Source organism: Trichosurus vulpecula, chromosome 2 (assembly GCF_011100635.1).
Source record: "Trichosurus vulpecula isolate mTriVul1 chromosome 2, mTriVul1.pri, whole genome shotgun sequence".
Classification (NCBI taxonomy): Eukaryota; Metazoa; Chordata; class Mammalia; order Diprotodontia; family Phalangeridae; genus Trichosurus; species Trichosurus vulpecula.
In genome coordinates, this window is record NC_050574.1 from 375,646,899 (window position 1) to 376,214,794 (window position 567,896).

The following is a 567,896-nucleotide window of genomic DNA, read 5'->3' on the forward strand; positions in this document are numbered from 1 at the left end:
AATTAGGGTTGCAAAGAATTATATCAATTGAGTCTCATAACAACCTCAGGAGGTAGATACTATAGATCTTATTGTATCCATTTTATGGATGAAGATACTAAAAAATACAAAAGTTATGCTTCAGAGCATCAAAGTAGGGTGAGATGAGGACAGCTGCAAACTGAGGGCAGTGTTACAATAATAGTTTTTCAGTATTTCTCACATCTACCACTCTATATATTCACATGACCACTACCCTTGTTCAGGCCCTCATTGCCACTTTCCTAGCAACAGGATTCCCTGCTTCCATCCTCTCCCATGCTACTCCCCTAGTCAAAACTCTGTGGCTAATTTCTCTAGAAGAACACACAAACTCTTTGCCGTGTCATTAAAAGCCCTTCACAATTTGGCTCCCGGACAGCAATAAACACAATGACTATGATGTACTTCAGAGGTGTGCGTAAGCCAGCTTCAACTGGCTTGTGAGAGCTGATTGTTAAATTTTCAGTGTTTGCATTTTTACATTTCTGACAACAAACTCAGGTATTATTTTGTAAAGAGATTGAAACAATATCAATAATGCAGATTAAACTAAAGAGCATATAGGGAGGCATTGATCAGTACACACTGATACACAAAGGACAACCACGAGGCAAGTCAAATTGAAAATTAGGCTATGAACTTTAGGAGTAGAGGTCCACAGAGTACTTTGAAAACAGGGTAGTCAGCCTTTGATGAACCCAACTTTCAAGTGCAATTAGGGAGAAGGGCACTAAATCTAGAATACAAAATGTCAAGATGAGATGTGAAAAAATGGGTCAAAAGTTCCTTATATGTGTACATGCTTTTTTCCTCATAAGCCTCTTCTTGAGGGCAGAGACTATTTCATTTTTGTCTTTTCATCTCCCGGCATCTGGCATATAATAAGAAAGACTGAGAGAGCAGTAATTCCTTTTTATACATCCGCTGAGTCATCAGCTCTCCCAACTCCAAAAGCAATAAAGAGACTCAACCATCTCCAAGTGTATATTCAGTTGCCATTCTGAACTTGGTATAGTTATGGGTTCCAAAGTTGGGTGTAATGCATACCACTAAAATAATAAAAATAAATAATATTTAAAGAACTACTGAGGCTTCTAAACTTAGCTGGTTAATTTGAATATGTTAAAATTATATTAATTAATGAGAAAATACACAAACCTCTGTTTTGCCCCAGACCTCAGGATGTTAAAATTAAATATGGGAACAAGTCAAGTAGCAAGCTAAGGGGTGACCTATACGTGGGGTTCAGAACCTTTAACCTTGCTATGTGTGTGGGGTTGTCCCAGTACACATCACAAAGATGAAAACAAAATGTTGGAGGAAGAGTTTCAGGATTATTTGCCCTAGATCCTAGGTCTTCTACTCAAATTGGAATGATTTCTTCCCTTATGGAAAATGGAAACTCTCTTTTCTGGCTGGGCAAACCCATAAATTGGGCCAGGCTGCCCATCATACAAGGTCATTTACCTGCTTCCACTGGGGATGAGGCAGAGCCTGATTCTGTGATATTTTTAAATTGTGTTCACACAAACAGGCAGAAAGAAAGCAGAAAGATCTAAGGCAGTTGTGTGACTGATTCAAAGAATAGCAAAAACAAACAACCTGAAAGACTACCACCAAAACTTATGCTAGGAAAAGTGAGGCACTTTGCATTCAATTATCCTCATTTATAGTTCGTAGTATTTAGAGGACCTTAATGGGGGCCCCTTGTTTGGCAGATGAAGAATGGGCTGTCTCCATCAATCAGATCCATTGAATCTTACTCAGCTCTCTAGTTCACTCAGCCCGTATAGATCACAGCCCATGTGTATGTGATCCTAAGTGACAGCGACATTGTTTACATGTGATGATTAATGGGGTGTGACACTGAGAAACCTGCAGGCCCTTCATTTAAACACACTTTGCTCACTACAACAATCCATTCTGTTTATTGCAATTAAAATGAAAGAAATACATCCAGAGAGCACTCAAGTGAAAGCAAGAGAGAGTATAAAAAAAGATTATTTTGTGCAGGAGTAAATGTTACCTTACTGGTTAATTATAAGTGGAGGCTCTATTAGTGGAGCCAGAATTAGAATTTCCAACCATCTGTATCCGGTCCCAGGTCATTTGAATAACATATATTTGCAATATTTGGTCCTGCTCAAAACTTGTACTTGGGCTTACCCAAAAATTTTAAAATATTGTGACTTGATGCATAAATTTCTTGCCCTTACAGTCAAGGCCCTGCTCATTCTTTCCTCAACTTACCTTGCCAATTATATCTCTGCCTTTTTCCCCATTAAAAGCCAGGCTGTTCTACTCACAAACAAGTCTTGTAAAATTTCTCCCTTGGATCCTTTGTTAATGCCATTCCCGCCCCACCCCCTTCTGACATAACGATCTTTCTTCTGCAAGTCATTTATCCAAATTCGGCCCATCCCTCAAGTCTCCCCAGCCTTCAGAGAGCCTTCCCTGACAACTCCAGTCCATGATAATTTATCTCTCCTCTATGAACTCCTATAGCAATTACTGTTTGTGTTACTTTTTTGCCATTTACATCATGTACTGCCTGGTATTAATTATCCTTCTTTTGGTTAGGCCTTGTGTATGTTTTCCCAAATGGATTTTAAATTCCTTGAGGTATAGCTGGGGTCAAGCAGGTCTTTCCTTAGAATTGGCTCCTCATCAAACTGCTGGCACCAGCTTCAACGGTCTCTACTACCCATTCTGATTCCTGATGGTTCTTCTGACCTTTCAAAGCTCACAAAGTCATAACCAGTTCCGTTCTATCTCTAGTTAGGATGTAAGATTGGTAGAGAATAAACAAAAAAGACAAAAGAAACAAAGGTGCCATGAATCTAGTCATGTGGCAGCTAGAGAGGAAACAGAGCTCACTGTCTTCCTCACCAGTAAGCAGTCTGTAGTAACCCTTCTCACTCAAAAGGTGCTAGGTAAAAGAACAGCATATTGATTCTTTTATTTGCAGAGTTCTGATTCTATCATCAGTCCTGGCTCAGGAATCATATCAGAAAAATACTTGTCTCCATACTGCACCAACTAGTCATAGCTACAAGATTTCTCAAAGCTCCACATGTTTCTTTGGAATCAGGGAATATATATGCATTCTCTAAAAACAGGGCCCTCACTGGCCAATCCCCCATTGTACACCTCTGACTATGCGCTTTTCTTTTGCCTTTCCCAGTCTACCACAGACTCTCCAGGCAAGTGTGCTTTTCACGAGGTTTGTTTAGGAGGGAAAAAAGAACATTTAGAAATAATACGTACTAGTACAATTAATAAAAGAATTCTTTTAATAGCCTGGGTGGCTCTCAAAGCTACTAATTTTTTTTTAACAGAAATACAGTCTGGCCCTGGTCCAAAAGCATGTCATGTTCTAAACTAGTAGCCATAGCTCTAATCCCAAAGTGCAGCTGCTGTCCACTCATTCCCAACTAAAGAAATAAAAATCAGTGTTTCTACTGTGAGAAACGTGGTTTTGGGGATCACTGGACTTCCTAGGCAGGGCCAAAGTCCCGAGGAAGAACCCTATGATAATCCTCAAGGAAGGCTGTACAGACCACAGGACTCCCAGAGGAAGACCAAGTGGTAGCCATCCCTTAATCTGTGGGGATCACAGGACACCCCAAGACAAGATCCAGGAGTAAGCCTGGTGAGCTTCCGCTGCCTGTTGCTTCCCTTCACTTGACCTTAGGAAAATCCATGTGATTTGCCCATTCTCACCCAAAGACCAGAGTGGGCAGAGGAAGGCATTAATAAACGCTCCTTGAGAGAACGGGTGTAGTGCTCACGGGAACACTCACACCGATACAGCTACAGGAGCAGGGGTAACCATTCCCTCCACTCCTGCTAGAGTTATGGTTAGTTTACAATTTTTGTTTTTTTACATAGTTTTCCTAGGTTATACAGTTTATATAAATAGGATAATAAGGATACAGAAGCAAAAGTGAAGTTAATTAGATTTTCCTTGTCTTAGTTTAGGATTAAACTATATTCTTTTACTTCCCCTACTTTCCCTCTTTAACATATGCAAATTATGCAAATCAGTAGGCCTGGATTCTTGACCAAGACGAGACCCTAGATAAGCTTGAACTGGTTCAAGTGGGTTTGGCCTCTCTAATTCCCTAGACTGCCTTCTCAAAAAGTATGCACATGCATACAAGCCTATGACCTCTCACCTGACTGACCTTGAGGCCTGGTCTCTGCTAAAGCTGGGGTGGGGGAGGGCGGGGAAGCACACCAGTTAGTTCTGTGGAAACAAAACTCCTCCTCCCATTTCTTACACTACCCCTGCCAGATCACCACCTACATAGTTCCACTGGCACATTAGCTAACTAGCTCATTCATTCCTTTTACTTTTGCATTCTGGGTTTACTCACTCGAGATGCCCAAATTTATTTTATAGTGTACACCTTCTGTTATGGGGTGTCACAGAACCGGTCTCATGATCAATGCCTGATAATTAGCATGCATCATGCACTGCAGAGTTATATTGAATTTTTCTATCACCTATATTAATGTACCCTAAAAACACATTCTTTTATGACAGTGCCGTTGAAATGGCAGTAAGCTGTTACTTAATTTAACCTTCCATTAGAATCCATTCTCATTAAATGCTCACTGTAAACCCTTCTGTGTGCTGATTTTCTACATTTCCTTCATTTAATGTAAGAAAAAAAACTTGATTTAGAATTAGAAACTTAGGTCTCATTCTTGTCTCCACTAGCTTTGTGACTTTAGGCAAATCGTTCAACCTTCCTGGGTCTCACTTCCCTCATCTGTAAAATGAGGGAGGTTGACTTTATAATCTCTGATAGTATAATGATCTAGCTCTCCATAATATCTTCAGATGTGAAGCTGTAAGGTCACTTACATCTTTGATATTCTTTCCTGTCCTAGGGTTCCAATGACACTCATCCACTGATTCCATAAACTGATTCAAACAGGTGTACTATTACCAGTCACCTGGCTTCTCCCTTCAACAATCTCAAGATCTGTAGGTCCAAGAGAATATTATAACATGGATTTGGAATCATATGGGAATTTTCTTCCCACTCTAAGAAGGGTCACATATTTAGACCAGGAGGGACTTTGGAAGTTCGGGACAAAAAAAGAACTTAGAAGAAGTAGGCTCCACCTGCATCTGAATAGAATAATCATTGGATCTAGCTAGAAGAAAGGAAACAAGCATTTATTAAGCACCTACTGTGTGCCAGGCGCTGTACTAAGTACTTTACAAATATCTCTTTTGATCCTCACAACAACCCTGCAAGGTAGGTGCTGATATTATCCTCATTTTACAGTTGAAGAAACGGAGGCAAATAGAGGTTAAGTGACTTGCCCAAGGTCACACAGCTAGTATGCATTTGAGGATGGATCTGAACTCACAACTTCCTGACTCCAGAACTGGCACTTTATCTACTGCATCACCTAGATCCCAGGTAGAGCTGGAACAAACCTCAGAGAAAATCAACTCCAACCCCAACACTTATAAAGAAGAAAGCTATGGCCAAGACAGTTTGAATTACTTGTCCACAGTCACATAGCAAAGGGTAGCAAAAGTATTAAAACTCATGTGTTCTGACTCCAGATTCAATACCTCTAGATGGAATTGCAGGCTTACCTCATCATTCCCCCTCCCCACAAAAATGTATTGATCTAAGGTTCAGAGAGAAGTCTATCCTACCTTTGTTAAGTCTTGTCCCAAGTTATCACTTTGAAGTACCTAGGACTGTGGTTTTTTTTTTCTCTTAAGGACCTCTTTGTTTATAGAAATATATAACAATTTATAGAATATACAATACAATTTGTAGAAAATTCATGGGAATCTATAAAATTTATCAAAATTTTCTATAAAATTTACAGAAATCTATAATAAAATTTTCTTAAGATATATAAAAGGTCCATTTGTTCACCAAAAATGGTTCAAATAACTCACCCCTTAAAAGAGTTAACTCTTTTAAGACTTACATCGCTTTTTGCAATGCTTTGGTGCCCAGGGAAACTACCAGCACCACCCAACAAGACTGAAGATTCTTCTAGGTTGGAGAAAAGCCAAGGAATAAATGACACTCACAATGAATGAGAACTCACTTTAAATGTTTTAAATGTGGGAGGCCCAATGGAATTCTGGGAGCCTGGTTTGAATGAGTAGGTCTTTCTTTAAAATCCAGAGCACTTAATACATCCAACTTTTGGACAGGTATAAGATGAAAGGTAGATGAGAGATAAGTAAAGAAAGCAATTCAGCCTCTAAGCCTATTGAGAAGGGTGGAGAATGTTTTTACTAAATCCAAACTTCATAAAACTCTATTGGGCCATGAAAAATGTGTACATTAACAAGATAAAATAATGCATACGGCTCAGTTCATTCATATGCACACACCACTTTTTCTTTAAAAAGAGGGGGGAGGGGAAAGGAGGGCATGGCAAAGGTTTTTTTGTTTAGAGGAAATTCTCTTATAACGACTTTGCCTGCCTCAGCAAGTAGGGCTTAAAGAGGACTAGATTTTTTTCATTGTTAAATTTCCTTATTTGACAATATTTGAACAGATTGTGTGCACTACAGCACCTACTAACAGCAAAATGCCCAACTGGCTTTAATCCGATATATATACAATTGACAGATCTATAGTAGCTGACCAATAACTGAAAAGAACTCAGAAGTATTCAAAGTTCCTATTCAGATCTATCATTTCCTTTTCTCCCTCAATAATATAATTTTACTCATCTCATCCTGCTTGTGAGTTTTCTTTTCTTTATGATCCAAATATTATAAAATAATTTTACTTTACTGAATGCTAGTTAGGAAAAAATTTTGCTTGAAAATAAACTGGACAGTTTTTAATGACATTAGTAATGTTTCTATTATATTATGTGATGCAGTGTGGCATCGTAGATGGAAAGCCGGACTTAAATCTGAGAGGACCTAGGCTCAAGTCTGGCTCATGGCCCTTACTGGTTGTGTGACCTTGGATATGTCATGTCAGCTAACCTCTCAATCCTCACGGCACTTCTCTAAGACTATACATCTTACAAGATTCTAGACCAAGTTGTTGAGTAGAAGGAAGCAGTCAGCTCTATGCCACCATTAAACAACCCAATTACTAAACAACTCACCCCTTAGACAAGCAGTAAATATGATCCAGATGGCCTTGGGATGAAATTGAAAGACTTTAGACCTCAGTGGTAAGAAATCCCCATAGAGGAGAAAGTGAAAGTGAAAGACTGAAAGGCCTCAGTTGACAGTTAAGCCCATGAGGTGAGAAACTATGAGACTTTGGAGCTAAAGGTAAAAAAAACCAAAGCAAAACAAAACACAACTCTACCCACTAGGGAAAAGGTGACACCTCAGTGTGAAGAAAAGGAAGCCTCAGCTCAGACTGACAGCTAATTAAAAAAAAAATTCTCCACTGCCTTTACAGGAAGAAACCCCAAGGGACCTCAGCTGCTTAAGGAAAAGGCCTTGACTAGTCTCTCACCGCAGAGGACAGTATCCTGGATTTAAGAAAAAGTCTCTTCTTCCTTTTTCTCCTCAGCCAAAGAGCTCTGGTGAAGGCTGATCATAGGAGAGGAGAACCATGGTGTCCATGGTGAAGGAAAAATCCTCAAGCTGAGTTTATCACCGGAGTATGGAAGACAAAGAACTCTACTTCTGAGGCCTCAGCAACAAAAATAAAGAAATAACCTCCCAAAAGTACTTTGATGATACTAAGGGTGACCAAGGCACAAACCTAGAAGATAAAAATAATAGGTAACATTTATATAGCTATGTATAAATGTTTGCATTCATATGTGTGTGTATGTGTGTGTGTAGCTATATATAAAGGTTTGCAAAGCACTTTACAAATATTATGTCATATATAGCTATATATATGTATACACACATACATATATATACATGTACGTATACGTGTGTGTGTGTGTGTGTGTGTGTGTGTGTGTATATGTATATAGGTTTACAAAGCACTTTTCAAATATTGTCATCTTATCTTCATACCAAGCTGAAGAAACAGAGGTCAAATGACTTTTCTAGGCTCACATGCTAGTAATAAGTGTGAGACCAAAGTTAAATTCAGATCTTCCTAACTCCAAGTCCAGATTTCTATCCAATGCAACACTAGCTACCTATGAAGAAAAGAGGAGAATAACTCACAAATACCTTTAATTAAAATCTCAAAGAAAAAAAAAAGCTTGCCCACAAGAGCAATTAGAATTCTTCACAAAAAATGAGCAGCATGAAAAAGATATTATAAATAAATGACAATTATGAACGAAAGAATTTTTGAAAGTGTCAACAGTGAACAGAAGAGGTACAAAATCTTACCACATAAATAAAGTACCTAAAAATCAGAATGGATCAAATGGAAATTAATGATGCCAGAAGACAACCAGGATTCTTGACACAAAAGAACAAAAAACTAACAAAGAAAGAAAGAATTCTTAAAATAAAGTCAAAAGAATGAGAAAACAAAGGAAAATGTAAGATATTTCATATAAAAAAACCAACTTATGTGGAAAACAGATCCAGAAGAGATAAAAAGCTGGTAACCCATAACCAAAAATTGGACTTGGATATCATATTTCAAGAAATTACTAAAGCAAATTGCTAAGATGTGTTAGAGCAACAGGGCATTGTGAAAATAGACTCTGCTGATCACCTCCTGAAAGAAATTCCAAAATGAAAGCTATCAGCAGTGTTACTGCCAAACTTCAGAGCTTTCAAATAAAAGGAGAAAAAAAAAACTATAAGCAGCCTGAAAGAAAGAATCCACATGACATGGAACCACAATCTAGACCACATAAGATTTATGAGGCATCACTTTAAAGGAGTGGAGAACATGGAATGAGTTACAGCAAAAGGCACAAGACAAAGATTTGCAACCAATAATGACTTACCTAGAAAAACTGAGTATCATCCTACAAGGGGAAAAAAAGATTTTAAATGAAATAAATATTTTCAAGTATTCCTAATTTAAAAAAAAACAGCTGAAAAGGAACTTTAATGTCAAGACAAAAATAAAAAGGTAACAATCAGAAGGGCCTTTATAAAGATGCATGGTTTGTTAAAAGTATTCCTTTAGAATCCTTTTGCCACAAAGGGAAACAGAGGTAGCCAATAAAGACAAAAGGGCTATAAATAGTTTTCTTATGTTTTGAAGATATTGTAAGAAAAAATAAAAGGGAGAGGGGAGAGGATACATCAAGGGACAATGGGAGAAATGATGGGGGAATTTGTTAAGACACATGATGGGATTGTGAAAGTAGAATTAAATGCATAAATGGAAATAGCAAACAGGCATTATCTGATCTTCACTTTCTCCCATACTGTTTCAAAGGGGGGGGGGGGGGAGAGAAACAGAGAGAGAGAGAGAGAGAGAGAGAGAGGGGAAGAGAGAGATTGGGGTAAAATACAGTCAGGGAGGAATTAGTAATAAGCAAAACAAACCTCAAGATTGGAAAGAGGATAGTGAGAAAAAAGGTTAAAAGGAAGAAAAGAAAGGATAACTTGAACTAAACAGGAAGAGAAGAGTATGGAAAAGAAAAAAAGTGTAATATAATGCAATGGTAGGAAATAAACAATCAACTAAAATAGTTGTGAATGTAAATGGATCTCAGCTGTAAAATGGATGGTCATCAAAATAGATTACAAAGTAAAATCAGTAAGACTCACATAGAGTTAAAATAAGGTGTTGGAACAATCTATTATATCTCAGCTGAACACAAAAAAAAAATCAAGGATGGCAATTAAAATATCAGACAAGAAAAAATAGACTTAATTGAAAGAAGCAAAACTACATTTTGCTGAAAGGTAACATAATGAATTGATTTCAATACTTAACATACATATATCCAATAGCGTAGCAATAGCATAGCTTCTTAATACTTAAAGGGAAAAACTATGCTAATTACAAGAAGGAATAGACAATAAAATTATTGTAATGAGGGGATCCCAATGTAGCCCTATGAGCTCTATATAAATCTAATGAAAAAACATAAATAAGGAAGTAGTTAAGGACTTGAATAGAATTTTAGAAAAATAGGTTATGATATATCTCTTGAAATGATCAAATGGAAAAAGAAAGATTTTATATATATCTTAGTTGTGTGTGATATCTTTATAAAAATTAGTCATATCTTAGGACATAAAAACTCACAAAATATAGAAAAGCAGAAATGTTATATACATCTTTCACTGATCACAATGCAACAAAAACTATGTTGAGTATAGGGCCACTGAAAAAAAATATTTAAAATCAACTGGAGAATAAATAACTTATTTCTAAAGAATTATTGCATCAAAAAATAAATCATAGAAATGATAGATAATGACAACAACGAAACAATATTCCAAAATTTGGGGGGATGCAGCCAGAACAGTCCTTAGAGAAAATTTTTATCTCTAAACACTTTTATTAACAAAAAAGAGAAAGAACATATCAATAAATAGAGAATTCAACTAAAAATACTAGAAAACCAATAAATTTTAAAATCCCAAGCAAATATCAAAATAAAAATCTTGGAAACTGAAAAAACCCAGTAACATAAAAAATAAAACAACTATTGAATTAATAAATGTGAGAGCTTTAAAAAAACAATAAAATAGAGAAACATAGCTAAATTGATTATAAAGACAAGAGAAGAAAATCAAATTACCAATAACAAAAATGAAAAAGAACACAACAAATAAGGAAGAAATGAAGGAAATTATCAGAAACTATTTGCCCAGCAATATGACAACAAAACTAACAACTCACAACATTTACAAAAATATAAAATATTCAAATTAACAGAAAAAGAAACAGAGAATTCAAATATCCCAACTTCAGAAGAAGAAATTGAACAAGCCACAAATGAACTTGCAAAAAAAAATCTCCAGGAATAGATGGCTTCAGTAGTGAATTCTATCAAACATTCAAGGAACAATTAATTCCAATATCATATAAATTATTCATGAGTTGGACAAGCCCATAAAATAAAAATAGTATTGCTTAAATTAACCTAGGTATTTCAGATAATTTAGGTATTTAAATAAAATTAATTTACTTATTCAAAGCTATACCAATTGAATTACCAAATTATTACTTTGTAGAACCAGAGAATAATAACAAAATTCATATGGAGTGGAAAAAAGTCAAGAATTAAAAAAACAATAATAATGAAAATAAATAGGACTACAGAGGCTCTGGGAGTGCCAGATCTCAAACTATAATACAAAACAATAATTTGGTACTGGTTAAAAAACTAGATCACTCAATGAACAGATTAGGAATATAACATACAGAAACAATTGTATCTAATATCTTCATTTTCAATAAACACAAAGATCCCTTAGCTACTGGGATAAGGGCTCATCACTTGACAAAAACTGCTGGAAAATTTGGATAAGTTTCTTTGATAAAGGTTTCATTTTCAAAATATATAAGGAATTAATTCAAATTTATATGAAAAAGAGCCATTTCCCAACTGATAAATTGTCTAAGGATATGAACAGATGGTTCTCAAGGAAAGAAACCCAGGCTATCTATAGCCTTATGAAAAAATGCTCTTAATCACTACTAATCCAAGAAACGTAAACTAATGTAATTCTGAGATTCTACTTCACACCCATTAGAATAGCAAAGACAACAAAAAAAAGAAAATGAGAAATATTGGAGAGGCTATGGGAAAACAGGCATATTAATTCACTCTTGGTGGGTCTGTGAATAAGTACAACCATTCTGGAAAACAATTTGTAATTAGGCACAAACAATTATTAAACAAAGCCTTTTGACCCAGTTACAATACACCTAGGCCTACACCCAAAAGAGACCAAAGAAAGTAGAAAAGATACTTTGTATATAGGTCCTTTGTAGGTCTAGCAGCAGCTCTTTTCGTAGCAGTAAAGACAAAAAAAAACCAAACCCAAAAACAAAACAAAAAAACCCCTAGAAAGTAAAGGGGTGCCTATCACTTGAGGTATGGCTAAATAAGTTGTGGTATATGAACGAGATGAAATACTATCATGCTCTAAGAAATCTGGAAATAGATTTCAATGTAACAAAGCTATCCTCCACATATAGCATGATGGAAGTAAAATAGACATCTCTAGACTTTTCTTTCCCCACCTTTCTTAAAAGGAGACTTTAATTCTTGCCAAAAGAGTAAGCAAGAGATTAGGGTCAGAAGCTTGGATACTCTCCTCGCTTCAGAGAGAGGGAGTACCAGGCTAGAATTATATCTATTTGCTCCCTTAAATAGTATTAGTCTTGGGGATGTGATTTTCAGTTTCAGGCTAAGCTTCTGATCATTGTTCATTAATTGGGAGGAAAGGAAGACCCCAAGCTTTGTATCCAAGGCATGACCCCTTTTCCATCAATTGTGAGTTCTACGATGAACTCACATAGAGCAAATGGCAAAGAAACCCATTTATCCAAGCCAATAGCAAAACAGAGATCAAAGAAAGCATACTTGGGAGAACATATACCAGACAATTCAGAGTGAAGAAGTTCAACCGACAGAGTCCCAAACCTTACCCAAAGGGAAGTTTCATGAAGTCTCTAGTGTAGCAAGGAGATTGACAACTCCCCTCATGTTGGCTTTTTCCCAGAGTCTTTTCCTTCAGCAACCTGAGGTGGGGTTGGCATCTTCCATCTTCTTTCTCAAAGCTGGAAGCCAGAAGTGACTAGAGAACCCCCAAAAAACTGAAGGAACTTAAAGAAACTGAAGGGACTCAAAGAGCTGAGTTCTCTCTTCTTTCCCATAATCACCACTACTCTCACAACCTCAGGGCATTGATTTCCACCAATAAGGAGAGAGTTCTTATGCCAATGGGCTTTGGGATGTGGCTTATGCAAAAAAAAACAAAATAAAAGAAAAACCCAACCGTGGAAAGACAAAATGAACTGATGCAGAGTAAAATAAGCATAACCAGAAGAACAATTTGTTACCACACCAATATTGTAAAAATAAACAGTTGTGAAGACTTTTATAAATTAGTAAAGGATGAAATAAAATAAACCAGGTGCACAAATTATATGATAGAAACAATACTATAAAGACACAACTTTGAAAGCTGTAAGAACTATGATCAATACAAGATCATTCATGATTCCAGATGAAACATGCTACCCATGACAAAGGTGATGGAGACACACACACACACATACACACACACACAGAATATAAAATCATGGAGGAAATTTCTTTTGCTTGACTATGCATATTCATGGAAAGAATTTGTTTTTGTTTTCTTTTTTCTCCAGCAGAGTAGGGGGAGGTGGAAAGGAGAGAAAATAGATTTGTTAATATAAAAATAGAGGAGGGGGGAGGTGGGAGGCCTACAACAGATGTGAAATGTTGCATGCACTTTCAGATGAGGTCACTGTATTATTAGCTTTACTTAACTGTTCTACTTTGTTATGAGACCTTTCATAAAATGGAAACAATATGTAAATGTTGATAATGTTAAAAAAAACACATCAAGAAAGCATACATATGTGCTTAAAAGTATATATACATATATGCATATACACATATTACATATGTGTGAGATTATATGTGTATATATATACATATATATATATGTATATATATATATGTATATATATATATACACATATATATATCAGAGAAGATACCTGCATTGGTAGAGCAAATTTCCATCATAAAGGAGTTCCCTACACCAATGAAATAATGGATTTAGCTCCTATCCCTATTATTATATTAGCATATGATTGCTACTAGACTAGAGTCCAGATCTCCTGATTTTGTCCAGTGATCCTTCCTTTTTACTATACTCCTGTTCTAAGTTTAATGATATGCTAAATTACCATTGATACTCATAAAGCAAAAGACTGAACCACTTACAGGAGCAGAGTATGGTGCAGGGGTGTATTAGTAAGGTGAGATTCATGATATTGATGGTGACCATGAATATGCCTGTATAGTTCAGAATTGCAAAGTAAAAGGGACTCTCTGTATAGAAGGCAGAAGAAGTAAAACATTTGTTCAGACACCAGAGGATCAAATCCCAGAACCAATAACCTCAATTCAACATAGCAGTAATTGTATCCTAAAACCAGTAAGTCCACCTCAATGTAACAGCAAAGAGATTAAAACACAGTATCACAGCAAAGAGTCAAGCCATCCTGTAACCTTCCCTTCTGCTAGGGCCTACCCATAAACATTCACAATCCTGTCTGCTTGCCTGAGTTCTCTCCTTCCACAGTTCTGAAAGCCCTTGAAGTTCTCTGAGCCCTTCCAGTTCTCTCTCTGTCTCTTCCAGTTCTCCATCCTCTCTCTTAGTTTTCTCTTCTTTGTTTTTGTAATAGTAATTAAGGTGGAACGTTTTTTTTTTTTTTACTGTTTTCTCTTTTGGAGCACTGAAATAATCAAGTGCCTTTGATGAGTCTGGCCTTTGTTTCTTTGATTGAATCAAGAGCCTTTGACCTGCTTAAGAAACAAGAAAGCCTAGTTCATATAGGTTTGAGTCCTACAGTTGTGACACCCTTTGACCCTGAACAGGGTATATAAACTCAGAGGTTAGCATTTTGTTTGGTGTTCTTACTCACTGGAAGAGTGTTGTGTGATTTGACCAGATGAGACTCTGGGTAGCCACTGGAGACCCCTGGCTTTGAAAACCTAGGTGTTGGTGCCTCTCTCTCTGGTAACTATGTGATTCTTTGGTCGAACACCTAGAGGCCTGTCTGTTGATAACTGTGTTTGCTCTGTTTATATTGTCTCTGCTTGTAATTTTGGTTTGTATTTGCTCTGAAGTTCAGGGTGCTGGCTTTCCCCCCTGAACTAAGTGAATGATATATGTATGTTTGATTAAAGTGAGATCGTTAAGCCCTTAAAGTTGCTTTCCTTAGAAAAGCAGATCAAAGAACCTGTTCTAGCAGCCCTCCTGTGTGCTGGTGCTGTTGGTCTTACATAGCCACAGTAACAGCAAGTAGCCTTGTTGTTATGGTCTTCTTCTTCTCTCAGCTGTCTGGTCTCTGCAGCCCTCTAGTCTGACCTTAATGGCTACCCACAGGGTATATATACCCTATGTAGGCCTGGGGCTTAGCATCTAGTAGCAAAAGGGTGTGGGCCTGCCTACAAGCAAGCTTTTCCTAATCAAGCTTCCCTTAACTAGCTCCACCTGAGGCCTATTGAATGGGCGGGGAAGATCTTTGATCACATTAGTACCACAAGGAGGTGAGTTGGACATAGCACCAGAAGGTTTGAATTCTAACCTTGTCACCAGCAGCTACGTGACCCAATCCCCATGAGCTTCAGTTTCCTCATATGGCAAAAGAGAATTATCGATTGGATGGACCTACAGGGCCCCTCCCATATGAGTTCCCCAGGCAACTTCCAGGGACCTACGTGGCTCAGCTCTGAAGGACTTCACTTTTTAAGTATGTTACAGCCTTCCACCTACTTCAGCCTGGAAAGGATGGGGGGCCAAGGAGTAATCCAGAGCTTGCTGCTTCATCCCAAAACAACAAGCTTTTCAGTGGTTTAACCACACAATTGCTCAGAACTGGTCAGAGATCAGGATCAGTATTGCATGGGGGGATACTACAATCACATTCCCACTGCATAATATTTGTACTACCTGGCTACAGGAATATTGTTGGAAAGTGCTTTGTAAGCCCTAAAATGAATATAAGTTGTTGCTACTATTACTTCTGTGACCTAGTTGATTTACTGCTCCTCTATAGCACTTCAGACTTATTCAAAGAGAAACTTACTCTGTAGGGCCTGGCTTCAAACAACATAATGAGTTCCATGTACAGTAGAAACTCACTTAAGCCCATATCGCTTAAATTCTTTTAAATTGCCTGGCTCAAAGCAGCTTTTAAAAACTATTTTCACCATAAGGTTCTCTTTTATTCTTTAATTTAAAAAAGTTAATAATGTAAACTTTTTTTCCTGGTCTCTCCAGAAGATAGGCAGAAAACTGTTCAGTTCAAGGGAAGCGATTTTCCTAGAACACAAGGAAACACTGGGCAGATTATGACATGAATCTATCTATGCTCCAAACTGAAAGTAAACTATAACCTTTCCCTCTTTAAACATCTCTTATTTGTTATTTGAATGAGAAGATTAATTACATTTGTAGAGGGTTTTGAATAGAGAATTAGAAACTTCTTAGCTGTTCAACAAATAGAAAAAAATGGACAAAATAGATTAGTTTTATCATATAAGAATAAAGAAACTTTGCATAATAATCATAAAAAAATAAAGAGATTAGAAAAAAAAGCTTTGCAATAAACATTTCTGATCTCTTTCATTCCTCTCCAGGCTGCACTGCTGACTCATCTCCACAGCACTTTCTCTGCTGTTCCCTCCACAGAATAATTTCCCTTCCCACCTACTTTTCAGCTCCCTTTTGTGTGCTATATTCCCTCATTAGAATGTAAACTCCTTGACAGCAGAGACAGTCTTTCTGCTTGCATTTGTATTCCTGATGTTTAAAATAGTGACTGGTATGTAATAAGTATTCAATAAATACTTGTTGATAACTCAAATTAGGAATCTAAAAGGAATTGACCAATTAATAAGATTTATTCCCCAGTAACTACGTATTTGATGATTGGCTATAGTCAAAGAATTGTGGCGTATGAATGAAATGGACTATTATTCAACAATAAATGATGAATGTAAGAAATACAAAGAAATAAAGCATAACCAAAATAATAGTATGAATATAGCATGAATAATATAAACAAAAAAAGATAGCCAAAAAATCAGAAAAAACATACAGAAAAAGGAAAAGTAAGGAATATAGCAAAACTTTTTTACTACATTATTAAAGTGAACTTACATAATTTAAAAATGTAACAGAATTTCATGACTTTATCCACAATCCTTTTTGTCCTCATATGTATTTGAGTGTTTGTAGTTCTTAAAGTTAAGATAATAATAGAAAAAGAAATGAGATTTTTTAAAAACATTGGTCACATCTCACAAAACAACATTATATCATGTTACTTTAAAGTTATTAGCATATCCTGCCTTTTCAATAAAAGCTTTTTAAAGCTTTCTCTTAAGATTATTTTCCCCCCTGGGTTTTACTTCTTTTTGACAGCTACAGTTTCTGAGCTATAGTGTCTGTCTCCTATTTCTAAGCTATAGTATCTATCTCCTGAAAGCCTTGGAACTAGAGGTAATATAGAATTTACATTTAGATTTTTTTTCACTGATGTTTTCTGTTCAAGTTAAGACATAAATTAAAATACACAAATAAACCCAAATGAACATATGCATTCACTGTTTCCTAAACTAGGTATTTACTTTTAGCCTTATTCATTTTAAGTCATGCCTAAGGTATTATGCTGTATGTTTTTGTTGATTAGCCTAAGTTTTAACTGTTTGATAGTGTCAAAATGGGGAACAAATGTAATCTGCATTTGGGGCATAAGCCTACCAGAGATAGATTTATTAAATCATTCTAAATAATTTTTCTTCTTTCCTAAAAGGATAAAAAAAAAGAAACATCTTGCCTTTGAAAGTCTCTCTCTCTAATCAAGCTATTTTCTATTTATAAAGAAATTCTACAATAAAATAAAAGAATAATAATGTTTAGGTAACAGTTTGATCTATCTACTGGAATAATAGACCCTTAAAATGTCAGCACCCTCTGAACAATCATTTCCCTAAACCATTCTATCCCTATTTTGCTGTTTCCTCTAAGGCAGAGGTTCTTAATCTGTGAGCTTTAAAAACAACCATCATATTTTGATAACTATATTTCAATATAATTCGTTCACCTTTTAACCCTGTGTATTTTATCTTATACATTTAAAAACATTATTCTGAGGAGTCTATTAGCTTCACCAGGCTTCCAAAGGGACACACAGAAAAGTTAAGATCCTGTTCTATGAATTCTCTAGAACACCTAGTCAAAGGTGAACTCAAGAGATACTTCTATTAACTTCTATTAGCTTAGGCTAATCAAATATTTTTTAATTTCTCTTAGTCTAACTATCACCCTAAGTCTGTCAAGGCATGGGGAAAGAGGGTACTGCTCTTAAGTGGGCCCCCTTGTCTTTCTCCAGTCTCCACCCTAATCCTATCTTCAGAAATAACAATTCTTTCTGAATTTTTTAGCTTAGATTCCCTTTAGAAATTAGGCCTTGTTAAATGGGCTCAGGGCATTGTTTTCTTAGAAGTTTGATTGAATACTGATAAAGTTTTCTCATTAGACGAAGATTTAAAGAATTGTCTTAATATTATTTTGTAATATGTAACAGAAAGAAGTTGGAGGGGGTGGGGTAGTCTCAGTCTGTTTCCTCAGTAGTAAATCATGAAGTCAGTATTCATAAATGTAATTGATTTTTATCACTGTAACATCTCGAACTCCCTGCTTCTACAATTTTCTTTATGACACTGTTAAATTTTCTATTAACTGATAAACCTTAACTCTACTCGTAAACCTTTAATTGTTATTTACAATTACCTGGACTATTAGTAACAGTAACTCACATTTGCGATTGTTCTTTATAGTATATAAACTTCTTTCCTTGGAACAATCCTGTGAGGATCCATATCTGCCAATGTCTCTCACCCCTGCCCTGGGCTTAAGCCGTAAGATTATATTGGTAGCTCCATGGTGGCTTCATGATCATATAAGGGCAAAAAAAAAAAAGGCTTAGAAAATCAGAGGATTTGGAGCTAGAAGGAGGCTTAGAAGTTAAATAGTCTAGTCCCCTTGTCTTACAGATGAGGTTTTTGAGAATCAGAGAGTTGAAATGCTTTGCCTTAGGTCATGCAGTTAGTATCAGACCTGAGACTTGAATCTTCTAATTTTGAGTTCAATGTTCATGCCACTACATCTGACTGTCTAAATTTAAAAAGTTCCTTTTTCTTTTTAGAATATTTCCCCTAGGTTGGTGCCGAATCAAAGCCTATATGACTTAAATCTAAATACTTGGCTGATTGATGCAATGCACATAGCTGCTCCAAACATGCTTGGAGCTTTACCATAGCACTATTTGTTCTAAAGATAAAACTACCTTGGCCTCCATCTAAGGTGTTTTATAGCCTGAAAGTATAAAACAAGACCTAATTAGGCTAATCTGTCAAATATCTCAAGACCTAAAATGTCCTGGTGACTGCGTTGTATGGAACATTTACTGCGTATAAAGAATTGAGAGGAGAGACATGGTATTTTCAGGACAATATTATGAAATTATGTAATTGTGGAAGAAAACTTTTCTGGCTAACATTTATAGTGACTTTGTTCTGGACTGAGCCTGACTCAGGCCATTCAACAGTTTAAAAAGGAGAGTTACTTAGCCAAAACAGAAGAAGGATATTCAAAAAGGGTTAGCTCAGTAAAGCAACCTTGCCTTAGTTGCTCATCATTATTCACCAAACCAAACATCACAAACTTCCTGAAATTCATCTGGGCTAGTTTGTACTCAGCTGACTGGGAAGTTTTTATCAACAACTTGAGCCTTTAATCCCTTGAGCCCATCAATGCAGGAGGATGACTTCAATGCCTTTTAAGGTAAAAATAACCTGACTTGCATGGGGGGGAGGGGTTAGGATATTGCTCTTATCACAGTCCCCACTCCTTCCATAGAGCTTGCTCAGTTTTCATTCCTGTTTCCAAGTAACCATGCGGAAGTTTGGAGGAGGGACAGCTACTTCTGACCATGTATAACTTGTTGCCTAGTGGCTTGTAATGGGAAACAAGAGTCCTCTAACTGACTGCTGATGATTCAGTGGGTATACAAAAGGAACCAAATCACCCTCAGGTCTCCCTCTACTTTTCCTGCTATGAATCATGTGGGTTGTTTTTGAGCTACACTGATCTTCTACCCAGCCTTCATGCAGCAGTGAGCACATGTCCTGCCTAGACAAGCCTAAGCTTGAGTTTGAATTGCCTCTTTTAATCTCCTTTCTTCAGTAGATGACCTTATGAGGTTAAAATGTCCAAAATTCTTTCTGTGAGGCTGCAGCAGCATCCACAAGATTGACAGCATGAATAGCAATAGTAGTAGCAATGTCCACTGGGGAACTTGATTACAGCAGTAGCAGGAGCAGGAGTGTGCTTTTACAAACAAGTTAATGTGATAAACTAAAACTCAGCTTTCTCCTAAGTATTCTTTTATTTAGAATTTTTTTTTTACTTATCACAAATAGATTTAACTGAATCTATATGATAAGATTGAATTAGTTATTCATAAGTTGATTCAAATTTTGGGAACCTAACAACAACTAATCATCACAATTCAATTTGACATTGTTTCTGTTAACCAAATAACTAAAGGGATTATTACTGAGCTGAACACTTTTGAAAGTACCCATTAAATACCAGTTAATTGATTATATTTTTGGAAAAGAAATTGTTGCATTAAGTTCAGATACATAAATGACCAACCTCTGTCCTGGAGGAAAATACTTCCTTTCTCTTGGGAGGCAGATGCAGAATTACTGCCATGGATTTTTGCATATTCTGACAGTTGCAGTTGCTACGCCATTTGGTTTTATGAAGTTTTTTGTTTTGTTGTTGTTAAAAGGGAGGGTTCAATGAGATAGGGACAGAGTGAATATATTGAGGAGTGTCTATAGTGTAAAAATAAATTCTTGAGATACTTGAGGTAAATGAAAGTACAGGTTAATGTCTTACTATGTATACTTTACCTTTCTCAGTCCAGCTCAAAAGATGATCATCATAATATCAATCTATGTATTTACAGAGTGGAAGTAGAATGTCCTTTTTAATTTTTCAGTTCTCAGCATTTTGTAGCCATATTATTATTTCAAAAAGTGAAACAAGATTTTAATATCTCACTTGTGGAAAAAAAGAACTACAGTCCCATCGCTCCATCTGCTTCCACACACCTCTTTGCCCCTGAAAATCTAAAAGGACCCCAGAAACAGTGCCCTAGTGAGCACTCAAAAATTAAAGCAGAAGGTAGAAAATAGGAATGAAAGAGTTTACCAGGAATGACTGCGAAATAGCAAACAAATTTAAGAAGGTGAAATAAAATGATTACTTGCATTATCTGGGTTTTTTGTGAGGGTTTCTTTTTTTGGTAAAAGTTATGATTTGGGGGTTTTTTGAGTTTCAAAAAGAAAAGCCTTTATTTCCCCTGACAGCTTATCCTTTCCTGGTAAGAAAGGATTCAACCCTCTACCTAGCGGAGAATAGAAGTGGCTTTTTAAAAATCATGGGATAATGCTTATTTTCAGCACAGTTTACATAGCTCTGAAGACTAAACTTCCTTCAAAAATTCAAGTTTTAAAAAAATTTTATTTCAGCTGTTCCTCTAAGGCATAAGACTTTGCACAGAATCCTTTCTCCCCTTGGAATTTGACAAAATCAATTATCTTTAATCTTTGTGAGAGTTTAAAGTGCTACCTGTTGCTAAAGTGGACAAAAGTTCTACCACCAGAAGCAGTGATGATACCACCACCCCAAGTCACAAACTCTGGTCTTTAAATGTTCTGCTTTTTCAGGATATGTGTTCTGAAGGGGAAAGCCTATTTGGCAGGGAGGTACTTCCCCTCAAATGGCAGAGTGGACCATGTCTCCTAGTATTTCAAGCCATTGCTGAAGGGCTGGTGTCATTTATATAAGTCACTGTCACTCACAGAACAGACCACACACTGTCTACACTTCCAACAGACATCCTTCTTTAGGTTACTACCTCTTCATTCACATCAAAGAGATCATGAAATAGGCTCATGAGCCAGTGCCTTGATTCTAGAGTAGCATTCTTTCCTGGGAGGAAGCTGTCAGCTACAGCAACTTAGTTGGAAAATAGATGAACATTCTTTATCTTAGTAAACAATAAAATGAATATTTATTTAAGATAAACGTGCAGAATAGGGTCTACTTAGGTTTAATTATTCCCCTTACCCAATACAGTTTAATTCTATAGAACAGTACTTGGCTGTTGTTGACTGTACTTTGAGGAATTGTTCAGATCAATCTGGGGTCATTACAGGATAAGAGAAAGATTCAAGCTTCACTAACAAATATTTAAGGAGCCAATCACCACCTCCCTGGATACATCTAGCCTTAGAAGAATTGTGAATGCATGATGTCTTTCCTGTGTCAAATGAAAGGTAGGTTAAAAGCAGGAGAATTGTGTGTACTTTACTCTCTGCAGTGTATGAAAAGGGAATTGTAAAATCATGAGAATCAACAAGTTCACATCTCTGTGTGAGATTATGGATTTGTAAAGGGTGTTTCCTCCCTTCCATCACTGGAAAGTCCCAGCTTGGGTGCCTTAAAGGCTGCATTTATGGTAACCTGGACCTATATCAGCTCCAGTGGTGATGCTTCTGAGAACAGTCAGTTCTGTTATAACATGACATATGTGTTACTAAAAATCACTGCGCTGTGAAAAATCACTCCATAAAAACTTGCTGCTTATGGGCAAAATGGGGTTAGGAGAGCAACACTAAAAAAATCATCAGTGACACATAAAAAAGATAGGAACCTAATAAAAATACTAGCTTAATTTTTTGCATGTTTGATGGTAAAGACATACATAAATGGGGGTGACATGTGTGGTCTTGGGCTGCTGCTTTTCCTCCCCAGATCCAAAGGGGCCCAGGTTGGCAAATTTGATGGTTACCAGAGAAAGGGTGGCCTCAGAGGGCTGCAACTTCTGGGACTCATTGAACTTAGATTATTGAATGAGTGTGTTTTATGTAGAAAAGTTTCATAGATCTAAAAGAATACCTAGAAAAGTCCACAAATAGGAACTCCCTTTATGAAACTTCCTTCAGTCTAAGCTTTCCTGATGAAGCTTCCTCCTCCTACACAACCTTATTGGTCCCAGCTTCCCCAATACAGCTTCCAGGTCTAGGACAATAAAAAGCCCCACGAATAAAAAAGTCCCAGTTATGTGTAGTCTGGGCCTCTCAGACTTGATGGATGCCCAATACCATGCAAGTTACCACGCCATGATGACTTATTGACTAGACACATTTCCAGATGGAGACAAAGGCAGCCTACATCTAGAGAAACTAAGTGCTACTATATCTTTGATGCATATTCTTGATGTTAAGGAAAAATAAACCTTCTTTGTTCAATGTTCAGTGACTTGCAAGTGCCTCATTTCATCCCAACAATAAACCTGAACTAAGAGGGTTTGGTATTACAGCCACACCTCCAACAGTGCTTGGTAATGGTTATTTTCTTTTGGTAGTAAAAATGCATGAAAAATCTTATTTTCTAAGACAGCTTAGTAAAATGGAGTGGAAAACAAAACATAGCAATATATAAACATATCAGCTTATATTAAACACTTAAGTATTTATAAAACAGATACACTGTCTGTTCCCAGTACACAGACACTTGGGCAGCCTCCAACATGACTGGCTGGCTGGGGTTCAGGAGGATGTATTATTGTCAGAGAAGCCACTCCACTCCATAGTGACTATAGCAGGAAAGTCACTGGGTTACCAGGAAAAATCTCATACATAAATTGGAACTTGAGCTGAGCCCTGAAGGAAACCAGGGATTATAAAATGTGGAGGTGGGAAGGAAGTACATTCCAGGCATAGAGGACAGCCTGTGCAAAGACACAGAGACTCCACACAGATGGAGAAACAGCGGAAGAAGGCCAATCTGGATGGTCCACAGAGTGCTTGGAGGGGAGTAGTGTGTAAGAAGGTGCAGTCTCCCTCCCCAGGTAGTTTTTTCCCAGCTAAAAGGAGGAATGGAAGAACAGTGAGAGGCGGGAACCTCTCTAGATACGGGAAACCCCAGAACTTTTGAGTCCCATAAGCCCAGGCTATAAAGGTAAGGTAAAGTAGGTTGAGGCAAGGTTATGAAGAGCTTTAAATGCCAAACAGAGGCATTTTTATTTGATCTTAGAGGATCAATAGGAAGCAGGAGACTTGTTCTATTTGGCCCCTAAAGGCAGAGCTCACAGCAATGGGTAGAAGTTGCAGCGGCAGACCTAAATTCAAAGTGATGTCAATCCTCCTAACAGAACTATCCAGAAGTGGAATGTGCTACCTTGGGAAGTAGTAGATTGCAACTCACTTAAATTATTAGTAGAGCTGATAACTATTTGGTGGATATATTGTAGACAGCTCAGGTAAAGGTTGAATTAGATAATCTTTAAAACTCTAAGATTCATGATTCTATGAAAATAAAATTTTCTTATGTTGAGTTTTAAAGGACGTATGACACTGTGGATAAAGAGCTACCCTCAGATCCAGAAATACCTAGTTTAAGTCCCACCTCAGTCTGATACTAGCTATATGACTCTGGACAAGTCACTTAATCCCGTACTTCTGTAGTTGACTCTCTAACACTAGAAGTCTTAAAGAGTAGAAGTCAGCCTCCATCGGTTAAGAGATTTCCTCACCCAGGAGTTCCCTATACCATCAAAATCATAGGTCCACTCTCTATCCCCTATGAATTTGTCTAAAATGATTCATTCAGCATTCAGTAAATATTAGTTAAGTGCATACCATGTGCTGCTGGTGGAGAATAGATAAATGCAAATTAGGCATGGCCACTGTACTCTAAGAGCTTATAAGAAGAGCAAAAGTGATCTCTAAAGCAGAGTAAATTTTTGTCAAGTCTCTGAAAGAAGGGAAATATGGGGCTAGTTGTTTGAGCTTGTGTGAAATTTCCCTCCCATTGAAGAGCTGTCATAGACATCCCATATGCAACAACAGCCCACTTCTATAACTATCACATAGGTATGTGGAAATCTGTTGGGATAATAGAGAAAAATGATAATTTATTGAAAAAATCAAATCAGCAGATGACCGAAACAATGAGGAAAATGGTGTGTGGTTATTTTCCTCATTCCCTTGAAAGGGGGAAGAATGAAATAAATATTTTTATAGCAAAATATAAAGATTTTGGAAGGGGAGAAAAGCTCAAGAAAAATTTGGTTTGAAATAAATACTGAGATAATGAGAAGTGGGATTAAGTAATAGGAAAACACCAGAATAATAAAGAGTAAGTAAGTCATTCCAAGAAAAAGTCAGTCACATGTAATATATTTTAGTTATTTAGTAAGATCAATTGTTTGCTCTGAGGTCTAAAATGTTCGAGATAGTTACCACAGGAATTGGCTAAGTGATTCTTACTCACATGATAACAAAAAGTAGAAAATCCACATCATTCATTCCTTCATTCTTTTATTAAGTCTCTATTATGTACCAGGCTCTATGCAAGGTGCTAGGACTACAAAGATGGAATCAAAATGCCCCTGCCTTCAAGAAGTTTACATAAAGGGGCAGCTAGGTGGTACAGTAGATAGAGCATTGGCCCTTGAGTCAGGATGACCTGAGTTCAAATCTGGCCTCAGACACTTACTAGCTGTGTAACTTTGAGCAAGTCACTTAACCCCAATTGCCTCAAAAAAAAAAGGTTTACTTTTAATTGGGAGAAAATAACATGAACATAGAAAATAAAATGCAAAATATATGGAAACTAATTTCTAGGAGAAGAGCTCTAAGAACTGGCGGGATGAGAACAAACTTCCCAAAGGAGATAGCCTTTAGGGATTTTCTGAGATGACAGGGGGTGGGGGGAAGGGGTAAGTAGGAGATCATTCCAGGCAAGGAAAATGAAGGCATAGGTATGGAGGTTGAAATATCATTTATGGGGAAAAACAACAAAATAGTTTGGCTGGAACAGACTTTGTAAAGGATAGCAGCATGCAACAAGGCTAGAAACATCTGCTGGAGCGGGACCACATGGAGAAGTCTGTGTTTTATCCTAGAGGCAAAGGGAACCAGTGGAGCTTCTTGAGCATGGTAGTGATGTGTTCAGACCTGTCCTTTAGTCATATCCTTTCAGCACGTGTTGGAGAATGAGCTGCAGAAAATAGATGGTAGTTTGGTCTTTTTGCTGTTGTTGTGGAGTCGTCCGCCTCTTCATGACCCCATGGGCTCTATAGCATACCAGACCCTTCTATCCACCGCTGTCTCTAGAAGTCTGTCCAAGTTCATGCTCACTGTTTCCATGGCACTATCCATCTACTTCATCCTCTGCCATCCCCTTTTCCTTTTCTCTTCAACGTTTCCCAACATCTGGGTCTTTCTCATTATGTGGCCCAAGTATTCAAGCTTCAGCATTTGACCTTCCAGGGAATAGCCTGAATTAATTTCCTTAAGTATTGATCAATTTTATCTCCACCACAATTTTAAAGCATCAGTTCTGCCACACTCAGCTCTCCTTATAGTCCAGCTTTCACTGTCATAGCCTTGGAACTGGAAAAATCATAGCTTAAGGGTGACCAATTAGGAAGCCGTTAGAGTAGTCCAAATTAGAAGCTGTGAGGGCCTAAACAAGCATGGCTTTGTGAGTAGAAAGGAGATAAATGTGAACTATATTGTGTGGAAGTATCAACAAGACCCCATAGCTATCAGTGATAGACTATAATAAATGCATAAAAGCAAAAAAAAAGGCAATCAATCAATGCTTTTTATTGCTTTATTTCCCTCCCACAAGCTTGATGAGTTCTCCAGATCAGTTTGTTATGGTTACAAGGCATAGGTCATAGTATGGTCATACCCACACAACAGTGTGGCCATGCCCACTTGAAAGAGATCTCTGTGTCCTTTTTTGAATCTAAAGAGAACACAGAGAATTGTTGATTGGGTATCAGACACTGAGACTGCCTCCAAGACTCAGGGGGATGTATTCTTTTCAGAGGAGCCACCTCACTCCATGGTTTATAAAAGCTCTTGTATTTCCTTTTCACCTTTAGAAGTCAAACCAACAAAAACCAGCATAGATCTGATCCTAGGGCAAGGGAAGCCTATTTTCCCAGCAAGGACTGAAATGGCTGCCTTGGAGCAGAAGCCCATGGTAGTTGCATGTGTTTGCATATGTCCATTAGGGCTCAAGACTTGCATTTGCATGAAAGTCTCCTCATTGGTGGAGAGAAAAATTACTTTAGGTTCCATGCCTTAAGAGGGGTGGAGTTGGTAAGAGCCTGGGGGAAGAGAAATCCTGGTCTGCTTCTGGTTTAAAGAGACTATGCACCATTTCAGGTTCTCTTTAGGGAAGAAAAAGACTCCAGGAAGAAGCTGACATATAGAGGAGTTGGCACCTTGATCCTCCTGCCCTCTAGGGATTTGGGGAATTTACCTTTGGATGAGATCATTTGAGCTGAGATATCTCACTCCAAGTGGAATGAAGGGAAAGAGCATTCACTTTGTGTATCGTCGGATATAGTCTAATCTCTATAACTGCTATTGGCTTGGATAAAATGTTTCATTCCCTACTCATTGTATGTGATGGTCTTAGTATAATTGGGCCCTGGTGAGAAAGCAATCAAGCTTTCAGATACAACTTAGGGCACTCCTTCCTTGTTAAGGGACAGTAAGCAGGAATCTAAAATTATTTCCCTTAGACTAACAATTTTAGAGGAAGACATAGATGAAATTCTACCCCAGTACTCTCTTTCTAAGTGGAGCAGAATGGCTAACTTCATGGCTCCCATCTCCTGCTCTCCTCCTAGAAAGAATTAAGCTCTTCCTTGGGGGAAGGGTGGGTGGAGGAGGCTCCAGAAACAAACACACACACACACACACACACACACACACACACACATATATAAATAAAATTCATATTTTCTGTTTATGATATGCAGGCTGATAGTTTGTATGGATTTATTTTACATCCTATAACTTTAAAGGATTTATTGTTCCGATTTCATTTTAGTTGAATCTCTAGGACTCTTGAAGTAGACATCACATGATCTGCAAAAGAGATAATTTTGTTTCTCCTTTTCCTATGCTTATTATTCCAATTTCTTTTTCTCTCATTACTATAGCTAGCATTTCTAGTCTTATATAAAATAATAGTAATAGGAGACATCCTTATTTTACCTTGGACCTTATTGAAACGGTCTCTAATATTTCTTTAATATCTTGCTTTTTGATAGTTGTTATTTATCATATTAAGAAAAGGTCAATTTATTCCTATGCCTTTTGATGTTTTAAAACAAATGGGTGTGGTATTTTGTGAAAAAACATTTTCAGTATCATTTTATATAATCACATGCATTTCAGTGCTTTTGTTCCTAATTGGGTTTCTTCTGTGGAAGAATGGAATCCCTCTAGCTCTTCCTGCTGGGTTTTATTGGTTATATTTTGGAATTCTGATGACTAGTGTGGATTTACCTTGTATCCTGCAACTTTGCTGAAATAATAAATTATTTCAATTAATTTTTTGGTTGATTAATTAGGGTTCCATATGCCATCATATCATCAGCCTAAAATCAATAATTTTGCTTTCGCATTCCCTGTGATTATTTGCTCCATTTATGTTTCTTGTCTTACTGCTAGAGTTTTCTCTAGTAAATTGCTAGCATTGTGTTAAATAGTAGTATAGTGATAATGGGCACTCTTACTTTACTTCCAATATTACTGGAAAGCTTGCTAACTCTTCTCAATTAAATATGTTTAGTCTTGGATTTGGATAAATGTCATTTCCTATGTTTATTCATACGATTTCTAGAATTTGTCATAGAAATGACTGTTAGATTTTGTCAAAGACCCTTATCAATGCTCTTCCTTTTTTAAGAACTACATTATTGAAGAAATCTTCCTCTAAAGAGGAATTCCTCTAGAAAAGTACCTCTTCTTCTACAAGGTGCCTGAATTCTCAAACTTATAAACTTTCTAAACTGGGTTCACCACTCCAAAATGTGACTTGCCCCTCAGGTCAATTGGATATGTACATGTCTGGTTCCGCCATATGCTTCTACAAATCTCTCAGTGTCTGGGTTGGTACCATATCTTGAGCTGAGAATTTCCACTCTTATCCTTTGGATTGTAGGTATAAAGTGTTGCCCATGTAATTTATGTGGTTTACATTGGTTTGTCTAATCATGGCTCCCTTTTTAAGTCAGATTCACTAACAATTTATCCATTTCACTACTATTTTAAAAAAAATAGTTCCAAGTTTTATTTATCAATTCAATGGCTTGCTTTTTTCATATTTTAATTGATACTCTCTTCTTTGACTTTTCAGAATGTCTTTTTTTGTTTATTTAGTATTAAATTTTTCTTACTTTTCTAGTTTTAAAATACTTTATTCCTAACTCATTATACTTTTTTCTTTATGAAAATGCTTAAAGATATAAATGTTCCCTCTAAAGACTGCTTTGTCTACATCCCAAAAGCTTTGGTATGTTGTCTCGCTTGCATTTTCCTTGTTGAAATTACCTGTTTCTATGGTTATTTTTTACTTAATCCACCAGTTTTTAGGATTAAATTATTTAATTTGCACTTCAATTTGAATCCATTTTTTCAAAGGGATTTTAAAAATAAACCTCAATAGTCATTATATTTTTTGTTGAATTGTAGTCACTAAAAGGTGTGGCCAAGAGCTCCTGTGACCATGCACCTGCCTCCCATCTACTGTTAGGGACAATGTGTCCCCTGAGGGAAGGAGGCAAGGGGCCAGGTCAAACATCTTCCTTATGCCTCAAAGGGCTTCCCCACTGACTCCCACCTCTTGGCTAACACAGCCTCCTTGGCTACCCTTTCCAGTACTGTCTTCATTCATTCTCCTTAGCTCACTAGTTGAGGTGGGGGAGTTGGCATATTCCTTACTCCCCATTACCATTTTTAGGTTCTCTCCTGGTTTGGAGATGACTATATATACTGTTCTATGCTTAACAAAGAACATAGATTTGTTCTTGTTTTCCAGATACCGATGCCAAATAACAAACAATGTCCCAAATCTTTGGATTTGCTGTACAGGTGGTTGGGAGGAGAGGATTCTGGCTGTTTTTAAATAATGTTTTCAAATACAGACAGTATTTAAATAATACGAATAGCTATATTCTCTATAGCATCACCTCCTACCCGGTCCCTTTAGGTCTTCTTTCCCCATGACCCCCTCCCAATATCAATTTATGTAATCATCTTCAGTGAATTAGCAGTCTTTGGGGGTAAATATAAAGTCCTCTCTAACTGCCTATCCCAGCCATCTGGAGCCATGGGACAGTGATGGTACCTGAAAAGGAAATTTACTCTTTCTTCTATCCTAGTGGAAAGTTAGGTAAGCTAAAATCTCTTGAGAAGAAAGAAGTACATATAGCTTCAGGCTCATAACTGCCAGGGGCGCATGCTGATCAGAACTGGGGATTTTATATCCACTACACATATTGATCTTCAATACTGAAATATTTAACTTGTATAGATAAGGTCTAGAAACATGCCAGAGAAGACTTGTGGGTTGCATGACAAAAGAAATAGAGGACTAAGCATTTTCTCTCATTCCATCAATCTCTCAAACCTATCTAAAATATAAATTATGCACCAAAGGTAAAGAAACTTCAGTTGTCTACATGATTTCAGTGGCTCAGAATTTTTAAAAATTCAAAAATTCTTTTTTTAAAAATGGCTTTAAAAAGTTGTGAATTTACTTTTACACTAAATTCACTCAGCACCCCTCCCCCACACCCCACACTACTGGCAGCAAGGCTGCACTAGCCACCCCACACAGGCTAGAAATAAAATCTGATAAAACTTTGTCTTTTCTTCCTCTTTCCAATGCTGTGGAAATCACTGATGCAGGCTACAAAAGTCTGCTCCAGCCAGGACACATAGCCAGTCTACCTCTGAGGTGCTCCAGACTTCAGAAACTCTTTGGGACCATGCAGCCATAGATCTCTACAGGAGAGCTGGAAACAAAGGAAAATGGAGAGGACACATGTCTGGGCTTAAAATAGAGCTAAATACTATATCCCACCCCACACCCCACCGTCTTCCCAGACCATCAGAGAACCAAACTATAAAAATAAATTCCCTAGCACGAGTGTGTCAGCGCTTTCAACTTCTGGTGCCTGGAATTGAGGAACAGACAGATAAGAACAGGTCACAGGTACAGGACAGACTGTGTGTGTGTGTGTGTGTGTGTGTGTGTGTGTGTGTGTGTGTGTGTGTTGGGGGGTGAGCACATTTGGCTCCACCAAGCATAAGGGAAAATACTCAGCCTCCACTTGGGACAAGTTCTGTAAATCCAAACATCACTTGGGGCAGATGTTATTGAAAGGAGATAGCCACCTTATGTTGGGTTTGGTTGGTGGATTTCCTACCTGAAAAAAAGAAACACTTGTCCTAACTTGGGAGGAAGGGAGTTGGATATGCTGGAGGCTACCTGCACCTGGGAGAGTGGGAGAGCATGGATCCAAGTAGGAGATATGTGAGGCAAATGAAGAAGAACACAACCAGGTGGAAGGTATAGATCAGTGGTTGGCTGCATAATCAGGGACCAGTCGGGATGGGGAATGGGGTGGGGGAGAGATGAGGTGCAGAATGTTACCATGGGACAGTGTTTTCTCTGTCACCTACAGAAACTGACTTTGTTCTGGAAATGAGACACAGTGGAAAAGGGGAATCCTTGAGACAAGCTCTACAAGGCAATGGCAGAAAATTCCAAGAGGAGAGAGCACAGAATGGATACTATGGAAGCTATGATTACATGAGGAATAGAGAGAATAGAGAGAGACTAGGTAATTATAGGGATCAGGAACCAGAGAATGAGGATCTAGAGTGGACAGAAAGAGAAGATGGACAATGAAGAGAGTGAGAAAAACCCTCTCTCAAAGGAGTATAAAAAATGAAATTTTAAAAACAAATGAGTAATAGCTGAAGGGGAGGAGAGGAAAGCACTGCTTGACTGAGAGAGGGAAAAGTGGGGAAGAATTAAAAACCAGATGAAAGTATGAAAGAAAAAAGAACTAATAAGCAAAACCCTAAAGGAGTTTTGAAAGGAAAAAGCATAACTAACAGGAGGAAGATATAGGGGATGAAGGGAAGACAGCACTTGAGAATATAGCCACCTTAAAAAAAAAGAATAAGTTAAAGTAGCTGAAGTAACATATTACTATGTTTACAGCAGTCTTCTACTCCTGTAAGGGAGAAAATCATAACTTTAAAAGGACCAATATTAGAGACAAATGGGGAAATATAAACATAATTCACAACTTTAAATGTGAATGGATTAAACAATCCAACAAAATGAAAAAGAATGGCAGTTTAGATATAAAACAAAACCCTATAATCTGTTGGTGACAAGAAACTCATTTTAAAAACAAAGATGCATACAAAATAAAACTGAGGTGATGGGAAATTTTTTTTTTACCGTGTATCAAGTGAATCCAAAAAAGCAGGGGTAGGGATCATGCTATCTGACAAGACAAAAACAAGCACCTCCCCCCAAAAGAGTTAACAAAGACACTATAGAATGGTGGAATGAATCATAGAAAACCAATCAGTAATAAACTGATATGATCCAAATGCTTTCAAATTCATAAAGGAAATATCTGAGCTAGCAGACAATATAGACAATAATGCAATAATGACAGGAAGCTTCAATGTCCCTCTCTCTGTTTTGGATAAGACTAACAGAAAGATAAACAAAAGGGAAAATGTGAAACTGAACAAACTGTTGGAGAAACTAGAATTAAAAAACATAGTATCTTCTAAGAGGAACAAAAGAATACACATAACTATGAACACCAAATGAAATTTTTACAAAAATTGACCCCATACTAGGGCAAATGTAAAAAGGCAGAAATAGTTAATGCATCCTTTAAAGACAATGCAGCCTACAAAATAAACCCTCAAAAATTGACAGCATTTCTGCATAATAATACAAAACCCAAGTAGCTAAAATAGTAAGGAAAATTCTATTCCAAATAACTACAAAATGCTTAAAATATCTGGGGATTGACCTACCAAAGCACACAAAAGATACACATTACAAAGATAAAATTACAATTTGTAGCTTATACAAAAGACATAATTACAAAGTGTTCCATAAAGAAATAAAGAACAAATTAAACATCTGGAAGAATATTCAGCATTCATGGCCAGGCCATGACAATATAATAAAATGAGAATACTTCCAGAGTTGACTTACATTTTTGATGCTATACAATCAAATTACTAGGTGGGTACTTTATAGAACTTGTTAAATAATAACAAAATTCATTTGGAAAAAGAAAAGATTCTACAATATCAAGGGAAAGGAAAAAAAAAGAAATAGGGATAAAGGGGGAAAAGCACTTCCAGACCTCAAACTATATCATCAAAGCCATCTCACACTGGTTAAAAAATGATGAGACAGACCAATGGAACAGTCTAGGCAAAGGAGAATCTGAAACAAATGAACACAAGAGCCTAGTGTTTGATAAAACGAGAAACTTAAAATACCTAGAAAAAACTCCCTATGTGATTAAAAACTGCTTAGAAAACTGGAAAGCAGTTTGGCAGAAATTAAGCTTAGATCAAGACCTTCTAAATGGATACATGACCTTAATCAAATTATTAAAAAATTAGAAGAAAAGAATGACATATACCTCTCACAGCTATGGGGAGGAGAAGTATTCTTAATTAAATAAGAGATAAAGGTAATTCCAAAAGATAAATAGATAACTATTCTTATTTGAAACTGAAAAGCTTCTGCACAGACAAAATTAATGTATCTCTAGGATAAGAAGAGAAGTGGTCGAATGGGTGAAAATTTGTGTTGTCTTGCTTGCATTTTCCTTGTTGAAATTACCTGTTTCTATGGTTATTTTTTACTTAAACACCAGTTTTTAGGATTAAATTATTTAATTTGCATTTCAGTTTGAATCCATTTTTTCAAAGGGATTTTAAAAATAAACCTCAATAATCATTATATTTTTTGTTGAATTGTAGTCACTAAAAGTCGTGGCCAAGAGCTCCTGTGACCATGTACCTGCCTTCCATCTATCCAAGATATAAAAACATTTAACAAATGTTGTTGTTGAGTTGTTTCAGTTGTGTCTGACTCTGTGAACCCATTTGGGGTTTTCTTGGAAAAGTTACTGGAGTGATTTGCCATGGCCTTCTCCAGCTCATTTTACAGATGAGTGAGGCAAATAGGGTCAAGTGACTTGCCCAGGGTCACACGACTAGTTAAATGTCTGAAGTCAAATTTGAACTCAGGTCCTCCTGACTCCAGGGTTGGCACTTTGTCTACTGCACCACCTAGCTGTCATTAGTAAACATATACAAATATACAAGATTAATAGCCGTTGCTCAATAGATAAGGATATGAACAAACAATTCTCAAAATATGAAAGAATATCCTAAGTCACTAATACCCAGATGGCTCCAGAGGAGAAAGTGAAGCTGGTAATTTTGCACAGCCCTCTCTCATGTAAATCCAATTCTTTTGCATGTCATGGCATCACCTCCCTGATGTCATGGTCCTCTTCAAGAATGAAGGACAAAGAACAACAAGAAGAAAAATGCAATTCAAAACAACCCGAGGTTTCACCTCACATCTTGCCAATTGGCAAAATGATCCCCAAAAGTGGCAATACTCAGTGTTAAAGGGGTTGTGAATGATAACAACACTAACACATTGCTGGTTGAGTTGTGAAATGGTAAGACCATTTTGAAAAGCAATTTGGAATTATGGAAATAAAATGCCTAAGATGCCCATACCCTTTTGAACCAGAGATTCCATTACTGAGCTTATATCCCAAAGAAGCTATTGATAAGAAGAAAGTCCTTATATACACTAACAATTTATAGCAATACTTTTTGTGATAGCAAACAATTTGAAACAAAGTTGATACCCATCAATTGGGGAATAGTTGGACAAAATCTAGTACAAAAATGTAATAAAGTATTAGTATACGCAAGAAATGATGCATGTGATGAATACAAAGAAGCATAGAAAGATTTCCTGATGCAGAATAAAGTTGAATACAGCCAAGAAAGCAATATGCACAGAGATTTTGTTGCTGAAGGTAATGTAAGTATGTCATCTATAAAACTTTAATATTGATCCTGCTAAAAAACTTGGAAGCAAAATTTTCTAACCTGGTTAAAAACCTTTCAGACAAAAAGTCCATTGGGTCTTTAACCCATTTGTTAAAATATAAAAATGCCATACCTTCTGATTAGTTTGCAAGAACAATTAATTGACATCAGGTAGGATGGAAATCCAGTGGCCAAATTTCAACAAAAACTTTTGCATAAGTTTTAGATGAAACAGCAAAATGAATAGCATGACGTAGTAAGTATAGCCAATGATGCACTCCTTCCACTAGAATCTGTGTGTAGCTTTGTTAATATCTTTTTCAGTTTTGAGAGTCTTTAAAACCAAACATTGAAATAAACTTTGCTTAGAACAATGTGTGCTAGTTTGTTTAACTGGCTCTCCAGAGAAAAAAATGTACCTACAACACACTTTTAAGTTCAATCTGCATTATTAACTTTTCCTGCATCACTTTAAATCTGGACAGTTAACAAAACAATAAATCATGTCCTTATTTGTAGCATTAACAAATTTCCTATATGTAAAAGCACACAATGAAAATTGAAGAATGGACTCTTGGAGCCTCTTACAAGCTGGCTTTAGCACATTGAGAACCAAACTGAACCAAAACAAAATTTATGTCTATATCAATAGTTTCCAAGCCTTTTTTAAATCATAGCCCTATCAGTGAATGGGAAAAAATGAGCATGTAGCTTAATATATGTTCATTTTTTATTTATAATTTATGTAGCCCCAGCATTTCAGACTTTGAAGGACATTCCTAGTATTATAAAGGCCTCAGAAGATCTCCACAGGATCCCAGGGATTTTGCAGGACTTTCCTGGGATAATAGAGAATTCTTGAATAAGACTGTTCAAAGACATTTGTGAGAATTAGCTTATTTGGAAGTTATGAGAAAGAGACTTCCATCTAACTTTTGAAATGCCAGACATAAGAAGTGGAAAGGCAATTCAGAAATGAAGAAGAAGAAGAAGAAGAAGAAGAAGAAGAAGAAGAAGAAGAAGAAGAAGAAGAAGAAGAAGAAGAAGGAGAAAGAGGAGGAGAAGGAGGAGGAAGAGGAGGAGGAAAAAGAAGGGGAGGAGGAAAAGAAGAAGGAAGAGGAAGAGGAGGAGGAGAAGGAGGAAGAAGAGGAGAAGGAAATGGTCCTGGTAGTGGTGGAGGAGAAGGAGGAAGAGGAGGAGGAGGTGGTAGAGGAGGAAGAAGAAGAGGAGGAGGAGGAGACTGGAGCATGGAGGAGAGAATTGGAGTTGAAGCTAGGACAAACCAGAAGCTAGTGAGAGTGGGGTCCATTCAACAGATTCTGTGTTCTCCCCAGTTTCACAGGGCTTAAATTCTAATCCCTTCAACCACCTGGAAGAAAGATATAGGCATGCTAAAAGTGATAACCCTGGCTGTGAGTTCCATTGTGGCCATTTATAACTTATTTAATTAAATTCTTTCCTTTATTAATTTAATTTTTTATTCATTAATTCTCTTAATAAATTTACATTCCCATTAATACTGATTTTTATCTAGTTGGCACTTTCACACTGAGAAGGGACTTCTGTTCATGGCGAGATTTCCCAGATTTTACTGGGAGTTGCTGGGATTTTACTTGGGCCAGGGAAAAGCAGAATAGAGAGAGTTTTGGCAAGTTTGGTAATTTGGTATTTCAGAGCATACCTTCTACATTACCTTTGAGCCTGGAGAGAAATTATTGTCATCATTACTGATAATGATGATAGTTAACATGTATAGTTCCTTTTGGTTTACTCAGTAATTTACACAGATCATCTCATTTGATCCTCATAATGACCTTATAAGGTAGATGCTATTATTTTCCTCAATTTTCAGATGAGGAAACTGAGGCTAAAGAGAGGTTATGATTAAACAGGGTTACCCAGCTAGTAAGAGGAGAGATTCAAACTCGGGTCTTCCTGACTCCAGATCCATCTCAAGAGAGAGGCTAAGTATTGGTGTGGTTGTCTCTGAGAAATCTATATATGTAATGCATTACATATGTAATGCATTATGTACATTAAAAACATACAAAATAGAAATTAAAATGAATAAAATGAAGATGAAATAAATAATAGCTTCAAGTAATTTAAGCTTAATTTTATTTAACATTACCAAAAATCTTTTGCTCTAAGATATTAATTATAATAATAATAATGTTCATGATTGTATGCACTTGATTTTTTTAAACTCTTTGTTCACCACTATGATAATGATTTGAAAGTCTGGTTCTCAGTTCAGTTTATCTGCTACAAAAATTATGCATCCATGTAAGAAAGTATTGTGAGCTTACACTTGAATTATTTGAATAACTGTCTCAGTTATCAAATTTGTGTTTTATCTAGGACAAGGAAATGTTTGTGGAAAGCAAAGAGTAAGAGAGAAGGCCCAGGAACATAATTCTCAGAGATGTAATTGGTACTTTTTCATCTGGGGTTAAGTACTGTAAAACCATCCCCTCAAACTAACCTCATAATTTTTATATAAAAATAAAACAATAATTAAGTCAAATTGAATTAGGATGGGAAATTAGTTACTATAGCAGTTCATAGATTGAAGGTACTAAAACAATTCTAACCTTGCAACTTCTTATTTTAACTAAGTAATAAATTGAGTTCCTGAAGAAGTATGCATATTGAACTTAAATTTCAGTACTCTGAGACAAAACTCACCACACACCCTAGCTCAGCGGTGGGAAACCTATGGCCTTGAGCCCACATGTGGCCTTCTAGGTCCTTGGGTACAGCCTTTTGACTGAGTCTAAGTTTTGCAGAACAAATCTTTTTTATTAAGGGAGGGGGACTAGCTATAGGTCAAATCAATAGGTATTAAATAAACGCCAACCATGTGCCAGGCACTGTGATAGGTGCTGGTGATGGAAGGAAAGAGGAAAACAGTCTCTGCTGTCAAAGAGCTCATGAGAGAGGCAAGTACCAAACTGGATATAAGATTACTCGAATGTAATCTCAGAAGGAAGACACTAGCATTATGGAAGACTGAGGAAAGTTTCTTGTAGAAGGTAGTATTTTAGCTGACTTGAAGGAAGTCATGAAAGCCAGGAGGTGGAGACAAGGAGAGAGAGCATTCCAGGAATGGGGAACAGCCAGTGAAAATACTCAGAATCAGGAAATTGTGCTAGGAAGACAAGGAGGCCAGCATCACTAGATTGAAGAGTACAAAAAGGTGAGTCAAGTGCAGAAAACTATTAAGGTAGGAAGAATCCAGGTTATGAATGGCTTTCAAAGCCAAATGGAGGACTTTGCATTTGATCCTGTTGGTAATGGGGACCTGATTGGAGTTGATTGAATAAGAGGGTGATCCAATATTTAGGAAAAATCACTATGATAGCTGAATGAGGGATGGACTGGAGGGAGGAGACACAGTCAAAGAGACCAACTAGAAAATTATTGCAATTGTCCAAACATGAGGGTATGACAGCCAGTAATAGTTTGGTGTCAAGGTCAGAGGAGAGAAGGACGTACACACAAGATGTCATGAAGGCGACATTGGATATGGTGAGTGTGAGAGTGAGGAGTAGAGAATGACACCTGGGTCATGAGCCTGGGTGACTGGCTGGTGCCCTTGTCAATAATGGGGAAGTTAGGAAAAGCAGAGAGTTTGGGGGCAAAGATGATAAGTTCTGTTTAGAACCTGAGCTTGAGATGTCTGTGGAACATTCAATTCCAGATGTCCGATAAGTAGATACATAACTACCTAGCCAGCATTTATGTAGTACTTTAAGGTTAGCATGGTGCTTCACAAATATTATCTCATTTTACCCTCACAGTAATCCTGTGAGGTAGGTACTATCATTATCCTCATTTTGCAAATAAGGAAACTGAGGAAGACAGAGGTTAAGTGACTTGCCCACAGTCACACAGCTAATAAGGGTCTTGAGGCAGGATTTGAACTCTTTCTGACTTTATATCAAGCACTCCAGCCATTTTGCCACCTACCTGCCCTAATGTGAGATGTGAGACTGGAGGTTAGGGAAGAGGTCAGGGTTAGATAAATGGATCTGAGAATCATCTGCATAGAGAATGGTGGCATCTCTATCTTGAGAAGATGAAATGGAATATGGGAATGGACTTGTGACAATGACAAAATGACAAAATGAATAAGAATAGGTTTAATGGAGTGCTATGGGGTCTCTGCCAAGGTATTTAGCAGATGCAATACTGGGAAGAGGATTCCAATCAAATCTGCCTACATGGGGTTGGGAGAAAATAGCGCATGGCAAAAGTGGTCAGAGTAAGACAAGCAGATAACCCATGGAGACTAAAAGGGGCAGAGCAGCTCCAACACCTGTAGTGATTTGTCATGAGTCGGGGCTTTCACAAGTGTCTGTGTTGGATCTGAGTCATTTGACTTGGAGAAAAAAATATGCATGACAGATAAGTAAAGACAAATTAAACTGAATGAAGGGGTTTTTTTGGAGGGGGAAGAGGGTAAAAGAGAAGTAGCAATTGGAAGGATCAGAAGAGGCTTGCACTGTACACCACCACCCACCCACCCACCCACCCACACACACACCCCAGTAGAAGGTAAACTCGATGGGAAAAAGGACTTCAGTTTTTGTCTTTGTAAACCCAGCACCCAGCACTGAATTTTATTGAATGGATTTTGAATCTTTCTGTGCAGTGGATGTAGCATGGGACCTGAAGTCAGGAAGACCAGTTAAAATCCAGCCTCAGACACTTGCTAGCTATGTGACCCTAAGCAAGTCACTTAAGCCTGTTTGCCTCAGTTTCCTAATTTGTAAAATGGGATGGAGAAGGAAATGACAAACCACTTTGGTATCTTTGCCAAGAAAACCTCAAATGGGATCATGAAGAGTCAGATAACACTGACATGACTGAACAACAATAATGCCATCATCGCCACCGTGGCATGAATATAAATCTATGGCTGGTCTTCTAAGCCAGAACACCCTGTGCATGAGAACCTGTCTTCCTGTCAGAGTCTAGCCTCCAGACAAGGTCACTTTTCACATCGTTAGGTATTATTGTTAATCCACTGGGTGAGGAGGTATGATGGCGAAGAGGGAGGAATAAGTTGCTTTCAGTAGACAAGCACTGGAAAGTTCCAGTGGTCATCTTCCTTTAAGCATGCCGCTTAGTAAGGCTCTAACTTTACTTCAAAGGATCAGAGAAAAACTAGAAATCGAAACATAACTCCTGACGTATTTTTCATCACATTTCCCCAGCTTTACTTCACATGTGCAGGATGAAATATAGCATCCAATAGATTAATTAGGTTGTTAAAAGAAGCTTTTGTCATAGAGGTGAGGGTAGAGGAAGACATGTGAAACCCACTCTTCGACCTGCTGGGGACCTGATTGGAGTGCAAGCCTCTAACCCCCAGCAGAAATTCCCTGAGAATTCATAACAAGGAGGACAAATGTAGCAGGGTATAAATGGCTGCAGGTCTGCATATGTGTGTCTTGATGGAATGTGAGTGCTGCATGAATTCTAACTCTTGAAAGGGTACCTCTTGAAATAAAATACAGTAGGGGGAAATGGAGAAGGAAGGAGCAGGAGGTGTGGGAAATGGACAGTTATAGAAGGAGAAATGGTCATATTGGCATATTTTCCCAGAGTAACAATGAAGAGGAAGCATTGTAACCTGAAAAAGAGTTGGTTAAACAAGTTTTAAAATTACAAGAAGAAAAAGTAGCACGTTTCTAAGCAACTTACTGATTAGAACTAAGCTTATTTCTGTTGTTCTCTCCTCTTTTTCTAAAACACTATGTGACACAGACTCCCAAAGCCCTCATGCCTAGAAGGCCAGGTAGGCCTCCCATTTTAGCCCAACTCTCTTGGGTACCCTTAGGCAACTATGGGTGTTTGAGCTCTTCCAGCTCCAACTCCCATCAATCATGTTCCTCCTAAGTATAGGGTGTGGTCTCCTGAACCCTAGTTCCATTAGGCACTATAGTTAAATTAGCTTTTATTCAGAAATATTTACTTCAAAAGGTAAATATATAAAATACACAAAATTACTCCCTCAAGATGTGGGGTTTAATTTTCCTTCCCCTTCGTACGAACTCAGTCTCTGGGGAGGGTAAAAGAATTAGGTTCAAAAGCTTAGCTTGGTTCCCATAAAACATAGCCCCATTTCCAAATCCAAATCATTCCCTGGATTTGAGTCCCAGGTACCTTGGCTCCTCAGGGCTTCCATGTCATGCTGGCTGGCTGTACCACCCACCTGCAAGACTGGCTCCAAGGGCTCCATGACTCCACCTCCTGGTCCTTCATCACCTAGAATTGAGGAGGACCAATGAAAATAACAACAATAACAGCAACAAACAAACACCAAAGTAAAAGAGAGGGAGCAGAGGAATGAAAATCCTTCTCTTACTGGTTTAATTCGTGGTATCCATGCTGTGGGTAAGCTCTAATCTTGGTCCTCTGGACAAGACCAATGAGAGTTGCCTGAAAGAGCAGTGGAAAAAGAGGCAGAAAGGAATGGTGGGAAAAAGCCTTATTGTCTCATTCTCACTTACTTTAAAGATGCAAGCAGCCAATCAAAGGAGGTTACCTCACCCATATTGTAGGTGACACGGTGGGCTCCATTTTAGGCAAATTAGGCATGCTCAAAAGGTCCCTCAAGATTGTCTCCATGTTAAGAGAACTGGGCATGCCCAGAGAAGCTCAGTTTACAAATATTAAAAAAAAATTTCTCGTGAATTTGGAATGAAGGGACCTGGGATTGAGTGCCACATCTGCCACCTGTCAATTGTGTCATCCTGGGAAATTTACCTCCCTAAGCCTCAGTTTCTTTAGCTATCAAATGGCAATGGTTTCTGTCCTTCATTCTCAAGGAGGACCAAAATCACATTGCTATGTGTCCGACTGTGGCTAATCAGTCCAGTACAAGCTTGGAAGGCTCTACCACAGGTTGGGCACAAATAGTCCACATGAACGTTTGGAGTGGAGATTTGCACGTTTGACATTTCTTTTGCATCTGTTCATTTAAGTCTTTCTAGGTTTTTCTGAGAATATCCTGTTTGTCATTTCTTATAGCACAGTAGTTTCCATCACAATCATATACCAAGACTTGTTCAGTCATTCCCCAATTGATGGGCATCCCCTCAATTTCCAGTTCTTTGCCACCATCAAAATATCTGCTAAAATATTTTTGTATACATCAGTCCCTTTCCTTTTATTTCTATCTCTTTGGGATACGGACCTAGTAGGGGTATTGTCAGATCCAAGGTATGCATGGTTCTATAGCCCTTTGGGCATTTTTCCAAATTGCTCTGCAGAATGGTTGATTCAATTCACAACTCCACCAACAGTACATTAGTGTCTCAATTTCCCCACATCCCTTCCAACATTTGTCATTTTCCTTTTCTGTCATGTTAGCCAATCTGACAGGTTTGATGTGGTACCTCAGAGTTGTTTTAATTTGCATTTCTCTAATCAATAGTGTTTTAGAGTATTTTTTCATATGAATATAGATAGGTTTGATTTCTTTGTCTGAAAGCTGCCTGTTTATATCCTTTGACCATTTATCAATTGGGGAATGACTTATATTCCTATAAATTTGATTCAGTTCTCTATATCTTTATCAAAGATACTTGCTGTAAAAATTTTTTCACGGTTATGGTTAGTAATTATGTATTTCTTTCCATAATATCCCCCCATTTATCCTACTCTTTCTCTCTTTTCACCCTGTCCATCCCCTGAGGTGTTTTACTTCTGACTACCACTTCTCCCATTCTGCCCTCTCTTCTATCAGCTCCTCCCTTCTCTTGAATCTTTCCCTTCCTACTTTCCTGTCGGGTAAGATAAATTTCCATGCCCAACTGAGTATGTATGTTATTCCTTCTTTGACTCAATTCTGATGAGAGTAAGGTTAAAGTGGTCCAACCTATCTCTCCCTTTTTCCCCTCCACTTTAAAATTGTTTCACATCTTTTCTTCCTTCCCCTTCCTCCAGTTCATTCCTCATTCTCACTGCTTAATTTTATTTTTTTTAGATATCATCCCATCATATTCCACTCACACCCATGCCCTCTGTCTATGTATATGCCTTATAGCTGCCCAAATAATGAGAGAGTTCTTAGGGGATACAAGTATCATCTTCCCATTTAGGAAAGTACAAAGTTTAACCTTATTGAATTCCTTATGATTTCTCTTTCCTGTTTACCTTTTTATGCTTCTCTCGAGTCTTATATTTGAAATTCAAATTTTCTATCCTGTTCTGGTCTTTTCATCAGAAATGCTCGAAATGTCTACTTTTTTCCCAGTAGGATTATACTCAGTTTTGCTAGGTCTGTGGTTCTTGGTTGCAATACTAACTCCTTTGCCCTCCAAAATATCATATTCCAAGCTTTCTGATCCTTTAACATAGAAGCTGCTAAATTTTGTGTTATCCTGACTATGGTTCCACAACATCTTAATTGTTTCTTTCTGGCTGCTTGCATATTTTCTTCTTAACCTGGAAGCTCTGGAATTTGGCTTTAATATTCCTGGGAGTTTTAATTTTAGAGTCTCTTTCAAGAGGTCATTGGTGGATTTTTTTCAATTTCTACTTTACCCTCTGGTTCTAGAATATCAAAGCAGTTTTCCTTGATAATTTCTTCAAGTATAATGTTCACGCTCTTCTTCAAATCATGGCTTTCAAGTATTCTAATAATTCTTAAATTATCTCTCCTGGATCTATTTTCCAGGTCAATTGTTTTCCCAATGAGATATTTCATGCTTTCTTCTACTTTTTCGTTCTTTTGATTTTGTTTTATTGTTTCTTAATGTCTCATGAAGTCATTAGCTTCCACTTGCCCAGTTCTAATTTTTAAAGAATTCTTTTCTTCATGGAGCCTTTTGGCCATTTCTGCTTTTTAGCCATTTCCATTTGGCCAATTCTGCTTTTTAAGGCATTCTTCTCTTCATTGGATTTTTTGTGTCCTTTGCCATTTGGCCTAGACTGTTTTGTAAGGTGTTTTTTTCTTCAGTATTTTTTGTGCCTCCCTTGCCAAGCTGCACATTTACAGAGGCAATGATCAATCACCCACCCTTTGAGAACCAATTATTAGCCTGCTACTGAGCCCTGATTGAAACAGACACATTGACTGGGGACATTCCTGTCTTTGGGACCTGAGATTCCCATATTCCAATGGGTTCTCACCAAGACCAAGTCCCACAAGGTGGAACAAGCACAGGAAGCATCAATTACAAAAGGCTGGGCTCAAAGAGATTGATAAGTTACATGAGTTGGTGGCTGAACAAGCCACCAAAGAAACGTTCCTGAAGTTAACCCACTTCCCATGCCTCTAGTGACTTTGGGACCCTTTTCTGTCTGCCTTCTCAGAGGATAGAGTCTGGTTTACTGATGGAACCCATCACATTAAAGATGGTCAACTCCAGCAGAGCTCAGCAACAGTGATAAAGGTGCCTCAAGGTAAATTCATGCTATTCATGGTGATAGTCAGTGAGCCCTTGAACCTTGTGTTCCTTGCCCTTGAACTGAGCACTCAACAGGAAATGTTCATCCATACTGACTCTTGGGCTGTGGCCAATGACTTAGTTATCTAATCTAATCAATGGCAGCAAAATATTTGGAAAACGAAATCCAACAGTGTTAAAGAGGGAAGATCTCTCTGACCTGCAAAGCAGATGAACTGAAAAACAGCTCTATCTCACTCAAATGGAGTGACATAAGTGATGAAGTTGTCACCCAACAAATAGCTTCAGTAGCACAATGGAGTTCATGCTTGAACCATGGAAAGAAATACACTTTGCAAGAATAGGTCTGCCAGAGAATGCTCTATCTCACCTAAGAAGAAGCCAAGGAGGCAAGAGCTAGTTGTACTTCTTGCCAACTACATTGCCATGGAGAAAGTGGATCCCACTTAGGAAAGATCTCCCCAAAGATCAAAGCCAAACAGATCTTGGCAAGTGGATTAGGTCCTCTTCCACCACAGTAAGAATGTGTCTTGACAACAGTAGATGCCACACCCATTCCCCACCCTCATGCAGTGGCTACCATCTTGTACCCTGAAAAAAAAATCTAACTTTCCCTTGCATATTATATTTCTCGTGATGGAATTCCATTTACCAAATCCTAGACTCAAAAATGGGCTCAAAATCAGGGCATATGATAGATCTTCTATACCTCATACCACCATCAAGAAGTAGGTATTGTGGGAGCAGCTAGGTGGATAGAGTACCAGCCCTGGAGTCAGGAGGACCTGGGTTCAAGTCTGGCCTCAGACACTTGACATTTACTAGCCGTGTGACCTTGGGCAAGTCACTTAACCCCAATCACCTCTAATGGAGAAGGAGAAGAAGGAGGAGGAGGAGGAGGAGGTGGTGGTGGTATTGTGGAATGATGAAATAGATGTCTGAAAAAAAATTGAGTAGGGAAAGAAGCTACCTGGGGGATCAAGAAAGGCTTCATGGAAGAAGTGGTCCCTGAGCTAAGCCTTGTAACCAATATAAGGAAATACAAGGAAAATAAAGATTCTGAAAGTCAGAGATGAGGAAGAAGTATATTCCAAGCAGAGACTATCTTGTGCAAATTGACATAAGTAGGAGATATAATATCAAGTTCTAGCCTATATATCAAGCAAACAGCCTAGCTCAGGTGGAAACATAGAAAGCTAAAATGAAATAAGGTTGGAAACTTAGACTTAGAAATTGTCACTTGACCACAGGCAACACAGCTACTAAACATAGGAGCCAAAATGCAAGCATAGATTATTGGACTTGAAAAATAATTGTCCTTTCTATCACAACACTGTAATTATCAGTGAACAAGACTGTTGTGCTCCAACCTGCTCATAGGTTAGTCTTATCTCAAGTCCGAGGCATCCCAGGAATCCTCCTTCCAGACCCTGGTTCTAACCAGCAGGCAATCTTCCCAACTCAATCAATGAATGAAGAAACTTCCCTGGCAGCCTGGCCTTTTCTCTAAATAGGATTTCCTGTCACAGAGATGAAATGCACAGCATTCTGGTGCTCATCCAAAACTACGGTGGTTTGAAATAAGTAAGAAAACGTGTGTTGATGAAAATTGATCTGATATTAGAATGTTTGGTTTTGTAGAATATCTTTCCAAATCTTCCTGTGCAGAGAAATATGGCAGAGGAAAACATAGGTGGAGGGAAAAAAAACACACTCCCTGGAAAAAGAAACGAAGATTAGAAACAAGAAATGTGACCACTGCACCTCTGAATCGTACATCTAAGAGTAAGATTGTAAACATACAGTATCATTCTCCTATTGCTACAATTCCTTTCATTTCTTTCTTAAAATGTTACAAAGCAAACAAATGTTGTATTCTAACCCATTTTAAACCAGTTCCATATCTAATCCACACGAAGCTAAAGCCATATGGACTGTGCAAACATGAAAAAAAAAAGCATTTTAAGATAAGCAAAACAGGAAATTGGAGGTTGATGATCATGAAACTGATATCCAAAAGGTAATTTGAGCAGTGAAGTCAGTAAACACTTCCTGCACTATAAACTGAGTTTCTGGGAACATATTTCACAGTTTTTTTCTTTCTAGAGGATTTAGTTGTAGGATGTACCAGTCATCAATAGTCATCATCTTTTCCCTGCATAAGCTATAATTTTTCATTACAGATTAACATAATTATAATTTTAAGCTAAAATCTTTTTAAAAGATTATAAAAATCAATACTTTTTAAAAGTTTTAAATAATTAAATTATTTTTAAATAATTGAAATTAATAAAATTTTCCAAGTTCCCGAGAAATCTATTGATTACCAAGCTGGGAGAATAAGTTTTAAGTCAGTAGAACTTGGTGTAATCAGTCATCTACATTTTTCCCCTCCCCAGCTTTCACCACTATACTCTCTATAGCAAAAACCATAACTTACGATGCAATTAAAATTATCTTATCTTTAGATAGCAAGACATTAATTTTTTTTTAAAATGCAAACAGCCGTAAAGCGAAATATAAAATAGTAGAGAACCACAAAAATGAACCATTCTGCTTGTTGCACAAAGTATTAAAACAGAAAGTAGAGTAATTGTTCCAATAGTTTCTCCATTTGGCCATAACAAGTCACTGTCTGCTAAATTCTCTTAAGCCTAAACCAAAGAGGGAAAAGGCCTTACAAGGCTTAGAGTCAGTATCCTGGAAAACATCCTCTATCTGCTGCAGCCACTGCTCTCTTTGGTCAGCTCTTTGTATCCTTCTCCATTGATTTATTTTAAACTGCCAACATAATGGAAAACTCTACCCTTTAGGCCTAAACCAGGAAGAAATAGAGATCCTGGGGTTATTTGTTAGTCCAAGCCTTTCCAGGGTGACTGTTACTTTCCGTAGTGACCTTGAGCACGTAACAACCTCTATGGGCCTCATCTATGAAGTCTAGTTTCATCCTGGAAGATCTTATAGTTCCTTCAGGTTGTATACCTATAATTCAATTTTGTGTTCCCATTTCAGAAAAAGAATCTAAGTCTTCTGATTTTCACTTCAATACACTTCAAACACTATTCATTTTCAAAAAACAAGCAAAAACACTTAATTTTTTAAAACTAGCTCAATGGAATAAAATATTGATGGCTTCTGAGGACTCTCCCAACCTTAAGATTCTGTGTACTTGATCTGAAACTTTATTCTTATTTTTCTATTTTTTCTACCTTAGTGGGTGAGGGAGGAACTAGGGTTGGGGAGCTAGACAAGTGATAATACTTTCTGAAATTTACATAGCACTTTAGGGTTTAAAAAGCACTTCCCTCAAAACAACCCTAATCATCTCTAGCATTAAATGTAAAATCTTCTGCTCAGTATTCAAAGCCCTTCATGATCTGGCCCACTTCTATCCTAGTCTTCATGCTTCATACACCCAAGTACTCTGCAATTTGTTGACACTGACTCCTTGCTGTTACTTGAATACTACACTCCATCTCTCGACTGCTGATTGCATCCCATACCTGGAATTTTCTCCTCATCTCTGCCTCCTGGCTTTCTTCATGTCTTAGCTAAAATCTTACCTTCTGCAAGAAGCCTTTCCTGATTGCCTTAAATACTTGTGCCTTCCTTCTGTTGATTATCTCCAATTTATCCCGTATATACCTTGATTATACATAGTTGTTCTCACGTTGTCTCCACTCATTAAATGAGAAGTTCCTTGAAAGCAGGGACTGTCTTTTTTCTTTGTACCCCCAGTGCTTAGCATAATAATATGGGCTTAATAAATGCTTCTTGACTGACTGTAAAAGCAAATTTCAATTATATACAATTTTATTTTTTTAAGTACATAATAATTTTATCAAATTAGTTTTGAAGCTGTACTACTTGCCAGTTGTCTCCCTTTGAATTTATGTGTAAATTTTAAATGTTTCAGTGATCTTTTTTTGGTAACATTATCACTAGACACCTTTTCCTCTCCAACTCTTCCCTTCCCCCCACAAAAACACTCTCTTGTAACAAATAAAGGTAATCAAGAAAACATGCATTTATGCACATGAATGCGCGCGCGCGCGCGCGCGCGCACACACACACACACACACAGAGTCATATCCAAAATCTATATCTCATTGAGTACCTCTAGTCCACTACCTCTCTGTCAGGAGGCATGTATCATGTTTCATTAGTCCATCAGTCACAGGAATCATTATGCTGATCAGAGTCTTTCAAAGCTGTTTTCTTCACAATGATTCCTTCTCACTCTCTCTTTTTTTTTGTTTTCATTTCACTTTTATTTGCATTGTAATGTCATATTTGCTCCCGTGCCATAAGCTTTTGTTTCTTTGGTTTCTTCTGGGATATCTTTTTCTTTTGAGTGACCTCTTCTTATGGTTTAAGAACAATTTGTTCCTTTTCAGTAAGTATCATCTCAATATGGCAAGGAGAACTCATGTATGGGTTAATTTGGCCATGAACCCTGTAAGTATGCCATCGCATTTGGAGAGCCTTGTTAACCTGGATATGCTCAATGACAAGAGAATACACATCCAAACCCTGCAGTTCTGCATTACTCTCTGCATTTTTAAGCATATGCAGCAAGAATTCAGCACTCTTTTTGGGCCAATGACCCTGTGTCCAACCCCATTGCTTAGCATGGGCACACCTGCCAACTTCGCCATTATATCGATGGAAAGGAATACATTGTTTCTTCAATGTGACATCTTTCAAATACTTGGTCGCTTTTCGGATATGCATGCCCTTGATATATTGGGCTGTTTCACGCATGTTCTTGGAGTGGACCCAGAAATTTGAACCCCTTGACTTGCATGATTTTGTGGGGTTCTCTGGATCAAGAGAGTACCTCACCATTTTAAATAATTACCTAGGTCGGCTCAAGGGAAGAAAACAATGATATCTTCTTCCAAAATTTATGCTATCCACATCCAGAGAAAGACTGATGGAGTCTGAATACAGATCAAAGCATATTATCTTCACTTATTTTTTCCACGGTTTTTTCTTTTTGTCCTGTTTCTTTTTTCACAACATGACTAATATGGATATATGTTTTACATGATTGCAATATATAACCCATATCAAATTGGTTACTATCTTAGGGTGAAGGGAGTAGAGGGAAGGAGAAAGGAGGAAAAGGGGAAGGGAGAAAATTTGGAACTCAAAATTTTATATAAAAATGAATGTTTAAAAAATTCTCTATTTCTGTCAAAGGTACTAATATTTGAATCTCACAGGTTTGCTTCGCTCACCCTATATATCCAATAAATTGCCAAATCCTGTCAGTTTACCTCCATAACATCTTTTGCATTTGACCCCTTCTCTCTCCTCCCATAGCCATCATCTTAGTTGAGGCCTGCATCACTTGTCTGTTGGTTCTGTTGGTAAATATTTCAGTAGTCTTCTAATTGGTCTTCCTGCCTCAGATCTCTTTCCACTCTATCCTATATATTGATGCCAAAGTAATTTTCCTTCAATATAACAATGTCACTTAACGACTCAACAAACTCTAATGATATTCTATTATACCTCTAGGACAAAATATAAATACCTCTGTTTAAATTTTGAAACCTTTCATAACTTATCTGCAGCATTTTTTCAATCTCATTGTGTCCTGTGTTCCATGTTTGTAAACTTTTCAGGCAGTCCAGTCATTAAAAATAGTTCCACCCCTTTTTCTTTCATTCTTCTCTAGTGTATTCCTTTTTCCTTCCTTTTCTTTCCTCTATTAAAATCATCAAAACAGAACAGAACCATACAAAGGGCCTCTGTTTATCTAAGTCCTCTGTGACTCTTGAAAGCATTATTAGGATTATGAAAGAATATATTTCTTCTCCCCCTTAAAAATGTAAACATTTTGCCATCATTAAGCTCCTCCAATTTGCTCAAATGCATTTACCTTTCCGAGTTTCCCTTAACTTATGTGTTTACATATCAAAATTCTTACTCAACTCTATTCTATTCATCCAAAATGCTTGAAAATCTTATTTACTTTAAAGGTTATTTTTTCCCTATAGCATCACAATCCATCTTTCAGGGTAATTTATTCTTAATTGTAACTCTTTATTGTCTGATTTTTAGGACATCATATTCAAAAAAATTTTCCCCTCCATGTTAGTAGTTTCTGAGTCTTCTGACCTTGGTTGTTGGTACTTGAACTCTTTCTTTCAAGCTGATGGTGGTAGTTTTTTTCTTTGACTTGGAAGCTCTGGATTTTTTATTCCTGGAAGTTTTCACTTTGGAGCTTTCTTTCAGCAAGTGACTGCTGGATTCTTTCTTTTCAGTCTGGTTCTAGTAGTTCTGGAAAATTTCATTTATGATTTCTTGAAATATAGTATCTAGGCTTTTTTATTTGTCATGGCTTTCAGGGAGTCTAATAATTTTTAATTACATATCCTCAAACTTCTTTCCAAGTCAGTTGTTTTTGATAGTAGATATTTTACATTTTCTTCTTTTTTCAATCTTTTTCTTTTGTTTTAATGTTTCTTGCCACCTCATGGAGACAGTTCTCATTTTTGGTAAATCCATTATTTGGATTTTCACCTTCTGTTCTAAGCTATTTGTTCTTCCATTTACTGACTCTAGACACCTTATTTCACTTAAAATATCATTCTTTATTACTTGCTTTATTTTCTTCTGTGTACTCTTGTGGTTCTTATGGCCAAGCCATTTTTTTTTCTCTAAGGCTCTAATTGTAGCCATCCTAGAGTTTCTTTCATCTTATATGTATGTCACTGGGGTTTCTGTGGGCCAATCATAATTCAAAATTTTCAAGTGTCTTATTGTCTTTACTAATTCTTTTCTTCTCAATCCCTCATTTGTGAGTCTGTGTACCAGGGCCAGTACTCACCCCCTCCTACGCTATAGAATAGGGTGGTCAGGCCCTATTTAGACTCATCCTCAATTTCCTATGTTTCTACTCCTGGCTTCTACTTTCCCTATGTGGTAAGACATCAATTTCCTGACTCAGCTCCCCTTACCCTGACACAATTTTTTTCTCTACACACAACCCACACACAATTTCTTTTGCCCCCAGCTTCCCTAGTAATCTTCCTCCCCTCATGGATTATGATTGGCCCCAGCTGCTCTGATACAGCTTCCTAGCCTAGAACCAATAAAAAGCCCAAGCTAAGACATATTTCCAGATGGAGACAGTGCCAGAGAAGCCAAGTGCTGTGTATCCTTGTTGCATATCTTTGCTGTGTTAGGGCAAAGTAAAATTCTCTTTGTTAAGTATTCAGTGTCTCACAAATACCTTGTTTTATTTCAAAGTCGAATCTGAACTGACTTCAAAGCCTCATGGCAAGCCTGCACTCAGAGAGCTGGAAGGTTTCACATACGCCTCATCATAGAATCATAGAGTTAGAGCTGAAAGTGGTCTTAAAGGTTATCAAATCAAACATTACTAATAAGGAAACTGAGATACAGAGTGGTTAAGTTACTTGCACAGCTACTAAGTGTCAGAGGTGGGGATACAAATTCTGAGTCTGACTCCAACCTAGCATTCTATTCATTATACCACCTAGCTGTACAGATCAACCAGTTTCAGAATATGGTAGGCTTCAGGGCCATCTGAAGCATTTCATATCCAAGTGCTGGAGAATTCCAGTGCCCTGGGCACTCCGGTCTAAGTGATTCTGGCTCCCAGCCAATATAACCATCGTCAGAACATTCAGAGCTATAGGGGTTTGTTTCCAAGCCTTCCTCATCTGAGCATTCCAGCCTTCCTAGGTGCTCAATGATACAGGCTCTTGAGAATCTCTGGTCCATGCTAAAAGTCTTCCATTTTGTTTAACTGTGATCACACTGGCTTTTCTGGTGGGACTCCTTTATCAGTACCTACAGGCTACTAAATGACTTTTTGTGCACTTCTGGGCTGAATAAAGGAGTTTATTATAGCTTCTCTTTTGATGTATTTATCATTATTTAGTTTGTTGTTCCTTGAACATTTTTACAGGAGTACATGTAAAAGAGTTCCTCTTTGACCATTCATGCCACCATCTTAACCTGAAGCTTTTGTTCTTAGTATTTCATGAGTCCCATTTAGCACTTGGGTTATCCATGTTATCCTCTCACTCTTACTACATGACTATTTTTCCTGGTGGCAGTTAGATGGCATAGTCATTTGAGTACACGGATAGAAGACATGAGTGTGAATCCTTCCTCAGAGGCTCATTAATAGGTTGACCATCTAAATGACAGCTCTAAATCTATGTCCTATGATCCTTGATATCAAATAATTTTAGTAATAGGTTTGCAGGCTACTTAAAGATGCTTATGATGTGTCTTTCCATTCCCTTTTGAGTCACTTACAATTTTAATCTTTTGAGAACACAGTGCTCCACAATTCATCAAGAAGATTTTGGTTTTTAAAAGACAGACTTTTGTAGCATACAGCAGTTTGGAATCTTTAAAGGCATTGCATCATTTCCCAAATGTAATAAAGCCTATTCCCCCGCTATTCAGTTCTGGACCTAGATAATTGCTACTATTTTCACTTTACAGATGACTGACTGGCTCAAGCCAGTTTTCTAGTTCTATTTCAAGATTGGAATGAAATCAAACACTCAAACAACTGATAGCTAACAAAAGGAAGTTTACTTAACCCTAGCAGGGAAAAGATAGCAACAATACAGCATTGGTTCAGTTGGGCATAGTTTCCCTACCTCTATATTGGCTATGCAGGTTTGCCAGTTAATAGCTTAAGGAAAGATAAGTTGAGCTCTTAGGCGCTAACTTTTTTGTAACTAGAACGCCAGGAAATTACACCAATGTCCCAAGCCTTAGTCCTGTGAACTAATTCATTCTCAAGAACTATGTCAATACATTAAAAAAAACTAGCCTACCCAGAATGGGATAATACCTCAAGATATTGATCCTATCACAAAGAGATTGAGGCTCAAAGAAAATTAACTTATCTAGTGTCACACTCCAATAAGTGGCAGAACTAATACTTGAAATCAGGTTTTTTGACACTAAAACCAGCTGCTGGTTTTAGGAGACCCAAGATCAACATGATCTTTGACATCCCAAAGGTATCTAACAGGGCCAAAACGCAACCCCTCATTGAAGATCATGAAAGGAGGAAATAGATCAGATCAAACTTAGTGGACCACAATGGACTATGAAAAGATTGAGGTAAAACCCAGGGAATGAGTTAAAGGTTAGGACCTAATTCTAGCAATCACAACCAGATCATCAACAGTAGCAGTATCCAGACTACAGAGAGAAAAGGATCAAAAAGACTTTCCCAAGCCATTCAAGAGTGCCAGAGGTAACTTGATAAACACAGATCTCAATTCAAGACCTGGAGGCAAAAATATGAGTGAACAGAAGACACCAAATACAGGGAAGAAATATTATTGTGTAAAAGAAGCCCAAAAGATAAACCCAGGAGAAGAGAGCAATGCTTCAAAAGCTAGAAGCAGAGCCTCAAACAGAAAAATGCCTTAGCTATAAGTACTTCAAGAATTTCTGGAAGAAATGAAAGAATAGATAATAATGAAATTAGAAATGAAAAAAGAGCTCAGAATTTTTTTAAATGAAAGAATAGATGGCTAGCAAATGAAGTTGGAAAGCTCTCCCCAAGTAATGGACTCACTGATCAATGGAATGAAACAATCAGAACACAGTGACATCAAATATGACTAAATTACCTAAAGAAAGGGAGAAAGCTCAGTTCCACCTATCTACTCCATTAAAAGTCTAAAAAATTGCAACAGAACGAATTGATTAATAAGTCCAATGCAAAACAGGATGGCTTCTTCCACCTTAGAACTGCACAAAAAGTCAGCCAGAAGCTTATGAAGGACAGTAGTACATGAGGTCACCAGCAAAACCAGTCACAGTGTAGGCAAACAAATCAAAAGATTCCCAGAGAATGGCAAAAGACATAATAAGCCTGTGGGATTCTGTATCCAGAGAAGTGGGCTCCTCCAGAAAGCCCCAGGAGAGTCAGAAGCCCATAGTAGGGAACTTCAAAGCCACATATCAAGCTGGATATGTGAATACCCACAATAAAACAGGCTAATTCCAGGAAGCCCTGAAGGTACAGTGCTCTCAATCTGTCAATCAATCAATAAATACTTATTAAGTGCCTATGATGTGCCATGCACTGTGCTAAGCTCTTAAGAAGCAAAAGACAAGTAGGGTTTGGGGGGGCAGGGAGGAGTGATAGTAATAGTTTTCAGGGCATCTAATGGTTCTTAAATTATCTCTCCTTCATCTGTTTTCTAGGTCATTTTTTATATAGTAGGCTCAATAATGCCTCTTTGAACAAATGAATGAACTTTGAAAAAACTCCATTTTTAGGATTTCCTCCCATTTTTAAAAAATGTATCATAAAAAGTTTTCATTTGAAATTCAGAGGAATGTTCCTTTTTGAGTTTTCCAATCACAAGATACAAAATGATGCACACCAATATTTCAGGATCCTTCTGTCCCTGCTTCTAATTCCTATTTATACTGCTTCATGACAGAAGCAAAATGATACCTAGTTCAGTAACTGCTTCCTCCTTCCAGTGACCTAAGAGAATCTGTGAAAGGCTCAGTTTTCAAACTTTATCAATTCTTGAAACATTTCCATAGTTCCATGTTATCTGATAGTGTTTACTGAGCACAGGAAATACTACTTTAAGGCTTTTGTTCAGACCTGTCAAACTGAGACAATGTGAATGGAAGTAAACTGGGGGTAGGGAACAGGAAGAAAATAATGAGTGAAATTTTTGAGCAGGATATTGAAAAGCTAAGTAAACACTATCATCAAAGTGAAATAATGTTATTAACAGTTATGAAATTAATTCAAATGCAAAGAAAAGATGAAAAATCCTACCTCCCAACAAGAGAAATCAGTTTTGTTTATGTAAAGAATTTCACACAAGTGAATGGGATGTAGAAGTAGTTGATCTTAGAAACATACACCAAATCACATGTCTGATTCATAATTCACCAGGCTTGCCCAATATTCCTTCCACTCATTTTGTTTCAGTTAATTTTTTAAGGTCAAAATTTCATTTGTAAATATTGGTATCCCACAAAGTCATGATGCCTAAAAAACAAGCTTCACTGAAATCTGACATACATTCTAAAACATTGTTATTTACAGATATATTTCTTAGAACTAATATTCTTTCTCTTTTCCAGATCTAGAATTTAGGTTGAACATAATGCACAAGTCAATTTAATCACTTGCCAGTCTTTGCAAGTGATACTATAACATGACAAGCTGTGACTATACAGCTATGTAACTAACTTTTTAAAAAAATTATCAATGCTTTGTTTCTCCTCACTACCATTTCCTAATGAACTCCATCTCCTCCATGCACACACACCAGAAACCAACCTTCTTTCAAAGCAGTATAATCAGTAAAACTAAGCAACAGATGAAACACTTCAGACAACATTAACTCTCATTCTGAACCATCTCTCTGCTGAGGAGAAAATATGTTTTCCATCAGTTCTCTGGAATCAAGAGTGGTCATTGTAATAATCTGATTTGTGGTCTTTCAATATTCTTTTCCTATTCATGCCATTGTTCATGCCATTGTTCTTTTAGGTCTGCTTACTTCACATCAATTCAAACACATTACTCTGAATTCTTCATACTTATATCTTCTTGTTTATATGACTACATTCATATGCCACAATTTGTTGAACTGTTCCTCAACTAATGGGCATCCATTTTGTTTCCAATTTTTTTCTACCACAAAAAGATGCTGCTATAAATGTTTATTAGGTATGGGGCCTTTCCCTGTCCTTCATCTTTCTTGAAGTATATGCCCAATAGTGGTATCACTGGATCAATGAATATATAGTTTATTACACATAATTAGTACACATGACTCCAAATTGTAATTTTCTTGTAATGTCTCTCTTTAGAACAATGAATGAGTTTTAAGCCCCTGGGCTTAAGGAATCACTGTGGGAAGCCAGCACAAACCATGGCAAATGGAACTGAAACCGGGAGACTCTCAACAAAGATAATCCAGAGCAGTGGAATGGTAGGAGAAAATCCCAAACCTAGATTGTCAGAACACAAGCAGGGGAGAGAACCCGCTCTATAAGGTGACTGAACAGGTAAACAGAACCTGCCTGAGCAGTCATTCCTCAAAGCAGTGGGAGCCATAGCAGAATCCAGGGCCAAAGCAATACTTGGGCAACAACACTAAGGAGCCTTGCAGATGGCCTGAAACCAGCATAGTCTTCAATATCTAGGGTCTGTCAGGGTGAATGGAGAGGGAAGAGGGTAAAGAATGTGGAATTCAAGGGTTTAAAAACAAATGTTGAGGATTGTTTTTACATGCAACTGAGAAATAAAATATACAGGCAATGGGGTATAGAAATCCATCTTGCCCTACAGGAAAATAGAAGGGAAGGGGATGATGGAAGGGGGCAGGTGATAGAAGGGAGGGAAAATTGGAGGGAAGGGGTAATCAGAATGTATAATGTCTTCAGGTGGGAGGAGGGGAGAGATGGGGAGAAAATTTGGAACTCAAAATCTTGTGGAAGCGAATGTTGAAAACAAAAAATAAATTAATTTAAAGGTGGGAAAGGAAAAAAAGATGAAAAAAATTACACACAAAACAAATCTGGGATCTGTCAAGTCTACACCTAGAAATGGAACCAACTTCTTATTAAGGATTGTACAAGGAAAAGGGGGGAAAGGAGATGAATCGAAGCTTGCACAAGAAGCTAACCACCAGGAAATGGAGGTAAAATCCATAGATTTAGTCAGAGAATGGGGTCTAACACCAGCCACGTAATCCAGAATGAAGTGGCAGTGGCATTCAGACTTCATAGAGGACAGGACCAAAAAAGGCCTATCCAACCCATCTAAAAGAACTGATAGGGACATGGTCTTACCATGGCACAAAGAATCAATCTAACAACTTGAATATAAAAAGATGAGTAAGCACAAGAAAGCACCAAACATAATAAAGAAAAACCATGCATCCATTGAGGTAAACCCAGAAGAGAATATCTCAATACATGAAAAAAGAATGACTTGGCTAGGAAGAAAAATGACCACAGGAGTGACTAAAAGGTTCACTTCCAATCCCTCCCTACTACTCCACAATACCAGTTTTTTTTAACAGATATAAGAGATAAAGAACTTTTAAAAAGATACCATGAATAATTGAGATAACAAAAAGCTAGAAATGCTGAAGAAGAAGAAGAAGCAAGGTGAGGCAGAAAACAATAAACAAAAAACTCAAATGTGTAAATATTTTCTTAATGCTATTGAAAATTTTTAAAAAATACATCTGTCTTGAGGCTTTATCTCAGAGGTACAGATAATTTATCTACCGTCATGCTCTTACTCCTAGTTTTGTATCTTCAAAAAGACACCAAGAAGGAAGAAAATAATTCATTAAAACATAAAATAGAAAGTGCACTCCTTTTTAGGACCAAAATTAGTTACCAAAATTATTCTAGAATCTGTTCTTGTATACAAGAAAAGACAAGGAAAAATGGATAAGTTCAAGTAAGATATGGAAAGAAGGAAAGCAGACTATAAGGAAGGAAAAGTAATAGTGATCCATGACTATTAAGTATTTCATTTTAATCCCAAACTGGTTATTGGTGATGATGATGAAGTAGATTATATGTAATATGCTTGAGGAATAAGTGGTGATGAGGTTGAGGATATAGTGAAAGTAAATGAGATTTGAGCCTATATGTCCCAAAAGATGTGGACAAGACTGTCATTAACATAGCCAGTCTTGAAATATTCAGTATATATACCGTATTTCCCCATGTATAAGACGCACCCTTTTCTGAAAAATTTTGGGTCTAAAAACTGGGTGCATCTTTACAGTGGTTGTAGATTTTTTTTACTTGCATTTCCTGCTTTTTCCATGCTTGTTTTTGCGCTCATTGTTATAGATTTTTTTACTTGCATTTCCCACTTTTTTGCGCTTGTTGTCTGTGTGCTCATTGTTTCGCATTTGTTACCTGTATATTAGGTTACATTTTGCCAAGTTCTGCCCGCTCAGAAAAGATTTTCATACAGTGCTGAATTCAAGTTAAAAGTGATCTGGTTTGCAAAAGTGAATGGAAATCGTGCTGCTAAACATAAGTTTGGTCCTCCTCCAACTGAGAAAACTATCCGAGACTGGCTACGGGAAGAAGAAACCCTACTGAAAATGCCAGGGCAGAAGAAGGCCATGAGAGGCAAGTCAGCAAAATGGCCTGATTTAGAGAGGGAATTGAAGATATGGATTGAAGAGCAAAGGGCAATTGGAATTCCTGTGTCCACAAAGATGGTTCAGCATGAGGCAAGAAGAATTGCTGATGAAAAAGAAGTTACTGATTTCAAAGGAGGACACAATTGGTATTTCAGGTTCATGAAACAGAACAGACTAAGGACGCATACACACATCAGACTTGCCCAAAAGATGCCTGAAAACTAGGAGCAGATGAATAAAACTTGAGTTCAATAACTTTATGTAATATATTTTTTCAAATTTCGGGCCCCAAAATTAAGGTGTGTCTTATTCATGGGGAAATACGGTAATTCTCAGTAGCAAAAGTTAATAACAAACTGAGTGACATGTCAGGAGATAGGACAAAAAAATGGAGAATGAAATCATTTGGAAGAGGACAATCAAGAAGAATAGGAAAATGGAATTATTGGTACCATTCCTTTCGATAAAAGCTTTTTACTTCCTTTTTACTGAAAAGGATTTGAAATAACTAAAGAAATTAAACACTTGAATTTGAAGAATGACAACAAAAAATTCAAATGAAAAAATTGTCAGCTCAGCAATTTATTTTATTCTCCTCTCTAGAATTCTTAATTAGAATTTTCTTAGTTTCCCTTGCTGATTCTAGAAGGCGCCTTTTTACAAATATTATCTCATTTGATCCTCACAGCAACCCTATTATTTTCCCCATTTTTCAGTTGAGGAAACTGTGACTTACCCAGGGTCACACAGCTAGTAAGTGTCTGAGGCTAGATATGAACTCCAATCTGCCTAACTCCAGGGACAGCACTCTATCCCCTGCAATACCCAGCAAAGTGAGGGCTTTGTTTTGCCACACTATGCAGTGATGTATCGTGAGCTTTTGTTTTTTAAAGAACTTTGATGAAAGGAGGGTTGGATTAATTTTTGAAACATTTTTTACTTAAAAAAATAAAGATTAATCTCATTTCCCATTCTAATTTGATGGTATTTATTGATACAGTGCTTCATGAATCATATCTTGGAATGACCCAGTCTCAACATTTGACACTGTTGGCTCTCTCTTGATTCTCCTGTCTAGCCATTCCTCCATCTCCTTTGTCATATCTTCATCCATGCAATTCCCACTAATTGCAGGTTTCCTTCAAGGTTTTGTTCTGGGCCCTCTTCTCTTTTCCCTCCACATTTTCACCCTTGGTAATCTCATCAGCTCCAATGAGTCCAGTTATCATCTCTCTGCCAATGACTTCCAGATCTATTCTTCCAGGATTAGTTTCTCTTCTTAAGTCCAATCCATTGCTAAAATTTTGTTGTTTCTTCCTGCACAATGTCTCTAACTTCGGTTCTCATCTCTCCAGTCACATAGCTATCACCTTAGTTTCAGGCCCTTATAATCTTTCACCTGGCAGTAGCCTTCTAATTGGTAAACCCAGCTCAAGTCTCTCCCCAAACCAATTTATCCTCCACACAGTTGCCAAAGTGATTTTTCTAAGATATAGATGTAGCCATATCACTTACAACCACCAGCACCACACACACACACACACACACACACGCATGCACGCACGCACGCACTCATGCACGCATACCCCTATTCTTTTTTAAATATATATTTATTTCATTAAATATTCCACAATTACATTTAAAAATTTAACATTTATTTTTAAAATTTTGAGTTCCAAATTCTTTCTCTCCTTCCCACCCCATGAGAAGACAAACAACATGATATAAATTATACATGTGAAATCATGCAAAACATATTTCTACCATATAGATAGATATTCAATATACTCCAACAACTCCTTATTACTTCTAGATTCAAATATAAACTCTTCTATTTTGTATTTAAAGCTCCTCATAACATGGCCCTTCCCTATCTTTCCAATTTTCTCTTTATTATATTCTCCACACTTTCTACAATCGAGCCAACGTGATCTACTTGCTTTTCTTCAAACACAATGTTCTATCTTCTGTCTCCAGGCCTTTTCTCAGGCTGCTCTTCCTCTTCATCTGAACCTCTTAGAGTCCCTGGCTTCCTTCCATATTTAGCTTAAATGCCACTTTCCACAAGAGTCATTAACCTGGTCCCCCCAAATGCTGGTGCCTGCTCCTCTAAGATTATTTCCATTAACTATGTATCTAGTAATATTGATATCTACAAATATTAATAATATTGTCCCCTCTATTAGAATTCAAGCTCCACAAAGGAAAAAAAAAACAAAAACATTTTTCTTTATTCTTTGTAACTTTAGCACAGTGCTTTGGCTTAATAAAGATTGAATAAATGCTTATTAGCTGATTTAATAATTTATTTCAATCAGTCAATAAACATTTCTTAAGCAGCTGGGGATACAAAAAGAGGTAAAAGATAATCCTTCCCCTCAAGGAATTTAACAATATAATGGGAAAGGCAGCATGCAAACAATTATATAAAGAAAGAGCAAGCCATATATGGAATAAATATGAATTGTTAAAAGAGAATAATTAAAATAATTTTTAAAATAATTAAATTCACTGGAATTAAGGGAGGATGGGGAAGGCTTCCTGTAGAAGGTAGGCTTTTAGTTATGACTTAAAGGAAGCCAGGGAGTTCAGTACTTGGAGCAGAGGAGGAAAAGCATTGGGAACAGCCAGAGAAATGTCCAGAGCCAAAAGATGGAGCGTCTTGTCTGTAGAGCAGTCAGGAGTCCAGTGTCACTGGATCAAAGAGTAAGGTGTAAAAAGACTGGAAGGTAGGAGGGGGCTAGGTTACGCAGGCCTTTTAATGCCAAAGGGAGCATTTTGTTTTGGGTCCTGGAGGTAATAGGGAAGTCTCTGGAGTTTATGTAGGGAGTAAGGGAGAGATGACACGATCAATAAAAATCAGTGGAATTAAAGAGGAAATCGGAGTTATGCTGGTATAATGGGAGGACTAGAGAGCATGCTCAGATTTGTCTTTCCATCTGGGTTATATAAAGTATGCTCAGATATTCCCTGACTGTTTCCAGTCCAACATGTAGGGTTCGTGAGCCTACTTCCTGTCCTTTCTAGAGGTTTTTTTTTTTCCCTTAGGAATGAGTATTGTATTTTGTTGAAAGCTTTTTCTGCATCTACTGAACTAATCCTATGATTTCTGTTGCTTTTGTTGCTGATATAGTCAATTATTCTTCTGGTTTTCCTAATACGGAATCAGCCTTGCACTCCTGGTGTGAATCCAACCTGGTCATAGTGTTTGGTCTTTATGATATATTACAATAATCTCCTCCTCCTCCTCCTCCTCCTCCTCCTCCTCCTCCTCCTCCTCCTCCTCCTCCCCCTCCTGTTCATTCTCACTCAGTTAAACATCCACTTCAGTGCAAGTTTTGACTAAAATGGAGTTTGTTGTTTCTAATCTTGATGAATGATGTAGCATTTCTGATGTCATGGGACATTAAATTAAGCCAAATGGAGATGACAAAAATATTGTATTTATTTGGGCAAGTCAACAGTCTGTTATTTAAAGCAGCATCTATTAGCTTATTAGAATTCTTTCCATCAAAATCAATATATTCTACACTGGGTTTTTAATCTCTGGCTTCTCTATAGTGAATCAAAATTACTAAGGGCCTATCTCACAAAGGTTGGTCTAATTTGATGGAGTTTGCTAATGAAGTTAATATAACAAATCAAATATGCCTAATCATACTAGAAGAGGACAATCAGGAGTCATTCTTTAAATATCAAAAGCCATTACAAAGCTATTACGATGGGGGAATATTGTGTGAGTCTACAGTATCTAAGACTCCTTTCTTACCTGGTCCTTTCCCTCATATATGCTTTCTTTTTCTCAGTCTTCAAGAGCATCTTCATTCCACTTCAAAACTCCATTTGTCATTTCCGTACCTGTGAATGGCTGTCTCCATACCTGCAATGCATTCCCTTTTCACCTCTGTCTCTTAGAATCCCTAGTATCCTTCAAGGCTCATCTCAAATGCCATTTTTCATATGAGGCCTTCCTCTTCCCCATAGCTGCTTGTGCCAACTCTTCCTCCAAATACATTTGTACCTACTGTATAAACATCTCTCTCTCTCTCTCTCTCTTTCTCTCTCTCTCTCTCTCTCTCTCTTTCTCTGTATATATATATATATATATATATATATATATATACATATATGTATGCATTACATGTGTTACTATAAATGGCTGGTATTTATATAGAACTTTAAGTTTTTCAAGGCACTTTATAAATATTATCTCATTTTATACCCCCCCCAAAACACTGATAGATGCGATTGTTATCCCTATTTTACAGATAAGGAAACTGAGGCAGACGGAGGTTAACTGACTTGCCTGGGTCACATAGCTAGTACATGTAGGAGTCAGGATTTGAACTTACATCCTTCTGACTTTCACCCTCTATCAGCTGTGTCACTTTCACTTTTGTCTTTATATTCCCAGTCCTCTCAGTCCCTGGCACTCAGTATTGTTGTATACTTTTCTTGGACCACCTCACACAAAACATTCTCTGGAATAAAGAAGTTTCCTTCTTCCATTTCCTTCCTAAAAATTATTTTCCCATTACTCGACAACCTGTTCTTTATTTTCCTAGACCAAGAGCGTGAAACCAGTAGAACAAATCCACTATCTTGTGAGAAGTACTACAGAAAGAGCTAAATACAAGATGCAGTGATGCCTCGGTAATTCATAGGTCAGTGACTTCCTCAGAGCTTCTTCCATATCTGTGTGCCTAGGGCTCAGCCAGAAGGATGGGGACAAAGGATACCAAAAAGGATGTACAATTTAATTTGGGGTGGTGGGGCATGGGGGGAGATTTGCTGTCTGGCAATCAATATTTAGCTGGAAATATTTAAGCCCAGAAATCTTGTCCTAGGTTCTGTCCTGGGCCTTCTTCCCATCTCTTACTATAATCTCCCCCTTTGTTGACATTAACTTCTCCTATGAATTCAGTTATCACTCCTATTTAGATGCCTTTCAAATCCAAAGGTCAAAATCTAATCATTCACCTGAATGCTAGTCCTACATGATTACCTATCTGCTGAAGAATTCCACCTGACTCTCCCTGGCACTTCAAACTCAATATATTCAAACCACCCAGTGTCAACCCTATTTGTTTCTGGGAAGAATAGCACCATTCTTCCAGTGACTCAGGTTCCTAACCTTGAAGTCATTCTTGCTTCTTCCCTCTAGTTCATCCTTCTGTACACATATACAGTCAGCTGTTCTAATGCATGTCTTGAACATATCACCTTCTCTCTACTTACTAAGCAGCTAACCTAATTTAAGCCTTCATCACCTTTCCCCTGGACCATTACAATACTTTCTAATTGGGTTTCCTGCCTCCAATGTCTCCTCCCTCCAATCATCTCTCAAGGAGCTGCCAAAATAATCTTAGTAACCAGATCTATCTAGATCATTTCCTCATTCAAAAAACTTTTCTTGCTCCCTATTACCTCTAGGATAAAAGACAAACACTGTATTTAAGCAGCTAACATAAAAAATCTGGATGCAACCTGATGCCTATTTTGCCCTCACACAGTATATTTCAGCCAAACTAGACACATGCCAACACCAACCTTCATGAATTTTCACAACTTATCCTCCATGCCTGGAATGCATTTCCTCCTCATTTCTTTCTTACCAAAAATATCCCTTCAGGATGCAGCTCAGGAACTTCCCTGATCCCCCCAAGGTAAATGTGTTTTCTCCTTCAATTTTCCTAGAGCACTTTGTATGAATCTCTCCTTTGCTGCCATGACACTCTCACTGGCATTATACTCATCTGTGTACCTGTTGAATGTAAGTTGAATATAATTCTTTGAGGGCAGGAACTGCTTCATTTTTGCCTTTTTATTCCCAGAAGCAAGTACAGAGCCTCATATGTAATAGATGCCTAATAAATAGTTGTTTACTTGGTTTGAAATGGACTCTAGCATATGAGCTTCTGTGTGTGTTCATTATTCTCACAATTAGTCTCAATCCCTTTTCCCAGTAGATGCTGTCATATCTTCCTAGATGGTTTCCCCTTTCCTAGTCTTTGTCATTTCTTTCCATAGCCTTGTCCATATTATTTCATTTTTTAATTTTTATTTATTTATTTATTTTTTGTTTTTTTGGCAGGGCAGTTGGGGTTAAGTGACTTGCCCAAGGTCACACAGCTAGTACACGTGTCAAGTGTCTGGGGCCAGATTTGAACTCAGGTCCTCCTGACTCCAGGGCTGGTGCTCTACTCACTGTGCCATCTAACTCTCACTTGTCCACATTATTTCAAATGAAGAAAGTGTTGTTCCTGTCTACCAATGGTTGAAGTAGCCATGGAAGTAGACAACAGATAACAACGGTTATCCCTTCGACATCACCAGGGTTAGGGGTGCAGCGCCCCAACAATCTGGAAAATCCATGTGAAATGTTTTGGCCCTCTCTTCATACCAGGGAAGAAGTTTGAGTTATTATGGCATTAAAACATAAAATATGTTGACATTATACAATACTATGCATATATTTTATGCATTTCTGAGTTTCTAAACTTTTTCTGTGTCGTCTGCTGGCTTTCATGTGTCACCTACAGCTTCTGCAAAACTCCTGAAAATTCCCATTTCATTTCTTATTCTGACTCTAGATATGTTGAAACCCATGATGTGGGTGGAAAGTTGAGATGTGGAAGGGATAACTGTAGGTAGATAACAGGGGTAATAAAGGTATGAAGCATTAATATGTTAACAAAGTATTAATACCCAGTGATCCCGTTTAGAGTGTCAACACCTTCTCTGAGTGAAGCAGAAGAGGCAACCTGATTGGCTGGGCTTAAAATGGTCCTTACTGGTGAATGCTTTAAATAACTAAGTCTTACAGAGAGTTATGCAGTTTGAGTGAGTGCAGGTCTGTGAAAGAAACCCATTAAGAAGGAAAAGAGGGTATTACCTCTTCTTTCCCTCAGCAGATCATGGCTTCAAGTAGCAAATTACCCACAAATAGACACCCCATTCAAAAACTTGAGAGACATTTCCAGAGAGTTCAAATCATAATTGAAGGAGCAAGATCAAACACACCCCAGAGAGAAATGGACCTTGAGCGGCAGTCATTTGAAGGAGAGAGAAGCTTCTAGGAACAGGATCTCAATTTTGAGACTTGTGATAGGGAGGCAGGTACTCAGAATTCCATTTGATAGACTGGAAGGAAAAAGTCTAGAGAGGTTGAAGGGTCAGCTTACTGAGCTGGCTAGGAACAGAGGACTCTCTCCACCAAAGCAAACTGCCTTCCTATTATTATTACTGTTAAAAATTCAGTGGGAAATGTTGGGAACTAGCTATAAACTCAAGAGAGAGCTGGCCTGGGCAATCAATAGCAAAGATGGGGGACAGAAACAGACCCTGGGAAACAGGCACAGCAACCTGTCTAATAGTGATCCTTGATCCAAAAGGGATCTTTGGCAGACTCCAGTAGGGGAGGAACTACTTCCAGGCTCAGCAGTAGTAGAGTAGTAAGTTGCTTTGGCACATGTTTCTTGCATGAGTGCCTCCCTACCACCATACTCTGTCCTTGATACAAGTTATTTGCTCTACTGGCTGATTGTTAATGGGAAGCACATCAACAGGTGCCTTTGATCTATTGCTTTTTAGGAGGTGAAACCACTTGGTACCCTATAACCTGAGGCAGTAGCTGCCTTGAGATCCCACTCACCAGTTGGAAAGCAAGTTGGTAGAGTATCTCATGGGGGAGGGGTGGTACTAAATTATTCACCTCACAGTTATCTCCCTACTCTCCCATTATTATAATATAATCTAAATCCCAAAGCATAAGAAGCTTCAAAAAGTCAGTGACAATCTCTCTTACACTCCCGAGACATAAGCAAAAAAGGATATTTTTATTTATAATTCAGTGGAGACAAAGGGCATTTTTAAAAGTAATTTACAATAAATCTCATAGCCACAGGGACAGTTGCTTTCTGAGTTTCTTTATTCATGAATCTTTACTGGGATTTTTTCCCCTGGAATTGATGGGTGTTAGTTTCTTATTCTCAACCTCTCTTATATATATTTACAATACTCTCCAAAGTTTGTCCTTAATTAAAGAGGACACGACTTGCTGACACATCTTCGGAATATTATTGAGTAACCCATTAAAATGTTAATAGCTTCTGTCTGGACTTATTGATCTTAATGTCAACTATTCTTAGACTAATAAATAAAGCTGATTTTTATTTTATCTTTTCAACCCTACTGAGTAATAAGTGAACCAAGTAGTGTCTGGGGGAAAATAACCTTGGGATGGGCACCAATAAAAACGGTAACCAAGCAGGTCATATGCTAATCAGTCTTACAATAGGTAGAGTTAAGCAAAGAGCCCAGTAAAGTGGGAGGCAGAAGGAACAAATATACCATATTTTTTTTCAGTATAGTTCCATGTAAATCAATCACCCACCACACCTTTGAAGTCAGCCATCTATTTCCCTAATCCACCAAATGTTTACCTTCCTTTTTCCTACATTAGCATCAGAAACCAAGCAATAGACAACAAATATCAATAATTTTTTTTTAGTATTATCTGTTAGGTAGGACTGAATTCTTATTTGCCCAAAGCTTTAGTTCTTTCAGGCTCATAATCTCGGTGCCCTTGCTCATTTCCATGGAAGCAATGGTGGGAAAAGAGCCTAAGGGACACATGATATGCTTGTCCAAAGTTTATTTACTCTTCTTTTTCAAGATCTTTTTGGTACTTTCAGGTTTCTATTTAATGACTAGAACCATTGATAAGTTCAATGAAACTGGTAAATTGAGGGAAGCAGTCAGTGAAACCAATTCTTTTACTTAATTGCCTGTTCAATTTAGTAAAAACAGCTGAACTGGCAGCCCTTATAGACACAAACTTGCCTTTACAAAGATACCTAGATAACTCCTGAAGAATGAAGGTTCCCTCCTTAATTCCTTGTGCTTTTGTGTTATCCCTCAGGGTCAGTTCAATGTACTAAGATCTATCCAGGCCTAAGTAACACCTAAAGAAAGGTAACTCTTGTAAATCAGAGTATATGTGATTTGGGTCATCACAATGAGATACTGAGACTAACACATTCCTCCACCAGTCATGGGCTATTGTTTGTGTTGTTTTTTGGTCATGTCCAACTCTTCATGAACCTGTCTAGGGTTTTCTTGGCAAAGATACTGAAGTAGTTTACCATTTCCTTCTCCAAATCATTTTACAAATGAGGAAACTGAGGTGAGCTGGGTTAAATGATTTGCCCAAGGCCACACAGCTAGTAAGTGTATGAAGTCAAGTTTGAACTAAGGTCTTCCTGACTCCGGGCCCAGAGCTCTATCCATCTTACTACCTAGCTGCCGCATCCTGGGCTAGCAGTTACTGAACAGGTAACATCATTTTATATCTCTGAGTTTACATCCCAATCACATCAGGAAGTAGTATTGACATTCCTATTGGTGGTACCCAACATTTCCCATTGAATTTGCAACAGTAACGATAACAGGAAGCCAGTTTGGTTTGATGGGAGAGTCTTCTGTTCCTAGCCAGCTCAGTAAGCTGAGCCTTCAACCTCTCTAGACTTCTTCCTTCCAGTCTATCAAATGAAATTCTGAGTGCCTGCCTTCCTATTACAAGACTCAAAATTGAGATAGCACAAGAATTAGTGCTTCGAAACACAAAGTATCATACAAAGCTAGGACATTTGTATAATTGATATGAGAAAGCCCAAGTCAGTAGGGCATGATGGAGGATTTCAGACTGTACTTGAGAAACATGGAAGAACTAGGTAAATGCATAAAAGGGGAAAATCTCAGCAGGGAAATGGGAGGAATTCATCTAGGAAGGATATTTTAACTTCTACTTCTGAAAGCAATCTGGAGGAAAAAATTCTACATTAAAAATGCCTTATGACAGTGCCTGGTGACTGATAGGATATACCAGACATGAAGTCAGTCTGTCAAAACATGCTTAAGCACTTACTAAGTGCCAAGCACTGTGCTGAAGACTGTTCTCAAGGAGCTCACAGTCTAACTGGGGAGACAACAAGAAAGCAATTATGTACAAGTGAGATATATACAGGATAAGATAGAGATAATCAATAGAGGGAAGGCAGGGGGATCAGGAAAGGCTTCTTGTAAAAGGGAGGATTTCAGCCAGGACTTGAGGAAAGTCAGGGAATACAGAAGGTAGAGTTGAGGAGGCAAAGTATTCCAGGCATGGGAAACAGCCAGTGAAAATGGCTGGAATCTAGAAATGGAGTGTCTCCTGGGAGGAACCGCAAGGAGACTAATGTGACTGGATGTGGAGTATGTGAGGGGCGGGATATAGCCTGAATGGGGGGGGAGGGGCCAGGTTGTGAAGGGCTTTGAATGACAAACAGAAGATTTTATATTTGAAGCAAGAGGGAACCACTTGAGTTTGTTGAACAGGGGGTAACACAGTCAGATCTGTACGTTAGGAAGATTAATTTGACATCTGAGTGGAGGATGGACTGGACTGGGAAGAGATTTGAGTCAGGGAGAACAACCAGCAGGCTATTGAAATAATTCAGACATGGATAGATAAGGGCTTCACCAAGGTGTGGTCAGTGTTGGAGGAGAGAAGGGGGCATATGTGAGAGATGTTATGAAGATAAAATCAACAGGACTTGGTGACAGATTGGATGTGGGGGGAGGGGATGAGAGAGAAGAATCAAGGATGACACTAGTTGCAAGCCTGGGTGACTGGGAGAATGGTGGTGCCCTTAACGGTAATAGGAAAGTTCAGAAGTGGGGGAAGAGTTTAGACATATTGAGTTAAAAATGTTTACAGGACATCCAGTTGTCTAATAGGCAGTTGGAGATGTCTGGAAGTGAAGAGAAAGGTTAAGGCTGGACAAATATGTTTAGTATAGTTTATATAGTACGCTTATAAGTATATAAGTATGTTTAGTTTAGTTTATACTTTATTTGCTTAGTCCCCCATTGTATGTATATACTTGACTTGTATATGTTTGTTGTTTCCCCCATTAGATTGTAAGCAACTTGAGGGCAGGAACTGTCTTTTGCCTCTTTTTATATCCTTAGTGCTTTGCACAGTGCCTAGGCACTTAATAAATGTTTATTTATTGATTGATAAGTAGATCTGAGAACCATCAGCACAAAGATAATAATTCCAGCCATGGGAAATGATAAGATTACCAAATGAAATAGTACAGAGAGAAGGGAAGAGGGCTCTGGAAGGAGCCCTGAGGGACTGAAGAGCCAGCAAAGAAGACTGAGTACTTAAGCAATGCAGGGCATTTAAGGCAATGTTTCTATAGCAAATCAGAAATAATCAGAAATTATATATAGAATCATAAACCCATGAGATGTTAAATAGAACATGCTACATCACTCAAGCTAGCCAGCACAAGTAATTCCTGTTATGTACATTATTATTCCTGACTATATGAGACCCAAGACTCTGGTTGATCTGATACTACCTCAATGAGCCCATTCAGATATAGCTGCATTTTGCATATAATTCTTAATAAGCATTCATCATATATAGGTATGTCATAATGGCCCTTTCAAGGCCGCTGCTTTGAATGTCTATTAACAGTGTGTCTTTGTGTGCTTAAACATGAAAACACTGCCTGTACTGTTTATATACAGCCTATATAATTATAAATATTTATCAAAGGGTCGTGGCTGACATTTTCGAAATGGTACTATTGAACTCGATCTTATTTTTTCCTGTCTTCCTAGTACAGAGGTCAGATGGGATTAATTAATCTAATTTTGTCAAATAACATGCAGCAAAATAATTTCCACTCTCTGATTTATTTTTTGAAGTGGGAGGAAAGGCAAAAGCAAGAAGCTTCTGTGTCTGGGAGGGTCCCCTAAGAAACCCAGGCTTTATCTTAAATAAGATACAAAGAATAGAAATAAGTCCACAATTCATGGGAGGAGGTGGGGTGGGCAGAGAAGAGGAAGCAGACAAGAGACAAATCTTAATAAACCAGAATTCTATTCTTGGATCAGCCCATAAAGGCACTTCTGAGAGACCACTGATTTACGTGTTAAATGAGGGTAATTCTGCTTGCCCTCTTCCTACCTGACCCCTTTCTATATGCCCTCTGCCCAAGGGATACTATGAATATTAAGGAACTAAAGTCCCTAATGCAAGCTGAGATCTTAGAATAAAAATCACAAGTGAAAAATATTGATGCAATCAATATTTTGTACTGCAATCAATACTAGAATACTTGAACCTAAGGGAAAACAAATATGGATGTGACAAAGTTTTACCAAAAGTATCACAGAAGAAAAATGACTAAGTGCATGAGTCGAGCAACTGAAATTTCTTAAATTAGAACTGCAACCTATCTCTGGCAGAGCTATGGTCTCATTGCAAATACGTGCCACTTGTGATTATACATATGGAAATGATCCATGTTAAATGCTTTTACTGATGCTCATATTTGAATTTTGAATCTGAGGCTTCCTGTCCCCCCTATTCAGCAATCCCTGAATGGGGCTGTATGTTATCATGTCAAGTAGCACATGATGTGTCAATGAACACTCATTTTTACAGTACACCAAGTAAAACATAATTAGAAAGGTCAATCTATGGAAGGAAGAATCACAAAAGAATCACGTATTGAATCACAAAAGCCAACGAGAATATGTTGATTCTCCACTCTTTGAGGTTGTTTGTAGTCCTCCCTTCATGATTGAATGCCCAAGCCCAGTGACTAAAAGGTATGAATTGAAGGCGAATTTAGAAATAATTGAGAACTCTAACCAACATTGTTTTTCTAGCACTATCAAGGTATTTCCCTATGACAATTTGTAAGAATATTTCAACAGAGGAAATGAAACATACCAATGTCTTTTAACTGTTTCTTAATATAATTTGTAAAGAATAGTTCCTAACAACCTCGAAATTGGTGTGATTAAGAGGGATCCCCCTAATGATGGATTTTTGTTTGTTTGTTTGTTTTTTAAATTTATTTAACATACTTAGTTTTCAGCATTGATTTTCACAAAAGTTTGAATTACAAATTTTTCCCCCATTTCTACCCTCCCCCCACTCCAAGATGGCATATATTTTGGTTGCCCTGTTCCCCAGTCAGCCCTCCCTTCTGTCACCCCACTCCCCTCCCATCCCCCTTTCCCTTCTTCTCTTGTAAGGTAAGATAAATTTCTATGCCCCATTTCCTGTGTATCTTATTTGCTAGTTGCATGCAAAAACTTTTTTTTGTTGTTGTTGTTTTTGAACGTGTGTTTTTAAAATTTTGAGTTCCAAATTCTCTCCCCTCTTCCCTCCCCACCCACCATCCCTAAGAAGGCAAGCAATTCAACATAGGCCACATGTGTATCATTATGTAAAACCCTTCCACAATACTCATGTTGTGAAAGACTAACTATATTTTGCTCCTTCCTAACCTATCCCCGTTTATTGAATTTTCTCCCTTGACCCTATCCCTTTTCGAAAGTGTTTGTTTTTGATTACCTCCTCCCCCCATCTTCCCTCCCTTCTATCATCCCCCCCTTTTTATCTTCTTCCTCCTTCTTTCCTGTGGGGTGATATACCCAATTGAGTGTGTATGGTATTCCCTCCTCAGGTCAAATCCAATGAGAGCAAGATTTACTCATTCCCCCTCACCTGCCCCCTCTTCCCTTCCTACAGAACCACTTTTTCTTGCCACTTTTATGCCAGATAATTTACCCCATTCTATCTCTCCCTTTCTCCCTCTCTCAATATATTCCTCTCTTATCCCTTAAATTGATTTCATTTTTTTAGATATCATCCCTTCATATTCAACTCACCCTGTGCCCTTTGTGTGTGTATATATATATACATATATATGTATATATATACCTACAAAATACATACATAGACACACATATGTATATATATGTACACACACACACACACACACACACACATATATATATATATGTATATATATATATATATGCATATTCCTTTCAGTTACTATGATGTTGAGGTCTCATGAATCATACACATCATCTTTCTATGTAGGAATATAAACAAAACAGTTCAACTTTAGTAAGTCCCTTATGATTTCTCTTTCTTGTTTACCTTTTCATGCTTCTCTTGATTGTTATGTTTGAAAGTCAAATTTTCTATTCAGCTCTGGTCTTTTCACTGAGAAAGCTTGAAAGTCCTCTGTTTTATTGAAAGTCCATATTTTGCCTTGGAGCATGATACTCAGTTTTGCTGGGTAGGTGATTCTAGGTTTTAATCCTAGCTCCATTGACCTCTGGAATATCGTATTCCAAGCCCTTCGGTCCCTTAATGTGGAAGCTGCCAGATCCTGTGTTATTCTGATTGTTTTTCCACAATATTCAAATTGTTGCTTTCTGGCTGCTTGCAGTATTTTCTCCTTGATCTGGGAGCTCTGGAATTTGGCGACAATGTTCCCAGGAGTTTTCTTTTTGGGATATTTGTCAGGAGGCGATCTGTGGATTCTTTCAATTTCTATTTTACCCTCTGGCTCTAGAATATCAGGGCAATTCTCCTTGATAATTTCTTGAAAGATGATATCTAAGCTCTTTTTTGGATCATGGCTTTCAGGTAGTCCAATAATTTTTAAATTGGCTCTCCTGGATCTATTTTCTAGATCAGTGGTTTTTCCAATGAGATATTTGACATTATCTTCCATTTTTTCATTCCTTTGGTTCTGTTTTATAATATCTTGATTTCTCACCAAGTCACTGGCTTCCACTTGCTCCGATCTAATTTTTAAGGTAGTATTTTCTTCAGTGGTCTTTTGGACCTCCTTTTCCATTTGGCTAATTCTGCCTTTCAAGGCATTCTTCTCCTCATTGGCTTTTTACAGCTCTTTTCCCATTTGAGTTAGTCTGTTTTTTAAGGTGTTGTTTTCTTCAGTGTATTTTTCAGTATTTTTTTGGGTCTCCTTTAGCAAGTCATTGACTTGTTTTTCATGGTTTTCTAGCATCCTTCTCATTTCTCTTCCCAATTTTTCCTCTACTTCTCTAACTTGCTTTTCCAAATCCTTTTTGAGTTCTTCTATGGCCTGGGGCCAGTTCATGTTTTTCTTGGAGGCTTTTGTTGTAGGCTCTATGACTTTGTTGTCTTCTTTAGGCTGTATGTTTTGGTCTTTTTTATCACCAAAGAAAGATTCCAAAGTCTGAGACTGACTCTAGGTGCATTTTTGCTGCCTGGCCATGTTCCCAGCCAATTTACTTGACCCTTGAGTTTTTTGTCGGGGTATGACTGCTTGTGGAGCAAAGAGTACTTTGTTCCAAGCTTGAGGGGATGTGCTATTGATTTCAGAGTTATTTCTATATAGTCAGCTCTGCCACTCCAGCACTCCTCCTTCCTCAAGAACCACCAACCCAGACCTGACACAAATGTTCATCAGGCTTTTCACTCCTACTCTGATTTGCCACTTAATTCCTCCCACCACGTGGGCCTGGGGCCGAAAGTAACTGCAGCTGTAGTTCTGTAGCTACACCTCCCCAGCTGCCCCTGGGGCGGTGGCTGAACCCCGAACATTGTCCCCCATGGCTTTTCCCACTAACCTTCTCTGTTGTCTTTGGTGTTTGTGGGTTGAGAAGTCTGGTAACTGCCACAGCTCACTGATTCAGGGTGCTAGGGCCTGTTCTGCCTGGCTCCTGGTCTGGCTGGTCCTGCTGCCTCCCACGCTGAGCTCCGCTCCCCTCCACTCCCTGCATGATAGAACTCATCCAGCGACCATCCAGGCTGTCCTGGGCTGGATCCCTGCTTCCCTCTGCTATTTTGTGGGTTCTGCAGTTCTAGAATTTGTTCAGAGCCATTTTTTATAGGTTTTTGGAGGGACATGGTGGGGAGCTCATGCAAGTCCCTGCTTTCCAGCCACCATCTTGGCGCCACCCCCGGAAGGCGGCCCTAGTGATGGATTTTTAAGGAGGGATATTCACGATACAGACCAACCACCGAATTGTAAGTGCCTAAACTTTTTGACAAAATTAATGACTTCATAAGTCGTCTATGCACTGCAAAAGTGACTGATTAATTCAGATAAGTTAAAATCATGAAACTCTACTTGTCATAGTGACCTGAAGGTAAACCTGAGTTTTCAAATGCTATGATGGTAAAAGACACTTTTTGACAGATCATAAGAAACTAGAAACACTTTGAGTATTGGCCTAAGGGCAGACTGTGTGTCAAGCCAACAATAACAATAATATTGGTGATAATAATAATAGTATAGCAAGCATTTTAAGTATCACCAAGGATTTTCCTTAGACTAATCCTGTAAAGTAGGTAATACAAATAATATTATCCCTGCTTTACGGTTGAGAAAAATGAAACTCAGAGAGATTAATTGACTTGGTCACACAGCTTATGGAAGAATTAAACCTGGTCTTCAGACTCCAAGTCCAGGGCTCTTACCATCATACCCCCAGCAGTTCATTACCCAAAAGTTTGCCTTCAGGTGATAAAGTTTCTCAGCTACAAAAGCTCACAGAGACAATCAATTAAGGCATTAAGGAAAAGATCTGCTTCATTTAAGAGCGTAAATATGATATGTGTATGTATACACACACATCTTTACTTATGTGCATATACATACATAAATGAAACAGCTACTTAATTTCACTCAAAACCAAACTGGTCATAGTCTGGTCCAACATGGCAACTAATAACCATTTGGTGGCTGAGTAATGGGAGTTTAAGATCTGAATTCAGGCTGTAAAATCATATAATTATGAAAAGGAAGAGAACTCAGGTGAGAGGTACCAAGAAAAATGAAGAATAGGAGAATTTACCAACCTTCCAATATGATCTTTCTGCCTATAACAATATAAGGGAAGGGACATGGGTAAGAAAGCAAGGAGCAAATATTAATGCAACTGATTAGCCAAATGAACCTCCACAAAACACAAGAATTCAGTCTAGAGTGAGTTTTATGGAGATAATAACTGAAAAAGTTAACAGCTTTCCAAAACTATTCTACCTATGCACAGTCTATACTATTATGTTAATGAGTATCAGCTATTAGTCAGTTGGTCAACAAGCATTTTTTTAATTTTTATTTTTTGTTCTGAACTTAAGAAATAAAACAAGCATTTCTAGAACAAAGTACAATAGGAGAAGAAAAGAGGATTTCACATGAAACTACAGATCTATTATGTACAACTTGCTTTTCCTTTTAAATATATAATAAAGTTATCAGGTAACTTTCATTTCCCCACTCCTGCCCTAGAAATGGCTACCATTAGACACAAATATGTGTGAGTGTGTGTGTGTGTGTGTGTGTGCATGCACACACCCACATGTATGTGCGAAACTATACTATACACACACTTCTATTTATCAGTTCTTTCTCTGGATGCAGAGAGCATCTTCATAGGTCCTTTGTGGTTAATTTGGGTATTTATAATAGTCAAAATGACTTACTCAAAGTTGTTCTTAAAACAATATTGCTTTTACTGTGTACATTGTTTTCTTGCCTTTTTAATTATCTCTTTTTCTAGTTTTTTTTAGTCACATGCCCAATTCATTGATCTGTTCTTTCTCTTGTTTATGGATTTGCATATTTAGGGATATTGATTTCCCACTAAGTAGTGCTTTGGCTGTATCCCACAAATGTTGGTATGTTATTTCACTGCTGTCATTATCTTTAATGAAATGATTTGTTTCTATGGTTTGTTCTTTGACCCACTCACTCTTTAGGATTAAATTATTTAGTTTCCAATGTAATTTTTGTCTATACCTCCAAGGCCCTTTTGTGACTTGCATTGCATTATAGCCCCAAAAGGGTGCACTTAATATTTCTGCTTTTGTGCACTTATTTATGAGGTTTTTGTGCCCAAATCCATGGTCAATTTTTGTGAAAGTGCCATGTATAGCTAAGAAAAAGTATACTCCTTTCTATTCCCATTCAATTTTCTCTATAGGTCTACATTTCTAACTTTTTAGAAATTCTATTCATCTCTTTATCTTCTTTTTTAATGGTTAGACCTATCTAGCTTTCAAAGCGGAAAGTTGAGGTCATCCACTTGCATAATTTTACTATCGATTTCCTTATGTGGAGGCAACTCAGTGGCACAGGGATAGAGTGCCAGCCCAGAGTTAGGAGTTAAAATCTGGCCTCAGACACTTACTACCTTTGTGACACGGGGCAACTTACTTAACCCGGTTTGCCTCAGTTCCTCATCTGTAAAATGAGCTGGAGAATGAAATGGCAGATAATTCTAGTATCCTTGACAAAAAAAAATAACAAAACCAAATAAGGTCACGAAGAGTCAGACACAACCAAAAAAACATTGAACAACGACAAATTTTCTCCTGTAACGCAATTTAACTTTTTTAAGAATTTGGATGTTGTCATGTTGTGCCATTTGGGGTGTGTGTGTGTGTGTGTGTGTGTGTGTGTGTATTTAATGTCAGTATTACTTCATTGTCTATGGTAAATTTTAGCAAAATGTAGTTTCCCTCATTATCTCTTTAAGTTAGCCCTATTTTTGCTTTGTCTAAAATCATGATTGCTACCTCTGCCTTTTTTACGTCAGCTGAAGCGTAATAAGTTCTGCTCCAGCCCCTTATTTTAATTCTCTGTGTGTTTCAGTTTCAAGTGTGTTTCTAGTAAACAACATATTGTCGGATTTGGGTTTCTAATTCAGTCTGCTATCCTCTTCTGGCTTATAAGAAAGTTAATCCAATTCACATTCACAGTTATGATTATTGTATCTTTCTCTTCATCCTATTTTCTTCTGTTTATCCTTCTTTTTTCCCCTTTCCCTCCTCAAAAATCTGTTTTGCTCCTTCTCTTATCTCTTTCCCTTCCTACTTCCGTTTTAGATAAGGTAGATTTCTTTACCCAACTTAGTGTGTGTGTGTGTGTGTGTGTGTGTGTGTGTGTGTGTACAAAACCTTATCTGTTTAACCAGTTCATATGAGAGGGAGGTTTGGCTCAAGTGTTGCCTGCCCCACCCATTTCTATTTTTCCCTCTGTTTCTAAGATATCTAGGCAGTTTTCTTTCATATTTTCTTCAAATATGGTATCTGAGGCTCTTCTTTTGATCCTGGCTTTTAGATAGTTCAATAATTATTAAATTATCATTCCTTTATATATTCTCTAGATCAATTTTTTATGATATATTTCACATTTTGTTCTATTTTTTCTTTTTTTTCCCTTTGTTTTATTATTTCTTGATTTCTCATGGAGTCATTAGCTTTCATTTGCCCAATTTTAACTTTTAAGGACTTATTTTCATCAATCAGTTTTTGTACCTCTTTTCTCCATTTGGCTAATTTTGCTTTTTAAAGAGTTATTTTGTACCTCTTACCATTTGACACATTCTTTTTTTTTTTAAGGTTTTGTTTTCTTCAGTATTCTTTTGTGCCTCCTTTACCAAGCTGTTAATTCTCTTTCCATAGTTTTCTTACATTTCTCTTATTTCTTTTTCCAATTTTTCCTCCTTATTTTGTTTTTAAATCATCTTTTTGCTCTTTCTTCAGCTTTTCCAGGAATTCTTTCTTGGGTTTGTATCCAATCTGCATTTTTCTTTGAGGCTTTGCTTGTCACTGTTTTCATATAGATTGTCTTCTTCTAAGTTTGTGCCTTTATCTTCCCTATTACCATTGTAGCTTTTGTGGTTGAGTTCTTTTTTTGTTGTTTGCTCATTTTTCTAGCCTATTTCTTGACTTTCAGCTTGATGTTAAAGTTGGGCTCTGCTCACCTCAAGGGATGTCCCAAGCTTCAGACTTTTTTGTACTGCTATTATAACAACTAATTCCAGAGGTTTGTAAGTTTTCAGTACATTCCACACCAGAGAGAGATGTGTTCACTGCTTTTTTGGTCTGCACTGTGATCCTTATCCAGGTAGGGCCCCAGTTCCCTTGCAGCTACAAGTACTAGTGCTTCTCTCTGGCTCGGACCTGAGACCTGGAATTGGGTATGGGCAATGGATTTCCCAAACAGTACCTGGTCTTGCACCCTGTGCTACCATAGGGTCCCCTGTAATATCTTCTGACCAGTTATCCAATATTTCTGTTATTGCTGGGCTGAGAGCTCCTGAAGTTGCTGCTGCTACTGTTATGGGTACCTCCAAGATCCACCACTGGTGTTGCTACCATGTGAGCAGAAGTGCCCTGCTCCAGTGTCACAGACCTTTCCTTCCAACCTTCTAAGTTGTTTCAGACTGGAAAAATATCTCGCCCTGACCTTTTCTTGGTTAAGACACTCCATAATTGTATCTGAGTTATTATTTTAAAGTTATTTTTGGAAGGGAGGATTGGGAGAGCTTGGCTATAGTGCTTCCTCTATTCCACCATCTTGGCTCTGCCCCCAACTTCACCTTTCAGTAACCTTCTAACTGGTCTCTCTGAACTCTAATAAATCTTCTACTCAACCAACAAGGTGATTTTTCTAAAGTGTCCTCCTCAGTCAATGAATTTCAGGGGCTGCCTAGCATCTCCAGGCTTAAACTTTAAGTCTTCTGTTTGACATTTAAAATTCTTGATAACTTGGCTTTTCCCTACCTTTCTAGACTTTTTATACTTTACTCCTTTTTCACATACTGTGATCCAACAACACTGGCCTATTTGCAGTTCCTTTAATATAATACTCCATCATCTGTTTCTGTGTTTTTTCTTAGTTAAATTTTTTTTTTTTAGTGAACAAGAATTTTTTCTCCCTTAGAGCTCCACCCCATAAAAAAGAAGAAAAACTAAATCTTTGTAACAAATATACATCATCAAGCATAGCAAGTCCATATGTTTTCTACATATCTCATTCTGCACATTGAATCTGTCAGGAGTGGGTAACCTGCTGGTGCTATGGAATCATAGCTGTTCATTTCATTGGTCAGAGTTCTTAAGTCTTTAAGAGTTATTCATTTTTATATTGTAATTATTATATAAGTTGTTTTCTTGGTTCTGCTCACTTCACTCTACAAAAGTTCATGTAACTCTTGTCAGATGTCTCTGAAATTGTCTCTCTTCAATTTTTAGAACACAATAGAATTTCATCACATTCATACATCTTTTATTTATCTAGCCATTCTTTACTTGATGGTACTCCTTTGATTTCCAGTTCATTACCATCATAAAAGGAACTGCTATAAATATTTTTGTACCTATGGCTCTTTTTTCTCTTTCTTTGATGTCTTTGGGGATATAGTTCTACTACAGTATTGCTGACAGTTTAGTAAATTTTGGAGCATAGTTCCAAATTGTTTTCCAGAATGGCTATAACAATTCACAGATTCAATAACAGTACCTCTTTTTCCTTTCTGGCATTTCACATTTCCCCCTTTTTTTGGTCAACTTTGCCAGTATGATGAGTATGAGGTGGAGCTTCAGAGTTCTTTTAATTTGTATTTCTCTCATTGGTTTAAAACTTTTTTTCATATAGCTACTACTAGCTTGGATTTTTTTTTTCATATAAGAACTACCCCTTGATCATTTACCAATTGGGGAATGACTCTTATTATTATAAATTTGAATCAGTTCCTAATACTGACTGGAAATGAGACCTTTATCAGAGAAACTTACTGTAAAGATTTTTACCAGTTAATTGCCTTACTTTTCATCTTAGCTACATTGAATTGTTTGTACAAAAATTTTTACATTTTATATAATCAAAACTGTCCTCCATTTCTTTTCACTGGCTGTCTTCCTGAAAACTCTGGTCCCTTACATTTTGATTTCCTTGGCCTTCTTCAAGATTCATCTTGAACAATCTAAATTAACTGGGTGAATATTTACAAAATTTTAAGTTGCCAAAATTAAGAGAAGAGGAAATAGAATACTTAAATAACCCAATCTTAGGAAAAGAAATTGACCAAGCCACCAATGAACTCTCCAAAAAAATCCTCAGGGCCAGATGGGTTCACAAGTGAATCATATCAAGCATTTAAAGAAAAATTGATCCCAATACTATATAAATTATTTGGAAAAATAAGCAAAGAAGTCCTCCTAAATTCCTTTTATGACACAAATATAGTGCTGATATCTAAACCAGGAAGAGCTAAAGCAGAAAAAGAAAACTATAGACCAATTTCCCTAGTGAATATTGAAGCAAAAATTTTAAATAAAACACTAGCAAAAAGATTACAGCAATATGTCACAAGGATCATACATTATGACCAGATGAGATTTATACCAGGAATGCAGGACTGGTTCAATATTAGGAAATCTATCAGCATAATTTACCATATCAATAACAAAACCAACAGAAATCATGTGATTATCTCAACAGATACAGAAAAAGCCTTTGACAAAATATAGCAGCCATTCCTATTAAAACATACTAGAGAGATTGAGAATAAATGGAGTTTACCTTAAAATAATAAGTAATTATTTATCTAAAACCTTCATCAAGCATAATCTGTAATGGGGATAATCTGGAAGTCTTCCCAATAAAATTAGGGGTGAAGCAAGGATGCACCACTATTATTCAATATTGTACTAGAAATGCTAGCTATAGCAATAAGAAATGAGAATAAACAATGAAGAAACAAAAGTATCACCCTTTGTGGATGACATAATGAAATACTTAGAGAACTCTGGAGAATCAACTAAAAAAACTAGTTGAAATAATTAACAATTTTAGTAAAGTTAGAAGATACAAAATAAACCTATGTAAATCATCAGCCTTCTCATCGAGGGGGGAGGAGAAAGAGAGATGGAGAGAATTTGGAACTCAAAATTCTAAAAAACATATGTTTAAAATTATTTTTACATGTAATTGAAAAGAATAAAATATAAAAATTTAAAAATAAAAATTATAATTGGGAAAGGTTTAACAAAATAAATAAAAATACAGTATGACAACAACAACAACAAAATACTAAATCATCTGATAGAGCTGTCTGAAGCCAGATAGTTTCTACAGCTACTGGAATTTGGTTGGAGGAAAGCAAAATCTTCTGCTACAATTTTCTGGGCTTATTGCCCTCTAAAAATATCTATATCCTGAAAAAAGGGAATACCTTTCAGGGGCACCTGGATTGTCATTTACTACTCTCTATAGCTTGAGAGAAGGGGAAAGGCAGAATTTTGCAGCTATTTTGAGCTATGCTGCTTAACCAAACTACCATTTATCTGGAAACAATAATCTAAAGAATACTACAATTACTACTAAAAATGGCATGACAATATAAAATAGCCCTCATAGTTACAACAAACCCTTATATAACTCTAATAATAAACCTATTGTTGTTGTTGTTTAGTTGTGTCTGACTCTTTGGGACCCAGTGGACCATACTGTTCATGATACTGGACTGGTTTGCCATTTCCTTCTCCAGTGAATTTAAAGCAAACAGACATTAAGTGACTTGCCCAGGGCCAGACAGCTAGTACATGTCTGAGGCCACATTTGAACTCAGGTCTCCCTGACTACAGGCTCACCTAGCTACCTCTTAACAATAAACTTAATATGATATATATTTTTAAAATTTTATTTTAGACTCAAGGGCCAGCACACACATACAGAATAGAGAAAAGAAACAAAAACATACCAAAAACTTAAATGTTGAAACTTAAACACAAGTAAGAAAGAAAAAAAATGTGTTGTGTGCATAGCAAAACATAAAAGAGGATTCAAAATATGTAACAATAAATTTTCATTCCAAGAAAGCTTGTATGGTAAATAATACACATTGTTCAACTTAATATAATAAACTCTAACATAACTCACAACTCCTGTGACTGCCAAGCCTAAAACTTCCCTCATCACCACTCCTCCTTTATATTGTTTTGTTTCCCTGAAGAAGAATATAAGCTCCATGGGGACAGTGACTCTTTCACTTTTATATTTATGTTTCCAACATATAGAACTGTGCTTGTCACATAATAGATGCTTAATACATGATTGTTGATTTATACATTTGAAAAATATGCAAATGTATGTATATTTAATTTTATTAATCTAATATTTTTATTTAATTTTATTAACTTAATTTTATTTGATTTTTTGATATTTAAGTGGACACAATGCATTTCTTTGTTTCACCCCTAGTCTTATTGGAAAGGATTCTGGTTTATCTTCATTAGATATAATTGCTAGCTTTTGGATTTAGATAAATACCTTTTATCGTTGTAAAGAAAGGTCCATTTATTCCTATGCTTTCTAGGATTCTTAACAGAAATGGATGTTGTATTTTGTCAAAAAGTTTCTTCTGCATTTATTGACAATACTCACATGATCTTTATTGGTCTTGTTATTAACATAGTTAATTAAGCTTAGATTTTTCCTTATATTAAGCCAACCCTGTATGTTTGGCATAAATACATCTTGTTATAGTGTATAATCTTTGTGATATGTTGCTGTACTCTCCTTCTATTGATATAATCACATGGGATTGGGGGTGAGGGGGAGTCAAGATTGTGAAGTGAAAGCAGGGACTCACCTGAGCTCTCTCACAAATTCTCTCAGACACTTCTAAAAAGTAAATCTGAACAAATTTGAGAGGCGCAGAATCCACTAGGAGACAGAGGGTGGCAGATTTCCAGCCCAGGAGAGTCCAGAGGGTCGATGGGAAGGATCGCTTGCACTGGACTGAGAGAGCACAGAGTGTGTGGGTATACACCCGACAATAGTGGAGCAGAAGCAGGCCCTGGCAGACTGAATTATGGGCAGCAGTGGCAATTCCCAAACCTCTCAGAGCAGGATGAGGGTCTGTCAGCACTGAGTGAAAGAGAAGCACAGGGCTTGAAGCAGCAGCCACAGCTACTCCTGGGGCTCTCAGCCCACAGACTAAATGTTTGAAAGTCACCTACTTGAACTTCTAGGAGGCAAGATGGCAGAGTAAACCATAATAACTGTCAAACCCCGCTCCCATCCACTCCCACCCCATTGACCTTGAAAAAACCCAGAGAATATTGCCCCAGAAAAAATCCTGGAATAGTGGAGCCAGCAGAAGGGGCATAGCAGTCTTTTAGCTCAAGAGGCTAGGGAGATTGATGGGAAGGGTCCTTCTTGCTGTGGCTGAAGGGGACCAAGACAGGACAAGAGGTGTCCTGCAAGCCTCACATCATTGGACCAGCGGGAGATCCTGAGCCGCAGTGGGGTGGAGCCAGCAAGCGCCAATGCCAGGACCCCAGGTGTGCCTTCTTACAGCCAGGGGAATCGACAGACACCAGCATGGACAGTGTCCACCAGTGGCTGAGTTTACCTGTGCTTTTGCCCAGCCCTCAGGGAGCAGGAGACCTCCAACAGCTAGACCACCTCTGGCCCAAACCTCAAGATATGAGCTTCAGTGTAATCCTGGGGAAACTCAGAAAGACATCATCTGACCTCAGCCTTGGCACACACCAGCCAGCTCCAGCTCAGCATCAGGGGAGCTGCAGAATTATATAGCTTCTAGCTGATAGAACCAGAGGCCATAGCACACAAAGCTAGGAACCAGGCCCCTGTAATGGTAATCAGGGTGGGACTTTTTTGTTTTCTCTTTTAGAATGCTAAGGTAATCAAGTACCTTTGATAAGTCTTGCTTTTCAAATGTAATGGAAATCAAAGTGGACTTTTTGTTGTCTTTTATTTCTTTGATTAAATCAGGAGTCTTTGGTAACCTGCTTGTATCAAGGGAAGGACTGGTTCACATGGGTTTGAGTCCCATGGTTGTGGCACACTTTGACCCTGAGACATGCATATAAGATCTGAGGTTGGTGTTTTGCCTTTGGGGACACAGTCATTGAAAAAGTGTTGTGATGAGACTTGGAATAGTCGATTGAAGGAGCCCTCTCCCCCCGCAACTCCCCGCTTTGAAAACCCAGATGTTGGTGCTTTTCTGGTAACTGTGTATTGTAATTTGGTTAGACAGAAATGTTGATCTGTTTATATTGTCTCTATTTGTAATTTCTGTTTGTATTTGCTCTGAAGTTCAGGGTGCTGGCTTTTCCCCCTGAACTAAGTGAATGGTATATGTATGTTTAATTAAAGTAAGATTGTTATTTAGTGTTGCTTTCCTTAGAAAAGCAGATCAAAGAACCCATGCTAGCAGGCCTCCTGTGTGCTGGTGTTATTGGCCTTACACAGCCACAGTAGTGGCAAGCAACATTGTTGTTACAGCCCCTAGCTCCCAGTATGAGAAATGTGGGACAGAGACACCTATGCCCCAGAAGCAGAGATCCACTGTAAAAATCAGGAAAAAGGCAATCACAATGAAGAAGCAAACTATAAAACAAAGATCATAGAATCTTACTATGGGGACAGGGAAGATCAAAATATGAAGTCAGAAGAGGACAGCATTGACACTATATCCACATCTGAAGCCTCAAAAGGGAATATAAACTGGTCTCGAGCCACAAAAGCATTCTTAGAAGAGCTCAAGGAGGATTTTAAAAGCCAAATTAGAGAGGTAGAAGAAAAATCGACCAATTCCTTTAAAAATGCAGTAGACAAAACAGTAAAAAAAAAAAAATCACTGAAGAGAACAAATCTTTAAAAAGTAAAATTGGCCAAATGGGTAAGTACACAATCTAACTGGTGAAAATAACTCTTTGAAAAGTAAAATTGTCCAAATGGAAAAGGAGGTACAAAAGCTAACTGAAGAAAAGAATTCGTTAAAAATTAGAATTGGGCAAGTGGAAGCTAATGACTCTATGAGGCATCAAGAATCAGTCAAACAAAATCTAAAGAATGATAAAATAGAAGAAAATGTAGAATATCTCACTGGAAAAACAACTGACCTAAAAAATAGATCCTGGAGAGATAATCTAAGAATTATTGTTCTACTGGAAAGTCATGATGGAAAAAAAAAGCCTGGACACTATCTTCCAAGAAACCATTAAAGAAAAGTTCCCCAAGGTCCTAGAACCAGAGGGTAAAATAGTCATTGAAAGAATCCACCAATCACCTCCTGAAAGAGATGCCAAATTGAAAACTCCAAAGAATATTGTAGCCAAACTCCAGAATTATCAGGTCAAAGAGAAAATACTACAAGCAGCCAGAAAGAAAGAATTCAAATATTGCAGAACTACAGTCAGGATCACACAGGACCTTGTAGCTTCTACATTAAAAGATTGGAGGGATTGGAATATGATATTCTGTAGGGCAAAGGAGCTTGGACAACAACCAAGGATCAACCACCCAGCAAAATTCAGCATAATCTTTCAGGCAAGGAGATGGACATTCAATGAAATAAGGGACTTCCAGACTTTCCTGATGAAAAGGCCAGAGCTCAAGGGAAAATTTGATCTTCAAATACAAGACTCAAGAGAGGCATAAAAAGGTAAAGAGAAAAAAATAACCCTTGTTATTCAATAAGAGCAAACTGTTTACATCTTTATATGGGAGGATGATACTTGTTAATCTTGAGAATAGTATATTTATTATGACATTTAAAAGGGATATACATAGACAGAGGGTGTGGGTATAAATTAACTGATGTGATGGTAAAAAACCTAATTAATGGATTGTAATGGGAGAAGAGGAAAGGAGGAAGCATCAAAGGGTAAATTATATCACATGAAGAGATATAATCACATGACCTTCATTATTTTTGTTATTAACATAGTTAATTAAGTTTATAGTTTTCCTTGTATTAAACCAACTCTGTACTCTTGGTATAAATACAGCTTGTCATAGTGTTGCTCTAGTCTCTTTACTAATATTTTATTTCAGATATCAACTTCAATATTCTCTAGAGATATTGGCCTATAGTTTTCTTTTTTAAGTTTTGACTGTCCAGGTTTTATGACTGTATCTGTGTCACAGAAGGAATTTGGTAGGATTCTTTATTTTGCTATTTTTGCAAACAGTTTATGTAATATTGGAATTGATTGTTCTTTGAATATTTGATAGAATTCACTTGTGAATCCATCTGGTCCTAGAATTTTTTTTGGAAGTTCATATATGGTTTGTTCAGTATTTTTCTCTGGGATTTGGTTGTTTAAATTATCTATTTCTCATCCTCTTAATTTAAATATTTTATATTTTTGTAAATATTCATTATGTCATTTAAGTTGTCCATTTTATTTGGAATGTAGTTGGACAAATAGTTTTTAATGATATCCATTATTTCATCTTCCTTTTTCATTTTTGATACTAGTAATTATATTTTCATTTTTCTTCTTTTTTAATAAAATTCACTAATGGTTTATCTATTTTACACAGTTACTGTTCCAACAATATTGCTGTTACTATATGCAACATTCTCTTGGTTCTGCTTATTTAATTCTTTATTATTTCATGCAAAGTCTTTCCATGTTTTTCTAAAATCAAGCCATTCATCATTTCTTATGGCACAGTAGTGTTCCATAATAAGAATATACCCAAACTTATTGACTCATTCCCCAACTGATAGCCATCTCCTCCATTTTCAGTTCTTTGCTACTACAAAGTTGCTATAAATATTTTGCTACAAATAAAATTAAATATATATATATGCACATATACATATATATGTATGTATACACATGATGCTATAAATAAAAAAATAAACAATTTGTTTAGTTTTTACCTTTTTACCCAATAGGAGCACACCACCTTAGTTTCCAATTTGGAGCTCCCACAAAAAAAAATTTGCTTTAAATATTTTTGTATATATAGATCTTTTTTTTCTTTAATTTCTTTGGGGTACACTTAATAAATGGTAAATAAGCTGAGTAACAGGATGTGTATGGTTTGGTAACTTTCTGGCATATTTCCAGATCACTTTTCAGAATGGCTGGACCAATCCAACATTTCCACCAACCGTGTAATAATAATGACAACAGCTAACACATAACACCTACAATGTACTAGTACCTGGTTTTACAGAACAAATCTTTTTATTAAGGCTGTTTGTTCTGTGAAGTTTGGATTCTGTGAAAAGGCAGCACTTGAGGACCTAGAGGACCACATGTGGCCCATACCAGGTCCTTTGTACAAATATTGTCTCATTTAATCCTCACAACAACCTTCTGCAAGGTAGGTATGATTATTGTCCCCATTTTACAGATGAGGAAACTGAGGTAAACAGAGGTTAAGTGACTTGTCCTGGATCACACAGCTAGTGAATATCTGAGGTCACATTTGAACTCAGGTCTTCCTGACTCCAGGCCCAGCACTCTGTGCACTGTGGCGCCATCTAGCAGCCTCTATGGTGTATGTACTTCCCCACAGCTTATTCAACATTTGTCATTTTCTTCTTTTGTCATCCGTGTCAGTGTGATAGGTGTGGTGTGGAACCTCTAATTTACTTTAATTTGCATTTCTCTAATTATTAACGAATTTAGAACTTTTTCTCATATGATTGTTGATAGCTTGAAGTTCTTCCTTTGATAACTTCTGGTTCATATCCTTTGACTATTTATGTATTAGGGAATGGCTTTTAGTCTTATAAATGAGGGTTAGTTCCTTATATATTTCCCCAATTACCTGCTTCCATTCTAATTTTTACTCCATTAGATTTGTTTTCCAAAACATTTTAAACTTATATAATCAAAGTCTTCCATTTTATCTTGTGTAATTTTCTCTGTCACTTGTTTAGTCATGAACAATTTCTTTATTCATAGATTCAAAAGGTAATTTCTTCCTTGCTTCTGTAATTTATTTATGATTTGCACTTTTAAATGTAAGTCATATCCATTCATAATTTATCTTGTTGTCTGTTGTGAGGCATTGGTCTAAACCTAATTTCTACCAGACTCCTAACCTGTTTTCCCAGAATTTTTTGTCATATTCTGAGTCCTACCCCAGTAACTAAGGTCTTTGAGTTTTTCAAACACTATCTTATTCTGTATTTTCTGTGCCTAATCTGTTCCACTGGTCAACCTCTCTATTTAATAACCAACAACAAATTATTTTAATGATTGCTGCTTTATAGTATAGTTTGAGATCTAGTACTGATAGATGTCATTCCTTCACAGTCTTTCAATATTACCCCCAGAGATTCTTCATCTTTTTTTCTCCATTTAAATTTCATTATTATTTTTCTACCTCTATAATATTCTTTCTGGAGTTTGGACAGTACAGTACTAAATAGGTAAATTAATTTAGGCAGTATTGTTATTTTTTAAATATTGATTCTACCTACCCATGAGCAATTATATTTCTCCAATTATTTAGCTTTTTTTTAATTTTTGCACAAGTGTTTCATAGTTAGAGTCATATAGTCCTTGGGCAAATCTTGGTAGATATACTCCCAAATATTTTATGCCTTTTTTAGTAATTTTTCATGAAACTTCTCTTTTTAGCTCATCTTGATGTGTTTTGATGATTATATATGACAATGCTGATTTTTTTATTGATTTAGCTTATATCCTATGACTTTCATGAGGTTATTAATTCATTTAATTTTTAGTTGACTCTTTAAGGTTCTCTAAGTATCTGATCATATAATTTGAAAAAAAAAGTTTTGTTTCCTCTTTGCCTATACTTGATAATGGGAATCCTTGCTTCACCTCTAATTTTATTAGGAAGACCTCTAGCTTTTCTCCATTACATAGCCACATATTGTTGTAACAGTTCTGATGTTATTAAAGTCAACTTGCAACATGACAAAGGACTATCGGAACACAGGACTCCCAACCCAGGTCATATTAAGTTATGGCCCCAAAGCATGTTTCAACATAATATGCATTTACTTTTTTTCTGTTTAACATTTAAAGTTGTGAGTTCCAAATTCTATCCCTCTCTTTGTCCTTTATCTCCCCCCTTCCCTGTGATGGTAAGTAATCAGATATTGCTTATACATATGCAATTATGTAAAACATTTCCTTATTAGTCTTTTTGCACAAGAAGACTCAAATAAAAGAAAAAATGAAAGAAAATGACAAATAGCATGCTTCAGTCTGCATTCAGATAATATCAGTTCCTTCTCTGGAGGCAGATAGTATGCTTCATCATTAGTACTTTGGAATTGTCTTGGATCATTGTATTGCTGAGAATAGCTAAGTTCTTCACAGGTTTTCATTGAACAGTATTGCTATTACTGTGTATAAAATTCTTCTGGTTCTGTTCACTTCACTATGCATCAGTTCATGTAAATCTTTCCAGGTTTTTCTGAAATCATCTTGCTTGTCATTTCTTATAGCAAATAATACTCCATTACAATCATATACTACAGCTTGCTTAGCCATTCCCAAATTGATGGGCATTCCTTCTATTTCCAATTCTTAACCACCACAAAAAGAGCTGCTATGAATATTTTTGTACAAATAGGTCCTTTTCCCTTTTTTGGGATGTCTTTGGGATATAGACCTAGTAGTGGTATTGATGGATCAAAGAGTATGCACAGTTTTATACCCCTTTGGGCGTAATTCCAAATTGCTTTCCAGCATGGTTAGATCAGTTTACAACTCCACCAAATGATGCATTAGTGTCCCAGTTTTCCCATATCCTCTCCGACATCCAACATTTTTTTTTGTCATATTAACCAATCTCATAGGTGTGAGGTGTTGCCTCAGAGTAATAATTTAATTTTTATGAATAATTTTAATTATGAATAATATATTTAGAAAGGATACTAAAAGATTTTTATCCAAGTTAACTTGGCAACCATTACATCAATATTAAGCCATCTCTGAAGCAAAACACTAGCAACTAACTTCAAAATGTCTGCATTTTGCAAAATCCATTATTCATTTCTGTTGAATGTTAGTTACACTATTCACCCAAGCTAAGAATCATTGAGAAATATAGGTTACTAAATACCAATAGGAAAATGCATTCACTGTCAAATATCGCTCAAAGAATTTCTGTATAGATATAATCCATATATTTAAGTATAATTAAAAAATTTCACTATGTGTTATTCTTCTGTTCTTTTTAAATGGGAATTTTTTTGTCTGAATTAGATTAACAGCCTTTCCTGGGCAAATGGAGTCTTTCGCCTTTTAAACTATGTCCTATAAATGTTAATTGGCCTCATCAAGGTCAATAAATGTTTGCTCTAGAGAATGGACAGGCATTTCCATTGGGGACAGGAGGGTGGAGAAACACTTTCAGGAAATTCAATTGCTAATCTAAAACTAAAACAATCCGATAGGGGGCCCAGTAAAATAGTTTTATTTTTCCTTGCTGAGGAAAAGAGGAGGTGGGCATGGTCCACAAACAGGGGCACTCTCTCAGTCTTATAAATACACTGCTGTAATTGTCTTACTGCTGACCTTTGCAATCATCCATCAGCACTGACAACTTCTGCAAAAGTAATAGACTATATATCACACACAGAGTGGAAACATAAATAAACACATTCAGTTTTTAAAGGGAATACTTTATTTCATTTTAATAGGCTAGTATTTTCTGGTCAATTACCTTAAGTAGACTTAAACAAATACCAAAAAGATTTTGTATATATGTAATCATGTCCCTGATCTCCCTCCCACCTCAACCATCACATCTGACTAAGAACGGAACCAAATCTCATATGAGCATGTTCAGCAAAAAATGTTTTCTGTGCAATAGAGGGGCTCCCCCCCCACCCAAATCTTAGTTGATGTGGTCACAGAGGAGCAAAATGTAATCACAAGGTGTTAATGAGGTGTTAAACTAACAGTAGAGATTCCTTTATTAGGTTCGAATACCTCTCTAATTGAGGTAAGAAGAACAAACTGGATTGTCCAAGCAAACAAATTAGTCTCACACCTTTAAGGGCTTTAAATAGCTAAAACAGGGCAATCTCATTGTTTCAGAATCAAAGACATTACAAGCAGTAGTTACCTGCAAAAGACACATGCAGGCTGCTGGGGGTGGGAGTAGGGATTTGGCATCAAGCAAAGGAATTTCTCTTTCCTCCCTGCCTACAACAGCCATTTATCTTTTTTTTTTTGCACTTAATAGTATTTTATTTTTTACAATTATATGTAAAGATAGTTTTCAGAAGTCTGATATAGGTTATACAGATACAACCATGTTAAACATATTTCTACATTAGTCATGTTGTGAAAGAAGAATCAGAATAAAAAGGGAAAACCACGAGGGAAAACAAGTGAAAATAGTATGCTTCGGTCTGCATCCAGACTCCATGGTTCTTTCTCTGGATGTGGATAACATTTTCATCAGAAGTCTTTTGGGATTGTTTTGGATCATTGTATTTCTGAGAAGAGCAAAGTCTATCACAGTTGATCATAGCACAATGTTGCTGTTACTATGTACAATGTTCTTCTGGTTCTGCTCATTTCACTCAGCATCAGTTCATGTAAGTCCAGGTTTTTCTGAAATTTGTCTACTCCTAATTTCTTATAGCATAGTAGTATTCCATTACATTCATATACCACAACTTGTTCAGCCATTCCCCAATTGATGGGCATTCCCGCAATTTCCAATTCTTGGCCTCCACTAAAAGAGCTGCTATAAATATTTTTGTACATGTGGGTCCTTTTCCCTTTTTTATGATCTCTTTGGGATACAGACCTAGTAGTGGTATTTCTGGATCAAAGAGTATGCACAGTTTTATAGCCCTTTGGGTATAGTTCCAAACTGAATGGCCATTTATCTTTGAAGGGAAGCTTCAGGACCAGTAGGAGACATTGGATTCAGCAGTACACAGAAACAGATACCCTAGATGGATATTCTAGGAAGACAGTTACTCAAGAAAGAAAATAACCACAAGGACCAATGGCAGCAGAGAAGAGAGTCAGACCATAGAGAGGAGGAGACGCTGAGATATGAGCTGAGCAACCCATCGTGTAGAAACCCTGCTAACAAAGGGAACTGTATGAGGACAACAAAAGGACTTCCAGTCCCTGCAGTTCCAGTTCTGAGTTGCCTTTGCTACACATGTGCTTCACTGCCATTATACTCTGTGTTTGAACCCACTCTTCCCATAGACACTGCATATTTGTGGGAAAATGAGCTCAAAATTTGTGGAAAGAATGATTTTTTTAAAACATTGGAAATTCTTTTTACCATGCCATCTTAGTAAATGCCTTTGCTAAGAATTAATTTTGTCTACTGACTGATTTATTGTTCTTGGGAAACATACTGGTGGGAGTTCATGAGCTATAGTGTTACTGAATGTGCAAAATCATAAGACTATTCCTAGAACCTAGAGTAAAAGCTACCCTCTGGGGTATCCTACCTGCCAGTTCAAGTGTATCTTGGGGCAGTACTACATTGTGGTGATAGGAAAGGTGGAGAAAGAGAAAGAAATTCCCTTTTTTCCACAGGAAAGTCTTGGCTTGCAGTATCTAACTTTCGAATTCTGAAATGTATCCAAGGCTTAGTTATTTAAACCCCTCAAAGCTGTGGTTTGCTTCTTGATTCAATCTGAGAGATCTGGTAAAGGAAACAGGGCATAGATGCATCTCCACCCGAGAGAACTCTGCCATACAGATGTATGGTTTGAAAGAGCACTTGAGGTTGCCATTTGAAGGTCAAGTAATGGACTAGCAATAGCTATGAATAGTCAGGGATGGGACTTAAACCTCAATAAGGTCTGTCTTTGATCTTTATAGGGTATTATAAGGATTGTTGGACTATGACTCAGAAGACTTGGGTATTAATCTTGGCCATTCCATTAGCTGTCCAAGTGATGCTGGGTAAGGTATTTCAGTTCTGAAGGCCTCCTCAATGTGGGAATTTGTTTTCTTTAATGATATGTATTTGTAATGGGTTTGGGGGGTTTTTGTTTTGGTTTGGTTTTTGCTTTCTCAGTTGGGGAGGGAAAGAGGATGCAATTCTGAAGATAAAATAAAGTTGAATTTTAAAAAACTCTGAAGGCTTCAGTTTCATCACTAATAAAATAAAAGAGTTAGACTAGATAATCTTTAGGGTCCCTTCCAGCACTCATATTCTTTCTTATCTCCTTCTGCTTTGCAGAAGCCGATCTTCTTTGAAAGGTATGTTTAACCTAGCTGTCTACTTGTGATTTTATTAAGTTTGGGAGAAGTTGTCTCTCATATTAAGTATGTTTATTTGGGAAATTCCTCTAGTTTTAACTTCAATTTTTTTCTTTTTCTTCTTATCTTTTCCATGATAAGAAAGAAAGAAGAAGAAAAACAAACATTTATTTAGCTCCTACTGCGTAGGTACTGTGCTAAGTTCTAAGTATTTTACAAATATCTCATTTAATCCTCACAACATCCCTTGGAAATAGGAGCTATTAGTGTCTCTATTTTACAGTTGGGGAAACTGAGACAGACAGATGTTAAGTGGTTTGCCCAGGGTCACAGAGCTGTTAAGTGTCCAAGACTGGATTTGGATGCAGGTCTTCCTGACTTCAGGGCCATAGCTCTATCAGCCTCTGGAGTATGTGTAGAAGAAACAAATAGGATACTTTGGAAAGTAAAGGCATTTACCACAATGAATATCTGACAAGAGAGAACTGGCCTATATAAATCTGAAACGCCCTATCACTGAGGAATGAACACCAGGTGAAGAATTGTTTGGCTGGTGGTATTAACCATCCACTAAGGCTGCATTTGTATCCACAAAAGAAATATCTGAAAGATGAGCCTTGAATTAATGAAATCCTTAAATTAATGAAATTATATTTCAAGTACAGAAAAACTTTCAGAAAAATAACCTAGTAAAATCTGCCTTGACAGAACCAAAGCCCAAGTTGAAACCCTCAGACTTTACCTGTGAGCAGTCTCACAGGAAATGATTTGTTCTATCAAGTTTGGATTCAGTCAAAGGGCCGAACTTGAGGACCTGGAGACAAAGACACAGGTTCCTCACTCCTGGCTTAAACTCTGGTTCACCCTATACACTGAAGAGAAACACAGATGAAGATTTCCACAGAGGAAAAAAATTATGACAGTCTTTGGGAGCATAGTAAAGTAAGGGGGTTTGTGGAATTGTCTGGATTATTCTGTTTGGCTTTTTTTTTTTCTAAATGAAAAAAACAAAACAAAACTGAGGCTTAAGCCTGAATTGTTCCTAGTGTCTATACTGTTCTGTTTAACTCTATAATTTATCCATCTTTCACTTCATATTATCAGCCTAGATCAGCTAAAAGAGATATTTCGTAGGAAATAATGGTTATTATAACAATGTTATAAATGGCCTAATTCTCAATTATCCACTATCTTAGAGACAGAGATGTCCCCAAAACTCCATCTTTCTCTATGCTCCTCAGCCTCTGGATTGCTATGACTCCATTTTGTGATAGTTGTTATATTCTAAGACTGAACTGGATGTCTTGGGGGAATATTTTTTATGTTAATTAATTAATTAATATTAATTAATTCTCACTCTGTCATATATTTTCCTAGTGTCTTTTATATGGGATTTTGATACAGCTTTGAGGGGCATACAATACCTGACTTTCTCAGATTCAGAGCATAAGTAACTAACAAAACTCAACCCTCCAAAATAAACAAACCATAAAAGCACAGGTGAAATAAGAAGCTTGAGGCACACTATTGAGCCATTATGGGTTTGAGATTTATGGAGCTTCTCTTTCTTCAAGGATAAAGCATGCCAATTATGCCCAACACCAGCAACTGACCCAGTGGGCAAAGCTCTCTGTCTGTAATCAGCTTGGAAATTATTCATTTTCTTCCCCTCCTTGATATACTTCAACCCTTCTTCCAGAGAGGATGCATTTCTTAGCTCTTCTGGCTACTCTCTTAATAAAAGCAATCTGATTCAAAATCTTTAGGAAAGCAGAAACGGAGTGAAAAGGACAGGTATAGATAGAAAGATGATGACATGAGGCCCAAAATTTGAGACCAAGTGTTAATCATCCCTAATGGTGTCTTATAAGCTGTGCTATGTCAACTTCAGACCCAGGTGGTGTGGCTGGAGTGATGGGCTGGGATCCCACTTTCTAATACTGTAAATCATGGGACTGGTTGATGGGTTGATGGGAAACCGGAAGAAACATACATCAGACATATATGGCACACAGCAATGCAGAAGAAATTTGGGTAAGATGCATCATCGACCAAAAAGCTAATAAGCAATGTATTCCAAAACCAGGTTGCACCAGAAGGTGGCTCAGGAAAAGAGCAACCCTCTTCTTTAATTGGGACATTCAAATTGCAATAAATGTACCCCTTCTTCCTCCCCTCTCCCTACTTTAGGGCCAAAATGGGTGGAAGTGGTAAACTCCCAGGTAAAATCTGAAACCAATAATGGTTTTTGTTTTGGTTTGGTCTCTCTCTGGAACAGTAATTCCATCACAGTGGAATACTCTCAGTGTGGAAGTTCCTTCCAGCAGTAATTCTTCTGTAGTTTATGGTCTTAGAGAGTTAAAGCAGTGCCTTCAACACTAAAATTCAGTGACTTGCTCATAGTCAAAGACTTGCCCATGTCATACAGGACTTGAACTCTGGATTTGAACTTCTCACTTGAAGGCCTCTTTTCTATTCCCATTCCCTCTCAGCTAGTATAGGAGAAAAGACTAGGACTGTTTTCCACTTCCCCCAAAACCAAAGATCTGCTCATCCCTCTTCTCAGAGTGATTCTTTTGGCTTCAGGCTTGGCCTTGGCAAAGATATTGGACTCTCAGGAGAAAGAAGGGAAGAGAGACTTGTAGGCCTAGATCAAAAAAGACTGGCCATTTCCTATCCTTGAGGACAGTCCTGGGGTTAGCTGGAGTCAAGTGCTTACCTGAATTTTACCTAAGAATACACACACACACACTTGTTCAGTCTCTACAAGCCCTCCCCCCCCCCTCCAAACCCACCACAAACAGATTAGCACTTTTTTAAAAATTAAGTTGCAGTCACATCCAGCTTCTGGAGGAGCTTAAGAAAATTCTGCCCACCCTCCCAACTTTTCAGGGGAGGCCAAAGTTAAGAGGTTTGGGCACTGCATTCCCCCCTCGCCCCACCCCCTACCCCAGCAGTGTTCGGAAATAGAATTCAGTATAAATTCATGCAAACCAAGGGATTTTGTTCTCTTTCTTCATTCCCTCTGGGCCGTGAGCTCGGTGGAGCCATCTGAACTCACCAACTTTACCTACACTGATTTCTCTCTATTTAAGCGTTTTCGGAGAATCCGTGGACGGATTCCTTTCAAAATAAACCTTTTAAAAAAACAAACAAGCAAGCAAACAAACCTGGGGGCTGGAGGACTAACCCAACTGTAAAGCTTTGTTAGGGTTTTCTGGAGATTTTATAGTAAGATTTTCTCTTGCTTGCAATAGACTGAAGAGAATATTAAGGGACACACCTTTAGAATACTTTTTATAGCGACAACAAAAATTCGTTGGGAATTTTTATTCTCCCACGTAGTGCCTAAGGATGATTTCAAATCTCGCCCCAATCTTTATTTAATCGAAAGCATTACCGGTTTTCAGGTTCGAATACTCTGGCTTTCTCCTCCCTATGCTGAGCTTTCTGACGAGGCCGTTATTTTAGTCGCTTTTCTTTAAGATCAAACTACTTCCAAGTTAAAAAAAAATCACTACCGGATTAGTATATGCTTTCATGCTCAGAAGAGGAAAGGAATGGGGTTGGTAAAATCTGAGTAAAGAGAATGCATACCTTTACGAATACACTCGTGTAAAAAATAAGGAGTCTGTCTACTGAAAGAGCCTTCCTCAGTGATCTGCCTACTTGAAACTGACAGAAATTTTCGGGGGTGGGGGTGAGGGGTGGTGGAGATCCCGAAGGATATTTTTTCATGTTCCTGGTTTTTAGGGCTTCACAAAGTAAAAATGGCCTTTACATTTCAGATCTAGCTAATAAACTGATAGGTTTTCTGATTTTAAATATATTACATTGTTGGTCTACTCTAATCAATGAGATATTTCAGTACACATGGTTGAGTTCGGATTTTTTTTTTCAGCAGCTTGGAAGTCTTCTCAAGTCCTCTCCCATCTCTGACTAGTTAGCTGTAGACTTTGGGGACCGTTTTGTTGAAGTAAAGCCAAGTCTTACCAGAGAGCAGATGGACTGCCTTTTCTTTGGAGCGGGATTTGTGAAAACAGTGTTTCTATTAAAGTGGGACATAAATTTCTCCCAGAAGAAGACAAGAGGTTGAAAGGTAAATACAAAGACTGTAGCAGGGTATGGCCCTAGGAGTCAGAGATACTGCTATCTCTACTCCACCTGATTGATCTTTCCTTTTGGACAACTAGAATGGCAAAAAAAAGTTGACACTTCGCATCACCCCTCATATTCTATATTCCATCTTTTCCCCCTTTTGGGACTTTTCTCACTACATTTTTCTACCCTGAAGGTTCTAAATGATAGAGTACAATTTTTCCTTTAGTTTCTTGTCACTTTCTCTTGAACAGGCACGTCGTGAACGATTGTTATGCTGTGGAACTGGCATGTCTCTACGCACTTTCTCAGGGACAAAAGAAAAAAGAGAGATTGTCTGGGGGGAGCTAAAGGTTTTGCCAAAATTTATAAAACCAAGAATCGTCTCTTTCCTCCAATTAGATCCACTCTTTTGGTGGCTTATCTAATTACTCTAGTATCAATGACACTAACGGGTTTTGTCCAGTTAGGTACATTGCCCTGAAACAGAAAAAGAAGAGGGGAGCATTTATTTATCCGCATATTTATTTATTTTTGGTGAGAAACTTTTTCTTATCTCAGACCTTACTGTTTCTCTCTACCTTTAATTCTTTCTTTCCCCACCCCCTCCCCACCTTAGTTCGAGTCGTAAGATCCTAAAGCCTTAGCCCTGACCACGAAAGAGAAGTCTGAAGTCTTTGTCACTTCGTAAAAATAAAGAGGAAAGTTAGCTTCGAGCTGGTTCTACATAAATTTGCCCAGAAAGCAAGCAGTTGAGGTGACTGGGAGCATAAATAGCTTTCTCTCAAGATTCCGAAGCTTTCTCAAGGAAAGAAAAAGACCGAAGAGTGAAGAGAACTGGGTTGGTCCATATAGTGCTCTGTTTTCATGTTTTAAGTTCTGAAAGCAGGAAAACCAAACAGATATTTACTTACCAATAGCTGACATTAAACTCTTAACCTGGGATAATTTTCTTTGGCTGGAAGGAATAACGGTAGATAAAGCAGCTGCACTGAACCCTGGACTTCTTGATTATTATTTGTTTTTGTTGTTCTTTTCTCCACCTGTGAGGGAGGATTTATTTTGGTTCCCTGTGAAGTAATAAGATAATTAAACAAGAAACAATCTAAGTGAAGCACTTTCACTAAAGAGACAGCTTTTACTGAAATAATTTTTTAAATAAAAAGACCTATGCTCTTACTAGTTCTTTACTGTATTTTAGAGAAGTGCAAATAGTGTTACAATCCTCCATCAAAAGAACAAATTAGTTCCAAATACCTGTAATTTAAAAATATTTTATAGCAATTGACATTTTGTTACTAGGTATTGATGTTATTTTTTGATATACCTTTCTATGGACAGAAAAACAATCTTGTTACAGATGGCTGTCTACATATAAAGAATGAAGGGAAGAATTGGTGAAATTGTTCAGAAAATCCTCCCCCCTTCAAAAAAAAACCCACTCACCCACCTCTTGTTTGAAATATGGGTGAGGTAAAGAAGTTTTTGATGGAGTGAGAAGAGTTGGGTGGAATAGCCATGTAATTGACTCATTTTCCACTTTACTTGGCAGTATGTTGAATCCCAGCCTTGGGAATCCACGGAGAGACAAATCAGAAGCAAAGAATTAGAAAGTGCCTTCAACTTTCATTGTCATCACTTGCTCTATCTTTAAATTTCACTTTAGGGGTTCGATGGAGATGTAGCTTTGAAATTCCCCTCTTCCTAATCCGATGCCAGAAGTGGTAGTCGGCCTACCCTTCCCCCACAAAATATGAAAATTGTATCACTATAGCATTATCAACAACCAGGGACTGCCTTCCCAGTAAACCCATAATTTATCTATATAAACATCTGTGAATTTTATCTTCTTGATCTATGATCCCCGTTGAAATAAATTTCCGCAAAAGCTGTGCAGCAGGTAAGGAAGGAGCAGAGAACTGCGGGAGGGGGGCAGTTTGGGGGCATCTGAAGGGTAAAGTCGAACCAGATGTCGAGAGACATAGATCCACTTTCTTTCCCTTTCAAGGTCGCAATTCCTTCCAGATCGGTTTTCTGATTTAAAATTTCCAAAGATGTGAGAGCTCGGAGGTAGAGGAGAGGAGAGGGGGAAGGGTAGGGGAGAGGAATGGGTTTGGTAAATTCTGAATAAAGAAAACGAATACTTTTATAACTAAATTTGTGTAAAAATAAGGAGTCTGTCAATGAGAGATCCTCCCTCAGTGATCTGCCTACTTGAGGCTGACACAGAAAAGAGTAAGTCCGTAGTCTCTCTTCCCTATTCTCCCTTGCCTAGTTCGCTTCGCTTAAACACTCTTAAACCTCCTTCAGGCAAGAGGATTTTGATCCCAAGGTTATTCCGTAATCAGTAAGGCAGACAATTAGTCCGTTTGGAAGAGGGCTGGGCCTTAGTGATTTTCACTACCTCTTCACTTCAATTTCCTCTGGTCTTTAAGTTTATTCTGAGGGTCAGTGAATCAGAGCAGCTGCAGTCTCACGAACATGTGTGCTTGTATTCCCGTACTACTAGAAATAAAAAAGAATGCATCTCCCAGATAAAGAAGGATCCAAGCATTAAGGAGACACTGCAAATTGCGGTGACCATTAACTGAAATTGTCCCTACCTGCCAAAAATTTTGCCTGCTAAAAGATTCCCTCACACATTGATCGATTTAGCAAAGGTGTGGTTCTTTGGACAGAGAGATCTAAAAAATATTTCTGCTGCTAAGTCTTTACCTCCTTTCAGCTTCTATGGCTCAGGCACTTTCATCTGTTGCTACTTTGCAACAAGGGTTATTTTGAGCCCCCGACCCACACAGACAGATGCAGAGGTGGGGGAACTGGGGAGTCTAGAAAAACACTTGCTTGTGACTGTGGAAAGATTTGCTGAGACCTAGAGAATAGGAGTGGTATACCAGAGAACTGAACTGCAAGCTTAGTTTATGTGGGTTCTAGTTTCAGCTCTGTCAACTAACAATTAGTTTGTGTGTCATTTTGACTCTCCTGGTCTTACTTGCCTTATTATTGAGTTTGATCTACTTGACATCTAAAAGTTCCTTCCTACTCCTAATCTTGCAGAATTTAAGAGTTTGTGGTTACCCATCTGCTTATAGCTACATATTAATTAAGTGATCTTCAGGCTAGATAATTTTGAGGTATAAACCATAGGCAGATAGTTACTAAAATTAACAATATTATACAGTGTTTTTCCCTTTAGATTTCAAGAAAATTGGGATTCAGGTCAGGTGAAATTTTTTTCCTAAAACCAGATTTTTACTTTAGTTTAGTCTTATTATGTGATCAGGATAATCCCCTTCTAACAAAAAAAAAATGAACTCTCTTCATCAAAATAAATGGAGCATCAGAACCTCTATAAGTGGAGACTTTGGGACAGGAAGTCTTGCTGGAGTTGGAGAAGAAATGAAGGAAGATGAGGAATGAAAAATGGTCTAAGGTTCTTGAGTGAGGGAAAAGGGAATACTAGAAGCCTAAGGAAGTAGGTGATGAGTTTATAAAAAGAAACACTGTTCTCTTAGAAGAGAATCCTCCTTTCCAACAAGGTTATTCACAAAGGTCAGAAAAATTGGCACAAGAATATTTGTGTGCTAGTTCTCTATAAGAACTGGCCCCCACTTATATACAAGGGATAAGAATGTTTGAATTTGTTAGTGAAGGAAGTGTTTGCTTACAGGAAGATACTTTTTAAAATAATCCTTTAAAATAAAAACTGAGCCAAAGCTTGGACTGAAACTCTCTGGTGTTTACTTCCTTTCCCCTTCCCCCAACTACTACTACTACTACTACTACTACTACTACTACTAATACTACTACTACTATCGCTACTGCTGCTGCTACTACTACTACTACTGCTGCTGCTGCTGCTGCTGCTGCTTCTACTGCTACTACTACTATCTGAAGTTTTATAATACTTTTAGATTTTTGAAGCCTAGCATACATGGGCTTATATAATTCTCAAAACAAGGATGTAGGGAGTGCAGGTATTATTATAAGCTAGGTAATACAGTTATTATTGTCCCCACCTTGCAGTAAAGGTAACTAAGGCTTAGAAAAAGTAAGTGACTTGCTCAGGGTCATACAACTAGTGTCAGAAGAGGGATTTGAACTCACATCTTGAGTCTGATTTCAGTGCTCTTTCTGCCTCACACAACTTCTTTAGACAAGAACACAGTAATAAATAAATACATGGTTTATAGTAGTACCTATATTGTAGTATTAAAATCTGTCCACATGAACATGAGTCCTACAGTTTTGGAACTTGGCAATCTGTTAACCAAGAATAAGGAAGTCATATTTTGCTATTTGAAAGACCTTAACTTTAGAGACAGGAGGGGCCTTGATTTTTATCTGGCTAGTCCAGTCCCTCCAGATGAGAGAACTAATCCTCAAAATAGCTAAGTACTTGGGCTCTGGGCAAAAAGGGTGGCAAGTGAGCCTAACAGCTGGAGTTTGAACCCAGGACCTATTACTCCAAATAAAGTATACTTTCCAATCTTTTGCTGGGCTAGTTAAGAAAGGTAAAAGCTATCATGAGGAGATAGTCTCCAATGCGATATGAGTACACTTACATAAAAACATCATTTAACTATAGGGACATGAGCTTCTGCGAGCTGGTTGAATATTGTAAAAAATGGCACTGAATCTGAAGTCCTAGCTCCAAATGCACTACTTTTGTTACTGCGGGTTAGTTAATTGAGGCCATTGTGAAAGTCAGCTGCCTCCTCTGCCAAATAGGCTTAATGATATTTACACTAGGAATATACTTCACAAGGCTATTGTGAGAGGAAAGCTCTTGCTACGTTATACATAAACATCAGCTATTATCATTCTTTGCTGATAGTACAGATAGGCAGATCAGTTTAACTGCCTATGCCTAGGTATACATATGTGTATGCTATAGCTCACATTTATATGGTACTTTCAAGTAAACAAAGTCCTTTCTCATAATTTATTTCAGTAGTTCAAGGTTCTGTGATTCCCTCCACCAACATATAATACAGTTTCTCTATGATTTCTCCATTAGACTGTCAAATGGATTTGTTGTCGTTGAAAAGTCCATCTCCCTACAGCACATCTGGTGATAAACGATGCTGGTCTTTGAACAAAAGACTTAGTTAGCTCATCACCAGGCCTGTACTCAAGGTGTTTCTAGCTTCTACTAGAAGCCAACTCTTCAAGAACTCTCAGTAAAGTCCCACTCACAAGGGGACATTTTGGGAAAATTTCAATGGTGACATCTCACAGCTCTGCTAGGAAAGGGAGATTTGAGATATGAGAGAAACATTAAGAGAGAAAGAGATTGTTCACAGATTTCCTCCAGTCCAGGTATAGGGGCTGTATCTGTTGGGGGAGACCAAAATATCCAGTGAACATACCAGTTGCTGGAAACAGGCCAACACTGAAACACCAAGAGATTTTCCTTTTAGCCCTGCCCACCTGCCCCTATGAAAGAATTACTCAGAGATGTATGTAAGACAGTTGTGCATTAACATGCTGTGTGCCTGTATTATAAATAGCTATGTACAACACAGTTTCCGTGATCCCATATGTTCAGATTACTAGTTGCTAAAGAACAGTGTTCATTCTGGTTCCGGTTTAGTTGCTCTTGAGAGGAACATCAGATCCCTTGGAAATGCTCCCCACCTAACAATGTAATTACATATACACTTTCCCTCTCTTTTTTGTTTTATACCTTCCCTGGAATTCAACAGACAATAGACTTTTGAGCTAACAGCAATGTTCAGGAGCTCAACCTCACCTTCCCTGAGCTACTGCAAAGCCCTTTTTAGAATCCACAACGGCTTGAAGTTCCAGAAAAGACTTGGGCTTAACCTCTGAAGCTTCATACTAAATTAAAATCATCCTGGCCAGCAGGATTACACAATTAGATTATCACCTTTTCTTCTGCCCATTTCTATTCTTCTCTAGTCTCCTTCACTAGGGTCTCCCAGTTAGGCACTTCCCTGAAACTGACACTTTATTAAGCTTCTGGCTTCTGTCCTCTACTTTCCAGGACCTAATTGATTTTGTTATGTCCCTGTTTCTTTATTAAATACTCTGAAAGCTCTGTTTCAGAAATTCCCTCTATTTTCATGGATGTGGAAGTGGTGGGGTGGGGGGAGGACTGTTAGAGGAGGTTTTGGCCTTCTGGTAGGAGGCCAGCAGGTAGGAAGAAAAGAGACAGACAGACTTTTCTTTCTCCTCCAGTCTATTTCCTTCTGTCCCACCCCCTTTCCTCTTACACCAATAAAGTTGGGAGGGAGGAAGGAGAAAGGGGAGGGAGAGAGATTTGCTTTCACATTTCCCATTTATAAATGGGAGATGGCAAGGTTGGATTTGGAGGGCAGAGGTCAGCTTTAGTATGGGCTCCTTGTGAAATATTTCCAAATCACAAAATTAATCTTTTGTCTTAGTCTTCCTCTTTTCTCCCACATTTCTCCCATACTCCTGCTTCTTAACCACCACTCCTCTGATCCCCTCCCCTTCCTCCTCCTCCTTTTCATTTGTACTTTTCTCTAGTCTTTTCTATAGGGTCTCTAGCACGGCCCTTCCCTTCATCATCCTCCTCCTTCTTCTCCTCCTTTTTCTCCTTCTTTTCCTCCTTTTTCTCTTACTCTTTTCCCTCTCTTCTCACTTCTCTTTTCTCTTACAATTTCACTGAATGATTTCTCATAACTTATACTTTGTCATATATATGATATGCATAATGTTATGCATGCAGAGTTCTTTAACATTTCAAGAGCTCTTGGATGTCTTGGGGAAAATTACCAAAGTGGAAATATAGAAACTGTCATGTGACTCTGGGGAAGACGGAATGTCGAGGAAGAGAGATTCATTCGTCACCTGCCTCTCTACAACACCCCCCACCCATCTCTCTCCTTCTCCCCCTTCTTTTCACAGAGCAAGAGGGGACTGTCGGACTCCACAGGAAGGCAGGTCTGTAATAAACAAACATAGCTCATAAGCACGTGGAAGAAAAACAAACCTACACACAGTCCTCCTTTCCCAGCGGAATCTCCCAGGCAGGAGCGCCAAGAAAAGAGGAGAGCTGCTGATTTTGACCAGCACCCCTACTCACCCCGTCTCGGACTCTCATTCATTGGCTTTACCTACTCTTGCTACTGCTGCTAAGACTGCTCCTGCGGTTTGGAATTGCCTTTTATTCACCCGCCTAGGGTTTTGAGACAGTTTTCCCCCTTGGTTAAGGACTAAACAAATCCAATTTTCCTCTTCTCCATATTTTACCCCCTAATTTAAAAAAAGAAGAAAGGAAGAAGAAAGGTAGGAGAGGGGGAGACAGAGGGAAAGAGAGGGGGGAGAGAGAGAGAGAGAGAGAGAGAGAGAGAGAGAGAGAGAGAGAGAGAGAGAGCATTTGGTTGCTGATTGACACTAACAACTCCAGAGCATGGTTTCTTGTTGGGCTGCTACAGGGAGAAGAAGCCAGAGCGAGAATTTCCTATCTCAGTTTTTGCTCGATAAGAGTAAATTATCCAAGCCTCAAGAAATCAACTCTCTGGGCAAGAAGACCTCCTGAAGCCTCAGATACTGTTGCCAACGCCACAGCTGTGTCTCCAGCCTGCTTCTCCAGGCCTTTTTACAAGGCGATCTCTCTTCTTGATCCAGGGGTCTTTCACCTAACAGACTGAACTTCTAACCTGACAACGGCCCTTCAGTTTCCTTTCCCTCCAGTGCTGCTATCCCTTGCTTTTGTATCTCACATGCCTGAATTGGTCTATTCAGGAGAATTGATCTTGGTCTTCTTTCACCTCACTCACCCGCGGCCAAAAGGATCGACTTATTCCTGGCGAACCAGTCCACCATTGCTAGAAATCTAAACCCTTACGCGCTGTGGCTGCTGAGCACTGGAGATTTGGTGAGTGGGCCGCGTCTAATATAATATGCCCAAAGCAGTGGCACGATGAAGGAGAAGTCCAAGAATGCAGCCAAGACAAGGAGGGAAAAAGAAAATGGAGAATTTTATGAACTGGCCAAGTTGCTACCCCTTCCTTCGGCCATCACCTCTCAGCTAGACAAGGCATCCATCATTCGGCTCACCACCAGCTACCTAAAAATGCGAGCAGTCTTTCCAGAAGGTGAGATGTTCTTTGTCGTCCAGCTGTGGAGAGGAGAGAATGGCCAGCTTTACAAGGAGGTGGAGAGAACAGAGAACTGAGCGTGGGGGGGAGGGGGGGGGGAGCTCTGCTCAGACAGGGAATTGTTGCAGCTCTAGAGACCAGTTAGTGACTGGGGGTGGGGTATGGAAAGGGTGAGAAACAGCTATAGGAACCCTTCTCTGACCTGTGTTGTGGCTCCAGATGGCAGGATTACGGCAAGGAGATTGCTGCACGGAGGTTAGGGAGATGCGAGCGCTCGCGGGGCTTTCTCTCGATAAAGCCTGTAGAGAAAGTTGGGCTGGACAAAGAGAAAGAACGTGGTTGGGGTTGGGTGAAAAGGGAAAGTGGTGAGAGATGTGCAGGATGCTGAAGGAAAACCAAACAAACTAGGTTTACCTGGAACTGAAATCTAACTTCATAGGTTAGCAAAGCTATTTTTTCTTCTTCGCTTGTTTTCCTGCTTGCCTCTATTAAGTGGTCTCTCGGCAGGGAGCGGGAGAAAGAGAACTTATTACTGGCTTTAAAAACACGCATACACAAAACTAGCATATAGATATTTCAATTCCTGAGGCCCACCTCACAACTATAGGCGGGAGCGTGTTCTGGGCCTAGCCCCAGCAGCAGAGGATGAGACCTCACAGAAAACTAATACCAGAAGACTTAGCAAATGCATGAAAGGATGTGATGAGTAATTTTAGGATGGCCCCAGATACCTTGTCACTCAGACCTTTCCTTTCCTTCCCCCGTCTATAATTCGAAACAGATATAACATGGCAGCCACTGGCAGACTCTGAATGGGAATCAGGCATTCAATAAACATTTATTAAGAGCCTACTGTGTGTCAGGCACTGGGGTAAGCACCCGGAATACAAAGTAAAATTAAAAAAAAAAGTCCCTGATCTCAAGGAGCTCAGTCTAGTGGTAGAGACAACATAGCAACAAGTATGTACAATCAAGCTATGTAGAGGATAAATTGGAAGTGATCAAGAGGGAAGGCACTAGAATTAAGGAGATTGGGGAAAAGTTTCCTATAGGTGAGATTTTAGCTGGTGTTTGGAAGGGCTTGGAGAAGCAAGTCTGCAAAAACAGAAAAGAGTGAGGTTTTGGAAAAGAGAAAATGACAGGAGAGGCTAATTTTAATAGTTTCCTTCCGTATTCCTAATATAAAGTAAAAAGGAAATCTCTACTTTAAGCGCTGGACTGAATGTGGGAAATGATGGCTATGATACTGTCTAAAACAGATTTTTGTGCTATGATAACACACATACTGTCGCGTGACATTTCCCCACTCGTACACCTTCTTACAGCCGTTGCCCACTGCATAGATGTAGCCAAACAGATAAATAGGCGACGTTTCCTTGTGTCCCCTGCAAACGCAACCTCATCAGCCTGCCGCCAAGGACATGGACATGACCCCAGCAAGTTACCCCGACTAGACCTCGGTCTAAACGTTTTGGGCTGAAATATAGCTGACAGCTTTCTTTCTGAAATTATTTATCTGCCTTCCTGCTCCCTGGCTGGCTTTGCATATTTTTATATCCCACACGGGTCTCTCTGAACTCTCATGATGAGAGATTGCAGTCTGTGGGGGAGCACGGAAAGCAAGAAGTATCAGAGGGAAGGTTTCTGAGCGCAGAGCACCAGAGACCCCAAAACCAGCCCACCCTGACTCAGGCTGTGCGGGTGGTGCCCCGTGGGTAGGAAGAGCAGGTGCAACCACAAGAGACGTCCAACCTTAAGGTCTCTTCCCAGTCCAGAGACCCAAGTGGATTTTCCTTGGAAGCAGGTGGCTATAATTAGTTACATATTACATAACTTGATCTTCTGTGTGGAAGCTAATTAAGATCTGGCTTCTACCCCTCCCCCTCCTCTTCCCTCTACCCCCCCGCCCTTTATTTTCCCTTGTGTTTGGTCTCCTGTCTTGAAATTATTTTTATTAGCTTCCCCCAGGGGAATGGAGGAATTTCCTGGGGGAAAGAGGCTTCGATGAGAAGTTGGTGACTTTAAACTCAATGTGCATGGCAGGGGGAGGGAGGCACCCTGGATTACAAGGATGAGTGGATGGAAGAGAAGTATTACATTTAATCTGCAGGGGCACAGGAGGGAGAGACTGGGACTTCCGGGACCTCCAACCCAGAGTAGGGAGGGGAAAAGAGAAGGAGAAAAAGAAAATAAACCCCAAATTCTCGTAAAGGGTGGACGTGCTCAGGTCGGCCTGCGATATCAGAGAGTGTCAGATAGGTGTATGTGTCCTGGGCTGCGAATGGAAGGTGAGAGAGAGGAAACAGGCAGGAGCAGAAGCTACAGCGGTCTTCTGACACCTGCCGTCTCTCTGCTTTTTCCGCTCTTCACATCACAAGCGGGGAGCTTTAGGGAGCCCAGCTGAGCTGACTTAGGCTCTGATACCGGTAGAAAGAAAAATAGTGCTACCCTAATAGGGAAGATATTCTTGCTTGTCAGAGTGTTTGGACGAACTTCATCTCAGTATCTCTCTCTGTGCGTGTTTACTCTCTTTGGATTTAGTCCAAGTCTGTGTCTGTCTCGGTATCCTCCTCTCTAACTTTCCTTGAAATTACAAATTCAGTTATACTGATTACAATCAATTCTCTTGCTCGGCCTCTCAGCCCGGGCTTTACATATGCGCTATAGCAACCACACACTACTAGACTTTTCCACCGGGGGGTATTTCCACCCCAAGATTTCAAGTTGGAAAATTCCAGGGGAGTAATTTGTCACTTGACTTGTTCTTGAAATTGATGAACGAAATGAAATTAAAATCTGATTAATGTTATCGTAAGAGTTTCATGAAATAAGTGCCACATCCAGGTCTTTGTGCTGTGCCTGGACTCTCTGGGTAAACAGTCTTCAAATACCAACCGGACAAATCCGAAGTATTTCTGGGACTGGGAGGGCATAGAGAAAATTAAACCAAGATCAGATCAACTAAAAATAAAATAAAAAGAGATAGATTACCCTGATCTCTTCCCCTCACGAAGGTTAGTTGCTATTCGCAAAACTTGCTTGTAAAAACTTTTCTGAACACGATAGACAAGCAGGTTTTGGATTTCTTTTCCTACCTAAGAACCTTTGTTTCTTTTTCTCTTTCTTTTCTTCTAAGAAATGCGAAATGAATCATAAATATGCAACTTTAAAAATGATTTAAAAATAAACCCTATGGTTGTAGGCAAATTCAAATAGTTCTAAGGTTAGAATGAAAATTTTTTGGGAAAGATGTTTTCTATGGGATGTATTGTTGAGGGATTTTTCAGGAAAGTCTCATAGGAATTTGGAAAGGGATTAATAATTATTGGTGTTGATATCATTACTATTATTACCATCGCCTTTCCAACTTCTTATTTGAACTGGAGTCTCTTTCTTTGTGGGGGGAAAAAAGTAATTTAACCTTAAATTCCAATGGAGAAGTGGAATAGTAATCCCACCTTGTAGGGAAGCCTTTCCCAAGCTCTCTGTTGATTACTTCCTATTTATCCCGCATATAGTTTGCTGTACAAAGCTGTTTGCTTATTGTCTCTCCTCTTCCCACCCCCCACCCCCCACACACCCCTTAGTTTGAGAAGCGGAGAGCAGAAACTCTGTTTTGCCTTTCTTTGTATCCCCCAACCTGAGTACAGTGGCCGGCACTGTGCTTAATAAATGCTTATTTTACTGATTGGCTGACTGAGTAGTTAAAGTACACTGATAAATTCAGAATTTTCTGGAATTTCTCGGTGGTGAAGGAGTCCCTTTTATCTTCAGGAGGAGATGAATACAAAGTGGAGGTTTCCCGACCCCTGTTTCCACCTCCTCAGCCTGTGAATTTACCCCGCAGCCTGAGAACCAGTCTTGGATTTCTGTGTTCTTTCCTCTCCGCTGTCTTGAGCCCATTAAAGTGAGACAACAAGGTACTGGATCTAGGGAAGAGAAAAGACCGAGCTTTTTGTGTAAAAAGAGCTCACAAAGCAACCAGCTGAGTAGTGGTTGTGGCTCTGTAAAGAGCTAGTTATGGCACAAACGCACACGCGAGAGTAACACGCATCTGCGTAGATAGGGGCACAGATCAGTGAGCAGAAGTTCGTCTCAATAAAAGTATATAGGCGGGAGAACAAGTTAAGGGGAAGGAAGAAATTCTTAACCGCTAAAGAATGAAATATATTGGATTGACTTCTATTTGTATAGACTAGCCTGGGCTAGTAGGGTCGTAAAACTGGGCGCTGCACTTCCCTGATCCGGGACCGGATGACCCCTCTCTCACTCACTGGATAGTGGTGCGTCCTCAAATCCTGAATCCTCAGAGATCAAAATCGTATGTACATCCTTGGACTAAGAGAGTAGTAATCTCCGAAATTCATTGCTGCGTTCAAGCTTCGGTCAGGTCGGTTATTATTCTATGAATGCATGTTCTAATAAGGCGTTGAGCGCTGGCTAGAAACTGAGAAATACGGTTGGCTGTTCTTTCCACAGGTTTGAGAAGGGCTTCCATTCCCGCTCCTTACATTTCCCCAGAATCAGACAGAGAAGCAAAGTCTAGGACGGAAAGGCAAGCACAGAGCGAGACAGACCAGACACAATCAGAAAAGCTTAAAGATACGTTCACATAGAGACGTTAAAAAATTGTATATCGTTCATTTCCATAGACTGTGGTTATTCATATGCCTTGCACAAAGTAGAGGTATCATAAATTGAATCGAATTTGTTATTATCAATATTTTAGTTGGAATGCCTTTTGTTGAGGGGGGGTGTCCGTCAAAAGCAGAATATAATGGAGTTGGGGTACTGTTTCCCCGGAAGGCCAGCAGCCACCTCTTGATTTTCCTGCTCTCCTCCAAAAAAACCCCAAACATTTTTTTTTATCCTCCTTTGGTACCTGAGCAGCAGTCCTAAACATTAAGTAGCATTTCCCCCCTAAATTTGAGGATGGAAAGGAGCAGTGTGAGTGATGGGAAAGGATTGTATTTAGGAAGCCTCAATTATGAAAAAAATTACTTGCAAGCTGCTTAATGGGGGGGGGGAGCTCCACATTGTTTTAACTTTTACAGCTGAGATCTAACGTTATAGTAGGAGAAACAGGATTGCTATAGCAGTTAGAGGTAAGCATTAGAACAACTAAGAAAGTTTGGGATTTTGTATTGGGAGGGAGGAGACTAGCAAGATTAAAGAACATTTTAGCACCAGGTCCTATCTTCAGATATTGACCTCCTTGGGTTGATTTAGGGAAGAGCGTTCTTCCTCATAAACCACTTCTTTCAGTCTTCTAGCTATAGATTGGGGGAGGGGGGACGGCTTGAAGAATGTGCTCTAGTTGAAGGTGAGGTTGAAGAATTCTCTCAGACTTTGTTCCAAGCAACGCTCAGTTGAGCACAAGGATTTTGGGAATTATTGGGCAGAAAGTTTGGGGACTAAGCCAATACTTTTAGAATCACAAAATAATATGATTTTCAAGATAAAAATGGGTTTTAATGATAGCCCAGCTAGAGGAAGACTGAGGCAAAGAACGAAGGAATTTTTAAAAATTTTGTTTAGTTCTTAATATGTATCTAACACAGTGCTTATGTATAAAATTGGGCTATAACCAGTACAAAACTAAAGATAGTTCCTACCCTCAGATAGCTGGAGATGTCCTACATAGGGTAGGTGTGGCCAGGAAACAGTACTTTGGTCCTGGAAGTTCTGGGGTTGGTGAATGGGGCCACAGAGGAGCAGACTGACATACCCTTCTAAGAACCTGCAGACTGATTCGATAATGCTTCCAAGATAGGAGGTGGGGGAAGTGGGGGAGTGTGCAGCAATTTTAAAACTTGGTGGAGAAGGGTGGTTTTCTGGAAAAATAAAAAGGTGAGGGAGGAGGGAGAGAAATGAAGCATATAGCAGCAGCCTAAAACAGCGGCCAGGTGAGGGGATTGTCAATGTGGATGAGTGGGGAAAGGCAGAAGTTCTGAAAAGGTTAAAACCTCTAGAGCATACTTTGCGATCCTGTAACTGGCCAGACTGTAGCGAAGCCTGGTCTTTAGCTGGATGGCGTGGGGAGAAGAAGCCTGTCCTGGGAAGGTTAAAAAGCTAGTTAGCAGAGCCAGAACTAAAATCCAGCTCTCCTGACTCCAAAGGACCAGTGCTGTCCAAGCTACAGCGCTACCTTTCACGTTTTTATGCTGGAGTATTCTCTGCCTTCCTACTGGCCTTGTCAGCTAGTATACGCGGAGGAATCTAGGGGAAAGAGAAAAGGGAGACAAAGAAAAGAGGTTTAGTATCTCTACCTAGGCGAGGATGAGTCAAAATTAAAGGATATCAGGTAAACACCCACAAACAACCTTATTTTTCAGTACTCCGACCTTTGAGGAATAAGCTTTTGGGGTTGTATAATTTCTGGTTAAGTTATTAATGCATTCACTTTCATTCCTTCTTTAATGTTCTGCATCCAGGGACTGCCTAAAGAGCTTTCTCCTATTGTACCCATAGAGAGTTCTAATGGAAAAGGCCATTTTACTTGTCAGTACAGAGCACTGATACCCTTATGATTCTATCCTTCGATCTCTAAGTCTTGCACCTCTCTCCTCTCCCAATCCCTCTAGGGAACCCACTGGGTCACTCACTGGGGACATCACTGCTTATTGTATTCAGCCTTTCTGCCGGGACGTTTATTACCAAAGAGCCCAAAGACAGAAAGTTTCTTGTTTTCTACATCCCCATTCCTGAATCTAAGGAGGAAGGAGGATTCGGGTGGAGAGAGAAAATAACAACAACACCAGCATATAGAGGTTACAATCCAACCACAGTGTAGGGTTATCGCCACAACACAGCGCCGCACCCCCATCCCGCCCCCAAAACCGGGTCTTTGAGATCTGTTCGTGTTGATTTTTTTCTTTAAATGTTCAAGGCCCGAAACTTAAAGAAGCAGAAAGGGGAAATCCCTTAGAACTCAGGTTGTCCACCTTAGGAATACAGAGCCTCCGTTTGCCAGGCCTTGTTTTGTTTTTAACTTTTGTTCAAAGCCGAGAATTTGGAACTAAGTCCAGAGGAAGGAAATTACTTTAAACAGGGTACTAACTAGACTACAGTATCGTTCGGTCAGCGCGCAATTCCCGAAGCCACAACCTGGAGGAGATGCCCTTTGATTCTGTTGCTTTCTGTGGATCCAGAGAAATCCTCTCGGATAGACGTAGTCCGTAAAAGTAGCACCTCTTTCCCAGGCAAGCCTACTGCAAACCTCGTATTCGTCACTTGCCAACCTGCAAAGTTGCCTGGTTCCCTGGATCTCTAGTCTGTGTTTTTTTTTTTTTTTGAATAATAAATGACATGGGGGGAGGGGGGGCACACAAGGTTTTTTCCTTCTGTAATAGAAACAAACAGGATTAAGGCACAGTCCCCGAAAAAGTGAAAGTTTAGTGAGAGGGGGGAAAGTCCATGTGTTGGGGGCAGGGTGGAGGAGGGTAATTGGGGCATTAACCAGGACTTTATAAGTATGCCATTACACAGGGACATTTATTGGAGACACGGGGCACAGGAATGGGACTGTATATGAAGAAAGAAATCCAACCCTAAGTATCCCAAGGCCTCTGTGAACTTCCTTTCCTCTCTATTTCACTCCTTTTTAGAAAGGCTATGGCTCTGAGTTTAGATTATTGGGCAATGTCTGAAAGAGGATAGAGAGGGAAACTAAGACAATAGGAAAGAAAGAAGGAAGAAAAGAAGGAAGAAGGGAAAGGAATACTTTCAAACATTTCAGAAAGAAGTGAACCATGGAGCATACAGCCCCAGCCATGCACCCTAAACTGTCAGAAAAAAAGAAAAAAAACCCTGAGGCCTTTTATGTTTCCCAGAAAAGCTTAGAATAATCTGTAGCTTCCCAGTCAGGATGGCTTCTTTTTCTTTTTTCCATTCTGTTTTCAACACCAGATCCAAAGCTAAGATTACTCCACATTCCCTTCCCTGTCCTGTGGCTGAATCTCATTTCAACTTAACACCTGTTCATCAGAAGGCTTTGAAATGTATTGGAGATGGCAAAGTAGGTGGGATGTTCTAGTCAAAATTATTTCTTTAGCTCTTTGTATGCTCACAGGGTTGATAAAGTACAGATATTGTTGTGTAGTGGATAGCTTTTTGAACCTGCAATCAGGAACACCTACATTTATATCCTACTCCTGACACTAGCCCAGTGCTCCTGGATTTAGTTAACTTTTCTGAACTTCAGTTTCCTCTACTATTAGTAATACTGGACTCACTTCACATGATTGCTTTGAGGTCTAAATGAGATAGTATATTCAAAGTAATATCAGTTGTTTTCCTATAGCAGTCATCTGGTTATAAGTGCAGGAAACTTCTTTTCTCTGATGTCTGCATAACTGCCAGGTTTGTCTCTAGGCAGGAAGGACTCCCAATAACTAAAAGGTTTCAAAAGATTTTCCGTAGAGGAGCTCATCAAATTGAGTAGACCAAAATAACTGGCTCAGTTTGGAGATCAAAAACTTAGTGATGGTGTCCTCCTAGTAGCACAAGAGAGAACGCTGATGCTATATAGCAGGCTTTAGAGGAAAACAAAAGGAATAAACAGATGGTACTTTTATTTGGGAGCTTAGGGCTCACTTGCCAGTCAACTGGCTATGTACATAAAGAGAAAATATCTGAGCTAAAAACACGCAAGAAATCTTGTTGGATCTGAGATCTTAAGAAAGAAATGAAGGCAAGAGAGAAAACCAAGGCTGTCAGAAGGAGAAGAAGAAAATTCTGTTTGTATAGGCTATTACTAAGCCCAACATGTGATTTTGGGGGTGATTTCTCTTCCTGTAACCCCCTGCACTTCTGCAGATTTCACAGTGTATTTGGTTTAATAATCACAGATGGGGAAGGAACTAGCTAAAACACCTGCAAATTCAGCAATTCAGGAGTGCCTTGAGGCAGAACTGAGGGAGTGGGGGAGTGGAGGTAAAGGAAGTCTGAGGCATCCCAGCTCTATCTTCCCGGAGCTTCCTGGTTACTGAATTGTGTTGTGGACTCTGCTTCTCCACTGCAGCCTGTAACCATGCTCCAGAATGGTTGAATACTCCCATTTTCATCTTTTCATCCACTGTGGGAGAGAGACAGGGAAAATACCTCCAATGATATAACCAGGACTACATACACAACAGACATTTTCCTTCCTTTTACTCCAAATGAATACTATGAAAAGAGGTGGGCTCTTTTGGGGTCAGAGCTGCAGAAAGCAGTCTGGAGATCTGGATTTGGATAAGGGGAGCTTTTTGAAAATATGATCAAATTATATTACTCAATGTAATTCAACAATTATTTCATAAAAGGCTAGTGAGGCAAAGTGGTATAATGGAGAGAGAGCAAGTCTTGAAGTCGGGATGATCTGGATTCAAAGGAAATCTTAGACATAGACTGGACAAGTAGTTAACCTCTATGTGCCTCCAGACAGCTCTCTAAGACTGTACATTATAAAGCAATTATCAATCTGTCAGAGGGAGGTTTATCACCACAAAGATGCTACCAATGAAATTATATGTTGAGACAAAAACAGTAACAAAAGAAAAACGTATAAGGTACTCCACTAAGCATTGGAACACAAAGATAAAAACCAGAAATAGTATAAATAAATAAGTAAATAAATGCAAGGTAGTTTGAGGACTGAGAGAGAAATGACAATAGTGAGATGAGGAAAGGCTTCCCTAAGAATGTGGCACGTCAGCTGAGCCTTAAAGGAAACCCTTCAGACAGGCACAGGTGAGGACAGAATTCCATGTGTGGGCAAAACCTATGCAAAGGCATAGAGGTATCAAATGAGATATGGAATAGAAAGTTTAGGTATCAGCAAGTTGATCGATTTGTCTGAAAAGGAGAGTTCCTAAAGGGGAAAACTGAAATCAATGTGGAAATGTAGTCTGTAATCAGACTGTGAAGGGCTTTCAGTGACAAACTGAAGAATTTGTATTTTGTTCTATTTTAATCTAAAGAGAGATATGGAGATTTTTAAAAGGGGAGTGATATAGTCAGACCTCAGGTTCAGAAAGATCATTTTGGCAGCTGTATGGAGGGGAGATGGAAAAGGGAGACTTTGGAAGCCGGGAAACATAACCTGGTGCCAACCTGCCTTTCTAGCTTCATTACTTCCTCTCCAGAACTCTGCAATCCAGCCTTCTTTCTAGCCCTCAAATAGGAAACTCTACCACCTCAGGGCCTTTGTGCCCACTCCATTATTCCTGGAATGCACTTCTTTCTCACCTCTGCCTCATAGAATTCCCCTCTTCTTTTAAAATGAAATGCAAACACCATCTTCTACCTTAAGCCTTTCCTGATGCTCAAAACTGCTATCAACTTTCCTTCCAAACTACTCTGTATTTAACCACCTCGTAGTTTTTAAATATTTATTCTCTGTAGAGTATATGTATTTGTTGACTTCTGCATTAGCATATAAGCCCCTTTGCTTGTGGCTTGTTAATTGATTGAGAGGAAGCTATTGCCATAGTCTAGGACTCTAGGGGTATTGAAATTCTGAACTCTGGTAGCGACTGTGTAAGTGGAGGGAGAGAAGAGGGTGGACAAGGTATGCTGTGGAAGTAGAGACTTGGCAGCTGATTGGATATGGGGTAAGGGAAAGTGAAAAGAAACCACAGAAAATCACCTTTCAATAGCATTTTAAGGTTTCCAAAGGGTTTTTTCTCACAATACCTTGAGGTTGATAATGTATTATTATATCCATTTAACAGGTGTGGAAACTGCATCTCAGAAGTCCCCCCTTGTGCAAACCCAGGCCAAATGACTTGCTGATGGTCATTTAAATTTGAGTAAACAACTTCCTTTGTCTTCCATTTCAACTAGCTTTATTAGTGTTTGGTGTCTGATTAAGTCATAGTCATTACACATTCTTTGATCTAGAACTTTGCAAAATTTTCTTGTTAATTCTAACTCAGACTTTCTTTTTTAATTTTTAAAATTTTTATTTTTGTTACATTTTGAATTCTAAGCTGTCTCCTTCTCTCCCTCCCAACCCCACACTAGAGAATGCCAACATTTGACACATGTATGTGAAACCATAAAATAAATACTCCCGTGTATCAGTTCTTCCTCTGGAGGTGGAGAGTATCTTCCTTCATATGTCTTTTTTTTTTAAATGTATTTATTTATTTATTTTTACTTTTCACCATTCACTACCATAAGATTTTGAGTTCCAAATTTTCTCCCAATTCCTCTCCTTCCCCTACCCCAAGACAATGTTTAGTCTGATACAGGCTCTATATATACATTCATATTATATGTATTTTTCAACTAGTCATATAGTAAAGAAGAATTAGAACCAATGGGAGAAACCATGAGAAATAAGAAACAAAAAACACACCAAAAAAAGAGCAAACAGTATACCTTGATCTGCATTCAGACTCCATAGTTCCTTTTCTCGATGTGGACAGCATTTTCCATCCTGAGTCTTCTGGAGTTGTCTTAGATCCTTGCATTGCTAAGCAGAGATAAGTCTATCAAAGTTAGTCATCCCACAGTGTTACTGTTACTGTGTAAAATGTTCTCCTGGTTCTTCTCACTTCACTTAGCATCAGTTTGTGTCTTTCTAGGTTTTTCTGAAGTCTGCCTGCTCATCATTTTGTACTTCATGTGCCTTTTGTAGTTTATTTCAGTTTATATAATACTAGCAGTTATTCTTCCAACAATATTCCTGTTACCGTATACAGTTCTCTTGGTTTTGCTCGTTTGTTCATTTCACTCTTCATTATTTTATGAAAGTCTTTCCATGTTTTTCTGAAGTCAACCAGCTCATCATTTCTTACAGCACAATAGTATCCTATCACAATCACATACCATAACTTGTTTAGCCATTCCCCAAATAATGGGCATCACCTCAATTTCCAGATCTTTGCTACCACAAAGAAAGCTGCTATAAACATTTTAGAACATATAGATTCTTTTCCTTTTTCTCTGATCACCTTGGGAAACAGACCTAAGAGTAGAATTGCTGGGACAAAGGCTTTTATAACTCTTTGGGTATAATTTCATATTGCTCTCCAAAGTGTTTGGATCAGTTCCCAGTTCCACCAACAGTATATTAGTGTCCCAATTTTTCCATATCCCCTGCAACATTTGCTATTTTCCCCTTCTATCATTTTAGATAATCTTGATAGGTATGAGATGGTATCTCAAAGCTGTTTTAATTTGAATTTCTCTAATCAAGGCCTCATAATTTTTAAGACACTGGAAAGAAGCCCTACTTTACCTCTTTTTACACACTAAGCCGTAAAAGAAATTTCATCTTGTTTCCGGAGTTTCATTTTCAACAGGAAGAGGGAGCTGTCAGTAAAATTTTGGAAGGAAAAAGGCATTTTATAGATAGCAAGGGTGACTGAGAAAAGTCTCCTTTAAGAATACAATAGGGGGCAGCTGGGTGGAGCAGTGAGTAGAGCACCGGCCCTGAAGTCAGGAGGACCTGAGTTCAAATGAGGCCTCAGACTCTTGACACACTTACTAGCTGTGTGACCTTGGGCAAGTCACTTAACCCCAATTGCCCTGCCTTCCCCCTGCAAAAAGAAACAAATGAACAAACAAACAAAAGAATACAATGGGAAGGAGTAATGATATGGAGGAATCACCAGTTTCTAAACGCTGGAATTACTAAGGTCATGGAACCTCATTCAGAGAAGGGAGACAGACCATTTAAGAGCTGGAAAAAGCAAAAGAATGTCCTCTTCCTTCTGTTATCCAGGAGAGATACGAAGTAATGACAGAAAGATGGCAATAATTCAGGAAGAAGGTTAAATCTATAAGCTCCCTTTACCTCAAGAAAGCAATTCAAACAAAGGTACTGAACTGTGTGTAGGTTTTACCTGGGACTGCTAACCTGGCTCATGACCTAATATGGAAGGTCATTGGCACCTAACTTACTTGTAATGAAGCAGAGACTGGTGTTAAATATTTCAAAATGTTTCTTTCACAACAAGATTACATAATTACATTCTTTCTCTTTTTCTTTCTCTCTCATTCTCTGTGTCTGTCTCTGTCTCTCTGTTTCTGTCTCTCTGTCTGTCTCTCTTTCCCCCTCCCCTCTCTCTCACATATAAACATAAATAGATTTGTCCATCCCCTAAAAGAAAATGGTGAGCCCTCTCAGAGGATTACTGATTTAAAATATAAATGTAAAAAATGAGAGAAGAAGAATGGACAGGAGTTTATGTTAATCCATTTGATGCTCAGGACAGATGAGACTGTAAGGGACATGGTTTGTTCCTCCATGGAGTGTGTGTGTGTGTGTGTGTGTGTGTGTGTGTGTGTGTGTGTGTGAAGGAAAGGATGGAGAAGAGGCTCCCTCTAACCCCTACTCTGCCACTGGAAAGTAAAAGGGAAAGGTTCAGAAAGGGGGTAAGAAGGCAATGATTGTAGGAGGTGGTGAAATCTATGTGTGTGTTGACTATTTGAGGTCTATGTTGGGTGATTAATGACTATAGGATGGTGGTAGTGAAGAAAAAGAAAAAAAAGATGACGGAGATAATCCTCCAACATTGTGCATGATCCTGGAAGCTAGGGATGGGCAGACCTGCCAGTAGATTTGTAACTTGTCCAGGGGCTATGGGGTGAACATAAAAAGCATGTTGTGGAAATAAATGCTCGCAGAAAAGTGTGCAGTCATTTAAAAATTCTATGACATATATACACAATGCAACATACATGTGTGCATATGTGTAACATGTACATCTATATAGGTCTATGTGCATATATGTAACATATATCTACATATGTAATATATGTCTATAGGTCTGTGCATGCATATATGACACATATCTATATATGCCAATATATGTATATGTCTTATGTATGCAATATAGCTACATATACAACATGCATATGTGTATATGTTTGTGCAACATACATCTATATATGCAATGTAGACATATCATTGTGCATATATATGCAATATGTATGTATGTCTATTTGTGTGTATGCAGAATATGTCTATATACACAACATGTGTGTGTGCAACAGGGATATATAGATATGCAACATATGTGTCTCTGGGTCTAGGTATGCAACATATATCTAGATAGGCAACATGTATGTATATATATGCATGTGTGCGTATATATAGATGTAAAATATCTATATTCTATCAATGTGGGAGAGAGCAAGCAATGACTTTAGAATCAGAAGATCCCAGTTCAATTCACGTGTCTGCTATTTACTATTGTTGTGACCTTAAGCACCTCTTAGGCTGAGGTTTTTCTCATCTATAAATTGAAGGGTCTGGACTAGATGACATCTAGAATCCCTTTCAGCCATAAATCAATGATCCTTTTACTCAGTAGGTAGTGCCCTGCTCTCCCCTGTCCCCAACACAAGGGTTAGTGCCCAGTGGAATTTAATCTAGGAAACAGACCCGTGTGAAAGGGAAAGAATTCACCAGGGGACAAAAACCAATGTAAATTCCAATCAGTTCTCTTTGGAAAGACATTGGAGAGCACAGGGAAATACAAATAATTTATGGTAGAAAATAAGCCCACTTTCACCTGGAGTATCCTGATAATTGGGACAAAGGTGTGGGTTAAGCTTTTTTTTTCTTTGTGCCTGCATTTTTCATATAATGTCTCCATTTTCCATTTCACTTGCAATGTATAGAAACAACTCTTTAAAAACAGCTCAGGCTCTGGTATTAAATGTAATAGGAATCCTGATGATGGCAGATTTAACTGAAAGTAAACTTTAGTTAATAATTTGAAGGAGAAGCACACACCATTTCACAGTAAAGAATTCAGTGACAGTTTTCATTCCAAGGGTGATTGGCTACCTCAGTCTTGGTTTGATGAAGTCTTCTGGGAACCATTATGGAAAGTCTTCAGAATTCATGGAAGGATGTTATTGGAATTTTTTTAAAAAGATAATTAATAATGTAAAAGAACAGGACATATACAAGAGAATACAAGAAAACTCGAAACATAAAGTGATTCCACTTTCTCTCCTTTCCGTTTTTTGACATTTGTATTACAATACCATATTCTCAAAAGAGAATTCCCATCCACAATGGAGACCCAGAGGCCATTTATTTGTTACAGGTATTACAGTGCCCAGTTGTTTATCATCTTTCCCAGAAACTGCAAATCTTAAGGTTCAGGAAAGGATAAGAGAATAGGAGAAGGATTGAGAGGAGGGAAGTGGGACCCAAATTTAATAGACTTTATATTTCATTTTTCATACCATATTCTCTTAATGACTAGTTGACTCTAGGCAAGTCCTGGGGTATTTAAGTCCTAGCTTTTTCCATTTTTCTGTCAAATAAAGTTCATGCCAGCTGGCCCCCAGCCCACAGGGGTGCTACAATGATTAATGGTCTGCTAATTGCAGGTGGAGGAATAAAACGTCAAGAGACTCTAATCAGACGGGCCAACAGGAGGCACTAGTACTCAATGATTAGCAGTATAGCTCTAATTATGACTTGCAATAATTAGGAAGGAGATATCATTTCCTAAGGCTATCCATTTGCCTGCCAGCCCTATGTGATAGGCAAGAAGGAGGCATAATCCAAAGGTCTTTAGCAATGAATAACTATTAGGGATCTTTGATTTTTTAAAATCCTACTGAATACTAACCAATTGGCCCACTAGGATTGTGGAGAGTGGGGAAGAAGGGGTTGATAGCTCCCTAATTCCTAAACCTTAGGATTATCATTTCCAGGGACATTATATGTTCATTTCTATTAGCTTCAATATGACAACACTAAAAAGGAGTAGAAGGAAGTATCATCTTAATTGAAGAGTTGCTAAATTCCAAAATGCCGGAGGCCTCCTGTAATCTTCTTCTGGTTTTCAGACTACTGAATCAGCTGCCACATTCAGATGCTGAAGTCTGGGAAAGGTTTCCAAACAGTCCCTTTATTTAGTTCAACCCATCAGCAAGAAAATCAGCTTACAGACAAGAGGGCAACTCCAAGGTGCTTTGGGCCAGACTGCTGGAAAGTTATTCCTGATTCTTCCTGGCCACATCCAGAAAGGATACTCACAAACAGGAGTTCTGGTATCCCCCTACAAAAGCCCCTCATCCAAATTGAGGAAATAGCCCAGATCATTCAAACCAACATTTCATCTCACTGAAAAACAAAATTTTAAAAAGCAAAATCCCACATTGGTTTGAATTTAACCCAAACTAAGCCAAACTAAATTATGCTCCTTTTTTTAAAAAAAAAAAATCTGGTTAAGTGCCTAAATATTCCTATTTGCTGAACAGCATCCAGATTTTTTTTTTGTTTCAACCCCTGGCGAGCTTGCCTCTTACTTACTCATGGCAGTAGGGCCTCTTCAAAACTTCCCCTTAATCCTCTGAGTTATTAAATGCAGGATGCCTGAGAGACACTCTCCTCTCCAGGGAAAGAAAATGGTCCAGTAATTGTATAGAGAATTTAATAGGAACTTAGCACAGTGCCTGGCACATAGTAGGCACTTAATAAAATTTTATTGATCAATTGATTGAGTTTTGGGGAAGGCTGAGAGAATAGGGGTGAAGCAATAAAAAGAAGCAGGCCCAAACTTCACCTGATCTGGTGCCTGTCCCGGCTCACTGAACCCTCAACTGTTTTCCAACTTAAAAGTGGCTCCATAAAAGAATTTTTTTTGAATCAGGAGAAATCTACACATCCACTCTGGGACACACTAGGGTACAAGCAGCTAGGTGGTACAGTTGATAGAGCACCAGGCTTGGAGTCAGGAAGATCTAGGTTCAAATCCAGCCTCAGATGCTTACTAGCTGTGTGACCTTGGGTAACTCATTTAGCCCCTATTTACCCAACAGAGGCAGAGGAGGAAAAAATGGCAAACTACTCCAGTATCTTTGTTAATAAAACCCTATGGACTGTGGGGTCACATACAGTCACACAGAACTTAACAACAATGGGTTCTTAGAGAGTAATAGTTTTCTTTTTTTTCTTTTCTTTTTTTTTTTTTTTTGAGGCAGCTAAGGTGGTTCAGTGGATAGAGCTCTGGGCCTGAAGTCAGGAAGATCTAAGTTCAAATCCAGTCTCAACACTTACTAGCTGTGTGACCCTGGGCAAGTCACTTAACCTGTGCCTTAATCCACTGGAGAAGGAAATGGCAAACCACTCCAGCATCTTTGCTAAGAAAGGCGGTATTGGCATGCTATGGTCCACAGGGTCACTGAGCAACAATAAGGGAAGGGAAGTAAGTTGGATCTGCAGTAATATATCTAGGGTGGGGATCCAGAGAAAATGCAGTTGAGGAGGCCTTTATCTAGAACACACAAGCTCATTCCTCTCCCCAATCAAGCCCTGAAAGACCTTTCAATTTTGATTCCTTCAGCCCAATCGACGTGCCCTAATTTTCAACATACATTCTGCTTGAAACAACTCTCCTTCTTTCTTCTTCTGGAAGAAGGGGTATGGATGGGTGGTGATGCACAGTTTCTGGAAGCAGAGTAGGCTTGGCAGCAAGCTTGAACCTGAGACAAGGATTTGGGGAATGGGCTCTCTCTTCCTTGACGGATAACCAAAATGCCCGAGGAAACCATCCAGGCCACAAACTTTTCTGCTGCTGCGCTTTCACTCTGGCCAGATGCCGGACTGCTACAATGGCCTATCTTGCCTCACTCTTGTTTAATAACTGTGATTTGCACATGCTCAGTTGAGGACAATGGAGGACATGTCCTTAATCAAGACCTTTATATCAGGTCAGGAGTCACCAGCCCTGCACTTAGCCTCCCCATCTCAGTTGCTTGGGGTTTGCAACTTCGTCTTGTTTTCAAGAGCTGATATTTGAAACTCTGACTTCTCTCTTGGGGCTGTTCAAAGAAAAACCCAAAGTTCTCTATAAGGCTGCTGACTCTTGGCAATTGGGGAAAGAGAAAGGGTAGCTATGTAGGATTAGCATAAAGCAAAAAAAAAATGCATTTTTCTGGTGAGCTTTTTGCAAGTGAGGGGACCTTTTGGAGATCCAAAGGGGAAGAATAGAGTTTTGCTTCTAGTAAATTAGATAATGGCAGTGGTTAGGGTAGTCCTATGTTATTAGATACTGGTCAGAAATATTAGCTGACTGATGATTCCTTATTCCATTCACCCTTTCTCTTCCTCCTTTTCCGCTGACTTCATCTGTCATTCGTCTCTTCCTTTCTCCCCATCTCTTCCTCCCCTTTCTCCCTCCTCCTCCCCTTTTTTCTCTCTCCCTCCCCCTCCATCTCTCCTCCCTTTTCTTCCTTCCGTCTCCACTCCCCTCACCCACAAACCCAGTGTAAGTTCATAGGTTCTGACTTAAGATTCTCCAATGTTCCCCATGTTTTGGTAGTATTCCTTGAAAACTCCCTTTTTTATTTCCAAGTTCTCTACCCACTTCTGCCATCTATCCGCATCCCCTACTGCCACATCCTTGGCTAGTGCAGAAAGTGGCCATTATCTTTGACCGAGGGTTGAACCGTTGGGCAGACCAACCCGCGGACAAGTTACCAAAAGTATAGGCATTAGTCCTGGTCCTAGTAGTAGTAAGAGGGAGGCGTGTGAGAGTTATGTTGGCCGGTGTGGCCGCGAAATCCTTTGCCCCCAAACAGTGAGTTTCTGGCAAGGAAGTCAACATCAGTGGGCAATCGTTTCCTCAGAGTGGCTCTGAGATGGAAAACTGAAATATAAAGTTGGTACTGTGTCCAAGAAGACAGGGTTCCTGTTGATGACAGGGGAGTTCAGAAGGGAATCTAACTGGGAAAGAAAAGTCCACTTTTAATTCCTGGAAAATGATTTCCGGAAAGAGTGCTGGGCGTTTGCCGCCTAGGATTTTTCCTTCTTTGAAAAAATCAAAGTCCCAAGCAGGAAAAGTGAGAGAGTGGGGAAGAGGGAAGTGAACTATTTTAGGAAATATTTAGTGTCAAATACCTCCCCCCACCCCTCAGCCCCCACCATGAAACAACAATTTCAGATCTGTGAAAAAGTCTGCTAGGGATCGATGGGCTGCTTTCCCTGGTTCTGATAATGGTGGGCGAAGCTAGAGAGCGGAGGAAAAACGGAGATGTGGCATGGCAGACTCACTATCCACCATCTCCACCCAAAATTAAATGCAATAGAATATACTTTAATTCTTTCTCTTTTCTTTTTAGTTTGGCCTAGGGGTGGGAACCGGGGCCCTAGGAAAACGACCACCCAAATGGTGTGGGAAGCAGCCTCTGGAGGCCAGCTGTCTCCATTCAGATTGTTTCATTTCAGATTTAGAAACCTGGGGTGGATCTGTTTGTGGCTCAGGGACTCACTTCCTGTGCTTCAATATAAAGACTGGTGGGATTTTGGAAACGTGCATGTGTAGTCTTGGGCTTCTTCACGATCTGAATTTTACTTTTCCTTTCCCCGATTTTCAGGTTTGGGAGACGCCTGGGGACAGCCGAGTCAGATCGGACCTCTGGACAATGTGGCTAAAGAACTGGGATCTCACTTGCTGCAGGTAGAATTCGCTTGCACCTGGCATGGGAGGCGCTGTTTGGGTGAAGGGTGTGAATGTTAGTTTTCAATGAGTTATGTATGAATCGTCTCCACCCAACGTGTTTGCCTGTGTCTGAGGATTTCAAATGCAGCATCTTCCAGCAGCAGTACTCTACCTGAGAGAGCCCCAGGGTGCAAGCTGCTCTGTAAGGCCATCAGCTTCCATCTGCTTTGGGAAGCAATCAAGCTGCCATTTTTTTTTTATTTTGAGCTTAACAGATAGATAGATAGATAGACAGATAGATAGACAGACAGACAAAGAGAAACTTTTCTATATACAAAGTAGGACAGAAAAAGGAGGTTGCAAGGAAACCACTAATCTGTATTTCTTACCATTTGCTTTTATGTATATGACAAATTCAACATGTTATTTTCAATGCTATCTTACCAGTGTTTCCCACTGACCTTCCTTCTGTTCTTTGTATTTCTAAAATGCTTCAATGACCTTCCTTTCTTACTTTTCTTTCTTTTTTTTATTTTGTTAACCCTATCACTATTCCTCCTCCACCCTCCCAGTTTCCCCTTTAAAAAAAGGAAAGAAAAACAACACTTTTGTATCAAATATGCAAAGTCAAATCCCTATATTGTCCATGCCATGAAAATGTTATGTGTCATTCTGCACCATGAATTCTTCACATCTCAGTTAGGAAGGTGGGTAGCATGTTTATTTCGATTACCAGACATCCTGGTCACTGCATTGATGAAAGTCCTTAAGTCTTTCTTAGTTGTTTTGTTTTTATTTGCAATGTTGTTATTATTGTAAAAATTGCTCTCCAGGTTCTGCTCACTTCACTCTACATCAATTATTACAAGTCTTACCAGACTGGTCTTGAAACTGTTCCTTCAGATATGAATAAACATTTTTCAAAAGAATCAACAACCACATAAACAAATGCTCTAACTCACTAGTAATTAGAGAAATGCACATCAAAACAACTCTAAGATTCCGCCTCACACTTACCAGACTGGCAAAGGTGACTGAAGATGGTAAATTTTGGAGAGACGCTTAGGCCCTGTTGTTGGAGCTGTAAATTGGTCCTGTCACTCTGGAATGCAATTTGGAACCGTGCCCCAAAATTTACTAAACTGGGCATACCTTTTGACCCATTGATATCACTACTAGGTCTATACCTCCAAAAGATCAAATAAAAGAGGACAAGAGGACAAAAAATTTATAGCAGCTCTTTTCATACTAGTCTAAAACAGAAAACTAGGGGGGTACTTTCCTATAGGTGAATGTCTAAATAAATTGTGGTCTATGACTATAATGGAATATATAACAAAATGGACAGTTTTACTGAAAACTGGAAAAACTTCTATGAAATAATGCATAGTGAAGTGAGCAGAGAGAATAATTTAGACCATGGCAATATTACAGAGAAAACTGTCTTTGAAAGACTTTATTGACAAAAAGGTAATGGACTTAAGAATACAGAATAAGACAGAATAAGAATACAGAATTAGACAGGTGGGGGTTTGTTTTGTTGGACTATGCATATATTATGAGGGTTTTATTTTTAATTTCTAATTATTCAATTGAGGGGGCAGTGAGAGGGAGAAACAATAAATACTTCAAAAAATAAATACTTTAAAAAACTCTTTAATAATTTCATCAGTGTAGAGAACTCCCAGGTGAGGAAAGCCCTTCCACCAATGCAGGGCTACATCTTCTCCGTAATTTACAGTCTTAGCCTGAAACACTGAGAGTTTAAATAACTTGCCCAGGGTCCTATGGCCAGTCTGTCAAAATCATATCTTCTTGGCTCCAAGGTCAGTTCTCTCTCTACTATGTCACTACTATCTTACTATGAAATAATATTCTATTACATTTATGTCCCATAATTTGTTCAACTATTCTGCCAATGATGGGCACCTTCTTAGTTCTTTGCTGCTACAAATAAAGGCATGTATATGTATGTATGTACATATGTATACATATCGGTCAGTCAATAAACATTTATTGTCTACCAAGTGCCGAGTGTTGTGCTAAGCTCCAGGTATGCAAATAAAAGAAAAGAAAGCCAGTTCCTGCCCTCAAAGAGCCTACAATCTACACACAAAAGGAAACAGAAAAGGGGAGAAGATATATGCCCATGAATATGTATGTATATGTATACCTACATACATTCGGGTTCTTTTTCTCTTTGACCTCTTTGAGGTACTGGCCTAATTCAGTATAGTTCCAAATTGCTTACCAGAATGTTTTAACCAGCCATTATAGTGAAGGGCTTGCAGCAATGTCATATGAAGGGGCTAGTGGCACTTCAAGTTGGCAGGGACTTCCTCTGTGAGGGTCAGACCAAGTACACTTGTGCTTGTACTTGTACTAAGCCCAGTACACTTAAACCCAGACACACACTGCCTTCCAAGGTAGAAACATTTATGGTATTAGAATAAACCATTAGTGGTGTTCCACAATTAGGTACTGAAACTTAAAAAGTGTACAGTGAGTATGCACATGTAGGAGAGGGGGCAGGAAGGGACGTGGAGCTACAAAAATAATAACCACAACAATAATAGCCACAAGAACCGATATTTCTATAACTCTGAGGTTGACATCATCTCATATATGCCTTTCAACAACCCTTGAAGCTAAGTACTGCAAGCCCTTTCATTTTACAGAAGAAAAAAACAGGCTTAGAGAGGATTCTGTAAAGGATTCATGATTCTTTATGACCCTGGAATTTTTGAGGTAGTGATTATCTATTAAACCCAGTCATTTTACAAATTAAGAAACCAGATTCAGATTAATAATGTAACAACTCACATTTCTTCAGGCCTTCAAGTGTTTGCAAAGTGCTTTCTTCACAAAACCCTGGTGAGCTATATAGTACACAAATTATTCACCCCATTTTCAGAGGCTGTTCTTAAAGGTTAATGTGCCCAAGGTCACAGAGATAACAAATCTAAGATTCAATCCCAGGGTTTATTTGCTTTGTTTTAATGCAGCCTTCTCCCACTGCTGATGTCTGACAGAACCAATATGTTGCGATAATTTTTTTGTTTGACGTTAGCCTTAGAGACTTTTGTAGCCTTCACACAGAACACCTCACTTCCATTCCAGTTCTTCTTTGGAATCTTCTGTGGTTCCAGGAGCTAAGGGATAGCCAACTATACTACCCTATGCTGTGTTATGTCTTGACTCTAAATCCTGTAATTTTCCCAAATTAAGTAATCGTGATCTAACAGATCCAATTAATTTGTGAAGAATGGTGAGCGGAACATTTTTTTCCTCCCAATTAAGACAAGGAGAAAATTTTAAAACATTGGAATTTTCAAATAGGTAGGTGAGTTTCAATATCTAAAAATGTTTGCTTATAATGTTATGAGCAGCTTGATTCAGATTTCTCTGAACCCATAATTTGTATATTCTATTTTAAAATGTTTTCCAAAAACTAGCTTACAATTCACTTTTCATGCTGTTCTATACCTTAAAATATACACACACATGCATATACACATATATATACATACATATTAACTATTGAAAGTGAAACAACAGCTACCAAACCTCAGGAAACTTGGGATAAGGGCAAATTAGCTTTGCTTATATCCTATTAAACGTAAATTAAATTAAACGCAAAAACAGGGAATAAGAATTCAAGTGCCAATGTTTCATGGCATAGTTTGACTTCAGGTGTTTAGGCAGGCAGGCAATAATCTTGACATTTAAAAAAGCAGATCCTAAAAGGTTTTTTTTGCACTTAGTACCCATGTTTGATTTGTTTTAAATTTGTGTAAGGGGAAGGGATAATTTCATGGAAAGATTCAAAACTCATAGTATTTATTACATTAAGTAAATATGTATTTAGGCAGGGCTAGGTAATGGTTGTCTTGGAGCCATTCCCACATCTCCTCCCTTCCACACGACTCATTATTAGCTCACTTTAAAATACACACACTGTATTTTTAACATTTTTATTCTTATATATATTATAAATGTCACTAACAAGGGCAAAATGCTATAAATTTTAATGAAAATTTTACAAGTAAACAGTTCCACCCAATTAATGATACAATGATTATGGTGAAAATGGAATTATTGTATCATCAGTGAATTATATAATTCTGAGATTTGTAAGCATACAAACCAACACCAGTCTTTAAAATTCATATTTGATTATTACTACAGGCTTTGAGAATTTAAATAACAACCATTTCTCTTTCTACCTACAGAATAATCTATGTGCTATTTTTTCATTCAGTTGAATTTTTGTCAAAGCAATTATTTAGAAATTATGCAAGTAAATCCATCAACACTTTTCTTACTTTATTTTAAAATTATTCCAACAGTTGATACTTTGAAATGCCAAGGTTCATCTAGGAAGCATTTATGATGGAAGTGTTAATGTCAATTTTACAATAGGCTAATTGACAAAGTATTTCAAGCAAAACTGCATTTGCGAGAGCAGAATATAACTATTCCTTTGAAATGTCAATATTGCTACTAATTTTTTGCTAATATTCCAAAATAGAGGTAAAAGCCAAATCATAATACAGTTTTAATTACATGTGGTAAAAGTAGAATTTGTAAGCCACAAATTAATTTGGATTTTTTTTTAAAAATTGAAGGGCAGAATATTCCACTCTTAAAGAAAAACTTAGTTATTCTTTTATTTTGGTTCAGAAATTTTGAAATGCAAATGGAGAAATAAAAACAATTATATATTCTTTGTACTTAAGAAATTATTTCTCTTTTTAAAACATATCATTTCCCCATTCTTCACATATGTAATCATATTTTTATTTCTCTGTTATAAACTTCTATAACTTTTCCTTGAAATGGTTTAAGGGAAGGGAGTGGTAACTGCTTAATCAGTGATTTCTAAAATTTCATTTGTTTAGTCTTTTCCAGAAATAGGCATCTTTTTCACTCCCAGTTTTCTACTTATTACTTTTTACATTTCAACATGCAAATAATTAGCCAGAAGTCATCCATTAAAAAGACAAATCATCTTCATTACTCAATTTTTAAAGAATCATTTTATTATTTAATTTTTTAAAAACTTTTTAAAAAATAAAATAAAGAAATGATTCAAAAGAATGGGTAACAAATAGTCATCAAGCATTATTTAGGGAATGCTTGAAAATTAAATGTATGCCAAAGTGGTACAAATTTTTCCTACCAATTACGACATAAAATTGTCTTTATGATGCTAGATTTCTTCTTATGATATTTTTCAGGCTTTGTGATAAATGATTTTTAAAAAATCAGTAGAAGAAGCAAAGCTACTGCTTCTGTGCAAAGCACATTTAATATGCACTAATATTAAGCACAAATTCAGTGGATGCAGATTCAAGAATGTTTAAAAATTATTTTTTCAGAAAGTATACCACTCAAGAGGAAGGATCATAACAACTTTAAATGGCATTGTGCTCAGCACCAACAGTGTTCTGGTTTACATTTAAGAAATATATGTAATTGATTATATAAAGTTTACGTACCTAAATTGTTATTGGATTTTACTCAGAATCTTTCTCTTTTACAGACCTTGGATGGCTTTGTTTTTGTGGTAGCATCTGATGGCAAAATAATGTATATATCTGAAACAGCTTCTGTACATCTAGGCTTATCTCAGGTAGGAGTAATTCCATTTTCATCTAAAAATCAAATTCATTGTCTATGAATTTTGACAATATTCTGCAACACATAAATTGGTAAGTGTAACTTTCTGCTCTTTTTGTATAAATGATCTCTTTATTTACTTTTGCACAATTGTTTTGTATGGGGGTGGGGGAGATACTATATACCCTTTCTTCTATTATATTTTATTTTCTTTTTCCTTTGAGGTTAATACCAGCATATCCTTGCAAAACTCAATCATGTATTGAAATTCAGTATGAAACTTTAACCGACTGCTTATATGGTAATGCTATACACCTCTGGAAAAAAAAATTACAAAGGGGAGATTTTGAGTCCTTACTTTGTGGATTGCATGCGATACTGTGAGTTGCCATGAAAGAGAGAAAAGTTTGAAGTGGAACATGAGTTTTATGGTAAATGTGCTTTTGAGAGAGAAATAAAAAAAATGGAGGGGTAGATTTATGAGTGTTCACATGGAATTTAGGATAATTTTTCCTGTGTTTTTCCCCCCTAGTTTAGTGGTCTTTTCAGTGAAGCATTTTATGTGCTTGTGATAGAAAGTCATAAAATTCAGTTTACCACTGTTTTGCCCAGCAAGAAGCGAACTAGCTTCAGAATATTTAGAGATGTTGTCTTTCTTGGGAAAGAGTAACTACATGGCAAATAAAGTCTCCTACTGTTAAGTCATAGTTTAACATATTCTAGGGTCAGTGTTCAGTTCAATTTGTGACTTATTCTGTCTGGAGATTAAAACTTACTCTGGCCAGGAAGATCCAGCCAATCCCTTGCTTTTCATAATACTATGATTTAACTATTATAAATAATCATCATGAAAATCATGTGTTTTTCATAATGTAAGGAATGAGAATTACTCTAAGATGAAACGTAGTTGTAAAATTTTTAAAGCAGGATACTTTGTGAAGCAATTGGCAAGAAACAAAAAAGGAAATTAGGTTGCTAACATAAACCTAAGAAGCTAGAAGAGCTACCAACATTGTATCAATGTATAAATGAAGTTAAACCAAAATAAAACATGTCAATTAATGTGACTTGAATTTCCTAATTGAAAAAGTACCGACTTGAAAAAAACCTTGACATGGTTGTTCCTATCTAGGTATATTCCTTTTCCTCCTATGTCAATATACTTCAAAAATTGCTATTTAAAAATTTTTGACTCATTTATACGTGTCCTTTTTTTGTATGAATATATTTGTGGATGTGTATTGTACTCATAAAACACTTTGAAATATGGAAATTGTTTTAAGTTTCTGTTTCCTTTCCAAAATGGTGCTTTCCTCATTGTTTGCTGCTGCTTCACTTTGATGCTAATATTTCTCACTTCAGTGTAATATAACACTTTGGTATAATACCACAGAATATTACATTTTAAATAGGAAGAGGTTATGATCTCTGTAAACACCAAAGTGTGACTTTTTGAATTTCCACTGGGCTCTAGTTCTAATTATTCAGCACTTTCTACTTCACCTAAGACAGAGAGTGCTTCTTCAGGAGTTTTCTCTCTGAAACCCAAGGGAAGGTCTTTTGATCACTTAGGATTTCTTTCGTTCTCTCTCTCTTCCTTCCTTCCTTCCTTCCTTCCTTCCTTCCTTCCTTCCTTTCTTCCTTTCATCTTTTTCTTCCTTTGTTCCTACCTTCATTCCTTTCTTTCTCTTTGTTCCTTTCTTTCTTTCCTTCCTTCCTCTTTCCTTCTTTCTTTTCTCTCTTTCGTTCACTCATTTGTTCTGTATTTAATACCTTCTAGGTGCATAAAAGATATTACTTTCTGGATATACCATTTACATAATGCCAAGATTGCTAACCAGTTCAGCCAATTCACAACAAATGTCTTGACATCAGGGGAATACAGTCAAACCAATTAAATGACCAGCAAATTCAATGTTTATGACCTATCCAATAACATAAATGTTTCTAGAAATAATTTATCATCATTGTGCTGGATTTATTTTCAGGTAACAACTTTTAGAAAAAAACGTACACATCCACAAATGTATTCATGCACAAAAATATATGTGTGTCTGTGTTTCATATATGACTGATGTGGACAGAATAAAATACACTATTTCCATAGATCTGTGATCTATGCAGTCAATAAGTAAACTATTTCCTTGGAATATGAAGAAAATATGAAAGAGCATGTCACGATTGACAAAAGCAAGAACTTTTCTGATTCAGATTACAAAACAAGTATCTGATTAAATAAATTCAGTTCTTAAATATTCAATTTTTAAAAAAATTTTCCTTGTGTAGACAAAGCAACTAGTGAATTGACTGAATTGTTTTCTTTCCTACTGGATTGTCTGAATATCTGCATATAGCTGTAAAAAAATTTAAGACAGGTGTGAGTTCTTCATTAGTATTTTTGGAGTCTAGCAGAGTGGTTTGTCTAGATGATCTATAACAAATAGTTCTTAAAAGCTAACTCCTGTTTATAGTAACTCCTCATAAGGAAATCTAGCCAATATTCAAAATGTGAGTTTCATTTCTATGTTCTTTTCTTAAATGGAACAAATGTCATTGACTAGAAGTCAAATGGATAATATATGCTTTTCTCTCTCTTTCTCTCTCTCTCTCTCTCTCTCTCTCTCTCTCTCTCTCTCTCTCTCTCTCTCTCCCTCCCTCCTCTCCCTTTTCCCCTCCCTTCCCCCCCCAGTCTCTCTCTTTGGGCAGTCTCATGCTCTCACTCTTGTTATCGCTTCTTTATTTTTTGTAAACATTTTCACCTGTTCATATGTTAGAACATTTGGTCAATATCTGAAGTTCTATTGACTTTCTATTTACAAATATCCCTCTTTGATGATTAAAAAAATCTCCTTCAATTAAACTCTTCAACTTCTTCAAAATTTTCTATCCATATGTCCCTCAATAGTAGAAGCAATAGGCTCTGTCTATGTAGGAATGACTCCTAGTTACACTATTTTGGTCAAATTGTCATGTTAGTCAAACATCTAGTTACCTAGGTAGATGGTAAGGGAGGGGGGAAATCAGTGAGGTTGGTTCTATGTATTTTGAGACCAGTTGTTTTACTGATTTGAGAAGCAAGGCCACTTAAAATCAACATAACAATCTTGCGTGAACTAAATCATTGTCCTATACTCCATATAAATGTTTGTTAAATACTATCCACTACTAGAGAGAAAATTTTTCTGAAAGAAAAAGGAGTATTTTGATGGACTAATTTATTGAAAAGGGCCTTTGAGTACTAATTATTACTTTATATTATATTACATATTATAACTTTATATTATATATTATAACTTTAAAATACTTATTTTTGTAGTTTTTGAAAATAGAGTTGAAATATAATAAAAAAGTTAGACACTAATTGTTGATCAGAAAATTGAGGCAGTAATCAGCCAAGGAAGAGAAGGCTCGTATTTTTACTTCAATTAAATAGATAACTCTGAATTGTCCAGATAATAATTCTGTATCTTGAAGAGGTAGATGCAATTTCTTTTACCAAAAATTGACATATTTTTAAAAAGGCACTTCTTACAAGCTTGGAAAGAGCAGTTTACTCCATATGGCTATATGGTTGCTTTTATTTTTAAATTAGAAAACAAAAATAATCCCATTATCAAACTCTGGTACCAAAAACCTATAGTGAGGTATCCAGAATGAAGGGTAGGTCACTTCAGCATAAGTTCTGTGTACACAACTCAAGCTTCTGAATTGGAAAAGCCAGATGTACTTTTTTTTTTCTTTAGGGGATAAATGGGATATGAGGATTATGTAGGATATATTATTAGGAATATGTAGGATATTTTTTTCTTTAGGGGATAAATAGGAATGTTTTGCCATATGAATTTAGATTTAGTTTCATGGTCCCTTTGCTAATGTAATTAAGTTACATTTGAAGGAAAAAACAAACCTCGTATCTATTCTATGTAGAGGAACATACTCTACGTTCTTTGCGCATCTTTCCCCCAAGCATTTTTAAAGGGTCTTTGTGATTTATATTTTCTCGCAGAATTATATGCAATAAAACACCCTTTCAAACTGATATAGATGTTTAATTGTATTACTTACATGTATATAAAAACGTTCTATATGCTTGCACTAATTTTATATGACACATGAAGTCTGATATTTAAAATCATTACAATAAGCACAATTTTTTTTAAACCAGTGGGCCAGATGGAACCACAGCCAATCCTTTTCACTTTCAATGGTAGGTTAGGGAGGATAAAGTTTTATTTTTATTTCTACATAGGACTTAAGATCTGTAACCAAAACCATTTAATTTACAAATGTTTAATTTGCAAAATTACCCACAGTAAAACAATCTGTGCTTTAAGTATACCAGATTGGTTTCTCCTTCCCAAACATGACCCAGAATATATTAACTAAGTTCCAAATTTATAATTTTCTTCATAAGAAGAAAAGCTATTCTGTTAAACATTTTAAAAGCTCTTAGTAGGAAAGTAATTCATCTTGTAGTACCATAGGGGTTTATAGATATCAAAATGTTACAAATAGGTCTGTTTTATGAAGACAATAAATTTTTTTATTATGAGTCATTCATATTTCTTTCAAAAATTAAAAACACAATTATAATAACTAATATGAAAATATAGCAGTATATTCAGTATACAACAGTATAAAGTATATTTATGTATGTGAGAAAATCATGGCTAGTAAAAAGTTATAAACATTTTAATAAATTTGTTTTCCTCTTTTTAAAGTAAGGAATTTTAAATTATGATTTTTTTATTTTTAAACTAAGTTTTATTGATTTTTTTACATCATCATGCTTGATCTCTATAATTTGGTTATATTTATTTTGAGGTTTTTTGTACGTGTGTGTTCTTTCTGTGGATTATTTTTAAGGCAACTACCCTTATTCATTCTCTGATACTACTCTTTCCTAATCTAATGTCTCCCATTTAAGCCTATTAAGCTTAAATAATAATGATTATTTCCCTTCCTGAGGAGGAAAATGTTCTGATTTGGCCAAATGTCTATGAAAACATACATTATTAACTTAAACAGTATAAATTTGTGGTATTTCATTTAGAAGAAAAAATATGCCCAAACTCTTAATGTGGGTAAATGTTTAGTTGGCACATTAGTGGAAAACCAGGTTAAGGAGATGGGGGATGGGATCGGTTCTGGTAGGGGTTAGATTTCTGTAATCCAATTCTTTCTGTTGCTCTGTTTGCATAGTATTAAGAAGAAATATTCCATGAATAATCAGAAAATAGAATGGTAAAAGCCATATTAAGAACAAGGTTATTTTGCAGGATAGACAACTAAATATATATGAGAATAAAAATGCAATTCTTACATTTTAGCAAGTGGATAAATTGGCTCAATTGAGTACAGTAGGTTACATTACTTCACCTTTCCCCTGCCTTTCTGTTCTGTATTACCAAGGATTTGAAAGCCCTGGTGAAGAAATGAGTAACCCTGTTGTTGCTGTATAAATTATTTTCATTCTCCTTGTTCATGCCACTTCATCAGTTCATAAAGGTCTTCTGAGTTTCTTCTGAAACTGTCTATTTCATGGCCCAGTAATATTCCATTACATTCATATACCACAATTCATTTAGCCGTTGCCCAACAGAAGGACACACTCTTAGCTTCTAATTTCTGGCTAATATAAAAAAAATTGCTATAATTTTTTTTGTACATTAAGATTCTTTTCTTCTTTCTTTGATTTCTTTGGGTTATAGACCCTGTAGTGGTATAGCTGGGTTGAAGGGCATGAGCAGTTTGGTAACTTTTTAAGTTTAATTCCAAATTGCTTTCCAAAATGTCTGGACCAGAGATAGGGTTCTGCAGTGTACCCCTCTCATATTCATCATTTCCCTCATTTGTCATCTTTGTCAGATGGGTGTAAAATTGCTACAACTTACACCTTCAATGGCCAAGAATAAGACTTCAGTTCTATCTTGTTGATTAAGAGTTACTTCGAGAAACACAGTGCAGCCTAACCTTGCCCAGGCAGTAACTTCTTGCTTTGATGAAGTTTCTAGTGTAGGTTTTATCTGCACATTCAGCACAACTGGAAATAGCTAGTGGCCGATTATGGGAAAACAACATTAGCAAATAGACTATTCTGGCATTTAGCAGAGAAAATGCTTATAAGATTTTATGATGGCTATAAAACCATACTTAGAATGGACCCAAAATAGAAAGAACTTGCAAATATCCAGGTATGCTCCAATCAGTTCAGAGCAATGGAATTAACACTGTTAATGTTTGATTGGACAGAACAGTGACACACTGATAAAAGAGGCTTGGGTGTGCCTATGGAACATGGTTCAATGCAAAAGAAAAAGAAAAATTCCTTAGAGAAGCAGAAGTCTGCATTAAATCCTTCTGAATCAGTCCTGGTCTTAGTTCTACATGCTTATTCAGTACTTTAATTGGCGTTCAGATGAATTGGTAGTTTGCATGTCGGATGTTCATTATGGAACTTCCCTAATGTTTTCTTAAGTTTCCAGTGAAAAAAATGTATATTTTCATCTTTTTCTGAGAGCTTGATGATAGATATGTATAGAACAATAATAAACCTTAACTTTTAGGGCTCTCATCAGAAAGAAGTGATTATGGAATCCATAGAAAACATTTATATTTGTGGATAAGCTAGAAGAATTGTGCTCATTTTTGTACATCCCCCTTCTCCCTACTAAGAATTTCTTACCTCTAGGCTTAACTCAGAAATCCCCATCAAACCTCTTATGTGTTAGTATGCACTAGTAGTTTAATGGTCAGTGCCTGAGGAAAACACTATCATATGGTGAAAGCTGTCTGTAACTGGAGAGTCCCCTTAAATCCTGTAGGTAATGTGGCTTATGAACCTATGAAAATTGCACAAACCATCTCCATTGAAGAAATTTTTAATAAAGGAAAAAGACCATGTGCACCCTCTGATGCTGTACTTCTGTGACAGGTGGAACTCACTGGCAATAGTATTTACGAGTACATCCATCCTTCTGACCATGATGAGATGACAGCTGTTCTTGCTGCTCACCAGCCTCTTCATCATCATCTCTTACAAGGTATTATCTCAAAGGACTGTCAAAGGGGGAAAGAAACCAAAATGAAAACATGCCGAGATAAGTATACTTCTAATATTAGCTGTCAGCTCTTCTTCTTCTAGTGCTTTCTGAAGGGGTAGCATATACCAGCTCAATGAAAACAATTCAAACACCAGGTCAGAGACCATCTCTGACCAATCAGTTAGTCAATAAGCATTTATTAATTACCTTTTACATGCCAGACCCTGTACTAGGTACTATTTATAAAATATAAAAGTGAATCCTTTCCCTCAAGGAGCTTACATTATACCAAGAGGACATGATATGCCCAAATAGCCAAAAATATGAGATCACCTCCCAGTGTTCTGGGGAATACATGGGTATATAAATACAAGACTAGGGGCTTAGTCCTAATTCCAAAGATGTCCAAAAGGTCAGGATCCATTATGGGCAAATATCATTATTTATTATACCTGATTAGATATACTCCAGGGACAAAGGTAGACGCTTTTAAATAAATGTGTCAGTCCAACAATGCAAAGTATACCTAATCACTGTTCGCGGATCAGTCTCTCACTACGTGGATCTCTAAGTGAAACATAATGCTCAAACAAGGAACTTCATGAATCTATCAGACGAGGCTCAACAGCAGTTAGAAAAGGTGTCTTCTGGCTCTGCTGTTTCCTCCTGACAAGACTGGTTAGATGATGACTGCACGGTCATATAAAATCTATTAGGGATCAACTAAAATCTCATCTTCTACAGGAAGGCTTTCTCAGAATTCTAGTGGCCTTCCTTCTTTGAATTATGTCCTATTTTCCTATACGTAGCTTACTTGTACATATTGCCTTGCTTGTTGTCTTCCCCATTAGATTGTGAGCTCCTTGGAACTGTCATTTGCCTCTTTTTTATCCCCAGAACTAAGTACAATGCCTGGCACACAGTAGGTACTCAATTTATTGATTGATGACTTGGAAGGAATCTAAAATGCTACAAACATAACATATATCTTTGGTTTGGAGGAGGAGAGAATAAAAAATGAGTTAAACTGGTGATATTTTAAACCTTATATTCTCACAGGAAGAAGCCTGTGAACCTTAGGATTTGCCTGCTTACATAGGAATTCAAGAAATAATTGTTAGACAGTACCAGGATCTATCAATCAACAAGTATTTATTAAGCATTATACACTGGGGAAGCAAAAATGAAATGGAAATAGTCCTTCCTTTCAAGAACCATACTTTCTAATGGGGATACAACATGTACATATATAGGCATAAACAAACCATATACAAAATAGACACAAGAAAGGCACTTAAAGCTGGTGTGGACTAGGAAAGGCCTCCTGCAGAAGATGATTCCTAAGCCAAGTTTTGAAGAAAACAAGGAACTCCAAGAGGGTGAGGTGAGAACAGAGAGCATTCCAGGCACGGAGGAAAGCCTGTGAAGAGTCATGTAAATAAGGAATGGAGCATTTTGAGAGAAGAATAAGTTGAACAGTATAGATGGATCCAAGAGTGAGTGGAGAGGATTAACATATAAAAAGACCAAAGAGGTAGAAGGAACCAAGTTTTGGAAAGCTTTAAATGACAGAGGGTTTATGTTTGATCCCAGGGGTAATAAGGAATCAATGGAGTTCATTGAAAGGGAGAGAGAGAGATTTTGAGTGTGTGTGTGTGTGTGTGTGTGTGTGTGTGTGTGTGTGTGTGAGAGATATGATCAGACTCACCCTTAACGAAAATCACGGGTGGCTATGTAGAGGATGGATAGGGTGTTACCAAGAATGTGTATATTTATATATAGATTTTGTGGAACAGAACAGACAGCTGCCTTGAGAGAGTTTAACTGTATTCTTTCCTTGATATAGATGAATAGATGGGGTAATATGAGAAGTACCTCTCTAATCAATGCATCTGTAATTCCAAAGTACTTAGAAAATAAAATGTATCCATTAATATAACTTACGGTAATGGAAGCAATAATATTTTCTTGAAAAATGAGGGATGGGATGGAGCATGGAATATGAATTTCATTCTTTCACTGTAGGTTTATTTAAAGTTGGATAAAGAGCACAGGCATCTCAGGAAAAAACCCATGGTGTAGTTTTCAGTACTAAAATTTTGCTATTTCCCTAAATAGTTTTCCCTTTACCTTCATAGAGGCTTAATGCTTTTAAAAGAATTTATTATTTTAAATTAAATTTTATTTTTTTCAATCACCAACAAACCCTCCTTCTCTTCCTCCAATTGAGAATAAAAGAAAAACAAAATCCCTGTTGCAAACATGTATAATCAAACAAAGCAAATTGCCACATTAGTCATTTCTAAAAACAAATATATGCATATACCTATATACACATATATAATATATGCGTGCATATATGTACATACATGTATATATATAATGTATTTATATACAGTAGATTAAGGAAGGAATTAATCCTAAGCAAAACAAACTATAACCAAGGATGTACAAAAATATTTATAACTATTTTTAAGGTGGCAAAGAATCGGAATCTGAGGGGGTACCCATCAATTGGTGAATGATGAAGGGCTGAACAATCTGTTGTATATAAATGTAATACAATACTATTGTGCTTAAAGAAATGATGAAGAGAATGGTTTCAGAGCAACTAGGGAGACATGTATGAACTGATACAGAGTGAAGTAAGCAAAACCAGGAGAATAATTTATTTATATGTTATATTATATTATATATGTATTTATGTATAATAATATTGTAAAGATAGCTTTGAAAGACTTAAAAACTCTAATGAGCCTAATAACTAACCATTATTTTAGAAGACTGATGATGACACATGCTACCTACCTCTTAAAAGAGAGGTGAAGAACTCAGAGTGTGTAAAATGAGACACACACGCATATATGCATACACACACATATATAAAATATACATATATATGTCTCATACTACTCGCTCTATATAAAAAGTATGCATGTATTATCAATATCCTAATGTAAGATAACTTTTCCTAACTTTCCTTTTCCTTCCCCCACCCTGGCATATTCCTCTTCTTCTCTCTTTCCATTCTCCTTTTAATATTATAATTCTATTATCATCATAATAGAACCACTTCCGAGCCTTCTGTCTAATTAGATTCCCTCTATGACCCTTTATGATGTAGGGTTCAGAGGGGACACACACATCACATCTCCGTATTAAAGTGTGAGCGATTTATACTTATTTAGTCTTTTATCATTGTTCATTCTTATTTATCTTTATATCTTTCTCTAACTCTTGTGTTTTAATTTCTAAGTTCCTAAGGAGCTCTGGTCTTTTCAACAGGAATGTCCTTTGTCTCATTTAAAAGTTTTTTTGGCTAAGTTATCCTTGGCTTGTAAGACTATATCCTTTACCTACTGGAATATTATATTCCAAGCTCTCCGTTTCTTTATGATGGTAGCTGATAAATTATGTGTGATTCTGACTGTGGCTCCTGAGTAGCTGAATTCTTTCTTTCTGATTGCTTGCTGTATTTTTTTTTTTAATTTGACCTAGAAGCTCTGGATTTGGGCTATAATTTTTTTATTTTGAGATTTTCTTTCAGGAGGTGACCAATGAATTCTTTCTATTTCCATTTTAACTCTGTTTCGCAGACATATGGGCAGTTTTCTCCTAAGATTTCTGGAAATATGATGTCTAAGCTCTTTTTGATCATTTGCTTGCAGGTTTCAAGGTTTTCATGGCTTCAATCTAATGCTTCTTAAATTTTTGTTCTCAATATGTTTTCTGGTTTTTGCTATGAGATAATTTATAATTTCTTCTATTTTTAAAGTCTTTTAATTTTATTTAAATATTTCATTTTGTTTGGTGGGGTTATTGGTTTCTACCTAGCCCATTATAATTTTCAGGGAATTTGTTGCTTAGGCAAGATTTTGTACCTCTTTTTCTAAGCTTTTTTTTCCTTTTTCCAAGTCACTCTCTGCTAGCTCTCATTTCTTTTCTATTTTTTAATTCCTGCACTCTGATTTCAGTTATAAAAACATTTTGAAACTCCTCTTTCATCTCTTCTAGAATTTTTGCTTAAGCCAGGTTTTTCTTTGAGGTTTTGCTGGCAGATACTTTTGTGGGTTTGTGTCTTGAGCATCCTTGTCATCATAATTGCTTTTTGTGGTGAGATTCTTTTTTGTTTCTTTGTTTGCTCATTCTCCCAATCTACTTTCTGACTTTGAAATTTATTTTAGGACTAGGCTCTGCACATGGGTCTGGACTGGTCTTGTTGCTATACTCTTGGAGTATTGAGTATTATGTTATTCTAGGTTCTTAGGGACAGTTCAGGGACAAGCTTTCAATGTTTTCGAAGTGATCTGATCCTTGGGAAAGTCTGATCGCTGCTTTCCTGGTCTGAACTCTGCTAATTCCTGGTCTGGGTTTGAGTCTGAGCATCAGTAGGCTACTGTGGTACTCAGCCTCTATCAGTTACTGGGAAGCTTTGCTGGTTCACAGTTGTTTGTCCTTCGTTCTTGAAGAGGACCGATGACATCAGAAAGGTGAAGTCTTGACTTGCAAGTGAATTGGATTCAAGTGAGTGTATGAGGAGGGCAGAGTTTATAATCTCAAAGAGGATCATAAACATGTCTGAAAGGTTCGGAACCGCCGGATATAAGAAACTCTCAAAGTAGAAGGCAGAAGAATCAAAACATTTATTTAGGCTCCACAGTAACCAACCCATGAACCAGAAGCCCCATTTTGATATGTTGATCAAAATCTTCCAGGCCCAATAAGTACGCCTTGCAAGAGTAACCAGGAGGCTACAGAGAAGCATGATTGCGTAAAGCAAAATCATGCTTCCCCCTCGATGGTAATAAGATTACCCACTGGCCTGAAGTCTTTGTTCAGCTTCCTCCCGTAGATCAGCTCTGCTACTGGCAGCTCCTGCCTCAGCTGTGTCTGTGTCTGTAACTGAAGCTGCAACTGTAACTGACGATGTAACTGTCGCTGTAACTGACGATGTAACTGTCGCTGGCTCCAACCGGAAAAGGAAAAGAGAATCTTCAAGCTGTCCTCTCCCCTCTTATAGGGTTTTTGACATCATCAAGCTCCGCCCAAATGACCAGGGCCGATTGGTTCCTGAGTTGGCCCCTCCCCCTAGCATAGACATTAACACCTCCCCTCAGCCAGCCCCATGACTCATCACACAGGAAGTTGTCTGCTTCCCGGCATGCTCCCCGGGCCTCCTGCCCCGGAAGAGCAAGCCACAGTGTCCAGAGGCTCAATGAGGTAAGCTGAGTCATTCAAAGAAAACAAAGGCCATTCTGGTTACACTCCACCCCTTGTTATAGGATACATAATCTAATCAGCCATGTATCCTAGAACATACATTGTGATCCAATTACAAAGGAAACTAAAACATATCATTCATTATAAAGCAAAACATATCATTCAGTGACATTCCCAAACATTGGTTAACGATTCAAATGCGATCCACCCCTAGGTCCCAGCAAGATAATCTCTTCAATCAATCATCCCCAAAATAATTATTAATAATTCAAATGTCCACCCCTAAATCCTTATATCCATTACATAGGATCAATAATATCATAACAATAAAACAACACAGCAAGGATAACACAAAATAAGTAAACAGAACACTATCATCATTTCCACCCCCCTTGAACGATTGGGGCTCAAAATCTTGGAGTGAGGGGTGAAGGTCTCATTTTCCATAGCTTCTTCATGCTGAAATTGGATGTAGAGATGGCCCTGCCCCCAAAAAGTCCCATTCCAGAGGTCATTTCTTTAACGAGCTGGCAGGAATTCCAAGAATGCTACATGCTTAGGCAGTCACCGGAAAGTGCAGGGTGCTTAAGCCTGAAGGAAACAAAACTAGCAACAAGGTTAGCCAAAACAAAGGACAAAAAGAATAGTCTGTGAATCTATTATTATAACCTATTCACGGTAAAATATATGGTTCAGGGGTACGATTTGGTAATTATTTTCCCCTGAATAAACAACTGTTACAGTGTTGTCCTTCCCATGGGCTATAACTTCTGCAGCCTTTGGAATATCATCTGGCTTCCGTTTTACCCATACCTTAGCTCCTGACTTTATTCTATCAATGGAGCAAGACCCTTTTGCCCCTCTAGTAGTTATTTTGGGAGGAGGGTCAGTTTTCACAAAGGGTATTTTTTCACAGGGGATAATAATGACTTGAACCATCCTATCATTTCTACAAAATTGTACAGGTTTTTTACCCATATTCTGGAGTGTCACAACAATTTCTTTTTGATAATTAGAATCTATCACTCCAGCCAATACATGTATTCCTTGAGCCGCTAATCCTGGTTTAGGTAATATCCATCCAAGATGATTCTTGGGGATTCTCATACATACTCCAGTAGGGGTTTTTCTTATCTCTTTCCTATTTAACCTAAAATTCTCTATACAATGTAAATCATATCCTGCTGAACCAGGTGTTCCTGGACTTGGTAGTGGGACATCTTCCCTCACAGTCCAAAATTCAATGTTTTGAATCTCACATGTTTGCTGTTCTCTGATCTGCAGATTTGGGGTCATCATTCTGGCTAGAGGTGTACTCCCCCCTAAGGGTCTATTATTCAAATTACGTAAGGCAATAGACAAATTATCCTTCCAATGTCGATATGAATTATTTGAGCTTAATTTTCTCAGCTGTTCTTTCAACAATCCATTCATTCTTTCAATTAGCCCAGATGCTTGTGGGTAATATGGAATATGATATATCCATTCTATATTATTCAACACACAATATCTTTTCACTTCTTTGCCCTTGAAATGTGACCCATTGTCACTTTGAATCTGCATTGGGGTTCCATAATATAAACTTACAATATCTAAAGTTTTACAGGTGTTTTTCTGAGTTGCGTCTTTATAAGGACAAGCCACTAGTACACCTGAATAGGTGTCAACACACGTACATACATATTTACATCCTTTATCCTGGGGTAGTGGGCCAATATAATCTATCTGCCAAATTTGGGCTGGAACTTTTCCCCTTGCTATTTCTCCAGTAACTATCCTAGGAAGAGTTCGTTCTTTTTCTAATTGGCATATACAACACTCCTCTGTTATTTGTTTTAACAACGCATGAGAAATACTGATACCTCGATCCTGTGCCCATCGATGGGTGGCCTGGACCCCTAAATGGCCGGCAGTCTGGTGGACCCATCTTGCTAAGGCTGGGTCATCAGTTGGAGTCGGAGTAGGGACAATACATTCAGTAGCAATCTTTGCTAGTCGATCCGCATGTGCATTGTATTCACGTTCTGGTGTGGTCAGGGTTGCATGAGCATCAACATGAAAAACTGACAGATCTGTAACCAAAGACATGTCCCATATATTTTCCCATAACTCTTTACCCCAAACTTGTTTGCCATGAATCTCCCAATTCTGATTCCTCCATATAGGCATCCACGTAGCTAATCCATTAGCTACCGCCCACGAGTCAGTAAATATATGACACTGTCCTCCTTTCTCTGCTCTGATGGCCTGATGCACTGCCATCAGTTCAGCATATTGGCTACTTCCACCTATCCCAGAACTTTCCAGAGTTCTCCTTGTACAGGGGTTATAGGCTACTGCTTTCCAATGTCTCTTCTGTCCTAAATATTTTGCTGTCCCATCAGTAAACCAAGCATGTTTCTTCTGTTCTTCATTTAGTCCGTCATATCCATTATTCCATTTCACTAAGGATGGTACCATCTGTTGCTTAGATTCAAGGGGCTTTTCATTGCTCTCAGTATCAATGTTCGCCACAGATTCATGTAGAGCAGAAACTCCATTTTTGCCTGCTCTGGACCTATTCTGAATATACCACTTCCATTTGATTATGCTTGCCTCTTGTGCATGTCCAATTCTGTGAGAAGCTGGGGTACTCATTACCCAAGTCATAATTGGAATTCCAGGCCTTAATACCACTTCATGACCCAGAGTTAGTTGCTCAGTTTCTACTAAAGCCCAATATGCAGCTAACAGCTGCTTCTCAAAAGGTGTATATTGCACTCCAGATGAGGGCAGTTTCCTTGACCAAAAGCCTAAAGGTACACTTCGGCTTTGTTGTTTTTGCCACAGACTCCAATTTGCATAGTCATCTTGTACAGTCACTTGTAACTCCACTGGCCCATTTTGCATAGGCCATAAGTCTAGAGCTAATTGAATAGCAGCCTTTGCTTCCTCAAAAGCTCTACTTTGTTCAAGTCCCCAGTCAAATTCATATTTCTTTCTGGTGACTTTATACAAGGGTTTTAAAATCTGTCCCAAATGTGGGATGTGGTGTCTCCAATAACCAAACAGCCCTATGAACTTTTGGGCCTCTTTCTTATTGGTAGGGGTGGGAAAATCCTGGATTTTTTGTCGAGCTTGTGGGAGAATTTCTCGCAGTCCTCTATTCCACTGTATCCCCAAGAATTTTACAGTTTGAGCTGGCCCTTGAACCTTTGCGGGGTTGATTTCCCATCCTTTGCTTTTCATATGGTCAATTAATAATGCTAAACTCTCCTCCACCTCCTTTATATTCTTTCCCTGTATCATGATGTCATCTATGTAATGTGTAAGCTGTACACCAGGTAACTTTAATTCATCCAAATGTTCAGCTACAATCCTGTGGCAAATAGTTGGGCTATGAATATATCCTTGCGGCAGGCGTGTAAATGTATACTGTCGGCCTTGCCAAGTAAAAGCAAACTGATTCCATTGCTTGGGGTCTATTGGGATTGTAAAGAAGGCATTGGCCAAATCAATAACTGCATACCAAGTCCCTTCACGTTTTTGTATTCTCTCTATTAAAGTAACCGTGTCTGGGACAGCAGCATACAAGGGAGGAGTCACTTTGTTCAGCTGTCTATAATCTACTGTCATCCTCCATGTTCCATCTGACTTTCGGACTGGCCAGACAGGGTTGTTCCATTGAGTAGTTGTAGGGACTAACACTCCTGCCTCAACACATTCTCTTATAGTGTTGGCAATTTCATCTTGCCCACCTGGCACACGATATTGCCTCAAAGTAATTATTTTAGAAGGTTCGGGCAAAGTGATTGGATCCATCTTGATTTTCCCCACTAGGACTGCATTAATGCCCATTTTCCTCACAGCAAATTGGTATTTCCCTTCGGGTAAATTTAAGGTCATACCCTTCAATATGTCTATTCCAATGATGTATTCGGGAATAGGCACAATAACCACACTATATTCTTTCTTGGGCAACTGTCCAATTTTCATCATCAATTTAACTTGTCTGGCTGATATTTCAGTCCCTCCTAGTCCTGTGATGGTAATAGGAGTTCCATGGCTGAACTTGTCTGGATTTCCATAAATAAGGGTGGCCTCGGCCCCAGTATCTATTAATGCCTTAGTTACCGTACTTGACCCATTTTTCCAATATATGGTCAAGTTAATGTGAGGTCTACAATCCAGCCTGTGTATTTCCTTAATTTGGGCTGGGGCCTGGCCTGTTCCCTAGTATTCCCTTTCATGTGATTCACTTGGGTATGAAGGTTCAACATCTGTAGCATTTGCAGGAGCAGTTCTGATTTCCCTATCTCTCCTGTTATCAAGGCCTTTATCTCTGTACATTCTATATAATTCATTGGTTGGAATTCCATCTATCATTTCAAAACCTACTCCTGCTCTCAATAAAGCAGTAAACATTTCTTTCCTTGTTACTCTCCTTTGGCGCCAAGTTTGCTGGTTATTCACCCTTCTCTCTTGAGGAGATCTATCCCTTCCCCAGTCACCTAAGTCATATAACTGTAAAATCTTATTTATCACTGTTGTAAGACGGCTCCCTACTTCTCCAAGTAATAAATTCAAAATTAGTTGTTTATAAGCAGGGGGAGCTGTCCTAATTATTAAATTCCTATGAGGCAGTTCCATTGAATCATTGTAATATTTGTCTGCAGTTCCTGTCATAATGGCAGTCTTCATTACCTCCTCCTTTAGTCTCATGATACAATCTCTAAGTGAATACCAGGGTCTGTGCTCAGTGGGCCACATAGAATCAGTAGCATATCTCTTATTGCATCCCACAGCGGCTAATGCCAACAGAGTAGTCCTGCTATCACCATCTCCTTGCTGATGATGTTCCCTAAAAGCTTGTTGAACTAGAGGATCATGGCTGATACCTATGAATCTCATGCAGTCTGTCCCATCTACTGATATTCCACCGGCCCCTTGATCACTGAGTCTTACCATCCAAGATATCAATGGTTCTCCTATTCTTTGGCTGAATCTACTCAAAATATCTGTGACCTCTTGCGGTGAGAAATCTTCCTGAATTTCCCTTGTAACTGAATCTTCACCTCGGGTTTCTGTCTTCCTCCTTTGTATGGGTCGAGCCCTTGTCTGATCATTTAACCATCTCCTATTCTCTGTGTGAGGAACATCCTGAACCCCAGTAGTGTTTTGTGCCTCAGCCCCTAACATTGTCTCATTTTCTCCCCACTCACTTCCTCTGCCACCATGGCTAGGATGAAGCAGGCAATCAGGCTCTTTCTGGGCTGGGTTGAAATGCACTCTGGGCTTTTTTGGTCTCCTGTTGCTCTTAGCCACATTAATAGAAAAGTTCTCATTTGAGTCAGTTTGGTCTTCTGCTATCTGAGATTCCCCTTCTTCCTGTGGGGTAGGAGTGCCCCCATGTCTTTCACTTAATCTCAATCTTTCGTATACTAGCCGGTAGGCTGATAACACTATCCAGCTTTGCCTAGATAGTGATGCCCCTGACTGAATCCCAACTTCTCGTAAACACTTTTCCAAATCCCTAGGATCTCCTCTCCGTAGCCTTGGTTCCCAGTTTTCACAGGGTCCAGCTTTTTTAGCCAATTCTTTTGCTAGGGAGGAATAAAATGGATCCTCCCATCCTGGGATATTCATCTCTTCCTCTGAAATTGTTCTGCTTCTAAATAGAGATCTTATACCTAGCGATCCTGTTCGTGACGCCAAATGTATCAGGAGGGCAGAGTTTATAATCTCAAAGAGGATCATAAACATGTCTGAAAGGTTCGGAACCGCCGGATATAAGAAACTCTCAAAGTAGAAGGCAGAAGAATCAAAACATTTATTTAGGCTCCACAGTAACCAACCCATGAACCAGAAGCCCCATTTTGATATGTTGATCAAAATCTTCCAGGCCCAATAAGTACGCCTTGCAAGAGTAACCAGGAGGCTACAGAGAAGCATGATTGCGTAAAGCAAAATCATGCTTCCCCCTCGATGGTAATAAGATTACCCACTGGCCTGAAGTCTTTGTTCAGCTTCCTCCCGTAGATCAGCTCTGCTACTGGCAGCTCCTGCCTCAGCTGTGTCTGTGTCTGTAACTGAAGCTGCAACTGTAACTGACGATGTAACTGTCGCTGTAACTGACGATGTAACTGTCGCTGGCTCCAACCGGAAAAGGAAAAGAGAATCTTCAAGCTGTCCTCTCCCCTCTTATAGGGTTTTTGACATCATCAAGCTCCGCCCAAATGACCAGGGCCGATTGGTTCCTGAGTTGGCCCCTCCCCCTAGCATAGACATTAACACCTCCCCTCAGCCAGCCCCATGACTCATCACACAGGAAGTTGTCTGCTTCCCGGCATGCTCCCCGGGCCTCCTGCCCCGGAAGAGCAAGCCACAGTGTCCAGAGGCTCAATGAGGTAAGCTGAGTCATTCAAAGAAAACAAAGGCCATTCTGGTTACAGTGAGACACTCTGTGCAAAGTTGCCAGTCTCACTCTCTTCTCCAGAACCATCTGGGTCCAGTGGCAAGATGTAGATCAGGAAGACTGGAGATGGCCGCCATTGGTTCGGAGTGACAGAATTGTAGACAGTCACACAACTCAAATCTCTTTTCGTCTGGGATTGCTGCCCTGGCTATTCCTTTGCAGGCTTCAGATTGGTCTGGAAGTTGGAGCTGAGACCCTGCCCTGCTCCTGGGATCTGAAACACATTTGAACTTTCTCTTTGCAGTACACCAGATAGGAGCCACTACAGCTTCTCACCCTGGGCAAGCACCCCTAGACACAGGTCCCCTGCTCAGTTTGCCATGTATCTGTGAGCTGGAACTGGGTAGTAGCTGACAAAGCTTCCAGTTATCATCTATTCCCACACTTTGCACAAGGTGGAGCCTTGGTATAGGTCTGGAACCTTGCTTCACTCTTCAGCACAGTGGAGTACTCTCCCTGAGTGTTCCTAGCCAGACCCTATCCCCACTGTCCACAGACCCCTGTGTCTTTCCATGCCTATTTGAATTGGAAAAGTGACTCACTGAGATTTTTCTTGGATTTCCTCATCAGGATTAGGTCTGGTGTGTCTTCTAGATTTGTTTCAAAAAGTTGATGGTGGGGAAAGGTGGGCTCACTGTACTTCTTGCTACTCTGACACCAAGGCTCCACAACCCAAGAATTTTTCAAGTCTGATAAATATCAGCAGATTTTTTCTCAATCCTGATCTCCCAGAAGCAGCAAAAGCATATATAATTGTGATATCACACTAATTTAAAATGTTCATTGAGATAATTTTTAACTTTGGAGATAATGCCATCCAGCATTTTCTCCCAGCTTTCCATTTGCAGGGTGGATTTTCTGAATCTAGACTTATCCTTGGTGATTAGGTGTGCAAAGAAGACACTTCACAAAGCTCAATTATTAATGATGTGATGTATTCTCTAGACATGGGCTTCACATACAACAGTGAATATCTGGAATTGATTCTAACAGGCAGCTAGGCTAAATAGAAGTCTTTATGCCTCACATATCCCAACCCAAGCTCATAGCCTGTGGAATTCTGTGTAAAATATGAAAACCTCAGCGATGATATGGATTTATGAAAGTGAGATCCATTAGATCCAGGAGACTTCATTCAGTCTTATCTGGAAGCTTAAATACCTTACTTTCAACACTTTGTAGTCACCTTTCTTTAAAAAATTAATTTATTGACTCCTACGAATGACTAATTTAAAGATTGGGGATAACATGTACCTTACCCAGTGAAGGGACAATTTTGTATTTAAACCTTAGAGTAGATGCATCCATTCATTAGAAGATAGGGCTTAAAGGAGCTTTTTGTAAATACCCTTGAAGGAAAAGCATTTTGGCCAACTGGGTGAGTATCAGAGTAATGGAGATGGGAATGGATGGTGATCCTTTAAGCAGTTAGAATGAAAAAAGCTCTCCTTCTGATGTAATGGAGTACATTCAGTTCTTATTGCCATTTTGCATTGTGAGGCTAATTTCGACACTGAAATCTTGAAATTCTGTTTCCTCAACTAGCAGAAGACAATATGTAAATGTAAGGGGGAAAAGGAGCAGAAATTAGGACATTTAGAAAGTACCTGCTATGAAGGAAATTGTTGGAAGATCACAGGATCATAAGATGATAATTCTATCATCTTGGATTCGAGAGAACATGCAGTCTTATTTCATTTTACAGATAAAGAAACTGAGGACCAGAGAAGTTAAATGACTTGCCCCAGGTGTAAGTGGCAGAACTGAATTTTGAACCTAGGTTTTTTAACTAAAAATTTAGTGCTCTTTCCACTCCACTGCACTGGATTACACCCATTACACCACATTACCAGATTATTCACCTTTCAGACTAACCATTGGAAGGTCAAATACTGAAGCTGAAGTTTAAATACTGTGGCCACATAATGAGAAGACAGGACTTACTGGAAAAGACCCTGATGTTAGGAAAGATTGAAGGCAAAAGGAAAAGGAGATAGCAGAGGATGAGATGGATAGATAGTGTCATGGAAAAAACGAACACGAACTTGGGCAGTCTTTGAGAGATAGGGGAGGATAGAAAGGGTCTGGTGTGCTATGGTCCTTGGGGTCATGAAAAGTTGGACATGACTGAACAATTGAACAGCAACATTCACCTCTCACAAAATTGATGAATGGAGTTACTATGATGAAAGACCTTTTGGCAAGATTTGGAGCAGTTTACTGCTTTCCATCCTTTCTAGATAGGCAAAAATGATTATTTCCCCATAAGCCACTGGGCAAATATTTTATTGACCTCTAGCACAGAGCCATGTCTAACCCGTGCTGTTACTTTGTATTTTCATGCAAAAACCCTTTTTTCTCAAAGAGATCTTTACCTTGTTTCCAGGTTGGCATTTTTGAAATTCTTGTTCATTCCTTCAGAATGTCTTTTTTTTTTTAACAATACATGGAAACTAAAATGTGGCTGTGCTCATATACCCCTGTACACTCATATGTTGTCCTTTGCATACGAAAACTTTCTATGTTTGGACTTTCTGTATTTACAAGGTGGCTATCTCACAACAAGCATGAAAAGAAAGAACTGATGGGGTCTGTTTACAGATTGAAGCATACTTAAGGAAAAAAAAGCTGATTTTTAATTTTTGCTTCTAGGAGTTCACTTTCAGGATTAGCAAGTGAGACAAATGCTAAAGAAAGAAACATTACTGGTAAATGTGTATATTTTTCAAATTGAAAATTGATTTGTTTTCTGCTTTCAGAGTATGAAATAGAGAGGTCATTTTTCCTTCGGATGAAGTGTGTCTTAGCAAAGAGGAATGCGGGATTAACATGCAGTGGCTATAAGGTATGAGGATCCACCTCTTGGTGAGTTCAAAGAGTAGGGTTCTGGTTGTTTCATACTCAGGTTTTTACCTTGCCTCATATTCAAGAAAATTTAATACAAAAGAAAACTTGAAAACCCCCAGAAAGGTAATGACACACTTGCAAGGCAAGTGTTAGAATTGTTACTCAATAGCAGCATTATAAAAAAAATAAAACACCAGATGTAAAACTGGTTAGAATCCTTAAAAGAGTGGAAAGAATAGGATGGCGTCAGGATTGGCACCTAAATGAAAGTCCAACTTTGTACGTGAGCCTCATCTGCATAAGTCAATCAAACAATAAGTTCTTATGGAATATGGTGGAGCATGGTAGGGAATACAAGACTTACCAAAGTATATAAAAAACATAGTCACCACTCTTAGGAACTGAAAGTCAAGGTTACCGTCCAGTGTAGTTGGAACATTGGATTCCTGGGACCTTTTTGATAAGATTTCCTCACTTAGGGGCAGCTAGGTGGTACAGTGAGTAGAGCACCGGCCCTGGAGTCAGAAGGACCTGAGTTCAAATGTGATCTCAGACACTTGACACACTTACTAGCTGTGTGACCTTGGGCAAGTCACTTAACCCCAATTGCCCTGCCTTCCCCCCTGCAAAAAAAAAAAAGAGATTTCCTTACTTATCTGTTGAATGCACCATTGAAATATTGTGCTTAGGTCAACCCGAGGCAGATTTGTCAAGTAGGTATAGTTTGTTTTTGGTGCACAGGCCTTTCATTTCTGAGCATTTTTCTCGCATTTTAAGGACTCTTCACCCCTAGAATCCACTGCTCTTATGCTTTCTGTTCACTCTTGTTACAACTGGAAATAAGGTTGATATAAGGGACTTAGTGTGTTTTTTGTTTACTCCTTCCAGGGGAATTTGTATTTTAAAAGTGGATCTAAAGGACAGGGCAATGCCTAATTTAAAGGACTGATGGAATATATATTACAATTGACGATATTCTTAGGTTGAGTCCATGGCCCCTAAAATCACCAGGAATAACCACTTATGGGTTAGTTACTGGGAAGGGCCAGTTGCTCCAGGCTTGGCCATGTGGGAAAGCTCAAGGAAAGAGATGGGCAGGGAGTATCCCAGGGCCCGTACCCTGTCAGTTCAACCCTGTTCAAAATTTTATCAAGTAACCCAATTGAGAAATAAACAAAATTCTGAAAGTAAAGATCTTCCTTCTGCCATCCCTACTGTGAACCCCTCCCCGCCCCACTGTTTGAGACTACTCTGAGTACAAATTTTGATTTCACAATATTTATTCTAGGGAAAATGCTTACCTATAATTTTTTTGGGCAAGGCAATTGGGGATAAGTGACTTGCCCAAGGTCACGCAGCTAGTAAATTTCAAGTGTCAAGAGGTCAAATTTGAACTTAAGTCCTCCTGATTCCAGGGCTATACCCATAATTTCTACAATTTGGTTAAGAGCTTCCCATACAAGAGAGAAGATAGTGTGTGAATACTTAGTCTTGGTATCCAAAGCTTTGTTTAGAAACCCCAAATTCTAGTAGCCTCCATTCAAATACTACACCATCAAGTGACGTTCTGTAGTTACCTATATTTTTCATTTGCAAATTGTAGTTCTTCTTTTTCTCTGGATTGCCCTGACGTTCTATAAGTTAATCTAAATTTTACACTGACAAAGAATGAGAGTGAACACAGGCCCATGCACACATATTCACGTGTGCTTCCTGGGAATGGAAAGAACATCAGAATCTGAAGACCTGGGCTCTAGATGTGATGCTGGGCAAGCAAGCCTCTGGGCTTAATGTCCTTATCCTATAAAATAAGGGATTAGACTAAACTTAGTGTCCCTTTCAGGCTTAGCATTCTAAGATTCTGTAAGCATATTCAGAAAACTTGGAAAATATCTTCTGAATGTGGCATTTCAAATAATAAATTAAGATTTGATCATTTATTTCCTCTGAAGTGATTTGATACTAAACTGATTTTGTTAGTATGGGAAACCCTGGGGTGGGAACTCTTTCCCCTGAAGCAGATCACAATCCTTCTATAACTTGAAGCCTTAAAGTCTATAACTTAGTGGAAGAGAAGAATCATATTTTCCTGACTCTAAGTATAGCACTCTATCTATGATGCTTTATAATATAAACCTGTACACAAATGGACTTTTCCTTACCTTTCTCATCAATCAGTACTCCGATTGGCTATCAGACTACTCTTCTGTTAAATAAAAATTAATTACATATTATAACCTTAATTTGTAGAATTAATTGAACATGGTGCCCTGAATAATGTAACCCTGTTTGCTTTATTATGAAACTGAAATATGCAACAGATGAAAGTGTAAGAACAGTATAGTTTCCTTGCTTCTCGTTTTGAATATGTGGGGTGATGGAGAGGAAGGAATCAAAGAAAATTCCATGTTTATTATCCTGTTGAGAGGATGATGGTACCACTGATTTTGATATTTTAGACCTGTTGACTTTGAGGCAAAAGAAAACTATCCAGGTGAAGCTACCAAGCAGGCAGTTGCTAATATGGTTTGGAACCTTGGGAAGAGTTTAAGGATGGAGATATAGATTGGAGAGTTATCTGCATAGGTCTGATCATTGATGCTGCAAAAGTAATGGGACTCACAGAGGAAGAGAGAAAAGAGGTCAAGTGTCAAACCTCCTGAAACATGTACTTTTAAGGGTCGAGGAGAGAATAAGGAATCAGAAAAGGAGACAGAAAAGGAGTTATCAACAGACAGAAAGAGAATCATGAGAATTCATGTCACAGAAACCAGAGGAGACACTATACAGAAGTATATTCAACCTGACTCACACACAGGTTAAAAAACAGGTACAAAGAGGAGGTCCATACAAAGTCTCATGAGATATCTGAGCAAATCACTGTCACTGAGGCAGAGAAAGTGGACCTTGAAAGAAGGATAGGATTTCAACAGATTGAGATGAGAAACAAAGTGAGGTAAGAATTTGTCAGTTGCTCTGCTTTTAGCAGAAAGAAATCACCAGCAGATGTAACTATAGTTGAAGTTGCCCCCACAACTTTCTTTTGCTTCTGTGTGATTTTGAAGATGTCTCAGTAATTCATTATCTGTTTCATCCAACTGGAGTAGCCAGGAATGGATTCTAAATTCCAACAACAGTATTACTTTGGATCACATCTCCTTTTATCCCTTAAACATTTTTTTCTTGATGTTTCCTGATTTTTATATCACAGTCACTTCCTAATATGTCACTCTCCCCACCCCTTACCAGCTAAACAAAATCAATTTACGAAATGACCTTCTCTGATACTACGTGCAACATTCCCTACTAGTATAGCATTCCACGTCTGTACTCAGAAGAGGGTTTTTTCGATCACCTGTCCTCTGGAAACAGTATCGGTCATTATATTTAATGAGTTCAGGTGCTTTTTGGTGCTGTTTCCATTTACCTTATTATAGCTATTGAGGATATTTTCCTGGTTTTGCTTTTTTGACTCTGAATCAGTTCATATAAGTATTCGCATGTTTCTCTGAATTCCTCATCTTCGTATTTTTTAATGACACAATGATATTCCATTACATTCATATATTACAACCACTTCCTATTAGTAAATTGGTCCCATCAGAATATTGGAAAGCCCAGTTTACAAATGGGACTTAAAAAGGACCATTACATTTTTTTGAGGAAATTAACAGGTGCAGAATCATTATGAAAATATTCTCTCTCTTTATCCCCCTGCCTCCAAATACTTTATTCATTTTTCTCTTGTACCAGGTCATTCATTGCAGCGGCTATTTGAAGATAAGACAGTACATGTTGGACATGTCCTTGTATGACTCCTGTTACCAAATTGTGGGGCTGGTGGCTGTTGGTCAGTCTTTGCCTCCAAGTGCAATCACAGAGATCAAACTTCATAGTAATATGTTCATGTTTAGGGCAAGTTTGGACCTAAAATTAATATTTCTGGATTCCAGGTAAGCAAATAAATTCCCTTTCTATTTCAAGGCATTGATTTTGTTGAAATTGTCTGAAAGCCACAACCTATTAAGCCAGGCTCTATACTCAGGGTAGAAATTAAGCCTAAATTTAATTTTTAAAAACCTAATACACTAATTGAGTTATTACTCAAGGAGTAACTTATTTTGATTAAATGCTCTTAAACTTCTTTGTTTTATGTTTATTTCTTAACTATGATGATAAGGTCTGAAATTGATATGATTTATTGTGGAAACAATGAATTTTATAATTTGAGGCCTATGAAATCAGAATGTGAAGTTTTTAACTACTTCTACCATGCCAAAGGTTTAACTGTGTAATACGTACTCTGGGCAACTCCCATACTCCCTACAACTCACCCTCTTGGTTCATACAACAAAAATCATCATGTAACACATATAGATATAGAATGCTATGCTTTTGGTAGTGCCAGGTGCTTCCTGGTTCCATATATAGCTTCAATCACAGTCCTGTCACAATCACAATGAATGATATAGCATTTCATTGTTTAGTTCCAGTTTCTAATATTGCCCCAACAAGAAGTTTCTTTCCAATACCCGGAAATGAAGAGGAGGATCATAACTGTGCCTTTTAGCTTCCATCCCATTTTTTTAGTCCATCAACCATGTGTTCCCACTGCTAGTCATCCACAGACTAGGACAGGTAAAAGAAAACATAGAGTTTACATATATGCACTGGATAGCCTCAAGTGCTCAGCCTTGTTTGCTCCTCAAGTGTTAGAAGTTTGTGTTGTTCTGGTATCATCATGGTTCTAATGTTTTGCAGAATTCTGGACAAAGCATTTATATTCACATTAGTCTTAGCAGGCCTATATTCTATGCTGAAATCATACTTGGCCAGGGCTGTTACTTCTCTCTAACAAGCATCAGTACCAATCCAACTTGGCACTGGTCAAGATATGTCAATGGATTATTATCAGTCCACTCAAGGAGTTTTGCTTTATATGCATAGTCTTTGAACTTCTCAATGATGATCCACTTCAAAGCCACAAACTAAAATTTATTGACAGGATAGTGAGACTCACTGTTAGTCAAACTTCTGCTGGCAGTGCAATTGGCCTCTGGTGACCATCACTTTCTTGATAAAGGACAGCTTCCAAACCTTCCAGGCTGACATCTGTGGGAAGAACAAAAGCTTTACTTGAGTCTGCATAAGCCAATACCAGTGCATGGTAAGGCAGTTGATTTCAAATCTTTGAAAGCTTTCTCATATTTGTCTGTGCATCTTTTTCCAAAAGGCTTTGTAGGTTTCAAGACAATTTTGACTCTCCACCCTTTTTGGTTCTGGCTTTCTGCAACTATATCTATATCAGTAAGGTCATTAAGTAGTTTAGCAATAGCAGCATAGTCTTTTTAGGGGGCTTTTTGTATTTTAAAAATTTTGTAGTTTTAATTAAATTAAAATTTAAAAAATTAAAATTTGTATTTTTAAAATTAGTTAATCAATTTTTAGTTTTCAACATTCACTTCCACAAGATTTTGAGTTCCAAATTTTCTCCCCATCTCCCCTCTCCCTCACACTCCAAGATGGCATGCATTCTGATTACCCCTTCCCCCAGTCTGCTCTCCCTTCTATCACCCCACCTTTTATACCTTTCCCCTTTACTTTCTTGTAAGGCAAGATGGATTTCTATGCCCCATTGCTTGTATATCTTATTTCCCAGTTGCATGTAAAAACAATTTTTAACATTTGCTTTTAAAAGTTCGAGTTCCAAATTCTCTCCCTTCTTCCCTCTCCACCTACCCTCATTGAGAAGACAATCAATTCCATGTAGGTTATACATGTGTAGTTATGCAAAACACTTCCATAATAGTCATATTGTGAAAGACTAACTATATGTCCCTCCATCCTATCCCACCCCCCATTTATTCTGTTTTCTCCATTTATTTTATTTACTTATTTAATATTTTTAGTTTTCAGCATTGATTTTCACAAGTTTGAATTACAAATTTTCTCCCCATTTCTACCCTCCCTCCACCCCAAGATTTCATATATTCTGATTGCTCTGTTCCCCAGTCAGCCCTCGCTTCTGTCACCCCACTCCCCCCATCCCCTTTTCCCTGACTTTTTTGTAAGGCAAGATAAATTTCTATGCCCCATTGCCTGTATATCTTATTTCCTAGTTGCATGCAAAAACCTTTTTTTTGAACATCTGCTTTTAAAACTTTGATTTCCAAATTCTCTCCCCTCTTCCCTCCCCACCCACCATCCCTAAGAAGGCAAGCAATTCAACATAGGCCACATGTGTATCATTATGTAAAACCCTTCCACAATACTCATGTTGTGAAAGACGCTATATTTTGCTCCTTCCTATCCTACCCCCCTTCATTCAATTTTCTCCCTTGACCCTGTGACACCCTTTTTGAAAGTGTTTGCTTTTGATTACCTCCTCCCCCTATCTGCCCTCCCTTCTATCGTCCCCCCTTTTTATCTCCTTCCTCCTGCTTCCCTGTGGGGTAAGACCCATTTGAGTGTGTATGTTATTCCCTCCTCAGGTCAAATCCAATGAGAGCAAGATTCACTCATTCCCCCTCACCTGCCTTCTCTTCTCTTCCTACAGAACTGCTTTTTCTTGCCACTTTTATGAGAGATAATTTACCCCATTCTATCTCTCCCTTTCTCCCTCTCTCAATATATTCCTCTCTCATCCCTTAATTTGATTTTATTTTTTAGATATCATCCTTTCATATTTAACCCATCCTGTGCCCTCTGTTTATCTCTCTCTCTCTCTCTCTCTCTCTCTCTCTCTATATATATATATATATATATATATATATATATATACACACACATATGTATGTATGTATACATATTCTCTTCAGCTACCCTAATACTGAAGTCTCATGAATTATACACATCATCTTTCCATGTAGGAATGTAAACAAAACTTTAGTAAGTCCCTTATGATTTCTCTTTCTTGTTTACCTTTTCATGCTTCTCTTGATTCTTGTGTTTGAAAGTCAAATTTTTTATTCAGCTCTGGTCTTCTCACTGAGAAAGCTTGAAAGTCCTCTATTTTATTGAAAGTCTATATTTTGCCTTGGAGCATTATACTCAGTTTTGCTGGGTAGGTGGCTCTTGGTTTTAATCCTAGCTCCATTGATCTCTGGAATATCATATTCCAAGCCCTTTGATCCCTTAATGTAGAAGCTGCTAGATCTTGTGTTATTCTAATCGTATTTCCACAATACTCATTGTTTCTTTCTGACTGCTTGCAGTATTTTCTCCTTGATCTGGGAGCTCTGGAATTTAGCGACAATATTCCTAGGAGTTTTCTTTTTGGGATCTTTGTCAGGAGGCGATTGGTGGATTCTGTCAATTTCTGTTTTACCCTCTGGCTCTAGAATATCAGGGCAATTCTCTTTGATAATTTCTTGAAAGATGATATCTAGGCTCTTTTTTGGATCATGGCTTTCAGGTAGTCCAATGATTTTTAAATTCTCTCTCCTGGATCTATTTTCCAGGTCAGTGGTTTTTCCAATGAGATATCTCACATTGTCTTCCATTTTTTCATTCCTTTGGTTCTGTTTTATAATATCTTGATTTCCCATAAAGTTACTAGATTCCACTTGCTCCAATCTAATTTTTAAGGTGGTATTTTCTTCAGTGGTCTTTTGGACCTCCTTTTCCATTTGGCTAATTCTGCCTTTTAAGGCATTGTTCTCCTCATTGGCTTTTTGGAGCTCTTTTGCCATTTGGGTTAGTCTATTCTTCAAGGTGTTATTTTCTTCAGTATTTTTAGGGTCTCCTTTAGCAAGTTATTGACTTGTTTTTCATGGTTTTCTCACATCACTCTCATTTCTCTTCCCAATTTTTCCTCTACTTCTCTAACTTGCTTTTCCAAATCCTTTTTGAGCTCTCCCATGGCCTGAGACCAGTTCATGTTTTTCTTGGAGGCTTTTGATGTAGGCTCTTTGACTTTGTTGACTTCTTCTGGTTGTATGTTTTGGTCTTCTTTGTCACCAAAGAAAGATTCCAAAGTCTGAGTCTGAATCTGAGTCTGTTTTCGCTGCCTGTTCATATTCTGAGCCAACTACTTGACCCTTGACTTTTTCATTGGGGTATGACTGCTTGTAGAGTAGAGAGTACTTTGTCTCAAGCTTGAGGGGCTGCACTGTTGTTTTCAGAGCTATTTCTACACAGTAAGCTCTGCCACACCAGTGCTCCTCCTCCCCCAAGAATCGTCAGACCAGACTGGGATTCAGATCTGAGCAGGCTCTACACTCCTGCTCTGATCCACCACTTAATTCCTCCCACCGGGTTGACCTGGGGCCATAAGCAACTGCAGCTGTAGTTCTGTAGCTGCACCACCTCCGTTACCCTTGGGGTGGTGGCCAAAGGAGAACTCTTTTCACTTTGTCCCTGCAGTTTTTTCCCACTAACCTTCTTTGTTGTCTTTGGTGTTTGTGGGTTGAGAAGTCTGGTAACTGCCTCATCTCACTGATTCAGGGCGCTAGGGCCTGTTCCTCCCAGCTCCCAGTCTGGTTGGTCTGGGTGCAGCCCACACTGGGCTCTGCTCTGCTCCCAGTTCTGTATTATAGACCTTACCCAGCAACCATCCAGGCTGTCCTGGGCTGGAGCCCTGCTTCTGTCTGCTATTTCATGGGTTCTGCAGTCCTATAATTTGTTAAGAACCATTTTTATAGGTGTTTGGAGGGTCCTGAGGGAGACCTTTAGGCAAGTTCCTGCTTTCCAGCTGCCATCTTGGCTCCACCCCTGTTTTCTCCTTTGACCCTGTCCTGTTTCAAAGTGTTTGCTTCTGACTATCCCCTCCCCCAATCTGCCCTCCCTTCTATTACCCCCCCCCCTTATCCCTTTCCCACTACTTTCCTGTAGGGTAAGATACCCAATTGAGTGTGTATGTTATTCCCTCCTTAAGTCAAATCCAATGAGAATAAGGTTCACTCATTCACCTTCACCTCCCCATTATCTGTGGGCCTGGAGCTCCAGAAGCAGCTGCCACTGCTGCTGCTGCTGCCACTGCTGCCACCATTACCCCAGGGCTAGGGTCAGACAGGGCTCCTCCCTCACCCAGTCCAAGAGTTTTCCCACTGACCTTCCACATTGTCTTTGGCGTTTGTCTGGAAACCACCACAGCTGCCAGTGATTCAGTCCCCTGAGGCCTGCTCCAGCCCAGTCTGTGCTGGCAGAGCTCCCGCTGGACTGTGCTCTGTTCCCAGCCCAGTGTGATAGACCTGTCCTGCTGACCTTCCAGGTTGTCTTGGGCTGGAGATTTGTTTCACTCTGTCACTTTGTGGGTTCTGTAGCTCTAGAATTTCTTTAGAGTCGTTTTTACAGGTATTTGGAGAGGTTTGGGGGAGAGCTGAAGCAAGTCCCTGCTTTTACTCCACCATCTTGGCTCCACCCCTCAATAGCAGTATAGTCTTAAAATTTTTATTTTTATTTTCAGTTCCAAATTTTCTCCCTCTCTTCACCCCTCCTTCACCCATTGAGAAGGCAAGAAATATGATACCCATTATAAATATGAAGTCATGCAAAATATATTTTCACATTAGCCATGTTGCAAAGAAAAAAAAAGGCAAGAAAATAAAGTAAAAAAAATGTATTCTATTTTACACCCCAGAGTTCATCAGTTCTTTCTCTGTGGAGGTATATAGCATTTTTCATCATGAATCCTTTGGAATTGTCATGAATCGTTGTATTGATCATAGCTAAGTCTTTCACAGTTGATTATCATTACAATAGTACTGTTACCATGTACAATGTTCTCCCAGTTCTGTTTATTTCATTTTGTATCAGCCCATATAATTCTTCCTGGGTTTTTCTGAAACCTTCCCCTTTGTCATTTATTATAATACAATAGTATTCCATCACCATCCTATCAACCTGTTCAGCCATTCCACAATTGATGGGCATCCCCTTGGTTTCCAATTCTTTGACACCACTGAAAAAGCTGCTCTAGATATTCTTATACACATGGGTCCTTTTCCTTTTATCTCTTTTTGGGATACATGCTTAGTAGTGATGTTGCTGTATCAAAGGGTTTTGATAGTTTTTTACAGTTTTATAGTACTTTGGGCATAGTTCCAAATTGTTCTCTAGAATGGTTGGACACATTCACAACTCCACCAAAAGTACATTAATGTACCTATTTTTTCATATCCCCACCAGCCTTTGTCAGTTTCCTTTTCTGTCATCTTAGGCAGTCTGATGGGTATAATGTGGTACCTCAGAGTTACTTTAATTTGTACTTCTCTAATCTTTAGGGATTCAGAGCATTTTTTTTTCATATAACTTAGTAGCTCTGATTTCTTCCTCTGAAAACTATTTGTCAATACCCTTTGACTATCAGTTGGGGAATGGTTCTTATTTTTATAAATTTGTCTCAGTTTCCTATATGTTTAAGAAATGAGGCTTTTTAACAGAGAAAATTGGTGTCAACATTTTTCCCCAGTTTCCTGCTTTTCTCCTCATTTTGGCTGTATTGATTTTATTTGTGAAAACATTTTTTAATTTAATGTAATCAAAATTATCCATTTTACCTCCCATGATGTTCTCAATTTCTTGTCTGGTCATGAACTCTTCCTTTATCCATAGATCTGATAGGTATTTTTTTCTATGCTTCTCTAATTTGTTTATGCTCTCACCCTTTATGCCTAAAATCACCCATTTTGAGCTTATCTTGGTATATAGCATGAGATACTGGACTGCTTTCTAGTTTTTCCTGGAGTTTTTGTCAAATAGTGAGTTCTTGCCCCCAAAGCTAGAAGCTTTTGGTTTATCAAATACTAGGTTACTGTGGTCATTTACTTCTGTATATTGTATAATTAATCTATTCTATTTCATATCCAGTAATAGATTGTATTGCTGATTACTACTTTGTAGTACAGTTTGAGATCCAGTACTGCCAGGCTGCTTACCTTCACCTTTCTTTTCACTGGTTCCCTTGATATTTTCAACGTTTTGTTCTGCTAGATGAATTTTATTATTTTCTTTCTCTTTTTAAAAAATAATTCTTTGGTAGTTTGATTGGTAGGGCCCCAAATAAATTCATTTAAGTAGTATTGTTATTTTATCATTATATTGGTCCATCCTGCCCATGAACAATTAAATATTTTTCTAATTGTTTATATCTGTCTTTGAGTGAAAAGTGCTTTGTAATTTTGTTCATATAGTTCCTCTGTTTGTCTTGGCAGGTAGATTCCTAAGTATTTTATACTGTCTGAAATTACTTTAAATGAGATTTTGCTTTCTATGTCTTCCTGCTGGGTTTTGTTAGCAAAAATATAGAAATGCTGATGATTTGTGTGGATTTATTTTATATCCTACAACTTTGCTAAAGTTGTTATTTTCTTAGTTGATTCTTTAGTGTTCCTTAAGGATACCATTATATCATCTGCGAAATGTAATGGTTTTGTCTTTTTGTTGCCTGTGATTACTCATTCAATTTCTTTTTCTTGTCTTTTTACCATAGATAGCATTTCTAGCACAATATTGCATAATAGTGGTGATAATGAACATCCCAGTTTCACGTCTAATCTTATTGGGAAGACTTCTAGTTTATCCCAATTATAGATAATGCTTGCTCTTGGTTTTAGATACTACTTATCCTTTTAAGAAAGGCTCTATCTATTCCGATGCTTTCTAGTATTTTTAAATAGGAATGGGTGCTGAATTTTGTCGAAAGTTTTTTATGCATCTATTCATATTATCATGAAATTTTTGTTGTTTTGTCATTAATATGTTGAATTATGCTTATAGTTTTCTTAATTTTGAAACAATCTTGAATTCCTGGCATAAATCCAACATGGCATGATCTTTGTGATGTATTGTTGTAATCTTCTTGCTGATGTTCTGTTTAAAATTCTTGCATCAGTATTCATTAGGAAAATTGGTCTATAGTTTTCTCTGTTTTTGCTTTTACTAGTTTGGGTATCAAAACTATATTTGCATAATATTAGGAATTTGGTCAGGCTCCTTCTTTACCTATTTTTTCAAATGGTTTACATAATATTTGAATTATTTATTATTTAACTGTTTGGTAGAATTTTCTTGTAATCCATCTGGTCCTTTGTTTTCTTAGGGAGTTCATTTATGGTTTGTCCAATTTCTTTTTCTAAGATGATAAGGGTACTTCAGTATTCTCTTTCTTCTTCTGTTAATTTATATTTAAAATTATATTTATATTTTTATATTAATGTATATTAAATTATATTTTTATAAATATTTATTCATTTATATTGTCATTTTTTTGGCATGTAATTGGGCAAAATAGCTCATAATAATTGCTTCAATTTCATCTTCATTGGTTGTGGATTAACCTTTTTCACTTTTGATGCTGGTAATTTGGTTTTCTTCTTTCTTTTTTAAAATATTAACCAATGGTTCCTTTATCTTCTTCTTCATAAAACCAGTTGTATTTATTTATGTCCTAATTGTATTTATTGGTCCAATATACTTTGCAGAGGGTCTGTAAAACTGGCATTTGTCTATTGACAGCCTCAGACAGGTTTCCTCCAGCTAATCTAACATTTTCCAATCTTCACTTATGTTCTTCAAATGTCTTACCAAAGTTATAAAAGTCATCAAGGTACTTTCAGGTAGTTCCTGTCATTAACTAGTTTCTCCAATAGCTATTGGAAAGTGACTGGTACCCCTGAGATGCCTTAGGGCATTCACTCAAATTGATAGGGCAGCACTCCATTGCATAGTTGGAAAGATGAAAGCCGTCTTTTCCTTGTCTTCCTCAGACATAGGAATCTGATAGTATCCACCATGAAAGTTAAAGATAAAAAACTCTAGCTCCCTAGGAGGTAATCTAAAGCATCTTGTGCCCCTAGCATAACACTATGCTCCTGGTCCAAATTACTTCTTTTGTTCAAAGTCTGGGAATCTACATGCATACATTATCTTTACATTTTTCTCAGGCACAATGTCTGTGGGTGATGCATAGGAACTGCTCATCTTTCTCTGAATGTATGAGAATCAGTGAGCTAGATTCTATGAATTATACCATTGTTATTCTAGATTTTACAATTTAATCGAGGTTAAACAATGTATATTGATATTGTGCTTTCAACTTTTTCAAAGTATTTTTAAACTTATTATTTTATTTAGAAAAATTTGAGCTTGGCAAAGACAAGTGGTAGTCTACCATTTTGACTGAGGTACAAGTATGTTTAAGGACTTTCCTATCACAGCTAGTTAGTGGGAGGGCAGATATTTGGTGCATAATAATAACAATAATAAATGTAATTAAAAGGAGAAATGAATTATGACAGAAAAGTTCTTTGCTTGCTCAGGAATAACTTGACCAAAGGAAAGCTAGTGCCTGAGTTTCTTTTTCAAGAAATTCTGGAGCATAATTGTTTCTTTACTTCTTTTTGGTTCTCTTTTACTGCTTTGTGCTGTATTCGTCATCCCCCCCCCCCCCGCCAAAAAAAAAAAACCCATCTAAACCCTAGTATGCTCTCTGGGTCCTAGGGAATGAGGAGCAGGGCATTCTTAGTTACTTAGAGTAAGAAAGACAGTAGGCTACTGAGTTCAAGCAGCATGACCCTGAAACTTGAGATATTTTTATACAAAAGAGCTTCAGAAGCAGGTTCAATCAGGAAACACTCTTGGCTCTTGGGCAGGGTGGGGGTGGAGGGGAAGAGATAAAAGATTTATTTACAGAATGAGAGGGAAACACCTCACCTTGGTCTGAAGGGAAATGCCACTGAACATTGCCCTCCTAGGTCATTCCCTTCCTATAGGGAAAAGGCACATCCATTATTGAAATAATTCTTTTCCATCAAGACTTAGCTAGGCGCTTTCCTTTATTCTGCACCACCCTCCTAGTTGAAAGCTATGTCTTTTTGACTTGATATTTTAACATTTATATCACTTTATCTATATATCTCTTTTATTATTTTTGTTTTTATTTGTTTATAAGTCTCATCTTCCCATATCCCTTTTTAATTTTGAAAGCTTCCAGAGAGAAAGGATAGTGTTGCTTTCCATAAGATCATAGTGTTCCAACAATGGGGCAACTAATGGGGCAGTGATCACCCTCTCCTTCTCACTTAGAGGCTCCTCGGTAGCTCTAGATCTGTGCATGTATTGACTAGGAATCTTTGCCCTTAAAGGGAGGAGTAAAATTCTCCTATATTATTTGGCTTCTTATATTCCAACGTAGGAACCCCAGGACAAAAATTACTTAAAGCTTAGGTTTGGCTGCTATCCTTCTGCTGTCAGTCATCTTTGAATAAAAGACCCAGCTGCTCCTGAGCTCTTGAACTCACAAGGGTGCCTCCCTTGCTGGATATGTCTATCTTGGGATCTTTATTCTGTCACTTATGGTCAATGAAATGGAAAAAAATCCCAAAGTCCAGACTCAGCTCATTTAGCAGAATTCCCTATTCTAGCTGCCATTGGGGAGCAGGTCACCATTTCTCTCTAGGGTGGGAGGAGACTGAGTCCTTCTCTACTTCTCCAGGGAGAATCTCCGTCTACCCTTGGCAGATAGAAAAGATCCAGAGGTCACTCCCTTTCACACCTACTGCTCAGTGGCTCGGAGTCCCCTTTCTTACAGGCCAATTCTCTCTACTTAAACTGTGATGCAAGCTCAATCACCCTTCAGCTATCACAGGGAAAAGTACTAAGGGACCATCAAAGATTATCTTTGTTATCTAAAGCAACAAGTCCTTCTTCTCTGAGCCACACATTTCTCCAGACATGGTCACGGGAATGGCTTACCATTTCAGGGAGTGTGTTCCAGCTAGAGAGGAGCAAAAGACCAACTATTTAATCCCCATTATAATAGGATCACTTTTGTGTCTCCAGCAAGTACAATGCTTTTCTAAGCAATGCTAAATAAATGTTTGTTATTTAATTGACCCACCAATTTAATTTAGAAGGGATTAATACCAGTCTTCGTAAAAAGAGTGGAAAAAAGGGGGAGGGGTGTTGTAAAGATCCATTTCTTTTTCCTACGAGAAGATCTCATGATGGGAAATTGACTCTTGAGTCAGTTTCTGAGTTTCAGCATTTTACCAGCAAAGCCCTTTTGTTTCTCACTTTTCATGACCTTTAGTCCTAAAAAAGGAAGGATCCTAGTCTAGATCGATAGAAGTGAAATAAGAAAAAAAAAAAAGGATTCAAAAACAAGTCTGCTTCTTTTGCAGAATGCTAATTGTATTGATTTCACAAGGCCTGTGCACCAAGAAAGCAGTAGGATGAACAGACCTAGGGAGAAGAAAAGAGAAATCAGACTTTCAACAGATACTGCTTTTAAAATTCCAGTGCTTATAGAGCCAGGGCATAGGGTAAAGGCTGGGAAGTAGAGTAAAAGTATATTGTCTATCTTTAAAGATGCTAGAATAGTGGTCGTTGGCTCTCACAGAACCACGTGGCATTATTATTAAGTATAATTCAAAATAAAACTGAAATTTGGTTAAAAAGGATTTTATGATATTTCATTTTGAAACTATAGCTGGGGCTTTTGCTGACAGTGGGTAAATACAGCCATGTTTGAGATTTGGCAAATTCCTCTGACTTTAGAGGTCCAGAACAACCTTTAGAGGGACTCTTTTCCCTTTAAGTTTTAAGCCAATATGTATCTTAATGGGAAACATAATACATGTGGTTTTGATTAATTTACATTTATTGGGTGGTTGTTCTGTAACCTGACTTCCAATTAGTGGAAGGACTCACAATTCCTTGATTTATTTTGCTTTGCTTCTTTACAATCCGACATTTGAATTTTTCTACCACACAGAGTAGAAATAAGACTTAGATTCTATGCAACTTTACCAGGCTTTGAAATTGATCAGATTTCTCCTTCTCTTCTTCTCTTAGACTCTCCATTATACCTCTCTATTGTGGAGAAATAGTATGGAAATATAAACAACAAATGGTGATCAATTCCAGGGAAATATGGCATCTTCAGAGATTTACAACTATAAGCACAACTGAGATGTAAACTGAAAGGGAAATGACCTAACGAATCAAAATGCAGTCTAGCTCTCAGTCTATTTAATTTGCAGCTAACATTTAACATTCCATTAATTTCCTGAATGGAAAGGTCACTGCTGATAGTTCCTTTCAGGGATATTCATTATGAGACTACTTAATTTTATCTCTTCTAGGTGATTTTTTTTCTACTAGCCTGTTTTGCAGCTCAATTTTTCACAGCCCAGAGATTGATACCATTTCACAATAGAACTTTTGAAGTGGAGAAAAGTGTATTTATAGTTATAAGACTTTGAATTTTTATAGTGCCCAGAGTCTCTTTCCTTCAAGAATTCAATTGTGTAATTAACCTGAATAGATAATTGGCATATAAGGAGTCATATAAACCTCAGAACAAACATTTACATGTTTATTTAGAGTGTTTTTCCTTTTCTCTTTGGTTTTGTTATATTGTATTAATATTTTCTGAGGCATTAATTTGTTTATTTTAATTCAATTTAATTTTATTTTCAGTTCTAGATTTTTACCTTACGCCCTCCAACCCATTGAGAAGGCAAAAACCCACAAATTAATTTTACATTTATTTAAAATATTACAGGATCATATAAAACAAATTCCTGTGTTAGCCACGTCCGAGGAAAGAGAAAAAAATATGCTTTAGTCTGCATTCTAAATCTTTCACCTCTCTATTTGGAGGTGAAAAGTATGTTTCATAATGAGTTCTTTGGAATTGTGGTTATTCATTATGTGAAGTTCAAATGTTTCAATTTCAATACTGATTTCAAAGTTGATTATCTTCACAGTACTACTGTTATAATCTGTTCTCCTGGTTTTGCTCACTTCATTTCTTCATTTTGCATCAGTTCATGCAAGTCTTTCCAAGTTTTTCTGAATATGTACCTTTTGTCATTTCTCACAGCACAATAGTATTCTATCACATTCATAGACCACAACTTGCTCAGTCATTCTCCTATTGACAGGGATCCCTTCAGTTTCCAGTTCTTTGCCATCACAAAAAAGAGCTGCCATAATTTTTTTTTGGACTATGGGCCTTTTCCTTCTTTCTTTGATCTAGGGGTAGAGACTTTTCAAAGGCCCGTATCCCAGAGTCAAAAGATTTAGTAGTTTTGGGGGCATGGTTCTGAATCGCTGTCCACAATGGTTGGACCAGTTCACAGCTCCATCAATAGGGTGTGTATCTTTGTTTTCCCACAGCTCCTCCAGTCTGTCATTTTTCTTTTGTTGTCATCTTAGCCAATTTGATGGCTGTGAGAGATAGCTCAGAGGTGGTTTTAATTAGCATTTCTGTAATTATCAGTGATTTAGGGCATGTTTCATATATATGACTAGTGATAACTTGGATTTCTTCCTCAGAACATTCATAGGTGAACAGCAGGTGTCGCTGTAGAACAAATTTGTCTGCAGTCATGCTTTAGTTTCTCCTATTGCAGGAATAATAAATAAATAATAACTAGCATATATATGGCACTTACTATGTGCCAGGCACTGAACTAGGCACTTTGTACCTGCGATCAAATGTTGGTCATTTGGTTTTCACAACAACTCTGGGAGGTAGGTGCTATTATTGTCCCCATTTTACAGACGGGGAAACTGAGGCAAACAGGTTAAGTGACTTGTCCAGGGTCACACGGATAGTAAGTATCCAAGGCCAAATTTGAACTTGGGTCTTACTGCCTCTAGGCCCAGCGCTCTATCCACTATGTCTCCTGATTCCTCTTCCAAGGTAGCCCAGTGGCCACTAACTTCTCTTTGGTCCACACCCTTACACTGCTTTTCGCTTTTCTTTGCAACAGAAGGTAGAGATTTCCCTGAGGATTTCCCTTAGTATTGAAAGGACCTGAATTGGGGTACATCAGTGGCACCTCCATAGCTTAGCAACAAAATGACTTGGGACCTTGTGGATCCCTTTCTCCATTATTTATATAGCCCTGGTTCCCCCAGGTAAAAACCAAATTCGGACCATCAGGACAGGGCCTACGCCCCCGACTTTTTTAAAGTTATTTTTAGTTAAGCTAGTTACTGACACCCTCCATTTCCCAGCAAAGAATAAAAATAATAATAATAAGTAATATTTATTTAGTGCCTACTATGTGCCAGACATTGTGTTAAATGCTGTACCAACAAACCATTCGTTATCGATAATGGATTTTTATGTGAAACAAAACTCAAGAAATAGAAACATCTTAAAGAAATAGCCAGGAAAATAATATATAAAAACTTTAGTTGGTAAACAGGCATGGAAAGGAGTTGGAAAGAAATCCAACCATTTTGGAGAGCAATCTAGACTCATGCCCAAAGAGCTATTAAACTGCCTTTGACCCAGTAATACCACTGCTAGGTCTATTTCCAAAGATGATTAAGAAAAAAGAAAAGAACTTATATGTTCTAAAATGTTGATAGCAGCTCTCTTTGTAGTGGCAAAAAACTGGAAATTAATTGCAGGGATACCCATCGATTGCAGAATGGCTAAATAAGTTGTCATATATGATAGTGAGGGAATACTACTCTGCTATGAAAAATGATGAGGTCAATGATCTTAGAAAAACATGGAAAGACTTCCATGAAATAGTGAAGAGCGAAGTGGGCAGAACCAAGAGAACACTGCATACAGTAACAGCAACGTTGTTTTAAGAACAATTTCGAGTGAATAAGTTATTTTGACTACTATAAATACCCAAATTAACTATAAAGGATTTTCTCAGTACTTAAAGGAATAATTGCACCTGGGAGCTTCTGCCTGAGTTCTTTGCCCCATTAAATGAAGGCAATGACTTGAAGACAGTCTGATGTGCTCAACCTATAGTCCTGGAGTTCAGACCGTAAGGTCAGGCCTTCAGGGGACCTGGTCACCAGCTCACTGTTGCTGCTGTTACCCTCTCCTCTTCACTCCACTCCATTTCTCTCATGCAGGCTGTTTCTTCTGTCTGCCCCCTTTTGCCCTGAAACAGAATAATTCAAAATCTTCCATTCCAGTGGAATTCCATCTCCCGGGCTTAAACCTCATCATATCTCTTTCAGGCCTTGGAAGGAATGTTGCTTCTTAGAACTACAAATCCAAGGAATCTAGTTAGATTTCAGAGTTTATGTTGCCTGTGGGGCTCAGTCTTGAACATACAAAATCCATCGGAATAGAAATCAGTCTTAAACAAATCTGAATGTCCTGTTACACATTCGTTCGTTAAGAAATACTTATAAAATGCCTACTGTGTGCAGAGTACTGGCTGGCTTAAGTAGTGAGAGTTGTCTTCTCTGTCCTCATAGAATTTATAGTCTAGTATGGGTTCTTAAGCTTTTTGTGTCATGGACTTCTTTGGCAGATTAGTGAAACATGTGGGCCCCTTCTCAGAATAATGTTTTAAATGCATAAAATACATAGCATTATAACTGTTGAAATAAAGATGTGTTTTTTCCTTTCCAAGGTCATTGATCCCCAGAAATTCAACCCCAGGTTAAGAATTCTTGGTCTAGTAGGATGAAAACCAAGAAACAAAGTACATAATATTGCATAAGGACATCAGACAGTTGTAAAACAAAGTGTTTTATGAGGGTAGAAGATCTGAAAAAGCTTCATGGAGAAGGCAGCACTGGAAGTGGGCTACTCACCCATCAGCAGATTTTGAATAATAGCAACCTGATTTGCTTCTTAACTGTTTCCTATAATTACTAAACTATTCTCAGTAATATGAGAATATTCTCTGAGCCACTCTTGAAATAAAATTTCCTTTTAGATTGATTATATACTGTTAATAATGGAGACTTCATAAAATTAAGACTTTTCCAGAACTCTCCTGAAATATACTAAGCATTCACATGTCAAATATCTTTCTGCAAAGTGTCAGTTCTTGGATAAACTTAAATTCACTCTGGAAAAGGATGAAATTGTAAATCAACTTAAAAGATCCATTCATTGGCTGGTGTTTGAAGTTCTCCTGAATATGAATAATGCTATAACCTGCATTGGTCTGGAGTTCGAAAGTTGTTTCTTATAAAAAAGAGGATTTTCAGGTTCCAAAGTCAACATTTGTTTCCACGTTTAGTCCTTTAGCAGTTGATTACTTAGCAAAATCAATATTAGTTTAATTAAAACCAAATCTGTAGGGCAATATTATTAATTTAGATAGCCTTCTTCTTCCAGGGTGACTGAACTAACTGGATATGAACCACAGGACTTGATAGAGAAAACCCTCTACCATCATGTCCATGGCTGTGATATGTTCTACTTACGCTACGCTCATCATCTACGTAAGTAACACAATGTGGATGTTCATACATTTAAAATATTTCAATGTTGCTAACTTTTGAATCAAGTAAATAAATCGACAGATATCAAGGGAAGTAGTACTTTCCACTGGGGTAGAGAGTTAGGTAAGGAATAGGGAACTGAGTATAAAACTATTCTATGACATATGTGTACATACCCCCAAATTTCAGGGTGAATGGGCTAGAACATGAAAAAACATTCATTACAACCTCCTGTTGTACATTTCTGTCAGTTATTTAATAGTATGTCTAAAAGAATATAGCACTTTGTTTTCTGAAAAATTAAGAAATAATGCCCGTACTTTAGTCTAAAGCCTTTAATCTCACCTGAATGAATGACCTTATCAGTACTTAATCAAAGCCAAGGAGTCAATATCCTGATCTAAAAATCCTCATTTTATTCTTATAAGATATCTAATGAGTCCTGGTAGTAGAAGACTCAATCAAGTTCAATAAAGAATCTTATTCCTTTATTTCCTGAAATTCCAGAGAACTTCGTCTTGTTTATGGTAACAGAATTGAGAGTAAAAATGCCTTTGTTCAACTTAAAAACAATATTGCAAGTTTACCTCTGACCAGATAGGATGGAGGAGTCCTTGGAGGAAGTGCTTAAAGGAGAAATAATTGGTTTGGGAAACATATTTCTTTTAGGGTACACCAATATCGACATTGCTATTGTTCTGTTTGGACAAATAAAAAACCCTAACCTAGACTTTGCTGTCTTGCTTTATCTTGGTGAAAGAATTTTATCTTTTGTTTCCTGAATAGTATAAAGTAACAAGATACCCAGATCTAGTGGTTTACACCCGTAATCACAGCTACCGAGGAGGCTGAAGCTGGCTGAGTACTTGAGCTCTGGATTTCTGAGCTGTAGTATGCTTAAGCTTATCAATTGTCTGCACTGAGTCTAGCACTATTGTGTTGAGCTCCTGGGATTAGCGGACTGCCAGGCTGGATAAGGGAGGGCAGATCTTTCCAGGTTGGAACAGAGCAGGTCAGAGCTGCCGTGCTAATCAGTAATTGGGTCAGGCCTGTGAGTAGCAACTGTACTACCAGCCTGAGTGAAATGGGGAGACTCAGTTTCAAAAAAAAAATGTTGCCCAAGTTAGGAAGAATTCCAATAACAACAGATCTTCCACCACGAAGCAACACATTTAAATACTAATAAATTGTCTCTGACAAACATTGGCTAATTAAATGGAAAGTACAGTTTTTCTTATACATACACACACACACACACACACAGGAACCCAAACTCTAGGTGATAATCTCAGAGACCTATGTTGGATTAGTTGATCAAGGGATAAGGAAAGGGATTTCCCCTTTCTACCTGGCCAGATGCGAACTCAAAAGATATCATTCTAAAAATGAAATAAAGGCATCTCCATACTCAGTTCTGTTATAAAAAAGATGAGTTTCAGGGAATCAGTATTCCTTCTTGCACTTGATTGAATCTTCTACTACCAGAACTGGTCAGATCTTTTATAAGAATGAAAAGAGGTTCAATGCTGAAAACTAAATATATTAAATAAATTTTAAAAAAAAGAAAGAAAGAAGAAAATAAAAAAAAAATGAAAAGAGGACTTTAGCATATTGGCTCTTTGGTCTTTTCTTGATTTGATGATATTAAATTTAGAAATCAAATTCCTGTGATCTCCATTTACAAATGAAGTAACTTTACAGGAGACAAAAGATTCTTAGGGAAAAATAAATTCATACAAAATGAGAAAGAAAGCATTTGATTTATCAGAACAAGAGAGTCTTAGGAACTTCTGGGTTTGGTAGAGACTTTAAGCTCAGATGTATTGAACAAGCAGCATCATTCAAGGATTGTTCCCGATCCCTCTAATTCCCTTCCCTCGTTGCCCAAAGCACTTTGTTCTTATTTTGTATATGTCTTGCACTTACTTATTGTATCCATGTTGTATCTTGTAAGTAGAATATAAGCTCCTTTAGGTCAGGCACTGTGTCATTTTTATTATTTCTATTCCCAGTGCCTGCCAATGCCTAGCACATAGCTAGTGGTTCATAAATGCTTGCTGGTTGGTCCTGACTGATTCTTCCAAAAGCTAAATGAAGGCAGAAGAAAATTTGGGCAAAGTTAAATCAATTATCTAATGCAATGGTTTCCAAACATTTTTGATTCCTATCAGTGAGAAAATTTTGAGCATGTACCCCAATATACATATGTTAATAAATTATTTACAGGCACTAGTGTACTAATATATGTGGACTATAAGGCATGCAAAAAAATTTAAATGATAGGATAAGATGAAATAAATAATATTTTAAAAAATATTTTGCTTCCCCCAAATTATCAATAATTTCATATTATTAAATAAATTACTAGTATTTAAAGTATTTCAGTTAGAGTAGTTTAGAATATGCATCTATTTTTGAAGATCTTATTTTTAAACTTATATAATACAGTAATTTGAAGGTCTTATTCTAAGTCCAATTTATTTTAATGCTTGATTTTAATGATTGTCATAACCCCAAAAGATAATTCACAAGGAAATATAGATCTGAATGGAAGGAGTGCCTTGTTGGCTGTGCCTACTAATGTCATTATTCTTATTTCTTGATCCCGTGCCCTAGTTTTGCAGGAGATTTTCTTGAAATTTGGCTAGTAGATTTCCAACTTGCTGGATGTTGGTTAGTTGTTTTGGTAAACTTATTGAAAGTTATAGTATTTTATATTAGTAACAAATGGGTTCAAAAAACTACTGACACTATTCATCTGTGAAAGGGAGACACAAGACAGTATGCTTATAATTGGAAAAGGTGAGATGATAATGATGATTGTAATTACTATCTTATTTACTACCGGATTAAACACATCCAAAACAATCTATATCCAGAATGAACGAGAACACTGGAATAAGAGCCAGGAAAGAGAAGGCGATGGCACTCTAGACTTCACATACACACATATACACATACATACATACATACATACATACATACATACATAAATATATGTATATAGTGTCTAGCATAATGATTGGAAAATAAATATATATTATATATAGTGGAAAATAAATGATGGAAAATATAATGGAATCTATGTGTGTATGTGTATATATATGTATGTGTGTATTATGTATTTATACACATGTATATATCTCTCTGTGTGTATGTATGTGTGTATGTTTTCCAGGCACTCTGCTAGGCACTGTGGATACAAAGACAAAATTGAAATTGTCCCTTCCTTAAGAAATTTATCAATATGTATAAGTATAAGAAAATTTTTAAAATCTATGTAAAGTAAAAAAGTAATTTTGGTACATGGGGGTAGAGAGGGACAAGCATCTGGAGGGATCAGAAAAAGTGTGTAGTAGAAGATGGCATTGGTTGATATTTGAAGAGAAAGAGGTGTGTATATACATGTATGTATTCTATACCAACACATCTTTACATTTTTCATGTTGCAAGATCATATTCTTTAAATATTATAAACATTAAATATTTCTATCCTTGAGGAATGTTAATAACAGTTTAAAGTTTAATACATAGCTAAAATTTGTCACTGAACTCACTTATTGCCAAGTCTATGAGAATGAAACCTTAGTTTAATATATGGCGCAGACAACTTATTCCTAGGTTCTCCATATCACATATTTACAATGTAATAAATCACTATCAACGGTTTTCCCTCTTTTTACCATCCCCCCAATGAGCCAGACAAATCCAACCATTTATCCATATAGGATTTGAGAAATGTAATGTTGTAATTCACTTTCAGTGAGACTGAACATTCAATAAGGGGTGACATTGCTCCAACATTTGCTATTCTTAGAAGTGTGATAGACAATATTTAAGTTAACATTTTATTGTTTAATTGTTTAAATATTACTAAGTAAACATTTATTAAGCACCTACTATGTGCTGGGCACTGTGCTAAGTGCTGGGGATACAAAAAGAAGCAAAAGATAGTCCCTGCCCTCAAGGAATTTAAAACCTAATGAAGGAAACAAATATATGGAAAATAATCTATTTTGTTGTTATTTAGTCATTTCAGTTGTGTCCAACACTCTGTGACCCCCGTATGTGGTTTTCTTGGCAAAGATACTGGAGAGGTTTTCCATCTCCTTCCCCAGATCATTTTAAAGATGAGCAAACTGGATTAAGTGATTTGCCCAGGGTCACACAACCAGCAAGTGTCTGAAGCCAGATTTGAACTCAGGAAGATGACTCTGCTTTGACTCCAGGCCTGGCACTCTATCCACTGCTCTACCTAGCTGCCCAAAATAATATATACATGCAAATAAATATGTACAAAATTAATTATGTACAGGATAAATAGTAAGTAATTAACAGAGAGAAGGCACTAGAATTAGGAGGGGTTGAAGAAAGCTTCCTGTGCAATTTTAGTTGGGACCTAAAGGAAGCTAGGGAGATCAGTAGACTGAGCAGAGGAGGAAGAGCATTCCAGGCACTCGGAATTGGCAAAGAAAATTCCCAGGACAGAGAGGAGTGTCTTGTTTATGGAACAGCCAGGAGGCCAGTGTCTTTAAACGGAAGAGTACGTGTCAGGGAGTAAGAGATAAGTCTGGAAAGGTAGGAGGGGGCTAGGTTATGAAGGGCTTTCAATGATAAATACAGCATTTTTGCATTTGATCCTGGAGGCAAGAAGGAGCCACTGTAATTTATTGATTAAAGGGGTTATATGGTCAGATATGTGCTTAAAGAAAATCACTCTAGTTGCTGAATAAAGGATGGACTGGAATTGGGGGAGACTTGAGGCATTGAGACCCATCAGGAGACTATTACAGTAATCCAGGTACGAGGTGATCAGGACCTGCAGTAGAGTGGTGGTAGGGACAGGAGGTGGGGTTAGCATTCAAGAGATGAAGTTAAGTTGAAATTAGTAGCCTTGGCAACAGATTGGATTCTTCAAAATAAAAATTGGCTTCATTTTTTATTTTGGGGTCAGGACCTTATCAGTACAAGGAACTGTGAGTGTGGAAATTCCTCCCCCCAATGCAGCTATGCGCAATTTTGTGATTTACAGTCTTGAGAGTAAGCACTGAGAAATGTGATTTGTCCATGTGTTAGAGGAATGACTTGAACCTAAATTTTCCTGACTTCAAGACCAACTCACTATCCATTATTCCGTTTTTATCAAGGTAAAAATCAGTTTCAGATGAAGCTCAAAGGCAGAAGAAAACGAATGGAAAAAGAAATCACAAAGTGGCAGTTCTGTAACCTGACAGGTGTATATGTGTAGGTGTAAGAGGGGAAGGACTTTGCCTTAGTGATGAAGAGGTGGTTGTTGTTGTCGTAGGCTAAATGTATATGAGCTTCAGGGTTTTGTTTTTTTCCAAATACCAGCTGGTAGAGTCACCCAATTCTTAACTACTTCCCAATGTCATAACCCAATTCAACAGATATTTATTAAGCACCTACTAAGTTTTAAAGCAGTTCCTTATTTTTACTGATATCTTTTTTAATATAACATTCGTTTATCAATAAATATTTCTCTTTCCTCTACCTATTCCCTATAAAACAGATTTTAAAAGTGGGCAGGGAAGCAGTCAGGTAGAACTAACAATACCCTGAGTTCCTCTGCTTCTTTAATGAAGAGAGAGAAGACCTACTATGTTGAAAAAATTGTGTTAGGTGCTGGGGATGCACAGATAAAAACTGCCTTCAAGGAGCTAGCAGTTTACTGGGAGTGAGGCAGACAGGATACATGTATAAATACATGCTACTGCCATCAAGAATCACTATGAAGCAACATTTGGCTGGGAACTTGCTATTTTTAATCCCTTCTCACAATAGGGAAAGTAGATTGCAGATCAAGCCTTTCTCCTCCCTTAAGGTAGCCCCTGGACATGACATTTCTTTTGGTCCCTACCTCTACCTTTCCTATCACCCGGAGGCAGAAGATTTGCCAGTCTCCTTCAATCTAAGACAATCTAAGAGTAAACTCTATTTGTAACAATAACTCACTCTTCAGTGTAGGGGACACATTTGTCCTGGTTCATATGGGTCTCCCTGCTGTTTAATTTTACAAATTAAAATCACTATTTTAAAAAATCATCCCCATAAGATCCTTTTACACATATAACTCTGGAGCTCACTATTAGAGAAAATCAATCTTGATGTTTTAGACAATGATTAGGTCTCTGACCTAGTTAGAATCTGTGTTCTTCCAGCTAGCCATTTTTGCCTTCCATTGGCCTTTTTCTAGCCGAGAATAAAGATATTCAACACGAAGAAATTTTGCAAATAGAACGAACTTAAAGAAATATCAAGAAAAATCATAGGAAATTGCCTGCTAGCAGCAGGTACTGAATAAATCAAGAAATTGATTGGGGATTGATTGCCACAGAACTGCCATCACTGCTCCCATGGTCCCAGATTTATATCTTATCTCTGTTTCCCCTCCCTCTGGGCTGTGGGAGAAAGTGGAGAAACTCTCCTGCTACGATTGGCCAGTTTCTCCTCCCCTCAAAACTAACAACAATCCCTGAATATCTTAGGGCTGAAAGGGAAATGTTTCTCCAGGATGACAAATCTCAAGTTTCCGAGTTAGGATTTCAGAACTGGGTGGGTGAGTTATAGCAGCAAGGATGCCATGAAGGTAGAATCTGTAGGATTTGGCATCTAATTGGATAGGAGGGAGGTGATGCCAAGGTTCTGATCCTTTGGAATTGAAAGGATGGGAGTGACAAAAGGAATAGGGAAGTTGGGGAAAGCAGCTAGTTTGGGCCACACTTTTTTTTAAATAGATTTATTTTTCATTTTTAGTTTACAACACTCAGTTCCACAAGTTTTTGGGTTCCAAATTTTCTTTCCCTCCCTCTCCTCTCCCCTCCCCGCAAAAACAGCATGTACTCCAATGTAGGTTCTACATATACCTTCACATTGAACTTATTTACATAATAGTCCAGTTATAAAGAAAAATTATAACTGATGGAATGAATCATGAGAAAGGAGAAATGAAACCAAGAAAGAAGGGGGAAAAAGGAGAGCAAAAAGTTTGCCTCCATCTGCATTCTGATTCCATAATTCCTTTTCCGGATGTGTATAGCTTTCTCCATGAGTCTTTTGGAGCTCTCTTTGAACCTTGCATTGATGAGAGGAGTCAAGTCTATCAAAGTTAGTCCTTACAGATACTGTGTGTATAATGATCTCCTTGTTCTGCTCCCCTCACTCAGCATCAGTCCATTTGCTCTTCATTTTTTATAGCACAATAGTACTGTACATTACATTCATATGCCTCAATTTGTTTAGCCATTTCCCAATTGATAGGCATCTCTTTGATTTCCAATTCTTTGCCACCACAAAAAGAGCTGCTATAAATACAGGTCCCTTTCCCACTTGTCTGATCTCTTTGGGATATAGCCCTAGAAGTGGTATTGCTGGATCAAAGGGTATACACCTTTTTATAGCCCTTTCAGCATAGTTCCAAATTGCTCTCCAGAATGGCTGATCAGTTCACAACTCTACCAACAATGTAACAATTTTCCCACATACTCTCCAGCATTTGCCATTTTCCTACTTTGTCATGTTAGCCAGTCTGACATGAGACATGTGGTTCCTGAGAGTTGTTTTGATTTGCATTTCTCTAATCAATAGTGATCTAGAGCATTTTTTCATATGACCATAGATATCTTTAATTTCTTCCTCTGAAAACTGCCTGTTCATATCCTTTGACAATTTCTCAATTGGGGAATGACTTGCATTCCTATAAATTTGGCTCAGTTCCCTGTATATTTTGGATATGAAGCCTTTATCAGAGACACTTTTTATAAAGATTTTCTCCCAATTTTCTTCTTCCCTCCTAATCTTTGTTGCATTGGCTTTGTTTATACAGAAACTTTTCAATTTAACATAATCAAAATTATTCATTTTGCATTTTGTAATGCTCTCTGTCTTTTGTTGGGTCATGAATTCTTCCCTTTCCCATAAATCTGACAAGTAAACTATTCCTTGCTCTCCCAAATTGCTTATAGTATCAGCCTTTATTCCTAAATCATGAACCCATTTTGACTTTATTTTCGAATGGTAGGATAGCAAGATGATCAGTAGGCAGCCAAAGATTTGTGCATGGAGTTAAAAAAAGAAAGACTAGAACTTGATATATACTTTGTGGAAGTTATCTGTGTAGAAATAATAAAATAATCCATGGAAGTAGATGTAGAGAGTCACCTGCTGTATGGAGTCCAGGACATTTGCCCCAATTAGTCCATCTCTCAGGATCATTTGGGGAAGTGTGGGACTTCTGTCGTTTCCAGCTTTGAGGACCACATCCTGTAGCCCTGGGCTCTGCTCCCTGAGACAAATATTTCTCCTTTCCTCACAGGGCTTCTCAGAATGGCTTGCTTTTATATTTAGATAGATCCATCGGTTTTAAGGAAACTAAGGAAACAGCTAAGGAAAAGAGGCATGGCCATACCATCTCTTTTCTGGTGAGAGATTAGTGATAATGGTTGTAAACAAGCTTTAGTTTCATAAGTAACTACATTAGGAGGGATTATCGCCATGTCAAATTTTCCAAAAATACCTTGTAAATTGGAGGACATTAGATAAACAATATTATATAGAAATGTAATAGGTCTTTGGGGGAAAAGATGTAAGTTGTACAAAATATAAATTGTGATAATATAAATAAATAATTTTACTGTGCACAGACATGTTTTAGGTGAACCAGTTAAAAAATCTCTCCTAACATGATTATTAATAGATTGTCCTAAGCTTAATGGTTTGCTTATTTAACTGACCCATTCATCAGAATATCTTAGGATATCCAGAGTATCAAAAATACTTAGCTCTGGAACAATAACAAAATCCCACAAATTAATAGGCTTTATTACTTTGTGAGATTCAGTAACTCTTTGTCTTCTAGTAGACCTTAAGACCAATAACTTGCAGTTAAAGAAGTAGATGGGGAACAGAAATATCAACAAAGGAACAATCTGGTAATTGGTTATATGTTTATATACAGTAGGTTATAAACTTGAGCACACAAACTGGTGACATATATGTGCATATACAGATACACATATGTACATATATGTTTGCGGCATATACATATTTGGTTTTTATTTAAGGAAATTCACCCATAAGCTGCAGAATACTGTAGTCTATGAATAATATTTCACATTCTTTTACAGTGTTGGTGAAAGGTCAAGTCACAACCAAGTACTACAGACTGCTTTCCAAGCATGGAGGCTGGGTTTGGGTACAGAGTTATGCTACCATTGTGCACAATAGCCGTTCATCAAGACCTCACTGCATCGTGAGTGTCAATTATGTTCTCACGTAAGTCAAACATATTTGCTCTCCTCCTTAATGTCTCTTTATTTCACACTGAAATTTTAAGTATAATTGTTCTCTCTTTCTAGATGTTCATCTGTTTAGTTTTTTTGTTTGTTTGCTTTTTGCAATTTGCTTTACAAAGTGTTTTGGAGGTTCCTGCTTCTGTTTGAGATAAAAGCTAAAAAAAAAAAAGAAGATATGTTTCAGGCATAACTGTAATCTGGGTATAGAATAGAAGTGTGGGAGCATGGTGGAGGAAATGCTGCTCTCTCTCCATCAGGTATGGCAGAGGGAGGTCTCATCCCATTTACCTGTACGCCTTCCTTGTCTCTCTTGCTGTTTTAATAACTGAAGAAAAAGAAAACTGAATAATAAAATTTTATTTTATACAACATTTAATATGACATTTTAATATAACTTAATAACTGAAGAAAAATTGTGTGTCCATAATCCCCATGGCTCCTCCTCAGTTCACTAAATTAAGCAGAAGAATGTTCTTCTCCTCTGCCCGTTCCTCTCTTGTATGAACTTGCTACAACTTATGACACATTTGCCATCCTTAAGATGAACTAAGACTTCAGGTCAAATCTGCGTTTGGAATGAGATCTCTTATCATATGAAAAGTATAGGAAATCAGGTTAGCTGAGGACAAAGTATAATCTTCCTTTAGTGCTTCATCAGGCGAAATGAAGTTCTGGTCCCATATTTGTTACTCAGCTATATAGCTGGGCAACAGTATTCTCACAGTAAATAAAATGTTTTGTCTTCTAAACTGAGAAAAACGTTAGGCTCTAAAGTCCCTGACTAAAGGAATTTCATTTCCCTGCTGTTTACAAATAAATAATAATTTTAGCAAAATCACAAAAAAACCCATACCTTAGATCGGGAAAGTGTATACTTTCTAGGAAAATAAAAACTACATAGTAACAATAATAATAGCTATGTGCCAAGGACTATGCTAAACACTTTACAATTATCATCTCATTTGATCTTCACACAATCCTTCCCATTTTACTGATGAGGAAACTGAGGCAGAGGTTAAGTGACTTGCTCAGGGTCACACAGCTAGTCAGTGTCTCAGGCAAGATTTGAACTGAGATCTTCCTGCTCTTACCAAAGGAAGACTTACCACTTTTTGATAAGTTTATTGACTCTTTTTTCTTTTTACATCACTCTCATTTTCTCTACTTTTGGCCCTTTCCTTGTTTTTTTCTCTATTGTCTCTTACATAATTTTATCTTTTTTTCTTTTTAAAAAAATATATTTATTTATTTTTAGTTTACAACATTCAGTTACACAAGCTTTTGAGTTCCAAATTTTCTCCCCGTCCTTCCCCTCCCCAAGACAGCATGCAATCTGACATAGGCTCTACATATTCACATTAAACATATTTTCACATTAGTCACATTGCAAAGAAGAATTATAACCAACGGAATGAACCACAAGAAAGAACAAACAAAACATAACAAAACAAAAAAGAGAGCAAATAATATGCTTCGATCTGCATTCAGACTCCGTAATTCTTTCGTTGTATGTGGATAGCATTTTCCATCATGAGCCTTTTGGAGTTGTCTTAGAACGTTATATTGCTGAGAAGAGCCAAGTCTATCAAAGTTAGTCATCGCACAATGTGGTTGTAACTGTGTACAATGTTCTCCTGGTTCTGCCCATTTCACTCGGCATCAGTTCATATAAATCTTCCCAGGTTTTTCTGAAGTCCACCTGCTCATCATTTCTTATAGCACAACTGTATTCCATTACACTAATATATCACAACTTGTTCAGCCATTCCCCAATTGATGGTCAGCCCTTAACTTGTAACAAATAAATACAGTTGAAAAAAACATATCAATATACTGGTCATGTCTAAAAACGAATGCCTCATTTTATAGCTCTTGCCCATCACTTTTCTGCCAAGAGGAATGCTTCAAATTATTCTTCTGAAGTCATGATTGAAAACCCACTTCTTCAAAACTGGCCATGAAGAGCAACTCTTCACAGAAGTTATAGGTATCAAATATTGAAAAAGAGGAGGGTAGCTTAGATTCCACGCTAAACAACCCTCAAGACTGAGGCTTTTGAGGAAGGATTGCCTATCCCATTCTTTTTGGTTGAAAGAAAGAAAAATGGTTGGGCAGTACATCCTTTGTTAGGATACAGATGGACTTGGTACACATTTTTTTCTGTCTTTATAAATTTCCTTAAATTTGTGATTTCCACAAAAGGATATGAATGAGGTTTTATAGGATTAGATATGGCTGTACTGTTCTCATTCATTTCTAATAGAATAATTCCTAAACTTAGAGTTTTGAAGGTCATATAATCCAAGGGCTGCAGTACTAATAGAGGAGCTGAGATTTCCTTTTTCCAGTGCTGATTGATCATTTCCCAGAATCCTTCTAAATGTGGTTATATAATATGATACATCTTAAATTTTTAATGGAAATGTTTCATTATCAAAGCAAAGTTTTCTCATGCATGATATGAATCTTTTCTGGTCTCTTGGCAGAGATATTGAATACAAGGAAATACAGTTGTCATTGGATCAGGTCACCTCTTCCAAGTCCCAGTATTCCTGTAGGACTTCAATGTCTACCTCGCAAGAACCTAGGAAAATAGCTAAATCCAAAAGTAACAAGATGAAGACAAAAGTCAGAACAAACCCCTACCTACCACAGGTAAGGAATGCATCTGGAAGAGAGGTCTGACTGTTCTGCTACCATTTGTTATCTTATAAAGAGTCTCCCCGTAGAAAGTCGTTTGAGGTTCATATGGACACATTAAATATGGAATAACAACAAATCACTAATTATATGGGAGAGATTTCCCTATGTTGGAACACTCTCCAGGGACACAGTGATATTTTTAACTACTTGTCTAACATTATGCAAAATTTGAGATGGCAGAGTCGTATACAGTCCATAGCAAAAACTAAATTCTGAAGGGACTCGTTAGTGAGCTTTTTGGAACTTTCTTTTATGTGTGCTTGTATCACATATTTTCATACATTTTTCACCAATAAAACTTTCCCCCACTTTTTTAAATAGTAAATTTCAAACTGTCAGAAACAGCATATAAATTGGCTTCTTAACCCTTTGGTGGGGAAAATTCTTGCCCCTCCAACTGTCACCAAGTATTCCTCTTTCCTCTGAGGGCTCCACATTATGACCAGCTCCATTCTTGCATAGTGGATAAAATTAGAATCCAGGACAACAGTTTTTGCTGTATATTTTATTATGTTCTGCTGCATTAAGCTGCTGTATCTTCTAGCTAACTCTTTACTGGTCTTCTTTGCCATTTCAGCAATACGACTCTTTCCAAATGGACAAATCGGAATGTGGCCAGGTTGGAAATTGGAGAACAAGTTCCACAACAAATGCTACAAATACTCAAGAACAAAACTTTTATTCAGAAAACAGTGAACTTTTATATGCCCCCTCCTATAGCTTGCCTTTCTCTTACCATTATGGACCCTTTCCTATCGATTCTCATGTGTTCAGGAGCAAAAGACAAATGCTGTCTTCAAAATTTGGGCAGTCTCAAGGGTCCCCATGTGAGGTGGCACGTTTTTTCTTGAGCACGTTGCAAACCAGTGGAGAGTGCCAGTGGCACTATGCCAATCCCTTAGTTCCTAACAGCCAGTCTCCAGCTAAAAATCTCCCTGACCAGCCAACGAACATTACACGGCACAACTTGGCACCCAATTATGAAGGTGGGTTGTGTTTACACATGGGGAAGGGAAAGGTCTTTGAAATATCAAGAGGAAATGTCCATGGGTGGTAGATGGAAAATAGATAGGCAGGTTAAACATTTCCTTTTTTTGTTTTTAAGTAGGAATTACTATCATTTCATGCTTATAATGTATTACTACATGACAGAAAAAAGAGCTGATTTCAAAAGTATATGCCCAATTTATAAAGAAATGGAGGAAAAAGCAAAATACTCAACTGTTTTTCATAACCTATTCTTTTTCATATCTACCAAAAGGGGCAACTTGAATAAGTACTTTTAAAAGTGATTTTTAAAAGTAATTTAATTTTTTTCAATTCACAAAACTATGCTTTCTCTCCCTTTCATGTACCTTCCCCCTCCTCTGATTGAAGAAAAAGAAAAAAGCCAACTTCTTTGTAACAAAGGGCCACATATAAAAGTTTCCATCTTCATCCTAAGTATCACCTCTTTCTCATGAGGTGGGTAGTATGATTCATCATGAGTCATCCAGAATTGTGATTGGACATTGATTGCATTGATCAAAGTACTTAAATTTTTCAAAATTGCCTTTATGATATTATTATATAAATTGTTTTCCTGGTTCTTCTCACTGCACTTTCATCAGTTTGTATAGGTCTTCCTAATGTTCTCTGAAACTGTCCCATTCATCATCAAACTGCCCTGCACAATGGTAATGGACAATTTAATGTCCATCATATCCACATGCCATAATTTGTTCAGCTGTTGTCCAGTTGAGGAGCGTCCTTTAGTTTCCAATTCTTTGCCACTACAAAAAGAGCTGCTATAAGTATTTTTGTACACATGGGTCCTTTTTCTTGTTATTTGATATTTTTAGAGTATAGACCTAGTAGTGGTATTGCTGGGTCAAAAGATACATCATTTAGTAACTTCCAGGGCATGATTCCAAATTGCTTTTTAGAATTACTGGACCAGTTTACAGTTCCACAAACATTCCACCTGTTTTCCCTCACCTCCTCCAGTATTTGTCATTTTCCTTTCTGGTCAACTTTACTACTCTATGATGGTTGTGAGATGGAATCTTAGTGTTATTTAAATTTGTAATTTAGAGTATTTTTCATGTGGGTATTGATAACTCAGACTTCTTCCTTTGATAGTTTCTATTTCATCTTCTTTGAACATTTATCAATTGGGAATGGCTCTTATTCTTATAAATTTGAATCAGGTCCTTGTATATCTTTAAAATGATACCTTTATCAGGGAAATGCTCCAAATATTTTTCCCATTTACCTGCTTCCCTTCTAATTTTAGCTGCGTTAGTTTTGTTTGTGTTAAAACCTTAAATTTTATGTAATCAAAACTATCCATTTTGTCCTTTGTGATAATCTCCATCCATTATTTGGTCATGAATTATCCTCCTATCCATAGATCTAATAAGTAATTTCTCTCATGCTCCTCTAAATTGTTTATTAGTTATGATAATTTCTATTTCTCTCTTTGCTGAGTTTTCTTGGTAATATGCTGAAATGATGACATGAATGTATTTTATGTCCTACAACTTTGCTGAAGTTTTTGTTTCATCTAACTTTTTAGTTGACCCTCTAGGATTCTCCAAGTAAGATATCATATTATCTGGGGTGGGGGGAATACAATAATTTGGTTTTAATTTGCCTATGCTTAATTTCCTTTTCTTGCTTTATTGCTATAGCTAGCATTTCTAGCACTATATCAAATAGCAATAGTGAAAATGGAAGTCCTCTAGTTTACCTCCATTATATATAATAATGGCTCTCTATAAAATAATTATCATTTTAAGGAAAGATTTGTATGCTCTTATGCTTTCTAATTTTTCTTTTTAAAAAAAAACAAGAACAGGTGCTGTATCTTGTTAAAAGCTTTTTCTGCATCTATTGATATAATCATATGGTTTTTGTTATTCTTGTTCTTATGTTCTATTGTGTCGATATTTTTCCTAGTATTGAACCAATCCCGAATTCCTCATATAAATCTAACTTGATGATAGTATATAATCTTTGTGGTATGTTGCTGTAATTTTCTTGCCTAATATTTTATTTAAATTTTTTTTGCATCAATATTCATTGAGAATATTATTTGTAGCTTTCTTTCTTTGTTTTGATTGTCCCTGGTTTAGGTATCAAGTCCATATCCATTTAGTAGTCTCTTTATTTTTTTCAAACAACCTTTGTAAAATAATAATCATTCTTTAAATGTTTGAAAGAATTTGCTCATAAATCTATCTATTGACAGTTTTTTCTTTGGGAGTTCACATTATAGTTTGTTCAATTGCTTTTTTGAGATTAAGTCATTTATTTCTTGGCCTATTAATTTGCACAATTTGTATTTTTGTAAATATTCATCCATTCAGATTGTTAATTTTTTGATATAATCAGACAAAATAGTTTTAATAACTTCATTTGTAGGAAATTCGCCTATTTAATTTTTGGTACTGGTAATTTGGTTTTCCTTTCAAAAATCAAATAAGCTAATGGTTTATCTATTTTATTGTATTCCCTTCCTGCCCCCCCCAAAACCAGGTCCTTTGTTTTATTTATTAATTCAATTTTTCTTTTGATTTCAGTTGTATCATTTTATTTTCAGAATCTATATCTGGGGCTTAATTGAGAGCTTTTAATTTTTTTAAATTTTTTAAAGTCACTTGCCCAATATGTTGCTATGGCCTTTCTCTCTCTCTTTTTTTAAACAGATGATATTTAGAGATATGTTAAAGACTGATGGGACTGCATCTCCAAAATTTTGTTATGCTGTCTCATTGCAGTAGTTACCTTTTAGTGAAATTCTCTATTATGTCTACAATTTCTTTAGACCTACCTATTCCTTAGGATTAAGTTATTTAATTTCTAGCCTATTTTAAACACTTTCCAGTGATCCTTTATTGAATGAATATTATTTTATTGAATATATTTTTATTGCATTGTGGTCCATAAAAGATATATTTAATATTTCTGCATTTGTGAAGTTTTTATTCCCTAACACATGGTCAATTTTTGTGAAGGTAACATGAACAACCGAGAACTGTGTATACTCCTTTCTATTCTCATTCAGTAATCACCAGAGGACTATCATATCTAACTTCTAAAATTCTATTGAGGTCCTTAACATCTTTTTCATTTGTCTATTTATCTATTCATTTATTTGTTAATCTATTCGTTTATTCATGGGTTAGATTTATCTAGGACTGAAAGAGTAACACTGAGATTGCCTATTATTACTTTACTGTCTATTTGTCCCTGTAACTCATTTAACTTTTTTAAAATATGTAAATATTGTTTAATATTGACATTAATTCATTTTCTATGATACCTTTCAGCAAAACATAATTTCCATGTTTATAGCTTTAAATTGAGTTCCTTTTTTCTGTTGCCTTATCTGTGATCATGGTTGCTATCCCTGTTTTTTTTGTTTAAACTTCATCTAAAGTATTGCTCCAGCCCTTTATTTTAACTATTTGTGAATGTTTCAAGTATGTTTCTTGCAAAAAACATTTTTGTATTCTGCTTTCCAAATCATTCTACTTTTTGGTTTTATGGGTGAGTTCAGCCCACTCAGATTCACAGTTAAGATTTTTAATTGTTAATTGTTTTTTTCATTCATTCTATCTCATACTTTTTTTCATTGTTTTCCCCTCTTCCATCTCATAATAAAGAGGGTTGTGAGAGAGGAATGCACTAAAATGAGTGCTCCAGGTGCTCCCTTACACCTCTTCTCTTTCCCTCTCCCAAACCCGTCACAGATTCTCCTTTTTTCCCCCTTCAATCCCTCTTTAATATACCCTCTGTAGTTGAGTTTGCTTCCTTCTTTCCTCCTCTTCCTTCTCCTATTTCCCTAATTGCATCTCTGTTGAATGAAATATATTTCTGCATACTGAACTCTGAACTTTGACCAGTTCAGATGAAAGTAAGGTTCAATTGTTGCCAGCTCCCCCCACCTCTTTCTCCTCATTTTCTTCTTACTCTGGCAAAGCCACCACTTGTATGGCCTCTTCCTTTGATTAGTAAATTCATCTTTTACCTTCCTTTTGAGGATCATTGACACCAGCCATCATACTTTCTTCAATCTGGATCAGTTCATGAAACTTCAAAACAATTCTCCATTTCTGCCCCAGCAGATTTTCTCTCAGACTGGTAACACCTTCACCCCTATGGGTTCTTCCTCTGAATGGTGAATGCCTCTCCAAAATGCCTTTTGAAGATGTCTTCTTGAGCCATTATGATCTCTTCAAACCTGGTCTAGTCCATGGTGCCCTAGACTACCTCTCTACTTCCTCCTCACTTCTTCTCTTTCAGCCTACTTTTCAGTTCCTTTTTTGTGTTGTCTTCCCCCAAGCTCCTTGAAGGCAGTGACTATCTTTCCTTTTGTATATGTATTCTTATCAGTTAGCTCAGTGCCTGGCACATAATCAGTACTTAATATTCTCTCTCTCTCTCTCTCTCCATATATATATATGTATGTATATATATAGATATACCTATTATATATCTATATATCTCTACTTCCACACTCTGTTAGATAATTTGCTCCACACTTCCTCTCCTCCTCTGCCCAGTGTATTCCCCCCTTTCTCTTTCTTGAGATCATCAAATCAAAACCTATCAAAACCATTCACTATCCCTCTCTCTTATTAGATTTACTTTATGACCCCTGCTGATAATAGAATTCCAAGAGAATGCATATATTATCTCCATATTAGAATGTAAACAATTCATCTTTTTTTTTTAGAGGCAGCTAGGTGTTGCAGTGGATAGAGTACTGGGCCTGGAGTGACTTAACCTCTGCCTCAGTTTCCTCAACTGTAAAATGGGGAATAATAATAGTACCTGCCAGGGTTGCTGTTGAGAATAAAATGAGATAATATTTGTAAAGCACTCAGCACACTGCTTAGCATATACTATGTGCTTAATAAATGTTTATTCCCTTCACCCTCTTTCCCTTTCAGTATCATATGATTGCTCTTTTTATTTACTTTGCTTTTCTTGATTCCTGTGTTCATATTTAAAAGTTTTTACACACACTTGTATTTCCAAATACATGGAATTTACCTTTTGGAATATTGTATTTCAAGCTTTCTGTTCTTTTATACTGGTGGCTATAGAATATGTGATATGTAGTTCCTTAGTACATTAATTCTTTTTTTCTAGCTGTTGAAAGTATTTTATTTTAACTGAAAGCTCTGGATTTTGGCCATAATGTTCCTGGGAGTTTTCTTTTAGGGGTTTAACTCAGGAGGTCACTAGTAGATTCTATTTTCACTTTATCCTCTGGTTCTAAGAGATCTAGGAATATTTCTTTTATTTTTTCCTGAAATGTGATGTAAAGGCTTTTGCTGTTGTTGTTATTCAAGGTTTTCATGCAATTTCAATGATTAAATTTTTATCCTCCATCTGTTTTTGCTGAGATACCTTACATTTTCTTTTATTTTTCCAGACGTTTATTTTTGTTTTATTATTTCTTGTTGTCTCTGTGGATTAACTTCTATTTTATCCATTCTAATTTTCAAGGAGTCTGTTGCTTAGGTTTTGTACTTCTTGTGCCAAGTTGCTATTAGTTCTCTTTACAAGTCTTTTTTTGATAGCTCTCATTTTTTCTCTATTTCTTTTGCAACTGTTTCCTCTAGTAGTCTCATTAAATTTATAAAATAATTTTGAAATATTTTTCCCCTCTTGCTTCATGTCTTCCAGGAATTCTAGTTGAATTTGTGCCTAAGTTGTGTTTTTCTTTGACGTTTTCTTGCAGATGTTTTAGTCATCTTTTTTCTAGGTTTCTGTCATGAGTATCCCTGTCTTCATACTAGTTCTTTATGGTAGGATTCTTTTTTTGTGTGTTTACTCATTCTTCAGCTATTACTTCATGAATGCAAACTTTGTGTGTGGTGAGGCTCCATGAGCTTCTTAAGGAAGGTCTAAGCTGTGTTTTGTCCTCTTGCTGCTTCCACAGGGCACTAAGTATTGTTATTCCAGGATCTCAGGGACAGTTCAGGCTAGGGACCTGTATACTTTAAGTGTACTCAAAGTTGTTTGGTCCAAGGTAAAGTCAGAGCACTCTGCTTCTAAACTCTGCAAATTCTAAACCTGGGTTTGGATCTGAGCAACACAACTGTGGGCTTGCAACAAGTTGGAGTTCAAGCAGACTGCTGAAATCAGCTGGCAACATCTGCAAGTTTAGTGACAAAACTGTAGGCTTCCCTTCAGTCAGGGGTTCCTACCCTGGGTATTCCACTGCAGGCTTCAGACTGGATTCAGAGCTGGATCTGAGATCTTGCTCGCATGTCAGAGTTAAACAGCTGCTTTCTTCTGTATTTGCTCCTTGGCCCCCACACAGCTAGGTACCTCAACCATTCCTTGCATACCACTTCTGGACTACCACCCTTAGGCATAGGTCTCCTCTTTATTCCACCTTAATACTGTGACCCAGCATTTGGTAGTGAGTGACAGGGCTGCCAGCTGGCCCCTCTTCCTGTTTCTTGCACAAGATTAGGCTCTTCTGTGTGTGTCTGGGACTTCTTCTTGTCCTTGGGCACAGGCTTGGGCAGACCCTCCTCCAGTTCCTACACTGGAATGCTAATGGTAATGGTTAGACTTAGTCCTAGAGTCCACAGAGGGCTCTATTGCTAGTATGTTCTAATCAGGACTTGGTCTAGAAAGTTTTCTAGATCTTTATGGAGGTGTTGGGGAGAGCTCAGTTGTATTTCCCACCACTTTGCCATTTTGGCTTATCTCTGAAAATAAAATTCTTAAATAAATATTAATCTAAAATATCCAACACATAATATGCATATTTATTTTAGAAACTTATTCCAAGAGTGTTACAAACTCTAAAGTCCACACACTGAACCCACAAATAAATTTGAGAGTAAATGTCATCTCAGTTTCAGTATTAAATTTCATCAAAACCGTGATCGTACCAGGAATACAATTGTTCCATTTTTGTGTTTGAATAAAAATGATTAGTTTCTCTTGGAAGATAAAAAGACATCCTTAAAGAGGAAGCAGATGATAGTGAATCTTCATATACTCCTCTCCAGCTTTAGTGATAAGTACCATTATTAAATAATCTGGGAACAGAGCTCTTGCATGCTCTCTGGACTGACACTGTCATAGCATGTGGTGTTGGCAGGGATGTAGCTGTAGGTGTTATGGGGTGGAGGCAGGGGAGCTGGAGGGAGTTAAATAGAGTAGTTGAGGTACGGAGTTAATCCAAGAATTTTTAGGAATTCTTAATTTTATTCCGTTCATCCAAACTAAACTACTGTCCAACAGGTTTTACTGAGTAGATCAAAAAATGATCACAACACGATTCCTATGGGTGAGCAACTGCAAATGCCATAGAAAAAAAAGTTATGTCAGAAGATAAGATTCTGACAAGGTTCTTATTTTCATGTGTTAGAATGTGAACTTCTTGAAAGAAGGGAATGTCAAGTTTCTATTTGTATCCCCTGTGCTTAGCAAAGTGGATAGTATATCATACACTTAATAAATGCTTTTTCAATTCATTCAAGCAAAACTATAGACTTCACAATTATAGCACCTCTTGTTTAAATAGGTGAATGTTCAACATAGAAATAAACAAAATAATAACTTTAAGGCAGCCTGGGAGTCAAGAGGTTTTTCCTAGGTCTGCTATTTGTTTTCTATACTATTCCTGGACAATCACTTACTGACCTCCTGAATTCATATATATATAAACTTGAGTTCTCAAACTGGTAAAATTAGGCATCATGGGACACAGTGCCTGGCATATTATAGATCCTTAATAAATACTTACTGAATTGATTTGGGAGGCATAACATTTTCTGAGACAGAGGAATTAAACATGGTGGGAGTAGGGAGAGTTTAAAAAAAACCTTAAACCAACTTCAACTTGCTTAAAAAAACAGGTAAGAGGATCAAAAGATTTAGTAATATTAGTAATATGTGACTTGTTACAATAGAAATAGTACTTGCATCAGAAGTGGAGATTCAAGTAATAACAAATGCATTTGGCCCCTTGAACTAATGAGAAAAGATAATTTCCAGAATATCTAAAGAAAGAAAATTTTTTAAAGAAACCATAAGGATTTTGATATCAGTGATACATTTATTCACATGTAGCCACAGAAGATTTCTTTTCCCTGCTTTGAATTTGACACAAGATTATATTTTTGTGTTGCTACTGAAAAGTGAGAGGCTCAACATAATTCCATTAATTACATGCTCAGCAAAAATAAAATAATAGTGTTAATTTGTGATTCAATTCCTAATTTCTGTGGGATTTATGTACTACAAAAACTTTTGCTTTTTTTCATAAAATTAAAATAGTTTCAATTAACTTTCTACTCTCTCACCCATCTACCTCTCCTCCTGCTCAGCTGAAAAAGAAAAAATTCCCTAATAACAAATATGTATGGTTAAGCAAAATAAATGTCTACATTGGCTATATTAAAAAAAAAAGTCTCAGTCTACACTCTAAATCCATCACCTCTCAGGAGGTGGGCAGCATGTTTCAACATGAGTGCTTTGGAATTATGGTTGGTCATTGTGTTGTTCAGAGTTCCTTAAGTCTTTCAAAGTTACTTGTTTTTACAGTATTGTTGTTATCCTCCTGAATCTGCTTACTTCATTGCGTTTCACATTGCACACTTCCCAGGTTTCTCTTATACCATCCCTCGTGTCTTATAGCACATGAGTATTCGATCACATTCATATACCATACCTAGTTCAACCATTCCACAACTGATGCCCCACTTGCCCTTAGTTTCCAGTTCTTTGTCACCACAAAAAAGAGCTTCTATAAATACAAAATATCCCAAAAATCTTAGGGCAGTTTTAAGATGCTGATGCTTAAACACCCTGCATTTTTGTACATATGAATCCTTTTCCATTTTTTTTTGGTCTCTTTAGAATATAGGTGTAGTAGTGGTATAGCTGGATCAAAGGGTAGGCAGAGTTCAGTAACTTTGGGGACATAATTCCAAATTGCTTTCCAGAATGGCTTGATCCAATTAATAGTTCCACCAACAGTGCATAAATGTATCCATTTTCCCACAATCTCTCCAGCATTTGCCATTTTCTTTCCTTTTTTTGTTAATTTTTTTTTCAATTTGATAGGTGTGAGGTAGAACCTCAGAACTGCTTTAAAATTTGCATTTCTCTACTTATTAGAGATTTGGAGCATTTTTTTTCATATGACTTTTGACAACTTGTATTTGCTTCTGAAAACTTCATACTCTTTGACCATTTATCGGCAGGCAGCAAGGGGATGGCTCTTATTCTTATAAATTTAAATCAGTTCACTATCTTAGAAATGAGACCTTTATCAAAGAAAGTTTATGAAAAGATTTTCTTCCTTCCTCATTTACCTGTGTTTCTTATTTTAGCTGGTTTTGTGCAAAACGTTTTTAATTTTATGTAATTAAAATTGTCCATTTAACCTTCTGTGATCCTCTGTATCATTTCTTTGATCACAAACTCTTCCCCTATCTACATATCTGACAGGTAATTTCTTCCTTGCTCCTCTGTTTATGATGTCAACCTTTATATTTAAGTCATGTATTCATTTGGAGGTCAGCTTGATATGTGGTGTGAGATATTGGTCTATACTTAGCCTCTACCAGATTGCTTTCTAGTTTTCCTAATAGGTTTTAACAAATCTTTTTTTTTCAAGAGAAAAATAAAAATATAGAGAGCTAACTGATTACATATGCCTAACTCTGGGGGGTGGTTATTATTTCTGTCAAAAAACAAAAAATTTGCAGGATAGGGTTTTCTGTTTATTTCAAATCTGGAACCAAACAGATAAAGTAGTTTGTTTAAAAATTCTTAGACATTTTCATAGCATTGATTTATGGGGATTTTGTTTTTTAAGTCTGGATTCCTTTTAAGCCAACCTACATGATAACTAATGAGGTCATTCTCTTCCCCTCCCCCCCCATAAAGACATATATACCTCTCTACTTAAAATGTATAAATGTTGGCATGAGATCACAGATACAGCTGCTGATTCCTGATTTAAGAAACTCCATTGTCTAATGTTTTATACTTTTCCCTTCAAGTGCCCATATCGGCCCAAAGATATAATGAAGACGCCATATCTGATAGCTTTACCAGCTGTGCCACAGCCATCCCTACCAGCCTGCCGAAGAAGGATGTTTATGATTCCAGCATCTTGAAATCCAACAAAGTAGAAAGCAGGATGCATCCACCCCACCATCTCATCAAGGAAGAAAACAAGTTAGCTTTCAACAGGGATGCACCAGAAAAAATGAATGCAAATGAAAAACCTTCCTTGAACTTTGTGCCAAATCCCCTATTGCCTAAATCAGAATGTTTCCAGTCCAAGACGCTTGGACAACTAAGCCATCTTCTACCAGTGCCGGCTTTATATGAGCAAACAAGGATATATATGAAGGAACCTAAGTACGGGCCCATTGGACACCATACCCCTCATTCAGATCAGTCAGATGGCAATAATATAACCGTGGCAAAGGTAAACCATGACTCTGAGAGTGAACACATGATGGATATGCAGCCCACTGGACAAGTTCCCTTTGTACTTCTAAACTACCACCACCTGTTATCCAAACATGGGACATTCCAGCCATCCTCATGCACAGCCACCAGACATGTAGCTGAAAATTATGGATCTAGTTCAGAAGAGGTAAACACATTTATTTCAAAAAACCCAAGTCTGTCCTCAGTCTCACCCCCAGAAACCCACAGGGAAACTGAGCTATGCCATTATATTGGAACTTCTGTAATAATCAATTCAAGGTGACAATAGAAACTGGCCTCTTAATTAAAAGCAAACAAAATGGAAGCATTTCCAAAGAGAGCACAAGACAACATGGTTACACTTACCAAGCAGAGCAGGAAGGTCAATGAGGGACAAACTGGCATGTGTTCTTGGCAAACCATGTGTAACAGTACCTTGAAGGTCAGAGAAAAACACTGAAGATTCAGTGTAGCATTACTACGACCTGATCTCTGGTGCAGAATGCTAATGAGATGCCATATGCCAGATCTCATTATTTTAGAGTGTCAAACAGATTTAAGAGGCAAAGGACTAGGTATGCATAGGTTTAAATTATCTTATACAGAGGTAACTATTTTGGTTCAAAAATACATTTTAGATTTTTACCATCAAAATGCCATAAACTATGAGTGTGAAGAACTGTAAAAATACTGTGCTGAGTATTCAGGAAAATGTTCAAACTGAAACTATTTTGTTCCTTTCCCCCTTACATTTCATCAACTTAACCAAAACAAGAACAAGACAGACTGTTAAGTAGCCCTGGTTTTATTTTAAAAGGCATAACTAGCCCAAGCATTACTCTAAAACCTCAAATCATTCTACCTTGGTGGACCAAGTCACTTAAACCTCTCTTGGCCTAAGTTTCTTTATTTGTAAAATGAGGGGATTGGACCAGAAGGCCTCTAGAGTCCTTTCTAGCTCTGAATCCACACTCTTATGATAGTCAATATTCTCATCTGAAATCAAGCTTTAGCCTCCTGATTTTAGGGAACACTGACAAGAGTTAATGGCCAATATTTGAAGTAATATTTGTGCAAGAGTGATTAAAAAAAAAATCTCAACTCTAAATTTTGAGAACATTTCCTTTTCCTTTTAAAATATCCTAATCAAAATGAATGTCCTAAAAGAACAGCTTGATCTGTCCATAGGATGGGAATTAGATCTGTGATTTCATCAGTAGAGGGAACTTCCAGGTGAGGGAGGCTTTTCTGCACCTTCTAGTTTTAGAGAGATGTTTGGAACACTGAGAGGGTCATGTGGCTAATGTCAGGGACAGGGCTTGAGCCAGATCTTTCTGGTACCAAGACTGGTTCTCCAACTCCTAGGCCATGCTGCTTTTCATGACATATCCTTAGAAAAAGCAGAATACTGTTAAAATAGTCGTAAGAAAAACAGATGATTTCACTGCTCCCAGTAGTATTCATTCTCATAAAAGCACACAAGAATATATGTTGTTTCCCTTCTGGTGCAAATATTTTTGTCAAGATGATATAATTCCATTTTGTTGTTGTGTATACTTAAGATACATTGATAAGCTCTTATTTTCTTTCAACTCCCAGTAACCTATGAATTCATGGTAAAAAAAAATGAATACTACCCACATAATTGAATAGGCATTAAATGAAAAAGAAAGTCAGAAGACAGTTTATGAAAAGAATGTATAGTTGTCCTGCAATACAAAAATCTGTTAGCCTGGTCAAGTTTAAATACACAGCAACCATTCAGAATTTGGCACACAGAAATTCATAGTTACTCATGATTAACACAAGTAACCCTAATAAAATTAATTGAATTGCATGTTCAATGTGGAAAATGATCAATTATCCACTCACTTTGTTCAATAAAAATAATTTTTAAAATGTGATGAAAATAATGGACAAATTTTCTTACTTGCATTTTAATAAGTAAAATACAAAAAAGTAAAATACATTCACCTTTGAATATTTACATGACCATTTAAATATATAATAAATATTTTAAAAGAAAAAAACAGGAGTTTAGAAATAAACACACACATATGTCTGTATATACATATATATTGCTTAAAGGCTAACTTTTTAAGATAACTTAATTCGGCACTGGTCCAAATATTTCACTTGGCCAAAGTTCTCCCCTACCCACTCTTACATACTTTCTCCAAATGCTCTGAACTACCAACATTGTATCATTTTTGTTGTCTTTACAAAATGGTTTACTGTATAACATATGCTTCTGGTATTTTTCTGTTTCAAAGAAAGTTAGAAATTTCCACAACTATCATTTTAAATTAAAAATCCACCTGTCATATGTTGTTAAATTGTGAAATTTTCTTTTGTCAAACTAGTGTTGTTATATAGGACCTAAAAGAATCAGTTACTATATTGGACCAATTTGTCTTCTGAATGAATTAAAAAATTAACAATGCAATATAACATATGTATATAATGTATGTATCACTATAATCAACATTGTTCACTTCATTAACAGATATATCCACTCTTTTATACCCTGCTTAATCACTCCTGATTTAGAATACTTATGTGAGAGTCTATGCATATATAAAACAAATTTTTGTAATTTTTTGAGTATTCTTTGGATTTCATAATGAAATCATGACTCCTTAAAGGCAAGACCTAACTTAAGTAGGAAATATCATCTGATATTTTTAAATAAAGTACCCCTTTTGTGACTATCTTCTCATTAACATTTTGAAGCTGTAATTAGAAAGCATGAAATCATGTAGGTTTCTTGTTTGTTTAGCTTATGCAAGGATTTCTATTAAGGCAAAGAGAGACAATGTGGACTACTAGGCTTAAGACAGTATGTATGCCTATATATAGCATGTACACATGTAATTAACAAATTAAATGTAACTGAAAATTTACTAAAGAAACATATTACAGAGCTAACTTTTTAATTTTTTATTCACCTATAAAGGACTGCTCCAAGAATCAACATTCACAGAGTTAATGTAGGCATTACTTTAATAACAGTATTAAGAAACAATATTTAATGTAGAAATAAGAATGGAGGTTAAAGTTTTCTAGCTCACAGAGTGACGGAGTAGCTTTATAGGGTGGGCAGCACTGGTCTTCATTTATTAGAAGAGTGAAACATTTAAGAAGGTATGAGTAATGCTATAATTAAAATGTAATAGAACAAATTATAGAATGCCACAAAATTTTATCGTGCTCTTTATTGAGCTCTTGGTTATCAAAAACACATTATCCAAAAAAAGGGAAAAAAGCACAATATTCAAAGGTGATAAGTCCTTTGAAAGCACACATATGTTTAAATGGATGTTATATCCAACTTAAGCCATTTTAGTGAAAGGAGAAATATTTCAAATGCTTTTAGCTGTCTAAAATTTTAGATATCATAACTTTATTTTAAAACCACCTGAGTTTCTAATTATTTCTACTAAGTTTGATTTTTTATACATTAGGACCCTTTTGTGATGAAAATAAACTTCTGTCAAAAATATATCAAAACCAACCCCCAAAGCACCCAAATTTTCAATGCTTACAAATACATATGCATTCCTTATTATGTATTTTTCATTTATTATGTATTTTTAATATTAATAAAAAACTTATCACCAAACATGGTTGATTGTTGTCTTAAATAAAACATACAGTATGAATAAGAACAAAGTCCAAACCATTTATTTTGATGCATTTCCTTTCCAAAGACCTTGCTCATTTATTTTAATTAACTATTTTACCATGGTTGTTCTTCCAAAGTTGAAAATGTAAGTTTATATTTCATTTTATTACATTTGTGTATAGCAATTTCCTAGAAACAAGAAGAGTCTTTGGTTTCTGAATATTAAGAAGAAGAAATTAATTTTCTGAGAGTTCAAAGTTCAAACTCTTTGGACACAAGTTTAAAACTTCTCATTTACCATTTCTTTTCCTACACTAGGGGTGAAGTCCAATTATTTTCTCCACAGTTATAATCATGATCTACTACTCCCTTAGCTTTTATCCTTCAACCTTCTGAGTAATGAAGTGAATGGAGTTAAAATGCTGCTGCCCATGGGATCCTATCCAGCCTACTCCTCAAGGCAAGAGTTTGCTGCAGGGCTTTGTGGGGTCACTCTTCCCTCCCGTCACAGCTACTTAACCTTTGCTTGGTTGAAATTAAAAGCAACTCCTTTATTGCCAAGTAATATTAGTATTTTTATTTCACAAATACCCATTTCATGTTTTTAACTTCGTAAGTATCCATTTCATCCCAGCTCCACGTGCCAGGGTCTTTCAAATAAATGTTCCCTAAAGACTAAAAATGTTGCCATTGAATACATGTCCTCGAACTTTCTTTTAACTGCAACAATTTCTAATGAAGTCCTAGGAACTAGCTCCTGAGGGATCTTATACTCAGAAGAGATAGAGGCACTTTTTCTCCAAGGTAGGCTGAGGAAAAAGTTCTTAAAACAAATCTAGGCACATTATAAACCACTTTCACAGAAATGATAGCTAGCTAATAATAGTTAACTTTTATATTACTTATTATATATAGCTTATATGTGTGTGTGTGTGTGTGTGTGGTTACCTATGTTCTAGACACTGTGCTAAGCACTTTTTGATTACCTCACTTGATACCCTGGGAGGGAGGTGGTATTATTGTTCCCATTTGCCCAGGAGACTGAGGCAAGGAGGGGTTAAACGATTTGCCCAGAGTCATTCAGCTAGTAAGTGTCTGAGGCTGGATTTGAACTCTGGTCTTCCTGACTCCAGGAACTCTATGCACTGAACCACCTCGCTGCCCTTGTAATCTTCCTTCTCCTCCTCCTCACTATTACCACCACCACCACTCCATTATAGTGGAAGAGATGATTCTAGTAATCTAGAGGTTTTAATAATTGCGTGTATTTTCCGAGGATTTGGGGAGCTGCTCAATTATATTGCTATATTACTGCTTTAGACATAATTCTAATATTTATTTTCTTGTCTTGCTCTAAAGAGAGTGAAAAGGATATAAAATGCCTATAACAATCACATTTTTAAAAAATCTAGTTCAGATGAGAGTGATTTAAAAAATTATTCTGGTTTTCTTGACGGTAACTGCGAAACACTGAAATGACCTTAATTCAGCTATTCTAAAAGACAGGATTAAAACAATAATTTCTTTGGTATATCAGAAGCAAAACCAATTTTATTAAAAAATGCAGCATTCAAGTAAAGTCTCTTTTGTCTCCTCGGACAATTCTGGACAGCCCATTTAAAAGCATAAAGGCAAAAGTATCAAAGTGTGTCTATGGACTGTAATGCTTCCATACTTCATTACTTTTCAAAAGTAAATTTAATAAAACATTTTTCCAAAGCAGAAATTTCCAAAATACTATCGCAGTTTAAACAAAATAAAATGAAACATGGTTTTCATTAAGTAACCCTCCCCAAAGAGATCAAAAATTAATGACAGCAATTCCAAGGGATGACTTGCTTCTTGTCATAAGGCTCAAGAAAAATATTCCTCACTACATAGACAGAAGATAGCTTGCTTTTTACTTCAGTGAAATTTCACAGACTACTTCTCAAAGGTGAGTCCAGTTTTGTAATTTAAGTGAAAGATTAAGAAAAAAACACAACTTGTGACAAATCCCCAAAGAAGCCATGTTGGGAAGATAGGTTTTGTTGCTGTTTTTACAAATTCCAAGTAAAACTTTGTTTAAAAAATCTGTGAGTCTTCTTTATATTAGATCTCCAGAGACTGGTTAACATAGCTAAATATGTCAATATTTCTTTGCTGAAAGGCTATCAAAGGCTATCTGTGTCTCACTGGTGTAGTTAGATTGTATGATGAAACTCCTAAGTAAGAATGGTGTAAAGCAAGTGTCACTACGCAATGAAGAGGTTTTGCACAGAGCTCTGAACTCTATCCCACTTTCTTTCCAATTGTTTCACCAAGACTGGTGGGGAAAGCTTAGACAAAAAGTTATAGTTGATAAGTAGCATGTATGATTTAAATGTTAAAGGCAGATAACAATTTCACGGGCAAGCATGGAGCATATCTGGAATAGAAAACATATGAAAAAAATGCTTCCTTTCTTTTGTTCTGTCTATATCAGATTCTTAGCATCTTTTAAAGCCTTAAAATAATTAACCAATACGGAGTCTAAATCAGCTCAAAGTTTTATTTCTTGACAATACAAAATGAGGGAGCAAGAAAGCCTACAATTTACAAACCAAATGCTGAGATAAGTCATTCAGTCCTGAATTAGAAGCTAATCTAACCCGTTAGCTTTTTAAAAATCTGTTCTTATTAGGATCCAGTGTATTTTCCACATTTCAAAGCTAGACTTAGAACTGTTTTTAGAAGGTCTCAATTCTCATTTAGAGTACAGGATGTCCCAAAAATCTCAGGCAATTCTGATTTCAATAGCTTAAAACTTCACTTATGAAACACCCTGGATAACACACACTCCCGAAGATGTGATTATACCACCATCAGACACTCTACTTTGTTGGTGTCTCCATGTCAACTTCACACACCACAAAACTCCTTTAAAGATCTTAAAAAAGATGTTAAAAAAAAGTTTGATCTTAAAAATTCACTCAACTCTTGAATCTGTAGTAAATTTCAATACATGAAACTTACACTCCCACTCTCCAAATAAATTCACTATAAATTACTGATTTTCCACTACATCTTCGATCTCTTTTCACACGTTAAATCTCTTTAGCCATTTAAGTATAACAAGTGACAATGAAATAATAAGCACCACCTCCGAAAAAATGTTTACTCTTTTTTTCTTAACAAAGAAATAAAAACAAATACCAAGTGTCAGCACATGTTCTCTTTGCAAAACATCTCCCTTGGTTGAGTAGAAAGGCTATTACCATCCCCCATAACTGAGCAATGACTCAAGACTGGAGGACTGTTGCTTTTCTTCTTTTTAAACGGAACAGTGGTGAGGTCTTTGGTATTGTGAAAATATCTAACCATTTCCCAATAAAAGCTACATGTGTCAATAAACACCAATTTAAATCTAAGAAGGGAAAGGCTGGTGACTCTTCTCAAAAGGAGGCAGAAATAAATGGTAAACAAAAAGTAACAAAAAGGCATGAGAAAAGTCACTAAAGAAGGAAAAAACCTCTAGCACCCACAATCCCAAACAGAGCTTCATGACTGGTGGGCTTAGGAAAGACCTACAAAATCAAATAGGAATGTATTTGCATGTGGTTGTGCACTTTCACCTTAAACAAATTTCAACTAGATCGGGCACACTGTGTCACTGTGATCATGACAGTTGAGTGCCGGACATAACAAGCAGCCATTTCACTGGCTCCCATGACTACTGTTTTTTGGGGATGATGAGGTTTCTCAGCATGTCAAAAGAGTTGCCATCTGGATGCACGGTCACAACATCTCCTCCTTCTTGATGAACTTGAAGGAAGCCAGAATCATCGACGCCAACAATCCATACCATTGGCCCCTCATCGCTTCCCAGACGGACTTGCTGACCGCTGTAGATCAAGAACAGTGGAGCTAATTATTAGGAAATATGATACAACACCTTAAGTTAAGTCATACAAAGGAATAAATCTTTGCAATCTGTATAAAACAAAACTATGCTACACAGTTATTTTGGAGGGGCTTAAGAGCTGAAATTTACCAGATTCTGTGAGATTTGAATTATTTTTATAACTAGTAAAATAAAGAGACCAATGAAAAATCCAAGACAAGAGTCATGAATCTCTTCTCCTAAAGCTGATGTTCAAGTTTTTATATATTATACAATAACGATTTTGATAACCTATCCTTTATTTCCTACACAATTAAAACTCTACTTGAAGATCTAAAATTTCTTTTTAATTCCAGTTTTGTTCTGTTCTAAAAATAAAATAGATAGGAAGAGGATTGAAAAAAATTTGTTTGAAAAAATTTGTTAGAATTTGTTTTAAAGAAGTTATTTAGAAAAAAAAAAGGTTTCAGTGTGAAAGCAGTTATGTGAGGGAGGGAAAACCTGCAGGTTAAACTGATTCTTATACTACTTCTGATTAATATTATTATGACTTTAAAAAACAAAGGTTTTATAAAATTACATTCTGGCTATTGTTTGAAATAAAGGGTTTTAAATATCCAGGTGAATGTTTATGAGGCTCATCAGAATTACCCTTTTATGAACCATTTCTCTGGCAATGTAGCTAAAAAAGGAAGCTTAAAGAAGGAATACCACCAACCTGTGCACCCAGTATTTATAATACAGAGGAAGAATTGCATTAGGTCCTTTATCCTGAAATGCATCTATCAGTCTCTCCAACACAGTTATTGTCCTTGCAATAAGATAATCCACACGGAACAGACTTAGATTTTTATTGTGTTTCTTATTATATTCTACGATGAGATCATTGATGCATATAGTAGGGTTGCTGTTATTCACATTAACGCCACAGCCTGAAACAACAATAAACAACAAATCAAAAGGAAGACACAAACAGCTCCTCATATTCTCAGGAAATCATTATTGGAAAATAAATGGTTTTACATTGAAATCAGTCGGAAAGATGATTTCTTTCCTCTCCCAAATGAGATTTTTAAGCATTACATTATCTTTCTTGCAATTCCTGCTTCTTTCCCCTTTGCCTGAGCCTACACAGCACTTTTTTTTTTACCCTGATCATCTGGAGAAGGACTTTCTGATGCCATCTTCCTTTTCATCTTTTTTTCCCCTTGATAATTGTCAGTCTGACTGGTCCTAATATCTCCTACTCATATTCACTGTTACTACTCACAAAACTCTTGTTGGAAAATGATAATTTGAGGCAGAAAATACAAAATGGATTCATCTTGAAACTGACACTGCTCATGATGGAGCAGGCAAACAGGTTTCTCAGCATCATTTCTGAGTGTAATTGATGTGGTGAAACCGAGAGCTCTAGAGCAGGCCAAATCTGACAGAAAACAAGGTCTTCAGTTATTTCTCCTATGTCACTGGAGCACACATTTGGAAGTGGAGACTTTTGCTAGAAAAGTAAAAGTAAATTGCTCAGTTGAAAAACCCAGTGAATTCAAACCTTGGTCACAGCATGACTTTATAATAGATTCCTTTTTGTTCCACTGTAACATCCTTTGGAAGTCTCCTATATCCCCCTGAGATCCCTGGCTATGAATGACAATAGTAATGTCCCACGTCAACCTTCTACGCAAACTTTGTTCTGATCTTCCTTTCCCTCCATCACTTGTTAGTGTTCTCGCCTTCCTTAAATCATTTACTTACTTACCTTTGTATATGTTTTATCCCTCAATAAAAGGTAAGCTTCTTGAGGGCAAAGAATGTTCTGGTCTGGTGTTTTTCTGCCCAGTGCTCATGAAGGGACATAGTGGGTTCTTGATAAAGGTGTCTGTTTAATTGAATTCAATTGGTATCAACCATAGATCACACTGACTTTTATCTCATGATTCTATAAACATTTTCTCTTTACTGGATTAGGAATGAAGTCCTGTTTGGTTCACCCCATGCTGGCCAACTTGAGAATCAAAGATGGAGAGAAAATGGCTTTTTCCAGATGCTGTGATGAGTTCTAGGCTGGTTCAAGGTGAAATAAGACATTCTCAGTTTACCTCACCTTATATACCTGCTGAGCCTGAATTTCACAGCAAGAACACAAGCATTATTTCATCATCAACCAGAACACAAATATTTGTGGTGCTGTTCTAAAGGAAAGTGTATCCAACCCATTTAATTAATATTTAGTCCATGTTAGAACTCGGATGATGTTAAAGATCACTAATGGGAACATCTTCTAACAATTACATAGTATACTTATTTAGTTTAAATAAACTATAATTTTTTGCAAATCTGCTTAGACAAAGTAGAATAAATGAGTTCTTATCCTGGCTCTGCCATTTACTAAGTGACCTTGAATAAGTCATTTAACTATTGAGGGCCACAGTTTCCTTATCTACAAGATGAAGGGGTTAGATTAGATGATCTCTAAATCCCCTTTTAGCTCCCAAAACTCCATGATTCTATCAAAGATAATGTTAACTGACTGGCTATGAGGAGAGCGAGGGAGAGGAAAGAATAAAGTATGATTCTAAGGCTGCCGAACCTACCTAGGTTGTAGAATGAATGTTCTCAACAAAATTAGGGCAGTTTGCAAGAGGCCTCTAGTAAGATCAGGTCTCCAAGAAGCTGACAGAACTCATATTTGGCATCACTTTCCTTGGCTCATCCCAAGATGATAGGTTATGATACACTCAGAAAATACTCTAGTTGGCTCCTATTTCAGTCCGTGATCAGAGGCTCTGGCCTTGGAAAGGGCCCTTGCAACAAGGGACTGGAAAACTGGGCATTCAAATATTATGAAGGGTTGAAACATTGAAGTAGAGCATGGAAGTTAGTTGCTTCCATATTCAGCAGTAAGTCCAGAGGAGGCCTCTGAATCCAGTCACCAAGAGGGTTAGTGATAGAAAAAAGATAAGAAGGAAATAGGGGGGCAGGACTTTGGTGACAGTGGCAAAGAGGCTTCTCTGGGGAAGGAGGACCCCAAATCAGACCCCAAGATGGGCTAGTGTTAAGATACCCACAAATATCTTTAGTGTGACAGCAACTTTGCTCCTGAACCCAGGCTCTTGGATTTCAAAGAATTGGATAAGTTATTTAGGAACTTCAAACTTCTTAAGTAATCTCCTAACTGACCCAGTCGTTTCTCATATCAGTATCTTAAGTATTCTGTAACCATGGTGATAAAAGAAAATAAAAGCTATAGACTAAATGGGATGATGACAAACTGAAAGTGGTCAATGCATGATCTATTTTTACTTTCCACTTGAAGATAATTTTAATATGTTATCTCCAAAACCGCTGGTAAAACAATATAAAAACTTACCAATAAGTATATAAAAAGTTGTTCCCACAAGTGTTGAGTTGACCAAAACTCCACCAAGCTTCATTTGATCACTGTAGTAGATATCATTGGGCCACTTTACTCGTAAGTTGATGTCCTACAGAAAAATTCACATATTAATCATAGGCTCTGGGACCTACTGTTCTCTCCTTCCCATAATCCAACATTAGGCTCAAGATACCTCATGGGACAACAGAGACAAAGACTTAGGAAAGTTATTTAGCGCCAACTGCAGTGTTTTCTTCCCTCGTCAAAATTCATTATGACTAAAAACAAAAACAACATAAAAGAAAGCAAATACAAAAACGAACCACTGAGACTACCCCTTGTGTTAGTGACAACATTTAAAATATTAAAATACTCATGAATTTGAACATTCCTTCCAAAGATGAACATCACTGCCTATCCTATTTGACTCTTGTCCAATACATTTGGTAAAGGAGATGTACCCAACATACTAAGGGCCTTCTTCCTTTTCTCATATCTTACAAATACTGACGGAACATTCAGTCTGCTCTATCATTCCTCTCTCTCACCATATGATCAGCCCATTTCCTTTTTCTATGATACATTTCCTTAACTCCCATTCTCCAAAGTTCCTTATTCACTATGTTACATCCGGCATATATTTATCACATGCCTCCTCACTGTACTGTGTAATATTAATTTTAAATTCTTTGGAGACTATTGAGTTCCATGTTTCACAGTCAAGTAATAACACAGGCAGACTACTGGTATTGAAAGAAAGATCTTTGTTTCTGGGAGAAATTTGGGGTCATTAAAGAAACTTTGCAATTTCCTGAAGGCAAGCCAGCCTGCTCTTCTCTGTGCCTGTGCTGAAGCTGTTTTTCCCTAATATCTAAAGTGTTTTGTCTCTCTCATGTGTTTCTCCTGAACTATACTTTCTCATATATTTCAGCCCATTTCAAAGACTGTGCATTTGTGTATTTTGGGATTGCTAATTTATTTATAGTTTTTTAATTTGCATGCTCGGTTTACTGATCATCTCTCCATTTTAATGTAAATTTTCAGAGATAGACATTTTCTTCTGAACTACTTTAACAGCAGCCTCTAAGTTTGGTATGTTGCCTTGTTGTTAATGTTAACTTTAACGTAATTATTTATTGGTTCTAGCATTTGTTCTTTGAACAATTATTCAGGATGCCATTACTTAGGCTCCATTATAGGTCTATATATTTTGCTTATGCTCCCTCTATGATTATTTTTATTGAATCATAATCTACAAAGAATATATTTATTATTTTTGCTTTTAATAAAATTTACAATGCCTTTACATCTTAGAAAATGATCAAGTTCTGTAAAGATACCACAGAATGCTAAAATATATTTGTATTCCTCAATAGTTGCACTCTGAAACAGTGATAGGGCAGTCAAATCTCATTTTTATAAAAATTTGTTCAGTTCTATATTTTTTTTTCTTGTTTTTATCTTCCTGTTGGATTTAACCAGCTCAGAAAGAAGAAAATTAAAGTCTCTTACTATTACTGCTTTCTTTCAATTTTGTTCTTATATATATATATTTGTGTATATATCTATAGATATACACACACATACATGTGCACGTGTCACATAAAAAATTTTATTGTTTATGGTGCCTATATATATGCATATAAGTATATAAGTATAATATGCTTTTCCTGTTTGTCTCTCTTGGCATTACCAATTTTTGTTGTTGCCTTACCTGAATCCATGTGATTAAAATTTATGGTTTTTAGAAGAACCTAAGCATGATGGATTTGATTCTATCCAATCATTTTCACTCTGAAGGTTTTAAATTATTATATATGTCATTATATGTTTTATGTGTATATACATATATGTTTTAAATTGTTTTTAATTAATTTAAAGCTATCTTTGCATTTGCTTTTAGTTTATTGGAAAATTTATCCATTCACATTTAAGGTTATAATTGTTAAGTTTGTATTTTCTTCCATTAAATATTATATGTATATATATGTATGTATGTATATTTCTCTATTTACCTATCCATCTATCTGCTTGCCTGCCTATCTACTTTGCTCCTTCCCCTGGGTTCTAAGTCAACACTCACTTAGGACAACTAAGAAGCACAAGGATATGCCAACCACTGGTGGCACCACTCCCTTCTCTCTCAGCCCTGGGCCACCCAAGAACTGGTCCCAAAAGGCTGGGCAGCAGAAAGGCCCACCACCATTCGGGCAACAAAGAAGAATTCTCAGGTAGTTGGGCAGAACAGGCACAAGACTACCATCAAAGGCAGGGCTCTGGGGGAACACAGGGCTCTCCTGCAGAGCCGAGCTAAAACATGCTGTACATCTTTTGATAACTATTGTCTTTCAGCTTATACAAACTGTTTTCCCATTTTTTGAATTGTTCCTTTTTAAGAACATTACAGTCATTTCCCCATATATACTCTATTGAACCCTTCCTTATAAAAAGCTAAATGGCTAAAGAAAGAGACTGACAAAGAACCCTAGGCCTACAGTGTCTCCAACATCCCATACCTCTCTTCTATCAAAAGGAAAGATATTCTTTGTTCTCTGGAACCAAAACTATTCATTGCAATGAATTTGTGTTTAGTTGTCTTTTAGTGTTAGTCACTATTAATTGCTCTTTTGGCTTGGCTTTCTTCATTCTTTATCATTTCATTCAAATCTTCCTAAATTTCTCTGAATTCTTCAACTAAATGACCTATAGCAGGGGTGAGGAACCTGTGGCCTTGGGGCCACATGTGGCCTTCTAGGTCCTCAAGTTCAGCCCTTTGACTGAATCCAAACTTCACAGAACAAATCCCCTTAATAAACAAATTCACAGGACAAATTCCATAAGCAAAAGGATTTGTTCTGTAAAACTTGGATTTAGTCTAAGGGCTGCACTTGAAGACCTAGAGGGTCACATATGGCCACAGGTTCCCCATCTCTGGTTCAGACCTAACCACATGAAAACAAACTAAAACAGCTTCGTTCCCCACTCCTGAATAACATCTCTTCCAGCTCTAAACCTATGAATCTGTGATCCTGCGCCAAACCGTCTTAAATTTTAGATTTTATTTTTGGTAAACATAAACCCACAGGATATAATGGACACTCGCATCTACTTATTAATTAAGCTCAGCTATAAAAATCATTTAAGTAATATGCATTTCAAACTTTTTTAAGCCACAAAGTTAAAGCAAGGTCAAGTTAAAAAAAATACCAACAACAACCAACATCCATTTCTGAGTGCAATATTTTATTGCTTTTCTCAAGTGCTAAACTCATTACTTTGTTCCATTTCTGCTAGTATTAAAATATTTACTCCTGCTATAAGATTTTATAGTCTCAGTTTTCAAAGTGAAAATTTACAGTCCAAGTTCTGAAGCCTGGATGTTAAGGCATGTAACTGAACACTTAGACTCCAGCAGCGCTACTGGGTGCTACAATAAATTTCATGTGTAAATGTGTATGTCATTGATTTGATATAATATAGGAAACATATGTCTGAGTTAACTACTTCTGTAAAATGCCAAAGTTTTACAAGTAGCAAATATTAGGAAATGGCAACATTGAAAGGGAGTTACATAAGGAGATGAAGATGATTGATTCTTCATTTGAACACTAATTTTCTCAAGGGACATACTCTTAATTGCTTGCCCCACAAATGACACAAGGGCATTTCAATCAAAAAATAAGTGCTAGGAAAAAAACTTTTTCTTACTGACCAAATGAAATTTTCCCAGTAAGATTCAGGAAGCAAGAAGGAAAAGAAGGTTTGTGGAACCAAGGGAAATTAGGAAGAAAGGAGGAAGTGTGTTATTCATTTTTTTTTTGACCTAGTCTTAGTCACATAATCGGACACAATGCATCTGGCAAAGACAATGTAGCAAGCAAATCCGTCTTAATAGCCAGAAAAATGGTCACATGTGAGCCTGGCTGCCAAAATCTCAGTCAGATACATGAAGGGTATTTTTCTTATGAATAGACTATGGTGAATAAAAGGTAGAGAATGAGAAATCTTTTCTCTAAGTCTATAAAACAAACTTATTTGTAAACCCCCCCCCCCCAAATCAGGCAAATAGCTTCCACCCAGCCCACTACTTAAAAAAAAGATGGTTTCCCATGGTTAGGAAGTCTGTGAAATCTGCAAAGCAGAACAGAGAAGGAATTCCAGGGAGTAAAGAGATCCTGTAAAGCCTGAGACAGCAGTGAGGCCAATAACACTAGCATGCACCAAGCTCCACCTCCTTTGATCTCTGTATAGATCAAATTTAGGGTATAAGTTGATCAAGTTTGAAAATTCATACTTAAAAAAATACTGAAAAATCCCTAAAAATGGACATACAAAAGTGGTTTAGAGCACGTGCCTGATACTCAGGAATGGATCGGACTGCCTCCACTACTGCCAGAGACATCAAGTGCTGAACATATGGAATCCTCTGCCCCAGATGAGAATACAGGGGAATGCAGATGTGTAAGGTAGAAAGAGAACATCCCAGAGGACTAAGCCAGACATTGCCACCACGACCTAGGGAGGAAAAGAACCATTAGGAAATGTATTGTTTTGATATACATACATACACACATAGGCTTCCCAATACACAGGTTTCTGTTTGTGCACACAACACATATACTTCAGCATTTTAATGATCTATAATCTCATCAGTATGGGTACTCCCTACACGATGGCTCTTCTTGCATATTGTCCCATCCTTTGCAATTCTTATCTTTGTCTTTCTTTAAAGTTAAGGATTTATCTGCATACTGAAGAAATATTCAACCATAGAAAGCACTGATTACCTAAAATACTTAGGAAATAAGATCTTCTGGTTAAATTGTCACTGCCACACTATGATGAGACATCAGAATAGGAAATCAAAGGCAGATTAAATTATGTGCTTACTAAAGGCAAGACATGATAGTAACATTTTTAGAAAGAATTTTCAGTAATAGCAATTGAAACCAAAATTTTCACTTAATCTTGAGTTCTGTACACATGTGCCTCACTACCACTGTACTTTAAGTTGATGTCTACTACTCCCCTCCCCCTGGACTCTGAGTGTATTTGTGGGAGAGTATGTCTCTAATGTTGGGGGAAATGCTTTGGAATTACTGTTCTTGCTATACTATTTGAGTTAACATCTTTGACAAAGCACTAAGTCTACTGGCTGATTGTTAAAAGAAAGCACACTGCTGGGGGCTTGTAAGCTAGTATTTAGCAAGCTAGCTGTCCACAGGATTACTCCTAGAATCTCGGAAGAAGCATAATCCAGGGATCATGACAGGGATGCAACCTGTCAGTGGCAGTGTGAGTTGAGTTAGTGAGCCCCAAAGGGAAGATATTACACTTCTATATGCACATGTTGTCTCTTCTATTAAAATGTAAGTTCCATAAGGATAGGAACTCTTCTGTTTTTTGTCTTTAGGCACTTGTAGTAGAGTACCTGGCTCACAGTAGGTGTGTAGTAAATGCTTGTTGACTGATGATTACTTTTTATAATGTTTCCTGTAAAGTGCCAGATGGCTCTCCAAAGAGACTCTAGAAGTTTGCAATTCCAACAACAATGAATGAGTATATCTGTTTCTCCACAGTCCCTCTAGCACTGAATTTTATTGCTTTTAATTGTTGTGTGAGGTAGCATACCTCTAAGTTGATTAGTGAATTTGAATTTTTCCAAGTATTTATTAACAATTGTTTCCATTTTTAATAATTGCCTATTCATATCCTGTGACTATTTTGCCAATGCGAATCTTCGTAGTTCCTCATGTAATTTAGACCTCAATTTAAAAAAACTACGTTATGCCAAAAAGGTTTTTTTAACCAAGCTTTCCTTTTTCTTTTGATTATATTGTTACAAGCATTTAAAAATTTTTAATGTGATTCAGCACATCTGTTTTATATCTAATAATTCCTTCTATTTGTTGAAAAACGGGGGAAAGTTATTTCTCTTCCACAATCAAGACAAGTATACCATTCCATTTTTTACATTCTTTATGTAGTTATTTTTCATAATTATGTCCATCAACAACTGGAACTTACTGAGGCATATAGTGTGGGATGTGCACCAAAATCCATCTCTTGTCAAGTGGTTAGACAGTTTTGCCAAGTATGTTAGTCAAAAACTGAAGAAAGGATTCATTATTATTTTCCATAAATTTGTCCAACATTAACCTTTTTTATATTTGCCTGGATGTCTGCACTCTCTTCTATTCTGCTCATCTATTTCTTTTTTATCTGTTGTGAGTTTTGATGCTGACCAGTTAGGATATATTTTAAAGGCTACATTTCTTTGGTAAAAGAAGAAATCAATAGCCGTCATAATCTAATATTTACTAGTTTACACAATGGGTAACTTTTCCAAAAGAGACTTTATTATTAATCACTTTTGGGAAGACTCTAGACATCATTCAAAACTAAGCTTTACTTAAGGAGGCTTTCCTGGAATAATTCCAGGTAGGGGCATAAAGAGTGAGAGTGTAAGGTAAAACTTGATTCATTTTCTTTGGTATTAGTATACCAAAATACTTCCCTAAGACTGAACCTAGTCCACTTGAACCTTAAGCCAGATCCTTTCGTGGGTAGAGGGGCCCACTGGGGCTGCAGGTGACATCTTGCTACAGGAATCTCCTCCCACTGGGTGACCAGCAGCCAAACATGCTAATTACTCTGGGTGTCTTGAGTTCATGACATAGCCACTAAGGATAGGAACATTAATCTCTCAAAATGAAAGAAACAGAATGCAGAAGAGACAGTTCATGACTTGAGATTGGGTCTCAGGCTCTCCTAGATAAATACATGCAATGGTTGCCATTGTATATATTCACCAAAAAGCTTTTGGGGAAGGGAAGGTGAAGAGAAATCTTATCCTTGCTGAAAGTCCAAGGGAGAGTTACTGGAGTTCCAAGGCACATATTCTAAAGAGGGGGAGAAAAAGGAAGAAGGATGTTTAGTCTTCTCCTTTTAGAGACTACAAGTAGCTCTTTCTTGCTTGGTCACAACTCTTAGTCACGAGGACTATGCAAGAGCTTCTGGTCACATATGTATTTTAGCAAGGGAAATTTGACATAAAGATTTTTTTTTTCCATTCTACCACACATCTTCTAACTCTAGTAGCATTAATTTTATCTGTGCCAATGCTTTTCAGTTTGATATAATAAAAACAATGCATCTATTTTATACTTTGAAATTACCTCTATCCTTTGTCAGAATTAAGAATACATGTTCTACCCATAGCTATGGGAGACAGATCATCTGTTTCTAATTATTTTTATAATACAATTCCCCTCCCCCACCTCCCATTTGCTTCAAAATCTCCTCCCTGGCTCCACGCTCTCCTACTTCCCCGGGTGCCAGACGTCCCTATGAGTTCCAGCTTTGTTCCACCTGAGGTAGGGTAAGTAGATTTTTCAAGCATCAAATCCCCCAGATCACACCCAGAGTAAAGTCCTCTCTTTACCTATGGAGTAATGAAACATTCATCAGTGGAACCCCCTCCCACCACCGAAGAAAAGCCTCCTTCCTCCCAACCCCTTTTTCAATCCTTCCCTCCTCCTGCTCACTCACTCACCTAAAGGCTCTTCTCTTTCTGAGAACACAGGGTCATCTCCTCGTGACTGCTAGCCCTAGATTTGACCCCAGCACATCATACATTCCTCTATATCCTCCTGCTCCCCTCCATCTTTTTATGTACCCTCCCATGTTGTAGTGTAGTCCCCCCCCCAAAAAAAAACCAATTCAGGGAGCAACAAGGTGGCATAGTGAGTAGAGCACCAGCCCTGGAGTCAGGAGGACCTGAGTTCAAATCTGGCCTCAGACACTTGACACACTTACTAGCTAAGTGACCTCAGGCAAGTCGCTTACCCCCAATTGCCCTTCCTTCCCCCCTCCAAAAAATCATCCATAGGCAAGGTGTTTCTAAGTTGTGCTCATAATAACCTAGGCCTGTCTCTTCACTGTTACTTCCATAAGACTTTGGCCTTCACCGGTATCTTATATTTAGAAAGAATTTTCTTACTGGCTTCTCTGCTTTCACCCTGTTGCTGTGGCTATCTCTGGCTGCTGCATTTATTAACTCCTCTTGCATTTTTGTTGTTTGGGGGTGTTTAAGAAGCAAATAGTTTTTAAAATTCTGGTTTTCTTCCTAAAAATATTTCAAGTCACTTTGAGCTGTATCTTGAGATCAATGGTTCTTCAGAATCTATTATCCACTTTCTGGTGGGTGTAGAATAGTCATGTTGCTTTTTAAATTTTGTTTCCTTTGTATTTTAAGGTCTTTCTCCTGATCACTTGCAGAACCTGTTTCTGAATTAAACTGCTAAATTTAAACACTTATGTGTCTTGGAGTTTGCAGTCCTTGGGTCTTCCCCTCAACCTACTCCCAGGAGGTAATTTTTGCATTTGTTTGACTGATATTTCATTTTCTATGTTGAGAAGTTCTGGACACTTCTCTTCAATTATTTTCTACACTGTGGTTTAAAGTTTTTGTCCTGTTGCATTCTTCTATGAGAACTTTAACCATGGTTATCTCTCTGCATCCTGTCTGAGAAATGAGTGTGTTTTTCTTGCAAACTGAGTTTATTTTCTTTTAAGGGTTTTTTTGTGTTGTTCCGTTTTTTGCTTTTATTCTGGATTGCCCTTCACTTCTGTATATTTGCATTCCCAATCCATTGTTCTTCCTTTTGTTACCCTGGTGAGACTACTGGCCAAAGATTCCAGTTTTTCTATTCTGTTCATTATATTTGGTATGCAGGCCACAAACTCTGCTTTCATAATTCTCATTTCTCTTTTGAACCACTATGAATAGCACTTTGTGGTTCCATGTTCTCATATTCTACAGAGCTCTCTGTGTCCTCAAGTGCTGGATCACTTTCCTTTATTTTCTAGTATTTTTTCACAGATGCCTGAACTTGTTTATTAGATCTGGAAACAAGTTGTTAATTTTGTTCCTGTTGATTTACCTACTTATGTTCAAGATCTTTGAGTTTTCTTCTTCCTGATATCTTTGGTAATTTCAGCATTCCCCCCGCCCCCCACCTTTATTTCCTCTATTAACTTCCTGACTCTTCTTTCTGATGATGCTTTCCTTGAGAGCTGGCTCTCAAAGCATCTCAGCCTCCTCCATCACTGGATAATTCATGATTTACCATCTTAGATCTCTTGCCCTGAGACTTTTGGGAGGTCAGAACTGACCAGAGCTCGATGCTGGGCTCTTTCCCCTAGGCTTAGAGAAGTGCTACATAGCACCACCCTCTACTTACCCCTGACTCTGGCCACACACAGAGTATCTTGTCCTGGTGTCCTTTCCCACTCATTCTGGACAGTTTAAAGAGATGCCATTCAAAGCCTGCTTGCTGCTTTGGAGTTGTGGCCCCGAGTAGGCTTTTGCACCTGAAGTGCTACTGCCTGCCATGCTATCTGTCTTTGCTTGAGTAAGCTCCCAGAGCCTGGAGCTGGAGTCTCCATGGCATTGAAAAGAGAAAGGGGGACCAAAGTGTGGGGTTGGGCTTCATTGCAAGGCCCAACCAATGTGCCTACTAGTGTCCTTGGGTCTATTAGTATAGCCTCGCTGTTGCTGGTATGGGAGGTAGAGGAAGGGTGCTGACTGAGCTCAGAGTCAGTTAATGGATTTCTTCAATTTTTTTACCTGATTTTGGGTGTCCTAGACCAAGGAGATAGCTGAATTGCTTTTTCTTTGGTACATCATTTCTGTTTTGAAGACATCTGAGAAATTGTGGAGGCCAGAAAAAAAAGTATCTAGTCTTCCATCTTGCTATTCACATGACTCTGATATGAACTTTAATATTATAACACTGGGTACCCATTTAGAATGTACGATGGACTATGACAGGGGTGGGGAACCTGCAGCCTCGAGGCCACATGTGCCCCTCTAGGTACTCAAGTGCAGCCCTTTGACTGAATCCTAACAATTTGTTGTGTGAAGTTTGAATTCAGTCAAAGGGCTGCACTTGAGGACCTAGGCAGCCATATGTGGCCTCGAGGCCACAGGTTCCCCTACCCTAGTCTACTCTAAGGTGTTGGTCTAAGCCTAGTTTCTGCCAGAGTACTTTCAAAGTTTCCCAGTAGCATTTTTTTTAAAGCAAGTTATTTCCAAGGTAATTTATGCTTTCCAGTTTATCTAATAGTGGGCTATGGAGTTCCATTGTTTCTAATTCTCCCTTGTCTAGTCTGTTCCACAGACCTACCTTTCTATTTTTAAACCAGTACCAGATGAATCTGATGACTAATATAGTTTGAGGTCTGGAAGTACTATTCCCCTTTTGTCCCTACCTTTAGTCAATCAATTCCTGGATATTCTGGATATTTTGTTTTTCCAAATGAATCGTTATTTTATCAAGTTCTACAAATTATCCCTTTGATGATTCATTTGGTATAGCATTAAAAAAAGTAAATTCACTTACTTAGATTTTGTTATTTTTATTACACTGGCTTTTAGTTTATCATTTCTATAGTTTTTGTTTCTATTTTATCTATTCCTTCTTAAATTTTTAATATCTCCTCTTTTGTGCTTATTTTAGCTTTGTTGGCTTTCTAATTTTTAAAAAATGAGTTTTAGTTAATTAATCCCCTCTTTTTCTATTTTGTTCGTGTATGTTTGTGGGGATACGAATTTTCCCAAGTACCGTTTTAGTTGCATTCCAGAAATTTTGGTGTGTTTTCTCATCACTGCAATTTTCTTTCACATAATTATTATTTCTGATTTGTTCCTAGACTGGCTCATTACTTAGGATTTCATTTTAAGTCTCCATTTGGGTCTGTGTCTTTTGTTTGCGCTCCTTGAACCAATTACTATTTTTATTGTGTTATAGTCTAGAAAGGATGTATTCACTATATCTGCCTTTTTATATTTGTTGGCAATATCTCTGACCCCTAAGTACATAGTGAATTTTTATAAAATTTCCATGTGATGCTGAGAAATACATATATTCTTTGGCATTCCCATTTAGAAGTCATAAGTCTTTTAGCTAGTTTCTCCAGTATTTTGTTCAATTTTATATTTTTCTCTCTTATCTTTATATTATACTTATTCAAAACTGAGAGAAGGCCACTGAAATTTTTGTCCCTATTGTGTCACTTTCCCTCTCTTTTGGAAGCTCAGTTAATGTTTCCTTTTTTAATTTAGATGCTAAGGTAACTGGAGAAAATAAGTTGATTACTGATATTGGCTTATTGTCTATGGTTCTTTTCAGTATAATGGAGTTTCCTTTTTTTAAAATAACACTCTTAAATGTTTTTAGTATTTATTTTTGCTTTATCTAATAGCATGACTGCAACTTTGGTTTTTTGGATTCACTTGTTACATGGTAAATTTTTTACACTCCCTCGTTTTAATATTTTGCATATATTTGTTTTGTAACTATTTCTTGTAAGCAATAGATCATCAGGTTTTGTTTTATTATCCAATTTGTCAATTTTTTTCATTTTATTTGATAGTTTAAAAATTCACATGTAAAGTTGTGAGCATGATATAAAAGACAGAGCTCTAGCCCAAGAGTCAAGAAGACCAGAATCTAAATTCAGCTTTGAGCATTTACTGTTTGACCTTTGGCAGGTCACAGGCTATATGCCTCAGTTTCCCCATCTTTAAAAGAGGGTAATACCTCATGAGGCTGTTGTGAGGATCAAATGAGATAATATAAAATGTGTAGCACTGGAACCTACTAAGCACTTAATAATTGCTTATTTCCTTCCCCTCTTTCATTTGTCTCTAATTTTGTTTTCCCCAGACTAGGATATCCCCCCTTTCCACAGTAAATGCAGCACAATGATTCTTCAGTTATTTTAGCTCAACTTATTTTAAGGTAAATCTATTTCTATCAGCTTTCTTCCCCTCACTCTCAACCTCTACCTCCTTTTTGTTAATTATCCCTTTCTATAGTTTTAGAGTTTTGCTTATTAGTTCTTTTATCTTGATTATTTTTATCTAGGTATTTAATTCTTCCCTCTTTTTTTCTCATAGGTAATCAAGTATAATCCCTGCTCCTCTCCTCCCCTTCAACTTATTTTGCTCATTAGTTTTTCACATTTCATTTTCCGTACCTTTTTCTAAAAATTTTTTTCTTTCTCTTACTATCTTCCCTTTTCATCCATCTCAGTCTCTTACTCTTTGACTCATACTTAATCCTTCTGTAAAATGTCCCTCTGTCCTCTGTAAAATGAAATTAATACTTCTGAGATAGCTATTTTGGTTTTCTTCTTCTATAGAATTTGTTATTTCCTTATAGATCTTGCTCTGTCCCTTTTTTCTGCTATGCCTCAATCTTAGAAAAATACAAATCACTTCAGATAAGAGATAGTGTATCATCTTGTGATTGTAATCTTCCTGTGTTCCTGATTGTGGAGTTCATTATTGAACTTTGCCTTACCCTTGATAATTCTGTTTTCTCATTCACCTCAAAATCTCTTCCCGGAATCCATGTTCTCCTACTCTTCTGGATGTCACTTGCTGAGAGGAGCTCTGATTACCTTTCTCCTGAGGCAGGATGAGTGGTCTAATTACCAAATTCCTGCAGAAGATATCTCTCATTTTTATAGAATAAATCTCCCTTTATCGGATGCTCCCATAGGAGCATTCAGTAGTGCTGTATACCCTTCTACCACTAAAGCAATATTTTCTCCTTCTTCATCCCTCACTTTGCCTCCTTACCCATTATCCTTGAGGTTCTCTTCTTCCTGAGAGGGTACAGGTATTATTTTCCCTTCACTGTAAGTGTGTGGCTTGATCAGAGTTCATGGTCTATTTCCCTCCCTCTCTTCCTCCCTTTTATGCACTCTCCCATTCTGTAAATTAGTTTAAACAACAACAAGATTGATTCACCTGTAGGTTGAGTTCTGTGAGTTTTAGTCCCTAATTTTGCAGTACTGTTTCTCCACCCATCACTTCTATTTGATTTTTGCTTTCACCCTAGTCTCCTCATCCATTTAGAAAGAAATCTCTTAATGGTGACTTTGTAGTTATTTTGTTGTTGTCCTTGGTTGCTGTATTTGCTTATCCTTCTTGTATTTCTATTGTTTGGAGCAAACAGTTTCTTCAGGTCTGCTTTTCTTTCTAGGAATTTTTTCAATTTTCTCTTTTTTATTGAATGTCCATCTTTTTCCATTTATGGCTACTTTCCAATGTGCAAGCTAATAATGAGCTCCTTTGCCCTTTGGAATACATTATTCAGTTCCTGACTGATTCCAATGAATGCAAAATAATCTTGTTATTCAAATACCTTGTGTTTTTCAAATTTCTTTTCCTTTATATGTGATTGCTGCATTGCTTGAAAATTTGTTGTTGTTTGTCAATGGAACTGTTAAATGTATCCACTTGGTGTCTTGAAATTTGCAGCATTACAATTTGTTTATCTGCCTCCTGCATCTGTGGAATCTTTCAACTGATACTTTGCTTTTTGTTTTGTTTTGGTTCCAGGAACATATTCATTAAGAATATTAAGAAAAGAGGGGCAGAGCCAAGATGGCAGCTGGAGAGCAGGGACTTGCCTAAAGCTCTCCCCCAGGAACCTCCAAACATCTATAAAAATGGCTCTGAACAAATTCTAGAACTGCAGAACCCACGAAATAGCAGAGGGAAGCAGGGCTCCAGCCCAGGATGGCCTGGATGGTCGCTGGGTAAGGTCTGTCACACAGAACTGGGAGCAGAGCAGAGCCCAGCGTGGGCTGCACCAGGACCAAACAGACCAGGACCCGGACAGAACAGGCCTTAGGGCCCTGAATCAGTGAGCTGTGGCAGTTACCAGACTTCTCAACCCACAAACACCAAAGACAACAGAGAAGGTTATTGAGGGAAAAACTTCAGGGACAGAGTGAAAGGAGTTCACAGTTCAGCCACCACCCTGGGCAGCAGAGGTAGTGCAGCAATGAGGCTGCTTCCAGAGCTACAGCTACAGTTGCTTCCAGCCCCAAGCCCACCTAGTGGGAAGAATTAAGTGGTGGATCAGAGCAGGAGTGCAGAGCCTGCTTAGATCTGGGTTGGCGGTTCTTGGGGGAAGAGGAGCACTGGTGTGGCAGAGCTTGCTGTGTAGAAATAGCTCTGAAAACAACAGCACAGCCCCTCAAGCTTGGGACAAAGTACTCTCTACTCTACAAGCAGTCATACCCTGCTGAAAAACTCAAGAGTCAAGTGGTTGGCTGGGAACATGGCCAGGAAGCAAAAATGCTCTCAGATTAAGACTCAGACTTTGGAATCTTTCTTTGGTAACAAAGAAGACCAAAACATACAGCCAGAAGAAGTCAACAAAGTCAAAGAGCCTACAACAAAAGCCTCCAAGAAAAACATGAACTGGTCTCAGGCCATGGAAGAACTCAAAAAAGGGTTGGAAAAGCAAGTAAGAGAAGTATAGGAAAAATTGGGAAGAGAAATGAGAGTGATGCGAGAAAACCATGAAAAACAAGTCAATGACTGGCTAAAGGAAACCCCCAAAAATACTGAAGAAAACAACACTTTAAAAAAATAGACTAACTCAAATGGCAAAAGAGCTCCAAAAAGACAATGAGGAGAAGAATGCCTTGAAAGGCAGAATTAGCCAAATGGAAAAGATGGTCCAAAAGACCACTGAAGAAAATACTACCTTAAAAAGTAGATTGGAGCAAGTGGAAGCTAGTGACTTGATGAGAAATCAAGATATTATAAAACAGAACCAAAGGAATGAAAAAATGGAAGACAATGTGAAATATCTCATTCGAAAAACCACTGACCTGGAGAACAGATCCAGGAGAGAAAGCTTAAAAACTACTGGACTACCTGAAAGCCATGATCAAAAAAAGAGCCTAGATATCATCTTTCAAGAAATTATCAAGGAAAACTGCCCTGATGTTCTAGAGCCAGAGGGTAAAATAGAAATTGAAGAATCCACAGATCACCTCCTCAAACAGATCCCAAAAAGAAATCTCCTAGGAATATTGTCACTAAATTCCAGAGCTCCCAGATCAAGGAGAAAATACTGCAAGCAGCCAGAAAGAAACAATTTGAGTATTGTGGAAACACAATCAGGGTATCACAAAATCTAGCAGCTTTTACATTAAGGGATTGAAGGGCTTGTAATAGGATATTCTGGAGGTCAATGGGGCTAGGATTAAAACCAAGAATCACCTACCCAGCAAAACTGAGTATCATGCTCCAAGGCAAAATATGGAATTTCAATAAAATAGAGGACTTTTAAGCTTTCTCAGTGAAAAGACCAGAGCTGAATAGAAAATTTGACTTTCAAACACAAGAATCAAGAGAAGCATGAAAAGGTAAACAAAAAAGAGAAATCCTAAGGAACTTACTAAAGTTTAACTGTTTTGTTTACATTCCTACATGGAAAGATGATGTGTATAATTCATGAGACTTCAGTATTAGGGTAGCTGAAGGGAATATACATACATACATACATACATATATAGATATAGATATAGATATATAGACAGAGGACACGGGGTGAGTTAAATATGAAAGGATGATACCTAAAAAAAAAAATCAAATTAAGGGATGAGAGAGGAATATATTGAGAAAGGGAGAAAGGGAGAGATAGAATGGGGTAAATTATCTCGCATAAAAGTGGCAAGAAAAAACAGTTCTGTTGGAAGGGAAGAGGGGGCAGGTAAGGGGCAATGAGTGAATCTTGCTCTCATTGGATTTGACCTCAGGAGGGAATAATACACACTCAATTAAGTATCTTACCCCATAGGAAAGAAGGAGGAAGGAGATAAAAAAGGGGGGATGATAGAAGGGAGGGCAGATGGGGGAGGAGGTAATCAAAAGAAAACACTTTCAAAAAGGGACAGGGTCAAGGGAGAATAGGATAGGAAGGAGCAAAATATAGTCTTTCACGACATGAGAATTGTGGAAGGGTTCTACATAAAGATACACATGTGGCCTATGTTGAACTGCTTGCCTTCTTAGCGAGGGTGGGTGGGGAGGGAAGAGGGGAGAGAATTTGGAACTCAAAGTTTTAAAAGCAGATGTTAAAAAAAAAGTTTTTGCATGCAACTAGGAAATAAGATATACAGGCAATGGGGCATAGAAATCTATCTTGCCCTACAAGAAAGTAAGGGAAAAAGGGATGGGGAGGGGAGTGGGATGACAGAAGGGAGGGCTGACCGGAACAGGGCAATAAGAATATATGCCATCTTGGAGTGGGGGGGGGAGGGTAGAAATGGGGAGAAAAGTTGTAATTCAAAATCTTGTGGAAATCAGTGCTGAAAACTAAAAATATTAAATAAATAAAAAATAATTTAAAAAAAGAATATTAAGAAAAGATTTTTCTCCAAGATAATTTTGCATTTCTGGCACAGTCACCCTTTCCCTACGTCCTTTCATCCTAAGTGTTCAATTCAGTTATTGATGAAATAGTGAGCATTTCACCTTAACCTTAGAAAGGCCCTGACTACATTCTGTGGTTGAGGTTTGCGTGTGTGTGTGTGTGTGTGTGCGCGCGCGCATGTGTGTTTAAAATTGGGGAGGTAGAATGGTAGTCATATCATTGATTATTAAAATTTATATTAATTTCTTGAGAGAGAAAAATCTAATTTTTAAAATGTGCTTTAGTGGTTTTTTTATGTGCATGCTACTTGATCAATACATCAAGGGAAAGATACATGATCACAGTTCATCATGACAGCTTATATTTTAAATAGATTTACTCTCCCATCATGTTATCAAACAACTAACCTTTCTGAGACAAAGGCCAGGGCATAAAGACTAAAATATAATGGAGTTAGCTAGAAAGAGCTCTCAATGGGAGAAAAAAATGGATACAGGTACATGAACATCATTACGATTCATCAGTTAGCAGCTAAATTCCTTAAAAAAATCAGTATCCAAATATCACAAAGAGCATCTTCCAGTCCTCACTAAAAGAGAATCAGCAGCCCACCTAGAGTGTGCATCAACTAGGTTTTAGTCTTCAAAAGACCTATGACCAAAACAGGATTCTTCTCCCTTCTCCCCCTCAAATAACCAGAGTGCTAATTCTAGGCTGAGTAAGAGGGATGGGGTAGAACAAAATCATTTGTGTTTTATGGGAAGACTCAATCTGTTCCCTTGATCAATGGCGGTTTCTTCTGGACATTCCCCCTTCTTACCATTCTTATTTACACTGAACAATTATTATTAGAAGCATATAAATTGTAACCACTAGTCCTCTTGATTTTCTGAAAAGAAAATCTGATTTGAATCAAATTTGACTTGAAAGCAGTGCCACAATACTGTATTAGAGATAAAGCATAGAAGACAGAAACCAAAAATTTCCTTAAAGCACTGACCCCTTGGGTTTGCGTGAATAGTCCCTCGAACGGTTTTTTAAAAGTTTTTAAATATCAAAGACTGACTTGTACGTACACATATGGATACACAAAATGACCTAATTTTTAAAGGCCAGACAGTAGTTATATTAGCAACTTTGTTACATAAAGGACAAAGTAGTGATAGATACAACATTAAAAAGAGAAACTAAACTTTGAAAATAATTTGAACAAAAAAGCACACTCTATAGAAAAGTTTATCGAAGAATAGTTCACTTTTGATTTTCAGGGGTCAGAGGGCTGGAAATAGACACATTAAAGTTTTCTTTGCAAATCACATTGGTTCATGTCAGGAAAAGTAGACGGTGACAATTGGCTTCTTCCATTTCCTTGAATAAGGAAGTTTCTTCTTTTTAAAAAGTGCTCAGGACTCTGATACGCAGAAACAATACATCAAGGCCACAACAAGTACAGAGACTAACTGGATGCCCCACTGGTCTACCAATTACTGTTATTATCAATGGTAGTAATAATACTATCTGAAGGCTTCTTTATTTTGCATCTGCCATCCTGATAAAGTTCCCCAATAATATATCTTGGACAGTTCTCAGGCATCAGTGTAGTGCCCAACACCCTCAAAATTTTCAATGGTATCACCTCCAGCTTACTCCCTCTGAACTTTTTCTCTACCAGGATGTTCTTTCAGGAATTTGGTCAAGTCACAGACTTTGTAGTGTAGGATGATCCAAGTGCTCTTGCTGTGGCTGTACTTCAGGAACTCCTCCAGCGTGTAGCACTTCGCGATATTGTTCACCTCCGTTGGCTTCTCGACCCACGGAGAGATCCGGCAGCACTTTACACGGAGCAGCAGTAAGGGCATTTCTGATCCAGCGCATTCTCCTACCAACGCCCCAGGTCAGCCTGGGATGGGGTATGACTTGATTGGCACCTTGATTCTGTGTTCAGAAGGTGTGGGCAGTTTTCTTATAGTAATTCAGTAATTCTTATAGTAATACAGCGTTCGGGGTTTTTTGAATTGTAGTTTTCTTACAGGCCTATTATCTAGAAGTTGCCTCTATGCATCCTGCCTTCCAGATCAGTATGTTTCATTTACACAGGGCTCTCTCCCCTCCTCATCTCTGCCTCCTAGCTCCCATCTTCCTTGGAGTCTCAGCTAATACCCCACCCACCCTCTGCAAAAACCCTCTGCCAGTCTTTAATCTTAGTGCCTTCCCTCACTTATTACCTCCCTTTCATTCTGTATATGCCTCATTTGTACATAGATGTTTGCATGTTGTTTCCTCCATTAGGGCGAGAGCTCAGTGGGAACAACGATTATGTTCTGCCTTTCTTTGCATCCTCAGTACTTAGCTTAGTGCCTGGCAAATGAAAATTATGAATTATGTTATTCCAAGAGCTTTTCTATTTCCCTACGATCAGAACTGGTTACTGTTTTTGAACGTTAACATTATTTTTGGGTCATCCTCATAGTCGAAAAGAGAAGGAGGGAGAGGGAAGGAGTAAGCGTTTAGGCAGCACCTACTATGTGCTAAGCACTTAACACACATTATCTCATTTAATCCCCATAACAACCCTGCAAGGTGGGTGCTATTATTATCCCCATTTTACAGATGAAGAAACTGAGGCAGAGAAAGGCTGGCTAACTTGCCCAGGGTCACACAGCTAATGTCTAAGATCACATCTGAACTCAGATCCTGCTGACTTCAGGCCCAGCCCTCTCTATCCACTGTGCCACCTAGTGGCCTCTGAGAGAAAAGGCAGCTTTCCCAACTGCCATAATGGGCACATTTTTCCCCCCCACAGTGCCGCAATCCTCTTCATGCCATCCTTTGCTTGCCTCTACAAGTCACTAAGTAGAACTGTGCTTACTACAGATGCTGCCACAGTTTAGGGAAAGACAAAGACAAGATTGCCTTGCCTCCTCAGGAATCACTCTCCATTGGAAAGCTTGGCAAATTCTTACTTATAATTGGAGGAAGAAGGGAACTCAGAAGCTATTGTGTATAAACGTCTTCACTTTACATATGAGAAAACTGAGAAATTAAGTGACTTAGACAAGGTTGTAAGGGCAGTTAGAACCAGTCAGGATTTGAACTCAGGTTCGCTGACTCTAGAATCAATGTTCTTTCCACTACTGCTTATTATGTACAAAGTACTAGTCATCACCAGAACTGACGATGGTGGAAAAAAAAGCCTCTTTTCATCCTTTCAGTCATCTTCTCTCTTTCTTCAAACATTAACCATTGATGTAGTAGGTGCTTGCATAGTGAACCTTTGAAAAAATAAGTTTATCTCTAATACAGCCAGAATTTTAGAACTACAAAGCCTGGAATATATCATTAAGGAAAATTTATAGGACTTAGCTAACCAAATGCTTAAAATGATTGTGGACAAATATCAAGTTTTTAATAAACATCACAGCAGAAAGGGGGTGTTTTGATGATTCTGCTATTCCTTCTGATCATGGCTTCCACTATTCTTTGATATCAGGCACCCAAAGGATTAGAGTTCCATGGCAACTGCCATGAAGATTTCAGAATGCGTAACACAATAATGACAAGAGGTGACTGACCTTTTCCTTGTGTTTGCCGGGCTGCAATGGCTATTAAACCCAGGCCTGGTGGCACCTCGAACATCAACCTGCAAATTGTGGGAAAGATTGGTCAACAAAAATGTAAATAAAAATCAAATAATACACTGGTCTATCTTGGGCTAAAAGAACATTCTCCATTCTCTCTCTCTCTCTCTCTCTGGTAATTAATCTGTTTTTAAAGGTATGGTAGCTGCAGGTTTCATTGATTAAAGTCAGGAGACACTATAAAGATCACCTATAAGATAATCAAGAATATTCCAGCAAAATTTCCAAAGAAGGAGCAAGCAAAAACACACACACACACACACACGCTTTATATGCACACACCATAATTTGGTTTATATAAAGCATCTTTGAATTGTATTTCTTCAAAGTCTTCTATCAAGTACATATTCTTTCCAACCTGGTATCCCTATCTCCAAACAAGAAACAACCAGCAATTCCTGACATTTGTTTCTACTTACAGTGCATTTTTGTTCAAACTCTAGAATATATGTAATAACAGAAGTTTTTGATTATTTAGAAAATCAATATGGTGGCAATAAAGCAGTTTAAAAGATACACTTTCCCAGGAGAACTAATTATGTTTTAACTATAGTAAATAAATCCACACCTTTTGAGAACTCTGGAGAACCCTGGATTATTTTAGGCTTGGTTTCTGCTTTTAAAATGGCTTCACTTAAAAGAATATGAACTTCCCTTCTGGGGATAGTAGAAAAGTGTACTTTAATACCACCAAATGAGTCAACATTAACTGAAAAAAAATGTTGCTGTGAGAATTTCCTCTGAGCTACATTGGGCATATTTTAACTTCACATTATAATACTTTTCCTTTTCATTTCAATTTCCACTGAGTTACTGAATAGGCACAACATAGACATGAATTCTGGCAAAATTTACTTTTAATAAATTAGGAATAAAGGTATTTGTGATCTGAAACTCCTATTAATCAACGTGGCTGTAAAACCTAACTTATTTAATTGAACATACCCATTTGGAGATAAATACACTGTGGGACTTTAAGTGATTCTGTGTCCTCCTGGAAATGACCATCATATGTAAAATGAGAAGAACCAGGAGGAAAAAAAATTAAGATATTACCACAATAATGTAAAAGAAAACATCTTTGAAAGACTTCAGCGGTCTCTGATCAGTGCTGAATTATGACTTCAGAAGACTGATAATGAAGTATGTTTCCTACCTCTTGGCAAAGAGGTAACAGATTAGAGGCACAGAAAGAGGTATATATACAGACACAGTCAATGTATTGATATCCTTTGCCTGACTATAATTTTTAATTACAAGGTGGGGCTTCTATTTGGATTGCAAAGGGAAGAGGTAATGAGGGCAATGCAAAAAAAGCCTTTCAAAAAGAGCATCAGAAACATTAAAAACATGGAGAGGAGAAGGAAGTTTAGGTGATACAAACAAGGCAGTTTTGTTGCTAACATGTCAAAGTTAATATACATTTTAGTAAAAATTGTACATAAAAGAAATTAAGTGTTTTATACAATCCTCTTTTCTTTGTTGTTGTGTATTGAAACATTTGTGTTTGTTGATCTTTAAGTTCATAATTAAAAAGAAAATTAAAAAATAAAAATAAATGACTATTATAGGGGAAGACTAATTATAAGTACCATTGCTCCCCCTACTGCCAGGATAAGTCCTAATGGGAGAGATGCTACAGAAGGAACTAATTTTTTATTTCAGCCGCAGTAGGAGAACAGAATTTTACAGATGGTTAAGGCCAAATAAGAGAAGGTACCGCTAAGAGTAGTGAAAAACAACAAAATTTGTCACCCCTTTGAAAATTCCTTAATGGTACAGGAATCCCAAATATTTGACCATTCAAACATATAGCCCCAAACCAAGAAGAGACCATCACAAGACAACGGAATAAAAGGTTATGAGCCATAACTGATAAGAGGACTAGCAGGCCCACCAGATGTTTTCCCCCATGGCTACTAGAAAAAGTATAAGCGTTTTCAAAGAGAATCAAGCTTTGAGGACCATTTGCCAATTCTGCTTCCATTTCTTATGTGTACTCAAAAAAGTACTTCTTTTGGACTAACACACACACACACACAACAACAACAACAACAACAAAAAGTAAAGAAAGTAAAGAAAAAACATACTTCAATCTCCATTCAGACTCTATCAGTTCTTTTTCTGGAGATAGGTAGCATTTTTCATCGTAAGTCCTTCAGAATTGTCTTGGATTATTGTATTGCTGAGAACAGTAAGTCATCCACAGTTGATCAACCACACAATACTGCTATTATTGTTCACAATACTCTCCTGGATCTGCTCATTTCACTTGGCATCAGTTCATATATGTCTTTCCAGGTTTTTCTGAGAGTAAACCTCTTGTCATTTCTTATAGCACAATAGTATTCCATCATAAATCATATAAAACAACTTGTTCAGCCACTCCCCAACTGATGGACATCCCCTCAATTTCCAATTCTGTGCCACTACTAAAAGACCATATAGGTCCTTTTCCTTTTTTTATCTCTTTGGGATACAGACCTAGTAGTGGTATTGCCTGGTCAGAGAAGATATATATACACACACACAGTTAAAACCATGTACACATACATACATACATATATATACTTACATACATACATACATACACACATACATACATATATATATATATACATATATATGTATATGTATATATATATATATATAATCCTTTGGTCATAGCTCCAAGTTGTGTCCAGAATGGTTGAATCAGTATACAACTTCACCAACAGTACGTTAGTGTCTCAATTTTCCCACATCCCCTCCAACATTTGTCATTTTCCTTTTCTGTCATATTAGCCAAAATAATAGAGGTGGGTAATAGTTCAGAATAGTTTTAATTTGCAATTCTCTAATCAATAATGATTTAGAGCATTTTTTCATAAGATTGTAGATAGCTTTGATTACTTTGAAAACCACCTGTTCATAATCTTTGACCCTTTATCAATTTAAGAATGGCTCTTATTTATATAAATTTGATTCAGGACTCTATATTGGGTGATTCTTTAAATGAATACGCATGTACTAGACAACTTTATACTATAATCAGTGGTGGTGGGTGGAGGAGATCATAAGCAGAAAAATGGTTGCTTCAGAAACCAAGCACAGAATTTTAGAACAAAGAGAAATGATTAAGGGAACTATGAAGAACATATGAATGAAACTGCTAGAGGTTTGGCAGCAGTTAAGAAAGTATATTAATGGGAAGACCAAGCCTGTTCTGCCTACAGGCCATGAAGAAATCCTGTAAGGAGGAGCATAACATGGTGAAGTAGCTAATGATTAGGCTGAAAAAACCAGAGGCTGAGAGCTTTATTTGTACTATCTGAGATGACTCCAGGGGCCTTGCCACATAGCTCCCAGTCAGCCATGGAGCATTTATGAACCTTCTCATTTTTACATTTCTGGAAATGAAGTTGCCTACATTTTCTTTACCAAAAAGGAGCAAGCATAAAAGCATTTTTATTCTTAGTTACTGATGTTCTCACATAAGTCAAAATCATCATATAGTTACTACCTCCTTGACCTTTTTTCTTTTGTAGCTGACTAGGGAAGTAGTTGTGTGTGTGTGTGGTGGAAGTTTTTGTGAATGAAAGTCTAGCATATTAGCCAAAATAACCAGGGATATTGAAGAAAAAATGCTCTATTTTTATATTCTTCTCTGAGTTGGTACTAAAACAATATTTCAGTATCGAAGTATCAGAAACCTTCAAAGAGATTACTTTGCAAGTGATAAAGAAATCCTGGCCACTTGTACCAATTAAGCCCAGTAGATCTAATTTCATGGAGCTAGATGTAACAACAATGTTACCAGCAGCTGCTGTAGAGGTGTAAGGCCAATAACACCAGCACACAGCAGGGCTGCTACCACAAGTTCTTTGATCTGCTTTTCTAAGGAAAGTAACTTTAAGGGATTTACACAATCTTACTTTAATTAAACATACATATATCAGTCACTTAGCTCAGGGGAAAAAAGCACCCTGAACTTCAGAGAGAACACAAACAGAAATTATATAAACAGAGCAAATAACACAAATGAGCAGACAGGGCTTCTAATTGTCCACAGCAATACATACATATTTACCAGAGAGAGAAGCACCAACACCTGGGTTTTCAAGGCAGGGGTGGGGGGGGAATCCTTAACAGCTACCCAGAGTCTCATCTGGTCAAGTCACACTAACACACTTCCAGTGAGCGAGTCTCCCAAAGCAAAATACTAACCTCAGAGTATATATACACTTCTTTAGGGTCAGCCCACAGAGGGTGTCACAACCATGTGACTCAAACTCATGTGACTTAGGCTTTCTTGTGACTTAAGCAGGTCATCAAAGACTCTTGATTCAAACAAAGGCAAGACTCAATGAAAGGCATTTGATTGCCTTAGTGCTGAGAATTAGAACTCCAAAAGGAAAAAGAGCGAAACAAAAAGTCCCACTTTGTTGGATAAAAGACTGGTAATGTAAGCATTGGGGTTGAAACCTCTCCCTTTTAGCTCTGATACCTAACTAGGTAAGAGTACTTTTTGATTGAATCAAATTGTATGAATTGAGTGTGGACACCTCCTAGAGCAAATCAAAGCCATTGAGTGAAAGACCAAGTCGTGTACTAAGCAATTTGTATAAAAAGAAGAATCTATTTCAGAACTGGAGGAAGAGACTCCCAGGATCTGGATTTGAAAGCTTGAAGTGACCACAATATTTCCAGCATTCCTTTGAAGAGCAAAACAGGGAATGAGCCAGGGCTAGGAACAGAAACATAGAGAAGAGTCACTGGCACCCAAGCTGAAGGAACTCCCAAGGAAAGGTCAGCTTTTTCCTCTACTTTCCCTAAACAACACCTATCTATCAGCAGGCACTATAATACAATCTGCTCTTTAGCTACATAAAGATTTCCAATAAATTGAATTGTGCCTCAACCACAAACCAGACACATAGAAATTTAAGGTTAAATGGCGTCAACAGACAATCACAACATCACGAGACTTATGTGAAAACCAGGTTATTTACAAGAGAAATGAACACGTATGTGGAACACAAAAGGACTGCCGGTCTTCACCGGAAGTTTACATTTTTATATAGCAGGACAAAGGGAGGAGGGGATACCAGGAAGGGTTGTGACATGAGAGGGGGAAGCGGGGAAAAAGAAAAGACCACTCCCCATGGGGAGGAGCAAGGTGATGGCAAAAGCCTCATTCTTGTTCCTTGGGAACTGTTAGACTATGGAGATAGGAGAGTCTGCTTATTTGTAAAGGACCCCAGCTGCACAAGCATTATCCCAGCCTGGCACCTGTCTTGCCTCCCAAGGACACACAAGGGAGTCCAGCTTGGGGTGCAACAACAAATTATATCAGCTCCTGGGGAGCTTCATCCTTGACACATACAGGACCTCCTGCATGCTCTGGGTCCAGTGTTTGTAGAAAATATGGCAACTCAAAGGGGACCCTTAAAAGCCCTTAACACACACTCCCACCCCCACCTCCGCCATTGGTCAGCGGATAGCTCAAACTCTGTTTAGGTGTTAAGAATTTTCCTAATAGGGGCTCAGAACAACTGTGACTGAACTCAGAACTTTTCATCTAAAATAAACTTCCTAAGGCCAAAAAGGAGGGAACCAAGTGGATCTTAGAGACGCCCTAGGCTGAAAGTGAGTAAATCTTCATTACTTTAAACAAACTGGTAGGAAGACACATTTGAATTAATTTAAAATGTCAACCAAAGAATATATCTTTAAAGAAAATAATTAACAAATGATTACAGGATGAGGACTAAACTAAGGATCGGCAAACCCAGGTTCAAATTCCATCTCATACTCTTACTGCATGTACAACAACAAGCGAGTCACAACGTCTCAGCTCCTCAGTTTCCTCCTCCATAAAATAGGGATAATGATACTTGTCTTTAAAGGCTACACAAATGTGAATTGTCACTATTATTAGGTATATACAATGTATAATTAGCAGCACCTATTGCCACTTTAAGTATTTTATTTATTGCCATTCCTAAGCATTCCTATTTCTAGGCTTTCCTTTATATTAGAGAGTAAATAACTACATACTTGGTCATGATTTAAGAAAGCATCAATTGTGAATAAGTCATTAAAATACATTAATAAAATAAAAATGTATTCCTGGATCAGTTCAATTGGTGCTTAGTGGCTACACCTCATGGATTTATCAGTAATTCCAGCTGTTTTGGTCCATCTGACTGCCCAGACACATTGTCAGAGAGAGGGGAGCAGCATCCCACCTCCACCCCTGAAGCATTCAAGAAAGCTAAGTGCTACTGTAACCTTGTTGCATAAAGGGTTAAGTAAACCTCCTTCTTTGTTAAATATTCAGTGACTTGAGAGAGTATGAATTAAGAGGGTGTTGGCTGTAGAGACACATCTACAACATTTGGCATGATCTTAGAAGGTTGAGATGAGAGACAGCCTCATGGCTCACATCACGGTTAAGTTGGGGAAGAGCCCTGCAAATAAGGAAGAGGTTGGTGTGACTAAACAAAGGGACACTGCCTGGCTCCCTGTCACCAGAGCCCTCCTGACTGCGTATGAGACTGGCAGCTGGCCCTCACTCAGTCAGACAGATTAGTACAGTGGGTGAAAAAAAATAGCTAAGGCCAGTATTCTTTGATCTTGGCTGTGCTGCATAAATCAGAATGCCAATGTAGTCAGACTGAAAGTAAACTAGGCCAACACACTTGGAAGTTAGTGACAGGCTTTCATAGATAGTGCAATGGAAGCCAAGGGGTAACTATTAGCACAGCTGATGTCTGTGCAAGTAAAGAGATCTTTCCTGACTAAGGTGATGAGTTAGGGGGCCCAGACAGGAAAGAGCAGCCTTTACTCCTATATACACACTGCTGAAGAAAGGTTGAGAAAATTCATGCAATGTTCGAATTGGGTTCACTACAAATTTATGTTCCGTAACCTCAACTGATACTAAGCAATCTTAGTGTATCTCCCTTACCAACTCCCTATCCCTTTCTCCACAGTAGCTCTTCCACACTTTATCATCCCTCCTCAAACCTCTCAAGGCTTTCCCTCCCCCAACTCTATCAGCTGAGATCCTTCCACAGAAAAAAATTGAGGTGATTCATCATGAGCTCCTTCTTTTCCTTTCTTCCTCATCTCCTATCACTCGGTTGCCTTCGGCCACCATCATCTCGAGTCGGATTTCTTTCTTCTAAAGCAATAAAATGTTCTCACTTTTTCCTTTCAATGTTATCATTAAAATTTGGACATGGCTCCCAAGGGGGAGACCTCTGCCAGTCTCATAAGTAATCAAGAGGGCTCTGGTGATAAGGAGCCAGGCAGTGTGTCCTTCTTATTTGAAAGACTCTTCCCCCAACTCAATCATGATGTGATTCTTTCATTTGATGAGGTAGCCTTACTCCTCACCAAGGCTAACCACTCTACCTGCACACGTAATCCCATTCTATCCCATCTGTTCCAACAGATTGTTCCCTCCGTCATCTTCACTCTATCACTCATCTTCAATCTCTCCTTGTCTACTGGCTCCTTCCCTACTGCCTACAAACATGCCAATGCCTTCCCTGTCCTCAAAAAAACAATTAACTATCAGCAATATGAATTTTTGCCAGTTTGTTGGTTTAAGATTTTTAAACTGCAATAACCTGTCTACCAACTTTATTTTTTTAATATCATTTTTCCTTATCACTGCTAGCCAACAAGATGAGTCAAATTTCCCAGGTCCAAGATTTAGTGTTAATGTTTTATTGCTTGAAAATAAAGAAAAGACAATCTCCTCTAGCAGACTGCACGCTCCTTGAGGGCAGATAACTCATTTTATCCCAAAAGACACTGCAGTATAGAGAAAGACCTCCGGAGTTGCAGACAGGGGCGATGGCTTAGGATCTCGTCTCTGCCTTTAACTATCAGTAACAGTGTGACAGGTTCACCAATCTGAGCTTCAGTTTCCTCATCCCTAAAACTGGGATAATAATATCTGCACCAGTTACTTCACAGGGTCATCCTGAAGATCAAAAGAAACAAAAAATGATGTTTTGTAAACCTTAGAGTGCTATATAAATATCAAATGGTATTCCAAGGCTTCTAGTGTAATTTCATGCATATGGCAAGTACTCAAAAATATCTGTTAAAGGTAGATTGTAAATTTTTAAAGGGATCTGCTTAATTTATACAACTGACAGAATAGTGGCATTTACAGACAAGCAGGTGGGTTTTTTCTTACTGACAAAGTCTAATCTAATGATATCTCATACAAAATTATATCATTGGCTTGATTCAACCATTTCATAAATATAATTATGTATTTGTAGGCATTATAGACTGTATCACATAGGCATTATAGACTATTAACTCCTTGATGCCAGGGAGACTTATTTATCTTTGTATTCAATTTAATCCAACAACCATTTATTACGTATGCATGCTACATGTTGTAATAGCAATTTAGATTTGAAGATCTTTCCCACCCATTAATAGGCCATGTGACCTTCTCACATCACAGGAAGCCTAAGACACATGTGGTGAGAGGAGCTTGATGAGAGGAAAAGGAAATTGTGTCACAGGAAATGCTGAGAGAGCAGTTACAGCAGTTATAACAGTTAGAACTGAGGGAAAGAGAGTAGACCTGTGATAGCTGCACTGTGGGTTTTGATTGTTTTGGGGAAGGCCCCAGCAGGTGGCAGAGAGGTTTTCAGATAACAAGGCTCCATGTTATGATACTGTGTGTTGAATTCTTTGCTGCTGCGATGGATTGGGCAGATGGCTTATGGGATACGATCCTCTGGTGTCTGAATAAATGGTTTACTTCTTTGTATCAGGAGGGCAGAGTTTATAATCTCAAAGAGGATCATAAACATGTCTGAAAGGTTCGGAACCGCCGGATATAAGAAACTCTCAAAGTAGAAGGCAGAAGAATCAAAACATTTATTTAGGCTCCACAGTAACCAACCCATGAACCAGAAGCCCCATTTTGATATGTTGATCAAAATCTTCCAGGCCCAATAAGTACGCCTTGCAAGAGTAACCAGGAGGCTACAGAGAAGCATGATTGCGTAAAGCAAAATCATGCTTCCCCCTCGATGGTAATAAGATTACCCACTGGCCTGAAGTCTTTGTTCAGCTTCCTCCCGTAGATCAGCTCTGCTACTGGCAGCTCCTGCCTCAGCTGTGTCTGTGTCTGTAACTGAAGCTGCAACTGAAACTGACGATATAACTGTCGCTGCAACTGACGATGTAACTGTCGCTGGCTCCAACCGAAAAAGGAAAGAGAGTCTTCAAGCTGTCCTCTCCCCTCTTATAGGGTTTTTGACATCATCAAGCTCCGCCCGAATGACCAGGGCTGATTGGTTCTTGAGTTGGCCCCTCCCCCTAGGGTAGAGGCTAACACCTCCCCTCAGCCAGCCCCATGACTCATCACACAGGAAGTTGTCTGCTTCCCGGCATGCTCCCCGGGCCTCCTGCCCCGGAAGAGCAAGCCACAGTGTCCAGAGGCTCAATGAGGTAAGCTGAGTCATTCAAAGAAAACAAAGGCCATTCTGGCTACACTCCACCCCTTGTTATAGGATACATAATCTAATCAGCCATGTATCCTATAACATACATTGTGATCCAATTACAAAGGAAACTAAAACATATCATTCATTATAAAGCAAAACATATCATTTGGTGACATTCCTAAATATTGGTTTACGATTCAAATGTGATCCACCCCTAGGTCCCAGCAAGATAATCTCTTCAATCAATCATCCCCAAAATAATTATTAATAATTCAAATGTCCACCCCTAAATCCTTGTATCCATTACATAGGATCAATAATATCATAACAATAAAACAACACAGCAAGGATAACACAAAATAAGTAAACAGAACACTATCATCATTTCCACCCCCCTTGAACGATTGGGGCTCAAAATCTTGGGGTGAGGGGTGAAGGTCTCATTTTCTATAGCTTCTTCATGCTGAAATTGGATGTAGAGATGGCCCTGCCCCCAAAAAGTCCCATTCCAGAGGTCATTTCTTTAACGAGCTGGCAGGAATTCCAAGAATGCTACATGCTTAGGCAGTCACCGGAAAGTGCAGGGTGCTTAAGCCTGAAGGAAACAAAACTAGCAACAAGGTTAGCCAAAACAAAGGACAAAGAGAATAGTCTGTGAATCTATTATTATAACCTATTCACGGTAAAATATATGGTTCAGGGGTACGATTTGGTAATTATTTTCCCCTGAATAGACAACTGTTACAGTGTTGTCCTTCCCATGGGCTATAACTTCTGCAGCCTTTGGAATATCATCTGGCTTCCGTTTTACCCATACCTTAGCTCCTGACTTTATTCTATCAATGGAGCAAGACCCTTTTGCCCCTCTAGTAGTTATTTTGGGAGGAGGGTTAGTTTTCACAAAGGGTATTTTTTCACAGGGGATAATAATGACTTGAACCATCCTATCATTTCTACAAAATTGTACAGGTTTTTTACCCATATTCTGGAGTGTCACAACAATTTCTTTTTGATAATTAGAATCTATCACTCCAGCCAATACATGTATTCCTTGAGCCGCTAATCCTGGTTTAGGTAATATCCGTCCAAGATGATTCTTGGGGATTCTCATACATACTCCAGTAGGGGTTTTTCTTATCTCTTTCCTATTTAACCTAAAATTCTCTATGCAATGTAAATCATATCCTGCTGAACCAGGTGTTCCTGGACTTGGTAGTGGGACATCTTCCCTCACAGTCCAAAATTCAATGTTTTGGATCTCACATGTTTGCTGTTCTCTGATCTGCAGATTTGGGGTCATCATTCTGGCTAGAGGTGTACTCCCCCCTAAGGGTCTATTATTCAAATTACGTAAGGCAATAGACAAATTATCCTTCCAATGTCGATATGAATTATTTGAGCTTAATTTTCTCAGCTGTTCTTTCAACAATCCATTCATTCTTTCAATTAGCCCAGATGCTTGTGGGTAATATGGAATATGATATATCCATTCTATATTATTCAACACACAATATCTTTTCACTTCTTTGCCCTTGAAATGTGACCCATTGTCACTTTGAATCTGCATTGGGGTTCCATAATATAAACTTACAATATCTAGAGTTTTACAGGTGTTTTTCTGAGTTGCGTCTTTATAAGGACAAGCCACTAGTACACCTGAATAGGTGTCAACACACGTACATACATATTTACATCCTTTATCCTGGGGTAGTGGGCCAATATAATCTATCTGCCAAATTTGGGCTGGAACTTTTCCCCTTGCTATTTCTCCAGTAACTATCCTAGGAAGAGTTCGTTCTTTTTCTAATTGGCATATACAACACTCCTCTGTTATTTGTTTTAACAACGCATGAGAAATACTGATACCTCGATCCTGTGCCCATCGATGGGTGGCCTGGACCCCTAAATGGCCAGCAGTCTGGTGGACCCATCTTGCTAAGGCTGGGTCATCAGTTGGAGTCGGAGTAGGGACAATACATTCAGTAGCAATCTTTGCTAGTCGATCCGCATGTGCATTGTACTCACGTTCTGGTGTGGTCAGGGTTGCATGAGCATCAACATGAAAAACTGACAGATCTGTAACCAAAGACATGTCCCATATATTTTCCCATAACTCTTTACCCCAAACTTGTTTGCCATGAATCTCCCAATTCTGATTCTTCCATATAGGCATCCACGTAGCTAATCCATTAGCTACCGCCCACGAGTCAGTAAATATATGACACTGTCCTCCTTTCTCTGCTCTGATGGCCTGATGCACTGCCATCAGTTCAGCATATTGGCTACTTCCACCTATCCCAGAACTTTCCAGAGTTCTCCTTGTACAGGGGTTATAGGCTACTGCTTTCCAATGTCTCTTCTGTCCTAAATATTTTGCTGTCCCATCAGTAAACCAAGCATGTTTCTTCTGTTCTTCATTTAGTCCGTCATATCCATTATTCCATTTCACTAAGGATGGTACCATCTGTTGCTTAGATTCAAGGGGCTTTTCATTGCTCTCAGTATCAATGTTCGCCACAGATTCATGTAGAGCAGAAACTCCATTTTTGCCTGCTCTGGACCTATTCTGAATATACCACTTCCATTTGATTATGCTTGCCTCTTGTGCATGTCCAATTCTGTGAGAAGCTGGGGTACTCATTACCCAAGTCATAATTGGAATTCCAGGCCTTAATACCACTTCATGACCCAGAGTTAGTTGCTCAGTTTCTACTAAAGCCCAATATGCAGCTAACAGCTGCTTCTCAAAAGGTGTATATTGCACTCCAGATGAGGGCAGTTTCCTTGACCAAAAGCCTAAAGGTACACTTCGGCTTTGTTGTTTTTGCCACAGACTCCAATTTGCATAGTCATCTTGTACAGTCACTTGTAACTCCACTGGCCCATTTTGCATAGGCCATAAGTCTAGAGCTAATTGAATAGCAGCCTTTGCTTCCTCAAAAGCTCTACTTTGTTCAAGTCCCCAGTCAAATTCATATTTCTTTCTGGTGACTTTATACAAGGGTTTTAAAATCTGTCCCAAATGTGGGATGTGGTGTCTCCAATAACCAAACAGCCCTATGAACTTTTGGGCCTCTTTCTTATTGGTAGGGGTGGGAAAATCCTGGATTTTTTGTCGAGCTTGTGGGAGAATTTCTCGCAGTCCTCTATTCCACTGTATCCCCAAGAATTTTACAGTTTGAGCTGGCCCTTGAACCTTTGCGGGGTTGATTTCCCATCCTTTGCTTTTCATATGGTCAATTAATAATGCTAAACTCTCCTCCACCTCCTTTATATTCTTTCCCTGTATCATGATGTCATCTATGTAATGTGTAAGCTGTACACCAGGTAACTTTAATTCATCCAAATGTTCAGCTACAATCCTGTGGCAAATAGTTGGGCTATGAATATATCCTTGCGGCAGGCGTGTAAATGTATACTGTCGGCCTTGCCAAGTAAAAGCAAACTGATTCCATTGCTTGGGGTCTATTGGGATTGTAAAGAAGGCATTGGCCAAATCAATAACTGCATACCAAGTCCCTTCACGTTTTTGTATTCTCTCTATTAAAGTAACCGTGTCTGGGACAGCAGCATACAAGGGAGGAGTCACTTTGTTCAGCTGTCTATAATCTACTGTCATCCTCCATGTTCCATCTGATTTTCGGACTGGCCAGACAGGGTTGTTCCATTGAGTAGTTGTAGGGACTAACACTCCTGCCTCAACACATTCTCTTATAGTGTTGGCAATTTCATCTTGCCCACCTGGCACACGATATTGCCTCAAAGTAATTACTTCAGAAGGTTCGGGCAAAGTGATTGGATCCATCTTGATTTTCCCCACTAAGACTGCATTAATGCCTATTTTCCTCACAGCAAATTGGTATTTCCCTTCAGGTAAATTTAAGGTCATACCCTTCAAAATGTCTATTCCAATGATGTATTCAGGAATAGGCACAATAACCACACTATATTCTTTCTTGGGCAACTGTCCAATTTTCATCATCAATTTAACTTGTCTGGCTGATATTTCAGTCCCTCCTAGTCCTGTAATGGTAATAGGAGTTCCATGGCTGAACTTGTCTGGATTTCCATAAATAAGGGTGGCCTCGGCCCCAGTATCTATTAATGCCTCAGTTACCGTACTTGACCCATTTTTCCAATATATGGTCAAGTTAATGTGAGGTCTACAATCCAGCCTGTGTATTTCCTTAATTTGGGCTGGGGCCTGGCCTGTTCCCTAGTATTCCCTTTCATGTGATTCACTTGGGTATGAAGGTTCAACATCTGTAGCATTTGCAGGAGCAGTTCTGATTTCCCTATCTCTCCTGTTATCAAGGCCTTTATCTCTGTACATTCTATATAATTCATTGGTTGGAATTCCATCTATCATTTCAAAACCTACTCCTGCTCTCAATAAAGCAGTAAACATTTCTTTCCTTGTTACTCTCCTTTGGCGCCAAGTTTGCTGGTTATTCACCCTTCTCTCTCGAGGAGATCTATCCCCTCCCCAGTCACCTAAGTCATGTAACTGTAAAATCTTATTTATCACTGTTGTAAGACGGCTCCCTACTTCTCCAAGTAATAAATTCAAAATTAGTTGTTTATAAGCAGGGGGAGCTGTCCTAATTATTAAATTCCTATGAGGCAGTTCCATTGAATCATTGTAATATTTGTCTGCAGTTCCTGTCATAATGGCAGTCTTCATTACCTCCTCCTTTAGTCTCATGATACAATCTCTAAGTGAATACCAGGGTCTGTGCTCAGTGGGCCACATAGAATCAGTAGCATATCTCTTATTGCATCCCACAGCGGCTAATGCCAACAGAGTAGTCCTGCTATCACCATCTCCTTGCTGATGATGTTCCCTAAAAGCTTGTTGAACTAGAGGATCATGGCTGATACCTATGAATCTCATGCAGTCTGTCCCATCTACTGATATTCCACCGGCCCCTTGATCACTGAGTCTTACCATCCAAGATATCAATGGTTCTCCTATTCTTTGGCTGAATCTACTCAAAATATCTGTGACCTCTTGCGGTGAGAAATCTTCCTGAATTTCCCTTGTAACTGAATCTTCACCTCGGGTTTCTGTCTTCCTCCTTTGTATGGGTCGAGCCCTTGTCTGATCATTTAACCATCTCCTATTCTCTGTGTGAGGCACATCCTGAACCCCAGTAGTGTTTTGTGCCTCAGCCCCTAACATTGTCTCATTCTCTCCCCACTCACTTCCTCTGCCACCATGGCTAGGACGAAGCAGGCAGTCAGGCTCTTTCTGGGCTGGGTTGAAATGCACTCTGGGCTTTTTTGGTCTCCTGTTGCTCTTAGCCACATTAATAGAAAAGTTCTCATTTGAGTCAGTTTGGTCTTCTGCTATCTGAGATTCCCCTTCTTCCTGTGGGGTAGGAGTGCCCCTATGTCTTTCACTTAATCTCAATCTTTCGTATACTAGCCGGTAGGCTGATAACACTATCCAGCTTTGCCTAGATAGTGATGCCCCTGACTGAATCCCAACTTCTCGTAAACACTTTTCCAAATCCCTAGGATCTCCTCTCCGTAGCCTTGGTTCCCAGTTTTCACAGGGTCCAGCTTTTTTAGCCAATTCTTTTGCTAGGGAGGAATAAAATGGATCCTCCCATCCTGGGATATTCATCTCTTCCTCTGAAATTGTTCTGCTTCTAAATAGAGATCTTATACCTAGCGATCCTGTTCGTGACGCCAAATGTATCAGGAGGGCAGAGTTTATAATCTCAAAGAGGATCATAAACATGTCTGAAAGGTTCGGAACCGCCGGATATAAGAAACTCTCAAAGTAGAAGGCAGAAGAATCAAAACATTTATTTAGGCTCCACAGTAACCAACCCATGAACCAGAAGCCCCATTTTGATATGTTGATCAAAATCTTCCAGGCCCAATAAGTACGCCTTGCAAGAGTAACCAGGAGGCTACAGAGAAGCATGATTGCGTAAAGCAAAATCATGCTTCCCCCTCGATGGTAATAAGATTACCCACTGGCCTGAAGTCTTTGTTCAGCTTCCTCCCGTAGATCAGCTCTGCTACTGGCAGCTCCTGCCTCAGCTGTGTCTGTGTCTGTAACTGAAGCTGCAACTGAAACTGACGATATAACTGTCGCTGCAACTGACGATGTAACTGTCGCTGGCTCCAACCGAAAAAGGAAAGAGAGTCTTCAAGCTGTCCTCTCCCCTCTTATAGGGTTTTTGACATCATCAAGCTCCGCCCGAATGACCAGGGCTGATTGGTTCTTGAGTTGGCCCCTCCCCCTAGGGTAGAGGCTAACACCTCCCCTCAGCCAGCCCCATGACTCATCACACAGGAAGTTGTCTGCTTCCCGGCATGCTCCCCGGGCCTCCTGCCCCGGAAGAGCAAGCCACAGTGTCCAGAGGCTCAATGAGGTAAGCTGAGTCATTCAAAGAAAACAAAGGCCATTCTGGCTACATTCTTCTACCTTCTATGTGGAGAGTCTCATATATTTTGTGATACAGAACCACATAGGCATTTTGACAATTATCATCTATATTGTTATTCTTGCCTTGCTCATACATATGTCAAAGACATAATTACAAATGAATCTTATATTCAATTGGGGGATACAATATGAAAACAGATACTATACACAAAATGACTTGAAAAAAAAGAACATTAATGGGGTTCAAAAAAGGCTTCCATCATGAAGTACCACTTGAGGTGAACCTTAAAGCAAACTAAAGATTCTAAAAGGCCAAGATAAGGAGAGAAGACATTCCAGGCACTGAGGAAGGTCTATGTGAAGCTATAAAGAAAGGAAATAAGCATTTATTAAAGGCCTACAGTGTGCCAGGCACTGTGCTAAATGCTTTACAAATATTTCATTTGTTCCTCACAACAACCCTGTGAGGTGAGTACAATTATTATCCTCTTTTTATAGCTGAGGAAGGAAGACAAGGGTTAAGTGACTTGCCCAGGATCACAGAGCTGTTAAGTTTCTGAGGCTAGATTTTAACTCAGGTCTTCCTAACTCCAGGCCCAATGCTCTGTGCACTATGGCACCATCTAGTTGCCAAGGACAGACAGAAAGGGCTGAATTCCATGGGAAATTGTCACCCTGGGTTCCTCTCAAGTTATCATCCTATAATTTCTTTTCCATTTAATGGCTAAAACAGCTTTCCCTGATTCCTCCAAATGTTAATTTCTTTCCCTCCCCACATCACTTTGAACCATGAACACCTATGTATATATTGTAGCCCCACAGTAAAAACATATACTCTTTGAAGGCAGACACTGTTTTTTGTCTTTGTGTCACAATCATCTAGCATAATGTCTTCCACACAGTAAACATGTTTTATTGTTCCATATGATAAGTATTTGGGAAAACATAATTATCAAAAATACTGAAGTTTATACACCAACATCAGCTGCTGAGGATGAAGGGGTAGAGAAATTCTTTTAAGTACTTGATAAGACCCTCCAAATCAAATCAATATACCATCTGATATTTAGTGACTTCAGTACAAAGGCAAGAACTGGAAAAGGATGAGGAGATCTATAAGAAAGGAAACAAGCATTTATTAAACACCTACTAGATGCTCTTCTAAGTACTTTACAAATATCCCATTTGATCTTCACAATAACCCCAAGGTGAATGCTATTGTTATCCCCATTTCACAGATAAGACACAGAGAGAAAGAGACTGATTTGTGCAGTCACAAGACTATTAAGTTTCTGAGGTCACATTTGAACTCAGGTCTTTCTGACTCTGGATCCAGAGCATTAATCACTGTACCACTTGGCTTCCTCTATGGGATAATGGGAAGTATGATTCAAGAAAAAGGAATGAGAAAAGCCTGCTAAAAAAAAAATTAGTGGGCACTAAACACGGCAAGTGCCAAATGCCATTACAGAGAATACAACTGACTACATTTTAAAAGACAGGGGAAAAAAGCATCATCGACATGATTGCTATCTTTGACTCAGTTGTCTGTGCACAATCAATTCATCAGAACTAAGATCAAAATTTGTAAGAGGAAGAAGAAAAGAAAATCTAAGCTACTAAAAATAAAAAAATGGGAACTCAACAACAGAAATGACAGAAACTGATCATAAAAATTTCATTTGGAAGTTAAAGCAATGTAAATTAATTGCTACAACAAGAAGACCAAAAGAGCCCGGAAATTGCTTTAGTTAGTAAACATTTCCAAAATGAAGAAAGATAGCTGCCAAAGGCAGGGTTAAAATATAAACTATTCTATGAAAATCTTATGATGGAGAATGATGGATGTACATTACTGCCTCATAAAGCAGAGAAGCAACAGAAAGTAAAACCAGTTTAAAGAAATGTTGGCAAGATGTCCAACTAAGCAAAATCACCCCAAGAGCATTCAAGGACAAAAAAAGGGAAACAGGACTACAAACAGAAGAAAATGAAAAGGCTTTGCAAAACCCATTTTAATAATTTTTTTTTCCCCTCAGAGACAGCAGAGGTACCACACTTTGAACCTAACATCACCATCCCTTATACAATGAGTTACAAATGGCATTAAAGAGAACAAAGAGGGGAAAAGCAGCTGGACTGGATCAAATATATAGAAAAGAAATGTCTTCTAGAGGTGGTAAAATTGCAAGGGCACCAAGGTACTTAAGGGAAAGAAATACACCAAAAGTGTGTAAAAAATCTCTAACATAAATAATAACTTTTTAAATAGTGACTGAGAATGTCAATAAGTTATATGCCTACTCTATACAAATTCTTTATAAGAATTATACGTGAATTGACTACACTGTCAAAGAGGGTACTAACACAGAACAAGCAGGCTTTTGCAAGCAATATTCAACAATGAACCACATTTTCACCGTTTCATAACGCAATTGACTCAAAATGTTTACTATTAGTTGATTATGCAGAAAAATAAAAACATCCAACTCAAACAAGACACTATCTTACAAGGTCTTTTATAACCTATTGAAAAACCCTCAGATAATACACAATGGTAAAGATTTATATAGGGAACTGTACGGTCACCACGAGTACTAACCACTGTGAGGGAGGAGCTACAGCACAGAATCTAGGTCATGGAGAGAATTCCCTATGGACAGTGAGGACAGATGTTCCTGTTTGAGGATGACATTGTGTCAATTACATCAAGCCCCAAAGCAATGCAGAGTCACCTGGAAGAGAAGGGTAATCACTCAAAGGAGTTTGTCCTGTCCATTGTGAGGAGAATGTGGATGAGGTACCTGAGAAGGAACACAAACACTTAAGGATCACAAGTCAGGCAGTTTATTACTCAAAGGTTAGCAAGCCTGTGGCTCCCCAGCCCTTTAGTGTCACAGGCAAACACTGTCAGGTGTGTGGGCAAATGGTGGGGTATATACTCTGACAAAGAGTCCAGATCTTTGTTGCTGCTGGGCAGATTCACAGAGACCAAGTGGGAGGGGAACCTACAGGGCAATCAGCTAGCTGCTGGCCTAGAATGTGAACCCCCGCAGTGGTAAGAGTATAGTTAACAGGAAAGTTTCCTAGCTTTCCATACCAGGAATAGATGAAGTTTGTTAAACTGTTTATAATTGGAAGAACCTTGTATTCCTTGCTTAAGTGAAGCTCACTAAAACAGTTATTTGGTATATAGGAATTTCCTGGTACATAGATGGGTCAACCATAGATCAAACAAGGGGTCACTTCAGTCAGTTATGGTCCAGCAACAGGCCAAACCTTACATCTACCTACAAAGGAAAGACTAGTTGGATGAAAAAGGTTTATAGCCCAGATTTCAACGTACACTTGAATGGACATGCTACTCAGATATTCTAACACTATATTTACCTGGGATAAATAATACAGATGGTCAGTGAATACGGTCTAGAATTGAAAAGGAAGAGACTGGGCTGGGTTGATTTTGGCAAATGATAAAATACTTTTACTGTTCCCAAACATCCCAAAACAAAAAAGACCCATCTTTTTGATGAATTTTACTGGTATTGCTTTTTGGCAGCAAGCCCTGGAAACCACTATCTCTGTGGAACTAAAGATGAGCATTACACAAAGGGCAATGAGCTACAACATTCACCACAGAGAAACTCTGAAATAGAACAGGAGTAAAGGATGTCATCAAGGAACTTTATGGACAGAGCTGGGCATGTGGTCAGAGTAGTGCAAGTCAGGTGGATAGACAGTATCTTCATAATATCTGGAGAAAGGGAAGCATGTTGAGTGGACCCCCTGTGGTGAACTGATGATGACAGTCTTGTAGGCTGGGTAGGCATTGACAAGCTGTAATTTGTATCACTGAAGGGCACTCCAAAATACATAAGATCACAGATCCATGAATATCTGTGTATAAGTGAGACTACTTCTAACAGTCATAGGATTCTCTACGGTTTTATGAAAGGATTTTGCCATAATTCAAGGACCATTTCTGGGGGGAAATAATCTACTGCTGTAAATAAAGGATAAACCATTGAAACTGCTAAAAATTTGCAGAAAGCACTATGGAAATTATCGTGTTCAATACAAAAGGTTTTGCATCAGAAATCAAATTCAGTGGAAGATAAACTCTTTTTTCACCATATTCTTCTTTCATCATTTTAGGTTTTATGTAAGACCTGAAATTTTCTTTAAACTCAAAAAATTCACCCCCAAAGAAGGAGGCTTTCCCTTCCACCTTTGTTTCTCAGCTTTTCATACTCCTTTGTTAGATCTTCATCAGCATCATGCCCATTAACTGTAGGGGTTTCCCAAGGCTCTGTCCTGTGCCCTCTTCTCTCTTATTATTCAGCTTGGCCATCTCATCAGCTCCCATGGATTCAACAATATGTCTATGAAGATGATTCTTAGATCTAACCTTAACCTCTTTCCTGACCTCCAGTCTTACATCTCAAACTGCCTATTGGACCTTTTGAACTGGATGCCCCACAGACATCTTAAATTCAGCATGTCCAAAACTCTTCCCTGCCAGATTCTCCCCTCTTAGTTTTCCTATTATTGTTGAGAGTACCACCATTCTCCCTATCAACCAGGCTCACAATCTAGGTGCCATTCTCAACTCCTCATTATCATTCCCCTCCCCCGCCCACCGCCACCCAGCCATATCCAATCAGTTGCCAAGTCTTATCAATTCTACCCTCGTAACATTTCTAGCATATATCCCCCTTTTCCTCTGACATTGCCACTATTCTGGTGCAGGCCCTCAATACCTCATGGACTACTGTCAGATTTGCTGATTTGTCTCCCATCCTCAAAGTATCTCCCCATTCCAGCCCATCCTCTAGCTGTCAAATTAATCTTCCAAAACTGCAGGTCTGACCATATCACTCCCCTATTTAATCAACTCCAGTGCCTCCTTATTACTTCCAGGATCAAATATAAAACACCCTGTATGGCTTTTAAAGCCTTTCATAACCTGGCCCTTTCCTATCTTTCCAGTATTCTTATCCCTTATGCCCCTCTGGGTACTTTGCAGCCCAGTGACATGTGGCTCTTTGGAGCTGCTCACACAAAGCACAACATCTCCCAAATCTGGGCATTTTCATTGGCTTTCCCCCCATATGCCTAGAATTCTCTCTTTCTTCATATCCTTTTCCTGGCTTTCCTGGATTCCTTCAAGCCCTGGCTAAAATATGACCTTCTATGGAAGGCCTTTGCTGATTCCTCTTAATGCTAATACCTTCTCATTAGGATTTACCTCCAGATTGTGAGCTTTCTTGACAGTGGGGCCTGTTTTGTTATTGTTTTTCACCTTTTTTCTGTATTCCCAGTGCTTAACACAGTGCCTGGCATATATAATAGGAGCTTAATAAATGGATCTTTATTTGACTTGACTTCATTTGGATCTCCTGGATTTTTATAGAATTAAACTTGAGAAAGCCAAAGGCTAACCAAGTTTATATTAAGTTTCTTGTCCAGCTTGTAAAATACAAACTTTGCTTATCTATCTTTTCCCAGACTAAGTATGTGACTGTCCTACCTTATTTATTCAGGTTGTCTACATTCTGAATTAAATATGCCAATCTTCTCTAATCAATTTTATATATGCTCATATACTGCTTCTTTACATTTGGAGACGTAGAGCCTGAAGAACATCTGGGCAGACAAAGTAAAATTCAACGTAATATATTTCTTCCTTTGGAAAGAGAAGCTCCACACTACCACTCAGCATGTTACTGGTCTTTCCAGCCCCAATACCTTAGTTATCCTTTTCAGGATAATTAGTGGGAAGAATTTCTCCCTCCTGCCAGCTGGCCTCAAAACCATCATTCCTTTCACAGAACCATTTGCCCTGAGCATCACCCCACCTCTTATAATCTCACATTCAGCCTCCCCCTAGAACCTCCCTTGCACTCTACCCTTCGAGAGATCAACTTGCAAGCAGAGACCATTTCATAAAAGGAAGTTTGGCACCATCTTAACTCCTCAGATAGTTGTACAAGAGACCTCTTTCTTTAATGCACTGGTTTGTTTCACGACAAAAATAGATTGTGGGACCATGGCTGTTTTGGAAAATTAAGCTGTTTAGATTCTAATTCTATTGGTGTTGCCTTCACACATACATTTACATTCCCAGGGTCCCATACTGAAAGAACCTTTGGTTCATAAGAACTTAGCCCACTTATGTTGAGAATCATCTTTTTCTAATACTATACGAAGCCTTTTCTCTTAATGCTCAGGCTTATCTCCTCCTTAGCTCCTTTAAAAAGAAAGCACTTCTCAGGTGTTAATTTTTGGTTATTTTTAATAATCTTCTCTGTGCATATGCATACACATTTGACTTTCTTTCTTTTGGAAAATTAAAATTTAAAAACAGTACCATACCTCTGAAGGTGTCAGGAAACATGCTCAAATATGGAGGGACTCCAAAATATGCTTTGCCAACAAAGCGCCAGTAAAATTTGAAACCTAGGTTCAGACAAACTGGTAATGTTCCAAAATTCAAACTTAAAGAACTTCTTTATTCCAGTAAATCAGCTTCCCTGTAAGTATCATCAAAACTATAAGGCCTTAATGACTAAGAGAGTATTTGAGGAAGGGGAGAAAGAAATAATTCTGAAATGGATGGAAATGAAATAAAATAACTTTTAAAAACTTTTGTAATCAGATTCTCCTACACCAAACAGACAATTTCTTTTCAGTGTTGCCCACCCCTCTCTTCTGCTTAAAACATTATTAGAAACATCTCCTCAATACTCATAATTGAGGAGGAGTAAGTGAGATCTAGGGATGGGGTTTAATTGACAACTTTTTATTGACTGTCATTTATTGGACCCTAACATAAATGCAGGAGGCAGCTAGGTGGCTCAGTGGATACAGCACTGGACCAAGAGTCAGGACAAATTTGGACACTTACTAGCTGTGTGGCCCTGGACAAGTCACTTAACCTCTGTCTGTCTTAAACCACTGAAGAAGGAAATGGCAAACTACTGTAGTACCTTTGCCAAGAAACTGGACATATGGTCCATGAAGTCACAAAGAATCAGACACAACTGAATGACTCAACAACAACAAATCTTGAGGAACTGTACCAGCTCTGAATATCCATGCTCCATAAATTTAAGTGTATAAAGATGTCCTGAACCCAGAAAGTTTGAAAAGCACTGGTATAATTAATTTAACTTTAGTGAATAATAATGAAATTCATTCCCATTCCCTATCCCTCTCCCCCACCCAAATCTATGAAAAAAAAGAAAAAAAAATCTCATATTCTTATCAGAAATCAAAGAGCTTCTACAGTTACTGGTCTGCAGAAAATGAGGGAGACTCCTTTTGGGGCTCTGTCATAGTATAATGTTATTCATCTTTACTTACAAAGTTATTTACCCCCACTTAATAGTATGTCACATTTTCATAACTTTGTGATTCTTTTAATAACATTCATTAAATATATCAATGTTCAACTGAAACAAGCTTCTAGATCCTAATGGTATCCCAATGTATGAGATACTTTTCATATCTGTCAAATATATCTAGGTGTTTAAAGGATATAGATTCCATCTTCTGAAATGGATACTCATTCTTTGATGATATCCAGCTGATTAAAGTATTTTATGATTGAAAATTTTAGTTTGACTTAGCAAGAAAAAATGCAAGGTTTAAGTGAGTACACAGCAAGCTCACTTCCACTATTTAGTTTCCCACCTTCCCTATGAAGCTTTTCCAACTGCCCTTACTATAAATGATTTCTCTCTCTTTCTCTTGCTTTATACTGCTATATGTTATTTTTTCTACTTGTGTACATACGTTATCTCCTTCAAGTAGTTCCTTGAGGGAAATAATTGGGTATTATACTTCTTCCAATCCCCTACAGCATGGATATTCAATAACATCTTAAACTCAATGGGTCTAAAACAGAACTCATTATCTTTCTCCCTAAAGCCTCTCCTAACTTCTACCTTTCTCATTATTATAGAATGCAACACCATCCTCCTCAGACTCTCAACCTAGGAGTCACCCCAGATTCTCACTATCTCACCCCCAAATCCAAGCCGTTGCCAAGGCCTGTCGATTTCACCTTGGTAACATCTCTTAAATATGCAAGTCATTATTTCAGTTTCCTCATCTGTCAAATGAGCTGGAGAAGGAAACGGCAAACCATTCCAGTATCTTTGCCAAGAAAACCCCAAATGGGGTCACAAAGAGTCAGACATGACTGAAACGACTGAACAACAACAAAATGTTATACTAGCATTGAGATTAGGCTCCCTAGCTACTCAGAGATGATATAATTAAAGACCCTTACTAATAAACTGAGAGTATTTGGCAGAGAAAAAGTTTGACCTCTTGCAAAGTCTAAGAATATGTCTTTAGGTATGATCTCTCTCTTCAGTGTGACCAAATTTCAACAACATTTCCAACCAAGTCTGCTGTAATGTGGACCATTCTTTAAAATAACTCCTCCTGAAGAGTTCTAGAAACAAGTGGTTGATATGGCCTACTTCAGGAACAGCAATGCTACCAATTAAAGAGACTAAGTTATGTCTTATAAAAACTATAGACAAGGGGAGGAATCAAGATGGCACTAAAAGCTCAGAACTGCTAAACCTTTCCAACCTTTCCTGCAAAATGGCCTACAAAATAAAATAACTTTAAAAACTGGAATTGGCCAAATGATAAGAGGTACAAAAACCTCACAGAAGAAAATTTTCCTTTAAAATGAAAATTGTTTCTACTGAAAGCTAATGACTCCAGGAGACATCCAAGAAACAATGAAACTAAGTCAAAAGACTGAGGGAAAAAGTGTGAAATATTACAAAGGAAAAACAAGTGACCTAGAAAACAGATGAAGTAGAAATCATTTGAGAATTATTGCACTACCTGAAAGCTATGCTGAAAGAAAGAGCCTAGACATCATATCTCAAGAAATCATAAAGGAAAACTGCCCAGATATCTTAGATCCAGATGGTAAAGTAGAAAATAAAAGAATACACCAGTCACCTCCAGAAAGAAATCCTAAAATGAAAAGTCCCAGGAATATTGTAACCAAAATCCAGAGCTCCCAGATCAAGGAGAAAATACTGAAGGCAGTCAAAAAGAAAGAATTCAAATATCATGGAGCTAGAGTCAGAATCACACAAGATTTAACATTTACAACTATAATGGAGCAAAGGACTTGGAATAAAATTTTCTGTAAGGCAAAGGAGATAGAGTTACAACCAAAAATAACCAACCCAACAAAACTATTGGGGGAGAGGAGGGGACAGAATGGACATTCCTGATGAAAAGACCAGAGCTGATTAAAAAATGTGACATTCAAACACAAGACTCAAGAGAAACATAAAAAATTAAATGAGTGAGAAATTATAAGGAATTTAACAAAGTCTGCTTACTATATACTGCTTACATTCCCATATAGAAGATGATACATGTAACTCCTAAGAAAATTGTCATTATCAGGGCAGTTAGAAAGAATCTGCTTAGATAGCCCAAGTTTCAGTCTATTGTGTTGGGATGATCTCAGAAGAAATGAAAGAGTGAGAAAGAAGGATGCACTAGAAAAAGGGAGGAGGAGGAGAAAGAATGGGGAAAATTATCTTGCATAAAAAAAGGCACACAAGGAAGAATTTTTATAATGGAAGGTAAAACGGGAGAGGGTAGTGGGCAATGCCTGAAGCACACTCTCATCTGAACTTGTTCAAAGAGGAAAGAATATACATATACAAACAGTTGGGTATAAAAATTCATCTTATCCAAAAGAGAAGTAGGAGGAGAAAGGGCTAAGAAAAAAAAAGCAATGATAAAGTGAGTGATAGATTAAAGGAGGCAATAGTCAGAACAAAACAATTTTTCAGGGCAGCTAGGTGGCGCAGTGAGTAGAGCACCAGCCCTGGAGTCAAGAGGACCTGAGTTCAAATCCAGCCCCAGACACTTGACACACTTACTAGCTGTGTGACATTGGGCAAGTCACTTAACCCCAACTGCCCTGCCTTCCTCCCTCCAAAACAACAACAACAACAACAACAACAAACACCACCACCACCACAATTTTTCAACAAGGGGACAGGTTAAAAAAAGAAAAAGATAAATAAAAAAGAATAGAATAAAGAGAAATACACTGTTAGCAATCATAACTGTGAATGGGATGTCACCTATAAAACACATGAGGAAATCAAAGTGCTGTAGAAACCAGAATCCAACAATAAGTTTTTTATAAGAGACATACTAGAAATAGAAAGATGCACAGAAAGAATTAAAATAAGGGGCTGAAAGAGAATCTATTATAATTCTACTGAAGTAAAAAAAGCTGGGATAGCAATAGTAATTCAGAACGGAAGCAAAAACAGACCTAATTAAAAGAGATAATCAAAGAAACTGCACTTTGCTTAAAGGTACCATAGACAATGAAGTAATATCAGTATTGCACATATATGCACCAAATGTCATAGCATACAAATTGCTGGCGGGAATGTTAAAGGAGTTACAGGAGGAAACAGTCAGTAGAACTATACATATGGGGGACCTCAGTTTACCCCTCTAAGAACTAGCTATGTCTAACTATAAAATAAACAAGAAAGAAGTTAAAGAGATCAGGAGAATTTTAGAAAAGTTAGATATGATAGAGTTCTGGAGAATATCAAAAGAGAATAGAAAGGAGTAAACCTTACTATTAGTTACATATGGCACCTTCACAAAAATTGACCATATATCAGGGTATAAAAACTCACAAGTGCAGAAGAGCAGAAACATAAATGAACCCTTTCTGGACCATAATGTAATAGAAATTATGTTTAATAAAGGGCTTTTGAATCAGATTAAAAATTTATTGGAAAATCAACAATCTAATCCTAAAGAATAAGTGTGTCAAAGAACAAATCATAGAAACACTGTTAATTTCATTAAAGATGAGACAATGAGACAACATGTCAAAATTTATGGAATGTAGACAAAGTGATAGTTAAGGGACAATTTATACCTCTAAATGCTTAAGAGAGAGAGAGAGAGAGACGGACAGACAGAAAGCAAATCAACAAATTGGGAACAAAACTAAAAAAAAACCACAATGAATTAAAATTCTTAAAACACCAAAATCAAAGGAGGTCAATTAATTAATTAATCCAATTAATAAAATTAAAAATTAAAAAATCACTCAACTAATAAATATAGAAGTTAGTTTTATGAAAAGATAATAAAATAGACAAAATACTGATTTCGTTCATTTAAAAAAAATAAGAAAACCAAACTACCGGTAACAAAAATGAAAAAAAGAGAATGCATGATCAATGAAGATAAAATCAAAGCATTAGGAGGTATTTTTTTGCCAACTTTATGCCAATAAAACTGACATTCTAAGTGAAATGGATGAATATTTACAAAATTATAAATTACCTAGTTTAATAGAAGAAATAGAATACTGATAACCCTATCCTAGAAAAAAAAAAAAACTGAACAAGTCATAAAAGAGCTTCCTAGTGGGCAGGGGAACCACCCAGGACTGGATGTATTTACAAGCAAATTCTAGTAAATATTTAAAGACTAATTAATTCCAATAATATATAAACTGTTTGAAAAGAAAAGAGGTAAAGAGCAAGGAAGGAGTCCTACTAAATTCTTTCAATGACACAATTATGATTCTGATGCTCAAATTATGGAGAGAAAAAAGAGAGAGAGAGAAAGCTATAGACCGATTTTGTTAATAAATATAAATGTAGAAGTTTTAAATAAAATACTAGCAAGGGATTATAATAACATATTCACAAACATCATATGTTAGGACCAGATTGGATTTATATCAAGAACACAGGGCTGATTCAATATTAGGAAAACTATAAGCAAAATTAGCCATATCAATAATAAAAACATCAAAAATCAAATGAGTTTATCAACAGATGCAGAAAAGGCTTTTCACAAAATATACACCCATTCTGATCAAAAACACTAGAAAGCATAGTAATAAATGGAGTTTTTCTTAAAATGATTAGGCAGTATCTATCTAAAACCAAGAGCAAGCATTATATGTAATGGGAATAAAGTAGAAGCCCTTCCAATAAGATTAGGGGTGAAGTGCAGGTGTCCATTACCACTGTTATTATTCAATATTTTAATAGAAATGCAAGCTATAGCACTGAGACAGGAAAAAGAAGTTGGAGGGATAAACTTGGGCAATGAGGAGACAAAACTATCACTTTTGCAGATAATACGATTGTTTACTAGAGAATCAACTAAAAAACTAGTTGAATCAATTAACCTTAGTAAAAGCATAGGATATAAAATAAACCCATACAAATCATCAGTATTTCTGCATTTTGCCAACAAAACCCAGCAGAAAAATACAGACAAATTCCATTAAAAGACTGCAAATTATATAAAATTGATGGAGTCCATCTGTCCAGACAAACACAGGAACCATAATTACAAGACACTACTCACACAGATAAAGACAGATCTAAACAAGTGGAGGAGCAATGCATTGAGTGTCAGGCCTGAAAACAGAAAGATTCATCTTCCTGAGTTCAAATTTGACCTCAGACACTTACCAGCTGTGCGACCTTGGGTAAATCACTTAACCTTGTTTGTCTCAGTTTCTCATCTATAAAATGAGCTGGAGAAGGAAATGGCAAATCATTCCAATGTCTTTGCCAAGAAAACTCCAGATGGGGTCATGAAGAGTTGGACATGATTGAAATGACAACAAAAACAATTGAAAAATATTAATTGCTCATGGATAGGCTGAGTCAATATAATAAAAATGACAATACTGCCTAAATTAATTTGCTTATTCAATGCTATATCAATCAAACCACCAAAGAATTACTTTATAGAGCTACAAAAAATAATAACAAAATTCATCTGGAGGAAGAAAAGGTCAAGAATATCAAGGGAATGAAAAAAATGTGAAGGAATGTGGTCTAGTAATACCAGATATTAAACTATACTAAAAAGTTATCAAAGCAATTTGGTGCTGGGTAAAAAAACAGGGTGGTTGATCAATGGAATAGGTTAGGTACACAGTATATAAAAATAAATGAGTATAGTAGCCTACTATTAGATAAATCCAAAGAATCTAGCTATTGGGACAAGAACTCACCATCTGACAAAAACTACTAGCAAAACTGGAAAGTAGTCTGGCCTTAAATTAGGCATAAATCAACATCTCACACCATATACCAAGATAAGCTCAAAATAGGTGATGCCATAAGCAAATTACAAGATGGTTAATGTGGAAATATGCTTTGTATAACTTCATGTGTATTTTCATTTCTTGCCTTTTCAATGGGTGGGGCAGGGGCCAAAGGGAGAACTAAAAATTAAAGTTAAGAAAAATTAAAAATAAATAAATGAAGTCATAGGCAAGACAGGCTCATAGACTTTAGGTATATTCAGGAGGAGAATGCAGCATTGGTTTACCATAAACTGGACTACAGGAATAGCACTGGGGGAGGGGGAGAAGAGGAGTGGGGGCTAGTGGACATCTTAGGCTCTGAAGGAATTGGCTCTTGTTCTGTCAACCTTTGTAGGGTCTTTGCTATCTTGTCTTATGGGAGCCTGAGCAACACAAATTGTTTAAAGGTGTGGAATGTGCTGCTGTGTTGGACGGTGATTATGACGATTGCAAAGTACAAGTAGCATGCTTAAGGAAGAAAGCTGAGTGGGTTTTCCTTTACATCGTCGTGGTCACTGTGCACTCTGCTTTCTTATTTTGCTCCATATTCATGTCCTCTTGAGGATCAAAGAAACCTTCTAAGACTGCTCAAGTCTTAAGAGGCCCTCTGCCTTGATAAAGGACAGTCTTGATCTACAAGGCTATCAATTTCCTGCTTAATACTTTATGCTACTGAGGCCCCATGGGAACAGAGGCCACCCTCTGAGCCTTACTAATTAGGGATTAGAGGCTATAAAAAGGAGAATTCAGCCTTGGCCATCTTCAGACTCAGTACTAGAACTGTAGACCTGCTTAAGTAAGCCTGAAAATACCAAAGGTATAAATGACATGAGTTCACCTCAGGGGTAAGAGGATGATGTTCCCTCAGTATTTGGTTAAGTTGCGCTTATTTCCAATGGATGCCAATTTGATAGCTTAAAACTGCACTTAGACTTTTGGAACACCCTATATAATCCCAACCTATGATATTTTGTACTATGTCTTTGCATTTGTTTTCTCTATTTGGTCTACTGTATGAAGTGTGCTACATAATGCCTATGTGTTTGCCATGCTGCGTGCACAATTTATACATTAGAGATTTCATAACTTAGTCAAATGTCCATGGCTATGTAACATGTACAAAGTAATAGCTATTTTCAATGGGCACCTACAAAATGTACTTAATCACCTTATATAATATGCAAAGACTATAAATTCTTAAATAGGATTGGACTGGAGATCTTCACTGGAAAAGACGAATCAATGAAATCTCACAGCTGCCTTTTACAGCATTTGTTGCTCAGTCATTTCAGTCGTGTCCAACTCTTCACAACCCCATTTGAGATTTTCTTGGCAAAGATAACGGAGTGGTTTGCCATTTCCTTCTCCAGCTCATTTTATAGATAAGGAAACTGAGGCAAACAGGGGTTAAGTGACTTGACCAGGGTCACACAGCTATTAAGTGTCTGAGGCCAGATTTGAACTCAGGAAGATGAGTTCAAATGACTTACTTCAGGCCTGGTACTCTATCTACAGCCTTTCTGTGGAACAATGGGGTAGAGGTGGTGAGGCTATTTTACAAAATGCTTAAGATTGGCTGACTAGCATGAAGCATGTGGTCAAGGTGGTTTCATTCCAAACCTTCTCTGGGGTAGAGCAGCTAAGTGAATAGCAGCTAAGAGGTCTGAGGAGCAATGGCAGTGCAGGATACTGGGAAAGAGGGGAGGGCAACAGAAAGGGTCAGATCCTCCGCAGGCAACAGCTATGGCAGTGGATCAGCACAGCAGGGAGCTCCCCAGCCTCATAACCATGAATTTTCCAGAAACTTGTTCCCATTCCCACTGTAGGGATAATGATTTAGGTGCTTAATATTCCCTTAATATTTACTTTGTCATTATGTTAAGTTAAATTAAATGCTTTTGAAATGATCAAATTGATTCTGTCCTTTTTTTTCTGTCCTATTTACAATTAATTGATTTTGGCTGGTTAGCACCTCAGTCATGGTTCTTTGTCTCTGAAATTAGTTCAGAAATTCAACTGAGTCAAGTTTAGAAATCCATTTCTCCTCCTAATCACTGTTCTATTTGTGCCTCAAAGAAATCTGTTATCCTTGAGGGATGCAGGTGAACACCAGGCAATCTGGTCTAGTATCTACACCACCAAGCTATCCTTTAAGGACATGATTTGTTATCCAAAGAATCTAGTTCACTCTCTCTAACCTCGAAGGTGGACTCAAACAATCAACACTTCTTAGTCATAGGAGGGAAGGAGGAAGTTGCTGCTAGACCTTCATTCCCAATTTCCAACCAATCCTATTGTCCCTCCCTGCCTCAGCTCTGTAACCAATCATAGTGATTTTACCATTCATGATGTCTAATTCTTTTAATCAATAGTTAACTTGTTCCCAACCTACAAAGTCCTCTTCTTTGCTCTGTATTCCCCAAAACTATAAAAGAGAGCCGTCCCTCTCATTTGGGGTCTAGTTAGGAAAGCTGAGATCCTATTTCTTGGTAAATTTGTGTTTTACCATAAATCGATCGTGCTAGGAACTTTGTGCCTCAGTTTACCTTATTTTTGTCTGTTACACTTTGCTATTTAATTCACATTCCTATTTGGTCTGTACTTGCTGGGGCCCACAGATGAAGTATTAGCCCCTTTAAGGTAGTTACATTTTAAATTTTATCTTCTCCATTCTCTTTCTGTGAGTGTTCAATGATTTAAGATTTTCCAGCTTATGTACTAAATTGCTGATTCTCCTTTCAAATTTTTCACTAATAGTTTTATGTTTTCACCTTACTTCATTAAAATAATTTATTAATTTGGTAAATCAATCAACAAGCATTTATTAAGTGCCTACTATGTACTGGGTACTTGTAATAGTAATTAAGGTGAGACTTTTTGCTGTTGACCATTAATGATTCTGGCCTTTGTTTGAATGGGGCAGATAAAGTGGGATGTTTTTGTATTTCTCAGCACTGAGACAATTGGGAGTCACTGATTTGTATTTGATATGATATTGGGGGTGGTGAACTTTTCCATGCCCATCCTGGGTGAGGTCTGGGCCCTCGGGCCCCTGAATAGGACATATAAGCGCTGAGGTTAGCTTTCTCTCTCTGAGCCATAGCAGGAGTGGCACGTGACTCTGGGCCAGCCTGGACCAGCCCTTGTAATGAGCTCCTCGGCTGAACACTCAGATGTTGGTAACTATGAATTGTATTTGGTCTGTAATTCAGGGTGCTGGGTTTTTTCCCCTGAACTAAGTAAATGATATTTGTATGCTGGATTAAAGGAAGACTGTTAACCCTTTAACGTTGCTTTCCTTAAATAAAGCAGATCAAAAGGACCTGGGTTTGCAGCGTTCTGTGTGGTGGTTGTTGTTGGTTTTACACCCACACAGTAGCTGCTAGAAGGATTGTTGATACAGTACTCTTGTTAGGAACTGGGGATACAAAGACAAATGTGAAACAGTCCCTGTCCTCCAGGAGCTTAAATTATTCCTTTTATGGGGAAGTAATATGCATACATAAGTATGTAGTTTAAAAATAACAAAGTAATTTCAGACATAAGAGACTTGCAGCAGGGATGTGTCCGAGGAATGTGATGCTTAAGTCGAATTTTGAAGGAAACCAGGAATCATATGAGGTAGTTGTGAAGAGTTTTAAGTGCCAAACAAAAGAACTGATACTTAATCTGAAAGGTAACAGAGAGCTAGTAGAGTTTATGGAATGGGCAGGCAACATAATCAGAATTGTTCTTTATGAAAGTTAACTTTGGTCCCTGTGAGAAGAATGGACTGGAGTGAGAAGAAACTTGAGGTAAGGAGACCAATTAGGAATCTACTTCAATAGTCCAGGCAAGAGGTGATCAAGGCCTAATCTGGAATGATAGTTATGTGAGTGGAAGAAAGCAAAAGGAGGTAAAATTTGCAAGATGAAGCAACTTCTTGGATCGATGGGGTGACAGTGAGGAGTTGAAGATGATAATATGGTTGTGAACCTGGGTGACTGGAAGGGAGGTGAAGCCCTTGAATGAGGAAGTTAGGAAGAGGGGCGGGAGACCACGACAAGGGGTTATGAGAAGGGGAAAAGAGGGAGCTCATGCCAAATCACCTAGACGTTCTCATTAAGGTTTGAACTAGCCACTGTTGGAAATGGGAGAAAGAATCAGTTGCTGCTGTTGTTTTTCAGTTGTGTCCTACTGTTCATGATCCCACTTGTGGTTTTCTTAGCAAAGATACTGGAGTGGTTTGCCATTTCCTTCTCCAGCTCATTTTATAGATGAGGAAACAGAGTTAAGTGACTTGCCCAGGGTCACAGTTAGTAAGCATCTGAGGCCAGATTTGAACTCAGAAAGATGAGTCTTCCTGATTCTAGGCGCAGCACTCTATCCACCTAGTTGCCCTATGGAATCAATTAAGTAGAAGTAAAAGAATTTATTACCTGACTGCACTGAAACCCCAGGTGAAACTAGGAAATATAAATCCATAGTGGAACCAGGTAGCATGGTTGTGTGTGTGTCTTCTTCCCGTACCACTGAGAAGCACATGAGCAGGAGTGGAGGAGACAGTCTGGGTGTAACTCAGGGCTGAGGTCTGACAAGGCAGGAGTGGCAATAGGTCGAGGGAGCAAAACGATTAAAGTGTAGAAGATAGTGTAGAGTTGAACTGATTAATCACTCTAGGGCTTCTTTTCATTCCAATTATCTTTTCCAGTGTTTTAGTTATAGTTGTTACATAATCATTCTCCTCTGTAGGTTCTTTGCTGAATTTTTTATCCTTTTTTAAACTGTATTTCTTCATTATATTAAGATTTTATTTTATTTTATTGCAAGGGAAGGGCACTTATCCATTTCTTCAGTCTCTGGTTTCTCTGTCAAGATCTTCTCATGAGATTTCTTTCCTTTTCTTTCTTTTCTATTGTTCTTTTAACTTTACTGGGCTCATTTCCTGCTATTACAAAGTTATGTGAGAAAAAGGAAATGAATTAATATATAATTCCTCCCTCAACAATCTTACCAGAAGCCCAAAGTTAGTTATTTATTGAACTTATTTATTGTTTAATAAATGAACAAATAGTCATATGATTTCCGAACTGAATGGGATACACATTACACTAATACTAAAGGTACTCTCAATCCAGTACCAAATAATAATAGTATATTATACTTATATGGAACTTACAAAGAACTTTCAAATCTGGCACCTCTATTACCTGTCATCGTCTGCCCTATCTTTGCTGCTGAAATCTCACCCATCTTTCAAAGTCCAGCTCAATGAACCCTTCCTTAATGCCCCTGGTCAGAAATTATTTCCTTCCTCCAACCTTACCTAGTAATTTGTCCCTCTCCTGCTTTTTAAAATTTTAGTTTACAATTAAGGCACATTTTAAATGTGGTTGTGTCATTTTCCTTTTGCTACACTTCAAGTTCCATAAACAAAGAGGGCATATTTTAATTGTCTTTTTTGCTCCCCAAGGTCTAGCATAGTCCTTTGTCCACAGAAAACTTAAGTTTTCACAAAAACAGCAAAGTAAGGCAGAACAAATATTATTCCCTTTTACAGGTAAAGAAACTGAAGTAGAGGGAAGTTAAATTACTCGGTTAAGGACATGCTGTTAATAAATGGGAAAACTAGGAACAGGATTCAGGTTTTATCTTTCATATTCCAATATACAAATACTACTTTACAGCCTCTACACATAACTTGTGAAAATGATGATATTAAACATGAGACCATAAGACAATTTGTTTTTCAAATGATGATGAAAAGGAGCAAATATGTATGTATTCCTACTTAGAAAACACATGGCTTAAGAAAATAGGTTATGATACAAAAATGATAAGAGAAATTATATTATTTTACTCTTGCCTCCCTGTCAAAAATGAATAACTACGGAGGTATTCCAAGCAAAAGGCTTTAGTCCCTGATTATGCACTACCTGTCTTGCCTTTAAGTACCTCCCTTCATAGTGAAAGGAAGCATGTGAGTTGTGTTGTGAGGCTGTGTTTGCTCGCAGGGTAGCAGGAAGGAACATGGCCTCCCTAGCCCTGTGGCAGGTTAAGCAGTCTGATTGAACATTGTTGCTAATTAAGGGCTCTTCTTATTTGGCAGGACCACCTAAGTACCTTCTGCACTTGTTCATGACAACAGTACCTCACTCAGAAATTAACTCTTGATGAGTGCAGACAGCGGGCCCAGCTGGTCCTCCCAAGTCTTCCCAAGTATATAAATGAAGTATAATAAGAACACTGCTGACTGCCAAGGGTAGAGGGACTATCCGTGACCTCTGGGTAAAAACCAGAGTATACTTTTACATTGACTTAATTTTTGGCACTGGGGATACATAATGCAGCTGGGAACAATGTGAACAGGACTAAAATAATAGAAGATGGTACAGAAATCAGAATCAAATATTTGTTTTATTAAGTGAGCCCCTCTACCTCGAAACAAAAAGTCTATTAACAAAATCTTTCAATAACTCGAGAAAGTATAGTTTTCAATTGGTAAATCATTTTACTGGAATGCGCTTTCATTAAAACATTACAGTTCATGGGCTATGTCACAAGATAAAAAATGATGGGCAGGTATGGCTGTCAACATGGTTTGAAAATTAGCAACTGTTTCACTCAAGTCAGAAATGCAAGAATCAATCAACCCATCAGCAAGCATTTCGTTTATTAAGTAAGCACTTACTATTCTCCAGTCACTGTGCTAGGCAACAGGAATATAAATCACCAGGAATTTTATATAACCTTTTATAGAAGTCAAGACACTCTCAAACCTACTATTGCACTTTGGTGGAGCAAGAATACTTTAAAAATACTCATTTCCAAAAGTAGGTAGTGTCCCTCCTTTATAGCTATGGAAACTAAGGCAAAGAGGGATGTTACAGGTTACACGTTAAATCGGCCGTGCAGGTACGACAAAAACAAAGAGTTGAATACTCTACAAACTAGACTGTCATATGTACCCGCTTACATCTGTATATTTTTGAATAGGGCAAGGAGAAAAATAAAACAGGTTAATATGCATCCAACACAAGAATAAACTAGTGATGAGTGCACAGTGGAGATAAGGGTTTGGTAGCCAGTTGCCAAATGATCTAGTTGATAGTTCTGACAGAAAAGGTTCATTAAGCCAGAGGGCACACTGACATAGCTAAAGTCATTATCCTTATTTTATAGCTGAGGAAACTCAGGTTCAAAGAGGTCAGATGACATTTTCACCAAGTCTGCAATAAGAGGTGTGTTCAAGTGTTCTCGCTACCCCCCCCCCCGCCCCCGCACCTTTCGCCCCCAGACCAAAGATTCCAAGTCCAGTGATCTCTCCACTGAAGACATCCTGGCTCCTCATATCTCTAAAACTGGGAACCCCACCCACATAGTTTGGGGCTGACACAGGCCAATCCCCTGGTAGCTGAGGTCTGACTTTGTAACAAAATGAGATGGTTTTAAGTCATTTGCTTAACAAATAAAGGCTTACTTAACCTTAGCACAGAAAGGATATAGAGCAAGGAACTAACACCTAGCACAGATAGACACAGTCCCTCTCAAACTATATCTTAACAATCTTTTAAAATCCAAGACCTATCCTTTATCGACCATGCTACCTCTCAATGAACTACTAGGCACTGAAAATTTCAAAGACCAGAGTAAAGGAACCAAAGGGAAAATGAAAAAAATCCCCACCAGAAAATCTTCACAGAGAAACCAGAAATTAAGTGCTCTTCCTCTGAAAAAAATAAATAAATAAATACAATGGAGAAATACCATGGGATGAATAAATGTAATGAAGAACCCTGAGAATTTAATGAAAATAACTACAGCTAATTCCCCAGAAAAGAGAATTGAAATGACAAGAAGCCCCAGAGTAATTAACCCTACACTATCTACCATTCTTTATCCTCTGTTCCCTTAAACTCCAACACTTTATAAGAGTGAGGATCCTGTGGAATGTGAGCAGAACAAAGAACTACACCACTCTGTACCTGTGTGGTTCAAAATAAAAATGAGAACACAGGATGCAGCCCAGGATGACCTGCGTTGCAAATCTGCGTTTAACCATAAGTGAAAAAAAGACAGAAATTCAATAAACATTGAAACATTTTTAGGAAAGATATAGGAATTGAAGAGATTATTTCCTTCTCAATGACCCTAAACAACAGGAATGCAGGAGTAGCGAATAAAGGCAGCAGCTAAGAACAGCAACAGCAACATAGTGACAAGAGAAAGACTAGAAAGAAGCTTCCTGCTAAATGGACAAAAGGAGAGACAGCGACTAAGGCAGAAGTCTAGCTGCAGGAACAGTTAAGAGGAAGGCCTGGGACCCTCCGCCTACAGGTGAATCAATTGTCTGTTTCTGTTTGGCGTGGGGAGGAGGGGGGTGGCTACATTACAACATGAGAGGGCACATTAAAGAACGGGGCAGGAGGACAAGACTATGTGACGTGCTAAGGTTCAATCAAGAGCTGGCAATGAGGGGAAGGTCACCCCTGTGTTCTTAGAAAGAGAACAACCTACAGGGGAGTGGGTGAGGAGAAGAGAAGGACTGAAAAGGGGGTGGGGGGAAGGAAAGAAGTCTTTCTTTGGAGGCAGGAAGGGGTTCCACTGATGGATGATCCTATGGGAGAAGAGGGATGGAAACTTCTCTGGGTGTGTGGCCTTGTTGACTGAAAAAGTCTATCTGAAGTTGGAATGCCTAGGGGGCAACTGGCACCTGGGGAGGTAGAAAGCCATGGACCAAGGGAGGAGATTTTGAGGCAAATGGGGGAAACATGGTAACTAGGGGAGGATATAGATGAGTGGTAAGCTGTGCAATCAGGGCTGGGATAGGGGAGGGGCCCTATCATGGGGCAGTGCCCTATCTGACCCCTGAAATATCTGGCATTATTCTGAAAGTGAGGCACAATGGAATAGGGGTACTAACTGCTTTACCATATTGTTCAAGGTCTGGAAATACTAGTCCCCCCTATACTTCTTTTAATCATTTCCCTTGTATGTGATTCCAAACCCTTATCAGAGAAATTTATATATATTTTCATAGAAATGTTAATATATTGATATAAATGTACACATAAATGTTTATGTATGTGTACACATATAAATATATATATATGTAATAGCTATTTACCCAAAAATAAGTGGTCAAAGCACACGTATAAACAGTTCTCAAATAAAGAATTGCAAAGTAAAAGAATGCTCTAAATTACTAATAATAAGAAAAATAAAAATCAAAATAACTCCAAAGCTCCAGCATATAGCCTGCAAATAAGCAAAAATGACAAAAAAAAAGTCAATAATCCATGTTAGAAGGGCTGTGGAAATATAGACACATTAATACATTGTTGGTGGAGCTATTAATGGATATAACCATTTTCAAGAGCAATTTGGAATTATGCAAATGTGACTAAAAGTATTTGTATCCATACCCCTTTGAACCAGAGACTCTATTACTGGCCTTACAGACCCCAAGGAAGCCACCAATAAGGAAAAAGTCCCCATACACTCCAAAATATTTATAGGAGCACTTTTTGTAACAGCCAAGAATTGGAAACAAAACAGGTGACCATCAGTTAGGGAATCACTACACAAATTTTGGTACATAAATATATGGGAATATACTGTGCTACAATAAATGATGTGTGTGACGAATACAGGGAAGCATGGAAAGATCTATATAAACTGATGCAGAGTGCAGTAAGTGTGTTGGCAATCAAAATGGGCTCTTAGCACTCAGTTCAACCAAATGCCCTTGAAGAGTTTGGCCTTTGTTTCCTTGATTAGATTGGGAGTCCTTGGTGACCTCCTTGCCTCAGGGGAGGGGCTAGTTTACATGGGTTTGAGTGGCATGTTTGGGACATCGGAGGCTTTTAGACCATGTGGGTTTAAGTCACCTCTTTGTGACGATTTTAGGTCACATGGGTGAGTTGCATGTGTGACTTACCCTTGACCCTGAAAAAGATATAAAACCAGGGGTTGGCTTTCTATTTTTTTGGAGCTCTTACCCAAAGCTGTGGTGGCGTGCGAGTGACTCTGGGCCAGCCCTTGTTATGAGCTCCCGGGCTGAATTTAGATGTTGGTAACTATGAATTGTATTTGGTCTGTTTGGCGATGTTTGTAATTTGTTTGTATTTTGATCTGAAATTCAGGGTGCTAGCTTTTTCCCCTGAACTAAGTGAATGGTATTTGTGTCCTGGATTAAAATGAGACTGTCAACCCCTTAATGTTGCTTTCCTTAGTAAAGCAGATCAAAAGAACCTGGGCTTTGGCAGCATTCTTGTTGTTGGGCTTGTGTTGGTCTTTCGCCCCCACAACAGCTGCTAGCCAGATTGTTGAAACAGTAAGCAGAACCAAGATAACAATGTACACAGTAACTTCAGTCATTTCAGTCATATCTGACTCTTCATGACCTCATCTGAGGTTTTCTTGGCAAAGATACTGGAGTGGTTTGCCACTTTCTTCTCCAGCTCATTTTGCAGATAAGGAACTGAAGCAAAGAGTTAAGTGACTTGCCCAGGGTCATACAGCTAATGACTGTCAGAAGTCACATTTTGAACTCATGTCCTCCTGATTCCAGGGCCAGAGCTCTATCCACTGCGCCACCTAGCTGCCCTACACAGTAACTACAACCACATAAATTAAAAGAACAACACACTAAAAAAAAATCAAAAGTAAATGTAACAAAATTATGAAGAGCAAGCAGGACTGAAATGAAGAAAAATGAGGACAGCCCCTACAACCCTCTTTGTATCCATGGGGTTTCAACAGGTATTACATATTGCACATGTTTTTGGATTGTTTTCAACTTATGTGTCAGTTGTTTTGATTTTTTTTTCCTCCCTAAAACATACTATTTGTTATATAGGATGGCTCTGAAGAGAGGGTGGGGGGAGATACTTGGGACAATATAATGTAAGAAACAGAACATATCAACAAAAACTCATTAAAAAAAGGTAACACGAATTAACTGTTTACATTAAAAGGACGAGAGTTGGGGGGGGGGTCATCAGGAGTCACAGAGAAAATCTAATTAGAAAAGGACGGGGCATGAATATCAGGATTATGTTAAGAGCCGAGGATAGAAAGAGGGAGAAAGAGGAATACGCTGGGAAAAGGGGAAAGGTAAGCAAAGTTATAGAAAATTATCTTACAATCAGAGTGTCTAAGTAGACATCTATACAAACAAGAGAGGGAGCATTGAGGGAAATGCTGACACTCAAACCTCTCTCTCATTTGAACTGGTCAAAGGAGTTAGGGTACAGAAATACATTTCACTCAACAGGGAAATAGAAGGAAAGAGGAAAAGGAAGAATTAGTGGGAGGGTAGATCAAGGGAGGGATTAGTTCTAAACCAAACAAGTGCTAACAAAGGATGTATAAAAATATTTATAGCTCTTTTTGTGGTATCAAAGAATAGGACTCTGAGAGCATGTCCATCAATTGGGGAATGGCTGAACAAACTTTGGTACAGAACTATGATGAAATAATATTGTGCTGTAAGAAATGATGAAGGAGATGGCTACAGGGAAACCTGGGAAGACTTGCATGAATTGCTTGAGAGTGAAGTGAACAAAACTAGAGTAATTTATACAATGACAACAATATGGTAAAGACAAAAACAGCTTTAAAAGAATTAGTTACTATGATCAGTATAATGCTCAACCATGGTTCCAGAGGACTCATAAAGAAACATACTACTTACCTCTTCATAGGCAAAGGACTCGGAGTACAGAATGAGAGGCACACACATAAACATGCATACATGCATATATACATATATATAGTGCATATACATGTAACAGGAATTTTGTTTTTAATTTGTTCTCCATTTAGTGGGTGGTTGGGTGGGAGAGAAGGCAGATTTCTGCTGATTAATTAAAATGAAATACGATTAAAAATAAATTAATTTAAAAATAAATGCTAGATGACTCTATTCCTCATTTTACACGACAATCTCCCTCTTTCTCTAGTTTCTCTGTTTCTGTCAATGGTACAACCATTCTCAAAACCTTAGCAATCTCTTTCTTTGTCTCTGCTTCTCTCTCTGTCTTCTCTCTGTCTGTCTCTCTCTCCCCACACACACATTAGCTAAAAACTTCTCATACTATCTTCTCCTATCTCCCCGCCCCCTCTTTCCACTCTGACCAAAACCACACTGGTTCAAGCTATCATCACATATTAACAAGATTATTATTACAGCCTTTAACTGGTATTCATTCAATCTTTCTTTTCTAAGGCACATCTTTCATACATCTATCAATGAACCGTTATAGAATCATAGTGTCACATAACTTGAGAGTTAGACATGATCTTAAAGACCATCTAGTCAATCAATATACAAAAGGAGTACCCATTATAACATATGAAGCAAGGGACTGTTTCAGACTCTAAGAGAGGACCTCTAAGGAGAGGAAAAATAGCATTTTTCTCTCTAGGCAGTTCATTCATTTTCAGACAGCTCTAAAATACAACTTGTGCCCCTGGTCTATAGTTTTTTGCCCTAGACTTTATAATCACCAGAAATACATTTTAGCTTCTCCCTGGAAGTCTCATTTGTGCCTATGTGAATCACCAGAGATCACCTATTTTGATGCATCTTGAGAGGTTCTCTGGTAAGTCTTTGATATATGCCCCAACAAGAAAAAAGACCTCTCCAATGCTGACAACAAAAGCTGCCTCAGTAAGAAATCACCAGCTACTATCATTCTTCTCTTCTTCCTCTGTCTTTTTTTAGATGATCTTTCATTTGTGGCTCTACTGCATTATTCTTGGGATAGTAAACAGCTTCATCTTCAAAGAATTGGGCCCTCTTCAGGAAGAGCCTCAAATCTGTTCTTGAGCTCTGTCCTTTTTCTTCTCTTTTTCCTCTGTGTAACACTCTTTCATTTTCCATCATCTGGTAAATGGTCACATCTCCCTTGCCCAACTTCAGGCCCTTTTCTCTCCCACTGAAGATTTACTTCTTCCTTTAGAATCCCATCATTCTCCACTGCAACCTGGAGTGCTGAGAGGTGTTCTATGAATCCTTTCACATTCTCCTCCAGGAAGGAGATTAATCTACATTTGGAACATAGAGAAATGTCAGTAGGATGTAGGAGAAGTAAAAACATCACACAGGGGATGGAAAGTACTGCACAATTACTTCTATTCTCCACAGTGGTTGAGATTTTCAATCTTGTTTCTTTTAAAGTTTCAACTACTGAGGGTTTCAGCATTAAACATGGGGTTGAAACTTTTACAAATAATCTCACTCAAATTCCTTTCCCTTGTGTCAACAACTCCACAAACAGAGCCGAACCCACTTCTCTTTCATCTTTACACCAATCACCTTTCTGTTTTACCAATTTGCTCCATCTACCAATCTATCATATTTTTCTTGACTTCTAATTATGCTATTTACCCTACCCCATCTTGCCAACTACTTTGTCCTTATCCTTCTTAATCCTACCTCTTCAGGTGCTATTTCCTAACGCTCCTATATCTTCCTTGATCTTCATTAATCTTAATCATATTTCAGCCAGATTTTTTTTAAAAAAGTATTTGAAAGTGGAATCTGTGCCAGGAAATTGCTCTTTAAATTTTCCCCCCAAAAATACTTATAGCAGCTCTTTTTGTGGTGGCAAAGAATTAGATATTGAGGAGCTGCTATCAATTGGGGAATGGCTGAACAAGTTGTGGTATATGAATGTGATGAAATACTACTGTACTATAAGAAATGACGAGCAGGTAGATTTCAGAAAAACCTGGAAAGATTTACATGAACTGATGCGAAGTGAAGTGAGGAGAACATTGTACACAGTAACAGCAATACTGCACAATGAATAACTGTGAATGACTTAACTCTTCTCAGTAATACAATGATCCAGGACAATTCCAAAGGACTCATGATGAAAAATGCTGTCCACATCCAGAGAAAAAACTGATGGAGTATGAATGCAGATGGAAGCATACTACTATTAATTTCTTTTAGCCAGCTTTTTCTTTCACAACATGAGTAATATGGAAATATGTTTTACATGATTGCACATATGTAACTTATATCAAGTTGTTTACTGTTTCAGAAAGGGAAGAGGTGAGGAAGGGAGAGAGAAAATTTGCAACTCAAATTTCTTAAAAAATAAACACTAAAAATTATCTTTACATATAATTGGAAAATACTATTTAAAAAAAATAAAATATCCCTAATATTTCTCCCATGTATGGAATTGATTAATATGCAATTTTCTCCTCAAAATCAACTTCTGATTTATTTCACCAATTCTAATTTCCACTAATCACCTACCCAATTTTCCTTCTTTTTATTCAGTTCTCAACTTTGTTTTTTAATTGTACTACTTTCACAGAAGACAGAAATAGGATGAACCTTCCTAATGTACCACTCTGAAACATTACGGTCTTTTACTCAAATTCCTTCAGTGGTTTTTCAAACAAAGTGTTACTTCTTTACCCTTTCACTATGGGACTTAAGTCTGGTTCCAAATCATTGTTCCCATCTTTTCTCATACTATTCCTCTTCACACACCTTAGCTTCCAACTAGCTACTACTAATTGTCCTTACTGTTCTGTTCTCATCCTGCCTTCTCCCATTCCCCTGCATTTACTCATACTATCCCCCATGGCTAAAATGTCCTCCCTTACCATTAGAACATAAGCTCCTTTTAAGTAGGATTTATTTCACTCTTTGTGCCTGTATCACAAATATGTAGCACAATGAATGGAGCAGAGCAGGTATTTAATAAATACTTGTTGGCTGATCTACAGCTTTTCAAATCATGCCTTCTCTTGAGGACCCAGCTCGGATGTCACCAGTACAGTACTCTTACCTCAAAACCGATTGATCTCTCTTTTGTGAAATATTTCATAGCTCTTTGTAGGGCCCTCTCCTTTGCAACTATCACATTCTGCCCTGTATCACAGATACCTGGTTACACATATAATTCTTATCTCATCCATTATACTGTCAGATCCTTGACGGCAGAATCTGTATCTTATCTTTGTATCTTCAGCATCTAACAGTGCCTCGCTCATACTGTTGCTGTTTGTCCTTTATTTTTGAAGAGAACCAATGACATCACAGATGATGTCTTAACTTGTGCATGAATTGGATTTAAGTGAGTCACTACTCTGGCTTGCTCATATTAGGTACTTAATAAAGACTTATAGAATTTAATTTAATTCCTGAAGCAGCTAGGTGGCACAATGAATAGAGCCTGTGCCTGGAGTCAGGAAGACTTGAATTCAAATCTAGCCACAGACACTTAATAGTTCGCTGTGTGATTCTGGGTCTCAATCTGTCCGTTTCCTCAACTGTAAAATGGAGATGATAATGATACCTATCTCATAGGTTTGTTGTGAGGATCTAATGAGACAATATGTGTAAAGCCCTTAGTATAATGCCTCACATATAGTACATTTTTAATAAATTCTTGTTTCCTTCCTTCCTTCTTTCCCTCTTTATTTTCTTCCTTCCTATTTATTAAGTCCCTACTACTTATGAGGTATTTACCATGGTAGCGGCTGAGGCGTATCATTGGAATCAGGGATTAAAAAAAAAAGGTCCCTTTCCTCAAACAGCTGACATACTACTGTGGGGAATATATCAAGTACAAACAAAGTATGTACAAAGTAATTTCAAAACCAAAGACAATGCTAACAACTGGAGGAATCAGAAGGGTTGGATAAAAGGTGGCTCCTAAACTTTGCTTTTAAAGAAGTTAGGGATTTTATGAGGTGCCATGGAGATGGATGGCAATACAGATTTTTCTACCTTTTGTAAGCTTTTGGGATCACTCTCCTCCAATTAAATTATGAAACCAGAATTCTTGATCTATACTGTCTATCCAAGATATATGTACTGATTATTTCAATGGACCATCCACACAACTACATAGCCATATTCAATCAATATATACCATAAATTTCAATAAGATTTTGAGAGAGAATTTGACAAAGATCTTTAATACTATGAAGTCATAGTCAATAGACTTTTGTGTTCTTTTCCTTCTTTTAAAATACTAATTTTATTAATATTTTAGGTAAAATATTACTATTAGTATTCCTTGTGTCTCAACCCTGGAATTTCTTACCAGATCGCCTGCCCTTTCATTCCACGCCCCCCAAAAAAGTTGTCTTGTTTTGTTTTTACCAAATGATTGTTCACTCTTTTGATCCCTGTTTATGCTCACACAGATATCAGCTGCCCTGTGGCACATTTGCAACAGGACGTGATATTTTATGGTTCGTTTCTTCACTTTTTCTTCGTAACAAGACAGCTGATTGAGCCATTTTTTAAAACTTTAATTATCTAAATAGGATATTCTTTCCTCATTAGGTTTGCCTTGCCTCCTGCCACCCCCTGCCTCCAAGATTATGCATTGAACTTCCCATTCTTTTTCTTAGAAATCATGCAATTTCTTGAATAAAGAATGGAATTTCGTAACTAGTGAAACAAACTTGACTGGAGAGATATCTACAATGTGTGAAATTTGTTTAAGCTTCTTTTTAAAAGTACTGTCCATTACTGAGAATGTTTATGACTAAAAAGAAGACTGTCCTCTATTGTGTTAGAAACTTTCAAAGTATAATTGTTCAATTTGAGAACTTCAACTGGTTAACTAAACTTAATTAGTTCAACTATCTTACCGATCACATCAAACACCCTTGTTTGATGTATTCTGCAAGATGACCAAGCCGCCTATAGCTGGCTCAGCTTCAGAGTGAAAAGCCTCTAGGCTTACATCTGGGAACTGAACTAATGAGATGTTTTAAGTGGAGCTTTTCTTCCATTTCTGGGGCTGCACTGCATTGACCTTCCCAAAATCAATCCTTTGTGGATTAACATATAAAGCAGTGTCGAATTAATTTCAGAAAGTGGATATGAGACCAGATTAGGATAATACAAAATATATAACTCCTAAATATAATAGAGCTCCTATCCATTCAATAAGAAGCTATGTATGTATGTATGTGTATATATACATATATATGTATATGTTAGGGTTTTTTCCCCTTGACAGGGGGAATAGTTAGGAGGATTTGAAGCATGGAACAATTTATCACACTAGTTAAAGCACTGCCTACTTCTGTGGCATGGCTAATGCATTCTTTTGGAAGTTAATCCTATTTCTAAAGACCCTCCTGTGAGGAGCACATAGGACATGCAGAATGAGAACTAAAATGCATTAAAATTCTCAGCAACTTTGCCAAATGGCACACTATTAGACCTTGAGTGTCTACAATAAGATCGTTCATTAAAAGTCTTAACGAATACACTTTTGTTCTGATATATTTAAAAGAAAGAAACCCCAGTTTATCATTTGTGACACCTGTAACCAAAATATCTTTACATTAAGGTATGTCAAAGTAATTAAATGAAACTGAGTAAATGAACTGCTGAGAAAGAGAGGGATTTTCATAAGTATAACTATGAGCAGTCAAACCAACTCAGTGAAGGATGTGTTCCAGAAGCACTCGCTACAAAAAATCATTAAACTTACTTTTTAAAAAGCACTTTTTCAGTTTCCCATAGTGAAAATGTATGTGCTTGAACACATTTTCCACTATATTTTATTTAAAATCAATTAGGAAACAGAGTAGCCACTTATTATGATACAGTCAGAGTGAAGTATTTACAGAAACAAAGACAATTAATGTTGCGAGCTGAAAACAGCAAACAACTCGAGAATAATTAATAACAATTGACTTTGTATTGATTGGTAGTCACATCAAGGAGTTTTTTTAATTATCTCTAAATTATGCTTCAATAAAAAAGTCAGTAAGTTCTACAAAATGAATAAGACACATTATAAAAGCAGTATCAACAGCAATACCAGAGATAATGAACTACTTGAAACTGCAAGCTGGGGAAAAACAAAACTGAGAAGGCTACATAATAACAAACAAAAACCAAAAGGAAGCAGTTTGCTGAACGCCAAAGTTTACCAAAAGTTTATTAAATCCAGAAAAAAAGAATAATTCCCCTCACTTGCTATCTTCTCGGTATCACTACATGAGTACCGTCTCTTCGCACCTGGAAGACAACAAATGCTGCCACATCTAAAGCCTTCTTGGGCCATGAAACAATGAAACATACTTAAATGACATTCCGACTAAAGGAAAGTATTGGAGAAGGTATAATACTGTAAATATAGGAAAAATTTTGGTTAGGTAGTTTCTAATACAAAAAGATGAAATGGACCTAAGGATCAAATGATTTGTGGATTTCTATAAAGCAACCTCTAGCGTGGAGATATCAGACCTTTTTGATCATACGCTCCACTCTCAGCAAAAAAAAATGCTGAGTACATGCCTCCAATGAATGTGTGTGCATTTATAAATTATACATATACGTAATACTATACTAACAAGCTATATGTATATGTTATAAAATATAAATGAAAAGACTTCAAAATGAGAAAAATGCAATAAATAATATTTAACATCTCTTTTATTAATGGTATAAAAATCACTTTTGCTCTTGAGAGCAATGTGACTGAATTTTTTTTTAATCCCAGCGTATGCCCTGGGAAATAGGGAAAACATAAGTAATAACTGTTAATAATTATCCATTTAATTTGATCAATATAAATATCTTTTTTAGATTTTTTTAAATTGAAAAATACACAAAAGAAATACAATCCATGAATATAATTTCTTTTCAGAAGGAATCATTTGCATGTAGATATTTACCATATATAATGAAAAAGAAGAAAAGAAGCAAACTGCCTCCTTTCAACTCAACAGAAAGTTTTTAATATAAACTTTTTATTGTTGCTCAGTCATTTCAGTTGTGTCTGACTCTTTGTGACCCCATTTGGAATTTTCTTGCCAAAGACACTGTAGTGGTTTGCAATCTCCTTCCCTGGCTCATTTCACAGATGAGGAAACTGAGGCAATCAGGGGTAAGGGACTTGCCCAGGGTCACACAGATAGCAATGTCTGAGGTCAGATTTGAACTCATGAAGATGAGTCTTTCTGGCTTCAGACACGGCACTCTATCAATTGTACTACCTAGCTTCTCTAATACAAACCTAGTTCTCTCTCTTTTTAAAAGTGTGTTCTGCTTAACCATTAAGTCTTAATGGATAGTAGTATATCTGAGTTGCCTCTTCATGCTGTTCTAAGCCAGGCTTCGCTAACTAGCTTTTAACAAAGGGAGGTCTTCTTAACAAAACCAAGGTAGCAAAGGGTTAAAATCAAAGATCTTCGATATGTGAGTTCTGGAGATCAAACATAATTGATTGAAGTGGGTTCAGCATACCTGCCTGAGTCGGTGCCTGAGTATGGTGACAAATCCAGTCAGATGTGTGTATCAAGCCAGAGGAGCCTTCAGCTCTTTGTGGTTTATACGTAGGTTTTGAAGAAACTAGTTATTGATTCAAGCCTTAGACCCCTGGACCCATAAAGCCTCAAGGATCACTTCATTGTGTTTTAGGGGGAAATATACACTAGCAGCCTTACTAGATATTGGTATTACTACATTATATATGCATGGTTAAATACTGCTGTTATATTTTGAAGGTATGAGGAAAAGCAAGGCCAGATTTGGTCAGACTGAAGAGTGTAATAAGTAGCTTACTGTATGAAAGGTAGGTTAGAGACAAGTTATGAAGGGCTTTACATTCCAAACACAGGATCTTATATTTGATCTTAGAGGTAATAGTTGCTACAGTTTATTTTTAATTTAAATTTTCTCTTCTTTTCAGACCCACATTCTTTACTTCCCACCTACCCCATCCCTATCCCATTGAGAATGAAAAACAAAATCTGTTAGAAACATATACAGTCAAGCAAAACACTCTTCCTCATTGGCCCTATATGTGTATGTGCAGATGCAGAAGGATATGTATGTATACTCATATGTATGTATATATATGTATTTAAACACATACCCTCTCAGAGGGGTACATACTGTAGCCATAAAGCAATTCAAGGAGGAGGTAGAGACTGGATGTGCTCAGATGGTGGATTTCAGCAATAGCTGATGCATTTGTGGGTCAGAGTTAGGTTATAACCAACCTAAGGGTCTCACATCAATCTGAAGCTTACTGTTACATAAATGTGAGTTGATGATTGAAACCTAATTTCTGCCAGATTGCTTTCCAGCTTTCCAATCTACTTTTCCTGAATAAAGAGCCCTACCCCAATTAATTATAGTGTTTGGAATAATCAAACACTATGTTACTACGGTCATTTGTTTCTTTATCTCATGCACCTCATCTGTTCTCCTAATCAGCTTTTTCTATTTTTAATCAGTACCAGAAAGATTTTTTTTTAAGTTTAATTGATATGTTTTGCTTTTACATTAAGAAGATTTATAGATTATTCTCACTCAGCGAGAGGTTTTGTGGAACAAAGTAAAAAAAATTTAAATAAAACTAACAACACAATGACTTCATCTGAAAGTAAAAACAACATTCCACAACTATAGGACACTCCTTGACTCTATTTTTTCCTCCAATTTATAAACATTTTTATTTAAAGTTTTGAGTTCCAAATTCTATCCCTTCCTCTCTCCTTCCCCTTCCCCTTCCCCCTCTCTGAAATGGCAAGCAATCAGGTATAGGTTAAACACGTACAATTACATAAAACATTTCCATATTAGTCATTTTGTACAAGAAGATTCGAATAAAAGAAAAAAAGAAAGAAAGTGAAAATAGCATGTTTTAAGTTTATATTCAATCAATATCAGTTCTTTCTCTGGAGGCAGATATTATGCTTCATCATTAGTTTTTGGGATTGTCTTGAATTATTATATTGCTGAGAACAGCTAAATCATTCACAGCTCTTCATCCAACGATATTACTGTTACTGTGTAGAACATTCACCTGTTTCTGTTCACTTCATTATGCATCAGTTCATGTAAGTCTTTCCCAGTTTTTCTGAAATCATCCTGGTGGTCATTTCTAATAGCATAATAATATTCCATTACAATCATATATCAGAGACTGTTTAGCCATTCCCCAATTGATAGGTATCCCTTTGATTTCCAATTCTTAACCACCATAAAAGGAGCTGCTATAAATGTTTTGTATAAACAGATTCCTTTCCTTTTTTCTGGATGTCTTTGGGATATAGACCTAGCAGTGGTATGTTAGATCAAAGAGTATGCACAGTTTTATAGCCCTTTGAGCATAGTTCCAAATTGTTCCCCAGAATGGTTGGATCAGTTCAAAATGCCACCAACAGTGTATTAATGTCCCAGTTTTCCCGTATCTCCTCCAACATCCAATATTTTCCTTTTTTTTTTTTTTTGGTCATATTAGCCACTCTGATAGGTGTGAGGTGGTACCTCAGAATTGTTTTAATTTGTATTTCTCTGATCAATAGTGATTTGGAGCATTTTTTCATATGATTATAGATACCTTTGATTTCTTTGTCTGAAAACCACCTGTTCATATCCTTTGACCTTTTATCAATTGGGGAATGACTTGAATTTTTACAAATTTGACTCAGTTCTCAATATATTCAAGAAAGATGCCTTTATCAGAAATAGTTGTTGCAAAAAATATTTTCCCAGTTTTCTGCTTTCCTAATAATTTTGGTTACATTGGTTTTGTTTGTGTAAAAACTTTTTAACTTAAATGTAATCAAAATAATCTATTTTACATTTTGTAATGCTCTTTCTATCTTCTTTGGTCCTAAATTCTTCCCTTAGCCTTTGACTCTGTTTCTTTAAAAAATATTTTAATTAACAGAAATCTATTTTCTTTTCTTCTCACCTTCCACCTCACTGCAAAAAAAAAAAAAGTAAAGAAAAACAAATGTAACAAATATTCAAGTCAAACAAATTCTCTCACTGGTTATATACAAAAATATATGCTGTACCTATCACCTCTCTGTCAAGAGTTGAAAAGTACATCTCATCATTAGTTCTTTCAAATCACAGTTACTGTATTGATTATCATTCCTACAGCTTTAAAGGTTTTTATACAGTTGTTGTTGTATGAATTGTCCCCCTGATTCTGCTCATTTCATTCTTCATTGGTTCATACAAGTCCTTAAAATTTGTTCTTATTACTTAACTCTGCATCAGTTAATATTTTTCCATGTCTCTTTGAAATTATCTATTTCTTCATATCTCATATGGTCACATATAGGATGTCACCACATTTATATTTATCAAACCAGCCATTCATCAAGTGACAGGCATCTCCTTAGTTTACCATTTTTTTACCACCATAAAAAGGGCTGTCATAAATTTTTTGAACATAAGGGAACTTTTACTTTTTCTTTTATGTTTAGTTCTAGCAATGTTATAGGTGGGTCAAAGGGTACAAATTGCTAGGAATGTTCTGTGTACAATTTCAAATTGTTTTCCAGTATGGTTGTATGAATAAGGGGAAGAGTTTATGACCAAACAAGTGATACAGGGGAATACAAGAAGCAAAACAGATAATTTTGATTTCACAAAATTAAAAAGCTTTTACACAAACAAAACCAATGCAGTCAAAATTGGAAGGGAGGGAGGGAAGGAGGACGGAAGGAAGGAAAATATTTTACAAAGGTTCTCTGATAAAGGCCTCATTTCTCAAATAGGGAACTGAGCCAAATTTATAAAAAAAAGTAAGAGCCATTCCCCAAATGATAAAAAGTCAAAGGATATTAACAGGCAGTTTTCAAAAGAAGAAATCAAAGCTATCAATAATTATATGAAATATAATAACTAGTCCAACCATTCTAGAGAACAATTTGGAACTATATCCAAAGAGCTATAAAACTATGCATACCCTTTGACTCAGCAATATCACCACTAGATCTGTTCCTTCAAGAGATCAAAGAAAAAGGAAATGGATTTATATATGTAAAACTATTTATAGCAGCTCTTTTTGTAGTAGCAAAAAATTGGAAACTGAGGGGATGCCCCATCAATAGGGGAATGGCTGAACAAGTTGTGGTATATAACTGTGATGGGATACTATTTTGCTATAAGATGAGAGGGATGGTTTCATAAAAGTCTGGAAAACTTATATGAACTGATGCAAAGTGAAGTGAGAAGAACCAGGTGAACACTGTACATAGTAACAATACTGTAACAATGATAAACTGTGAGAATTAGCTACTCTCATCAATAACAACGATCCAGACAATTCCAAAGGACTCATGATGAAAACTGCTATCTACCTCCAGGGAGAGAACTGATGAACTCTAAGTGCAGATTAAAGCACATAGTTTTTCACTTTCTTTATTTTTCCTGCTTTTTTTTCTTACAACATGGCTAACATGGAAATGTGTTTTGCATGATTTCATATGTATAATGGGTATCATATTGCTTGCCTTCTCAATGGGAAGGGCTAGAGGGAAAAGTTTGAAATATAATTTTCATTTAAGTAAGTTTAAAAAAGAAAAGGAAGGGACGTAGGGAAGAAAAGAAGAGGGGAAGAGAGGAAAAGAAGGGTGAGAAGGAGTGAGGGAGAAAAGATTACGAAAGGAAGAAATGAAAGAAACTACTTCCCAAAGGGAAAGGGCCAAGGGAATAGCTAAAAAGAAAGTTAACCCAAGGGTAAAGAGTAGCTCAGCTGACAAGAAAGTTAGGGGCAAGTAAGAGAGATGAATACTTGCCTGCCCACTTATCAGTTCAGTAGTAGCAACCACCACCATTGATATAAAAACACCAATAAACATCTTTTAAAAAGAAAAAAAGAACCCCTATTCTACAACTTTCCAAAGTATAGACCTTTGTCCACCATACCCCAAAAACAAGGTTAGCAAGCTATGTAGTTGGCACATTTCCTTCTTACTGCATTAGATATTATCAATACTATTTCACTGAAACAAAAGAGCAGAAATTCCACATTAGTAGAAGCTTTCACAAAGATAAATTTTCATAAGTGGATTGGCAATTAAAGATTCAAAGTATTTTAGTATTGATTCTCAACGTGATATAAATCAATAATAAAAAAACTAATCTGTAAATTTAATTGAGCAAATCCTTTTTTACTAAAACCTACCTAAGCATAATGTACAGAAATTAGTTCCATTAGTATAAGTGTTCTAATCTTGTTTTTTATTAAAATAAATGCTATTAAATTATAGAGATTTCTAGAAAAAAGAAAAAAATTCCTTCTTAAATTTTCAACTACATATAAAAAACCAAACCAATGATTATCAGCTGAAACCTATAATCAAGAATAAAAATGACATAAATTTCCTTGAAATAAGGTTTAGGCTAAGGGTTCCTAAAACCCCTGTGGAATCTGTTTCCTATGATTCATCCTACAAGCCTTTTGTAGTTATCTTTGAATTCATTTAACATTATAATTTCCCACATTTACGTAGAGAAGTTGACTCATAATACAATGGTTTTTCATGAAAAGAAATATATCCCCAATATTCAAGCAATAAGATATCTCCTGTTACCATACTATTAAAATCAGTATGCTCAACAGCTACTTAGCTAAAGAAATGGTGACACATTCAGTACACATGGGCATATTGAAGGAGAAGCCCCCCCCCCCCGCCCCCAAAAGAAAGAAACAGGACAGGACCACTATACTTGAATAGAAGGGAAATTTGTCTTGAACCAAGATAATTATTTCAATGGGAAAATAAAAAGACACTTATGTAATTTAAGTAGTATGAGATTACTTTCCTTCTCTTTGAGGGGGTATAAGTGAATTATTTCATTTTTTAAATATAAAATTGCAGAGTTGATGAAGTTTTTTATGGATCCTGAGCTTCAGAGCTGATTAACCTTTCTGGAATTTCATGATAGTTCACACTCACAGATGAAAACTATGTCCACTGACCAGACACCAAACCTATGCTGTCTGAGATACACATTCAACTAAGCTTTTAGAACTAAAATAACTCGTATGTCTTTTCTACTACAGTGTGTGCATGTGGCAGGTGGAGTGAAAAGGAATGTATCTGCATGTAATTAGGGATGAGGGAACTTCATTTCACAGCAAATACTCTCTCCTCTTGGATTTTCATGCCACTGCTCTGTGTATTTCTTTTCTACAATGCCTATTTTGTTTATCTCTGAATACTATGGTAGCTCTGTAGTAGAATGTAAGTTCTTTGTGGGCAGGAACTACTTAATTTTTAGATTTGTTATCCTTCAGCCCTAAAGGAATGATTGGCACGAGTGTTAAGAATAATCTCCCCAAAATCACTCCCCTTCCCAGCCCACTCCCAACTTGTAGTTTGGCTAGGTTTTCTTTCAAAATTGCTGAAACAGTCCTTGAATTTCGATTGATTCAGAAGACCAAGGCTCAGCCACACACATAGCTTCCAAAATACCTGGGTACAAACAGCCAGAAAATCGGGGGCTGCAGTTGCTTCCTGAAGATTCAGACCAGCAGCAAGGGCAATACTAGGAGGCTGTGGTACAATGAATCAATCCTTTATCTTAGATAAATAGCCATTCCTTGCTCTGAATGTTTCCCCTCCTGCTATAGCTAAATAAACTTTTTGTAAACTGCTAGATGGACTATGAGTGCTTCATTTTATTCTAATTTCAGAACCAAACTACAAAAGGCCGGACTTCTATCAGGCCTAGCCCTTTAGTGACATATGGAAATACTTGGCAGTTTTTTGAATGGGATTACTTTCTTGAAGCAATAAGAGAATGAATGATATGGAAGAAGATGATTCCTGGTTGGCTGTTGTGCTTCTGGAGGTAATTCTTGTACTACCTTTAGTTACCCATTAATGACCATGAGGCTTCCTCCCTTGCCTCTGGGGGACTGATTAATTAATTAATTAAACTGTGGCCAATCAGCAAGGAGAGATCACTGTGAATGTGCTCTGTCCTTATGAAATGAACTTCGAAGATAATTATGGTTTTAGGCACACCAGCTGTGTTATCCTTAGGTCTTCTAGCCTTATACAAGCCTCCTATAAGTTCTACACCTGCTATCTGGAGAGTGCAGAGGGTTATAATCTCAGATGAGCTCACTGAGGGAGGCAGCATTAGCTCACCAGCTTTTTATTTTTACTCAGAAAATATCTCATCTCTGACATGTAAGTGATGCTTCAGCCTTCCATTTCCCAAGGATGCTAAGGCAATGGTTATCTATGAGATGGCAGGCATAAGACAAATTATCTATGAGATTGAAATTTTTGGAAGCATGGAGAGATCTCAGCATCTGATAGATATGAAAGAAAATAATGGAAAGCAATAAATTATATACCTATAGACTTCTCTAAATAATGTGATCGCTTCCAAGTAATATTTTTTGCTGAAATGACAACAGGGCCGTCATTTAATGAATTTACAACTTTCCTTTGACAAAATTTTTTTTTATTGAACAATGTCAATTCATCCAAAGGAAGGATAACATTTGCTGCTAGAAAATCCTAAATTAAAAAAAAAACCCACAGTACAGACCAAACATCACAGAAACTATCACATAAGTCACAATTTTACTGGCTCTGCCACAACAACCAATGTCACAGCATATGTGTGCGTATAACAACATTCCTCTTTACCTGTGAACCACCTTTTTCTTTAGTATCTGTCCATTTCAAAGCACTCATTTCCTCTGCTACTCAAGTGGGAACTTTTTTGAAAGGGGGAAAAGAATGGTAATAGAAGGAAAGGGGGAAAAAAGAAATACAAAGTATACAGTGTGTCAGATTATCAGTGAATAGGCAAGGAATAAGAAATAAACAGGCGTTTTAAAACACCTTAAGTAGTATTAAAAAAAAAAATCCATCCTACAGGGGAAAAACACATATGGGGTCAGCATATATAATAACATATTTTTCTTCTCTACTTAGTGACTTTTGGAAGCCTTTTAGGAAGTTGTTACACTTTACATATATAAAGTGGCCAAAGAAGAACAGTAACATGCTTTACCATGTAGCCTATCTTGCTCAACTCTAGGAAACTCTATGAAACTGTTGCATATGAAACAACATAAGCTAATATTATTTTCTCTCTTTTTATGCTATCCTGTTTATTTTATCACCTGTCCTGTGACCACAACTACAAGATAAACTAGCAACACTTTCCTGAACCCTATTTGAATATCAGTAGTCACTCATCTCTTTCTACAATCAGTATTCCTGCCGACCACACAGGACCTTTTGAGAACCCTGACAATGCATTTAATGATTCTGCCCTTATTTTTCTCAGTTCACCCAATATTGTATGCTATGAGCAGGCATATGGACTATTTCTTTCAAATTTGCTGCAGAAGTCTGTTTCTATAAACCCTTAGACAAGAATATCACATTGGTACTGGGGATAGCACCAGAATATCTTATGCTGGCATACATACATACATATATATATACATATATACATATATATATATATACATATATATACATATATATATATACACACACACATACACACATACACACACATATGTGCGTAGTGCCTTTGACTCCAGTCTTCTACGAGCTTGATGATTGCTGCCTTAGTGCATATTGCTTATGCTACCACACAGACCACTTCTGAGAGACAAATAAAGCACAAATCAATTGTTCAAGAAGGGGCCATGCAGGGGCGGAGCCAAGATGGCAGCTGAAAAGCAGGGACCAGAGTGAGCTCCCTGCTGAGTCCCTCAACAAACCTACAAAAAATGGCTCTGAACCAATTCTAGAACTGCAGAACCCACAAAAGAGCAGAGGGAAGCAGGGCTCCAGCCCAGGACAGCCTGAATGGTCTCTGGGTGAGGTTTATCCCGTAAGGAGCTGGGAGCAGAGCAGAGACGAGCCCAGCGTGAGCTGCGCCAGGACCAACCAGACCAGGAGCTGGCAAAGACAACAGAGAAGGTTAGTGGGAAAAGCTGCGGGAGTGGAAGGAGTTCGCAGTTCAGCTACCGCCCCGGGTGCAGTGGAAGTGGGGCAGCTACAGAACTACAGCTGCAGTTGCTTCTGGCCCCAGGCCCACCTGGTGGGAGGAATTAAGTGGCGGATCAGAGCAGGAGTGCAGAGCCTGCTGAAAATCTAAGTCCAGTTCGGGTTGGGGATTCTTGGGGAAGGAGGAGTGCTGGTGTGGCAGAGCTGGCGCATTCCCCCAAGCTTGGAACATAGAACTCTTTGGTCTACAAGCAGTCATACACCACTGAAAAACTCAAGGGTCAAGTTAGTTGGCTGGGAATATGGCCAGGCAGCAAAAACTCACCCAGATTCAGTCTCAGACTTTGGAATCTTACTTTGGTGACAAAGAAGACCAAAACATACAGCCAGAAGAACTCAACAAAGTCAAAGAGCCTACAACAAAAGCCTCCAAGAAAAACATGAACTGGTCTCAGGCCATGGAAGAGCTCAAAAAGGATTTGGAAAAGCAAGTTAGAGAAGTAGAGGAAAAATTGGGAAGAGAAATGAGAAGGATGCAAAAAAAACCATGAAAAACAAGTCAATGACTTGCTAAAGGAGACCCAAAAAATGCTGAAAAATATACTGAAGACGACAACACCTTAAAAAATAGACTAACTCGAATGGCAAAAGAGCTCCAAAAAGCCAATGAGGAGAAGAATGCCCTGAAAGGCAGAATTAGCCAAATGGAAAAGGAGGTCCAAAAGACCACTGAAGAAAATACTACCTTAAAAATTAGATTGCAGCAAGTGGAAGCTAGTGACTTTAGGAGAAATCAAGTCATTATAAAACAGAACCAAAGGAATGAAAAAATAGAAGACAATGTCAAATATCTCATTGGAAAAACCACTGACCTGGAAAACAGATCCAAGAGAGATAATTTAAAAATTATTGGACTACCTGAAAGCCATGATCAAAAAAAGAGCCTACATATCATCTTTCAAGAAATTATCAAGCAGAACTGCCCTCATATTCTAGAGCCACAGGGCAAAATAGAAATTGAAAGAATCCACCGATCGCCTCCTCAAATAGATCCCAAAAAGAAATCTCCTAGGAATATTGTCGCCAAATTCCAGAGCTCCCAGATCAAGGAGAAAATACTGCAAGCAGCCAGAAAGAAACAATTTGAGTATTGTGGAAACCCAATCAGAATAACCCAGGATCTGGCAGCTTCTACATTAAGAGATCGAAGGGCCTGGAATACGATATTCTGGAGGTCAATGGAGCTAGGATTAAAACCAAGAATCACCTACTCAGCAAAACTAAGTATCATGCTCCAAGGCAAAATATGGACTTTCAATAAAATAGAGGACTTTCAAGCTTCCTCAGTGAAAAGACCAGAGCTTAATAGAAAATTTGACTTTCAAACACAAGAATCAAGAGAAGCATGAAAAGGTAATCAAGAAAAAGAAATTGCAAGGGACTTACTAAAGTTGAACTGTTTTGTTTACATTCCTACATGGAAAGATGATGTGTATGATTCATGAGACCTCAGTATTAGGGTAGATGAAGGGAATATTCATATATATATATATGTATATATATGTTTATGTACATATATGTATATGTGAGTGTGTATGTATGTATATATGTGTATACATATAGAGAGAGAGAGCGGGCACAGGGTGAGTTGAAGATGAAGGGAAGATATCTAAAAGAAAAAATCAAATTAAGGGATGAGAGAGGAATATATTGAGAGAGGGAGATAGGGAGAGACAGAATGGGGTAAATTATCTCGCATAAAAGTAGCAAGAAAAAGCAGTTCTGTAGGAAGAGAAGAGAAGGCAGGTGAGGGGGAATGAGTGAATCTTGTTCTCATCAGATTTGACCTGAGGAGGGAATACCATACATACTCAGTTGGGGAACTTACCCCACAGGAAAAAAGGAGAAAATGTAAGAATAGGGAGAAATATGTGAGAAAGCATGATTCAGGAAGAAAGGATTACAGAAGCCAGAGCTGTAAAGTATATAGATTTGCTGTTGTTCATTCATTCAGTCATGTCCAACTCTTTTGGTCCCCATAGTCCATAGTTCACCAGGCCCTTCTATCCTACATTATCTCTCGAAGTCTGTCCAAGCTCATATTTGTTGCTTCCATGACACTATCCATCTCATCCTCTGCCTTCAATCTTTCCCAACATCAGGGTCTTTTAATCTCATGGATGCAGTAGCTAACTACTGTGATCTTTGAGCCTAAGAATATAATATCTGACACTGCTTTCATTTCTTCTTCCTCTGTTTGCCAAGAAGTGATGGGGCTAGTTGCCATTATCATTTTTAATGTTAAGCTTCAAGCCAGGTTTTACACTCTCCTTTTTTCACTCTCATCAAGATGCTTCTTAATTCTTCTTCACTTTCTGCCATCAGAGTGGTATCATCTGCACATCTAAGATTGTTGATATTTCTCCTGGCAACCTTAATTCCAGCTTTTGATTCATCCAACCTGGCACTTCTCATGATGAACTCTGCATAAAAGTTAAATAAGGTTACAATATATAGTCCGGTCATACTCCTTTTCCAATTCTAAACCAATTGGTTCCTGATGTTCAGTTCTAAGTGCTGCTTCTTGACCCATATACAGGTTCCTCAGGAGACAAGTAAGACGTACTCCCATCTCTTTTGAGAATTTTCCACATTTTGTTGTGATCTACACCAGGGCTGCCCAAAATGCAGCCCGCGGGCTGCATCGATTTATGTGGCTTGCCTACAAACATAAAAATTTACATAAATGCTTTAGTAAATGAAGCCGAGCTACTGCAGAGCTCTCACTAAAATGGCAACTCAAAATGTATTGTCTATTGGTTCAATAAAAACCTAAGGCTGGACAGCCCTGATCTACACAATTGAAAGCTTTAGTGTAGTCAATGACGCAGAAGCAGATGTTTTTCTGGAGTTCCCTTGCTTTCTTCATAATCCAGTGAATGTTGGCAATTTTATTTCTAGTTCCTCTGCCTCTTTGAAAAACCAGCCTGCTCTTCTGGTAATTTTCGGTTCACATACTGCTGAAGCCTCACTTGCAAAATCTTAAGTATAACCTTGCTGGCTTGTGAAATGAGTGTAACTGGTAATTTGAACATTCTTTGGTATTGCCCTTCTTTAGGACTGTGATTCAAAGTGACTTTTTCCAATCCATTGGCCATTGCTGTGTTTTCCAAATCTGTTGGCATACTGAATGCAGCACTTTAACAGCATCATCTTTTAGGATTTTAAAGAGCTCAGATGGAATTCCATCACCTCCACTAGCCTTGTTGTTAGCAGTGGTTCCTAAGGCCCACTTGACTTCATTCTCCAGGATGTCTAGTTATAGATCAGTAACCACACCATTGTGGTTAAGATTTGCCTTGTATAGTTCTTCTGAGTATTCTTACCACTTCTTCTTAATCTCTTCTATTTTTGTTAAGTCCCTACAATGTTTGTCTTTTATCATGCCCATTTTTTCATGAAATATTCCCTTGGCAGCTCTAATTTTCTTGAAGAGATCACATCTTTCCATTCTATTGTTTTCTTTTATTTCTTTACTCTGCTCATTTAAGAAAACCTTTTTTCTCTCTCCTTGCTAATTCTCTGGAATTCTACATTCCATTGGGTATATCTTTCCCTTTCTGAGTTTTCTTGCTGGTCAAAGCAAATCCTCTTTTTCAACAACCCAAAAAAGCAACTCTACACACAGATATCAATGGTCAATACTAAAATCAGATTGATTATATACTCTACAGCCAAAGGTAGAGAAGCTCTATACCGTTAATTAAAAAAAGATCTGGAGCTGACTATAGTTCAGATCATGAGCTTCTTAATGAAAAATTCACACTTGAATTGAGGAAAGTAGGTAGGACAATCAATCCATTCAGATACAACCTAAACAACGCCCCTTATGAATATGAAGCAGAAGTGTTGAACAGATTTAAGGAATTAGAGCTAGTAGACAAAGCGCCTAAAGAACTGTGAACAGAGGTCCACAATATTGTACAGGAGGCAGCAACAACAACAACAAAATCCCCCCAAGAAAGAAGAACACACAGATATCTTGCTCTATATCATGAACACTTCCTTTGGAACAATCATTTACAGGTGCTAGACATGGCAAGCATCAAATAATAGCATGAAGAATTAAATTTTATCTTTTAACAGACAGGAAAAGATTTTTATATTGATGTGGGAGGTATACCTAAGTAAGCTTTCTCTGTAAGTCAATGATTGAATTGTCACAGATAAAGATATAGCAGACAACTGAAATGAATTAACCTTCAATTACTTAAACAAGCAACTGAAAATGAGGGCTGGGACAATAGAGAGGGACAACAGAGATAGCATCAATGCTGATTATAACCAATTTTATTAAGAAGTTTAGCCAACATAAATTAATTATTACAATAAGGAGACCAAAAGAGGCCAAAGAGTTCCTTAGTCAGCAAACATTTGATTTACCCACCAGACCTGTTTTCTCTATCAAGAATGGTGGAACCATCACACTTGGACACTAACATCATAGTCCCTGAGGTGCTTATAGAGAAGGTAGAAATGGCACTAAGGCAAATATCACAACTGAAAAGCAGCCAGAAGAGATCCGTGCTAGAGGTGAAACTGTTGAGAGAGCATTAAGAGACTAATGATTAAGTCATCTGAGAGGGGAAAATACTAAAGGTGTAGGGGAAAAAACCACAGACCTTTCTAATACAAAAAAAAAGGAGACTGAGAGCATATCTGTAACTACCCACCTATACATCTACTATCCTACCAAATAAAATCTTTATGACAGTCATCTATGCATCAATTCAGGGCATTCTCAATGAGAATAATTAACAAAGGAGCGGGCTTTTGCAAGTTACATTTGACTATGGACCATATCTTTACCATCTCATAATTAACTTAAAAATTCACATAGAGAATATAAGTTCATTATGTTTATATTTTATTGATTATGAAAAAGCATTTTAGTATTTTAAAAAATGCTGCCTTACACCGTCTTTTAAAACAAAGCATCTGCTATCCGTACATTAAATCAAGTAAGATTTCTTAGTGGATAAAGCAATCTTGCTCAAGGACCCACTGAAAATAAAAATCGCAAAAGGCATAAAACAGAGAGATGTACACTTGCCAAATGTGTTCATCACTGTGATGAAGGAGATCCAGCACAGCATGCAGTTCAAGAAGGCCTCTGTGGATGATGAGGCCTTCCAGATGCCCTGTTTGGGAATGAAATTGTGCTGAATACATCAAGCCCCAAAACTCCACAGAGCCTTCCAAATGAAATCTGTAATAACTTAAAGGAATTTGTATAATTCGTCCAGAAAAAAAGCAAGTGCATGAAGAATGTCTATTGCCCTGATTTCAACATATATTTGGATGGACAACCTACAAAGCTTGTCCAAAAGCATGCATATCTGGGACAAACAGTACCGATCAACAAGTTGAGCCCAGGGTTGAACAGAAGAGGTGAACAAGCTAAGACTGCTTTGGGGAACTTGCAGAGCTCTGTTGCAAAGAGCTTTTGCAAAGCCCAATCTTCCCATAAAAGCAAAGGCTCATATTTTCAATATTACCATTTTACTCACCGATGTTATATGGCAGTTAAACAGGGAACACTACTTCCTCTAATAATTAAAAAAGAGTATCAAATAAAGGGCAATAGAGAGGCCTATGGTGGGTTTTGCCCAGGCTGCAACAGAGAAACTACTAAGAACAAGAAGATGAAGGAATTATTACATAATAAGAAAAGATTGCCTATAGTAATAAGATTAATTGACCAGTGAGTCTTAGGAGTACATATCATGCACTCTTACAGGCATCACTAGCTAAAAAGAACAAAGCAGTAACAATGACAAACAATCTGTAGAAGAGAAACACTGGACTGATGAGACTTTATTTACGATCATCAGACTGTCACATATACTAACGATATGCTTTCTGGAATAACTGAGCTAAAGCATTTAGCTGATGATGGATAGTGAAACTGGTTAATCTTAGAGATATGGAGTTATTACATTATCATATTCTGAATGTGACAAAAAGATTTCAGAACAACTAAATGGATCTGAATTAGCTGGCAGGGCGATGGAAGTTGGTCATGTTACCGAAAATACTAACCGCTTCCAGTGCCAGTTCATTTTAGGATAATGATAAGGTGGAATGGACTGGAATTGGCTTAGGGATGAGTGGTCAACTCCAATTAATGGCGAAATATGCAGAAGGTACAGCTTTACAGAATACTCCAACAGCACAACAACAACAAGTTCTGCTAAGAACTGGATCCTCAGCATTCAATTCTGCAGCAGAATTACAAACCAACTTTCCAATAGAGTGAGGTTATAGTGGCACAGTGAAAAGAGTGCCAGGCCTAGAGGCAGGAAGACTCATCTTCTTGAGTTCTAATTTGGCCTCAGACACTTACTAGCTGTGTGAACCTGGGTAAGTCACTTCACCTAGTTTGCCTCAATTTCCTCATCTGTAAATGAGCTGGAGAAGGAAATGACAAACCACTCCAGTACCTTGGACAAGAAAACCTCAAATGGGATCACTAAGAGTCAGACACGACTGAAAAACAGCTGAAAAATAACACAACTTTAGTTGCAGCCACTCCTGTGTCATCTCTTGCCAACACGGTATTTCCAGCTGTCCCATACGGTTAGCCCTCAAACAGAAGATGAACTTGGTTGGGACACAGAGATTAAAGATTAAAGAGACTGAAAACTGTAGCAAACATGGAGAAGTTATCCATAGTTATGTTGACAAAAATCAGCTGAAGACAAAGTATATTTGAAGTGCCCTTCATTTGCTACAGTAATTGCATATGTAAACGCACTATACTGGAAGAAAGTTTGCTGGCTTGAAAAAAAAAGTTACATATATACTTCTTTCAACTTAGCACAACTTCTGATTCTCATTCAATGGTGAAGGGGGATTTAGTCCCTTTTGTACAGAAGTCAAGTGCCAAGAGCAAGAAACGAAAGGTGCTGCAGGCAGAATGCTCCACTGTTACACTCTCAATGTTGGAAGAAATTAAAGAAGGCCTCCAGAGTGTTGAGTGGGCTCCCTACCAACCCAGAGAAAAATTTTGAGGGTACAGAAAAGAGACACACAGGATAGGAGATATGGATGGGCTGAATCATTGAAAGGAACTCTGAAATGAACAAGTTCGCTGATCTATTTGAGTATTTGTTAATATCTTTCGTGATCACCTTTATTCCCTGGTTTTTTCAAGAACTCTTCCCAAAAAAGATATCTCCTTCCCTTCTTTATTAATTTACATGTGATATAACCTTTTACATTAGCTCCCTTTGGAATTTATTGGGGAATTATGGTAGGAGATGTTGAACTAAAACAAATTCTGCCAACCCACCATCCAGTAGTTTTTTCAAATTATTAATAATTACCATAACAATTTGTATCTTTGGGTTTACTGAACAGCACACCACCAAATTCAATTGTCTCCAGGTGTCATGTACCAATTCCATTGATCGACTTTTCTATTTTTTAAGCAGTAACAAAGAGCTTTGATGATGATTATTGATTTGTAGTATGTTTTCTGAGATCTAGTACTACTAGGTCTCTTGCAAGTCTACTTTTTTTTTATCACTTTCCTTGAAATTATTGACATTTTTCAGCTCTAAGAAATTGCTATCACTTTCCTCCCTTCCCCATCTTGACCCTCTATACTGTCCCCTTTTCTTAAGTCCATTGCCTCCTTATCCAAAGATCTTGCATTGCACCAAGCCTTGGTCTCAGTTTACTCCCACCACCCACTGCTTTCACTCTTATTCATATGCTACTGAACAAAGCTAGAGGAAAAAAAATTGTGCTAACTACATTACATAATCTCAACTAGGTCCTCACTAAAGCCCAGCAATCCTTTTATACCTCCCTAAATCAATTCACTATCCCACTCACCACTGTGGCTTTTCCAAACTTTTCATCTCTCCTAAAACTACCCATGTTTCTTTCCCTCTCCCCCCACCTTCTCAGTTGAGAACCTCGCTACATGTTTCACTGAAAAAAAAAATGAGGTCATTCACTGAAAATTCCCTTTTCAACCCTCCTCCTAATCTTGCATCACTCGGATGCCTTCTACTACTATCTCTCCCTTCATTCCCATCTGAGAAGACAAAGTGGCCTTTTTCCTGGCCGTGCTAAATATATCTATCTGCTCCCACTCTCATACCAACTTTCATTAATCTTTAATCTATCCCTGTCTATTGGCTATTTTCCTACTACCTACAAATAAACTTCTGTCTCCCATATCTTCGAAAAATCCTCACCTAATCCATCTGCACCCACTTGCTAGCGGTATTGGCCCATCTCTTTCCTACTATTATGTGGCTAAACTCCTTGAGAAGTAGACAGAATGCTATCTTCAGTCAATACCTTCACTTCTTTTCCTCTCATTCTCCTCTGAACTCTCTACAGTCTGGCTTCCAACTCTGGCTCTCTCTAAAGTAACCAATGCTCTCTTAATTGGCAAATCTAATGGACTTTTCTCAATTTTCATTCTTCTTAACCTGTTGATCATCATCCTTTCTCCTTGATACTTGCTTCTCTCTAGTTTTTCAGGACATTCCTCTCTCCTGGTTCTTCTCCTACCTGTCTGATCACTCCTCAGTCTCTTTTGCTGGATCTCCATTCAGGTTATACCCACTAACTGAGGGTTTTCTCAAGGATTTCCTCTTCTATTCTCTCTCTATACTATTAGCTTGGTAGCCTTATCAGCTCCCATGGGTTCAACTATCATCTCTATTCAGATGATTCTTAGATTTTAATTTTCCAAACCTAACTTTTCTCCTGATCTCTAGTCTTGTCATCTACAACTTCAAATTGGAAACTTAATAGAGTATGTCTCATAGACATTTTAAATTCAATGTCCCAAACTGAATTTTTTATCCTCCCTCCATAAAAATTTTCCTTCTTCCAAACCTACCAGTTACTCTGGCATGTCCTCATGCTTGTCAAAGGCATAACCATCCTCCTAGGCACCCAGGCTTACAACCAGGTATCATATTCAATTCCTCACTCCCACCTAAGCCTCTATCCAATACATTTTTACCAGCCATCTAGTCAAGACTCTGAAGTTTCTATAAATTAAGCTATGGTCCAGAAATCTAACTCCTATTCACAGGTTTCATATTCTAGCCAGCTATTCACTTCCCAAATCAATTTTTCTCTTTTACATTCCTTCCTTTCAATGGCCAGCAGTGAGAAAACACAACGCTGTGTACTTAGGGTCCTCAGTTTCTTACCCAAATCTTCATTATCTTTGGCAATACTTTCTAAGTTCCTTCTGGCAGTATATGTTTCCCTTAAAAATCACTATAAGTATATATAATGTCTACCAATATCTGTAAAAATGCTATGAAAACTGGAGAGTGTTTTACATTTCATGAATTCCTTGTTTTGTACATTTTAAAAAATCTAACTTCAAATAAAAAAAGTCCTGGTTTCTCTCTATATCTTGAAATCACACTATATATATATATATATATATATATATATATATATATATATATATATATATATATATATATACACACACATACATACACATACATACACATATATATACATACATGTATGTACATATACATATATAATATACATAACATATATATACACATATATACACACATATAAAAATTTCAGGTATTTTCAAATACAACACACACATAAAAAAAGCATCTGACTTACAATGTCCATTTCAAGTCCAAGTTCAAGAACAAGTGAAATGGCAGTTACAAATTCTGGAAACTGATTTTTAACTTAACCAGTAGGAACTGTTAAAACTTTTTAAAAATTCCATGAAGTCCACAAAACTGTTCCCTTATCTTCAATCTTCCCAATATCTTTATTTTCTATCTAGCCAATAACACTGGACCATCTGCGAGAGAATAAGTACTAAGATCCACGGGAATTGTGAATCATTTAGAGAAATGAGTGATAATTTTTACACACTATGTTAGTTTTTCTCACAAGTGTAATTTTAGCGAAATGAAGAAATTAGTTGCAATCACAAACATTTTGTTAAGATAAATAATTAATGCTACTGTCATCCCAGTTACTATAATGTAGTCTATAGTGAAATCTCACCCTACTTCATCTCTTTCTCCATCCTTCACAGATAACTGGAAAAATAATCTTCCCTTTGGATCAATCTGACTATGTCATTCTTCTGTTCAAAACTCTTCAATGGTTTCCCAATAGTTACCGAATAAAGTCCTTACTCTTGAGCCTACTACAAGCTCCTACAAACTGTCATCACCCTCCCTTTCTGTCCAAATCCAACACTAATCCACATACTTTATGTCCTCACCATACCAAACACCTGCTAACTAGATGTCTCCTTTTCATGTCTCAAGCTTTTTTGTCCCCATCTTAGTTCATTCAGTTCCACATCTAGAATGTTTTCTTTCCCCATTCCAAAACCATGTTCAACTTCTATCCATTCTTCAAATCACAAATCTAATACTTCCTCTCCCAATTTCCTGATTATAAATGACCTTTCCACTCTTAAATGTACTTATAAAATAGAATAAACTATTACAGAATCTCAGCAATGGAAAGGTCCACAGGTATTATCTAGTCCAATCCTTACTTGAAAAGAATTTCTGAAAATTTCTAGTTATGGACAATCTACTACCTCCTAAGGCAGGCCCCCCTTTCAGCTTCTGGAAAGGTCCAATTGTTAGTCAGGTTTTCCTTATGGCAAGAAAAAATATAACTTTTTCACATTCCTCCCACTGCTCCTAAATCTGTCCTCTAGAGCAAAGCAGAACAAATCTAATTTTCTTTCATGTAACAACCTTTAAAATATTTGAAAGCAGCTATCATGCCCCACCCATCCTGATAGCCAGGCTAAATGTCCTCCTCTGCAGGGTGAATATATTCAGCTCCTTTAGTTTCATATGGCAGTCTCTAGGAACCACTTTTAATTAATTAATAAAATTTTAGATCTAGAAGTAATCTTAGACATCAATTAGTCCAACTCCTTCAGTTTAAGGATAATAAAAACTGAGGCCCAGAAACATAATGAGTCTAGTTTTAACATCACACAACGAATAGGAAGCATATCACTAAGCCTCCTGGTTTCTAGCTCACTATTTTCTTCTTAATCTGAAAAACTTAATATTAAAAATGCATTCAGAATGAAATTAGTTTTGTGAGTTAATTTGAAAATTTTATAATTATCTTAAGCAGAGACACAATGGGGAGACATAAAACTACAGAATATTCATTACTGTGATTTGCAGTTACAGTTGAGAGAAATGATTTTTAATAACCAATAATTTGGGGAGATCCAGAGTTTTCCCCTTCTTCTAAAGTCCTGATTTTAAAAAGTTCAGTCTCTTGAAGGACATTGCTGATAATGAGGTTGGAGAAACTTTCTTGTTCAAGACCCCACCTTGGTGTTCTGCTCAGGCTTGGTGGGGCATATATACTGTTCTTTGAATAAACCGCTCAAGACTGGGGGTGATCTGGGCATACAGAGTCTGTCCAAAGGTGACATGATGTCACTCTCAGCCCCTCATTTTAATATAGCCCACCTCCCACTGTGTTAACCAATCAGAACTGATTGCCTCTCCTCTTCCAAAAACACATATATGCCTTGATCCCTCTGCCCTGATTGTCTTTGGTCTAAGACAGACGGCCAAATGGCTATCTCTTCATTAATAACATGCTAGCCTTATTAAAAAATGATTAAATTACCCAGAAACTATGTCTCTCGAATCTTTTTAATTGTCACACAACACATACATTGACCAGCCTAAACAAGTTAATGATGATATCAAGAAAAATTTATACTACTGAATATCAAGCTTTATGATAAATTCTAAAGCAAAACTTCATATTTTATTAGATCCCAAGGCTACTGAAGGAGTGCTGTTGAAGTTATAAATAGCCTAGTTAGCGGCTGACTTGACACTGGGAGTACTTTTTGGAGAAAATTAGAACGTAAAGGAAAGCCTTTTACATCAAGATCATAGTGAACAATTATTAAATTTATAAATCTGTGTATTAAGTGAGTCATAAATGAGGAAAGTAATGCATGGATTTTATTTAAGAAGCTTTACAGTTTTACTTATATTAACTTCACAAGTGTACTTATATTAATAGGAATGCTTTCACTGCTAATTAAAAGTGTGAACTTTGTACCTGATTTAATGAAAGGAAAAAAAAGCATTCACTAATATAAAAATAACCTTACCCTATGTAAGATATTGTCACTTTTGTATATGAGCAGTTGGCCGAAAGGGGAAGAAAAGTAACTTTTGGGTAAAGCGAAAGGATGAAATCAACTTATTAAGGATGTATGGTACTGTCTCTTTCATATGTGAATAATTTAGTTGCAGAAAAAATAACATCTGTAGTTAAAAAATTATAATATCCAGTTTTTTCGATTAATATGAGGACAGAGGTTGTTAGGATGACCACAGCATACGGAACTGTTCCACAGATGGATGGCCTGAGAGGACCTGTTAAAGGCAGAAAAATTACTCAATTTGAAGGGAATTGTGATCCTTTAGCTCATTTGCATGGGACCTGTTTAAAGAGTATGAGAACTTAAAACTCACGAAGTGGTGAATCATATAACTGGAAATGATGGGAAGACAAAATAATAACTGTTAGTTTCGTAACTAACAGGTGAATTTCATGAATTTTACATGATTAGGGAAAGATGAGTCACTGACCACCAGGAGGCTCTGATTCAAGACATTAGAAGAAATGAAGAACCCAGCAGGAGAGAAACAGTTAAGAAGACAGTGGGAAAGAAGTTGAGAAGATGCCAGTGGAAAAGTTAGCTCATAGGAAGCTGCATGAATTAGAGCCTGCTGACTGTTAAGAGCAGTATCACTTTGTTGATTGGCTAAAGAAAAGGGTAAGAGCCTACTGATTGAAAGAGAGCTGAATTTTGCTATAGCGGGAGCTGTAGGCCTTGTTTAAGAAAAGTGAAAGTGCTGTGATTCGAGTGGGGAAAGCTGAAGTGAAAAGATAGCTGCCGTGGTCAGAAGGCTAAGAGCTCACTGGACAATGCAGTGTCCTTTTGACTAAGAAGCTAAGATGGGCTTATTTTCTGAAAGCCAACCTTAGGAGCTTTGCAGTCCTCCCACTTAAGGGAACTACTTGTCATTATGAAAGTGTCACATTTTCTAAGAGCCCTTTTAAGGGTGATTATTAGTTAAAAGAGTTTGTGACTGCTGGATTTGTTCAAGAGCAAAAAAGGAGTAGATTTACCTAGCAGGATAGCAGTAAGGACCAGAAGGGGAGCAGTTAGCTGAGAAGGGACTTTGTGTGATGCAAATTGTTCCTGAAGGGTCAAAATACATCAAGGTCTGCAGTTGAGAATTATGAGCCACCCACAATCCCTGGATCTTCTTCACCCAAGTGCTTCTCCACAATACCTGTGTGTGTGGCCACGTTCCCCCGTAGACAATGCAAGATAATATGAGAGCATGAGCCAAAGTTTTGCATGGACTGTGATACACTATTACTACATTTACTTTATATTGAGGAGCAGTGGTATCAAAATTATTTCTGTTTTCCTCTTCTCCTATTTTCTTCATCTCAAAATCCCTTGACATTACCTCTCATCTTCTTCTCTTTTTCAGTCTCTGACAAAAAGATGGTCTTTCTCCCTGCCAAGCCCAATCCTGTACATGTGCACTTAATCCCATTCCCTGTTGTGTTCTATAGGAGACTGTAACCTTGATCACCACTACCCCCAACCTCTCAAATCTTCAACCTATCAACTGGTCCCTCCCCTACTGCCTTCAATTCTATCAAAGTCTTCGCCATCATTAAAAAACAACTACCATACCCTCAAGCTATCATTCTGTATTCTTTCCTTTTCTCAGCCAAACTCCTTGGAAAAAGCTGTCTACACATACTGCCTCCCTTTCCTTTCCTCTCTTCTCACTCTCTCAGCTCTTGGAAATGTGCATTCTGACTTCATCACTCAACGGAACCTTTTCTCTCTAAACTTACCAATGATCTATCTATTAATTGCCAAATCTGATGGTCTTTTTTCAGTCCTCATTCATCTCTGCTTATCGGTTGTATTTCATACTGCTGACCACTCTCTCCTCCTGGATACTCTCTCATCTCTGGTTTTCATGACATTACTCTTTCCTGGTTCACCTCTACCTTTCTTTCTCAGTCTCCTTTGCTAGATATTCATCTCCGTCATGACCCCCGATTGCAGGTATCTGCCAAAGTTCTTACCTAAGCCCTCTTCTCTTCTCCTTCTATACTTTATCCTGCTATCCTTATCAGCTCCCATGGTTTTAACTATTATCTTTTTGCAGATGACTCTTTTGTTTATATATCCAACCCCAGTCTCTCCTTCTAGTTTCAAACCTACATCACTAACTGCCCATAGGTATTCCAAACTGGGTGTTCTGGAAATATTTTAAATTCAAAAATATCAAAAACTGAACTCTTTTTCTCCACTCTTTCCCCGTAAATCCTACCCTTTAATATTTCCTTATTTCTGTCAAAAGTACCACGGCCCTTCCAAGCTACCAGGTTCATGTGGTCATCATTATCCTGGACTTCTCATTCTCAACCTACATACCCAATCACTTGCCAAAACTTACCATTTCTACTTTCACAACAACTCTCGAATCTGACCCCTTCTTTCCATTCATACAGCTACTATTTTAGTTCAGGTTCTCGTCAACTCTTCCCCTTCTCCTAACTGGTCTCCCTCAGCACTCTAGTCCATCCTACAAACTGCTGCCAGAGTAATTTTCCTTTAATGAAGACCTATGTGACTCAATATTAGTAGCTTCTTATTCCCTCCATACTAAAATATAAACTCCTCTGTCTAACTTTTAAAGCTCTACACAACCTGACCTCAATGTGTCTTTTCAGCTTCACTGGATGTTATTTCCCCTCCACTCCATAATCCTGCCACCTTGATCAAGTCTCTGTTCCTCATAGATAACCCTCTATCTCATTTCCCTATCTTTACACTGACCATTCCACAAGCAAACACTGCACTCCCTTGATGCCCATCAATTGGGGAATCACTGAACAAATTGTGGCATATAATTGTGATGAGATACCGCTATGCTATAAGAAATGATGAGGGGGGTGGTTTCATAAAAACCTAAAGAGATGAACTGATGCAAAGTGAAGTGAGAAGAACCAAGTGAACACTGTACACAATAACAATATTGTATGATGATCAACTATGAATGACTTAGATCAATTGGCTTGATCCGAATAGCTAAGACAATTCCAAAGGACCCATGATGAAAGATGCTATCCATCTCCAAAGACAGAACTGATGAACTGAATACAGATTAAGGAATACTTTTTTTTAATTTTTTCTTTTTTTTGGGGGGGGGGGTGTTTTCTTTTTCGACATGGCTAATACGGAAATGTTTTGTGTGACTTCACATGTATAAGTGATACCATATTGCTTGCCTTCTCAAGAGGTGGGGGAGGGACAGGAGGGAGAGAGAATTTGGAACTCAAAATTTAAAAAAATGAATGTTGAAAATTTTTACATGCAATTGAGAAATATTTTTAAAAATAAAAATATATTTTAAAAAAGAATGCACCCCCTCCTTTCCTCTGCATCAAGAGTCTCTTCTGCTCCTTTAAGAACAGCTCAAGCATCATCTTCTCCATGAAACCTTTCCTGACTTTCCCTATCACTAGTGCCCTCCCTCCCAAATTCCTTTGTATGTATTTGTATTTTTCAACTTGATATTTATGTTGTATGTATATTTTTCTCATGGACTTTTCGTCTCCCTACTTGAATGTAAGCTTCTTGTTAGTACATCCCTTGAGAAATTCTCAAGTTGCCTGCAAAGTCTAAACTATTTACATAATAATACTAATACATTTTAATTTCTAATTTGATAATATTGCTGGATATAACCCACTCAAACAAAAGCTATTAGATTAAAAAACTCTTTGAAGGCAGAAACTGTCTTGTTTCATGTGTTAAGAGCCTGGTTGTTTAGCTATTTTTGGCAATATAATGAATATAACTGACACTGAATTAACTTATAGATGTTCAACTCCCCACTTGACTAGAGCCAGAACAGTATGGCCCTCTCTATGGAATAAGGTTAACAAGATTTACAGGCTGAACCCTGAAGGATCTTCACAACGACCGTGGGGTGTATTTGCAATTATTATCCCCATTTTACAGTTGAGGAAACCGAGGCAAACAAAATACTGATACTTATTGTAAAATGATGGTGCAATTACTAATTGGAACTAGTATGTAGGGTATAACTTCTATTTTATGTATAAATATCAATATGTAAGACAACTTCAATTAATAATTCCCCCAGTTTCTTATATTAAAACATAAGATTTTCCCAATTTAGTTTGTAATTTTAATACAAACATTATGAACAAGGAAAATACCTATCACATGATCTAAGGGTTCTAAATTATTATATTCAATTTAGCTGTCCCTTAATAAATTTTACTATTGCAATGATAGTGTAGTGGGTAAAATACTGTACATTTATACACACACACACACAAACACACACACACTTTCCTGGAGAACAGCTATTATACTGCAACTAAGTTGTCATACTGATCTTCCATATGAGGGAGAAAAGAAGTGCAAAATTTATTCAAATAAAATATCTTTGACTTAAATATCCAAGGGAGAAATCTGATCGATTAGGCCAGTAAGGAAAAGATGCATTCATTAGGTATTCTACTAATTATAGCTGCTTTGGTGGGCAATATCAATGTTGAAACAGATGTCAGGAACCTATTAACTAAGGGTTTTCAAACATCTGCTTACAATTTTAAGGCAATTGTAAATACACCACACAAGGTCAATTGGCCCAATTAAGATCTATGTGCAAATCCATTGCTGTAACTTTCTTTTCAAGCTTTACATGGACTTGATTTTTTTAACCCTCCCTTTTTATCTACAACCCAAGGTTATTTTTTTTAATACAGGAAATAGAGTTTAATAGATACTTTTAACCCCTGCAATGGTGATTTTTTAGAAAAACACAATAACAATGACTACACACTGTCTGCTTCTTCCAAATTACACTTTTTCTTCATTCCCCATTACACCAACAGCATACCGCTTAAGCTAAAGTAAGTATACGGTAATGTGAATATGATGAAGACAGTGACAATGACAACATAACCAACAATCATAGTAATAAAATAGGCTATAATAGATTTGGAAAATATTCTAATAAAAGCCTATGCAACCAAGTTCATAACTCGAAGGCAGCTATAAAAAGGTTAATACTTCCTTGCCAAAAAAAAAAAGGAAGAGGATTGATAGATATTCTGAGAGAACGAGATTGTTAAAAAGATTTAAAAACCTACAGAAATACTATTAGAACAAGCAGATATCACCTCACTGAACAACAATGAGGGCTGATAACAGGTACACTCAGATACACACTAGATTTGCTGAAAATAACCAAAGTGGCTTACTTTCAGATGGAGACTATGAAATAGTTAAGATCCAAGAATAAAATCAAAAGACTCTTCATCAACAACATCCGCATAAACACTACCAACAATATGCTGACAAAGACATACTGAACAAATGGCTGAGTCATGTGGATTTGAATGTGAAAATAGAGGAGCTTACAATAACAGTTCAGGAATAAGGTTTTTTGCTAACAGAAATTATAGAAAGAAATTATTAAACCCCTAAAGATATGAGACTTAGTGATCAGTGTAGATTATGCAAGAAAATAGTAGAAACTACAACATGTCACCACAGGCTACAAAAAATTTCACACCCACCTGTATCTAGCAAAGATATGACCTAGGGACTAAGATTAAACAGAAGCTCACTATCTTTCACGAAGTTGAGATGACAAATCCCAAATACAAACCTCAAAATATTTCAGAAAACTCACAGACTATAAAGGAACTGAGTCACTCATATAAACTGAGCTGTTGCCCACAATCATCCAGACAAAACACTGACTTATAAAAATAATATTTTGAGTGATCATCATAATACCAAATACTTACAATCTCCAAGCTATATGAAACAAAAAAAAAGCTTAAAAATATAAAAGATCAAGCAGAAAAGGTGAAAATTATGTGGGAACAAGAATTATGCTTATTTTCTTCTCTCTTACTGGAATCATATTGTGGATGTTTTCAGTTAATCTACAGAGCTTACATCACAATATTTAATTCCACTAAAAAAATTAGTCATTTTATCCATGTGTGCAATAGTCTGCAGAACAATAAATATGAAAGACTAACAGCAAAACAGCAACTTGTCATAGAACTATTTCTATTTATCTACCCATCAAAAATATGAGAATAAGATAATAGAATATAATATTACAACCTCACATTTCTATGACAATTTAAGGTTTTACATGGTGAGGTAAGACACAATATATTTTATTTTTGTTTCAAGCATGAATCACAGCAGAAGCAAACATGACTATCTGTAAAGTTCACAGATGCAAAAGAATCCCTCTTTAATAATCATTAGGAAAATCAATAGCTTTCCTGGTATTTCTTTTGAAAGCTTCTTGCTACCACATAATTTTTTCCTTGTATTCTTTAAAAAAAATAAATTGCATACCTCTGGCAAATTTCATCATCTCTAATTCTATAGATGGAAAAATTAAAATTATTCTACATCACTGTAAAAAATCATTCAAGTCAGAGAAAATACTAGAAAGAAAATAGTGAAATTTTTAATCTGATATCCCTGAGAATAAATTCAGATGTTTCTCAAAGATTCCTGAAACAAAGAAAAAAAGGAAAATAAATCTCACTTTGTTAATAGAAACTTAAAATAGCCTATGTCAAAAGCCAGGTGTTCACACGCATGATGGTTCCATCATTTATGCAATTTGAAGGGTAACCATTTCTCCCTTTGTAGCAATTTCCAGATGTTGACTCCCTACAAAGAGTTCCTTGAGCCCAGGACATCTAGCTTCACAGAGACCATCCTTCCTGACTTACATCCCAAGTCAGATACCTAGGAGTAACAGAGAATTGCAGGAACAATTTTCTGGCTTTTACCAGTAACACTCACCACCACTTACCTTTGCCTGCCTTTCTCTTTGGGTCAATTCTGCTTTCCTTCAATTCAACACACATTTATTAAGCACCTGCTACATCCAAGACACTGTGCTAGGATGGAGATACAGAGGTGCAATAAAACATAGTCCTTGCCTTTAAGGAGCTTACAAGATAACGGGGAGAAGGGGATTGGAATGGATAAGGCACACACAAAAAACTATGACACAAGGCAAAATGTAGTATGTGAAAAGAAGTTCATATAAGCTCCTAAAAGAAATCTGAGAAGATACCACTTTCAGCTGAGGGGATCAGGGAAGGTTAGAGAGAACTAGTTTTATTTATTTAAAAAACATTCATTAAGTACTACAGAGGTCATAAGGATCATGTCTTGACAAAACAGATGATTGTATTTCAGAAAATATTTGCAAAGCTACCTAAGAATGTTATTCTCTTGCCAAATATGAAATGGTAGAGGATGAGAAAGTTGCTCCTGGTAAAAGTTAATACAACTCCCCAACTTTAGACAGAACTATACTCAATCTATACCTAAGATGTAGTGGTCTACACTGTTCTTAATATCTCCAGAAAAGGCAATTCCTTATTTCCCACTGATAGTGACAAATTTTAACATGCCAAGCATAGTATAGAAAAAAAAAAAGGACACTGAATTTAGAGTCAGGAAACCAAAGGACATGGCCTTTGGAAAATCATTTAATCTCTTTGGGTTTAATTTCATCTCATGTAAGATGGCTAGATGTTTCCTGTTTCCTTCGGTAAGGGCAAGCAAAGTGGGACTTTTTTTCTGTTTTTTCTTTCGGAATGCTTCTCAGCACTAAGGCAATCAGGTGTCTTTGATTGAATCTTGCCTTTGTTTGTGTGAAGCCCTGAAGCCCTGAAAAAAGGGTATATGTCCCCAGAGGATAGGCATTGAACTCAGAATGGAGAGCTCTCAGAACTGCAGGAGGAGAAGTTTTGTTTGGGGGCACACTCATTGGAAGAGTGTTGGTATGGAGACTCTGGGTAGCTATCAAGGGGCATCCCCACTCCCCCGGCTTTGAAAACCCAGATGTTGGTGCTTCTCTCTCTCTCTGATAACTATGTATGCTACAGTCAGACAGAAACCTGTCTGTTGATCTGTTTATATTGTCTCTGTATTTGCTCTGAAGTTCAGGGTGCTGACTTTTTCCCCTGAACTAAGTGAATGAGATATATATACATACATATATACATACACACACACACACACACATATACACACACATATATATACATACATATATACATATATATACATATGCATATATATATACATATATATATGTTTAATTAAAGTGAGATTGTAAACCCCTTAAAGTTGCTTTCCTTAGAAGAGTACATCAAAGAACGTGTGCTAAGCAGCCCTCCTGTGTGCTGGTGTTATTGCTCTTTCACCGCCACAGAAGCTGCTAGCAACATTACTGTTACACCTTCTGGGTCAAATCTATGTTTCTATGTTTCTGTGTCTCATAAAGATTTGAAGTTCTTCCTTCCTCAACTCTATTCAAATCTCATCTTGTCCTTGAATAGTTTATTTTCTTTTCTTTGAAGGCTGGTACTGTCTCTTTTAAAGTAAAAATAAGTAAGTCAAAAAGTATTTAAGTACCTACTGTGTGCTAGGCACAGAGCTAAAGATATAAAGAAATAGACAGTCCTTGCTCTCCAGGAGTTCACAGCCTAATGGGAGAGATAACTGGCAAATACTGATGCACCAACAAGATATAGAGAAGATAAACAGGAGATCACTTTAAAGGGAAACCTCCAGCATTAAGGAGTATTGGGAAAGGTACAGAAGGTGAAACTTTAGCTGGAACAGAAAGGCAGTCAAGGAAATCAGGAGATGGGAGATGAGGAGGGAAAGAATTCCAGAAGAGAACTTACAAGCTGGGGGGACAGCCAGTAAAAATGCATGAAGCGGGGAGGTGAGGTGGCACAGTAGAGAGAGCACTGGCCCTGGAGTCAGGGGCAGGTGGGGGGAGAGGACCCTGAGTTCAAATCCAGCCTAAGACACTTACTAGCTATATAATCCTGGGGAAGTCACTGAACCCCAGCTGCCTAAAACAAAACTGCCTCAAAAAAATACAGGAGATGGGAGTGTCTTGTCAGAGAACAGCAAGGAGGTCTGTGTCACTGGATCACAGAGTACATTGTGGGGATAAAGTGTAAGAAGACTGGAAAAGAGGGACGAGATCAAGTTCTGAAGGGTTTTAAAAGCCAAACAGAAGATTGCATCTTTGATCCTGGAGGTGATAAGGAACCACTGGAGTAGATTGAATGGCTATGCTTAAGGAAGCTCCACCTGACAACTGAATGGAAGAGGAACTAGAGTGGACAGACTTGAGGTGGGAAGATCAAATAACAGGCTATTGCCATCATCCAGGCCCGAGGTTTCGAGACCCTGCATCAAGGTGGTGGCAGTGGCAGAGGAGGGTGGGGAATGGATACAAGAGATGTTAGAGAGTGCTGAGACAAGATGACAGACACATCGGACTTGTTTTCTTAGTTTGGCAGGAGCTAGGAAGCTAACTAGAAAGCTCTAATAAAAGTGTGCTTGCTATGCACCAGATTGTGTTGAAGAAGATGACAGTGCAGAAAACAATAAACGATCACTAAAGGACTACTCTTCGTTGTTCAGTCATGTCCAACTCTTCCTAACTACATTTGAGGTTTTCTTGGCAAAGATACTGAAGTGGTCTGATATTTCCTCCTCCAGCTCAATTTATAGATGAGGAAACTGAGGTAAAGAAGGTTAAGTGACTTGCACATAGCTAGGAATAAATCGATTTGGTTTCAGGAAGATGAGTCTTCCTACCTCCAGGCCAGGCATTCTATCCGCTGTACCACCTAGCTGCCCTTAAAGGGCTATTCTACTAACTTTTATTTCAACTCAAACATTTCTTGAAGTTGTTCTCAGACTTTTTGATCCCTTTACGCTTAAAAAAAATTATTGAAGATCCCTAAGAACTTTTGTTTCTTGTCTATCGACATGTGACAATAATAAAAATTGATAAATTTTAAAAATATTTATTCATTTAAAATGACCATAAATCCATTACACGCTAACTTAAGTAAGATTTTTATGAAGGATAACTATTTTCCAAAACAAAAAGAAATGAGAGAAGAGTAGAAATGTGTTACATGTTTGCAAATCTCTTCAATGGCTGCCATAAAGAAAACAGCTGGATTCTCATGTCTGCTTTCTGCATTTGATCTTTTGCAACGTGTTGTTTTGGTTGAACTATACAAAGAAAATCCAGCCTCACTCAGACATGTAGCTGGGAAAATGAGGAATATTTTAATAATCTTTTCAAATAGTTTTGGATATTCTTCTTTGATATTACACCAGTACTCAACAAGTAGTAGTTCCTTGAATCTGAAACCATGTCAATCAACTTTTTGTACTCTGTTACATTAAAATCCATTAACATATCTTGAACTTTTAATGGATCTTTTACTCGTCCATTCTGGAAAATATTGCTTCACTGAGTTATACAGATTTTTCCCTATGTTGTCATATTTCATTATACATTATCAAGAAATCAAATTAATTAATATTGCCAACAATCTCATCAGAAAAGTCTTTAAATATTACAAAGCTGTGAAGCTCATGGTGGCAGATACAAGTTTTCCAGAATTCTAATTTTCATCTGAAAGTTCAAATTTTGGGGCAGCTAGGTGGGCCCTTGGGTCAGCAGTACCTGTGTTCAAATCCGGCCTCAGACAGTTGACACATTTACTAGCTGTGTGACCTCGGGCAAGTCACTTAACCCCAATTGCCCTGCCTTCCCCCTTGCAAAAAAAAAAAAAAAAAAAGTTCAAATTTCCCCATTGGCAACAAATACCATCAGTTGTTTTCCTTGAAGTGACAGGATCACTCTGTTTGTTTCTCAGAAAATGTCTATAAAATACCCAGATCTGAATAACTATAGTTGTTGGTCAGATTTTTTCCCCCAAATAAAAATGGTGTTCTATGAAAAAAGCCATTAGTTCAGCTCTCAATTCAGTTACACAAGTGCATTTCCTGGAGACAACCATCGTCCTTGGGTCTGCAGCAGAAGGAAGTCCTTTATGTGTACTTCCCATTTTATCACACAGAATATTAAAAAGATGTCTACTCAAGGGTCAGAATTTAATAAAATTAGTAATTTGTACTGCTTCATCAAGGACACTATTAAATGAGTCTGGCTTTTTTTTTTAACTAAGGGTGCCTGGCTGTCAAGAACACAAATGAATACCAGCACAGCTTGGCATTTCTCCCTTGCAGTTTGACCCAACACTGAATTCATATCATCAGTACGTCATCAGAGCTGTTCTAAGATAAACAATTAGATTCAAAAAAAGTTATGCAAGACTTTAAATATTTCAGCATCACTTGTGTTTGTTGACAAGAATCCACATTAAAATAAGATCCTCAATTAATAGTTGGTGCTGTTATCAAATACAAGCAAAACAGCAAGTCCACTTACATCTATAGATTCATCCACTAATAAGGCAAAAGTACAGTTCTGAGACAAGACAGAAGTCAGTCTTTGTCTGTGGCACAATCTTTAATTCAGAAGTCACATAGCTAAAGAATCCACTGTATACTTAGGAGATAATGCAACTAAAAAGACAAATAGCTTCTTAATATTATTAGGAAAATAGCTTTGGTCTCTGATGCTCTGAAAGGGTGTACAGAATCTCCAGGGGATTTACAGACCACATGAAAATCGCTGATTTGTTGAATGTCTTTTTATACACATCCCTAAAGAAAAATGTTATTTACTCATTTCCAGTATTTTTTAAAATTACATTTGGTTAGAAAGACCTTATAGATGAAGACACTGGGATTAAGAGTGATATATGGGTGATTGTGAAGGGAAGCCAGAAGCAAAGAAAATGGAAGTGAATATCAAGATAAACCAGGCCTTGCCCTAAATTCTTCTCAATGAGAAAGAAAAGTAAATGTCTTCTGAGACCTAAAATAGTCAAAGGGAACTCATTTGGCCCTTTCTACAGGGAACCTGTGATGTGATATTGGATGTAATGAGCTTGTGACTCATTCAATTAACTATTTTTCTCTCCTTTTCCTAGATCTATGAACTGTTTTGTTCTATTAGCAATAGCTGTACCACAATTCTCTTGAGAGATCCTGATGTTTCACTGAGGAACAAACAATTCTAAAAGAGCAGGAATTCTTAACCTAGAGTCCATGAATTTGTTTTTTTTAAATATATTGGTAACTATTTTTAAATAAAACTGGTTTCCTTTGTAATCCTGTGTGCTTTATTTTATATGTTTAAGACCTTATTCTGAGAAGAGGTCCACAGGTTTCACCTGACTGCCAAAGGGATGCATGACAGAAAAAAAGATTAAGACTAAAACATTAAGTTAGAGAGTGTTGCTGCTTTTTAAAATGAAAAAGAGAAAAGTGGTTAAGGAGAGCATAATATATACTCCAGAACAGGGGTTCCCAACTTTTTTTGTCTCATCGACTCCTTTGGCAATCTGGTAAAGCTCATGGACGCCTTCTCAGAATAATGACTTTAAATGTATAAAATAAAATTAACAGGATTACAAAGGGAAACAATTACATTGAAATAGTTTTCAATATATATTTTAAAACCAACACATTCTCAGAGCCCAGGTTAAGAATGCCTCCTCCTGGAAAAACCTTTTTGGGGCTGGGGGGTGGAGAGGAGAGAAGCGTGGTATCAAGATCTGAAGAAATAATATGACCAGACTGAAGGAAAGCAACAACCAGAAGAGAAATGCAAGTTTAAAAGTTTTGGGTTTTTTTTTTTTTAAATCTCTTCTTAAATTGTTTTTACTTTCAACCTTGAACTCAGTTCACTCAGGATCAAGCTCTAAGAATACAGGTGCTCTGCTTATCTAAACAACAGCTAAATCTGAAAGCAAACAACTTAACTCAATGCGGTGGCTTCAGCAACATCCCTGTCAATAACTACCTGTCTCTGCTCAGGTTTGTCCAACAATAAACAATTTAGAGCTCAGTACACTCATCCATATTCTGTATGCAAGGAGATTTGCAAAGTGCTAAATCAGGAGTTTCTTTATTTATTTTTGTGGTCTTAAAAAAAATACAGTGGAGAAGACAAGAACAATCAAGAAATGAATTCTAACGGCTTGTTTATGCATACTCCTTTTCAAAGAGGTCACATTTAAGACAGACCATAGATCCAGTGCAATGTGATCATCGATGCCTGCCATCAATGATGACAAGTTGAAGATATACTAGACACAAACTGAAACCTTCAAGAGTAGATATAAACAGGGTAGAAATTGGGAGCTTTTGACAAATGAGAAAATTAGCTCAGTTCCTCAGGCACTGGATCCCTTTGAAATGCATTTTGGCCACAGATCCCATCCACTGTACAACATAAAAAAATGACATAACACTATGCACCAGAATTTGCAGTCAAGAAGTGTCTTCTAGCTTACTGTGCCATTCTGCCCCTTACTGGCTATACGATGTTTTAAGTCACTTTGCCACAATTTCCTGATCTGGAAAAACAAGGGCAATGACCTAGATAATCCCTAGAGAATCTTGCATCTCTAATATTCTGTTCTAATGAGAATTAGTAAAGTATATTACTGCAATCACAAAAGTCATAGCACGTTAGAACTTAGAGATAATCTAGTCCAACTTCTAATAGAAGAGGAAAACGAAGTCCAGAGAAGTCTAATGACTTTGCAAGACCCCACAAGTAATGATGGAACCAGTACTAGAACTAATGTTTGGTATTAAACTCCTCCTTCCTGGAAAATCACCACCACATCATTCCATAAAACTAATACATCCATCATAAGACCATGTCGTTAATTTGAAAAGATAACACATTGTGTTTGTCACGCCATTAATTGAAGGATATTTGTAAGTAATGCTACAGAAATGAAAGGGAAAGGGAATAAACATTTATACAGTGCTGGTTATGTGGCTGGCACTGTGCTAAACTCTTACAAATATTACCTTATTTAGTCCTCACAACAACCCTGTGAGTTAGGTGCTGTTATTATCCTCATTTTATAGTTGAGGCAAACAGAGGTTAAGTGACTTGCCCAGGGTCTTACAGCTAGTAAGTGTTTGAGACTGGAGTTGAACTTGGGTCTTCCTGACTCCAAGCCCAGTATTCTATCCACTGCACAACCTAGTTGCTTCTATGAATCCCAAATCTATTTTTGTAACACACCAAAGTACTTCTAATTATCTCAAGAAGTGTTCCAAACTATGTACTTGAACATATGCAATATATAGCTCTTTTAGGAAGGGATGACCAAAAAAAGAGAAACAACCAGTATAAATAAACGAGTGTGCTAGTCCAAAAATGTCAAATCCATGGCCCAAAATGTCTCTTTGACTTGAAAAAATATACACTTGAAACGTTAAATGTCCTTCTTACATCAATTAATGGTGGTTGCAATGATTCAGAAGGCAGAGAACAAAGTTATGGAAAGAGATGAGACTGCTACTTTAAAATACACACACACACCCCACCCCACCCCACCCCACCCCACCTCCAGACAACAGCTAAATGCAAATCCTTGGGAAGGAGAAAATGGAGAGGGTGAAAGAATAAAAGGTTCATTTTAGAAGTATATAATAAAAAATCTATCAAGATAACATTTTTGTGGGTACAAGAGAATCTAATCCTGAAATAACATCAGTGGGAATAAATTCCATTTAAAATGTATTATTTTTAACAATGATTCAGAAAAATGTTGAAATAAAGTAGTTGATAGCATGCAAATTATTGAAATAACCTGGTAATTAAGGCAATCTTTATCCCAAGAAGAACCACTTGAGTTCTCAGGAATATAACAGGCCCTCATTACCTCATGTCTGGACAATTAATTGCAGTGGCCTGCTAATTGGTTGGTGTGCTGCAAGACTCTCCCCACTCCAGTTCATCTTCCATTCAGCCTCCAAAGTGATTTTTCTAAAGCACTGGTCAACCATGTCACCTCTTTCCTCAGGAAACTCCAGTGACTCACTATTCCCTTTAGAATCAAGTACAGAATCTTCTGATGTTCAAAACACTGCATAATCTCCTCCTCTGTGCCTTTCCAGTTTTACACTTCCTCAATACTGAACTACTACTCAGTCCAGCAACACTGGTCTCCTTGCTGTTGCACAAATAAGATACTCCATCTCTCAAGCTCCAGGCATTTTCTCTGACTGTCCCCCATGCTTGGAATTTTCTCCCTTCTTAATCTCTGTCTCTTGGCCTCCTTGTCTTCCTTCAAGTCCCAGCTAAAATCCCAATTTGTACAGGAAAACTTAATTATTTCCTGTTTATTATATACATACATACATTTTATATAGCTTGTTTGTACATAATTGTTTACTTGTTGTCTCTCCATTAGATTGTGTGCAGGGACTATCTTTTGCTTTCTTTTGATTTCCAGCACTCATACTAAAGGTTTAGCTGACTGATACTGCCATTTAAGCAATTAATGAATAAATCTAAAAGAATATTAATTGTGGCCTTCTCTCGTGTGGGGTGGGGAGGAAGTGAAGCAGACAGTTTGGAACTTAAAATGTAACAAAAAAAGTTAAATTTAAAGAAGAATATTAGATAGGCACTTAATAGTTAGTCTTTATTGACTAATTCTAGATCTTTAGGACCTTGCTATCAAGTGGCTGGGTGTGACAGGAGTAATATCTGCCACTTTGCTAGTTTTTCCTTAAAGGGTATTGAAATTGTTCTTAATTGGCTCATGGAGCTAAGGCCTGAGCCATTACTATAGCTTCCTGATTGCTTCAACATAAAAGCCAGCCCCTAAGGAGTAAGGATTTGCTTTTCCTCAGGCTTAACTGGGGCTGGGGGCTAACATAAAAGCTAGAAGCTATGCTCAACTGAATCAATGTTTTGTCCTTGCTATGTGTCCTTTCTACGCTATAGCTAAGCAAACTTTCTTTTATTGGCTCTTAGTCTACTATCATTTTGTTCTAATTGCAAACCAGAATTACCAGACTGGCCTAAATCAGACATAGATAGTCTGAAACGTTCTTATTTTGTTTTGGGGACCAAAAAATGTCTATTAGGTTTTTATTGTCTGTTGACGTATAGGAAGAAAAATTATTTGTATCACTATATATGATCTATGTATAAATGTACAGGGCACCAAATTTTTGCTGTGTTTCAGAAGAAAAGAGGTGACGTGGTCTTGACCTCTTTTCCCTCCATATGCATTTCAGTATTTTTTTCTGGTTCTACAAAGTAATTCTTTGGTAGTTTGGTATGGCATAGAGTAACAAAATTAACTTAGGCAGTACTATCATACCCATGAGGAATTAATATTTTTTCAATTATGTAGTCTTTTTTCAGTAGACAGTTGTTTATAGTTATATTTATATAGTCATTATACATATCTTGGAAGTTAGATTCACAAGTATTTTATACACTCTGTAGTAATTTTAAAAGGAATTTCTTTTTCTAGCTCTTCCTGCTGGCTTTTATTGGTATTGGGCTTAGACCAATACTTTATAACATATTCCACAATACATTTTAAATGGATATGTCACAATATTTAAGATCATACTATAAAAAACTAGAGAAATAGATCATATGCCTATTACAGCTATGAGCAGGGGATGTATTCTTAACCAAACTGAGTATAGAAGTATGTACAAAAGATAAAATAGATAAATTTGACTACATGAAACTGAAAAGCTTCTGAGAGACAAAATTAATGCACCTAGGAAAAGAAGGGAAACAAATGAACAAGAAAAAAATTGTATTGGATTTCTCTCATAAGGAGCCGAGATAGATATACACAATTCACACACACACATACACACACACACACACACCTTAAAAGTTATTCTCTAATAGATAAGTAGTCAAAGGAGATTAAAAAAAAATACTACTCAAAAGAAGAACAGCAAACAACAACAGGAATGAATGTTACCAATAAGAGAAATGCAAATGAAAACAACCCTGAAATTTCACCTAATACCCTACAAATTGGCAACAATGACCCAAAAAATGGGAGTAGTGAATGCTGGAGAGGTTACATTCTTTCCTTTTTTCTGTCTCTCTCTCTCTCTCTCTCTCTCTCTCTCTCTCTCTCTCTCTCTCTCTCTCCCTCCCTCCTAATGATTGTTGTTGTGTTTGTCCTTCCAGTACTAGTTACATAATTAGTCATTCCCTCCAACTCACTATTCAAGGTGGGGGCCTTGTAATACCACTTGCTCACCACTGTCACTTTCAGGTTCTCCCCCTACCACCATCACTTTAGGCAACCTCTTCTCCTCTGAAGTACATTCAGTCCACCTTTACTACCTAATCAAAATTCTTCAGCTGTTATCTACTGACCTCCAGGATTTTCCCCCTCTTTCCTCAATGAATTCAGTGTCTAGCTCATGGTCTTTCTCTCCTTCACATCTCCAGCTCTCATACTAGAGAACTTCAACATAAATATTGAAACTACCTCAAACATTCTCAGCTCTCAATTCCTCAACTTACTAATTTCTCACGCCCTGTTCCTCCACCCCTACACCTCAGCGACACACACAGCTGGTTATACCTTTCTTTGATCTTGCCATCAACCACAAATGTTCCACCTTCCATGCTTATGAACTCTGACATTCCCTAATAGGATCACAATCTGTTTTCATTCTACCTCTCCCCCGCCTTGCAACAACAAATCCTATTATTTGTTCTTCCTGGGACTTTCAATATCACTTGAACCCTTAGTTCTTTCCCAAGGCCATCCTTTCCACAATGTCAACACTGTACTCTCCTCTTCTTGCATCAATTGCTCCCTTGTCCTAGCAAGATCTTGCGCTGCCAAGCCTTAGCTTCGGATTACTCCCACCATGCACTTCCTTTGCTCCTATTTATGTGCTCTTGAATGAAGCTGGAGAAAATGAAATCATGCTGACTGCATTAACTACAAATTTCTGTTACCCAATCTTAACGGGGCCCCCACTAAGGCAAGGCAATTCTTTTACAACTACCTGGCTCACTAAGCCAGTCACTAGAGTGGCTTTTCCAAACCTCCCATAGCTCCCTATTCCCTTCACCCTGTCAACTGAGAAACGTGACTCATCTTTCACTGAAAAAAAAATTGAGCCCATTAGCTAAACACTTCTGCTTCTTCACCTCCTCAAGTCACTTCTTCCAAATTCTTTCTTCACTATCTCCACCTTCACCCCTTCTCACACAATGAGGCTCCCCCTACATGCATAAGTGATCCCATTTCATCCTGTCTTCTCCAGCAGACTGCCCCCTCTTTTACCCCCACTTATCTTCAATCTTCTCCGTTTGCTGGCTGTTTCCCTATTGCCTACAAAAATGTACATATCTCCCATATCCTCAAAAACCCTCACTTGATCCATCTGTTCCTGTTAGCTCCTGTGCCATATCTCTCCTCCCTTTTATGGTTATACCCCTTGAGAAGGCCATCTACAATCCATGCATCTATTTCTCTTCTTTCTTAACTCTGTGCAGTCTGACCTCATCTTGACCTCTCAGTAGCCTATGGCACTAGCAATCACCTTCTTCTTCTCCTTAACACTCTCATCCCTCTGGGTTTCTATGACTCTACATTACCATGTTCCCAGTCTCCTTTGCTGGATCCTCATATACGTCATGGCTGCTGAGTGCCCCATTAGGTTCTATCCTGTACCCTCTTTTATTTTCCCTCTATGCTATTTCACTTTATGATCTCATCAGCTCTGATGAATCTCTATGCCAATGATTCTCAGATCTACTTATCCAGCCCAAATCTCTCTGCTGATCTGTCTCCTACCTCCAACTGCCAATTGGATATCTTGAACTGAATGTCCCAAAGACATCTTAAACTCAACCTGTTCAAAAGTGAACTCATTATCTTTTTCCCTAAGGGTACCATCATCTTCCCAGTCACCCAGGCTTGCAATCTAGGTGTCCTCAACTTCTCCATATCCAAACTGTTGCCAAGTCCTCTCCTCGAACTGCCTCTACCCTAGTAAAGGCCTTAATAATCTCACACCAGGACTATTTCAATAACCTGCTAGTTGATCTCCTTGTCATAAATCTCTCTCCACTCCAGTCCATTCTCGTAAAGCACAGGTCTAACCATGTCACCTTCCTACTCAATAAATTCCAGTGACTCCCTATCACCTCCAGGATCAAACATAAAATCCTCCATTTGGTATTTAAAAGCCCTTCATTACCTACCTTTCCCCCCACCTTTCCAGTCTTCTTATACCTTTGTCCCTACATACTCTGTTATCTAGCCACATAGGGTTACTACACAATTCATCTGACTGAACAAAAGGTCAAGGCCTACAAATAATAGATCTTAAATTATACTACAAAGTAATAACTACTTTTAAAAACTGATGTTAGTTAAGAAGGAAGGAAAAGAGAAGGGAATAAGGATTGTATATCATCTGTTATGTGCCAGGCACTGTGCTAAGGGCTTTTTAAAGATATTATCTCATTTGATCATCACAACAATCCTGTGAGGTAGGTGCTATTATTAGCCTCACTTTAGAGTTGAGCAAACTCAGGAAAACAGAGGTTAAGTAACCAGCTCAGGGTCACACAGCTGGTAAGCATCTGACATCACATTTGAACTCAAGTCCACCTGACTCCAGACCCAATGCTCTCTCCACTGCGCTACCTGAAAAGCTGATTTAGTGGAAGAGTCTGGATGCACACTCAGTAGCCAGTGAGGACACTCAACCCCTTTTTTTTTATCCTTAGTGCTTAGCATAGTGGCTGGCACGTAGTGAGGGCTTAATAAATGTTTGCTGATTGTTAGTTCACTCCACATACTTAATAAGGTCTCTTAAAATTCTTAATCATATTTATCTTCAAGAAAAGAGTCAAATTCAGTCTCAGGAAATAAACTAGGTTAATTTTTTCCCTTTGTTTTCCCTTAACAAGACACAGTCTTGCCACAATACACTGTATTTGTCAGCTTCTCATAGAATCTTCACAGAATTCTCTTCATAATGTTTAAACATGACATTAAAATTAAAACCATTTTGATAGGAAAATAATGTATTTTCTTCTTTTCTGTATTTGTTCTCCACGGATTACACGGCTCCCTGACTCCAAAGAGTGAAGCACTTCACAAGAAATCATTCCCCTTGTCTCTTAAAGCTATAATAATAGTACCTGAGAGAGCCAACTGAAACAAGTATTACATTAACAACTATGCCTGAACCCCAGTAGAGCCAGCAGACAAAATAGTAGAGAATACATCTCAAAGTCTGAATTTGAAAAGATGAGCGGGAAACAGGAAAGAGAAGGATGAGGGTGAAGAGAAGATCTATAGAAAAATAAGGAAAATTAGTGGTTTTTCATTCTTAAAACAGATGCATTACTAAGTTTTATTTGGAGCTGATCTGTTCGGCCTTCTTCAGCTCTAAGATTCTATAATTTCTATGTTTAGATGTTAATCATAGAATATTTTAAATTAGTGTGTATATACCCATATGTACAGACATACATATATGTACGTGTGTGTACATATGTATATACACACACATGCATACATATGTTATGCTGGGTGTTTCTTATTCTAAAGTTAAACCATTTTGTATATATGATAAAGGGAGGAAAAGAGAAAAACACTGAGCAAAAAAAAAAAAGAATTACTTCTTTAAAGAAATCCAAGTGAAAGTGATTATTGTCCTTTATAAGATATTTCTCATTTTTACATAGCCCAGCTACTATGATAAATAAGTGTAGGAACAGAAGAAAGAGAAATGTTTCCCATTGTTAAAATAAACAACTTAGCAGTTCAGACTTTGGTAACTTTTCCACAGAAGGAGACACTTATCTACTTTAACACTTTGCCACTTGTAAATTATCACTCAATCAGTGACTAATAACAGATTTATTTTTACAGAAAACCACAATAAAATCAGTGCTGAAATATCTTACATTTATATATCCCCTTCATTTTCTAATGGCCTTCTCCAAAGGCCAAAAAATTGAAAGGAAAAATGGTTTTCAGTTACATCTTGAGGCCATTTTTACAATCTAAATGAAGCAGAAGAAAGGAATAATTATTTAGGGTATTCTTGCCCTATATAGTTTCTCCTGAATTCAGCATCCCAATAAAATAAGAATTTAAATAAAATAATTCTTCATGACAGACCAGATAACTTGGATAAAATAAATATTTTGCTAAATTGTTTAGATTTCTTTGACTTTTTCTGGTCATGACAGTACATAATCATAGTTAAGTTTTGCTGTGAAGATGTGCCTATATCCACATCTTCCACTTCTATGCTTCCTTACATACTGCTAAATGGAACTGGATAATGACACATCATTCTGACTGTGTATACTATGAACTGATTGTGATTTAACTTCAACTGGACCCTTAGTGCAATGAGGCAATCCTTTTATTCCTCTCTGATTCACCATCTCATTCTCCTCAGAAGATATTCCAAATATTCTCTTCTTTTCAACCATCCCACATCTTCTCTCCTCCCACTGCCAAAAAACAGGGACAAGAAAAGTAGAGGCCAACCTCTCTACCTGTGCAAGTAATCACATTCCATCCCATTTATTCCAGCAGACTGCCCAATTTATCATGCCCACTCTGTCATTATCTTCAATCTCTCCCACTGGCTGCTTCCTATAGTTTACAAACATGCCCATGTCCCCCATCTTCAAAAAAAACCGTCACTTGATCTTTCTATCCTCACTAATTATCACCTTATATTTCTCATGCTTCTTGCACCTAAATTCCTTGAAAAGGCCATCTTCAATAGGTCCCACCACTTCCTCCCTTCTTACTCTCTTCTTAATTTTCTCCACTCTGGCTTCAGACTTCATTAGCTGAAACCATTCTCTCCAAAGTTGTCTCTTAATTGCCCCATCAAATGGAACTTTTCTAAGTCCTCATCTTTCTTAACCTCTCTGCACTCTGACATTATTTGTTTTTGTGGGGTTTGGGGTTTTTTTTTTTGAGGGAGGAAGGCAGGGCAATTGGGGTTAAGTGACTTGCCCAAGGTCACACAGCTATTTAGTGTGTCAAGCATCTGAGGCCAAATTTGAACTCAGGGCCTCCTGACTCCAGGGCTGGTGCTCTACTCACTGCACCACCTAGCTGCCCCCATTCCGACATTATTAATCATCCTCTTCTCCTTGACACTCTCTTCTCTCTAGGTTTTCAGGACAGTAATCTTTCCTGGTTCTCCTCCCATCTATCTGACTATTCCTTCCTTCTCTGTCTCCTTTGCTAGATCTTCAACAAGGTCATTCCTGATAACTCTCAGTGTCCCACAGGACTCTGTTCAGGGCCCTCTTCTCTTCTATGTACTCTTACTTGGAGAGCTCATCAGCTCCCAAGGATTCAATTATCATCTATGTCTATGCTAATGATTTTCAAATCCACTTGTCCAACCCTAAACTCTCTGCTGATCTCCAGTCTTGCACCTCCAATGGCCTAACAGACCTCTCAAACTGGATGTCCTGTAGAGATCTTAAACTTAACATGTCCAAACCGAATTCCTTAGCTTACCCCCCCAAACCCTTCCCTTTTCCTATCTATGCTAGTACTGTCAAAAGTACGACCATTGTCCTAGTCATCCTGGCTTGTATAAGAGACGTCTCTGTAACAACAATGCTGCTTGCCGCTACTGTAGCTATGTAAGACCAATAACACCAGCACACAGGAGGGCTGCCGGCACAGATTCTTTGATCTGCTTTTCTAAGGAAAGCAACTTCAAGGGGTAAATAATGTTACTTTAATTAAACATATATATATACATATATACGTATATATATATGTATGTATGTATGTATGTATCATTCACTTAGTTCAGGGGAAAAAGCACCCTGAACTTCAGAGAAAATACAAACAGAAATTACAAGCAGAAATTATATAAACAGAGCAAAATAACACAAATAAACAGACAGACTTCTAGCCATGACCAAGACATTACATACATAGTTACCAGGGAGGGAAGCACCAATATTTGGGTTTTTCAAAGTCGGGGCAGGGGGGGGGGGGGGGGGGGCTCCTTAACAGCTACTCAGAGTCTCCTCTGGTCAAATCACACCACACTCTTCCGGTGAGTGAGCCCCCAAGCAAAATGCTAACCTCAGAGGATATATACACTTCTTCAGAGTCAGAGGGCATCACAACCATGTGACTCAAACCCATGTGACCTAAGCCTTTCTATGACTTCAGCAGGTCATCAAAGACTCACGATTCAAAGACTCTTGACTGAAACAAAGGCAAGACTCAAAAGCACTTGATTGCCTGAGTGCTGAAAAGCACTCCAAAACAAAAGACAACAAAAATTCTCACTTTACTTGCCATAACACCCTCCCTAATATCCAATCTGATGCCAAAGCCTGTTTACTCCTGTAACATCTCTCAAATATGTCTCCTTTTCTCCTCTGATATGGCCACTACTCTGGTGCAGGCCCTCATCAACTCATGTCTGGACTACTGCAATAGCCTGGGTTTTGGTCTGCCTGCCACAATACTATCCCCACTCCAATCTAGCCACTCAGCCTCCAAAGTGATTTTTCTAAAGTGATAGTCAGACAATATCATCCCCCATTCAACAAACTCCAGTAGTTCTCTATCATCTTTAAGATCAAATACAAAATGCTCTGTTTAGCATTCAAAACCCTTCATAACTTAGCCACCTCCACTTTTCCAGCCTTCTCATACCTTACTCCCTTGCCACATACTTTTTGATCAAGTGACACTGGCCCCCTTGCTCTTCTACGAACAAGATACTCCACCTCCCAACCCGGGATAGTTTCGCTGGCTATATACCATGCCATGAATGCTCTTCCTCTTCATCTTGGCCTTCTGGCTTCTATTAAGTCCCAACTAAAATCTTAGCTTCAAAGGGAAGCCTTTCTCAATCCCTCTTCATTCTCATGCCTTCCTTCTGTTGATTATTTCCCATTTACCCTGTATATGCCTTTTATATAGTTTATACAGTAGATAGACAAAATAGACTTACATAGTTGCTTGCATGCTGTCTGCCCTATTTGATTGTGATCTCCTCAAGGATAAGGACTATCTTTTGCCCTTCTTTGTATCCCCAGAATTATAGTGCTTGGAATGTGGTAGGCACTTAATGGTTACTTGACTGACTGAAAACTAGGAACTGAATTCCCTCTTCTCCTCATCCCAAAACATCTTGTCATTATCTTCTATTTTCTCTTTTCCCCTAGTCTCCAATAAGGAAGTAGTCCTTTCCTTTGCCACGCTAAATACATAAACCCCTCCCTTGATTTAGGTCCCTCCTATCTACAACAGCAGATTATTCCCTCCATAATTCCCTGTCACTCACTAATCTTCAGCTTTTCCCTATCTATTGGCTCCATCCCTACTGCCATCAAACATGTCCACGTCTTCCTTTTAAGAACATTTACTAGATCCTCAAACTACTGTCCCATCTCTCCTTATTTTCTTAAACTCCTAAAAAAAGTAAACTACATATACTGATTCCATTTCTTCTACTGGTCCTCCTCAATCCCTTCAAAATCTAGCTTTAAACCTGGCTTTGTGATTGAATGACAGGATAAAATACAGATTCTTCCATTTAGTTTTTAACCCGGCCCCAATCTATCTTTCTAGCCTCTCCTACTCTAAAATCCAGCCAAATTAGCCCTGTTTCTGCTCTTCACACACAGGGCTCCATCTCCCATATTCCGTCTCTCTGCCTGTACACTTGCCATCTCCCATGCCTGGAACACACTCCCTCCTTACCACTGCATCACAAAATCCCTCTCTTCTTTCAAGATGTAACTGAAGCACTTTCTTAACTGATCTCTCCAACTGCTAGTGCCCTGACTACTATTTTCCTGTTTAAATAATTATATATATAAATATCTTTACCTATATTATACTTGTTTTTATTTGTGTCCCCAGAAGTTAATAAAGAACAGTGCCTAGCCCACAGTGGGTGCTTAATAAAGGATTACGTTAGATAGATGCGTTATCAAAGCTCTTCAGGAATAATCTTAAGATTTTGCATGTTTTATTTTTGAGCAGCAAGAAGAAAGGAAAGGCACTTAGGAAATAGTGAAAGGTACCTAGAATGATTACTCCAAGGTCACAAATTTAGTCACCCATTAAGCACAGAAGCCAGCATGCTGATTTTTTGGCTCTGCCTACCGCTTTTTCAGCCAGACTATATCATTTGCCTTCTGTAAGTGAACAGAACCATTCTCAGTAAGACACTTGCTCCTACTGATTTGGTGTAAAGGTCATTATCTTGGGGAAATATTTCTCCCTTAATTTCTTACTCTTACTGGTTAATGTCATTAGAATTAAAGCAACTATCGTGTGCAGAGCATAATCTAGAAGAGTTTTCCCAAACTTTTCAACAACAACAACAAAAAATATATTCTGAATCCCTATGGTAATTTAATATATTCTTCCTAATACTGTTTTGGATAAATTCATTAAGCGCCTGAAATAACTACCACAACTCCTGCCCCAAAAGCTCCAAATTAAAATGTACATTTTGTAATTATAAAATAAAATTTCATTATATCTAAAATTACTAAAACTCTAAATACAAAATTATAAAAGTAATCATTAAATAATTATGAATATTTTATACAGAACATTCTGTAAGAATTAAAAGTAATCCAAGACCTCATAAGTTTACCATAATCTGTAAGATTTCCTATTACATTTATTTTACAAATTTTGTTGAATATATTTTAATAAGTAAAACTTAGAAAAAATTTATAATATAACAATCATATGTAAACTTAATTTTTATGAAGAACTTGTCTTATTTAAACAAAGGTTTATAATATTTGGCTCAATAACAGTCTTGAATCTGGTCCTACATCAAGTTTATTTCTATATTTTTATTTAAAATAAGAATAGAATGAAAATCCTTGCTTATGCAAATGTGCTAGAAAATGGTAGGAGAATCTTACAAGCTCTCTTGCTAAGAAGTAGAAACTCATTTTGTTATTATTAGTCACTTAATCAATCCATGAAAATGACTGGCTAATTATGATACAAAATATCTACTTTTCTACTGGCTAATGACAGTTGCTACATTAAATGCTAAATACACTTAAAGTGTAATCGCATAGACAATGCTTCATTATTGACACGGTTTGTATATAAAATTACTTTTGTAAGGAAAGATTTCCTTCAGATGTAACTTTCTTCTCTTCAACAACCAACACACCAGTTACATTCTCATAGAAACTCTACTGAATAATTGACCAATGTTGACAAGCAGTTCATTTGAAAACTTGCCAAATAGAAAAATATATAGTAACATAATAGGAGTATAAATTTAAACAGGAAAATAAGTCTTAATTCTGCAATGAGAGATAGCATAAGGTTTGTTTCTGCAGAATATTTGTGATGGTCTGTGATGGTTTCAGGATGGCTTGTACTATACATGCACAAGGACCATGGTTTTCCAACAGCCTTATATGTGTGCTACAAGAACACAAATGTTCATAATATCTTGATCAAATGAGAAGACAGCTGGCAAGGTACATTTATAGAATAACAGGGAATGAAGGAGCTACTCTGGTGCACTGTACAGGAACAAATAGCAGTATTCCCATCTGTCTGACCACGAATTGGGAATTGGTTTGCATTCGAATGCCATATCATCACAGCAGTTTGGAATCCTCGCATGAACACCAAAATTACTGTGTGCATGATTAAGATGGTTTCAAACCATTGCAGAAATAAACCTATAATGATTCAAAAATACACATTCTTGTCACAGAAGAAAAAAATATAACTGGGCAAAATGCATAAGGCTCCACTGAAGAATTTTTAGCATAAACTTCTTGGACAATCATCACAAACAACAAATTAAGGGGTCTGTGAACCACTAAATGGGAATTACTAATCTAGGAAGGGGATACAAAGTCACCTCCCCCTCCCCAAGGCAGCTTATACTAGATTGAAATCTTAATGAAATAGGTAGAAAGTATGTAATTAAGTATTATCTTTTCCTATTTAACAGATAAAGAGAAAATTGAAAACAAAGGATGGATAACTCTACACTCCCTCCTCATCACTAACTATCCATGAAACATCTTCTCCTTGATCTGCCCTCTGACTTCAAGCAGAACAAGTTTATGTCTTCCGTTTTGTGACAGGCCTTAGAAAAACTTAAAGAAAGCAAGTACATACCCCCCTCCCTTTCCTTAAGTATTACTTTGATGAGCTAAACAAGTTACTTCAGCTGATTCCTGTACAGCATAATCTGCTGCTCCTAACCAATCAATTCACTTACCAGTAAGCCTTAGAATAGAATAGAAATATTCCTGATATTGTTAAAAACTGGCTTAAGCTAACACACATGTATTCCTTATGGTACTCTTTTAATTCTTCTTATAAAACCTCATGATTGTTCATGCCCAAAAATCCTATCACAATCACCTATGCCAGAACCACAAATGCAGCCATAATCTGAAAGAATCTTCCTGAAGCTTGAAAATTGATGGTATCTGAGTGACCCCTACAAAGAATCCTTTCAAAGTAAAAGTATGCCACTTAACCCAAGGAAATAAGTTAATACAAACCCTGATATCTAAATAAAAGCTCATTTTCAAGCATTTGAGGCAACTAGATGAGGCAGTGGATAAAGTGCTGGGCCTGGAGTCCAGAAGACCTGAGTTCAAATCTAGCCTCAGACATTCACTTGCTGTGTGACCCTGGGCAAGTCATGTAACTTGTTTGCCTCAGTTTCCTCAATTATAAAATGGGAACAATAACAGTACCTACTTACACTTGTTGTAAGGATCAAATGAGAATATTTATAAAGCATAGTGCCTGGTACATAGCAGGAGTTATAGAAAATGATTATTCTCCTTTCAGGCTTACAAGTAACAAAATACTTTCCATACAACCTGAAAGAGGGAAAGTTAAAATTTAAAAGTGCCCTGACCTCAATTCAACTGTCTTTTTCAAAAACCCTTAATAAAAAGTGATCATTACAGTCACAATATTCCAAAAGTTTTATAAAGTGACAGAAATTTCTAAACATTCTACTGATGATTATTATTCTGATATGATCTAATAATATAAAATTATTCTATATCATATATGCTAAATGGCATCAGCTATTATATACATTTTTAATAAATAGTAAACAGGTGGCCATCAGTAATTTCTGTTGAATTTCATGTAACATCTGGTACTGTACTGCATATAAGGTGATGTGTCTGATTTTTTTTAATAAAAACATGCCCTAAGCTTTCAAGTGAAATATAATTTTTAAACTACTATATCTAATTTCTATTCATGAAAGTCTAAAATCATGTAAAATAATACTCAGCCTTTTTCATAGAGTTGTTTAATGATGCTTAAAATGGCTTTCCTTTCAGGAAACTGACTAATTCTTGAATGCACATATACTTTCTTACTCTTATTAAGAATAAGATGTAATAAATTTTATAACTTTTCAATTTAGACAAAATTAGTTGAGCAAGTAACAACAATGAACAATAGTTTTAAGTGTCCGGTTAGAAGCAAAGCAAAAGCAAACAGAGGCATCAGCACCCTGATGAGGAAGTCATGACCTGCAATTGGCAAATAAGTTTCCTTTCATTTGCCCATGTCAATGTTTTCAGGATTCAAAGGAAGATAACCATCAGAAAGAAGCATAATAGCCCAAATATTGTACATAACGTTCTAGAAACCATCAGAGAAAATAATTTTTCACCAGAACAATGAAGACCAGACACTACTCAATAGTTACTAAAAGTTTAATGAGGGAGCTTCATAGAAGTCTCACATCCTAAGGAACTTAGATCCTTTGAACTGTTTCATTCTTTGTCCTTGGTAGCCCCAAAGCCTAGCACAGTGCCTAGCGCAAAGCCTGGTATTATTAAATGCTTGTTGGCTGATGGGTACTAAAGTGGGATAGATTTTTGAGACTTCAAACCTAAAATCATGGTTACAAATTGTTAGATCAGCACGGCAGCTATCCATTGCCTTTATGAAAGTCTTAGTGCCTCCAACCTAAATATTTCCCTGGTCAAGGAAAAGCACATCAAGAAAAAGAAGCATGGAAATCACATCAGAGGTGTCCCCCTGTAGCAGTAAAATTCCAAAGCCTGGGCCAAATCAAATTAAAATGTAATTGGGAAATGTTTAACTAACTAAATAAAAATACAGTACAACCTAGATGATGTTAATTTGTGGTTTTCTAAGTCACTATGTATCATCACCCCATCCTGTTTCTATTTTGAACTTGACACCATGGCCTCAGATCAGGGCTGTCCAAAATGTAGTGGCAGCAGTGTTTTTTATGCTGCCAGCCTATAAGCATAGAAATTTACATTAATGCTTTAGTAAATAAAGCCAAGCTACTTCAGAGCTCTCACTAAAATGGCAAATCAAAATATATCGTCAATTGTTTCAGTAAAAACCTAAGGTTGGACACCCCTGGCCTTAGATCATAAATTCCTAAAAAGCAGTCTGGCTCTGGGGCAGATTCTAAATCAAACAGTAACTTTCTTTTTTTTTTAACAATCGCATTTCATCTTTAGGTATTATCTATAATCACAGGTTTTAATCTCTTTAAAGTACTTAGCTTGACACCTAGTAAACATTATATGTTGTTTGTTATTGTTCAGTCGTTTCAGTTGTGTCTGACTCTTTGTAACCCCATTTGGGGTTTTCTTGGCAGAAGTACTGGAGGGGTTTGCAATTTCCTTCTCCAGCTCATTCTACAGATGAGGAAACCGAGGTAAACAAGGTTTGTGTAAGTGACACAACCATGGTCCCATGGCTAGTACATGTCTGAGGCTAAATTTGAACTCAGATCTTCCTGACTCTATCCAATGTTCCACCTAGCTTCCCTTAGATATTACATCAATGTTAAACATTATTATAACTAATCTGTTACTAAATTAAGCATAAATAGATTGGTAATGGATGCTGGCTTCAAAAATATTAAGGAAACTTCTATTTTAGTGAATGAATCCAATAATAAATACTTTTCGAGAGAATTTAAATTCTAGCACTCCTCTGTTTTAGGAAAAATGAAGGGGGAAAATTTTTCATCTACCTGCAACCAAAGTTTAGTGGACTTCACCTCTAAAAATTCTGTTGTATTTTACCTGTAACATGGCTTCTAAGAACTTTAAACATCTTTTCACCTTGATTATTCTGACAATAAAACAACTATTAATATCTACCCAAAACAAATTAGAAGAAAGCTGTGCCTTATGAAAGACAAATAATGGCAAGCTCTTCAGAAATAAAAGTTAACAGTGGCTCTAATATTGGGGAATTTGTTGGCCAGTAAGAAACAAGGACTCCTTTCTAAGCATGAAGCAGCAGGAGTCAGGGATGATGACACCACTTCTATCACCATCCAACAAAGGGCAGGCCTTAGCTAGATGGAATGGAAGCTTGAAGAAAGCAATGACTTTCTAAGGGTAGATTCTCCTGAGTCACTGAACATCCTTTTGACCAATTGGTTTAATGAAATGATTTCTCAGAAATATAAAGAAATTTTCATTCAAATTTTTTTTAATTCTGCAAAGATCCATGATATCAGTTTTGGTACTCTCTCCAGGGATGGAGACCATAAACCCTTTATGACTTTTGAGATGGTCTTCAAGGGTTCTTATGGCTTATGAAAAAATGCTCTAAATCACAAATAATAGAGAAATGAAAATTAAAACATTTCTGAGGTACCTATCACCTCATCAAACTGGTTAAGTTGAAAACAAAGGGAAATAACAAATGTTGGAGAGACTGTGGGAAACAAGTATATTAATGCAATGCTGATGATGTGTGAAGTCATTCAACCATTCTGGAAGCAATATAGAACTATGCCCCCAAACCCATTAAATTGTGCATGCCCTTGACCCAGTGATACCACTAGTAGGTCTATAACCAAAAGAGATCAAAGAAAAAGGAAAAGGACCAATGTGTACAAAATATTTATAGCTGGTCTTTTCATGGTGGCAAAGAATTAGAAACTGACGGAGGTATCCATCAATTAGAGAATGGCTGAATAAGTTAGCATATATATGAATGTGATGAAATACTACTATGCTGCAAGAAATTATGAAGGGAAAAGGCAAAGCCAAGATGATAGAGTAGCAGGGAGTAGTACAGTGAGCACCTCCCAAAACTCCTCCAAACAGATCTAGAAAATGCTGCCAACCAAATCTTGAAGGGGAAATCTAAAAAAGAGTAAGAGAGAGTCATTTATCCAGCTCAAGTCAGCATGGGTTAACAGAGAGGTCTGCAGACACCAGGCACATACTCATGGAATACTACAACACTAGGGGAGAGTCTCTGAACCAGAGCGAGAGGACGTTCTAAACCAGCCAACTGGAAGTTTGTCTCCCTTCAGCCAGTTCTGGGTCACAGATTCAAGGCAGACTAAAGAGAGAACCTGTACACAAGAGGTGGTGTTCTGTTCAGGGGTAAAAAATGGTTAAAGGCCCTAGGCAATGTATTAAGAGAGGAAGAACTTCAGCAACAAGTAGCATCAGTGTGGCTCTGACTGGAGAAGCAGAACAAGTTCTTAGCTCCAGATTCTACCCCAGTCCAAAGTCAACAGAGGACTAACCAGGACAGAAATTCCAAACCAAAGGGGGATCCAGAATTCTTTAGCTCTGAATTAATAAAGCTTCCCAGTGGGCTTATAGGAGCTACATCCAGGAGCATTCTACTACTGTTGTTTTTCCTTCATTTTCAAAGAAGATCATCATGGGGTAAAGTCTTGACTTGTACATGAACTGAATTTACATGAGGCAGAGTTGCACAAAGTCATCAGCCTCACTCTCTCTTTCAGAGTCATGGAAGTCCAGTGGCCAGACAAATCTCAAAATGAATGGCAATGGCCCAGTGTGTTGGCAACCAAAAATGGGCTCCTTAGCACTTAGTCAACAAGTGCCCTTGACTAGTTTGGCTTTTTCCCCTGAACTGAATGCTGTTCGTATGTTGGATTGGAGTAAGCTTGTCAGCCCCTTCACCTTGCTTCCGTTGCTTAAGCTGATGGAAAGAACCGTGCTTTCCTGGTCAACCCCTTCACCTTGCTTAAGCAGACTGAAAGAACCTGTGCTTTCCCCGGCGTACCTTATACCCCCGCAGAAGCCGGATGGTTAAAAACAGCTTCCGTTGGAGCCAGAGGCTGCTATAGCTACAGCCACAGCTGAAGCAGGAGCTGCCAGTAGCAGAGCTGACCTACGGGAGGAAGCTGAACAAGGACTTGAAGCCAGTGGGTAATCTTTTTACCATAGAGGGGGAAGCATGATTTTGTTTTACACCATCATGCTTCTCTGTAGCCTCCTGGTTACTCTTGTAAGGCGTACTTATTGGGCCTGGAAGCTTTGGATTAATATGTCAAAATGGGGATGCTGGTTCATGGGTTGGTTACTGTGGAGCCTAAATATATGCTCTGATTCTTCTGCCTCTTACTTTGAGAGTTTCTTATATCCAGCGGTTCCGAACCTTTCAGACATATATATGATCCTCTTTGAGATTATAAACTCTGCCCTCCTAATACACCCAGGATGCAGTAGATGACCTTGGCTTGACACCAAGTCCAAGCCTACACCTATTGCTTCTGTAATAGAATATTATCAACTCCCTATTTTATATAACAGTGGCTGCCAGGTCTTTGCATCTCTTGCTTCATTTCTTCTAGGTACTCTTCTAGTCCTTGCGGCAAGATCATTTTTTTCTCTGAAGCGCTAGCTGCACATGTTGTATAGTTATTCTTTTCTTATGGGTTTACCTCTTGGGCTTCTGCAGAATTGTGCCAGTCTTTTTGTGTAGTCCTAAATTGGATGGATGAGTTTATGGCTGCTTCTTTTTGGTTTTCTGCATCATTGATCTTTTTAGTGAATTTTTAGACCTATTGGGTTATTTGAAAGGGATTTGTGCGCTACTGTTGCTCAGACCAAAACTCAGGTCAGAAACTTGTGGGGATCAGACAACAATCAGATTGAGCCCTGGATCAGAATGCTTTCTAAGTTACTGGAAGTTTAAGGGAAACATAAAAAAATAAACATGGAACAATGATGGGGGCTAAACAAGAATAAACTGTTGACATTCAAATGTGAGGAGATGATACATGTGTCCCCTTTGAGCTCTGTCACAATCAGGGGTCATAGAGAAAAGCCTAATTAGACGGAAGGCCTGGGAGTGGTTCTGTTATGTCTTGGTGACCTAAAAAAAGGAATGGAAGGAGAGGGGATGAGGAATACACTGGGAGGGAAGGAAAGGAAGGTTAGGGAAAATTACCTTGCATAATTAGGGTGTACAAATTAGACACCTATAAAAACAAGAAGAGGGTGCAGGGAGCAGCTGACACTTCAACCTCTCATATGAACTGATCAAAGATGGAAAGAATCTACATGCACAGTAGAGTCTATAGTAGAATTTGAGACCTTTATGAGACACACACACACACACACACACACACACACACACACACACAGAGTTGAGTACAGGCATACATTTTACTCAACAAAGAAATAAAAGGGAAAGGGGAGAAGGAAGAAGGGGGAATTAAAAGGAAAAGATTTTAATGGAGGACTCAGTCCTAAGCAAGAGAAACTATAACTAAGAATGTACAAAATTAATTACAGCTTTTTTTGAGGAGGCAAAGTCTAGTAATCTAAGAGGGTGCCCATCATCTGGGAAGTGGATGGGCAAGTTATAGTATGTAAACGTGATAAAATATTATTGTGTTGTAAGAAATGATGCAGGAGATGGTTTCAGGGAAACCTGGGAAGACCTGAATGAAATGATGCAGAGTAAAGTGAACAGAACCAGAAAAAATTTCTACGATTTAATATGGCAAAGAGAAATAATTTTGAAAGAATTGGTAATATTGATCAATGACCAAACATGATTCCAAGCACTAGCGATTCCGAACACTCATTATAAAACACACTACCCAACTCTTGGTAGAGAGCTGAAGGACTGGTATAGAATGAGGCTTTTTTGTTGCCATTTTTGTACATGGTCAATGTGGAAATTTGTTTGCTTGATTATACATGTTTGTAACAGGGATTTTACTTTTCTTTCATTCTTAATTGTCAGCAGGGGTGAGGAGGCAGATTTTTGCTGGTTGGAAAAAAACAGATTATTTTTAAACTAAAAGAAATGTATAAAAAGGATGGTTTCCAAGAAAGTTGGAAAGACTTGTATGAATTGATGCAAGGTGAGAAAAATCATGAGCAATGACAATACTATAAAGAAAAAAACTTCAAAAGAAGTGGGAAATCTGATCAACACAATGACCAACCGTAATTCCAGAGGATATGGCTAAATGCAGGTATTTATTTCACTCAACTATACATATAACAGGTTTTATTTTTCTTGCTTTCTCAATGTGGTAGAGAAGTAGGAAGGGGAAAATTCAGAGCTGAAAATAAAATTGAATTTTTTTTAAAGAAGAGTTCTTATGGCTGAAAATTAAAATTTCATACGCTAAAATCAACTTGTATAGGGACCTCAGTAGCTTCCCTTCCAGAGGGCTCAGGAGAAGCTCAAATCCCCTGATTCACTGTCAAAAATGAGACCAAAAAGAACTGAAAGCACTTTCGTTCTGGTAGAGAATTTGAATATCAACTAGCTCCCAATTACCCAGGACACTGCCTCTGAATTAGCCCTGATCTACATATCCAGGCTCCTCCTCCCCTCCTAATGCCTGATCGCACCTGACCTAGCTTATGAACCATTTAAAAACCTACCAGACGTTACTAGTTTGGGTGCTGTCTTCCGCTGGGCTCCAGCAGATCTGACCCTTTTTGATCTTCCTTGGTAGCCTTTCTTTACTCTATGTCCCCTCAATAAAGATGGCTTGTTTTTTTTCTGTTTTGTTGTGCGTTCCATGTTTCCTTGTATGTGACCTTAGTAATCTGAACCTTACTAAACCTGTAATAAGACAACTTGGTAATAATAAGTCTCTCCCAACTTTATTATAATGGTCTTTAGATAAAACATATACAGTTGACTACTAGTTAGGTGACTCAGTGGATAAAACACCAGGTCTGGAGTCAAGAAGACCTGAGTTCAAATCCAGCCTCAGATACTCACTAGCTGTGTGATCCTAGGCATTTAACCTTTGTTTGCCTTAATCCACTGAAGAAGGAAATGGCAAACCACTCCCATATATTTGCCAAGAAATCCCCACACGGAGTCATGAAGAGTCAGACGTGACTAAACAACAACACTAGCATATTAGGGGTAAGGAGGTTAGACAATCATGAAAGGTTTTATGAAGTATGGACTCAAGGCATAGTGGTACCAAGGCACTGAAGTGAGAAAGTACTGAAACAGTCTGAAGAAACAGGGAAGAGCCTACTTTAGCCAAAATATATAGTATATGTAAGAAAGCAATGTAGAGGTAACACTGGAAAAGCAAGTTGAGGCTGTAGTGTTCAGGACTTTGAATACCAGGCTCAAAATTCTTGACTTTGCATTTTGGGAAAGATTTATTTCACCACTTCTAAGATGTATCCTTTCACCAGTGCCCGCTATACTAAAGATTTGAACCCCTCAACTATTTAACAGGTGGTTTTTAAAAGTCACCATGGCCAAACATTTCAACTTGCGGCCAGCCTGAGGATTGGTCTCCCGATATTTGGCTAGGCTAGTCCTTGGACAAAGGACTGGATGTCAGTGGGCCCACATAGAAATCTTCCTTTTTTTGGTTTGATATGTTTTTACGTTATAATCATTTACAGATTGCTCCCACTTCATGAGAGCTCTCCATAACAAAACAATTAACTAACACTAATAATACAGTGATATTATCTGAAAGTAATTGCAACATTAGGAACTATGCCGAAAGGGCTATAAAACTATGCATACCCTTTGACCCTAGCAATACCACTACTAGGTCTTTATCCTAAAGAGATAAAAAAAAAAAGGAAAAGGACCTATATGTACAAAAATATTTGTAGCAGTTCTTCTAGTGGTGGCAAAGGGATGTCTATCACTTGGGGAATGACTGAACAAGTTATTGTCTATGACTGTGATGTATACTACTGTGCTATAAGAAATGATGAGCAGGATGTTCTCAGAAACATGGAAAGACTTACATGAACTGATGCAAAGTGAAATGAGCAGAACCAGAAGAACACTGTATACAGTAACAGCAATATTGTATGATGATCTATTGTGAATAACTTAGCTATTCTCAGCAACACAATGATCCAAGAAAATTTTGAAGGACTTATGATGAGAGGTGCTGTCTATTTCCAGAGAAAGAACTGGTGGAGCCCGAATGCGGACTGAAGATACTTTTTTTTTTCTTTATTTTTCTGGGGTTTCTTTTTCCTGTGTTTCCCTTCACTTTTGCATGGTTACACATATATAACCTATGCCAAATTGCTTGCCTTCTCAATGAGGAGAGGAGGGGAGGAATGTTAAAATTATTCTTATATGTAACTGGAAAAAATAAAATATTATTAAATTTTTAAAAAGAAAGTATATTTAACATTTCATATCTGTAGCACCTTACCCTTTTAAAAAAAATTGAAAGAAATCTATTTTTTTTTTCCTTCCTATACCCCTAGATGCAACAGGAAGCCACAGGATCTTTTTGAGCAGGGGAGTGACATGGCCAGAACATGTGCTTTAGGAACATCATTTTGACAAACTATGTGGCAAATGGATTAGAGAGGAAAGGAACTGGAGGCAGCAATTGCTTACTGAAATAATCCAGGTAAGAGGTGATTAGGGTGGGAACTGTATAAACAGAAATAAGGGCATGACTGAGAAACATTGTGACATACACAAAAAAGATTTCACAAATTGACTGATGAGATTGAGGAGTCAAGGATAACTCTGAGGTTTCAAACCTGTGTGACTAAAAAGATGTAATAACAATAATAGTAATAATAAGAGCTAGCACTTAAATAGCACTTTAGCGTTTGCCATGAACTTTACATACATCATATCTCATTTGACCCTCACAACAATCCTGTGAGGTAGGTGTTATTACTGTCCCATTATACGGAAGATAAAAGTTAAGTGACCTACCCTGGGTTACAAAGCAAATAAATGTCTAGAGAGATTTCAAATTCAGGTCTTCCAGAATCTAACTCCAATATTCCATCCATTGAACCTAATTAGCTGCCTCAATGATATGGCTAATATTTATATACCATTTTAAAGTAAACAAATTACATTCATGGTTTCATACAAAGTCTTATTTTGGGAAGGATGTGTTCATGTTTGTTAATGTCTGTCAAGTTCGTAATAGAAAAAGGAAATTTTTTAAATAGAAAAAGCTTTTGCAGAAACAAAATTGTAGCAGATTTCCCTGGAAAAGGTATAATATTCAAGATCAAAACAAATATATGAACAAAAGCCATACCCAAAAGATCAGTAGCCAAGAGATATCAACAGGCAGTTCCCACAAGGAGAAAGTTAAGTTACTATTGTGTAGATAAGTTTAATGTGAAGGTATATGTAGAACCTATATTGGATTACATGCCGTTTTGGGGGTTGGGGAGAAAATTTGGAACTTAAAAACTTGTGGAACTGAGTGTTATAAACTAAAAATAAAAAATTTTTAAAAAAGAAAGTCAAGTTATCAACAACTGTATGAAAAAAATGCTGCACTAATAAGATTAGTGCAAACTGAAACAAATCTGAGGTTTTGCTTCTAATCCATCAGATTGGCAATTAAAACAAAAGAGTAAAATGACAATTTTTGCAGGAAGAATGAGAACAAAATGATAATTTTTGCAGGGAGGAGGATAGGGCAGCAGAGTTGTGAACTGCTGTAATCCTTCTAGAAAGCTATTTGGAACCATGCTCAAAAAGTCACTAAATAGCAAATATTCTTTAATCCAGAAATATACCTGTAGGAATACACATAAAAGAGACTAAAGATGTGAAAAAGGATTTATATGTACAAAAATATTTATAGCAACACTTTTTGTTGAAGTATTGAAGCTAAAGCAGGTACCATCAATTGGAGCATAGCTGACTAAATAAATATAATGGAATATTATAACATAAAAATAAGGAAAATGAGAGATTCTGAATAATCTGGAACTACAGGACCACAGATAAGAGTGCTGAACAGCATCTCAGAGACCAGCTAATTCAATCCTTGCATTGTACAGATAAGGAAACTGAGGCCCCAGAAGGTAAAATTTGTATGGGATGATGGAGTGAAATCAGTAGAACTAAGAACACTTTTCATGACGATCACAATAATTAAAGGAAATTATTTTGAAAGACTTCGAAATCATTGGAGTCAATCATGACTCCAATCATGACTTTAAAATGGAAGCATCTATGCTTCCCACCTCTTGGCAGAGAGGCGATGAACTAGAGATGCAGAATAAGGCATACATTTACAGACACAGTCAATGTACTGGTTTGTTTTGCTCAACTAAGGTGTTTGTTACAAGAACAAACTTCTAACAAGAACAGGATTCTAATTTTTTCAGGAAAAGTTGGTGGGTTGTGGTAATGATTTGAAAAAAAGGGAAACACATCAATAAACCATTTAAAAAAAAAACAGAAGAGAGTTGAAACGGAGACACACAAGCAAGGCAATTTTGTTTCTACCATGGTAAATACACACTATCAAAAAAAATAAAATTGTACATTATAAACTATAGTTTTATATCAACCTCCTTTTCTGTTCTTCATATGTTGAACTCTTTTTCTAATGTCTAAATTCAGAACAAAAATTTTAAATTTAAAAATCAATGCACAAATATAGAAAAAAATGGTAACAAAGATTCTACTACTTCAAAGCATTGCCTACCATGATCATGATATATTTATACTAGAATACAGGGCTGATTCAACATTAGGAAGATATAATAGAACAAGATCCTCAAAACAACAGAAATCACAGTATACAGAATACTTGTTTGCGGTTTTTTTTTTTTTTACATCTACTGGCAAAACAACTCATTTATGTTTTAAAAAAAAGATATAGGAATAAATGGACCTTTCTTTAATATGTTAACAGAGAAACACTATTGGCCTCTCCAATAAAATAAAAAAGTAAAGCAAAGATGTCCATTGTCAGCACTATTATTTGGTAAAGTTCTAAAAATGCTTTAAAACAGTAGGCCCTAAATGTGGCAGAGTAGGATACTGGTGGAACAAGACCAGTCCAGACTCCTGTCAGCAACTGAGCTGTGGAAAGATGTGGGGAAGTTTCTTCATCCCAGGTGGTTTGATCTGAGAAAGAGTTCTAAGACCTTTGGGCAAAAAGAGTATAAAAGGAATTTTTAGGTTTTTGCTGGGAGCTTTTATCGTTTTTATCTTCCTGAACTACTTTTTAACTGCAAGTATTGTAATATACTTGGAATATGCTAAAATATGTTTTTCATAAAAACTGTTTAGTGAACATTCCTGCATCAGCCACTGAACCCAGTTGAAGAATGATGATTTGCAAAACAAACTGGGGAAATAAAACATACGCAAAGATGAAACCAAATAATTGCTATATTCAGATAAAAAAGAATTCTAGAGACTCAACTAAAAATTATTTGAAATAATGATTTTAGCAAAGATTTATAAAACAGGTTCACGCTTTAATAACCTTAAGTTTATACACACACACATACACACACACACATACATATATATGTATATATGTATATGTCTATACATACATAAATGAGTTTTGTGGGAGATATATATTTATTATATGTTAAGATATTTATCTTTCCATATATATAATTGGTCAGTGACCGCAATGCAAAAAATTATTAAAGATGTGACATATCACTATCTTTGTAACTGTATAATGTATAAATTGATTGTGTGACATGGGAGACACTGGCACAGGACCACTCAGCATGGTGTGCCCACATCAGAGAAGGTGCCGTGCTCTATGAGCAAAGCAGAATTGAGACAGCTCAAAGGAAACGTAGGATGCACAAATTTGGAGTATCCACCCTAAATGTTCACATGGACTATTTGTGCCTGACCTATGGTAGAGCATTTGGAGTTTGTATTGGTCTGATGAGTCACATTCAGACACAATGAAACTTACCACAGACATCTAGCATAGTGATGTCACTTTAGTCGGACAACCAACTAACCAACCAACCAACCGAATAAACTCATCATCACCTGTTTATTACTAACAAAATCCAGCAGAGAAGGTAGAAAAGAAAAAATCTATTCAAAATAACTTCCAAATATGTTAAATATCTAGGAGCACAAATGCCGAGACCGGCGCAGAACATATGTAAGTGCAGCTATAAAAACACTACAGAAATAAAGAAAAAATAATTGAAGAGAGGTTAACTGTGCATGTGGGGCCATGCCAAAAGAATAAAAATGATGATGCTAACTAAATTAATTTGCAAATTTAGTACCATACCAATGTTGCTTATGATAAACTGTGCCTTCCATTCCTTGGTAGAGAGATGATGGAAGTGCAGAAGAAGACTTTTTTTTTAAATGGTCAGTGGATTGATTTGTTTTGCTCTATTTAGGGTATAGGGTAAGTAATTGGGCAGCGATGGGGATGCAAAAAATATTAAACAAAAGAGTGGTAACTAATATTAACACAGAACTTTAAAACATTAAAAAATATACAGAAAAAACTAAACAAGTTTAGAAGAGGTCATAAACGGGGCAATTTTGTTTTTAAAACTGTATTAAATTCATTTATGCTTTCAAAAACTACATAGTAGAAGTCTACAGTTTCTTAATAATCCTCTTCTTTCTACTTTGTAAATATTTTAAATAATGAGACCATTGTTCATCTTTTTTTTTAAAGAATGCAAAATAACGCACTTTATAGCAAACCTGAGAATCACAGACATGTGCAATAGGGATTTGCATTTTCCATATAACTTATAAAACCCACAACATAAAGCTAAATGATATGAGGTGTGAGAAATGAAAACTTTATGTGCATACAAATTTAGATTTTTAAAAAAATATTCACTAGGAGCATAACTGAAGAGAAATTAGACTTTGGGGATTTAGCATAACAAGGGTACAGATTGTGGGTTTTCATATAAATTTTTGTACATAAAGTCAATGTCACACAGTTTACAATCAAGCAAGTCAATTAAGTTAACTCTTACTTTATACTTCTGAGAAAATTTTATGGTGGCTCTTGGAGAGGGGGAGGGGATTCATGTAGATAGCCCCAATTAAAAAGCACAAGTGTAAAAGGAAAGTATCTTGTATTTTATTTGTACATAAGAGATATACACCAATATCACATACCACCCAGCTGCTGTTTCCTGAAATAGTTACAAATGAGTATGAATTTTGTAAAGTAAGCCATATTTTAGATACACTAGAAAATTTGCTATTTAAAAGAACTTCATGGTTATATCTTTTGTATTCTAAGCAACTGGTGGTACAGTGGGTTGAGTGCTGTGGCCTGAAATCAAGAAGACTCGAGTCCAAATCCAGCTTCGAGACTAATCCTGGGCAAATCACTTAAACTCTGATTGCCTCAGTTTCCTCAACTGTGAAATAAACAAAAAATGAAGCACCTACCTCCCAGGGTGGTTGTGAGGATCAAATAAGACAATATTTGTAAAAAGTGCTTAGAACAGCGCCTGGCACACAACAAACACTTTATAAACGTGCATTACTTTCCCTTCCTCAATAAAAACAATCCTTTCTTCATTTAACTGGACTTATTTGTATTATTATGTATTATTGTCATGGGTTTTTTTCAGGTATGTCATTTATTCCAATAGCTTTCTTGATTAAAAAATAATCAATATGACACAATGTGTATATGTGTAAGACTGATCTCCAAAGGAGAGAATTATTAGGTTTTGTTTTCTCACATTTGTCATGGTGACTTTTGGGGAGGGGGGATACATGTAGGCATCACCAATCAAAAAGCACAAGTGTAAAAGTAAAGAATCTTGTATTACATCCACACCTTACTGGTACTTTTATGTCTCAGAAGAGCAGGATCCTAGTGCCTCAGTTTTGTCATTAAATCATTCAATGTCTTAGACAAGTCCTTTTCAAAGTGTCAGTTTCCTCACCTGTTAAAACTGATAATCCCTAAATTCTCTTCTATCTCTAACATTTTATGGACAACACTGTATGTGGTGTAAACTTTGCTGTTAATATATTCAGCTGACAACTGAAAAGAAATGCAATCTATTCCCATTACATCCCCAATGAAAAATGAAATAAAAATGAATGAGAAAAACATTTAATAAGTGCTTACTATGTGCAAAGCACTGTGAATACAAAGAGAAAAGCAGAGAGTCCCTGAACATCCTGAGGGTAAGAACAAAGCAGAAGACAATGCATCATTTTTAGTGTCATTTCCACTGATAAAGCCATGTCCCCAGATAAAATGCTTAACCTTCAATAAGGCCAAGGAATATGGTGGTCAGCCCTGTCTTCTCCAGGTCTTCAAGGCCTTATTAAGAAGGCAAGGCAGTGGCCCCTGTAGAGGCAGCTGCCAGATCTCATCTCCACAGAGGTTGCTTCTCTTTATGGCAGCTGTAAGGACTGTGCTGGTAGCTGTAATGGTGGTTTGGAGGGCACTGACATTCCCAGAGTTCTGGATCTCAGAGTCCTGGACTATATCAACCAAGGTGGTGGTCAAGGTGATGGCAGCAATTTAATTAGCCTGGTACACCTTGCCTTTTTCTTCCTTAGGGTACCCTTGCTTTTAGTAAGAACATGTGAATGCCTCATGTCATTTTATAAACAGATTGTGACATCTGTTTTGTTAGTTAAGTGTTACAATTGAGAGGGGCAATCTGGTCCAAGTCATCTCCAAACGAGAATCTACTCTCTACTACCTGGCAATGGCTTTTATTTAAAAACACTCCATAACTACCTTATTAGGCAGCTCATTTTATTTTGGAATAACTCCAAATGTTGGGAAGATTTTCCTCATATATGCCTAAATCCCCCTCTTTGCAACTTCTCTGTTTCTAGTACTCTCTGGGGCCAAGAACAAGGCAAAAATCCTCTTCCATGTCACTGCCCTTCAAATACTTGAATACAGCTATCAAATATGGCTAAATATCCCCATTTTCTTCAAATGATCTCAGACAGCACAATCTCAAAGTCTCTATCATCTTTGTCATGCTCTTCTGAATATTCTGTAGCTTACCAATGTCCTCTCTAAAATCTGGCATCCCAAATTAATGTACTATTACTGCTCATAATCTTTCCTGGTCAGAATACATGTGGAACATCAGCTTCCTAGTCCTAGACCCTAGATTTCTATAAGGAGGGCCTTTAGAGTTCACTTGTGTAAGGCATGACTCTACTTTAGGTGATGAAAAAAAAAGCAGTTGCTAAATGTTCTAAAGAAGAAGTGCTCAGTGTTCTGAAGAAAATAATTAATTATTTGTAAATTACAATAAGTTAATTGCTTATAGTATACATATATATATATATATATATATATATATATATAATTTGCAGCTAAGAAGTGGAAAGGAGAGGAAGAGTTTTGAGGAAAGGGAAAAGATACATGACCACCTCTTGTTGCTAAAAAGGTTGATAAGAATCCTGCCTAAGGCAGAAGTTTCCAAAGTGGGCAATACTTTCCCCTGGGGGGTGCTGGTACAATGGAGGGAGTGGGATAGTAGCCTCAAGCATAACTGGGGGGGGGGCATTGAATAAAATAAGGGGGTGGTGGAAACATAAAGAACAGAGAAGAAAATTTTGAAAAACCATTTGTACGAGGTTCATCTGTTGTGTAACTGAGTTAAAGTCATAGTGATTACATTATTTTCCAAATAAACATAAAATGCAAGTTATAACCAACCAGTGGTCAAATCCACTCACAGGTCTTAAAGAGCAAGTGTTGGCAAGCAAGCGTGTAGCACATTGTCAGGAAGTCCAGCATGCATCAGCAGGAATATGTACCTGTAATAACTTGTTTACAATATGATACTATACGGTTACATGATGCAATACTGCATCATCAAAATTTCAACGCAGGGGAAAAAAACCACAAATTTACAATGTCATTAAATTTAAGATGTGTCATTTTTTTAAAAAATATTTTATATCTTTTTGAAATGATGGAAATTAAAAAAAAACATTAAAGGAATAAATATTTCCAGGGGGCACTGAGTAATTTTTTTTTAAAGGGGGCAGCAGGCCAAATAAGTTTGGGAACCTCTGGCCTAAGGAATAGAGAAGCTTTTGCCAGTATCAAAATAAGAGTCACTGCAGTGGTGGTTACTATAGATGCTGTGAGAAAGAAGTTCAAGTGGGCAAGGAAAGGTTTGGAAACAGAAAACCAAAGAAGCAGCAACAGCAGATCAACTCATCCAGCTGAGATGTCACACCTTGTGAAATGTTAATCCTGCACAAAGTAGAACTGCTTAGTTTAGCAGCAGAAGCTTGTTCCTGCTCATCAAGGAATTTTCATGAACAGTTCTTGAGATAGAAGGAAGATATTAGAGCCTACATTTCCAGGGTTGTGAATTGCCCTGGCCACTGTATTACTTATACATGTGCCTTACTACTTTTATATGTGTACCCAATCTCTCCATGCATTGCTGATAAAAGTATGATTTAGGTTTATGAGTTAAATGTTTTGTAAATATGTGTTTGTTTTGCATTTTCAGCTAATGGTTAATATTAATTGAGTATTGGTGCTGATTTTTTCATGACAAATACTCTCGTGGAGACTTGTGAGTTAGTTTACACGAATAGTTAGCCACAGGGTTACCCTAAGGAATATAAAAGTACTCCTCATAGCGGCTGCTCTTACTTGGGGAAAAACTACAATTTGTCAGGCTGAGGGGAAATCAATAGAAAAGAAAGGGAAAGAAGGTCCCAGGAGCAAGAAGGGACAAGGAACAAAAGTACTTCCTACCATATATTAATAATAGCTAATATTTCTGTAGGGCTTTACGGTTTGCAAAATGCTGTACATATGTGATCTCATTTGATCTTTATAACAACACTGTGAGGTAGGTGCTGTTGTGGGTTGGCTCACTTTTGGCAGGTGCTATACTTTTATTAATGCTACCTGCAGTAGCATTATCTTTCTGGACAGCCGTATCACACTGCTGATTTGTACTGAGCATGCAACAGACTAACCACCCACTCCTCTCCCCACCCCCCAAAATATTTTTCAGAGTACTTTGACTTATCATGTTTCTCTCAACTTGTACTTGTGAGGTTGATTTTTTTAACCAAATTACAAGACTTTAAATTTAATCTTACTGGTTACAATCTAATGTTCTAGCCTGTCAAAAACTCCAGTTCTGGGGCGGAGCCAAGATGGTGGCTGGAAAGCAGGGACTTGCTTAAGTTCCCCCCCAGATCCCTCCAAACACCTCTGAACAAATTCTAGAGCTGCAGAACCCATGAAATAGAAAAGGGAAGCAGGGGTCCATCCTAGGACAGCCTGGATGGTCACTGGGAAGGGTCTATTGCATGGAACTGGGAGCGGAGAGGAGCAGAGCCCAGCATGGGCTGCACCAGGACCAACCAGACTGGAAGCCGGGCAGAACAGGTGTAGCACCCTGAATCAGTAAGCTGTGGCAGTTACCAAACTTCTCAACCCACAAACACCAAAGACAACAGAGAAGGTTAGTGGGAAAAGCTCCTGGGACAAAGCGAAAGGAGTTCACGGTTGGCCACCCCGCCAGGGGTGGCGGAGGTGGTACAGTTCTGAGGCTGCTTTCAGAGCTACAGCTACAGCTGCCTCTGGCACCAGGCCCACCTGGTGGGAGGAATTAAAGTTGCAGATTATGACTTGAGTGCAAAGCCTGCTTTGCCCTGCCTGGATCTGGGCCACAATCCTGGTTGGCAGTTCTTGGGGGAAAAGGAGCACTGGTGTGACAGAGTTTGCTGTGTAGAAGTAGCTCTGAAAATAGGAATTCAGCCCCTCAAGCTTGGGACAAAGTACTCTATACCCTACAAGCAGTCATACCCTGACAAAAAGCTCAAGGGTCAAGTAGTTGGCTGGGAACATGAACAGGCAGCAAAAATGCTCTCAGATTCAGACTCGGACTTTGGAATCTTTCTCTGGTGACAAAGAAGACCAAAACATACAGCCAGAAGAAGTCAACAAATTCAAAGATCCTACATCAAAAGCCTCCAAGAAAAACATGAACTGGTCTCAGGCCATGGAAGAGCTCAAAAAGGATTTGGAAAAGCAAGTAAAAGAAGTAGAGGAAAAATTGGGAAGAGAAATGAGAGTGATGTGAGAAAACCATGAAAAACAAGTCAATGACTTCTAAAGGAGACCCAAAAAAATACTGAAGAAAATAACACCTTAAAAAATAGACTAACTCAAATGGCAAAAGAGCTCCAAAAAGCCAATGGGGAGTAGAATGCCTTGAAAGGCAGAGTTAGCCAAATGGAAAAGGAGATCCAAAAGACCACTGAAGAAAATACTACCTTAAAAATTAGACTGGAGCAAGTTGAAGCTAGTGACTTTAGGATAAATCAAGATATTATAAAACAGAACCAAAGGAATGAAAAAATGGAAGACAATGTGAAATATCTCCTTGGAAAAACCACTGACCTGGAAAATAGATCCAGGAGAGATAATTTAAAAATTATTGGACTGCCTGAAAGCTATGATCAAAAAAAGAGCCTAGATATCATCTTTCAAGAAATTATCAAGGAGAACTGCCCTGATATTCTAGAGCCAGAGGGTAAAATAGAAATTGAAAGAATCCACTGACTCCCTCCTCAAAAAGATCCCCAAAAGAAAACTCCTAGGAATATTGCTGCCAAATTCCAGAGCTCCCAGATCAAGGAGAAAATACTGCAAGCAGCCAGAAAGAAACAATTTGAGTATTGTGGAAAGACAATCAAAATAACACAAGATCTAGCAGCTTCTACATTAAGGGATCAAAGGGCTTGGAATATGATATTCCTGAGGTCAAAGTATAATGCTCCAAGGCAAAATATGGATTTTCAATAAAATAGAGGACTTTCAAGCTTTCTCAGTGAAAAGACCAGAGCTGAATAGAAAATGTGACTTTCAAACATAAGAATCAAGAGAAGCATGAAAAGGTAAACAAGAAAGAGAAATCATAAGGGACTTACTAAAGTTGAACTGTTTTGCTTACATTCCTACATGGAAAGATGATGTGCATAATTCATGAGACCTCAGTATTAGGGTAGCTGAAGGGAATATACACATATAAATAAATAGATAGACAGATAGATATAGATAGAGAGCACAGGGTGAGTTGAATATGAAAGGATGATATCTAAAAAAAATCAAATTAAGGGATGAGAGGAATATATTGAGAGAGGGAGAAAGGGAGAGATAGAATGGGGTAAATTATCTCACATAAAAGTGGCAAGAAAAAGTAGTTCTTTTGGAAGGGAAGAGGGGAAAGGTGAGGGGCAATGAGTGAATCTTGCTCTCATTGGATTTGACCTGAAGAGAGAATAACATACACACTCAATTGGGTATCTTACCCCACAGGAAAGAAGGAGGAAGGGGATAAAAAATGGGGGATAATAGAAGGAAGGGCAGTTGGGGAAGAGGTAATCAAAAGCAAACACATTCAAAAAGGGACAGGGTCAAGGGAGAAAATCGAATAAAGGGGGACAGGATAGGAGGGAGCAAAATATAGTTAGTCTTTCACAACATGAGTACTGTGGAAGGGTTTTGCATAATGATACATGTGTAGCCTATTGCTTGTGTTCTTGGGGAGGGCAGGGAGGGAAGAGGGGAGAAAATTTGGAACTCAAAATTTTAAAAGCAGATGTTCAAAAACAATAACAAAACTAGGAAATAAGATACACAGGCAATGGGGCGTAGAAATTTATCTTGCCCTACAAGAGAAGAAGAGAAAGGGGGATGGGAGGGGAGTGGGGTGACAGAAGGGAGGGCTGATTGGGGAATGGGGCAACCAGAATATATGCCATCTTGGAGTGGGCAGGAGGGTAGAAAGAGGGAGAAAATTTGTAATTCAAACTCTTGTGAAAATCAATGCTGAAAACTAAATATATTAAATAAATATAAAATTTTAAAAAAAGAGAGAAGGAGCTTGATTTAGGGTTAAAAGAGCTAGATTTGGAGTCGACACTCCAGCTCTGTCATGTATTAACTGTATGACCTTAGGCAAATCACTTAACTCTATGACCTTCAGTTTCCTCTTCTGTAAAACAAGTCCATTCTATGGACTTGTTCCAGATCTATGATTCCTTAAAAAAAAAAAAAACTCTTTTTCATTTGTTTATTTTTAAAATCTATTTTATCATCATAAAAAGCCAAGGTTCTTCTGTAACATTTTCCCCGTTTCATGTTTATTTGCTTGTTTTGATGAATTCCTTTAGTTTTAAAATTACATTTTATTTCAAAATATTTATTTTTCAAATTGCTACTTTACTCTTGCTATATAAAACTAATACATATATTATAGATTTTTATTATACTTCCATAAAAGTGACATCTGTTTTAGTTATTAAATAAATTATTTACACAATCTGTTGGAGAAACTTCAGCACTACAGTTTTAAAATAATGAAATAAATAACTTGATACATTTTAAAAAAAAGAGTAAAAGAGAAAAAACAAACACCTGGTCAGTCCTTAAATGCTTTGTAATAAGAACAGAAAATACAAAAATACCACCACCATCCTTAAGACAAAACCAAACCAATGTGATAAATACTCAGAATAACACTTTGAAGCAGCCAAAAACATTTCAAAGCAATTTTGAAGTTAGTGGAGTGATTCTATATTCTTCTGTTCTCTCAATACACTTCAGTACAAAGAGAGACAATTACCTCAACATTCCTAATGCAATTTTTTGAAAATCACCCACAATCCTGACCCAAAAAAATTCCTCTGAGATCTTGAGAAAGCAAATAAAATTATGGTGCAATACTTAATTTTTATAGTAAAAGTAGCCTAAATTTATGCAGTGCTTTAAGGATGACAAAACATTTGAAATACACCATCTTATTGGATCCTCACTCACATCAGCTCTGTGTAGCAGGTGGCATAAATATTATCCTTCTTTTACAAATGGGAATTTACCCCTCAACATACTGCTAATAAGTAGCAGAGAAAAGGCAACAGCTACCAATTTCCCTATCTACCAAACAGGAAGGTTCAACTGGATAGCAAAGTTTCTCTCCATTACTAAATTTATGACTGTATGATTCAATACTCTTTAAAAAATTGATACTTTTTAAAGCATGATTGTCAATTTCAAATGACCCTTCTTCCACCTTATCTCCCCTACTCTCAGAGACACAGTCGGTTAGGATCATAGAATCAGAGCTAAAAGGGATCTTGAGTCCCACACCCTCATTTTACATCTTACATATGATTACAAACTGAGGCAGAGAGGTTATGTGACTTGTCCAGGGTCACAGAACCATTAATGGTCTGAAGCAGGATCTGAATCCAATTGTACCTTAAGTATAAGCCACTAGGTAGCCTATAGTCTTTAAATATGTCATAAATCAGCTCTCCCATCCTCCAATTCTCAAAACCAGATTAATTTTAGTTTATACTGAAATAGTTATGCCATAGTTTAAATTTAGGAGAAAGAAAAAGTGTCAGGTAATGATGGTCTTACAATTATAATACATAATAAGGTCTTACAATAATAGGAAAGTTGCTTTAGGATACACACACACACACACACACACACACACACACACACTCCAGCCCATCCTCACAGGTTGAAATCCACACCTATTTTGAGATAAAATTAGAGAAAATGAGTAAGATTTAAATTTAAAATTAGAAAGATTTAAAATCTTCTTAGAGAAATTTGTTGAGAGAAAAAGAACCCAGCAAAAGTTCTTTGCTTGGCCTTAAAATAAGATTAGTTCATTCAATAATATCTTGTTTCTACATTGAGCTTTCTTTCCTTCCAGTACTTCTTCTTTTCCCCCTTCTGCAGCCCATCTTCAACTTAAAAAAGAAAAAAATCACAGCAACTGTCAGCTTTGAATGAGCTATTTGGCTCAAGACAGTATTTCCCCATGACAGGCATCATTTATCATGGATCATACCACCCCTGAAGCCTGAGTGTTTACATCATAGGAGAGATTCCCAGCACAGGTCTTTGCCTCTCAAGCATGTCCTCCTGTTCTCTAATTAAAGATTTCTAAATTCATATACCAGGATTAGCTCTCTTGAATAGCAATCTTTATAATAATTACAAAGTGTAGGCTACTTCATTTGACATGAAGGTGGTGCTGATGGTTTGATTCATGCTTCTGCTCAACAGAATTCAACATTATCATTTTGCACATGTGGAATCAGAGTTTCTGATCTGGAAAGGTCCTTTGGGGACCAACTCTCTCACTATCAGATAAAGAAACTGAGACCCAAAAAGGCTGCTACTTGCCCAAGGTCACCTGAGCTGAGACTTACTTAAAGTCAAGTCCTCTGTCTCCAAATCAGCGACCTTTACCTATATTCAATAATATTAAAATCCTATTGCACTATAATCATGGAGTTTCATTTTTATGAACTGTATATAGAAATACTATGTCTATATCTATATTAAAGCACTATCCATCTATGTCTATATTAAAGCACTATCTATCTTTATCTATATTAAAACCTCAAAACATTAACAATCCAGGAGGAAGAAAAAAGCTGCAGGATGAATGAAGGAGGAAAGAACACACTTGAACACAATGTACATGTACTAGTTCCCCATTGTCTCCCCTGTTTCTCTGCTTCTCTTCCATCACTAAAAAGTCTGAAATAACTACTAATAAGTCACTCACTGCCAAGTATGATTTCATCATTTTCCTGCTCACTAATTTGATTATTCTTGTGGGAGAGAAAAAAAAAGTGAAAATGATGAATGATTCCTTGTGCAATGCAGAAAAAATTTAAGGTTTTAGATCTTAAAGTGACAGAATACCCCTCATGCAGAAACAGAACATGATTCATTATCCAAAGTAACTAAAAGGAAAAAAAATACATATCTGTAGAGTATTTCAGAGCAGATAATGGGTTCAGCTTGATAAATGGATATGTAAATTATTTTTGAGATAGTTTTGTCCAAAATACTTTTTACTTCTATCTGAAGTACTTAATTTTATTTCAAAAGTATTTCATTTGATTTTTAGAAGTATTTCAATGAATCTGGAAGAATCCATTTTAACCACTCATTAGTCCAGAAAGCAAAGGAGTGAGAAAATGTAGATATTTGTTTGATTAATTAACATATGTACAAAATGTAACCATTTTGCTAAAAGAACACAAATTCCTATTTTTTACCCTAACACTTAGATTTTTACACACACACAATTACAACATAATCAAAAGAAATAAAGAACAACTCAATTAGATTAAATTGAAGGGATATTCCATTCAGTGGCCTACTTGGGGCCATGCAAATACAATAAAAATGACATTACTAAAGTTAATTTACAAATTTGTGGCTATGTAATCAAAATACTAAAGAGATACTTTACAAAGCAAGACTAATAACAATTCATTTAGATAAATATCTAGAATATCAATGGAAATAGTGAAAAAAATCATAATTAAGGGGATAATAGCACTTTCATACCTCAAAGTATGTGATAAAGTATTATTCATCAAACCATTTGATACTAGTTATATAGTTATACCATATAGTATAGTTAGAAAGTAAATCACTGGAAAATACTAGATAAGGAAGAATCAGAAATAATTTAATTCAATAACTAGTATTCAATAAGTCTGAAAATAGAAATTATCTAGAAAAGTCATCCCTGAATTACTGAAAAGAATTACTGGGAAATGTAGAAAGGAATCTGGCAGAAACCAGCTTTCTAATCGGTATTTTATACTGAATATCACAATAAATTCAAGATGGATACATGACTTGAATAAAGATAATGGGGATACAGATTAGGCCTAGACTTGAGATCTTAGTAGCATAGAAGACTTTCTGAGAAGGAAACTACAGTGGAGCTCAATGCTTTCTCGAAATCTATTGTCTTTTAGAGTTGCTAAGGGTGATGGGATTTTAAGTGACTTACCCACGGTGACAGAGTCAATATATGTAAGATACAAAACACGATCCCAGTTAAAAATCAGATCATAAAAATTAGAAGAGAAGGGGATAATATCCCATTTACAATTACATGTGGTAAAGTCTCCACCAAATAAGGGACAGAGGGGATTATAAAAGATAAAATAGGTAATTTTATTACATGAAACTGAAAGGCTTCTGCACAAACAAAATTAATGCATCTAGTAAAATAAAAGAGAAGTGGCTAAATAAGAAAAGTCTTTACAACAAATATTTCTAAGATCATATATCCAAGATACATAGACAACTAAAAGAAATATGTAAAATTCAACAGTATTCCCCCAACAGATAAATAATAGAAAGTTCAAGGATATAAGCGAAGTCTGAAAAATATTTCAAACTACTAAAAACCACATTAAAGAATGCCCCAAATCACAATTAAAAGACATTTAAATCAAAACAACCTACAAATTGACAAAAACAACAAAGAATGGAAATAGTCAACATTGGAGGAGTTGCGGAAAGACAGGCACACTTGTGCATTTTTGGTGGAAATGTGAACAACCATTCTGGAAAGCGTTTTGGAATTAGATGAACAAAGTAAAAACAATGTCTACATACTCTGACTCAAAGATTTCATTCCTCGTCATATATAAGGAACAACAGCAAAAAGAAAGGCCACATATAGAAAAAAAATTCACTTTTTAGTAGCAAAGAACTAGAAATACAGACAATGCTCATTTATTTGGGAATGGCTAAATAGGCTGTAGTACGTAAATATAACACAATGTTACTGTGCTATAAGAAATAAATATCATGAATACAGAGAAGCGCTGAAAGACATATTTGAACTGATATGCAAAGTACATTAAACAGAATCAGAAAAATATGCATAATTACTTTGAAAATGAGAACAAGCGCAAAATAATCAAAATTAGATGCTGCAAGGTTATAAAAACCAAGCCTGGCCCTCCACAAGATAAACAAGAAGAAACTAGGTCCCATTTTTTTTTGCAGAGATAGGGACATTATTGATGCGGAATACCGCATATAACATCGAACTTTTTTTTTTAATATGTTGGCTATGTAGAACTTTTTTTTTGCTTTTTTTCTTTTCTATTTTAATGAACAGCTCTTAAAGGAAGTAAAGGGAAGGGATATAGTACATGATGTAAAAACAAACTATATCAATATAAACTTATTTTTAAAAATAATGGTATTACTCATGCAGAATTCATTCCACTAAATCAACCAGTCAATCTGCTTAACTCTTAAAGCCTGTGAGAGAGTCTGAGCAAGGAGGGGGAAAAGTAAATGGAGTCCAATGACTGGCTTCTCTACAATGACAATGACCCCAATTCACAATGAAACTTCCTGAGAAACTAGTTTTGACCAAACTGAATATCCACCTCATTCAACAGATTTGGCTATTTTTTTTTTCTATTTTCAAAAACTAAATCCACTCTCAAAAGACAACGATTTGACATCACTGATTATATTCAAAAGAATATGACACAAGTGTTAAAAGCAATTTCTGAAAAGGATTTCCAAAAATGTTGTGAACAAGGATAACATTATAGAAAAGTCTATGCAGCCTTATGAGAAAACTATTTTAAGGTTTTCCATAATGTAATGACATAAGTTTTTGGTAAATATTAATACAGTCAAATAAATGTTGTACCCTTCAAAATTCTTGGGAAATTTCAGGCTTCCCAATAGTAATATGTTATAAAGCACTGAAAAGTAACTGAGTGCTGGTTCTAAAATAAATCCTCCAAATATTGTTATATTCCCAAATTATACTGTAGCAATAATATGGCTTCAAATAACTCAATTTATTAAGTACAAGGCACTAATCCATTTTATTTATATAATCAGTAATAATTCTAGTGAAAAGAGCTATTTAAAATTTACTATTCTATAGTCTCTCATAATACGGAATTGCTTATACGTCCAATACCATGCCATCTGAGAAAAAGGACTTTGCTAAATCTTGTACCCATAGGAGCTTGGCACTTGAAAGATTAACTTGCTCAGATAATTAGCTGAGACAAACTATCTTACTAAAATGCAGGTAGCCTACTAGAATGATACTAGGGATGCCTAAATAAATCATCTTAAAAAGCTGGAATTGGTTTTTTAGACATAACTTTGTAAATAAACATAAAAATCAGTATTTTGTAACTAAAAGTCTTTAAAGGATTTTTTCACTTTTAATAAAAGTGCCCAACTTAAATTCTAAGCTTTTAAAGATTTCTTGTTTTGGAACAGGGCATGTAAAGCTTTTTTTACTTGTCTTTCATATTATAATTTCACCAACATCTGCTTAATTTAAGATACAGGTATATTTATAGTTTTCTCATTACCTTAGTCCACATTAAGAGTACATGATGACACAATATAAGCATTAATATGCAAAATATCAACAAAAGCCATCTGGAAAGCTAATGAATAATCAAGGGATTTAAAATTAAACTACAGAATTTTGCCTTAGAATCTTTAGGACAACACTGTCAAGTTCAATCTATTCACTTCAAGTCCTGAATCAATTTTTCAAACTTTATGACAGGTCTAATAGTTCCCACCTGTTTCTCTAGTTTGACTCTTGACTGGCATGTTACCAGCTAGGGTGGAAATGTAGACAAAGACCCCTATTAGGATCTAGCGATTTCTCTACTGTGAGGTCACTCAGCCATTAAATTAGTTCCAGCCCAATTTCTTGTCCTCTCAGGGCTTGAATCTTCCCCTCCCCCCTCTGGAGTGGGGGAAGCCTTGGAATGAGCACGGGTGGGGGGGGGTGTAAATACTGGAATGGAGATTAGGAGGAAGAGTGGAGGAGGGGGAAAGGGGGGAAGGAGAATAGAAGAAAGTAGCACAAGGGAAAAAAGAAAGAGACAAAGGTTTGATAGTGAATTAAACTCTCATTAACCTTAAAGTCTGAAACTCAAAGAGAAATACTGTCAATATTAAATAATAATGATTATTTTCTCCAGGCATACCAAGCTCCCACATACAGACAGACACACTACAATCTGCAGAGGGAGGAAGTAAGGGCAAACAATATTCTCTTAACCCTGCTTTAGAAAGGGAACACTATACGTCATTTTTCAAAAAGAAAAAATTCTGAGTTGAGTCACAAACCTAAATTTTTACTTCTAAAATATTCTCAGAAGTGACATGAATAAGGGAGTAGGGGTGGGGAGTCTACGTTTTAGATTCTAATTTAGACTATCAAAATATCTATTACAGCTGGAAGGAACATTAGTCTAATATTTAAACTTCACAAATGACAAAAACAAAGCCCAAAGAAATAAAATGATTTGCCCAAGGTCACGCAATGAGTTAGTAGCAGATTTGGGACTATAACCTAAATCTCTTGACTACCAATCCAGTGCTCTTTCTATTAAGACACGATACCTATCACTGCCCCCCCCCCTTTTTTTCCCTACCTCTCTTCTCCCTCTAAAGCCGACCCAGCTAGAATTGAGAACAGGTATTCTGGTCTTCTCATAGGACCAACTTAAACTCACAAAATAATCGAATGGACTCCTCAAGCTACACTAGGCTTTGTAAACCTACCAACTCAACTAAACCCTCCTGCTGGTCCATGGCTTTCAGTTATCAAAAGGATTCTGGCTTCTCCAAAAGTGTGCTAAAAAGACATGGAAATATTACCCCCTCCCCTTATATTTTCTCTAAATAGATATTAAACTTAATACACTATGCAGCACATAAATCCATTTAGGTTTACCAAATATTCATCAGCCATTTCATGGTCAAAATATGTTTAAGAGAAAATGAAAAAAAAAAAAAGATCAAAGCGCTAAATGAGGCAACATGTGTAATTTCAGTGGAATATGGTTAGAGTACCCAGCAAAAATATGAGTGCATGCATGCACTCTCTCTCTCTCTCATTCCTGAAAGGAACAATTTCATGAGATCATGACACCATGTTTCTTCCAACATTCCACCTTCTCAATGTTTAATTACAACCAAGTTCCTTCCAACTACACTGAGTCATCAGTATCTGTAACAAGTTTTGTGGCTCCAACATGGGTTGACTTTCATACAATGGGATCAAATGAGATCTTTCATTTGACAATTTATTTCATAGAACTTCAGCTGGATAATAAGTTAGACAGGGGTTTTCATCTAAATGAAGGGGAAAGAAAATTTCCTCCAAAAATGTGTTGTTAATATTAATGATTAGTGGAATGGTATGATCATAACTATGAACTAGGAAGTCTTATTTGACAGTGCTATAACCGACAGGAGGGTCTGGAGAGGGGAGAATGATAAGGAGATTGTTCTAACAGTCCAGGCAAAAGAAAACAGTGACCTGAATGTGACCTAAAGTGATGGCTATAAGAATAGTAAGAAGAAAATAGATATCAAACATAGAATTGATAGAATTTGATGACTTGATTGGTGAGTAGCGGGAGAAAAAATAGTCAAAAACCAACCTATTGGGGGGCAGGGGAACCAGACTTGTAATTTCAGTAGTGTAGGTAGCTCCTGGTATGGGAACTCCATTCACAACACAGCAATAATATATAGTCTTAGAGACTTACCAGGAACACAGAAAAGTTAAGTAACTTGCTTGCCCATCATCACAAAGCTAGTCTATTTCAAAGAAAAGACTTGACTCTAGGACTTCCTGACATCAAGGCTAGCCTTTAATCTCCTTTATCCTCTTGGATCTAATCTTGTTTAGTCCGTGAAAACTGGTATGGAATACTACCCAAAAAAATGTATGTGAGTTTAACTAACTCACAAGGATATCCTATGTAAGACTCAGGTTACACCCATCATGGTTACTTCTGCACATAAAAGAATGTCCTCTGATGATGAGAAAAGCCACACATATGAAGGAAGAAAAGAAAAACGGAGTGTATTATTTCTAAATCTTTACATACATCCTACTTGGTTTGTTGGACTTGGGGCAATCAAGTCAATAAGCACTAAGCACTTATTATTTGTCAGGTATTGTGCTTGGAAAATGGGTAATAAACTAAATAATATGGGTATATATTAATATATTTAATTAACATATATTAATGCGTATAAGTAAAATGGATAATAAACTAAAGTATCATTAAATAGTAAAGTGGGAATAATACAGTAAACATTCTATTATTTGGCTTCCCCTCCCCCTACCCTCTCAGCTAAAATCCTTGCCTCATGTTTTACAGAAAAAATTGAGGTTATTCACCATGAGCTCAACCTTCTACCCTCTTCCTCATCTCCGATCATTCAAACAACTTCTCCCACTATCTCCTCCTTTACCCCTGTCACACATGATGAAGTGTCCTTACTCCTTACCAAGGCTAACTTCTTTACTTGTCCAAGCATTCCCATTCCATTCCTCCTCCTCCGACAAAATACCCACTCTGTCATCCCGAGTCTATCATTTATTTTTCATCTCTCCCTGTCTCCTGGTGCATTCCCTACTGTCTACTAACATTCCCATGTCACCCCTATCTTGAAAAAATTCTTACTTGATCCTTCCATCTCCACTAAATATCATCTCATATCTCTCCTGCCCCTTATAGCTCTCTTCAAAGTTACCAATAATCTTTTGGTTGCCAAAACTCTTGGTTAGTAGCTTTTTCTCATTCCTCATCTGCTGCAGCCTTTGACACTGTTGATCTCTCTCTCCTCCTTAATACTCTCTCCTCTGATTTTTCAGGACACCACTGTCTCCTGGTTCTCCTCCCACCTCCCACCTATCTGACGACCTCTCAGTCGCCTAGGCTAGATCCTCATCCAGATCATGCCTTTTAACCATCGGCGTTCCTCAGGGTTCTGTCTAGGGCCCTCCTCTCTTCTCTTTCTACACTATTTCACTTGGTGATCTCATCAGCTGCAATGAATTTAATTACCATCCCTATGTTGATTACCCTCAAATCTACCTTTCCTGCTCCTACCTCTCTCCTGACCTCCTGTCTCACATCTCCAGCTGTCTTTCAGACACCTCAAACTGGATGTACAGTAGACATCCTAAACTCAACATGTCCAAAACAGAACTCTTTCCCTCTAAATCTTCCTCACCTCCTAATTTCCCTGTTACTGTAGAAGGCAATACCATCCTCTCAGGCCCTCAGGCTTGCACCCTAGGAGTTATCCTGGATTCCTCACTATCTCTCACCCCTCGTATCCAAGCTACTGCCAAGACCTGTAGATTTCATCTCTGCAGCATCTCCCACATACTGCCCCTTCCCTGTTCTGACACTGCCTCGCTCATCTGCCCTGACTTGAATGCTCTCCTTCCTCAGCTCTGCCTACTGACTTCTCTGGCTTCCTATAAGTCCCAACTAAAATCTTATCTTTTACCAGATGCCTTTCCCAATCCCTGTCCTCTCTTAATTATTTCCTATTTAGACTGTATATAGCTTGCTTTGTGTATATGTTTTGCATGTTGTCTCCTCCATTAGACTGAAAGCTCCTTGAAGGCAGGGTCTGTCTTTTGCCTCTTTTTGTATCCCCAGTACTTAGCACTGTGCTTTTGTGCACAGGAAGGCTTTTTGTAATGATGTAGGGGAGAGAAAGGGGTTTGACTCTTGCTTCTCAAGGTCAGTGATAGTGATTTACATGTGTAAATTATCACCTTTCATTCACTTGCATTAGATCATAAACTGGAGAAGTTGGAAAGCAATAAAAAAAAAGATTGATCACCTGAGAGGTATAAATTAACTCAGTTAAGCAAAAAGTTTAACTAACTTGGATTCTTTCCCAAGATTGTCCCAAAACAATAAATATCAAAGTTATGAACACAAATGGCATAAGCTGAAACCATATTAAATTCCACTTCAACAAACGGGAGTATGGTAGCCAAGAAAATACCACCTATGACATCATCTTACATTAAATATATGATTAATTCTAAAACTTTTTACTCTTCTAAAAGTCTCTTCTGCAAAGTATGTAGTATGTACACACTCCATCAAACCCATTCAAACTTGAGTAGCTCCAGAAGAGTATATTTCTACCTGAAAACACTTGATCAAATTGTATTTTGAGGCATATGATCTTTAGACTTTTGCCCTAATGTAAGGGCAAATGCCTTCCTTATAAATACATTTTACTGTGCCTATTATTCTATTTTAACATTGATGTTCTGGCTCTCAGAGCCAGTCCTGCTATATCTCCCAAGAGGCTTCAAAATTCCCTGAGGGGGTCTCTTTTTTCTCCTACCGTGGCTCAGGTCCCCACCACTGGTATTCACTCATTTTTAAGGAGCCAGAGACTAAGATTCCCAGTTCTATTTAAGCATATAACATCAGTTAGTGAGTCAACAAGAATTTATTAAGCATCTACTATTCTAAGCACTGGGGATACAAAGAAGGGGAAAAGACAGTTTCTCCTCTCAAAGAGCTCACAGTGTAATGAGGAAGACAACACATAAACAATTATGCACAAATAAGATATATACAGGAGAGAGTGGAGATCATCTCAGGGAGAAGGCACCAAGATTAAGAAGAACTGCTAAAGGCTTCTTGAAGAAGGCAGAACTTTAGCTGAGACTAGAAGAAAACCAGGAGACAGAGATTAAGGACAGAAATCCAGTAATGGTGGATAACCAGTATCACTGGATCACTCAACATAGAGGGAGTTAGGTGTAAAAAGAACGGAAAGGTAGGAAGGGCTTTAAAAGCCGAACAAAGGACTGTCTATTTGATCCTAGAAGTTATAGGAAGCCAATGGAGTTCACTTAATGGGGGGAGTAACGTTGGCAGACTTGTGCTTTTAGGAAGATCAATTTGACAGCTGAGTGAAGGAAGGACTGGAATGGGAAGAAACTTGAGGCAGAAAGACCAACCAGCAGAATATTGCTACATGAGGTGATGAAGGCCTGCATCAGGGTAGTACTGGCGTCTGAGGAAAGAAGGGGGCATACACAAGAGATGTTATAAAGGCAGAAATGACAGGACTTGGCAATTGATTGGATGCAGGAGGTGGGGGGGGGGGGCGGGAAGGTGAAAGAGAGTGAGGGGTCGAGGAAAACAACTAGGTTGGAAGCCTGAATGATTGGGAGAACACTGGTGCCCTTGATAATAATAGGGAAGTCAAGAAGGGGGTAGTGTTTGGGGTGGGGGGAAGAGGAAGATAATGAATTCAGTTCTGGACATGTTGAGTTTGAAAATGTCTACAAGACACAGTTTGAAATGTCCCAATAGGCAGCTGAAAATATAAGACCAAAGGGCAGGAGAGAGATTAGGGCTAGAAAAAATATATTTGCAAATTATCTGCACTGAAATGATAATGACAATTAAATCCATGGGAGCTGAAGAGATCACTAAATGAATTGGTATAAAGCAAGAAGAGAACAGGGTCTAAGAGAGAGCCTTGGCAGATACCTGTGTTTAGAGGGTGTCACCTGTGTGAAAATCCAACAAAGAAGATTAAGGAGTGATCAGGTAGGTAGGAGGAAAACCAGGAGAGAGTAGTGTTATGAAAACCTAAAGAAAAGATAGTATCAAGGAGAAAAGCTTGATCTGCAGACAGGTCAAGAAAGATGAGGACTGAGAAAAGTCCATTTTGGAAAAAAAAAAAGGCCATTAGATTTAGCAAGTAAGAAATTATTGGTAACTATGGAGAAAGCGATTTCAGTTGAACGATGAGGTTGGAAGCCAGATTACAGAAAGGTAAGAAAAAGAGTAAGGAGAAATGAAGTGGAAGCAAAAAGTCTCAGACCCATCTGAAGATACTGACATTACCTTCTGGCTATGCAGCCAATGGAAAAATCGGGTATCACATAGTAGGCCAATCTGAACCACTTTCAGAATGTCCCCAAATGTACTTCACTCATATGTCATCTCAATCAGAAATGTGTCTTCCAAGTGTAGATGTCATTTTCATGAGCTTAGAGGGTCTGCCCATGTGCTAGATCACCATCACACTACAGTTGAAGCCTACTAAATTATATGTCTCACTGTGATAGGACTAACATCTACCAGTTTTCCTCTTCCTTCTCCCATCTGGTTCTCCTTGCTACATAGTTTAGGTTAGTTTTTCCCAAAAAATACTTGTCTCAAGTATTTGTCTTTCTTAACTGACGCAGTTTCCTGTTTGCCTCTGGCCAAGGCGACATGGCTTTGTGGTCACCAGAGGGCATAAAAAGACCCACCCATCGGCAAGGCCTGGGGGACAGAGAGGTTGGGACCCTTTAGATTTGGCAGCAGTTGTATTAAAGCTATGCTACTCACAACTCCCTGATCTGCTTACCTGTCCCAATTTCATTAAGAAGTGAAGGAGGCCATAGCTTACTCAGAGTGTATCCTTACTGAATACCCTTTCTATGCTATGGCTAAGTAAACCTTTTGCTAACTGTTGAATGACCTGAAAATGCCTGATTTCATCCCAATACAGAACCTGAACTAACAGTGCTTCAGCCAGGCACACCCTTAATACTCGTCATCATGCAGCAGCAAGTTTTGCTGATTAATTTGAGTAAAAAAGATTTTCTTTTCATCTGTTTTATATTTTTAACCTCTAACCAAAGTCCATGGAACAGGAGGTTGAGAGGAGTTAACCTGGCAGTGAAAGTAAGTGCTCAAATATCCAAAAATGGTTACAGAGTATTTAAAAAAATAAAAATTAAAGAGGAAGATACTAGAAAACAGGTTTAAAAATGCAAAATTCTGTTTTTATCTTGATTAAACATCTCTTAGACGTCACATAAATGTGCCATTCTAAATACTTCTGCAAAATATCTCAAAGAAAGACAGCACAAAAAGAGAAAAAATAGCCTAGAGAGTAAACTCTACTTCTTAGATTTTTCTTTGACAGTAGTTCATTTTTTCAGAGACCATTCTAAGAAGCCTAATTTAAAGAGACAGTAACCAGATCCACAACCACCAACTCTTAAAAATATAAACCTTGTTGAAGCCTTAAGAGGAAACTTAATTTTCCAATCACTACCACATTCTTCTAAAATGGAGGGGTCCTCTTTCCTTGTTCTACAAATAATTTTTTTTAAAAAACTTAGTTGAAAGCACTAATCAACATCATACTATATAAATCTTTATTTAGACTCTTTTCTAATGAAACTTTTGTCCAAAATCTTACCCATCTAGAAGATTCATTGTGGATGAAGTCACTTCAGCAAACAGAATTATTTTTCCTAGTTGCTTTGTCTGCAAATTTTTTCGATAGATCTCCAGGTTAAAATGTTCTGGGGCAAATTCTTCTGCTGCAGTGACAACTGGCATATGAGATGGGGTTACTTCCAATTCTGGCTTATAGGATGAAACAAATTTAAGGGTCAACTTGCTGAATGTCATTACTCCTTCAGGATTCACGTTTCTTGCAAGCCACTGCATGAAGGAAACTCGGACTTCCTGCATTAAAAGGAAGAAATGAAAACATCTAAATCATTTGAAGTCAACAAATTTGTTAAGCATCTACTATGTGAGGAGAGCATTGTGTGAGGCACTGGAGGTAACAAAAATTATCAATAATAAAAACAGCTCCTTAAAAAACTTTAAAATCAAATGACTGATTCTTCAAGATATCAATAGTCTATAAAATTCACTTAAGTGGGCATTCCCTCCACCAGTTCCATTTGTAACCTAGCAATACTTTTTAACCTTATATAAATTGTGTCCATATGTCTTCTTCCACAGAAGAACTCTCCGATACACTAAATTCTTTCCTTTAGGTTTTTTAATATTCAGTTGCTCTCAGTGTAGCGCTCGAGCCTTAGCAATATCCATTATGGACTTATCTCCTTTACTGATCATGTGCTTCCTTGATAAAAACTTTCATGCCATTTCTAATACATAAAAGCAATCATTGGCAATATGCTACAGTCTACTGACATCTAACACAAATTGCTTTATTTTCCTTTGGACCACCTGCCATTTGATTCTTGTTTTGGTTTTGGTTTTTGGGAGGCAATCAGAGTTAAGTGATTTGCCCAGGGTCATGCAGCTAGTAAGTGTCAAGTGTCTGAGGCCAAATTTGAACTCAGGTCCTCCTGACTCCAGGACTGGTACTCTATCCACTGAGCCATCCAGCTACTCCCATTTGACTCTATAGAAACTGAACTACAGCCATATAAATAACAGTACCAGGAGAATACTGGTGATAAAAACATGGGATTTTGAATCAAGCAGTATCTAGGGATGACTGAAAGTACAAATTCTCAAATTCTACAGCCTTCTCTTCCATCAGTTCAATACTGAGCAAACCTCACTAACTTTCAGTAGTGTTCTTCTAAAATGTGAGTACCGATGGACTAACTCAAACAGTGGCTTATCAAAATGCAGTTCATAATCTAAGCCAGGGCTGTCCAAAATACAGCCCATGGACCGCATGTGGGCCGCAGTGGGTTTTAATTTTGATGAGTGAAAAAACAAAATAATAATTTGCATCGAATGCATATTAGATTTGTTAATTCCACCACTAATAAATAATCTCGTTGATGTTAATTTTCTTTGGTGTTTTTAAACATTATTACGGATGGAACATATCACATAGAATTTTCAATCAATCTGTGGGACGTGTTCCATCTATACAATGCAGACTAGTCAGTATGCACCTACCTTTGTACTGTTGTGTTGTTGCTTTGTTGTTTTGTGTTTGCTTTCGTACTTCGTGCCTTCACCTGTCATACTGATGACATGCATTCCCCCACTTTCTGTTAGTGTACTGTATTTTTTATTCTGGGTGCGGCCCTCGAATAATTATTTTATTTTAATGCGGCCCTAAGATAACCTAAGGTTGGACAACCCTGATCTAAGCAATAGACACTCTTCAAACGTTTGGTAATTCCTATGTGGATTACTATTTCAATCTCATGGATCTCACTGAAGAGATGCTAAGGCCTCTAGAGCTTGGTGCGATCAGTACAATGAATCTTAAAACAGTACCAAGTGAAGAACCTTACTCTCAAGAAAGTCCCTTTTCTATCTTAAGTCTGTACCAGATGTTCTCAAGCAGCTAGGTGGTGTGGTGCTGTGCCTGGAGTCGGGAAAATTATCTTCCTGAGTTCAAATCTGGCCTCAAACACTAGCTGTGTGAATCATGACAAGTCACTTAACCTGATTTGCTTCAGTTTCCTCATCTGTGAAATGCTCTGGACACAATTAAACAACTTGATGTTCTCCATGACAGTGGCAAAGACCTTTGTTAAGCACACATCTCCCTATTATATCCCTTAGCTGACAATGATAATCAGAGGATTACTGAACAAAGGCAAATGAGAATATGAGTGAGGTACAAAGCGCTATGAGATGTTAAAGGACAGAAAAATAGAAAAAGGTTACTATCCCTCAGAATGAGGTAATATTGAACAAAAACCAGGACAAGCTTTATACACCCCAGATAATATTTAAAAATTGCACTCCCTGTGGTTATTATACATTACAATCATAGGATAATCAATGAAAAGGGGCCTTAGTGGCCAGTGAGTCCAAACTCCTTGTTTTACAGATGAAAGAACTAAAGCATAGATCACAAAGCTGTTACGTGTCAGAAAAAAATGATAACAACTCAACAACAGCAATAACAAAAGTGGTGTCAAACTCACATGGACCACTACACTGAACATGAGGACCCTTCCAGGCTGCATATCAAGTGAGTTTTTAAGTGTAATATTATCTATGTTTTATTTTATTTATATTTATTTTGTTAAATATTTCCCAACTGCATTTTATTCTGGTTTTGGCTGCACTCAGAATTGTTGTAGGCCACATGCAAACCATGTGTTTGATGTCTATGGACTCAGGCTATCTACCATTTAATCTGAACATCAAGCACATAGCACTTCTGTTCTGCCAAGACCTCTTCTTTTATTGCTCCTACTCAGTAGACATAGATTTAGAAACATCATAATAATAACTCAGAACATCTTCAGGCTCTTGGTGATTAAATGAACATTAGTAAATCCATTTCTGGTCCTGATTCACTGATGTAATTTATAAGCATAGGCAAGTTGTATCATGTGGATTGTTGAGAAATTGTCTGAAAGCAGTAGTCATCTGTTTTTATTCACTTCTCCCACCATGTTTTATGTTTAAGTACTATGAATGAAAGTAATTGTCAGGGTTGGCTGCAAGAACATCTACCTGCTTCTAGAAACTAACCTGTCTCTTCCACACAGCTGCCAAAATCCACCAGTTTTGCTAGGTCACTCCTCTGCACAAGCCTTTAGTAACTCCCTGTTGTTTCTAGGACGAAAAACAAAATGTTCTAGTGAGCCTGACATTTAAATTCCTCTCCAACCTAACTCCACCTGTCTTTTTTGTTTGTTTGTTTAGAATAACAACAACAACGAAATTTCTTGTAGAGTTGCAAACATCATACAAAATAGTCATGATCTTTTCTTGAAGGGAAGTTTCTACACTTCATAGCAAAAATCACAGAGCTATGCTATTTAAATGTTCTCACTTTTGTTCCAACAACCAAACATGTATAGCCAATGTCTAAGGAGTCAGACTGGCCCAGAAGGCTATCAATTAGTACAGTTGGCATTACCATTTTTTAAAAAAAGTAAAAGTAGCCCACAAAACAGGGGTGGGGGAGGGGGAGATAGATTCTTATACCTAAACCTGATGACTACTTTCACTTACAGTACTTAAACTTAAAACATGGTAAGGGAAATGAATAAAATCAGATAGACCACTGCTCTTAAACAATATCAAAACAATCTGGGTAATACCACTAATATCCTTTTAAATTACCTAAGACCTGAAAATGTTCTGAGTTTTTAATTGTGTGATGTTTCTAAAACTCTGTCCTATGCAAAATAAACAGAAACTTAGAAGGTACCCATCAATTGGGGAATGACTGGATGTAAAGTAGATGAACATAATGGAATATTATTGAATCATAAGAAATTTAAGAAAAAGATGATTTCAGAGAAACATGGGAAGACTTATACGAACTGATACAAAGTAAAGAGAACCAAGAGAACAATTGGTCCTATAACAATAATGTGAAGAAAAACTATTTTAAAATACTTAAGAACTTCGATCAATTTAATGACCAACCACAATTCCAGATCATTATTAATGAAATATATGCTACCCACCTCCTGTCAGATGGACTCAAGTTGCAGAGTGAGACATACCTTTTTAAGATATAGTCAATATGGGAATTTGTTTTGCTTAATTTTGCACGCTTGTTACAAGAGTTTTGTTTGTTTTGGGGAAGATGAAAAGGAATGTGGGGTTAAGAATAGGAACCTCCTCCCCCAAAATGAAAAGATAACAGAAGGAAGATTAGAAGAAACCACAAAAAAACATAAGAATTTGAAAGTTTCATATTGAATATATTACACACTTAAAAAGAAAACCAAGTTCTAGTTGAGAAACTAACAAATTTATGTACAATTTTCTCTGTTCTGAAATATAATTTTCACGATAGATGGAATATTCATTTAACTTGGTTTTTGTTAAGTTCAGAATAAAAAATAAATGGAAGAAAAAATAGAGAAAGCTTTTAGAATAGTCCAAGTGAAAGGTGATGATGGGCCTGAGCTGGGGTAATGGTCATATAAATGATTCAAAGCAACCACTTCTATCTGTACCTGCAAAAGTCATCTTCTACCTCCTGCTGCCAACCCAATCTCCCAACTGGGATGTGGAGATCCTCCAGCGTAAAGAAGAGCAACCCTCCCTTCGAATTCAGACCTCCCATCTGCTGCACATTTTCTATGAGAGTAGAGGAATGGTATTCTCCATTCAATGATGAACCTTCTCATACCTGGTCATACTCTACAATTCCACTGACTCCAAACTCCTACAGAGATCAATATCCAAACCCCACTCCATACCTCCTACCACCTAATTCCTCATTTCCTTCCCCCTCAATTGTCCCACCCCAAAGTTGCACCCTAACTCTACCGAGACCTTTCACTGTGCCCCCTCTGGAATGCCTGTACCATAGGCAACAAACTTTCCTTCATCTTAAATCTTTTCCTCTCCTACTCCTTCCATCTATTGGCTCTATCAGCTATTCTTTCACTCACTCTCTTCAGCTCACTGGTCAAGATGGGAAAGCTGGAATACTCCTTGTTCCCCATTGCCATTTCCAGCGTCTCCCACTTTCTCTGTCACTCAGTAATCTCTCTTCCTTTAAGGTTGATGCCACTGTAATCTACCAGCCACTCAAAATCCTGGTAGCTGTTGACTATAAACCCACAGGTGACTCACCTTCCTCGATGAGTCTGAAATTTAGCTTTTAAGTTTTCTCTTCTCCCCAACTCCCGCCCTCACAGGAAGGGACTTCAACATATATACTGATTTTCCCTCAAATGTCTTAACTGCTCAGTTCTTCAACCTACTCACCTTCCATGAGCTATTCCTCCACCCAACCTCAGTCACACACAAAGATAATCTACTCTTTATCTTGCCATCATCCATAAATATACCTCCTCTATGTTCCTGAATCCTGAAATCCCCTTATCCAACCATAATCTACTGGTTTTTCACCTCTCCCTCTGCCTGCCCTTATAAAACGCCTCTCTTCACAATGGTAACCTCCAATCCCTTGATCCCACTCCATCCCATCACCTCCAACAGATTGCTTCCTCTATTATCCCCAATCTTTCACTTATCTTCAATCTCTCCCTCTCTACTGGCTCATTTTCTACTGCCTACAAACATGCCCATGTCTCCCCAACTCTGGAAAAATCCTCACCTGATCTTTTAATCACTGCTAATTATCATCCTATATCTCTTCTGCCCTTTGTAGCTAAACTCCTCAAAAAGGCCTCCACTTTCTCTCTTGACACTCTCTTCTTAACTCCTTACATTCTGGTCTCTGACCTTATCATTGCCCCAAAACAGCTCTCTCCAAAATTACTAATGATCTCTTAGTTGCTAAATCCAATGGCCTTTCTGCAATCTTCATTCTTCTTGACCTCTTTGCAACTTTTGACACTGTTGATCATTCTCTCCTCCTCCTTGACAGTCTCTACTCTCTGGATTTTCAGAATATCATGCTCCCTTGGTTTTCCTTGTACCTATCTGACTTCTCCTCTGTTTCCTCTGCTGGATCCTCCTCCAGATCACGCACTCTAAGTGTCCCTCAGGGTTCCGTCCTGGGCCTTTTCACTTTATGATCTCATTTGCTTCCACAGATTTTGCTACCATCTCTATGCTGATGATTCTCAAGACTACCTAGCCTGCCCCAATCTCTCTGCTAACCCCCAATCTCACATCTCCACTTGCCTTTTAGTCATCTAAAAGTGTATGTTTAGCAGACATCTTAAACTCAACACATCCAAAATAGAACTCATTATATCTTTCTCCCTAAACCTCCTTCCTCACCTTCCCTATTACTTTAAAGGCCCCCAGTCCCTCAGGCTTGCATCCTGGATTTCTCACTATTTCTCCCCTGCCAACATGCAATCTGTTGCCCAGATCTGTACATCTCACCTTTGCAACAAGTCTCAAATATGCCCCCTTTCTCTCCTCTGACACTGCCATCACTTGAGTACAAGTCCTCATCACTCTAGACCTGGATTACTACAATAGCCTGCTGGTGGCTTTGCCCATCTCCTCTCTTCTCCTACCTTTTCAGTCTTTTTACACCTTAATCCCAAAAACGTACTCTTTGATCCAGTGACACTGGCCTGCCGGCTGTTGCACAAACAAGACGCTCCATCTCTCAGTGCTGGGCATTCTCTCTGGCTGTCCCCCATGCTCACCTGCTCTGCTCCAATTACTAACCCCCTAAATTTCAAGTCCCAATTAAAATCCTAACCTCTCTTAATTCTAGTGCATTCCCTGTAATTACTTCCTATTACCCTGTATATAGCATATTTGTTTGCATGTTCTCTCCCCCACTAGATTATAAGCTCCTTAAGGGCAGAGACTGTCCTTTGCCTTCTTGTATCTCCAACATTTAGCACAGTGCCTGGTACATAGTAGGCACTAAATAAATGTTTATCGATTGACTGATTAATGAGTTCCATTTAGGACACATTAAGTTTGAGGTGCTTATGAGATCTCTGGGTGGAAACATTAAGAAGGGAGTTGGTGGCTAGAGCTGGGCAGAGAAATAAAGATGAAAGAGGTTGAGGATGGGTTTTAACCTATACCAGTGGAGTTAACGAATTATATTAAAGTATCCTGCATTTTTTTTACCCAATGAGGATTTCTATTTTTCCTATTCTCAGCTCTAGCAGCAACACATTATGTATCATCTGCTATAAATTCTCCCTATTTAATCTCAGCTAGGCCACCAATGCTGCTCAAAAATCCTTTTGTTCATCTTTCAACTCCTGATCAAATCACCCACAGTGCTTGTGATAAATACTGTCTCCCCAGTCCTTAATCTCACTCTACTCACCCACCCCCACAATTTTTAACACGTGAACTTGACCTCTCCTTTTCTGATGAGACTGAAGCCATTCAACTTAAGCCCCTTCAACTCCCCCTTCATTTCACAACTTCTCTGTGTAGTCAGTCACCCATCTGTTCCTTTTTTCCTTCTGATTCAAAGAAGGATATGGCTCTACAGATAAAAGTTAACTCCTCTATCTGTGTCCCTAATCCCCTCCTTTTCAAGACTCTGCTACAACCACTATCCTTATTTTTCCTGTTAGATCATCTTTCTCCACTGGCTCCTTCTTACTAAACGTACCCAGGTCTTCCCATCTGGAAAAATGGCCTATATATAACTCTACTAGTCAATCAACAGTCAGTCAGCAAGCATTTATTAAGCACTTATCACGTGCCAGATTAGACACTGGCATGACATGGCCACATCAAAGAAGGTGCTGTACTCTATGAACAAAGCAGAATAACAGTAGCTCAAAAGAATCATGAGGTGTACAAATTTAGAGACATCTCCGCCTCAATGTTCATATGGACTATTTGTGCCCAACCTGTGGTAGAGCCTTCCGAGCTTGTACTGGTCTGATCAGCCACTGTTGGAGACACTGCACCTTGACCCCAACAGGGTGATGTCATTTTGGTCCTCTTCAAGCATAAAGGACAACAGCCAAACAACTAATCGCATGCCAGGCATTGTGCTAAGTTTTGGGAATACAAAACCATGTAGCTCTCGAAATAAAAAATGCTCTCAAAGAATTTACATACTCACAGGAGACAACACAAAAAAGGAAGGTGAAAAGGGAGGGGGGATGAGGTCAGAAGGTATTCCTAATGAGGACATAGTAGAGGAAGTCTAGAATAAAGACTGGAGAGGTATGAAACACAGCTGGTCAAGGCACCTTAATTAAATGGGGGATCTGGAAGGAGCCACCCAATGAGATGAAGAGGCCATAGGGACAGGGTATTTCCAACACGTGAACTCCAGGGCTGGAGTGAGGCTTTGGAACGAAGAGATGGGACAAGGTGGAAGAGATCCAGAGTGCAGCCTGGAGAGGAAATCTACTCCCCATTCTTTCCTCACAAGGTTGTTACACTATCATTCTTCTTTTTAATGAATGTACCTTCCTCCTAACTTTCGTGACTCTATTATACTTTTCCGTTTTTCCTCTTCAGTCTCTGACTTTTCCTGCTCTCACCAGTACCTCTTTTTCCTTCCATTTCTTCTCTTTCTACATCCTCTCTCTCTGATTTTGCTACTCCTCTGACTTGAATGACTACTTCTATTCAGATAACTCCCACATTTGTCTCCAACCTTGAGCTCCTAAATGAAATTTCTAACTCCTGAATGTCTCTAACTGCATGTCCCATAAGCATCTCAAGCTCAACATGTATAAAAGCTAAAATTATCTTTCTTCTAAAATTTACTCTTTCTTTCTGAATATAGTGCCCTCCCACCCACCAAGCCATTCCATGTAACCAAAAAAGAAAAAAAGAGGGGGAAAAAAAGCAATTAAACAACATGCCAACTGAGTCCGTACTCATAGTTCCCCGCCTCTCCAATGAAAAAGGAATACATATTTTCTCATCTTTTCCAGGTCCAAATTTGGTCATTATAATTACACAGCATTAAGGGTTATTGATTTTATAGGCATTATACCTCCAATGGGCCAAATGCTCACTTCTAAGGTTAAATTTATTCTGTATGAGTAAAAGTTATGAAACTGAGCTAAAGAAAAAGAGAAGCTTTATAAGACTTCTTCAAGAAATAAGCACCTACAAAAGACTAACTTCAACAAACTAGGCTTATGAGTCTATAAAAGTCTTGATTAAGCTGGCCTTTGCAAAATTCCCCACAATTTTTCTAAGTCAAAAACAAAAGAGGTTTCTGACATGGGGAAGGGGAAGTACAGTGGGGGGGAAGGAAAGAGAGGATTGAATGAAAAACCAAGAAATCTCTCCAATATATTAGGCCAGATTCTAGTACCATAAACAATGTGAAAGGCCTAACACAAGGATCTTGATAAAGCTTTCAAGAGATTCATTTCAACCAACACATAATATGACACTTCTGAGGTATAAAAGCAATAGGACCAGTCATATGCATGAGTAGAGAGTGGGACTGCCAACATGATAACATTTTTAGAAATGCTCATCCCTAAGTATCTCTCACAATGGAATTCCTAGTGTATACTTCTGCTATCTTCCTGTTTGGTGTAGAATTCTTAACACTACCACCAATCCTCTGAATCAGACAGCAAAAGCAGAGACATTTCTTCCCAGAGGCTACAATTAAAATGCACATTACTTGATGAGATGAAAAAGCCACTAGTAAAGAGGGATGTGGAGGGAGCCCTGACAAAACCATCTCTCCTAGTCCAAATATTCATTTACTAGCTTGATTTTTGACTTCAACATTTTGGAAAGACATAGACGTTAAAGAGATGAACTACAGGCAAGTCATTTAGGGTAGGATAGGGGGAGGAAAAAGGTGTTGAGAAACATCTTTTTGATACATACTTATGCCTGGGTACAGCACTCCCAAAACTTTCCTTTAGAGAGGGCTAGGACTGGGACTTTCCAGCTTACCCTCCACCTTCCAACTGCAGTTGATTGGTTTCAGATCCACAGAACATAATGCTCCTTCTGCTTTCCAGGTAGTTCCTAGACAGTAGGATTTCTTTTTCTTATTTGTATCCCCAGTGCTTAGCCCAGCACCTGACACACAGAAGTTGCTTTAATAAATGTTAATTGTATTGTAACTTCATTTCCCATCAGCTGCTTTCATTTCACTTTCCATCAGCTGGTTTCAACCTCAGGAATATCATGCCTTCCTCAGGATAATCTCATCACCTGAAGTACCTTCAGCATGGAGATCAATTCAGCTTTGAGACCCATCACCTTCTGAGTCCCCTCAGTTGCCTCAGCCCTCTAAGTGGAGGGCTGAAAGGCAGAGTAATAAACTCTTCCCAAAGTCTTCCCTCAATAAAGTGTTCAGAAGTTTCCATTTTACTTTATATTCTATCAGCTGCTCTGGTCAAATGCCCCCTCTCCAGGCACCCTCTGGCACATTCCCACACCCCTAGCTTTTCAGCTTCCTTTTGTGTGTTGTCATCCCCCATTAGATGGTAAGCTCCTTGAGGGCAGGGAGTATCTTTTTCTTATTTGTGTTCCCAGCACTTAGCACACAGTGCCTGGCACATAATAAATGTTTATTGACTATTACTGACATCACCGTAGCAAATGAAAAAGCAGGCAATCTATGTCCAACTGAATCAATGTTGTTTCCCTGCCAAACATCCTTTCCATGTTTCTGTTAACAATTAAGTGGTCTACCAGCATCTCATTTCATTTCAATCCCAAAACTGAACCAGGTCTGGTCTACAACATTTAGTGTTAATTGGCAGAATTGGATCCAAATGACTTTGTGAATGAAGAAGGGAAAGGGCTTTGCAGAGGACGGTGACCAGAGGCCCCAACAAGGAAGCTCTGTGTCTAATGGTCACTATGCTACTAGTCCTATAACCCACATAACCCAGGAATGGAGTCTCACTGAACTGGTCTGAGACCCTTTGACAACTAGAGATATGTGCCCAGGATATTTAAGAACATGTGTGAACATTGTAAAATGTCATCTGTTGAACTGGCCTAATTTTGTATTTGTATTTGGTGGAATCTTGATTCCACTACCTGTGGTAAGCCTAGGCCCTCCACAAAGATTGTTAATGTGGTACCTGTCTAGGAACTATTCTGAATAAACTACAGAGGACATTTAATATGGTGTTTAGGAGGCCATTAAGATACCTTACTGCAATACACTGGGGGAAGAATTTTAGAACACAAAAGGAAAAAAGAAGCAGGGAGAAAGAGGAAGAAAGGAAGATGAAAGAGAGAGACAGAGACAAGAGAGAGAGCCGACATTTATCATGCACTTACTGTGCCGGCACTGCACTAAGTGGTGAGGGATACAAATACAAGTAAATAAGACAGTTCCTGCCCTCAAGGAGTTTATATTCTAAAAAGAGAGGATAACACATAAAGGAGTGCTGCAAGGCATAAGGGAAGAGGTACACATGAGATGGTATGGTATAGAGATGGCCAAGAAGTGAGGTGAAATTAGGAAAAAGCCCACTCATCAGAGCCCAGGGTGGTCCCAGGGATAGAGTTCAAATTTAAGAGTGGGGGAAGAAAATGAAAACCAGAAAGGAGGTCACATGGTATAGAAATCTTGCCCAACTGAGTAGATACCTGCTGAATATCCTTTAAATTCTATTAGTAAATAAACCTTCTATTAACTGCCAGACTGGTCTATAACATTCTCATTACATTTCAACACCAAATGTGAAGCTGTTGACCAACCTAAGTTAGGCCTGGCCCATACTTTTCTATCTTAGACAAATATACTGAACTCAACCCTTGATTTCTGACAGGGAAACTTTTGCCTTAACTTACTCAGGGCCAGGCCTCCAAATTTCACTTTCCAGCCATTTCCAAACCATACCTCCATAGGCATTCCCTTTCCCCAGCTTCCTACTTCCCTTTTTTGTTCTGTCTCTCCCCACCCCCCATTAGAATTTAAGCTCCTCGAGATCAAGGCCTAGCTTCATTACTTGTATTCAGATCCCCAGTGCTCAGCACAGTCCTGGACACATAGTAAGCACTTAACAAATGCTTTTTTATTCATTCATTCATTAAGAATTAAACTCAGACTGCCCATCTAGCTGCATCTTATCATCTAAATAACAGGCATCCTTGATCCATTTAGGTTTCTGTTTAATTTTCTCTTTGACTCACCTCTTCCATTTGTACTCTTCCTAGAACATCCTCTATGACAGGCACGAACACCTTTGGCAAGTAGACATCTGTGTTTAAATGCCTTCATTGAAAGCAACCAGAGGATCATTTGGCAAAGTTGTCTCTGAGGTTATACCCATATCAAGGAATTGTGTATGAAGTTATACTCAGAGCTGAAAAGAACCTCAAAGTTCATCTAGGCCAAACCCTTTATGTTACAGCTGAGGAAACAACACTGGAGAGGATAAGTGACTTGCCCATGCTCATGCAGGGAATAAGGATGGAACTAGAATCTGGACCCGGATTATTTGTCTCCAAATTCAGTATTACATGCGGTGCAGCTCCTTTGGAGGAAAGCTTTTAAAACTCCCAGTAATAATAATAATATTTATATAATGTTTGAAGGTTTACAAAGCACTTTACAGACATCATTTCATTTATCTTCATAACAAAGCTGTTGGGGGGGGACTATTATTAGTCCCAGTTTACAGATGAGGAACCGGAGGCTGAGAGAGATTTGGCAACTTGCTGAGGGTCACACTGCTAATAAATGTGTGAGGCAGCACTCAAACTCGGGTCTTCTGTGGTAGACAAAAGATTAAATGGCTGAGGAAACAAAGGCTTGAGCTTCTGAGCATATCAATTGATTTAGCAACACATGCCAAGTGCATAGCAAACCAGGACCAGTGACCTTCTTCAGCTTTGGCACTAGACCCTAAATACACAGGGAGACAGATCTTTATGCACTAAAAACAATCAAATAAGACCAATTAGTTAAAAGAAAACAATCAGAAATCAAAATTAGGTGATCTGATTTCTAATCAGAGGAAAGATTAGGGACTTTCCAAGTTGGGAAGGGCAGAAAGAACAAGCGCAATTCTCTGACACCAGAAAAAGGGGTGTCCTGCTCCCCCTCACCAAGCGTCTGTATTAAATCAAAGGAACATGGAAACAACAACTGACCAGACTGACCAGGACGGGGCCATTTTTCAGATAGGACATCAATCTTGCATCAATGCAATCTTATATCAGTCTTTGGGTCCGACTGGGTTTGTGGTCTGCATAACACAGGTCCTTAGTTAAGGGTCTCTAAGCAGTAGGTAGAGGTGGTCCAGCTTCCTAGACACTCAGGGTTCAAATGATGCAATAAGGTTTTCTCACCATTTCCACAATTGAATTAAGTTTTCTCACAAGACAAAAACCAGACGAGACCCATGACTGAATAGAAAGGCAACTGAGCTAGCTCCAGAATTGAATCACAAGATAGAGTCAATGTGGTTCACTCAATTCCTACTACCACTTGCTATTCTAGTTCCCTCACTTCCCAACCTCAAGTCCTACCATGCCACCTACCTGCCCCTACTGAGTCAAATTCTTTTTTATAACCAAAAATAGTAAACATGATGTGATTTTGTAGTTTTTGCATTCAAAGGCATGTACACTGAAATATTCTCCAAAATGATAAACTAGCACCCAACTTTCTCATAAAAATTTCTTATATTGCTATTATTATTTTTATTATCTATTATATTTCTTATATTGCTACCTTTACTTAGACATAGCACACCAAAAGGTTGAATAGACTGTAAACTTCTCTACACCAATGAATAAAAGGTAAGCAAGTTATACAGGCAGCCACACCATGTTGAAGGTAAACTGCTAGCCTGCTTCCTAGCAACCTCTAGTGGTTCACATAAATATAGCACGGTACAGGAGAGAAGAAACAAAAGTTTTGCAATGACTACGTCAGCCTCAGTGAAGAAGTCAAAATAATCAATGATCTCTAACCACACGGGCTGCCAGAGTGGCTAGTTACATCTAGCTAAGTGTTATATTAACTAATACTTCTAAAATGCATTTCTATCTACATAAGCTCACATTACGTTCCACAGATGAAGGATAGGTGAGCTATTCAATTTATAGACCGGATCTGAAAGGACCACAATAGCTAAACAGGAAGGTAAAAACGTGGTGGAATTAAGTAATAGCCTGGTTATTTTGATAGAATCGGAAACAGGAGTTCATAAGTTCTAGGGTTCAGTTATCTGCAATGTATCTTTCAATTAAAGATCCAAATGAAGAGAAAACTCTACAAACACAGTATTCAGAACCTGACTCATCTGAAGACAAGAAAGTGCCAATCCCCAAATGGAGTGACAGATTCTGTCTGGAGAAATATTTAGAACCATTCAAAACCACAGAGACTTTTAGCCACAGTGGTAAGCAAAGCAGATTTTTTTTAATCTTTGCTCAAATAGAAAATAGTTCTGATTGCCTTCTTCCTGTGTAACTCCTCAAAATCATACTATCAAAACCAAGTCTCATAAAAACTAATGTTTATGCCTTTTTGTGCTTCTATAATTTTCTTCAGTAACTCTCTAAGAGCAAGAAGCACTCTTGCCAGGCTACACAAAACTAATTAAAATGTTTGGCAGTGTTTAAAAATAGAGCCATTTCCCCAAATTGGTGAAGTTACCTAGGCCAGGATCCTTAACAGCACAATTTCACCAAAGCAGAATTTGTTCACATTTCCTATGCAGTTTCACTAGGGTTTTCTGTATGTAAGAAACCAGTAATTTACTGAAGCTTATTTGCATAGATTTAAACACGAAAAAAAATCTTAATCTTAGATCTTAAATTTCTGGATCTTTAAATTTCAGAATATCTGGTTAGAAATGATGAATTCCCGAACATGCAGAATAAATGAATGTTATTCATCAAGACCTAAGATTCCAATATTTGAAACTAGAATTTTAAGTTTACCAAAATTTACTGATTTTGGCGAAAAAAAAAAAAAGACCTGCATCATGAAAGGTGAGTTCAATTACAACATTTTCACAGCAAGTCCTGTTGGCTAGTTTAGCAAAAAATAATAATAATAATGGTTTTAATCAATCAGTTAATCAGGGAGCATTTATTATTAAGACCTTACTATACATGTCAGGCTGGGAATACAAGGCAAAATGAAACATTCCATGTCCCCTGGTAGCTGAAAAAAAAACACGTACAGATACACGCATATAAAGAATACATTCAAAATTAGTATCAAGGTAGTTCTGGGAAGGAGTTGCACTAGCAGGGGAGGAAAAGGGGGAAAGAATACCAAAGTATTCATGAAGAAGATGGAACTTGAGCTGAGTGAACAGAGTTGGGAGAGACTTGAAAGGTGACAGATGATGAGAGTCTACAGTAGGATGCCGTTTGTGTGAGTGGAGAGGAGGAGATATATGTAAAAGAGGTCGGGAAGATTAAAAATAAGAAGTTTTAGCAACTGATTGAAATGAGTGAGTGAGAAGGAAGAGCTGAGGATGATAGACAGGCTGCATGTGGCTGTCTGGTGACTGAGAGAATGGATATCCCCTTCTTAATGAAGGTTAATGAAAAAGTGGGACAGTCACTTTTCTGATAAGGGAAGCAAAATAAAAGAAAGTGATCTAACATTTGATGGGGCAGTGAGTCCATAGAGGAACCTATGGAATTTTGCTACTTCTGAATGGTTTAAAAAACAAATGAGAATTTTTGAGTACAGAATTTATGTCCTGCACAATAAAAATAATGAGAATAGAAAAACTGGAATCCGCAATGACAAGCCTCATCAAAAAAAAAAAAAAAAAAAGAGAGAGAGAGAGAGAAAGAGACAACAAGAGATTGGGAATACAAATACATAAAAGTGAAGAAGCAAAAAAACCCAATAACATCAAAAGAAAATATGCTCGCAATGCAAATATAACATACTGATCTCCAACACAGGATGCATGGAGACAACCTAAGGATCATAGGTCTCCCAGAAGAACACAACAGAATAAGAATTACCATAATGGAGGAACTAATAGAAGAGAACTGCCCAGAACATCTGAACTCAGAAAGTGAAATTCTAATTGAAAGAATTCACAGATTGCCTCCAGAAAAAAAAAAGTCAAAGCTGCAAACTCCACGATACATAATGGTTAAATTTAGTAATTTAGTACAGAAACAAGTGAGTAACCAGACTATTCCTCAGTCACTAGAAAAAGGAAGAGGGAGTGGAGCAATGAATTCCACAGGGCAGTGAACGTCAGGATACAGTCCTGCATGACCTCTCCTGCAAATCTAAATTTAACCATTCGGGACAAAATTTGTCCATCATTCAATAACAAAAAAGAAACATTTTTATAAAGAAAACCAGAATTGATGAGATGATTTGCTTCTAAAACGCCTCAAACAAGAGAAATGCAGGAGGAGTGCATAAGTGTGGCAAGCAAGGATAGCCACAACAGAGTGACCACAGAGGGACCAGCAAAAGATGTCTGTCCAAATGTGTACAAGGAGAAAGGAGTGAAGGTAAAACGAGAAAATGGGGGGAGGGGAGAGATTCATATTGTCTTTGATAATCAACTGTGAAGGACTTTGCTACTCTTATCAAGACAACGATCCAAGACAATTCTGAAGGACTGATGATTAAAAATGCTATCCCCACCTCAAGTAAAAGAACTAATGGATTCTGAGTACAAACTAGAGTACAATTTTTTCACTTTATTTCTCTTGCTGTTTTGTGACGTGACTAATATGCAAATATGTTTTGCATGATTTCACATGTATAGTTGATATATTGCTTCCCTTTCAATTGGTGGGGGAGGGGCAGGAAGCAGAAAATTTGGAACTCACAATTAAAAAAAGAATGTCAAAAATAAATTTTAAAAAAAACCACAATTGGAATTTAAAGATTCAGAGAGAACTAAAATGACAGCTTGAAGTAGAATCTATTATGCCTCAACTGAATCTAAAAGAAGAGGCAATGTCAGTGACGATTTTGGACAAGGCAACAGCAAAAAAAAGACAGTTAAAAAGAGGTAAGCAGGTAAACTCTAGTCTGCTTTAAGGCATAAGAAGCAGTGAAACTACAATAACACTAATAATAATAGCTAACACTTACGTAGCACTTACTATGTGTCAGGAATTGTGTTAACCGTTTTACAATTATTATTTTATTTGATCCTCATAACAACCCTGGCAAGGAGGTGCTATTATTATCCCCATTTTACAGATGAAAAAACAGAGGTAAAGAGAAGTTAAGTGACATGCCCGGGGTCACATAGCTATTAAATATCAGAGGCAGGATTTGAACTCAAGTCTTCCTGGCTCCTGGCACAGCATTCTATCCACTGCACCACCTAGCTGTATAATAAACCCAAATGTACAGTACAGCATAGTATCTAGGTAAGTGAAGGAAAAACTAATTAGACTATAGGGGAAAGTGAACAATAAAACAATAAAATAATTGAGAAAGAAGCCAATGACCTCAAAAGAATTTTAGAAAAGATAGACACGATAGACCTATGGTGATTACTAAACGAGAATAAAAATTTTTCAGCTTTGCATGGCACCTTTATAAAAACCAAGGTGGGGGCAACTAGGTGGCACAGTGAATAGAGCACCAGTCCTGGAGTCAGGAGAACCTGAGTTCAAATCCAGCCTCAGACACTTGACACCGATTGCCTTACCTCCCCGCTCCAAAAAAAAAAAAAAAAGCAAAACCAAAATAAAATAAAAACCAAGGTGCCCTTCCTTCTTTGCTTCCCCACCTCCCCTCCCCGCTCCACTCCATCTACCCTGGATCATGGCTTTCTCAGAAACCATTCAAGAATCATTCCCAGAAACTATGGTCAGGCAGTGGTAAGATCCACAATCATCAGGGCCCTACTCTCCCCCTTAATCTTCCCAGGTTGACCTGGCTGCTTGACTGCTCAGTGCTTAGATAAATTGGTAGTCAACAACTCCACTCCTTCCAATTAGATGGAAGACCACCAGATCTTACCACCTGCCCTGATTCTGTGTATTTCACTGTGGTCTAAGCTACTTATAACCTCTGGGCCTTGCCATCTGCCCCACTACTGAAAATTTAGGAATTCTGAGGCTTTCCATCTGCACTGCAGATGAGTATTACTGCATGTGTTCTTTTGCCTAATTAAAGTGTCGGCTCCCAGAGAGCATTTTGTATCCCAAGCATTTAGCACATAGTAAGCACTAATCAATACTTTCTGACTCATCCATGTGCTAAGGTACAAAGAATGAATAAACAAGTGTAAAAAACATAGGGCAATGATTACAGTTCCTCAATATGAAAACAGAAATCATCTGTGTGTTCCAAAAAAAGAAATCTTGCTGACTCTAATGTTCAATACATAAGCTCACTGTTACTGGAAATCCAATTTAGAATGTGAACTTAGATCTAAAAGAGGTACAAGTCCATAAAATTAAAAATTATCTTCTCCCAAAGAGGAATAAAAGACATATTAAGGCATTATACTAAAGGAGTGATCTATTATACTACATTTGTTCCCTATTATTTTTTCATTTGCATTTGTTTTTATAGTTCTCTAAGTATATCCGTCAGGGGGAAATGAGAAAATGTAACACTCAAAAAAGAAAAATTACAGGATGTGAAAAAAATGAATGTATTTCCTTTTAAGATCTGAGATCTCCAGATACAACAGATATTTTATTATATTCATGGATGGGGAAAGGCCTCCAATTACAGCAAGTTACATTTCTTTAAGTTAATACCAAAAATTATTCCAGCTAAAAAAAGATCATGAATTTGAAGGAAAAATGATACATTTTGTGCTAAATAGGTCTGTATTTAAAAAACAAAAACAAACAACCCAAAATCCAAGGGCCATATAAAACTGTTTTAAGTATAAGAAGATATTAAAAACATCTAGGGTCCCACACACATAGTGGAACTACATATAATTCTTTTTTTTTAAAGGCTGGTTCTCTGGAAGGGAGCACAGGAAAAGATAAAGGTGTAATCTCAGAAACATAAGATATCACTAAAAATCCATTTAAAAAAAGAAAGAAAATAAAATCTCCTTAATTTTCTGGGTAGATTAAGTGGAATCTACATAGATATAATTTCTTAAGATGCTTCTTTAAGCAATAATTTTGACAAATAAATCTTAAGTTTCCAAACTATTGTGTTCACTAATAATTCTATTACTAAACAAACCAGAAGTTTTGAAACAGTTTAAAGAGGAAAAAGATCCACAGAACAAGAAATCTTTATTATTACAGAATTAGAAACACAAAGAAAATACCACAAATATCACTTAATATATCACACAAATACCCTTAATTATTTAACTCAGCGAACTGAAAGGTGAAAATAGGCAGCCACCAATGAGGGAATTAAGATGTTTTAAATAAATCTAAATCTAGAAATAACATAAGCATCATTGTCTCATCTCTTCTAAGAATAGTGTCTCTTTTCCTAAATGTTTACTATCACTACTTTCTTATAGAAAATAAATTTATCCAGGCTTTCAGGTCACTTGACCACAAGTAAGTCTAAACATTTTCTCTGATAGTCATGATTTCTCAATCTCTCCAACATAGAACTATGCACAAGAGATAAAAGCAATTTCAGCTGTATCCACCCAACACTAAGAACCCAAATAATGTAAAAATCCAATGAACGACTAGCAGAGAAGGCTTATCCTTTATTTCTAACATGATCACTAGGAACCCATTTCCCCAGGGCCCACCATAAGAGCAGTGCTGTCCAAACAGACAACAGATTTGCAATAGATCTCAACTCTAAAATCTCCCTCTTCGCAACACCTGGGAAAACTAATGCAAAAACTTGTGTAGGCTGGGACACGAAGTGGCAGCACTCCATACCTTATCAGAACTCAGCTAGAAACCCGAGAAATAACTTGGAGCAGAAACTGAGGTTGCACTGAACATGAAGTGCCAAGCTTTGGAGGATGATAAGAAGGCTTTGAGGTCCAGCCCCAAAAAAACTGCCATCAAAGGAGAGGGAATCAGAAAGGGAGCAAGAGGGGAAAATGAAGATAAAAGACTGAAATTACCAAAGATCTCAGAAGGAAGAACCTCAATTGAAGACTATGAGCATTGCACATAAACCAACAAAAAAGATACTAATAAAAGATAAGAATATGGACTCCAGATCAACTAAAAGAGCCCAGGCATCTATGAATAAATATTAAAGGATGAAGGAAAATTAAACAAAACCTAATAAGGCAAGAAAACTATGGGTTCTCAAAAGACCACAAAACCACACAGCAGAGTGTTTCTGAATACTTAAAAAGAGAAATAAAAATTATGGAAGCACATTTTTTTTCGTCAAACAAATGGCAGAACAGAAAAACACGAATTTGTGGTGGCAAGCCTCAGCAAAGAAGCAAAGAGAATAAGTAATTGGGAATGTAAATACACAAAAGTAAAAGATAATTTGGAAGAAGAGAAACAAAAAGCAATAACTTTTTTTAAAAAAACCTGATTTTTCATACAAGCAAAACATATTTAAAAGCAGGATTCATACAGACAAATAAAGGATTATAGGACTCCCAGAAAAGCCCCTCAAGTCAAAAAAACCTAAGGACCATAATACAAGAAATAAAACAAGAAAACTGCCCACAACTTCTCAGAAGAAAGTAAAATGTCAATCAAAAAATGAACAAATTGCCTCTGGGGGAGAAAAAAACCAATTCTGCAAACTCCCAGATCCACACTAATTAAATTTTAAAATTCCAATAAATAACAAATTCCACAAATAACTAGGAGAAATACTTTCAAATGTAAAGGAAAGAAAATTCAAGTAATACAAGATTATTCAGCACCCACCAGAAACTGCAAGTGGAAATTAAATAAGATGTTCCAATGGGCAAAGGCACTAAAGATGCATCCCAAGGTGATATATCCTACAAATCTAAGCCATTAATGAAAAGATCATGATGAACGTTTCAGTAAAAAGAGACATTCAAAACCTTCCTAGAAAGAAAACCCGACCTGAAAAAACAACAGAAATACAATAAAGGTAAATAAATTCAGCAGTTAAGGACAACAACAACAACAAAATAAAACGGAGAAGCCATAAGAAATGTCTTTCCAAAAGTACACAAGGAGACATGAGTAAGAGCAGAAGGCAAATAGAAGTGATGGCGGATAAATAGGCATGGACTAAACCTATCAACTCTCCACCTACAGGTGAAGCATTGTTTGTTTTTGGTGGGGAGCATGAGGAAACTAAACTAAAGAAAGGGAGAGCATGTAAAAGGGGACAGAAGAAGATAGAAGGGAATATGTGATACAGCCTAATCAAGTGAAAAACTAACATGAAAAGGAAATAAGTTCCATAGTCTCTCAGGAAGAAGAGAGAATGGGTGATGGGACAAAGAAGGGATTGAAACAAGTGGGGGGGGGGGGTCTTGTTTCACGGGCAATGAATGCTCCCATGGGAGAAGAACGATAAAGAGAGATGGAGGCTTGACAGTGGGTATAACATGCAGGGATTTGCTCCTTAGAGAAACCACTCATCCAGCCTAAGAAGAATGGAAATCAGAGCTTCTGGGGGGCAACTGACACCCAGAAGAGTAGGAGGGTATGGACCCAGGGTCAAGATTGCAGGACAAACAATGGAGAAAATGCTCATGGGGAAGGCAAAGGTTATGAACTACAAAATTAGAGATGTGGAAAAACTTCCATCACGCAGCAATATGTACTTTGTGATGGCAGAAACTAATATTTCTAACAGTGAGATATAAAAGAAAAAGAAGGTCAGAGGGCAAGACAGACAAGGCAATAATATAGAAACTAAATAGAAGAGGGAATTCAATATAAATACCTTAGAAACTTTCAGTTCACGAGGAATACTTAAAGACTAAATAAGTATAACCACCATGAATGAAGGTCAGGAATATACAGTAAAGCAAGATAAATAATGAATAGAACAAGGGAAAGATATTTTTAGAAAAGGGTACAGAAAATTAAATTCTTTTCAAAAAATTAATCACAAAAGTTGAAGTGGAGTAGAAGTGAGATTTTACTTGACTGAGGGGGAAAATGGGGGGGGGGGGATTAAATAACTAGATAAAAGGAAGAAGAAAAAGAAAATAACGGCAAAACTCCAAAACTAGGGAAAGAGCTTACAAACAAGAGAGCTAGAAAAATAAGGGTTGCCTTAAAGTAGATTGAGTTAAAATAAGTAAAGAGACAAAGTGCTAACAAGGAAACTACATTATGCTGAATGGAACCATAGACAACAAACCAAAATCATTAAGAAACTTATATGCTCCAAATGCCTTAGCATCTAAATTAATAAAGAAAAAATTAAATGAACTGTAATAAAATGTAGACAATAATGTAATTGTGGCATGCGATTTCAATTTTCCTTTCTCTGTTTTAAGTAAGTCTAACAGAAAGACAAAGAAATGGGAAAATATAGAACTGAACACACTGTTAATTAAACCAAAACTAAAAGACTTAAGGCACCTTCTAAATGGGACTGCTAAAGAATATACGTATTTCTCAGTGACACATGGAATTTTTTTTAAAAAGTGACCACATATTAAGGCACAGAGATATTGCGAATAATGTAAATAAGCAGAAATAACAAACAACATCCTTTACAGGCCATAATGCAATAAAAATAGTAGTAAGTTCAGGAAACACAGACACATACACATACAGAGACCCAAATAGAGACTTAATAATGAAATTCTAAATAATTAGTGAGGGGAAAATCATGGCAATAAAAATTAATAATAATGTGAAGGAAAATGATAACGATGAAACAACACATTAAAATTTCAGAATGTAGCTAAAGCAGTCTTCAGGGGAAAAATCATAGCCCTACAAACATAAACTAACAACATGACATAAGTTTAGTTTTAATGCTATAGCAACAGAAATACCAAAGCGATGCTTTACATACCTCAATAAAATAATAACAAAATCTGTATGGAAACATCCTACTTGCTGATAACAGGAAGGTTTACTCAGAAAAACCAAGAGAATTAGCAAGGAAACTAAATGAAACAATGAATAGGTCAGTCAAGTTGAAGGCTACAAAATAAACCCTCAAAAACCAGCAATATTTCTATATAATAACAAAATCCAGGAGGTAATTTGAAAAGGGGAGGGAGGTAATCCCATTCCAAACAACTACAAAATGCATAAAGTATCTGGGAATGATCCACCAAAGCACATAAAAGACTTGTACAGATTCAGTTACAAAGTATTCCTTAAAGAAATAAAGAACAACCTAAATAATTTGAAGAATATTCAGCCTTCATGGCTGGGCCATACTAATATAATAAAAATGACAATACAACCAAAGTTAATTTATACTTTTAATGCTACACCAAACAAATTATCAAAGGAATAATTTACAGAACTTGATAAAAAAATAAAATTCATCTGGAAAAATAAAACATCTAGACTACCATAAGTGTTACTTTCAGGCTTCTTTGATATATTAATCGGTAATGCTGCCTTGTTTCTCTCTTTTCTCTTTTTTATGTCTTTAAAAAATACTATTTTTTTATTTGGCATGACTATCTGGTGTGGGAAGATAGAAACGACAGGAAACTATGGGGATTTTAAAATCAAAAGACACCAATAAAAGCTTTTTAAAAAATATATAAATCTCTCCCTCTTAGCATCTAAATCTAGTCTAATTCTGGGATATGGCAAAAAAAAATTAAAATGCTCAAATTCTATTTGTCCTTTCTTTAAGGAGGAAAACAGAATAATCAGGAAGAACTAAAATCCATTAGAAGTTAGCTGCTACCTGGGTTCAAACTTCTAAATTTCTGAGAACATATTTTTGTAAAAGCAAGAACTTCGGAGGCAACGTTCTCCAATCATTGGCATGAAGGACAGAAGAGCTAGAACGTGTTCTCAGGCTACATTCATCATCTATAATAGCATCCATTACAGAGTTGGTACAAAAGAGCAAAAAAGAGAGAGAGAGAGAGAGAGAGAGAGATTTAAGATGTCCATACATGTTTGTTCCAAAAGGACTTCTTTTCCCATTCACAAACACATAATCATAAATGATAGGCACAAATAAATAATGTGAGTAGAATCACCTCTTCTGAACCATCATCTCCAAGAATTCAGAGAGGTAACAAGGCACAATGAAAAGAACAACAGTCTTCTTTTTAAAAAACATAGATTCAAATTCAAATTGTGACACTTACAAGCTAAGAAACCCTGAGCAAGTAACTTAATCTATTCGAACTTCTTTCCTCTTCTGCAAAAGTGATAATATCATTTTCACTACTAATATCACAGGATTTTTCTCAAGAAAGTAATTTGCAAACTTAAAAGTGCTATAGGAATGAGGGCTATTTTTAAGGTTTGGAGAAAAATTCTCTTTAGGATGAACATAAGTTGCCAATTCTTCAAGATCAAAAAGATAAAGAAGAAAACTGCAACTTCTTTAAGGCAAAAATTAACCAAAAGATTGAAACTTCAGAGGAATACACATCTATATCTGATGTAATATAACACTTAAAAAGAAATTAAAATAATATGGGAAAACATTTATTTCCTTTAAGATACAAGTCAAAAATCATTTGTGCTAAGCAATAAAGTTCAAGCAATAAATATTTATTAAGCGCCAACTATGGGCCAGGTACTGTGCTAAATGCTAAAGATAAAAATGGAGGTAAAAAATAGTCCCTGCCATCTAGGAGCTTGAAATCCAATGGGGAAGATACTACACAAATAAGTATGAACAAATAAACTAAATACAGGCTAAACCGGAAGTAAATAAGATAGGAAAAGCACTAAAACTAAAAGGGGTTGGGAAAGGTTTCTTCTAGAACAGGTCTGCACACCCTGAGACTTGTGGGCCTTCACTCTGCAGATTGTGGCTTGCCAAAGGATTTCAGACGGCCCATGAAAAACGTAGAGGAAAACATCCTTTGTATGTAGAGGAAACCTTTTGGTGTGCCACAGGTTGCGCAGGCCTGCTATAGAGGATGGGACTTTAGTTGAGACTTGAAGAAAGCCATGGAAGTCAGTATGTGGAGCAAAGGAAGGAGGGCATTACACAGACATGGGGAACAGAGAAAATGCCCAGACTCAAGAAATGTAGTGTCATGTTCATGGAATAGCAAGGAGGCCAGTATCACTGGACCAAAAGGTACAGGGCAGGGATTTAGATGAGGATTTAGGAAGGAGCTAATTTATGAAAGGTTTTGAGACACAGGAGTTTATATTTGAGACAGACAGAGGAGTGACAGGACCAGACCTGCGCTTTAGGAAAACCACTCTTCTGAATGGAAGCTGAATGGAGGATGGATTGGAGTGGGGAAAGACTTGAGACAAGCAAACTTCTAGGTATGGGATGATGAGGGTCTGAACCAGGACAGTGGCAACATTAAGGGAGAGAAGGGAGTGCATTCAAAATATGTTGCAAAGCTGAAATCACCAAGGCCCTGACAACAGATTGGACATGGGGGTGTGATATAGTGGAGAGTCAAAGATGACACCTAGTTCATGAGCCAAAATGACAGGGAGAATGGTGTCGCCAAGGATGACAGGGAGGACAGTGTTGCCTGGGGTGACAGGGAGGACGGTGTCACCCTCCACAATAACAGGGAAGGTAGGGAGGAGGAGGGTTTGGGAGGAAAGATAATGAGTTTGGTTTTAACATTTTGACTTTTTGGAATACAAATCCCTGCCCTTGAGGAGCTTACATTCTAATGAAGGGAGATGATACTTAAGAGGAAGGTGAAAAGGGGAGTGAAAGAGAGCAAGAAGGTACCCAAAGTGTAGAATGGTGGAAAAAGAAGTCTAAAGAGTCCAGAACATTTCTGGCATAGGCACTTTTCTTAAAATGAAGGCTCCAAAGAAGGGGCTGCAAGGGCAGAATGATCTCTCTTCCAGGGTGAGAAGGTTACTGGAATAGTGGGGAAAGAAGTTAGGAGAGTCAGAAGTAGAACCCAGAGAGGAATGAAGAAATTAGGATATAGATATACATAGATAGATTGATACACACACACACATACACACATTGTATTTTATGTCATATTTATATATATATATATTATATTTTATATGTGTGTGTGTGAGTGTGTATTTTTTAAGATCTACCTTATCACATTGTACTAAAGGTGACAGTCAAAACAATGTTTGGGAAAATCTGTGGAGCTTTGGACTTCATACACACACACATACACACACACATAAAATATGTATGTAGGGGTATATGTATATTTGATCAACAATAGCTAAGTCTTCCTGCAGGAAAGAAAAGTACAGAAAGAGTACAGTAGCTTGAATGAACAAAAAAACATAGTAGGCAAAGGAAAATATATGTGGTATGATTTCTTTGACATTTCTTCATTTCTATATCAGATTTAATCTATTTCAAACTAAAAGGAAGAAGGAAAAGGAAGCAGAGAAAGAGATACAATAGGTTTTTTAAAAATTAATTGCTTTCAAATGTTTACTTCAATCAACCAGCTGGCTGAATTTGAGTTAGTGGTATAGTAAAAACTTAGAAATATAGTTGACTAAGTGGTATCACAAAATGCATGCACTGAGATTTGAGGCTTTCTTCCAATTTAAGTTTCTAAAATTTAATTGATTCTTGAAGTAATACTTACAACATAATTCAGAAAGTCTCCCTCTCTCCAGCACATTAAGCAATTTTAAAACACAAATTTAAAAACAAAAATTTCATGCCAAATACCATGCTAAGGACTATTTCTCAAAAGGAAGGGTTATTTTATGAAGGAAAAGGAGTCAGTTACATATCTCTATTTTATCTTGACCATCATACTGTGGGTTCAGTATATGGTACATACTAAACCTTAACCCAATAACCATTAATAGCAAAATCTTAAGTAACCTGTTTGAGCAAGGGCTCTTAACCTGGAATCCATGAAAGCTGTTTGGTTTGTTAATATTTCAATAACTGTATTTCAACATAATTTAATTTCTTTGTAATCCTATGTATTTTACTTTAAGCATTTAAAAACATTATTCTGAGGAAGGGTCTATGGGCTTCACCAAATGGCTAAAGGGGCCCATGACACACACAAAAAGGTTAAGAAGCCATGTATTAGAAAAATTTAGATGGACTAGGTAAAAAGAGGTTAAAAAGTTCCTCCATTAAAATTATCATCCTGAAAAAGACGGGAATATTCCTTCTGTATATGAGGCTACAGTAGGAGTGATTAAGGAAGTTAGTAAATATCAAATAACAAAGTAAATATCAACAACAAAAACCTGATTTTTTGAGTCTTATTTAAATTTTAGAATTCATGCATTCCATTTTCTTAAATATAAATCCCGCAATCCCTTTGCTTTCAAAGTTTAAAAAGAGCATAAAATGTACTTTATCATTTTAACCCAGTTTGTTTAATAACACAGTTGTCATTTCTTGTTATGAAGTTACATCTGTGATCCATGGGGAAGTAACATGATAACATCTCACAAGATTCCAACCAATGCCAAGCTTGCCTCTATTACTCAGGTCGAGTACTCATAATTAGCTACAGACCAAAAGGAATGTCAGAAAGAAGACCAAGCTTTATAGTTTTAGAAAAATCTCATGTTCACCAAATCCTAGATGTCATAGTTTAATAGACAGCATATTCCAATTGCTAGAGTTTTGCATAAAGAGGAAAAAAACCTCAATTTTCGGGACCTAGGTACCTAAAAGAGCAGACAGCAATCTTGCAAAAAAGTGGTATGGAAAAGTTAATCCCCTTGTGCTTCTGGTATGACAGGAGGGGAACAGGAGACACTGACAGCTGACACTCCCAAGGGAGAGAGGGAGGTATGATGACAGCAACTGGCTCCATTGCCATCTTTGGCAAGTTCACTATAGATTGCCATCCCCTGACCTAAAGCTACCCCATGACTCCTCCAGGGTTTGTGGTTCACCCCTGTAAAGGGAAAAATCTTCATGCTTGTGAAACCTGTCTTTTCCAGGGCAAAAGGGAGGGAAGGAAGGAAGGGAGGAAGGGAGGAATGGAGGAAGGGAGGAGGGAAGGGGGGGAAGGAGGGAGGAAGGATGGAAGAAAGGGAGGGAGGGAAGGAGGGAGGAAGGGAGGGAGGGAGGAAGGAAAGAAAGAAGGAAGGAAGGGAGGGAGGGAGACAGAGAAAGAAAGAGAAAGAACTGAGGATTGAAAGGCAACAAGGAACACGGTAAAGAACACTAGAAGACTTGGGTTCCAGGCCCTACAATACCACTTCTGTGAATAATCACTTGTCTCTGAGCATTACTTTCCTCATCTGTAAAATAAATACTATCTAACTCATCAAGGTGATGTGAGGAAAGTACCTGATAACTCTAAAGCACCGTATATAATGTGAATTAAAGCCCAATTTTCAGTCCTTTTTCAGAATTGTGTCTGACTCTGTGTCCCCATTTTGGAGTTTCTTGGCAAAGATATTGGAGTAGTTTGCCGTTTCCTTCTCCAAATCACTTTATACATGAGGAAAATGAGATAAACAGGGTTAAGTGACACACCCAGGGTCACAGAAGCAATAAGTGCCTATAGTAGCAGTTTAGATTTGAAGATCTTTCGCACCCATTAATAGGCTATGTGACCTGCTTATGTCACAGGAAGCCTAAGTCACATGTGGTGGAAGGAGCTTCCTGACAAGAAAAGGAAGTTATGTCACAGGAAATGGAGATGGAGAGAGGGGGGGCGGGGGGGGGGAGAGAAAGAGAGAAAGAGAGAGAGAGAGAGAGAGAGCGAGAGCACGAGCGAGCAGTTATGGCTGCTAATGACTGCTAATGGCTGCCCTCGTGACTGTTAGAACTGAATAGGCTGACTTAGCTATGCTGTGAGTTTGTCTTTGGGAAGACCCCAGCAGGGGGTCAGAGAGGTTTTGGGATGGAGAGGCTCCAGGTTGTGATATTGTGTGTGGAATGTTTCACTGCTCTGATAGACTGGCTTGTGGGATCTGGTTCTTTGGTGTCTGAATAAATGGTTTACTTCTTCTACCTTCTATGTGGAGAGTCTCGCCTACTTTGTGATACAGAACCAGACAGGCACATTCGTGATTATCGATGTGTTTATTGCCCTACTGATACAGTGCCTGAGGCCAGATTTGAACTCAGGAAGAAGAGTCTTCCTGACTCCATGCCCAGCACTCTACACACTACAAATACCACCACCTAGCTGCCCTGGAGCCCAATTACTTGCTTTAATTGAACTGAAATCTCCCATAGAGCTATGTCTTCTACATACTCTCCAAAAATGCTATATAGACCCTACAATATAAAACACACACACACGTGCACGCATACACACACACATACACACGGAAAACAGAAAAAAAAACAAACCATGCTACTACAATTCTATAAATCTCCAGCCACAGTGGAATGGTGTCGCAGTTCCTCCAAAGATGGCTTCCCAGCTTTCCTTTTTGTCTAGGAAAAGCACTGTCTCTGGCATGTTAGACTTTCCCTCCTATTCCTGGCTTCTAGGATGGTGACTGGTGAAGAAGCAAAGTATTATTTGCTACTTCCACTTCCAGATCTATATTTTAGGATTTTTCAGCACAATAATCAGTTGAGGGTAATGGAAATATGAGACTAAAATGTTTCCATAGTTATTCCACAATAGGTAAGAAGGGAGCTTATGGATGGTCTTATCCATGATGCCAGGTGCTACAGGGCCATATAGGCCCAGATGGGGCCTATGAAATAGGGAAGAGGGGCAAAGAGAGAGGAATTGTCTCGACTAGTTTTGAGGGTAAAAGCAAAAAGCAAGAAACAATTAACATTAATAGGATGCTAACTGTCCATTGATATGAGGATGAATCTTCCCTGGGAGTTCTGTCTTTTTAAATCATCCAGCCACAGCCAAGAGAATGGCACTGGACTGCGTTCTCTGGGACAGAGAAATTAAAGTCCCCAGGGAGATGCTTATTTTTTTTTCTCTTGGGATTCTAAATATGAAATTCTACCACAGATTCTACTGGGGAGAAAAATCAAAATCAATGACAAAATCAAGGGAACAAAGGCACAGAAGTAGGAAAATTTGCGATGTGTTTGGAGGACTAAGAGCATTCTATTTTGGCTTTGGTGGAGATTATGTAGCCATAAAGTACTATGAGAAAAGAAAGGAACTCACAGCTTTATCTAGAATCCTCTTTTGTGTACTACTGTATATATAGAAATGCTTTTTTTGGTGGGGAGGGGGTATTTAAGTTCAGAATTAAAAAAAAACTTAAAGGACAGAAAGGAGCCAAATAATGAAAGGATTTGAATACCAAAGTAAGGAGTCTAGAGTTCACACTGTAGACAGCAAGGTGCTACTGAAGAGTTTTAAAGTCTCTAGAGAGAGAAAATAAGTTTGATAGTGGTGTGAAGGATGATTTTGAATGGGAAAGAGATGGACATAGAAGGCTAGCATTCACTGGGGAATATAGGTGATATAAAAACAAAAAACAACAATTTTAAAAATTTAGGTTATTATACTAGTCCAGGATAGTGCTGACAAGTGTCTGGACCAGAGTGGTAGCAATGGAAATTGAGAAGAGGCAGAGTGTCTAATAAATAATGCAGAAACCAAAACTTACTAGCTCTCCAGAGTCCCTTCAGTTATAAAATGCAGTTCTAAAAATGGCTTAGTAACATTCCAGCATCAGTAGGAGACAATACAAATGATGAACAACTAAGTTTATTCCTCAGACTTTACAGAGTCACTTTCTACCTAGTAATTCTCCTTTCCTCTCAACAATTAGAGAAGAATGACAGCTAAGAGACCTGTCCCTCTGAAATGGCTTGTAGAGTCAAGTAGTATTTGGCTGGTCTTCACAGAGAAATAAAAGAATCCAAAATAATAATTAAACTCCCTACATATGTAACACGTACCGCAACTAGCTGACTTGCACATTTTTGAATCTATCCCATACCTGGTGATTTTTACCTAATTCGCTGGGTCACAAACACTGCTACCTTTTTTGTTGTTCTTGTTTTTGTTCCATTTCTGATCTAGAGGTTGTAAAGTAATATGGGAGTTGCTCTATTAGAATCAAGTACACCCAAGTCATGTGACCATTGGTATTATAAATCAATACAAGATCTAGCTTCCAAGCAAGGTGAGAGAATACACTTAGTAAGAGAGAAGAAAGACAAAAGGCAATGCCACTGAAAAATCATTAAAGTTATAAGGAGTCTTACACAGAATGGGTACCATAGAAAAGTGATTTACTGTCAGTGCTAAGCCTGCCATAGTGGCTGATACACTTAGTCTTAATTCAGCAACTTAAAGAATATTATGAAATACTGATACCTGCTTGATGTCTTTTTTTAAAAATATTCAATCATTTCCATTGCATGGTGATATTGTGGCAACATGAATAACTCACATGTAGCTCCCAAATCATCTGGGCTATTCAGGAAATAAAGAACTATAGTGTAATAGTAAAACAACTATACAAATTTATCTTGTATGTAATGAAAAAACTTGTTTTTATTTTGATACTTTATATTTCCTGTTATACTATGAGCCCTCATTATGAAATTTAAATGATTTCCCTATTTAAGGATGTTAAAAAAAAAGTGACATGAACTGAATGGAAAATTACTAAACTGAACTTTGCCTAACCGATGTTTTTTTTCTCAGCGATAGTCTTTCCCACTTTCCCACGGCTCCAAAAAACATCATCATTGCTAGTAGTCAATTTAACTCAGCTGTGACACCTTGTGGCAAGAGACTATTAATGATTCCTAGCAGCAACAAGATTATCCACTGTTTCTAAAACCTTTTAACATAAAGTAACAGCTCACAATTATTCAATACTGTAATGTTTATGAACTGTTTTTCTCAAAGCAACCCTATGAAATAATACTATTAATAACAATAATGAAAATAAGTAAGAGATCATATTTAGGCAGTGCTTTCTTAGAGCAACCCTATAAGATATATACCCTATTTCATAGATGAATTGAGGTTCATAAAGGTTAGGTCCTAGCTAGTAAGTATCAGAGACAGGATTCAAACATGTCTTCTAATCATTTAGATATAGGTATAGAGCTCTTTCCACTATCACAAGTAGGTCCTAGAAAAGATTAGGCACCAGGGTCTAGAAAGGGGTGGGGAGCTTGTGGCCTTGAGGCCACAGGTGCCTTCTAGGTCCTTAAGTGCCGCCCTTTGACTCAAAGGGCCATGCTTGAGGACCTAGAGGGACACACGAGGCTGCAGATTCCCCACCCCTGGAGCATTTCAAGAGGCAAAATATCAGATGAAGGCCATCTATAGTAGCAATACAAGCAATATATGAATCCAGTCCAAAAAGCATGTGGCCTCTTTATATGAAGAGGTGAGCATCACTGTGTGGGATTCTACTTCATATAATTAAGCCTTGTGATTCTTCAGTATGACTCAGAGGGGATGTAGAAAAAGGTAACCAAAGCAGCTAGCATTTATATAGCACTATGTACGTTACATAATTTTATCCTCTCAAGAATGCTGGGAGGTAGAAGCTATTATTAGTCTCACTTTACAAATGAGAAAACTGAGGCTGAGTGCCCTGCCCAGGTTTACACAACCAGTTAATATCTAAGGCTGGATTCAAACTAAGGTTTTCCTAACTCCATTGTACTGTATCATCTAACTGAAAAATTCTGCTTTGGACTCCTGCCCTTGCTTTCTACAAATACCCACAAACAATTAAAAAGATAGTGCTCTGAATGCCTCAATGTCAGAATCTGAAAAAAGAATTTAAGAAGCAACATATTCTAAAAGGAAAATTTTAAACTTATATTTTCTTCTATTACTATGGCTATTTAGAGCCAAAATATCTTTGGATACTCAACCAATTTACTAGATTGAATCCTGACAACCATTTTCAATATGCGTAAGCAATATACACTTTGTCCTCCAAAACAAAAATAAAATTGAAAAAAGATTTACAGGTAATAAATTCTGTAATTCTTTTAACCAAAAACCTGTTTATTACAAAGAATTAGAAAAGAAAAGTAGAATTAATAATCAGTTATACAACTGTCATATAACCAAAGTCAACTATTTTTTCTAGTTTCCATTAACTCAAGCCTTTAAAATTCTACTAAGTTTCTAACGACTAAGATAGCACCTTCCTGTTACACTAAAATTATCATCAGTAATAATAAAGACTTTTTCTTTTCCTAACAGACTAAGATGAAGGAGATGCAAAAATTATAAGACACTGAAAGTGGAAAAAAAAGTTCACAACCATAATCAGAAAACTTTGCCCATACTTCAAGGCAAGCCCAAACAGTTTAGAAGTGTGTAAAAAAAATCCTTCTGTTGGTACAATGTGAATATCGGTGTGAAAAGCTGATATTTATGTGGTACTTTATAGTTTACAAAGTGCCTTAATTATTAAGTTTTCATTTGATCCACCCAACAGTCATTTGATGCAATTTATTGTTTATAAGAAGAAACTTTTTTGTGGACTCTAAAAAGTTGAATCATATATTCTGTTCCCACAGTTGTCAAATAATGGGGTTGCCTGCTTAACAGGAAAATATATCCCTTGAGAGAATTCCAAGAACTAATGAGGCAAGATATGGGTTACCACACATACCATGCCTCTACATTCTATAATCTATTCTACTATTAAATATATACTGCAAGACCAATATTACCAAAACTTTATCGGAAGAGAATAATCTATGGACAAAGATTAAGCCAGGAGTTGGTGATTAAACATGCTGCGCCTGAAACAACAGTAAAATGACTCCCTAAGTAGAAGCATGCAGGTAGAAGGACTAAACTGACTTACCAAACCAAAAAGTTCTCATTTATAATTAGCCTCTTGTAAAACAGCCTCTTAGGGTTATGAAGTCCTTTGAGACACACACACTGTCTCATATGATTAAAAAACAACATGCTTTCCCTCTACCTTTAAAGTATACCCTTGCCAAAGTTTCTCTAGTACATGTCAGCAATAGTAAAATGCAAAGTATGGTGAGATAGAGAAATAGCTTTTAAATGACCAACAACATCCCAGGTCACAAAGATCAGTCTAGGCATGTCACTAGAAGAGTCCCAGTCTCCAGTTTTGCCACATACCTACTTCATAATCTTGGCAAGCTTTGTCTGTACAATTGAAATGTTAAAGATGAACACAATAAAGGAATCTTCTAGTCCAAATGTTAAAGTCTGGGAGGAGCAGGCAATTGGTACAGTCCCACATCCTTCTCTCTGAACATCTCGTGAAGGCCACATCCAGTTATCCTAATCTATATCTTGCCACTGGACCCAGATGGCTCCAGAGGAGAAAGTGAGGCTGGTGATTTTGCACAGCCTTTCCTCACTTAAAGAGAATTCACTTGAAAGTCATGGCATCACCTTCCTGATGTTATGGTCTTCCTCGAGAACAAAGGACAAACAACCACCTGAGAGTAGTCTGAGCTACCCCACTGGGGACCCAACTGGCTAGTCACAGATGGGCAGCAGCTTCTTTCTTCCTTCCTTCTTTCCTTCCTTTCTCTCCATTGCCTCCTCTCCTTCTCCTTCTGTCCAAATAGTGTATCACACCCTTAGCTGCAGGTGCTCTGCCCAAAGAAATGTAAATTTTGATGGCTGAAACCCAGCAAGATAACTTGGGGTTTGCAGGCTAGATTTCTTTCTTAAAGACCATAATTGTTTCTGTTTTGGCCAGAAACTGAGGGTCTTCCCCTTCCAGATTGATTTTTTTTAATTAGGTAAAAGAGGCCATTCCTTGGCTCATTTCTTACCTAGCCTTAATCACTGAATAGGCGTTGCCTCAGTCAAAGTGAAAACTCAGAAAGACCTTGACTTAAAAAGGCCAAGGTCTCCCACTGTATCTGGGGCTACCTCCAGTCATCCTGATCTATATCTTGCCACTAGATCCAGATGGCTCCGGAGGAGAAAGTGAGGCTGGTGACTTTGCAAAGCCCTCCCTCACTTAAATCCAATTCACTCGGAAGTCATGGCATGACCTTCCTGATGTCATGGTCCTCTTCTAGAATGAAGGACAAACAAACAACAAACAACATTTCATAGATTGCAGACTCCTAGGAATTTCAGCAAGGGAGTAAGAGAAGAATTCAGACTTCTTTTCCTGCCCCATTCCAGCCCTTAATACCACAATGAAAGGTAGAAAGGAAACTACCTGATGAAGTATAAGAAGAAAACTATATGAAAAATAGACAGTTGTCAGGAGGTAGTGGAGGAAGAGCTAGACTTGGAGTCAAGAAAACCTGGGTTCATGTCCAGCTTCTGATATATGATAACCTATGTGACTTTAGGCGAGACCCTTACACCGTGATGCTCCCAGCAATTTTCTAAAATTATAAATCTTAACCAATGGAAGAAATATATACCAGGAATTCTCTATACAGGAAAAAAAAGATAACTATTACTTTAATTTGACTCTGCACCTTGCCTAAGGGGCTTAGTGAAAAGGACATAATGTTATTTGATCTGCCAGTCATTCAACAAACATTATAGTACCTGTGCCAGGAATAGTACTAAAAACACTAAAGATACAAAGAAAAGCAAAAATATGGTCCCTGATCTCAAAGAGTTTAGGAAAATTCTGGGAGCTGGGAAACCATGTGAATAACAATGTGGATAGGAGATGAATACAATGTAATGGAAGGCAACCTTAGATAGCTAGCAGGGGAGAGGCCCAGGGAAGGCCTTCTGCAGAAAGTGGATGTAAGGTACAGGACTCGGTCGATATTTCCTCCATTATAAACACCAGGAAAAGCTGAAGGAGTTTTAAGCTCCTCAGATCCAAGTGAAAAACAAAATCACAACATGCATGCCTAAAAACAAATTTAAAATATTTATATACTGGTTTATAAAAGTCAATTACTCTCAGTTGAAGAATTTTTCTTAAAAATAATAAACCAAAACAAGCCAGATCTATTACTATACCATTAGAAGGAAAAAAAATTCAAACTTGAGATTTTTTTAAAAATACTAATACTGAACTATGCCCAAAGGGCTATGAAACGGTGCATACCCTTTGATCCAGCGATACCACTTCTGGATCTGTATCCCAAAGAGATCATAAGAAAGGGAAAGGGACCCACATATACAAAAATACTAATAGCAGCCTTTTTTGTGGTGGCAAAGAATTGGAAATTGAGGGGATGTCCATCAATTGGGGAATGGCTGAACAAGCTGTGGTATATGAATGTAATTGAATACTATTGTTCCATAAGAAATGGTAAGCAGACAGATTTCAGAAAAACCTGGAAAAACTTGCATGAACTGACGTTGAGTGAAGTGAGTTAGAACCAGAAGAAAATTGTACACAGTAACAGCAACATTGTGAGATGACCACCTTTGATAGATTTAGCTCTTCTCAGCAATCTAGAAAATTCCAAAAGACTCATGATGGAAAATGTTATCCACATCTAGAGAAAGAACTATGGAGTCTGAATGTAGATCAAAGCACACTATTTTCTTTTTTTTTCTTTCTCATAGTTCTTCCCCTCTGTTCTGATTCTTCTTTTGCAATGTGACTAATGTGGAAATATGTTTAATATGATTGTACATGTAGAGCCTACATTAGATTGCATGCCACCTTGGGGAGGGGAGGTGGGGAAGGAGGAGGGATAATGTAGAACTCAAAATCTTAAAAAAGTGAATGCTGAAAACTAAAATTAAATAAATAAATAAATAGATTTTTCAAAAATGCCAGTACCTTGTTAACCTAATACCCTTGGTTTTTGATGGATTTCCCACTCTCCAAGTGGGCAAGTTAGAATATAGTTCTCTTAGACTGCTCAAATGAGGTAAAATGAACAAAGGAATAAATATATTCCCCCAGTCCAATTACCAGTATTAGCTTCATGTTAAGCCTGATTCTTAATGGAAAGCTCTCCTGCTTTAGACTTGAGAGGTCATCTAGTTCAATGTCCTCATTTTTCAGATGAGGAAACTGAGGCCAAGAGAGATTAAGTGACTTGCCCAAGGTCACACAATTAAGAAGCATCAGTGGCAGAATTTGAACCTACCTCTCTGACTCTGTAGTCAGTGTTTTTTTCCACTGTACCAAGATACTATCTCCAATGAAATGTGTTAAGTTGCCAAGCTGACAAAGTACAAATGACAATGACTCACTGTTTTGCTTTTTTTTTTCTGGGGCCCTTTTTTTTTAACACTACATTTTTTTAATATTTCATTTTCCCCCCAATTACATATTAAAATAATTTATAAGTTTTTAAAGTTTTGAGTTCCAAATTACATCTCTCATTCCCTCCCTCTCTCCCCTCCTTGAGATGGCAAGCAAAGGTTATACATGTGCAATCATCAACGACTCATTTTAAAGGCCACTGTCATTTCAAAGAGAACTGTAACTTAGCAGGAAAAAACAGCCAAAAACATGAGCCCTAATTATTTTACCAATGTGCTGCCTATTTTAAGCAAGAGCCTTTGAGTCTGTTTTCTAATCTGTAAGAAGGAAGAATGGTAATACTTGCACTATTTTTCTCATAAAGTTGTTGTAAGAAATAACTTTACTGAGCACGTAAAAATGGGACTTAATTTCACATGGGACAAGAAACTCAAAAAAATCATTTTTGTCCAGACCTATGACTGCATTGCTGTGGAGAACTCCAAGTGTGGAAACTTCTTCTATCAATATAGATCAGCGATTCTTGTGCACCTTAGTCTTAAGAGCTGTCATTCATTTGGTCAGTCAACAAGTATTTAGTAAGCAGTTATTATATATCAGGAATTGTGTAAAGTACTGAGGATAACAATAAAGGCAAAAATACAGTCCCTGCCCTCAAGGAGCTCACATTCTAAGGAGACAATATGCAAATAGCTACATACATATAGAACATATATAATGAAGTAGATGAAAAATAATCTGAGGGAAGATACCAGGAGTGAGAGAGATTGAAAGGCCTCCTGAGAAAGTGAGATTTGATCTGAGTCTCGAAGGAAGCCAAATGTGAGGAGGGAGAGTACTTCAGGCATGGAAGAACAACAGCCAAAGAAAAGACACAAAGCAGTGTTGTGTAGGGAGCAAGAACACAGGTGTTGCTGAAGCATAAGATGTATGAAAAAGAATCAAGTGAAAGATGACTAGAAAGATAGCAAGAGACCACACTGCAAGGGGCTTTAAACACCAAATGGAGAATGTTTATATTTGATCCTAGAGGTAACAGGCAGCCACTGGAGTTTACTGAGCAAAGGGATGACATTAGTCAAACCTTCACTTTAGGCAGATCGCTTTGGCAGCGAAGTGGAGGATGAGGTGAAGAGGGGAGAGACTTGAGGCAGGAAGAATAACCAAAAGGCTACTGCAACAGTTCAGGCATAAGGTAACAAGGAAAAAGAAGCATAGAAGAAATGCTGTGAAGGCAGAAAATAATGAACCTTGGTAACAGCATGGATGTGCAGAGTTGTCTGGGGCAATAAGAAGCTAAGTTATCTGTCAGCAGCAGGACTTTAACTCAAATCTTCTTAACTCTAAGACCACTCTTTTCACGGATAAAATGGACAAGGTATTCATATCAAACAACTTGTCATTCAGTCATTTCAGTCGTGTCCCATGCTTTGTGACCTTATTCTCCAGCTCATTTTACAGATGGGAAAACTGAGGCAAACAGAGTTAAGTGACTTGCCAAGGGTCACACAACTATTGTCTTAAGGCCACATTTGAACTCAGGTCCTCCTGACTCCAGGTCCAGTATTCTTATTCACTGTACCACTTAGCTGCCCATATCAAACAACTACAAATCCACAAACACTTACTAAGCATTATCCACATTATCAAATCCTCTCTTAAAATAACTAGATACATTAGTTTACCAAGGCAAGGGAGTACAGTGGACACAATCAAGGCATCACTGAATATGGGTTAGAAGAGTTCTCTAGCCAAACAAAACCTAAGTCCTAAGTTTATCGTTACCAAAGTATCACAGACTCAACCAAAGCTTTTGGCATTCAATGACATTCAAAGAAACAAAAAATTTCTCTCTGTATCTTGCAAAAAAAAAAACATGAGAAAAAGCTGAGTGGAAAGGAGGAGAGTAGAGAGAGAGGAAGAACAGACAGATTCCTGGTAAAATGCTCAACTGTCTCGGAATTTCCTTCAATCATCCTGTGTGGAATGAGAACTGAACATCTCAGTTTCATGTGCCACTAGGTGGCAGACTTCAGAAGAATGAAATTATCAAATGCTCTGGTTTCTTGCAGAGATTTAGAGACAGAACCAAAATAAAGTTAAAATTACAAAAGTAATAAATTGTTTTCCCGAGTTAACATGTGTGTAGTCAAAAGAGGTGTGCCCCAAGAGTTTCCCTAAAATCTCAAGAATCACATTTTTGACACATTAGATTTTCCACAAATCAAGTAAAAGAAACTACATTCAGAGATGAAATAAAATCCCTTCTTCTCATAAAATGTATGTATGTATGTATGCATGCATGTATGTACGTATGTTGTGTATATACACATAAACATATATACACATGCACACATACACGTCTCTTAAGATGTATGTATGTACGTACATATGTATGTGTGTATATACACACAAACATATATACACATGCATACGTATACATGTGTGTTCTGTGTGCATGTGTATATACGTAGATGTTATGGTGCTTGTACGTATTTGTGTTACATGTATAAAATATCACTTTAAAGATGAAATCCAGGTGAAATGTTTCATATAGAATGGAACAATTAAATATATACACACAAATACACATATGTACATATATGTGTGTGTGTGTATGCCATTTAAAGCTGATAAAGCAAAAAAAAAACATTTAAAGCTGATAAAGAGAAAAAAAAGGGTCAACTTCCCTTAGAATTTACTAGATTAAGTTCACTTATCACAAGATGAGGTTTTCTAAATGCACTCACCTCCTCAGTTGTGAACAAGTAAAGAGGAGTCAGGGGAGGGATTTTCTTCAATTCACAACTTAAGCCAAGGACAGTCAAGATCTCCTTAAGGACTTCATGTCTCTTGAAATTGCTTGATTTCAACAAATCAAAGGAATCTTGAGTTTGTATTAAAGTGGTGGGAGACATTTCCAAGTGCACCTAAAGAAAAGAATAGAGAATTAGGATGCTTTTGTATGCTACAAGACATTAGACAAAACAAAACAATTAACAAATATTCATCTAATGATGAATAATGCCAAAATTTAGAGCCTGAGATAATTAACTTTATGTTACTTCAATGATGGCTCAATTAAAAAAAAAAACTCAAAAAGCCTTACTAAAACGACAGACGATCTTCTTCCAGGCTAGAAAAATGCTTGAAAGGCTTTTTGTAACACTGCCACAATGAAGATTCTGAATTTCTGAGGACTAAGAAAATCATCTCTCTACATAAGTCAGCAAGTATACTAAAAGCCAGAAAGTTTCTTACTCCCTAAGCTGGAAATCAAGATTAAATAACTTACCTAAGCCTGGAAGATAGTAAGTCATATTGCCATAAACAACACTATACTCTCCCTCAAATAAAAATTAATTACAAAGTAATATTTGTATATACTTAACCAGCATATAGAACTACCCAAAGGGCTGCCCTAATACACAGGCATGGCATTATTTTGGGGGTACTAAAAAAGGGCATTTTTGCCGTCCCAAATATAGTGCCCCCTGGCAGATAACAGATACTTCACAATCAGACCATTTCTTCATCTTATGACTCCATTACCCTGTTAAAATACAAATCCCTCTGGGAAGATAACACATTAAGTCTTATCAGATACATATGCCTTATTGTGAATCAGCCTATCATAACTTATATCTGTCCACATAATAGGTTTTGCTCAGAGTGGGGGAGTGGGATAGCACTTGTAATTAGGGGGAAAGAAAGGGAATGAGATAGTGGTACAGAGAGCTCAAGCACACTTGCTTAGCAAGGAGAACCAAGAAGAACATGTTTCACAATTATGTTTCCCTGGAGTAAGTCATACTTGAGGAGTTTATAAAGCTCTTATAAAGCTCTTCCCAGACACTTGCAGGAAACTACCAAAAAACAAAGGGAAATACATCACCCCTGGACTCAAGTATTTTGTGATAATGATGATGATGATGATGATGATGATGATGATGATGATGATGATGATGATGATGATGATGATGATGCCAGCTAGCATTTATACACCAACTTTAAGGATGGAAAAGCATTTTATAAATATTACTTTATTTTACCCTCACAACAGCCTTAGGAGGTAGGTGCTACTATTACCAACCACTTGACAGATAAGAAAACCAAGGAAGAACAGGATTATGTGACTTTCCTGTTCTGTGAAGTTTGGATTCAGTTGAAGGGTCACACTTGAGGACCTAGAGGTCCACCTGTGGCCTCCGGGCTGCAGGTTCCCCACCCCTGGCAGGAACTCTAAGGTCTCTTCCAATTCTGAGTTTATGAAGTTCCGGAGCTTGTGTCCTCTCGGCACGGGACAACCTCTATATCTCAGTGAGGTTTTGGAATAAAACTTGGGGGAACAGGGGATAGGATGTGTGAATTATTTCTGCATAAAATGGAAAAAAGATAAGGGAGAGCATAATTTTAAAAGCAAGTGGTTTAACATTGTTATCAGTGACTTGGATAAAGGCATAACTGTAGTTTGCTCTCTAAATCCATAGATGACACAAAGCTGAGAGGAATGGCTAACATAATGGAAGACAGAATCAGGATCCAAAAGGATTCTGACAACCTACAACACTGAGATGACTCTAACAAGATGAAATAAAATAGAGATAAATGTAAAGTCTTGCACTTGGGTATAAAAAAAATCAACTTCACAGGAACAAAGATGAGGGATGAGTAGAGACAGCAGCTATTCTGAAAAAAGATCTGAGGGTTTAAGTGTATGATAAATCAGCAGTTTGATGGGGCAGGCAAAAAAGTTAATACAATCCTGGACACAGGGGGACGACAGGGGGACACAGCTTCCAGGAATAGAGAGGCGACAGTCTCACTGTACTGTGCCCTTGACAGACTTCAATATGGAGTACTGTGTTCATTTGAGCACCAGAGTTTAAGAAGGATATTGATAAGCTTGAGAATTTGTCCAGAGCAGGGCAACCAGGATGGTGAAGAGGTTTGAGCCCATGACATAAAAGGGTCTTTCCTGTTCCTCCATAATCTTAGTGCCTTTCCTCTGAGATTATTTAACCCATTTATATCTTATTTTTACAGCTATTGGCACACTGTCTCTCTCATTAGACCGTGTGCTCCTTGAGAGGAGGGACTCTCTTTGTCTCCTCAATGCTTAGTACAGTGTCCAGAACACAGAAGGCACTTAACTGACTTGAGATGAGTTGAAGGAAGTGGGTATGTTTAGCTGTCTTCAAGTTTAGACTAACACATGAAGGAGAGAACGGACTTGTTATGTTTGGTCTCAGAAGGCCAAATCAAGAACAATAAGTGAAAGATGCAAAGAATTTCAGATGGATGTTATGAAAAACTTACTGACAATTAGATGTCAAAGGTGGAATGGCCTGCCTTGAGAGGTGGTAGGTTCCAGCGTGGAGGTCTATAAGCAGAGGCTGACAATCACTGTTGAATACATTACAGTAGGAATTCCTTTTGCGCATGTATTGGACAAGATGGCCACTGAGGTCCCTACTACATTCAGAGAATACAGAGAGTATTCAAAAACCATATGCAAAGAAATATTTAAATAATTTTATATGTGAAAGATGTCAGAAAGATATCTAATGAGAGTCAAAAAACTGATCACACCCTTTAACCCAACAATTCCACTGCTAAAATTTAAAAAGGAAAAGGGGCAATCTGTATAAAAATACTCATAGCTGCTCTACTTGAAATAACAAGAAAATTGGAAACAATCTGAAGTTTAGCTGAACAGGAAGAGTGGATACAAAGATTACAACTACATAAAAAAGAAAAGAAAGGGGCAGCTAGGTGGCACAGTGAGTAGAGCACCGGCCCTGGAGTCAGGAGGGCCTGAGTTCAAATCCAGCCTCAGACGCTTGACACATTTACTAGCTGTGTGACCTTGGGCAATTGCTCTGTCTTCCCCCTTGTAAAAAAAAAAAAAAAGAATGAAAGGTAATAGAACCTATAGATAGGCAGGTAAGAAGACATCTAAGATTGAAATTGATTTCTCTTTGTGTTACCCATTAAATTTGTTTGGTCTTAGTTTAAAAACATCTGTTGTATATATTAATGAATAAAATCATATATAAAACTATGTTTGTATATCTAATTATTTATATTTATCGATAGTTAATTTTTTCAAATAAATTATTTCAGAGGGATGCATGACTAAATATGGTATCCTTCCAGAGGCAAAGAGGTGCTGGACTCAGGTGAAGACTGAGACATATATTTCAGGGAGGTGGCCAGTATAGAAACTAAAGTTTTGTTTTATTAGTTATATTTTTTACAAAGATTTGGTTTTTCTTTTAAAGGAGGAGGAAAAGGGTGAAAAAAAGACTTGTTGATTGAAAAAAATTTTAATAAAAAAGAAAGTTTGGGAAAGGAAAAATGTTTATAACATCTTTAAGATGTCAGGAAACAATATTAGTGACCTAGGTATAAATATTTTTCATCTACAGCTTCAATATATACATAAGTGGGCTTCACGAGGAAAGAGAATATATTTAATTAAATAGCAAAGACAATCCAAATTGACTTAATTGGGATCAGTCATAGAGTTTCAAGACGCATATATGCAATTTGTTTCTAGAGGGTCACATATTATAACTGTAAGATGCCTTAGAGGTCATCTAATCCAACCTTCTGTTTTATAGATAAGGAAACTGTGGCCCAGAAAGATTAAGCTACTTGCCCATCATCACACAGGTAGCATGTGTTATATCCAGGATTTGAATCCAGGTCCTCCCAACTCCAAATGTGATGTTTTCTCTGTGAGAATAATCCATCTACTATGCATTTAATATTAAATAAATGGCATAGCAGCAATAACTGTTAAAGACACTTAAAAAACATCTCACCTCCCCAAAGAGAAAGTGTCATCAAAAGCCAGCCTTGTATCTCTCAGTTTCTTGTGACTTTCATTCCAACTATCAATCAAAGAGCATCATAAAAACAAACAACTCTGACCTCAGTTTCGGCCAGGAATAACACTATCTTTCTCTCAATTAAAAAAGGGAACTTTCCTGAGCAAGATTCTTACGAGTTTTAATCACTTTGCTATTCAAATATTAGTATGAATTTGGAGTCTATCCCTTTCTCTAGCTTTTTTCAGTGGTAAGAATGAGAAAGTTGTGTTTTTTCTCTTTTTCTCTAATTACTGGAAACAGTACCAAATGTGAAGTTTACTTGACTACTCACAGGATCACATTTTCTGTTGTCCTTAAATAAAAAACCATCTTTCTCTTATGGTATTCGATAATTTACTATTATTCTATTTATATTACAGAGAGGTAATATAACAGTGGACAAAAAACCAGCCTCAAAGTCAGGAAGGCCTGGTTCCAGCCCTGCCTCTGACCAATGCAGGCCTGTGAAGCTGTCATTTTACCTCAGTATCCCAGCCAACTCTTGAAGGTGAGCTGCAGAGAGCGTAGTTCCTTACCAGGACTACCCTACACTGATGAAGTTAAAGATTTTGTTTAAAAAAAAAAAGATTATATTACGAGAGGTGAAGACTATGAAACTGAGCAGGGAAAACTAACTGGCCTGAATTAATGACTGGTTGATGTCACTAATATTCCTCCATTTATGTAGTCCTGAGGAGAAAATATCAAGTCTGTCACATCTAAAATCAAACACCAATTCCTAATTATTTTAACCTCATTTTGGGGGGGTCTACTCTATGGTTTTTTTCTCTATGACAATGAACTGCAAGTATCAAGTTATATTATGATAACTATGGCATAATTTAATGGGTAGCACAACAGATTTTACTACGTAATGTAGAGAAATGGAGAGCAGAGGAGTCTAACTTTCAAGAACGAGTATTCACATAGTGGTGGTAAAGTTTGTCAGTCAATAAAAATCTATCAAATACGTACCATGTGTCAGGGACTGTGCTAAGCACTGGACATACAAAGAGGTAAAAGACAGTTCCTGACCTCAGGGAGCTCATAATCTAAAGTATGGAACAAGAAATAGATATAAACAAACAAGTTATCTACACAATGAATAGGAAATAATTAACAGAAGGATGGCACGAGAATTAAGAGAGGTTGAGAAAGGCTTCCTGTACAAGATGGGATTTTAGGTGGAACTTAAAAATAAGCCAGGGAAGCTGGTGGGTGGGGGTAAGGAGGAAGAGCATTCCAGGCATGAGGGATAGAGAGAAAATGTCCAGAAAATGTCATGGAAGGACAAGGAGGCCAGTGTCACTGGATCAGACTATGTTGTGAGGAGCAAGGTATAAGAAAATTGGAAAGGCATGAGGAGCTTATGAAAGGTTCTGAATTACTAAACAGAGGATTCTGATCCTAAAGGCAAAAGGGAGCCACTGGAGTTCATGGGGTAGAGAAGTGACGTGGTTGGATTTAAGAAAAGCACTTTGGTGGAGGATGGATTGGAGTGAGCAAAGATCTGCAGCAGGGTGATCACTAGCAAGCTGTTGTAATAATTTAGGCATGGGATGACAAGAGTCTGTATTACAATGGTGGCAATGTCAGAGGAGAGAAGGGGGTGTATTCAAGAGATGCTGCAAAGGTGAAATCGCCAGGCCCTGACAACAGACTGGATACGGAGAGTGAGGGATACTAAGGAGTGGAGGATAACACCCAGGTTATGAGCCTGAGCTATTGGGAGGATGATGTTGACACTGACAGTAAGGGAGAAGTTACGAGGTGGGCGGAAGGGTTTAAAATTTGCTATGCAAAGCTAAAATGTAGGAAGCTGAGAATGGCCAGCAGTTTCCTGAAAAGGAAATCCCTTCTGAGATAATGTATTTGCAGAGGGAAAAAGAAATAGTTTGGAATAAATGGCCTCCGAGGTCCCTCACAGCTCTAAATCTATGACTCTATAATTCTTCATTAGGTCTTTAAAAATTAATTCACAAGAGACTTCAGAATCGCATGAGTGACAAGGTGGAGGATTAGACAAATATTTTCTGATTTCCATGACCTCTCAAAGCTCTACAACACAAAAATTATGAACCAAAGCTAAAGCAACTTCAGCAGTCTCCATGTTTTAGTACACAAGAATACAAAAGAAGGCAAAAAACAGTAACAGTAATAAACTGATGCCCACAGACTCTGAGTCACTCAGCACTCCTCCTCCAACTCCCAGGCTACAAAACATACGATAATTACAACGATGTAAATGGGAAGAACAATGATACATTCATTAAAGTAAATGTAAAAAATTATAAAAATCAAGCAAGACTCAAATGAAGGGCAAGAAGACGCGTCAACCTACTCCTTCTTAGAGGTGGAGGCTCCATAGATTATCACACATCGTACATGCTTTCAGACTTTTTCAATGTATCAGTCTGTTACATTGATTCTTTTTTTGTTTTCTAAAAAATATCTGTCATATGGTAAGGCTTTCTGGGAAGGGAACAGAACGATACTTCAAATAACCATGGTGATGTAAACAGCAGAAAATATCAATAAAAGCATTTAAAAATTAATGCAGGCAACTTGTAGCAGAACTTGAAAAATGCTTATTATTCTAGATCTTTCCTCACCTACAAGAGTATTTTGGCTTTAAAATCTTTTTATGTTGCTTTAAATGTTTTAAGAGAAAATGAAAGTTCTAGAAAAACAAAGAAACTAATATCCTCTTTTTCAGGAGAACAAAGGTGTCTATAGATAGATTTCAGGGGACCTGTGAATTTGAATTTTTTTTTAATTACATCTTTATTTTTCACTAACTTCTAACTGAAACTCAGCATTTCCCTCACCCATGAATTTTTTTTAATTATTCTGAGAAGGGAGGGCCAAAACTACGCCAGACTGCCAAAATGGTCCATGACACATAAAAAAGTTAAAAACCCCTATACAAGTCCTCAAATGGATCAGATGCTAAATTAACATAGAGATATGACATCGTTTAACAAAAAAAATAAATAAATAAACTGAAAAAGAGAAAGACTATCTTTAAAAAATTAGATCCAAAAGGAGTTCATCGAAACCTTAGTACAGGACTCCTTAAACAGGGGTCTGTAAACTTGGGGGTTTCTTTTTATAACTATTTCAATAAAACTGACTCCCTTTGTAATCTCATTTACTTTATTTTATGCATTTAAAAATATTATTCTAAGAAAGAGTCCAGAGACTTTAACAAACTGCCAAAGGGGTCTGCGAAAAAAGAGTCTAAGAACTACAGCCATAGGAAAGGAGGGACACTTTCAAATGTCTCTCTTTCCACCAACTCTCAACTGAGATGAATAAATCATAAATTTTTTAAAAATCTAAAATCATGGGTTATATATGATTAATAAAGTCCATAGCTGCCAAAATGTGTTCTGAGATCAATACATATTCAGCAGCTATTAAACCGTGCATATCCTTTGACCCAGTGATACTGCTACTAGGTCTATACTCTAAAAAGGTCAAAGAAAAGGATCCAGACGTACAAAAATATTTGTAGTAGCTCTTCTCACGGTGGCAAAGAACTGGAAAATGAAGAGGCAGCCATCAATTGCTGAATAAGTTATGATATATGAATGTGATGACATACCCTTGTGCCATAAGAAATGGTGACAGGGATAGTTTCAGAGAAAGCTGACAAGACTTTTATGATTTGAGGCAGACTGAAGTGAGAAGAATTGAAAGAACAATTTATACAATAACTATATTATAAAGTTAAACAACTATGAAAGACATAGGAAGCCTGACCAACACAATCACCAACCACAGTTCCAAAAGATTCATTATGAAACACTTCCATTTAGAGAAATGATGGATGCAGAGTGTAGTTTGAAACATATTTTCTTTTCTCTCCTTTTTTTTGGACATAGCTAATTTGGGAATTTGTTTTGCTTGATTGTACATATTTATAGTGGGTTTTGTTTTTCTTGCCTCCCCAGTGAGTGGAGAAGGGCAAAGTTAGAGCGAGAGAATTCAGAACTGAAAATGAAGCAAAATTGAAAGAACAAAAATAGAAAAATAAGAATTTTTTTTACAAATGTAGTCAAGGGGCAGCTAGGTGGCACAGTGAATAAATGCACTAGCCCTGGGGCCAGAAGGACCTGAGTTCAAATTCTGTCTCAGACAGTTGACACTTACCGTGTGACCTTGGGCAAGTCACTTAACCCCATCTGCCTAGCTTCTCCCATCAAAAAAAAAAATACAGTCAGTCCAATTTCCAGCACCCTAAGATGATGACAGTCACTTACATTCAGAATGATAAGCCTGAGGTATTGCAAAATACTAAACCAAAGAAAGGATTAATTTTCTCTATGCTCTTCTTCCTAATTCCTAGACTGATATATTTTAGAAATGTTTTCCACAATAAAGTTTGAAATAAAAAGGGTTTTCTAATTAACCCTCAATTAATCAGAAAGTTCTTTCAAATACCTCCCCCACTGAAAGGATTTGGGTTATTCAAGATGTATGCACAATAGAAAAAGAAGTCTAAAGTAAACCTAATGCTCAACATGAGCTAAGAAAAACCCTTGGTTTCAATTAAGTCAAGGTGATCCTCAAAATGCAAACTTTCTCCACCTTTTTAAGGCAAAAACCCTAGAAAAAGTTAAATTTCTTACAAGCTCTGTCCTTAATACCTGACAAAGAATAGCTTCTCCTCCATTTGTTCCAAACGGCAAATGAACAATCATCCTGTCTTTCTCTATATTTTCTAAGTAACCCTTGAGTTTTCCAGCACTAAGAAGCTCCTCAGTTCCTTCTTCATAAATGCTGCCACTGGTCAGAACATTCAGTTTCATTTCATTGTCATCAGCCTTGGAAAAAACCAATGTCTGAATGGTCTTCTTCAGCTCCTCTTTGCTTCTCAGCTGTAGCCCACCAAATGTGAAGGAGGAAGACAGCCCCAAAACCTTCCCACCTTGGGATAGGTACACCATGAACCGCTGGCAAGCTGCTTCAGAAATAGGCTCCTCTGTGGCAATGATCAATAGTAAAGAGTTATGCAGCCATGGATCACTGAGCACATTCTTCTCCTTCAGGTGGTAGATAATGTAACTATCAGTGTCAACACAGTCAGTCAGAACAGAACAGAGCTCCTGGAATCTTTGATGTGCTTCCTGGGAGTCAGAACCCACAAAGAGTAAAATATTTGGTGGCTTCCCAGTAACATTGACTCTTCTCCCTTGTCCAATATGGCAGGCTGTGTTAACACTGTCCTCTAGGCTGCTACTGAAATCATCAGGAAGATCGGGAATGTCTTCTGCAGAGGCAAATCTGACAGATTCGATGGTGCTGCTTTCTAGTTCCAAACATTCATGGCAGCTTGAAAGATGTAAGTGATGGTGCTCATCAAAGTCAGCTTCTTTTTCTGATGCATCAGCGGGTTCCTCCTGAGAAACGCCGCCTTTCCTCTGATTACACTCCTCATCTTGAACCTTTTGGTCATCCCTTTCTAAACTCCTCGTCTCTTCCCATTCAGGTTTGATCTTAAAAGATAAGGCGGAAGTTAATTCTTCCACTTCTGTGATTTTGGATGATGTCAACTGCTGTAGCTCTTTCAGCATTGAGTCCTGAAGATGCACAGCTAGGGCATGAGGAGAAAAGAGCTGTTTTTATTTTTACAGACCAAATTCTTTTCAGCACATCTTATAAATCCCCAGTGTCTTCCAGAGTGAATCCCCCACATTATACTATCTTCAAAAAGTTAAATAAAACAACATAAAATAGATTGCAACGAACATTGTTCAAAGGAAGAACAAGTGTAGGCTTTATAAAGTTAGTAGCATCAACATTCAATGAATTTGATCTAAGTTTTAAACTATTTAAAGCGGGGAAAAAAGACAATTAATATCTATAATTTGTAGTTTCAGCATTTCAGGCTACTCAGATTTTACATTCAAATCACATTTTTCATGCTGAAGCAATACAACCCAAGGTAGGCATTCCACTTCTTCATTTACTCATAACCCCCTTTCAACCATATAATAAAACCAAGGAATTCCCCACACAGATTAAATGGGAAATTTCCACATGGCTTGTTCTTATATAAACCACACAAATCTGAAGATGAAAATACCCCAAAAACCTATACAAAGTAATTCAAAACTAAATTAGCAGAAACATAACTATAAACATTGATTATAAGTACAAGTCAAAGAGAAAAAAAGATAGAATGGAACAAAGGAAAAAGAGACAGAAGACCAAAATGAAAGGCTAGCAACCTGGAAGGGAACACAGAACAAAAGCATTGTTTTCATCTGTCTGATGGCTTTTACTTCAGGGAAGGGCAACTTGCAGTCTCAAGGCCACATGTGACCCTCTAGGTCCTCAAGTGCAGCCCTTTGACTGAATCTAAACTTCACAGAACAAACTCCCTTAATAAAAGGATTTGTTCTGTAAAACTTGGACCGAGTCAAAAGGCCACACCCAAGAACCTAGAAGGCCATGTGTGGTCCCAAGGACACAGGTCCCCCATCCCTGCTTTTAGTTCATTTGATTCTAATTTAACAAATGCCAAAGATTTTAGGTAAAAGTTTAGACATTTTGTATGTCTGATCATTTGTTTTTATTACTGGGGAGAGATAGACCAGAAATCCCTTCCAGCTATAGACCTGTTATCCTATAAGTTTTGGAATGTTTTGTAGAAATCGATCATTTTAATATTTGCTGGGCACCTTGAATTTAAAGTTTATACACTCCAAACCAAGAAACAAAGCAATTTATACAAGTTCAAGGACTGTCACATGACAGATACTTGTTCACAGATATAAAATTCACTAGGACTACAGACTCTTCTAAATTAAGGAAGAAACATTTTTATACTACATAAATTTAATAAAGATTTCTGGATTAAAAAAAATTTCCAGATGCACTTTAAAAGCAATATTGAAAGAAAATTTCAAAAAACTAAGATCCAAGTCACCAAGCTTAGAGATGCCAACAACTACTATAACTTCAATCAAACACATGGATTAATAAGTAGAAGCACAAAATGGCTAAGAAATGGCTTTAAGTGAAAGGTATTCTGAGACAGCAAAAATAACATGGCTTCTGAATTTAAAGACAGCACCCTAGAAAAGACAACAATAGGAAGTCCTTTTTAAGGGTATTCTATAAACTTTTCAATTAAGCATAATAAATGAATCAATCCACAAGCTTTATTAAGCAATTTCTATAGGCTGGGCACACTGGGGATAGAAAGAAAAAGCAAAAACAGTTGCTACCCTCCAGAAGCTTACATTCTAACAGGGAGAAAACAAATACATGAACAAGTACATACAGGATTAATACAGAGTAGAAGATAGAACTAGAAGGTAAGGCTTCCTGCAGAAAGTGGCACTTGAGCTAAATCGTAATTAGAGCTAGGGATTCTGAGTGTCAAGAGGTGAAAGAGACAGCATTAAAATACTATAAGATAAAAGCATCATATACCACTGTTAAATGTTTGGGGTTTTTTCAATGTTTACAATATTTTGAATTAGACTGAAAATACTCACTGTTCTTGAATCTTAGTAACTAAAGGGAAAAAATAGTCCTTTCGGCTAAAATAAAAACTTATTGCAGATTACTATCATGAATCCATTCATGAAGATACTTACAGACAATCTTTTGTGGTACCATTCCATTATCCATTTGGAGCCTGTTTTCCATGAATGCAATGCCCAACTCACTGAAATTATCTATACTTGCTTCAGCAAATAGCTTATAAGGCTCACCAGGTCTGCAGGCTAATGGCAAACAACAGTCTGACCATTTTACAACCTAAAGGGAGATGAGAAGAAATAAAACGCAAGAGATTAATGCAGACATTTCAAAGAAAAAAAAATCTATTTCCCACAGTTGCTATGAGGACTATTTTGGGTCTGCAATAACTTTATTACAAACCAACAGAATTACTTACTGTAGCTTAGCTGTCTCAAATACAGAAATTTTTTGATTATGAAAGTTCTCATTTCTATTTAAAGGCATAGCTTACAAACCAACAAGTGCAATCTTTTGACTGCAAGGAAAGAAACCCTAAGATTCTGGAAGAACTGAATAATGCTTAGTAGTAGTAAAAAACAAACAAATAAATAAACAACCGTAGTGAAGAATCATACTTCAATTACATAATACATACATAATCATACTTCGGTTATTCAGGCTAACTACACTATGTATGGATTCTCCAAGTAGGCTCTTCATTGCTGTCCTCTTCTTTACTAGGTTCTGCCTCTTGCTATGTTACCATAAAGTCACATTCCCAACAAGATGATCAGGAAAAACAGAAAGAAGTTAAATTCAAATGTCAACTGTTAGAAGTTGTGAGAAAAGCTCTGGGGAAAAATTTAAATGATGATAACAAATGATCAGAGATTATCTGCAGATTTCGCATGTTCAAGTACTGCTATAACTAAATGTAAGACAAACCTTACAACTCAGGAGGAGATTGTGATTGTTGGCATGAACAGGAGTTTCAAGGGCCCCAGTAAGGTCTTCCTACCCAAAATATTTCAAATCAATTGCTTTAGTGTCCACAACTTAACACTTTGACAACTATTCCTTTGGGTTACACATTCTGTTTTCCTCTTTTGCAATACAAATACCACTCTGGAAGAAGAAGTATACTCCAGGCACTTATCAGATGCTTTCCTCCTAGACAGAAGGGCAAAGGGGCACAAGATAACTAAAGTAAGTGTTGTAAGTAAGAGGTGGTACCTGAATGTAGCTGCAAATCCTGTTATTTTTTTTAACAAAAAAAGTCATGCCCCTTCCCCATACTTTTCATAAAATAAGCTACATAATTTCGTTAGCTTGGGATTTTTTTTTTACTTTTTTTAAATACTGTCTGCCTCAGTTTCCTCATTTGTAAAATGGGGAAAATAATGGTACCTACCTCCCAGAGTTGTTGTAAGGATCAAATAAAATAATGTTTGTAAAGTGCTTTGCAAAACCTTAAAGTGCTATATTATTGAGGCTGGTGCTGTTGTTAATCCTGAAGGAAGCCAAGGTAGCATAATGAAGAGGTGGACTGGGGGAAGTGGCAGAGGGGAGGGGAGGCAGAAAGGAGAGAGTTACATGGTCAGACACACTTCAGAAAAAGCACCTTGGCAGCTTTCAGTGGAAAGGGGATTAGAGTAGCAACAGAGCTCATTAGGGCAGGGAAATCAGTTAGCAGGCTACTGCAACAGTCCAGGTAAAAGGTGATAAAAGCCTAATAAACTAGTGTTGTGCCTCTGTGAGTGAAAAAAGGAGATGTATGAGTTATGTAATACCACACTAAAGAGATGGATGATAGATAATCCCAAAGGCATGAAAATTTACTCCCACTCTCCCCACTCCTAAAAGTTACAAAGCAGAAAGTCATTTGCATCGCATCAAACTAACCCATCCTTAATTTCAAAGCTGCACAGCTAAACAGTGGTTATACAGAATGCTCAAGCAACAAGCATCTCATGTAACTGAATTTTTTGATAATCTGAGTATTAATCAGAAAACCCTGTTTCAACACTTATTGTTGAAAATCTCTTTAAAATATAATACATTGGTGAAGCTAAGTGGCACAGTGAGTACAGCCTCAGCCCTAGAGTCAGGAGGACCTGAGTTCAAATTTGGCCTCAGACACTTGACACACTTACTAGCTGTGTGACCTTGGGCAAGTTACCTAACCCCAATTGCCTTGCCTTCCCCCATCAAAAATAAATAAATAAATTAATTAATTAACTAATTAATTAATTAATTAATTAATAGGTAGATAGATAGATAAATGAAGCATCACCGCATACATACACACACACACAAAAAAACTTATACTCAATGACAAAGTGGTCTTTAAAGAAATAAAGACAATGTATATAAGCTGAAGAAATGCAGTGTTCATGACTAGGCCATACCAAAAAGAAAAAAAATTTAAATGGCCATACTACGAAAATTAATTTACACTTTTAATGACATACCAATCAAATGGAAAAGGGAAGAGTTTACAACCAAACAAGAGACAGAAAGAAACACGGAAAGTAAAATGGATAATTTTGATTACATGAAATTAAAAGGTTCTTGCACAAACAAAACCAATATAGCCAAAATTAGAAAGAAAACAAGAAAACGGGGAAAATTTTTTTATAGCAGGTTTATCTGATGAAGATTTCATCTCTCAAATATATAGGGAACTGAGTCAAATTTATAAAAAATAAGAGCCATTCTCCAATTGATAAGTGGTCAAAGGATATGAACAGGCAGTTTTCAGAAGAAGAAATCAAAACTATCAGTCTTATGAAAAAGATGCTCTAAGGCACTAACAGAGAAATGCAAATTAATGTAACTCTGAGGTACTACCTCATATCTATGGTATCGTCTAATATGACAGAAAAGGAAAAGGATAGATGTTGGAGAGGATGTGGAAAAATTGAGACATTAATGCACTGTTGGTGGAGTTATGATCTGGCTCAACCATTCTGGAGAAAAATTTGGAACTATGCCCAAAGGGCCATAAAAAAACACATATCGGGGCAGAGCCAAGATGGTGGCTGGAAAGCAGGGACTAGTGTGAGCTCCCCACCGAGTCCCTCCAAAAACCTATAAAAAATGGCTCTGAACCAGTTCTAGAACTGCAGAACCCACAAAACAGCAGAGGGAAGCAGGGCTCCAGCCCAGGACAGCCTGGATGGTCTCTGGGTGAGGTCTATCCCACACAGAGCTGAGAGCTGGGAGCTGGGAGCGGAGCAGAGCAGAGCCCAGCGTGAGCGGCTCGGACCAACCAGACGAGGCGCCGGGTGGAGCGGGTCCTAGCGCCCTGAATCAGTGAGCTGCGGCAGTTACCAGACTTCTCAACCCACAAACACCAAAGACAGAGGAGAAGGTTAGTGGAAAAAGCTGCAGGAGTGGAAGGTGTTCGAGGTTCGGCCACTGCCCCCAGGGCAGCGGAGGTGGAGCAGCTACAGCTGCAGTTGCTTCTGGCCCCAAGCACACCTGGCGGGAGGAATTAAGTGGCGGATCAGAGCAGGAGTGCCCAGCCTGCTGAAGATCTAAGCCCAGTCCGGGCTGGGGGTTCTTGGTGAAGGAGGAGTGCTGGTGTGGCAGAGCTGGCGCATCCCCCCCCCCAAAGGTAGAACATAGAACTCTTTAGTCTACAAGCAGTCATACCCCGCTGAAAAACTCAAGGGTCAAGTTAGTTGGTTGGGAATATGGCCAGGCAGCGAAAGCACACCCAGATTCAGTCTCAGACTTTGGATTCTTTCTTTGGTGACAAAGAAGACCAAAACATACAGCCAGAAGAAGTCAACAAAGTGCAAGAGCCTACACCAAAAGCCTCCAAGAAAAACATGAACTGGTCCCAAGCCATGGAAGAGCTCAAAAAGGATTTGGAAAAGCAAGTTAGAGAAGTAGAGGAAAAATTGGGAAGAGAAATGAGAAAGATGCGAGAAAACCATGAAAAACAAGTCAATGACTTGCTAAAGGAGACGCAAAAAAATACTGAAAAATATACTGAAGAAAACACTTATTTTTTTTTGTTTGGCAGAGGAAATAAAATATTTATTTAGACACCAGAGGATCAAATCCCAAGACCAATAACTCCAATTCAGTATAGCAGTAATTATATTCCAAAACCTTTAAGCCCATCTCAATGTAGCAATAAGGAAATTATAGCACAATATTATAGCAAGGAACCAAGTCATCCTGAAACCTCCCCACTGCCCCCTACTAGTGCATCCCTGTAAACACTCACAAATCCTGTCTGCTTGCCTGAATTCTGCCCCCCTCAGTTCTCTGGTCTCTGCAGCTCCCTGGTTTCTGCTCTTCACTCTGCATTCTTTCTGAAGCTCTGTCATCTTGGAGTTCTTACTTCTCCTTCTTGGGCTGGATTTTGAAATTTAACTTCTGACATCTGACTTCTGCCATGAAAACAACACTTTAAAAAAATAGACTAACTCAAATGGCAAAAGAGCTCCAAAAAGCCAATGAGGAGAAGAATGCCTTGAAAGGCAGAATTAGCCAAATGGAAAAGGAGGTCCAAAAGACCACTGAAGAAAATACCACCTTAAAAATTAGATTGGAGCAAGTGGAAGCTAGTGACTTTATGAGAAATCAAGATATTATACAACAGAACCAAAGGAATGAAAAAATGGAAGACAATGTCAAATATCTCATTGGAAAAACCACTGACCTGGAAAATAGATCCAGGAGAGAGAATTTAAAAATTATTGGACTACCTGAAAGCCATGATCAAAAAAAGGAGCCTAGATATCACCTTTCAAGAAATTATCAAGGAGAACTGCCCTGATATTCTAGAGCCACAGGGCAAAATAGAAATTGAAAGAATTCACCGACTGCCTCCTCAAATAGATCCCAAAAAGAAATCTCCGAGGAATATTGTCGCCAAATTCCAGAGCTCCCAGATCAAGGAGAAAATACTGTAAGCAGCCAGAAAGAAACAATTTGAGTATTGTGGAAACCCAATCAGAATAACCAAAGATCTGGCAGCTTCTACATTAAGAGATCGAAGGGCTTGGAATACGATATTCCGGAGGTCAATGGAGCTAGGATTAAAACCTAGAATCACCTACCCAGCAAAACTGAGTATCATGCTCCAAGGCAAAATATGGACTTTCAATAAAATAGAGGACTTTCAAGCTTTCTCAGTGAAAAGACCAGAGCTGAATAGAAAATCTGACTTTCAAACACAAGAATCAAGAGAAGCATGAAAAGGTAAACAAGAAAGAGAAATCATAAGGGACTTACTAAAGTTGAACTGTTTTGTTTACATTCCTACATAGAAAGATGATGTGTGTGATTCATGAGACCTCAATATCACAGTAGCTGAAAGGAATATGCATATATATATATATATGTTTATGTATATATATAAGTGAATGTGCATGTATGTATATATGTATGTGTTTAGAGAGAGAGAGAGAGAGAAACAGTGGACACAGGGTGAGTTGAAGATGAAGGGAAGATAGCTAACAGAAATAAAATGAAATTAAGGGATGAGAGAGGAATATATTGAGAGAGGGAGATAGGGAGAGATAGAATGGGGTGGATTATCTCGCATTAGGGTGGCAAGAGGAAGCAGCTCTGTGGGAGGAGGGGAGAGGGCAGGTGAGGGGTGAATGAGTGAATCTTGCTCTCATCAAATTTGGCCTGAGGAGGGAATACCATACATACTCAACTGGGTATCTTACCCCATAGGAAAGAAGAGGGAAGAAGATAAAAAAAGGGGCGGATGATGGAGGGGAGGGCAGATGGGGGTGGAGGTAATCAAAAACAAACACTTTGGAAACGGGACAGGGTCAAGGGAGAAAATTCAATAAAGGGGGATGGGTTGAGAAGGAACAAAATATAGTTAGTCTTTCACAACATGAGTACTGTGGAAGGGTTATACATAATGATACACATGTGGCCTATGTTGAACTGCTTGACTTCTTAGGGAGGGTGGGTGGGAAGGGAAGAGGGGAGAGAATTTGGATCTCAAAGTTTTAAAAAAAGATGTTCAAAAAAAAAAGTTTTTGCATGCAACCAGAAAATAAGATACACAGGCAATGGGGCGTAGAAATTTATCTTGCCCTACAAGAAAGGAAGGGAAAAGGGGATGGGAGGGGAGTGGGGTGACAGAAGGGAGGGCTGAATGGGGAACAGGGCAACCAGAATATACATCATCTTGGAGTGGGGGGAGGGTAGAAATGGGGAGAAAATTTGTAATGCAAACTCTTGTGAAAATCAATGCTGAAAATTAAATATGTTAAATAAATAAATTAAAAAAAAAAAGAAAAAAAACTACACATATCTTTGACCCAGCACTACCACTACTAGGCCTTTATCCCAAAGAGACCAAAGGAAAAGGAAAAAGACCTACATGTACAAAACATATAGCCCTGAAGGGCCAAACAAAATAGTTCTAAAGCCCTCCTCCATGTGACAACCTTAAAATACTTGAAGAAAACTACCCTGTTCTCTCTGAATCTTATTTTTTCCAGGCTTAATATTCCCAGTTCTTTCGGCTGATCATCATATATCATGAACTAAAAGCCCTTTCACCAACCTAACTGACCATTGCAGATACTCTCAAGTTTATCAATGTCCTTCTTAAACCATGTTGCCCAGAATTGAATACAATACTCTAAATGACTTCTGACACGGGCAAAGTACAGTGGAACTATCACCTCCCTATTCTCAGAAGCCATATCTCATTCCTAGTGTAGCCCAAGATCTCATCAGCTTAGCTTTTTGGCTGCCATGTTGCACTAATTGACTCATATTGAACTTGTCATCCACTAAAACCCTAAGAGCTTTTTTCAGAACCGACGGTATAACTATGACTCCCCCATCCTATACCTATGAAGTTGATTTTCTTTATTCAAGTGCAAGAATTTGTTTATCTCTGTTGAATTTCTTCCTCTTAGCCCAATAATCTACCTCTTGTCAAGATCTTTTAGGATCTTGTCATTCAGTGTGTTAACTATTACTTCCAGTTTTCTGTTATCTGAAAATCTGATATGTATACCAGTTATGTCTTTTTCCAAGTTGTTGATAAAAATGTTAAACAATGCAGGGTCAAGCACAGACCTACTGACACTCAATAACTAGCTAAGAATACATCTGTATGTTTTATCGTCTATTCTCTTTTTCCATCTGTGATAGCAATTTAGATTTGAAGATCTTTCCCACCCATTAATAGGTCATGTGACCTGCTTACATCACAGGAAGCCTAAAACACACGTGGTGGGAAAAGCTTCCCGGCAGGAAAAGAAAGTTATGTCACAGGAAATGCTGAGAGAGCTGTTATGGCTGCTAATGGCCACCACTGTGATAGTTAGAACTGAACAGGCTGACTTAGCTGTACTGTGAGTTTCTGTTTGGGAAGACCTCAGCAGGGGGTCAGAGAGGTTTTGGGATGGCAAGGCTCCATGTTGTGATATTGTGTACTGAATGTTTTACTGCTCGGAAAGATTGGATAAATGGCTTGTGGGAGATGGTTCTCTAGTGTCTGAATAAATGGTTTACTTCTTCTACCTTCTATGTGGAGAGTCTCATATACTTTGCGATACAGAACTACATAGGCATTTTGACGATTATCATCTACATTGTTATTATTGCCTTACTGATACATCATCTTCTCCACAAAAATAATATATTTGTCAGAAGCTTTGCTCAAAGCAAGATAAGGTAACAAACATTTAGTAGCATAGGCACTGTACTAATCAGTGGGGAAAGAAATATAAGCTAAAAGAAATACAGTCCCTGCACTCATGGAGTTCCTCAAAACGAACTAAAAAAGGATGACATGGGAGAGATAAAGGTGCTTGGCTCAGGGGCACAGGAAGTCAGAAGCACAGTCAGAAGGAGAATGAAGGTTGGCTTGCCTGGACCTCTCCACAAAATGGAGACCTCAGGAGGAACTGACCAGCAAAAGAAGGGAGCTGACATTGCAGAGGAACATTTCAGAGTGAGAAGACCACAAGGACTGATGAATGTTCCAGAATGAAAGTAATAAAGATGTAATATAGTGCTGAAGTCTGTAGTCAGAAGCATGGTAGAGAGGGGAGGAGGGGGGAAATACTCAACTCAAGGGAAACTATATTGATATGATTTCCTTCATTTGCTAGTCTAGTAGGAAATCTGTCAAAAGGAAGGTAAAACTAGACTGGAATCACCTGTTCTTAAATGAAAATAGGCTGACTCTCCGTTATTTCTACTTCCATTTCTACATGTTCACAAACTACTTCTTTAATGATCCTTTTCATAGTTTTCCCAAGAAGCAAAGCCAAGTTCACTTGGTTTTAGTTTACAGTCTCTGCTATTTCCCTTTTTTTGAAAATCAAGATTACTGCCCTTCTCCAACACTGTAGTACCTCTCCTCTGTTTTCTCACCCAGTGGCTCAGCAATAACATTTGCCAGTGCTTTCAAGACTCAAGAACATCATTCCTCTCAGCTGGGTGACCTACATTTATCAAGAGCAGCGAGGTGCTCACTCACAATCTTCCTTATTTATCTTGAGTATCAACTTCCCATTAGTCTTTTTTTGTTCTGTCATTTCCAGTAAAATAAAAGTCATTTTTGTTGGCAGAGAAAATAGAAGAAAAATAAGAAATGAGCTGCTCTGCCATCCTTCTTGTCAGTTATTATTGTGTCATTCCCTTCCCCAGACAAAGATCCTACCTGTCCTTGAATCCTCCTTCTGCCAACATAGCTGAAAAACAAACCTGGTTGTTGCCCTTGATTTCTCTCATTAGCTCATTCTGAGCTTTTGCATTCCTAACACTATTTTTACAGGACCATTTTTCATTCATACATTCTTATCTGGCATTGATTCCACCTTCTACAAATTTCTTTTAAAATCCAAGTTGATTTGTGAGTTCCCTGTGCATACACATTAGTCTCTATTTTTTTTCTCTTCAAAGGAATCATTTTCATTTGTGTCTTCAAAATTTCATTCTTAAGCCTCTCCCATTCTTCCTGGGTTGACTCCCCCGAAGCATTTTTCCTTATCCTATCTTTTCTTTGAAACCTTTGAAATCTCTTTTCTGAAATTTAGGGTACATGTTAAGACTATGCCTAAATATCTTCTCCTCTATCATAACCCTGAAAATAAGAAAGTCACTTCCCCACTGGATTCCCATCATTTCTGCCTCCAGAAACCAGTTCCTGCTAATCAGATACAGTACACAATTTCCCCTTGTTGGTTTCTCTGCTTTTTGAAGAATGAAATTATCATTAGGCAAATGAAGGAATTATTAGCTTCTCTCCCTTTGTAAGAGAAAAAGATATCCAACAAATGTCCTGGATAACTAAATCATCACTATTCATCTCATCACTACTAAATGATGTCTCTCTGCCAAACTTCTTACCTTTTTCCCAAACTCCTCACCTATTTCCTCTTACTGTTCAAGTGGTCTATAGCTTACTCCAATGACAAAATCACTTCTGCTTCTCTCCCTTTGACATTCACCCAATACTCTCCAACATACTTCCTCCCTCTATCTAGTTCCTGGATTTCCTCAGGGGAGGAAATACACAATGCCACCCTACCCTCTCTTTTGCCTATCATGGTTATCCCACCCTCTCTTTTATCTATCAAGTTTCTTCTGAATAAGGTTGCAAAGGCAAGCAAAGTGGGACTTTTTGTTTTGTTCTTTTTTCTTTTGGAGTTCCAGTTCTTCTCAGCGGTAAGGTAATCAAGTGCCTTTGATTGAGACTTGCCTTTGTTTGAATCAGGAGTCTCTGATTAATCAAGAGTCTTTGATGACCTGCTTAAGTCACAAGAAAGCCTAAGTCACATAAGTTTGAGTCACATGGTTGTGACACCCTCTGTGGGTTGACCCTGATGAAGTGTATATATACTCTGAGGTTAGCATTCTGCTTTGGGGGCTCACTCACTGAAAGAGTGTTCATGTTATTTGGCCAGACAAGACTCCGAGTAGCCGTTAAGGAGCCCCCACCACCCCACCCCCAGCTTTGAAAACCCAGATGTTGGTGCTTCTCTCTGGTAATTATGTATGTATTGCTATGGACAGACGAAGCTCTGTCTGCTTTGTGTTATTTGCTCTGTTTATATAATTTCTGCTTGTAATTTCTGTTTGTGTTTTCTCTGAAGTTCAGGGTGCTGACTTTTTCCCCTTAACTAAGTGAATGATATAGGTATGTTTAATCAAAGTGAGATTGTAAACCCCTTAAAGTTGTTTTCCTTAGAAAAGCAGATCAAAAAACCTGTGCTAGAGGCCCTCCTGTATGCTGGTGTTGTTGGTCTTACACCTCCATAACAGCTGCTAGTAACACTGTTGTTACAAAATGGCACAGTCAGCAGGATCTGCAAACTAAAAGGAAAGTATGGGGGCTGGGATAATTGTTTGTTTCCCAGTTGTGGCAGCTATGATTCTGTGGAGCCATGAAGCAGGACTGGGAAGAGCTCTCCAAGAGCACAGAGAGCGCAGAGGAGACCTCCAAGAATGCAGAGGAGCAGAGAACTGCCTGCGTGGCAACTTTGGTGAGATGAGAGCAGGGATGGACAGCTGTCTGCATCAGAACTCAGGCTGGCTCCTGCAAGAGGAGGAGGAACCCAGGAGCTCAGAATTCAGCTCTGGGGCAAGATAAAAACTTTGCTGCAAAGCACTGAGTGTACTTTTCTGCTGCATCCTCCTGGGAAGGTTTGGGACCCAGGGGGAGGATGGAGTTGCCTATGGTGGGTGAGGGGAAGTGCCGTGGACCCCCAAAGACCCCATCCTGTTGGCTTTGTTGCCCAGTCACCCCTCAGGACTTGGAAGCAGGGGCTGGAGCAGTGTGGAGAGAATGGCACACCCCCAAGAGAACTTCATTTGGACTTTTTCTGTTTGTGTTGGGACTTTGCCCACTAAAGCATGCCTGAGCCTGAGAGTACCATGAGGAAGCCTACAATAGTTTCTCAACCCATTGAGAGTGATAGTCATAAATTTCATCCCACTAAGTCTAAGTGATAGTTATGAGGTTAAATCTGCCCCTTCCTTTCACTTTAGTTTCTCTCACTTGTTGCTCCAATTTTTAATATTTATATGTAGGCAGTAAGGAGTAAGATCTTGAGTTTCACCACTTACTCCCTCTTTGAACTTGTCTTTTGTCAATTTGTGGGTATCTCAGCTTCTATTCTTCATTCTTTTTATCTACTTTCTATAATATGTAACTTTGGGGATATGTAAATAGTCTTCTCCTTCCCCCATCCTTTTTGTTTTAAAGATTTTTTAAAATCTGATTTGCAAAACGCCTGGCAAATACATTGATATGTCAGATGTATGGTCAGTCAGGCATACATTGCCTCTAGCCAAGAATCTGTCAATCCTATGTTGTAATCAATAATCTGGAAATCCAAATCCCATTCTCAGATAACCAACTGTTTTAACAAGGTATTTACTTCCCCATATTAGTTTTTCTCTTCTATATCCCTTGTCTTCAATGAACAACAACGAGGAAAAAACAACCTGTGTCCCTACAGTCATCGGTTTCTTGCCCGAGAGTTCATTACCAATCATTAGCAATGTGTTTTGAGTTCCTACTGAAGTACCATTTGCGTTCACGTGAATGACCAGAAATGTGTAGTTATCATCATTTCGATGAATCTTGGGAAATTCTCTTTCTTGGATACATACTCCAGATAAACAAAAGATATCTACTGGGTTTTTTTAAAATTATGAACTCAAAATGAGCATTCCTATATAATGTGTCTGTGTGTGTGTGTGTGTATGTGTGTGTTTTCTTTCACAACACGACTAATATGGAAATATGCTTTGCAAGACTGAATATGTATAACCTGTATCAAATTGCTTGCCCTCTCAATGTGGGGGAGGGGGAGGGAGGAAGGTAAGGAAAGCATTTGGAACTCAAAATTTTAAAAAACAAGTGTTAAAAATATTTACATGTAATTGAAAAAAATAAAGTATTTTGAAAGATAGAAATGTATGACTCTGACCTCAGAAGCAGAACAGTGTCTTAGTTTCAGCTTCTAGCCCAGTCTGAAGCTGGCCATGGAATAACCAGGGCAGAAATCCCAGAACACAGAGGAGCCTGCAATCCTATCACTCTGAACCTGCAGAGTTTTCTAGTCTGGCAGCATTTTACACAAATTCCCAATCAGGGGAATGCCAGCAAGAGTGTTATGCAGACCCAAACACAAATTTGCAGAGCGCAGGGAAGGACAGCCATGATCAGACTTTGCTCCAGATCACGCCACTATGGGAACACTGAAACCTTGCAGGTCAGCAGCCTGAGTTGACATTGAAATTCTGATATAACATAACACTCAATACCCCAGAAAGCAGCAGAAGGACTCACATGGACAAAGCTAAAGCGAGGTGTTCTCCACAGAAGAACAAAGAGCTTAGGCCTAACATACGTCCATAGTCAGGAGGCAGACTGGAAGAATGAGCAAATAAAAAAAAATTCCTACCATAAAGAGCCATTAGTGAGGCTAAAGACACTCAATCTAGGGGAAAAAAAGGCTCCAGGATATCTACAAGCAAAGCCACAAAATATTAATAATGATAATCCAGCTTCAACACAAGTCCAAAACATAGGAAAGTAACTGAGAACCATGGGGGAAAAAAGATTTGGAAAGAGTAATTAACACCTTGTCAGAAGAGGTACAAAAATCTTGCTCAAGCAACAAACTCCCTGAAAATTAGAATAGACCTAGGAAGTTAATGACCCCAGGAGATAAAAAGAAGTGTTAAAAACAAAGTTAAAACATGGAAAAAAAAAATTTTAAAAAATATAAGGTATTTCTGCAAAAACCCACTGACCTGAAAAACAGATTGAGTTCAGGTATTTAAATATCACTGGACTTTCTGAAACCCACAACCAAAAAAATAGCCTAGATATCATATTTCAAGAAATCATAAGGCAGTGACAAGATGGCTGAGTAGAGGCAGCAGAGAATTATCCCAACATTCCTCTCCAAACAACTTTAAAATAATTCATCAAATTGAATTCTGGCACAGCAGAGCCAACAAAACATTGGGGTGAGAAATTTTTCCAGCCCAAGACAACTTAAGAGGTCCAAAGGAGAGGTCTGTGATACCAGCATTGGGGCTAGCCTGGCACACACAGCAGCAACACCAATGGTGGGCCCTGGAAGCAGTAACAGCAGCAGTAGCAGCTTCAGGAACTCTCAGCCCAGACACAGTAAGAGGACTGGAGAGCTGGTCAGAAAAAGAGCCGCATGAGGGACCCTGTGCTGGAACTGGGCAGAGGACCAGAAAGCTGTTTGGCAACAACACCGGCTATATGCAGTTCCAGATCACAGTTCTGAGGCAGAGGGGAAGGCTTGCATTGGCAAGGGAACAAGGGACCTGGTCACAGTTCAAGGGCTGAGGGGAACACAAGTTCTTGCTGCTGCAGGGGAGTAAGGGCCTTTCCTGGGTAAAGACCACAGTGCAGACCAGGAGAGCAGTGACCACATCTTTTCCCGGATAACACCACCCTGGAAGCAGGCCCAGAACTAGCTGTGAAAGCAGCAGTGCAAAAAAGTCCGAAGCTTTGGACAGTGTCTTCCTACCCCTAGATGAGCAAAATCCAACTTTAACATAAAGTTCAAAGTCAAGAAATTGGCTGGGAAAAAATGAGCAAAGAACAAAAAAAGAACCTGATCATAAAGACGAAAAAGAACCATAAAAAGCTACTATGGTGACAGGTTAGACTAGGACACTTACTCAGAAGAAAACAATGACAAGAAAACAGTTATAAACAAAGCCATAAAGAAAAATGTTAATTGACCTTTGTCAAAAGGAAGCATGGAGCTATATATGCACTCTGGCTCATCCCTGAAGGATATGCAACACCTGACTGGCCTCTATGCACCCAGCCTGGAAGGTAGTATTAGAGATGATGAGTGAAAGAGACATGAAGAAATTCCCCTCTTGGAAATTCCTCTATATTTCAAATGATTCTACCAGTGCTCATCTTCTCTTCATGAGTTTAGCAACAGGGCTGGAAATGTCTATTTCTCTGGATCACTAGTTGGTGACTTGTCTCCAAAAAGAAAACATAAAGGAGAAAATTGACAGGAATACAGGCTCACCTAGGTATATGCATTTCCAGGACTGCTGCTAAACTTATGAGTCCAAGAGTTTCTAGGTTGGATGTTAGCTGTCCAGGTGGACATAATTTTGCTATCAGCACTGCTTCTCAGAACAGGAGATGACCACTGATAGAATCATTCCGAAACCTGAAAAATAAAAAACCATGCCTGGTTCTCCATCTAGCCAGAAGACCCAGCTTTGTGAGTTGCCCAAAAAATATAAATCTGAAGTCAATGAAAAAAATATATCCTATCTGTTCAGCAACCCCACAAAAACTGTTTTACCTACTGGGAGAGCATAATAAGTGCAATTCATTATGTTGCTATATTTGTTGATATATTTTGATGAATCTTTTCTCCTCTAAGCATTCTCTATGGTAAAGAAAATAAGCTGTTGTCCTGTACCTAATACCTATTTTGTTCAGAGTACCTTTTCTGGAAGTTACAAATATTTTGACTCTAGACATGGGCTATATTTTAGCATTTGGGAGGGGGGGGTGTGGATTTTCCTTGAAGTTCTACTTCTGGATGGGACCAACTGGCAAGAGAGAAATAAAAAATTTGAGACCTATTTGAGAGCTCATGCCCCTCCCCCAAATGAAAATAGTCTGTCCAAATCCAGAGTAGAGCCCCCTTTGGGCAATATACTCTAAAGAGGTCAAATATAATGGTTAAATGCAAGTGTATATACACAAATATTTATAATGGCGCTTTTTAAAGTAACAAAGGGCTAAAAGTAAAGTGGATGTCCAACAATGATCGCAAAAATAATGAATATGAGGAATTCTGAGACATTTGGCTAAACTTTATGAATTAATACAGACTGAAGTAAGCAAAACCATAAGAAAAATTTATTCTATGACCTCAGTGATATAAATGAAAATAGAATTTAAACACTTCATAACTCTGATCAATACAATGACCAACTATAACTTCAGAGGATTGATGCTGAATCAATTAACAAACATTTATTAAACACCTACTATGTATCAGGCACTGTGCTGGGTACTGAGGATACAAAGTCAAAGCATGAAACAATCCACACTCTCCAAGAACTCATATTCTAATGGGAGATGAAATATGCCTCCTGCCTCAAGTCAGGGAAGTGGTAGAATGTAAGTGTAGAATAAGACATGAATTATCAAACATGGCCTGTGTATTGACTTATTTTGCTTAACTGTACCTCTTCATTACAAGAAATATTTGTATTGGATGGTGAGGAAATCAGGAAATGACAGTAATATAAAAAAAGAATAAAAGATGGCATAATAAGGAAATTACCTGGTTCTCTCAAATTCCCCCACAGATAATTTAAAATGGTGCCTCAAAGTGAACTTTAGAGCTAGAGAAATAAGTAAAAGTCAGGGAAAAGCAGTTGTCCATTCTAAGACAAGAGTAATGCAAGAAAATCAAGAAAACTATGAAAAGAAAGTCACCCAACTAGAAAAAGAGATCCAAAAACTTGCGGAAGAAAATAAAAATTAAAATTGAGCAAGGGTAAGCTAATGGGCCACATTTGATAATGATTTCGTAAGACAACAAGAAATAATAAAACAAAATCAAAAGAATTAAAAAAAATAGAAGAGAATGTGAACAATCTCATTACAAAAACTGACCTGGAAAACAAATCAAGGAAAGACAATATAAGAATTGCTGGACTACTTCAAAGTTATGATCAAAAAAGGAATTATTAAGAATAATCAAGAGGGCGGAGCCAAGATGGCAGCTGGAAAGCAGGGACTGGCGTGACCTCCCCGCTGAGTCCCTCCAAAAACCTATAAGAAATGGCTCTGAACTAATTCTAGAGCTGCAGAACCCAAAAACAGCAGAGGGAAGCAGGGCTCCAGCCAAGGACAGCCTGGATGGTCTCTGGGTGAGGTCTATCCCACACGGAGCTGGAAGCTGGGAGCTGGGAGCTGGGAGCGGAGCACAGCAGAGCCCAGTGTGAGCGGCTCAGACCAACCAGTCCAGGAGCCGGGCGGAGCGGGCCCTAGCGCCCTGAATCAGTGAACTGCGGCAGTTACGACTTCTCAACCCACAAACACCAAAGACAACAGAGAAGGTTAGCGGGAAAAGCTGCGGGAGTAGAAGGAGTTCCCAGTTCGGCCACCACCCCCGGGGCAGCAAAGGTGGGCAGCTACAGCTGCAGTTGCTTCTGGCCCCAGGCCCACCTGGCGGGAGGAATTAAGTGGCGGATCAGAGCAGGAGTGCACAGCCTGCTGAAGATCTAAGCTCAGTCCGGGTTGGGGGTTCTTAGGGAAGGAGGAGTGCTGGTGTGGCAGAGCTGGTGCATCCCCCCCAAAGGTGGAACATAGAACTCTTTAGTCTACAAGCAGTCATACCCCACTGAAAAACTCAAGGGTCAAGTTAGTTGGTTGGGAATATGGCCAGGCAGCAAAAGCACACCCAGATTCAGTCTCAGACTTTGGATTCTTTCTTTGGTGACAAAGAAGACCAAAACATACAGCCTAAAGAAGTCAACAAAGTGCAAGAGCCTAAACCAAAAGCCTCCAAGAAAAACATGAACTGGTCTCAGGCCATGGAAGAGCTCAAAAAGGATTTGGAAAAGCAAGTTAGAGAAGTAGAGGAAAAATTGGGAAGAGAAATGAGAAAGATGCGAGAAAATCATGAAAAACAAGTCAATGACTTGCTAAAGGAGACCCAAAAAAATACTGAAAAATACACTGAAGAAAACGACACCTTAAAAAATAGACTAACTCAAATGGCAAAAGAGCTCCAAAAAGCCAATGAGGAGAAGAATGCCTTGAAAGGCAGAATTAGCCAAATGGAAAAGGAGGTCCAAAAGACCACTAAAGAAAATACCACCTTAAAAATTAGATTGGAGCAAGTGGAAGCTAGTGACTTTATGAGAAATCAAGATATTATAAAACAGAACCAAAGGAATGAAAAAATGGAAGACAATATCAAATATCTCATTGGAAAAACCACTGACCTGGAAAATAGATCCAGGAGAGAGAATTTAAAAATTATTGGACTACCTGAAAGCCATGATCAAAAAAGGAGCCTAGATATCACCTTTCAAGAAATTATCAAGGAGAACTGCCCTGATATTCTAGAGCCACAGGGCAAAATAGAAATTGAAAGAATTCACCGACTGCCTCCTCAAATAGATCCCAAAAAGAAATCTCCGAGGAATATTGTCACCAAATTCCAGAGCTCCCAGATCAAGGAGAAAATACTGCAAGCAGCCAGAAAGAAACAATTGGAGTATTGTGGAAACCCAATCAGAATAACCAAAGATCTGGCAGCTTCTACATTAAGAGATCGAAGGGCTTGGAATACGATATTCCGGAAGTCAATGGAGCTAGGATTAAAACTTAGAATCACCTACCCAGCAAAACTGAATATCATGCTCCAAGGCAAAATATGGACTTTCAATAAAATAGAGGACTTTCAAGCTTTCTCAGTGAAAAGACCAGAGCTGAATAGAAAATCTGACTTTCAAACACAAGAATCAAGAGAAGCATGAAAAGGTAAACAAGAAAGAGAAATCATAAGGGACTTACTAAAGTTGAACTGTTTTGTTTACATTCCTACATAGAAAGATGATGTGTGTGATTCATGAGACCTCAATATTATAGCAGCTGAAAGGAATATGCATATATATATATGTTTATATATATATATATATATATACATATATAAGTGAATGTGCATGTATGTATATATGTATGTGTGTATATATGTATGTGTGTATATATGTATATATGTATATGTATGTATACACACACACACACAGAGCAGACACAGGGTGAGTTGAAGATGAAGGGAAGATAGCTAAAAGAAATAAAATCAAATTAAGGGATGAGAGAGGAATACATTGAGAGAGGGAGATAGGGAAAGATAGAATGGGGTGGATTATCTCACATAAAGGTGGCAAGAGGAAGCAGTTCTGTGGGAGGAGGGGAGAGGGCAGGTGAGGGGAGAATGAGTGAATCTTGCTCTCATCAAATTTGGCCTGAGGAGGGAATACCATACATACTCAATTGGGTATCTTACCCCACAGGAAAGAAGAGGGAAGAAGATAAAAAAAGGGGGGGGGGGATGATGGAGGGGAGGGCAGATGGGGGTGGAGGTAATCAAAAACAAATACTTTGGAAACGGGACAGGGTCAAGGGAGAAAATTCAATAAAGGGGGATGGGTTGGGAAGGAGCAAAATATTGTTAGTCTTTCACAACATGAGTATTGTGGAAGGGTTATACATAATGATACACATGTGGCCTGTGTTGAATTGCTCGACTTCTTAGGGAGGGCAGGTGGGAAGGGAAGAGGGGAGAGAATTTGGAACTCAAAGTTTTAAAAACAGACGTTCAAAAACAAAAAAAAGTTTTTGCATTCAACTAGAAAATAAGATACACAGGCAATGGGGCATAGAAATTTATCTTGCCCTACAAGAAAGGAAGGGGAAAGGGGATGGGAGGGGAGTGGGGTGACAGAAGGGAGGGCTGAATGGGGAATAGGGCAACCAGAATATACATCATCTTGGAGTGGGGTGGAGGGTAGAAATGCAGAGAAAATGTATAATTCAAACTCTCATGAAAATCAATGCTGAAAACTAAATATGTTAAATAAATAAATTTTAAAAAAAAGAAGAATCAAGAAATGATTAAGGAAAATTACCATCAAGTTTTAGAACTAGAAGGTAAAATAGAAATGGAAAAAATACACCAATCACTACCTGAAAGAGATCCCAAGGTGAAAACTCATAGGAACTTTATAACTAATTTTTGAAGCTCCCAGGTAAAGGAAAAAAAAAAACTACAAGCAACTACAAAAAAACAATTTAAATACTGTGGAGTTATAATTAGGATAACACATTTAGCAGTTTCTATATTAAAAGACCAAAGAGCATGGAACATGATGTTCAGCAAAGGAGCTGGGTTTGTAACCAGGAATAACTTACCCAGCAAAGTTGAGTGTAATCTTACAAGGAAAAAAAATGGATACTTAATGAATTAAAGGACTTTCAGGTGTCTTGAGGAAAATACCAGAACTGAACAGAAAATCTGTTCAGGAAAAACATAAGAAGGTAAACATGAAAGACCAACTATAAGGGATTTAATAAGGTCAAACTGTTTACTTCTCATATGGGAAAACATTATCTGTAACTCTTAAGAATGTTATCATTACTAAGGTAATTTGAAAGAACATACATAGATAGAAGGTTTGGGTTGGAGTGATTATGATGGGATGATCCTAAAAACAGAAAATTAGGTAAGGAGAGGTAAAATGGAGCAATTATCTCATACAAAAGAGGTATGAATGAAAGAACTGTTACAGTGGAGAGTAGAAGTGGGTGGAGGGCTGGTAGTGCTAGGACCTTATTCTCATCAGAACTAGGTTAAAGAGGGAAAAGTCTTCTTAACTAACAGAGAAATGGGAGGGCAAGAGGATAAATAGTAAAAGGAAGGGATTTTTAGAAGGATGTGCAGGTAAAAAATAATAGAGTGAGGGGATAAGATAAGGGAAGGACTCTTAGAAGGATGGGAAGATTAAGAAATAGGATGGCAAGGCAGGGTGGGAAGGGAGGGTGGGAAACAGCTTGGAACTGAAAATGTAACAAAAAAAATTAATTAAAAAAAGAACCCTTTGCCTGGGGCCAGTAAAGGATGGGGGCGGGGGGGAGGGAGAATGAGACTCAATAAAACTTTTTAAAAGAAATTTAAAGAAAACACATCCCAGTGAAGAAAACAGAGCCAAATGAAAAAAATGTATCCAATGAGTACAATAGTATAAATAAAGTCAATTTTGAGAGTCAATGAAACTCTAGTCAAAGACAATGGTCAATATTAGTGTTATACTACTGTAGTTTAATTATACATCCCTACTTTAAGGAAACAATAAAGGTAATTTGTAAGGTAATTTATAAAAAAGATTATGTATTTGTTGGAAAGTATCTGTTGAATCAAAATATACTGTATGGATCATTTCTTTTATGAAGAAAAGGAATGTAGAGAAAAGTAAAGATCAGGTGACAAAAAATTAATGTAAAATTGATATTATCCAGTAAGAATAGGGCTAGAAGATGGAATATTCAAAACAAACTGACTTTGGAAAGAAATGCTTGGGTAGGGTGGTGAAGGGAGTAGATGGAGGGAGAAAAAGAGAAAGATCAAAGTATGACTAGGAACACTTCTTGGGTTGGTTTGGATTATGATAAAGGATTATGAAGAAAAGGCAGAACTACTCAAATATAGTTTTGCTTCTGCTTTCACTTCCAAGAAGAATAATCTTTATATTTCAAAGGACAGAATAAAAATGACTTATATGAAGAAGAAAGCTAAATAAACAACAGTGTGCCTTGCTGCTTTTAATGAGTTTCTATCACGAAGCCCAGATATATCTATATCTATCCTAAGGTACTAAAAGAACTAGTGCCTGTGACTGCAAAGCCACTGAGAATGCTTTGGGGGTTTTTTCACTCTGAGCTAAACACCTCCTTCGCCTCCAAAAAAATAGCACTTACACACATACAAAGTAGAACATAAAAATGCGATTGCATATGAAAATGCAAATTTCTATATTTCTATTGGTTTTTTAAAGGTATTATAATAAATTCAACACATTATTTAAAAGGAACCATAAAAGAAAACTACCTAGATCTCTGAAAACCAGAGGCAAAAAAGAAATAAAAAGCATGCATTGGTTACCTCCAGAAAGAAATCTCAAAATGAAAACTCACAGGAACATTATACCCAAAATCCAGACCTTCCAGGTCAGAAAAAATGCTGCAAGCAGCCAAAAAAGAGAATTATAGTACCAAGGAATCGTTCAGGATCATATACTATTCAGTAGCCTCTACTATAAAGGAACAGAGAACTTGCATTGTGACATTCCAAAAGGCTTACTATCAAGAATAACTTAACCAGAGAAACTGAGGATAATTCTATAGGAGAAAAAAAAAATAGATCTTTAATGAAATAGAGAACTTCCAAGCATTCATGATGGAAAGGTCAGAGCTATAATAGAGACACAATAGTGCAAACACAGGAGATATGAGAAATATAAAAAGGTAAACCTGAATGGTCATAAGGGACTAAGGATAAACTGCCTACATTCTAATATGGGGAGATGATATATGTGAAACACCTATTATCATCAGAGGTCATAGAAGGAATTTTATTAGGCAGAGGGTTTGGGAGTGGTTCTGGTATATCTTCGTGATCTTAAAAGAAAAATGTAAAGGGGAGAGAAGAGGAATACATTGTGGTGGCAAGAGAAAAGAGAAGAGAAACAGCATGGGAAAAATTACCCCTTGATTGGGGTTCACAAGTAGAAGTCTATACAAACAAGGGTGAGGGAGGAATCAGGTAACACTTGAACCTTTCTATCATCTGAACTTGTCAAAGGAGGGAAAAATATACATCACAGAGTTGGATATAGAAATGCAGAAATTACAAAACACAGAAATATAAAATCCATTCAGCAGGGAAACGAGAAGGAAAAGAGAAAAGGGAGAAGAGGAATAAGAGGAAGGGTAGATTAAGGAAGAGATTAGTCCTAAGCAAAACTATCCCTAAGGATGTACAAAAATATTTTTAGCATCTCTTTTTGCATGGTTAAAGACCTAGAAAGTAAGGTAGTGCCCATCAATTGGGGAATGGCTGAACAAGTTGTGGTATATGAATATCATGGAATACTGTTGTGCTATGAGGAAATGATAAAAGGGATGATTTCAGAGAAACCTGGAAAGACCTATGTATAAACTAATGCAGAGTCAAGTAAGCAGAACCAGAAAAACGATTTATACAAAACATTATAATCAACTTTGAAAGTCTTAGGAACTCTGACCAATACAATGACCAATTATGATTCCAGGGGATTCATGATGAAACAGGCTACCCACCTCCCGAGAGAGAGGTGATGAACTCAAGAGTACAGACTGAAACAAACTTCATTTAACATGGCCAAAGAAGGAATTTGTTCTGCTTGAATGTACAGGAAATTTTCTAACAGAAAATTTTGTTTTTCTTGCTTTCTCAATGGGAATGTGAAAGAGTTATAAGGGAAAGAAGATGGATCTTCATTTGAAAAAAATAATTTTAAAAAAAGAAGCTATGCCTATAGTTCAAGATTTAGTCTTCTGAATTAAGTCTCAAGGTCAGTTTCATTAGTTTTTAGGGCCAGGGTTCTTAACCTAGATTTATGAACTTTTTTTAATATTTTGTTAACTGTATAGTTTCCTTTGTATTTTATCATTATAGTGTAATTTCCCATGCATTTTATTTTACTCATTAAAAATATTCTGAAAAGATGACTTCACCAAACTGTCAAAGGGGTCCATAAGGCAAAAAATAAATTATTAAAAATGGCTTTAAAACCTCTGTTTTAGGGGAAAATATGTCTAGATTATATAGTGGAAACCTTAGTAGATGCTGCTTCTATCAGAAACCCCAAGAAGTGAATAATTTTCTTAAGATAATAGAAAGTGAGCCTACTCCATGTAGCCCAAGTATGTCCAGTGCAGGAGGTGTGCCCTGGTCTGAGAAGCAGTGCCAGCAGCTAGAGCCAGGGGAGCCAAGTGGGACCATGGGCAGACTCCATGTTCCCAAGCTCTTCACAGTGAGAGATTTTGGGGTCCATTTTTTCCCTTCTCCCTCTAGTTAATAGTTTGGGTGGCAAAAGCAATGCAGAAGTATAGATCTCTGACAGCATGAAAACTTTTCTCCATGACCTGGTCAAGGGAATCAAGGACTCCATCTGGGGCATCCGTACCATCTCCAAACTAGATGTCGGATCCAACAGAAGAGGAAAGAAAAGAGTTGAAGAAGAGCAACTAGAGTTCTAGCCCAAAGAGCCCAAAGCAAGGAGCAAAAGCAGGAGCCTGAAGCAAGGATAGTGAGCAGAATTTCCCAGCGCTATACTTGGAATGGAGAAGTATTCTAGCTGAGACTCCTTGTTTTATCAAGTATTTCCCCTGTGTCAGTAACTGCTCCAATTGTTAGAGACCCCTCTCTGCATGGAGATGCCTGGCTCTGGCTCAAGTTTATCTTCACCTCTATCTTTAGTGTTCTTTGGGTGCTCCCCCAGTTTGTGTTCAGTTAAGTTGCTGACCTGGCATTTGAGGTATCTGGGAGGAAGCCCTAGCATTCCCAAATGTCAGCAAGATCATTGCCAACATACTGTTTAGCCTCTTGCTACAAACCCTTTTCCTGGTCCAGGGTATATTTGTCAGTCTATTCCCAATCCATCTCATTAACCAGTTGGTCAATCTCCTGCATATGCCTCTTCTCTATTCATTATATTGTTCTGAGTACCATTGGTTCAACAAAGGAATTGAAATACATCAGCGATTATCCAACAATGAAAGCAGTTGGCCTTACTGCTTTGGATATGTTCCACCCCCGGCCATCCTTAGAGCAAACCAATCTCCTTATCTCATCAGTGACTGTCTCTTCTCTATCCTCCTCCCTCTGTTCATCATCAGCATTAATGAAACAAAGATTCCTGAGACAGCATACCTCTTCCACTTACACCCCTTCTCCTTGGTGGTCTTCCTAAGCACCAGACTCTTTCACAAGGCAGTCTGCCCTGAGCATCTCACCTTGCCAAAAAGCTCCCCTCCCCTCACCCATCACCTACCAAACTGAAGACTGCTGCAGCCCACTGAGCTGTCTCTAAAGGGAGCTCTGATGGAAGGAGCTAGTGATTGCTTCTTCAGTCTCCTCACACCCAGGGAAAGCAGGAGGACCTGCCAAGGGCCCTCAGCACATTCTCATGTCCTCTGTGGGGTGTGGAGTTTTACTGTCTCATGAGTGTAGGCCAGAATGTTTTTGATGCCAGATGTAGATTTTTAATGCCATTATGTCTCTGTGACCACAGATGTTTCTGCTGCTGCTTTCTAGTTTCTGCCAGCCTTGTGTCTGTGCTGATCTGGACACTGCTTTCCTCCCCATGCCATCCTACCCCTCCACTCTGCCAACTTGGATGAATAAATTTTGTAAATCCAGTTTGTGTGTGTGTGTGTGTGTGAGAGAGAGAGAGAGAGAGAGAGAGAGAGAGAGAGAGAGAGAGAGAGAGAGAGAGAGAGAGAGAGAGAAACCCTGCACATTGGATGTGGAGGGAGGGGCAATCTCCTAGCTAATCCTGGTTGCTTCCCTCTGTGGCCTTCACCATCTTTGGTTCTTGTAACTCAGGTTAAATTTTCATCCCTCTTGCTTTACTGAAAAAAAAAAAAGGAAGAAAGGAAAGGAAAAAGAGAATCTAAAGAGGTGGTATTAGAAGGGAACAGAAGGTTCCCTTCTAATCAGGTAGGGAACAGACCTCACTGTCACATGTGTTGGTTTGGAGAGCAAATGCGTCTCGATTACTTTTGTTTAAGGAGGATGACATAAGAGAGTTCTCATCACTGATACTTTTAGGGTTCCTTAATCTTGAGGGGCAGAGGCAGCTAGATGGCTCAGTGGGTAGAGCACTGGGTCTGGAGTCAGGAAGACCTGAGTTTAAATTCAGCCTCAGGCACTTTCTAGCTGTATGACCTTGGGCAAGTCACTTAACCTCTTTTGCCTTTATCCACTGGAAAAGGAAATGACAAACCACTCCAATATCTTTGGTAAGAAAGCCCCATGGACAGTATTGGCATGTTATGGCTCATGGGGTCATGAAAAGTCAGACACAATTGAAAGACTGAAAAACAACAAATGTGCTCCAGACCAGCTTTGGACAAGTGCCACTATTAGCACAGGATGCTCTGAAATGTCAAATTTTTGCTAAGCACTGGGTATAGCTCTGTCACTTAAACAGTGAAATTCACTTAGTCAGGGCCAATGCCAGTGGGGATATTGGGTGCTACATATGATCTGCAACTATAGTAGAAAACTTAGTGAAAAACATTAAACCTGTGGCTGTACGGGTTTTTTCTGTCATTTTTTTCAGTGAGGTTAGGAGTCCAGCACAAATTATAAGAAACTAAACACGTGGGGGCTTCTGGTTTCTCAAGGAAACAAATACTGACTGGTGAAAACCATGAATTTTATAATGGCATTTAAGGAACACATGGTCTTGTTTGGGTTCAGAAAATGGGAATTTAGAGTAAATGGGAAGTTTATTGCACTAAGCAAAAGTGGTAGGGAGATGGTTCTGCAAAGTGTTGATCTAAAACTCAGGTTTTACTTGTTTCACGTGGTTTTAGAGGGAGATCAGCTCATGTCCACTCAGTGGCTGGTTCTCAGAAACTGCTCAATTGTAGCCAGAGCAGCCTTTGTTTTCTTTGAGTGACTCAGCTTACCTCATTGAGCTTCGTTGGGCTATACCTGGGAGCAGAGAACTTCCTGTGTGACCTCTTCCGGGGTAGGAAGTCCAGAGACTCATGGCCTGAGAGCAGAGAACTTCCTGTGTGATGAGTCCTGGGGCTGGCTGGGGGGAGGTGTTAGCTCCAGAGCCACGCCCTGTTGGGTGTTAACCTAGTCTGCGCTAGGGGAAGGGGCCAGCTCAAGAACCAATCGGCTCTGGTCATTCAGGTGGTGCTTGATGATGTCAAAAACTCTATAAGAGGGGAGAGGACAGCTTGAAGACCCCTTTTTCCTTTTCCGGTTGGAGCCAGAGACGCCTACAGCCGAGGCTGAGCTGCCGGTAGCAGAGCTGACCCACGTGGAGCGAGGAGTGCTGAGCAATGACTGGAGGCCAGTGGGTAATCTTCTTACCGTAGAGGGGGAAGCATGTATACGATTTTGCCTTATACTAACTCGCTTCTCTGTGGCCTCCTGGTTACTCTTGTGAGCCAGACTTATTGGGCCTGGAAGCTTTTGATCAAAATATCAAAATGGGGACGCTGGTTTGTGGGCCTGTTACTATGGAGTGTAAATACATGCTTTAGTTCTCCTGCATTCTGCCTAGAGGAATTCCTTATATCCTGCGGTTCCGAACCTTTCAGGCACATATGAGATTCTCTTTGAAATCATAAATTCTGCCTTCCTAATAGATCAATGAGTTTGGAATTGGTGGATCACTTTTGTGTAAAGTGATAAAGTGTCCTTATATACGTATATTTCTGCTGCATGTGTTTCATAAAGGGAAAAAGATCTAATTAGATACCAGATAGTGTCCCTCGTGTATTAAAATTTTCCATAAGGCAAGGGGAAAAGATGAGCAGTTTACTCAAAGCGCTAAGAAAACCTTTGAGGAAAAAGGCCTGTAATATAACCACTGTTGGGTAGCAGATGAACTTCTCTGGTGTTTTCACAAGAAAATGCTAAATAAAATGCTAGTCCTTCATAATTGTAGGTGGGCGACTGCAATTCTGTCTACAGGGAAAAAGCATGAAGTTGGAAATTAACCACAATGGGAATCTGTGCACAAGAATTATTTGTAAAGTATATGGTTAAAAGACATCTTGGACTATTTAAATACCTCTGGTATGTTCCAATAAGATCATTTGTGGTTTTGACAAAACATTTTAAGGCAGCATTACAAAGAACCACTTGTATGTCTTTCCTTGCTTCTAAATGGGGTGGTTTGGAAAAGATACTTTAAGCTGTCAAGGATTTTGGTAATTTGAAAAGTCACAATGCAAATTTTTGGAATTTTCTTCATAATAAAACGAACCCCGTTGGAAGCAAAAAAAAAAAAAGATAATTGTTTTTAGATACACAATATAACAAACATTTATAAGTATATATTATGTGCAGATTACTGTGATAAGCACTGGAAAAAATACAAGGTTAACATACAATGTCTCTGCACCCAGCACGAGAGGGAGAAGATACTCAAATAGACAATATAATAGTACTATATCCCATAAGTGCATTAAAAATGATAAAATGAGAGTCAATGGTGGAGACATTGGAAGAAGACAAGCACACTAACACACTACTGGTGGAGTTGTGAATTAGACCATTTTAGAAATCAATTGATAACTTAGATAAAGTCACTGTACTGTTTTGTATCTGTAGATTCATTGATCTCATTACTACATATATACTAGAAGGAGGTCAATGACAAAAAGGAAACATCTTGTAAATAACAAAACATTCATAGAATTTCTCTTTATGGTAGCAAATACCTGGAAAGAGAAGGCACGCCCATTAATTAGGAGATGCCTCACCTATGGTATATGTAAGTGAGGCAAAACAAGAAATGATGAATTTCATGGAGGATTTCAATGAAACATGGAAGAACTAGAAATTGATGCAGAGTAAAGCAAGCAGAACCAAAAGATCAACAGTTTCAACAACTATAACTGTCAGTAGTAGTAGTGATAGTAGCAGTAGCAGCAGCAGCAGCAGCGGTAGTAGTAATAGTAGCAGTCAATCTCAGTACTAGAACCAACAGGGAAACAAACTTTCCTCTAAGAAGCAAGAACTATGGGTATAGGATTTGGCTATGTCATTTGGCTATATCTAAATGTGGGGGGGGGGGTTTCTACATGAAGTGGTAAAGAGTTATGTAAAACTACAGTGTCATAAAAAAAAAAGAAAAAGGCTATTTTTGAAAAATAAGTGCAAGTTGAAGGGGATCACGAAAAGTTTTCTCGATGAGGTGGCATTTAAGTAGGCATTTAAAGACTGGGTAAAAGGAATCCACGGGTGAAGAACCAGAGATAAGACATTCCAAGTAGAGGGAATTCTGAACAGCCTGACAGGAAGTTTATAATAAAGTCACTGAAAAATTTGTAAGCATGACCTGCAAGTCAGTAGATGACAACAATAAGGATGTGAAGAGTGGACAAGTAAATTACAAAAACCTTTGAAGAGAAAAAGCCAGGGAGGGATAACAGCAGCTAAACAATCTAAAGACAGTAGTGGGGAATAAAAAAGTATCCCTCCCTTCCTCATGAACCTGTGAATCTAGAGTGATTACAACTGAAGAGAAATGGGAGGGGAAAGCCAGGTTTCCTTTAAAGCAAGGAGGCAGAGGCAATTTTATAAAAGAGCAGTAATTACAAAGGGCATTAAAGTGGCATATGCCAGGTAATGGGTAGCCCAAGTTGGTGTGGGCTATATAATAATTCCAACAGCAATTTGCCTTCTTAAATTTAGTTTTCCATCATGCTACTGGTATGTATAGCACTACAGTAGAATATTAAGTGATATGCTTAAAGCTACTACTATTCCCTGAGTAGTTAATTAGCCCAAATCTTCAGCAAGACACATAAGAAAAATGTCACTCACCGTTTCTGAGGGGAAAAATGGTGTTGGTAAATTCTGACTTCGTAGCAAAATGCTTTCTATCACAAACGCTATGTGTTCTGCTTCAAGGACATCATCAGGATAAATAAAAGGAGAAACAAGAAGTAGAGCCCACTTATTTAAGTCATCAATGGACTAGGATGAAAGAGGAGAAAAAAAGGAAAAGATGTTAGATAGCACTGCAATATTTCTATTATCATTTTTACAATAGTACAGTTTCAGGCAGTTTGAGTACAGGCATACCTCAGAAATATTGTGTGTTCAGTTCTAGACCACCACAAAAAATGCAGATACCACAATTAAGTTAAGTCATACAAATTTTTTGGTTTCTCAGTGCATATAAAAGTTACATTTACATTATACTGTAGTCTATTAGGTGTGCAACATCATGGAGTCTACAAAAACAATGCACATATTTTAATTTGAAAATAATTTGTTGCTAAAAAATGCTAACCATCATCTGAACCTTTAGCAAGTCATAATCTTTTTGCTGATGGAGGGCCTTGCCTCGAGATGGCTGCCGACTAATCAGGGAGGTGGTTGCTGAAGGCTGGGGTGGCTGTAGCAATTTCTTAAATTGCCACATCATTTGACTCTTCTTTCCACAAAAGATTTCTCTGTAGCATTCGATGCTATTTGATAACATTTTACCCTCTGTAGAACTTCTTCCAAAATTGAAGTCAATCTTCTCAAACCCTCAAAGCCGTTGCTTTATGAGACACTGTTGTGTCTCAAGGAATAGGGAGGCCCAAGGAGGGGGAAGAGACTGGAATGGTCAGTCATTGGAGCAGTCAGAACACAACATTTATTGATTAAGTTCACCATCCAACATGGGTGCAATTCATGGTGCCCCACAACGATTACAACAGTAACATCAAAGATGACTGATCCCAGATCACCATAATGGATATAACAATAATGAAAAGGTCTGAAATATTGCAAGAATTACCAAAATGTGACTCAGAAACACGATGTGAGCATGTGCTGTTGGGAAAACGGCACCAATAGATCTGCTCAACACAGGGTTGCCACAAACCTTCAATTTGCACCAAAAAAAAAAAAATGCTGCATCTGCAAACCACAATAAAGCAAAGAGCAACAAAACTAGGTGGGCCTGTACAAGAAAAAAAGAAAAAATCAGCCACTCGAATAAATATGGATAATTCACTTCAACAAATGTTTATTAAATGCCTACCATGTGCCAAGACCTATGCTGAGTGCTAAGGCTAAAAAAAAAAATATGGAGCAATCTCTGCTCTCAAGGTGTGGACCTCTTCAATTTAGGAGAGAAGTACCAATTTCTCACATGCCACTCTTTAAGCCATGCCAATTTAAATAGCTACAAGAGCCTCCTCTTATCTGCATATTTAGTTATTTGTGCGTAAGCAAAATGTCCTAAAACTTGGTTTCCATCCAGCTTCTCTTTCCTATTCGAAATATAAAAACATTTTAAAATGATAATCAATAGGCATATTTATGAAAGGGCAGATTCAGAAAGCTTAGAGAGCAAGAGAAAATAATAAAACCATGCTGACTAGAACCACCTCAAGTGTATGTTATCTAATATCAACTGGGCCCTTACTGCAGCAAGGAAATCATTCTACTTCATTCAGGAAATCATTCCCTAATCAATTTTCTATCTCACCCACTATAACAACTATTCCAAACCTTTTCATCCCTCTAGCCTCCCACGGCACCAATTCCCCCAAACCTCTGAGCTATGGACATAAATTCATACTACACTGAAAAAAATTATGAACATTTGTATAAAGTTCACCTTTCTCCCCTTCTCCACATATCAGTCAGAAAACACTCCTCTCTATCTCCTCCTTCACTCCTGTCTCAAATAAAGAGGTAGCATTTCTCCTGGTTAGGACAAATCCCTCTTCATGTACCCTGTGATGCCAATCAGTTATTAAAAATCTTCCCTCTAGGGCCTCTGCAATCCAGCTACACCGACCTATCAGCTATTTCTTACACGCCACATTCCCATTTCCTACCTCCAAGTCTTTGTACTTACTATCTCCCGTGCCTGGAATGCTTCCTCTCCTCTCCTTCAACTCCTAGCTTCCTTGGCTTTCGTCAAGACTCAGCTCCAATACCATCTTCCGCAGGTAGCTTTTCCCAATCCCTTTTGCATCTAGTCCCTTAACTCTGAGATTACCCTACATTTGCACAGTATGTATGTTGTACGTATATTATTTGTTTTCATATTGTCTCCCTAGCCCCGTTAGAGAGTGAGCTTTCTGAGACCAGAGACCATTGTTTTGCCTTTCTCTGTATCTCCAATGCTTAGCACAGTGCCTCACATGTAGTAAGTACTTAATAAATGTCTGCTGACCAACATAAAAAAGAGAAGTGTTAAGCTCAGTGGTTTTTCTTCTACAATCAGTGGCATTAGCTGCTCTCCCATCACAGAACCAGATACAATACAGAGCCTTCTTTCCCATAAACTACTCATAGAAGAGATAAAATAGTTCTGATCAATAAGATCTAGACACTGGTATATCTACTTGGTACTAATCCAGAAGTACAACTCAGTCACGAGATCCTTCTGGGAATGGAGTCTATGGATAGGGACAGAAGAGTTCCATTCCTTTAAAATACTACTATTTATCTCGCCATTAAAATAAACCTCAATTCCAATGTTTATGTCTGCAAAAAGATCTTACAAAGATGAAAAGACTCAGAATATAGGTCCAGAGAAATAATGATTGTCTAACGTCTGAGGATTATTCTATCAAATGACAAGTATTTGATATTAAGCACCCTTTATGTATTATAAGGTATTGCATTAGGTGGCCTATATGGGAAACAAACCAGCAACTATGGCATTACGGCCATGAATGTGGCTGAAGCAGGCACCGTGAAGCACTTGGAGCTTGGTCCGGCATTGAAGACACCAAGGTCATCCACTGCAGGACACACCAACAACAAATGTTCTAGAAACTATGGCAAATGTTTTATAAATATCATCCCATTTGATTCTAACAACAATGTGGAGATAGGTGTTATTATTATCATCACTATTTTACAGCTGAGAAAATTGAAGTACACAGAGGTTCAACGTCTTGCCCTGGGTCACACAGCTAGTAAGTGTCTGAAGTTGGATCTGAACTCAGGTAGTCCTGATCCCAGGCCCGCTAGTGGCCTAGGAAGCTAAGCACACATGAGGAATGGCAACAAGACCAATGGCTAGAGGGAGAATCATCTATAAAACGACTGAAAATGCAGGAAGCAGTCAGGCTGTGATGATGGGCTTTGAATAAAGTTTGTAGTTGGGTCTAGAGATATTAGAGAGCTGCTGAATTTTATGGAGCAGGGCAGTAACATGGGCAGACCTGTGAAAATCCCTTTGGCATTTGTGTAGATTGGAGGTAGACTGGAAAGGGTATATTTGCATCAGGGAGACTAATTAGGACAAACCTAAGTTGATTCATTATTTCTCTGGACCTATATTCTGAGCCTTTTCATCTTTGTAAGATCTTTTTGCAGACATAAACATTGGAATTGAGGTTTATTTTAATGGCGAGATAATTTCGTTGGTGGTTTCGTGAGTTGATATAGCCAAAAAACAACCATCAACTAAGGTACAGAAGGGTTCAAATCTACTGCAGTCAGCACCAACGAAGTCACAGATCTTTTCACTCAATTCCCACACTTTGGAAGGTATTTCAAAAAAGCATAACATTGGAATTACATATTTTAGTCAAGACTGAACTGTGTTTCTAAAATTAAGCATAGGGTTTTAAGAGTCTTGTTGAAAATCCATTTTTTGGGTGTATTTTGTACATTGATTAACATAGAACATTGACATAGATAGAAACACAAATATATTTGCTTCATTGCTATATAGCACATGGATATAATGTTGGTATCAAAAAGATGGGCATTCCATGTCACAGGACCCTTGAAGTCATTAAAAGAACTCTGCAATTTCCTAAAGACAATCCTAACCTGTTCTCTTCTTGTTCAACTTAAGACCTAATTCACTGTCCACATGTACTATCTGTTCCAAATATACACGATGGACAAACTCTATAGAATGTCCTTCTAAATGCATGTTGTAATATGGGCAATAGACATTCTTCAACCACTCAGTCTTTCCTATGTAGATGATCAGACCAAACTCCTTTGAGTGGTTACACATCTCTTCCAGCAGATTCTGCAATGTTCTACAGTTTAATGCAATTTGCACAATGTCAACAACCAACAGGATTATCTAAAGCACCTCACCATCCACAGGGAGTTCTTCAGTTTGGACTCTGAACTAGATCCCCTTCACCACAGTGGGAGACTTGGTCTCCAAATAACCAAAAATTAATTCACACAGAGAGCAACAGAAAGGCATATGACCATTTGACCTTATAACCAATAAGGAAATTCTGTGATAGGAAGAAAAGATGGGATTATTATGTGGTGTGCACCTAGAGAGTTTCAAAGGTACCTTCAAAATGTCAGGAGATACTAAGGAAGTCTTCAACACAAGAACAAGGGTCAAGAGTCACATAGGATGGGCAGACACAAGAGGACTGTGATCTTTATCACTGGAGAGGATTTCTAGTTCTACAGCTCATAGACTATTAATACACATACAATAAATTTCTCCTAAGGTATAAGGCCCATTTCCATAAATGCAAACCCAGATCTGAAGACAGCTGCAGTATACTAAGTCTCAATGTATAATCTATACGTAGTGCACTAGAGGGTGTTTATACTGATGGAAGTCTACCGCTTCCACTATGTTGTTCCTCCCTTCATTTCAAAGAGGATCAGTGACATCATAGGGTAACGTCTTGCCTTCTGCACCACCATGCTGCCCCTTAGGGCCAACTATGTTAGCTTTAATTGAATAGCCAAACTAAGAAGTATTCAAAGAAAAAAAGTACTCCAAATCAGCCTAGTTAGTACTAATTCAGCTATTTGGTTCAAAGTTATTGAATCCACACTAAAAATCCAACAAATTCCTGGTAATGGGCACATTTTTTTATTTAGTTAAAGTAGAAGTAACTTGATATTTGTGCCTCTCAACTGATGTTTTATGGGTAATAAGACTATGTGTGATTTTTCCAAACCATTTAACATCTTCCTTTCTTGCAGACACTTGATAATTGCTCTCTCAATGTTGTGTCATCAACAAAGATTTCTCCTGTGTGTGCCTGATCTGGTCTTTGTTCTTTCCTTCTTCTTTAATGTCATTTCCACTTCCTTTCATGGTGCACCTGAGATCACATGATACAGAACTGAGAAGGAACCTCAGATATCATCTAATTCCATCATTTTACAGATCAGGAAAAACTAAGACCAATGAGCCGGAATTTGAAGAGAAGACTTCTGACTCCAAATTCAAACTCTTTCTACTATTCCACAATGCTGCTCTCTAACATTAAGAACCCAAAATGTGGTGGTTCCACAGTCATGGATTACGAAAATAGTTTGTTACAGATATGTTCCATCCTCCCCATGCCTACTTTTGCATTAAAGTCATCAAAAAATCAATGTATGAGTTAACTTATTTTCAAGGATCCCTTTGAGTTCTCCAGGGAACTTCTATTTTCATGCTGTGTAACAGATGTTAATATATTAAGTCTCAATTGTCTTCTTTACTGTCCTGTTTTTGCTGATCATAAGCAGTACAAAGGAAGACTATCGAATGTCCCAGAAAATTACATTTCTTCTTGCCTAGGGCTCTATGAAACCAACTCCACCAACTTTTCTATTTGTGTATCTACAAAGAATATATGAACATTGCTACAACTTCTTGAGCAATTCAGTTTCATTTACAATGAAAATGTCGCTATATATACATATATATGCACACACATATTTAACTCACATTTAGCATACCAACAGTTAAATTAATATTCAGATTTGGTTTAAAACTGTAATTCTTAAGTACCCTCAGCCTCATTTTCGGTCATCAAAAATAACAGACAAGGGGATCATTTAGGACTGAGTGTCATTTTGTATCTTTCTTCATTTCAAGAGATCATGGTCAATGAATTTGTCACCTAGTAGCTAACAAATTAGAGATGAACTTTTCCATGCCAGGCTAGCCTGGTCCTCTAACAGTATGTCGTAAAGATAATGCATGAAATCTTTACAGATCTAGGGGAAATGCCAGAACCTGTGCTCTACTGGCCAAGCTTTCAAGAAAGCAGAGTCACTTCCATACCACAATGAAGTACTGGAGGAAGGTTTGTATTTCAAAGATCATCTAGTTCACCTTCTCTCATTTTATAGATAAGGAAACTGAAGCCCACAGAAATTAAGTAACTTATCCAAAGTCACAAAGGTTGGCATTTGACCTCAGGTTCTCTAACGTGAAGTGTTCCTTCCAATGAACCACACTGCCCTACCTTTGAGTGATTCAGCACCAACTTTTTCATGTAGCATTTTACACAAATCCTGATCCTCAATCAAATGAAAATAGTTTGTAGACGTTTCCAATTCCGCTCCCTAAACAACACCGGGCATAAGCCCAACAAGAGTAAAATTTCTTTTGAAGAAACATATAAACTGTATAAATATCTTTACAATTATTTCAAAGTCACACAGCTGGCCGGTAAATGGCATGACAAAGTCTCTAAGTGCAAGTACATGCTATTTCCACGACTCCAGACTCTTACATCCTTATGAACCCAGAGCTCCTAACAAATGCAGTTTATTTTCAGTGGTGGCAAGTGTCTACGATTCACATAAACATAAACTATAAAGGCTAGGGTAAATATGGTTAAAGGTCACATTACAAAATCACCCTTCCACAAGTCGATAATAAAAACTCTCACTTTTGTTTTATGTATCATTTTACAAGTTTGCAAAAGCTTTACACATAATTTGTGCCTCACAACGACCCTGTGAGATAGGTACTATAGGTATTATCACCCCCATTTTCCAGATGAAAAGACGGGAGTCTCGAAGATTTGCTCACGGCCACAAAGCTGAGAAATAAGAGGAGACAGATTGGAACTCAAGTCTTTCTGGGTCCAAGTCCAACACTATACCATTCTTGATAATGGGAGGCTAAGCAATACCAACTTGTATTAATCTGTCCCCACCCCCCGCCCACCTCCACCTCCAATCCCACAACACTCAACCGAAAGAATAAGAAACTACCTGGGTCTCGTCAATGAAGAAGACTCGGTTTCCCATCCTTAAGCAGACACCGTCCTCAGGGACCCCCGGTGCCCCCGGGCTGGGCCTCGGCTGCTCCAGCTGAAGCTTGCTGCCCCCGCCGCTGCTGCAGAAGGTGAAGGAGCAGCGGGTGCGGTGCAGCCTGCGCACGGTGCTGCGGATAATGCGCGCGGGCCGCGCCCCCCAGCGCGCCCACAGGTACAGGTAACACAGCGTGATCAGCATGCCCCGCAGCGCCGGCGGCCCCTCTCGGACCCTGCCCCAGGCTGCCTGCCCTCCCTCCTCCGCCCCTACTCAACCCAGCCCGGTCTCGTCTTCCTCCGGCACCCGCAGCGTCTAGCGCTCCATACTCTGTGAACTCCCCCTTGCCCCCTTCCACTCCAAAGCCTCAGGTGCACGCGCGGAAGAGAGCAACGAGGCTTCCGATGCCTCCCCCAGCTCCTCGCCTTCCCCGCCAAGGTCCCCGGCTCTGCCCCCACTTTCTGAAGGCAGCCGGCCGGCTATTCACTCACCCGGAGCAGGGGGTCCCACGTCCCACTCCACCCTCCCCGGCATAACCTCTCTACCACTTCCTCCCAGGCCCCTCCTCCTGCTCTGATTGGCTCTGCTGAAAGAGAAAGCGCGAGTCTGATTGGACCATCCGGGGAGTGACTGGAATAGGCCACTCCCCCTCCCTCCTCCCCTCTTTTGAAGGAGGAGCCCAAGCAGGCCCGAGGCTCCCTAGCGCGATCCGATGCTCGATTCGTTGTTCGCCTCTTTCCTCCCTGTCCTTTTTTTTTTTTAATATAAAATTGCCCATCTAAGTCACCAGGCCATTCTTCCCTTAATCAAATCATTAAAAACATGGATTTTAAAACAGATTTGTATTTATTTCGTTAAATTTTCCCAATACATATTTTAAACTTACATTTTTACGTGGGAAAAAATTTTAACATTCATTTTTTAAGATTTTGAGTTCCAGAGTCTCTCCTTCCCCCACCCATTGAGAAGGCAAGCAATATGATATCTATTACACGTATAAAGTCATGTAAAATATTTCCATATTAGCCATTTTGCAAAAGAAAACAAAAGTAAAGAAAGTTTTAACAAAAATATGAATTGCCTGTGTACATCGCCAGACTTACCCTGTGTGGGCAATTTCCGTTAACCAAATGATAAAAGCATAGATTTTTTTAAATATATTTTATCTATTTCATTAATATTTCCCAATTAAATGTAAAAACATTACATTTTTTAAAATTTTGACTTCCAAATTCTCTCCCTGCAGCCCCCCCACCTAATGAGAAAGTAAGCAACATGATATTCATTATACGTATGAAGTCATGAAAAACGTATTTTCATATTAGTCATGTTGCAAAAGAAAACACACGCCAGAAAGGATGTTTTTTAAAAGTATGAGAAGCATAGATTTTAAGTGTTGGGAAGTATTTTAGTGAATACCTTATCTGTCTCAACCCCTCATTCTGGAGTTGAAAATCCAACCTAAAAGAATATCCTCAAATTTTTCTGCACAATCCAAATCATGGTGGCTGTTATAGGCTGTCCTCCAGATCATTCTCCCTTCTTTCTCAAGGATGGAAGAAAGGAAATAAGCATTTATTAATCGCCTACTATGTAACAAGCACTGTGCTTGGCACTTTACAAACATTATCTCCTTATAACAATCCTGGGAGGCCGATACTACGATTATCTCCACTTTACAGTTGAGGAAACTGGGGCAGTGTTCAGTTACATAATTTGCCCAGGGTCACAAAGCTAGTCAACTCTGAAGTGCCACCTAAAGCACTAGCTCACAGATTTCCTCTTCTCAAAACACTGGTGTTGATGCTTCCTCTAAGTCCTTAATTTCAATTTCCTTCAATCTCATGACCTTCTTCTTCACTCCACATCAACCACATATAGGAAAGTCACACAGAATCTCAGTTACCTACAAGTGTTCTGCTTCCTTGATAGAAACTCTTAATGTTTCTCTAACCATAGCCTCCTATCCATTCCACCTCTTCTGCCTTTTCCTAAATCTATTCTTTGCCCACATCGAGACCTCTATTTCCTCCATCCTTCAGTATTTGGTCAGGTCATTGGATTTGCACTTTCCTCCCTTTCCAATCTTAAACTATTAGTCATTTCAATTCTGTACTGTATGCTGCTCTTGAATACCTCCTCTGTTATTCTAACAACCTTTCATTGCTTGCCAAATCTCACCACTAAATTATCATCTGTCTCCTCTGCACTGCTACCGGTACAACTCTTCCCCAGGGAGGGGTTGGAGGACAAAGGTATCATTGTTGGGAGGTGCCTTGCTGTCTGCAGACCAAACTGCAGAAAAAGTGTCTATCTCCATAGAAAAAGGAAGGTAATCACTCAGAAGCTTCTAATACGGCAAAATTTTGTTATTCCCTCTCCCCCATGAGGCTTGTAAAATGGGATTGTATAATTGGCTGGTGTGTCGCTGAACGTTAAGTGGGTGTAGCACATGGTACCACGACAGTGATGAGCATCATTGACTATGCAGGAAGTGTTGACATCTTCCCTTTAGCCCTGATGTTTCTGGTGCTACTCCTGCTCAATGTCCTCACCTCTTTATACTGAATTGTAAATGGGGGAAACCCTCTCACCACATAAATCAGATCATTTAGATCCAGGAATCAGTCCTGCCAAAGTGGGAGTGGAGAGAAGCATGGCAAAGCTTGGAATTTTTGGTCTTTGTTCTCCTATATTCTTCATCTTCCATCATCAGCTGCACATGGTTTCCATTCCACAGAACCATTATTCATAACAGTAAGCTGATCACCTGAAATCTCATCCCCATGCAGACTGACTCAGTTTTTGAAACTCAACACCTCAATTCCCTCAGTTGCATCTCCTAATTGGAGAGCTAGAGTCACAAATGCCTCCCAAAGCCTTCCTTTCTAGAGGGTTCAGAACTTTCCAGGTAACTATTTTGCATCAGAGACTCTACTTGGTTTCAATTCCATGGAAATTTGTGCCCCACTCTGGGTATTGCCTAGGACTACATTTACACACAGACACACAGACACACACACACACACACACACAATGTCCCTTTTCAGCTTCCTTCTGTGTGTTGTCTTCCCCATTAGACTGTAAGCTCCTTGAGGGCAAGGACTGTTTTTCTTTTTCTTATTTGTATCCTTAGCTGTTAGCACTGTGCTCGGCAATAGTAGATGCTTAATAAATGTTTATTGAATTGAAATGAAAGGTGCAACATTCTTCGTTTTGTTTTTGTTATTGTCATATGTGTACTGCCCATGTAAGACAGATATGTCCTCATGATTTCTCTAAACGCAGGTCATGGGGAAGGCATCGATAGATATTAATGGAATCTTACCCACCCTTCTACAAAGAAGACAATGATTCCTGCCTTAAGAAGAGCAGGAGATGATTGGTCATGAGATTGGCCACTTTTTTCTTCAGTCTTTAAGAGGGATAGTTATCATAGAATTATATCTATCACACCTCTAAATATTTCTGCCCTAGGTGTATAATTTTGGTTCAAAACAAAAAGCTACTTTCCTGATTGTTAAAACTACAGATTTAATTCCTTCCTACCAAATTTCAGTTGGGAAATCATATATAGTAAGTAAATCCATTTTTCCAGGCAGATGGCAAACACAAATTGGAGAAGTTATATAGATTATGCCAGAAAATGAGTAAATGAGCTCTCCCTCTGGGAATGAGATATCTTGGCTCAAACCAAAGGAGAGGCCCCAGTCTCACACAAGTCTCTAGAAAGGCAAGCTAGAAATCAGGAAAATGTTGAAGAGCTAGCTTCCTATACATGTCTGCAGCTTCCAAAGTCTGTCTTTGGTGAATCTCTCTCTCTCTCTCTCTCTCTCTCTCTCTCTCTCTCTCTCTCTCTCTCTCTCTCTGTATGTGTGTGTATGTGTCTGTCTGTCTGTCTCTGTCTCTCATTGATAGATAGATAGATAGATAGATAGATAGATAGATAGATAAAATCTTCCTCTGTACCCCACCTCTTGCTCACCTGTCTGGAGTTAATCCTGAAGAGAATCTGGCACCTCAAATGTCCTCTGGAAGTATAAAAGTCTCTCTTCTCTCAAAAGTTCTCAGGCCTACTCCAATTATTATGTAAGCATGCCACCTTGCATTAGTTAGGTGGTGCAATGGATAGCATATTCAGCCTGGAGTCAGTAAGACCCAGCTTCAAATCCCACCTCAGACACTAGCTGTGTGACCTCAGATAAGTCACTTAATCTCTATTTGCCTCAGTTTTCTTATCTGTAAAATGGGGATAATAAGAGCACATACCCCTTGAGATTGTTGTGAGGATCATTAGATTGTGAGCTCCTTGAGAGAAGGGCCTATCTTTTGCTTCTTTGCATATCCTTAGCACTTGGCACAGAACCCAGAACATAATAAGCACTTAACAAATGCTTGTTTCCTTCCCTTCCCCTTCTACAAATCTGAGGGCACATTAAAGCAGCTACATGGAAAATCCTCCAAGGTTAGTGGAAAACTTGGATTGCACTTTAGTTTCTATTTTTGTTTTCCTTTCCTTCTTTAGTGCAGCTTATATCTGGCGTTTTGAATTCCCAAGGTCAGGGTTGATCAGAAACAGCCCTGAAGTCCTCTTAAGGACTTCTAGACTTTAAGGCTCTTACCATTGAAGGACGGAGAATGGTAAGAAAAATATCCTAATTCCTCAATCTTCATGGAAGATAAGATAATTTTTCCTTAGAAGATATCGAAAACATCTAACCTTTCTGACTCAGTACACTCACTTATAAAAATAGAGGATTGGACTAAATGATTTCTAAGAGTCATTCCAACCACAAATTTATATGTTTATGATCCCTTGGCTTTCACGGCACTATACTGATTCTCTGCCAGCCTCCTTGACCAAAGAAATGGGATACAGACAAGAGTAAAAAGAAAACAAGAAAGAGGAGGCAGAAAGCAGGGGAGGTGGGGGGGAAGATTAATCTTTCAGTTAATGAATCAATATGTTGTTGTGTAAATTGGTTCTGCTCACTTCACTCAGCATCAGTTCATACAAGTCTTCCCAAGTTTCTCCAAAACTAACTCATGCCATTCCTTATGATACAATAATACACAATTACATGAATATACTTTAAATTATTCAGCCATATTGTATACTCCCTTAGTTTCCAGTTGTTTGCTATAACAAAAGAGTTGTTATAAATATTTTTTTTTACTTATGGTTGCTTTTCCTCTTTCTTTTATTTTTTCTTAGCTATAAGATTAGTAGGTCACTAAGTCAAAAGGTATGTATGCATAGTGTAGTGACTTTTGGAACATTGCTACAAATTTGCTTTCCAGAATGGTTAGACTAAGTCATTAGCGTCCCTATTCAACTGTAGCTCCTCCAACAATGTCATTTTCTCCTTTTGTCTTTTTTTTCCAATCTAATGTTTAGGTGCTAAGCATTGGGGATACAAAGAAAGGCAGACGATAGTACCACCTCTCAAAGAACTCACAGTAAGGACAAGACCATATGAAAACAACTATCTACAAATGATATATGTATATATATAAAATATACATACATATACATGTATATGCATATATGCATACATATTATATATGTATATATACACGTACATACATATACCCACATATATACATAGTTGTATGTGTGTATGTATATATATATACATATATAATATATATTTATTGGAGATAATCAGTGGAAGGAAGGGACTAATCTTAATGGGTATCAGGAAAGGTCTCTTTTAGAAGGTGGGATTTTAGCTGAGACTTGAAAGAAGTCAGGGAAGCCAAAAGGTGGAGATGAGGATGAAGAGCATTCTAGCAACAGGGGAAAGTGTGAAAATTACCAGTCAGGAAACTGAGTTTCTTATTCAAGGAACTGTAAGAAGGCCATTCTGGATCTTGGGAGGGGGGGCTGGTAGGAGTGATATGATGTAAGATATAAGAAAATTAGAAAGTTAGGAGACCAGCTTATGAAAGTCTTTGTCAAAGAGTTTTAAATTTGATCATGGAGGTGACAGGGAGCCACTAGAATTTATTGACTAAGGGAATTACATGGTCAGATCGGCCCTTCAGGAAGATTAATTTGACTTGTGAGGTGAAACCTCAGAGTTGCTTTAATTTGCATTTCTCTATCAGTGATCAAGGTTATAACTACCTCTGTGTATAGCTAAGGTGGAATGGAGAAGTAGGTCATAGGAAATTGGTAAATTGAGGACCTGGGAAATTAGAGTGTATAAGGAAGCATCTATATATATGCTGACATTCCCTTAGTATAAAGGTTGGAACATCAATGTACGTTTAAGGTATACATCTTCAAAAGTAAATCAACTTTCAGTCCACTGAGGTAGTATTGTAATAAACAAGCAATATGGTGATAAAATAGCACTTCATAGGCCTGAGTTAATTACATCTAAAGTATATTACTATATGCCATTCAGATGACCTGGAAGAAATACTCTTCTTCTTTCAGAAATGACTCAATGTAATTCTAATGCTGGACATTCAATAACGAACAATGGAGTTTGTGTTTTAAGTACAAAAGGATGAAAAAAATTCACTTGCACAATTCACTTGCTAAAAATACAAGTAGTATTACAAAATCCCATACAAAACTACCTTGTAGAGAAAAATGACCCATTTTATTCCCAAAGTACTAAATTATGAATGTGGTACAGGATGACGTGCTGTAACTACATCTGATGAACAGTGATGCGTATGTAATAAAATATGATTTGTCATGTGAACTCTACAGAATGTCTACATGTTCTACTTTCCCAGTCAGTGTTCTAGTTTGAAAGACAAGTCTTGCTTGGGCTGGATTGCTCAGGCTGGATTTTATTACATCAGTGTGAATGACAGAGTTAAATGTTTCTGTTGTGGCTTCATGCTGGATAAATGGAAACAGAGAGAAAGTGCTATTGACAAACATAAAAACTGTATACTAGCTATGCCTTTATTCAGAATTTTACTTCAGTTAACAGTCTGGGATCTTTTCAGCCTATATATTCTTCAATGTGGATATTTTAATGATTCTTATTCCAGTTTTCCATTGCAACCAGTGTCTTCTAGAGCAGCTGAGGACTTGTGCCCCTTTGAACACCAGCCCTTGCCATTATTCAATGAGTACTGAAGACTTATCAGAATGGCTATTAACATTGTTTGCCACTATTAGATCTGGCAAGAGCTGGCTTTGCTACACAGGACCTAGATATACAGTAGCTAGTTTTGCCTATGGTGGCAAACTGAATAATTGGGAACCAAAAGATGATGCCATGTCAGAACATACAAGACATTTTCCTAACTGTCCTTTCCTGGAAAAACAAATCCAAGAAACATCAAGATTCAATGTTCATAAATTGAGCATTCAAACCTATGCAGCCCACGTTTAAACATTTGTGACGTGAACACCTCAAATTCCAGTTCATCCAGAGCAGCTTGCAAGTACTGGTTTTTATTATGTGGGTCAAAATGATAAAGTCAAATGCTTTTGCTGTGATTGCAAACTGAGGTATTGGAAATGAGGAACCGATCCTTGGGTGGGATATGCCAAGTGGTTCCCAAGGTGTGAGCTCTTGATATGAATGAAAGAACAAGAGTTTGTTAATGAAGTTCAAGCTAGTGCCCAAATCTCTTCGTCAACTTCAGATGCTCCAGGGGACAAAATTGCAGATCTACCAGTTATTCATTTTGTACTTAGGGAAAATAATTCAGAAGATGCAGTCATGATGAAAACTCCAATGATTAGAAGTCTAGTAAAAGAGACTGTTCAGATAAAATCTTAACATTGCTAAGATTATAAAAGTCAACGAGGTTGTGTCAATGCACAGGTCAATAAGGGTCTCCTCAAAGGAAGGAGAGAGACAAATTGAACAAATGCATTAGATGACCTAAAATTAATTTGGAAGAACAGAACGGCTGTTTCAGCTTTTGATTTGTTTACTTCCTACTCTGGATGGTCTCTTAACATCAGGTGTGATTAACGAGCAGGAACATAATGTTATTAAACAAAAAACGCAGATGTTCCTACATGCAAGAAAACTGGCATCTTTTTAGTCAAATATGTTGTAGCCAATATATGTATTGTATTTAGTCAAATATATGAAAGCCAATATGTTTAAAATGTTGTAGCCAATATATTTAAAATTTTTCTCAAAGAAATTGATTCTGCGTTGTATGAGAATTTGTTTGTGGAAAGGAACATAAAGCGTGTTCCAAAAGATGTTTCAGGTCTTCCTATGGAAGGAGACTATAGGAAGAAAGAACATGTAAAGTTTGTATGGATAAAAAAATTTCTATTGTATTTATTCCTTGTGGTCATCTAGTAGTATGCAAAGCTGTGCTCTTTTTCTAAGAAAATGCCCTATTTGCAAAGGTATAAGTAAATATACAGTTCATTCATGAAAAAAAATCCATTCCTCCAAATTTGATTGGAAAAGGCTTCAAAGTTATCAATCATGAACCACTGAAATCTTCTGGGAGACAGAGAAGTGGTTAGTGTTTTTTAGTAACAAATTAATGTATAATTCTTGCTTGGTACCAGTTACTTGGTTTTTATTAAAGTTCCTGGTGTCACATACTAGAAGCATAATTCTTTGAAAGTTTGTGTGTTTGTGTGCATGTTTTTGTGTTGGGAGAGCAGGATGTGATATTGTGTGCTTTAAAGCAGGGCTGTCCAACCTTAGGTTTTTATTGAAACAATAGACAATATATTTTGATTTGCCATTTTATTGAGAGCTCTGCAGTAGCTCAGCTTTGTTTACTAAAGCATTTATGTAAATTTCTATGCTTGTAGGTGGGCTGCATAAATCACACTGGGGGCTGCATTTTAGACAGCCCTGCTTTAAAGTATAAGGATAAAGGCTAGAAATAGTGCTATTATACAGCATTGAGATAACTGAATTTGTGTATATATACACATACACATACACAGATATATTTGGGGTGATGTGTGTATAGACATATACATACATACATATACATATATACACATATGTATATATGGAGAGAGAAATTGGTGGCACAGTTGATACAATGCAAGTAATGGATTCAGTAAAATAAGTCTGGCCTCAGACACTTGGTAGCTGTGTGACCCTGGGCAAATCACTTAACCCTGTTTGCCTCAGTTTCCTTATTTGTAAAATAAGTTGAAGAAAATGACAAACCACTCCATTATCTTTGCCAAGAAAACCCCAAGTGGGGTCATGAAGAATCAGACATGACTGAAATGACTCAACTCTATGTATGCACGTATATATGCATTTATATATATGTATATGTATACACACATATATTTGATGTTTCCTTGTCTTTCAAGATATTCCAGATTACATCAGATTTTCTCCAAACTTCTTTAACAAGTGAAAATCTGAATTTATGACAGGTAAGATTAGAAAGTAGCTTTCTGCATTATAACATGATTTACAAAGTTTCTTTAGTGATCTGTAGTGTATTTAGTGATTTTATTTCAGGTGCATGGCTGTTGTATGTCAGATACTGGTATTCATTATAAAAACTGAATAATACTGTTGTGGTAGGATGATATTCTTTATAAACTAAATTGTTTTGTGAAACAAGTAATAATGTCCTTTTTTATAATGGGTGTCTGCTGTAATTCCTTGTTTTTCTGTATTTTCTGGGTTGGTGTTAATATTTTGGGGGAGGGAGGGAGGACAATTGGGGTTAAGTGACTTACCCAGAGTCACACGGCTAGTAAGTATCAGAGGCCGGATTTGAATTGAGATTCTTCTGACTCTAGGACTGGTGCTCTATCCACTGCACCACCTAGCTGCCCTAGCTGTTAATACTTTTAACAAATGTTTCTGTATGATGCCACCTAGTGTGGAGATATCTACAACTATCTGGTTGTCATCTTTGTCTTTCCTGTAGTGCTTAAAACATCATAGTCAATTAATATTTGTTAATTAAATGAAAGAATAATTTCAATTAAAAAAACAAATTTAATGCCTTTTTACCATTTTCCATCTTTCTTGGTCTCTCTGCAGTATTTAACAGTGATGATTACCTTGTCTTCCTCAATATTTTCTCCTCTCTGCATTTTCATGACACATTGCTTTCTCCTAGTTTTCCATTTCCTCCTCTGTCTCCTTTGTAGGCTCATCATCCATATCTTAGCCCCTATGTGTTGGTGTATTCCAGGATTCATCAAATGCTGTAGATTCAATTATCTTCTCTATGATGACTCCCAAATGTACACATCCAGCTCTCATCCCCCTCCTGAATTCTAGTCCTACACATTAAACCACCTACTTGGTATCTCGACCTGATTTTCTCATAGATATTTCAAACTCAATGTCTAAAACAGAAGTCATCATTCTTTCAAAACCCACTCCCATTTCTGTCAAGGTCACTGCCATTTTTCCAACATCCTCCACATAGCTGCCAAAATGATAGCTCCAGCCACTGCTATTTTCTAGCATAAAAGACAAAATGCCTCTGACTGGTATTTAAAGCCCTTCACCAACTGGCTCCACCCTACTTTTCCAGGTTTATTACTTCTCTTTAGGGGCTCAATTTCCCAAAACAGCCTACTTACTGTTCTGTATACATAATAATCCTGTGTCCAGAACTTTGCCCAGGCTGTCCTTTGATGCCCAAAATGCACTCTCCTCACTTCTGCCTCTTAGAATCCCTACCTCCCTTGAAAGTTCAGCTTAAGTGCTAATCATATATATGTGTATACATATATACACACACACACGTGTGTGTATACACACATACATGTCTATTTACATATATACACATACACACATGTATATATGTATGTATGTATGTATATAGAAAGACATAGTGTCTTTCCAGATTCCTCCAGTTATTAGTCCTTACCCTACTTCCCCACTTCTTTTGTATTTATATCTGTCTCTGTTGTTGCTCCAAATAGAAGTTCCTTGAGAATGGATCTGTGTAATTTTTCTTTATATCCTAGGCTAATGGAAATACCATCTATTCCTGTTTTTACACACAAATCTTTAGATGCAAATATTAACATTTCATCTCTTTTAACCTAAGAGTTGAAATCCAGACTCATTAATGCTAAAAATATTCTGAAGGGTTCTTTGTTTAGTCAGACAAGCATTACCATTGGTATAATCATGTTTAAACACATGCCCTATTTATAGATTAACCTGCATTGTGGGAATAGTGAGGACAAAACCAGTACTTTTATACAATAAAGAAGTAAATTAAAAGTCTTAGACAAAAATTGTGATGAATGAAAATACCTCAACACTTTCCTAATCTTGCTATTGACAGCTAAACCAGCTTTTAAAAAGTGTATTGGACAAAGAAATGAGAAGGTATTGGGAATTAGGAGACATGGGTTATGAATTTAGCTTTACTACTGTTCGCTAAGTCATTTAATCTCTTCAGTTTTGCTCATCTGAGACACAGTTGGACTAAATTGTCTCCAGAGCTAACAATGTGTGAAATTCAAAATTAAAATTAAATAAATTAAAAATTAACTTAAAAATCAGAAATAAAAGCTGAAATGTGATCTAGTTCCAGTTAAGGGTGTACAAAAAGCTTTACTAAAGTGTTGAACCAGGCATTCGTCTGAACTTTAGTGCAATTCTAAGCATTTTGCTGATTCCCATTCTATCCCCATTAACTTGAAGGCTTAAACTTAAGATTTTAAAAACATTTTACTATATGCAGTTATTAACATTATGTCTGAAGCAATCACTGTCTAGGATTATTTAAAAAAAAAAGAACCAAACAAAATACCAAAGTGTAGCCCTTTACATTCACAGAAAAGAGTAGGTTTTTCTTTTGGTTTTATAGAAAAAACTATATATTTTTTTCAAATTCATTTTGAGGTATTGATTCTATTTATTATTTAACATAAGGTTTGAGGCTACTACATTGTGCAGATCAGACAGAATGCTAGGACTGGAGGGATAAAGACCTGGGTGAAAATTTTGCCTCTTAAGACTTACTAGTTATGTGACTGTAGGCAACTTACTTCATCTTTACGCTGCTTAGGCGATTTCCTAGAAATTGGCTAGTAAATCATAGATTCTCTGTTAGTGGAAGAAGTTCCTATACCAATGAAATTACACTTTCCTGTATTTGTGTATGAGCTTCAAGTGCTAACTGCTTAGATATGATACATGAATGCAGTATTCTCAACCTCCTACTCATTTTTAGGAATTTGAAACTACTATTGTATTTAGGAAAAAAAACCCTCAAACATCAAAGACATTTATTGTTCAACAGTTTTATTCTTCTCATTTTATGATTTTGACATTTTATGCACAAATATTTTTATATCTGAGTAAAAATAGAAAAGAATTGTTTTATTTAAAATTACTAAAAAAACACGAATACATAATTGTTACTATGACAGTATAAGTGTCTTTATTTAAAGAGTAAAAACATATTCAAAAAATCCTGCTTCCCTTTACAAAAGATGGGTAATTTTTTTTTCCTGGTAGTAACAGAACAATATCATCGACATTTTAATATCTGTATACCCTCTAGGTCTGATGACCCAGCTAATCAAAGATTTGCAAGTATGACAAATTTGAAAACACTTTTGTGCTATTTGAAAGTTGCACTAGCCCTTTTTAAAGGGGAAGAGTGCATAAATCACAAAGATAGAAAAACAGCAGACCTTACCAAAAATAAATGAAACAAACTTTCAAAGAAAGTTATACTTGTTCAATAATAGAGGAGTTTCAGATAATTGCTTAGGCAATAAATGCAAGTATTCATCTGGATTATTTCTAATTTACTAATAATATACTTGTTTTGATAAGAAGCTTAATTTCAGTGTGGAGGAAAGCATTTCTCTTTAGGATAACCCACCTCTAATTTAACATGCTAACACATGATTTTCCAGATCTTTGCCACAGTCTCAGGCAAGTTAGCTATAGATGTAAACTGCTACATATGGAGGGACATTTGAAAACAAAACTGCCTAATAAGCCTTCCAACTGAATATTTGTTAGCTTCAAAATATGTATGTTAGGACAAAGCTATAGCCCAAATTAGCCTGAAATTTTATATCATTGGTGGTTAAGGCAAATAAGGTCACTACCAATGGGGAGAAATAGATGAAATCCTATGGGGAAAAAATATTTCTGGAGAACATTGAGAAAAAAAAATTGGATCACTGTGGTTCCTAGACAGACAAAAGTAAAGTAGATTCAATTCTTTTCCCAACAAACACATGTAGATGGGATCCAAAAGAGATAGAAAGATTTCTCCCTTTCCTCAGATGATTCTTTACTAATTAGAAAAATCTTAAATAACTAGTCACTTTTTTTCCTGCAACAAAAGAGGGAATTATTACTGTTTTTGAACTTTTAATGGTTAATTGAAGCTATGCTGTTACTTATAAATGCATACTACTCCTTTTACAATCTTTGAGAGAAAAGCCTTATAACTATATAACTTAAATGGCAAATGTCATTATACCACTTGCATTAGCAAACTGATGCATAAAATAGAAATTAAAGAGTTTTATTGTTCTTAAACTTCAGCTACATAAAGTGTTGTAGGCATTAAAAAAGATATTAAGATATTAATTTTTTAAAAGCTAGATTATTAGAGTAAGGCATTTCTTAACCTGGTAGTGGAAACTATTAGGGAAGAAGATAAAGGATGAAAAATATTGGAGATACTTCTTCCCTGTTTCCAGGCTCAGTTGTCAAGAAAATGACCTTTCCTATGAATCTTGATCTCTTCTACCCAATTAACAGTCAATTAACATTTACAGATCTTTCATTATGAAGTTACTGCTTTGGAAAGGGATAGGAGTAGATTTAAGAACGATGTAGGGCATCAAGGGTCATGTCTAAGATGCCAACTCACTATCACGGAGAGCTGAAGAGACATTTATCAGTTTCTTGGTTCTGGATTCAAGGATATACTTAAAGCATAATGAGATATTTCTGTCCAGAGTTAATTTATGGTAGGAAAATGGTTATTTACAGGGAGGAAAGGGTATGAGAATATTTTAAGATATTGAAAAGGAAGCATAAACGAAAGCCTATTTCCATTTTAAAAAATATTAGACTATCCAAAAGTCTGGAAGCCAAATTCCCAGCTTTTCATAAGTATATGTGCAAGTAAAATATTCTCTTCCTGTATAGTAAGGAACTACTGACTGATTCGAAGTCTTCATTTCATCCAGGTAAAAAAACATAATGAATATATAAGCTGCCCTGCTTAGTATAACCAGCACCGTAGGGTAATAAAACACAAAACTATTTTCTGGTTGAGGTATACCTTTTCAGGCTTTTAAACTTCTGACAGGAAAAACAGATCATTAAGATTTCTGTTAATAGCTGGTCTATTAGAATTTACATCTCTCAAAATAATTTAAATTCTTGGTCTCATGTATGTATTTTATTCTATACACAATACAATGAATCCATATAATTGGCTTGACTTAAGCCAGATTTAAACCTGGATCTCTTTCTTCAGCATTGATCTTTTCTGCTAGTCACCTTCTTACTGTACTTTCCTTCCAAATACAAAAATTGCCATAATGACTTGATACCGCAAGTTTAGTAATTTATTCAACTTCTTTATAACATCTCTTATTTCAGTTGTTTGATCAGATGAAACTAACAGGCATACATGCACTAGTGGTGGAAATTCCATTCTGTAGTTTTAATTAAAGTAACATCTAAGATAGCAGAGAGGAGAAACAGTCACATTTTCCAAAATTATTAAAGTATACCCTAGACTGTTTCCTGTAAATTCTTCATGTACTTTTCTTCTTTAGATGCTACTACAAATTTTTTTTTAATTAATACTGACCAGATTTAGCTTTCCTGACAGATATCCAACTATCAACCACAGCGGGACAGCCTTCACACTGAAGACATTGTGTTAATCCCTTAACACATACATATGCATACACTGAAATATATGCTCAAAGTAAAAAGATCCAAATTCACAATAGTCTGAAATCTCTGTAAAAAAATCATGCATCAGATTGTACTGTCTACAAATAAAAGAAGCTTCAGATTCTGTAACAAAGAGCAATGCTTGTTTTAACTATTCAAAAAGGCCTCATGCTTCTAAGGTCCCGGGCTCAATTATCTTTTTCTGTTTGCAGAGAAGCAGTAGCTAATGCAACTGCTGTGACCGGCTGTGCAATACCATGAAGCTGCATCTTTGCAAGTTTCTTTTGTTCACACTCTGTAACCAAACGGTTCAACTCTGCTGCACTGTATCCAATAAGAGTCTTCAAATCACAAACAAACTTGTACACAAACCTCTTGCCTTGTACTTTACAGATCATGTCTCCATCATAGTAATACCTTTAAAAAGAAAGAAATACATTAGAATTATGCCAGTGATAGATAATACAGATACATTCTAATAACTTTACAAAACAGAAATCTAGCAGATTGTCTCTGGTTATTTACCAAATCACCATAATTAATTTCTTAGAATTTTATTAGATGCCCAATAAATATCTGATGAATGAATGTGACAGAGAAATACTGAAAGCAACTATTAATATAAAAGCCAGAAATTATGTTCAATTCAAATCTAGACATACCTCATTGCAAAGATGACCTTAGTGCTATGATAAAATATTGGCCATTAAAAAAAGATTTAAAAAATCAGTAAATATCAAAAAGTAATCACATAAAGATAGAATATTTCCTAGGAATTATCAAACTGCTTCCTCATTTTCTCTGTTGTAAAAAATAAACAAAAGCTCAACAAATCGCTTACTTGGAAAGTCCCACTAACTCATTTATACTTACTTGGTATATACTAACAGATACATAAGTTCTTTGAGAGTAGGGACTGGGGGCAGCTAGGTGGTGCAGTGAGTAGAGCACCGGCCCTGGAGTCAGGAGGACCTAAGTTCAAATCCGGCCTCAGACACTCGACACACTTACTAGCTGTATGACCTTGGGCAAGTCACTTAACCCCAACTGCCCTGCCTTCCCCCCTGCAAAAAAAAAAAAAAAGAGAGAGAGAGTAGGGATTGTTTCATTCTTAAAATCTGTATCCCTGATATCTAGCATAGTGTCTGATATGTAGTGGATACAGTGTCTGATATGTAGTGGATACTTGATAAATGCTTGTAAATTGAGTAACTGATTCATGTCAAGAGATTCCTGGTTCATATCTAACCCCTTCAACATTTGGAGGAGTTAAGTAACACAGTGGTTAGAGTGCTAGGTTTGGAGTCAAGAAGACCCAAGTTTGAATCCTGCCTCAGATACCTGCTAGCCATGTGATCTGGGCAAGTCATTTAATCTTTTTCAGCCTTAAGATTCATCTGTAAAATGAGAGGGTTGGACTCAATGGCATCTAAGATCCTTTTCAACTCTAAATCTGATGTTATTGTCTCTCATATCTTGTCCACCTCAATCTTGGAATAATTCCTTCAAGAGATAGACAGAATAAAAGTATTACCCTATGGTAGAAAATTTGCTGTATCCCTGACTAAATAGTTCATTATAACCTCCTGCCCTCCTCATGATCATTTCCCCTCTTCTGCTCTGAAATATCTTCTTTAGGTGCATGCCCTCTCATGCTTCTGTGTTTCAGGTGCTTCTAGTAGCTATAATTCCTCTTTTCCTAAGGCAGGATGCTGTCCATGGATTTAGAATCCTCTCTCACAGGCAGTGGTCTCTTTAAGCACCAAATCCCTATAATCAGTAATGTAGTGTTTGTTACATGAACCCCTTAGGGTTCACAATAATGGTCTAAATGATATGTGCTAAAAATCTTTAATGGTATCTTACGCAATAAATGTTATAAATATATTTTCCCTCTGCGCCAAGATTATGGATGTTTGAAACACCATAGGACTTTTTCTGCAGCAATTTGAAACCCTTATGATCATGTGGACAATGATTTTGGAGTTTGCATAGCAATTACATCAAATGCTGACCACTTCTAACAAAATTCAATGTGTTCTTGCAGTTTCTAAATCCATTATCACAGTTTTCAAATTGCTAGAAGGATTCAACATTCGTAACAAACCCATGCCCAATAGGTAGTCAAATGCATGTGCATACCCTCATTTGCATTCTGTACACTGCACCATGGCAGCTCCCTTGTCTCACACCGTTACCCTGTAATAACACCTCACCAGCTGCATAATCACTTAATCAAGATGTTAGGAACATTAGCCTTCTCATAGCATGTACATTACAAACCATCACTAAGGTTCTGCAGAAACAAACCCTACATTGCCTCACTGCAATATTAAGGCTGTTTTCCAATTTAAACTTATCCTCCAATTATGCTATTATTCTTTGATCTAGTGAATCTTCAAATGAACTGGTTGGCAACAGAGTTGTTCAGTTGTTCACTAAGTTCCCTAAGAATGTAGCCAGTGTGCCAGTATTAGGAGAGAAGTCGTGTCCAATGAAATTATTTCTTTGCAAGGGTTAGTTTATAAAAAAATATTTTTTAAAATGAAGCAATATATGTAAATAAACTTTGAGTACATTTAACATTTAATACAGTGCTTGTCATTAGCTATTTTTCAATTGGCTAGGAAGCTAAAAATAAAAAATGAATTTCCATCTCTCAGCACAAGAGCTTGTGAAATCTTAACTAATTCTACTACGTTTTTGTATGAACAAGCAGTTTCACTTTATTCTTGTTTTAAATAAAAATACAGAAATAAACTAGATAGAGAACAAGATTCAAAACTGTTTTTCTGGTGATGAGCCAAATATTGCAAACCTATGTTCAATGAAAATTTCCAACATCAAAATTAAGTTTACATAAGATTATTAAGCATTTTCCAATAATTATTGGGACTTATATTTATTAAATCTGTTATTTACATTAAAAATTTGTAAAATAAAGAAATGTAAGAAGTTGTTTTGTAGATAATAAGCATGTGAGGTCTTGCTGGATTATTTCTTTTAATTCTTACAGAATGTCTTACATAAAATTACAATTATGTTAAAATTTATTTTATATTTATAATTTTCATAATTATAGCTGGAATAAAAGGATTTGATAATTATAGTTAAATGATGTAAAATTTAATTTGGAGCTTTTGGGGGCAAAAGTTTTCATCGTAGTTATTTTAAGTATTTAATGAATAAATCTAAAATAATATTTTGAATAGCATATGAAATCACAGGTTTTTGTTGAGGTAGTTGTTGAAAGGGGCTCAAGGAAGGAAAAAGAATCTTTTGGAACTGCTGCTATAGATTCCTAAGGTCCTCTTGTCTCATTATAGAATATTTCTCTCTTCCCATGAAAATACTGTTTAGTGGGGCCTTCTACTGCTAGTCAATCAAAATTTCCCACCTCTTCACCCCATTTCAATCTCTCCCTGTCACCACACTGCTTCTCCCATAGGTCCTTTTCTTCCTGAGAGATTAGAAGAGTTATTTTCTCTTCACTGTTTACCACTGATTTGATAAGGATACATCATATATTCCCATTGATTTTCTCCCCTTTTATGTACCTTCCCATTGTTCAGTTTAACCCCACAAAAAACATGATTCTGCCACAGGTCAGTTAGTCAACTCAACTAGTGTTTATTAAGCAACTACTATGTGCCAGGAACTGGGTTAAAGGCTGGAGATATAAAGAAAGGCAAAGGATAGTCCCTGCTCTCAAGAAGCTCACAGTCTAATAATGGAAACAACAAAATAACTATGTATGAATAAGACAGACACAATATAAATTGGAGGCAACTTCGGATGGACAGCACTAAGATTAACGAAGCCTGCGAAAGGCTTTTTGTAAAAGCTGAACCTTTAGCTGAGATCTGAAGAGAGTCATATAAGCCAGGAGAATGAGTTGTGGACGAAGGTTCCAGGCATGGAGACACAGCCCATGAAAACAGAATTAGGAGATGGACTTGTATGTAAGGAACATAAAGGAGGACAAAATACCACTTGCACGTTTGTCGCTCTGAACCTGAAGTTTGCTAGTTGGCTAACAGTGGCTGAGTAGGGCAATGATCAGCCTTTGCTCCAGATCACACAGCTACGTGAACACTGCAAATTTGCAGGTTTCTAGCATGAGTTGTCACTGAGATTTTGATATAACACTCAAAACCTCAAGAAAGCAGCAGAAGGACTCAAGAGGACAAAAGTTCAAGTCAGACATTCTTCCTGGAAGTACACAGAGATTTTTAGATTCAGCACAAAGCCCAAAGTCTGGAAGCAGGCTGGAAAAATGAGCAAACAAAAAAGATTCCTGCCACAAAGAGCCATCAATGGTGTCAGAGATGCTTAAGACACAAACACAAAGAAGAGAATGACTCTAAAATGTCTACAAGCAAAGTCATAAAGAAAAATGTAATGGGCACAAATCCAATGGGAAATCTTGGAGAGGTTTAAAAAAAAACTAAAAAATTACTTTTAAAAACCAAATGAGAACACTAAAGGAAAACATGGGAAAAGAACTAAGCACTATGGGGGAAAAGAATTGAAAAGAGAATTAACAGGTTGGCCCAAGAAGTACAAATCCTTGGCCAAGCAACAAAATCCCTAAAAAATTAAAATGGACAACCAAGTAAAGGTATCTCATAGCAAAAACAACTGAACTGAAGAAGACTGAGAAGAGATAAATTAAGAATCACTGAACTATCTAAATACCACATTCAAAAAAGGGAGTCTAGAAATATTTAAGAAATCAGAAAACTACCTAAATCTCTGAGAACCAGAGGACAAAACAGAAAGAGAAAGCATATACCAGTTACCTCTAGAAATAAATCCCAAAATGAAAACTCACAGGAACATTACAGGCAAAATCCAGAGCTTCTAGGTCAAAGAAAAAGTACTGCAAATAGCCAGAAAGAAAGAATTCAAGTTCTGAGGAGCCACAGTCAAGATCATGTAACTACCACTATAAAGGAACAGGGAACTTGGAATGTGATATTACAGAAGGTAAGATGTAGGCTTACAACCAAGAATAACTTACCCAGCTAAACTCAGTATAATTCTACAGGGGAAGAAAACCTAACTTTTAACAAAGTAAAGGTCTTCCAAGCATTCCTGATGAAAAGACCAAATGCGCATAGAGACATTGAACTACATACACAGGTGCCAAGAGAAACATAAAAGGATAAACATGAACTAATAATCATAAGGGACTAAATAAAGATAAATAGCTTATATTATGGAGAAATGATACATCTGTGTCTTCAATAACCCTTTCATAATGAGGGTTCATAGAGGGAGTCTAAGTAAGCAGAAGGCTTAGCAGTGATTCTGTTATGAGAAAAAGAAAGAATATACTGTAAGGGTAGGGATAGGGAGGAGAGGAAGGATAGGAAAATTATCTCACTGGATTGGGGTGTGCAAGTAGAAGTATATGCAAAAACAAAAGCAAAACACTTAAACTTTACTCTCAAGTAAACCGGTCAAAGAAGGGGGAAAAAAAAATATATATATATATGTATATATATATGTATACATATATATATGTATATGTACACACAGAGTTGGGTACAGAAACACATTTCATTCAACAGGGAAACGAAAGAAAGGGGAGAAGTGATAGGAAAAAGAAGGATGGTACATTAAAGGAGGGATAAGTACTAAGCAAAAAAGGATGTACAAAAATATTTATAGTTGTTGAAACACCTATTGTAAACCCTGGTGGGTCTGAACTGGACAAAACTCCATACCACAAAATTCGATGGCAGAGAACTAGAAACTGAGAAGGTACCCATTAATTGGGGACTGTGTGAACAAATTATAGTACTGAATGTGATGGAACACTATTGTGTTATAAGAAATGATGGGAGGGGCAGCTAGGTGGGTCACTGGATAGAACACTGGCCCTGTAGTCAAGAGGACCTAAGTTCAAATCTGGCCTCAGACACTTGACACTAGCTGAGTAACCCTGGGTAAGTCACTTAACCCCAACTGCCTCACACACACAAACAAAAAAAAGATTGGAAAGGGATGGTTTCAGAGAAATCTGGGAAGACTTGTAGAAACTGATGCAGAGTGAAGTGAGTAGAACCAAGAGGATGATTTATGCAATAACAACATTAACATCAACTATGAGAGTCTTAGAACTCTGATCAATAAATGACCAACCAAGATTCTATCTCTTGATTAGAGGAATGTTGGACTAAGTGCAGATTACGAAATTTTTTTTGAACATGGTCAATGTGAAAATTTGCTTCACCATACATGTTTGTAACAGGTTCTGTTTTACTTTCATTCTAAATTGGGGTGAGGTGGGAGGGGGAGAAGGCAGATTATTGCTAACTGAAAAAGAATTAATATTAGTCTCCTTTCTAGTTCATTTGCATGTTCATTATTAACTAATGGCTCAAACTGCACATTTATTTCTGAAATACAGAACTGCTTTGTGGAAAAAATAGAACAAAGAAACCTATCGGTGAAAGGAAACTTGGAGGTTACCAACTCACTTCCCCCCCACTTTTTCTCCTCCCCCAAGTAAAGATGGAGGAACTAACATCCCAGAAAGGCAAAGTGGTATGTCCAAGATCACAAAGCAAGTCAGAGGCATGTTAAGAATAACTCAGATAGTATAAATCACAAGTCCAGAAATATATTCTAGTTTTTCCTAGAAATGCTTTAGGAGAGAGAACAAAAAAGTGCCTTCAGGAAGTGGGAACAAGAAGACATTAACTTGGAGGAGAATACCCAATGGGGCTATATTTCCTGTGAGGCAGTTATTGCCAAAAGGTGTTAGCTCTCCAGTGTGGCATTCCTTTTCTACAGATGCAAAGTATTACTTTATACAACATGGTCTGAACTGTCTTTTATAGTATCTGAATCATCAGCAAGAACCTATTCCTCTTCCCCCTTCCCTTCTCCAATGTTCCTATTCTTTTGCTTCCTGTAAGTGATGATTTCTAATCCTTTTTAAGGAAAAGATAAAAATAGAGATAAAGATAAAGAAGTATCAGCTACATGATGGATGGTTTCAGAACTGGTTGAATGAATGTTCAGACTTATAAAATAATTGTTAATGGTTCAGTATCAACGAAGTAAATCTTTAGTGGGGTGCCCTGGGATTATCTGTGCTTGATCCTTCCTCTTCAAAATTTTTACCAATGACCTTGATAAACTTACATATTAAGATGAAATTTAACAATGAAAAAGGTAAAATCTTGTGCTTGGGTTAAAAAAAAAAATGCTCCAGAAAGAAGAATAAGAAGCAGTATTTCCCTTCCTATCACCAGTTCCTCCAAATAGATCTGGAAAATACACTAGACTGAATCCTGAAGTAGAAATCCAAGAAAAAGGCACAGTGAGTCATTTTTCCAAACCAAATCACCACGGGGAGATAGACAGAGATCTCTAGACACTGAGGTCAGGGTCTAGCCAGGATCATTCAGCAGCATGGAACACTCTTGGGGGAGAACCTGCAGCCTCAAGGCCACATGTGGCACTCTAGGTCCTCAAGTGCAGCCCTTTGACTGAATCCAAGCTTCACAGAACAAATCCCCTTGCTAAAAGGATCTGTTCTGTAAAACTGGGACTCAGTCAAAAGACTGCACCCAAGGACCTAAATACAGGTCAGGAACTTGCAGCTCAGACCAAGGAGTGGCTATCAGACTTTCCCTGGATCAGACCACTGTGGGATCACTGAATGCAGGTGACCAGCCTGTGTCCATGAGAGCCTGGAATAACACAACCTTTCATTTCCCCCAAGCAAGCAACAACAGGACCAACCCAGATCTTCTCTCCAGATGTGTGCAGAACCTAGCCCCTACCATACAGTACAAAATCAGAAGGTAGGCTGAAAAAATTTATAAACGAACAAAAAAAGAACCCTACCATAAAAAGCAATTAAGAATGCTCAAGACAAAGTCAGAAGAAGAGAATGACTCCAAAAAATCTATAAGGAATGCCTCAAAGACATGGCCTGGGCACAAATTCAACCAGAATTCCTAAAAGAGATAAAGCAACAGTTGTAAATTGTTTTTATAAATGAATTGAAAGCACCAGAGGAAAACACAGGGCAAAAACAGAGCTATGGATAAAAAGGTTTGGAAAGGGAATTAACAATTTGGCAAAATAACTACAAAAATTTGCCAAAGCAAAAAATGCCCTGAAAATAAGAATAAAAGTAATAGAAGTTAATGATTCCGTGAGACAATAAGAAATACTAAAACAAAGTCCGAAGACTGAAAAAAAGAGAAAAAAAGATAAGGATCTCATACCAAAACAACTGACCTGGAAAACAGATTGAGGAGAGATAAATTAAGAATCATGGAATTATGTGAAAGCCATAACCAAAAAAAAAAGCATCTAGAAATTATATTTCAAGATATCATAAAAGAAAACTGCCTAGAGCTCTGAGAATCAGACAGTAAAATATAAATAGAAAGAATTCACTGGTCATCTCCTGAAAGAAACCTTAGAATGAAAACTCATGGGAACATTATAGCCAAAATTCCAGAGCTGCCAGGTCCAAGAAAAAAAATATTGCAAGCATTCAAAAAGAAAGTACTAAGGAGCCAGTCAGGATTATACACAACTTAGCAGCTACTGCTATAAAGGAATATAGAACTTGGAATATGATATTCTAAAAGGCAAAGGATATAGGCTTAAAGTCAAGAAAAATTCATCCAAAAAAATATCTGGTAGAATCCTACAGAAAAAAAAAAAAAGATCGTTAATGAAATAGAGGACTTCTAAACATTGCTGATGAAAAGACTAGAACTACATGAAAATGCTGAAGTTAAAACACAGGAGTTAAGAAAAACATAAAAAAGTAAGCAGAAATAAACAATGATAAAGGTGTAAACAAAGATGGCTTACATTCTAAATGGAGAGATGATATATGTGTCTTTTCTGAATCCTACCATTATCAAGGACTATAAGAGAGAGTCTAATTAGACGGATGGTTCTGGAGTAGTTATGTTACATTTTTATCTTAAGAATGGAAAGGGAGGGAAAGGAAGATGGAGGTTAGGGAAAATTATCTTACAATCAGGCTACACAAGAGAGATCTATAAAGACAAGGATAATGGCGGGGGGGGGGGCCCACCTGATACCTGAACCTCATTTCTTATAGTAACTGGTCAAAGGAGTGAAGAACACGAACACACGAATACACACACATACACACACACTGAGTTAGGTACAGAAATACATTTCACTCAACAGGGAGAGGGAGGATATGTAATTAGAAAACTGAAAGATTAAGGGAGGGATTAGTCCTAAGCAAAACAATCTCTTAACGATGTACAAAAATATTTATGCCTCTTTTTGAGATGGCAAAGAATGGGAGTTTGAGGGGGAATGGCTATCAGTTGGGGAACAGCTGAACAAGTATGGTATAAAAGATAATGAACACTATTGTACTATAAGATATGATGAAGAGGATAATTTCTGAGCAAGCTAGGAAGACTTGCATGAAATGATACAGAATGTAGTGAGAAGGATCATGGTAATAATTTATACGGTGACAAGAAAATAAAGACAAACAACTTTGGAAAAAATTAGGGATGTGGATCAGCCCAACGACCAAGTATGACAATGAAACATGCTACCCACTTCCTGACGGAGGTGAAAAATACAAAATGAAGCATGAGTCATATGTGAACATTGAGTGTGTGAGTGTGTGTGTGTGTGTGTGTGTGTGTGGGTGTGTACACACCCAGACACACCCAGACATTCTTTTAATCATGGCCAACGTGGAAATCTGTTTTGCTTGACTACATATGTTAGCAACCAGGGTTTTGTTTTTCCTTCATTCTCAACTGGGGAGGGAGGAAATAAGGAGAGAGAGTAGATTTTTGCTGATTGAAAAAAAAAATTTTTAATTGCCTTCACAAATATCAGAAGAAAAGAGATATAGTTGGAAGTTTGTCTGAAAAAGGTCCGGAGATTTTGATGGACTGTGAAACTCAATGAGTTAGCAGTGAGAGCTAATGCTTTCTTTTTTGCTTTTAGAGTCATATTTTCTAAGAAAAACAAAGTGATAGTGACTGTGTCCTAGTCAGAATAGTTTAAGAAAGATAGTGACAAACTAGAGAGCAATGTACTCTTTAAATTTTCATGATATCTTCCTCCTGTTACTTCTGCCTCTTTCTATCTCTTCAACTGCTGCTTCTCAGTGTTCTTTGATAGACCTTCATCCAGGTCATGAACACTGACCAAAGGTACGTCCTCAAGGCTCTGTCCTGAGCCTTCCTCTCTTTTCCTTTTATATTATTTCACTTGATGATCTCATTGGCTCCCATTGGTTTCAACTATCATCTCTATGCAAATGATTCTCAGATATATTTAGCTAGCCCTAACCTACCTCTCTCCTGATCTCCAGTGTTACAACTCAAACTGCTTATTAGACATCTAGAACTGAATTATCTATTTGGCATTTTAAACTCAACATGTTCAAAACTGAACTCTTTCTAAAACTCTCCCCTCTTCCTTCCTAATTCCCTATTACTGCAGAGGGTACCACCATCCTCCCAGTCACACAGGCTCACAACCCAGGTGTCACCTTTGACTTCTTATACTCTCTCAACCACTTTCCATTCTCCCTCCTCCCCCTCCCCATACCTAATCAACTGCCAAGCTAGTCATTCCTACCTTCCCAACATCTTTTATATGTGTCCCCATCCCCCTTCTGACAGTCAACACTCAGGTGCAAGCCCTCATCACTTAGGTCCTGAACTACTGCAACAGCCTTCTGGCTTGTCTCCCTGCCTCAAGCATCTCCCCATTCCAGTCTGTTCTCCACACAGCTTTCAGGTTAGTTTTACTAAAGAACAAGCTGGACCATATCACCACCTCCCTCCCCAATCAATCAACACCGGTGGCTCCTCATTGCATCCGAAATCAAATACAGAATCTTCTGTTTGGCTTTTAAAGCTTTCTATTACCTTGCCTTTTCCTATCTTTCCAGTAGTTTTACTCCTTTTACCTACCACCTCACTTCCCTTGAACTCTCCAGTATCACTGGTCTTGCTGTTACTCACACATAACATGCTATCTCGTGACTCCCGGCATTTTCACTGGCTGCTCCTCATGCCTGGAATGATCTCCCTCCTCATTTCTACTCCCAACTTTCGAGTCTCAGCTAAAATCTCCCATCTTTGCAAGGAGCCTTTGCTAATGCCCATTAATGCTAGGTGCCTTTCCTCTGTTGATTATTTTCAATTTGATGGGCATATATCTTGTTGTACATAGTTTTTTATATGATGTCTCCCTCACTAGACTGTCAGTTCCTTGAAAGCAGGGAAATTCTCTTATCATTCTTTATATTCCCAACACTTAGCACAGTCTCTGGAGGAAGAACTTAATAAATGCTTGCTGACTGACAAGACCAAGATAGTGAATGGCCTTTGAATCCACTGTGTACAACGACTAATAAAAGGAACTGGGGATATTTAGCTTAGTAAAAAGATGATTCAAAGGTTGGCAGAAAAGATAGGGATAATGTGGTTTCAAGTATCTGAAAGGCTATTATGTGAAACAATGATTAGGCCTGCTCTGCCCTAACAGGACTTTAGAAAATTTAATGGAAAAATTAAGTTTGATGTCAGGAAAAAAACTTCCTAACAATTAAAAAGCAATCCCAAAGTAGAATGAGATGCCTTAGGAGGTAGCATCTGGCCTTGGAGGTCTTCAAGCAGAGTCTGGATGGCCTCTTGTTGGATACATTGTAGGGTTGATTCTTTTTTCACTATGGATCAGAGTAGGTGGCCACCTGGGTGTCTTTAAACTATAAAATTCCAGATTTATATGAAGTTTTATTTTTCCTTCCACTGACATAAATTAACTCCATACTCTAGTCAACTATATAAACAAGACAATCTTTGCTCACTTTCACAGTTATAAAACAAAACAAAATAACTAGCTTTGGTTTGTTGGCATCCCCAAAATATTATGTCTTTAAGAGTTTTGGTTTCATTTACAGTAATAAGAATAATAAAAATAATTATAATTTTTAAAAAACTGGGTGAAATTTGATTTCTTAAAATTATAGCAGATTTAGAAAGAACAACAATGGGGTAGCTAGATGGTGCAGTGAGTAGAGCACCGGCCTTGGAGCCAGGAGGACCTGAGTTCAAATACGGGCTCAGACACTTGACACATGTACTAGCTGTGTGGCCTTGGGCAAGTCACTTAACCCCAATTGCCCTGCCTTCCCCCTCTCAAAAAAAAAAAAAAAGAAACAAAAAAAAAAGAAAGAACAACAATAAACCAAAAAAATTATATGCACCTCAAAAACAGTGATTTTAAATATAATTTTAAAAATCGGTTTGTATGAAAGTATCAGTTTTAGTTTTTGTTGATATTAAATATCTTCATAAAATAGAAATATAATGGAAAAGGGCAAAATAACAAGATTTTAAAGAAACTATACAAATACTTTTTATAACATTTCTTTTACACAGGTATTTTTATGTCTACACAATCCCTAATTCCTACAATATAATAATAGGTGAAAAGCAAATCTGAGCAACAGCCATTTCGTAAAATAGTTCCAAAAATTTAGTAAATTATTTACCTTAAAGCCCGACTAAGCTTCTCATAGTTCATAGTAGGCTTATTTTTGCGTTGTCCCCATTTTTGTGCTACCAATTCAGGCTGATTTAGCTTAAACTCTCCTTCGTCTCCAACCCAGGAAATGCAGTCTCGAGCATCTTTGTCAGTAAGAAGTTCCAACAAAAACTGCCATAGTTGAATCTGTCCATTATTTCCTATTCAGAGAGAATTAGAAGCCACAACTATCATTCTTATACATGGAACAAAGAGTAAATAAGTGATATATTCCTTTGGTTTACAATCCACTAACATTAGCAATGTAAATACTTGGTTACTACCTGAATCCTAACTGAGGGGAAATTCCACTTTCACTCTATAGTTCATCTGTAATGAAAATTCCCAGGTACAATTCTAACATATGCGTGTAATTTGGACAACACATTAGCAATGTGAATACTTAATTATAAAGAAGGTGGGAAAATACCAGTTCTGTTTCCAGGTGAACTTCTATCCTCTCCAGAAATTCGTGGTGCTCTTTGTACTTTAGCTGTCTTTGCACTACTATTTATAACTTTAATGGTGGTTGGTGTGGTGGGCTGTACTGATGCTGGTATAATCTGAACAGCTGAAACATAAGACCATGGAAAAAGCAGTTATAATTTCATAATAAAAGATATGCACAATATTCTGGGAAAACATACATGCACATTTATCTTAATTCCTTTCCTTTAACTTAGTTTTAGGATAAGATTTGTAATTTTTTGACAGTAATGAGATAACTTGACAAGAAAAAGATCCAAAGTTTTTAGCATAATGATAAATAATATATTTTATATAAATAACTTGGCAAATATTTAACTTGATTCTCCTTTTGAAAAATGAGTCGCAATGATACATATTCGACTGAAATTGACACTAGAGGCATCGAACTTTCACCTGCAAAACCAACCAGATTAAATTATAACTGGAAAATGTTTAACAATATAGATAAAAATGTAAGTCAACATAGATTATGTTAATTTGTGGTTTTCCAAATTAATATACGGGCCACAGGAATGCCTTTCTATTTGAGTTTGACACTCTTTATCTCTACTATGAAAGGCAGTGTGATGTAATGGTTAAAAATCTGGTCTTGGAGACAGAAAGACCTGGGTTCAAGACCTCTGATACACACTAGCTGTATGAAACCGAGCAAATCCCTTAACATTTCAGTGCCTCAGGTAACACTTTAAGAGTATAAATTTCAGAGAAGGTGCTAAGCTCTCTTGGTAGAGGAAGTTCCTCACTGGCAGCTTCCTACACCACTGAAATCACAGGTCTGGTTAAAAAACAACAATTCTCTTTTATGGCTTGTTACACTGTAACTATACAATCACATATTCTGTACTTTTTATATTTCCCAAGTATAGGAAAATTCTGTTGATCAACTATTCTAACTAGTTGTTAGTCTAACAAATAAATAAATGATTTAAAGAAATATTAAATTTAGATATGCACTAGCAAGTAACAAATCAAATGAAAAACAAGGTTTAAAATACAGCGATATTTATAAAGTTGATTCAAAAAAGTTTGCAATTTGCTTTTAAGAAGTAAAACCATTTTAAACTGATAAACTATAGACCTACATACTCACGTTGATCAATAGTAACTGTTGCTATTTCACCCATGTGTTGTTCTTGGCTAGCCAATACATCTGAAGAATAAAGAAAAAAAAAAATTAATCATCATTTAATTTTTGTTAAATGTAAACTCCAGTTGAATAAGTAAATCTCAAGCCAAATATGTTTTTTTTAATGAATAAAATGTGGTTAAAAGATTTAATGATGATTTTAGCTCTTGTTACAAACAAGGGTAATTGATATTTTTATTTGTTTATAAAGAATTATAATTAGCAATGGAAGAAAATTTCCATTACTATTACACAAACATAATTTTAATAAATATAAACATAATATACAAACATAATTTTAACAAGCAGAAATTAACTTTGAGAACTATGGTTCTTTAGATGTATATAACTATGTTAAACTATAGCATGACTAAGTATAAGATGGAGGAGTTGTTCAGTATCAATCACCAATGTGATAATTACAACACCTGAAAAAGCTAATGTGATCTTAGGTTGCATTAAATGGTAATGTTCAGTTCTAAGGATCTGATAATCCTGCTATGTTGTTCTCTACTCAGATGATTTTTGCCCTTTTTTGTACCTCTATCTCTTAGATCAGTAAGCACCTGGTATATACTTAGTAAATGGTTGTTGACTGACATTGAGAAGCTGGAGAACATTCAGAGGAGGGTAACCAAGATGGTGAAAGGCCCTGAGGTCACATACCACGAGGCTTGGTTGAAAGAATTGGTGACGTTTGGCACAGAGAAGACTTAGGGAATATATAATAGCAGCCTTCGTATCTTTTAAAAAGCTGTCATGAAAAAGGACTTGATTTATTCTACTTATTCTTGGAGGGCAGAAATAGGAGCAAAGGGTAGAAGATGCCAAGAGGCAAATTCAGGTTTGATTTTTTGACAATTAGAACTAACTAAAATGGAATGAGTTTCCTTGGGAGGTAGTGGGGTCCCCTTCACTGAAGATTTTCAAACCAAAGCTGGATAACTAGTTGCCTACTTTGTTGTAGAGAAGAATACTATTAAGCCAAATAGATTGGGTGAGATGGTTTCCAAGGACCTTTCTAATTCTAAAATTCTGCAAAATATCACATACACACACAAGAAAATCTTAAAAGTTTGAAATGGCACTTGAGATGAAAATAAAAATTGAGATGGATTCTTAAATAAAAGTTATAAAAGACTGAAGTTAACAAAATACATAATATATGATAGATTTAACATACATTTTCGAAGGAGCTCCAGATGACTCCACAGAATTTCTCCTCGTGGGACCCTCTGGAAAAAATCCTCTTGATTGAGACTACACAATTCTCTTCCTGAAATGCTTAGTGTAGGTAGGTCTATATCAGTCATACTGAATTCCTTCATTACCCAAACTACCCAATGAAGGACTTGGTCTGTTGACCACTGTATGGGATCTAAAAACAAGGTAAGAAATCTCCATTAATGTAGCGCCAATGAGATATTCACAGTGCCTACGGCAGCTATGAATATGCAGGCGTAGTTCTGAATCACAAAATATAAGACTCTCTACATGGAAGACAGAACCAAAACATTTATTCAAACACCAGAAAGCCAAATTCCAACACCAGAAAGCCAAATCCATCACAGCAACAAAGAAATCGATACACATTAGCAATGTAGGGGGCACTGCCATCCCCAAGCCTTCACTTTGTTAGGGCCTTCCCACAACACAAGCTACCTCTCTCACTTACACTAACTGCTGCGTGTGCCTGCCTCTCTCTCTCTCTCCCTCCAAGCTCCAATTCCCATGGTCTCTCTCCCAGCTCAGTTCTGCTTCAGATCTGCCTCTTTCTGTTCCACCCTTCCTGCTTCCCATTTAGCAAACTCCTCCCAGCATAGATTCATGTGACTCAGGCTTCCATGTGACTTGACCAGATCACATGGGTCTATTAATGTGTGGGAAAGATCTTCCCATTAAGCAAAAAATATATTAACAATAAATTCGGCCCCAAGATCTTTTGCATCCATTACATAGGTCAATGGGGCAACTGGTATCAACAGAATAGTACAATATAACAGGGATAACACAAAATATACACATAAAACAATATCTTAGGGTGGGGCTTGAGCACAAGCACCCCATCATCCCCCTCTCAAAAGAATGGGGCCCAAAATCCCTTGGGATAAGGGGCGAAGGTCTCTTCTTCTATAGTTACTTCCTGCTGAAATTGGACGTAGAGCTGTCCCTGCCCCAAGAGGTCCCATTCAAGGAGTCAGTTCTTTAGCCAGCATCTGGAATGTGGTCGATGCCAGGTCCAGGGGTGACACAGCACAGTCTTGGACAGGGGGTGACATCCAGCTCAAGCAGTCAGGCATCTACAGGTAGAGGGCATCAAACCTGCAGGAAACAAATCTAGCAAACAAGTTGAGAAGCCCAAAAGAATAAGGAGAAAATAACCAGAAGCAGGGTAGATACAGAGTCAGCCATGCTTCTGGAGTCAATGAAGCAACTAAAACTGTACTTTCCTATCCTCCTTAATGCTGTGTATTTCTTTAATCTGAGCTGGGGCTTGGCCAATTTCCTATTCTACCTGAAAAGTGTGACAAATTTGGATACAATGACTCAGGACGATCTGTAGGGGCAGTTCTTACTTCCCTATTCAGTCTAATATTAAGCCCCTTTTCTAGGTACATTTTATATGTAGTTCATTAGGTGGAGTACCATCTATTCTTCCAAAATCTATCTCTGCTCTCAACAGAGGGGTAAACAATTTTTTCTTGTCAATCTATTCTGACTTTGAATCCACTGGCTATTTACTTTTCTCTTTCAAGGAAATTTATCTTTTTCCCATTCCTCTAAGTCACTAAACTGTGAAATCTTATCCAGCACCTCTGAAAGAGGGTGCCCTATTTCCCCAATTAGTAGAGTTAGAATTAGGTGCTTATATAAGCAGGAGGAGCCATCTTCACGGATATTTCTATGAGAAACTGCTAAGGGGGTACCGTGATAAGCCTCGGCAACTCCCATCATTATTGCAGTCTTCATTACCTCTTCCTTTAACTTTCTCATACAGTCCCTAAGCAAATACCGGGGTCCAGCTGGAGACACTGGGCCACATACTGTCAGTAGGCTATTGTCTGTTGCATCCCATCTGCAGCTAAAGCTAACAGATTAGTTTCATTGCCACCTCCTTGAATATGGTAATCCCTAAAAGTTCCATGTACAAAAGGATTCTGACTAATATGAATTTCAAGCAATCTACATTATTGATCCCTACTCCTCTGGCCTCTTCATCACCGATTCTCACCATCCACGACACTAACAATTCTCCCATCCTTTGGGTGAATAAACTCAAAATATCTGTGAACTCCTCAGTAAAATCCTCAATTATTTCCCTAAACACTGTGTGGCCCCGCTGGTTTCTCCTGCTTCCTTCTTAGTATGGGACGAACTTCTGCATTGCTAAAATCCTCCTCATTTAACTTTGTTTCATTTTCCTTCCACACATCCTCCTGGCAAGTGTCCAGGTCTTAAACTGTTAGCTTTTTGCTTCTTTTTTAGCTAAATGAACAATAGCTTGCTCTTCTACCACCTGAAACCCCTCCAGCTTGCACTTCTAAAGGAAAGCCTGAACATTGTAGCACAGAAAGATTCCCATGCAAACCAGTCAACTAACTCCTTTTCCATCTGAGCTTTCTCCTCCAACAGCTTGTCTTTGCTTTTATACATAAGATGATAACTTGTTAGCAAGGGCCAGCCTCTCCTACACACCCCTACAAGTTCTTTCCCCAGTTCTATTGGTATTCCTTGCAAACATCTTTCTAAATTTCTGGGTTCTCCCTTCCATAGCCCCGGTGGTTCCCAGTTTTCACAGAGCCCATTCTCTTGCTAGGGAGAAATAAGATAAATCCTTCCCTAAAGCCCTCCTGCCTCCTCTGATATTTCACGATCCCATCCTTGTCACCAAATGTAGCACCAATGAGATATTCACAGTGCCTATGGCAGCTATGATTATGCAGGCATACTTCTGAATCACAAAATATACGACTCTCTACATGGAAGATACAACCAAAACATTTATTCAAATACCCAAAAGCCAAATCCATCATAGCAACAAAGAAATCTGTATACATTAGCAATGCAGGGGGCATTGCCATCCCCAAGCCTTCCCTATGTTAGGGCCTTCCCACAACACAAGCTCTGTTTCTCACTCACAATAGCTGCTGCCTGTGCCTGCCTCCCTCTCCCTCCCTCCAAGCTGCAGCTCCCACTGTCTCTCTCCCAGTTCAGTTCTGCTTCAGCTCTGCCTCCTCCTGTTCTACCCTTCCTGCTCCACCCCTTCTTGTTCCACCTGTTCAGCAAGCTCCTCCCACCAAAGACTCATGTGACTCAAGCAGGTCACATGGGCCTATTAATGGATGAGAAAGATCTTCCCATTAAGCAAAAATACATTAACAATACAATTAGTTAAAGCCTGTTTTGCTATACCTTATTCATATTGGACAACATATGCTATTTCTTGCGGTTAAAACTTATCAACATGAAAAATAACCAGTAATAAAGTCAACAAAGATAAAAAAAAACCTCAACTCCCAAAACCATGTAATAGTGGATAAAATGCTGGATATAGCTATCATCCAGGGAAGCAACTCTTGTGGAGAAGGGGCCAGTCATCACCAACTGTTAATCAATTTCTACATATAAGAGGGGAAGAGGAAGAGAAGGGAATAAGCATTTATTTAGTGCCTCCTATGGGTCAGGCACTGTGCTAAGTGCTTTTTACAGATATTCCATTTGATCCTCATAACAACCTTGAGAAGTAGGTGCTATTATTAATCTCATTTTTCAACTGAGAAAACTGAGACAAAGAGAAGTTAAATAATTTCCTCAGGGTCATATAGCTACAAATTCTCTTTGAGGCTGGATTCGAACTCAGGTTATCTGACTTCCAGGCCCAGAAATCTATCCCCTGTATCACCAGGTATCTTAGGAAAGCGAGGCCAGATAAAGCAAGAAAGCGGCCCGAGGAAGAGACCATATGCATCAGGCCAAGTAAAATGATCACCAGTATCTTGACTACCATATCCCCACAGACTCTGAGGGAGACTGCCCAAGGGCCTTGAAAAATAAAAATGCAGCGTCCAGCCATCATCCTGGGAGGCAACACTTGTGGATATGTAGCCTGGGATCTGCTTCAGCAGAAACTGTAGCCACAGCTACTTAAGAATTATAAAAGAAAATTCTCAGTACTATCAAGTGGCTCAAAAATCAGAATTTGATGACTGTACCAATGGAAATAACATGAAAGAAGAGGCAATAACATTGACTTTGATACTACATGCTAAGGACAACATGGAACATTCTACCTGACTAGCAGCTGAAACCTTCCATATGTGTTGTCTCTACCCCATTAGGATGTAGCTACTTGAGAGAAGGGACATTTATTTTTCTATTTGTATCTCTAGCACTTAAATTAGCTTTGTACAATAAGCACTTAATAAATGATTTATTGGGAATCAGGAAGATGAAAGTATAAACACTGCTTCTGAGCCTGTTTCTCATCTATAAAATGGGGAAAATATCTGTAATGGATACCTCAGAGTTGCTCTGATGCTTAAATAGTTCAGGTAAAGTGCTCTAAAATATTGTTAATAATTTTTGACTGAAATAAATTAGACTGTAATGCTATAAGTCAAATACATTTTTGGGCTACATTTTTTTCCTCAGCTAGTTTTGCACCCTGCCCTCTCTCCTACCATGCTTCCCAACTATAATGTCTAATGGTTTCATTTAGTGTTATCAGTCATTTTAAAAGCTGATCACAGTGAAGAGTAGACATTAATTATCCAAGTTTTAGAAGTCCACTTATCTTCTTCAGGGCAATATGATGCTATCTGATGCAGAAAAAGAGATAATTTACTAAGCAGATTTTCAGATTTACTTCTATTAAAATGTGAATAGCTGAGATAAAACTGAGATCCAGGCCTGTTAAGAGACCATGAGGACTTCCTCCACCCCACTATGCTCCAGAGGACAGAAGCTGTAGCTGCAGAGCAGAATCAAGGTCCAGGTCTAGCACAGGGCCAATGCCTGGGTTCCTGGGTCAGGGCTTCTGGCCTCAGGAGCCAAGTGATACCAAGGCTAAGTGGGGCTGGCTAGGAGTGTAGGCATTAGTAGACAAGAGGACTTGTGGGCTGAGCTGGTCCTAGGCTCTTTGGACCACTGGAGGGTGGGGGAACACTCCTCCCCCCCCACAAGCTCCACCTCCTCATCCTCCTCTTGCTTCCAATTAGCCACCGAAAATTAGAAAATAAATAAAATATCCAAACAACAAACACCCCTTGGGGACTGTGAACTCTACCAATCATTTGCCAGGCCTGTTTTGATTTTACTTTCCCCCACCTTTCCAATCTCAACCCAATAATCAGCCATTTCAATTCTCCTTTGTTTGCCACCTCTTGTCAAACCTCAGCCCAGCCTGGGATTACTCCCACCATATGCTATGTCTACTCCTACTCATAACCTGCCAACCCAGCTGAAGGGAAGTCTCACTAAAGTGCTGCCTGTATACCTTGTGAATGCATGTTACCTAATCTCAAGTTGGTCCTCACTGAAGCAAGCTAGAACTGTTATTCTTTCCTAATTGGTAGCCTATTTCATTTCCCACAGAAGATATGCCAAAACTTTTCTTCTCCCTTTAAGACTCACACATCTCCCTTTATCCCCCTCTTCCCTCTTCAGCTTAGGAGTTCATCTTTCATTTTACTGAGAAAATTGAGGCCATTCAATACAAGCTCCCTCTTTTATCATTCTCTGTCTCAAAAACCCCCCTTTTCCCTAGTCTCTGACAGAGAAGTAGCCCCTCTTGCCAAGGCTTCCAGATCAAGTAAATGAGTTCAGGAATTTATGAATAAATACTTTAGAATAAATACTTCAGAATAAAGAAAAATCATCTAGCACTGGACCCTGTGGGATTTGAGGAGAACATGGAACCACAATACACTGTTCTGGGTGGTTTAAAAGGGAAATGAGAATTATGAGAGCAAAACTTGTGTCCTGAATAACAAAAATAATAAGCAGAATAGAAAAACTGTAATCTGTAATGGCAAGTCTCACCAAAGAAACAAAAGAGAGAACAATAAATTGGGAATGCAAATATGAAGAAGTGAAGGAAAACCTAGAAGACAAACAAAAAACAAAGTAACATTAAAAGAAAATATTTTCACTATTTAAGTAAAACATATGGATCTCAAAGATGAGACAACTTAAGGATCGTAGATCTCTGAGAAGAACTCGACAGGTCAAAAAAGTTACACAATAATGAAGAGAATGACCCAGAACTTCTGAATATAAAAAATGAAATTCCAATTGAATGAATTCATAGATTTGTAATACCAGTTAAGGTGGGTGTCTTTGATTGAGTCTTACTAGATGCTAAACCCCAGGCCCAAACCCCTATCTACTAGGTGCTAAGCCTATGTGGGCGTGAAGCCCTCAGGGTCCTAAGGGGAGTGGCTAAGACCAGAGCCAATAGTAGGAGCCTAAGTTCCAGTTGCTCAGATGACATTTGATGATGGCTAAAGAGTGTATTAAAAGAGAGAACAGAGCTATTTGCAGGGGTTCTCACTCTTGAAGGTGTGTTGATGTGGAGACTCTGGGCAGCTGTAGTTAAGAGCCCTCCAGCTTGTAAACGTGGACGTTTGGACTTTGTTAAACCCTGGTAACTACGCACTGAGATCTGAATCAGACAAGGTCTGTCTGTTGATGTTTGTAATTTGTTTGTATTTGCTCTGAAGTTCAGGGTGCTGGCTTTTTCCCCTTAACTAAGTGAATGATATTTGTATGCTGGATTAAAGTAAGATTGTTAACCCCTTAACGTTGCTTTCCTTAGTAAAGAAGATCAAAAGAACCTGTGTTTGCAGTCTTCTGTGTGCTGGTTGTTGGTGTGTCTTACACCCCTTCAGCAGCCCCTAGCAGATTGCTGCAACAAGATTACCTCCAGAAAAAAAGACCCAAAACTGAAAACTCCAAGACACGACAGGTTAAATTTAAATTTAACCCAAAATAGGGTAAATCAATTCAGAAACAAGTTCTGCAAGCCACCAGAAGAAAGACCTTCAAATACAAAGGAAAGAATATTTGAATAATGCCAAATTACTTTGTACCCACTAGAAAAAGGAGGGATGGAATACTGTGTTCCAAAGAACTCTGGGACTCAGGATGGAGCCCAGAGTAACCTATCCCAAAAATACAGGTTAATTTATACAGGACAAAAGATGGACATTCAACAAGAATTTGAAGCATTTTTAGAAAGAAAAAGAATTGAAGAAATTATTTGCTTCTTGAACACTCCAAATAACAGAAATGTAGGAGTAATGAATAACTGCACAGAGCAACAGACTAACAACAGAAAGCGCAGTAAGAGATATCCTTCTAAACATATACCAAGAGATGGAAGGGAGGACAGAAATTTGGCAGAGGAAACAGTGAGGAGGCAGACATACGGTAGTATAGACAGAAAGCGAGGACACTCTGCCTACTAGTGACTGCTTCTTTTGTGGGGGGAGTAGAACAGAGGAACAGGGAGAAGTCAATGAACAGGTGTCAAATCAAGGCCTAGAAATAAAGGAAAGGTGACCTCGAAGTCTTAGAAAGAGTGGGGGTGGGGTAGGGTGGACAGCAACACTGAAAAAGGGAGGAAAGAAAAGAAGCTTTACTTTGGAGATGGGAGGGGGTTCCACTGATGAACCCTCTTATAGGTGATGGGAGGCCCAGGGGCTTTGGTGAGTGAAGTCTACTAACCCAGGGAGGAGAGAAGTTGGAACCCTGGTGGTGGTGGTGGGGGGGGGAGGGCGCGGGGGGGATGTGTCAAGCGGCACCTAGAGGAGTAGGAGAGCACAGACAAAAGGAGGAGATTTCCAGGCAAACATAGAATAAAAAAGTCAACAACAGAGGGTATAGATGGGGTGGGGGGTGAGGAACAACAATAGTGCCCTAATCATGGGCCAGTACTCTCTCTGACACCTGCAACAATTGGCACTATTCTGAGAACGATGTACAATGGAAAAGTGGAATAAATGGGGTAAGCCCTACAAGTCAGTGGCAGAAAGCACCTAGACAGCAGAGTCTAGAATGCATAACTTGGAAGCTTTGATTGTATGAAGAATGCAGAGAAAAGAGAGACTGAATAATTATAGAAGTCAAAAATAGGAGAATGAAGGTCTAGAATGAACAGAAAGGGAAGACTGATAATAAAGAGAGTGAGAAGAATCCTTTTTGGAAAGGGGTACAAAAATGAATTTTTTAAAAAAAGGCAAAAAACCTCTAATAAATAGGTTTAGATTAAGGGGAGGAGAAGTGGGAATCTACTTTACTGAGAGGAAAAAAGAGGGAGAAGCAATATATAACCAGATAAAAGCAGAAGCAAGAAACTAGTAAACAAAACCCTTAAGATAAAAGAGTAACAAATGAGAAGAGAGCCAGTGGGAATAGAGTCATCTTAAAAAAAGATTAAACTAACTGAAAGAATATAATCTTATGTTTACAACAGTAAAGGGGGAAAATCATTACTTGAAAAAGAACACCAATTTTAGATAGGTGGAGGAAAATATAAATCTAACTTTTACCACTTTAAATGTGAATTGACTAAACAATTTGATAAAGCACAAAAGAGCAAAAGACTGGATAAGAAAACAAAACACTACAATCTGCTTCTTGCAAGAAACATTTAAAAAAAAACCCAAAGACATACACAAAATAAAACTAGAAGGATGGAAAACTAGTAGGAGTTGTGTCATCATGCTATCAGACCAATCAAAAACAAACATTCAAAAACCAAAATGAGATAAACATGGAAACTATTATTATACTGAAAGGAATCACAGATAACAAACCACCAGCAAAATAAAATTATACACCCAAAATGTCTTAGCAACCAAATTCATAAAGAAAACATTGTCTGAGCTTCAAGAAGACAAACACAGTAACAAAATAATGAAAGAGAAATGTCTCTCAGTCCTGGTTAAGTGTAAAAGAAATATAAATAAAAGGGAAAATAGAGAACTGAACAAATTTCTGTGGAAATTGGACTTAAAAGACTCATGGCTTATAATCAAATAGGATTTAAACCAGGGATGCAAGGATGGTTTAACTTTAGAAAAATAATTACCACAATTAAACAATCACCACAATATTAAAAACCAAAACTATGTGTTCATCTCAAAAGATGCAGAAAAACCTTTGACAAAGTATAGCACTCTCTTGTTCTAAAAACTCTACAAAGTGTAGGTATAGAGAGACCTTTTTTTAATATCATAAAAAGCATCTACCTAAAACCAAAAGGAAGCATCTTGTGCAGTTTGGATACACTAGAACATCTTTCAATAAATACAGGAGTCAAGTAAGGATGCCCACTCTCTCTACTATTATTTGATATAGTCCTGGAAATGTTAGTAATGGCAATAAGACAAGTGAAAAGAATTAAAGGCATAAAGAGAGGTAAAGGAGAGATGGAACTTGTTTGCTGATAATACGATAATTTAACTTGGAAAACCCCTGGGAATCAGCAAAGACACTAATTGAGACAATAGCTTTGGCAAAGTTGCAGATTACAAAATGCAACTCAAAAAGAAACATCATTTCTATATAATAACACAAAACACACGAAAAATGAAGTATAGGTAGAAAAACTGGGACACTAATGCATTGTTGGTAGAACTGTAAACCGATTCAACTATTTTGAACAGCAATCTGGAATTATTCCCAAAGAGTTATGAAACTCTGTATCCCCTTTGACCCAGCAATATCATTACTAGATCTGTTTCCCAAGGTGATCAGGAAAAAAGGAAAAGAACGTATATGTTCTAAAATATTTACAGTAGCTCTCTTTGTGATAGCAAAGAACTGGATACTGAGGGGATGCCTTATCAACTGAGAAATGGCTAAACATTTGTGTTATATGATTGTGATGGAACACTACTGTACTGTAAGAAATAATGGGCAGGTTGATTTTAGGAAAACATGGAAAACTTTGAATGAAATAATGAAGAGTGAAATGAACAGAATCAAGAGAGTGTTATATATAGTAACAGTGATATTGTACGCATAGTAAAGCTTCACATATGTATTTGAGTAAAATGGTGACCTACTCTAACGTGGGGTGGGGAGGGCAAGAAGGAGACAGTTTGGAATTTAAAATGTAAGAAAAAAAATTTAAATTAAACTTTAAAAAAATGAACAGCATTTCTATATACCAAAACACACAAAAAAAGCAATAATAAGGAAGCCCCATTCCAAATAACTACAAAATGCATAGAATATCTGGGGATCAATGTCCCAAAGCACACAAAAGACTTGTTTAGATTCAATTACACAGTGCTCCTTAAAGAAATAAAGAACTTAAAAAGTAGAGGAAATATTTAGCACTCATGGCTAAGCCCTATCAATATAATAAAAATCACAATACTACCAAAATTAATTAACACATATAATGCTATAGCTATCAAATTACAAGGGGATACTTTATGGAGCTTGATAAAAATAATATCAAATTTTATTTGGAAAAACAAAAGATCTAGAATATCAAGGGAAATGATGAAAAGAAAGATTAAGGGAGAATAGCACTTCCGGACCTCAAACTATATCAGAAAGTAATAGTCATCAAAATCATCTGGTAATTATTAAAGAATAGAAGATCAATGGGACAGATCAGACAAAAAAGATTCAGAAACAAGAGAATTCAATAATGCAGTATTTGGTAAAGCGCAAAACGCATGTTACTTAGGGAAAAATTTCCCTATTTGATAAAAAATTCTGGGAAAACTAGCAAACAACTGGCAGAAATATTCCAATACATAAAAGGACAAAGGATATGAACAAATAGTCTTCAAAAGAAGAAATGCAAAGTATTCACAACCACATGAAAAAGTGCCCCAAATCCCTAATAATAAGAGAAATGAAAATTCAAACAATCCTGACTTTTCACATCACATCCTGCAAACTGGCACAAAAAAGGCACAATCAAGGTTAGAAGGGTTGCAGGAAGACAGGCACACTAACACATTTTTGATGGAGCCTTGGAATGGTACAATCATTTTGGAAAGCAATTTGGAATTATGCAAATAAAGTGACTAAAATGTCTATACCATCTAAACCAAAGATTCTACTACCAGGTTTATACTCCAAGGAAGCCACAGATAATTAAAAAAAAAAAGTCCCCAGATTCTCCAAAATATTCACAGCAGCATTTTTTGTGATGGGTAGGAATGGGAAACAAAGTAGATGTCCATTGATTAGGGAATGGTGAAACATATTGTGGTACATGAATATAATGGAATATTACTGTTCCGTAAGAAATGATGTGTGTGATGAATATGGAGAAACACAGAAAGTTCTATATGAATTGATGCAGAATAAAGGAAAAGAGCCAAGAAAACAATATACATAGTAATTAAAATAATGTAAATGGAAAAAAATAACATAAAAAAATAAAAATAAACGAAACAAAATTATAAAGATCAAGGAGAATTTGAATGAAGAGATATGAGTAAACACCCCCAACCTACCTACCTCTTCATGGAAGTGGGAGGCCCACATGCATTACACATGTTTTCTGACTTTTTCAGTATGTTTTTATGCTGACTTTTTCCCCCGCTCTAGAAAAATATTATCTGTCATATGGCATTCACTCTCCAGGAAGGGGAAGGGGAGAGATACATGGGATACTACGGTGATGTAATTAACAAAAAATATTAATAAACAGAAAATATCAATAAAAACTTATTTAAAATAATAATTTTAAAAATTGGTCCTTATAATGAATTTCATGGGGGTGTGGGTGGGGGAGAGGAAATGGGAACAAAAGATGACTATCTTCTCCAATCAGGGATGGTGTTTCCCAAGCTTATTTCCCAACCCAAGAGAAGAAAGTCAGAACCTAGGTTGAGAGGACAGGCACGTATCCAGAGAGAGGATATATTGGCCTCAAAAGCGATGAGTGATCATGCCTGGGTGTAGGAACAGGCTCCTGGATCCACTCCAGCATCCTGTAACACATTACTGTTTGCTTTGTGAACTGATATTTCTAGAAGTGAGACACAGCAGAAGGCCTCATTCAAGACAAATAAATACAAAAGTAAAAAATGGAAAGCAATGAGGTTTATAATTTATGTTAAAAGAAATGGGATTAGAGGAGGCAGATGAAATTTGGTAATCTATCAAGAAAAAAAGAGAATAAATAAGGAAAATCTAACAGTATAACGCATGAAAAGGAGAACAGAATTCAGAATAGACTAGAACTAGATAGGAATAAGGAAGAATAAAAAAAAATGTTAACTGCTTTGAAAAGAGCATAGGGTTTGACAAAATATCAAATCTTCCTAAAACCACTAGAGTAAATAGTTAATATCTAGCTTAACATAGTTATGTACCTACATGCTACTTTTTAAAATTAAAAAGTGTATCTCTGAATACAACTCTAACACAAATATATCCACCTTTTTGGTCCCTTTTAAACAAATACATACTTTCCAGATAAAACTTTTAAAAATAGTTCATCAGTATGTCTTAATATATATGTTTTACCATAGGGTATTCCAAGGCGTTCTTGCTCTTTCCTATAACCCTCAAGTGCAGCAGCCCATCTTGTCACTTGTTCGGAGGTTTCATCTGAAATTGTTGCAATATGCTTAGTGCCATCAAGGGTTATTACTTGAGCTTCCTCCACAAGATGTGCTTCAGCTTCAGCATGGTGGGCATCTGGGTCAATAACAACTTCAACAGTTTCAGCAGGTTTAACAATTTCAAGGATATTTAACTTGGGTTCTATCCCTAAAAAAAAGAATGGAAAAACATTTTTAACTTGACAGAAAGCAGTAAGTTATTAAAATAATAGTCAATTTATTTCAATTCTTACAAATGTCATACCGCAAATTGCTATTGTAATGTTTTGTAGTAATATATGCAAATTACTTTTGGCACATAACAGTTATTAACAATAATTATGTTTGTTTTAAACCAGACCTGTGATTTCAAGGGTATAGGTAGTTCTAAATTGTTTCTTCCAAGACAAAGAAGTACCTGCTCTGCAATTTGTACTTTCATAGAGCTGCCTAAGGTACTGAGAGGTTAAGTGGCTTGCCAACGTTCAACCAGTCAGTATCCAGGGGTATGCTGGCATATTTAACAACTGGTTCTCCAAAAAGACCTAAAATACTTTTAAGTTTATACTCTGCATTATTAACACATTCTTCATTACACTAACATTTTCTCTATCACTTTTTAAAGTCTAGAGAATCAATAAAACAATAATCAAGCCCTGATTTATAATTTTTGCCAATTTTCAAAATGTAAATGCTTAGCAATCAGCTCTCCAAAACTAAAATGATTTGGTTCTAGCAAAACCCTGGTCACAACCCAAGCTTCCCTGACTCAAAGGCTAATTCTCTATCCACAATTATATCATGCTTCTTGCCCTTGTAATATGAAATGGTAATGATTCACATACAACACTCCTTAACACATTTAAATTTTCATATCAACGAACAATCTTAGCACTTCTGAGACCATAGTGCAAACAAACATATACATTCAAAAAGTTGTAGTTTTAAAAAATATTTCATTATTGAAATTATCTTGGACGCTGCCCCTATTTAGAATAGTCAGTCACCTAGAAGGACTCTGAGGTTACATTCTGGTGATGTAAAAGGAAAAAAAAAAAGATTGGGAACACAGTTTGTTGCCTAAGGAAAGCAGGCTTGATTAGAACACCCAAATCCAAGTTGACAGACATAATAAAGACCCAGTAAGTGCCAAGCATTGTGAAAGGGGCTGAGGATACAAATAAAGGCAACTAATAGTCATTACTTACAAGAAAGTGACAGTGTAATAAGGAGAAAACACATATAACGCTATGTACAAACCAGGTACTGACAGAATACATTGGAGATATACACAGATTGAAGATCACAGATCATAACATGCTAAGAATAGAAAGACTGGGAAAGGCTTCTGGAAGATAAGATTTTAGTGGGGACATGAAGGAAGCCAGGAGGCAGAGATAAGGAAGAGGAGTAGTCCTTCTTCATTGTCACTGTGGGGCAACTAGTGAAATTGCACAGAGTTGGGTGATGTAAAAAATAGCAAGGAGGCCAGTATCACTGGATGACACAGTGGATGGGAGGGAGGAGGAAGGTGAAGACTGTAAAAGTAGAAAGGAGTCAGGTTATAAAAAGGTATATAAGCTAAAGAGGATTTTTTATTTGATCCTGGATATAAAAGTGAACCACTGGAGCTGACTAGCAAGGTAACATGGTCATAACTGTGCTTCAATCAATAATGATTTAGAGCATTTCTAAATTGTTTTGATTTATTCCTTGGAAAACTGCCTATTCATATCCCTTGAACACCCATGCTTTAAGAAGTTCACTCTGACAACTGAGTGATGGATGGAGTGGAGTGGGAAGAGATTTGAGGAAGTGAGACCAGCCAGATGGTTATTGCAAATAGCCCAGGCATGAGATGATGAGGACCTAAACCTGGATATTGGCATTGTCAGAGGAGAGACAGGGACATATACAGGATGTTGCAAAGTTAAAATCAGGACTTGACAAGATTGGATATGGAGGTAAGAGAGAAGAGTGGAGGATGACACCTAGTTAGGGAGCCCATGTAACTAGGAGGATGGTGGTACCCTCCACAGAGATAGGGAAGTTAAGAAGCGAGGAAAGTTTTAAGAAAAAGATGAGTTTAGCAAAGAATTGGAATTCAAGGGGATGCCCATCAATTGGGGAATGGCTGAACAAGTTGTGGTGTATGAAGGTAATGGAATACTATTGTGCTATAAGAAATGGGGATGATACAGACTTCATAATAACATGGAAAAACCTACACGATATAATGCTGAGAGAGCAGAGCAGAACCAGGAGGACATTATACACAACCACAGATATATGGATTCTGTGATGACTAACCCTGACAGATTTTGCTCTTCTCAGTAACACAAGGTGCAAAGACAACTCCAAAGGACTCATGATGGAGAATGCTATCTACATCCAGAGAAAGAACTATAGAGTCTGAATGCAGATTGAGGCACACTTTATGCTTGCCTTTTTTTTCCCCCTCTTTTGTTTTTGGGGTTTTTTTTGGTTCTGTTTCTTCTTTCTCATGATATGATTCATTCCATTGGTCATAATTCTTCTTTACAACTTGACTATTGCGTAAGTAAGTTCAATGCAAAATTATATATAGAAGATATATTGGATTCCATGCCATCTTGGGGAGGGAAGGGGGGAGGGGGGAAAGAAAATCTGGAACTCAAAATTATGTAGAACCAAGTGTTGTAAACTAAAAATAAAAAATCCCCCCCCCCAAAAAAAAGAAAAAGAAAAAGATGAGTTCAGTCTGGGGCATGATGATTTTAAGATGTTTATAGGGCATCCAGTTTTGAAATGTCTATAAGGTAGTTTGATAGTAGGACTGGAGCTCAAGAGAAGTTAGGGCTGGATAAATAGATCTGAGAATCATCTACATAGAGATGATAATTAAACCCATGGCAGCTGCTGAGATAATTACGTAAATTAGTATAGAGCAGTGATCCAGGGACCACTAGGGATCCCTGAGATCCTTTTAGGAGGTACTTCATGGTAAAATTTATTTCTAGGATACTAAAATGTTTTAACTTCTAATATGGTAAAAATCAACAGCTAAAATCCATATAAACAAAAGCTCCTTTGACTTGACTAATTTTTTTAAGGTAATTGCACAGGTGTCTGGACCCCTAAAAGTTTTAGTATAGAGGCAATAGAGAAGGACCAGGGAGAGCCTTTAGGGGCCACCTATGGTTAGTAGATATGACTTAGATGAAGATTAAGCAAAGGAAACTGAGAAGCAACAGACAGGTAGGAAGAAAAGCAGGAGAGAAAAAGGTAGGAAAGAGCACTGAAGAACAGAGGGTGATAGTCTCAAAGACCGCAGAGAAGTCAAGGATAAGGATTAAGAAAAGGCTATTATTACATTTGGTAATTAAGTGATTATTTGTAAGTCTGGAGAGATAATTTCAGTTGAATGATGAGGTTGGGAGTCAAGCTAAAGAGCAAGCTGGTAAAGCTAAGAAGACAGGGAGAGGAAAGAAAGTGGAGGCACAGACTGTAGATGGTCTTAAGGAGTTCATCCATGAAAGAGGGAAGAGACATAGGACAACAGCTGGCAGGGATGGACAGAGCGAGTGGGGGTTTTTGAGGATGGGGGAGACATTGCTCCAAAGCAGAAGTGGAGGCCTGGGCAGTTAGGAAGTAGCAACTACATGATACTCTAAATAAGGGCATATGTGTGCATGCACATACATACTTTGTTTCTAGTATGTTTTTTGGTACCATAAGAAGTACTATTTATATTTTGGTATTATCAGTGGCCTGTCTTTGTCCTGGTCAAAATAGCATGAACAGTTTAGTAATTATTTCCCAGAATAGCTGGACCAATTCACAGCTCCACCAACAGTGTCTTCTAGAGGTTCTTTAAAATCTTTTATCATCTTTTCTAATTTCATGGGTGTGGAGATAAAACCTTAAATGTTGTTTAAATTGATATTTGTTATTCTTAATGATTTGATCATCATGTTATTAGTAGTTTGTGAGCCTTTTGAAAACTATCTACGTGTATTCTTGATCCTCCATGCCCCAGCAGCCTTTTCACCCTAGAAAACCTCTCTACCTCTTGTGGTCCCATCCTCAGCTGAAAGCAGCTAGTGGAGCAGTGGATAGAGTCCTGGACCTAGAGTGAGGAAGTCTTGAGTTCAAATCCAGCCTCAGACTCTTATTAGAAGTGTGACCTGGGCAAGTCATTTAACCTCTGCTTGAAAGTTCCTAAAAATTATAGTGCATCATTTAGCAGCTTTTCCTAATCTGTTATCTGTTGGTAGTTTTCAATCAAAATATAATATAGCAAACTTTTTGGTAAGAAAAACAAACTCACGTTGAATTAATAATGAAAATCAGTCTTGAAAGTAGTTAAAACTTTGCTGCCCAATTAATTCTTTAAAATTCATTTACGTAACTTATAAAGACCCCAAGTCTGTTTCTCAGCAATACCTAAGATAAAGAGATTTGAGATAGCAATATTTTAAAGTTATGATTTCCTAGAACATATTCAAATCCCATTAAATCAAGACTTCAATGGTTCTTAGTCTTCTGATAGAATTACTGAGCATCTCTATTTTCCAGAAAATTGTCAAGCAAGACAGAAATAATGACCAATTGTTTGATATTCATTAACCAAGTCTCAGTTTGTGACATATTTTTGAATTCTGTTCAATTATCTAAAATAATAACTAGATTACCGAAAGTAATTTAGATTAAGAACACTCATACCTTACTTAGCCAGTCAATATGCAGTCATTCAATAAAAATTATTAAGTATACACCACATGTTAGGCACTGATAAGCATTGGGGATATTTAAAAAGGCAAAAGATGGTCCCTGCTCCCAAGGAGCTTGCAGTCCAATGGCAAAGACAACATGAAAGCAACTATGCACAGTCAAGCAATATACAGGATAAATTTGGAATAATCAACAGAGGGAGGGGACTTGAATTAAGGTAGATAAGGAAAGCTGCCTGTAAAAGGGATTTTAGTTGGGACTTGAACGAAATTAGAGAGATAACGAGGCAGAAATGAGGAGGAAAAGGATTCTAGGTATAGGGGACATCCAGTGAAAATGACCAGAATTGAGAGATGGACTTCCTCATTTGAGGAACACTAAGGAGGCCAGCATCACTGGATGGAAGAGTATGTGACAGGGGAGAGAAGTGTAAGGTATAAAAGACTTGAAAAGGTAGGGAGCAGGCAGGTCAGGAAGGGCTTTGAACACCAACCAGAATTTTATAGTTAAACTTAGAGGTGAAAGGGAGTTTTGGAGTTTATTGAGAAGAGGAGTGACATGGCCAGATCTGCACTTTAGGAACACCATTGATTTATTACCTAAAAATGAATCCACCCAAGAGTTTTTTAAAGTTTCCTTGACATATGCAAAATTCAGTTAAGTATAAATTATTAAAACTAAATCATAAGCTCATATTCTATGAAAACACTAAGTACTTTTGGTGACAACTTCTAATTTGTAAAACAATTACTAAATAGTCAAGTTATACAGTTTAAACCATATTTAATAATTAGGACTATGCCTGACACATAATAGTTGCTTAATAAATTTGTTTAGTTGAAAATAATTTAGAATACTAACCTTGATAAGAGATGACTTGTACACTAAGTTGAACAGTTCCATCAGTCTTTACTCCTTGATCAAATAAACTTCGGTCTGGATCCAGCTTGATATAAATATAAAATAATAAAATGTTACGATTTTTTTGATCTTTAAAATAAATCAGTTTGCTATAAAGAAACATGAACACAACCACCATGAGTAACTGAGGCATTTAATACATCAAAATTATGGCTTAAAGATTACCTAGTTAAATGTGACAACATTCAATTTTTATGCAAAACTAAAACTATTTCAACTGCTTGAAGTAAATATTAAGATTAAAGGATCATCAATTCGGAGCTGTAAGGGATTTCAGAGAAGCCCAGAGAGGCACTAAGTAGTGGATCTAGAATTCAAACTCAGTTTCTGTAACTCCAAATCCATGCTCTTTCCACTGTACCAGGCTGCAAGATCACGCTCTCCCTGTCTACTGCTTTCTTATCTGCTGCCTATGAGCAACCAAGTCTCTTCTATCCTTAAAAAATCCTCACTAGAATCTCCAGTTACCTTTCTTTATCTGTCTTCCTTCTCATAGTCAGTCTGCTATAAAAAGATGTCTACACACATTGCTTCTACTTTCTTTCCTCTCACTCTTCCACCATGCGCAGTCTAGGTCAGGGGTGGGGAATCTGCAGCCTTGAGGTCATAAATCCTCAATTTGTTCAGTAAAACTTGGATTCAGTCAAAGGGCTGCACTTGAGGTCCACATGTGACCTCCAGGCCACAGGTTTCCCACCCCTCATCAAGGTTCTAACTTCATCACTCAATCAAAACTCCTCTCTCCAAATTTAGTCTCTGAAATGCCAAATTTAATAGCTTCTATTCAATTCTCATTCTTTTTTTAATCTTTTCTGTGTCATCTAAAATTCCTTATTTTCCTCTCTGCCATAATACCTTATTCTTCTATTCCCTTTATAATTCTCTCCCTAGGTGACCTAATCAGATCTCATGAGTTTAATTATCATCCCTAGGTAGATAATTTGCATGAGTATACATTCAACCCTAAACTCTCTCCCTAGTTTCAGTACCACATCAAGAACTGGGTCGACATATGTACAAGGATATTTCTAGCGGCTGTTTTTATGGTAGCCAAGAATTGGAAATTAAAGGGATGCCCATCAATTGGGGAATGGCTGAACAAGCTGTGGTATATGAATGTAATGGAATACTATTGTGCCATAAGAAACGGGGATGATACGGACTTCATAACAACCTGGAAAAACCTACACGACATAATGCTGAGTGAGCGGAGCAGAGCCAGGAGAACACTGTACACAACCACAGATATATGGACTCTGTGAGGACCAACCCTGACAGACTTCGCTCCTCTCAGTAACACAAGGTGCAGGCACAACTCCAAAGGACTCACGATGGAGAATGCTATCTACATCCAGAGAAAGAACTATGAAGTTTGAATGCAGATTGAGGCACACTTCATGCTCGCCTTTTTCTCTTCTCTTTTGTTTTTGGGTTTTTTTTTTTTTGGTTCTGTTTCTTCTTTCTCATTATTCATTCCATTGGTCGTAATTCTCCTCCGCAACTTGACTAGTGTATAAATTAATTCAATGCGAAGTCATTCATGGTAGTTACATGAGATTCCATGCCGTCTTGGGGAGGGAGGGGGGAGGGAGGGGAGAAAATCTGGAACTCAAAATTATGTAGAACCGTCTGTTGTAAACTAAAAATAAATTTAAAAAAATAGCAAAAAAAAAAAAAAAGAACTGGGTCGAATCTAATGGAGTTCAGAGAACCTCAAAGTTGGAAGGGACCAAACAGGCGCCCTAGTTCATGTCAAACCTGAATATGAATCTCCTCTATAACACACTCAATACCCAGATTTATCACAGTGAAAGGTGAATATTGTACTGTTTCTTCTTTAGAGTCTCAGCTCAGGTGTTAATTCATCTACAAGGCCTTCCCCAATTCTCCCAACTGTCAGGACTCTCTTCTGCCTCAGGATACCTTGTATTTACTCACCTACATAATGTATCCTCCCAAGAGGACATAAGCTATTTGAGAATTCGGACTCTTTCATTTTTCAAATGTATCCCAATGCCTAACACAGTGCCTTGCACAAAGTATGCATTTGTAATAAAGGTCTGTTGAACTGAATTTTGTGTTATTTGCTGAAGCAAAATAAATTTTGCCATGGATAAGAAAAGAGGGAAAGAAGGAAAAGAAAGGTAGCCTCCCTGAAAGCAGGCAGGTCAGATATTTTAGTTCCATCTCTTCTGGTTATATAAAAAATGGAATCTCAGTCTGGCATTGTACTCCTGTCACTAGTATGGGCAAAGGGTTTCTTGGTGTCTAGGAATCATCAGGTGGCATGCATTTGAAGTTACACAGCATCAATATCGGTGCTTCTGAATTCTCAAAAACCTGGGCAAGGTACTGTCTTTGGGGCAAATGGGCTACAGAAGTACACCTGCATTCCATAGAGAACACATCTGGAAATATAAATTTCCAAAGGCATTGTGCACTTGAGTCCAAGTACATGTACTAAATAGGGGCATGCAATAAAGGAACAAGGCAGAACAAAATACTAGTTTTATGCTAATTTTTCTAGAATCAGGCTCAGTTTTTGTGTTTAAGTTGGCAGGACTTATTCTCAAGAGAAATAGACCTATCTGATTGTATTAGGCTGGGTATAAACAGATAACTTGCAAACAGGCTAGCAATTATTTTAGTTACTTTAATTGCTAGACCAAAATTTGATCTGGCATAAGCAGATTTTTTTGTTGTTTTTTGATACTTTTGGTTTTTTACACCATCACTTTCAAATATCTGCTCCTCCCTCACCATAAACCTACACCAGTAACAAGGGAAAATGGCAAAGCAAAACTAATTGACACAGAGATCACTTCTGGCAACATTTGCAACATTCTGTACCTGTCATAGTACATTGCTATTTAAAGTAAAGAAACAAATTTCAGCACCTGTCCCACTGGCTAACTTGTTCCCCAAACTTGGTACTCTATTTCCTCCCTTTGTGACTTTTTATCAGCTACCTAGTCCCTGTTGAGAACACATTCACTTCTGCTTCTTAGAATCCCAGGCCCCTTTTAAGGATCGACTCAGGTGCCACCTCCTACCGGGAAAGCTTTTCTGCTCTCCCTAACTGTAAATTAATCTCAATTAATAATGTATATGCTTACTGGTTTATATGTTGTATTCTGCTTGGATGTGCCTCTCCCTCTCTCTACAAGTAAGTTTCTTGTGGACAGGGACTGTTTTTGTTTTGTCTTTGTGTCCCTAGCGCTTATCATAATGCCTGGCACATAGTGAGTACTTAATAAGTATTTGTTATATTGGAATAAAACTAAAATTAGCCACTTACAGAAAAAGTAATTTAATTCTGAACTCTGCATGTGCCATCTTATTCTTGGAACTTAATTATGTTGCTTATGCTCAGGGGTTTTGTGCAAATTTCAAGATGAAATATATCAGAGGTATTCTGAATTACATGAGCATCCATGTCGATAATGTCAGATTTTAATAGAGAAGCATAGAAACAGCATTCTATGTAAAGGAAGCAACCTTGAATATTTGTGTAATTCAAGCTTTTCTTTTTATAGAGATAAGGAAATTGAAGTGAAGTCCAGAGAAGTACTGCATAGCCCAAGATCACAGTTAAATGAAAGATCACAGTCAGTTAAATGAAGTTAGTTAGAAACCAGGTTCTCTTACTTCTAGTTCAAGGATTTCTCACTGTCACACACCTCATATTTCTAGCTGATATGCCCCCAATTTCCCAGTAATAAAGTGGCATTTGGATTATTTCTTTTTCTGTGGGGGGAGGAGGGCATTTTACCATTTTAAAGAATAAAAACAAGGTTCAGTATTAGATGGACACTTTTTTTACACCTTCTAGATTTTATTACCAGAAGACCTTCTTTGCTCAAGTATTTCAAGACAATAGTCCTTATTTATTATTTAAATCTCTTTAAAACTAGAAAAGGGATATTTAAAAAGAAAATCTCGAGACAGCCTTTGAAGTTACATTTATAGATATCAAAGAACACAGATATTTTATGTTCCTCTTTTTAAAAAAATCTGATGAAATAAAAAAAAAAACCTTACTAAAATGGGAAAGTTTATCTGTTGGAAGACATTCCTCAGATAAGAAAATCTAGCTACTTGTAGGAATTACACTAAGAGATCTTTTATAAGTTATTGACCAACAATTGCTTTTTCCACTAATAAATTTTGTTTTAACTTCTATCAGTGAGTATAAAGATTAAAATACATGAATAGGAACACAAAAGCATGTACATGTTGGGAAATCTAAAATAGCACAAAAAGATCATAAAGGATTCCACATGTAACCTTAGTTTCTGTTATTTAATGACTGCTAAGGAAATGAAAGCTATGTGCATTAACTTTATTTAATAAGGTAAAAACAAAAAAGTATTAAGTATTTGACATGAGTTTTATTGCTGTGAAATATACGCCTGAATCTATTTATATCATTGTAGTGTGCATGGTTTTTTGGGGTTTTTTTTGGTTCTCCTTTCTTAACTCACCATCACTTTTATGTCTTCCTATAACTTGATTAAATGTTATGGAAAAAATTTAGATATGGCATAAACTGCAATAAAGTTGGATATATTCAGAACTAACAGAATGGCTCATTCCAAAGAGCAGCGATAAAAGGATCAAAGACAACTGGGCTGGGGATGGCAGTGTACACTAGTAATCCCTGATACCTAGGAGACTGAGGTTTAGGTCCGAGCTGCATTAGTCTAAACAATGGAGTGTCCACACTAAAGTTGGCGCTAATAATGGGGGACCCCTGAGAGCAGAAGGGCTGCCAGGTTTCCTGAGGAGAGCTGAACTGTCCCAGGTCAGAAACAGAGTACGTAAAAGTTCTTATGCAGATCAGTAGTAAGAGCAGGACTATGAAAAGCTGCTGCACCTGGGCCAGAAAACGAGACTCAGTCTCAAAAACCAAATCAAACAAAATAAAGTCATTTGGGTAGGAGGTTTCTAGTGTAGTATCCTAGAATGCTTGCTTAGTCTAATGCTGTCAACTTTTTGTTTTATGGATATTTATCAGATTTGTAGGAGACACAGAGCTGAAAAGGCTAAATTTGATAAAGTCAGAATTCAAAAAGATAGAGGTAGAACTTGATTTAATAGCATTAAATTTAACAGGGATAAAAAAAAAATCTGGTGTTTTTTTAGGTTAAGAGGATCAACTTCAAAAGCATACAGATGGGGGGAAAGAAGGAGGGAAGGAGAATGGCCATACAGTAGTTTGTCTGAAAAGAGCTGGTGGTTTTAATGGACCAAAAGCACAATACAGTATAAAAACCAAAAAAGCAAATTAAAATTTAAGATGCATTAAAAGAGTATCCAAAAAGGAGGAAATGAGATCCCACAGCACTCTTCTTTGGTCAGACCACATTTAAAGTACTGGATTCAGTTCTTGGTATCATATTTTAAGATAAGCATTAACAACCTGGAGAGGGTTCAGAGTAGGGAGGTTAAAGACCTTGAATCCATGGAAAGTAAGGACTGGTTAAAGGAACAATGGTTAACCTTAAGGACTTAGTGGGAATAAGATGATTGTCTTCAAGTATCTAAAGAACTGTGCTAAGTAAGGATTGTTTGTTCTATTTGTCCTAAGAGGAAAGAACTCAGAGGCAATGGTAGAAATTGTAAAGAGGAAAATTTAGCCTTGATGTAAGGAAAACCAAAGGAGGTTACAATTAAATGGCAAGAAGTCTTATTCCTGAAGAGGTTTGGAGTCAAAGAAGGAATATGATTCCATTACCCATGGCAATTAATAATATTTGGGGAAAAAAAGGGAACATATTCACTAGTATCTGTACCTGGAATAGATTAAGACAAGATACACGAACTGTACCAGGGTTTGAAAAAGTCAGGGCAATTTCGGGAAATTACAAAACTCTTTTATGGACCTCAGGCTTCCACAAAAAGCGAGAATGTCACAATCTTCCTTGGTATATGCCAGGGTTGGGGAACCTACAGCCTCAAAGCCATATGTGGTCTTCTAGGACCTCAAATGCAGCCCTTGGACTGAATCCAAACTTCATAGAACAAATGCCTTAATAAAAGGATTTCTTCTGTAAAACTGTGGACCTAAAAGGCCACATATGGCCTTGAGGCCGCAAGTTCCCCACCCCTGGTGTATACTGTATTCCTGACCCAATCCCAGACTGTTGAACATCAGTGATGTTTTATGCTTAGATCACTGATCATTTAAAATTTGTGATATATGATATAACATGCAAGTCTATGCTCAGATTTTTCTATGAAACTGCCATTGTTTTCTCAAAAGATTTAGGTAAAGAACCTCCCAGTGATTATATTCTTGGATTTACTGAACATTAGATTATTACTGTATGCACGTGGTTCTCTTATGAATGTACTATCATGCCCAGCCAGATAATTTTGGTAAATTACTGAATTATAATCCAATTTTTGATCTACTATTCAAACCAAACCAGTATTTCCCTTGGTATTTCTTACCTTTGATTCTTGTGTTTGAGTATTGTTATTTTGTTTAGTTCTATGACTGTACTGTGAGTATATCAATAGATATACTAATGTAGTATTATCATCTTCACTAGCATAACCCAACCAAGAAAACTGAACACCTCTCCAATTACTTAGTTTGTTTCCATAACACTTGTTTAGTATTCATAAAAGTCCCACATGAGTTTCATTTGACTAGCTCCTAAATATTTAATAAGTTGTCATTATTTTAAATGGCATGTATGGCTATTTATTGCCTGCTATCAATTTCTTTGGTTTTTATGATACACAGTAAAGCTGAATGTTTTTGTAGACTTATTTTTCTAAAACTATCTGTCACTAATTTTTTGTGGTTGACTTTTTTGGATTTTCTAGCAAACAATCATTTTGTCCACAAAGATATTTTAGTCTCGGCTTCTTGAACTTCCGAGGGACATAATGGCCCCTCCCCACCCAGAGAATTCCTCGGGGGGAAAGAAAACGCTGGAATAGAGGAAACAGAAGTGGGGCTTCAGTGGCCAAGTAGTGGGAGTACCTGAGTCCCAGAGGGGCAGAGCCAGCAGGGGTCAACAACAGGAGCCCAGAAGTACTCTTGTTCCCCCAGGGGAAGTGCCAAACACCCAGCTCAAACAACAAAGAGCTGAGACCATTGCTGAAGAGCAACAGTGCTGGAGAACAGTCCCGGGGAAGAGGAGATTTGGGGCAGCCAGACACCCTCCCCCACACCTCAGGAAACTGAAGGCTATAATTCACAAAGCCAACAACGAAACTCACAATCCCCAGAATAAGAAAGCTGGGATAGAGAGCCCTGAGCCCCAAAAGCAGAACTTTATTGTAAAGCCAGGAAAAGGCTAACCAACATGAAGAACACAAAAAAATCGAGGACCATTGATTCTTTTTATGGAGACAGGCATGATCAAAATACCAATTTGGAAGAGGATAACAATGACACTATACCCACATCCGATACCTCAAAAGGTAGTGTGAACTGGTCTCAAGCCCAAAAAGCATTACTGGAAGAGCTAAAGGAGGATTTTAAAAACCAAATTAGGGAAGTAAAAGAAAAAATGGAAAAAATGGAAAAAAAATCCACTGACGAAATCAAGTCCCTAAAGAATAAGATTGGCGAAATGGCTACAGAGATTCAGAATCCAAATAGAGAAAATGACACCCTGAGAGGTAAAATCAACCAATTGGAAAAGGAGACTCAAAAGCAAAATGAAGACAGTAACTCATTAAAAATTAGAGTTGAGCAAATGGAAGCTAATGACTCTATGAGGCATCAAGAAGTAGTAAAACAAAATGTAAAGAATGAAAAAATAGAAAAAAAAAGTGAAATACCTGATTGGGAAAACAACTGACCTGGAAAACAGATCCAGGAGAGATAATTTAAGAGTTATTGGTCTACCCGAAATCCACAATGAAAAAAAGATCCTTGACAGCATCTTTGAAGAAATTATCAAAGACAACTGCCCAGAGGTCCTAGAACCAGAGGGCAAAATAGTCATTGAAAGAATTCACCGATCACCCCTTGAAAGACATCCCAAACTGAAAACTCCAAGAAATATTATAGCCAAATTTCAGAATTACAAAATCAAGGAGAAAATACTGCAAGCAGCCAAAAAGAAACAATTCAAATATCGTGGAACTATAGTCAGGATCACGCAGGATCTTTCAGCTTCCACTTTAAAAGACAGGAGAAACTGGAATATGATATTCCGAAGGGCAAAGGAGCTGGGACTACAACCAAGGATCAACTACCCAGGAAAATTAAGCATAATTTTTCAGGGAAGGAGATGGACATTCAACAAAATAAGGGAATTCCAGACCTTCCTGATGAAAAGGCCAGAACTCAATGGAAAATTTGATTTCCAAATACAAAACTCAACAGAGACACAAAAAGGTAAACAGAGGGAAAAACCCCCACAAACCTTATTAATCAATAAGGGCAAATTATTTGCATCTTTATATAGAATTACATCATCTTATGTATGTTTTATATGCATACATATATATGTCAATCTTGAGAATAGTACAGCTATTATGACAATTGAAAGGGATACACATAGACTGTGAATGTCTGTATAAAATAACTGATATAAGGATAAAAAACATAATTAAGAGATGTAAAGGGAGGGCTTTGAGAGAAGAGGTAAGGAGGTAGTAGAAAAGGATAAGTTACACCAAATGAAAAGGCACAGAAACACATTTTAGTAGAGGGAAAGAAGGGAGGGAAAAGAGCAGTATTTGAGCTTTACTGTCATTTGATCTGGTTCAAGAAGGGAATAACATACCCTGATAAGTATAGAAATCTAACTTGTCCTACAGGAAGTAGGAGGGGAAAGGGGCAAAAAAGGGAGGGGGGTGGTCAGAAGGGAGGGGAGAAGTAGCAAGTGGGAAACTGTAAGACAAGGGAGGGGAATAAAGAAGGAGGGTAAACTGAGGAAGGCGGCAGTCAAAAGCAAAACTTTGTTGAGGAGTGGAAGGGGAAAGGGAGAAATAAAAGCATAAACAGGGGGAAATAGGATGGAGAAAAAGACACAGATAGAAATCATAACTGTGAATGTGAATGGGATGAACTCTCCCATAAAACGGAAGCAGATAGCAGAATGGATTAAAAACCACAATCCTACAATATGCTGTTTACAAGAAACACATTTGAAACGGGGATACACACAGGGTAAAGGTAAAAGGCTGGAGTAAAATATATTGTGCCTCAGCTAAAGTAAAAAAAGCAGGTGTAGCAATCCTAATCTCAGACAAAGCAAAAGTAAAGATAGGTTTAATTAAAAGAGACAAGGAAGGACACTACATCCTGCTAAAATGCACCATAAACAATGAAGCAATATCATTGTTTAACATTTATGCACCAAGTGGTATGGCATGCAAATTCTTAGAGGAGAGGTTAAGTGAGTTACAGGAAGAAATAGACAGTAAAACTATAATATTGGGAGACCTCAACCTTCCCCTTTCTGAACTTGATAAATCTAACCTCAAAATAAATAAGAAAGAAGTTAAGGAAGTAAACAGAATTTTAGAAAAGGCAGATATGATAGACCTCTGGAGAAAACCAAATGGGGATAAAAATGAATATACTTTCTTCTCAGCAGTACATGGCACATACTCGAAAACTGACCATGTACTACGGCATAAAAACCTCACAATCCAGTGCAGAAAGGCAGAAGTAGTCAAAGCATACTTTTCAGATCATGATGCAATAAAAATTATTTGTAACAAAGAACCATGGAAAAATAAGCTAAAAATTAATTGGAAACTAAATAATCTTATTCTAAAGAATGAGTGGGCTAAAGAACAAATCAGAGAAACAATTAATAACTTCATTCAAGAAAATAACAATAATGAGCTACATACCAAAACTTATGGGATGCAGCAAAAGCAGTTCTTAGGGGAAGTTTTATATCTCTAAATGCTTACATGAATAAAATAGGGAAAAAGGAGATGATTTGGGCATACAACTGAAAAAGCTAGAAAAAGAACAAATTGAAAATCCCCAATTAAATACCAAATTAGAAATACTGAAAATCAAAGGAGATTAATAAAATTGAAATCAAGAAAACTATTGAATTAATAAATAAAACAAAGAGCTGGTTTTATGAAAAAAACAATAGAATTGATAAACCTTTGGTCAATTTGATTAAAAGAAGAAAATCAAATTACCTGTATCAAAAATGAAAAGGGTGAGTTCACCTCTAATGAAGAGGAAATCAAAACAATAATTAGGAATTATTTTGCCCAATTATGTGCCCATAAATTTGACAACCTTAGAGATATGGATGAATATCTACAAAAACATAAAACTGCCCAGGTTAACAGAAAAGGAAGTAAAATTTCTAAATAACCCCATCTCAGAAAAAGAAATTGAGCAAGCCATCAATGAACTCCCAGACGGTTTTACACGTGAATTCTATCAAACATTTAAAGAACAATTAATGCCTATACTTTGTAGACTATTTGTGAAAATAGGTGAAGAAGGAGTCCTACCAAATTCATTTTATGACACAAATATGGTACTAATACCCAAACCAGGTAGAGTAAAAACAGAGAAAGAAAATTATAGACCAATTTCCCTAATGAATATTGATGCAAAAATTTTAAATAAAATATTAGCAAAAAGACTGCAGCAACTTATCACCAGAATAATACACTACGACCAGGTAGGAGTTCTTCCAGGAATGCAAGGCTAGTTCAATATTAGGAAAAAGATTAGCATAATTGACCATATCAACAAAACTAGCAGAAAACATATGATCATTTCAATAGATGCAGAAAAAGCCTCTGACAAAATACAACACCCATTCCTATTAAAAACACTAGAAAGCATAAGAATAAATGGAGCCTTCCTTAAAATTATAAATAGCATCTATCTAAAACCATCAACAAGCATTATTTGTAATGGGGATAAGCTAGATGCATTCCCAATAAGATCAGGGGGAAACAAGGATGTCCATTATCACCCCTACTATTCAATTTGGTACTAGAAACGTTAGCTGTAGCAATAAGAGAAGAAAAAGAAATTGAAGGAATTAGAATAGGCAAAGAAGAAGCTAAATTATCACTTTTTTCAGATGATATGATGATTTACTTAGAGAATCCTAGAGAATCAAGTAAAAAACTACTTGAAATAATATACAACTTTAGCAAAGTTGCAGAATTTAAAATAAACCCACATAAATCCTCAGCATTCCTATACATTACTAACAAAGTCCAACAGCAAGAGATAGAAAGAGAAATTCCATTCAGAGTTACTGTAGACACTATAAAATATTTGGGAATTTATCTGCCAAGACAAACCCAAGGCCTACATGAACATAATTATGAAACACTTTCCACACGAATAAAGTCACATCTAAATAAATGGAATAATATCAGTTGCTCATGGTTAGGCCGAGCTAATATAATAAAAATGACAATTTTACCTAAATTAATCTATCTATTCAGTGCCATACCAATTGAACTACCAAAAAATTATTTTACAGAGCTGGATAAAATAATAACAAAATTCATCTGGAAGAACAAGAGGTCTAGAATATCTAGGGTATTAATGAAAAGAAATGCTAGAGAAGGTAGCCTAGCCATACCAGATATTAAACTGTACTATAGAGCAGCAGTCATCAAAACTACCTGGTACTGGCTAAGAAACAGAGTTGTGGATCAGTGGAATAGGATAGGTATACAAGATGGAGAAGTCAACGACTATAGCAATCTACTCTTTGACAAACCCAAAGAGGCCAGCCTCTGGGCTAAGAATTCACTATTTCACAAAAACTGCTGGGAAAATTGGAAAATGGTAGGGCAGAAACTGGGCATAGACCAATATCTTACACCATATACCAAAATAAAGTCAAAATGGGTTCATGATTTAGTAATTAAGGCTGAAACGATAAGCAATTTGGGAGAGCAAGGAATAGGTTATCTATCAGATTTATGGAAAAGAAAAGAATTCATGACCCAACAAGAGACAGAGAGCATTACAAAATACAAAATGGATAATTTTGATTATGTTAAATTGAAATGATTTTGTACAAAAAAAGTCAGTGCAACAAAGATTAAGAGGGAGGTAGAAAATTGAAAGAAAATCTTTACAACTAGTGTCACCGATAAAGGCCTCATTTCCAAAATATACAGGGAACTGAACCAAATATATAGGAATACAAGTCATTCCCCAATTGAGAAACGGTCAAAGGATATGAACAGTTTTCAGAGGAAGAAATTAAAGATATCTATAGGCATATGAAAAAATGCTCTAAATCACTACTGATTAGAGAAATGCAAATCAAGACAACTCTTAGGTACAATCTCTCTCCTGTCAGATTGGCTAAAATAACAAAACAGGAAAATGATAAATGCTGGAGAGGATGTGGGAAAATTGGAACACTGTTACATTGCTGGTGGAGTTGTGAACTGATCCAGCCATTTTAGAGAGCAATTTGGAACTATGCCCAAAGGGCTATAAAAGTGTTTACACCCTTTGACCCAGCAATACCACTTCTAGGGTTGTATCCCAAAGAGATCACACAAGTGGGAAAAGAACCCACATGTACAAAAATATTTATAGTGGCTCTTTTCGTGGTAGCTAAGAATTGGAAATCAAAGGGATGCCCATCAATTGGGGAATGGCTGAACAAGCTGTGGTATATGAAGGTAATGGAATACTATTGTGCTATAAGAAATGGGGATGATACGGACTTCATAACAACCTGGAAAAACCTACACGACATAATGCTGAGTGAGCAGAGCAGAGCCAAGAGAACATTGTACACAACCACAGATATATGGATTCCGTGAGGACCAACCCTGATAGACTTTGCTCTTCTCAGCAACACAATATGCAGAGACAGCTTCAGAGGACTCACGATGGAGAGTGCTATCTACATCCAGAGAAAGAACTATGAAGTATGAATGCGGATCGAGGCACACTTCATGCTTGCCTTTTTCTCCCCCGCTTTTTTTCCCCTCTCTTTTGCATTTGTTGTTGGGTTGTGGTTTTTTTTTTTTTTTGGTTCTGTTTCTTCTTTCTCTTGATTCATTCCATTGGTCATAAGTCTTCTCCACAACTTGACTAGTGTGTATATTAATTCAATGTGAAGTTATACATGGAAGTTATATGGGATTCCATGCTGTCTTGGGGAGGGAGGGAAGGAGGGAAAAAAATCTGGAACTCAAAATTATGTAGAACCATGTGCTGCAAACTAAAAATAAAAAGAAAATAATAATAATAATAAAAAAAAGAAAGTCAGAAAAAAAAGATATTTTAGTCTACCATTTCTTCTCTTACTGCTATAACTAGTATTTTGGTTTTTAGGTTCAAATAAACTAATCAAAAGAAAAACACTCCTATTCCTTGCTTTTAAGTGTTGTCTTTAAAAAACAAAAATGATTGCTATGCTTCTATTAAAGTAACCATTTGGCATAAATTATTTTTTTTTATCACTGATCCGATTAAATATCCTAATCTTGTTCTTCTAAAAATCCAATATGATTATAATGAATATTTTTTAGGGCATACTACTGTTTTTCTTTATTCACTATTTTTCTATCAATGTTCATTACTGATACTGGTCACTAGTTTTCTACTTCTACCTTAGCCTTCCATGATTTAGTTATTAGAACCACATTTGTCTTATAGAAATATTCAGACTGACAAATTACTGTATTTTTTAAAAAATATGTACATGTATACTTAATTAACATTAACTTCTGTATAGGGTATGAAACTTTCTTCTTTAATTTTTTATAAAACTCCTCATGTCTCTGATACTATGGTGTTTTGTTACTGTTTTGAGGGATAATGGTTTTATGAGGGATAAAAAGTCCAATGTTTTTAATGGCTTCATTTGGGTCATCTTTTTTTGTTCTTACAATCTGAGTATTTCACGTATTTCTAGAGGTATTTCATTCAACTTTTCATTTTGTTCCTGTAAATATATAACTTCTGATACTTTACTCTATTTGCTTTCCATTGATTTTGATACCTTTTTCCCTTTGCATTTTGGTAGTCTCACTCTCATATTTTAAAAAATCTTAAGTTAGTGAATATTTTGCAACTTTATTAGTCTTTATTTTTTAAATCAACATTTGATTATTTCATGGCAATTATTTATATTCTTATTTTTTCCTTGGTTTAAGTTTATTAATTTTTCCAATTTTTAAAAAAGACAAGCTCAACTCAATGTCCCTTTCATTAATATAATTCTTAGGGATATAAATTTGCTTAGTGATAGTTTTAAATGCATCTTATAAATTGCAATGTGGATTATTATCTTTAGTTTTAAAAATTGTCTTTATGTCTTGGTCTATGACAATCATGTACCAAATAATTTTTTTAACATCTCTTTAGATGTGCATCTTTTTATGTTTTCTTCAGTCATGACTATTTTATCAGGTAAAGATCTACATAACACATATTTAAAATTTCTCTAACAATGTGAATAATATGCATGCACATTCTCAATATCAGTTTTTCAGCATTCCATAGCTTTATTTTTGGTTCAATTTGTCAAACTGTTTCTTCCTATTATTGCCTTACTGGCCCTTTGACATTCCAGGTAACTTTTCCTTTAAATAGTTACTATGGAACTTGATGTGTATACATTTAATACTAAAGCTCTTAGTATTTTTAAAAGATATACTTTCCCTGTTTGTCTATTAATCCTTATTACTGTGAATTCAACTTAATCCACTATCATGACTGCAACTCCAGATTTGTTGTAATTGGCTGAAGTATACTGCATTGCAGTGTCTCATGCTAAATCTGTATGTATCCTGATGGCTTTGTTGTTTCCAGCAGGAAATTACACTACAGTTTTTGAAAATCCATTTTGTAACTCTTTTCAGTATAATAGGGGATTTGTATCTATTTACATCTAAGGTTAAAATGTTAAGTTGTTTCTTCACAGCCATGCCCTATAACATTTTATCAGTACGAAGAACTACAAATCTTATTTCAATAGTATCAAATTCTGTCTTTGTCAATCCACCCACACACAAAGTTTCTGATCTACATTCCCTTCTAGTCCCAAATAGGAGTGCTGTGTTAGGATTGCTTGTGTCTGCCTTTCCCTTTCATCTCCACATCTGGTTAATCTTCATCGAAACCTATGGTTCACAGTATATCTCTCTCCTATGTAAATACCCTCCCACCTCAGTATTTTTTGTTTCTTTCCATTCCCCTTCAATGGGAATCTGAAGTATTTGTTAAAGGAGCCATAGCTATTGTGTCCTTGAGGCCTCTCATGCAAAATCAATTAAAATGCATCTATTAAACTGAGTATATCAAAGAAACAATGACCTTTCTGTTCAAAGCAAACTATAAACAATTGGAATCAGCATTTTCATCCATTATTGTAAAGTTGTCTTGCCTTGTTAAGGCTCAGTTTTGCGGTTGATTTGCTTATTAACAGTACTAGCCATACTTTGCTTATTTTGTATGAATGTCTAAAATAGTCTTACTTGGTTTTCAAAAAATGTTTTCTCTTGAGGAGTTATGCTCAGAATTCTAATCAAATCAACTCAGTTTTTATCTTATTCGTGGCAAATGTCAGAGTTGACAAAAACTGGGAAGGTGAAGTTAAGCACATCAATACACTTCTGGTGGATTTGATTTGATCCTAATGTTCTGTAGAGTAATTTGAAATTACGTTTTAAAAATGACTGATGTTTTCCTGATATCTTCCTCCAGAGAGCACATCAAGTTGCTGCATGTCATAATGACTGGCACATGGTAGGTATCTGCCTGGAAACAAAGTACCCATTAATTGAGGAATGGCCAGATCAAGTATAGTATGTGAATGTAATGGAATTTCTACACCAGAGGAATTTCCCAATGTGAATACCACAGGATAATATGAGAAGCCACTAATATGACCTAGGGTAGGTCACTTAACCTCCCTGGGCCTGAGTTTCCACAGCCATAAAATGGTAGAGTGTGTTGGAGGGCTGAACTAGATAAGAGCTTGCATTTATAAAATGCTTTTAGGTTTGCAAAATCCTTTATATGTTAAGCTCATCTGGTTCTCACAACAACTTTGTGAGACAAGTGCTATCACCTCCAATTTACATGTGAGGAAATGGAAAATTAGAAAGGTTAAATGACTTGCCTAAGATATGAAGCAAAATTTGGACTCAGGTCTTCCTGCATCTGCAATGCATCTGCACTGAGCCATCTAGCTACTAGATTTTTGGATCTTCATCCTCTATCACTGAAATTTCCAAGTTTGACAATAGTGTGTCTAGAAGATCTTAAAGAGGATTGTATTTTCTTTTCTAAAAGGTTAAGTAAAAGAACAGAGTAGGGACACAGTCTGTTTAGAGGTGGCCTCTAAAAGTACTTTTCAGCTCTAGAGCGATGATCCTAAGTTAGATGAACTGAGGAAGAGTGAAATAAATAGAACTATAAAAATATGCACAGTGACCACAACATAAATGTAAAGAAAAATAAAAGAATCTGAACACTATAAATACAGTAACCTGGAGAAGAGGTTAGAAAACGCACCTCTCTTTTTTCATTGCAGAAGTGGTAGACTATGGTGCGGAATACTTCATGCACAATCAGATGAGGTTAATGTGAGTTTAGCTGAACTGCTTTCTTCTTTTTAAATCTTTTTACAAGGGATATTCACTTGGTAGGGTAGTAGAATACTTATTTCCATGAATTAAGGCAATGTCAAAACAAGAAGTATCGACTAAAAGTTGAAAAAAAGAAGATATGCTCAATTTTGTGGGACAGGTAACTCTGAGATGAAGCCAGATTCCCTGGATTATTACTCTCACATTCCAGATCTTGTGTCATTTTGTGTCCTGAATTAGAAATGCTAGTTAGGTTTTATTTTTTTCATGTGATGTTTCATCCTGGATGTTTGGATCCTCATTCTTCATCACTGAAATTTCCAACTTGGACAACAGTATGTCTGGGATAATTAAGGATTTTATTTATGAATTTAGGATTCAATTCTGCTAGTGTCCTGTGGACTTTGCTGGCAATAACTCAAAGATATATTCCTGCACAACTTCCTGAAATCCGGTATGGTATGGTGTTATAAGAACATGTCTGGAAGCCAGAAAGTCTGCATTTGAATCTTTCCTCTACTAGTTACCAGCTGTGTGACCTTGGACAAGTGACTTCTTATCTCAAAGACTCAGGTTCCTCATTTTAAAAAAGAGAGGACTGGATTAAATTAACAGTTCTCAAAGTGAGGTCTGATAACTGGAAGGTTCCTAAAAACCTCTGAGGGATTGTGAGATCAAAACTATTTTCATAATTATACTAATATATTATTAGCTTTTGTCACACTCATTTTCTCAGTGGAATTTTCCAGAGGCTACATGACCAGACAAGACTAATAATTTCATCTGCAGAATTATACTTATAAATGGACTGACTGCTGGATTTGGTGATTTGCTTGTATTCACCCAGTCTCAGCACTAATTAATCAGAGAAGACCCTCTTTTATACAAATACTTGGCAACAAACAAAAGGTGGTGGGGAACGGGGATGTTTAAGGTGCTAAATAACTTTTTTGAATCTCATGGTTTATCTAGAATAACTATGTTGACTTTTATTTATATTGATGGTAGAAAAACAGTGGTGGATAAAACTGCTGGCACCTTTGCATAAATGCAGGCAGGAGCACCAAACTGTACTAGAAATCATTGTATTCTTCACTATCATGCACTCACGATTGGAAAAAAAAAAAAAGCCAGTTTCACTTGAGAATGTCCCTGGTGAAGCAATAAAAATCGTCAGTTTTATCAAATGTCAACCCTTGAGCATTTCTTTAATATTTGTATGATGAAATGGAAAGCATACATAAAACACTTATAGCTACAAGCCTAAAAACAATGGTAGTCTTGAGGAAAAGCACTTGTGTGACCATTTGAGTTGAGAGTTGAACTAGTCACCTTTTTCCATCATTTTTACTCGGAAAAAGATGACAAACTATAGTTATTCACACTTGGCTATCTGGAAGACATTTTCTTAAAAATGAACAAAGCAAGCCTTTTATTGCAAGAAAAACAAGGAAAAAGTTATTTGTTGCCAATGACAAAATTTTATCTTTTAAGCAAAAATCAGAGTTTTGGAGAATGTTTATCTACCATCATGCGCTTGACAGTTTTTCTATATTTAGAGACTTTTCTGATGGGATAGATGATACTACTATTCAACATGATTTTTCGAATACTATATTATAAAATGTGACAACATTTTGAAGATGTGGATAACTCACCAAACCAGTATTTTTCAAATGACTAATGTGTAAGATCACAAAATCACAAATGGGTAAAAAATATATTCAAAATACGAGATAGATCAACAGATAACAGAACACAAAAAGTTCACTGATATGGTTTCAGATTCCACACTGCAACTAACTCTAAGAAACTACCACTTGTTGAGTTTTGGTGTTGTATCAAAGAAAAATAACCAAAATTATCAGAAAGAGCTATTAAAATATTTCTCACTTTTCTAGTTACTTATCTGTGTGAGGCTGGATTTTCCTCACATACTTCAAACAAAACAACTTATCAAAACAGACCGAATGCAGAAATAGTTATAAGAATCTTATGTTTCCTATAAGACAGATATTTAAGAGATTTGCAAAAATGTAACAGAAATTTTTTTATTTTGGAAAAGTTATTTTTCATAAAAATTTTACTTATGTTAACATGCTATGAGTTTATTGTTACTTTAAAAGAATTCATAAATATTTAGAATTTTATCAACTTTAATTTATATCATGGTAAAACTGATAGAAAATAAACAAAAGGTCTTGGTGGGGGGGGAGAGGGTCCTGAATAATTATTAGAAGTGTAAAGGGAGAGAGGGAGAAAACAAAGTAAGAAGTGCACAGTAGAGAACAAAAGAAAACCTAGAAAGAAGCAAAGAAATGCTAGGTAGCTTTGAAAACAATGTGTAGTATTTATTATATAGATTTTCTTGAAATGGAAATTTATTGTTTTATATTGAATCTTCTCCTATGTTCTGCTGTGAACATGGACTTTTCTTGTTTTGTATTTAAGTTTAAAGTGAAAGAAAAATTTGTGAAAAAAAAGTATAAAGGGGACCAGAGACCCAAAAGTTGAGAATTGCTGGACTAGATAATCTCTAGGGTCCCTTCCAGCTCAAAATCTATGGTTCTTCCCCTTTTCATTCATTTTTTTCTTAGAGACCAATAATTTTAAGAGTCTCTCAGTTTTAGCTACGTCTGTTACCTTTTGTTGAGTCTTCAAGTTGTTTTGATTTCTGATTTCCTTTTCTTGTTCCGTCACTTTAGTCTTTCAACCAGAACAAATCTATTCTCAATCCACCATTTTATTAAAATTCTCTTACCACTATGCAAAGATACTCAGTTTTATTCTTTTTCTGTGGTTCCTCCTTCAATGATTTAAATTTTCTATTTACACAAGCCTCCTTTATTTCTTTTTGATTGAGTCAGCTATTCAACTTCTAGGAGTAGAGAGTTGCCTTTGGCACTGAGGAGTTAAGTGAGTTGCTCAGGATTGTTGAGGAAGTATATAATAAGAGTCAAGATTCTAACCCAAATCTTCTGGACTTTCAGGTGAGCCTGTCCACTGCTGCTAATTTATTGAGTCCTGGTCTTAACAATCAGAAAGGGCTGAGTTCAAATCCTGTTGTAGATACTTATTTGTTATGTGACCCTGGGCAAGTCACTTAAATCCCCTTAGCCTCATTTTCCTCAAGTGTAACATAGGAATAATAATAACACCTCCAGAGTTGTTTTAAGGATCAAAAGAGAGATTTCTAAGGTGCTCTGCAAACCTTATAATGCTATAAATGCTAGTTATTACCACTATCATTATTATTTCTTGAGTTCATTACAAAAAATGAAATTGCTTCTGATAGAACCAGTTTCATTTCTGATGCTATTCCCCATTTCCCTTTTCCACATCCCCTCAAACCCCCATTTTTCTTCTATCCTGGGATTCTATCCAGTGTCTTCTCCTGGGTAACTTGTACTCTTTAATACTTATTTTCATGTTGGAGATATTTTTCTTGCTCCTCATTTCCTCCATTCATGTTTTCTGTTTTCCGGGAGGCAACTTTTACAAGCATTTTGTTGTCGTCATTTTTCCTTTTGTTTCATTTGGCATATCTGGTGCTGTTTTTGAAGTGATAAAGGTGAAATAGGATTTCTCATAACATTTCACCCCACTATCTGGCTGTAAGTCTCCCCAATTTAATCAGTAACTTCCAAAGTAGCCTCATCAAAAATACAACCAAACCAAACCTCATCAGTTAAATGTTTTAGTCACAGCTACAGGTAAGAAAGTTTCCTAAGAGCCCCTTTCTTTTAGTTTTTCTACATAATATTGAATTAAGGGAGTTTGAAAGCATACTGGAACAACCTGTACATCAAAGCAAATCACACTGCCATGACCTTGTTTTGTGGAGGATCAGAAGTAAGGTACCTTTCACTAAAATTTCATAATGTAAATTTCATGTCTTTTAAGATGACTTATGTTCCTATCTTTTAAAAAGAGAAGTAAGGAGGTCTTCTTTAGGCTTGCAAGTAATAACTATGTATACTAACAAGAAAATAAAGAAGGCAGTTCATGAGTAATTATATTTATATAATTGAAGGACCTAGTTTAATTATGAATTGTCCCTTCTACCAAACTAAGCATTTGACTAATTGGAATTTTTTTTTCATGACCTTCTCTTGCTCTGGGATCTACTAAGATGGGAGTGTTGCTAATGAAGGAAACAACTAAGTAATGTGGGAAAAGAAAAGTAAAAGAAGTATGAAAACAACAATAAATTGTTAGCTTTTTGGTTTTCTTCTATCTAGATCTATGATTTTATTGTTAGAAATGTTATGCAAACTATAGTTTTAGCATGGTTTTGGGTTCTGAGAGTTTAAAAGACCTGTCTGGGTTCATGTAGCTAGTATATTTCAGAGAACAGACTTGAACTCAGGTCTTCCTGACTCTCAAGGCAGTTCTCTTTCAATTACACCAGGATTTTTTTTTTTCATGAAGGATAAACTCCTAAATAATTGAGGAAACTGTGATAGAGTGAGATCTAGTCTCAGAATGACAGTGATCAATTCTAGTTACCATGCTTAAAGGTTCTTAAGAAAAATCATTCTAACTTTAATCCTATATAGGCTGTTGCTTAAAAAGGATACAAATACTTTCCTTACTGAAAATGACATGACTATGAAAGAATATGACAGATAATTTGTTTTAGTTCTACTATGGGTGAAATCCTGTTAAAAGAAATTCCAAATGATGAGGAAATTGGGGCACTGAGAGATTAAATGACTTGCCCATAGTCAGAAAGCTACCTGCTTACTGGCAGTTCCTAGATTAGATCCAGGTCCTGTTTATCCTAATCCAATGTACTCAGGAGAAAAAAAAAGATATTTTTGTATTATAAACTTGATACTTAAACTTCCGTAAACAAAGAAATGAAAGAGGATTGCTTATAAAACTGTGAATCTAACACATGTAGCATTTTCCAAAAGTAAACATGAAGTTAACATGGTAGTATCAATACTATCTCTGTGTCCCCTTCTAAACTTCATTTTGTTCTGTATTTTTTCCAGTGCGCCTTTCAGTTAAGTTATATGGTCTCTCTATACTTTGAAAAACATACATTGATGGGAAATTGGAAGTCATTTGTTAGGGAAAGATTTTCATTGTAATTACAGCTGCTAATATCTTTAACAGAATTAGATCTGTATTTACTAAATAATTCAATCATATCAGAGGAAAAAAATAACTAAAAAGACCTATTTCCTTCATCCCAAATAAAGAACAAACTAAATTCATTCACATATTCTGGGTAAAGCTGAATTGTTGACTAACATAACTCCATTCTTTTTTACTTTACCTGAATATCTTGCAGGCAAATTTCATGTGCATCCAATGAACACTGAAGTCTTGGTTCCAGTAGTTTCTTAAGATTCCCTATTGGTTCATTGATGTCTATGGCCTGACTCACACATTCTGCAGGAGTGTAGGTCTGCTCTACAATGCTAAATATCAAAGGATACAAATGTTAACAGCTGAATTCTTTGTTGAGAACATAACTTTAAAGAAATGTTAACTTACTGATATAACTCAGCAATGTTTAATACATATTTTAAAGTATTCCCAAATTACCAATACAAGTATCTGTGCCCACCTCCCTCGTGCAATATACAGGGTGTTCCTAAAGTCTGGACACATAGGCAAAAATGCATATTTTCAAGAAATGAATGAAATTTTTAACATTTTTTATTCAACTGGAATATTAACAAATAACATCTTCAATTCATTTGTGATGCAATAGTTGATGCACTTTGCAAGATTCACATGACTCAATGTAATAACTTCACAGTGCTGTCAACTGCCTATGTGTCCAGACTTTAGGAACACCCTGTATATAATACATATTATATATGTGTATATTTTTATGGGAATATTATATTTAGATAATAAAACATCATATTTTTAAATTACTTGAGTTTTTTGTAAAGATTAACTCCTTTCCCAAAATCTGAATGTAGGCCATCTCAGTACAAATGCATTAATGGAAGTAACATAAACTGTATCAACTTTCAATAGACACACACAACCCAAATATTGTCATTAAAAACCTGTGTGATCATCAATTTACTAAATAGACTACTTCATCACTAAGAACATGAAATTCTAGAAAAATGAACGCAGTAAATATATTTGACACAGTCAAAGAACAGGGAACTCTGGTAAAGTATTCTATTTATAACACACGGGTTATCAGTAACTCCTTTTCACTCATATAGCTGCTATTTTCACTTAGGCATTCATCTAATGAGATAGTTTGGTAATTGATCTTTCTGCCTTCACTTTCCCCCCTCTTTAATACCCTTCAGGGTATTAGAAAATACAAGTCTCACTATAATTTGTTTGCCAGAAAATTTTTATTGACTTGACTTTAACATAAAAGCCCATAAGCTATCAAAGTCCTCAAGATTTGCCTTTAAACTCAGAACCCTTTCCTTATTTCAAATTACATCCCTTCCTACCCTCTTTGTTCCAGGCAAACCTCATTACCATTTCCCCAATCCCATTCTGCAGAGTAGGCTCCAGTATGAGGGTTTCCTCATTTATAAAATAAAGAGATCAGGAGATTACTCTCAAGGTCCCTCCCAACTCTAAAATCTATTATCTATAAACAAACACTGCTGAAAAGTTAAATAAAGTGAAACATAAGAGATATCACAAGGAATTACATTAACTCAAGTTCTAGCACAGGCACTTACCACCCCATGAAGCCTCCCTTTCTCAGCCCCATCCCCAGTTTAAAATAATCTCTCTTCAAATGATACTGAAGGTACTTTGTCGGGATTTCTCCTGTTCCAGTTTCACATTCCATCTTCTATAATATTTATGTACGTAACATAATACCTATTTATCTCCCTGTGGGATATAATTATGATTTTCCATCTCTCTATCAATAGTACCTGGCACCATTCCTTTAAACATCTGTGCTTAATAAATGTTAGTTAACTATTTAATCAATGTTTGATCACTTGAAACTGATTTCAAATTATAATACAAAAAACTCAACAAAAGAATGCAAAGGGGGCAGCTAGGTGTTGCAGTGAGTAGAGCACCGGCCCTGGAGTCAGGAGGACCTGAGTTCAATTCCTGCCTCAGACACTTGACACACTTAACTAGCTGTGTGACCTTGGGCAGGTCACTTAACCCCAAATTGCCTGCCTTCCCCACTCCAAACACACACACACACACACACAAAATGCAAAGTACAAGTTATTTCAGAAAGTATTTAAAAATCTTCAGCATAATCACAATAAACATTAACTACATCTGTACTTTAAGTTGGCCAAAGTGGTTAAATAATTTTTTTTTTTCTAGATGGCTACATAGAAGGTTCAAAATATAGCCAATGATGAAAAAAATTTGATGGTCACATCCAAATGCATATTTCTCTAACTAAAAATGTGTATCACATAATGAATCCATTGTCCAGATTCACACCCTCCACTGTAAATCACCATTTTTTATTCATTGTAAAAATATTTGTTAAGCACCTATTTTTCACTGAATACTAGGTGCTCTGCGAGTTTTACAAAGGATTCTTGGTCCCAATGAATAACTGTGAGCCTTCTTCGACTTGTTTATTTCTGATATGCAGTAAGTACTGTATAAATGTTAGCATAAATGTATTATAGTTATTAGTATAAATGTAGTTAGTAATATAAATGTTAGTAATACAATCACCACCAGACACCAGGACTTGTGTGAACATCATACAGGTAATCTTTATTGTACAAAATTATAGATATGTTTGATGTTTTCTAGCTTCTTTTCCATGGCCTTAGCTTTTGATATAGGGCAACTAGTGGCACAGTGGATAGAGTGCCTGGCCTGAGGTCAGGAAGACTCATCTTCCTGAGTTCACACCTGGCTTCAGACACTTACTAGCTGTGTGACTGACCCTGGGCAAGTCACTTAACCCTTTCTGCCTCAGTTTCCTCATATGTAGGAGCTAGAGAAGGAAATGGCAAATCACTCCAATTACTCCAAATGGGGTCACACAATTGAAAACGACTTAATAGCAACCACCTTTTAATATAAACACTAGTCAATGTACTGTATTCACTAACTATGGTAGCCATTTTCCTTATTTTGCTCATATTTTCTATGCAGAGATACGTCTATTTTCCTTTTGTATTTAATCTCTGCAGTGGTATCTTCTTTCTATTCCTCACCAAAAATGTTACATTCAGTTATACATGGCCTCTCCCTAAATCTCCCAAACTAAACAATATGGTGCATTTGAAAAAAGTACAGGATGTGGCATCGCTCGGTTACTCCATAAACATTTATTAAGTACCTCATATGTGCCAAGCCCTAAGCTAGGCAATGGGGAATACAAATATCCTAGGGAAATAAATACAAAAAGAAAAACGAACCCTGCCCTCAAGGAGCTTAAAATCCAATGGAAGAAGACAACCCACAAAAGGAAGCTGAAAAGGGGGAAGGTACTGGCTCAAGAGTATGATAAAATCACCCCCCCCTTCAGTTTCCTTTTGTGGATTGTCTCAAGGGTATAATAAAGAGTTCAGAACAAAGGTGTGCAGCAGGTGGAAAAGGAAGACATAGTTAACCTGGGAGCCCTCTATAACTGAAGGCTTTGGGAGAAGTTCTTTGTTCCACCCTCCAGTCCTCCAATCAAAGGAGAAGAGAGTATTGATGAGTTATGAATATCAGACTTGATGCAAACTTGAAGAATGAGGAGTTTCTTAACGATAAGATTTCCTGGGGCCATGATAGAGTCCAGTTCAAAAGGGTGTAGCTGGTGGGAAAAACCAGAGTAACTGGTTTTGAATACGGAGGACATTGCCCATTTCCTCATCTCTAACATGAGGGGATTGGACTAGATGACTCCAAGGTCCCCTTCATAAAGGTACATATACATATCTATTAGTGATATCGCAAGGTAAATGTCAAATGATGGTTCAGACAGTAAATAATACTGAATTTCAAAAATATTATTTGCTGTGGAGTTACATGCTACTGAATGGAGCTCATAAGACCATGCCAAATGAGTCCAATACAAATTTTGCTACTTGAACTCAACTGGGTCCTCACTGCATGAGGCAAACATTCTCCCTAGTTGTTCACTATCCCACTATCTATCCACAGTGGTTGTTCCAAACCTTATCTTTTTCCCTGTGCTCCCCACACAAATCCAATCCTTTCAGCCAGGAACTGTGACTCATACTACACACAGACACACAAAGACACACACACACCATTTGCCTACAGTTCTGCCTTCTCATCCTATCACTCAAACTCTTCCTTCACTATATTTTTCCTACACTATGTCCTTGTATAAAGAATTGGCTCTTGTCGGGTAAGGCCAATTCCCTAATCCCAATCCCTCCCATTTTCTCCAGCAGATTGCCCCTACTATCATTCCCACTTGGTCTCTAATCTTCAAACTTTATCTATGGATTGCTTCCCTGCTGCCTGTGAATAATGCCAAGTCTCACCTCATTCAGTCCTACAGTCCCCCCATCTGTCATCCTGTCTGTCTCCTTTATTGTACAAAATCATAGATGTTTGATGTTTTCAAGCTTCTTTCCCAAGCTTTTGATATAGGGCAACTAGGTAGCACAGTGGATAGAGTTCACTAACTATGGTAGCCAATACAGCCACTTTCCTTATTTTGCTCATATTAACTAAGCAGAGATAGGGCTATTTTCTTTCTGGCTAACCTCCGTAAGAAAGCCATCTTGTTAGTTATCTCCATTTCTCCTCTCAGTCACTCCTCAACCTTTTGCAATCTGGCTTCCAATCTCATCATTCACTGAAACTGTTCTTTCTAATGTTACTAATGATCTCTAAACTGCCACAGCTAAGTGTCTTTTCTTAATCCTAATTGCTACCCCAACCTCTCTGTAGCCTTTCACACTGCTTTCACACTACCTTCTCCTCCTCTGGATTTTCATGACACTGATTTCTCCCAGTTCTCCTCCTATTATCCAATGCTTCCTTCTCAGTCTCCTTTGTTGGTTCTTCATCCATATTGTTCCCACTATTGTGGGTATTCCCCAAAGTTCTGTCCTACGACCTCTTTTCTATTTCCTCTATACCATCTCCCTTGCTCCAATTGTCAATCTCTACATGATTCCCAGGTGTACATACTGTTGTTGATCAAAGCAGGCCAATGACATCACAGGGTGATGTCCTGACTCGTGCATGAATTGGTTTTAAGTGAGGCAGAGTTGCACAAAATCATCAGCCTCACTCTTTTTTCCAAGAGTCATCAAAGTACAGTGGCAGCACAAAAGTCAAAACCACTGGCAATGGCCCAGGATGCAGTGGATAACCTTGACATCTTCAATGCCTGACCAAGTTCTAATCCCTCCACAGTACCTGCTTCAGACACCTTCATTCACCAACAGGTTTGAGGCCTCTCGGTTACCTTCAACTTGGTTTATTCTCTTACCTGACCTCAAGTTTAACATCCCCCAAAGCCTCTTGTATATCTCAAAAGCAATGTCCCATAGACACCTGAAACTTAACACATCTAAAACAGAATTCAAAACTCCCTCTCCCCGTCCCACCTTCAAACCTCCTCCTTTCTGAACTAGCTTATTATTATCAAAGAAAACACCATGCTCCCAGTAGCTTAGGTTCGAGACCTCAGTTTGATTCTCGACCCCTCACTTTCACTTAACCCTCATATCCAATCCAATCTCGTCTTGCTACCTTTACAACATCTCTCTTATGTCCCCTTCTCTTCACTCACACACCTGCCACCTTTTTTCAGGTTCTCATTAACTCTCCCCTGGACTACTATAACAGTCTTCTAACTAGTCTTGTCTCTCCTCACCCCAATCCATTCTTCATACAACTGCCAAGGTTATTTTTTGAAAGCATAGGTCTATGCTCCCATCCTGCTCAATGAATATTGGTGACTCCCATTTCTTCCAGGATATAATATAAATTTATTTGTCAATTAAAGCTCTTCATAACCTGACCCTTTCTTTTCTCTTTCCAGTCTCCTTACACTTTACTCCTTTCTATGCACCCTACAATAAGGCTACATGGCCCATCTGCGATTTCTTGAACACAACATTCCATCTCTTATTTCTACAGCTTTGAGCTGGCTGTACACCATACCTGGAAGGCTCTGCCTCCTCACCTTTGTCTTTTGGTTCTCTTAATTTTCTTCAAGACTCAGCTTAATTGCTACTTTTTATAAGATTTTCCTGTTTCCTCCAGGTGCTAATTAATGCCTTCCTCTCTCAGATTGCCTTCCATTTATTCTATAAATATCTTGTATATATCTAGTTATTTACATTGTCTCTTCCATTAGAGTATGAGGCCCACGAGGTCAGGGATTGTTTTTGCCTTTCTCTCCATCCTTAGAGCTTAGCACCGTGCCTGCCACATAGTAAGCACTTAATAAAAGCTTGTTGAACAATTAAAAGATCACTGGGAGATTCCACTATTAGTATTCAGCATTACTATATCCCTGAGGATGTTGCTGAGATCGGTACTCTCACAGCAGACATGAATAGGATGGGTAGGGCCCAGGAAAGTGCTAAACCTGGGCCCACTGGTGCCAAGATCCTTCATGAGGGTAACGATCCCAGTGGGCTCCTTTCCTTGCAACTGTTAGCTCTGGTTCTTGTGAAGATTTGGACACTCAACTGTTCTAGTGCTTCATTTTCAGATGGTTCCATTTATTTTGGGCTTGTATCCTCTGCTGTTTCTTCAAGATTAATTCTGTATATGGTGACTCTTTGAAGCATGGGTTGCTTGGACAGACTTTTGAATGGGCTGTTGGAATGGATTTCATCGAGTGGTTGGACACATGAAGATTCAATGACTAGACCATCGAGGAAGGCTTTTGGAGGAACTTTGCTGATATGTATTCTGGCAGACCTGTTAGCATTAGTCACTGACTACATATTTCCTTGGCTGGATGGAATAATGCTGTGAACAAACTATTTCCTTATGGCTATCTATCATTTTCTTTCATCAAGGCACCCACTTTGTCTTTAGTAAGCTGTTCCCTTCAATCTCATGTTTACCTTCCTCCCAGGAAAGTTGGGGCAAATCATCTCTGAGAGCCAAGAGGTGGCATTCAGGGCTATATGGAAGAAAGCCAAGAGATGGATTTCAGCTCCCATAAGCCATCACGGGGGCTTAACAATGAAAGGAAGTAGACTCTGACCACTCAAGAGAGGTGTTACCCAATTTTTCTGCCTAGGTCAAGGGGCTGGGGAATGAGACCCTTAAGAAATTTCAGAACCACTATGCTCTGAGTTGACAAAGGGTAAAGTTCGATGGGTAAATATCTTAGAGAGGTAAGCACTTAATAAATGTTTATTGATTGATAGCCAGGAGACTAGGAGAAGAGTGAGAAGAGAGATACCATCTCAGGCCACATGACAGGTTGAAACAAGAGAATTACACAGCCTTAGCCTCTGCTTTCAGATTTTATATTTTGGAAATGTTTGAGTGCAGATATATCTTGAGTCTTGATGGCCAGTTTTTTGTTCCTGGCTGCTGTCATCGTGGTGCTATCTTTGAATGGTCTTCAGTTCTACTGTCACTTTCTCAAGTTTATCATTTGGTAACACCACAGCTGTTCTGACTTCAAGGGATGGCTGTATTGTTTTGGCTTTGATCACTTCTTTTCCTTTGTTGAGAATATGCCTTATGCACTCTTCCCCTCGGGTGTTTTATCTGTAAGAACTTAGAACCAAAGTCTACATTATTTATTCCTAGATATGGAGTATGGTCTTGGTGCTGGTATGAACACAAAAATGGGACTAATAGCAACTGGGTGGGATATCTCAGGTGTTATTTATTTTGCTTAGGCTCTAAGAGGGTGATTAAGCTACAAGGCATTAATGATTTTTAGTGCATTTGTAGCCATCGGTCACGGACAACTATAATGGAGACAAGCCTTCTTGGAATTAACATTTATGTCAAATGTTCTCAGAAATGTTCTTAGCTGCTAATGCCTTCCACTCTCAGACTGTCTCATTTATTCTGTAAATATCCTATATGTACCTAGTTATTTACATATTGCTTCTCCATTAGAACGTGAGGCCCATGAAGTCAGGAACTGGTTTTACCTTTCTCTTTATTTGCAGAGCTTATCTGGCCACATGATAAGCACTTAATAAAAGTTTGCTGACTAACTGTAAGATGAGTGGAAGACCCCTGCTTTGCTCAAACCAACCTCCACTATTTATATGTAGTACTATATGACTGGGAATATTGTTGAGATTTGTACCTTAGAAGGGGTAGGAGCTCTTCAGAAAGATTAAGCTACTTATGTCCATGACCCAAGTATGTTCCATTTAGAAAAGATATGAAGAATTGTACCTGTGTATAGCCTTGTTGTTTACTTTATTCAGTAAAAAGTTCTTCTAAATTTAATATTTTTCCCCAATTACATGTAAAAATTTTTAACATTTGTTTCTTAAAACTTTTGAGTTCCAAATTCTCTCCCTCCCTCCTCAATGAGAAGTAAAAAAAAAAAAATTTTAACACTCTGCTGCATAATTCAATCTTTCCAATTGTGAATTAAGAGGCCAATCTGGCAGCTACTCTGGACCAGAAAATTTCAGAACCAGAAAGGCCCTTAAAAATCACCTAGTCCAGTGGTATCAAATTCAAATAGAAATGGGGCCAATAAACCATAACGGATGCCTGCAAGACAAATATGACTTATGTTTCAAAAATTATTGTTATCTATGTTGCATTGTATTTTTGCTTATTTTGTTAAGTATTTCCCAATTACATTTTCATCTGGTTCAGGCCACACTAGGGAGTGTTATGGGTTGCAAGTAGTCCCTGGGCCATATGCTTGACACCACTGATTTGATCTAGCCCAGGAGTGAAGAACCTGTGGCCTCAAGGCCACGTGTGGCCCTCCAGGTCCTCAAGTATAGCCCTTTGACTGAACCCAAACTCCACAGAACAAATCCCCTTAATAAAAGGATTTGTTCTGTAAAACTTGGACTCAGTCTCACACTTGAGGCCACAGATTCCCCATCCCTGGTCTAGCCCCTTGATTGCACAGGAAGAAACTAAGGCCCAGAAATTGATCAAAGTTAAACAGCAAGGCAGTGACAAGCTGAACTGAGAATCTAGGTTTCTGGTTTTGGTAAACTGTGAGGTAGAATCTTAATATGCTGCTTGAATCTTAATCCAGAGCTTGAAAACCTGTTGTAGATCTATGAATTAGCCCCCAAATTTAGAAGTGAGAAAAATAAGTCACATTAAAGGATCTTTCAGACTGTCAAACATAGGTTCATCTTTTTTTTGGTCTGGAAACAACCAATGGAAGAAGAGATTGCAGACAAGTTTAAAATTGAATGACTGCATGTTCACATTTTACTATCAAATACTTGCTGCTTAAAAATATGAGATCTAGCTTTGGTCATTTGATAAGCCCTATCTTCAGTTATATAGTTAAGAAGAAAGCCTAGAAGCGGCTACATACTCAGCAAACTTGCCCGATGTTATAAATACATTCTGCAAGTATATCTGTTAAAATCTTTCCGAATAAAGTAGTCAGTTTTGAGGAGAGGGAAAAGGCCCCATGATCACATTGGGAGTAGAAGGGAGTATAAATTAATACAATTAGTAATTCTCGGTCACTAAGATGTTAGATTCTTATTTATGTTTCTGCTTCTTTAGTCTATGATGAATTTTTTTTCTTCCTTCACAAAGGACTTCATTTATACATGGAGGCTTGGTGTGGAATTTCCTTCTATAAACGCAGGCCAGCTCCTTCTCTGTAACTTGTAGTCTTAGAGAGTTGTCTAGAGAACTGAGAGGTTAAGTAACATGACCAGGGTCACAAAACCTGAGCCAATCAGAGCCAAGACATGACCTCAGAGTATTCCTGGCTACAAGATCAACTCTCTATACACTACAGCGCACTATTTATTTAGTTAAGAGAAAAACCAATAAATAAACCCTGTGATGTTTTCAGTCAATAAAAACTTGGGTTTGCTTTCAGTGAGGAACATTCAATGATGTAAATGAAGATCAATACAATTTGTACCTTTCTTCTGTGCATTCTTGTTTCTCTGTTCCATCAATTTCAATTTCTATCAGCTCTTCTGCTTCTCTTTTAGTCATGGCTGGAAAAAAAAAAAAGAGACCAGTCCTGCAATATTTAGATTTTTAAAGTCTAAATCTAAACATAACAGAACTGCGGATACAGATTGAAAACATAAACCAGACCACAATGCACATTTCCTCCAATGTTTTCTTACCTGAGGCTTAGCCTAGTTACATTCGCAAAACACTATATAGCAATGGAAAGAATATCCACATCCATTCAATCACTGGATATACACATAATTTTTTGAAAGTTTCAATAACTCAATTTATATTTGTCCTTTAAATTCTACAAAGCATTTTACTCACCACAACCCTGTGGGGTAGGTATAAAAGTACATAAAGTAATTGAGAGATCTGATTAATATTTGGGAAGGAGAAAAAACTCATATTATGACTAACACAAGGAACATTTTTATAAAAAGAATTTTTGGTTGGTTGGTTTCTAAGTGGCTTATATAATTGCCCAAAATAAAACTTATATCAATACTTCCAAGACCTACGATTTTATCACTGTGGATTGTAAATCTTACATCCAGTGAAACTAGGAAGAGAGAAAAATATATGTGCTTTCTTCCCTCTAAAAACACCTTGCTTTCTAGTGATCTTAAAAAAAAAAAAAAAAGAAATTTCTATTTGCCAACAAGTTGGATTCCACCAAAGTCCTACCACTAAAGTAGTGCTTTCTATGTATGGAAAGTCTACGGGGGTGGTAAACTATGATTATATTTTCAACCATCCTATTTTCTCTACCCACCAGTTACAGAAAACGTTCCTGGGAAGCATCTGTCTGGTACTATATCTTATTATCAAGGAGATCCAGGTTCTAGGGTGGTATGCAGTTCGTGAAGAGAACTCAAATCAGGGAAAACAACATTTGGCATTTTTACTAAGGAAGGAGGCACCTTTCAAATTCTACAAGGTGATTATCTTTTCTGATATATCAAAAACTTAGGACAGTCTACATTATCCCTAAAGAAAAAGCTTATAGAAAAGGAAGTGTATAGGCTTTGAGAAGATGCTTTAAAAGAGGTTTAAAATGAACTCGGCTAGATACAACGGTTTTGACTCAATTTCCATACTTTTATCCTTCTCAAAGCAGACTTAATTTCACTGAGCAAGATCCATTTCTGGCTCAGTGATTAACTGGAACAAGACTGATAAAAACTACTGCACTTCTAAAACATCAGTAATATTTGGTGTTTGAAGATTAAGTTTCAGTTCTGCTGCTAATTCCCTGGATGACCTTGGACTAGTCATTTAACTTTTTTGAGCTTCAATTTTCTCACGTATAGAATGAAGGTACTAGTCCTGATGACCTCTCAGGTCAATTCATTTTGGAATTACTTTTTTTCCTCAAGTAAAAAGAATTGTTCTTGAGTTTTGCAATACCTTGAGTTACATGCGGACCTCAAAACTGTGAATTTTATTATTTGGGGTAGTGTTCTGATAGCTGAAGGTACAAGTTGGGGAACTGTAATAAGGTTCATTGGTTGGTGAAGTAGGTGTTTTTAATAACATCAAATATCAGTAGTGCTGAGGCTATTGCCTGAATGAAGGACTGGATTGCTGATTCTTTTGATGGAGGTAGTGTTTTTTTTTTTTAATGAGGAGGGAGATAATGGCATATTTATTGAAAGTCCTTTTCAGATTACTCAGCGGGTTACTAAACATGGTAAGTATTGGGCCCCAAGAATATAATTGTTGATACACAGGGAAACAGTAGTAGGGAAAAGATATAAACTTATTATTTTTAGGATGTGGAGGAAGGGAAGAAAAGAACAAGCATTTATTAAGAACAATACTAGATGCCAGGCACTGTGCTAAGCACTTTAAAGATATTATCTCATCTGATTATGAGTCAAAGAGCTTAACTTAGTTAACCATATTAGGATGTGGTACAAAATGAAACACTGAGATTTTTTAATTCTTTAAGGTAGGTTTATATCCCTATTGATATAGAAATAAAGGCCGTAGTGGCTGCCACATTTTCTCCCAGGCCTTAGGCCTAAGGCCACATATCATCATTGGAAATTCAAGGCACATACTCACCTCCTAGATATGGTTATAAAACAGAGACCCAGGAGGAGGACATAGGTAGCAGCACCATAACAGGCTACTGTTCTTTAGGCAAACAAGCAGCCTGCTACAGTTCCAAATTAGGCCATAGAACTCTATTCTCTTTACTGAATGGCTTAATATACTGAGGCCTCTTCCTCTGGTGATAATAATAATGATGGTAATGTGTATGTAACAATTACTATGTGCCAGGTATTGGTATAAGTGCTTTACAATTATTATCTCATTTCATATGAGGAATTCCTCATGATTGAGGGCCAATTTCCCCAAAGGGAAAATAGGGAAAAGCAGCAGTGAAAAGCAGGCGGAGAGAAACAAATTTACACTTTGAACGCTTGGCCAGAAAATTAAAAAATCCTCATTAAAGGACTTAGATGAAAATAAGGCAAAAAATGGAAGACACTTATATACATTTTTATAACAAACTTTCTTCTCTGACAGGAGAGCCATCACACTTGGACTCTAACATAATAATTGTCCTTGATATGCTGCAAAAGGAAGTTACAGTGGTAAAACTAAGACATGAAGAGTGGAGGTAGACCATAGAGGAGTTTCAGCTGGAGAAAATAATTTTGAGGATGCCAAGGAACTGATTTTCAATGTATCTGAAAGAAGGGCAGTTACCAAACTTGTGGAACAAATCATGGACCAAAGAAGGAGAACAAGAAAATATAACTACTAACTTTCTCATCTCTAGAAAATCTTTATAAAAAAATCATCTACACGTGAATCAAGTTCATACTTAAAAGCGTTAAAAGAGAATAGACAAGTTTTAGAAAATAATATTCTACAGAAGACTAGTTAAAACTGATTGAAAGGCATAGAGAATACAAGATCCCACTGTGCTTACTGACTGTTAAGAAAGCATCTGATCAAAGAAGATAAAATGGAAAATTTTGATTACATAAAATTTAAGTTTGTGCACAAATGCAATGCAGCTAAGATTAGAAAAGAAATAACCGGGGAAAAAAAATCTTTGCAGCAAAGTTTCTCTGATACAGGTCTCATTTCTTTTTGTTTTACTTTATTCTTTTAAAATGTTTATTTTCATGAAAATTTTCTTCCCCCTTCCTATGTTCCTGAGGAAGCAAGAAAATCAATACCCTATCACAAACATGTTTAGTCAAAGCAAATTTCAGAAGTGGGCATGTCCAAAAAATTATTTCTCAATCTGTACTTTTACTCCATCACCTATCAGAAGATAGCATATTTTATTAGAAGTCCTTTGAAATTGTGATTGATCATTGCTGATTAGAGTTCCTAAGTCTGTTTATCTTTACAAATTGCTGTTATAGTATAAAAATTATTCTGATCCTGTTCACTTCACTCTGCATCCATTTATATGTGAATCTTCCAGTGTTTCTCTGAAACTGTACCTTACATCATTCCTTATAGCAAAATGATATTCTATCACATTCATATATCATATCTTGTTTAGTCATTTCTCCTACTGACGCGTACTCCAGTTTTCAATTCTTTGCCACTAAAAACGTGCTACTATAAATACTTTTTAATATGAGTCCTCTTCCTTTGATTTCTTTGGAGTACAGAACTGGTAGTGGTACTGCTGGATGAAGAGGATAGTTCCAAATAGCTTTCTAGAATGACAAAGGTCTCATTTTCAGATTTATAAGGAACTAATCTGAATTTATATGAACAAGAATCATTTGCCATTTGATAAATGGCCAAAGAATGTAAATAGTTTTAAAGGAAAACTCTAAACCAGAGGCAGGGAACCTGCAGCCTCAAAGCCACAGGTGGCCCTCTAGGTCCTCAAATGCAGCCATTGGAATGAGTCCAAACTTCACAGAACAAATCCCCTTAATAAAAGGATTTGTTGTGTAAAACCTTGGACTCAGTAAAAGGCTGCACCCAAGGACCTAGAAGGCCACCCGTTCCCTACCCCTGCTCTAAAAAAAATGCTCAAAATCACTAACAGAGAAATGCAAATTAAAGCAACTCTGAGGTCCTACCTCATGCATGCCTGACTGGCAAAGCTGACAAAAAAAGAAAATGACAAATGTTGAAAGGTCTGGGGGAAAATGGGCACACTAATACTCTGCTGGTGAAATGGTAATTATAGCCACTCTGGGATACCCCAACAATTACAAAACTGTATACCCTCTGATTCAGTGATGCTATTACTAGGCTTATACCTCAAAGGGGGCATAGAGTATGTTCAAGGAAGACTAGTAACTCTGGTACGAGGGCTGCTGAGCCCTTCTCAGGGATGCTTTCTACCTGTAGTGTCTAACTGATTGACCTCTCACCTGTGGCTCCAAGAAGCTACAGCATGCACAGCAGCCACAGTCCAGTAAAAAACTGTTTTGGCAGACAAGCTAAACCAGGTTGAGGGTAACCCAGGGGTCTCAAACCCTTTGGCAAGTTAGGGGGTGTCTAACCCAAGCATATGAAGACTTTCCCTGATGGAATGGGTGGATGAAAACAATTTGTTTCAATAGCCATGAAGGCAGCTGAAGCAGGCTCTGTGGAGCAATTGGAGCTTGGTTAGACATGGAAGACACCAAGGTTATCCACTGAATCCTCTTAGTTAGAACTTGGGCAAGCTCTAAGCACCTCACCTCATCTGCTTCAGTTACCTTCAAGGCCACTGAAACAAATTCTTCTCATTCTTCATCCATTCCACCAGGGGAAATCTTCACATGCTTGGGGTAAACATTCCCCTTGCTCACCAATAGGTTTGAGTCCCATTGGTTACCCTCAACATGGTTTAGCAGTCTGCTGAGATGTTTGGTTTTTTTTTTTTTACCAGGGTGTGGCCACTGAGCATGCTACAGCTTCTTGAAGCCAAAGGCCTCAAAGGCAGCTGAAGCAGGAGCTGTGAAGTGCTTAGAGTTTGGTCAGGTATCTAATTTATTATATACTTTAAAGCAGAAGTGTCAAACTCCCTCCAAAAATAGCCTGCAAAACTCCCAAGGGCAGCCTGAAACAGATTAAAATGTAATTGGGAAATGTTTTAACAAAATAAATACAAATGCAACTTCTATAAGGTTAATTTGTGGTTTTCTGAATCAGTTTCTATTTTGCATTTGACACCCCTACTTTAAAGCAAAAGGAATGTAACATATTTGCAGTTTCATTTACAAGTCTCTTTTTCTGTTTGATTTACTTATGGACATGCTCAACTTGTTTGGTATTTTTAAAATTTTAGAAAAGTAAGCTGAACTATATTGTAAAGGGCTTTAAATGCCATATTTATCTTAGAAGCCATAGGGTGCCATTACACATACTTAAGCAATGTAACAGTAGGCCAAAACTATGCCTTACAAAAAGGATAGCATCATACAGTAGAAAAAGCAACGGGTATGGAGTCACAGAATCTGATTTCCAGTTCCTTCTTTTTTAGTACCTGGGTGACACTGTGTGAGCCATTTAACCTCTCTGGAACTTGTTCCTTCTCTGTAGAGAAATAAGAGAGCTGGACATTATGAAAGATGGATTAGAAAGGGGAGATTAACTCTTACAATAATCCAGGTGGGAAATGATGAGGGCCTGAACTAGGGTGGTAGCTGTGTAAGTGGAGAGATAAGAAGAGGTACTAGAGGAGAATTGGTTAAGACCTGTCAATTAACAAAATATGGAGATTTTAAGAGGGAAGGACTCAGGATAACTAATATTGCTAATGGTGGTTGACTGACAGGATGGTGGTACCTTCAATTTGAGATGTCTATGAGATAGACATTAGGATGGGATAGAGTTATTTTGCAAGCAGTTGGATATATAGGCCTGGACCCTGGGAAAAAAAGGACAGCTAGATGGGTAATTTGGGAGCTATCTAAAATGACAGTTGAACCTATGGAAGCTGATGAGACAGTGTGTATACCAAAATAACAGACAAGAGCTCAGTTCATAGCTCAGTTCATAATTCAAGACCACAGATTCAGCTGCTTTCTCTCTCTACCACTACAGTAACTCCATTTTGAGGGAAAGGTCCAGTAAGGGGTGGGGAACCTGTAGCCTCAGGGCCACATGTGGCCCTCTACGTCCTCAAGTGCAGCCCTTTGACTAAATCCAAACTTCATATAACAAATTCCCTTAAAAAAAAAAAAAGGATTTGTTCTGTAAAACTTGGACTCAGTCCAAAGGCTGCAGCTGAGGACCTAGAAGGCTATATGTGGCCTCCAGGGTGCAAGTTGTCTACTCCTGATGCAGATCATCCATTCTTCATGTTCTGGCCCTCATTCAGGTACTTCCAAACTTCCCACTTCTCAGCTCCCATTTGTGTTGTCTTTCCTCTTTGAAGCAGGAACATTTTTTTCCCTTTTATCTCTGTCAAATTCTGCAGAGAAATAACGAAGGATGATGACTGAGGGAAAAGTCACTGGTATTTATCATAAAGAGTTCACGAGTGACCTTGCAGAGACCTATTTTACTTGAGTTGTAAGAGACGGGAAGAAAATGAAAGGGTCCGAGGAGCAGGAGACAGTAGAGCAGCAATCAGTTCAGCTGTTTTTCTAGAAGTCTGGCTATTTAAGGGAAGTAAAAGTCTCCAGACTTGGAAGTTAATCCAAACAGTTATTTGCTCTGTCCTTTGCAGTTGCCCTTCTCCCTAGAGACAACACCTTCTTTTGCTACCTTAATCTACTCAGCTTTGGTACTCCATCTGGAAGCTGAGATATCTTGATTGTTGGATGAATGAAAATCTACAGACTATATAGAGAGGGCACCAGACTACACCTCATCCATCAGGAAAACAGGGCCCCACATCTTTCCCTGATTCCAAAAGGTGAAGTGACCGCTAGTCCTCGTCTCTCCTTGTTGCCCTGGGAACAGAAATAAAATCAACATTACACTGCTACTAGAAAACCTGATGACTCTACTCAGAGGCAGCTGGATGGATAGGGCCCTGTGTCTGAAGTGTCAGCAAGACATGAGTTCAAATCCAGCTACAGAACTACTTGTGAAACGGTGGGCAAGTCACATAACCGCTTCTTGCCTCAGTTTCTTAAACTGTAAACAGGGAAAATAATAGCTCCTATCTCACAGGGTTGTAATGAGGATCAAATAAGAGAATTTTTGTAAAGCACTCAGCACAGCGCCTGGCATGTAGTAGGCACTATATAAATGCTTATTCTCTTCCCCCCTACCTACTCACAATCCCCATTAATTCACTAACCAAAACTTTCATGCTTGTATTAGTTAATATGTTCTATTCCACCCACATCCCCTCAACCCCCTTGAAGGCTCAAAGGGACTCATTTTTACATTTGTGACTCCAGGGCATACAGTGACTGGCATACAGTTAAACAATACTTAATTCATTCAATCACAATCTCTTTTTGTCTTCCGCTGATATCTTTTGAAGGATCTTTGTTCTTTCCCCTAAGTCATATCTGCAATTATCCTCAAATAACCATTAATCTCAAAGATACTTGACACCTGCTTGACAATAGCCAAATAACTAACTAACCTCTTCTGGCCTCAGATACCTCAGCTATAAATGGGGGAATATTTGATGTCATTTAAGGTATTTTTCAGCTCTAAATCTTAAGATATGAAATCCAAATTACCCTTTATTTGATTGTACAGTATCAGTGTGGTAACTTCTTCGGTTTTTCAGCTCCGATAAATGATTAGAGATGAAATCATTTAGATAAACAGTAAGTACGAATTAGTGGGTAAAGATCAACGAATAAAGTATTCACTGTCCTCGGGGAGTTTATAATCTAAATTTCGGATTAAACTTCAAAGTAGGCTTCCAAACATTTCAAAGAGAGGACGTAGGAAAAAAATTAAAAGTTTACAAACTGCCCGCCTCCATTCCTCGGATGAGAAGGCGGCCCGGGGCGCCTCGCACTAAGTTGCTCCGCCGCAGCTCCGACCTCCGGAGGCGTCGCAGTGACTCAAAGGCTGAGCCGGCGGGAGCCGAGGGCCCCGGGAGAACCCGGTCCATACGCAGGCCACGCGCCGAGACCGCGGCTATGGAGGTCTGCAGGCACAAAGCTAAGAAAAGTGGGGGCGGCGTGACGGGGATGGGGTGGGGGCGGGGAGTGGGGAGTTTTTAATAATTCAGAGGGACGAGGATTCCGCCGGGCCAAGTGTCCCTGGATCCGGCCTCCGCGACATCCCGGCGGGAACCCGGGGGGGGGGAGTGAGGGGGTCCGGCGAGAGCCCCCCGCCGAGCCCGGCGCCTCCTCCCCGGCTCCCCAGGCGCCGCTCAGGTCCCTCTCCCTCCAATCTCCACAAACGGAAATAGGAGGCAGCGCGTCAGGATCGAGCGGAAACAAAACAGTGACGGTGGCCGGTTAGTGGGAGAGAGAGAAAGGCTCGAGCCCGGGCCCGGAGCCCGGCGGCGGTCCCCCGCTCGCCGGCCGCGGCCCCTCCCTGACTCGGGCCACTCACCCGTTTTGGGAATCGGCCTCTTTATCCTACACGGGTCTTGGAGCCGACTGACAACCGTGGCGCCTCCGGCTCTGCTTCCTTCGACTCCCCGAGCAAAGCCACGGCTCCGGCGAGGCTCGGACCTCGGGGCCTTTCTCCGGCACCCAGAGATGAGAACACCCCCCCACCGGCCCCGCTCCGGTTCGCCTGGCGTTTACGGGCCCTAGACTACAACTCCCAGAACCACTCCCACCCCTGACACCCAGAGACGGACCCGCGGGGAACAAGCCCTTCAACCCCTGTCCGCCCCCTTCGAAAAGTGGAGATTCATGGGACCACAAGACCTCCACCCATCCCGAACCCTTCTACATGCATTCTCCTACGCTCTGCTTTAAACGTATTAACAACAACCTAGAAAGGCGACCGGGAGGGGGGGAAATAGCGCTCGAATGCGCATGCGTACAGATCAATGGTTTCCACGCGCGGGTTGCGGGGGGTGGGGAGGGAAGGAAAGGGTGGAAAGGGCAGGAAGGGTAGGGGGAAGAAGGGACAAAAAAAAGATGGCGGTGACGGGGTATCCGTCACAGGACCCGGAAGCACTTTCCGTTCCGTTTCCTCCCGAAAAATTCGCCGTAGGATCTTACCTAGGTCGACTGAAGTCACCGCGGGTTTCCAACGTTCCTTCCTCTCCCGTAAGTAGCAAGAGCTTGTGGCGGTAGCAGCGAACCATAATGCAATTCGGAGGGTGGGGAGGCTGAATGGGGCGGGGCAAGGACCGGAAGTGGACGCTGGTGGCTTCAAGTGCTTGGGAGTGCGGCCCCGGCTGCAAGGTGACTGCGACTGAACTATCGGGCCAGGTAGGTCAGCCCGGTTCGGAGCTCTCTGCGTCCAAGGACAGGTCATTCCCCCTCCTCACCCAGAGAAACAGCGGGGGTCAGCGGCTGCCTGCCCTGCTCTTCCCTTTAGGCCTCGTCTTGTGGAGAAGGGGCCCGACTCATTGCCCTTGGTGCCTCATGCCGGGGTTCGCGCGCCGCGGTTGCACTCCTTAACTTTAGAAGGAAAAAAATATTACCTCAATGAGCCTCCTGAGTGGGGGTGGGGAAGGCGGAGTGAGGCCTGAGGATATGATTGTTTTGAGACCAGGAGGGGAAGGCTGGCTGTGACCTGTTGGGGGTCCAAGGTCACTCCCAGGACAAGTTAGTGGCCAGGTAAAGGGCCCTGGGCTTACCTGCAGCTTCCCGTTTGATCTTGTGCAAAGTGCACCTGAAGAGATAGGTAAGGTGAAGAATAAAGTGCTCTGAACCTTTCTGAGCCCTCCTCCCTAAAATGGGAGAGTGATGGATTTCGATGGACTCTCAGGATCCCTTCTAGCTCTAAACCTGTAATGAAGAGCAGTGGTTAGAGACTTAGAAGTTCTTTAACTTTTTATACGTGAACTCGGAGGAAATAGATTTAGTAAGAAAATGGACATATTTAGGTAAGTCGCAGAATGACGTGTAATTGGATACTGATGAATATGATAATAGTTGCAGGTAACATGCTTGTTGCATAAGCTACTCTAGCATCCTAGCTGGGAATGGAGCGCAGGTATCCTTGTGTTTTCTTATGTACTGATTGTGCTAACACTTAATGTTTTGACCCCATTTTTTTTTTCTATTTAACCCATGACCACCTCCTGGTATATGTAGCGGACAGCTGAAGTGTCCAGAGTTTTAGATCTTAATGATGATCAAGTTTTAGTTCCTTATGATTGTTTACTTTTAGATTCCTAACACTAACTTTACTTAGACTTTTATATGCATAGGAGCATAAAAAACCAAAAGGAAGGGATTTTATAAACACGAAAGGAAATTGAGAATAATGGTGGTGATTATTGTTTCCTGTGCTCAGACATTTGCCATTGCCTACAGAAAGTTCTTGGTACAGTGAAGCATATTACATGGTATTAAGTTTTGGAGTGATTTAGCCCTTTTGGATGAGGGTATAGTTAGAATCTTATTGTACTTTACGGCTATGTACAGAATTTGCCATTCATTAAACCTGTTTGTTTGATTCTGTTAATTTGTTTTTAGGATCACCATGGCTCTTAAAAGGCTCTCCAGGTTTTTATCTCTTGTTCAGTCTGCAACTTCGGTGTACTTTCGAAGGAACATTGGTGTTACAGCGGTTGCATTTAATAAAGAACTCGATCCTGTTCAAAAACTCTTTGTAGACAAGATTAGAGAATATAAATCCAAGAGACAGTAAGTAGAAATAAAATATTTATCTAAATATTCAAAGTGTATTTTTCGTGATTACAATAAAAAAAACCTTAGAACCGTTGAGCTTTTAAGGGAATACTGTATACAATTATATAGTAATATGATACATATAATATATATAATACACATAATGCAATAAAATATAAGCTATTTTTTAGTAATTCAGTAACTAAATTGGTATAAACCTAATCCAGGTGAAACTTTTAAAAGCAAACCTATAGCAAATAATTGTGTGTGTGCATACATATTTATGTTTGTCTACACACATATGTATGCACACAAGATATAGACAAAGTAGATACCAAGTAATCTGAAAGGGGAAGGCCGCTGGGAGAACCAGGAAAAACTTTTTACAAACCCTTCCTCCCTAATTTATCTTTCATCCTTGTTGTATCTTAGTACCCCACCTACTCCAGAAAAGGTGCCATTATCACTGGTTCTCACATACATACTACACACTATCTCTTGTCTCTGTCTTTAATTATGGTCTTCACCCATGACCGAAAGGCACTCCCTTTTTACCCCTACCTCATGGAATCTCTCTCTTTAAAACACAGTTCAAGTAGTACCTTCATGAAGCCTTTCCTCATTCCCCAAATATCAATGTCTTCCTTCTACAAGTGACTTGTATTTATTTATATTTTTTCTCTATAGTTATTCTTCATGTACTTAAAAATGTACTGTGTTCTAGGTACTGTGCTAGATAGTATACAAGTCAGAACCCAGTCTTCTGACTTTCATTCCACCACACTAGCTTCCCTATATTGTGCTCCTTACTTAATGGCCAAACTTTGTTCTTGACTTGGTACTATAGCAGCTGCTAACAGTTAAATCAGTTAGTTTGAAATCAGTTAATACCTCTGTTTAGTAAGAAACAATGTGGTTGATGGCTAGAAGATTGTCTTGTAGTTAGGAAAACCTGAATTTAAGTCCTCCCCTTTGGCACATACTGGCTGTGACACCATGGGCAGATCTTATAGTGTCTCAGTGCTCCGGGTCTAAAGTTGAGTTCACTATACTTGTATAGTCACAGGCCCGGTTTCTCCCCTCCCCCAAATATATTTTCAGATTCCCAGATATATAACTGTCCAGTGACCTCTTGTTACTTGGTGGTAAAATGAAAATTATTTTGTATAAATGATAGAATGAATTTTTATTTTTTTGCACATTAGAACAGCTGGAGGACCTGTTGATATAGGTCCTGAATATCAACAAGATCTGGACAGGGAACTATTCAAGCTTAAGCAGATGTATGGTAAAGCAGACATGAATACATTCCCAACATTCAAATTTGAAGGTAAGTTTTAATTTTCAAATTAAATCCTGGGTTAGTGATTTATAGATATAAATTTAATTTGAAAGAGCATTTCATTCCAAGGGTCCTTGGAGCAAACTAGAGTTAGCACAGAGATATTTTGAGATTTCAAAATGACTGGCTATTGACAGGTTTGTGGTGTTTTAAAAGTTAAAGTTGTTTAGTCAAATAGATTTGTATTTAAACAAATTGAATTATCTTCCCACTCCAGAAGGATGCTGTGATCTATGTTTACTATAGCATTTTGAGTATTGCATTATGGAAACTTACAGTAGCAAATTGACCATCATGTAGTCAGCATTTGTAAAAGGAGTCTTTTTGTACTTCTGAGGTGTTTGACTGTATTGATCATTCCTTCCTCCTGGACACTCTTGTCTTCTACTCCTTCCCTCCTCCTCATCTCTCTTTCTGTAATACTACTTTCTCCTGCTTCTCTTCCTATCTGACCACTCCTTAGTCTCCTTTGCTTGTTCATCATCCTCCCAACTGGGTATTAGTGCATTTTAAATAATACTACAAATATAAATTATTATATCATAATAGTTATAATATCAATTGACTTACCTAATCCTAGTCTAGGGTTAATTATCATATCAGTGTTGCAGATTTATATGTCCACCTCCAGTCACTGTCCTCACCTTTAGGTTGTCATCATTAACTATGTTTTGGACATTTCAAACTGAATACCCCAGAGACATCTCAAGCTTCCCAGGCCCAAGATAGAACTCTCCACCCAAACCCTCTCCTTACTTCCCTTTTTCTGTCTGAGGTTCTTCCAGTTCTCCAGGTTCATATTTTGGCTTTGGCCTTAACTCTTTACTCTTCCTTACACCACTGTAGAGTCAATGCAGTAGTCACAGCACCTACAGTGGCTATGAATATGCCGGTATGGTTCTGAATCGCAAAATACAACAGACTCTCTTCACTGAAGGCAGAACCAAAACATTTATTCAGACACCAGAAAGCCAAATCCCCCATAGCAACAAAGACATTATACACAGTATCAGTGTAGGGGGTACTGACATCCCCAAGCCTTCCCTCTATTAGGGCCTTCCCACAAACGAACACTCTCAAGCAAAACCACTCCCTGGCTTTCACTCACCATAACTGCTGCTCTGTGTGTGTGTCTCTCTCCCATTCGGACTGCTCTGTTTCACTTCCTCTCACTCAGTTCTGCTCCACCCATTCAGGAAGCTCCTTCTACCACAGGCTTGTGTGACTCAGGCTTCCATGTGACCCAGGCAGGTCACATGGGCCTGTTAATGGATGGGAAGATCTTCAGATTGTATCAACGTTATATTAATAATACAGCTACCTATCCAGTTAGGTGACAAATCTTGCCATTTATACCTCCACAATGTCTGTGACATTATCCCTTCTCTGGACTCATGCAGCCTTAGTCTATCACCTCTCATTTAGATTTTTGTAACAGCCACTCCATTGGTCTCCCTGCCTTAAGTTTCTTAAGCTGCAAAAAATGATTTTCCTTAAGTATGGATTGGACCATGTCATTCCCCTACTTGTTAAACACCAGAAGTTCCTTATTGCCTCTAGGTTCAAAAATAAATTCTTTCATATTGTTTATTGTGGCCCTATCTTTCCAGCCTCCTCATGTTACTCTGCCACCTACTCCCTTTTCAGCAGATCCATACTGTATTTCCCTCAGTCCCATCTCTGTGACTTTGTATTGGCTCCCCATCCCTGCATTCCCTTTTCACTTCTATTTCATGCAGTCTCTTCAAAATTCTGCTCAAACACCACCTTCTTCATGAAGCTTTTCATAACTCTTTCAGTTGCTAATGTCTTCCCTCCCTAACTACCTTATATTTATTTTCTATTTATACTTATTCTATATATACTTATAAATGTGCTTGTCTTTCCAGATGGAATGTTAACTTGAGGGTAGGAATTGTTTTACATTGCCTTACATATAGAAGGTGCTTAATAAATGCTCGTTGAGTGATTATTCCCAGGGTATTGTAAGACATAATTAAACTGTGTGTCTGAAAGCATTTTTCCTGTTTTGTGTGAAAAAGCATTCTTTTCTTAAAAAGATAGAAACCTTTGCTTGGTATAAAATAGTGTGGAGAAGCCAGCGCTATTTTTATCTTGGTCAAAAGTTTCTTTTTATTGCTTTAAAGCCATTTTTATTTGAGCTTAGTTGAAGTTGCTCAGTAAGTAGTAGATCTACATCTTTTGACTCTAAGCCCTGTGTTCTTTCCACTTGGTAGCTCTGAGAATATAGAATGAATGCTATTTTTCTAGGTTTCTGGAGTTTTTCTCTTAGAATAAAGTGGAAAATTGATTCAGTTCTCCTACCCATTTTAATACCTCTATTTGGTGTTAGATACTTCTCCAGATGACTAATTATGATAAATTAGTATCTGAACAAGGAAAGGGAAAATGAGAAAGTTCACCTGCAAAACTTTGTGAAATACATTGAGTAACATTTTTGACAGCCAACTCAAATCCTCAGAACAGATAGAAATTAGGATTTCTGTCACTCTCCAAATAGTTATCACAAGTGTAAACTTAAGGAAGAGGATTAGTTGTTCCAAAGATGGCTTTCTAGGTTTCCCTTTTTACAAAGGAAAGGTCCCATCTCTAGGCTAGGATGAATACAAAGATGTGACACATTCAAGAATGTTAGAGTTCTTCCTTAGGTGAGACTAGTAATGAATTTTAAGGATGACTAAAAAAGTTTTCCTTTTGTAGTGGGTAGGAGATGAGGTTGGTGTTAAGCTGAATAGGTGGGGGGAAAAGGATCATAGAGGGGTGATAGGTTTGCTACTCTGGGTAGGTGGGATTATGATAAGAGAAAATACAGCAAGGACAGCTGCTCAGATCTTATTTTGAGTCTTTTCCCTTCCCCAAACAGAATGGGGGACTACAAAAAAATATTTGAGGGGCAGTAAGGGAACTTCTCTTGATAAGATGAAGTTACACAGCATTCTATGATGCTTTGAAAGATCCTGAAGGATGAGAGAGGTGTAGCAGAACTAGAAAAGGACAAATGTTCACATTTTTTCAAAGGAGGAAAGAGAATGACATCTACAAACTCTATAGTCTAGTGAACTTCAATTTTGGCAGCATTCTGGTTTATCTTAAGGGGTGGCTCTTGAGCAGCTAGAAAAGAAAGTAATGATCAAAAAGTCAGCATGGCTTTATCAAAAACGGCATGCCAGACCAAATTAATTTCCTTTTTTTATGAACAGGGTTTCTAAACTGGTAGTCCAAGGGAATATTTTAGATATAGTTTACCTAGATTTTAGCAATACATTTTTGACAAAGCCCTATGCTGGCCTTGTAGACTAGATAGGATAGGTGGAATTGTAATATTAGGTGGAATTGTTTGGCCCCAAAGGGTTGTCATTAATGACTTGACATCAATATGCAGTACCCCTGAATGGTTTATCATTTTTATCAGTAACTTGGATAAAAATCAAATCAGCAAGTATTTGTTAAATACTTTACTATGTAACAGGCCCTTTGCTAAGCTCTGGGGATACAAAGAAGGGGAAAAATAACCCATGCTTTTAAAATGCTTACATTCTAATGGGGGAGACAACATGAAAACAACTAGGTAAATAGAAGTTAGATACAGAATTGTTGCAAGGTAATCTGAGAGGGGAAGGTACTAGAAGCACTGGGGGACCCGGGAGAGGCTCCTACAGGAGGAGGCATTTGATCTGAGTCTCTTAAGAAAGCCAAGAAACCAAGAGATGGAGGGGAGGGAACAGAGCAGTTCAAGCTTTGGATTTAGCCAGTGCAGAGGTACAGAGATGGAAAATGGAGTTTGTATTGGAGGAAGTACAGGTATGCTAATGTAGCTGGATCTAGGACTTTTTATTTGATCCTGGAAATAATAGGGATCCACTGAAGTATATTGAGTAGGGAGGTAACATGGTCATAACTACTCTTTGGAAAACTGACTTTGTCAGTTGCATGGAGGCCACGTTGGAATTGGGAGAGATTTGGCAAGGAGACGAGATAGAAGCCTAATAATGCAGGAGAGAAGTGGTAAGGGTTTGAACTAGGTTTCCAGCTTTGTGAGTGGAGAAAAGGAGATGTTTACAAGAAAAGCAATGAAGACGAAAATGACAAGATTTGTTCAAGGATTGGATACAAAGTGAATGAGTGAGAGTTAGGAGTCTGGGATGACACTGAAGTTGTAGGCCTGTATATGGTGATGCCCTTTAGAGTTAATAGGGAAGCTTGGAAGAGGGGAGGGTTTTGTGAGTTCTGTATTGAGCATTAAGTTCAAGTAGTCCAAGAGACAGTTGATGTATGTCTAGTTCAGGAGAGGGATCAGGGTAAGATATAGAAAAGCAGGCCTTCACAAATTGTTGCCCGCCAAAGGATTTCAGGCTCTGTATGTTTTTGAGGGCTGCCTGAAATCCTTTGGCAGGCTACAAGTTGTACAGGCCTGTATAAAAGCCTGTTTATCCAGTTTGCAGATGATAGAAAGCTTGAGACAATAAGCTAACATATTTGATAAAACAGAATCTAAAAAGATCTCAAACTAGATTGGTACAGTAGAAAAAGCATTGCCTACTCTAAACTTATTTATGTGTATGACCTTGTGCAAGTTGCTTAACCTCTCTGGGTCTCAGTCTCCTGCTTTGTAGTAAGTTAATTATATCTCTTAGGTCACTTCTGTTCCTAAGTCTATGCCAGTCAATCAGTGAACATTTATTGAGCACTCACTGTTTGCCAGGCACTTTGCTAAGTCCTGCAGATGCAAAGAAAGGCAGACAATCTCTGCTCTCAAGGAGCTCATAGTCTATCAGGATAAATGTAAAGTCTTGTCTTTGGATTCAAAAAAATCATCCTCCTAGGTTGCGGAAGCATGGCTAGATAGCAATTCTGAAAGAGCCAGAGATTTTTCTCTCAATTACAAACTTGATTTGAGTCAGCAGTGAGAAGATGCTAGTGCAATCTCAGACTGCATTGAAAGTAATAGTATTCAGAACACTGTCCTGGAGTTTTCTGTTTTGAGCATCATATTTTAAGAGGAATGTAAATAAAAACACAGGGGAGCATGATGGGTGCCTTCAAGTATTTGAAGGGCCGCTGTGGAGCAGAAGGATTAGCTGTATTGGTTGGACCCAGAGCCAATGAATGAAATTTGCAGAAAGGGAGCTTTAAGGAAAAACTTCTTAAAAATTAAAGCTCTGTTGAAAGAGAGTGGGTTCCCTCTTCCTGGAAGTCTTCAAGGGAAATTTGGATGATTCCTTATGGATATTGTTCCACCTTTTTTCCATACTTCTCCCCTGCCCCATCAAAAAATATAATATCTAGTTGTAGGGCTGGATTTCTTATTGGATGATGGTGGGTAGATGATGCAGTTGATAACTTTGGAGAAAGTTGTTTCATCAGAATTGTCAGAACAGAAGCCAGGCAGACAAAGACAAAGATAATTTATCTGGAATTTTTGTAATTTAGGGGATGAGACATGGGACAATCTATTAGTGATTTGGCAGGACCAGTGGAGTATAGTTTCATATTTTGCAAATATTCATTCATTTACAGGTGAGGGATATCTGAGCATGTTGATAGACAATAGAGAAAGAGCTAATAGCAGAGGAGATGAAAAATGAGAAAGAGAATAATTAGTGAAATTAAGTTGTGGATGGGAGAAAGGAAAATGGAGTGACAAAGATTTGGGCTCAGGGTCACAAAAGGAGGAAACTCACCTCAACCACTTGAAACTGGAAGGAAGAATGGATGAGAACATAGGCTTTTAAAATTTTAACTTTTTAATTTTTTTAGTTTAAAATTTTTTCACTTGTTAAGAGCATTATTTTTCTTTCTCCCCCCTTCCTGTCAGAAAAGAAAAAGGTGGGGGAGGGACACACCTTTTTAACAGTAGTTGAAACAAGTTCCTATTTGACCATGTCCATAAATGTGTGTCTCATTCTAGGTTTTTGAACCTCTCTGTCTGGAGGTGGCTAGCATTCTATACAATTGGGCCTCTAGAGTCTTGGTCTATCATTGCGTGTGTTTTGAGTGTTCTTAAGTCTTTCAAAATTTTGATTTTTCACACTGTTGTTATAGTATAAATAGTTCTCCTTTCTACTTCACTCTGCATCAGTTCATACAAGGCTCCCCAGCTTTCTCTGAAATCATCTTTCACCATTTCTTACTACACAATAATCTTCCCATTTCATTCATATACCATAATTTGTTCAGCCTTTCCCCAGGTGATGGGAATCCCCTTAGTTTCCAGTTCTTTGTCACCAAAAAAAGATCTGCTATAACATGGAAGGTTTTTGGCAGGGAGCGGGGGGGCGGGGGGGGGGGAGGTGGAGTGAAACTGGGAGAGTTTAGATGGCCTCCTCACATAAGTATGAATGTGGTAATCTGCTGAGAGAAGGGAAGGTTGTCTAGATGAAATCTCTAGGAAAGGTAAGAGGTGGTTTCAAACAGCCATTCTGAGGAATGTGAGAGTCATTAAGAGAGAAAAGGATTTCTGTACAGCAGTAATAGCTCAGTTGCAACTAAATTGCACAACTTTGTAGTGGACCTGGTTAGCACAGCTTCATGACCTCTTTGTCAGCCCCTGAGTAGGAGTAGAGAAGGTAGATGTTGGGAACAAGAATAGTGGCATGTTTAAGTGCCCCACATAGAATGTCAGATGGGGTGATGGCCTGGGAGAATAGAGTGCCATGAAAGTCTTTTAAAAGGCTATGTTTATAAGACATCGGTAGATAGGATTAGAGAGAGGATCCTAATCATAGCCTTGTTAGTCAGTGTTGTTTGCATATTGACTCCAATATGAGGTCTCCCTAAAAAGCAGCATGATGTACTAGTTAATATACTAGCTTGAAATGAAAAATATCTGGGTTCGGATCCTCCCCTCGCATGCTACATAGTTATACAACTACAGACAAATCACTCAACCTCTTTGAGCCACAAAGGACTCGTAAGACTATAAGTTATAGAACATAGAAGAGTTTTGACCTGTGTGAGTGGAGGGAATTCTTGAAATTAAAGTTCCTTGACATATGACATTTGAACTCTTCTCATCACATTCTTCCTAAAAGTTTTGAAATTACCTTAAAGTTTCCTATGCACCTAACGTGGTAATTTTTTCAGGTTAATAACAGTTATAGTAACTTTCCTAGGCCAATGTCATACTGCCCTTTCAGCAGCCTTATTTTTAAGTACTTCCATTAGTGTTAACTCACTGATATTAAAGCCCTTAACTAGAATTAAAGCCCATTAACAGAATTCTTTTACTGGCATGCTTGCTGTGTTTTGAGTGGCTTGTTTAGTTCAGATTTTTGCTCATTGCTTGCACTGCAACATTTATCTCCTATACCTAGTCAGAGCTGCTGTCCCTCGAAGCACCTACCTTTCTCTCTCTTAATAGCTTTTGTCAGACGTCCCCCTTGTATCTCACAAGGTACATCCTTTGCAGAACCACATTTATCTTTTTCCTAGGCTCTTAGGTTTAGAGCTGGAAAGGAACCTGGAAGTCATCTCGTCCAACCCTTTGTGTTTTACTTACAGATGAGGAAATGGAGTCTCAGAGAGGTTAAATAATTTGCATCATTTCTCAGGGATGATAATTGTCAGGTCCAGGATTAATATGTCCATAATTTTTTTTAGTATCACTCCTATCTGAGATGTTTAAAAAAACAAAAACAAATGAAAAGCTCTATTATTTCAAGATTGTAACAGATGCCTTCATAGATTTCTTCATGTAGTTTGTCTTGTCTAGCTGCTCATCCTGATTTAAAATAGTGGGAAATAATACAAATCAATATTTCCAAATATCGCCTGCAGAGTGAAGCCAGGTAGAATCTTATAATTATGTTTTGGGTTTTGCTGTTTTTCCCTATGCTACTGAACTAACTTAAAAGAATTGGATTGTGTTTACCTTCCAAATACTATATGCACGGGGTGAGGTTTTCAAAGAAATTGTACCCCTGTCTCTCCCCGCCCTCCTTTTTACTTTGTTACATGTGTGAAGATTAGTAACTTTGTTTTTTTTTTTCTTCTCATTTACAGATCCCAAATTTGAAGAGGCACCTAAACCCTCATCTTGAGGATTCACAACGGAGTGTATATTGCTGTTTGATTCTTTGTCAGGAATTAGTTGTATAACTAATCAATAGTAACAATAAATTTTAATTTCACTTTCACCAAATACTCATTACATTAATTATATGTGTCTATCTGGATAGATTGGGCAAGGTTTTTTTTTGTTTGTTTGTTTCAATTCTGGTGCACTCTTGACACATTGCCAGCTTTGCACCTGCAGTAAATCCCACTAGCCTCTATCTGTTACATCTCAGACCACCAGAAGATCATGGGTGGGGATGGGGCAAGGAAGGGGAAGGTCTCATTAAGGTATGAAAAAGTCAAAATATATGTGGAAACATGTATGTTTAACAGAGGTTCCTAACCTGGGAGTCTGTGAACTTTAAATATATATATATATACCTTGACAATTGTATTTCAACATAATTGATTTAATTTTTAGTTTTCTGTGTTTTATGGATTTAAAAACATTATTCTGAGAAGGGGTTCATAGGCTTCACCAGGTTGCCAGGAGGTTTCTTGTCACACACCAAAAAAGTGTGGGAACCTTTGATATGAAAGATTGCATTGGACACATTATCCTACCACTCAGACAACATTATTATAGGGTACCTAACCAGAAGATAATCACATTACTACTGAAAATAAAAAATGCATCTAACCAAAATGCAAAATATAATGTGAAATGATGGTCTCCACCTTGATAAACCCTGTAGCAGTGAAGCCACAGTATAAAATTTGCTTTGACTGCTATTTGACAGCCTCATGCATGTATACACACACACACACACACACACACACACACACACACACACACACACGAGACTTGGACTTGTCACAACCAAATTTGTTCCCTTTTTTTCTTAGTGGGAAGTTTCCTTAATTTTCTGTTGAATCTTGAACTGAATTTTTTTTTAGAGACTTCCAAACCACTCAACTGAAAAATGGGAAGGGAGATGTCTCTTGTTTCAGCATCCTATACACTGTTTTTCCTTCTGCCCCAAGGATTCTAAATTTCCAAGTAACAATTCCTCTTCAGAAAGTCCTTCTCAAGGCTTTCTGTGCCGACAGAAGCTTGTCTGACATAGTTGACCCTGGACTCTACATTCAGTAGTCTGGGGAATCCCGGCCTTTCTCAGATGTGGAGTTTATATGCCTTCCCAGTTTATTTGCTTTCCCATCAATGTATTTGATCCCAAGAATGTGTACTGCTTTTGTGTTCCTGGAAGAATTCAACATTGGTAGGGCCCTTCATTGGCTTCATTAGCTGTGGTCCCTAGGAAAGAACCAGAGATAGCCGGAAGTATTTAGATTGTTTAATGAGGCAGCTAAGGATGAATAGGTGCCCCATACTATATTGTGTGTCCCTCACGTTCTCCCATATTCATTACCCAAAAAACTACAAAGGATTGGATTTCCAGGAGACCTACTAGTAAGAAAAAATTATCTCATTTCCAGCAAGTATGTTAAGCAAGGAGAAATTTCAGTGACCACAAAGAAATTTATTCCTTGGCTAAGTTGCTTTTTAAAAAATTTATCCTGGTAGTTCAGGCCAGTCTCCCTCAGAGTAGATTCCTCAAGAAACACATCTCTAGATTATCTAGGAGAATATGTTCAGGATGGATAGGAATACAATAAAGCTTAGTATATTTAAGAAAGGTGTTCAATTTGATTCTCTTCTAGGATAGGCACTCAGGCAGAAAGTAAGAGCATCTAGCATCATTTAAGAACAGGAGGATGTAGTCAGAGTTTATCCCTAATCTTAGTGAGAAGGCTTCTAGTTTATCCCTGTAGAGGGCCAGCTCTGAGAAAGTCCATTCTGGGATAAGACACAGGCCAGATTTTCCCTGAAACCTGTTCTTGCCCTTAGGCTGATAACAGCACGTGGGCCCTCCAACCACACCCCCACCCCACGCCAGGCACACACCTGCTCTCTCCAAAGCTCCCTTGGCACTCATGCTAAACACCACCTGTGGGCTATTAACTCAATATTGTTTACAGCAAAAGAGGAACAAAGCACGTGGAAGTCATGCTGTATAACAAATGTCTCACACGTGAATTTGTTGATCTGCTTGCCTAAAAAGGTATATAGGCCCTTTTCTTCAGCTTAATAAATGGAGCTGCCCTATCCTGGCCCGTGTAATCTTTTTACTCTGTGCCTCATCCTTTTTCACTCTCTAGTGGCCTGACCACCGCTGCTGAAGCAAGTGGCCTCACAAACAAGACGGATCTGAAGACCAACCTGAAGCAGGTGAAACCAGAGGACAGAGGCTCTAAAAGAGTGAGTCTCCCAAAGAGAGGCCCTGGCAAAAACAGAGCTCTGGTTTGGCAAACACAGTCAATTAAGATAAGGGCAATAATCTTTCCCCTCCTTTACTTTCACTTTCCTATTCTGAAGTAATCACCAGGTTTATACGGGATTAGAGAGATGATACAGATGCAACCAGGAGAGAGGGATCGAGAATACTACGTGAAAGCCTTAAAGAAGCTAGTATGGGAAAGAAGTCTCTTAATAACAACTACCCAAATTACAAGAATTTTTGGAGATGGGCACATTTCCCCTGCCATCAGGGATCTGCCCCAGGTCATCTTAAAAAGCAGGGTCTCCAAGACCCCAATAAAGCATGGCACCTGGCCTCCATTACATTCCTGAGGGCCAAGCAATTTGTGTAAAGGATTCAAAAAATCCTCTTTGTGTTTTCTGCCCCTGTGTCTGTGTTTCTGTGTGGGGTGTGTAATCTGACACCCTGTAATGTCCACTGTCTTTCTCTCCCTCCCTGACTCCAGTCTCTTCGTAGGAATGGGAAGGTGGGGGAGAGAAAAAGAGAGAGAGAGATGTTTTCTTGTTTAGGTTTTGTTATGGAAAAGGCAAGTTGGAGAAGTATCAGGTCAAAATTAGAAAGAAATAAGGTTTGAAAACTTTTGGGAAGTAGTTGGAATAAATGTTCTTTCTTTCTCACTTCATTCCAAATCTGGCCAACTTGGAATGTGAAGAGAGATAAGAAAGAAAGCGGGAAACTTTTCCCTCGAATTTAAGTAAAACGTGTTACTCCTAACTTGAAGTCAGAATTTATTATACCATTTGGCACTAAGGCAAATTTGGAAAATGCATAGATCTCAGAAAAAAGAACTTTGAGTCTCTCAGTACAAGGAGAAGGGACAAGGCACTACTGGATCTTTTCCAGAGTCCCACTCACCTTGACTGGCAAATTCAAAGTTCTCACTCTCAAAAAGTTTTTAAAGAGTGAACACAAAAGTGAAATCTACTTGAGTAAAAATTAGAATCATTATAATTCTCTTAGAAAAACAAAAGAAAGGGGGCAACAGAAACATTTCCAGATTTTCTTAATAGACTCACACAAGCCATCAAAAGGAGTGTAGGGGACACTGAAGATGCCAATATATTGTTACAAAAGTTGGCAGTTGAAAATTGTAATGCTGATTGTAAGAGAGCCCTGCTAGGTGGGGGACCTCATATGACCATCTCTGAGATGATTCAAAGATGCCAAAAAGTGGGCACACTGGCATACCACGCTGAGGTAGTGGCCACTGCTTTTAATCAACAGCAGCCAAAAATCACTTTAAAATGCTATAACCATGGAAAGCCTAGACACATGAAAAAGGAATATAGGGCACCACATAAAGGGATACAGAAAAGTTCTGCCTCCTGACCAACCACACCATGCCTTAGATGTGGATTGGGGAACCATTGGGCATCAGAATGCTGTTTGAATTTGGGAAACCACTCTTGGGGCCAGCCCTGGCCCTGGCAAACAATAGGGGCCACCCTTTCCCTAGTTCCCCCTCAGATGGTTCCAACTATGACCCTAATAACGGGACTCCTCATAGCACACAGCTCCTCCTCAGAGGGCTCATTATAGTCCCCGGGGTAGTAGATTCAGATTACATGGGAGAAATCAAAATTTTATCATACACAATCTTGCCACATCCCATACATGTAGTTAAGGGGGAGAGAATAGCACAATTGATTTTGATAAAATATGAAACCACAGGGAATTATTTTCAGAAGGTTCGGGATTCACAAGGATTTGGAAGCACAGAAAGAAGCTTTCTGGGTACAAGATATTACAGAAAAAAGACCAACTTTGAAAATAAAAATAGAAGGCATAGAATTTGAAGGATTGATAGAAACTGGAGCAGACAAATCAATCATTGCAGACTAACTTTGGCCAAAAGCCTGGCCACTAGACGAGTGATATGTCACTGCAAGGAGTAGGGATGGGCACCATCCCAAAACAAAGTGCAGGATGGTTAAGCTGGGAGGTAGAGAAACAGAGAGGAAAATTCAGACCATATGTTTTATTACATCTACCTATAAATCTATGGGGGAGATATATGGGATTTTGGGATATATGAAGGTCACTATACAATCTCACCACCCGCTGCACCCCAGGATTTTTAGGAAGGGCCACTGTCATAAATTCTAAAAATAGGGGACCTAAGATAACCTGGAAGGATCGGCTCCCGGTATGGGTCAAACAGTGGCCTTTAACATCAGAAAAACTACAGGCCCTTACAGATATTGTTAATGAACAATTAAAGGTGGGGCACATTGAAACTCCAACAGTCCTTGGAATTCTCCTATTTTCACTGTAAGAAAGAAATCTGGAAAATGGAGAATTCTTGCCAATTTGAGAAAAGTTAATGATAGAATGGAAACTACGGGAAATCTTCAACCAGGACTCCCCACACCTAACATAATACCTAGGGACTGGCCTTTATGGATCATAGATTTAAAAGGTTGTTTCTATACTATTCCATTAAATCCCACAGACTATAAATATTTCACTTTTGGGGGGCGGAGCCAAGATGGCAGCTAGAAAGCAGGGACGTGCCTAAAGCTCTCCCCCAGGACCCTCCAAACACCTATAAAAATGGCTCTGAACAAATTCTAGAACTGCAGAACCCACGAAATAGTAGAGGAAAGCAGGGTTCCAGCCCAGGACAGCCTGGATGGTTGCTGGGTAAGGTCTATCATGCACAGAGCTGGGAGCGGAGCAGAGCAGAGCCCAGCATGGGCTGCGCCTGGACCAATCAGACCAGGACCTGGGCGGAACAGTTCTTAGGTCCCTGAATCAGTGAGCTGTGCCAGTTACCAGACTTCTCAACCCACAAACACCAAAGAAAACAGAGAAGGTTAGTGGGGAAAGAACTGTGGGGACAGAGTGTTCAGCCACCACCCTGGAGGCAGTGGAGGTGGTGCAGCTACAGAACTACAGCTGCAGTTGCTTCAGGCCCCAGGCCCACCTGGTAGAAGGAATTAAGTGGAGGATCTGAGCAGGAGTGCACAGCCTGCTCAAATCTGAGTCGAGGACTGGGTTGGCAGTTCTTGGGGAAGGAGGAGCAGCGCTGTGGCAGAGCTTGCTGTGTAGAAAAAGCTCTGAAAACAACAGCGCAGCTCCTCAAACTTGTGACAAAGTACTCTATACTCTACAAGCAGTCATACCCTGATGAAAAACTCAAGGGTCAAGTAGTTGGCTGGGAACATGGCCAGGCAGCACAAACGCACTCAGATTCAGACTCAGATTTTGGAATCTTTCTTTGGTGACAAAGAAGACCAAAACATACAGCCAGAAGAAGTCAACAAAGTCAAAGAGCCTACATCAAAAGCCTCCAAGAAAAACATGAACCGGCCTCAGGCCATGGAAGAGCTCAAAAAGCATTTGGAAAAGCAAGTAAGAGAAATAGAGGAAAAATTGGGAAGAAAAATGAGAGTGATGCAGGAAAACCATGAAAAAACAAGTCAATGACTTGCTAAAGGAGACCCAAAAAAATAAATGAAGAAAATAAATATTTCTCTTTCTCCTTGCCTTCTGTTAATCTCAAGGAACCTCACAAGAGATTGCAATGGAAAGTCCTGCCACAAGGGATGAAAAATAGTCCGACCATGTGTCAACAATATGTTGCACAAGCTTTACAACCCATAAGAGAGAAATATTGCAAAGCTTATCTCATTTGTTACATGGATGACATACTGTGCTCATATCCACAGGCACAATTAAAAAATTACAGATTCGTCATTGCCCCAGACAAAATACAACTTGCTCCTCCATATTTATATTTAGGGCAGACACTGAGTCCCACATCAGTAACACCTACAATAATCTCTATTCATAGACAAGAGCTTAAGACACTCAATGATTTTCAAAAGCTGCTTGGGGATACAAATTGGGTTTGTCCTCACCTACAAATAAGTACCCAAGAGTTGGGAGAACTATTCAAGATCTTAAAGGGAGATCCACATCCCAGTTCTCCTCGACAATTGACCCCACAAACCTCACAACAACTGAGAAAAGTTGAGGAGGCTCTCCAAAAGTGCCAAACGTATAGGATTGATTCCAAGCGCCTGCTAGGAGTTACTATCTTCCCTACACCAAAAATTCCTTTTGGGGCTTTACATCAACAAAATGACATCATAGAATGTATTTATTTGCCATTTCAAGCTTCAAGAAGCATTTCTCCTTACCCTCAAATAGTTGCTCAACTCCTTCAGAAAAGCATAAAAAGAGTCACATTGCTGAGAGGGAACAGACCACATACTGTTCATCAGCCATATGCTAAAGAACAGGTTGAGTTTCTACTAGCTAGTCACCTTTACTGGCAAGTTTTTCTAATGATATATCAAGGTCCCATTGATTCAATAATTAAACACCCCATATTCCAATTCTTAATGCCTTACCAGTGGATATTTCCCACAATTGTTAAGTCCTACCCTATATATGCTATTTCTTCCCACTAAATGTAAAGCAAATAATTACTACACCATTTTCCTCTACACAGCAAAATGAGCTGTATGCTATAATAGCTGCATTAAGGGACTTTTCCAAACCACTTAACATTATATCTGATAGCAAATATGCTGTCTATGTAATCCAACATATTGAGACTGTCCAAATAAAATTTGCTATAGGCCATTGTAGAAAGATGTAACAAGGACATTAAAAATTCTTTTAGAAAAACAAAAGAAAGGAGGAGGAGGGCAGGAAAAAAAGATAAGAAGGTTGGTTCTGCCCATTCAGAACAGTCCTCCTGTATGGAGGGCAGCAGGCAAAGGGCACCAGTATCAACCCCTTCCTGGGGTCCATGTTAATTCTCCTTATTTTGCAAATTGCCAAGGCCCCTGGAAACTATCTGCATGGGCTAGGTCATCAGCCCTGGGAAAAGAATTTGTTTGAGTTATGTAAATTCTAAACAATGAACTTGGCTTGCTGAGAAATTGCAGGTTTATGTACAACAGATAGAAAAGATTGTAATGATTGGCTTTTACACCAGGACAAGTTTAAATTTGAGAAGGAAAGATGTTTAATTAAATCTCTTATATGTACGTAAGTCATGGCAAATCTTTATTGCTTATTGCAACTCCATGAAAGTAAAAGCAACTGTACCTGGCTCTAAGCTGTGATTGGTGAAACCTGCTGTTTATGGCAAAAGGCACTTGGGACCATAACTAATTTTGCTTTGAGTTAAATCAGTATCTGAGAGAAATGCCACAAGCTACTCAGAGGGAATGTGATCCTGTCCTGTTAACAGGTGGAGGTCTGAATTTGGGAAAAAGCTGAAGGGACAATCTTAGTCTCAATCTAGGATGGGATCCTCCTGAATCAGTTTCCCCTTGTGTTCCTTTGAAAAGGAATGTTGCCCCCGACTATTCCTGAGTTTAGCTATGGAAACAGATACTACATAATTGAAGAATTGTAACTATATTTCAATTTAAACATAGCCAAGGATATTTTATCCTGTCATATTTGGCATGTCACATGTCCCTGCTTTTTTCCTTCTATAGCAAATTTCTATGATCAGAGCAAGTAGTCAGTATAAGATATGAGCTCTTTTGTGTTATCCTACTGGGCAATCTAATAATATTTTTATCTAGAACTAGAACATGTGCAAAAAAAAATTCTACAACCTGCTTAAGACTCACATTAAGATGTTCGCTTTGTTTTAAAGGATTCTAAGAGCAGCAGTATTTGTCCTGTGATCAGTCTCCTACTGTTACCAATGTGAGATTCTATTACAACACATTTTTACTAGGAAATTTTGTGACATTTAGGAATTCTGCAGTAACTAGAAACTTTGTTATTATACTTTGGAATTTGTGTTACTTAAGGAAAGCTTTATAAACAACAGTAGAAATGTGTGTGAGCCACTTAGGGCTCGCTTTGTAAATATTCCTTAAGCAATGTGAGAATGTTATTTTGTTATTTGATTCTAAAGTCTTGTTACAATTAATGATGCTAAAAAGAAAAATCGTTTAGGGTTTATTTTATAAATGCCATCAAAGAAACATGACATGAGTAAAAGGTTAAGAGTCTATATGCATTGTGTTAAAAATTGAGTATTTAATGTATTTATGTATGTACTGAAGCCTATTATTAATTATTTAAGTGACATCTCATCCTCCTGATGAGGAAATTTATAATGGATGAATGTAGACTGTAGGACACTGGTTTTCTGATGTGAATTTCTTAAATATGACAGTAGGCCATGGTTCAAGTTTTGAGTTTGTGAGAATGATCGGGGTTATGAAGATTGGAGGTGGTAATTTGGAATTGTGCTAGATCACTCTTGTAGGAGAATGGACAGAAAGCTGGTTCCTACAAGAAGAGAAGAAGAAGATGCTGAGATGCAGTGCTGGAGATGGCTGGAACAGATACTAAGGACCAGAGGATTTCATGGACGATGTTCCTTGCCAGAAAGCTGTATAAGGAAGGACTTTTTGAATCTCAAAGAGACAATCGATTTTGACTTTCTGTATCTATATTCATAAAGGGGACTGCCCCCTTTGATTTGTCAATGCAGCGATCAATCCTTCCCATATTTACTTAAAAGGGGATTACTATGTACAAGCTTGTCTCCCATATCCCTATTTCTTTGTATCTACAAATTTATGGCATAATCGTAATGTGACACGAGATATATGTGACTTAGAATTTATCACCCACCTAAATGAACACAGCAAAGCCCCAGGAATTGATCCTGAAGGCAACTCCTAAAGCAAGTCAAAGCAACATTGTTGCCACTTTCTTCCCTTGTTTGCCTTCCTAACACTATTGTGTCTCATTAAGGCCCTGTCTTCTACAAGTCGTTATTTGACTCATCATCAACTTAAGCTTATAATCATCAACTTATAATAATAGTCGGGAGATGTAGAGGGCCAGCTCTGAGAAAGTCCATTCTGGGATAAGATACAGGCCAGATTTTCCCTGAAACCTGTTCTTGCCCTTGGGCTGATAACAGCATGTGGGCTCTCCAACCACACCCCCACCCCACGCCAGGCACACACCTGCTCTCTCCAAAGCACTCATGCTAAACACCACATGTGGGCTATTAACACAATATTGTTTACAGCAAAAGAGGAACAAAGCACGTGGAAGTCATGCTATATAATAAATGTCTCACATGCGAATTTGTTGATCTGCTTGCCTAAAAAGGTATAAGCCCTTTTCTTCAGCTTAATAAATGAAGCTGTCCTATATTCTTCCACCTGGCCCATGAAATCTATTCACTCTCTACTGCATCCTTTTCACTCTCTGGTGGCCTGGCCACAGCCGCTGAAGCAAGTGGTGGCATATCCCCATTACAAAAAAAAATGCTTGTATTTTGCTTTAGATGTATATTATTTATCATTTTAAGAAAAGCTACTGATTTTTTAAAATTAGGAATGGCTATTGTATTTTTCAAAAAATTTCTGCATTTATTACATTATGCTTTTTGTTGTTTTTCTTATTGATATGGTCATTTATGTTTATAGCTTTCCTTACACTGAACTAGCCCCACATTCCAGGTATAAATCCCAACTGGTCATAGTATGTGATCTTTGTGAGATATTGCTGAAAGCACTTTGCTAGTTTTTTATTTAAAAATTTTCATCAATATTTATCAGGAAAATTGGTCTCTATTTTTGCTCTCTCTGGCTTACATATCAAAACCATATTAGTTTTATAGAAGGAATTTGGCGGGACTCCTTTGTCTATTTTTTCCAAATAGTTTATATGGCACTGGAATTAGTTGTTCTTTAAATGTCTGTTAGAATTTACTTGTAAATCCATCTGGTGATTTTTTTTTAGGGAGCTCATTTATGACTTACTCAATTTCTTTTTCTAAGATAAGTATGCTATTTTTTCTGTTAATCTAGGCAACTTATTTTTTATTATTTTTAATATTTCTAATTATTATTTATATATTTATATTTTTGTAAATATTCTTCCATTTCACTTAGATTGTCAGTTTTATTGGACCATGGTTGGGCAAAATAGCTCCTAATAATTGCTTTAATTTCGTCTTCATTGGTTGTGCATTTACCCTTTTTATTTTTGATACTGGAAATTTTTCTTCTTTAAAAAAAATCAAATTAACCAATAATGTATTTTTTTAAAAAAAACCGGCCCCTAGTTTTATTTATTGGTTCAATAGTTATTTTACTTTTAATGCTAGTAATATCTCCTTTGATTTTTCATGATTTTTACTTTGGTATTTAATTGGAGATTTTCAAATTTGTACTTTTTCTTGTTTTTTTTTTTTAGTTACACACCCCAATTCATTGCTCTGCTCTTTCTTTTTTTAAAAATTGATATAAGCATTTAAAGATAGAAGTTTAACCCTAAGTACTGCTTTGGTTGAATCCCACAAATTTTTGTATGTCATATCATTGCTGTCATTCTCTTTAATGAAATTATGGATTGTTTCTATGATTTCTTCTTTGACTCATTCATTCTTTAGTTTTAGATTATTTAGTTTCCAATTAGTTTTTTGTCTATGTTTCCAAAGCCCTTTTAAAATATAATTTTATTGTATTATGGTCCAAAAGGAGTGCATTTAATATTTCTGCTTTTCTGCATTTCTTTGTGGGGATATTAATGTCCTATTAGACGGTCAGTTTTTGAGAAGGTGCTATATATAGTTGAGAAAAAAGTATAATCATTTCTATTCCCATTCAGTTTTCTCCAGAGGTCTATCATATCATATCTAAGTTTTCTAAAAGTCTATCTATCTCTTTAACATCTTTCTTATTTATTTTATGGTTATATTTGTCTAGTTTCAGAGAGAGGAAACAGTTTTGGTGTCTATTTCTTCCTGTAACTCTAACTTTTCCTTTAAGAATGTGGATCCTATACCATTTCATGCATATTTGTTTAGTATTGACATATTACTTCATTGTCTATCATACCTTTTAGCAAAATGTAGTTTCCCTGCTTATTTCTTATGATTAGGTCTATTTTTGCTTTTACTTTATCTGAGATTATGATTGCTAGCCATGTCATATTTACTTAAGTTGAAGTATAACATTGTTACAGCTCCTTATTTTAACTCTGTGTGTCTTTCTGTTTCAAGTATGTTTCTTTTAAACAACATATTGTTGGATTCTGGTTTCTATTCCATTCTGTTATTTCTTTCTGTTTTATATGTGAGTTCATCCCATTCACATTCACAGTTATGATTGCTAACTGTGTATTTCTCTCTATCCTTTTTCCTCTGTTTAGATTTCTTTCTCTCTTATTTTATTCTCTTCCTCCTCAGATGTCTGTTTTGGTTTTAGCTACTGACTCTCTTAATCTGTTATTCCTCTTATCACCCAGCCTTTTTCTTTTCCCCTTCCCCTCCTACTTCCCTGTTGGGTAAGAGTTTGTATATATATTCTTCTCCCTTTGAACCAGTTCAGAGGAGAGCAAGATTCAAGTATTGCTCCTCCTACCCTGTTTTTCCCTCCACTGTAAAAGCTCTTCCTTGCATGCCTTTTTTATATGAAATAATTTCCCCCATTCTTCCTTTCCCTTCTCCCTTCTCCCAATGCATCTTTTTTTCTCCCCACTTCATTTTTTTTAGATACCATTCCATCATATTCAACTTACATTCATATCCTCTATGTATACTCCTTCTGACTGCCCTGATAATGAGAAAGTTCTTAGAAGTTACAAGTATCAGCTTTCCATGTAGGAATGTAAAAAGTTTAGCTTTTTTGAATCCCTTACGGTTTCTCTTTCATGTTTATCTTTTTATGCTTCTCTTGAGTCTTGTATTTGAAAGTCAAATTTTCTATTCAGCTCTGGGCTTTTCATCAGGAATGCTTGAAAGTCCTCTATTTTATTGAATAATGATACTCAGTTTTGCTGGGTAAATGATTCTTGGTTTTAATCCTAGCTACTTTTTGCCCCTTGGTGGTAACATAACATAACATAACATAACATAACATAACATAACATAACATAACATAACATAACATAACATAACATAACAAAACATAACACAGCGTAATGTAGCGTAGCGTAACGTAATGTAACATAACAACATTCCTAAGCCTACCACTACTTCAACATGATAGCTGCGAAATCATGTGTGATCCTGACTATGACTTCATGGTGTTTGAGTACTTTCTTTCTGGCTGCTTGAAGTATTTTTTCCTTGACCTGGGAACTCTGGAATTTAGGTATAATATTCCCGGGAGTTTTTATTTTAGGATCTCTTCCAGGAGATGCGTGGATTCTTTCAGTTTCTATTTTACCCTTTGGTTTTAAGATATCATGGCAATTTTCCTTTATAATTTCTTAAAATATGATGGCTAGGCTCTTTTTTTGATCATGGCTTTCAGGTAGTCCAATAATTCTTAAATTATCTCTCCTTTATTTTCTAGGTGAGTTGTTAGTCCAATGAGATATTTCACATTTTCTTCTATTTTTTCATTCTTTTGACTTTGTTTTATTGCTTCTTGATGTCTGATGGAGTCATTAGTTTCCACCTGCCCAATTTTAATTTTTAAGGAATTGTTTTCTTTAGTGAGTTTTTGTACCTCTTTTTCCATTTAGTCAATTCTGCCTTTTAAGGAGTTATTTTCATTAATGAAGTTTTGTACCTCTTTTACCATTTGGCCAAATCTGACCTTTTGTTGATTATAATGCTCCAGAATTCAATTTGAGGAGTTGTTTTAAAATTGTTTGGAAGAGAATTTTGGGAGAGCTTAGCTATAATGCTTCCTCTATGCTACCATCTTGGCTTCCCAAATCCAGTGATTCTTAAATTATCTCTCCTTGACTTGATTGCTAGGTCAGTTGTTTTTTATATTGCATATCTTACATTTTCTATTTTTTCAATGTTTTGGTTCTGTTCTAATATTTCTTGTTTCAAGGGATCATTGATTTGGGGGGTATATTCTGTTATTCAAGGAGTCCATTTCTTGGGCAAGATTTTCTACTTTATCTCTTAGGCTGTTTTCCTTATAATTTTTTCTTCCACACCTGTCATTTAAGTTATCTCTTGCTTCATTTCTTCTAAGTATTGTATATGTTTTTTGTGGAATGTTTTTCTTTTGAATCTTCATTTTTATAAAGTTACTCTCCTTTTAGATGATCATGAGATTTGCAATAATTTTTTATATTGGTTGGTGTTTTCTTTGATTTATCTTGCTAGCTTTAGTATAAATTGGATCAAGATATATCACTCAATATGTTTTTGGGTGAAGTAGTTATCCTGGGTCCCCCTGGGTTCTGGTGCTAATGTCCACCTTCTGGGATTAACACCTAGGATCTTTGAGGTTTAGAGTGCTGGATCTTTAGGGTCCTTCTAAGAATTCTAAGGATCTGGGATCCTCAGGCACCTAGGCCATTCTGATTTCAGCACTGGTTGATGCTGCTCCCCAAGGACCTGCTCTAAGTTTGCAAGCACACTCAGGCTTTCTTAGGGTGTAGGAGATAGTCTGCATTTGCTTCCATTGGACAGAGAGCCCTGCAAGCTAAACATATTGCTGTCTTGTCTCTGGTGACCCTGTGCTTGTGTTAGTTTTGTTTTTGGTTCCCTTTTTCTACTATCTATGGGCTGTTGGCTTAATTTTTAGTGCAGGTGTAGTGTGGAAGAAGCCATTTACAGTAATTTCCCACTGAATGTCTTGATTATTCATCTGACTAAGCTACATTCTCAAGGTCAGTTGCAAAACCTCTAGTGTTCTTTTAATTTATTGTCTTGTGGCTTTGCTATAATATTTCTTACCATTTTTGTGTTCTATGTTTTCTGTATCTCTACTATTCCCTTGTTCACAGTGTCCACTGTTATATTAGTCTACACCATTGATTCTATTGTTTCTTTTCAAAACTATCTTTAAGAGCTCCAAATCTCTTCCTCAAATCCTCTTTTTTTTGGCAGGGGGAGTTATTTAGCTTCTCCACTACTATTAGTGCTAATCAAATTTTCACTCCTGGGGATCTAGTTGTTATTGCAGTATTACCACCTTTGCCTAGAGATTTTTTTTTTCTCCTCCTTTTCCTCTTCCTTCCTTTTTGCTCCTTTTTGTTTATTCACTTCTTCAGTCCTCTGATGAATGTTTTTCTGAGGTTTTCCTTGTAAAGATTTCTTCTTTCCTCTCCTTTTTCTTTTTAAAAAAAATTTTACTTGGCAGATTTCATGCTATTTTGAGGTGATGGGTAGGAAACCAAGGAGAAATTTGGTTTAGATACAACCACTCAGCCATGTTGCTGGAAATTTCCCTAGCTAACTTCTTGAAGTGAATGTGCTAAAGAAACCATATATAGATACAGTTTCATACTGTTTAGTTTTCAATCTTATCATGAGATTTCTAATAACAATATTTTTACCTTAAGTCAGAGAAGGCAGAATTTTGTATTATTACATTTTATATCTTATATTTAAGTACCTTCATTAAACTCCTTGCCCACTCACTCCTCTCTCATAATCAATGTTGTCAAACCTTCTACCATCCACAAATCCAACATAGAAAAGACAAATAGCTCCTGTGTTATCCGCATAGCACTTCTCACTGGAAGATTTATTCAACATGTAATTTGAGTTGCCTAATAGTTTTTAAATAGATATTTATTGTAATGACAGACAGAAAGATCAAAGCATACCTGGGACAAAGTATTTGTATCTTCCAGGCAAGGCATTAAAATCATACCTCCCCAATTTGGAACTATGCCCAAAGGGCAATCAAACTGTACATACTCTGATCCAGCAATACCACTATTAGTTCTGTATCCCAAAGAGACCATTAAAAAGGGAAAAGGATATGCATGTACAAAAATATTTGTAGCAGTTCTTTTTGTGATGCTAAAAAATTGGATATTGTAGGAATGTCCATCGATTGGGGAATGGCTGAACAAGTTGTGGTCTATGAATGTAATCGAATTTTTCTATTGTTCTATAAGAAATGATGAGCATGTGGATTTCAGAAAAACCTGAAAAGATTTACATGAACTGATGCTGAGTGAAATGAGCAGTTGTATACAGCAACAGCAACATTGTGCAATGATCAATTACGATAGATTTCGCTCTTCTCAGCAATACAATGATCCATAACAATTCCAAAAGACTCATGATGGAAAATGCTATCCACGTTCAGAGAAAGAACTATGGAGTCTAAGTGCAGTTTGAAGCATACTCTTTTCACTTTTTTTTGGTGGTTTTTCCCTTTTTTTCCTGTTTCTTCTTTCACAATATAATCAATGTGGAAATATGTTTAACAGGATTGCACATGTATATCCTATATCAGATTATATGCTATCTTGGGGAGGGGGGAGAGGAGGGAGAAAATTTTGAAACTCAAAATCTTATAAAAATGAATATTTAAAACTATCTTTACATGTAATTGGAAAAAATAAAATACCATTTACAAAAAAAAAAATCATACCTCCCCCGTTTGTTACTATCCACTAGGACAGTAGTTTCAAACTTTTTTGGATATGAAGACTCTTAAGTAACATGAAAAAAAATTCACAGACCCTCATATTAATTGTCAGAAAATAACAATGGAGTTGTTAGGAATTCAGTAATGCTTTAAAATGGATTTGTGTTTTATTAAGTCCAGTGTTTACAAACATTTGAGATGTTTCAGCCAGAGCAAGAAAGAGTAAGAGCCAGAGATGGAAGCAGGGCAAAGGGCCAGCATGAGTGCTGCACTGGGATTCAAGAAAAGGGCACTGATATCCAGTTGGGGCCAGTGCTGTTCTCCCGAAACTACTTGAGGAAGTGAATGATGCTAGTGAAAAGTAAAGTCCCCAAAGTTGGAGGAAACTGAGAAGGCATCACAGTCTAGTCCTGGGGGTATACTCACCATCGAAGGAAGAAATGTCAGAAAGTGGGTGACAGGTAGGTATAAGGAAAAAAAAGCTAAACCCAAAGATTTCAAAAGGCATAAAATTTAATACAGTACCACCCAATTAATCAAGTTCTGAAAGATTCTGAAATTAGGAAGAAAAGACAAAAAAGATTATAAACTACTCTAAACAAATATAAGACAAAGGCAATTGAATCAATGACTATGAAATGTCATTGATTCTATGTAATCCTAAGACAGCATGGAACCACAAGACAAGAAGTTAGAAGAGAACAAAAGTCAGAACTGATAGCCTGCAGAATGGAAATAACAGAATGGAAAACTTGAATCCACAGTGGTGACTCTCCCAAAGAAACAAAGGAGAAAACAACAGATTTAAATAAAAACATTCTGAGTAAAGAACAATCTAGAGGAAGAGAAGCAAAAGGCAGTAATGTTAAAAGAATACAAGTCATTAATTTTCAAAACAGGTATCCCAGGAGAAAACAACAAATCCAAAAACACTGAACATTGTAATTCAGTATTTAATACAAGAAAACTTCCCAAAACATTCAATTTAAAGAATCTACAGATTGTCTCCAGAAAACACCACCACCACCCTATGCCCTAAACACTAAGACAAATAATGATTAAATTTAATAATTCCAATGTCAAACAAAAGAAAAAAAATTCAAGCAGCCAGAATAAAAATCTTCAAATACAAAGGAAAGGAAATTTGAATAAAACAAGACTATTTTGTACCCACTTGAAATGCCACAAGGGAATGGAAATATTCCAAAAAAGTAAATGAACTGAAGATATAGCACAAAATGACACACCATGGAAACTTAAGCCTAATCATGAATGTACAAAAGAAAATGTTCAATAAAATGTCATTTGAGGCATTCCTGCAAGCAACAAAACAAAACTAATAGCCAGATGTGAACAGAGCATTATGACTTACACCCCAAGCAACAGAAACAAAAAATACAACTACCAAGGAAAGAATAAATTATGAGATATGTTATTCTATCTCCAGAGATTATTTCTTTAAAAAAAAACAACTAAAATGTAAAGACCAACTTGAATGGTTAAAAAAACAAGCAAAATAAGAAATGGGGTTGATACGGACTTCATAACAACCTGGAAAAACCTACACGATATAATGCTGAGCGAGCAGAGCAGAACCAAGAGAACATTATACACAACCACAGATATATGGATTCTGTGATGACTAACCCTGATAGACTTTGTTCTTCTCAGCAACACAAGGTGCAAAGACAACTCCAAAGGACTCATGATGGAGAATGCTATCTACATCCAGAGAAAGAACTATGGAGTCTGAATGCAGATTGAGGCACACTCTATGCTTGCCTTTTTTTTCTCTTTTGTTTTTGTTTTTGGGTTTTTTTGGGGGGTTCTGTTTCTTCTTTCTCATGATTCATTCCATTGGTCATAATTCTTCTTCACAACTTGACTAGTGTATAAATAAGTTCAATGCAAAGTTATACATAGAAGATATATTGGATTCCATACCTTCTTGGGGAGGGGGGTGGGGAAGAAAATCTGGAACTCAAAATTATGTAGAACTAAGTGTTGTAAACAAAAAATAAAAAATCTCAAAAAAAACCCCAAGTAAAAACAGAGTGGAAAATTAAGAGGTGGTTGTTTTTTTTTTAACTTAAAGAAATAGGAGATATGATGATGGGAGAACAGGCCTGATGCTATGAACTAAAATTCACCATCTCCTACAGGTGAATCAATGTATTTTGGAGGACAAAATTACAGAACGGGAGGGCTTTCTATGTAAAAAGGTAGAAGGGAGATGGAGGACAGAAGGGTCATGTGTGATGTACTCTAATCAAGTCCAAAGTTAAACAAGGAAGGGAAGGTAACTCCTATAGTCTGTCAGCAAGAATAGAGGCTACAAAAGAAAGGGAGAGGTAGCAAAGGAGGGGATTGAAATGGGAAACAAAAAGGGAAACCAAGGGGGAGAAGTCCCTCTGAAGACACTCCCATTGCAGAAGATGTTTATATTTCTAATAGGAGATTCGCATAGGATAAAATTGAGAGGTTGGATTCAAAATGAATGACTTGCAATCATGCTAATTGGACAAAGTAAAAATAAAAAATAATAATATAAAGAAATGATGATATACTTAAACTATAAAATAATGTCAATATTAAACATACACTCCAATTGGCACAGAATCTAAATTAGTAAGGAAAAAATTAACTGAGTTATAAAAAGACATAGCTATTAACACACCAATAGTAAGAGACTTTGGTATTCCTCTCACAGAGTTGAAAAATATAACAGAAAGGTTTTTAGAAAATAAAGAATTAAACAAACTGTTGAAGAAATTGCAGCTAAAAGATTTCTGGCTTCTTCTGAATACAACCACTAAAGAATAGGCATCTTCTTACTGCTACATGGCTCTATTATAAAAACAAATAGAAAATATATTGAGGCACAGAGAAATTGCAAATAAATGTAAAAAGGCAGAAACACTAACCACGTCTTTTATAGACCATACTGTAATAAAAGTAATGATCAAGTCAGGAAACACCAGAAAAAAAAAAGACACAGACCTAAATACTGAGTACGTCAAAGAACAAATCATAGACATACTTATAATTAAATGAAAGAAAATAATAATAAAGAGACAAGATGTCAAAATTTCTGAGGTGTAGGTAAAGCAGAACTTAGGGGGAAATTTTATTAATAACATCTTAAAACTGGGAAAAGATAAGTTCAATTATTTGAATACACATTTAAAAAAATTTGCAAGTCGATAAATAAACAACAAAAGCACAAAAGAAGATATCTTTAAAATTAGTGGACAAATAATTTTTCTGACTAGCTGTTAACCAACGCTAAAAGCTGGTTGTTTGAAAGATAAATGAAACTAATAAATCTATAGCCCGTTTTATGAAAAAGGAAGGGAACAGAAAAATCAAATAAATTAAAATTTTTAAAATCAATATGAAATGGCAACAAAAGCAGAAGAAATGAAAATTATCAGAACCCATTATACATAATTATATGCCAACAAAACCCACAATACAAAAGAAATACATTACCATCAGAAATATAAAATACCCTAATAGAATACCAAACAGAGGTCTTAAAGAACCCAATCTCAGAAACAGAAATTGAAGTAGCCATAAAGCAACTTCCAAAGAACAAATCTTCTGATCCTGATGGATTTAGAAGCAAGTTATATCAAACTTTTAAAGATAAATTTATGCTTATACTGTAAGAATTTTCAAAATTTGAAACACTTTACCAAATTCTTCTTATGAGAGAAATATAATACTGAAGCAGGGAAAGATAAAAGCACAGAGAATTATCAACCATTATGACCAATGAATATTCATTCAAAAATTAAAAAAAACTTGTTAAAAAAAAGACCAGCACTTTTTCCAAGAAATCATTCACTATTACCAATTTGGATTTATGCCAAGGATATAAAGATAGTTCAATATTAAGAAAACAATCAATGTAACCAATAATGTGAAAATAAACAAACAGCAAAGTCCAAAAATGGCAGAAAAAGATTTTAAAAAATTACTTAAAAATGAAGTATAAGCCTAGAGCAGGGGAACCTGTGGCTTCGAGGTAGCATTCTGTCAAAGGGCTGCACTTGAGGACTTAGAGGGCCACAGGATTCAATCAAAGGGCCAGGGCCACACTTAAGGACCTAGATGGCCTAATATGGCCTCAAGGCTGCAGGTTCCCTAGAGGGACCTTCTTAAAAAATCATAAACTATTGAAAGACCAAAATAAGCTGTATGTGCAACGAGAAGACATTAGAAGCTTTCCAGTAAACATAGGAGTAGGCAAGGATTCATCATGTCCCCTTTATCATTTAATACTGTTCTACAAATATTAACAATAGCAACAAGATGAAAGAAATTAAATTAATCAAAATAGTCAAAGAGGAGACAAAACTATACCTCTGTGCTATGGTTTACTTTGAAAATCATAGGGAATCAATGAATAAACTAACTCGGCAAGGTTGTAGGCCACAAATGAACCCATAACAATCAATAGCAAATCTGTAAAATAATAACAAAATTTAGGAGCCAGGGAAATCCCACTAAAAATGTAATTGGAGGACTGTCCAATGACATTAGAACTTATGAGCATATATCGCATTCTTGCTAAATGCAATCCCCATGTGGACTTCGGCCATTGGCAGATATTTTGTAACTGTACCATTCTGGACCATCAATTTAATGGTAAAGAGGAGCCTTTTTGATTGCCTGTAGAAGTGGAACCTAGGGGCATTCCAAAAGCATCATCCAAAAAGGATGACTCTCTTGTCTCCGTCTCTTTCCTACCTGGCTGAAATTTGTGAAAGAAGACAAGTTATTGTAGTTCCTCCAAATGGTGGTGGAATTGTGGACTCATTCTCATCTGGAGCCACCAAGAAGCTGAAAGAACATGGCCTTGCTGTTGAGGCAGATAGGCAGTTCCTTGTATAGAGCACTGGACTTGGAGTGGAGAAGACTCAAATTTGAATCCTAACTCTGATTCTGGGCAAGTCTCTCAGCCTCAGTTTTCTTATCTGCAAAATGGGGATAACAACAGAACCTACCACACAGGGTTGTTGTGAGGATTAAATGAGATGATATTTGTAAATGTCTAGCAAACTTTAAGGAGATATCTAAATGCTAGCTATAATGATGATAATGTTAATGATGTCTATTTTCTCCCCTGTTTTTAGGTGAATGAGATTGAAAATGACTATGATCTTGTGAGAATCCTAAGGTCAGGAAAGCCAACCACCAAAAGTCCAAGAGTTAGACTTCATGCTGAGAGTTGCTAGAATCCAAATAGTGTGGAGCCAAGTACTGAGTGACCTATCTGGGCTCATCCAGCAGTAACAAACCCTCCCTCAGTTATGCTACATTTGGAAGTAAACTTTGTGGGATGAATACTATCAGCATTAAGTCTAAGCCCACTCCCATCAAGGACCAAGATTATGATATAGGGCATTATGTGTTCCTAGGATTTTGGGAAAATGTAATTTCTATTTTTGCTATATATTTGCAATAAATATCCCATCATAAAAGCTAGTTGATGTTAATTGGTTAAACTCCAGTGGCTTCCTATAGTCTCCAAGATCAAATACAAAATCCTGTTTGGTGTTCAAAGCCCTTCATAATCTAGCTTCTTCTTAACTTTCCAATCTTCTTATACCTACCACATACTCTTTAATCCACTGACATTGACCTCCTTCTGTTTTGTGAACAAGATACTCCATCTCTTGGGTCCAGGCATTTTCTTTAGCTGTCTCCCATGCCTAGAACACTCTCCCTCTTCATATCTGCCTACTGCTTCCAATAAGTTCCAACTAAAATCCCGTCTAATACAGGAAGCCCTTCCCAACCCTTCCTAATTCTAATGGCTTCCCTCTTTTAGTTATTTCCTATTTATCCTGTAAATAGCTTACTTGTATATATTTGCTTGTTGTCTCTCCCATTAGAGTATGAACTCCTTGAGGGCAGTGACTGTCTTTTGCCTCTGTTAGTATCTTCAGCACTTAGTACCATGCCTGATTTGACTAAATGGAAATGGGACCCCAATCCCCGGCAGCTAACAATGCAAGGAACACACCAGAATTGGGACCTTGAGCCAGCAACGTTAGATAACATACAAATGCTTCTTGCCTTGCCTTGCCCTACTCCTCAGGGTTATCTTTAGAACCCTAAGAAGGATATGTAGTCACACTTGGTCTGGGAGAGTAAGTCCTGGGTCTCACTACAAAAACAAGTACAAAATACATGAAATATTTGGAAGTCATTCTAACAAAGTACACCCAATACCTATACAGGTTTAATTTTTAGATGTTCTTTAAAAAAATAAATAAGAAATTAAATAACTAGACAAGGAACATCCAATGGTCATCGCTAGGGTGTGGCAACAGAAGAAAAATGATAATACTAACAAAGCTAATTTCCAGATTGAGTGTTCCACCATTTGAATTATCAAAGGGGTCCCTTCTGGAGCTAGATAAATTAACACAATTCATTTGGAGAAAATAAAAGCCTGTAGTATACAAAGAAATAACAAAAAAGGTAAGAATGAAGGAAGAACAGAGCTTTCAGAGAATAAACTATTTTATCCAGCAGTAATCATCAAAACCATTTGGTAATAGTTTAAAAATAGAAAATTGATAGGAAAGTCTGGACAAAGAAGAATAAGAAACCATCAAACTCAATAATCCTGAAAACATATATTACTTATGAAACAATTCATCATATGATAAGAACTGTTCAGAAAACTAGCAAGCAATTTGGCAGAAATTAAGTTTAGACCAACATCTTATGTTCTATTCCACAACAAACTCAAAATTAGTTGTGTGATCTGAATATTAATGATAATACCATAAAAAGTTTTGGAAGAGAAATATTTTTTCATAACTATGGGGATGAATTCTTAACCAAATAAGGGATAAAGACAATTACAAAAAATAAAATAGGTTATTATAATTACATAAAATTGTAAAACTTTTATACAGAAAAAATTAATCCATCTAGGATGAAAAGGAAAGTGATCAATAGGGAAAAATATTTCTATGAAACATAATAGGAATACATCCAAAACTCATTCCTCAATAGAGAAATAGGTCAAAGAACACGAAGAAATGGTTCTAAAGCAGAATTTCAAACTATTAACAACCACATGAAAGAATGTTTCAAAATCACTAATAGTAAGAGAAATGCACATCAAAATAACCCTTAGGTTTTATCTCATACCCAGCCAAATATCATAGATGATAAAAGATAGGAATGGTCAATGTGGTTGGGGAAAGATAGGCAATACAATGTTGGTGAAACTGTGAAGTAATACAACCATTATGGAAAATGATTTGGAATTAAGTTTAAAGAAAACTGACTAAAATGTCCATGTCCTTTAACTGAGAAATTCCACTGCTAGGCATCTACCAAAAGGAGGCCATTATCAAAAAATAAAGATTTCATATACAATGGAATATCAATAGTAGCATTTTCATGATCACAAAGAACTGGAAACAAAGCAGATGCCCATTGATTGAGGAATGGCTAAATAAATGTTATGGAATATTGTGTTATGGAATGTTATGGTATGACAAAAATGACGACTACAAGAAATATGGAAAGACATATGAATTGGTATAAAGTGAAGTAAGCAGAGCCTGGAAAAGAACATAAACAATGATTATAACAATGGAAAGATAAAAAATTACAACATAATTAAAGCTGAATGTTGTAAAATTATTAATAACAAGGTTGGCCTCAAAGAAGAGATAGGAGGGGGTACTGTCCCCTGCTCTTTTACAGAATTGTGGGTCCACAAGTGTGGAACAATTTTTAATGCACTGATTGGTTTTGATGAAATTTTTTCATATTCTTCGTAGAAAAATTGCTATAAAGGATGGCTCTATGTGGGAGAAGCGATACATGGGGAAACGTAGATGGTGTAAAACCAAAATATATCAATAAGAATCTGTTTTAAAAATTCATATATGTGTGCCATTTACTCAGCCAAGAGAAGATATGTTTGCTTATTAATTATACCAAGTCATTTAAAATAGATGAATTTCTTCTAACAATTCTGCTACTCCGGTGGCCTTCTCAGCTGAAACATTGCTGCAGAAGCTATTTTCCTTCATTATAACACGTGACTTCTCAAAATAAATGTGTCATGAAGAATGGAATTTTTTGGTATTAAGAACATGTACATTCAAACACAGTGATAATAAAAGTATTGCTTGTAACATAGTTTGCCCTAGATAGCTGCTTTCCTTGCCTAGCTCCAAGTTTCTAGCACTGAATATCTTAAAAGAAAGAGAAAGAAGTAAAGAATTGTTATTGTTATTGGCATCGCTGTTGTTATAGCTGACATTTACATAGCCCTTTAAGTTTTGTAAAGTACCTTATAAATGTTATTTCATTTGATCTTTACAGCAACACTACGAAATAAATAATGTTGAGGTTATTATACCTAAATTGAGAGATATGAAGGCTGAGAATCAAAAAGACTTGCCCATAGTTAGCCAACTAGTTAAAAGCCAGAATTGGGATTTGAAACCAGGTATGTCTTCAAGTTGTCTTCCCTGCTTCAAGCTGTGTGAAGGGTATCATGCACAACATGCGTTCTTCCTTTCCTGAAGGTTACTTTTTTGTTATGCCATAGAGAAACAAAAACAAAGTGTATGGAATCTTATGCAAATGTACTTCTATATGAATTCCCTCATATAGGTGAACAAGATTTGTCTTGGGATAGAAAAACAAGCATTTGGCAGTTATATGTTCAAATAAACTCTTTATTTCAGAGTGTGTTCTGAACCCCCCCAACTGGGTGCCTACAAAGAAGGTATATTAGGCAGACATCTACTTGTGCTATAGGACAATTTGGCCTTCAGTGTAAGCTAT

General features: G+C 37.5%; 5 protein-coding genes and 2 pseudogenes across 10 annotated transcripts; 4 read left to right on the forward strand and 3 right to left on the reverse strand.

Moving 5' to 3' along the window:
• Nucleotides 1–48,542: 48,542 nt before the first annotated feature.
• Nucleotides 48,543–49,026, reverse strand: LOC118835811 (60S ribosomal protein L17-like). The gene has a single exon (XM_036743084.1). It carries the CDS (start codon nt 49,023–49,025, stop codon nt 48,543–48,545), a length of 483 nt encoding a protein of 160 aa, XP_036598979.1. The 5' UTR covers nt 49,026.
• A 56,004-nt stretch (nt 49,027–105,030) lies between these two features.
• On the forward strand, nt 105,031–195,735 carry SIM2 (SIM bHLH transcription factor 2). The gene is made up of 11 exons (XM_036747800.1): nt 105,031–105,205; nt 124,547–124,629; nt 130,157–130,246; nt 137,168–137,276; nt 151,710–151,795; nt 155,551–155,750; nt 171,863–171,969; nt 181,113–181,260; nt 183,767–183,935; nt 184,561–184,969; nt 195,014–195,735. The coding sequence occupies exons 1-11, from the start codon at nt 105,031–105,033 to the stop codon at nt 195,733–195,735; spliced, it is 2,298 nt and encodes a 765-aa protein (XP_036603695.1).
• Nucleotides 195,736–201,587: 5,852 nt separating this feature from the next.
• On the reverse strand, nt 201,588–444,015 carry HLCS (holocarboxylase synthetase). 2 transcript variants are annotated; one of them, XM_036744985.1, is made up of 11 exons: nt 443,993–444,015; nt 436,329–436,481; nt 408,279–408,441; nt 405,318–406,264; nt 396,538–396,717; nt 356,910–357,181; nt 226,141–226,208; nt 210,670–210,830; nt 206,310–206,424; nt 203,658–203,871; nt 201,588–202,940 (listed from the first exon to the last, which is right to left on the reverse strand). In XM_036744985.1, the coding sequence occupies exons 3-11, from the start codon at nt 408,328–408,330 to the stop codon at nt 202,769–202,771; spliced, it is 2,181 nt and encodes a 726-aa protein (XP_036600880.1). In that variant the 5' UTR covers nt 408,331–408,441; nt 436,329–436,481; nt 443,993–444,015; the 3' UTR covers nt 201,588–202,768. The 2 variants fall into 2 exon arrangements, with proteins under 2 accessions (XP_036600880.1, XP_036600879.1); XM_036744984.1 differs by lacking the exon at nt 443,993–444,015 and adding an exon at nt 443,463–443,735.
• LOC118840206 lies at nt 418,542–431,830 on the forward strand (annotated as a pseudogene).
• Nucleotides 444,016–450,595: 6,580 nt separating the features above from the next.
• On the forward strand, nt 450,596–451,877 carry LOC118837204 (annotated as a pseudogene).
• A 6,122-nt stretch (nt 451,878–457,999) lies between these two features.
• GABPA (GA binding protein transcription factor subunit alpha) lies at nt 458,000–532,546 on the reverse strand. Of its 4 annotated transcripts, none has more exons than XM_036747928.1 (10): nt 532,432–532,546; nt 523,308–523,386; nt 513,603–513,747; nt 491,708–491,792; nt 486,057–486,302; nt 473,734–473,928; nt 472,515–472,574; nt 471,366–471,506; nt 470,904–471,096; nt 458,000–458,767 (listed from the first exon to the last, which is right to left on the reverse strand). In XM_036747928.1, the coding sequence occupies exons 2-10, from the start codon at nt 523,382–523,384 to the stop codon at nt 458,539–458,541; spliced, it is 1,371 nt and encodes a 456-aa protein (XP_036603823.1). In that variant the 5' UTR covers nt 523,385–523,386; nt 532,432–532,546; the 3' UTR covers nt 458,000–458,538. The 4 variants fall into 4 exon arrangements, with proteins under 4 accessions (XP_036603823.1, XP_036603822.1, XP_036603824.1 ...); XM_036747927.1 differs by lacking the exon at nt 532,432–532,546 and adding an exon at nt 531,809–532,185; XM_036747929.1 differs by lacking the exon at nt 532,432–532,546 and adding an exon at nt 528,816–529,339.
• On the forward strand, nt 531,753–543,518 carry ATP5PF (ATP synthase peripheral stalk subunit F6). 2 transcript variants are annotated; one of them, XM_036747933.1, is made up of 4 exons: nt 531,753–532,479; nt 533,860–534,030; nt 535,221–535,345; nt 543,380–543,518. In XM_036747933.1, exons 2-4 carry the CDS (start codon nt 533,867–533,869, stop codon nt 543,415–543,417), a joined length of 327 nt encoding a protein of 108 aa, XP_036603828.1. In that variant the 5' UTR covers nt 531,753–532,479; nt 533,860–533,866; the 3' UTR covers nt 543,418–543,518. The 2 variants fall into 2 exon arrangements, with proteins under 2 accessions (XP_036603828.1, XP_036603827.1); XM_036747932.1 differs by lacking the exon at nt 531,753–532,479 and adding an exon at nt 532,539–532,644.
• Nucleotides 543,519–567,896: the final 24,378 nt, after the last annotated feature.

Bases quoted from the DNA above. Each gene is read 5' to 3' on its own strand.
- LOC118835811 (XM_036743084.1), bottom strand. From the start codon at position 49,025: ATGGTGAGGTACTCTCTTGATCCAGAGAACCCCACAAAATCATGCAAG.
- SIM2 (XM_036747800.1), top strand. From the start codon at position 105,031: ATGAAGGAGAAGTCCAAGAATGCAGCCAAGACAAGGAGGGAAAAAGAA. The intron at 124,630-130,156 runs GTAGAATTCGCT...TCTCTTTTACAG, and splicing joins TGGGATCTCACTTGCTGCAG to ACCTTGGATGGCTTTGTTTT. The intron at 171,970-181,112 runs GTAAGTAACACA...ATTCTTTTACAG, and splicing joins ACGCTACGCTCATCATCTAC to TGTTGGTGAAAGGTCAAGTC.
- HLCS (XM_036744984.1), bottom strand. From the start codon at position 443,705: ATGCTGATCACGCTGTGTTACCTGTACCTGTGGGCGCGCTGGGGGGCG. The intron at 408,442-436,328 runs GTGAGTGACATT...ATCTCCCTTTAG, and splicing joins CATTTTTCCCCTCAGAAACG to GTTGTAAAATGGTCAGACTG. The intron at 203,872-206,309 runs GTAAGTTTTTAT...TTGTTGTTTCAG, and splicing joins AACTTTTTATATACTTATTG to GCTGTGGCGTTAATGTGAAT.
- GABPA (XM_036747928.1), bottom strand. From the start codon at position 523,384: ATGACTAAAAGAGAAGCAGAAGAGCTGATAGAAATTGAAATTGATGGA. The intron at 513,748-523,307 runs GTACAAATTGTA...TTTGATATTTAG, and splicing joins CAAGAATGCACAGAAGAAAG to CATTGTAGAGCAGACCTACA. The intron at 473,929-486,056 runs GTAAAACATATA...CCTTGTTTTTAG, and splicing joins ACGCCTTGGAATACCCTATG to ATCCCATACAGTGGTCAACA.
- ATP5PF (XM_036747933.1), top strand. From the start codon at position 533,867: ATGGCTCTTAAAAGGCTCTCCAGGTTTTTATCTCTTGTTCAGTCTGCA. The intron at 534,031-535,220 runs GTAAGTAGAAAT...TTTGCACATTAG, and splicing joins GAATATAAATCCAAGAGACA to AACAGCTGGAGGACCTGTTG. The intron at 535,346-543,379 runs GTAAGTTTTAAT...TCTCATTTACAG, and splicing joins CCCAACATTCAAATTTGAAG to ATCCCAAATTTGAAGAGGCA.